Source organism: Canis lupus, chromosome 2, assembly GCF_048164855.1.
Source record: "Canis lupus baileyi chromosome 2, mCanLup2.hap1, whole genome shotgun sequence".
In the NCBI taxonomy this organism is placed as follows: Eukaryota; Metazoa; Chordata; class Mammalia; order Carnivora; family Canidae; genus Canis; species Canis lupus.
This window is the reverse complement of record NC_132839.1, coordinates 11683702-12260417: the sequence shown is the minus strand read 5'-3', so window position 1 is coordinate 12260417 and position 576716 is coordinate 11683702. Positions and strand designations below refer to the sequence as shown.

Sequence of the window (576716 nt, the reverse complement as noted above, 5' to 3'; positions counted from 1 at the left end):
TTAGAGATGTTGCCAAAGGGGTGGGGCAGAGGGGAAAGGTGTAGGGATGATTGCTTGAAGTTCTATGTTTCAGAAAGGTCGTATAGAATGTGTACCCACCTGGAATCTAGAATTTGCTCTGAGCACTTTTATATTGTGAGTCCATCCAAGAAAAAACAGGTTTCGGGAGACAGATAAATTCTAAAGAAACATTTAATAATCTTGAGAATTTCTTGGTTAAAAAGGATATTTCTAGATAAGAAGCTGGAAAATGGTAGACCATTTTTAGTGGTCTACCTATTTCTCTACCAGTGACGAAGACCCTATGAAACCAAATTAACATTGTAAATTTAGTAAAACAATTTAAAGAAAGTAGAGAAGAGTTGGGTGTTCCTAAAGCATGCTACCTTCCAGATAACGTAGTATCGTGGACCCTTCTCTAAAACAGAAGTGCATGTGATGAACAGACCAGTGAGCTAATGTTGTGAATGGGCTGGTGTGTTAGGGTTCTCCATCGAAACAGAACCAATAGGAGGTATAGATCTATGTAAGCATTCCAAGATTCTTGACTTTTCTTCCACATATTTATTGTAAGGAATTGGCTTGTGTGATTATAGAGGCTGAGACGTCCCAAGACCTGCAGGGTGAGTCAGCAAGTTGGAGACCCAGGAGAGCTGATGGTGTGGTTCCAGTCTGAGACTGTCAGGCTTTAGACCTGGGAAGAGCCAATGTTTCAGTCTGAGTCTGAAGGCAGGAAAAAGTTGGTGTCCCAGCTGGAAGATAGTCAGGTAGAAGGAACTCTGTCTTCCTGGGGGATGGGCCTTTGTGTTGTTGTTCTTAGGCTTTCAACAGATCGGATGAACCCCGCCAACTCCCATTAGAGAGGGCAATCTGCTTTACTCAGAGTATTGAGAGACACAGAAAGAGAGGCAGAGACACAGGCAGAGGGAGAAGCAGGCTCCCCACAGGGAGCCTGATGCGGGACTTGATCTCAGGACCCCGGAATCAAGACCTGAGCCAAAGGCAGATGCTCAACCGCTGAGCCATGCAGGTGCCTTAATTTAATTGAGTATCAATTTAAATGTTAATCTCACCCAAAACACTCTCAGGGAAACACCCAGAATTATGTTTGACCAAATACCTGGGCATCCTGTGGCCCATTCCCTTTGGCACACAAAGTTAGCCATCAGGGAACTCTTTCTCCTGAAAGAAGGGAATTCATGAACTAAAGACAAAGGGGTTTTTACCCTTTGGGTCTAGTTTTTAAAAACATCATGCAGACTGCCCCTTATTATTATTATTATTTTTTTAGCCCCTTATTTTTTATTAGTATCTATCTGTCTATCTATCTGGTTTCCCTGAAAGGATTTTATTTATTTGTTTAAGATCTTATTTATTTTTTCTAGACAGAGGAAGAGAGAGAGAGAGAGAGAGAGAGAGAGAGAGAGAGCTTGCTTGAAGGAGAGTGCACGCAGCGGGAAGAGCACAGGGAAAGGGACAAGCAGACTCGTGCTGAGCCCAGAGCCCTAGGTGGGGCTCGATTCCATGACCCTAAAATCATGACCTGAGCCAAAATCAAGAGAAGGCTTAACTGACTCAGCCACCCAGGCGCCCCCCACCCAGAGGATTTTAGCAGACCATCCAGATTCACTAGCATTACAATTACCAGTGTTAGTTCAGGGTGTTACCCATAACTGGTGCTTGTTCACTAAAAGCATATCTAATTCCAGTTCTGAAGATGACATTATCCGACCTAATTCCAAGAGGCCAGCCTATCCAAAGACTAACAACACCGCTGCAGTGTTCATCTGTTTGCAACTTATTTAATTTAAGGTCTCACGTACATCTCACTTGTACTATTTAATGTGTGTCAGAAATCCACACACAGGCACACTTACGTACACACTTAAACCATGCGGTGAATTTTAAAGGAAAATTTCCCTATAGAGCTTTCCACGTATGCCTTTATACCCCTTTTTCTTTCCCCCAATTTATCTAAATGGAATTTGAAAACTAGCTTCAGATACTTGGTAAGCATTCCTGAGATTGTTGGCTATTCTTTCCTTTATTTTCTAATGTAAAAGACAAGCAGCTGAGAGAAAACAGAACCAAATTTGGCTGGCTCCGATACAAATTTCAACTATTTATATTCCACAGCTACCAACCAAACTTGCAAACTTGCTGTTAACAAAATATTAACCTTAGCCACCATCTCAATTTTATCATAGTCAAACCTTAGAAACTCTGAAATCAAAATAATTACCCCAAGAGTTAAATCTAGTTTAGTGGGCATGTGAATTTATAAAAATAACAAAGTCACAGGATAATCCTCACTTTTCCAATTCATTTCTGGAAAATGCATTATAAACACACTGTATTTTCCCACAGGAACCTAAAATTGCGAATGCATTCCTGCTCAGTTACTCACCCTCAAATAAGTCATGGTTGGGACTAGCAACACATGATAGAAGCAAAGATAAAATGATAAACCTTACAATAAACTTATTAATGAGATTATTTTAGAAATGCTATAGGATTCGAAAAATGCCTTTTCAATATTTTTTGAGATTTTTACTAAAAAAAATTTCTACTCTAAAATGTTGGCAAGTAATTTAAAATATTAAAAAACCCTCCAAAACCCAGCCATAAACAACATGATGTCGGGCACGGAAAACATGTTTTGGGCCCTATAGGGCATCAGTCCCTCCCTAAGCTTCCTTCCAGTTCAACCTGGGTCTTGAACAAGCCAACTGACACAGAGAGAAATTAAAGAGCTTGTCCCAGCACACACAGCAAGTCAGAATAAGACTTGGGAAAAACTGTGTGGAGGTTCCTCAGAGAGTTAAAAATAGACCTGCCCTACGACCCAGCAATTGCACTGCTGGGGATTTACCCCAGAGATACAGATGCAGTGAAACGCCGGGACACCTGCACCCCGATGTTTCTAGCAGCAACGTCCACAATAGCCAAACTGTGGAAGGAGCCTCGGTGTCCATCAAAAGATGAGTGGATAAAGAAGATGTGGTCTATGTATACAATGGAATATTCCTCAGCCATTAGAAATGACAAATACCTGGGATCCCTGGGTGGCGCAGCGGTTTGGCGCCTGCCTTTGGCCCAGGGCACGATCCTGGAGACCCGGGATCGAATCCCACATCAGGCTCCCAGTGCATGGAGCCTGCTTCTCCCTCTGCCTATGTCTCTGCTTCTCTCTCTCTCTCTCTCTCTCTCTGTGACTATCATAAATAAATAAAAAATTAAAAAAAAAAAAAGAAATGACAAATACCCACCATTTGCTTCAACGTGGATGGAACTGGAGGGTATTATGCTGAGTGAAATGAGTCAGTCGGAGAAGGACAACATATATGTCTCATTCATTTGGGGAATATAAATAATAGTGAAAGGGAATATAAAGGAAGGGAGAAGAAATGAGTGGGAAATATCAGAAAGGGAGACAGAAGATGAGAGACTCCTAACTCTGGGAAACAAACAAGGGGTGGTAGAAAGGGAGGTAGGCGGAGGGTGGGGTGACTGGGTGACGGGCACTGAGGGGGGCACTTGACGGGATGAGCACTGGGTGTTATGCTATATGTTGGCAAATTGAACACCAATTAAAAAAAAAAAGACTTGGACTGTGTGGAGGTTCCTCAATCAGTTAAAAATATACCTGCCCTACGACCCAGCAATTGCACTGTTGGGGATTTACCCCAAAGATACAAATGCAATGAAACGCCGGGACACCTGCACCCCGATGTTTCTAGCAGCAATGGCCACTATAGCCAAACTGTGGAAGGAGCCTCGGTGTCCAACGAAAGATGAATGGGTAAAGAAGATGTGGTTTATGTATACAATGGAATATTCCTCAGCCATTAGAAACGACAAATACCCCCCATTTGCTTCAACGTGGATGGAACTGGAGGGTATTATGCTGAGTGAAGTAAGTCAGTCGGAGAAGGACAAACATTATATGTTCTCATTCATTTGGGGAATATAAATAATAGTGAAAGGGAAAATAAGGGAAGGGAGAAGAAATGTGCGGGAAATATCAGAAAGGGAGACAGAACGTAAAGACTGCTAACTCTGGGAAACGAACTAGGGGTGGTAGAAGGGGAGGAGGGCGGGGGGTCGGAGTGAATGGGTGACGGGCACTGGGTATTATTCTGTATGTTAGTAAATTGAACACCAATAAAAAAAAATAATAAATAAATAAATAAATAATTTCATTAAAAAAAAAAAAAAGACTTGGGACTAAAAATCAGTCTTTTAGAATTTAGCCAATGTTCTTTCTGTGTCAGGGAAAGATGCACTCAAAAATGGGCAAGACTGTGGGAAGAAAGGGGGCATCCTGGGCTAAGGGGCCCCCAGGAGCAGTGTGCCCCAAGTGTCCTGCAATCAGCGAAACCAGGCGGTTCCCAGTGTGAGCAGGAAAAGAGTGGGGACAGCAAGCAAGGAGAGCTTGCCTCGCTCTCTCTTCCACCGAAGGGGGGCACGCAGGGTAAGGGCGATGAATGCCTATCTCTGCTCCAGACTCCTGCCCTGTGGCCTTTTAAGTTCATTTATGCAAACATCTTTGTTTAATAGCTGCTATAGCTGCATTCTATGGGAATTATAAATATAACAACATATTTTCGGACATCCAGAGGTGGAAAAAATGTAAAACATAAAACGAACATACATTTGAGTAGATAAAATGAAGATGCTGACTGCACTGCAGCAAAACAGTTGGACAGTAAGGCTGATTGCCTTAGAATTGATCTCAGCTTTGGGACTGATTGGAATGAGCCCGGCAGCTTAAAAACTACCCAGGGAAGTTTTAGTGAAGACTTGGTCCTGATCAATTTTCTTGTAGCCAGCGGAGATGTTTAAAATTATGCGGTTAACCTTACTCTCTGCTCAATATTTTTACCTGTTTAAAATGTAGACATTGCAGCATTTAAATATTTGAAATCATCATTAAGCAGTTTAGAGGTTGAAGAGAAGTGCCTTCTTACTCATCTCTTTGTTCTGTCTCTAGGCCTTTCCTTCTTTTCTACATCAGCTTCACACATAAGGGACAGCTTTATTTATTTTTTTAAAATTAATTAATTAATTAATTAATTTATTTATTTATTTATGAGAGACAGAGACATAGGCAGAGGGAGAAGCAGGCTCCATGCAGGGAGCCTGATGTGAGACTGGATCCCAGGACTCCAGGATCATGCCCAGGGCCAAAGGCAGGCACTAAACCACTGAGCCACCCAGGGATCCCCAAGGGACAGCTTTAAAAGAAAATAATTCAAGACGGAGTTATTCAAGCAGAGACAGGGGGGGTCCCCAAATCATTTACAAATTGTTGGGTAACATAGACTTTCTTTAGCTGGGAGGTCGGCCCCCTTTTGCCTACCCTTTTAAGCCTGGAGAAGATTTGTTAGATTAGCCTTCTCTGGACATTGTAGACCAAGCAGGTCTTGAAGGTGGTGAGACATGAAGTTCAAGGGTCAATCAAGCAGACCTGAATGGGCAAGAATACCCAAAATATTAATAAAAAAAAAAGAAAATTTTGTCTGGTACTGTTTTCTAGCTGATAACTAAAATTATTCAGATTTCCCACTATATACTCCAAACACCTTCTATTTTTTTAAAATTTAAATTCAATTAAGTTAACATATAATGTGTTACTGGTTTCAGAAGTAGAGGTCAGTGATTCGTCAGTCTTCTATCACACCCAGTGCTCATTACATCATGTGCCCTACCTAACACCCATCACCCCGTGACCCCATCTCCCCTACCCCCCCTACTCTCCAGTGACCCTCTGTTTGTTTCCTATGATTAAGAGTCTCTTATGCTTTGTCTCCCTCTCTGATTTCATCTGGTTTTATTTTTTCCTCTCTTTCCCTATGATCCTCTGTTTTGTTTCTTAAATTCCACATATGAATGAGATCATATGATAATTGTCTTTCTCTGTTTTATTTTGCTTAGCATAATATTTTCTAGTTCCATCCACATTGTTGAAAATGGCAAGATTTCATTTTTTTGATGGCTGAGTAATATCCCATTTATCTATCTATCTATCTATCTATCTATCTATCTATCTATCTATCTCACATCTTCTTTATCCATTCCTCTGTCGATGGACATCTTGGCTCCTTTCAAGGTTTGGCTATTCTGGACATTGTTGCTATAAACATTGGGGTGCAGGTGGCCCTTCGGATCACTACATTTGTATCTTTGGGATAAATCCCCAGTACTGCAACTGCTGGGTCATAGGGTAGCTCTATTTTCAACTTTTTTTTTATTCTTTTTTTTGTTTGTTTATTAGAGACACACACAGAGAGAGAGAGAGAGAGAGAGAGAGAGAGAGAGAGAGAGGCAGAGACACAGGCAGAGGGAGAAGCGGGCTCCATGCAGGGAGCCCGACCTGGGACTCGATCCCAGGTCTCCAGGACCACACCCTGGGCTGAAGGCGGCGCTAAACCGCTGAGCCACCGGGGCTGCCCTATTTTCAACTTTTTAAGGAACCTCCCCGCTGTTTTCCAGAGTGGCTGCGCGAGGATTCCCCTTTCTCTACATCCTTGCCAACCTCTGTCTTTTCCTGACTTGTTTATTTTAGCCTTTCTGACTGGAGTGAGGTGGTATCTCTTTATAGTTTTGATTCGTATTTCTCTGATGATGAGAGATGTGGAACATTTTTTCATGTGTCTGTTGGCCATTTATATGCCTTCTTTGGGGAAATGTCTGTTCATGTTTTGTACCCTTTTCTTGATTGGATTATTTTTTCTTTGGGAAACTCTCTATTTTTAACCAGAAAAGAAACCAACCAAACAAACAAAAAACCAATTTTAACAGACTTGCTTTAACAGGAAAATTTTTCTTTTTCTATTTTTAACAGAGTTTTCTACTCTAATACATCATACTTCATAATTACTGAGTTGGTGCTACAATTGACTCATGTGTTGGTTTTAGATAAACATAGACATACAGCGATTTTCTTTTTTAGATGAATGACTCATAATTTCACTTATATTTTTCTGATAGTTGAGGAATATCCAGTTTATCTAATGTAAATCTTAGGTTTGCATATGAATTAACAACCTGCCATATCCTATAATATATACATAACCCTGAAATGTTTCTCTGTGTGGTATTCTAATATAACATGGTGATTTGGATCCTCCTCTGCCACTTGCTAGCTGTGTGACCTTAGTTTAGGCCAGTTACTTAACCTCCATGTGCCTCAGTTTCTTCAGCTGAAAATGAGAATGATAGCAATAACCCCTTCTTGTAAATTGTTGTAAGAATCAAATGAATTACATTATAAAACATATAAACAGTGCCAGACACATAGTAAGTGCTACATACATGTTTGTTAAATGAATAAAATACTCTTCTCTCATCTAAATATATATGTAAACACCTATGCAACCTTAGACTTGTTTTTACCTCAGAGAATAACTTTCTTTCTTCTCTGGTTCTCATTTTTCTTCTTCTCCCTCTTCTCCTATTAGGCTTTAGAAAAACAAAATAAGAAATCATCTGAGAAGGCTGACTTTGTATACGATCTTTTCAAACCTGAGATTACAAACTGTATCGGGTAGCATTCTTTGGAAGCAAGTAATAGAAAATTCAGTTCCATTCCACTGATTTAAATTGGCTCGCAAAGTAACGCACAAAAGCAGAATGGGTGTCAGGACTGGCTTAAATCGGGGTGAGTGTAACTCCCTTTTTCTGCATTTTTCTCGACTTTGTTCCCTTTAGTATAATGGGCTTTTAAAAAAAAATTTTTTTAGGCTGAGTTGTCTCATGGTGGCAAAATGCCTTTTGGAGGCTCTAGGCTCTCTATAATGGAGCATATAGAAGATGAGGGGTATTCTATTTTGCTTTTAAAAGCAAAGAAGTTACTTACCAGAAACATCCAGAAAACCTTCCTTTGTGACTTCTTGACCCATATTAGATTACAAGCTCATTCCTGACTCAATGTTCGAGGCTAGGGGACTACCATGAATTAATTGGATTGACTGAACTGATCTTTAGGGTGGAGGATAGGATTTCTTTTAGATAAATGAGGTCCAATTCTGGTGCTAGGGTCCATCAACTTCCTTTTAAACACATTGGTACTGGTGTGAGAGTACATGCCTGAACAAGAGCAGAATCGTGTTAGGAAGATAGAGGAATAGATGCTAGTAGACAACCGTTGATGTCTACTACATAGGCTACATTCTCTATAGCAGAAGACAGAAAATGCATCACTGTCAGTAACAGATGTCTGCAAGAAGAGACAGTTATGGCCACTGTAACTTCAAATTCCAAAAGTGGTATTTTAAATTATATACATCATTTATAAGATTTTTTCTTTTTTCTTTTCTTTTTTTTTTTTTTTTTTTTTTTTTTAGGATTTATTAAGACCAGGTGTAGTTAAAAATATGGAGGCAACCTGGTCTGTCCATGGTACTGACTCTGGCACCAGGGTTACACAAATCTTACTGCAGTCTCTGGGCTTTTTTTTTTTTTTTTAAGTTAACATAGTATTAAATGTTTTTATTTTTATTTTGAAATAATTTGAAGTTTATAGAAAATTTGCAGCAGTAGTGCAATGAACTGTATTCTCTGAACCATTTGAAAATAAATTACTGACATGATGCCTGTTACACTCCAGTGCTTCATGTGTAATTCCAAAACCAGGGACGATATACCACTACCCACCCATCAGATAATCATCAGAGTTAGGAAATTAATATTCTTCTATTACTTCTAACTTGTTGCTGACCCCATTCATGTTCTGACAATTGTCCCAATGGTATAGTTTATATTAAAAAAAAATGAATCAAGGCTCTTGTGTTGCACTTAGTTGTTTCTCTTCAGTCTCCTTCAGCCTTGAACCTGAGTCATCTATGATCTTTATGGGCCAGTTATTTGGTAGAGTACCCCCAATTGGGGTATGTCTTATGTTTCCTCATGATTCGATTCAGATTTGGTATATGTGGCAGGAATGTCACAGAATCACCCAAGTGACAGTGTGTTCTTTTTATTGCATCTTATTAGGTGGTCCATGATTTTAATTTGTTCCATTATTGGCGAAAGTTACTTTGAATCCTTGGTTAAAGTGTCTGGCAGGTTTCTTCACTGTTAAGTATTCAATGCTTTTTATAGTTAATAGAATTTGGAAGAGTCAGTGTGCAGAGGTTGACTGGACTTCAGGCCTACCTTAATGTGAGGTGTATTTTTTTCTTTTTGTAATTTCTTTGGTTCTTTCAATATGCAATTATGCAAACATCCCGTTCTTTGTAAAACTTTCACCCATTAGTTTCAGTATTCATTGACTGTATTTTGGCTGAATTCATTGTGCTATAATGGTAACCGTTGCCAAGTATTTGGTTTTCCTAATTTAAGCATTCCTTCTATATTTATTAGGTGCCTTCTAGTGTAAGATTCTTATTTACTTATTCATTTGTTTGTTTATCTCTTTATGTTGATATGAGCTCACAAATTCATATTTTATAAAATGGACTGTAATGTGTTATGATTAATTTTTTTGATGTTCATATTGTTGTTCTTCATATGGTCAATTCCTTCATACTGGCTTCTGTGTCAGTGAAGCATATCCTTTTCTTGTCATTCATTGAGTACTTTACTACTCTTCAACACAAACAGATGTTCCAGACTCATTTGGTACTTTCGAACTCCAGCCCCAGAATCACGCATTTCTCTAATGGGCCCGACTTTTAATAGAAAATGGTACTTAGAAACCAAGATTTAGGTGCTGGTTATGCTCCTTGTTATTGGGTGTCCCTCTTCCCAGAATCTCTCAAAGTCAGAGGTAGGAAAAATATTTGAGTTCAATATTCTCTCAATTCAGTGTATCCCAAATCTAATTTAGCCTTGTTGGAGGGATACTTCTCTTAATCATGTAGAAGATATTGGATTATACAAAATACTTCCATGAAATGTCCCCTATGTTAGTTTCCAATGCTGCTGTAACAAATTGGTAGCTTAAAGGAACATAAATGTGTTCTTGTGCCATAATAAAGTTCAGAAATCTGAAATCAGTTTCACAGGACTGAAGCCAAGATGTTGGGAGGGCTGGTTTCTTCTTGAAGCTCTGGGGCAGAGTTCTTTGCCATTTTCCAGAGCCTATCTATCTATATTCCCTGGCTTGGAAGCCCTTCTTCCATCTTCAAAGCTCATCTCTCTAATCTCTGCTTTTCTCTTCCAGTCTCTGCACTTGGCTTTCTCTCTTTTTGACTCTGACTCCTGCTTCACTCTTTATGACCCTTGTGATTATCCTGGATTTACCTAGATAACTACCTCATCGCAAAATTCTTTTTTTTTTTTTTCAAGATTTTATTTATTTATTCATGAGAGACATAGAGAGAGAAGAAGGCAGAGACATAGGCAGAGGGAGAGGCAGGCTCCCAGCGGGGAGCCTAATGCAGGACTTGATCCCAGGACTCCGGGCTCACGCCCTGGGCTGAAGGTAGACTCAACCACTGAACCACTCAGGCATCCCTCATCTCAAAATTCTTAATTTAATTCCACCTGCAAAGTCCTTTTTTCCATGTAAAGTGACATAGTTACAAGTTCCAGGATTGGGACACGAACATTTTTGGAGCTACTACTGCACCAACATTCAGCTAGTCTCTTTCTATTTTCTATTTGTTTAGCATAAATTTGACTTTTCAATTATATTAATTAGGACACTTGCATTTGCAAGTGTTCTAAAACAACAACAACAATTTGATGTGGGCAAAAAAAAAAAATAAATAAGGGAGGGGGTGTTTATTGGCTTCTATATATGAAAGTTGCAGGCCTATGTTCTACCCTGATGAATCCAAGGAGTCACAGATGTTGATAACATCTTTCTCTCTATCCTTCATCTCTGCTTTCTCTTGTGTGTCTTCTCAGCTTGGCCCTCATCTCCTATTAACTAGATGGCCCCTAGCTCCAGGATTTATTCTCCCATTTTGGAACTTCAGGACATAGACAGATTTTTTTTCCCCGTAGTGTCAATAAGATCTAATTAGTGAGTTTCATTGATCTAGCTTTAATGGGACTCTGCAGATCAAAATGTTTACTGCTGTTACTGAAACCACAACCATTTTATATATTTTTAGTTTATTTGCCACTTGATATATTATGAATTTGCTTATCCATTTGCTTCTTTCAACTTCTTCTATCTCCCTGCTTCTTTTTTCCTTCCTTTCCTTTTAAATATTATTATTTCAAAAAGAATCAGATAGTGTATCTATCATTCTTATTAAGTGTCTCAACTTTTTTTTACTTGTTTTTAGAGATAGAAACACTTTAGTAAGAAAATATAATCTTAAGATTTTTTTGTGCTTGATAAGTTATTATTTAACAATTATTGACTAATTTAATTATTTATCTCATTTAAAAAATTTGTTTTTCTTAAAATGATTTTTATGACAATGTATTTAAATTGTTTGAGGTTCCTTTCTTATGTGTTAGTGAGCCCTGAGGTATGAACAGAATGTATGATGTTAAAGACATTTAGACATATAAAAATATATAAAAAATATATTTATATTGAAGAGATTAAATCTTCATATGCTCATAACATTTTCTGTGGTGTTAATTTTTTTGGGGGGGTTTCATGTTGATGCTTTCTTTTGTTTCTATAATTGAAAGTTTTATGAAGTGTAAATAGATTTGGACCACTTACCGATTTGAATAGGTAGTGTGTACTATCTTTACTGGTAGCTCTTTTTCAGAACTTTTTGGTATCAAATATCCTATTTATTTCTAGGAATAAGCACATGTCAAACTCAAACAAAACCAAGCTTACTTGAATATTAAGATACACTTTAAAAAAACCAAAGTTTTTATAAAGCAAATTTTACTGACTCCTAATATATGTTTTTAAAATTTCAAACTCTTGCTGTATTTAAAGATGGAACTAGACCTTATAGTGTTTTAATGCCTGTTTAATCAGAATTCATACTCCTTTGAGGGAGTGAGAAGGAGAAATGGGCACAAAAGTGGAGCTTGATCAATACTTTTAGACTGATTGATATTCATATTATAAAACTGGAGTCTGTTACTTAACAATGCGTCTTTAATTGAAGCACCATAATAAAAACTTGTCTTTTTATATTATGCATTTCCAATTGCTATTTTACAGACTATGACTATCAAATACTTGTAGCCTATAGATGCTATTATACTTTGCATAATGAAAATCATTCTTTTGATTTAGTGTAGAAGCATTATATTGAGATAGTGGGACACAGAGAGAGTATACAATCATGGAGCAAATTAGTTTTTAACTCTAGTATTTTAAAAAGCTTTTCTATGGAGTCAATTCTCCTCCTGCCCTGTGGATAAACTAAACTTAAAGCTAGTCCCATGACTTTTCAGGTTCCACAGACAATCTCAGCTCATTCAAATACTTGTTTTCATGAAATAGAATTTTCAAGTTCACTGAAGTTAAAGATTCTCTCCTTCCTTAGATTTTGATACCAGCTGTAGAAAGAGGGGGCCAGTTAGCTTTCTTTCTTTCTTTTTTTTTTTTTTTCTTCAGAGAGTACTTCTTCTCCTTTCTCACTCTGGAGACTGCTCCTCCTCTAGAGTTGAAAGAGATATGGTGAGGGCACAACTATTTATTGACACTACTTGTCTGACACAGATCTTTGTTGGTTTAGCCATGTCAGATATGTAAGGTCACGTCTTACTGGCAGAAGTGTTTTTTGTGTGTTTTGTGTGTTCTTTGAAGAATATCACACCTTCCTTCCCGCATTGTTGGAGATCCCACACCTATATTTCCTTGATGCTAGTGAATGCATTTTGTGACTATTTATAGTTTCTCCATCAGCTCTTAGGGATCTAAAAGGTTTACTCTCTTCTGGGTTATCTCATGTGGGAAGGCAATCTTCTTGGGCAGGACAACACACAGGCCATTTGTCTCTTGTGTCACGAGTACATCAAGTTCAGTGGAACAATCTCTCTTGACTGCCTTCAGAGAGAGCTCAGCCATAGTCCGCAATCAGGCAGGTTTATCAGGTGTGGTTCTGATGTCAGGCAGCTAAGGTACCCAGAGTCCAGAGAAAATATGTCAAGGTTTCTGATTATGTTATCAATGCCCTTTTTCACAATGGACCTTCCAAAGTAGCTACAAAATATTTGTAGGAGAGGAGAAAGTTGAGCTTTACCTATACAAGTAAATATTTTTTATGTCAAGTAGTCTAAGTTTCAAGACATTTGCAGAATGAGTGCTTGATCAAGTTCATTCAACTCAACAACTAGCCCTTATTGGTACTGTAGTTTCATTCATCAACAGTTTGTAAATAAGAACAGCTCGTTCATAAATATGCAAATCATAAAATACTCACTTATTATCAGTATTTTGTTAATGAACTACTAAGAAGCCATAAAAATGGTCATTTCAACAACTACTTCAATAAAAGGGACAAATTATAAATATTATAAGCATACAAGTATTAATGTATGCTTGACTCCAAAATCAAGACAATAGCTTTCCCTTTAAAAAAAAAAATCCTTAGTTTGCTATGCTATGAGATTTGTACATTATTTATAGAAATTATCATTATACAGAATCTATATGTACATTACTTTTAAGTCAGCCATTCTACCTGTAGAAATTTATTCTTTTTTTTTTAGAAATTTATTCTTAAAAGATAAGTATGCTCTGTGTGTGTATGTGTATGTCATTTATTGCTTTTTTTTTTTTTTTTTTTTAGTACAGAATATCTTAAAATACCTAAATGTTCATTGGTAGACATTGGTTAAACAAACCAGGATAAACTTATATGATGCTTTAAAATCACTAACAATTGATATATATCTTTATCTATTTAAACTTAAGTAACTTCCCAAAATATTGCTATTGGGGAAATATAGTCTACAAATGGGTATGGATAGTATTATTCCATTATTATAAGAATGAAGATAAATGTTTATATATATCTGGAAAATTCTGGAAGGATATGCATTAAAGTTTTTTAGTGGTTGTTTCTGAGTGGTGGGATTCATATATTCATATATATTTCTTTAATTGGCCTGAGCATTATGCTAGAAACTGGGGATACAAAGAAGAAAAAAGATGAGATTGTTGCCCTCATATAGCTTGTATTCTAGACGTTAAATGAATAGACATAAATTAAATAAAGTTAGGCAATAGCTAGATCTCATAATTTTTGAAATGCTATATTTTTATTTTCATTATTTCAATGTACTTTATTGTTTCCTCTTTGAATATTCTTTGACCCAGGGGTTATTTAGAACTGTGCTATTATTTCCAAATAATTGGAGATTTCTGTTATTGAATCAATTGAATTCCACTGTGGTCATAGAACTTACTTTGTATAACTAGATTTACAGCTTTTTAAAATGAGAAGTAATAGATTGGAATTAATCTTATTGATTCAGCTTATTTCCCCCTAAAAACCTTCCTTAACCCTACTGACCTTCCTGATAGCCTACTTTCTTCTCTTAAATCATCAGTAAATATTTGTTTTTTTTTTTTTCTCTTTTTTCTCAGTGCACAGTCATCAAGTTAATGGCTGTATGTCCCATTGGGGGAAGGACTAGGGGAATCATCATGGTATATAATGCAGGACCTTATTTCTAGGGATATGGTTGTCTTTTCAGGCCAGTGGGTTCCAATTCTAGACCTGCAAATCAGTTCAGGTCCAGGAACTAACAAAGAATTATATATTTTTATTGGGGTGATCACCTTCAGTATAATGGCTTGCTCCTCACTCTTGCTCCCCCAGCCCCCTGGTTACAGGTTAAGCAGCACCTAGGTTGGCTAGCTGTCAATATTGCTTCCTGGGACACTGAGTTCTCTAAAACTAACTCAACTCATTAAAGTCCAGAGGCCTTGGTTGCCTCTCTGACTTTACTGGTTCTCATAGTAATTATCGCTGCCTGAACATCACACTGCCTGACCTCAACTACTTCAGGATCCCATCATCGCATAAGATATTAAGGAGTCCAGTTCTGTGAATGTCTTTCCTGCCATCATACCTGGTATGCCAGAGAGAGCTACCACTGAACTTCTCAGTGGTGCTGGTTACCTCTCTCCAGCACATCCTTTAAGAGTCTTTCTGGCTTCACATATTTTTCCTCTTCTACTAGTCTCTCCATTCCATTGTCTATTTTTTGCTAGGAGAAATCAGGCATTTCTACATTAGTGACAGTGGCCATAATTTTTTTTTTCTTCCAGTTTTCTAATAGACATCTGAGCAATGAGTTGGCCATTCCCTGGAGTGAATGGTGCTAAATCCCATGTCCAAAGAAAATGTCCCTAAATCAATGAATTCTTGCTTTTTTAGTCTTATATACCTTCCTAGCTTGATCAAGTACCCTCAAACTTCAATCCTAAAAGTTCTCCCTTAGCTCCTGCTGGTCAGTGCCTGACTAATTCTTATACAACTTGAAATATATCATCTCTTTCCTCTCTTATCAGATTCATTATGTTCCTAATCAGGTTCTGTTTTGGTTTAGTCCTTGGTCTTTATAAGCCTTGTAGGTCAAATTGGAAGTTCCTGAGAGGAACATGAAATGCCTTGTGAGGAGGAAGCCTCTACAGCATCTTCCAGCAAAGCACAAGTGATAGATTTTAATGGAGAAGGGTGCATCATTTGTGTAAATCTGTAGGTTTCAGAGGTTACAGCGTCAACAGCCTCAGAGGCATCCATTCATATGGCTCTATCTCATATTTAAGGATCCCTGGTTTCCCCATCAGGAATCCAACTTTTATATAACACCCCTGCATTGGCTGACCATTGAAACATCTCTGAGATTCTGGAGACTAACAGCTAGGTCTTTAGCTTATGTTCAGCTGTGCCTACCCTTCTTCTGTCTGGGATAGGGACATCTTATGGGTTATTAGAGAGGACACGTTGCTTTAACATTTAACCATTAACAGCTTGTTACCAGCCTGCAGTCTCTTATTAGCTTTTTATGTAGTGTGTTGGAACAGCTTAGCAATGAGTAGGATTGTTTTTCCAATGCCCACCATTGCACATGGCATAGCATTCTCTTCTATTGAGACATTTCCTTGGCTCACTACTGTTGAAATTTTAACATTTGTCCTGCTACCTGTGTTAAGAGCAATCTGCGTCTGCCTATTCACCAGGATGGCATCCTATTCAATTGCCAGGTAGTAGGTAACCAGTCCAAATCTTTTATTAATTTATTTTTTATCTTTAATTTAATGTATTATTATTATTTTTAGAGGGAGACAGAGAGAGAGAGAGAGAGAGAGAGAGTGCATGCATGAGATTGGAAGAGGGAAGGGCAGAGGGAGAGGGAGAGAGAAAATCTGAAGTGGGTCTATGTCCATACGGAGTCAATGCAGGGCTCCATCTCATGACCCTGACGTCATGACCTGAGCTGAAATCAAGAGTCGGATGCTTAACCAACTGAGCCACCCAGGTGCCCCCAAATCTTGGTCTGTGACTGCTTTTATCTTGGTCCGTGACTGCTTTTGGTACGGCAGTGTTGGTTTGGGTCATTTAAGAAACAGATGCCAACATAGAGTTCAAAAACAAGAGACATTAATTAATCAGGGAAATACTTGATGTCCAGTGTGACCTCAATACTAATGTGACAGTTTCAGAGAACAGTAGCTGGGGTCCTCAGTGATGTGGGGGACTTAGACTCCCTGCAGTCAGATCTGAGAGGCATATTCTCATGTTTACCGCACATGCCAAATGCTAGAAGAAAGAAATTCTGAATCCATTTTTATTTTGAAATCTGCATAGGTGATATTAAATATATGTCTAATTTAGAAACAATGTTGAGGAATGAAATGAAAAATGTAGGTTCACATGTGGAAAAAATTAATCTTGGTGACATCAATATTTTAGGAGTGAAAAATTGGGAATCACATGGAAAGAAATGAAGTGGCCAAAAAGTCGGAATAAATCCAGATAAAGTGGCATCTAGCTATTTCTCTTCATCTCTACCACTGTCAGCCATTGCCCACACTATCTATATTCCAGTCCCAATGGCTGTTCTTTAATTCTTTGAACTACTTCTCTTGTGACTTGGAGTTTTCATATACCTTATATTTGTTTTAAAGCTTTCTTTTCCTCTTCATCCATCCTTTCCTAACACAAAAGGCAAAGAAGGAAAGAGTCAAGAAGATAATAGCAATCCATTTTGTCAAAGACATCTCCAAAGTCCAGTGATGCAAGACTGAAAAATACCCATTGGGATTATGGATAAAAATGACATTTATTAGATCAGTGACTATTATTGCAAAGGCATGGCAGAGGCAGAAGGCACAGTGAAGTGGACTGAAGGGTGACTTAGAGGCCCCAGAATTGCAAACAATTATTAAGATTGCTTTTGGGAAGTCTAAGAAAAGAAGGAGAGAATACTGTCTATCTAAGTAGGACATAAGGTCCAGAAATATTTGGTTTATTTGTTTGAGATTTGGAAGACCTGAGGATAGTCACAATCAGGAAATGTTGAATATAGCTTCTTCTAGTAGTTCTGTAGGCTTGTTTTTGCAGTGCCAGCTCCAGAATACAAAAAACTAAACCTTGCAGATGAGAAGGGAAACCTCTTCACCAACTCATCTCCTTAGAATTGTCTCCTCATTTTTATCTCTATATTCCATGAGCACTTAGGAATCTGAGTTTCACTCTTGCTTAGCACTCATTTTATTGACAGAATTGATGAGTTTTACATTTTCCTCAGGTTTCATTCTTTCTCAGTGGCCTGTTCTATGATTCCATCCACTTTCCTAGGGATTTAATATATTTCCTAGGGATTTAATATATTTAACATGTTTATGCCAAGAGAGAACTCATAATATGAATTAATGCGGGGATTTTAAAACTTTTGAAAACAGTAGAATCCTTATTTAAACAAATTGTCAATGCCTTTAACTGACAAAATCACAAGATGATCTCTAGGAGAAGGCATGTGGGAGAAGTAGAGACTTACTCATACATCTCCTATTCTCGGAAGTTGCCAAGATACTTTTTTACAACTTGCAGGATTCAATGGTATGTGAAATTTTCTATGCTAGCTCATACTAACATGATTATTTTATTACATGAATCAATGTACAATGCTCATAATTAAAAAGTATAAAGGTCTCTTGGAGAGAATATAATGAAACTAAGTATAAAAAATTTAAGTCAGGGGCACCCAGGTGGCTTAGTCAGATAAACGTTTGACTCTTGATTTCCACTCAGGTTGTGTTCTCAGAGTCATGAGATTGAACCTCACGTTGGGCTCAGTGCTGGGCATGGAGCCTGCTTAAGTCTCTCTTTCCCTCTCTCTCTCTCCTCCCTGAACCCAGCTTTGCTCTCTCTCCTTCTCTTAAAAAAAAAAAAAAAGAAAGAAGGAAAGAAAATTGAAGACGGTGATAGAAATATTTTAAGCTGATGGGCCATCCATTTAGCCTTTTTAAATGTCCATAAGATTGTTCTATCTCTTCTCTTCAAGGAATTTGAATATCTCCTTTTTTTTTTAAAAAAAAAAGCAGATGGAGAAAATTTGATTTAGAGCAATCGTTCTCTCTGTTCAGCCACATTCATAAAGTAGATACTTAATAAATGTTGTGGATGATGTTCATGAACCCTGCTGAATTTAAGTTAGAGTACCCAGCTGCTTCCAGGGCAACCATGTTGGGGCAAGAGTGCTTGTTCCATTTTCTGGTCAGAGCCGTAGTTCTTGTTTGTGCAAATTTTGGAATATACAACTCCATGGAGCACTGCTTACAACAATGGCCATTATACATGTGACTATGACCAATTTTTTTGTACATGGTGAGTAAGTGTCTTGAGAGAGGAGAACATTTTTCTTACATGCTCAAAGTCATCTTTTAGATTGGCAGCTTGTTTAGTTATTGATAGGCTGCATTCTGGGGGACTGCATGAAATTCATTGAACACTGAAGAATCTGAATGTAAACCAGATGATGAGAACAATAATTGTGAATGAGTGGATGTACTTCTGTTGGTGGTGTTGCATTGTTACCCCAATAGGAAAGTCTCTGTGGAAAACAAACTTTATGTAGAGGCTTGTGTGATGAATGTGTGTGTTGATTTCTTTGTCATCTTTTCCTTTGGGAATTGCTCTTACTCATTCCATAGAGCTCTTTAGCAACTGCCAATAACAATATCCCTCTGGCAGGTCACATAGGTAGCCATGGACCCTAGAGGGGGCCTATCATAATCCCTCATTCTCTTAGGCATGGTATTTGACTAAAAAAAAAAAAAAAATCTAGAATGGCCCAAGCTAGGCCAATATAAAGATATAAAGAGTATATGAGAAAAGAGCTTTCATTTTCCTCTTGGATCATGTTGAGTATGGCCCTCTGTCCTCTGCTTCAGAGAGGAGTAATGAAGTAAATACACAAAGAAAAGTAGAGTTAGGAGATTGGATGTTGGAGAGGACAAGAGTAGGGAACAAGTAAGGAAAAACAGATGACAGTGTTTGAATTCTTGAAGAGCCTGAGACCAACTCCATCTATAAATATTCTAACCAAATGTTTTAACCAAAATTTCCCTTTCTACATAAGTATCCTTGAGTTGATTCTTTCTCACTCACAATCAAAACATTTCTGATTAATGCAGTTTGGAATCAGAACAAGAGGTCTTATCTGAGGCCATGAAGCCTGCGGTTTTCCAAATGACATGGGCTACACTTGCCACATGATGAGAAACATCCTTTGGAGCACCATCCTTTGGAAGTGAACTTACACATCCATCTTCTTTGACTCTACACTTGAAGTTTTTGGTAGGACGCTTCCCTCTGTCAACATATTTTTCTTCAAATAGAGATGAGTATAGATTATTAGATTATCGCTTTGTTTAGTCATGACCCCTGTTATTTTAAAGAATCTTGTTTTGCCCCGAGTCTCTTTAGACACACATTTCTGAAACATTTATTAGGTTCATCTATAGGTCCAATTTTTCTTTTGTTTTACTTTACTATGGATTATAAGCCATATCATTTGCTTAGTAACAATGTGCTTAAAGAAAACAACAGCATCAATAATATTATGCATTATAGTTTACTGTTAAAAAAAAGTCTCGAAATTCTAAAAGCATTCTTCTAAATTTCATTCCCATTAGATCATTTTATGTCACTGTTTCAGTAGCATCTAGCAGAGTCCGCTGTGGTATTTTAAACATTCTTTAGGGGATCCCTGGGTGGCGCAGTGGTTTGGCGCCTGCCTTTGGCCCAGGGCACGATCCTGGAGACCCGGGATCGAATCCCACGTCAGGCTCCCGGTGCATGGAGCCTGCTTCTCCCTCTGCCTGTGTCTCTGCCTCTCTCTCTCTCTCTGTGACTATCATAAATAAATAAAAATTAAAAAAAAAAATAAACATTCTTTAGTCTTCTAAAAGGTAAAATTAGATGTTTCAGGATAAAGGAACCCAACTCTATAATGGTGCTTTTAAAAGATTGGTGGAATAAAGAAATAATTTCTTCTAAATTATGTCGTGAATCTCTCCCTTGGGGCCTTAGAATGCCACTGGCAGAGCCACAGAGTAATGGATGTTGGATTCGGGCCCTACTTATTCCATTCTTCACCAAGAGCTGAAGCTCTACTGAAGGTTTCAGGCAGGCACTTGTTCCCGTAGCTAAACTTCAGAAAGTAGTACTGATGCAGGAGAAAAGGAGAGAGAGAGTTCTTATTTCCTTTTTATCCACAAACAAGCCTCAGCCCTATTTCCACTCACTTCTTATTAAATGAGACGGTAGAGTGAGATGATATACATGAAAGGACTGTGAATAATGTTAAATGCCCATTTAAAAGATAGTATTCCTTATTTCGATGTCATATTTTTTGCTCTAATAGCTTTTCTCTAATTATGATTCTCTGGTATGGTGCAGTACAGAGAGCATCAGATTTAGAAGAGAAAGACCTGAGTTTCAGTCTTGGGTCTTCTATATGTTTCATAACTTCTCTACATGCCTTTTTTTTTTTTTTAATTTTGTCTTTGTGAGTTAGAGAAGATTATAACTGAGTCTCCTCTCCAAACAAAATGACAAAGGCGAATCACAAATGCATGACTTTAGAAAGATTCAGAACAGTGAATCAATATGTCCAGAAGTCTGATTTTTCACTGATAATCACAGAACAGTCTTCATGCAAACATGTATATACTCACACACGTGCACAAATGCACACATACACATAGGCATACGCTATCGTTCCAACCCATTTTTACCACTGCTTATTCAGAATGACCAGAAGAGGTAGTTTCAGATTTGATACATCACAGGAAACACCCTTTTACAGGGTGGCCCTTTAAGGCCCTTTAAGGCCCTTTTACAGGGGGCCAGGAAGCTTGCTTAGACTTATCTAGCTGACTCCTAGCATATTGATCAATTGATATCCTGGGAACTTAACACCTGGATACGTTGTCATTGGGATGGGATTCCTTTAATAAACGACCACCAGTCCAGTTCAGTAAGAACCATTTAGTGTAGTTAATAAACAGAAGGGTCAGGAAGTGGAACATTTGACTCTTGCTTTTCTGAAGTGAAAAAAAACTGCAAGGCCCGCTGACATTTGACAGGTCCATGCTCCCCCGGCAGCTTGTTGTATATCCACCCAACACATGGGAATCTCATGGATGGCACCTTCACTTTGCTTCCTTCCACTTTGCTTCCGTTGTTCTTCTTCACTGAAACTGAAACTTCAGCCTCTGTTTCCTGGTGGTGGAACATGTAATTTCTGCAGTGAAACAATTACGTGTTTCCAATTTGTTCTGCAACATGCTTACACTTTTCTTTTTTTATATGTATTTTAATAATAGCTATCAGTAAAGGTATGATTATATATTCATATGTAATGTCTCACATTATCTCACATGATTATGCAGAGGAAGGAATTAAATATGGTTGAGGAAGTGTTATTTGCTCATCTTACCCTGACTTGGCAAGAATAGGGAGAGGCTGTTGTTCACCTCAGATTTTTCTTCTTTCTGAAGCAAAAGGGTAAAACTACACGACTTCTAAGGTTTCATTCAGTCATAAGAATCTATGAATTTACAAATAAAAGAAGTAACACACAAGTAAGTGACATTAGTGGTAAAATGAAGTGAAGGGAAACCAGTCCAATGGCATTTTCAAGCTTTACAGCATTGCTCTGGACATTTAGATAAAAACTTGGCTTCTAGAGATACCTAGATACAGATTATATATAAAATAAGTCTAGTTTCTGCAAAAAATGAGAAATGTCTCAGTAACTATGTTATTAGAATTTTATTCAACTTTGATACTAAATTTCATATTCTACATCACGAAGATGTGTCTACATCTTCCTATCGATAGTCACACCTTCATGTACATATATATCTACATGTAGCTGCCATGTAGAAGAAAGATTAAGGCATTATTCATGAGCAAGTTTAATTTCCTTTAGAACATTATTATTAAAATTAATATTTTCATCCAGTAGTCTTATTTTCCATCTATCTTTTTCAAAGCAACTTCTCTGGAAGTTAAAGGCTCAAATTGCTCCAAATGTGGCAGGAACAATAAATGAGGTTTTAGGAAGGCAGTTGAAGGATTCTAAGTAAAACGAAATACATCAGAATAAGTAGACATCTTCACCTTCTCTCCTGTCAGTTATTATCATGGCTTAAAAAAAAAAAAAAAATAATGCTACAAAACTGCCAGCAGAGGTCCTCAGTCCCATAGCTTATCAATTCTCTTTATTGAGAAATCTTCCCTAAGGTCTAACGTGATTTCAAGGACTCCTTTCCTTACTTCAGATAACTAATCACAATGAATAGCCTGTGGACTTACACTATTAATCGAAAAAGATACATTTAAGCTACAGATACAATCAATATGTACAACAGTGTATACTGTGTTGGAAAATATTCTATGAATGTAGAAGAATGAGGAAATAAAAGCACATGTTATGTGTTTTTGAATTGGTGATTTTTAGAGAAATTTAACAGATAAAGGTTAAAAATGTTGACCTGCTTTGTTCTTTCCTCAGTTTGGACTATTGTTCTATTTCTGGGAGTAAAAGGAAACAAAAGGATTCATATAGGAACTTATTTAGGTAACAATTCTGAATAGTCTTTATTTTTTTCATTAAAGAGGAATTTTATTGTTTTTAAAGATTTTATTGATTTATTTGATGGACAAAGAGAGCAAGAGAGAGCACAAGTAGGGAAATAGCAGGGGGAGGGGCTGAAGGAGAGGGAGTGAGAGAAGCAGGCTCCCCACTGAGCAGGGAGTCCGGATGGACTGTGGGGCTTGATCTAGGACCCCAGGACCATGACCCGAACTGGAGACAGATGCTTAACTAAATGAGCCACCCAGGTGCCCTAAAGATGAATTTTAAAAGGGAAATAAAATGATCAGAAATAAAAATAGCTAGCGGGAGGTTATTGCTATCTGAAATAATTAGATAATGCTTTTTGAATTGCTAGTCTTCCTCATCCCTTTCTTTAGTATTTTCACAAAAGAAAAAAGGAATTATTACTGCAAATTCTCTTAAAAAGAAATGGTAAGTAGAGTGGCCACCAGAGAAACTTGGGCATCTCTGTTGATAAAGCTTACTAGTTTCCTGCTGTTGGGTTAGCATTAGTTGATACCATGTGCAAAAATCCACATTTGGCTGGAAGACAAAAATTGAATTTTGTTATAATGATCAAGGCTCTGTTTCTCTGGAGCTCAGCTTCCTAGTCTATGTGGTGTCTGCAGGTGCAGGTTTGTGTGTGTAGGGCATGTGTCAAGGAGGGTGGGCAAAGGAGTATAGCTACGTAACCTGATATAGTCACAAATGCTAGGCACATGGAGTCGGTATGATCTCAGGACTAAGAAGCAATATAATGGGAGTTGGGTAAAGAGGAAGGAAAGATTCGAGGAAATGAAATTATGATAAATAATCTCAAAGTAAGAGATAGAGAAAGACATTTCTAAACAACTGTCTTCTCACTTAAAAAAAATTCTTTTCGAGGCTGTTGGCTGATTTTTTTTTTTTCCTGAAATTCCTCTGCTTCCTTTTTTTTTTTGTGGTCCTTGGCTGCCTTGAGAATTGCAATCTTTAGAAGTCAAACAGAGACAAGCTAATGATGGTAATATGGGAGACATTCTTGGCTTTCCTTAAGGGTTGATCTAGGAGACTCTATGAAAACTAAGCCGTCTTCTAAGATGTATTTTGAAAGCTTCTACAGTCAAAGTGGGTTGGCACTTAATTAAATTCTTCGTAGCTTTTAGAGCACATAAACATCTTTGGAGAAGGACTTGTTTCTCTTACTTTCTTCCATACCTCAACCAGCAGGAACTAACTGAGTGGAAAGGAATAATCAAAAAGAATACAGTTGTCATCTTGAATCTGTCTTTTGAGTGTGACTGTTCATTTTCTTTCTAAGAAGTAGGCTCTTACATATTCTCAGTGCTACCAGAATGATTTCAGTAATTTTCACATACACAACAATATAATAGGCATATGCATAGAGGTCTTTGGGGTCAGTTATCAAACGCTTTGGCTTTACTTAAAGATGTTTGTGGTATATGTGGTGTTTTATTCATTCAGATGCTGTATGTATACAATATAGCATTTTCCTATTGCAGTAAAGATGCTGTTTAGGTGTATATATTTTATTAATTTTTATGTCTTTTTTTCTCATAAAGCTCTTTATGTGCTACTGATTATTTGAGGCATTCCCTTTACCAAATATTCTTATGAACAATATTTGAACTTCTGAATAGAAGTAACAGTGCCTAAAATATTTATTGATCAAATGAAAAATATAATAAAGTGAAATTATTATATAACATATTGCAATGAGTTACACACAAACTCATAAATATGTCTGTTTTATACAAAACAAATTAGTTCTCAGAGTATGTCTAACCATATTATAGAACCCTTAAAATAATATTTCATTAAATCCAGAAACTCATTATTGTTTTGTAATTAGATTAATATGCATTCTTAAGTTCTTCTCGAATACGAAGGGAATCTATAAATTTCATGATTTACATTAGTCGATTTGACTTCAATTCTTTGGCTGTTTTCCTAGTGTGTTTTGTGTTTTTCTGTGCCTTGGTAAAGTTGAGGGAATTGGATTTTAATGTTCTCAGTTTTCACTCTTTAAGTAACAACAAATATCTTAAAATATGGGTTAGAAATTTTTATCCCTTTCTTACCAACTATACTCGAATAAAATAAATTAGACTACCCACTTACAATATAAACCAAACCTGAGGGATTTATTGCTCAAGAGTCATGGATGCTCTTTTCTCTGTATTTCTTAATCAGTGGAGCTTCTAATCTAGTGTGATGTCTAGTATCCTTCTTTAGGTGAAACAAAAAGCCAGGGGACCTGGCCGGTGTCCCTCAGGGATTGGCATTGAACAAGCACTAAACATTGGCCAGGGTGTGACAACAGCTACTCATAGTTCCTTCCTTATACACCCAACTGTTATAAGACACATCCAGAAGAGAGTAAAATGGAAATTCTGAAATTAGTTTTGAGGGGTGAGTTTTGGAAGCATTATTTTCTTCCAGTGCTTGAAAATTTAGTCAGTAATACCCAGAGTACAACCATTTGTTTTCACATATTTCGATGCCATTTTATACTCATTTACTCCTGTTTAGTTCCTAGCTGATGAGTTACTCACAACCCTTAATCTTTCTCACCTCATTAGTTTTCAATTTTGCAGATCAAATATCTTCAAAGATGACTGCTGATTTTCTATAGAGAAATGCTGATGTGTTCAGGCTAAGCTGCAGAGAAGAGTGGAAGGGGGAAGGAGACAGGGAAAAGCAATAGGAAACCTCTTCAGCAAGGCCACTTAGCTGGCAGAGGTGGACTGGTTAGGTTCCTAAATCCCCACGCTGGAGTTAGACGTTGGCATTCTAGAGAGAGAGTGATGGTGGCAGTGTTGGGACACTTTGATCTTCTGGTTATACTAAAGATAGAAATAATTTTTAAAACGAAGTTTAAGTTTTGAATTTTTGCATTAATATTGATTACTGGTTCCCATCACATATTATGTGGGAAGAAGTATTTATTTTTTATTTTTTTGTAAAGATTTTATTTATTTATTCATGAGAGACACACCCAGAGAGAGAAGCACAGACACAGGCAGAGGGAGAAGCAGGCTCCGTGCAGGGAGCCTGACATGGGACTCGATCCTGGGTCTCCAGGATCACGCCCGGGTTGAAAGCAGCACTAAACCACTGAGCCACCTGGGCTGCCCTGGGCAGAAGTATTATTCGGAAATTAAACCACCCCAAACCAAACAGAAGCCACAAGAAACTTGAAGCATTTTGCGATTTTGTTAAGAACTTTTACAGTGAGATAGAGACAAACATCCTCGGCCAGCATACAGTCCAGATTATTATTATTATTCTAAATCAATCATTTTTTATGTCATTCTGTCAGTAACTCAACACAGGCATGTGTCCGAATAAAGAGATTGTCTTGTTATTTTGATAAAGAGACAATTTGTAGATCTTCTCCTGCTCCTAAAATTAATTTTACCTTTTGGGTATTTATTATTTCTATTTCACGAAAAAAAAGGGAATTGTAATCTCTTTCTAATGCTATACTACTTTGCCAGGATGGAAGAAGTGTTAAATTAAGGAACGATTAAATTTAACATTTGTTTAAAAAAAAAAAAACATTTGTTAAATAAGCATCAAAGTAAATATGGTGGCATAGGTTAGGTGATGAGCTGACTGGTATGTGTCCCATTCTTTCCGTTTTTTTTTTTGGTTCTTGCTTCTAATGCTGTATGTCCAATACGGGCAGTAAGATTGGATGAACCTTTTTACTTTTTTGTTTGGTAGTGGTGGTCGTGGAATCTGGGAGGGAGTTGGTTGGTTTTATGATCTGTTTCGGGCTGTGATAGAAGGTGGATAGTTAGGAAACAGAAACTTTAGAAAAAGAAGGTTGTGGTGGCCATAAAAGATGAGGAGGTCATACACTGTTAGTTTATGTGTTTGCCTCTGTCCACAGTTGCCCATCTGCCTTTATCAAGTATATGAGGAATTAATTGGGGCAGAATAGTGAAATGGATGTGGTTTCTAAATTGTTCTATGATGTGGAAGCTTAAAAATAGAGTTGATAAGAGGCTGGTGGAAAAGGATGTATTTGTACATAAACTCTTTAAGTTTCCTTATTCTTTTCATTTCAGAAAATAGCATGATATTCCCCCCTGCACATTATTTTCTAATCATTTAAATGTTGTCATTAAAATACAAAAATATTTTATCTAGTATTTCATTCATTATGAATTTACATTAATTTGAAGAGGGATTTAACTGAAATTTACATTTTTAATGAAAAAAGTTTGCTAAGAAAACTTTCATATCAAAGTGATATCAAAGTGATATTTGAATGGTACAACTTCCTAATTAGGTAAACTAATTATTTTCAACGAGTTTAGAAATTCTCTAAACATAATATAGTGTAATTGCTATTTATGGAATAAATATCTAAATTACATTTCAGGTACATCAGTAATTTAATTAAAGTCATTCTTATCTATTCATTAAAGTAAGGCTTTAATGTTGAGTAGCTCAATTAATATATGCAACTGTAATAATAAAGCTGTGTACTAAAATTTATTTTATAATTGGGCATATAATAAACACTTTTCATTAGATAAGATAGTTCTTTTTTTCTACAATTAATAAAAGCTTGATAAAGTTTTTTTTTGATAAAGTTTTATAGTCTTAGTTTTTCAAAAGACACTAAAAGACAAGGAAGATTTTGAAATAGTTAAGAGATCAATTTATTTTTTCATCAAACTCCTTATAGTTAAAAAGATTACAAATTACTTTTACACACTGAAGTAGAATCTTGGCAAAATATATAGATATATATTTTAACCTTTAGAGATTACAGTATTGATCATGTAAGCATTGTGAAGTAAGGGCTGGAAATGTGGGTTATTTTTAACAGAAAACCCTATACAGTATAAAAATAGTATCAACAGTGCAGTAGTACAAAGCAGTGTATTATTACAAAATAGTATTAATTAATCTTGTGGTTGGGTCACTAAGCATGATTGAGTCTCAATTTCCCAATTCACAGTATGGGGAATTTGGATTGAATGATCTGTAGGGTTACTTATAACTCCAAAATAATACATATCTGTAGTATTACTATCACAAAGCCTCAAAGAACATCAGTGTATATCATGTAATTTTATTTAAAACAGCAAGACTTTTGGGATATGAGTTTATTCATGAGGTTAGTTTATTAGATCAAAACATTTCACTTTGAGAAAACTAATGAACTTTCACAATTGTTATCCCTGAAGGAAAAACTATTTTATTTCCTAGTGATGTAAATGATATGCCATCTGAAGTTTGAGTCTGTTGTTGGCATTCATGTTTGGGGACAACTGAAGAAACCACAGTGGCTCCTTATTATTGGTTGCAGTTGGTATTGATGGTATCAAAGGATGTAATCAGTTATTTGGAGTGAGATTCAGTACTTTCCTTTGGTCATGCAACATTTCAAAAACCTTGCTTGGAAGAGAAGTTTGTATTTCATAGGAGAGCTAGTGATCCTTTTGAAATGGAATTATGCTTGTGTTGTCATGGCAACACAGGATTCCATGCCCCTGCTTTGTACAAGGTGTATTTCTCCAAATCTGGATGTTTTTAAGTGTTTTCTTCATTGGTGGCAGTGTGTGGTTATTGGCATCAAGAAAACAGATTGGTCAGATGACATCCATGGTGTCTGTCAACTTTGAATTCCTAAAATCATTGAGCATTTCAAAGAAGGTGATTGCAGTGTCTCTTATAAGAGGTAGGTGAGATTCTAACTTTTACTTTCTATATTAATTAGTAATATGTTTAGTGCTAGTGGCTGTATCAAGCAACCACCATTTGTCACAACAAAGGATTTTTTTTCTTGCTTTCGGCAGATGTGAACAGGGCAGATCTCTCTACCAGAGAGTGACTTGTCTATGTGGACCCCAAGAGGCTAGTGTGAGTCCTCCACTGTATCTCTCTCATCGGCCTAGCTAAGAAGGAAAGAGAAAACAAGCAGAACTGCACAGATTGTTTTATAGCTAGATTTGGAAGTGATGTCATTCAATTCTGCATACATTCCATTGACCAGAACCCAATCATGGAGACCTAATTAACTGCAAGAAAGGCAGGGGTGGGGGGAGCCCAGTGGCTCAGCAGTTTAACGCTGCCTTCGACTAGGGGTGTATCCTAGAGACCCGGGATCGAGTCCCATGTCGGGCTCCCTGTGTGGAGCCTGCTTCTTCCTCTGCCTGTGTCTCTGCCTCTCTCTCTCCCTCTCTCTGTGTGTGTCTGTCATGAATAAATAAATAAAATCTTAAAAAAAAAAAAAAAAAAGGCAGGGGTGCGATGATGTGTAGTCTTAGCAAGGCCCAGCAAGAGAAACCAGACCGACAAGCAGCCTGTCTCTGCCACTGTGCCTTTTGTTTACAAATGTTTTATGTTTAATTAGAAATCTTTAGAGAAATTTAGATCTCTATTTAAAATTCACTTTGAATCATGAACAGGTGGTAGCTGATATATTAATTAAAATTTATCCTTGTTGCTTTTTCATGAAAGACTTCCTCACTTTTCCTTTCCTTTACAATTTAGGGTATTCCAAATTTAACTGTTAGGTTCTTGTGTTTGTTTGTTTTTATAAGTATTGCTACCTTACAATCTCACTTTAATTATCCAGTTCTTGCTTCTGTTGAAAAGAACTTCGTAACTTACCAAGTAATAATCATAACAGGACTTTGTAATTCCTTAGAGGCCACATAAACTTCGTTTGAAATAATTTAAAGTAAATTATTTTGGTCTGAAATATCACATTTAGTTTACTGATCTGATAATACAAAATATGTTCCTTTTTTTTTTTTTTTTTTTTTTTTAGAAAGAAAGAGTGTGAGCAAGTGCAGCAGAGGGATGGGCAGAGGGAGAGGGAGACAGAATCTCAAGCAGACTCCATGCCCAAAGCCTGATGTGCAGCTCGATTCCATGACCCCATGGGTCACAACCCCAGCTGAAATCAAGAGTCTGATGCCTAACTTACTGAGCCACCCAGGCAACCCCTCAACAAGATGTTCCCAATGATGTCTTTGCTGTTCCTTATATGTGCAGTGAGTGTACAGCCATGTGTGACCAGTTAAAGGTGTCTATCAATTCTATGACTTTTTCATGGAGAAATAGAGTCTGTGTTCTCCTTGAATCTGGGTGAACTCTGCAACTGCTTCAACAATAGAATAAGGAAGGGTTGATGCTGTGCCAGTGTTTAGGCCTAGATCTTAAAAGAATGGCAGCTTCTACTTTTGGGCTCTTGGAATCGACGCTCTTGGAATGAAGCCTCATACTGTAAAGATTAACCCCACGTACAGGCTATGTGTAGGAGTTCTGAATGATAGCATCAGTTGATTTCCCAGCCTACAGCCAGTATCAGTGTTCAGCCTTGTGAGGGGGCTGTCCATCTTGGTTGGACATTGGTGCAGTACATCCTTCAGATGACTTTAGCCCCACGTTGCTTTCTGGATGTAATCAATGAGATTCTTCGAGCAAAAACTCTTTGGCTCTTCCAGTCAAGTCAGAAATAGGAGACATACTAATACATTGTTGTTTTAGGTGATGATAAAAACTTGGAACATCATGTTTTTTGTTATTAAGATTTTACTCCCAAAAAGCTTCTAATACCATCACAAGTTTTTACCAACCTTTGGATATAGTTGAATAGTCTTTGGAGGAAATGAACATGAATCATTTTACTTTATTTTTATCTATCTTCTATCTATCATTTATTTATGTTAATTGCAATGTAGCTTCCAGCTGGGACAAGTGGGTGGATTAATATTTGAGGCTGAGTGACATTGCCAAGGACTGAGTTCAGTAAGATATATTTCTCAAGGTTGGCAGCAGGCAATATTCTTACAGTTTTCTGGGTCACTGTCATAAACCAGAATACTAAAAACATAATAATTTAGTTTAAGGGAACATGAAGCTCAATAGTTTGTCCCTGGTAGCAGTGTCAAAATGTAGTTGGTAGGAAGGCTTTGTGCTCAGGGAAAAACTGCACACTTGAAGCTGTGCAAGGAATAGAGGATCCAAACGTTACTACTGAAATAATGTGAGTATAATCAGGTCAAGCTGTATGTAGATTATAATGATTTATATTCCCTCTATAATCCTTATATTGCATGGCTTGGAACAACCAGTAAGGATCAGATTGCCTTAAAGACTTCTTTTAGATAGGAGTTTGAATCCCAAAATACAAGCATTGCAAATCAGTCATTTGAGTTGTTCTTTTCCCCCAAGACCTCCACTAAAGCATGAATATTCTTTGGAGAATATCACTTGAACAAATTTATGCTCAGGTATTAAGGATTTTCGGATAAAATCTTTCTTCTTTGTGGAGAAGAATTTTCAGAGCACTGGTGTTTTTATTTAAAGAGCCTTTAAGATTTGGTGTTGTTCCTGGGAAGATGCTGAGTATTAAAATAGAGAAAAAGAAGAGGTGACGTATACTGTGTACTTCGTAGTTTTATCTGAGTGTATGCTAAATGCACTGTGCATTCTAAATGCATACACTGCATTCTGCTGGTCTACTTCGTAGTCATTTGCTCTTTGAGGCAGGTTCATATATTGTATACATTTTAGAAACTAGTAATAGAGTAAGTCAACAGCACTTATTAAGACCTACTATTAATTAGTAAGCATTCCTTTTATCAGTTTTATTCTAGGGTATTTAGAAAATACCAATGTGAATCCTGAATAGAACATGATAATGCTTTCTTCACCAGGCATATGTTTAGAATTATGATTCTTTTGGTAGTTTCTTAAAGTGTTATGTATAAACGGACTAATAACCTAAGAAAATAGTTTCTCTGGATAGTACAGCTAAAGTATTTCACTGGAAGGCTCCCCTTCCTCTTACCATTCCATTTTTTGGGAGCCTATAGCCATCTAGCTAGAGACTACATTTCTCAGAATTCTTTTGGTTGAGAGTTCCTGCATGACCAAGTTCATTGGTGGGATGGGAATTGATGTGATACAGAGAGCTTCTGTCTCATTGCTTAAAAATTAAAAATATTCTGGATTTCCTCCCTGTTGCTCCTTGTTTTATGAACATAATGTGTTTTTGATCCAGTTTCAAGCATGTAGATGAAAATTATACATTAGGTGAGTGGTGGAGCAACTAGCTAAAAGAGTGCTATAATCTAAAGGATCTTGTGGATCAGAGCTACCCTGACAACCTTGAATGCTCCCCTTGGATTATTATATGAGAAAGAAGTTAACTGTATATTATATAATCATGGGTTAAAAAAAATCTTTGTTAAAGTATTTTAGCCTTAACTGTAACTAATATATTTCTTCTGTTATGATTAAAACGAATATTCTCTTCTGTGAAAGAGCTCAACACATAGCTTGTTGAGTCAATTGCCTCAGTAATTCAATGTTAAAAGAAAAGTTCTGAAAATGATGCACTAGGTTAAGAATGTACACTCTGTGGGAAGGATGAGCACTCAGGATATAGACCCAGTGGGAAGGCATCGAATTTCTTCCTGTAGAAATATTCCTTATTTTTATTGTTCGCTTCTTTATTTATTTTAGCACTTAGACTTCTGTAGCTGCTTAATAAGTATCTTTTTCATTCACTTATTGTGTCCTTACTTTGTTCTAAACACTAGAGAAGTCAAAGAAATATTGGCTCTGTTTTCAAGAAGCTCATGCCCTTATCTATTTTGAAATATCATCTCCCAGGACTCAGAACAGTGTCTATGATGTAGGATATTTGAGGAATATTTGAAGACTGAATGAATATAATTGATGAGATCTATACAGAAGAGCTTAGTAATACAAAATAGTATTGGGATGACAAGTGGCATTGAAATAAGAGCAGTGGCGTTCAGACTACTGAGAATCATCAGTAGAGTAGCAGCTCTGCAAGATGTAGGAGATTTAGCTGGAGAGAGTTATGTTGTTTTGTAGAGACAGGAAGAGGTAGTATGCACAAAGTTAAAAGCAATATAGATAATCTCTGTCTAATAGAACTTTCTTTGATGATGAAAGAATTCTATATCTGCACTGTATGTATGGTACCCACTAGCTATATATATATATATATATATATATATATATATATATATATTATATAAATTAAATAAAATTATTAATCAAATTATATTTAATATATAATTATATTAAATTAATTTCAGTTGATTATAATGAACATTTAAATGGCCACACGTGGCTAATGACTACCACATTGAGGGCATAGTTATAGATAATTCAAACGTAAGGGTATAAACAAAGATTTAGATAGAAGAATGAGCTGGCTATGAGTGAGTTTAGGCTTAGCAAATGCCTGAACTCACCAACTAACGTGCCTGACGTGAGAGTTCTAGGTACAAAACCTAAAATAAGGCTGAGGAGAGGTGTATGTCTTCATGTCCCACCTCGAAACTGCTAAGTTTGCCTTGGATTTACCATAGCACTGCTCTAATTGTGCACACAGGCACGACCTTGAAGTGAGCGCTAGTTATTAAAAGATACTGAGAAAATGAAAGGAGGCAGCCAAGGTTTTTAAACTGAAGTCTGTGTTTTTTTTCCCCTTTTAAGTCCTAGTTACTGCTTTTTATAGAAAGTATAATTCTGAGAGTATGTGGATCAAGATATCCAAATTCCCATTACGTGAGTTTTCCTCAAGTTATGTTTCCAAGCAAAGCCATGGTATGGTAGCTAAATAATGAAATTATTTATTTCCTGGAAAGCCAGGGACAGCATTCTTTGAGTCTAAATATTTTCCAGGAAATCATGATTTGTGAAAATAGAATCTACAATGCTTTCCTTAAATCTACCGTAATTTACTTGAAAGTTGTAGTTATTTGTGTCGACTTGCCCAAAAAGAGGTCTTTTTATCCATAATAAGTGCTGATAGCTGAAATTTAGTAAGCACAGTTGTGAAATATAGTATGTCCAATTTTGTACATTTATGGAGAAAGAGAATTAAATAAGGGTAGATGGAAATGAAGGAAGGAAAGTTGAGAAAACAGGACAGAGGACATATTTACTGATTTCCTTGGTGGAATATCTAGTTACAGTGAATATTTGAGTCCAATTTCTCTATTCTTGAGCTGCATGCAAGTGAAATGGAACAGCAGCAAGACCTCTCTAAACTGAAAAGTATCAGAATGTGATAAATCTCTCTCCCAGCTGTCATGGGGTACTGCATAGTATAAGCAATGTGCAGTTTCTGTGATATGGGAAAATAGAAGTGGATGGGAAAATAGAATATTTTTCCTTCCAGATATCAAGGTCATTTTATGAGATGTAAAGACAGAAGTGTTTCTGGGAGGCATTCGGCTCACTCCCAGGGAGCTTTTATTGATCTACTGTAAAAAGCCAATTTCTACTTTCATATGTGTAGAACTCCTATTGAGGTCAAAGGTAAAGGACACACCTGGATCCAAACACGATGTTTTAGCTTGAATTTTCTAAAATAAATTTCAGCAGGGAAAAAAGTTAATATGAAATATTAAGCCCATAAGAGTCATTCTACACACAGTGATATCTCTGTAATGTTTCTCTGCTCTGTAGGAAACTTGATCCACTCTATATTTGTTTTGAATTGCTCTGTCCATCTATCTCACTTCCAAAGATTACCTTTATTCTCCTACTCAGCCATTTAAGGGAAAAGACAAAAGAAAAGGTCGAACGCAAAGGCTGCTGGAAACTTGGGTTTTTAATTTGCAGCTATTTGTTTTACTATTAAGTAGTAACAGTTGAGTGGCTTGGGGCAAGCTACATTAAACTCTTTGATATTCAGATTTAGCAGTTTTAGATTGGGCATAATGATCCCTGTCAATTGTTGATGAAAGAATTCAATAGGGATTTTTGTGTTGCTGTTTTTAAATTGAAAATATTCATGGTTTAAGCCTGATGAGCTTCTATGCCCTTCTATTTGCAATCTTGCTTTCATTTATATTAGACCAGTTATTGGGTGCTTACTGTGTTAAAGATATTCTTCAGGTCCCCACTGTAAAGAAGAGATTTGTGTTTGGACTAAGATAAGTTTTTAAAAGAAATTCTAAAAAAAAAAAAATAGGCTCTTGGTTTATCGAGTAATTTTATTTTTCGATGAAACACATTTCTAGATTTTTAATTCATTTCTGACAAAGAAATTTATTCCCCACCTTGCTGGGACATTTATATTTATTTAGAATATAAAGAATTTAGTCCTATGGCTCTGGAAGGCTTGATAACTGATTCCTTAGCAGAGAGTCCATCTCAGACCTCTGAAGCCATCTGTCTCCAAATCTGGACCTATAGACAAGCTGTGGACATCCTCACAACAATTTCATGTTGTAGTAATTGAATTAGTCTCTCCTGGGGCTTGTAATGACCTCTTTAAGTCTTCTGGAAAGTCTGCTAGGACTCTTTCTATCAGGGATGCATGCAAAGGAACTTCTCGGAATTTCTGATGAAGTTTGGGATGGCTGCTTGATATGGAGAATCAAGAGGGCCTTATCTGAAGGGCCGGCCAGGTGTGTGACTTACACCTTGTTATTTCCTAAACACAAGTCGGACTTTATCATATCCAAAGTATATCCCATCATAATCTTGCTCCACCAGTCTTCTTCCTTTAGCAAGATTATCACTGACAATGGCTCTTCCCAGTCTTAACTAAGGGTCCTTTTGTCAGGGAGGGTATATATGTGTAATGTAAATTTATACCTTCTCTCTTCAGGTTACTAGCTGTTTTCTTCTCCATTGATCCATGCCATGTCACCTCCTTATTCCCATATTACTCAAAGTTTTGAACCATTTAAAACAAGCCAAAACTTCCCTGTGTCCTTTCTTCAGCTCAAATTTCCATGTGAACATTTGATGTCCTATATTGTTAAAGGAGAATAAATAAATTCAAGGCCATTTTAAGAAAAACAACAGGTTAATTTTTTATATAGATTTTTTTTTCAAATGCAAAATTTCAAAAATACACAAAAAAGGAGAGACTAGTATAATGAACCTACATCTCTCTTCAAAAATTATCAACCTTTGCCAATGTTTTATCACCTTTTATCTTGTTGGTTGGTTTTGAAGCTAATCTGAAACATCATACCATTCTACAAATAAATACACTGCCCCACATTTCTAACATATAAAGAGAAATTTAAAATGTAGCTATCATGTAGTAATCATTTCTATCAAATTTAACAATAATTCCTTCATATCATTTATAAGTAGTCTTTACATTTTTCTCATGATCACAGTGATGTGTCCATAATTACATTTAGTTATTATATCTCTTTTTTTTTTTTTAATTTTTTCTTATTTATTTATGATAGTCACACAGAGAGATAGAGAGAGACAGAGATACAGGCAGAGAGAGAAGCAGGCTCCATGCACTGGGAGCCCGACGTGAGATCCGATCCCGGGTCTCCAGGATCGCGCCCTGGGCCAAATGCAGGCGCTAAACCGCTGCGCCACCCAGGGATCCCTAGTTATTATATCTCTAAAGTCTCTTATTACACTAAATTCTTCCTTTATATACCTTTCTTTTCTTTTCTTTCTTTTCTTTTTTCTTTTCTTTTCTTTTCTTCTTTTCTTTTCTTTTCTTCTTTTCTTTTCTTTCTTTTCTTTTCTTTCTTTTCTTTCTTTCTTTCTTTCTTTCTTTCTTTCTTTCTTTCTTTCTTTCTTTCTTTCTTTTTTTTTGTAATTGATTTGTTGGAGAAACCAGTTAATTTGTCCAGTAGAATGTTCTACATTCTGGATTTGACTGATTGTTTCCTTGTGATGTTATTAAATGTCTGCTTTCTTCCATGTTTCCTGTTTACTAGTCATTAGAACTAGAGGCAAACTATGACTCTCAGATCCAAACTGTGAGAGAATACTTCATAGTAGCTTCCGTGTGCTTCATAACACATCACATCCTGAAGCCTGTTCTCCTTTATTGATTAATGATTAATTACACTGAGATTAATCAGTTGGTTTAGGCAAAGTTAGCCTAAGCCCTCCATTACAAAGAAGAGGCTATGGAACTTTAAACTATAAGATACTGTAGTTACAGGATACCTTGTAGTTTTAGCTCCCATTGCTGATCGTTGTCTGGATTCATCACTGAATTGTGGTTGTAATTTATTTTTTTAAGTTAAAGATTTATTTATTTATTTGAGAGAGAGAGAAAGAGAGAATCTCAAGCAGATCTCCTGCCAAGCATAGGGCCTGAGGTAGGGCTCGATTAACCCTAAGATCATGACCTGAGCTGAAATCAAGAGTCTGACTCTCAACTGACTGAGCTACTCAGGCACCCCTATTAAAAAGCTTTTTAAAAAACAATTCTTAAAAAAAACAAACAATTCTTAAACTTACTGAAAATTTGGAAGTACAATATAGAAAGAAGATTGTTTCTTCCTATGTCTTTGAGAGTTTGCTAATGATGTGAAGCCCATCCATTCCCTAATACTTCAGTATGTATTTCTGGCAACAAGGAAGCAAGTGTCCGTGTTGGGGAAGCCTGTGTGAAAAGGAACTGTGGAAAGCCTCTAGGAGCTGATGGTGGCCTCCTATCAATAGCCAGCAAGAAATCGATGCCTTTAGACTGTTAGAGAGAACTGAATTCTACCAACAGCTTGAGTGAGATGAGTGTGGATCCTTCTCAAGTCAGATAAGCCCGCAGCTCCTGCTGAAAGCTTGATGTTGACCTTGTGAGACCCTAAGCAGAGAATCCAGTTAAGCTGTGCCTGGACTTCAGATGCATAGCAACTGTGAGATAATAGATGTGTGGTTTTAAGTCTCTCAGTTTGAGGTCACTTGTTATGTAGCAGCAAACAACATTCCACTGTGGAACAGCATGTCTCCCTCTGTCCTCAAGCCTGGATGCCTACTTGCAATGGCCTAACTAATGACTCTAGGACTGGATTGTTTGGGAAGGAAAGAGAGGGGTAAGTGAGAGGGAAGGGAAGGGGAGGGAAGTGGCAGGAAAAGGGGAAGAGGAAGGAAAAGTAAGAGAGATAAGAAAGATGATTTTCTAATTTGGTTTCCTTTCTGTATTTTTTACCTGGAAGTCTTCTTTAAATAAAAGTATTACCTCAACTACTTTGCTCTCCAGAATTCTATTTGTACAGGAAAAGAAGAAAAATCCTTAATGTTCCCTTTTGTTTTTCAATGTTCAGAATAAGGAGTTGGTGCCCTAGCAATATCTGATAGTGAACAACAAGTTTATTTAGAGAAATATAATCATGAAGCCATGAAATTTTGTTTTCATAAGATGAATTTCAATTTATTGTTGCTATTCCTTTTGATGTTTAAATTGTTCTATTATGAGGTTATTGTGAGCCCCTTTATGTTGACTTCCATGTCCTTTTGACATTAATCTCGTTTGTCTTTGATAGCTTTTTACTTTCTGGTACAGCAAAATGATCCAGTCTGTGGGGTATATCTATGTTCTTGATATGGAATAATCGAAGAAGCCTGCTCAGAATTGTTATTTAAAGATCAGAATCTGGGAAATAGAGATATTACTACTACTGGGCTATCATTGTTTCTAGACCTTTTCAGTGGGTAGAGTGGGAAAACATAGTTTATTTTTTAAGAGTAAAAAATTGTGATTCATACTTTTTTTTTTTTTTTTTGATGTGTTTTATTTAATTTGTCACCAGGCACAAGGCATTGGTCTACCATCCCCTCCTCTCTATCCTGGTCCTCTCTCCCACCTTCTCCCTCCCCTGAATTAGAATAGATAAGAGAAACATAAATATGATATAACCAGGCAAACCTTCTGATTAGCTTTCCCTGATGAACACTAGCTACCTTGGTCATTACAGTGACGTTTGTATATTTGTTTTATACACTTTCACCTCAGTTTATCTCACAAAGCTTAATGTGCTTTGTTCAAAATTGCTACAGGTACACTTTTAACATTTCTGATAAACAAAAAAATAGGTTTTGTCTTTGCTGATTGAATAAAATTGGGAGGTGCTGTATTTTTGTTGTTTGGTAACAGGGCTTACATTGGCTGAGAATGTGGTGGCGATTTTCAAGGGCAAGAAGTCTGTCTAAGCATTTTCTGTTAAACCATTAGCTGAAAACATTTGGTCAAATCACAAGTAGCGTGGGCTGGGCTTCAGTAGGTGGGACTCTGGCCACTTGCCTTCTGGGGCTCACAGCCTCCCATCTGTTCCCCTCTCACCCCTGCCATGCCCCCTAGAGGCACAGGGTTGCGGAAGTGGGGGTGGGGGAAGGGGCTCTTACTTTTCACCCTATGCACATACTGATGTTTTTTTTTTTTAAATTCAAATTTAGAATTTGCAAGTACCCAGAGTTAGCTAACCTTGAAGTTAAGGGCACAATCCTCCAGTCTGGAGGCCACATCTACTTAAGACTTCTGATACCAGCCGTAAGTCTGGGAGTCCCCAGGGCCAGCCTGACTTCATATCAGTTGGCTACAAGTCCCCATGGACTCCCTCAGGTATTGAAATTAGCTGAAAATGAATCACAGAACTCATGAAAGCTCTACATTTATGATTATAATTTTATTACAGAAAAATACACACATCAGAATTGGACAACAGAAGAGACATTGCAGGAGGAATCTGCATCTGGGAGGGTTCTAAGCTTGAAGCTTCCATGCTCCAGGGGCATGTTACTTTTGAATCTTCAGTGTGTGACAATATTGCCAACCCAGGAAGTTTTGTGTCCAGATTTTTACTGAAGCTTCATTACCTGGGTATGATTGATCAAATCCTCACCTCATGGTTGAACTCAGTCTCCTGCCCCTTCATTTCCCTGGAGGCCAAGCTGATATCACATGGTTCAAAACTCCAAGTCAAAGCACATGGTTATTCTTTCTGATGTGTCGAGCTAACATCGTGAGTCATTTCATTAACATAAGCTATCTGGAAACTCACCAGGAGTCTACTAGGTAGCATAAGCTATATGAATACCAAAGACACTCCTACCCTTCAGGAAATTCTAAGAATTTAAAGCCTACTTCCCAGGAGTTGGGCAGATCTCTTTTTTGGGAAAATTAATACTTCACTACACAACGAAGTTTTACTTAATGCTTTTGGCTTGATAATCATATTTCTTTATGCTAAAACTCCTGGTTGATGCTCAGGGATAAGATGATCCCTGGTTTAAGGAATTAGGGAACTATAAAATGCAAGAAGCGTACCAAAAAAAATGAGGTCACAAATGAGTGTTGGAATGTATGGTGTAATGCACAAAGGCTCAATGGGTGTGAAAGAGAATGACCATAAGTAGTTTAATGGAAGAGGCCGGTTAGCATAAGTTGAGTTGTTGTAATGAATAGAAACCAAAATGTGAGTTTCAACATATTAGTAATTTGTTGTTTGCTCATGTAATAGTACAAAGGCTTCTTGGTTCCATATAGTTATCAAGAATCCAGGCTAATGGCCCAAGTTGCACTTTTAATACATGGCTTCTAAAGTCAATCTGGATATTACCATCCCAGTCTCTTGGTTGTAGGAAGGAGCATGAAGCACTGATTGCTGGACACTTGTTAGGTTATACTCATGAGTGGTTCATACTAACCCACTTACATTCCATTGGGTGGTCCTCTTTCTTAGGGGCCCCAACTGAGAGTAAGGGAGGCAGAGAAATCTGGTAAAGATATATTCTCAGCAGGGAGGTAAGAATTAATTTGGAGGCGAATTAACAGCCTTTGTCACATAGAGCCTGAGTTAACTTTGAAGATGAAGTATGATTGGAAAGGAAAAAAAGAGAACATATTTCTGGGGAAGATGGAGAACAGTGAGCAAAGCAGACCAGAGTCAAGTTACATGGTTGCGAAAAAATAAATTGTTGGAAGGGCTAGAGACATGATTTGATAGATTATTCCTTGATTCACATGGATTTATAAGTACTTGTTTAAAAATTAGTTTCCTCAACTAGACTATCACCTTCTAGCACAATATCTGTCATACAGTGGATATCCAATTAATGTTGTGAAATCAGGATGCTAATTTTGATTATTTAACCACTGAGTTTAATCAGTACAGTGCTGCCTTTGAGGAATAACTTATCTGTCATCTTCAGGATGTATCAGTTTTATTTTATTTTCATTTTTATAAAGATTTTATTTACTTAATCATGAGAGATACAGAAAGAGAGGCAGAGACAGAGGCAGAGGGAGAAGCAGGCTCCCTGCGGGGAACCCGATGTGGGACTCCATCCTGGGACTTTGGGATCATGTCCTGAGCCAAAGGCAGATGCTCAACTGCTGAGCCAGCCAGGTGTCCCAGGATGTATCACTTTTAAAGGCATCCCATCAACTAATACTCTAATCAACATGTTATTTATTTATTTAGCAGAAACTTTAGGTCTTACCTGGAACTGCCTCTTAATTTGTCGTAGTTTTTATTTGCTCTTGTGTTTATGCACATTGAATGTATGCCTTTATGAACCAGGTCAAAATGATCTACATATTATGGCTGGAGATTGAAATAAATTTTGTTTACTGAAAATACAGGTATTATATTTACAATGAAGGAAGATATCCTTAAAATAGTTAGACCACAAGTGAAGCTACTCAAAAGAAGAAAAATACGGCGAAGATGGAAAACAGTCAATGATTATAGAAATACATGAGATATAAATATCTTACCCTTTTTTATTCTTATCTCTTTATTTAGCTAGAAGATGAACAATTATTCTGAATGAAACACTTTGATTATAGTATTTACCATGATTTTGTGTCTACTGATAGGAATTTTGTTCTTATTTGTACTCAGAGCGCAGAATTTAATAATAAAACATAACAACACTGATAATTTTTATTCTAAGTACGTACCTTGATTTATTTCTTAAGGATCTGCAAATGTGTAGGCAAAAATACTGCTAAGGAGGGGGATGACTGGGAAAAAAATGTATGTTGCTTGGCCTATACATCTGATTGAATTTGTTTAAAATGGAGAATTTCAGTTACTATGCAAGATCTTGCCTTTGACCATTCAGATTCACCATCTATCCTTCTCTACCGTGGACTGTGTCCTGGGAGGCTACCCTGGATGGACTGCTTTGGGGTTTCTTGTCCTCTGGCTTCAGTTTGGGTTCGGACAGTGGGAATACTTGCAGTATAGGTCAGAGAGAGAAAGAGAGGAAAAATTATTCCTCTAGTTTCTACATGGTGGCATTGTGTCAAAAAATGAATGTATCTTTTGTCTAAAATTCACAGCTCCTTTTAGGTAGCCCTCTCTAAGCAATGCTCTCCCTCCTTCCTTCTCTCTCTTTCTCTGTGTGTGTGTGTGTTTGTCTGTCTGTCTCATGGATTCTAGTAGATATTCCTTATAATCCTCATTGTTTCAGACCTGCGAGGATTAGCATTTCCACACTATTACTGGCTCTAGCACACTATACTACCTTTTATTGCTTCCTTACAAACTGTCTATACCTTTGTAAACAGATTCCATTCATGAAATTCTCCTCACATAACAAATTTGAGACTTCATTATTTTGGGGCCAAAACCTGTCTGTAGTAATTGGCACCAGGGATTAGAAAGGGTACTGGGAGTGAATTGCTCGCTTAGATCAAGAGAATGTTCTTGCTGGGGGCATGGGACATGGATAATTTTTAGCATACAGTAGCAATATGATTATCTCAAAATTCATAGTAGTGGCGTGGGGTTAGGTGCAGGTAGAGGGCAAGGCATTGAGAGATCAGTTGTGAACTTAGTTGCTATCACGGCAATAATGATTAAAAGTTAGGGTCCTAGAGAGTGTATACTAGGAAATGGAGAATTTTAAAGCTTAGAATATGTATCAAAAAGCCAAACCGCCTCAAAGGCTATTTAAGAGTGCTATATATCTTATTGTGGCAGGTCAGATACAACTGACAAAGTAATGGACCTAGCCGGAAGGGGCACGGAAATTCAGCCCCAATTAAATGTTCAGCATTGTCAGGTCTATTAGATAACGTAAGAATAATAAAGGAGAAGCATGGGGACTCTGAAATATGGGAAAGAATCCTTTGGGCAGACACACAGACAAGGTTGACTCAAATCCTCTTCTGCTGGCAAAGGCAAAAATCTTTCCTTTATCTCAAAGAACCTGCCTTATCCTGTAAAAAAGACTTTTGATGACAGTTTCTGTTGCCTCAAGGAGATGTTTGATAACTTAGGACTTCTCATCAAGGCTGACCCAACAAATGCTACTGGTTTATGGTACTCATCCTGGACTATTCTCTGGGTTACAGGCCAGCTACCTGATAGAAGGTTGATTGTATGATACCATGCCTGTTCCTCATGGAGGGGACAAAACTTAATCTTTCATGATCTGGGCACGGATTTGTATTTCTTGCCCAGTGTGCTTCTGCTAACACCGCTATTAGTGCATTTATGCTATGGGATAGCATGCTATGGGGCGCCTTGGCCATTGACTTGGTATTTTTTTCATGACATTGCCTCCAATCAGAGGACTCATTTGACAAGAAAGGAGGGATAATAATGGGCTAATTCCATAGAATTAACTGGTTTTATCATGAGCCCCATTGAATAGAAGCAGCTGAATTACACATGGAGGAATGGCTTGTTGAAGCTTAGTTACAATTTCATTTGGAAAGTAATGTATGCCAGAGAAATGAGTCCTGTAATGCTGCTTTATCCTTTATGACTTTCCTACACCTCAACTTTTATGAAATTCTCTTTCATTTATCAAGCATGTTGCTTTTTACTCTTATTTTCCGCTCCTCTACATAGCCTGATTTATAACTGATCAGTTGAAGTCAGGGTGCATTTCTTGGGATTTATGGAACTAAACAGATAAAGGGATAGTTGTGAAAGATTTGCTCTTTAGCTGTAGAATGTTGCTAGTAATTAGGAGGTACCTGTAGGACAGCCCAAAATTTAATCTAAGAGGTTAAATTTAACTTGTAAATGGAGCAAACTGTTTGTTCCAAGTGTTGTATCTTCATTATTTTGACAGCAGGGATTTTAAAAAAATTCACATACATTAAAACTATAGATGTGTGCATCAGTGGGTGAGAAAAATAAATAATTGAAGACTCCACAGCTCTTGGGCCTTATTTCAGAGGCACATTAGGTAGCCTCTCTGAGCTCTATTATAGCACAATTCTTTGCTCATTCCCTGTTTCATTTGTCTAAACAGGAGCACGTTGGAGAGGGTTTTAAACGCCTGCATCCCAAATAGCAAACTCCTTGTGGAAATCATAGAGTTTTCCTCCTGTTGGTGGTTGGGGGAGGATTGGTGACACAAGTTTGTAAAGCTAAACATCTTAGTCTTGAGGGCTTATTCAAGGTTACTTGAAGGTTAATTTAAAATTTAAAAATTAATAACTTTTTAAAGTTAGTGCTAAATCATACTTTCTAGCCCAGTACTACACAACCCAGACAACTATGTTGAATTTTATTTATTTATCTTAATAGCTGCACTCCCTTTTCTGGTTCTGGCCCTTTTACTAGAGTTGATAACATTGAATGATATTCCACAATCCTGAAAATTATGATTCAGAAAACCTGTCTGATAATTTCTGATGATTCTACAGACTTCACTGACATGCATTTAGGCTGGTTCCCTTAATATGCATAAACTTGAAATGCCTGACCACTAAAGGTGAAAACCTGGAGGTATGAAAAGGTCAACTGTACGTATAGCCTTAGACAGAGGTCAACACATTCATGGTACATGTCAGCAGATGTTTGCAGCTCTTAGAAACCATATACTTTCCTGGTCGTATTTTATCAGAAGCTATTCCTGCAGCTCATAATTTAGGGATTTTAGCAAGTCATTGACCTCTAACTTTGTATTTGTATTCTTTTGGATTAAATTGATGCTAGATAGAGTGTGTATGAAGGACCAAATCAAGAGGCTCCAACAGTGTCTGGACAGTATGTGTCTTAGTGCAAGGTTCTGATGCCATCCCCCGTAATGTCACAGGTCCTGTAAGTCCCATGGAACTACTTGTGGTTTTTCACAGACATTATGCTCTTGTTTCTCTCTCCATTTAACCTGAAATATCCTTCTTCTTTTTATCTTTCATTTTCCAGGTCCCATCCCATGGAAAACATTCCTCAGGGACTCAAGTCTATGGCAGGTTTTCATCTACTGTGCCCTTATAGGGTGCATTTACTCTCTCTTTTATAGTTGACTATTTATTACACTAAATTATATTCTCCCTGAGGGAAGGAAATGTAACTATTTATATTTCTGTTCCTAGGAGTGGTTTAATATATATGAATACGGTCTTTGCTATCTGTGAAACTTGGGTTCAAGTTCCAATTTTCCATTCATGAGGTATCACCCTGGATGAACTATTTATACTTTCTGAGTATATTAGTTTCTTCACTTGAGAAATGTGAAAAATAGTATTACTTAATACAAGAATTTTGAAGATGAAATTATCTATATACAAAGCACTTAGCTCAGACCCTAGAGGATATTACATGCTCAATAATTATTATAAAGTATTCCCAACAGATGCAGAATAAATCTTCCCCATACATATTGAACTTGGATACCTAACAAAAATGGAACCACATAATTATCTTGAATCATTGGCCTACAGGAAAAACTGTTAATCATCAAGCAAGTAAAAATTAAGGGCAATGAGCAAGATCTGACAATTAGTTCATTATTGTGCCATTGCAAACATTATCCTACCACCCACACATGTATTATTACATTTGAGTAAGTTATAATATTGCTATGAAATTTCTTCCAAAATACTGAAATTGAGAGTTGTAGCAGTTAGCTTGCCCTGTTAAGAATATTATTGAAAGAATGAAGTTCAAGCTTATTTTCATGACACAAAGAGCTTTTCATGGTCTTTCTTCTTTCTCTCCTAACCTAGTTCTCTATTCCATTCTACATTTTTGGATTCCTGTCATAGGCAGTTTTATCATGAACAAACTCATCCAGTAGTTTGCATTCCTCCCAATTTCCATAGCAGACACTGAGATTCAGATCCTATGGTATATTTGCTGATAAAACTTTTCCCATAATCTAGTATATAAGTTACTATGTTATTTTTTGTGTTCCTGCCATACCCCATAGATTTCAGGTCACATTTCTTCATATGGATATGGCTTCCTGTAAACCACGTGAGGGCAGGCCCTGGTATACAGCAAATGCTTAGTATATCGAAGCAAAGCAACAAGTAATACAGTAATCTAAGCATATTTAAGGGACATTAGAAACTGTAATTCTTACATTTTAATTCCACTTGTTCTCCATGTCCTTTAAGAAACATCTGTTTATTTCTTATATTTTCCAAAGAGTCTTTAGGTTTCTTCAATATGCATTTGGATATATAGATTACCCATATTTGCCCAATGATCTGGGAAGATAGTCTCTACAGGAATCAGGGAAACATGCTCATAATATTTAGGGATCTTTTATTTTAATGGAGATCTTATTCTCTCTTAAACACAACCAGTACATTTTCCAAGGTAATAAAATCTGACAACAGTGAAAATAAAGACAGAATTTCCAAATATGACAAACTACACTATTTTGTATATAAAATGAACTTACATAGTTTGGTCAATATAAAAACACTGAATTCAGGGATCCCTGGGTGGCGCAGCGGTTTGGCGCCTGCCTTTGGCCCAGGGCGCGATCCTGGAGACCCGGGATCGAATCCCACATCAGGGTCCCGGTTCATGGAGCCTGCTTCTCCCTCTGCCTATGTCTCTGCCTCTCTCTCTCTCTCTCTGTGACTATCATAAATAAATAAAAATTAAAAAAAAACAAACAAACACTGAATTCAGATTTAGGACCACAGTTCAAGTCAAATCAGATCAACACAATGACTAATCTGAGGTCAAACTCAAATAAATACTGCCTGAGTGAGATCGATTGCAGGGCTAGAATTTAGGCTTTATCCATCGCACTCAGGATGAGAAGAAGCAAAACAGGAACTTGCCCTAGCCTACTTCGGCTGCTTCCTGTATCTGACCCCTGTTTGAGGTGCAGACATCTCCTTTTTCTCCTGCTCTCTTTTATCAGTCCTTTTGGCCCTGATTGTATGAGGGAGCTGGGGTTTGGTTGTCCTTCCTTAAGCACTTGTACAATCTCTCCCTGTTCTTCCCCTTGCCCAAGAGGCTGCACAGATATGAAGGTTGAGACATGAATGGAAGTCCACCCTCCCCTCATTCGAAACGTGATCTTGTACAAGTTTCTTAAACTCCCTGAAGCACAGTTTCTGCCTTTCCTGAATGAGATCACATGTCTTCACAGGATATTTGTGAAAATCAATGGTGGAATATATATGAAAGCAACAAGTAAACTGCCAAACAATATGCAAGGGTGAGTTCAATATTACACATCTGTGCTACATTGCGAGTGCCAGTAGGCCAAGACTGTTTTATGTTGAACTCTCCAGTATTTTTCTTTTAAGGGTGATGTTGGTAGACGACATTGTTCTGTTCCCATCTATTGAGAGGTAGAATGTGAACATGGGGACATATCATGCTCCAATCCACTCACTGGACAACCTTTGGGGTAAGAGTCTGCCTGTAGAGCCCAGTTTTCTATGTAGCTGTAGGTTTATCTTTTGTCTTAATACTTTAAAAATATTCTTGATGGAAATTGTTTAAAAATAAATTGAAAGGCTGAAGGAGCTAGTGAAGAAAGATGGATGGATGATTTATTGTGAACAGAAGGAAATATAAAATATATTCTGACTCTACCTCATTGCCTTCTAAAGAGCATAGTCACCATAATTTTCTATTTTATTAGTAATTCAGGGGCACCATTATGAATATTAGTTACACTCTGCTATAACAATATGATGACTTCAGGGAATATGCTGCATATTGGGTTATATTTGGCTTAATACCACATAACTTTAAATTGTGTGAGATTTGATTGTTTTATAATTTTTTATTTCCTCCTCTGCTGCTCTCTTCTCCTCACTATGAGGTAATACCTATACTAGCCCTGTTTTTTCTTATTTACTGCTTTCTCATAGAAGTCAAGAGTGTATTCTAAATAAGTCCCCCTCTCTGTAGGCCTCTCTCAGAAGAAGCCTGGTGGTTACTCCAGGACTCTGAGAGCTTTAGAGAGATCTCTAACCTCTCCCACCTCATTAGATACTAAGAAACTTTCCCCCAGATGTGTCTCAAGATAGTCAGGAGGAATAATCAGGCCAAGAAGCCATTGCTTTCCAGGTTATTATTATATATATATATATTCATCTATTATTGGAGTCAGCCATTTGCTAAGCCACCCTCACTTCAGAACATCATTTAATCCCCAGTTAATTCATCTTCACATTTACCTCAGAAACTGCCACCGATCCAGAACTGATCCTTGCTTCCAAGTATGTTCCTTAGACTCCTTCAAGCAGGAACCCAACCCTCATAAAGGATGCCTCCCCTCCCTCTTGTTGAAAGCTGAATTCCATGATTCCTCTGAAGTACTTTCCCTTGAGGCATCAAGTCAATAATTCTGATTTCGTCCTACTACAGGTGTGTTCCTCTTGGTCTTTGGTCGATTAGAGCATAACACCAGTTACTGGCAAATCCTCTTTATCGCTAACCTCTTTTCTGAACGTGACATTAATATTATGTTCTAACTGGGTCTGGACACTTCTCCTGGAGCCCTCCTCAAAGTGATAGCTATATATATTTTTTTCATGTGTCTTATACCACTGGGCCTGCAATGGACTCTATGTCCTCTTGGTTGATTTTAGATCATCCTTCTTCTTACAAACACTCAGTGTTAAATCTTATTTCATCAGACTACATTACTACCCATGACTCTTCCTTGTGGTAGTCATCTATTGTCATCATCTGCCTCACTCTTCCCTGAAATTTTCAGCTCTTGGCTTTACAACAATATGGTTGTTTTAATTCTTGGTAATTTCATTATCTATATAGATGATACTTCCAATACCCTCAGTTCCTCAGTCCTTGACTTTCTCTTTTCTTATGACTTGTGTCTTCAGCCATCCCTAAATCATTCACTCCCATGGTCATGTTTTCGGCGCGTTCAGTACACAACAATTTAATTCTTCCATGATCTCAACTTCAAGCCCCCACTCCCTGAATAGCAGCTCCTACTTTTTTTCTGATGCACTTGACTATCTCAACTCCAATAATTTTTCAGTCCTACTGGGTAAAATTCTACCAGCATTTGCCTGTAACTACATCTATGCCTTCAATTCCCTCATTTTTTTTTTGGTCTTAGATCACATCCTTTATCATTATAACTTCTTACTTGACCATGAAAAGCAAACAATGTTGTTTAATCCAACTCTCCCCTTGCTCTATGTCTGCATGACTAAACATGACTGTGGAGGAACATAAAGCCATGCTGTCTGATTTGATTTGATTTGATGATTTTTGCTTGACAGATAGTGTTTTTTATTGTGACAGAACATATGTAACATAAAATCTACCATTTTAAACATTTTTGAGGTAGACAATTCATTGGAGTTAAGCACATTTATACTGTAGTATATCCATTACCACCACTCAGTTCCAGAACTTCCTCAGCTTCCAGAACTAGAACTCTGTATCCATTAAACAAAAGCTCTTCCCTCCTCAACTCCCCAAACTACTGGCAACCACCATTCTACTTTCTGTCTTTCTGAATTTGACTAGTCTAGGTACCTCATGTAAGCAGAATCAGACATATTTGTCCTTTTGTGACTGGCTTATTTTGCTTAGCATGAAGTGTTCAAGGTTTGCCCATATTGTAGCATGTGTCAGAATTTCATTCTTTTTTCAGGCTGGGTGTATGTAGCACATTTTGTTTATCCATTCAGGATTATATTTTAAATTTCTGGTCATTTAACTCCTTTGAGCTTCAATTCCACCAGATTGTCTTACTCCATTCCCACATTAATTTTACTATCTTTCCTAGACTATTATTTCATACCTTATTCTACTTTCGCAAATCCATAAGACTTTACTCTTAGCCATTGATTTTGCTTTCTATATTACTGAGAAATTAGAAGCATTCAAAGAGAGAATGTCTGCAAGATTCCATTGTCATATCTACCAATGAATCTTAGCACTAATATACACTATTTCCTCACCTTTCATTGTCATCTATTTTGGACTAGCTTACATTCCTTTTTATAAATACTCAAGGTCATTGCTGTAACAGTTGTCCTCTCTTTTGCCTACAAATCAGGTTTCCTTTTTAAAAAACAAGTTTAAAACTTTTTTCCAGTTTTACTGAGATATAGTTGACATATAGCACTCTGTAGGTTCAAGGTGTACAGCATAATGTCTTGACTTACATATATTACAAAACAATTCCCCCACAAACAATTTGGTTGGCATCTATCTTCTTCTCATACAGACACGTACACACACACAAATGTTTTTTTTCTTTCATATGAGAACTGTCAGAATTTACTTTTTTTCAAAGATTTATTTATTTATTTATTTAACTTTAGTGGGTGGTAGTAGAAGGGGAGATGGAGTGGGAGAGAATCTTTAGCAGGCCCCATGCGCAGTGTGGATCCTGACACAGGGCTCCATCTCACGACCCTGTGATCAGAGCCTGAGCTGAAATCAAGAGTTGGATGCTTAACCAACTGAGTCAACCAGGTGCCACCAGGAATTTCTTTTTCTTTCTTTCTTTCTTTCTTTCTTTCTTTCTTTCTTTCTTTCTTTCTTTCGATAGTCACAGAGAGAGAGAGAGAGAGGCAGAGACACAGGCAGAGGGAGAAGCAGGCTCCATGCACCGGGAGCCCGACGTGGGATTCGATCCCGGGTCTCCAGGATCGTGCCCTGGGCCAAAGGCAGGCGCCAAACCACTGCGCCACCCAGGGATCCCTCTTTCTTCTTTCTTTCTTTCTTTCTTTCTTTCTTTCTTTCTTTCTTTCTTTCTTTCTTTCTTCTTTCTTTCTTTCTCCTTTCTTTTTTAAGATTTTATTTATTTATTCATGAGAGACACACAAAGAGAGGTAGAGACATAGACATAAGCAGAGGCAGAGACATAGGTCCTGGGATCGAGTCTCCCAGGACCCCAGGATCATGACCTGAGCGAAAGGCAGATGCTCAACCACTGAGCCACCCAGGCATCCCAGGATTTACTTTCTTAACAATTTCTCATATACCATCCCATAGTGTTATCTACAGTCACAGGTACACTATATCAAGGGGAGGTATTTTCCTTTCTTCAGTTGAAGATTACAGTTCCAACCAGCCCTGAATTGTGAACAGGCTGATTCAGGAAGACTTACTATCAAGTCACTATAAAGTCTAAAAATTACAATTCTGATTTTTTAAGTGACCCAAAGCATGTGCCTTAAGTGCATTTTTTTCTTCTAAATTTTTATTTAAATTCTAGTTAGTTAACATAGTTTTAGGAGTAGAATTTAGTGATTCATCACTTGCATATAACACTCAATGCTCATCACAAGTGCTGTCTTTAATACTCATCACTCATTTAGCCTAAATTTCTATGTACTCTCAACTCTCAATGAGCCTTCAAGATCTTTTTTTTTTTTTTTTAAGATTTATTTATTTATTCATGAGAGACACAGAGAGAGAGGCAGAGACATAGGCAGAGGGAGAATCAGGCTCCATGCAGGAAGCCCAATGCCAGACTCGATCCCAGACTCTGGGATCACGTCCTGAGCCAAAGGCAAACACTCAATCACTGAGCCATCCAGGGGTCCCAGAGCTTTCAAGATCTTAATGAGTCTTACATAACTAAAATCTGATCACTTTATATAATTTCTTCCTTCACTTCCTGAATGTCTTGACTTAAATACCACATTCTCAGGTTAGGTCATGTTGGTCCCTCACACCCAACCATAGCAGTTTCTATTCTACTTTCCTGTTAGCCTTCATTGCTATCTAGCAAACTATATTTTCATTATGTATATTTTATATTGCACATGAGAACAAAGATTTTTGTTTTGTTTGCTTTCGCAAACAAATTCTATTATATTCTCAATGCTTGAAACAATGCCTGACACGTAGTTGGAATTTAATAAATATTTTCTGGATGAGTGAATGAAAAATTAGTACTGAGAATTAGGAAAAGTTAGATATTTAGAGCCATGTGTACAAGAGCAAATGGGTCCTTGGTTATCATATCCGTGGTTTTTCTGTGAGTAAAATTTTAGTTTTATGAAGTAGCAGCTTAATAACAATAATAACAACTGAGAACTTATTATGAACAGAAGCCATCCCACATGCTTTCTTCATTTCTTATTTAAGCCATACAATCACAAGAAATAGCTATCATTACCTCCGTTTTATAGATGAGGCTAAGCAACTTGTTCAGATTCACCTTGCTAGTAAGTGATTGTATTGGGATTCAAATCAGTTTCATCTGACTCCAAAGTTCATTTTTTCCCCCCACTACATGGTTTACTTTTTGGCTCTTGGCTGGTGTTTTGGTTAATGGGGTATTAATGTAGGCAATAAATTAGAAAAACTGAGTGATATGCCATTAAGCCTTTTGAGTTTATAATTTTCTTTATTATGCAAACTTAGGTATAATTCAGTTTTAATATCTTCTGTATTTGTGAGAGATATGAATAGTCAAAATGTAGGGTAAGCATTGTTTTCATTTTTAATTGAAAATTAAAGTTTGTCCTGTATCAGAATCTGCATGCATGTAATAGTAGAGACAGATATGCTTGACCTTTTTTAGTGTAATATTTGGTTATTAAAAATGGAATTTTATTTGGTTTGACTATTTCTCTTGCATTTAAAAGGCAATAAAAAAGCTTTCCTGCAGCTAATTTAAAAATAACAGCAAATTCTCATGGATGCAATGCAAATATCTGCTGTGAGGCAAAGTCTGTTTCGTTTTATTTATTTATTTCTTCACTCATTACATTGATTACACTGTAATCGGATTCAGGGACCCTAACAATGGAAAATAAAATTAGATAGGTATATGTGAGAGAAAATTAGTGAGCTATTTGTCCAGCAATTGTACATGACATGGTGATTTTTGTTTTGAATTTTGTAAATCATTCATTTTGAGATTGTGATAAGCAACATTGATATCACTCAATTTTCCAAATGTAATTTGGAGCATTTTTTTTCTTTTAACATATTTTTGGTCATGTGATAAAATGGTGATAAATTAATTTACTTTCATATATAAAACTTCCTTTCTTTGATCAAAGAAAATGTTCATTGTCATTATACATACCTGAATAACTGAATGGTTTAGCCCTTGAAGAACTGATTTCTAGCTCCAACTTTTTTATTTTCTTAATTTCTGTGCCTTGATTTCTTCCTCTGAAAATTCAGCGTAATCCTTTTCCTGTTTATTTTATGGATAAACTGAAACTTCCACTAGGTAATTTATGAAAAATCACCTTGTAAGTTGGAGTCTCTCTGTAAATGTAAAATAGTTGTGGTTTTATTGCTATTCTGTAGCTTAAAGGAATTATTAAATGCTTTATCTACTTAGGGTACGTGGGTGGCTCAGTCAGTTAAGACTCTGGCTCTTGGTTTCATCTCGTGTCACGATCCCATGGGTCCTGGGGTGGAGCTCCAAGTTGGGCTTTATGCTCAGTGGAGAGTCTGCTTGAAGAATCTCTCTGCCCCTTCCCACCCACACACATGCACCCTAGTGCACAGGTGGTCTCTAAAATAAATAAACTTCTTGCAAGATACATCCACGAAGGCAAAAGAAACAAAAGCAAAAATGAACTATTGGGACTTCATCAAGATAAGAAGCTTTTGCACAGCAAAGGATACAGTCAACAAAACTAAAAGACAACCTACAGAATGGGAGAAGATATTTGCAAATGATGTATCAGATAAAGGGCTAGTTTCCAAGATCTATAAAGAACTTATTAAACTCAACAGCAAAGAAACAAACAATCCAATCATGAAATGGGCAAAAGACATGAAGAGAAATCTCACAGAGGAAGACATAGACATGGCCAAGAGGCACATGAGAAAATGCTCCGCATCACTGGCCATCAGGGAAATACAAATCAAAACCACAGTGAGATACCACCTCACACCAGTGAGAATGGGGAAAAGTAAGAAGACAGGAAACAACAAATGTTGGAGAGGATGAGGAGAAAGGGGAACCCTCTTGCACTGTTGGTGGGAATGTGAACTGGTGCAGCCACTCTGGAAAACTGTGTGGAAGTTCCTCAAAGAGTTAAAAATAGACCTGCCCTACGACCCAGCAATTGCACTGCTGGGGATTTACCCCAAAGATACAGATGCAGTGAAACGCCAGGACACCTGAACCCCGATGTTTATAGCAGCAATGTCCACAATAGCCAAACTGTGGAAGGAGCCTCGGTGTCCATCGACAGATGAATGGATAAAAAAGATGTGGTCTATGTATACAATGGAATATTCCTCAGCCATCAGAAACAACAAATACCCACCATTTGCTTTGACGTGGATGGAACTGGAGGGTATTATGCTGAGTGAAATAAGTCAATCGGAGGAGGACAAACATTATATGTTCTCATTCATTTGGGGAATATAAAAAATAGTGAAAGGGAATAAAGAGGAAAGGAGAAAAAATGAGTGGGAAATATCAGAAAGGGAGACAGAACATGAAAGACTCCTAATCCTGGGAAACGAACTAGGGGTGGTGGAAGGGGAGGTGGGCGGGTGGTGGGGGTGACTGGGTGATGGGCACTGAGGTGGGCACTTGACGGGATGAGCACTGGGTTTTATTCTGTGTGTTGAAAAATTGAACACCAATAAAAAATAAATTTATTATTAAAACAAATAAAATAAAATAAAATAAAATAAAATAACATAAAAATGAAAAATGGTGCTTAAAACAATTTTATCAACTTTATACCTTCTCCAAAATTGTTGGTTTTGGATTGTAACATTCACCTCTTATGATTATTTTTTTAGTTAGTGAAGAAGTCCCTGGGGTATAAAGTAAGCCCTTCATGGATTTAAATGATAGCACTGGTAATGAATTAACACCCTAAAACTTACTCAGATTGTATTTTGTTTTTCATGTTCATTTTTTTTTTGTTACTAAAATAATCAATGTTGATATTGAAATAGTTTTTATTTTTTGTGGTTATAAGCAAGGTGGTAATGCATTTTTGAGTGCATATACCTTCACATATAATTTAATCCTGAGTTTTCTGGTTGACACGGTATATGACATGATTTATAAGAGATTGTGGGTTCAAATGGAACCTCATTTTGTAGCCTCTTCCCAATTCTATTTTCTTTTCTTCTCTTTTCTTTGGAGAGAGAGAGAGAGAGTGTGTGTATGAGCACAGGGGGAGGGGCAGAGGGAGAGAGGGAATCTCAAGCAGACTCCCCACTGGACACGGAGCCTGATGTGAGCCGCAGCCTCACGACCTTGAGATCATGACATAAGTTGAAATCAAGAGTCTGCTGCTTAAATGACTGAGCCACCTAGGTACCCCAATTCTTCATTTTTAATCTATAATTTTAAATCTACAAGATGAACATCTAAATATCACATTTCTTAATATATGTAAATCCTGAATCATAGTCAATTTATGCTTCAAAAAAGAAAAAATAATAAGACTTTTTGTTATTAATTTCTAGTTTAATTCTGTTGTGGTCAGAGAACATACTTTGTATAACCAATATCCTTGGTTTTATGGCCCAGAATATAGTTTATCTTAGAAAATGTTCTGTTTGCACTTAAGAAGAATGTATACTCTGCTGTTGTTAGGTAGTGTTTTATTAATGTCAACCAGATCAAGTTGGTTGATAGTGTTATTCAAGTTTTCTATGTCTGTATTAGTTTTCTAGGGTTTCTGGAATGAAATATTGCAAACCGAATATCTAGAGGTCTGAAGTCAAGGTATTGGCAGAGTCATCCTTCTTCTTCTAAAACAGGAAATAAAAGATTTATTCCAGGTCTCTCTTCTAGCTTCTGGTAGTTCTTTGGCTTGTGGTAGCAGAACTCTGAAATTTACATATTGTGCTTGTTTCTGTGTCCAAATTTCCTTTTTTTATGATCCAATACAATCATATTGGGTCAGGGACCTATCCTACATTGGTAAGACCTCATCTTAACTAACTACCTCTGTAATGTTCTTTTTCCAAATAAGGTCTCTGAGATATTGAGGATTAGGACTTCAACATGTGAAGTTTTGTTTTTGTTTTTGTTTTTTTTTTTTTTTGGGGGGGGGGTGGTGGGGGACACAATTTAACCCATAAGAATATCCTTACTGATTTTTGGTCTAATTCCCTATATATTACTGAGATTGGTATTAAAATCTCCAACTCTAATTGTGCATTTGTCTGTCTTTGTATTTCCTTATAGTTGTATCAGATTTGCTTTATATATTTTCAAGCTCTATTATTAGGTACATAAGCTCTTAGAATTGTTATGTTCTCTTGATGAATCAACTCCTTTATCATTATGAAATAACTTTTATTCTTGGTAAATATATAATATTTTTTGTTTTGAAGTTGATTTTCTCAAATATTAATATAGACACTCAGGCTTTTGATTTGTGTTTTTCTGTATTCATATTTATTTGCACAGCTTATGAGTCATCTTTACTGTTTTTTTTCTCATTTCTCTCTTTGAATTTATGAGCTATGGATTCTTGGAAATGTCTTGACCCACAGGCCCTGTAAAGATTTTATACAAAATGTTTCATAGCTTAAATGTTCCTCACTGTTTGAAGAGACCTGCAGTAGATGAAGAGGTCTCATCTATTATTTTCAGCCAGCAACATGCACATGATGCATACAAAAAGAACTTGGGAAACCATGCAAGATGTCTGAGATATCTCTGTGCTTTGACTGTGCATCTTAATTTTGTGAATCCTTGAAATTATTAGTAAAGTTTGATAGTAAGATCTCTGATTTGTGGGAATCTGATCCTTTCGACAATCTGATCTTTTGTGTTAGCTCATATACTTAAACTTTTTAACGCACATCTGCCAAAAAAAGAATTTTAAATTTTCTAAAACATTTTGATTTTAAGGTCCCATTGGTAGTAGTGGATACGGCTTTAGGGATGGTAAGGAAACAAGCTTGCCAATTAAAGATTTATTACTCTCTTCAGATTTAAAACAGAAAAATAGCAACTTTAAAACTGGTAATAGTTATTCCAAAATTCTAATCTCTAGTAAATCTGTTACTATTTTCCCTCTTATATATTCTAAAGTGGGTTCTACAGGTAGGAGGAAGTTTACTTGACCTTACCAAGAAGAGGGATGATTTGTGTAGATGCGGGTCCCCTGCTATGATCTGAGTTCCTTCCTATCTCGTCTGGTCAGTGTACCCTTGCTGGCATATGCTGTTATGTTTTGAGCTGGTGAGACTCATCTTCTGGCCTCTCTGCGAGGCCTATGAATAGGGTAATGTCTCTCCATCTGCTGACCAGACATCATCTTGGAATCTGCTTTTCCTGCAGGTCCTCTGAGACTTAGCCATGTCATCCCTCAAACCTCAAGACCTTGAATCCCCTCACCCTTTACCACAATGTCCCTATACCAGACCCACTGGCTTCAGACTATATGTGAATGATTGGTTATTTTTCACAACCCATAGACTCAAAGGAGTCCCTGGAGAGGGATGCTCTCACCCACCATTTTTGATATGTGTTCTCCACACAATTTCTAATTTGCTGAGGCTATTCCATATTGTGGTAGATGACTTTCCAGTAGAATCTCTAGTGATAAGTTAGGCAAAAGCCTATATAATTTCAACTTTGTCCTCTCTTATGCTTTGATGTTGCTGACTCTTGCTAATAAACTGAGAGAATAATAAAGAGCTTGACATCCTACCTTTTTGTTCTACTCTTGGTACTGGCTACCCCTTTTATCTTATCTCTTGCAATATTCTTCTTTCCTCCACTGAATGAGTGTTTCTCTATGACATATACTTTTACTTTTTATTTCACGACCTATTTTAATCCATTCTCTGTTTTCTGATGCAGTAAATCTCAAATGAATACTCAATGGCTGAGCACTGTAGGAGGACACGATTTGTGGGATCTTAACCATATATTGGTTTGATATTTCCAAAATTATTGTCCCAAATTTTCAAAACAAACCTAAAACAAATGAAGGAAACAGATCAGAGAGTGTTCAGATTTTTTTAGGAGTATTTCCAGGGTGTTGGAACTAGATGAAGTTGTAGGAATGAGTTACCATTTATTAAAAAAAAAAAAAAATTTGCCTGAAAGGGGAGCTAGAGGATGATGCCAAGAATAGGGTAATTAAATGACATTATGAGGGTCCTGCTGACTCCTTCAATGCATAAGACACTTATTATAGCTTATTATTTCATATAATGCTTTTTCATTAACCTTGTAAGTTAGATTTTTAAAACATAAAGACTTCTTCATATATGAAAAACCAGAGAAAAAATTTATAGCTAAGTGTGAAAAGGACAGAATTTGAACCCACAAATTCCCCCTTTTTTGTGAATCCTAAATATGTGTCTATTATATTCTTCTATAGGTGCTATAAAAGACCTGAGGCTCATGTCTGTGGAATTATTGGCTGTATATAATCTACCCCACTAGCACCCATGAAAAGGAGTTAAATAGGCTATTGTGTCCTACGTGATTTTTTTCCTGATTTAAGTGAGGTCTGTACACACCTATTTTTCTGATAAAAATCTTATAGATAGACACATAAGTAGGGAGACTATTCCTGAGTACCTCATAGCCCTAGGGAAAAAAACCCCAACAACGAATAAGTGAGATAAAGTTTAGGATTTGTAAAGGAGGTAACTATAAATGTACATTGGTGTTTGGGAAGAAACAAAGTGAAACATTTTTAGCAAAGAGCATCATAGATGCTTGAAAATATGTTGCTACAAAAAACTTAAATTAGGCTCAACAATTCTTGAGACTTTGATCTAAATCAAAAGGTTTTTGGACAGCTTATGGATTTTTCCTTCCCTGAAACTGTTGGAAGCCATAGATTTGAAAAGGAATTTCACACAGATATGATCATCACAGCAGCGATAAATGGTTATCTCTACAGAACAGAAGTAGGCAAGTCAATGGGACCAGGTTCCTCAGCCATGGAGACACCAGAGGCTGGTGTGGGAAAGCCAAACTGAAACCTGGGATATTATGCATGTTAAAGGGATCCTGATGAAGTTTCACCAACATACACCTCACCAAGTCACTTTCATGTAAATAGGATGCTTTCATACTGAATGGCTTGGAAAAGGGAACTTTTGCTTTCTCTACTAATTTTGATTTAATGAAAATATATAGCTATGTGAGCTAAAATGTTATCATCTGAAGCAGTGGTTTCCACATTTTCCAAATTGCACCCCTTATTAATAAAACATTTTAAAGCACACTTCTCCAAATTATATTGCTTTTATTTATTTAAAAAATTGATACTAATATGTATTATAAAATTATACTCAAATGGAAATTTAAGGCACAAAATGAAATAAATAACATTAAAAATTAAAATTTTGCTTTTACTTAAAATACTAGTATTATGAATAAAAATATAATTGAATGTATTTTATTCTTTTCGAAAAAAGTGGTTTCACATTTCGTGATCCAGGTATTTGGAGGTCTAAGGTCATACAATGTGAAGGAGATCCAATGCCATAGCTAGATTTCTGTGGATTCTTAAGTGAATTATGAATCTTGTAATTACTCTGGCTTTAAATTCTTATTCTGGTTGGGTGTTGTTTACAGTGTCTGATCACTAACCTGCTTTGTACTCAATGCAGAGAATCAGTAACTTTCCTTTCCCCAAACTGCATTGGGGTGTTCAATATCTCTGCTCTTAAATGTTATTTGGCCCTCCTGACATCAGGACTTTCTCATTGACCAACGTTGCCCATTGGCTCTGGCCTCTTAATAGTGGGCCTCTCTCCTTCCTTTCTCCCTCTCAAATCATTCTCTGATAGTTACTCATGGTAATTTACTCTCTGTTATTCAGCTTCTTCCATATCTAATTATAGTTCAGTGTGATTTGTTAAAACAAACCATTAGCCACAATAAGGACTTAGGGAGACTTTAAATGTCTTCTGTTCCTTTCAGTTTTACACTCTGAATGATGCCACTGTCTGCAAAAAGCAGAAATGGCTAAAAATAGTTTTGTTTTGTTTTTTAACTGAGCTGAAATTCACATAACATAAAATTATCCCTTTCAAAGTGGACAATTCAGTGGCACTTAGTACATTCTTAGTGTTGTGCAACTACCACCTCTGTCTGGCTCAAAAACATTTTCATTACCCTAGATGCAACCTCATTTCCATTAAGCAGTCATTTTCTATTTCCTCTCGTCCCAGCCCCTAGGACATCATCTGTTCTCCGTCTCTAAGGATTTGTGTATTCTGGGTATTTTATATGAATGAAATCATATAATGTATGACCTTTTGTGTCTGGTTTGTTTTACTTAGTATATCAGCACTTTATTCTTTTTAATGATTGAATAATATTCCATTTTTTATACATGCCATATTTGCTTATCCATTCATCTGTTTTTTTTTTTTGCACGTGAAACAATTTTATTTCACAGTTGTCTTTAAACCCACAAAGACACAATGTTCTCATAAAAACATTAGTACAGATAACTATACTTTCTAGAAAATGATAATATAGACTCTCTCAAAGAAAAATGCATACCATTATATGGTTTCAGACAAGTTGCTTGGAAAAAACATCTGGAGTGATTCCTAAAATATACCATTAGACCACCCTGCATCTTTTTCTTCTAAGAATTGATTACTGTCATTGGTACATGCTCCTGCATTTTTACTTATTGGATAATACAAATATATAGACTGTCCTGTGCCTTTTCAGCTCCATTGGTTTCATCAGCAGGCCCATCAGCAGGTTGCCTAGGCTATGCCTTTCTCTGTGGTCTTTCTTCAAGGACTTCCAGCAATGGAGATACATGATCATCATCATGAATTTTAAACTCCAAGTCTTCACCAGCAATTCCAATGGAAACATTCTTTGTAGTTAGGTCCTGTTCTGCAGGAAGTTCTCTCATAAGGCACACAGACCATGTTTAACCAGTTCGTTCAAATTTTCCTCTATAAACCCACTTATGTCTCCCTAAGAAAGTATGAACTGATTGAGAATGGGCTCCAAAAGGACATGGGTCTACAGTTAAAATAGTTGCCAGATGAAAAGGTTTGGAAAATGTGAGGGCCCATATCATCATAAATGGCAATAAGCAATCCAACACCATATGGTCTCCGGCCATCTTGTTGTGTTGGTATCTGGGTCTTGCTTCCAATTAGAGATACAAAATGAGACACAGGAAGAGGTCTGTCACATACAAATCTGGGATCCAAACACTCCTGGCACATAAAATTATGTAACAGTCTAACATCAGCAGTAAGACCTGCAATTGGAATACCAGTGTGGTTGTCAACATAGAGAATTTTTTTTCTGATGAGCTGCAAGTTCTGACTGTGCTCTCTTCAATGCAACTAACACTGCTTGGGTTTTTGATTTCAGACCAACTGCGGTTGAACCTTGTTTGAGGGCTTCCATTGCATACTCAATTTGATGCATCCTGCCCTGAGGGCTCCAAACAATGACATCATTGTCATACTGGTTGTGAAACGTGGTTCCAGTAGGGGTCCGGCTGCAGCCTCCCACAGAGGTGTGGATTCAGGAGCCTATCCATTCATCTGTTAATGGATATTTGGATTGTTTCTACTTTTTGGTTGTTGTGACTAGCACCACTATGAACATTTGTGTACAAGAATGTGGTATAATCTTGGTTTTAAATAATTTTTTTTCATTCCTTAATATTAGTTTCTCTTCTGAACATTGAATCAATCACTACAGTGATTTGACATCTATGAGAGTAGTTGAATTTTATACTGGTCACTACTTTGGCTTCCCACTCATTTTGTTGACCTCTGTTTTCACTGCTGGGGAGCTTCTGTTTTAACTGTTTCCTTCTGGAGGGAGAACACTAGATTTGGCCAGTGATTTGGTTCTGGATCAGCTTGTACCTCACTGTGTAGGTGGGAGTAAATGTTGGGTCAGCAGCTGAAGACATGCAGTATGAATCTGATGCAAAAGTGAGAATTTGAAGGAAAGACCCAGGAGCACTGGGCCTTGGAAGTTGATGAAAACAGGGGCATTAGTTTGAAGCCAGGTTCTGGGATTCAGTGGACATGATTTAAGACAAAGACACATTTCTGCCCCATTCCTTTTTTTTTTTTTCTCTCTTTTTTTTTCCTGCCCCATTCCTATGTTCTTTTAGTGCATAGGTCTCATCTTTTTTGCAGTTTGCCTTGTCTTTTTTTAGGTTAACTGTATTCATCAGCTAGAGTCTAAATGTTACATCTTCTTACCCCATAAATCAGAATCAAAAGACTACTATTATCACTTTTGTTAGCGATCAGTTGTATTGATAAAAATGTTTACTTAAACTGGGTCAGTTTTCATGTAAGGCTTCTGCCCCACACTGGAAGCACACAGCAATTAAAAGCAAGAAGCAATTGTAAGGAGAGAGCATTATTAGCACTCAGTTACAACTTCTGGGCCATGAGTTAACTGCTTGTCTACAAATCCATGTGTATGTGGGTTTTTTTCCAGCTAATCAATTTCTCCTAAATCTTCGAGCAATTGTATAATCAATGTGGCTGCTTAAACACTTAAGGCAGATAGAGTCAATAAAATTTCCTAAAGAAATTGGAATTAACTCTGTGTTGCCTCTTATTCTTTGGAAAAAAGATCATGTTTATTGTCCATTTGACAGGTTTTTATTTGCGGGTTTGAGGGAGTCAAAAGTAAAGCAAATAAACATTGTTAAAGGGACAATATTACTTATAGGGAAGATTAAGAATATTACGTAGATTTTTTTTGTTAATTGAAAATATTTTTTCTAGCTTTATTGACATATAATGACATGAAGTTGCATACATATATAAGATGTATGTGGTAGTTTGGTAAGTGTACATATTGTGAAATGATTGCCACAATCAAGTTAATTCACACATCCATCACTTTTCATTGTTGCCGTGTGTGTGTGTGTGTGTGTGTGTGTGGTGAGAATAGTTAAGAACTATTATCTTAGCAAGTTTCATGAATCCAATGCAGTATTATTAAATATAGTCACTATACTGTACATTAGATCCTCAGAATTTATTCATTTTATAGCAGAACATTTAGGCCCTTTGAGCAACATCTTCCCAACCTGTCATCCCCTCATAACCACCATTCTACTCTTTAGTTCTGAGATCAACTTTCTAGATTCCACATATAAGTGAGATCATAAGTATTCGTCTTTCTATGTCTGGATTGTTTACTTAGCATAATGTCCGATCCATGCTGTTACAAATAGTGGGTTTTCCTTCTTTCTCTTCACTGAATAATATATATTATAATTATATAATATATCATACACCATATGTTTATCCATTCATTTGTTTGGTGGACACGTAGGTCATTGGAATTGTGAGTGTTTCCTGTGGATCAGAGGTAGATCCCACGGACAGAACATGCCAGCATAGATCTGGTTTTGATCTTACTCAAAAGAGGAGTGATGAGATTCCAATGGTGAGAGTCTGTGTAGAGTGGCAAGGAGATAGCCAGGAGCAGACGAGTGAAGGAACTGAATATGTCAATAATGTTATGGAATTTGAAGTCAGAAGGATTCAGTAGAGGAGCCTCTGATGGGCTCAAGAAAGCAACCACAGGAGAGGGAATCAGCTCAAAACATCTGCCATGCATGTTGTGGTCTAGTATACAATACATTTTAAATTGTTCTATGGGCATATAATATTCTCTGTAAGATATAAAATTAGGAATAACATACTTTCCATTAAAAATTTATTATCAAAAATTATTGTCAAACTCATTAAACATTTATTATCAAAGTGTAGTTGACATGTAATGTTATATTAATTTCAGGTGTGTAACAGTGATTCAGCAATTCTACCCATTACTCATATACTAGGATAAGTGCAGTCATCATCTGTTACTGTACATTTTATTCTTCTTATTATCATTGATTTCCTTTATGTCACTTATTTTTATTTACTTGAATGAACATAAACAATTGTTTATTGAAGACTGCCAGTCAAGTTTTGTTTCTTTTTGGTTATCTTTGCATCTGATAGATTTTGTTTTATAACTTAGTTTGATGCATGGAAGTTTGAAACTGCTACATCTTAATTACGAAAACTACTACAATCCTAATAAATAATTAATAAAGGACACAAAAAGTTCATTTATAACAGAGAAAAAATTAATGTAAAAATGCACATACAAAAAATGTTGAATGTGAATAATAAACAAAGCAGCAAATTACTGTGGTCGTTCAAAAATATCCATTAACAAATTTTTTTTTTTTTTTACATTTTTTAAATTTATTTATGATAGTCACAGAGAGAGAGAGAGAGGCAGAGACATAGGCAGAGGGAGAAGCAGGCTCCATGCACCGGGAGCCCGACGTGGGATTCGATCCCGGGTCTCCAGGATCGTGCCCTGGGCCAAAGGCAGGCGCCAAACCGCTGCGCCACCCAGGGTTCCCCCTATTTCTTGAAAACCTATTATGTGTCCACCACTGTGCTGACCAGAGGTGGAGGTATACGACTAATATCAGATATGGTCCTTGCTCTCATTGTGCAGTTGGAGAATAATAGGTCCTATTTTTATATAATTTTATTTTGCCTAGCAAACCAGCATGTATAAAAATTATAATGCATAATGCTGATAAAGGTGCATTGACAAGGCATTCTTGCAAACTGGTGATCATAGTGTTTGGAAATTTATCAATATTGGTCATACTTTTTAACTTAATCATTGTATTTCTAAGGTCTTTGGGAAGAAAATAATAAAGAAAAAGAGGTTAAAATCATGAATAACAGTTTTTTTTTTAATTTTTTTAAATTTATTTTTGATAGGCACACAGTGAGAGAGAGAGAGAGAGGCAGAGAGAGAAGCAGGCTCCATGCACCGGGAGCCCGATGTGGGATTCGATCCCCGGTCTCCAGGATCGCGCCCTGGGCCAAAGGCAGGCGCCAAACCACTGCGCCACCCAGGGATCCCTGAATAACAGTTTTTAATAGCACTATGAATCATAGCAAAATTATATAAAACTCCAACATTCAGCTAATAGTGGAAGATTATGTTATGGAATGCTTGTGATAAATTGCTAAGTAAAAAGTAAAATATGAAGTTGTATCATTCAATATAATTTCAACTATGTAATATTTCTATGAAAAAGATACAAAGAAAATACATTAAAGTGATAATAGATATTAGTCGAGAAGATTTCCTTATGGCTTGGTTATAGGCATATAGATTCGCCTTCACTTCCTAAACACATCTTGTTGACTGCAGAGGAAACATGGTGAGGATTCCGTTCTGGTGAGGGTGGGGAGTAATCCTGAGACTCTTCCCTTTGGAGGTGGAGGTCTACAGCAACTGCTGTTCTTTTTCTAGGTTAAAATAATTTTTCCTGTGTTCCAGCTTCAGAATTTGGATTTGTTCTTCTTTTATTCACCTTATACACTCTGGAAGACTCCATTTTGGCATTTGGATCACTGGAGAATCATATGATATATAGGTTATATGAAAGAAAATTGACAGGTTAAGCAAATATGGCACTGACTCACACTGTATATTAAAATAGAAATTAAATCTGCAATTTTAGATATTGCAAGACCTAGAAATTGCTTTGCAGATATTTCAGAAAGCTTTACAGTACTGTGGATAGTATAATTGTTATACTGTAGATATAATTAGTAGATAGAATGAACTCCATTTATTGCTGTGTCAGCAAGAAAAATGCTAAAAGAATAACATGATAATAGGACAAATGTATAACTTGGGAATGAGTATCTTAAGCCACTGAATTATAGTTTGATCAACACTTTTTTTTGCTATCGTCTAGTTTTACTAGTTATTGAATATCACTAAAAGAAAACCAAAGGAAATGAAAGACATAGAAGAAAGATTGAATATATAGCAAATGGAAAAATGTATTCCTATTTAGATATACTTACTTCCATATAGAGGATATATTAAGCATGCCTTTGTGTGTTCATCTCAAAATTACTAGAACTTTTCGAACTTCCAAGACCTCTTATCATGATTTTATGATACATATCTGAATATAATGAAAGATGTAAAAGTGAACATATCTGTGTACAATTAAATGTTTTACAAACCCTACATGGTGGCCTTGTCATTTTAAACAGTATGCAAAACAGTCAAAATGACAAACACTTGCTTGAGGTTTATTTCAGTGCAGTATAACCAGAAGGTAATGCAAAATCTCACCTTATTTGCTTGCTGTTGCCTGGTACAAAACTTGTAGCCTTAACAGAACATCGCACATAGTAGTGACTGAAAATAAGAACACGGTAAACCACTCCCAAGAATTTGAAATGTCAGATTATTAAGAGTGAATGCATAGGAGTAACTGGGTGGCTCAGTCAGTTAACCATCTGCCTTTGGCTCAGGGTCCTGGGATTGAGCCCGCATTGGGCTCCCTGCTCATCGGGGAGTCTGCTTCTCCTCCCTCTGCCCCTCCCCAACCTGTATTGGCAGGGCACGTGCTCACTCTTTCTCTCTCTCTCAAATAAATAAATAAAATCTTAAAAAAAAAAACCTGAATGCATCGAGATGATCCAGTTGAGGATGCCATTTAAGAAAGTTTCTGAATATGCTTTTGGGGAACTTGGGGCCACCGAGGAGTAGAATCAAGAAAGTGTGGGTAAAGTGTGAGTGTAACTTAAGAGAGTTGAAACCTCAATCAGTTGTGTTCTACTGGAGTCAAAGGGAAAGCACGCATATTAACAGATAGGGAGAAGGTTTGCCAAGAATCTCGAAAAGAGGAGCTCAAGCTTTTTGTTTCTCTCTTATCCCAGGAGGGGAGAGTCCTCACAACTACCTGAGAATTCTAATCTTACACATCAACCTCTGCCAAAGGGAGGAGCGGTTTGGCCATCACAGGTCAGTGTGATGCTTACTAATCCTCTTATTCTGATTCTACAATAGTCAAGCAAAAATGTGTGTATTTTAATTACAGAATTTTTATCAGGGAGACAAATAACAGATTCTTTTTATCCTAACATCACATAAATCAATTGAATAATTCAATAAATATTTATTGAGTATCTATGTTACATCTGGGTCTTAGGTCTATGAGTCTTTATATCATTACTGGTTATTTATCATTATTAAAAAATTATGATACGATGGTGTATGTATTTGGATTCTTTATTTTTATTGGGACTCTTATAATCTGATTAGATGCATATGAGTCATGCTGACTTGTGTTGTTACTCTGTAAGCATTGTCAAAAAATTAGTTTTTAGAGAGGCAAGTGAGAATAAGATTCTTGACTGCAATGTCCCCCAAATGGTTATACAGAACACAGATATTATCTGCATGGTTAGCTTGTCACCTTCAGTGACATCTCTATCTTCTTTCCTCTTACCTGAAATGAATAATAACTTCAGAAGCACTGATGAGACAATATTTCAAATGAAGTATGTCAAGAAGTGAAAATGATCTTCATAACACTATTCCCGAATAAGGATCATGTAAAAGGGGTTGTATTGATACTCAGTTCTTGCACAAATGAGAATAGATACAAATAAGTCACATTTTAAGTCATCTAATTTGGTCTATGAATTATTTCCCCATTTAGAAAATCAAAGCACAAATGTCACTCTAAAGGAGTTTCTTTAAAACAACTTTGTTTATAATGTCAGATATTTTGTTTGAAATACACTTTTTCTTAGCTAAATTTTTCAAATTTCTTCTTTTTTCCTTCCTTCCTTCCTTCCTTCCTTCCTTCCTTCCTTCCTTCCTTCCTTCCTTCTTCCTTTTTCTCTTTCTTTTTTCTTCTCTTTCTTTTTTCTTCCTTTCTCTCTTTCTTTCCTTCATCACTCTCTCCCTCCCTTCTCTTTTCTTTTCTTTCTTTCTTTCTTTCTTTCTTTTTTTTTTTTAATTTTTATTTATTTATGATAGTCACACAGAGAGAGAGAGAGAGGCGGAGACATAGGCAGAGAGAGAAGCAGGCTCCACGCACCAGGAGCCCGATATGGGATTCGATCCCGGGTCTCCAGGATCGCGCCCTGGGCCAAAGGCAGGCGCTAAACTGCTGCGCCACCCAGGGATCCCTCTTTCTTTCTTTCTTTCTTTCTTTCTTTCTTTCTTTCTTTCTTTCTTTCTTTCTTTCTTTCTTTCTTTCTTCCTTCCTTCCTTCCTTCCTTCCTTCCTTCCTTCCTTCCTTCCTTCCTTTCTTTCTTTCTTTCTTTCTTTCTTTCTTTCTTTCCTCCTTTCTTCTTTCTTTCTTTCTCTTTCTCCCTCCCTCCCTTCTCTCTCTCTCTCTCTCTTTTTCTTGCCTCATAGCCCAGGCTATACTAAGCTTCCCTCTGATTGTGATAATCTCTGTCTATTCTGAGCCACACTGTAACGTTTTGTACTTTTGTTCAGACTTATTAACTACAAATTCTTACAAATACAAAAACCACTTCAATTGCTACACCCATACTACTCATTTATAGATGAGGCTTTATTTATTTATTTATTTATTTATTTATTTATTTATTTATTTATCCATCCCACACAGCTATAGTCCATAAAAAACTATATGGACACCTCCACTTAATACACCGAAAAATGTTCCACAGCGGACTTGGCTTTTTCTTCATTTATGTAGATTGTTTTGGTGAGGGAGGTAACTTCCTTTCTGGAATCTAAGCTCTTAGGACTACACTTATTTCCTATTTGTCCTTATTAAACATCTCTTTTGTTTTAATTTACCAGTATCTATAGGTTATAATCCTATAGATAGGGATCCTTTGAGGACAGGCGATTTTCATTTTGAGTAATAGGAAGACACACACAATTTGCAATTTAGGTGCAAATGTGTCTGAGCATGTACGTGCATTTTTATATATTGCAGCTTTTATACTTATTAATGTTATAGATTCTCAGAGAGGTCATGATTGCAAATCATAAACTGGATAAAGCATTTGTGGAATAGTAGCCCAGAGATCTGATTCAGATAATTTCTGTTGTTGTTCACATATATTTATGACAGCTTCTTTTCATTATAGTAATAACAAACCAGTCCCCAACTTATGCCCCAAAGCAAAGCAACAGTAAAAATAAAACAATGCTGCATATGTAGAATTGGGAAATCATCAGTCGAATTATTGTATATAAAGCTAAAGACACGTTACAAAGGTATTAAACTGATGTTTACAAACAATTTTGACATGCAAGCTAAAAAAATATTATTAGTCAGAAATGCCTCGTGTTATTTTTAAAAAAGAAAAGACATATGTATGAAGTTATTAATATTTACTATTTTAGGGGTAGCAAAATTATATTTAATTTTAATATTTTTATTTTTCACATATCTAGATAAACATGTATTTTTATTATTGAAACCAACAAACTTTACTCAAATGATTTAGTTATATTTATTTTGTAGCTTCCTTCTTCAATGTGGCCTCTTCTCTCCCTTTAGTTGCGGAGCTTTTTCTGTCAGTCTTCAGGTTGATTTATGGGTGTTTAGGATGATTTGATAGTTATCTAGTGTTCATGGGACGAGCCTAGGATCCTCCTATTGTGTTGATGTCTTCCTGTCCTTCCGATTCAGATCATAGCTGAAGAATTTAGGAAAGTCATTTAATTTCTACCAGAATCCTTTTTTCCATCTATGATTTTAGAAATTGAAATAGAGGATATCTAAGAGTACTTTCTACTCTGTAAATTTATTATTGTGGCTTATTTATAAATAATGTTCTGAATATAGAGTACTTGTGAGAATTTTAGATACTCTAGTTTTATAAAGAAGCTAATGAACAGGGTTGTGCTTCATATTCAATGAATCATCATACTGAAAAATAGGTAACTTACAAAATACAAATACTCATTTTACACAGCTAAAGGTAAAAGAAAAATAAAAATATTTTATAAAACCATGTTGTAAGTTTGGGTTTAGAGAAGAGAATTTATTTTTTATTTATTTATTTTTAAATATTTTATTTATTTATTAGAGACACAGAGAGAGAGAGAGAGAGAGAGAGAGAGAGAGGCAGAAACACAGGCAGAGGGAGAAGCAGGCTCCATGAAGGGAGCCTGACGTGGGACTCCATCTCCGGTCTCCAATATCAGGCCCTGGGCTCAAGGTGGCACTAAACCACTGAGCCACCCAGGCTGCCCTAGAGAAGAGAATTTAGAAAGCAAAAATAAAACTAACTTTAAGAACTATCTTCTGCATACATTAAATGATTATTATATTTATGGTTTAAGATAGGGATAGTATTTTTTCCAGCTTTATTAAGAAATCATTGACAAAAATCACTGGGTAAGTTTAAGGTGCATAGAATGATGGTTTCATTTACATATATTGTGGAATGATTATCATAACGGCTTCAGCTAACATCCATCTTGTCATGTAGATACAGTAAAAAGAAAAGCACGAAAAAAGGAAGAGAGGAAAAAAAATTTTCTTGGTGATGAGAACTCTTAGGATTTACTGCAATGGCTTTCCCATGTCATATAGCACTGCTAGCTATGGGCATCATGGTGTACATTAAATCCCTAGTCCATGCTTATCTTATGAATAGAAGTTTGTATGTTTTTACCACCTTCCTCCAATTCCCTGTCCCTCCATACTCCACCACTGGTAACCACAGTCCTATCTCTTTTCCTAGGAGTTAGTTTTATTTTATTTTATTTTATTTTATTTTATTTTATTTTATTTTATTTTATTTTAATTCCACATATAAGTGAGATTATAAAGTATTTGTATAAAATATTTGTCTTTCTTTGAGTTATTTCATTTAGTATCCTATCTTCAACATCCCTCCATGTTGTCACAAATGGTACAATTTCCTCTTTGTATTTTGGCTGACTAATATTCTATTGTGCATGGATACTACAACTTCTTGTTTTTTTTTTTTTTTTAAGACTTTATTTATTTATTCATGAGAGACACAGAGAGAAAGGCAGAGACACAGGCAGAGGGAGAAGTAGGCTCCCTGCAGGGAACCCAATGTGGGGCTCAATCCCAGGTCTCTAGGATCATGCCCTGGGCCAAAGGCGGCGCTAAACCGCTGAGCCACCCAGGCTGCCCTATACTACAACTTCTTTATCCATTCATCTATCAATGGACACCTAGGTTGTTTCTATGCCTTGGCTCCTATAAATAATAATGCTGTTATGAACATGGGGATGCAGGTATCTTTTCAACTCAGTTTTTTCATTTCTTTTGGAAATGTTCCAATAAGTGGAACCACTGGATCATATAGTAGCTGTATTTTTAATTTTTGAGGATCCCCCATACTGTTTTGCATGGTGGGTGCACCAATTGGCAATCCCACTGCCTGTGCCCAAGGGTTCCCTTTTCTCCACATCCTCCCCAGCATTTGTTACCTCTTATCTTTTTGATGATGGCCATTCTAACAGGCACGAGGTGCTATTTCATTGTGGTTTCATTTTCCATTTCCCTAATGCCTAGTGACTTTCATCATCTTCTCATGTACCTGTTGGCTTTTCATATTTCTTCTGTAGGAGAGCTCCTGTTGTGACCTCCTCACAATCCTGCTGTAGTGTTGCATTGTGCCAATTCCTTTTATTTTAAGGGTACCTCATATATTTCAGTATATCCTGACTCAATGTGAAGCTCCTGGGAGCAGAATTGAAGGCAAGGACTTGGGTGAGGCAGTTTACTTGCGAGGTAACAGCAGGACTCATGAGTGAGGAGTAAGAGAGTAGGGATGGAAAAGGAGCAGAAGTCAATGGAGATGGCTGCCTCAGGCCATGAGGGCTTGAACTCTGAGTAGTTCACCTGGGAAACGGGAGGTTGGATCATTAGCCTATCTAGTCCCATCTACTGCTTGAAGGGTGCACTAACTACCTGCATCTACTGAGTTCTGCTTGAAGGAAGATTTGGTGCCCTTCCCACAATGGTGAGAAAGATTCTGGGGCTTGGCAGGAACCTGGAAATCTTGGGGGTTGAACCCTGTCCCACAACTTTAAGTTAAAGGGGGAATGCGACACAGGCCCGAGAGGCATTTGCTGCATACTCCATTGAGAAATCAGTGCTTTCAGGTTGGGGCTTCTGGGATGGAATTGGACCAAGCAGATCCACTTTGGGTGAAGGAAAGATTGAGAACAGTGGTTTTCAATCTGTTGTCCTTGGAGTTCCTTCCAGAAGTGTGGGACAAAGAATAGGTTTAGATATTTAATCCTTCACCTTCGTCCAATCAAATGGGTTTAGTTCAAATTTATCTAGTGTACATATTGAACTTCCGAATGAGCTTTTGCTCTGAAGCTAAGAACAATTTTGAAAACCATGGAGAGTGATGATTAAGAGTGTGGGCTTAGGCTACAAGCCTGGGCTTTGCCACTTAGTAACTATGTGAATGTTGGGGAAGTTACTGAAGCCTGTTTACATATCCCGTCACATTTAATTGTGAAGAGGATTTAAATGCATGAAGGGTTTTAGCATAGGGCCTAGCACAGTGCTAATCCCATGGTAAGCTGGATAAGAAGCTTTGAGCAAGGGAGACAAATGGAAAGCCTGAGAACCTGGTCAGGCTTCAAGGCAGGGAAAAAGAGAAATAGAAATTTAACTATTAGGAGCTGCACACATGGCCTGAGAAGGACGCTGATGATGGGTACTAAGCATTAGAGATACTGAAGAATTTTAAGCTTGACAAAGCCAAAGTCCAAGCTTTGTACGTACTTTATACAATGAGAAAAATGTGCAGCTTTTGAATAATACAATTAAATTCAATCGGTTTCTTCAAATATTATCAACATTTTAAAGATCAAATCTCTACATGTTTCCTTGTGTAGCTTCATGTTTAGAGCAGGTAGAAAGAATTCGTTTTGGTGTATGTTGATGGTTATACAGTTATTCCATATATTGATTAAATCTTTTTGGCTCTGAATATGTATTTAGCATACTAGCTTTCATTTCACACCAATTGTAATCCCATCTGAACCAAATTAGAGAATAAATTAACATTCTACATATGCAAACTCATTTAGACAAAATGGCTAAAAAAGATTATTTTTTGGATTCTGATAGCAGACCTGAATATTTAATGTTGCTTTAAAATTTTTATTCTTATAATTTAATTTTTGAACGTTCCCTTTATTTTTCCCAGAGTTTGGGAGAGTAGCCATAATTTCTATTTCCTAGCTCTTTTGTGTTAATTGTAAGTTTCTTTATAAGGAAGTAATAATACACTATTACATTTAAAGGAAATTATTAAAGCAATACCTATAAAATAAATTTTATTATGTGCTTTCTTTAAATAGATTAATAAGCATATAGTTAACTATTCCTGTAACTGGAGGTGGTTTTATAAATAATGAATACTTGAATTGCTAATTGATGGAGTTCCTCACTCTTCTGTACTACTGATACTCATTTAATGCATTAGCTATTACATATACACATCTAATATTGGCACTGTTTTTTCTTTTCAAGATTTTATTTATTTGTTTGAGACAGAGAGAGAGAGTGAGAGAGAACATAAGCAGGAGGGAGGAGCAGGCTCCCCACTGAGCAGGGAGCCTGAAGTGGGGCTTGATCTCAGGACTCTGAGATCATGACCCAAGAGGAAGGCAGACACTTAACCGACTGAGCCACTCAGTGCCCCTGCACTTTTTTCCCCTATGTTATCTCATTAATGCAATATTCAATGCCATGGGTATTATCTCACCCATACTTAAAAGAGGAAAATAAATCACACAAAATAATTAGCTCAATGTCACAGTGATAATATGTGACAAAGAAGAAACTAGTACCTAAATCTGACCTCTAAGCAATGATGGTGGTATGTATCTCTGGAAGAGAAGAGATTTAATTTGCAAACCAACTTCAATATTTTTGGGGGTCATTTTGTTATACACAATCAGACTTAGTGAAGATTCTATCACTTTATTACCAGTTGACTTATTCTTTGTATGAAAAGAAATCTTGGATCAGTCAGTGTGCCAGTTTAGAAACCATTTTTAGGGGATACCTGGGTGGCTCAGTGGTTTGATCCTAGAGTCCTGGGATCGAGTCCCACATTGGACTCCCTGCCTGTGTCCCTCTGCCTGTGTCTCTGCCTGTCTCTCTCTCTCTCTGTCTCTCATGAATAAATAAATAAAATCTTTTTTTTTTTTTTAAAGAAACAATTTTTAGACCAGAACATCTAAGGTACCCGGTATTTCACTTATTCCTTATGTGACCATCTTTTAAGGACCTCCTGCATCAGGACCTGTGTTGTTGCTGGGGATATGGAGATGAGGGACAAATATTGTGCTGTAGGGGATTTCATGGTATAGCAAAAGGTACAGGTACGATGGGGGCCAGACCACCGTACAGTAGGCGGCAATCCTTATGATAGAGGAATTAACAAAATGTGATTGCCCTATGTATACAAGGATGAGGCGGGATATGATAAATAAATTTCCAAAGGTAGCAATAGGGTAATGTGGGTGAGTCAGTCTAATTGAGGGGACATATGAGTGTACTGGGTGGGAGGGTGGTGTCACCATGGAGCAGTTCATAAGGTTCAGGAAAATAATGGGAACATTAATTCGTGTCACTTCTCTCCGGCCAATCCAAGGGCATCGATGGAAGGCCCTCACCAGATAGCAGCTAGAATGGGTGTGTCTCTTTATCATAGGATGAGTGATGGATGGCTTTGCTTGTACTTGCACAAATTTCCCTGCTGCAGAGTCTGGAGGGGACTGGAAATCTCTTTGCTGATTTCCTTCTACCCACATACCTTGGCCTCCTTACCCACCATGTTTAGTGACTTGTCCTAGAACTTAAAACCAACCCAACTCCCCTTTTCTGACTCTCTCCTGGCCTCCTGGAAAAAGGCTCATCTGATTTTTCTTCACACTTTTACTGGAGAATATTAGGACAAAAACACCCCAGTGTTGAGCTTCCTTCAGTACCTCTCCTTCAGACTCCAGCGGCTTTTTTTTTCCCACAACAAAAACACGCATCTTGCAAATCAAAGTCATCACATCTGAAACTTGTTTGTGATAACGGCTTCAGAAGCCTATTTAGTGCCCGCCTCTGATGGGTACTCAGAACAGAAGGAGAGAGAAACAGAACTATAAATTCTTCTTTTTTTTATTTTAGGAAAGTAATTTCTGTACATAATTTAGAAAATCAAATAGTTTTACAAGTCTTTTGATGAAATACAGTCGTCCCTTGCTCTTCCCCTCATCACTCCCAACATTTTCTCTGGAGATACAAGCATTTTTGATATTTTCAGTTTGTTCTTTTGGCATTTCCCTCTATCTTTCAAAAGAACTTGTTCAACTTTCAGTTTTATATATTGTGATAGGCAGAATAATGGTCCCTACATTTGTCTAAATCCTCACCTCCAGAAATTGTGAATGTGTTGTGAGGGTGCAAGGGACAGGCAAGGGAATGGATGGGATTACAGGTGCTAATCAGCTGGCCTAAGATTACGAGAGGAGTCTGGGTTATCCAGGTAATCACAGTTTCCTTTAAATGTGGAAGAGGGTCCTGAAGATTCTGCGTTAGAGTGGTGTGTTGTGGCAAAGACGGGTGACTCTTGCTGGCTTTGGAGATGGAGGCGTGGGGCCCACACTAGCAGCTGAGAAATCCAAGGAAATGTATTTTTGCCTACAACCTCCAGGAAGAAACACAGACCTGCTACACACCTGGTGTTAGCACAATGGGAGACCCATTTTGGATTTCTGAGCTCCAGAACTTGAAGTTACTAAGGTAATGTTTACTTGAGCTGCTGAATTGGAGGTAATTTGTTTCATTAGCAGTATGAAGAAACTAAAACAGATGTTAGCAGTGGACTTCATACAATGAAAGATGAGGATTTAATTTTCTTTCATTTTCCCTTCTCCACTTTTCCAGTAGGGATCCATCACAATGTTGGATATATTTAAATTCAGTGTTTATATTTCAGGGCCATTTCTTGCTTCTCTTGTGTGAACTGTGTCATGGCTTGGACAAGGGCTCATTTTACCAGTTGCTTGCAAGTTTGTGTTTGGGTAAACGGGAAAGGCTTTTCTGAGAACTCTAATGTGTGAACTGTCTTTATCCTACTTCCATGGTTGACAGATATGTAGCTGGGTATAGAAACCCATGTTGAAAAAAAAAATTTTTTTTTTGTTATTTTGAATCCATTGATTTAGTTTGCATGGGTCTCTCGTATTTTTGTTTGTCTCCTTTGCTTTTAGCTTTTAAATAATGGTACAGAGCACACAGCATAATATAAAGTATTCATGTGTTTTATAACAAAAATTTTTAAATGATAATATAACCACCATTTGGGTAAATAAATAGTATATTGCTGACCTCAAGGCAGTCTCTGTATATCGTTTTTGATTTTACTACCTTCTCCTTTAAAGGCAAACATTTTCCTGATATATTTAATTATTCTCTCTTATTTGTATTTTTACTACCTATGAATGCTTCTAAACCCTATATTTCAGTTTCCCCACTTTTTGAGTTTGCTATCAACAGATACAGATTATACATAATCGTCTGGGTCTTAATACTTAGCTGAATATCAGGATCATTAGCTTTTTCCGTGTTGTTAGGAGTGGTTGCATTTCATCCATTTCGTTGCTGTGTATGTGCCATGGCTTGACTTAGACGACAGTTGACTTTTATATTGTTATTGGTGGACATTTTGTTATTTTCCACATCCATCTGCCTTTTAGCTTCCAAATTGCTATTTACTTTCTGCTGTTGACCTTTCTTAATTTTTTTTTCTCTTTCAAAATAAAATCCTTCATGGCTTTTTTTTTTTTTCCTTAGTGATTTTCTTTTCATGGGTGGGTTAGGGGGAAAGGGTTGGGAGGTAAATTCTGTGTTTAAATGAAGCCAGAATTGTTATATTATTATCTGGTACAGTAGCTATGGAAATTTTCAATATATTTTTATACACTTGAGTTCCCTTGTTCTTTTTGTTGTCATAAAACCAGACTGACAATCTTGGGATTATGTTGAAATCACATTTTGTAAAACCTAAAACTATGGTTTCATAGGTCAAGGGGAATAGGTTACTGTGTTTGATGGAAGGATTCTGCTGGACAAAAAGATGGGAAATAGCTGCATATATAAGAAGCAGGACAACCACAAATGATTTAAAACTTGCTGTTGAATTTGTAATACCTTTTAACCCTCCAGGGTCTTCTCTTCTTGATGTTCCCTTAAGAAATACTACCTAGAGTGATCCTTTGTTCAGAGGGAGGTACACATTCTGCAATATTTAATAGAAAGAAAATAGTGAATTAAGAAGAATTTAATATTCTCTGACTTGCAGTGCATTTCAGTATCCTCTGCCTTAAGGAAACAGGCAGTCCTTTGTTATTTTGACCACTGTACCTCAATGGAGCTGAGCATACACAACGGCCCCTGGATATTCTGGCCATGGACAGTATTGATACTTGAGTACAGACCCAGATAGAATCACAGTAAACAGAATTGCAGGAATGGTTCATAGTTTCTAGGCAGTAGCACACAGCAAAAGGGAGAATATAGGTAATTAAATACAAGTGATATAAACACATACTTTACTCTCTTGTTGCTAAATATAATTATATCACATGTATCACAAATCGAAAGTTTTATTTCAAAAAGAGCAACCTAATTATTTCTAAAGCTCTTTGCTTTAACTCCATCTATGACCTTGATGATTACACAGTTTAAAGAAGCTGTATTTGAATGAGTATTTTTCTGTGTAAAGGTTTTTTTTTCCCCCTCAGTTCATTAAAATCCCTGTGAAACACTGTTCTTTCAGATTATATGGGATAATGGTAAATACACTTGCCTTATCATAACCATCAATGGCTGATTGAAGAGTAAGTCTGAACTTCAGAAAATGTGATATCTATTGTAGGAGTGGATGTTTTTACATTTAAAAGATATTATACACATAAACAAAAATGCAGATACCTTAGGGGGTGGAAATCAGAAACATGAGGAATTTTAGCTGTGAGATAGTGGTGACATAATGACATAGTGGCCTAGTAACCCTTTCTATGGTGTCTTACACTGATCTTCAAAGGAAGGTCTTGTCCTATTTTATTTACAGAAAAATAGGGTTACATGGAATCATGTTACTTCTATAAAAGACAGTAAGCTTTCATTTTTTTTTCAATATGAATGAAGCCTTTTTCAGAAACTGGCAATGATTGTTCTAAAGCTGCAATCTTTTTTTTTTTTTTTTTTTGGAATGTTTTAGTTAACTCTGTTATGATCCCCACTGGAGTGCAAGACTTGGTTATTTTTTCTTTATATTCTTTTTTGGTAAATGGTTCTAACGTTTCCGTGGAGAACAGAAGGTGGCACTCTGCCTTCTATCTTGTGATATTTTCCACTTGAGTGTTTATTTTAATTCTTTTAAGATTCAGAACAGCACTCTGTTGGCTAGTTGATTGTTTCTTTGTGGTTAATGACCACTTTTGCACTTATCAAAAGGCAGGGACATATTCCAATGAAGTGTGATACCAAATGAGGCACCAACTGTCATTGACAATTCAACAGTAAACAGTGGTTAAAGTTTGACAAGGTCCCTTATAGTTCACTTGCCCATATGAGCAAATCGTCTCCTGAATGATTCTCTCCTCATTCTGTTTTATAGACATGGGTAATAAAAAAACATTTAGGTGGATAAGAGCACTTGGAAAAGATTTGCTATTAGCAGTTTCACATATACAGATACTGAGGGTTGATTAAATGAGCGTATAGTGATGTAATCTGTGACCTTTGAGCCAATTGTCACATTAACTTCTTTGTGAAACTTAAATCTTATTTTATTTCCTCGTACTTGGTCTGATCTTGGCTAGTTTACACCAGTAAAGTTGAGATTACCTCACGGATGGCAGTAAAAATCAATTTGATGGCTTTACTTTGTGTTTATGGTACGTTGTTTTCCAAAGGCCTGAAGACAGAGATACTCATCAAGTATTGTCAAAATGAGGTTACCTGTTTGTGAAAATTAATATACTTTTTCTTTTCCCGAAGGTCGACTCTTTAATGATTCATATAAAACAGACTCAGCAGATTTTCCAAATGATACTATTTCAGGCTTCATTATTACCTAATTTTTAAAAAATAATGTTTTACCTTTTATATTCCTGGCCCCAAATGAGTCTATTTGAATTATGAACCTCACTATGTCTGTTAATAATGCAAGCTTGGGACGCCTGGGTGGCTCAATGGTTTAGCACCTGCCTTTAGCCCAGGGTGTGATCCTGAGTCCCGGGATCGAGTCCCACAATGGGCTCCCTGCATGGAGCCTGCTTCTCCCTCTGCCTGTGTCTTTGCCTCTCTCTCTCTTTCTTTCATGAATAAATAAATAAAATCTTTAAAAAAATAATATAAACTGTTGGGATATATGTGTTGAGAAGTTGTTGGTTATTTAAAACTGGAATCCTATAACTTGGTGTTATTTTTTAGCATTCTACGTGATACCAGTGTAGAGCCAGACAAAGTTGTCCGTGTTCGCCTCTTAGATAGGGCCTTTGGAAAACTGACCCTAGTTTGAAGATCATTGGGAAGCTGTGTGATTTTTAAGAGATGGCTATAGAAATTCAATGTTTTTATTAGGAATCTTTCCTAGGACTCATTACCTCATTCCTGGAGGCTGCTGCTGCTGGACTTCCAGCCACATGGCCACATCTACTGTTTCCAGAATCTCTGTGAACCATCTGCCAGCCACATCCCAGATAGTTGTGATGCTATGTCCATTACAGCACCCATTGCTTTTAGCTAAATTTAAGACTTAAGCTTTGTACCCTTGTAAAAGCACATCTATTAAGGAAGCAAACCAAAATTGACAAGTTTTCCCAGGTTTATAAGAACTAGATAAAAAAAAAAAAATGTTCCATGTAGTGACATCCTTGGGAACATTGAAACAAAAGGATAATATCTTTGGGTATATTTTTAAAAGCTCATTCCTAGTAAGCGAAGTGTGGTTCTGATAACCATACCCAGAGAGAGTTGCTTGGATGTCCTGGTACTCCTCTGTCTTCTATCTTTATTTCCTAAATAGATAACATCTGTGAACCCTTCTTCTCAAGTTGAACAAGTAAAATGACTGCCCTATCCAGATCCCTTACAAAATCCAGTCCTGCAGAATAACTGAGTTGTTACTCAGTCTTTGTGAATTTGAAAGCTATGAGTCCAGGGACCAACCTATAACTTTTTATTGGGATTAGGGGCATCTATACAGGATAATATAGATTTTCCCAATTAGAAGGCCAGTGATATTCTGCAAATATTTTGGAATCTGTAGATGTGGCCATATCACTGGAAGTCCAGCAGCAGCAGCAGCCTCCAGGAATGAGGTAATGAGTCCTAAGGAAGACTCTTTTTTTTTTTTTTTCCCCCCCTAAGGAAGACTCTTAATAAAGATAATAAAGTTTTGTAGCAGGGGTCAGCAAACTTTTATCAAGGATCAGGTCATATTTTAGTTTTTCTGGGTCATTTGGCAAACAAGATATTCTATATGTTTGTATAACATTAAAAACAAAACAACAACAAAACATTAAAAACATGACCATTACAACATGTAAAAACCATTCTTAGGCTGTACAAAAATAGGCAGCAGGCCTGACTTAGTCTATAGTCATAATGTGCTCATCCTTATCAGATTCAAACATTTTGTGCTGTGTCTACATTGTTTTTAATATTTCAGGCAAACATTGAAAATACTTAGTTGATCAGATAAATTGGCACAACAACATGCTTACAGGTCCACTGCTGTTTGAATTTGTGGAAGAACTGGAGCTGATTAGACAGATGAAAATTTTGATTTGGTTGATTTGCCTCCAGTAATGAGGACAAAATTACATCTGGTAAACATAAAAGTCAGGTCCTCAACAATCAAATGGCATTTATTTAAACTATTAGGGAAATGTCAAAAGTCCCACTAGAGACAAAACCTCCTTGCTGCAGATAGTTTGTGATGTTTTACAATTTTATGCTTGGGGAAGAATCTGATATACTTTAATAAGTTGAATCACTCAGGAAGATTTAAAATACTGCTTATTGAGAAGGAAAAATGTAAAAGGATAGTTCAGGAATTAAATTTTGTCTTGAAGTTACAGAGGCTTTCAATTGATTCTTTGGGCAATACTAAGCTTTTAAGAATTTGCAATTTAAGTAATACGTGGGGAAACTTCCCACAGATTGGCAAAGGCCTTGTCTAGCAATTGGCAGTCAGGTCATCCAATCAGACAAACTCCTTCTCTTGAGGCCTTGCACAACTGTTTTTTCTGGATCACAGATAATGATCAGGCTATATGGGTGCTTTTAACGTGTGGCTGATAACTCCAGGAAGAGTTCAGTTAGTTCAGTCAATTAGTTGGGCTAAATCTTCCAGTGTTTGTTTCATAATTTGTCAAAATCCCATTTCTTACTGGGAAATGAGGCTTATCATCATCAGGGTTGTATTTATCTTAGAGTTCCCATGTCTACGAGCAATGTTATGAACAGTGATTTTTTTGAAACCAAGATATTTCCCCCTCAGTTTTGTCCTATGGGTGCTTCTCTATGGATGCAGTACAAGTCTAGCCTTTGTACTACAGGTGATACCTCACTAGCATTTTCAGTTGATTTTAAATTTCATTTGTATGACAGAAAATAGATGAAATTTAGTTAGGGACAAATGATGTGGAAGTTTAGCAAGTGTCTCCAACAAAGAAAGCAAATTAAGAATTTTTCTAGACAAACAGAATTGTAATTTTAAAAAGTAATGGAGAGGTTTGCTCTAACTATAACTAATGAACACTTAGTAAATTATTCAGTAAACATGTGTCAACCATATTAATTTGATTTTTAAATACCATTTCTTTTACAGTTATCTTGGTATAACTTAAAACTACTGATATAATGTGAATTCTTTTAAAATAATTTGCCCCTAAAATACACATTTTACTTAGGGAAGAGCCCTACAGAGTCTTCACTAATAACTCAATAACTGACTCCTAATAAATTCTCATTGTTTGATAATATTCCTAGATTAACTGTTATATTGCATCTGTTCTAAAAGGGATGCTTTTTTTTTCCACTTTAATATGTTGGAATTGGAATGCATTCTATAAATGATAGCATGTTATGGTATAATTGGCAGTCTAGAATGGCATAAAATGTCAGCCTATCTTAAAATTGATGTAGTCTTAGATTCAATGAAATATATGATATGAGTTACCCTAGAAAGAAGCAAATAGAAAAAAAAATCCTATGACAGAATAGAAACAATCATCATTTGGGGGATGTGGATCTCAACAATCTGAAGTTAAATACACCATTAAAATGATTATTCATTGGTGGCTTCTTTTATGTATTAAAGTAGAAAATGAAGGGATATAAAAAGTGTATGACACCATCCCTGACCTCAAAGGAGTGAGAATCTGTTTCGGCAAAGTGAGGAAAAAGCAATAATGGAACAAAACCTACCTTGTCTAGCTACTTTATAACTATCACATGTATACGTATATGTATTGGCATAGACACTATTGTGGTTAGATTAGTTGAATACTTTGGAATTTTTACCAACATCATCGTTATCACACAGCATCGTGTGATAGCATGATGTTTACAAACAGCATCATGTAAGATCTGAATTACAGAGGATGCTGAAGAAATACTAGAATTTATCGAAAGGCTTGATGTCAGGACAAAAAAAGGCATTCCAGATAGGAAAAGGACTGTCAAAAAATGTTAGGATCCCATTTATTGGAGAGAAGACTTACCGTTGCAGTTTAGGGGGTTCAGGACTAATGCTGGAGGCATTGGTCATATGATGGCCTCACAGGCTGATACCAGATGGTAGAGAGAACTGTGAGCCAGAATGAAGAAGGCCCTGGAAGCCATCAAGCATATTAAAGTGAAGGCCCTCTTCTTAATCTTTGAAAAACCTCGTCTTGCCTCTGCTGTTTCCTGTAGCTTCTACTGTTTTCATTCGCTGCCAACCCTCACAGTTGCTGTTGACTCCATGCCTTACTATATATTTAATAAACTCTTGGTACCATACAGCATGTCTCCCCCTACATCTGATTACGCTGAAACTGCTCTAAGTATTTGCACATGAAATCCATTTTATCTCAGCTGTGTCATGTTTAGAACTATGGAAAATTGCCATTGTCAAGAGGAGAACTGAGGCGTAGAGACTTTATGTGACCCATCCAACATTATTTAGCTCTACGTGTAGTATCTGGTTCTAAAACCAGACCTGCTGACTCTTAGCCTCCCCGCTACACACACACACACACACACACACACACACACACTGGAACCAGAGATCCTTTGTTTGTGTTCCCATTCCTGCCTGTCCAGGACCTCCATGATCATCCTGCCATACAGATGCCATGAGACAGACCTAACCAGGGCAGTCATTCAATCATTCTGCCCTCAACTGTATCGCCTCATAGCTATAACCTAACATCAGAATACAAATAAGAGCTGAGTGATCATAATAGGTTGATATACAGAACCTACTACAACAGGAAAACCAAAGACTAGAACTTTATTTATTTGTTTATTTTTTAAAGATTTTATTTAGTTATTCATGAGAGACACAGAGAGAGGCAGAGACACAGGCAGAGGGAGAAGCAGGCTCCATGCAGGGAGCCGGATACGGGGCTTGATCCCGGGACTCCAGGATCACATCCTAGGCGCTAAACTGCTGAGCCACCCAGGGATCTCCAAGCTGGAACTTTAAGTAATTTAATGGCTTAAACCAGTGGAAGCGGTTGCCAAGGTTCTGTACTGTGATTCTCACTCTTGATCACTAATATTGTTAACAGAAGCTCTCAAATGATTTTAATCCATGTGTTATCTTTGTCTTTAATGTCTTAACCTACAAAGACACAAATCAAGAATTTTGTTAATAACTTGATGAATTTGGTAGGTTATACTCTAGGAAAATTTGTTAGTATGTGTAATGATTATATGTCATGCATATATTGTCTAAGTATGAAAAACTATGTTAACATTTAGGGATCAGAAATCCCTAAATTGATATTACCAAAGGATTCCTGTGAATCTATGGTTTTCCTTTTTCATCCTCTAGTTCCTAACCTTGTAGGCACTATCACTTTGTGTGAGAGTATCCTGGATAATAGATTTTTTTTTTTTTCCCCAAAGTGTTTCTCTGGAAATTATCTAAATGTTAAGAGAGATAAACTCTACTCTAATTGGATTTATCAAAATTGGTAACTGATTTGCTATATCACCTAAAAGTGTGTGTCCAGATGCTCAGTTGATAGAGATAAGTAGAATATTTATTTTATCTCTTGGTTAAGTGACTATATAGGTTCTTGTTTGGGATAATCCAGATCTATAGAATTTTCCTGGAAGCCTGTTTAGCATTTGTCCTGGATGAAAGTGTCTTACTTTATTTACTTATTTTTTTTTAAAAGATTTTATTTATTTGAGAAGGAGAGAGGGAGAGAGGGAGAGCATGAGCAGGGTGGGGGGGGGGCAAACTCCCCACTGAGCAGGGAGCCTGACATGGGGCTCTATCCCAGGACTCTGGGATCATGACCTGAGCTGAAGACAGATACTTCATCCACTGAGCCACCCAGGTGTCCTGAAAATGTCTTACCTTAGAAGACATGATTAAGTACCCAGTTACTCTGTCAGATCCCTGAATCGATCTTCCACAGATTTCCCCTGAGTGGTAAGATGGGCCTTGGCAATTCCAGTCTTGAATTGCAGTGGCCAGGTTTGTCAATAGCATAGACTCCTCCTAGGTAGGTCATGTGACCTCCCTGAATGGGTTATTTTGGCTAGCTAAGTGTGCTAACCAGGAGATCTCTGTTATTGTGGAGGGTTGGGTGGGGGATGGTTTCAGCTCTACCCAAACTGAAAAGACTGAGAGGTAGGAAACAGTGCTCCCTCAAAGCAAAATGTCTCTATAAGTGGTACTTCCAGGTAAAAGGTAGGATAGACACCCAGTAAGCAAAGGTGCGCGCGCGCGCGCACACACACACACACGATCCTGAATTCACCTCCTACATTGACTTCTCCTCCTGAGTGTTCTCTTTTACTATGTACTTAAGTACTCAAGTAAAAAACTTAGAATTCATGCTTGAAATCGCCTTCCGTTTTCTTAGAGTCAATCAGGACTGCTGATTTTTACCCTTAAATGTTTTTTTTCCCCCAATTTTCCTTCCATAGTAATTGTTACTATTCTTTCTTAGTGTTTCAGGTCTCATGTGCTTCTATAGTCTGCTTTGCTTTGTGGTTATCTTCATTTCAAATCCATTTTCCACATGATAGCTGAATATGTTGAAGGCACAAACCTAAATGTATTGTACTGCTCCTACTTAATTTTGAACCCTTCAGAAGCTCTTCATCTGGGGCACCTGGACTGCTCAGTCAGTTAAGCATCTACTATCAGCTAAGGTCATGATCCCAGGCTCAGGTCATGGTCCTGGAGTCCTGGGATGGAGCCCCACATGGGACTCTGCTCAGCAGGTAGCCTGCTGCTCCCTCTCCCTCTGCCTGCAGTTCCCGCTGCTTGTGCTCTCCTTTTGAGTCAAGTAAATAGAATCTTTTTATTTATTTTTGTTTTTAATTTTTAAACATTTTTAAAGGAGCTCCTCATTGACTGCCATGAAAAGTCCCAAGTCTTTAAGAAGGTTATGCTTGATCTGGTTTGAATACATCCCACTCTTACTTTCTTGCTTTTTCAGGTGCTTTGCCTTTTCTATTACATGAAAAATAGGGGCAATAATGTGAATAGAAAGATAAAGCCATTACCTGTGTGGGGAGGGAATGGAGGTGATACTTTCCTAGTCAATTATTTGTGACCATTCCAAGACAGATTATAGGCAAGGTCTTTCATGATTTGATTACAAAAAAAGAAAGGTTTGGAAAATAGATGTTGGGTAAGAATTGAAAGAGGAGTTGAGCAGTACATTTAGAAATAAAGTACCATTAGAGTCAGAGTTCACATGAGAGTATATCCTCCCTTATTGGATCAACTATTAAATATATTTCCTGATAAGATGATAAGGAAATAATGTGTGTAGTGCATGGGGAAAATTAGTGGGTTTTTAAAAAGTTTAGTGCCAGGATTATACAGTATGTCAGACCAAGATTGGTCCTTAGCTGGTGTCTATTTCAACTTAGTAATTTTATAATAAAACAAATTTAAGTACAAATATCTATGCAGGTACCTGGATTTCTACTTTCTATTATAGTATTGCTAAAAGAACTTGAAGTAGACAGATAATTAAAATGATTTCTGCACTGCTATGTTATCCTTCCTTTGCTTTGTTCTGTTTTTTTTTTTTTTTCTTTTCTTAGTTAACAGCACTGTTAAATTTTTCACATGGTGATGAATGGATTCAAGTAATCAGACTTTGAAGAGATGGATTTGTAAACCAGAATCCAGCTTATTTATAAAGTAAGATCCATCTAGAGCAATCTATAACAGGTACCAAATGTCTTCTCAGCATGTCACTTTTTGACATCAATATATATGGGAAACCCAATTTGCTAGTAATAGATAGCCTTGGCACATATAGAACCAGCCAGAGCAAAGGAAAGTAGATGGATTTAAGGGACATCTCTTTTAAGCTGAGATAGAGCCGGAAGGAATTATGCTTCTCCACAATGAGGATAGATTTGAAGAGTAAGTAATCAGTGCCTGCTACTCAGAGGCAGTGTCTCTGCTGACCAGGTCAGTTCCTGGTAGACACTGGGAAATTTGTTATACTCTATTCCCAGCATTCCTTCTGACTCCAGTGGATTTTTATTTTTCTGAATTTTACCCCAGGACTGAATCTAGGTAATACTGGGAAGTAGATAAATTTTCTTCATGTGTTTTTGCATGATTTTTTTTCCTCCCCTCCTTATTTTTAGCTATTTGTCAAAATACAAAAAGGAGTGGCTCAGTCGGTTAAGCTAACGACTCTAGATTTTGGCTTAGGTCATGATCTCAGGGTGATCAGTTGAAGCCCCACATAGGGCTCTGTGCTGTGTGTGGAACCTGCTTAAGATTCTCTCTCTTCCTCTGCTCCTCCCCCTCTTAAAAATAAATGGGAAATCACACATAAATGTGCAGTTTGTTGAGTTACTAAAAGCTGAACATTTCAGGAAACAGTGTCAAACTCCTGTTCCTTTTTAATAAGTTGCCTTTCACATGTGATCTGCTATCATTTAGTCATTTTTCACTTTGGTTTGTGTATTTTAAAACCAGTCCACACAGCAAGATCGGTACTTAACACAAAGTGATGAATTGCTGAAGATGGAATATCATGTGCATCAGGGAAGATAAAAACCACAGAATTGCCCAATTTTTTTCTTGGACAAGTGCTGGGAGATTGGAGGAATCAAAATGCAGTAAGAGTTGGATAAACTTTATGGAAAAAATGGGGAATGATCCTTGAACTAAGGGTAGAACACAGGGGAGAAAGTGAATAGAAGTGAGGGGGATAACATAGTGTAACATTATATAAAACTGGATGAGGAAAGAAGAAATAAGGCAAGTGGGGGTGGGGTGGGGTACAGATAGTAAGAGGAAATGTTGTAGAAGTACAGGGTCTTGCAAATAGAAAACATTAAATACAAAGTGGAGACTGAGTCATGGTTTAAGGAAGAATGGCCATGGCAGATAGGCTTTAGAAAGAACGATTTGATAGTAATACATGTTGAAGGCCTTGGATGGGAAGGGAGTATAGTTAAGAACAATTAGACTATTGCTCTAGGTAAGGTATGGTCAGATTTAGATATTAACTATAGAAATGGAGAGAAAGGAGCAACTGGGTATTTGGAAACAAGGGTCAGTAGAATTAGGTCAATATAGGGGTATAGATACCAAGAAAGTAAGAAAAGACTTCAAATTTCTATGTCTAAGAACAGCTCGTTTGGGGGTTCAGGGGATTTTAGTTTGGCATATGATGTGTTTACATACCTGATGTGATACACAAGTGGAAGCCTCAAGTGGGCAATTGGAAATACAGTCTGTGGCTATAAGAGGGTAGGATTAGAGATGCATTTGGAAGTGATAGGCACTGAGAACTATGAGAATGAATAAGTTGCTATTTGAATGCTAAGATGGGCAGAAGGACAGTAGCCTAGACTTTGGATCTTGACATGGAAAATGGGATGCTTCAGACATAAGAATTGAAGAAATACAAACAATGAGCAGTTTTTATATTCATGTAAGTTGTATTTTGAGTGTATTCATTTAATTCACATCAAAGAAAACTGAAACCCTAAAATAAACAGAAGAGAGTCATAAAAATCAAAGGATTCAAGTGTTAGATTTTCCCTAAATGTTATAAAAAAGTTAAATAGATTATGAATGATCATTATTGAAGTTGAGATAATTTTTTAAAATTTTTTGTAAGAATTTAGAGAGAAAAAAATTATTTTAGAGAGCAGTGGGGGGCACAGGTAGGAGCAGAGAGAGAATCTTTAAGCCAACTTCCTACTGAACATGGAGCCTGCATATTGGATCATGACCTGAGCTGAAGCTGAGAGTTGGAAACCAAAATCCAGCTTATTTATAAAGTAAGATCCATCTAGAGCATCAATCAACTCAATCAACTGAGCTACCCAGGTGCCCCAGGGGTAATAGTTTTACAAATAACTTTACAAAAAAAGAAACTTTAGAGAAAGAAGTAGAAGATATTTAGAAGCAGTCTGAAGGCAACCAATATGTCATGAATCTGGCATTGAGTGGAAGGATATAAACAGGATGAGGGGGAAACTATAGGATTCTTGAAAAGGAGAGATTAAAGTAAAAGTAGTTGGAAGGAGGAAATACGTGGAAGAGAAAATACTGTAGATCCATGATGGAGGGCGCTATCGGGGAAGGGACACCCTGGGAAATAGGAAAAGAAGTGGAATCTGGTGTATGCATGGGAGCATGAACTGCAGAAACAGAAGACCTGTTTTTGGCTAGTTTTATGGAAAAACTGAGGGAACTTGGTAACAAAGCCCTCTTGTGATGACTCATTACATGAAGAGCTCACAAAAGGCCTTCATTGTCTTCACTAAGTCAAAAGCAGAAGCAGGCAGTACTAGGAACTAAAGTGTAAGGAATGATAGAAGAGAGGATGAGTGGGAGGAGAAAGCTAATGTTCATTGAGAATGCACTTAAGTGCCAGGTTCTGTGATTAAAAACTCTGACAAGTAGGTCAGTGAAAAATTTTTTTTTTTCATGTATCAGTTTTGTAAAATTGAATGTCTTCCTTCAGGTTATCTATGATTTTTCAATCTTTTATTTGACTTGGGACAATTTGTGCTCTTCTTTCCTGTTCCGTATTTTATCTCCCATTGACTCTGGGTTGACTTATTTTATTCTGTAGGAAAAATTCTACTCAGGGTGAATTCCAATTTGGATGTTCTATGTGTAAACGTAATCTCATGTACCAGCAATTTCCTTGAATTTGAAGCTTGCATAAATACACTTTCGGGTTCTCCATCATCAGAGGAGAAGTCTTCAATCTCCTTAATGCAATCTTTAAATTACTTTACGTCTTTTGAAATGTTCATGTTTTATGGAGAAGTAGATGAGTTCTTATTCTTTGGCAGACTAAAAGAATTATGATCCCAGGAATAAGAAAGAAATAATAAGTTTATTATGTATTTGACAGAATTTTACCTGGTGCCTTTATCATCTCGAATGTGAAAGAATATTCAAGCAGTTCTTTTCTATAAAATGATACTAGGTTATAATATACAAAAGACTGCACTGCTATATAGTTAAATTTGTGTATGTTTTCTGTGTTTGACCCTTCTTACCTCACCGTTGAACGCTGGTGCTGCACATGTACTTGAGTATTAACAATGGTACAAGCTACTTTGGGAAGACACAAACTAATAATAGGGAGGCTGCTGTTCAAATATTAAGGAAAAGCTTTTCAATGGTCATTTACAGTTGGGTCTGCCTATTTTATTCCCCTAAGCTCTGTAAAGCACCTTCTAAGGGTATATTTCTGGTTGTTTCTTGTTTCTGCATAGATTTTCCCCAGGGTATTGCTATCAGTGATTGCTCTGTCTTGGAGATGCACCCAGACTCCTCAGTGACAATTTAAAAACATTTGTTTTTAACAAAACATTTGTTTTAACATTTGTTAAGATTATCAGAAAGGCATTTGCAAGGATGAACATAATCCATTAATTGGATCAGCAGGAGTATTTTTCTTAGGCAAGGAACAGGATTTTTAAAAAGTTACTCTGGTATGTATCAGAATCACTAATGTAGTCCCCTCTTAGAGATTCCCGATCAATGTATCTGAGAAACTTTACTGAATATGTGTTTGGAAAAATCTCCCTTGATAATTTTGAGGTATTCCAGTCGAGTGAAATTATATATTGCACAATTGAGAATTATAAGACATTTTGTAAGTAAAAGAATTTAAGCTTCCGGGAGTTGAGAATTTTCTAGTTATGAAAAATTTCTGATGTGGTTGCTAATTGATATTAAATGCTTTTTGGTTGTATCAATATTTTTGTGTGTTACTTTTGGAATTTACTCACTGGGCCTTTATGTTTAAATCCTTATTTAGAATACTAAAACTTAAAAAAAAATTTTAAGAAAAAGTAAAACAATTTTAATAGATAGGATATAAGCTGAATTACTCTAACAAGAAAGCCAAAAATGAGGACTATCTTTCTGAGATAGTTGTGCTATTTTTCAAGATGTTCCTCCTGCTACACAGGTGAAATGCTATCTCCCCAGGAACAAATCTGCATTCAAGAAATAGGAAAAATACATGGGGATTTCTAATAAGACTATAATCTGGAAATTACAACCATCATTTCTGCCCATTTCCCAATGGCCTAAATTCAGTCACATGGCGGCCCCTTGCTGCCAGGGAGCGGAGAAATAGAGTCCTTTGCTAATACAGGCTTTTAGTGCATCTGAAATTCATGAAGTTCTGTTTCTTAAAAAATCCAAAGTCAAAAAAACAAGCAAAAACAAAACAAAACAAAACAAAAAAACAAAACAAAAAACCCCAGGAATGATCGAATCACTCCGGCAAATTAGTAACTCAAAATTGTGGACTCAAAATTTTGTGGTAATGAGAAGATAAAAAATTGTCAGGGTAAAGTGGTGAATTCCATGAAAGTGTAAAACTTCACCTACTAATGTAATAAAATTTATTAGACTTTTTACTGCTAGGCTATTTGTAAATTAGAGAAGTATAATATACAGTGTTCACAGGTAGTATGTTGATGTTTTTTCCCCCCTGGCTTCTGGAAAAAATTACAATACTGAAAAAGTAAACAGTTTTAAAATTCCTACCTCTGCATTTGAGAAAGGCTTCTCAGTGTTTAACATTCATAACCTCATTTTTTCTTCCTCCTGACAATACGCTGGACAGTGACTGTGTTTCTAATCCAACCATGTTATAAAAACTGGAATGCCCTTGTAGTCTTGCTCATTCCTTACAAAGGCAGAGTGACAACCCTGAGGGTTGAAGTTTTAAAAAAAACACAGTAAAAATTTCCCATAAAGCAATAACCACATTTAAACCAGTTGATCACTTTCTACAAGAAAGCCCAGCTCAAGCCTATAATGAATTTTGAAAGCTTTTCCTTTAGAGCAGGAATAAAAAGAGATGATCGATAAAAACACCCATATAATTCAATAACATTCACCTTTATTTGTTTTCTTTCTTTCATCATAGTGCTAACCTCATTTTATTTGATTATGCTGTGTGGTTAATAGAAATGTCCAAAGCTTGTCCAGCTTTGAAGATCTACAGAACCGTGATCAACTCTATCATGGTTTCCTACGTATGCTTTTAGGTCCTTAGCTTTAGGGTCTGCAATAGTTCCTCTAATTTACTCCCACCATATGGACTTGTGCATGTCCCCCCACCTGTGTTTCAGAGTCTTTATGTTAATAGTAATGTGATTAATAGAAAGACACCTCTTAGTTTATATTAAAAGTACTGGTTTTTGGCATTGGGAGTCACTAGCTTCTCTGTGCTACAAATGGAGGCCAGTTGAGAGATTATAGCCCATCTGATAAGACTCACCTTTGCTAATTCCTGCTTAGAATTTTTCGCTGTAACCCCTGTTTTCCTCCTTCATCATAACCGATTTACTTCTACTGAAGATGGAAAAGGACACGTGCTCATCTTGCGAGTCCTAAGCAGACTTGAGCATGAGGCTCATTGATAACTGGCTCATCTCCTTTATTTCAGTATGTGCGTCCCACTTAATTACAGTAGGAGACAGATAATACACAGCTCGCAGACTAAGATGGATAACTTGATTACATTTTATAATTTTTTTGACTAGACGCATTGGCAAAGGCAATACATTAGTCTCACTGTGGAGGGCATCAAATGTCATAGCGATAATGGGGTTTGGGGTCACGTGTTTCCTTTGACAGGCTGCCACATGCTGTTCTGTGGTTTTAGACTAGGGCTTGAAAGAGATGAGAGAAGGTTGCAAGGAGGTGAGAAGTATATGAATCAGTTCCTGGGGTATCCTGGGGCTTGGAAGAAAATGACTTGAAACAATTCCAGCTCTCACTTTTTTTCCTTCAATCAATTCCCAGCTGGGCTGTGACAGAAGGCAGATGATAAGAAAAGAGAGGAGAGCAATAAAGTGCAGCCACTTTATAAAAGAAGTGGTTGTTTCCCAGAGGGAAAGAGAAAGAAAAAGAAGCAAAAGAGTGGGGGTGGGGAGGAACAGAGCTTGCTCGGAGGAGGGGGAAGTACCATAAAATCTTTAAAGGTTATGAACATTTGCCATAATAATAGTTAAGAAGTTCAAACAGGTGTAATGGGGTTCAATGGAGAAGGGCTTCACTGTAACCCTACACTGACGACGGTAGTCAGTATTCAGGTCTTTGACGATGAAAGACTGCTTTGGAGAGTTGAAAGGAAGATAGAAAAAACTATCCCAGTTACCATGTGAGCTTCATGTAGTCATTCACAAGGCAGGATGATTTCTACATCACCAAGAAAGCAACCAACAAACTACCAGGGACTCCAGTCTCTCTCTCTCTCTCTCTCTCTCTTTTTTTTTTTTTTTTAATTTTTTAAATTAAAAAAAAAATTTTTTTTGGGGGGGGGGCTCCAGTCTTAAGAAAAATTGGAACACGTAATTTTCTTTAATTCTGTTATTAGGTGTATTAACATTACTGTCTTTGTAATGGCTTCACAGATCCAAGTTCAAGAGCACCGGTTTGATCAGACACATAGTAGAGGGAGCACTGGAGCACCTCTGTGTCCCCCATAAGCCCAGGTGTGGCCAGACATACGTGGGCACATGCACACGTGGGGCTGCTGAGACCAAAGCATGGGAGCTCAGCAAATCCTGCTATTACAAATGAGCCACTTGGGGTTTTGTCATTCTCAGTGACATATAAAGCAGAGTCAGATCAAGGGGTGTAAACTATTTTACACAGAACTTTGGGATAATGGGATACATGTAGAGGCCTAAAATACAATCCTACTTGAAATTAAGTGATAGGATATTTATTTATTTATTTATTTTTATTGGCGTTCAATTTGCCAACATATAGCATAAACCCAGTGCTCATCCCATCCCATCAAGTGCCCCCCTCAGTGCCCGTCACCAGTCACCCCCCCCACCCCCTCTTCTACCACCTCTTGTTCGTTTCCCAGAGTTAGGAGTCTCTCATGTTTTGTCTCTCTCTCTGATATTTCCCCACTCATTTTTTTCTCCTTTCCCCTTCCTTCATTCATTATTTTTCATTATTTTTTATATTCCATGATAGGATATTTAAAAGGAGTCCTAGCAATATGGGGAGAAGAGCCTTTTAAATGAGCCACTAAGGGAAAAAGGAATGTTCTGTGTTTTTTCTTGGCCTTTTTTTTTTTTTTTTTTCTGGTAAAGTGGATGTCAGGTTGCTCTTGGCTAAGTCAGAACATTAGAAACATCTGACATTTCTAGTTTTCTTGGGAAAAGCAATTGATCAGTTATTTTCTCTGGCTTCTGGTGGCATGAATAAATGACACCAGTTTACACAGACAGGAGAAAAGCCAGAAGAGTGAAGGAGCAGAAGATTGATACTCAAATAATGATGACCTTACTCCCATGTGAGTAAAAATAGTAGTGGTAGTTACTCAGATTGTAGTAGGTTTTAGTTTATTTTATCTTTTTTTAAGATTTTATTTTTTATTCATGAGATGCACACACAAACAGAGGCAGAGACCTAGGCAGAGGGAGAAGCAGGCTCCCTGCAGGGAGCCCGACGTGGGACTCGATCCCAGGTCTCTAGGATCACCCCCTGAGCCGAAGGCAGACCCTCAACCACTGAGCCACCCAGGCGTCCCAGATCTGTGGTGGTTTTAATGATGGCAGGATCTAGGTAACCTTACAGGATTTAAGGAAGTAGCTATACTGCTGCATAAATACTTTAGATTTAAGCATTAAGGGCACTTCTTCACCGTACTCAAGGTCTTCTCTAGAAACACAGGAAAGGCTTTGCTTCCAAGGCACAGAATTACAGATCCATGACTTCATTCCATTTGATTCCCCTTTCCTCTCAAGACATAGAAAATCCACAATCCTAGACACAGCCTTATATGTTCAGTAACTAACTACTCATTTTGGTTGAATAGGCGTGAATCGGCCAATTACATACAGGCAGTTCTTTGCACTATGAACCTAAATTTATTTTGTGAGCTCCAGGCCTGCCAGCATTCTATTTTCCACCATGCTTCTTCCTAATGGCACACTCAGTAACAAACGTTTTCCACAACTGTAGCCCTGCCACCAAATAATAGGATTAAAGTTGAGGCAGATCCTATTAATGTGTATTATATACCCCTGTTTAACTCTTACTCAGGAATACTTGATTTCAGTATTTGGTTATGGTCAACTGGTGATTTTTGTAGCTTTTGCAGTGATCTGTAGAGATGATAGATATCCTACTCCTAATGAGAAAGACATGGAAAAATTTTCTAAGTCTAGCTTTATCACTCTGAAGGATTAGAGGACATAATTAAGAAATTAAAGTGACATTTTGTTTTTATTTGTTTAAACATTTATTTATTTGAGGGTTGGGGCAAGGGGAGAAGGAGAAGGAGAATCAGACTGTGCACTGAGCCTGGAGCCCTATGCATGGGGCTGGATCCCACAGCCCGGAAATCACAACCTGACCTGAAACCAAGAGTCAGACACTTAACTGACTGCATCACCCAGGTACCTCTGAAGTTACATTTTCAAACAAAAATTCTGTCACAAAAATGTAGCTCATCAGCTAATTTCTTCAGCAGTAAGAAACAGATTTTCTAATAAAGTAGTTTTCCTGTTGATCTTCAGAGTCCTAGATTTTATCTATCTATATATATTTTATCTTAATCTCCAGAGAGATTTGCTAGTGGGCTGGGCTCAAGACATGTAAGTATGATACAGTGATAAAGCTAATAAAATGCAAATCCTACAAGTTCCAGTGGTGACAGATAAATGATAAGTTTGTTCTCAATAACATGAAAAAAAATCGAGTAAGACTATTATTGGGGGGAAATTTCATTTTTTCTCCCAGGGGTAACGCTGAATTTTTTTTTAAATATTTATTTATTCATGAGAGACACACAGAGACAGGCAGAGACATAGGCAGAGGGAGACACAGGGAGCCTGATGCGGGACTCGACCTCAGGACCCCGGAATCACCCCCTGAGCCAAAGACAAACACTCAACTGCTGAGCCACCCAGACATCCCTGATTTTTTTTTTTTTTAATCATTATTTTCTCTGGCTATGACTGTACATTGAAAGGTTGTTAACAACATAATACTTAAATGCATTTCTTCAGCATAGAATTTTTTCTTAACCTTGAAACCTTTCATCTGTTTTAGAAACTGCATTTGCTTATTCTGTTACGAAAATAATCCTGTTTTCCTTCAACCAGGGTTGAATTCTGACCCTTTAAAGAATGGTGGGATAAACACTAAGAAGGGAACAAATGCACAGAGAAGTTTAGCATCTTCATGCACTGACAGGACAAACTGACCTGTGCAAGTGTATACTTAAAAGTATTTATGGAAAGAAAGAAATTGCACTGCTCATGATGCCGCGGTACCTCATGTTGTGCAGAGCTGTTGGGGTCAGGAAGATGCAGTGGTCATAATGAAAAAAATTTATTATGCATGAGTCAATTCCCTTATGTCGTGTCTGGAAGATGTTGTACTTGCCAGTAGGGGGCTAGTGGGAATAAGAGTTTTTAAGTTCTTTATCTGTAACCTTAAAATAAGTCAGAAATCGAACATGATGGCCTCACATAGCAGAGCTCCTTTTAACTCTTAAAACATCTTAAATGGAGCCCAATTCTTTTAAATTAATGGACATATATGTTAGACCAACAGACAGAAAAGCTTTCCCTAAATCATTACTCCCCTTGGTAGCCTGATTTACTAAGTGGTCCCTAGGAGGATTTCTTTCTTTCTTTTTTTAATTATTGGTATAAAAAAATAAGTCTGCAATTCTTTGGAACCTGGGGATAACTTGTAATCCCTGTTCAGGATATTCACAGGTTACCATGGTTGATTCTAAGTGGAACCTTCTTGTAGGCAAGGATAGTGTTTTAAATTTTAAAAATGATTTTTTTACTTTGCATGAAAAGATAGTGAATTTTACTAGCTTTGAGTGTTTTTGCTCAAACCTTGAAGGGGATTTCTACCCATTTCTCTCAAATCCCTCAGGGAAGCCTAAATACTACATTTTTCAGAGCCTTTTCTGATCTACCCTTCATACAGGGGCACCTCTCCCCTTAAAAATCTAGTATTTTTTTCTGCATCCTTTTCTTAGAATGCCTAGAACATGCTGCCTTGCGTTAAGGTTATTGGTGCACCTGTATTTTTGTCGGTGTTTTGGGCAATTAATTCCTATTTGCTTTCTTCCTATTGTGTCTTCTCCTTTCTCCCAAACAAGCAGCAAGGTTATCAACTGAGCCTTGCCTCCAGGGAAAGGTGTGACCAAAAGGAAGGCACATGTCAAAAGGTTTTCTTGACTTTTGTTTCCAGAATTATAAGCCCTCAGGGGAATGAAATGAATTCAAGAGTTTAATCAAAATTTGAGAGAGTTTAGAGAAGGAGAGGATCATCCTCTCCACCTCTAGAAAAATTCTCCTGTGTGTTCAGGAAAGGAAAAAACAGGGGAAGTGATTGGATGATAGAAGTTGGTGGCTCAGGGATCCCTGGGTGGCTCAGCAATTGAGCACCTGCCTTTGGCCCAGGGCATGATCCTGGAGACCTGGGATCAAGTCCCACATCCGGCTCCCTGCAGGAAGCCTGCTTCTCCTTCTGCCTGTGTCTCTGCCTCTCTCTCTGTCTCTGTCTCTCATGAATAAATAAATAATTTTTTTTTTTTTTTTTTTTAAAGAGGTTGGTGGCTCACAGGGGCTCCTGCTTCTAGGTTTGGGTCTCTGGGGTCAGAGAGGGAAGGGTGTCGAGGAGTGGATAAGCTGCTAGAAATTTCAGGGTGTAGAGCGACCTACAAGGAGAAGGACCATTCTTTTGCTCTCAAGTAAGGAGCAAGTAGTTGGCAGGAGGAAAGACACGTTTTCAGTTTTTCTTCTGTAACCTTAAAATGCAAGTAGTTGACTCTATAGACCTAAAGAGACAAAAGACAGTGGCATCACAGTTTTCTACCTGCTTAGATGAAGGATTAAGGAGAAGATAGGATGATGGGTAATATAGAAGAGAGAGGAGAGAGAGAGAAGCAGAGACCAGATCATTGTCCTTCCAGCTCTTGATGCCTGTGCATTTTATAAGCCTTAAGAGCTGGTATGCAAATTGAAATAAGACTGACTGTGGCCAGATAATTTGTTGAAAGTATCTGTGCACCATCCTATTTGGAATGAGGGAAAGAAGAATTTTTTTTTTTTTTTAAGTTTTAACAAAATAAGCAAGAGTATATTGGGGGCGGGGGGCTTTTGGCACACTTGAGTTTATGAGGCCAGCTTCATGTCTTAACTATATTAAAAAAAAATAGGGGACATTTATGAGGTACCAGAATTTCTTTAGGTATTTTATGAATGTAAACTGATGAATTCTCACCATTCCACGATGGAAAGATTGTATTTTTGCCTCGTCTCCATATTTTTAAATAGATAGGGAAATTGAGACAGAGGGTGATTATGGAAACTACCCAGAGAGTTTAAGTGGCAGATGATGGGATTGGACTCTTGATGTCTCAGAAAGCTACCTTTGACCATGACACTCTGCTGCATCTCCCACTTCATAATTTTTTAAGAGCAAGGCTATATTTCAACTGTCTTTGCTTGACCTATAGTCCTTGTTACACTATTTTGCTAACCATCTAACAAAATAAATTTATTGAAATCTACAGTTCTAGTAGCCAAAGAATACTAAATAAACACAATGAAAAGGAAAAAAGAATCTGGTAACTTGGGAGAGTGCCCAAGTCCACCAAGGAAGTGTCGTTCTATTTTCTTGATCATAAAACACTTGCAGGCTGGCATGGATCTGCAGTGAAACCCTGCAGAATTTAAGTATATATGCCATAGAATGATTTTTATTATAGCTCTTTTTTCACCTTTTTTGGTGGAAAGCTGTATTGCATATTGTAGCAAAGTGCTAAGTGGTGCCATTAAATTTGAGCTAGAGCTGTATGTGAAGTTGCTAAAGCAATCAGTAACACAGCAGAGCCATGCTTGATGGAGACGTTGTCCTATGGTTCTTCTGTGGTCTCAAAACTCTGGTTAAATTTTTTTTGGTTGCCTTAGATTTTGGAAGAAACTGATGAGGCCATTAAAAGACCTCACTAAATCCGTTTGAGCTGCTTATGGTGAGATACTAGGTAAGTCATTGGTCGTTTTATCAGGCTATCAAATAAATGTAACTACCTGTCAAGGGGCAAAGGCTGAATGAAGGGTGATGTGGGCCAAATTTGAGAGGACATGCTAAAAGCAGACTAGAGTTAGCTGTTCATGTCCACTGATGCTAGAGCAAGAGGTGGAGATTCAATTGTAGACAGAGGACTGAAGTTGGAAGAAAAAGCTTCCAGATGTAGAAATGTGTGGGTGTTGGAGGGATTTTTTTTCCTTGAAGTCTTCGAAACAACAACAATAAATGAGGGATGTTTTAAAGGCAGTCCTGCTTGGGTATTTTTGTAACATCACAATTCTCTGGGTGTCGCTTTTTGACAATTTCTAGTGTGTCTCATCAAAATACTGTATTTACCTTGTCAAGTTTAGTAGTTTGTGTCTTTAGAACACCATTTTTCTGACTTGTGACCTTGATATTCAAAGCCTAATTTTCATAATTGCAGCATTGGAGTCCTCTAGGACCTTGTTAGACATGCAAGATTTTGGGCTCTTGATAAACCTACTGCGTTGAAATCTGCATTTTAATAAGATCCTTAAGAGATTTATATGCACATCAGAATTTGGGAAGCCCTCTTCTATGAAAGGTCCTGTTTTACTTTCTGACCTAGTGACATAGATGTCATTGAAGCCTATCTCATGTAATGACAGTAGAGGTGAAAAGTGAACTGAAATCCACTGGAGGGGTTGTCTCTAAATGCCTGTACTTTTCCTCTGATATTCTTAGACCATGATGCACATCACATCACCTGGACTTGGACAAACACAGATTATTGGGTCTTATCCTTCTGGATACTGACTCAGTAAGGGAGAGATATGAGAAATTCAGTTTCTAGAATGTTCTCAGTTGGCACTGTTGTTTAGAACCATTGCTCTGAAATCAGATACTGATGCATGGTTGACTTTGACCGGAATATATTGAAAAACCCGCTGAGGGGGTAACTCTGCTACCTTTGGACTGTATGGCCTTGGGGAAGTTTTGTCTTTTTGAGCTTTAATATTTTCATTTGTTGAATGGCGATGAAATGAATAAACAAGTGTGTAACAACACAGTGCTTGCAAGAAGTAACTTCTCAATATGTATTATTTATTTTGCTCTTCTGTGGAATTTTAATTGCTTTTAAAACAATTAAACACTACCTATTCTCACTTTGATTTCCCTCTAGTTTTCATCCATTTAAACTCTCTGCATTAAATTTTAGGTTCTAGCACTAACAAATTTTTGATTTTCAGAAGTGTATTTGTTACATATGCTAATATATCTGTTCTCTATTTTTGTTGCTATTCATAATCATTCTACACTTATATAATCTCTGCTAACTCAATACCCCCATCAATGTGGATTTTATTAGTCCCTCCTCTATGCTAATAGTGGCATTTGTTTATTTCTGTATTGCTGAACTGACAAAATTGCATTTAACTGATGAGTAAATTAACTTAATCATCACTTAATCATTTCTCTCTCCCACCACTGCCCCCAGGATACTCTTGTCTGTATAGCAGGGTCACAATTGACTCTTATTTGTGTTCTGAACATGTGCTACATTGCTTGGTGCATATTAAGTGTTTGATGGATTTGCAGGGATAGAAGCAGTCTATATGATATCTTCTAATTTCTTTTTAGGGGTTCTCTGTCAGCAGCTCAAGGGCAATGAGATTCCCAGCTGGGGTTTTAATGAGTTGGCATAGTTTTCAAGGGAGCTAGGAAAAATTCTCAATCTTTAGAGACACCTGCAAGTGAGTATGATAATGAACGTGATTTTTAAAGATTATATAACCGTTGAAATAAAATCCATGAGAAATCAGATGCTAGACTTATAAACTAGTCATGGAAAAAAATTGAGAAATTGAGCTATAAGTTTAAAAGAATTTTTTCCTACATGCCTATAATACATTTATCATGTATTTATCCACTATAGTCTTTTATCTGAATTTCCACGCATAAGACAGATCACTGAATTGCAATGAAGATGAGTTTGCAGGTATTGAAGAAACTGCAGTAAGTTTTTTAGAGTTGGAATGAAGTGTGGCCTGTTAATTGACTTGTAAAACTCTTAAATCTCGTAACATAGAAGACCATGTAAATTCTATCACTTAAGCATATGTATGACAGACTAAAGCCTTTTTTTACCATCACAAGTTATGATAGCTGTAAAATGTCTTCATAGAAGCAGTAGTGGGATGATTTTAGACCTTTTAGTTATGGTCTATCTGATTCAAGATCCGTTGTCTGTCTTACGGTTTTCTTTTTAAAGTTGATAAAAATAAAAAGTTTTTAAAGTTGATAAAATACCAAGTTCCGAAGAAGGCTATATAAAATATGTCTTAGGAAGAAATGACTATACTTGCACCTTTATCTTTTGAACATAGAAAATCTCATTATTACTAAGTATTTATCCCACTAATAAGGACCTTGATAACTTTCTATTGATAAATATGCTGAAATTTGATCTTTTTCCTAAGTGCTCCTTAAAGGTACATCCCAACAGAACTACAGAAAATACTAGTTTCTCTCTTTCATTTATTTATGTTATGTACATACATATTATAAAATTATTTATATATATATATATATTTATATTTAAAGGACTGCAAAAGAAGTTCTACTCTGCTCTGATTCTGCTTTAAATAAAGAACTGAAGATGAGTCTCAACGAGAACAGTCTCCCAACAAGCTGAAAGGAAAACTTTGCTGGAGGCAGGCACAGATCCATATCCATGAATTAGGGACTATTGTAGCCTTTTTCAGTACTTGAATGTCTTTGTGCTACTTCATTGCTTTGCTCTGCCATTGCCCAACATTCTAAATTCATCAAGATGTGGCGGTGTGTGAGTAGTTTATTGTTACCATAAATTGGTGACTGGGAGTCTAAGAAAGGATGTAATTAGATGCCATGCAAATAAATTTGGACTCAATCTGGAAGGAGTATGGTGGCAATATGCATGGACTAATCTTTTAGATAGTTTTAGTAACAGCATATACTTTGACCTACTTTATTTGCTTATGGAACAATCATTGGTGGCTAGGGCTTTTGGTGACTGTATGACTCAATGTAGGTTTTCATTCTGATATCATTTGAGGGACTTTTTCTTCTTGGAAAAGACCCACCTACTCCATAGTATTTCTTTCACCAAACTGATGAATCTTTTCCTTTTCTGGGTCATCATTTTTTTCCATTTCACATTATAGTGATGCAACATAATACAGTAATGTATTCTATACCGGGCATTAAGCAATGGTTGAGTGAACGCATGAATGGAACCCTGCTGTCTCCTGATACTCGAGGACACCAGAATAACAAAAATGGCTCTCTTACAGGTGGCTTTTCTTTTTGAATTGTAGAGTGTGGAAAAATTTACCCCGAACTATAAATAGATACAAATTCTAGGTTTTGTAAGTAAAATTACAAGTAGCAGTCTCAGAGGTGAAAATATATTGTTTTCTTAAAACATGTGTTGGGACTCCAAGTCTTTTACTGGTATATAGTTAAATCAGTATGTTTTAACTCTTGTTTTTAACAGCCTTTGTACTTTCTAGGTCGCTGTTGCTAACCTCAGCAAACTATGTTGGAAAATGAGACTTACACATTTTGTCCTCACCAAACTGATGGCACAGGATTTTAAATTAGGTATTACAGTGCTTGCTTCGGCAGCACATATACTAAACTAGGTATTATACATCTTTTACAAGAGGACTTATGCCAAATAATCTTAAATTAAAAAAAAAAACAACTTTTTCAAGAAGGAATGGTTTTCATATGGTAATCAGTCCAGTTCTAAACAATCAAAAAGCAATGGTTATGCTTATAATTGCCTGATTTCATGAATATTTATGACTAGTCATTATACTCATTTACTACTTTGTTCTCTAAGTAATACAGATCAGGACATTTACCATGTCTCTCTGGTAAAATAAGTTACCTTGTTAAACAAGGACACCTTACTATTCAGGAAAGAAACTCCGTGAATTGCATCTGCTTCTCATTTTTCAAGTTTACTGTAATTCTCTTCCTTCTGAATAAAGATCCTGTAACAACCTTTGCTGTTGCATAAATTCTTAGCTCTGCTTTCTTATCTCTTGAAAATGCTGCTTATTATAATCTCATATAAAGTCAGGAATGTTTTAACCTAATTTCTTCCCCTCCTTCTAGTAAAAGACAGAAAGAAAATGCAGTTAAAAGCAAATGAGGATGGCTGGATATCTAGTTAATCTCCTTTTACATCTAACTCTAGTATTTGAAGTCATTTTAAGCATACTGGCAGGAGAGTCCAGGTTTGAAAAGAAATTAAATTCCTTTTCTTTACCTCATTTCAAGGAAGAGAAGAGCATATATTTAAAATGGCAGAAACAAAGGCTCAAATATTAATCTCCTATATTTAATGATTAAATTTGTTTCATAAAATTTTGGTTTAATTTCTGAGTAAAGATTATGTCCATAACATTGACAGTCCAAGGTTTATTGTATATAACAGATGACCTCAAAAACGGGTAAAAGATGCAATGTGTACAAATTTCAATATTTATGTGTGTGTACTGCCTTTCCATGTAAAAAGTTTACAATATTTTATTTGTAGGAGTGAAGTTTTTCTAGATGATGGGTTTAAAACCCTGTCAAAAGCAAGGAATGTTTAATAGTATGAAAAATCAATCTCATTTTAAAGTAGTACTTGTAATATTCATTAAATGGGAAAATAGATAGTAATGGGGGAAAAAAGTTGGCAGCATTTGTATAGTATCAACCAAATAAGAGACACATACCGAACAAACAACTTGAAGCCACTTAACTATCACCTCAACCCTACTATACTCATTTTCTAGATGAGAATAGTGAGGTTTGTTACTTGTCCAGGGCCACACAGTGAGTGATGAAGCTGGATTGCCTCAACTATACTGCCACCATAAATTCAGTAGCTTTAAAAAATTTCATTTTATGAATTACTAAGATACTGAGCTATGTTTTATTTGTTTACTTTAATTTTTAAAGATTTTATTTATCTATTTGACAGAGAGCAAGCAAGTAGGGGCAAAGGTGGGCAGAGGGAGAGATAAGCAGGCTCCCTCCAGAGCAGGGAACCCGATGCGGGGCTCAATCCCAGGACCCAGGGATCACGACCTGAGCCAAAGGCTGACGCTTAAGCAAGTGAGCCACCCAGGCGCCCCCTGAGCTATGTTTTAAATGGATTACATATATGTGTGAAATGACTTAGTCCATTTACTGATGATCCTTATCTTTCCCATGTCATAGTATGTCCTCGTCTCATGTTTTAACTCCTACCTGCTGAACCTGAATGGAATCTGCCACACGGTCAATTTTTAGATGCCAGCTTCCAATCGTGTATTAAATACTTAGTATCCTTTCATACACACTGCTGTTGGGCTAGAAATATGCATTTCTAGACAGAATCAACTGCCTATTCCTAGCACCATTGTGAAATGGATGATCTTCCTTCACCATTCTTTTTGCTTTGCCACCTTTCTTCCTCAGCACTCCTTCCATTGGTACCCATTAGCTTGCTTTCATCCAAATCTTAAAATTGTAACTTTGTAATTACCTAATAACTGACAGTAAATATTTATTTCTACCATGGAGATTATCATCTTAACTGTAAAGGCTAAAAAAAAATGGAGCTTGTAGATAAGATATTAATCTTGAGGGTACACCTTTCTTCAAACCAACCTTTACTCCTTGCTTTCCTCTTTTGTCCTCTCAGATTTTTTTGTGCCCTTTCTTCCTCATTTAGATCCCCATTTCTTTTTCTTGATCTATGAGCAAGTGAAATCTCTTCATGTCCTTAACATCACAGCACAAAGACCATGATACATCTTGTCATCAGGGAAGTTCCAGTCTAATTAGGACTAACTCAATGGATGGTCTGACCTGCTGGACCAATTAATGAAGTAGTCTAAGACACTTAAGACAAAGCAATTCTTACTCCAGTCACTGTTGAGGTAGGCAACCAAAATATGTTCACCAACTGTGGTGGGCAGCTATCTTCCAGATTTTGATAATATTTCAGGTGATAAGAGCTCAGGCTACAGGCAGGTGACATTCTGGCTTGAGAAGGTGATAAGTAAGAGACCTTTTTTCTCTGTCGAGAAAGATGCTTTGTAGGCTCTGTGGAAGATGAGAATGATAGCAATGGAACTGACTTCTCACAGGTGTTGTTGGGGGAAAGTGTCAAGCACTTAGAGATGATGAATGATGATGTTTAAGGAAGTCTGCTGCTAAGTGTAAAAACAAAATAAAGTGTGAGTGCTAACTAGTAATTGGGGCTAAAATAACATTTTAAATGTCTGGAAAAATGTATCTCAAGTTAAGTCACTGGGAATATGTTCACCAAGCAAATTCTAACATGCAGTTGTATACTTTAGAAAGATGAAGAATCTTATTGATCTTGACAAAATGTCATCTTGCAGTTGCAGGGATTTGAGCACTCTAAATATTTCATGTAGATCAGTAAATTATCCCTGCTGGCAAAGTTACACTATTTTAGAAATGATAGCTTCAAAAAAAAAAAAAAAAACCCACTATATTTTCAAGTTAACATTTCATCCTAACAAATCATTTTCCAATGTAAATGAAGAAGCATCTGATTTCAAGTCTTAAAGCTAATTTTTGGCAAAAAAAAAAAAAAAAAAAAAGGGTTCTAGTCACCTTTCACCTATTTCACATTTATCCTACTTGTTTTAAAATGTGATGCATATGTAGCTTAGAAAGTATAAAATTACTTTTTTTAACCTTTTTTAAAATTTAAATTCAATTTGCCAACATATAGCACGCAATGCTTATCCCATGAAGTTTAAAATTACTCTTAAAAACAAGTCTGCTTGGTATTCTGTATCAACTGGGGGGGGAGGTTATGGTGCTCAGATATTTGGTTAAATATTACTCTGGGTGTTGTGGTGATAGTGTGGTGGTTTTTGTTTTATTTTGCTTTTTGTTGGAGGAGATTAACATTTAAATTGGTGGAATAGAAGGGGTTGCCCTCCATAATGGACAGGAGCCACATCCAATCAATGACACGTCTTGATGCCACAAAGGAGCACTTCCCTTGAGTAACACGAGAAGGAATTCTCTCGGTAGATGGCGTTGGAGCTTGAACTGCAGCATCAGAGTCTCCAGGCTGCCAGTTCCACGCCGGCAGATTTTGGACACGTCAGTCTTTTAATGGGATGAATCAACTCCTTAAAATAATGTTTCTCAATATGTACACATCCTCCTGGTTTCTTTCTCTAGAGAAACCCCCACTAACACAAAGAGGTATATCCATATTTCCCTTAAGTATCTTTCGGATCAAAATACCTTTCTTAATGCCAAGGTGACCATTGGTTTAAGATCATGCTTTCTGGTTTTAGCCTATTAGATTTTTTTGGTGCTTCTTGTAATGACAAATGGTAACTTTCTTAAAATTTATATTCTGTAAGTAGTTTTAGATTCTCAGGAATACTTAACACATGCTCTTTACCTATGCATATTTTGATATAGGGGTATATTTTTTTTCAAGTAGGAAAAAAAATATAGAATATATGGTCAATTGTTATGCTGAAATTATTCTCAGCAGAAAGCATTTAAAAGCACAATGGTAATGCTGAAAGAATTTCTACAGTCATACATGAAAACAAAAATACATGCCTTTCCAAGATGCTTCTCTCCCTCTCAGTGTGAACCCCTTGAACTTTGCTAGCCCTTTATTTGGTAATTCATCTTTTTACATGGAACTCTCCAGGCTTCATGTAGTAGTGAGACTTACTGTTTACCTTTGAGTGAACACTCACAACAAGAGTACTGTTGCCCCTGAAAGGGATTATAATGATGTAGAATATGGCCATATACTCTTGAAAAAGTCTCGTATCTTCTCTATAACATTTTCCTTTTGATCTCTAATTTTCTTTTTTAACCCCATCTTTCTAAATAGAACCTTCTGTACCAAACACCAGATAATTTACCTGGAGGTCAACTCAATAAACAGTGTTTAGTGAAGATACACATCATACATAGAAAAAATTGGCTACTTTTCTCTTGGAAATAAAATCTCTCCTTTTTTTTTTTTCTTGTGATACCTACTAGAAGAGCAAACCAATTGAAAATGTTTGTTACTGTGTTATTCTTAGTATAATTTTATTTTATTTTATTTATTTTATTTTATTTTTTTAGTATAATTTTAGATCTGTGAAGCTGGTCCCCACAAATGGCTAGAATCCTTGGGCCTTAAGGTGTTTTGGTTTTAAAAATAACTACACTGAAAAGTACAATTAACTTTCTCATTCTATGAGATGATAAAATTTGTCAAAAACCAAAGCTTGGTATTTTTCTTTGCAATTAAATTGACATTAATGAAATTTGTCACTTTTTAGGGTACTTTCAAAGACTCTTAGAAATTTGTTTTCTCAGGGATCCCTGGGTGGCTCAGCAGTTTAGCACCTGCCTTCTGCCCGGGGTATGATCCTGGAGTCCCAGGATCGAGTCCCACATTGGGCTCCCTGCGTGGAGCCTGCTTCTCCCTCTGCCTGTGTCTTTCTCTCTCTGTGTGTCTCTCATGAATAAATAAATAAAACCTTTAAAAAATAAATTTGTTTTCTTGGTTCATTAATAGCTAAACTCCCTTCAAGGATTTATATTCGAGGATATATATTTGAAAGAACTGTGCACTGACCTTGATGGTGACTTTGGTAGTATCCGTGGTGACAAGGTTGCCTGAACTAAGAAATGGGTGAGGCTGCACTGGGATTTTAAGGACCCCTTAAAGTCGAGTTTATAGATGGAGGAACATTAAACAGACCAAGTAACAACATCAGTTCTAACTGCCTATACTTTGTACTCCATTTAACTCTCCATTCATTAGGTGACTGCTAGGAGCTGACTGAATGTTCAGTACTCAGGACAGGATATGCCCTCAGCACCATATGTCCGTAGGCTGCCTTTGTGCCTTGAGTGGTTGTGGGTGAGCTATGTAGGGAATCCTCTTTCTGTCTACCCCTCCGAAATCTTGTTTCCTGAGCCATAGCTCCCTGCATTGGCATTTGGCTCACTGCATTTGGCTGTGTGTAGACAAGTTGTGAGGAAACAAGTAGCTTGTTAAGTAGCTTATTCACTTTGGAAGAGAACATTGTTTATCTAGGATTTGGTTTAAATAGAGATTCTCATTTGGGGCTTATGAAGAAAAATTCATGATAGTTTCTCATTACTTTGTCTATCTGAATTCAGGAACTTCATGAGGAATACTAGTCATTATAAAGCTACATTCTTAGGGGGACTGGCAGGTACAGATATAAAATAGAGCTCTCCTTTGGGTCCTCCAAGGAGAAGGGGACACCTCCTCTAGAGGCACTTTATGCCCCGCTCTAGAGGGACATCCTACTAGTATCCACGTCCTGTAGCTGTCTGCAGATTAGGTGAGTGAATTTGCAACTCACACAGTAAAGCAGGACTTTGATGTTTAATAACTTACAAGAAGTCTTTGCTGCTACTTTTATAGCTACATGAGAGGATTTGGTGATGCTACATGAACTGGCCTCTGGTGGCATCGCAAGGAGAGCAAATCTGGGCAATTGTAAGTATATACTCTTTTATGAAGAGAAGTATGTATTAATTTACTTTGCTATCCCTGAAAAAAAATCTCATTTCAGAAGCTCCAAGTTTTATCTTTGATGTAAGATACTTATAGTTGAAGGCATTGTTTAGTTTTATGGATTTACCTCATGATTTTCAATCTATGCCAAATTCCCATGACTTCTGCAGGGCAGTCTTCTCCATTTACATCCCCATGTGGGCGTAAATGTGGGTACAGGAGTAATGGTACAGTAGGGCAGTGGGGAAGTAGCTCATCTTTATCAGCCTGCCCTGAGGGTGATGGGCAGCTTTATCATTTCGTTGCCTTTAAAATGCCTCTGGTCCCAAAGCTCTTGTCATCATCTCCTCTGGCTGCTTGTGGCTTGTTCTCTCAGAATTGGTTGTTCCCAGGGAACATCTTTCTTGCTGATGAGACTTCAGTGATTGTGAGACTGCTTATCTGATGCTCATCTACATTCTCTACCCTTCCTATCCTTAGCCTGTTTACCTAAGGTTGTCTGATATGGAATCATTTGACCTTGGATCAAAGCAATTCTCTGGCAGGCATGAGGAGCTTTTGTTTTTTGTTTATTTGTTTATTTTTGTTGTTGTTGTTTAGGGTTTTTTTTTTTTTTTTTTGGAGCCTTTGTTGTTATTGCTGCCATTGGTATTCCACCATAGAGTGTAAAGCATCTCTACCCTTAGAATTTTGAGAGACATACCTTCTGTTCTTGGGATCGTCCTTTTGAGAATGAGACTCCCAAGAGCCTTCACCTGAAATAACGTTTTAAAATAATTAACATTTATAGTGAATTTCTTTTTTTTCTCTTCCCATTGTCTCTAGGCTCATCCACAGTCTAGGAATATAAATGTGGTCAGCATTTATAAACTCTATGCTCTAGACAGCGGTTGGGCTAGCTACAGTTGGTGGACCAAATCTGGCCTGTTGCCTGTTCTTATAAAGTTTTATTGGACCACAGCCATGCTCGATAATTTATGTATAATTTATGAGTTATTTTGCACTGCCATGGCAGAGAATAGTTTTCATAGGCTTTGTGGGCCACAGAATCTCTAAAATATTTACTTTCTGGCACTTTACAGAGAGTTGACTTTGGCTCTGGACTTCCAGGGTCTAATTTCCTCTTCCAAGCCAAGAGATTTTGAAATTCACAACAAATCCATTTATATCTTAAGTGCCTTATTCCTTCATGTGAAAGATACCTTGTTTTTAGACTATTGTGCCTGCTATAAGTTTTAAGAATTCTTTCAGTGTTTTAGTTGCCTTCTTTGTTCAGGCTTCACCTTGAAGCTATAAGTGCCATGAAGCCAATGGGTGGAAGTACAGAACTTAGATTTAAAAAAAAAAAAATGACTTCTCAGTTTAGGATTTCAAAATAGTATCCTGTTCTAACTCACTTGTTTACTAACTCAGATTGATTCAGTTGCCAATCACTTATTAAAAGTTAATTAACTTGACATACCAGGAACTGTGCTAGGTGCTAGGGCTACAAACAAAACAAAATTTCCATGATCTCATGAATATGAAAGACTATTACAACAGGATTAAAAAATAAACTGTGTAAATCGTTTATTACTTTTCCCTCCCTTTATGTTGTATGCAGACAGTGAGGCTCTTTGTAATTGCATCTGGCATGGTAGGTGGGTAGAGAGCCATGTAGGGGAGTCAGTAATGCTGTTGGTTTTCTGTGGAAGTTCAAGTCCATTGAAAAGATCCTATTTAGGAATCCTTGGATGGGGCTGGGATGGAGCATCTTCAAATGAAAGAAGGAATAGAGGATTCAAAAGGAGAGTGAGTAGGTCTGCAGTCCTGGGTTCTAGGCTGGTAGAGGACCTGAGCACCATCCACGGTAGTGCTTTGGAAAGGTGGAAAATCTTTAAGTAGCTGTAGAACTTTCTTGGAGAGGAAACTGGGGATTTAGTTTCCTAAACTCAACAGATTCCTCTATTCTCTACACAGAGCAGAAAAGCTGAGAACTTCTTAAAGGAACTGTTAAAAGCTTGTAAAAAGAGGTCAATGAAGACCATGATATGGTGATGATTTAAACATCCCCCACTCGCCTTTTCCCCAGAATTGCATAAACTTGGTGTGCCCCTAAGTGGATTTCGGTGTAACCCTAAAAGGTATAGCCAAAAACAGTTGGAGATAGAATTTCCTCTTGTTCTGATTGTACAGGGCTTAGGATTCAAATTTAATTTGGTTGAATGAGAAGCTAGAAATGAATATGTTTAAATATTTAAGCCTATTGTCTAAAATTTAGGCCCTAATGAAAGAACTTCACTCTTCTAATGATAACGGTTTGATTAACCACCTGTCATGGAGTAGATTTGGTAAAATGCATTTGGTTAAGGTCAAGAAGTTACTGATGGATGCCATGCAGCAAATAAATGATTGGTTTGAATTTTTTTTTTTTGAGATTTTATTTTTTTTAAGGATTTTATTTATTTATTAATTCATGAGAGACACAGAGATAGAAAGAGAGAGAGAGAGAGAGAGAGAGAGAGAGAGGCAGAGACACAGGCAGAAGGAGAAGCAGGCTCCATGCAGGGAGCCCAACATGGGACTCGATCCCGGGACTCCAGGGTTATGCCCTAGGCTGAAGGCAGGTGCTAAACCGCTGAGCCACCCAGGGATCCCCTTGGTTTGAGATTTTTAACCCAGTTCTGAGTATTAGGCCAGTGTTTTCCCATGTGACTTCTTGACACCTGGTAAACTAGGGCTAAGTAGGTAGCCAGGGAAGCTTCCACCAAGGACTGTCACTGTATTATTGTTGAAATCATGCATGACAGGAGATTGAATATTAAATTAATAATTACTTATTCTTGGGAGGTTTCATTCCTTTTTTCCATTATTACACGAATACATTGTTGAAGATCTTAATATCTTTTATTGAGAAAGGCAAGTAGTAGAAGGCATTTAGGGAAGGAAATAACTTTTCATCAGGATGCCTGATGAGTTTGTGCTAGAGCCCCCAAATCTTTGGGTAGAACAAATTATAGAAAACGATAATGTATGATTCATTGCTGGCTGAATGATCTAGCCTGGGCAAGTGGATTATAATTAGATCCACTAAATCATAGCCAGGTTTGTGCAGCCCTGATGTATATTAACAAAGAATTTCATAAGTTTTGGTTTAAAAATGGTATTAAGAATGTGCATAGTAAAAGAAGGAGTTATTTTAAAATAACTCTAGTTTAACGTATTCCAGCAGAGCTAATGAAAGCAAAATTTGTTTGAGGGCAATATCGCCATGAAGGCATATTGCCTTCTGGATGCCATTTTTGGCAATCTACCGCTTAAAAATGAATGTTTTTATAGAAGGGAAAAATAACAATTGAAGAGTCTGTATTTTATCATACCATATGACAATTTGCAAGTTATGTTCACGGGTGAGAGTTCATTGTCAACTTAAATGACTATAGGTTTCTGATGAATTTTTATACACTCAATTACAATCTGAAGTGCCAGATTTTTGTAGTGTACTTGGTCATAAATTTCTGGTATTCAATACGTCTTTAATCTTTCAAGTGTCTGAGGGGAGGGATGGCTTAAAAAAGAGTAGGACTTTGGTTCTTTGATTAAAATATTAGTCCTTTTTAGTAGATCATTTTAGAATAAAATTAAATATTTCATAGGAATACAAATTTATATATTCTGATTCAAACTAGAATTTGAACTGTATATCAGACACTGTTCTGGATAACAGGATAAATACTATTTGTAGATATCTTAAATAAAGCTAGATGTCTTTAAACTTAAAATATTACTGTTCCAAAAAAATGAATTTTGTTCATCCCTATTGTACAAATGGGAAAACTGAGGTACACATAGTTTAAAATACTTCTAGTCCTAGATAACTATTTATATGGCAATAATCCATATTTCCTGATTCTCACTATAATAAATGATCTACCATTTTATACTTTCCATAAGAATATTTTCATAGTCATTCTCTAAGATCTACATGTATAGGAAAAAATCTATTTTCTGCCTCATCTCTCTTTATAATAGAAAGAATTCTCTATATTTCATAATCAGGAATAGTTAAATTTTAATTTTTTGAATGAAAAAAATAAGCCAAAGTTTGTATTCAAAATATGATTTAATTTTACAAGTTTAATTGTTTGAAATTTTTAATTGGTTGGATTTTTAAAGGCCAAGTAAATAAACTTAGTGGTTACCAACTTTTGGAGGTTTGAATTTTAGGACACATTGTAATGCCCTGGTCATACACTTGTAGTTTTGTCTTCATCTGGTCACATATAAATGAGAGATATATAAATGGGAGAAACCAGCAGATGAACATGCAAAGATGGAAAAAAAGTGAAGGCAGAAAATGAGTAGGAAAAAATGCTAATCAGGCTGGAACTTATGTACAATCAGTAGTGGTGCCTAACTGTTGGTTTTATAGAAGTAGGCATATGAACAGTATTAAAACTTTAAACTAGTATATGAGGAAAAATGATGTAAACTATATGATAGAAAGCAAGCGAGTTTGTGAATGAAGTCACTAATGTAAAACACTTTTTACATAGTTGTAAGTCCTCAATAAAAGGTAGATGTTTGGTATTTTGTACAGTTACATTGATTTTTTTTTCCCTTAAATCAATAAAGTGGTAACCTAAGTGTTAGCAAGTTGTTACTCTGATAAACTATCAGATCATGAAGTAAACATGATGGACACCTGATGCAAACATGATTAGATCATGCTGACTTGGTCATTTCTGTGCATATCTCAATGTATAACACATTTATGCTTTGGTTAATAAAGAGCACTTCTGTACACAAGGACAAACCTGAATTATATTAGACTACCTAAATAAACTGCTTAGGAAAAAAGTACTGCTTTATTCAGAAAACCCCAAAACTCTTAAAATATTTTGTTGGATTAATTAGAAGATCCCCATTTAAGCAATGTATCAGAATTTTATAGATTTAAAAATGTTTATTATTCTACTTAAAATTGAAAGGAAAAACAAAGAAGAGTCATTCTAAATACCCATTAGAATCATGACTCAAACCCTATTAAAAATATATATTTTTTCTATTTTCAATACCCATCTGTAACATATCAGTTGCTTTTATCAGATCTGAGTGAAAATTCTGAGAAGTGGATTCCAGGATACAATATATTCATGTTTACATGGACTAACACTTTGGTAAGAAACTGGTTTGGTTTCATATACCTAAAACTCATATTTCTCTGGGATAAAAATTTATTTGTGTGAATGTTTTATCATCCAGGATGTGTGTTGGCATTATCTATGTGGGATAAATGCCAACCAGATGGTCTGTGGCAATCTAGCAGAAAGGCAGCTGGACTGCCCTTGCTTTATATATATGGTTTAGCAGCCATGCAAAAGGCATCTGTTTTCTTTGCACTTTGAAAAGTAAAAACAATTGTAAGGTACAGCTCACACATTGCAAGTGAACACTGGCTTTAAACTCATTACATAAATAGTGACGAAAGATAGGTATATGTTTGCTCATGCCATGTCTTAGCTAGATTATCTTTGGTGCAGGGGAATATGAGAAACCAAACAACCTGATTTGAGGCAGGTTGTTTCATGGTGCTGAGTTTATTTCATATGTTTAGAGCTATTAACTATTACATACTATCTAATAACAAAGTAAAAGAGAACAGAAAATGTGCTACTTTAGAAAATCGGCTTTTGAGTTCTGGTACACAAATCATTTTATTTATATGTTATTAATGTTAAGTCCTCCATTAACTTTCAAATTTTGTGAAAACAAAAATTTAAATGACCACAGAACTGTTGTGGATGCTTACATCTATGAAGTTCAAGCAGGCACATGCTCTGCAGAAAGGGGATGGAATCTAGAAGAATGAAAATCCTGGGTCTCATTCTTTAATGTATATATAAAAGTGCAAAATCCACATGAAATAATCTGTGGTGAGGATTTTAAAAAATGAGGATTGTAAAGTAGTGGGTTTGGGATGAGACCCAACAATCTGTTATTAACATACCCAGTAACTTTGATAGAGGTCACCTATATTTGAGAAATAAGCTCAAGTATATGTTTATTATATTTCATTGCTCATGTTCCTTTATCAACTATTTTCATTGTTTTACCCTTTTGTCTGCTTGCTTGCTTTAATAAGTGCTAGGACATCAGAAAATGGAAGGAGAGATACTATTCCCTGATGTAAAGGGGAGTCCTAGTTGGATAAAAGATGTAGGCGGCAGTGTGAAAAACTGTTTCGTAAATTGATGAGCCAGATAAGCCATAGCTGAGTGGAAAGAAAATGAATTTTGGATTCGGTGGGACTTGTTTACAGATTGAAGTTCTGGTATGAGTAGCTAGGTAACCCTGTGATTTATTTCATTACTCTAAGCATCTAATTTCTCTCACTTGTCTTTGCTAGGGTAATACTGATTCTGTAGGAGTTACATCCTGAACTGTTCTAGAACACTTAACACAATAAAAATGTGGTAAGGATGGATCTCAACACAACTACTCAGGGACCTACACTGACTGAATCATTGTCTCTAACACAGCATCTTCAAAATGGCCCGCAAGATCCTCCTGGCCATTGACAAGTAGCTGGCAGTTAAGAGAAACAATGGAGGACCTTAACAAATTGTCACTAATGGTGGAGACATAAAAATGGAAAACCAAAATATGGTTCTCTGACCTGTAGTAAGCTGGCCTAACTGAATCCATTTGCCTTGTATATAAGACTTTATGGACATCCAGTCTTTTTCAATTAATTGAGTGGAAATGAAAAGAGAGAAGAAATTTCAAGAAAAGAATGGTGTGTGGCATTTGCAACATATAAATTTTGGCAAGGCAGAGGATACTAAGTTGGAGATGGGATCTTGGCAGTAAGATACATGATTTGATGGTGAGAGGAATGGAAAGATCTCACATGTTCACATATATAAACATAATCAACAGTAATGTTTGGTCATGGAAATCAATGAGCATACAGAAGGAATGAATGTACAATAAAGGAAAAAAAAAAACATGTCAAAGGTCCCAGGGATTAGCAAGATTTGAGGGACAGGAGGAAGAAGAGGAGGAGAATGAGACTCATAAGGATAAATTCCTGGAAGAAATCAAGGACAGGAGGGATTGAGTACTACAGAAAATCTGTGATAACTGGGGAAGAGCCATTGATTTTGACAAGTAGGAGATTAGTAGTGATCATTGTAAATAACTTTTTATTTATTTATTTTTTTTGTAAATAACTTTTTAAATCTTAGGTAGAAACCTGATAGAAAGGGAGATGAGAAATACATTGTTGGTGGACTACTTTGAGGAGCTGATGTTGAAGAAAATGGAAGAAATGGGACCGAAGACTAAAAAGTAGATTAAGAGAAGATGATCATTTAACATGAAATTTCAATAGGCATGGAATTGAAGCCAGAGATAAATGGGAGGTCTCGTTTATTTTATTCGATAGGTTAAACTTAATACGGATCCAGTACCTCTTCCACCTGGCCGAGGGGGGACTTTAATCAGTAATTATGTGACTTTCCCCCATGTGGTCTCAGGGTTGAGCAAAAATCCCCAAGTGAGAAGATGTTTTCCTGATGGTGAAAATTCTCATTTCTGGCATGCAGCTTTTTAAAAGTGGTTCAAACATTGTCCTGTGAATTCCTACTCCTCCTCTCTAAAGGTTCTTCCAGAGAATAGAGTGTGAGTCTTGTTCTCTGATCCTTAGGACCTGCTTGCGACCTTGAAGAGTTCTGCCCACATTCTGCTCCAACACACTCTTTATCTCTCTCTTGAGGGAATATAATAAATGTATGTATTTCAAGATAGGAGTCTTTTTTTTTTTTTAACTTGAGGGTGTTTCTGATTTCTGCCCAGCAAGGACAGGAAAATGTAAGTTAAACAATACAAAAGAAATGGAGACAATTATAAGGGTAAAAACAGTGAATTACCACATCACACGTATGGGGGTACATTTCACTTTAGATACTTACAAGAAGAGCAATCAAAAGGATTTCAAGGGAAAGTGGAGGTTGAACATGGATGACAAGTGCTAATACCACAAATGTGTCATGGATTATGTGCTATCACACTTCTACTTCCTCTTGGCTTTTTTGCTTTATTCAGGAAAGGCAGATGTAGGGAATGAGGCTTTGGAAGGGGACAGCGTACCACCAACCTGGGAGTGGAGTTCTCTACGTGTTGGGTGGCTGAGAGGCAGGGAGATTGCTTCATGAAGATAACTGAAGTAATGCATTCTAATGGTACTTTGAATTTTCTTTTAATGTGTCATTCTTTTGCTTTGTAATGAATTGTAGTGGATTTCCAACAAAAGACTTCTATCACTCGAGGAGTTTTTGTAATGTTTTTAGCCGTAATGATATGTAAAATAATATATAATAATATATATATATAATAATATATGTATATACACACACACAAAGCTCTCTTGGCTATGATTGTGTAAAACGGTTAGGAGAAGCAAGAGTCTTAGTTTCCTCCAGTTTCCAGTATTCTTGCTGTGTATCTACTCTCTATGTAGCTCAAGATGAAAATTTATACAGATATTGTCAGTTCAGAAACGCTTAGGGAAAAAATTAGTTTCCTGTTACCTCCAGAGATAGCACATTACACAGGTGTTTTGTGCACTACGAAAGTAATACAAAAAAGTGATTGCAAAATGTTGTATACTATCCTAATAGCATCATCATTTGCTGACTGCCTTTATACGTTAGTCACTGACCTTTTTATATATCTATTTTTTTTTTTTTTTTGCCAACGTGGCTTATTCATATCCTAATGTGGAAACATTTACAAATTATTTCTACCTACCCTATGAAGATTATTTTTTTTCAAACTAGAAATTGACAAAGAAGACTTCATGTCTAGGTGGATTAAGCACCAGAAATTGATGTTTCAATCCAGATTATGGCAGATGAACAAATAGACATTGAGTGATAGTAGGTGACATGCCCGGGGACATACAGCTAAGATATAGCAGTGTTACAATGGAGAAACATGGTTCCACATAGACTTCTAAAATCCCCATTTCAAAATGAAAGAAGTAAAATTGAATAAAATGTCTGTGTTTGGCCTATTTGGTTTCAGGATATATTGTCATCAGGACACAATTAAGGTTAATGACCGTATCAAGAAAAGGTTGTCATAAAACAACAAAATATATTGGATAAATGAGAAACAGCAAAATGATTGAGAAATAAAGTCGTGACACAACAAGTCTCAGCACCTTGTATGATAATGACTCAAAGTGAAATATTCCTGGTTTTATATTTATATTTAATATTCTCTGCACATCGTAAACTAAAGTACTAAAAAAGGAAAAGATATTTTGGAAATCTAGCCTTTATAATATAATTATTGATGACAGATAAAGAATAGATAATAAAATCCAGTGAATTTAAATGCTTTTTAGTCACTTGAGGATGTCTATTAAGTATTGTACGAAATACAAATAACATACAGCTGGTTGGGAACTTTTCTTGATTTTTTTTTTTTTTCTCTTTTTAGAAACAAAGTTAAAAGCCTGAAGGAGATAACTTCTGTTATTTATTTATTTATTTTTTTTTTATCAAAGAAACAACCTGAGACATTCTGTCTACTTTTTTTTCCCCCTTTTCTTTCTTGGCTCTGATCTTTTGCAGAGTTTGTAAAAGCTATCTAAATCCACTTTCGGATCTGCCACTAATGGGTGCCCTTGTCGGCTGCCTTAGTAGTGAGGCCAAGGATTAAGTGGTTGTGGAGACTATACTTCTATCCTATTCTGAGCACTGCTCTGCAGGTCGAGGCTGAATTATATTGACAGGATGAAGTTGTCAAGACAATCACAGTTTTCTAAACTCTGCCAGCAAAATCCCAACTGCTTCACGAACCGTTACACTATGTGAACCATAGGAACCAAATTCATAGAATGGAAATGGGAAAAATGTGCTGTAAGAGAAATTGCTAAGAGTTGTTTTGATCCCAGCAAGCAAAAGGAAAGAGTTCCAGAGAATGGGTAAGAATGAGGCGGGCAGGTGTGGAATCAGTGTGCATCTCCTTTTTAGGCAGAGGTTCTGAAGAAAGGAGGGACACAAACTGTTCCATGACATTTCACAAATACAGGCAAGGCTTGCCAGGACAAGTAGTAGATCTTAAAAACAGGGGTTAACCATGACCAAAAAAGGTCCAAAACAAAAGGAGATATAAAGAGCCATTAAAAAGACACAGGTAATAAGGTCCCTTGTTAGAGGGGGACTTGTAAGTACACATGTGTGTGTCTGTGAATACATATTGGTCAATCTAATTTTTATTTAAAAAGTGATGGTTTGAGCTTTCTATTGTATCAATAGCACAATGAGTGACTCGTTGATGGCATTTGGTTATTTTCAGTGTTTGCTGGTGCAACTAATGTAATGGCTATATCATTTTGGATAGAAATTTATATCCTTTGTATGCTTCTTTGGCAATAACTTCTAAAAGTTGTGTTGCTGGTCCAGTGGGTTTAACTTTTAAGTTTTGATGCATATGATCAAGTCATCCAATGAGCTATCTTTTTCTTCATAATCTTTACTTTTCTTGTCTTCCTCCAAAATATTGAATTGCTTTCTAGATGTTTCAGGGGTACCTGACTGCAACTTTTACTTGAATCACCACATTTCCAATTTAATTTTTCATTCTCTCGCTTTTTGAAAATGCAGGAGTGGCTATACTTGTGTCAAAGTTGGCATTGAACTTTAAAAATGTTAAACAGAGAGGAAAGCCATTATATAATACGACCATTAGTATTTATGTAGCCAACATTGGAACACCTAGATATACAAAGCAAAAAATAACAGAGCCAAAAGAAGAAAGAGACCATAAAACAGTAATGGTGGGGGGACTTTAGCCCATTCTCAACAGTGATAGGTTATTCAAACAGACTCAACAAGGAAAGGGGAATTAAATAACATTATAGAAAAAGTGAAACTAAAAGGCCTCCACAAAGCATTGTATTCAACAACAGGAAAATGTTGTTTCTTCTCAAGCACATATGGAACATTTTCTAATACAGAGCATGTACTAGGCCACAAGGCAAGTCTTAGCAAATTTGAAAAGCTAGAAAGCATCCTCAGAATCTTGTCTGACCACAGTGATGTGTTACTAGAATAACAAGGGGAAAACTGGGAAATTCTTAGCACATGGAATTTAAACACTGTCCTGAACAACTAGTGGATCAAAGAAGAAATTAAAGGGGAAATAAAAGTTGCTTGAGACAAATGAAACAAAAATGAAAACACAACATGCCTGAATTTGTGGGATGCAGTGAAATAGATTCTAAGAGGGATGTCTGTAGCAATAAATGCCTACATTTCAGAGATGGCAGAAACACAACCTAACTTAAATAATTCATTTTCCTTATTATTCCCTCTTGTCAGAGAGGTCATGGTTAGAACTTAGATTCATTTCAAATGAAAATGGGATATCTATTAAACATCATTACTAGGGAACTAACATTTGAAGTAGATTAAATCCTACTGGGTACTGATAATTATGTATCAGTAGAATTTCTCACCCAAACGTTGGGGTTTCAAATTTAGTATAAACTTAGTTACAATCCTTGTTAAATGAGCTGGCCTCAGCAGTATTTATAAAAGAATGCAGTTTTAATCATTGAAAAGTAGAAAACCATGTAATGAAATTGTGTTGGATTTTGACTTTCTCTGTGATAATTATTTAAGATGAAGCTTACTATTAAATGGTTAGGCTAAATCTGACTTTTTAAAAAATAAGGAATTTTGATAAAATTATTTTGTAAGTCCATGTATGTATAGATAGGGCTTCAGCTACAAGGACAAACCTGTCATTCTGGTACCTGCATAGTGTGCAGAGAGAATAAGCATTAAATTCATTGTTCCCCTGCCCTCCGTCCATTCATGCTTCTCAGATGATAATTTTATTGTGGGAATAATTGTGGGTCAAACTTCTGTTTTCTATATCTGTTTTATTCTCTGTACTTGAAAGATGGGTTTGGGTAGTCAAAGAAAAGCATGAAGTTGGGTTTCACTTGTTTTTAAACTGTTCTTACTCTGTTATTCTGATAACTTCCTTATTTACTTACAAATTGGGAATTTAATGGTCCACCTGGCTGGATGGGCCCTGAAATTTAACAGTGCAATTTTTTTTTTTAACAAATACTTGTTTTTTCATAGTTTCTAAGGTTCAAGAATCCATATGTAGCTTAGTCGGATACCTCTGAGTCTGTCATAAGATAGTAATCAGGTATTAGTTGAGGCTGTAGTCATCTTAAGGCTCGATTTGGTAATAATCAACTTTGAAATTCATTTATGTAACTGTTGGCAGGCATTAGGCCCCCACTGCTATTGACTGGAGATACCAGTTCTTCGAAACATGAGCTTCTCCATAGGGCTCCTCACAACTTGGCAACTTGCTTCCCCAGAGTGAGATGTCTAGTGGTGGGGGGGAGCAAGATGGCACTGTGTTTTTTGTGACCTAATCTTGAAAGTGCCATCCTGGTTTGTGTGTGTGTGTGTGTGTGTGTGTGTGTGTCTGTGTTTTAAATCTCACAACCTTTTTATTTTGGAATAGTATGAGATTTTAGAAAAGTTATGAAGGGAATTCTGAATTCTCCTATATGCCTCTGCTCATTTCCCCTAACATAGCATATTATTATTATCATGGCACATTTTTCAAAACGGAAAAGACAATATTGGAACAGTATTATTAACTAAACTTGAGGCTTTATTCATATTATGCAGTGATTCTACTAATACCCTGTGGATTTTAGGATTCCATCCAGAACACCATATTGCATTTAGTCTCCTGTCTCTTATGCTCTGTAATGATTTCTCTAACTTTATTTTCTATGACCTTGAGAGTTTCATGGATTACTTACGTGTATGCCACAGTAAGGGTTTGTCTGGTGTTTTTCTCATCAATAGACCAAGATGATGTGTTTGAGGGAAGAATGTTATAGAGTTGAATTACCCTTGGCATTATATATTAGCAGCCTTAACAGGATACCACATGACAGGTCATGGGTGATATTAATCTTGATAGCTTTTAAAACAGGAAATTTAGAAAAAAAATCTACTTTGCCCTTCTACTTTTTCATTATCAGTCTTCTGTACTATGTAACTTCTGCTTTCTTATATTAGGATTGGCTACAAAAGGAATAAGAATATTACTAAGAAAAAAATAACCAATTCCTGGCACATTAACTAGGATATTGAAGTTTTCTCCAAACTTAAAACCCTCAAATTAAAATACAACTGAATTTAGATAATTCATATAAGATTCCTATGCATAAGAGAAATGATTATATCGATTTAAATTTTGGGTTAAATCAGAAGGATAGTATTCAGTGGAAGTCAACAAGACTGTGTACTTTTCTACCCTTGGAGAATGGCATGGGGAGAAGAAAAAGAGATAGGAAAATGAAATAATTGGATATCTGTCTCCCAATTCCCTCTTCTTGCCTACATCCCAGGATGAAGGGTACGTGTGTGTGTATGTGTATGCTTGCACATGCTTGTGTTTATCTCCATTTGAGCTCATTTAGCATGCATAAAGTCAAAGGTCTTTTACTTGAGACTCTAATCAGAGGCTACATTAAAGGCAGAGTTACAGTCACATTAAAATAAACCTAGTTAGGTGGTGTGGTCAGAAAGAAAGAGTCCTGGAGTTTGGATTTTAATTGCTGTCCTCAGTTTTTGCATAGCATGGATGGTGAGTGAAGCCCTGGTATGTAGGTCATGGTGGCAGTGGACCAAATGGAGGAAGTTGAAGACTTATGAAGGGCCCTCCAGACAGCAGGAGGGAAGGTCTAGATTAGGTAGTCAGAGAATATTATTGGGCTATAACCCAGCTAGGTGAGTTCTCCCCTGATCTGTCAATTTAAATGAAGGTTGCTAACAAGTCTGGTCACCATAAACGCAGGGTAGGTCAATCATCATGTGCCCTAAGACTAGCATAAATTCATGAAAATTCTCACCTCAAACTTCAGAAGGACATTTTGGCCACTTGACCCCCTTGTTTCCCCCATATGTCTGGACTTAATTTGAGGGAATGATCAAAAACAATAGGTGGCTTTGGGAGATGAAGCATCTCATGTAGGGATTTGCCTTAAGGTATCAGTAAGGCCTATAACCTTTAATTATCCGAACAGTCTTCTACAGAATACTGAACACACACACACACACACACACACACACACACACACACTTTTTTTTTTTTTTTTTTTTTAATCTGAACTGAACTTTGGGCTTAGTGCTATGGTTCTGATGTGCCTTCATCAGAAATCTCAGTTAATTGGGCTACTACCAATTCCTTTTGGATTGAAAAGTCATTTGGCTTGTGCTCAACTTGAGTCCTTTTTCTGACTGCGGTTTTGCTCTTCCCACTTCTGAGGGATGCTCAACTATTATCCTTCCTAATTCCTTTTTGCCCCCTGAAATACAAGTCTCTGGATATCCTTCTGGCCCAGATAGTCTGGGGAAAAGGTATGAAAGTGGGCAGAATGGTTCATGGTTAAGATTCCTACATTCCTTTAGAAAATACAGTTTCTCTTTTTCTAGGATTGAGACCATTATTTTACAAGAATGTAGGCAAGTGTGGTAGGCCGAATAATGTGACCTCAAAGATGTTCATATCCTAATTTGAAGTTGTGATTAAGGATTTTTGAGATGAGAGATGATCCTGGATTATCTGGATGAGCCCAATGTAATTGCAAAGATCTTTTTGTGAGGGAGGCAGAAGGATGAAAGACCAGGTGCAAGGTTGGAAGCAGAGATTAAAGAAGTAGAACATGCTACATTCCTGGCTTGGAACATGGAAGAATGGGCCATGAACCAAGAAATCCAGGAGGCCTGTAGAAATGGGAAACGTGCAAGAAAACAAGTCTTTCCCTAGAGCCTACAGAAGGAACCAGTTCTCTTGACCCTTTTACTTTGACCAGTGAAACCAATTTGGGTTGGTTTCAAATCTAGTCTAATCTAATCTAATAAATCTAATCTAACCTAATCTAATCTTGAACTGTAAAATAGTAAGTCTCTATTGCTTTAGACCACAATGTTTATGGTGTGTTAAAGTAGCAATAGGAAACCGGTACAAAAGATAGCTAGGATCTATTACTTTTTTAAGTAGAGAGAGAGAGAGAGAGAGAGAGAGAGAGACACTCTATAAGAAGTGAAAACTGTTACACTCAAACCTTGTATTTCTCAGAGTGAGCTGTAGTACAAATGATAAGAAACTAGGATTTCCATTTGTGACTTTGGGCTTCAGTAATCAAGATGGTAATCCCTTCTGGGCCTTTCTGGGACCTGAGTTCCTAAAGACCTTGGACATGAGAAAGATTAGTTATGCTTTCTTTCCAATATTTTCCATAAATAAATAAATAAATTAATTAATTAATTAATTAAATTTTCTTTTAATCTGAAAACCTTAATAATTACCATGGATTTATTCAGACACATTAGAAGATATTTCCAAACAAAATGACCCAGTAGCTGCCTATATTTTAGGAATTCATGAATTTTATTAAAAGTAAATAGAGCCCAGAAGTAAAGATTGGAAATTTAATGCTAGCCATCTTTCTGCTAATAGGACTTAATACTTGCTAATAAAAAATATCAAGCTAATAAAAAATATCAACTTAGAATATGAATTTAGAAAGAACTTTTAAAAGTACATTTTTGTGTGAGGTAAGCAAATCACCTCATCTCTTTAATCTTCCTTAGCCGCATTTTCTTTTCTACAAGGGGTAGGATAAAATGACCTCTGAGGTTCTTAAGCATTCTAAAAATTGTTGATTTATACTAATACTTACTGCTAAATCTGTTAAAGGAAAATGCTATGAAAGACCTTAGAAAAATTGGAATGCAAAAGCCCTTCTCTACTGAAGTCAGGTGGCACTATTAGGACACTGATAGAAGCCTAGAGAAGACATGTAGTGATTCAAAATGTCCTCTCCACCCTTGCAAAATTCAACTTCATTTGCATAGTCATGTATCAGATCACACTCTTCTCAGGAGTTGCCTGTGTATAATCTGAAACTGGCTACTATATGTGGATTCCAGAGAGAGATTAAAGGAAGAAGGCGACACTCCAGATTGGTGGGTGGTTGTTTTAACAAGCAGAGAAACTTACAAGGCTTGTCTTGGGTGGCCACAAGACAAGTTTATCTTTAGAGTTGATATAGAAGCCTTACCTGGGTTTGGAGGGCCTGAACAGTACATTGCTCTTTGAAGGTTATGTCTTTGAAAAGCAGCTCCCACTGAGGGAAGCGTGGGGACAGGATACATTCCCAGGAAAGGAAAGGGAGTGAGGAGCCTCTGATCGCCCATGTCCAATTCCTGGGTCAAGTGACAGTCATGTTTCCTCAGCTACTCCCTCCAATTATGCAGTGACACTTGATGCTAACCTTCCACAAGGTTCAGTGCCAAGATAGTGAGTCAGTAGTCTGGTTGATGGTTTTTATCTTTTTAAAATTGTTCAGCACATCTATTCTGAATCATTTTCACCATCTGCTCTATAATTGTGGTTGGGGGAAGGACAATATGACAGCTCATAGTTTGAGTATGGATATTCTACATAGAGGTGTGACTGTGGTCACACTGGCAAAAGCTGTGAAAACAGATGCCACAAATGTCAAAGAGCTCAGGTACTCAAAATGACCACATTCTAGAATACTAGTCATTTACTCTTTCTCCATACTTGGTAGGATTCGTAAACCTAACTGAAGTGACAGTAGTGTAGTACATTTGTCTAGTCCTCTTACACTGCTCTAAATATTACTATAATATCTAATTTGATCTAATAAATACTGCTGTAAAATAAGGAACAAATAAAGCCTCAGAATCTGTGATTTTTGACAAACAGAACTCCAGAATCTACGGTTTTCTCCCATAATGAGAAACCTAAAGTGGTTTTAGTAAAACCAAAGGAAGTGATATTGGAGCAATCTGTGGCCATAAAAATCAAATGTTAATGGATACTTGGGGATCTACATGGGTTAGCAAGGCAAAGTGGTCAAAAGGCTGAAGATTAATGACTGTCGAAAATATTTTAAAGCTTCTGTAAAACAGACAGCCACACCAAGGCATTCGATGAGAATTTTCTACCAAAGAAAGAAAAGCAGACTCTTAGGCACAGTGGTAATGGAAGTGCATAGAACAATTCAAAGTTAGCATAAGGCTTTGGAGATTTATGTGGATAAAGGGATATATGCAGGAAACTACTCAAGAAGAGGATTTCTCAGACAAAGGTTTAGGATGTGGCTTCGATAGACAATAACTAGCAATTTTTACAAGCAATAGTGATTAACTTGTCAGTTCAGAATTAGTTCATTGAAGCAGAGCATGGCATTGCCAATTGTTGAAACTGAAGCCTGTTTAATGGGTCCAGAAAGTTAGCTATAAGGGCACCCTGTTTTTTTTTTTTTTTTTTTAAGGTGATTTTTACCAATTTTATGAGAAGCCATCACACTGGTTTCCTGACTGCTTCTCTTCTCCCCTTTAGGCCTGAGTTCCTGTGGTGGTGAATTTTGTTCACATAGGCTCAGGCATAGAGAAAATTTGCCTCATTATTTCATTAATAATAATGATAAGAACATGTGTGTACTTCCTTTTTATTCAATACCTTCTTCATGTGTTCATTAACTCCATGTTGAGTATTTACTACTCAAGTGTTCTCTAACATACACAGTAAGCAGATAGTCATTACTCACCATTGTCCAGAGCCATCCTCTTCTAGAATATGCGTGACTGTGTTTCTAAGGGAGTATTATTGGAAAGACAAAGGATCAGTTTTCAATTTGAACTCCAAGAGAAAGACTTTTTTCTTGCAAGAGTTCTTTAAAATTGGCCAGATAACAATCAGAAATAAATCCCAACAATAGAGCAGAAGACTTCCTGTACCTGAGGAGATTGTCGATGTCAAGCACAGAGCCAATGTGGTGCCCCTGTCTGCACATTAAAAGCACAGATACAGTATTCAAAAGTTGTACTGTCAGTGGCTACTGAGCCAACTAAAGCTTAATAAAATTAGCCAGAAAGGACACTCCTCTATAGAAGCAGGTGGGTTTGGGACAAGAGCAATACCAGACACACATAGGAGATTTCAGTTGGAGTGGCATGGGCATGTCACAGCCATATTGGCTCAGGATTACTTGTAGTTACTAAGTGAGGAGGAATTACTGAGGGAGATCTGAGCTCAAGGTCTATCTTTTATTGTTAGTGTACAAACCCTCTATTTTTATTTAAATAATCAGCATATAATCATCACTTCAGAGTATGGGCTTAGTTATTGTCCACAAATTTTTGATGTTAAAAAAATCCAGAATTAAAGATTTCTCTCCACATACATGTAGATACTTAAAAGACATACATATTTGGGTTTGGAGGTTTCACAGTGTTTACCAGAATCAAAATTACACCTCTCAGTTTAAACAAACCAGTAAGAAGTTGTACTTCTAAGCATTGTCTTCAAGAAAGTCTATTTCTCTGTATATGTGTTTCAGTTGACAGTATATCACCTTGAATCTTACTTGGCTTGAAATTATCTTTACTGTATAACCTGTCTCATGGCTTGCCCAGCCCCTTCCCGCCATTACACCGTTTAAGCCAATGGCTCATCATTTTTCAATCAGCTATTAAAGTCGTTCTAGTTTCTATTTAGACCTTTCCTTTTTTATAAGAAATTCAATGTTTTTGGTCTTCTTCATCTGACATCTCTTCCTATATAGATAGAATACTCTGATCTCATTTAGGGTATTTATCAGAAACTGGAATTAAGGCAGGCATATGATATGATGAGCACTGGATGTTATATGAAACTGATGAATAACTGAACTCTACATCTGAAACTAATGACCTACTGTATGTTGGCTAATTGATTGAAATAAGAAAAAAAAAATTGTGGACATTTAATGTCGCGAAGAAGGTGGGCTGGCCTTCACGAACCCAGAGGCAGGTTTAATGTCAGGTCCACATCACTGACAAGAAGAGCTGTCTGGGCTACAAGTGAAAGTAGCAAATTTCAAATTCATGGAGGAGGAGTTTTGCTTGATGAAGCCATACATGGATATGCCATTACAAGAAACCTCTGACTTGATCTTTTTTGTTCTGTTGTTGACTCTTTGCTTTGGCAACTCCTTCCATGACTTTATTCTGAAGAGTGTTATTCCTTGATCTACTTATTCCAATCTTAGTGGATGTATTACATAAGAAATTAAAAACATGCAAAGGAATAAATACAAAATTAACAAAAAGAAAACTAAGACATGGACCATTGTGGAGCAAGTCTGGAGAAACTCAAATTGTTGCAAGAAAATACCTAAATTTGAGTCACAAAAATGGAAAGATAGGAACATACATAGGATTATGAAGGAGTAATGGGTGGGATGTGGTAATGGGGAGGGGAGGGAGGCGGCAAGGGTGATATAAGATTCTTAGCTTGGTTTACGAAATGGAGAGAGGCAAGTCTTGAGAGGAAAAAGGATGAGTTTGTTTTTGGAACATAACGAATTTGAGATATCTGGAGGTCTTCCAAGTGAATGTGTTTGAGAAAAAGTGGGAGGTACTGGTGTGGTACTTAAGTCCTGAGCAATGACTCAATATACTAGCAACAGCAGTACTTATGCCATTCATTTATGTGCTTACTGTATTCCAAACACTATAGCATGTACCTTCTGATCTATTTTTCTGACTGTATTTTTATGGCTTTTTCTCGTGTGTTAGACTCTGACTTCTCTTACTTCCTAATTTCTTTTTATTAGTGAGCTTTCAAAGTCTGGTCTGCAGTAGGAAAGTTTGTTTTTTCCAGTGCTTTTTCTCTCCATCAATTCTCAGTAATTTGAGTGGGATTCTAGGAGGAAAAAATAGATGTGTTTCATCAGTTTGCCCTCTTGGACTTGAAGTTAAACTCTGAATATTTTATTATAATATATTTAATATTAATATACTAGAATATATTTGTAGTAAATAATATATAATATTAATATATTAATTATTACTATATTATTCTGCCTAGAAATTTTCATCACATTTTGAAATGCATTAAACTTTTTAGGGCAAGGCATCATTATTTCATTCTACCAAATCATGCTTTTAGAGCCTGGAAGAGATTAAGAATGACTTTAAGGAAAAGTTGATTTCTTAGTTATAGTGGAAAAAAATAGTTCTAAATGAAGTTTAAAGTCAGGCTTTTTTTTTTTTTTTTCTCCCTCCTTCTATTGAAGAAGCATAGCAATAAAAGATTTTTTTTTTTTTCAAAAAGTTTTGAAAAGATACAAAAATTTTAAAAAATAACAGAAAATCTTAAAAATGTAGAAGGAAAAAAATGAAGATGTCCATGATTCTTCTACTCGGTGCAATCCCACACATCGATGCATTAATTCTAATCCTTTTCTCCCCTCAAACAACAGTATGCATGTATTTATTTGCTTGTGTTTATACACATACACATTTTATAGTCATAAAGTTATATATTTTAATCCCTCTATGTCATACGTAGTAATAGTAATACATCTCCCCTGTGTTTAGCTAATGTTAACATGTTTGTGTGGTGGCACGTATTCCAGTACATCTGTTTTACTATTTAGTTAAGCTATCATTGTTGGACAAAAGGGTTGTCCTAAGTTTTTCACCTTCATAAATAAACCTGCAACAAACACACTTATACGTAAAACCTCCATGCATATTTCAGTAAACACATCACACATTCCCTAAAGGGTGTGATGCCAAGCTGTTTGGGTTATATGATCACCGCTGATTGCCAAGCTATTTCAGTTTCTCTGCTTAGAGGTAATTCCCACCTGAAGCTATGTGCTTCATAGGACATTCAGAGACAAAGAAAGATGGTCCTTTGGGTATGGCCTCATGTAGAGCTGCATGAGATGGGTAACTACTCTCCAGAGATAGCTTCCTAATGAACCATACCTCCCCATATTTCCAATCTTGGTAGTCCCCATCCACACTATATTTGGGCTGTCTGTGGGCAATGAAGCAGAGAAGAGAGACACTGCATGACTTCTAAGTTTAGGCCAACCTTTTCCTGGGAATCTTTGAACCTGTATTCTGGAGAAGTGAGTCAAAATATTAAAAAATACAATTATATATAGACATGCATATTAGAAAGAAGTCTAATAACTAAGGGAACATGAGAAAGATGGTGTTGATACTACTTTTTTTCTTTTATGTTTGAAACTATATATAAGGTGGACTCTCATTTTGGCTTTTGATAAAGGGAACAAACATAAATATTGTTACTAGCTGTGAAGAGATACTCTCAGGACAGAGAGTACTTGACAGCCTCCAGGAATTCTAGATATCTCAGCTAAGGAGTGAAGGTGGCTGCTTGGACATCCAGCCCAACCAAGTCTATAGATGACTCCAGCCCCAACCACCATTGGATTGAAACTGTATAAAGTGTGACAAACTCTGGGAAAAGACTTCCTTGCAAGGTCCAATAAGCCCTCAGAATTATGAAATATAAAAATAAACTTATATAAGCCAAAAAACTTTGGGACTATTTGTTATGTAGAATTAGATAAGTGAACAGTGGCCATATGTTTGAGTTTGAAGCAGTTTCATATGTCCCCTTGTTCCAGACTAACTCTTTTGTGTTTATATTCATCATGGGTCAAGTAAAAACAAAATTAGAATCCATGGAAAAGATCACCAAGAGCAGTATAGAGAGTAAGTAGAAATGGAGCCATTAACTCTTGAGCATAGTTTCCACAGACTTCCTTAACTTCTTTCAAGAAGAAGATATAACTTGTACTGCTGCTTTATTTTTCTATTTAGAAGAAGAAATTCAAAAGTCCACTTTAAAAAAAAAAGTCCACTTAATTTTGGCTTTTGATGGAAAGAACATATAAAAGTTTGTCAGCAATGAACACACTGTTGGGATTCTATTTAACCCCAAATTAAAGAAAAAGAAATGAGCAGAAACCAAAAAAAAAAACACTACAAGCCAACACATTGATCAAGTTCATTATATTTGATATCCATTTGGTAATATTTATTTGAATTAGAGAACAAAGTTACTACTAATGAAAGGTAAATTATTTTTAAAGATTTTATTTTAGAGAGAGAATGCAAATGAAGGAGGGGAGGGCAGAGGGAGAGAGAGAGAATCCTGAGCAGACTCTGACCTGAGTGCAGAGCTCTATCTCATGACCCTGAGATCATGACCTGAGCCAAAACCAAGGGTTGGATGCTTAACTGACTGAGCCACCATGGTGCCCCTTAAAGGTAAATTCTGAAATAGATACTGAAATTTTGAGTCTCTTCAATAGTGGTTGTGAGTGGGATCTTTTTCTCCGTATCTGATGATGACAGTGATCATTTTCAGTTATGCTGAAGTTCAGAGCCAAGTACTGTCTCTGCTGCCAGAACTGTGGGAGCCTTTTGTAAATACAAAATGTGATCATTGTCCATGAATAGATTAGAGAAGGTAAGAAAAAACGCCAAGGAAGACGTTCAACAATACTGGAATTTTTTTCAAGTCCTAAGTACTGGCCAGCATTACTCAGGCCTTGAATAGCATAATGAGGAGAAGAAGCCCGATTTGAAGAGACAGAAGGCGCTGAATGGTGAGGGATGGGAAGCCCAGATATCTAACAAAGAAAACACGTTTCCTGGGAGAAGCAAATGATCACGAGGAAGGAGCATTTAGATTTGGCAAAGGAAGCTACTAGAGTCTTTAGAAAGACTTTTAGAAAATAAGGGTAATGAGATAGGAGGAAAAAAAAAAAACTTGTGCAGAAGACATATGAGAAAAGATTTCATAACGCAACTCAGGAAACACATAATCTTTTTTCCTTTCTTTTTTGCCCACAAGGAGAACATGCTCCGTTTTGCTTTAATTTCTTGAATTGCTGTGGTTTTTAGTAGACTCTCATCCTTTACTGGCCCTTCTATGCCTGTTTATAGATCCTTTTCCTGGAGCTGTCCTACTCTGCAGCTGAAAATATTCATTTCTTCTTGGAATTAGGACAGAAGCACACTCTTTAACAATGTATTTTTGCCATCTTCTGAAAAACGTAGGTTCGATGAAGCAGACTAATGGGGTATGCAAGTCAAAGTTTGTTATAAGAAGTTAAAAAATAGATCTTGCAGTTTTCATAATTTGGTTAGTGCCAGATGCTGAGCACAGATTCTCAGAGACAGCGGAGAATTGAGGAAGGTTCAAGAACCCCATGGAAAGTGTTATGATAGCTGACAAACACCTGCTGGAATAATTCCAGTTGGTTCACTTAATTAATATTTCTCATATATCCCTATTTTAGCTACTTTTCTTGATTTTTCACAGGTTCTAATACATGAATATTATTCTTGGCTATAAAACTATCACATTTCAACATAGGATACATGCTTAAAGGCTTCATTCTTCCTTCTCTATCCCTGAACCAGTTAGATTACTGAATCAGCCCATTTCTGCTCACAAGCCCTTGGTTTTGATTTCACCAAACCTTGATTTATGCTAGGCATGGATTTGATGTGGCATGTAAACTGCTCTGCATAATTAAGGTCAAGGTTGGGGAAGATTTGGAGCAAGGCTTACCCCTTTGCCCTCCCTCCTTGTACTGTAAACATTTCTAACAATCACAAACATTCTTCTCCGTGATTTAAGATGTAGCTTTAGAATCCTTCTAAATAGAACATTTTGTGGAGCAGCTGCCAATCAAAAGAAATTGATAAATATATTCAAGTTTTTATTCATGACTCCAAGGGATGGGAGAATTGAGAAATTGTAATCCATCAAAGTCACTTAGGTAATTTAGGTTTCCCCTTTCTTTCCCTAAATAGTAGAGCGTGACCTTCATGGTATATGTAATTACTTAGCTTTCCTTGTGTCCGTGTACATGGGCTGATCAACCATATTTATATGTTTGGATACATCCTCTGAAGTTCAGTGAAGAGCTTAAAAAATAACAAACTTATGAGTACTTAAGAAAAAAAAATCAGTAAACTTAATACTACCAAGTGGTAATTATTTTAAATATCCATTTGCCAAAATAATATAAACAGGTTAAAAATTAAAGTTAACCACCGACTTCTACTTCAGTGGTTAACATCTTCCAGTTTTTTTTTTTTTGTTTTTTTTTTTTTTTTCATCTTCCAGTTTTTAGATGAGCTAATATCTGGAGATCGAATTTAACACATGTAGCTTCAGATACGTCAAATTCCTATCAAAACACTGAAAGATCCAAAAAGTTAATATTTTACAGTTCAGAATTTTATTTCTTAAGTCTGCCTGTGAAGCTGGGAAAATGCTTTTTGAAGTTCTGTTTTCATCATCCTAGGAATTTAGTCGAAGAATGAAAGATGCTTTCAAAGATTTATTTATGAAAATGTTCATCAAAACCTTATTATTATTTTTTATTTATTTATGACAGTCACAGAGAGAGAGAGAGAGAGAGAGAGAGGCAGAGGGAGAAGCAGGCTCCATGCACCGGGAACCCGACGCAGGATTCGATCCCGGGTCTCCAGGATCGCGCCAAACTGCTGCGCCACCCAGGGATCCCCAAAACCTTATTTTTATAGTCGCTGTCCACTACTTTACTTTTTATGCCTAGCATAGTGCCTAATACATAGCAAGCACTCAATAAATATTCTTGAAAAAAAGAATTATAGGAGAAAAGTTGGAAATTTCTGCATTGGGGAACTGATTGAATAAATTATGAATTGTGGCTTATACATATTATATAATATTATATGGCCATTAAAAATATTCTGAAGACTCTTTAAAGTCATCAGGGGAATGTTAAGACATTGGAAAGAATGTTAAGCAAAGAGAGATGAACATTACTGCAAACTTTATAAATAGGTGCACACAAAAAGGCTAGGAGAGAGGAAATGATTGACTGAAGGGGTTTTTGTTTTTTTCTTTGTGCCTCTCTATGTTGCAAATTTTCTATCATGAAAATGTATTACTTTTGTAATCAGAAAAACAAATGTTGAACATTTTTTATGATCTGCTAGCATTCTGATCTGTAATAAAAATGTATCCATTAAAAAAACATGGAGTGTAAAAAAAAAAAAAAACATGGAGTATAATAAGAAAAAAACAAAACAAAAACACTGAAAGAGACCATCAAAAGTATTAGCGAAATCCAACAAAAGTGGTTTGGCTTTTAGTCTCTGCATGTCATCCAGTAAATAAGACCCTTGTCAAGCATTCTTTTTAAAAACTGAGTACTCTGTAAGCACATCTGATTTCTTCATTTGCTCCACTGCCAAACTCAGTGGCACAATCTTAGACTTGCCTATTTTTCTTCTAGGACACCATATTTAACTTACTGTGTTGATTGACAGGTGAATTACTGGCACCTAAAACTATACCTGCCACATAGTACTGATCAATACATTTATTAAATAAATTTAATTGATGTGTTATTTTTAAAAAGCCAATTAGATAATTCTGAAGAAGAAAGGGAAGCAGTGGGCACTCAGATATTTTTTAAGTTGCATGTTTTTAGCTGTCCGGGTGCATGCATATCTCTGCAAGGTGCATTGATTCATTCATTCATTTCATAACTGCTACTGGGTTTCTCCTGGGTATCTGAATCCAATTAAACACGATTCTTGATCTAAAAGATTTCGCAGATTAGAAAGGAGCTCTAATACAGCTGATAATACACTATGTCATGGACAAATTCAAGGTGGTAGATTATATCTAAATATCTTCAGATATCTCAATAGGTCTTCTGTGGTAGCCTGGTTTAATTTTCAGCTGTTTGCCACATGACATTTCACATGAACTAAATGCACGTGTGTGTATTTTAAGATAATGTTTATGTATGTAGAACTCTACATGAGCAAAATACGTATGGGTGTATAGTCTTATATATGTGTATATACATATGATTTGTTTCTTTTTTTTAAACATTTTTAAAAAAGATTTTATTTATTCATGAGAGAGAGAGAGAGAGAGAGGCAGAGACACAGGCAGAGGGAGAAGCAGGCTCCATGCAGGGAGCCCAACATGGGACTCGATCCCGGGACTCCAGGATCACGTCCTGGGCCAAGGGCAGGTGCTAAACCACTGAGCCACCCAGGGATCCCCATATATGATTTGTTTCTAAAGGAGATGGGAAGAGATTATTACAAAAGTTCTTGAAAGGCAGCCTAGAGAATGAATTACCTGCTTTGATAAGCAGTCTAAAATTATGTTTCAGTAGAACATAATTTTAAAATTATTTCTTAGAAAGTGAATTTATTTCCATTTATTCTTGTGTATGTGTGTTTTTCTGGTACTTGAAAGTGCAGAAATTTAAAAAGTTACAGGTAATGCATTAAGAAATGATAATATTCATCATAGAATTTGAGATAAAAAATTAACTATGTACATATGTGATTAGAAGTAAGTTTTCATTCTTTCTAGGATAGCCTCTGAGCTAAAATGTCTATCAGGTTTCAAAGTATGGAATTCAGAGCTGGAAGAAACCTTTGAAAGTATGTGAGGTTTTATGTTACAGATGAGAAAATGGAGGCTCAGAGAGTTGAACTGACTTAATGTCAAGAGTAAGGGTAAAAATCCCGACAAACTCAGCATTCTCATTTGTAGCCTGGAGTTCCTAGTACATTCAGCTATGGTTAATTTAATTTGGTACTCTATTTTGTCTGAAGCTCTGGAAGGGATTTCTAATGTTATGTGCCATGTTTTCATGGGTTACATAATAAACAAAGAATAGCATTAGCTAAACATGCCATTCAAGATACACTTAGACAACTTTTCCTGCAAAACATTTTCCTAATGGGATTCAATTTTTTTTACATTCTATTCTAAATCCCTTAGTATATTTTAAGTCCGCACCCTGCATATTCTTACATTAATTTATTTCTAGGAAGAGCTGAAATGCATGACAGTATTGATTTCATCCCCAATACATTCAAGATCATTCTCTAAGAAACATGTGAATTACAGTTCAGGTTTTGCAGACTTTTGAGATGTTCCTTTTATGTAGATCATAAAAAGGAAACGATGGAATACCTATTGGATTCACAAACAATTCCTATAGAGAGACTAAAGATGATGGGGCGGTGGAGACTGTTAAGCACTTTCATTACAGTCTAATTAACATGACACGGATTAAAGCGGGTCAGAAGATGCTTAATTCATTATATCTGGTGATGATGATCATGATGAATAAGATTCCTATTATCTTTTAGAAAGGTATTTGATCATGCCCTAGACATGATAAGGGAAGAGAAATGTTCCTATTACCTGGTGTTTAGAATTGCTAAAAGGTAGCAGAGACACAACCTGACCTTCAAGGTGGTTTGAAATGTGCCTGCTGTTGCTTTTACTGCCCATGTATCCTGTGCCATTGAGTATAAGGAAATGTGGTGCAATTACTCATTAGTTGTCACTGGCTTATTTTTAGCACTTTAAGCTTGGCTGGATCCCTGCCTTCAGACACTCCTCCTGTTTCATTTCCTTATTGTCCAAGAGTCTGACAATTGCTCGCCTGTGCATTGTTAGTCTTGTGCTTTTTCTTCTGGAAGATAATAAAGGTCAAATATCCCCTCGGACTAGTGAAGTATTTTCAAATCAATAAAGTTGAATTCAAATGGCTTAGAAAGTAGGATTTGTAGGAAAAAGGTCCAATGTTTTGTCTCTCAAAAGATTGTGAGTACCAGAAGGTTTTTTTTTGTTGTTGTTGTTGTTTGTTTCTTGTTTTTTGTTTTTTGTTTTTTTTCCCATTAAACATTTTTGGCTTACACAAATAAGGCAATCTACCCACTTTTCGAAGTTGTCGAATAAAAAATCCTTCAGCCGTTTTTAAATGGCATTTATTATAAAAAAGAAGAGTGACTTTTTGTTCTTAAATATCTGATAATAGGTTTTAAAATAGCTGATACTTAGGTTTTACTGGAAGTTCTGTCAATAAAATTTTCCACCGAAGTCAATGAGTGTTCGTGTATGGGTCTACCTTCTTTTATTATAGATTGGTCTCATAAAGTTTGTTCTGGACAACCAGACATGTATGTGAACTTTCCTTCAGAAACCTCTAGAAAATTGAGTCACATCCAAAATTGATTACCTCAGAATGGAAGGATGCAACTAGAAGACATAAATTCTGTAAAATTATAAATTGGAAAAAAACTTCATTAAATCTTATGATCTTTGAGTATCATAAGAATAGTACATGCTTTTGATACCTTGGAAGTCTATCATAGGAATATGGATATAGTAGCTCAAACACTATAAGCTTAAAATTGTCAGTCTTTTGAGAGTAATACACCCTGAAAATATATAATTAAGATAAATCAACTTGGTCAGTTGTTGTCAATGAGGATAACTCACCAACTTCTTTCTTAAATTCATAATTTAATAGTTTGCAAAACACATTAATAAATTATTTCACCTCTTAAGAGAGATTAAAAAGATAGTTGGTTATTAGTCTTAAAAAAGTATTGGAGTAAAATATACATGCATAAAATTTGACCGTTTTTACTTTTTATACAGTTCAGTGGCTGATCTAAGAATGTATATATTGAGTGGCCACAGGAAGGGAAGAGAACCAGGGCTGGAAGGAACAACTTGGTGAATACCAAGTTGCAGAGAGTCACCACATGCCTCACTGGGTCACAGAACAAAGCACTGACTGCCATGGTCAGGAGGCAGAAGGCAGGAGTGAGGGGAAAGTATAGGTGAGGTCAAGTCCTTTATTGGGGTTTCTGTGGAAAAGGCAAGGGTAGTAACAAAGGTTCTTTGTTTGACCAAACTTTAGTGTGGCTCTTGAATCCTATCCTAGTTCTTGTCTAATCCAGTTGTGTCAAGAATCCTGATAAGCAAGACTCCGTCATCCTCCCTCTCTTAGCATTCTCAATATTTAATCACATTCCTCCTTTTCTGCCATTCCGAGGTGACATCTAATCACCCTGGCCTGTCTTCTAGAATCCTGTTAGGTCAGTTTAGCCAGATCACCCCTGACCCTGGTTGTTTCCTCTTAGCAATTTTTAATTCACTAACCCCACCCTCTTATGTGGGTATAAATTCCCAGTTGCCCATGCTGTATTCTGAGTTGAGCCCAGACTCTCTCTCCCACTGCGAAATCCCATTTCATGGTCCCTATCTCTATTATGATCCTAAATAAAGTCTGCTTTATGGTACTTTAATGAGTGTCACTGAATAATTTTTTTTCTTTAACATAAGACAAGATAAACAGTGTGAGATTAGCTGTAATAACTTCAGTGGGCTTTGGACTATAGCAATAGTCTTTAATTTTCTGGTACCTGGTTTCAAGATGATTGAGACAGAGGAAGTATTGTTTTGCACTAGTTAGTTTACATATAAAAGATGTGCTTCCAGCTGAGCCTTTTGTTATCTCTAAGAATTGGCTAGTCCTGGAAGGGGCAGTCTCTAACAGAGAGGCTCTCTCCACATGACAGAGCAGAAAGATAAAAAAAAAATAGAAAACCCAGCTAATAAAATTGACCCTGTGATTAATGGACATCAAATAGTTAAATACGGAATCTAAGAAAATAAAGAACAGTGGCATTAAGTGCATTGACAGTGCACAGCGATCAGTACTATCCATCTCCACAACTTTCATCTTCCCAAACTGGAACTCCATACCCATTAAACAGTAACTCCCCATTCCCCACTCTCTCAAGCCTCTGGCAACTGCTTCCTACATGGATGCATACAGTATTAGTGTGACTATTCTCGGTACTGTATATAGGGGAAATCATACATTTGTTCTTTTGGGACTGGCTTATTTCACTTTAGATAATGTCTTAAGGTTCATCCATGTCATGGTATATGTCAAAATCTCCTTGTTAATGACTATGTATCTATCACACTTTATTTATCCCCTCTTTCATAAATGGACACTTGGAGTGCTTCTACCTTTTGGCTATTGTGAATAATGCTGCTCTAATCATGGGTTTACAAATATGTCTCCTTGAGACCCTGCTTTTAAATGTTCTGGGTGGATGCTCAGAAGTGGAATTGCTGGATTTTATGATAATTCTATGTTTAATTGTTTTGAGGAACCAGTAGTGATGTACTGTATTTCACTGAGGTTTTAATTTTCATTTTGTAAGTGATTAGTGATGTTGAACATCTTTTCATGTGTATACTGGCCACTTGTATATCTTCTTCTGAAAACTGTATATGTAAACCTTTGTCATCTTTTAATAGAGTTGGGTGTTGTTTAATTGTTGAGGTATTTTTACATATTCTGGATATTAATTCCTTGTCAGATAAATGATTTGCAAATATATATACTTTATTCATTTTGTGGGTTGCCTTTTCACTTGGTTGATTGTGTCCTTCACAGTTAACTTTTAATTTTAAAGAGCACCATTTTATTTTTGTTACTATTGCCATACGCAAGAAATTATTACCATATCCAGTGTCATAAATCTTACTCCCGTGTTTTCTTCTAAGAATTTTATAGTTTTATGGAGGCATCATGATTTCAGATTTCAAGCTGTACTACAAAGCTATAGTTATGAACACAGTATGGTAGAGGTACAAAAACAGACACATAGATCATTGGAACAGAATGGAGAACCCAGAAATGGATCCACAAGTTTAGGGGCAACTGATCTTCAACAAAGCAGGAAAGAATATCCAAAGGGGAAAAGACAGTCTCTTAAAAATGGTGTTTGGAAAACTGGACAGCCACATGCAGAAGAAACTAGATCACTTTCTTACATGTTACACACAAATTAATTCAAAATGCATGGAAGACCTAAATGTGAGACAGGAAACCATCAGAGTTCTAGAAGAACACAGGCAGCAACCTCTTTGACCTTGGCTGTAGCAACTTATTAGACATTTCACCGGAGGCAAGGGAAACAAAAGCAAAAACGAACTATTTGGACTTTATCAACACTGAAACGTCTGCAAAGTGAAAGAAACAATCAATAAAACTAAAAAGGAGCCTATAGAATGGAAGAAGATATTTGCAAATGACATATCTGATAAAGGGTTAGTATCTAAAATCTATAAAGAACTTGTCAAACTCAATACCCAAAAAACAAATAATCCAGTTAAGATATGGTGAGAAGACATGAACAGACACTTTTCTAAAAAAAAGACATCCAGGTGGGTTTACAGACAGATGGAAAGATGCTCAACATGACTCATCATCAGGGAAATAATCAAAACCAGGATGAGATACCACCTCACACCTGTCAAAATGGCTAAAATTAACAAGAAACAATGGGTATTGGTGAGGATGCTGAGAAAGAGGAACCATCTTACACTTTTGGTGAGGATGCAAACTGGTGCAGCCATTCTGGAGAACTGTTTGGAGGTTCCTCAAAGTTAAAAATGGAAATGCCCTGTGATCTAGCAATTGGGCTACTAGGTATTTACCCAAAGAATATAAAAATACTGATTCAAAGGGATACATGCACCCTGATGTTTAAAGCAGCATTATCAACAATAGCTGAACTGGAGAGACCTTAAATGTCCATGACTGATGAATGGATGAAGAAGATGGTGGGGGGTATGTGTGGGGTGTGTGTGTGTGTGTGTGTGTGTGTGTGTGTATGTATATGTATATATATGTGTATAATGCTGTATGTACATATATATAATGTATGTGTGCATATGTGTGTGTATATATATATATACACATATATGTGTGTGTGTGTGTGTGTATATATATATATATATATATATATATATATATAACGGAATGTTACTCAGTCACCAAAAAAAAAAAAAAATTTGGCATTTGCAATGATGTGGATGACACTTAAGTGTATTAATCTAAGTAAAATAAGTCAGAGAAAGACAAATACTGTATGATTTAACTCATATGTGGAATTTATGACAGAAAGCAGATGGATATATGGGAAGGGAGAAAAGAAAAGAAGGAAAGAGGAAAAAAAGCCTTAAGAGACTCTTAATGATAGAGAACAAACTGAAGGTTGATGAAGGGATGCGTATGGGGGCTAGATGAGTGATGAGTATCAAGGAGGGCACTTATGATAAGCACTGGGTGTGGTAAGTGAAGAATCACTGAGTTCTACTCCAGGAACCAATATTGCACTGTATGTTAACTAAGTAAAATTAAACAACAAAAAAAGTTTTATAGTTTTAGCTCTTAGGTATAGGTCTTTGACCTATTTGACTTACTCTTTCTTTATACAGTGGAAGGTAAGAAGTTGATAACTTATTGACAAAAAGCTAAGAGTTTGAATATTGAAATTATGTGCTACATTTTACATTGGTAAAAGTTCTTAACAGATAAGTGATGGAGCCATGACATCTGGAAAAGATTTCTGTTTCCTTCCCTCATCCTCCTTTCTCTCTGTCTCCGTCTCTTTCTTTCTCTGTCTCTCTCTTTCTCTTTGATTTTCTTCCTATGCTTTATCCATAAGACAAAAGTTTGAATTAAATGTAAGAGACTTGGAATATAAAAACTCTCACTTTCTGTCTTTAGCGTCCTATGCTTATTTTCTTTATATAACTCTCCTTGAGCCTACTTATAATAATTATCTTTCAGAATTTTATTATACTAAAATTTTTTATTGCAAAACTGTAAATCAATGAAATCTGCTGATTTTGCTAGATAGTTTTCTTCCTTAGGTTCCGGTAATCTTCACTACAACAATTCCTTTATAGCTATTTACTTACCTAAAAAGTCTCTTCAGATCTTAGAGTCTTGTGAGTAACTTCCACTGTAAGGTTGAGTAGGAGATTAGAACTCCCTTAAGAAGGCAGACAGAGATGCCACTCTTTGGAAGGAAGGAAAACTTAAGTTAAGTAAAAAATGGAAAAAGTCCCTGTGTATGATTCCATCATCAAAATACTGGTTCCAAAAAGGTGGATTATGAAGTAGTAACTCATGGTAATTCTGAGACATAATGAAGAATTGGTCACAGTGGTTTGGCTTTTACTGTGAGGGAATTGAGAAACCACTTCAGGGTTTTGAGCCGAGGTGGAACATAAATGACTTGAGTTAAAAAAAAAATCCCTTTTGGGGGAACCTGGGTGGCTCAGTGGTTGAGCACTTGCCTTCAACTCAGGTCATGATCCCGGGGTCCTGGGATTGAGTTCCGCATCAGACTCCCTGCACGGAGCCTGCTTTTCCTTCTGCCTGTGTCTGTCTATGTCTGCCTCTCTGTGTCTCCTGAATAGATAAATAAAACAAAACAAAACAACAACAACAACAAAAAAAAAACACTCTTTTCTGTTATGTTGAGAAGAGCAGGAAGAAAAGGATGTAAGTAATGGAACCTGTTAGAAATCTAGACTAGTAATCTAAGAGATTGTCATGACTTGGACCAGGGATGTTGAGAAAAGGTGATGAAAATTGATCAGATTTTACACATATTTTGAAGGCAAAGCCAGAAAGATTCTTTTGGGAGGAAGAGGGTAACTTGGAAAGCAAAACAGGTTAAAGTTGACTGCAAGGTTTCTGTCTTGAAAAACTGGAAGGAAAGACTTGACATCAGCTGAAATGGGGAAGACTATATAAATCAGTTTTGAGGAGGAAGGATAGGTGTCCAGTTTGGGACATATTAAGTTTTAGATACCTGTTAGTCCACCTAAGTGGAAACTTTAAATCAACATTTGGAAATATGAATTGGGGTTTCAGAAAAGAAGCTAGCATCGTATATAGAAGTTTGGGAATCACTGGCACAAGCATGAAAAAGGAAAGTAAAAGGAAAATATGTAATTGGATAAAAGGAAAAAGATTGAGTCCTGAGGTAACCTAACATTAAATGTTCTAAAAAAAAATCTGTTAAGGTTACTGAGAAGACACAACTGTTGAAGTACAAGAAAAACAATGAAAATGTGTCACTCTGAAAGCTAAGTGAAGAAAGTACATTTAGGAGAAAGCATTGATTGACATTTTCAAATATTGAGAGGTCAAAAAGGATGTGAACTAAGAATTGCTCACTGGACTTAGCAATGAGGGGTAATTGGTGACCTTGGTGAGAGAAATTTTGTAGTGCTGCAGGTTAAATCCAGATTGTGTGCAGAATAGGAATTGAAAACAAGTGCAGACAACTTTTTAAAGTAGTATGCTGCAAAGAGAAACCAAGAAAACCAAGAATTGGATAGGAAGCTAGTTTATAAAAGCAGAACCAAAAGAATAAAGATTAAATATCAGTATATTTGGATGTTGATGTAGTAGAGCAAAATTTTCCATCTCAATATATATCTCTTTGGCATGAAGATTATTTTAAGGTGTTATTTTTAAGAAAAGACTCAAGAATTTTTAAAAATCTCCTTAACTGCCCAAAATAATTTAGATAGGGTGCTTGCACCAAGAAGGCAGCTTTGTTCTCAGACTTTCCCTAAAGCATAGTAAAAATTTGTTTACTAAACGTTTGCTTTTCCTATCTTCTTGTGAATTGTCTTGCTCTTCTTTGAAGTCCTCAAGCCCTATCCCCTTCTGAGCTCAGGGTTGCATATAAACCTCATTTGCCTGACTGCCTATAGGTCTTGCCTTAGGGGCCTGCATACATAAGTAATACAATTTGGTCTTCTCCTGTTAATCTGTCCTAGGTAAATTGCATTGTTAGATCAGCCAGGAGAACCTAGAAAACTACAGTAAAATTTTTTCCTCCCTGCAAATTAGAAGGATTGAAGAGCTAGGAGGAAATTGATGAAGAAGGTAGAGAACAATTAATGAAGTTGTGTCATTAAGTAAATGAGAAGTTTTTTGTGAAGTCAAGAGATGGGTTTTAGACATGAACAGAGAATTCACCTGGACTAACAGGAAGGAAAGGATGCTCAGAGTACAGAGGTACCTGTACCTCTGCTTTGTGGGTGCTGCTTTGTGGGTTGATGTAGAGGTGAGCTTCTCTTTGCTGAATTTTTTCGAAGAATTAGGAAGCAGGATAGTGAGCTTGCACCAAGAGCCAGGGAGGAGATATTTGGGAAGTACAAGGTACACTCTAATAGCCAAGGAAGGTAAATGGACTAGAGAAATAGAGAATAGCAGCAAGATATTTCAGTGGTCTCCAAGACAACCCCTAGGTTCCACAATTTGCTAGGAAGACTAATAGGACTCAGCTAATAGTTGTACTTACCACTATGATTCATTATAGCAAAAGGCACAAAGCAAAATCAGCAAGGGAAAAGACAACTGAAGCCAAGTCCATAAGAAACCAAGTATAAGCTTCTAAGAGCACTTTCCCAGGAGAATTATATAAGACGTGTTCAATTTGTTGAGCAGCTAGTTGTGACAACACACGTGAAATGCTGTCTACCAAGGAAGCTCCTTAGAGACTCATTGCCCAGGGTTTTATTGTGGGCTGGTCATGTAGGCATCCTCTGTGTAGCACATATTAAAATTTCAGACTTCCAGGAGGAAACCAGATGTTCAGAACAAACCATATTGTTTGCACAAATACGTAAGATCCAATGAGCCATTCTTATCAGGGAGTGGTTGGAACCTCTCCTGAAATTCAAGTTCCCAGATACCAGCCAAGAGGTGGCTTTGCCAGCAGGCCTTTCTAGGGACAGCAGTCTCAGGTCTGCTATGTTAACTCTTGTGTACACCAATGTGGTAGTCATCGTTTTAATGTGAAATGATAACTGAAAGACCAGCATAGATCTGGTTTTCTCCAGCCACTGTCAGACATAGAAAATGAGAGTTGGATTTAACTCCCATATTGGTGTTGCAAGTGAGCACGATGAATCAACGGGAAATGCAAGCAAGTAAGAGTGTATAAAAGGAAGTTGCATATAAGCCTGCTCTGAATCTGCATGAAATGCAGATAAATCTGTTATGAAATGTAGGCTTGGGGGGGAGAAAGAGAGCATTAATACGTTGACTAGTGAGAGGAAAGCAAAACTAAGCATGAGGTCAAGGGCTTGTTGGAGAATGGAGACATAAGGAGTCAGAAGGAAGATTATGTGGTGATCAGAAATATGGCATGGCACTGAGATTGTGGAGGAGGTGAAGACCAGTTTTGGGGTTGGCCCATTGGCAGCAATGACTGATGTAGTGTGAAGGACAAGATCATTGGAGGAGAAGAGGTCAAGAACTTCTAAGCCAGAGTACCAGAAAGCTCTTCAGCGTGGATATCACCATTAACCTAAAATTAACACAGTAGTAGTGTTGGAAAGAATTATAATGAGCTAAGAGCTGACACCATTGAAAAATGGAGCAGAAAGAATTGGAAGTAGGTTGGTGACTGAACAATTCAGTACAGAAAGTAATATGTCTGATAACATGCAATTTAAACTTGGGATTGAGAGAGGTGGGAGGAAGAGTGAGCCAATGAGGAGAACAGCAAGGAAGATACATGTCCCATTTTGAAGGCCAGTCCAGGGGAGAAAGACAACCATTGCTTTCCAGAGCTGGGTGGGAAGCAGAGTCTTCAGGGAAAGGTAGGCATTAGCTATATGTAGCCAGAAAGTGAAGAGGATGCTAAGAGAAGGTGTTGAGTATAGACTTTTGCTGCTGGTAGACTATGATTCCAGAAAGTGCAAAAGAAAAGTTTTGGAGATAGCTGGTACACGGAGGTGGGAGCAGATGAGGAAGAGAGATCATGTGGTAGCCTTACGATAATGAAAGTATGGGAAATAAGTAGTGATCTGAGAGTCTGAGGGCCCTTGTGTTGACTGATATAAACAGGGAAAGATGACCTGATGAGATTGGTTCTGGCAGGTTCAGGGAGATAATGGCTTTGACCAGGATAGGTTAATGAGGGCTTGTTCTTTGGCCTTTCCTTGATGCCTTTCAATAGAATGGGCAAAATCTGGGAGAGCGGCTCTTACTTTTGAACTGACAACTTGGTTGGTAATGGAGGCAGAAGCCCTGTAGTAGGAGAGATCATGGTCTTGGGTGAGGAGTTCATTCTTGACCTCTGTTGGGGACAAGGTGACTTTACATCAGTGAAGTGATCTTTGATGATTTTCTCAGCCTGGGAATGCTAAGGTATAGCTTGGATCTTTATTCTTTGGTCCTTAAGCCTTTTTTTTTTTCCAATGATATTACCTGATTTAGAAGAGAGTGGCAATGGAGATCTGTTTCATAAACAGTTTTAGAGCTGATTTGAAAGCCTGAAATATGGAAGGAGAACAGCAACTGAGAAAGAGAACAGTGTCTGCTCTCCTGTTTTTACCTCCTTGATTTTATTGGAGAAACAGAATCATGAAAGAGCTGTAAAAGCTTGAAAAGGAACGAGAAACAAAAGCTATTTCCTTAGAGTAACTTGGTAGTGAGGCTTTATGTTCAACTCTAAGTTGTTCTTGTATGATTGAAAAAGAAAATACAATGAATGCAGTCACCAGACCGGGTAAAATAATTATATAAGAGTTTTAGCCAATTAAGACAATATAAGTGAGCTTTTGGATTTTTCTTTTGGAGTCAGTCTTATACATTGTCCTCAGAGAAAAAGACGTTAGCATTTTTCGGTGGACTAAGATATATTTTCATGTTTTAACTTAATCTCAGCCATAAAACATAATATTGTGCTATAATGAAAGGTTTATTTATACTTTGTATCTATATGTACTAGTCTGTCATAAAGGTTGATGTACCTGCAGCATATTCCATTCTATTTTTCATGCTATGAAAATAGGATTTAAACGCAACTGCCAGGTTGGATAAAGCTTTTATTTCACACAATTCAACCTGTGCATCTGACTCTTCTATAACAACTTTACATTATACCCAGTCACAGAAATACCACGGAACTGATCCTGTTCATTTGGTCTGTCTTCAAATGTTCTATTTTCTTCCCATTGGAAAACTGATTCCTGTGTGATTTCGAGCATTTTCTGGTGGAGAGTTGTGCTGCTTTGCAGCTGGTTAGTACTACCTGAGGGTATGGGTTGGCTTTTTAATTTAAATGGAAGAAGAGTTGGTGCTTGGTGTTGGGGCTGTGGTTTGCTTTCCCCATGAATTACCTCACGGTTGCCTTTGAGAATTTCCTTTGTCTCAAGACTCCAGAAGACAATGCACTTGGATCTGAGGTGCAAAGGTATGGGTGAGACCTAAACCACTACTGAGAAAATACAGGATGTTTGAGAAAAGGGAAATGCAAGACTGTGAAGCTCAACAGTGGGACTGGACATGTGTTAGACAGAGGTAGACTTAAATCCTGGCTCTGCCTCTTAATAGCTATGTGATCTTGGGCATATTAACGATTCTGAGCCTCAGTTTACATAGTGCAACATTGTTGGGAGAATTAGGGTTCTTTTTTATGAGGTTCTAGCCATATGATTAAGTAATATCTTATTAGAAAGATTTATATTGCCGTATGACAATGCACTGAATTTCTTCCCAAGTTGTAAAATTTTCCTGTTCCATTTTCCTTTTGTTCCTTAAGGAAAAATGTAATTTCTGATCTCTCTTTTCTGTTTAAACCGTGAGCATAGACAGTTTTATGCTCTAGAGTATACCTTGTTGGTGACTTGCCTGACTTTGGAGTCAAGCCCTTGTTTTGGATGCCTCTGAGCCTCTTTCCTGTGTGGGTATCACCTGGAGGGTTAGTCAGTGTGGCTGCCCTAATGTGATGTAGCAACTTGTTTGGTTTAAATCCAAGGCTGTCAGTTGACGGCCATGCCACACGTATGCACACTCGCATTTGCTTCTCTGGTAAAGACCTGTGACAGCTAATTTCATGTTTATTCATCTTAAAAGAAAAAAAAGTTATTTCCAGTTTGTAACAAACTGACCTTTATACTCTAAAATAAAAACTGGATGCTGTTGTGAGATTTATTCTGTTGGAAGTTGCATAGGTAAAAAGGATCAGCAATATGGTGATTTTTTTTTTTTTTTAAACCACAAAAGAACGGTAATTTCATTGTCCTTTTGCGAGAAATGTAGAGAATGGTTGCCAGGAGACTAAATGGATCTTAAGGTACTCAATGAAAAAAAAAATCTCTCACTAGCTACAAAAACAAAACCTGCAAATAGAAAATATTCACAGCAGCATTCCCCGATGGCTGGAGCTTTTCACTTGGTTGGACACACCAATAAAACCTGTCAAGAAAATAAAGCTAGATATTTTATGCGTCCACATATTTTGAGGATAAAAGATGGTGAAGCTCTCTCTTTCAAACTTAGTTTAAAACAAAAAAGGAAAACCTTCAAATTATTTCAACCTCCAGCTTAACTATCTAGGTTGTTTGGCATCAGAAGATTTTTATTTTGCCCCTGCCTATCATTATTTTTTTATTGTTTATATTTTCTTGATTTTCTTTGTGACCACTGATGCTTTTTGATGATGGATTTGGGGACAGGCTAACTGAGGCCCATCCACTGCCTGGAGTGTTTTTTTTTTTTCTGCTGATGATTTCTTGTTCTTAATTTCCCTTGGTCTATACATGAGCTATAGTGTGGTAGCTGCTACTTCATCAATCTTGTCTTTTTTTTTTTTTTCTTTTTCATAGAACATAATAAATTCTGAGGAATGCTTCTAGGCTTTCTCTGTATCTGAAAACATACTGGTCTTTTGCAAAACATACATTTGTTTTCAAGGAAATTTTACCTCCATGTTCACAAAAGGAAACTAATATAATACACATTGAATATTTTTCAGGGATCAAACCTAAATGCCTTCATGAATCAGACACATAACAAATTCATGAAGGCAAGAACATAAAAAAGAATAAAGAGTAGAACCCGGGGTAACAAAATACTATGATTTCTGTAAATCTAAGCAAGTTAATTATTTTTAAACATTGCCTAACCAAGCCACTGCCATCTCTGTCCTGTCAAACTGTTGATGATATGTGTTGTTTCCATTTAATTCTTACAGTATCTGATTGGGAAAAATTTTAATCTCATTTTATGGATAAGAAAATTGAGGCTCAGAGAATTTAGACAATTTAAGGCCACATTGAAGTTTAGAAGGCAGAGATTTGAAATGATATCCCCTGGAATCAAATCTAAGATTAATTCCTTCTGAATGGTGCTCCTTCTATAGCCTTGAATATACCCAGAAGTAGATAAAGCAACTCATTCATCCAAAAATTATTATGTGTCAAGGAATATTTTAAGCATTAAAAAGGAAGCACACAGACACCTGGGCAGCTCAGGGATTGAGTATCTGCTTTTGGCTCAGATCGTGATCCCAGGGTCCCTGCAGGGAGCCTATTTCTTCCTCTGTGTCTCTGCCTCTCTCTGTGTGTCTCTCATGAATAAATAAATAAAATCTTTATAAAAAAAAAAAAAAAAAAAAAGGGAAGCACAAAATCAACCAGAGAAACTTCTGCCTTCATCCTAGCAAGGGGGAAACCAACAAACAAAATGTCAGGATACAATATTACTTTTTATTATTACATGATACAGAGAAAAATAAAACCAGGAAAGGGAATGGAGGATGATGGGGCAGTCAATTTTTGAAAGGTGGGATGGGGATGACCTCAATGAGTGTCTGACATTTGAGAAAAGTCCTGAAGAAGGGGAGGGAATGAGCCCTGTGAATGTTTGTGTTTGGTGTGTTCCAGGCTGAGGGAGCAAGTGCAAAGGCCTTGAGGTAAAAATGTGGCTGCTATGTATTTGAATTCTGGAAATGGGAGAAAAATACGAAGATAGTTAGTGTCCTCTTGAGTATAAGGAACATCAAAGAGACTGGGACCAGAGTAGAGCACTGGAGAGGAGAGCAGTCAAATATGGAGTCAGGGTGCTGATAGGGAGATTGGATAGGGCCAGAAAAATCACTGAGAATACTTTGGTTTTCATTCTGAAGAGATGGGAGATGGGAAGGGATAGGAGGATGTTGGATTTTATTTATTTGAGACAGAGAGAGAGATAATGCATGAGCATGAGCTGTGGGAGGGGCTAGTTTCCTGCTGAGCAAGGAGCGGAATGCAGAGCTTGATCCTAGGACCCTGGGATCATGACCTGAGCCAAAGAGAGAGAGATGTAAATGACTGAGCCACCCAGGCATCCCAGCACTGGAGGATTTTGAGCAGAGGGGTCACACAATCTGACTTGGGTTTTATAGGGATCTCTCTTGTTGACTTGTTAAGATTAGACTATGGGTGGCTATTGAACACTGAGTTTAGAGATAATGGTGGCCTGGACCCTAGTGATAATAATGAAGTGTATGAGGAGGGATGACACCCTATATGTTTTAAAGATAGAACTGGAATAATTTGCTGATTAAATATGGGATTTGAGAGACGAAGGGGAATCAATGACAAAGATTTTGGCTTGATTCCCTGGAAGAATGGCCTTGCCATCAACACTGATATGGAAATCTGAGCATGGACAGGTATGGAAGGACTAGGTGTGGAAGTTAAGCTTCAGGCATTTTATGTTTGAGATATCTATTAGATTTTTGAACTGAGGTGATAACTGGATATACACATATGGATTTGAGGAGAGAGATGGGCTGGAAATATATATTTGATAGATGTCAGCCAACATAAATGATATTTAAAGCCATGGAACTGGATGAGATTATCAAAAAAGTATGTGTAGATGGTGGAGAGCAGAGCTCCAAGGACTGAGCCTGGGGCACTCCCATATAAAACTGTCAGCTTTTGCTTTAACGTATAGTCTGAGGTAATGATAACACCTGCGTTCAGTCTGTGGATTTCTAGAAGCTCTTAGTGAAGTATTTCTTTTTAAATTTTGTTATGACATTGTTCATCTCCAACTTTTGGTTTGTTTTTGTGGGGATTTTTTTTTTTTTTTTGCCTTAAACTCTAATTTATCCAATATTCTTCTACTTGAGCTGACTTTGGGTTAGTATTTCACAGTACAACTTTTTAAAAAGTACATTTTTGAGAAACTATGTTTTGGATTTTCCTTTTAAAACAGAGTATAACTACACTTTAATTAGTTTGTTGATTAATGTTTGTTTTCTTGGAATCAATTTACTTTGGGATTGGAATCCAACCCACTTGCTCTGGTGAGAAATTGAACTTCTGTCAGTCTTGGAGATAGGCCCTCCCTTCCAAGACTCCTTTCGTTAGTGTTCTGGAGTTTTCTGCAGTGCCACAGGGTTTGTGGGAGGCAGTGATCTTGTGGCTGTTAGTCATCTGTTCACATGGGTTCTCATGGAAGTATGCATTGTTTGGGCCTGTAGCCCTTTTAGGTCAACTGGGAGTTGGGCATCCTACTGCAGTGATCTGGTGGCCAGTTATGGATCAATAAGTCATCCTTTTCTAGGGTCTTGATAACTCCCTTGGGGATTGCCAGAGTCAGGCATTGGTTTTCTAAATCCAAGGTCCTCAGACCTATTTTTTTTCCCCCCTAGACTTATTTTTATCTCTTAGCATCAGAAAGTTGACCTATATCTTTATAGGGGAAAGCTATATCTTAGTTTGGGGAAAACTTGCCTATTCATCCCAACCATTTTCTCTGTCTCTGAGGCTGGAACTTTTGGAAACCAGATGTGTAAAATTCTGGAAGGCTAATTTAGCTTTTTTCCCTCACCATGTGTGTGCCTCCCTGCGAAATGATGAGGAATGGAAACTGCTAACCAGTTAGGTACAGGAAATTAAAGGAAAACAGAATAAATACCTTTAATAATATTCCTAAATATTACCTACCCAAAAATGAAGAATAGACCTTTGAATCCACATCTTGAATTTAGATTTGAGGTTCATGGTGTCTTTAAAAGCAAGCAAACAAGCAAGAGGAAGGAAAGGAGAGAGGAAAGGAAAGAAAAAAAAATGACAGATTTATAGGATCAAGGATTTTTAGGCTAGTTTTGGAATTCATTAAAACCGGGGACTCCCTGAAATTGTATATAGAAAGAAGTTGAATACGCATGTTTGAATGTTTGTGGGGAACTAGAATGTTGGTAGAAGATTCACAGCGTTAATAATACTTTTAAAAGCAGCTATAGTATTCATATTAGGGGAAAAGAAGTTTAAAGTTATTGGTTTAAAATGGTTTTGTGGGATCCCTGGGTGGCGCAGCGGTTTGGCGCCTGCCTTTGGCCTAGGGCGCGATCCTGGAGATCCAGGATCGATTCCCACGTCGGGCTCCCGTTGCATGGAGCCTGCTTCTCTCTGCCTGTGTCTCTGCCTCTCTTTCTCTCTCTGTGACTATCATAAATAAATAAAAAAATTAAAAAAAAATATTAAAAAAAAAATAAAATGGTTTTGTTTGTCTTTTTCTCTTGAATGGGAAGAGGCTACTGACAACAAGTTCATATAAAACATAGATTATTTATGAAGTAAAAACTGAGGGCAAATGAACATTTTAAAAACTTCAGAAACCAAACATCTGAATTGTTATAACAGATATTTAAATTAAAACTTTTAATTTTCATGGTTAAAATTTCCTATAACAAATGACATCTATTTTATTTTATTTTTATCTTTTTTAAATTTTTATTTATTTATGATAGTCACACACACACAGAGAGAGAGGCAGAGACATAGGCAGAGGGAGAAGCAGGCTCCATGCACCGGGAGACTGACGTGGGATTCGATCCCAGGTCTCCAGGATCATGCCCTGGGCCAAAGGCAGGCGCTTAACCGCTGCGCCACCCAGGGATCCCAATGACATCTATTTTAAAAGACTGCATTAACATTGTTTTCTTGATTGTTTCTCAGCATTATGTATTTCTGTTACTATAGAAATTTGTAGAAATATATCTACCCACTCCCATTTTTTTTTTTTTTTTTTTGGTGAAATACGTGTTGAAAGGGAAATGATAACCATGACTTTACTTTGTGTTATCTATATTTATAAATATATATTTGAATGTATATATTTATCAGATTATTTTAATGAAAATATTCACTGGTAATTTAAAATTTAACTTGGAACATTACTTCTTCTTCTTCTTCTTTTTTTTTTTTAAGATCTTATTTGTTTGTTTGAAAAAGAGGGGAATTGGATCAGGAGCGGGGGGAGGGGGACAAGTAGACTCCATGCTAAGGACAGAACCTGACAGGGCTGGGGGAGGGGGCTCCATCGCCTCGACCTTGATCATGACCTGAATTGAAATCAAAAGTCAGATGCTCAATTGACTGAGTCACCCAGGTGAACTCTGTAACGTTACTCTTAAGATTTACATTAAATGGACATATACCATATAAATGAAGTTATTAAATATCTCTGGGACAATATTTATCTTGTTGAAAAATTAAAAGAAAAAAAATTTCTCCTTGATGCAGAAATATTTGTCCCAGTGAACAATTACTGATTTGAAAATATCCTAAAGGAAAAAGACTCCTTCCTGTAAAACATACTGAGTTTAGGTTGTCATGGTACACACTGCAACTGTTGGAAGCTATCCAAATCCTCTGCTTGGATATTATAATTCAGAGTTAATTAATAGATTCGTATGTATCTGTATTCAGAACTACTCATAGGCCGTCTGATATTCTGAGCGCAGCCTGTGTACTGATTTTTTGCTTCCTTAGAGCGAGGTAATAATTGTCACAAGGTGAATATCTCTAAACTGCCTCTAAAATAAACAAAAGCCTCATGATAAGGAATTTACTTTCTATGAGCCTTGAAATGCTGCTGGTTGGATACATGGCATTTGCTAATGTACTTAATGTCCAGGATTTCATCTTTTTTCCTGCTTCCTTTTAAACTTTGCCATGATGATCAAAATTGTCCTTAGCTTTCTACTTGGCTCTTGTCTCTCTACTTGAAACACCCTGTTTGACATGTCTTTGATCTTCTTTGGTTGAAGTTCCCCCATGTGGATTCTCAAAAATTAACAACCAACTAAAGAGTCAGCTACTAAAAAGACTCCCTTCCCCTCATCCTCTCTTTTTAGTGACATAAATTTATTCTATTCTTTTCCGTGTACCCAACATATATTTAGAACAGTCTTCTTATTGGCTTTACTGTTAATTTATGACCTAATTGGAGATAAAATCAGCATAATATAAACTACCCAATTATCTCAAGGGATCCCCCTTAATGTTTTTCCCCTTTACCTTGGCTGTCAGGAAGCTCAAACATAACCTATTATCTGCTATAGCTTAAGATTAGACCTGCTGGCTTTATCACTCTCATCCCTTATTACCTGATACATGTTTTCTTAGCATATATGATTGATGTTTACAAATTATTGAAAAAGTTTTATAGACCTCTGTTATTTTGGGACATAGTTTCTAACGATAATCGCTCTTGACCTAACACCATCTCTGGGATTGACCAGAGAAGACAGACCTGAACTCGGACCCTAGAAATATGCTTCCATGTAGGGATCCATGTATGGCTTGTGCAAGTCAGGTATGGAGTGCCAAGAGTCTAGTCCTGGAGCTTTCAGATTTCCCTCCCTTGCAATCCTTCTGAGACTTAAAAAGCCTTATCTGAAGTTAGCAAGGGCCCAGAAGGAAAGGAAGACAGAATTCTTTCAACCTGCTCCTGCCTAAAGGGAGCAACGATTCATGGCATTTTTGGATGAATTTGTATATGGTCTTACTGTTTTATTGTCCTTTCCACCTAATCAGGAATCTAGGCAGCCTTTGCTGACCTAATTTTTAACTATAACTTTTGTGACTCTGAGAGGTTTTCCCATCTCTCTCTCCTTACTTCCTGTCCCGTTTCCTCAATCACAGACCTATTTCATCCTGCTTAGAACCTGAGACTGGAGCCCTTCACTCATATGATAGATTACCTGGGCCTAAAAAGAAACTCTTCCTCTTGACTGCCTAAGCCAGGATTCAGTCCTTCTCTGTCTCTGCTATTTTTGATCTTATGGCTCTGAGAAATCCTGGCATAGTGAGTTCATTGGTAAGTTCTGTACTTCAGTGGACTTTGATAAAAACCCAGAGCTCTACACTGTGGCTTGCCCCCTGGTCGCTACTTACTTCAGTCCATTTTCTGCCAGAAGTAAGATGAGGTGAAACTACTCCCAGCCAGTTTTGGTAATTATTAGGCTCTCCAGTGAAAGGTTAGATTGCAGGAAGATTGAATGTGTTGGATGGAATAAGGTTGGGGATTTATATGTGGATTTCTAGTTCCATGCATTCTCTATTCTCCTTTGTGGAGGATAATTGCAAACTGGAAGTAAGAACACTAATGGAGTATATGAGGTATAATAGAAGGAAATCAAGCCCTGTTTCCTTTGCCAAATGATGTCTTTTTGGTGTTTCAGTTAAGCCTACTACAATGCAAACAATGCCAATAATGTTTTTTTCAAGGAGAGCATACAAACCTCACTAGAGTGAAAGAAGTTGGATATGAGGTAGGGTGGAGGGGCAGAAATGAGAAATCTTAAGGGAAAAAAATGAATCAAAAACATTTTATTTTTCTACTGGTAAACGAAATACATGAATGAATTTGAAAATCATGGTTAAATTATTGCCTGTTTTTTTAGAGGGCTCAACCAATTACTCATTATTGAGGAGAAATAAAAGCATAACTCAGTGTGTTTCTGAGCAAATCTGATTGGCTTTATGTAGCAGGAACAGAGATTTTAAATGGTCTGAAGTCTACCGAAGGGAAGATACTTCTTCCAATATTTTCAGACAGAGATTTGGAGCAGAAGATGTTTTCATGGGGTATATTATTTCTCACTGAGCCCTAGGAAAATATGACTTCTTAAACCTAGAACATAGGTTGGGGACAAAGGTCCCCAAATTTAAATGAAATTATAAAAGTGTTCATTGGAAAGGGAAATTTTATTTTTTTATTTATTGATAAATTTATTTTTTAGTGGTGTTCAATTTGCCAACATACAGAATAACACCCAGTGCTCATCCCGTCAAGTGCCCACCTCAATGCCCATCACCCAGTCACCCCCACCCCCCTTCCACCTCCCCTTCCACCACCCTACTTCGTTTCCCAGAGTTAGGAGTGGAAAGGGAAATTTTAAAGGTTTGATGCATTGGTGGTCAACTGTTAAGTTTAAACTGCTGGTTTAACCTTGCACTACAAGTTTCCTAAGTGATATTTATTCCTAAGTGGCTGTAACTTTCATGTAGATTTGTCTTTGAAATGAATGAAGCAAACTTTTAATGACTGATGTATTATATGACCTGAGCTTTGTTTTGCTGCAAAGTAGTAGAGAAAACACGTCTGTCCAAAAAGTTGGAGGAATACAGAATTTAGTATGTCAGAGCATACATGAGCATGCTAATTTGTTCATGTAACAGGAGAAATCCTAATATATCAAAATAACTTTTTACTAGATCAGCGAGAAGATTAATTTAAATTCAGCCCTTCTCACCATGGGGATGCATATGTATGATCTAATGATCAGATCATAAGTGTTCTGAATTGATTTTTCTTTTAGTGAAGGAAGACAGTAGATTTTGGGAATTTTTTTATTTTCTTTTTAAAAGAAATCTCACATTCTCCCTCCAACAACAGTGTTGCTTATCTCTTTGACAAATGCAGTCCTGTGGCTTTAGAATAGATATTCAGACTGATAGAAGAAAAGAAACGTGAAAAGTGAAAAATGATTTAATAATAGTATTCCCAGAAGCACGGGCATTTTTAGAAACAGGACTCTGATCAACAGACTCTGGAGATATGAAAATGCATTAGATGAGCTAGACCTGGCGGCTTGATCTTGTCCTCTGCTATGGGCATGTCCTTGATTTGATCAGTCTTTCTCTGTGAGATTTCCCCAGGAACAAAGTCTCCAGGCTTTCATGTATTTCCTTTCAAGTGACAGCCATAGGTGTGACACATCTTGAAAGCGGTGTTAGTAAACAGACTTGTGCTCCAGAGGATGAGTTAAGACAGGAAGCCAAACTTTGAGGTGATTTTCTGTTAAACTGTAGTAGTCACACCAGCAGCACAGAGAACCATCCTGAAAATCTTATACTTGTTAGGGCAGGGAAGTACCTTGTCAGTGTAGGGGAACTAAATTAAGATACTGACAAGAATATCACTAGAACAAAAGGCACATGACAGCAGGGGCCAATCTGCTCTGTTGAACCCAATGCATGGCATAAAGTAGAGAATTCTAAGTTTTGCTGAATGAATAAAATGAGATCAGTGATGAATCAGTTGTATTTTTATGATATCTGTAATAAGTCTTGCTATTTTGCTTTTTCTGAGTTCCCCGAATTCCCATATAAGTGATATTTCATATGAATAAGAAGTTAATGAGGATATCTTTTAAAATGCATAAACGTGGGCACCTGATTGGCTCGGTTGGTTAAGTGTCTGCCTTTAGCTCTGGTCGTGATTTCAGGGTTCTGGGATCAAGCCCCGCCTTGGGGCTCTCTGTTCAGTGGGGTGTCTGCTTCTCCCTTGGCCTCCCCCATGTAGTCATGCTCATTCTCTCTCAAATAAATAAATAAAAATCTTTTAAAAATGCATAAATGTTATAAAATGTAGAAAAGAACCCTTGTTTTCCATTAGATTTATAAGTATCTTTAGAACAGTTAGAACTCAAGGCTATTATATACTCATAAAGGATGTAATCGTGACTGTCTGTAGGGGAATAGTATAATATGTTGTTGTGTAGACACTTGGTGTGCAATGAGGCAGAGGGGGGAAAAAAAACCCACACTTCCTTAGGTAATTAGGTGCCCGAAAACAGCTTTACATAAACTGCCATATAATTCAATCAAAAACAATGTGCTAACTTGATCTATCCATGTAAGCGCACAATTTCCTTTTTCCTTATTGTGTTGTTAGGCATAAACAGAATGGTTTTTGATTATCCTGAAGACTATTATAAGGCAAATAGAACAATGAGGTCATTATGTGTACCAAAATTTTGCATTCTACTTAGCAAATTTCCTCTAAGTTTTTTTTTCTATGTAGGGGAATCTGAGCGGGTTGAAAAAATATTACTTATATTGCATCTCCTTTAAATGTTCTGGTAGTCTTTGGGTTAACAACTCAATCCATGTTACTTGCAGCAGAGTTTTGGTGATAGTTATGGTGACTCACAGTGATTGCTACTTGCTCATATTCACATGGGGTCATGGTGAAGAACATTGACTGGTTTCTGTCCCATAGGTAGAACCAGGTAGTGATTTACTACTTGCACAATGTGGGGTGATTTACTTACTTTTAAACTTCAGTTTTATCATAGAAAAAGGTATATCTGATACAAACTGGAGAGTACATACCCAGTAAGGTCAATCTGATAATTAAAGGAATATACACAATTGCCTTAGCCCAAAGCTGGAACTATATATAGTCTTATTTTCCCCCTTTTGTCCCCTTCATTTTTAGAAGTATTAATACACATATTTCTGTTATAAATATTTTTTTAAACTAATGGACATGGGTACCTATTTCAGGGAGTAATTGTATTTCCTAATTCATAACCTACATGCCTAGTGATAGTGTAAATCTCACCACCTCACACAGGCCCAGTTTGCTTATATGTGAAGGTAGAGATAACAACATCTACATCATGTAGGGCTAGGTGTGAGGATTAAGAAATAGATATGAAACTGTATGTTCATCTCAAAGTTGTAGAACAAATATAATGAAATAAAAATCAGATAATTTCATGTCTATGATAAAAAAAATAACAGACATCATCCTCAAAATATATCTTGTCTGAGATGTTATTCAAGTGGTATTTGGAAAAGGATCTTTTACCACTTACCAAATGTTACTGCTAAGAAAAAAATTAGAAAGTGGATAAGCAATAGAAAGAAAATAAAAATCACTGACAATACCATCATTTGGATATTAAAACATATGTAAGAATGTATGAGAGGGTTTTTTTTCCCCTCAGGAATATATTTTGATTTTTCCTTTAAACCATGAATTACAAATGTCTTTTCTTGTGATGGTATATCCTTCCATAATCCTATTTAATAGTTGCATAATATTTCACTGAATATATATACTATGATTTGTTACTAAATTTTCATTACAGTGTTTGCTGTTTTTTTTTTTTTTCTACAATGATTATCAATGCTGTGATGGACATTATTAGAGTTAAACTGTGAACATTTTAAATTATTTTTTATGGTAAAAGTTGAGAAATTAAGTTGCTAGGGAAAAGCATGCATATATGAGTAAAGCTTTTGGTAAACAAAATCAAATTTCCTTCCAGAACAGATATACATGTAGTAAGATAATAATTATATATTAACTGAAGATTTCCCTTAACTTTTTGTTCATTTTTTTTGCCCCTTATCTCATTTTTCAATAGAATATCTTTCCTCATTAAGAAGGTGCTAAGAAGACAGAAAAATAATTTCTTGTACTGGAGCCTAGGAGTATTAAAAACCTAAGCTCAGGTATTGTCAAAAATCGTTGAAGAATGCATGATTTGTAAATGATTACTATAAACTCCTAGTATAGACTCCAGGTACAGATTCCTTTTTGATGAGATGGTAATTGGTAGGAAAACCACTGTTAAATGTTCATGAGTGTCCCTGAGAGAAGAGCCTTCTTTCTTGCCCTCCATGTATCAATGCTGAATGACCCTTGCTTGGGTAAAGGGATGACAGAAACTTCAGATAGATTGGGGAATCAGGTGCAGAGGCCTGTGTCTCATTCCCATATGGAATCTGAAGTCATGGCTGATCCTCAGATTTTCTTGTAGTGCAGTGTGTCATGGGGCAAGCAGACTAGAAGTGGCTGCAAGATGTGTCTAGGTGAATGGGTCTCCAACAGGTGCCTAGAGCCTCCTTTTTTTACCCCCATGAGTTATAGACGTAAATGCAAATTCTCTGTGGGTCCAAATGGTTGCCTGCTAGCTAAAAAACAGTCTTGGAGTTATCTTGAGTTAGAAAACAGGTGAAAACAGAGTATGATCCTCTGTGGATTAACAGAATGACGTTTATGTCAGTATGAATAGGCATGAGTAGCTGCACTTTTGCCCAGAAGTTTTGGTAACAGATACTTTGACACAGCTCTTAGGAAGGAAACAGTCCTGTGTGTTGGAGCTACTTTGGTTTGGACTGTGGCAACTCTTTGCATCTCTTCGTGAAATGAATGTCAAGTTAGACGCTTGTAAGTGGCAGGGTAAGAGTCTTTATGCCATAAAAACTGGGGACTGCTACAAATCAGAGCTTGCTTTGTACTTCCCCCTCCTCCAGAGACAGCTGGTAAAAAATTTACTAGCATGCTAGTGAAAAAAGAGACAACTGTATTTTTACTAATAGAGAGTTTGATTCAGTGCAAATGGGGCTTAAATGATGAAAATTGATCTATGTTACATTTCTCAACACTTGCATTTTTTGGCCTGAAAATTCATATTTGCATCATTCAGTTGATGTATGATGAATACCTATTTGTATCTCAGATGATAGTCATACATCAAGAAGTCGTAGGCCGTATCTGTTGACTAATGTAATCAATTGCTGTTTCTGAAAACTCCATAATAGAGGAGTAGCAAAATGGACAGATAAAAATTAGCAAAGGGAATATATACATTTGTATGCAATTATTAGATAGATACAACCACTAGTATTTTAAAAATTACTGACAAAACATGCTCCTTACTGAGGATTTTTTTCCCCATGGATTAGATTAGTTGGGGCTCTTGAAAAATGTGTTGACCAAAGCTCAAGACTGGAGAAAAAAAATTAACCTAGAAAATTACCCTGTAATAATAATGGACAATCTTCTTTTGTTATTGGCCCTTTGAACTGCACTGAGCTTAATATTGTATGTGTCAAAGTAGTCTGGTTATGACTTACTGCGCATGAAGCCTCGGAATGACCAATGGTGACATGGAGCATTTTTCACAGTGAATTTGTCAGTGATTCTTGGCTTCTTGCTTCATCAAGAGAAGCCATTTCTCTCCTAAAATTCTCTTTTTCTGAAAATTCTTTGATGTTTCTTTAACCTTAATTTGTTCAAATTTCAATATTAGGTTAAAGAGTTTTTTTCTCTTTTTTTTTAATATCTGTAAAAATTTCTCCATTTCTCTTGGTAAAAACATCTGAATGTGTGCTTAGTTGTTATGCAAAGGAACAATAGGTATCTGAAATCATCTCTTGGTTCAAAGATGTATTTACATTTGACCTCGTATTCAGACAATTGAATACTTTTTTGATTTATGATCACCTTAACATTATTTTCTTTAAAAAAAATTTGTTTCTAATTTTAGATAGACTTAAAAGTTACACATATAATAGAAAGAGTTCCCAGGAATCCCTCAGTAAGTTTACCCAAATGTTAGTTCTTGGTGTATTTCTTTCTCTGTATTTGTCTATGTCTTCATTAAATGATCAGAAATAAAATACAGAAATAAAGGAATTAAATAATGTGATTATGTATTTTTATTAGATTTATTTTAAGTGTTTACCCTCAAAATAGTTTCTATACTGTCTATAACATATTTATAAAAATTGGTTATATGCTGAAGTACATGAGAATAATAAAAATAGCCACAAAATTAAAATCTCATTGAAAATATATGGAACTAGAAATTACTAGTAAAGAAATAATAAAACAATGGTTCTTTATTAGTTTGTCAAAGAGAGAAGCAAAACTACAATTACAAAAAACTTACAATGATTGGGAAACTCATTATATTAAAACAAAAAAAGCCTAATAGGAATCGGGGATTAAAACAGAGAAAACAGAAATTAATGAAGTAGAAACTATAACTCTAGAATCTATAAATAAATAGAAAAACAGTTTCAGAGAAAAAGAAAACTGAAACTGATAAATCACTGTCTGGCAGTCCAATTAAAAAAGAAGGCATAGCTGCTCAATATTAACAGATTCAATATCCCAAATTAGATAAAAAAATCACAAGGACATAAGCAAATAGGCCAACTGTTGCCAGGTAATTCTTTTGAAACCTCTAAAGATGAACTCAATTTTCAGAGAAAGTGACTATTAAAATGGAAAAATAATAAAAAGTAATAGACAATAAAGAATGAATAAACCCGACTAGTGTGATTGATATTTGCTATTTTAAGATCCTGATAATGGGGGTGTTTTGGACCATTTAGAAATAAATATCAAAACCCTTACATACCTGTGTGTATTAAACCTAAAAATTTCACTTTAAGAATTTATTCTAAGAAAGCAAATGAATTTGTCAAGAAAACGGCACATGATAGTTTCATGTAGCTATTTTGTCACTTTTGTGGCTCTCCCCTCATCCCGCCCCATTCCCACCATAAGAACCGTTTATCCAATGATAAAGGATTAAGGAATTCACCATATATCCATCCCTGAGTTGTATGGAATCATTGTAAATGTGGGCCTGAATTCATAGACGTGGGAAATGAGTATGTGGTGAATTCATGTGCCTCAATAGCTAGCCAGCCTCCCACTCCCTCTCATCTTCTATGTCTTCCATTTCTTCTGGCAAATTCTCTTTCATACTTGATGTTTCTCTAAATAGACAGCTCACAAAATCCTTGTTCTACCAGACGCTTGGCTTCACATCTCTTCTGCTTTCTCTGATGCAGGTGCTCTTGCCACAAACTCACATCATCAGTGGTTTGTGTTCACTCAGCTGGAGGTTTGAAAAATATTTCTTTGAACTAGTTTTACTGTAGCTGTTTTCTATGTTAATGTGCTTTGCTTTTCCATCCTAATTGCTTTCCTATTTTTGTGTAGTGATTTGGAGGAATTTGAAGACTTTTTAGTCTATTACTGCAGCTCTGTGCTAACAACTAGAAATTTCAGATCACAAAAGCCAGAGGGACACTCAATATCACACTAACCTATTTCTCTAGTAGTCTTGCCCACAATCTTAGATTCAGCATTTCCCATGCTTTTGCCTCAAATGTGTCTTGGCCCCTCAGTATATTTGAGATCATTATTTTGATTTATCCTTAACAAAGGTTATCACATGTAAAATCTCTAATTTTTTTCTACTAATAACCTACATTTCCATGTGTGTTTTCTACTTCCTATTAGAGTGGGGGTGTGTCCTTTCTTTCTATCAAAGGTTAATTTCTCCAAGTCTGTTCTGTGCTCTGAAGCATCAGTGCTTTATTTCTTATGTCTTCTTGCTACTGTGTTATTCCGACTTTAGAATGTCCTATTATATTTACCATTATGTATACATTAAAAAGAAAAATCTCCCTTTTCATGCCAACCCCCCCCCACACACCACCCACTGCCCCTGCCCCGGCCTCTGCTCTCCTTACAACCAATCCACAAAAACATGGCTGATATTTTGTGCTCACTTTGTAATGTCCTTTTCACATACAATTTGGGTTCTGCTCTTAAGACCCACTGTTTCACTCTTGGAAAGGTCATCATTGTTCTTTTGGCTGCTGTGTTTTGCCTTGCACGTGGATGGTTTACTATCTTTATTGCATTTAAATTTTCAATAACATTTGATACAACTGGCTTTCTTTTTTCTTGAAATATTCTCATTTTGCCCACACAGTATTTCAATCTCCTGGTTTCCTTTCCATCACTAGCAACTCCTCCTACGTACATTTTTTGAGTCTTCTCTCTCTTCTTGATCTCAAAGTTATGGAGCACCTCATGGTTCAAACATTGCCTCATTTTCCTCTCCTTTCTGGGCTTGCTTTTTCAGTGATCTCTTCACTTACACAGATTTAGATATGATCTTATGGCCATGAATTCCAAATTCCAAATATGAATCTCCAATCCAAATCTCTGAACTCCAGACTTGGATATCTCGACTTGGATACCTGAGAGACCTCTCAAATTTAGTATATCAAAAACTGAACATATTTCCTATCTCAGAAAACAGTACTACAATCTGGCTAGCTAGTACTTTAAACAAGTTATGTAGGGACGATCTTCAAGGCTGTCTTTCCCTTGCCCACTATATCTAAGTTCCATCAACTTTACCTCAGGAATAAATCCATCTCCAATTCTTTGCATATCCACTGTTGCCAACCTAGGTGCCGTGATCTTTCTCCCAGACTGGTGCAACAAACAGCCTTCTAACTGGTCTCCCTCTTAGTATGCTTGTCCCTTGCTACTGTATTCTCTCCTTCACATCCTTAAGCTTACATTGGATAATGTCCCTCACCTTTGAAAGTAAGGCAGTGCTTTTGTTTACTCATCTAATAGCATTCAATCATTTTTCTATGGCATACTAGATCTTGCATGATTTGGATTCTGGCTACCTTTTAATTCATCTTGTGCCACTCTCCCTCTTGCTCATTGGAATTGCGCCGTACTTCTTCAGCCCTGTGCCCATACCTCCAATGGCTAGATTTGAACCATAGCTCCAATACCAAACAAGAACGAAATGTGTGAAGCAAGTAGTCAGAAAGGCAGGTACGCTCAGGCAGCTGGAGCTGCAGCCTAGAGGTAGAATTTTTTCTTTTAGAAAACTTCACTTCTGTTCTTAAGAACTTTGAATGATTGAATCAAGTCTGTCAAGATTATATAGGGTAATATCCTTTACTTCAAGTCGACTGATTATGAATGTTAACCATGTCAATAAAATACCTTCATAACAACATCTAGATTAGTGTTTGATTGAATAACTGGATACTTTAGCCACGTTGACAAATCACAAGAGCTTTGCAATTGCCAGTCCCTCTGTCTGGGAATGCTCCATATATCAGTCTTCTTCTCATTCTTGAGTCTCAGTTAAAATACTCTTTCATGAGGATTACCAAACTATATAGAGTAGCACCCCTGCATGTAATTCTCTACCTCGGTCCTTTGATACTTTGTTTATAACATTTTAAAAAATTCATTGTTAGTTTTTCTATTTTGATGTTATTTGGTTGCATCCTCCACTAGAAAGGGATATCAAGGCCAACCATATCATTCTTATTTATTTCAAGAGCCCAGCATGGGGCTTAAAAGATGATAGTTACTAAAGGCACATTTACTGAATGGATGTAAGAAGTAATATGCAGTGGAACAATTAAGATGTGAAGAAAGGTGTATATTTGTGCATATGTGTGTGTGTGTGTATGCACCTACACATAAAAAGATACTATGTACAAAAAGATAATGGTTATTTTTCATGTATAGTAAGAATATGTATGGTCAGTAATTTTTATTTACTTTTATTATTGCTTATTTGCATTTTCATATTTTTCTATATAGACACAAATTACTTACATTCTTATTTTTAAAATATATTCGTGAAAATATCTATACTAAAGGAAAAGGGCCAATGGACCTTTAACTCCTATTTAGAAAAGACCATTTCTTTCTACCCATGCCATAAGCATTAAATGAGTCTGAAGGAAGGAGCTTCACCAGCTAAAAGTCTTTATGGGTGAAGCAACTCTGAGGAGAGAGATGACAAGTTTAAGAAATTTGAAAGCTGTTAATAGATAATAATATTTGGTAAATAGAGACAAGTGATGGAATGATGGTCTATGTCTCACTTTTGCACTTATTTTTTCTCAGTAAAATTTACAATTGAGAAAGTGCCTATTGTAGAAGTGTCCGTCTACAAAAATAATAGTGAAAACCTCATAAGGAAGGTTACTGTGTTTAAATCTTAGTCATTTTTTAGTTGACTTCTACCCTTTTTTTTTTGTAGAGAAATAGACCTGAATGTGTTAAACTGAGAGAAATACACTTGAGTGCCGGGAGACATAATAGTAAAGTGATTAAAAAAAGAGGAGTAGGAAACAGAACGGGCACATGTCTAGGATATATGTGAATGTAAGAATTCCATTCTTTCCTGTGGAATAAGGGTTCTTAATTCTTTTGTCCTTCAGTAGCATTCTAGCCCCACATTTTCTATTTTGGGGGGCTTAGAGAAGACCCTTCCTAAAGTGCATACACACACGTATTATATACATATTTAATGTGGGACTGAAACCCATGATCCTGAAATCAAGACCTGAGGTGAGATCAAGAATCAGATGCTTAACAGACTGAGGCACCCAGGCACCCCTTGAAGCACACATATATTAAATACCTAGAAAACAATAAAAGAAAAATAATTTTGTAGATATATGATTGTAAAAGACCTTGGTAGAGTCTGGGGTACTGAGGTAAGTTTGAATGGGCCCTCAGGGAATATAATAGAACATGTGAGAAGAAGAGAAAGAAGTGGGAAGCTCCAAATAGAGAACTGATGGTGCTGTAGTAAAATTTGGATGGATCAATTTTTTTAAAACAGCTTTATTGAGATATAATCCTCTTACCATAAAGCTAACTAATTTAAAGCATATAGTTCAATGGTTTTTACAACCATCACCTTAGTCTGATTTTAAAAAAAGATGTTTCCATGACTAAATGCACTGAACTCCATTTTTGTTAAGTTTTTAAAAGGTTGAGATAGTCTCCTTTAGGACTTAATAAAAATGAGACTACAGGCCTATACTTTGTCCTGTGAGATGTGTGAAATTAGGTAAAAAGCAATTCAGATGATAGTTGGCTCTGTTAGTAAGTTTACATGATGACAAATGATGACAAACCATCACACATAACTCTCTGAGAAATATGACAGTGGAATTTAATATGACGTATATAAAATAAATAACCCACAAATAATCATATCAGTGAGAGACCTACATGAAACCTGATGATCTACAGCATAGAGCCATGAGCCAAGGAAACATTTATTACCCCCTTGAATCTGTTCATTTAATAAGGCCACCTAGAGTCCTAGCACTTGACCTTTAAAGTGCTCAAGTAGCAAGCTCCATATTTTATTTGTTCCTTTATTTTTCTGTACAAATTCACCCCATATGTGTCTGTACACTCTGTATTCCCAAGGGGAATGTTCAATCATTATAGGTCAATGGCAGCACTTGTACTTAAAACAAGCCCACAGATGGCAGAGTTCTACTCTAATTCCCTAGCACTGCCAATGCCTCGAGTGAAGACCAAACAAGGTTTTCCACTATATTCTTTCTGGTTTAATATTTGATGAGTCTCAGAGCACTGTGCTAACAACTTCCCATGGTCTCTTTAAGGAAACCAGTATTGTAGATTATACTTGTTTCTCGTGTTACTATGCACACAGCTGGCAGCCACAAGAAGGCACAGCTTAGTGAATATTCCTTCTTTATTTAATTCTTTCTGCAGGTGTCATTTCTGTGTTGTGGCCATCTGGTGTTCTGCAGAATAGAATCTCACTAGTGAAAACTTACTTAGATATATAACCTGAGTAAAAATCTCCTCAAAATAAAACTGTTAAAAATGGCTAGCATAACAAATACTATTTTATTTGTTTTGGGGCATTGGAAGAGATCTAGAGCAAAAGTAGTATACTTCTGAGCAGAATTTGGCTGTAAAAGATACATGGGAACTAACGTTTATGGTGGGATATTTTCCTTATTATGTAATCTCTATGAAAAGTGGTCCATTCCAAAAGAATATCCGATCTGAGTGTCAGGGATAATGCCATTCTTCTGTATTCCTCTGAAAAAGGATTTTGAGTGGGAACAAGAGCTAAAAATTCTTTTCAACCTTTTGAAACAATAGGGTATAATGACATATTGGTTGAAGTAAGTGAGCAGTTTATTTTTTTTTTCCTTTTCTGAAAAAAAATTCATCAAATTGGTTTGTATGGAAGCATGGTAAAGGGAGTAGCAAAGAAATCAGCCAGATGATCAAAGTATGTGAGAAATAAACTGTGTTTTCTGTTTTAAGCCACTTAGTTTTAATATTTTGTTATGCAGCAAAAACTAGAGAATTGTTTCTTGATAAGCTTCAATTTCCTGAGTGATAATGATCTTATATCCTATTGTGATTTGGTTAGAATCCCTCAAATTTGTATCTATCCAGAAACTCCCAGTGTGACGTTATTTAGAGATAGTGTTTCCAGGAATAAATAAGGAAAGAATTGAAGTGAAATTTTACTGGCTTAGGATGGGTCCTAAATCCAATGAGAGTTTCTTCTATGAGGGGGAAAAAAGAGAGAGAGACATAGAGACAGGAGGAGAGACAGTGAAAGTGGACAGACTCTGGAGTGATGTACCAACAAGCCAAGGAATGTTGATCAGTGCAAATAGGAAGCAAATAGGAAGACATAAAACTGAATCTTCCTTACAGCCTTCAAGAGGAACCATTCCTGCTAATACTTGGATTTCTGACTTCCGGCCTCTAGAACTGTAGGAGAATACATTTCTGTTGTTGTAGGTCACCAAGTTTGTGGTAATTTGTAAATCCTCAATAAATTTTGTTACTCTTATTATAATGAACATTCTTTTATGAACTCCTTTTTAAAACTCCTAATCCTCTTTGTAAGTTCAAGACCCAGCATTGTGCCTGAAATAAAGATAATTAGTAAAGAGATTTAAAATGAAATGACTTAGAAGTAAGTTTGGGGTACAGCTGAATGTATCAAAGATTTCTGGAAGAGGAAGTCATGGCAGTCTTCTGAGAATGCCATGATCCATGGTAGCTCTATCTAGAAGCAGCTCTTTTGACATTGAGAGCCTCTCCCAGAATTCACTTCTGCTTTACTGTGGATCTGTGGCTGTGCTACATCTCCATATCCCTGATCTCCACCAGGGAGAGTCAGGGAGGAGGCAGCAAGGGAGAACAATGTAGAATGGAGAAACATATGGCAAGAAAAACATCTAGGGAGGTTGCTTTTTAAGACAGTTCATCACCCATTAACCCTTGAGGACAGAGTTATTCAGGTCTGTGCACATGAAATATTCTCGAGATGGATTGACTTCCTATCTTCCCAGAAACAACCTGATTTCTACCTTTCGGAGCATCTGCAAAGATGAGATGAGCCTGGTTCTCATACACGGTGAGAGCCAGAGTATTCAAGGCAGGACTGCCATTTTCTTTAGGATGGGGGCTGATGATTTCACAATCCAATCATGTTAGCTCATAGAAATTCATAGGAGTTATTTTGCCATAGGTCAAAAGTACCAAGTAACATATAGATGATGTATTGGAAGGTGGTGTGTGTGCATTTTATCCCCCTCCTTTTTTTTTCCTTTGGCTATGCAACCAATTGCGGGGGGGTAGCATTTTGTGTCCATCACCTCTTCCTTTTCTAAGCTATTACCAGCAACAGTGAGAAAATGGGGAATATATTTGGATTAGCATTTATATAAGATTTTGTATTTGCTAAGCACTTTAGTAAAGTTTGTATTAGTTTTCCTTCTCTTAGCATGGTGTGTAAGCTTATATGACAGTATTTGCATTCTGCAGCTGGGGACACTAAAACAGAGGAAGGTTAAATAAGCGGCCTAAGGTCATGTTGAAAATTAATGGCAGAGCTGAGGTAAATTCTAATTGTACTCTAGGATTGGTTACGGAGCACATAATCAACAAATCAGCTAGACCAATCCTTGCACCACTGAGAGGAAGGGGAGCTTATCAAATTCCTGGAAAATTGAACAGCTTATTTTTTAAACAAGCAGTCAGTGGGCCTAAGATTACAAAAAAAAAAAAAAAAACCTCAAAACAAAACAAAACCATAGCCACACTTTTCAACAGATAAGTGCAGTCTGGACAAGTATTTAGAGTACTAGATCTTTCTTCTGAGGTTTCGACTCACATTCCTGCTGCCTTCTAGACATCACCATTGGATGTCTGATGGAATTCCTGAGATCACTCTATCCTAAACTATAACTTTTCCCTTTACACCTGACTGTTTTCTTATGTTTCCTATATACATAAAATACTGCTAAAGTATCCCAGTCTAAACTAAAAGCCTGGAGTCATCCTCATGCTACCTTTTGCCCCCATCCTAAAATGTGCTTGGTGACTAGCGCTGACAATTGCACCTCATCGCTGCCTCCTGTCCATCCTCTTCACGTTAACTCCCCTGGTAGGGGCTTAAATTGGGCTCTCTTCACTTGCGCCTTGACCACTGAAATATTTTGCTAACTGATTTTTCTGTCTTTAAGAATCCACATATCCATTCTTCACATTGCCACAAAATGATCATCTAAAACTCAAATCTTACCGAGCTACTCCTTTGCTTATGACACTTCAAAGACGACTATAGGGAGGCCCAATTACTGAACAGGGTGACAAGCACCTTTCAGGGCCTCATCTCCACTTATCTTTTGAAACCACCCACAGCCCATATACAAAATCTACAAAGTTACTGCAGTTTCCTAATGTACCGTGTTCCATAATTCTCTCATGTCCTTGATCTTGCCATTTCTTTCATTTTCTCTATCAACTCATATTTTTGAGACTCAGACAAATATTTCCTCTCTCAAGTCAGACCTCATAGTAAGAATTGATGTTTATTCCCTCTTTGACTAGCCCCTTCCCTGCCAATAATTACATCTTAGCTCTGTAACTTTTTACACACACAGATAGGCATGCATGCACACCACTCCTCTCTTTGTGCTAGATTCCATGCTCTGCAAAGCAAAACTATGCATTATTGATTTTTTTTCTAGAGCCCAGTATAGAAATTGATTTCAGGTTCATTCAATAAATTGTTATCTGAAAAGAAGAATAAATAATCAACAGAAATATTCCAGAAACCTATACTGGAAGTTCTTTTAGAAATTAATCCGTATGGGAATCTAAAGATGTAACTAAGTCTATAAATAAAAATACAAGTGGAACATGGGAATTTGGCTCTACTACTTAATAGCTAAAAAAGTGAAGACAAAGTGTACATACTTGGTGAGCTTTAGTTAAGGCATGTAAACTGAGGAGAGTAGTGACTGCCCTGTAGGATGGCTGTAGCATTTCAATAAGGCCTATTAAACCCTAGCACAAAATAGGCAGTCAAAAGTGAATATGTTTGAGATTTTCTTTTAGGAGGGAAGGCAAAACTTAAACATAGCTGCTCCTTCTGCAACTATCCCATCTTAAAGAGATAACAGGTGCTTGTTACTGCTTTCACTACTATGACTAGGATGTATGATAACATAATAATGTACTGAGGGCAAGGCCTTTGGTCTGCTTTGTTGACTGTTGGGCCTTTAGCAACCAACAACACCAAAAACCACAGAGCTACACAGATTAATTATATAGTTAAGAATGATAGAGAACTTGTGGTATTACTTGTGGTAATACACTATTTTATTAACTAGGTCACATGTGGTTTGCAGTATTTTTTTTTTTTTTTTTTTTGCAAATACTTATCGTCTGGTCTAGGTACTCCTCGTTTCATGTTATCACAAATCCAAAATTAGCAGGATACCAATGATACAACTTTCTTTTCATTTAGGAAAAAAAAATACTTTAACAGGTGATACTGTTTATAAAAGTTCCTGGCCATGGTCACAAATAGATACTGGATATTAAGCTCTAGAAATAAGAGAATATTTTAAAAATTGTAAGCCTTTATTAAAGGAAGAATATTGTTTTTCAATACAACAAATCATTTTAACTGTTAGAACTCAGTAAGGTTCTATGATAAGAAGAGATTTTCATAGCATCTCCAAAATTACTTAATTTCTGTAAAAATAGTATTGAGATTTTATTTCCGGTCTCATGTTGTGACACGGTATAAAAAAAGTTGGTAGAGTGTAATGAAAATAGTTTAGTAGGCAGAATTAGTGTCTATTCTAGTTCAAAGAAATAGTTAAACATGTTACTGAAATTTTGTGTAAATGATTATTGTAAAGGCATTTGTACCATTGCAAATTCTTCCAGAAAAGAAAAAAAAAAGACCAAACAATAAAGAAAACTCAAGCACTTGGTGGTTACTCATCAAAAATTACTATTTATACTTCATACATCCAACATACCATGTCTTACGTGTTAACTTACCTCCTGTGCTAGGTTTTTATTTTAGATACATATGTTAAGTAAGTATTTAGGAACATAAGCCTAAGTTTTATAAGCCGATAAAACTAGGGCACAGATACATCATTAGTAGGATCCAATGTTGAGAAATTTTTAGCCTCAATCAAATATTTGTCCTTCATCTAAATAAAAATCTACAGCTAATTTGTAAAAGTGTGAGGTTCTGGTTATTTCTTGTAAGATATTAGAGAAGGATGAAAATACTTAGTTTACTATTTAGAAACTTTCATATTAGAAAATCTGTTAGAAAACTACATGCTTGATTTTTGACATGGTTTTGGGAGCAGAGAATATATGGTTTGGGAGACAGCCTTTTGTTCACATAAGATATTTTACAGTTAGTAACTGCTGGTTGGGGGGCATTTTCTTATGTTAAGTAAATTGATAAAAATAAGGAAAATGGAGAATATTGAATATTTTCATAAACAATACACAATATTTCTATTGTATACAAGCTAAAAAGTCTTGGACACAGGAGGAAATCCTATCCTTTATTGCACATCGAAAATGTTACACAGAAGAGACAAAATTTCAGAAGACAAGACAAAATATTAAGTAGGGAAAAGAGAAGGGGTTCTTGGCATGTGTTAGCCCTGAAAGGTAATATTCTTTGGTCCATTTTCTGCACATGTATTTATTAACATCTTTGTGTTGGGAATCCTTTAAGGTACTTGAGGTAAAGCAGTAAAGGAGCAGATCACATATCTTAAAAGATCAAGTTATTAAAATATAATGATCACTGGTGAATCAATGCTAACTATGCAAGAATTAGGATAATAATCAAATTAGGATAATAAATTATCAAATTATTTGATAATATATCAAATGATATATAGAACTCCATACATCTAAGATCATAGACCTCAGAAAAGAATATCTGAGTAATTATTTAAATTTATATTAAAGTAGATTAGAGAACTACTACTTGCACTGGCTTAAAACAAAGCATATTTATTAAACATAAGTAAATTCTTCCCAGAACTTATTTGTGGATTTATGGTCAGTTTGAAATGGTATAAATGGAGTCCTGGCAGTGATCTTTGTGGGTGAAATATGTCTTTGATAAAAGCTCTTGTGGGAAAGCTGAGAAGTCTGCACCTCTTAGCTCACAAAACTGTGTTCATATGAGGATGACTGCTTCGAACCCAGTACCGTGATATGCGTGTTCTCACTGGGAGATTCTGTTCACTTCATCAAGAGACATTCTATATCTTGACAGTTTTTCTGATACTTTTATAGTTTAACCTTGACCTATGACTTGTAAATAACCAGTTGTAGAAGTGGGAGTCTATGTCTTCTTGAAAAACTGTTTTGGTCTGATTTTCTCCCTCTTTTTTCTAAAATTTTATTTAGCTCTTACAGTGTGCCCCGAATCTGGGATAGGTGTTTTCACAAATAAGCCATTTACACAATGCGTAATACTGTGTGCATGTGTTCCGTATTTAACTTACACATGAAAAGAGTGAATGTTTCAGTAATTTATACAAGTTAATGAAGGTAGTAAGAACTGATCATTTATTTGCAAGCCTCAGATGCTAATATCCATGGCTCATCCTGGATACTCCGGTAACACGTTCTCTAACATTTATTAACGACTTTATTAGCAACTCCAATATTGTTCCGGTGAATGGTTTAATACAAAATTATTTGTTTTATTCTTTGTATATCTCATTTTCTCCTGTCAGACTGGGAGCTCCTGAAAGATAAGAATTGTGTTACATATTAATGTGTTCAAAGTCTAAATCTATGTCTATAGATGTCAATAGGATATATTGCTTTGATTGATCAAATACCAGTTATATCCTACATCATAAGTCTAATGAACAAATTTATTTTCATAATTATCCGGAAAAGAGGTCTTTGATGATTTAACTTGCCCAATTCCTTCTTTGGCAATAAGACAGTAGGAAACCTCCATCTGAAACTGCGATCAGCTTATTGGCTCACTTAAGCTGAGAAAGAGAAATAAGTGGCCAACATTTCCACATATGTGTAGAGGAAGACACTGAGAAAATTCTTAGGGTTCATCCAGTAAGGCAAATAAAAGATAAAACATAACTAGATAATAGTATCTCTAACTCAACTATCAATAAATATAGATCACCCTAGGTCACTATACTTTTCTCTGGTAGGACTAATTCAATAGTTTTATTTACATATTTCAATTCATTTATTTTTGAAATATATTTAATATATAACACAGTTAAATGGGTGTGTGTTGATTTGATACATAAATATATTGCAATGTGATTACCACCATAGTGTTAGGTAACACATCCCTCATATCACATAAGCTCGTATGTCAATGAGCTCACTCATTGTTAAGGAGGTAATACCCAAATTATACAAAAAATTCATACAACAAATAATATTAAAAATGGGAAGAGGAACTGAGTGGACATTTTTCAAAGAAGACATGGAAATGGCCAAGAGGTACATAAAGGTGCTGAACACTAGTAATCATCAGGGAAATGCAAATCAAAACCACAAAAATGTATCAACTTGGATCTTTTAACAGTTACTACCAAAAAGATAAGAAATGAGAGTTGACAAGGATGTGGAGGAAAGGGAAACCTTTGTACACTGTTGGTAGGATCGTAAATTGGTACAGACACCATGGAAAGCAGTATGGAGTTTGCTTAAAAAAATAAAAAACAGAACCACAGTACTACTTAGTAATCCTGCTTCTGGATAGACATACAAAGGAAATGAAAACAGTATTGAAAAAAATGTGAGCACTCATATATTTATTGCAGCATTATTCATAATAGTCAGGATAGTTTGTTTCTCTAATGTCTGTCAAGGGAGATGAATAGATAAAAGATGTGATAAATACATATATATGATTGTGTGTGTGTGTGTATATCAAGTATGTGAATATATATATATATATATATATATATATATATATATATATATATATATATAATGATGGAATAATCCTTGGCCATGGGGAAGAAGGAATTCCTGCCTTTTGCAACACCATGGATGGACCTTGAGAGAATTATGTTAAGTGAAATAAGTTAGAGAATGAATGTGCTGTATGATATCATTGACATGTGGAATCTAAAAAAGCAAAAACTAGGAGAAATAGAGAGTGGTGGTTAAGGAGCTGGAAGGATGGGGAGGGGCTGGGGATATGGTGGTTAAAAGGGCATCAACTTACAGATAGAGGATGAGTAAGTTCTTGAGATCTAATGCGCAGGATTGGAATTGCAGCCAACATTATTGTGTTATGTACTTCAAAGTTGGTGATGGACTAGATCTTAAACATTCTCATCACAAAAGGAAATGATAATTAGGTGATGAAATCACTATTTTTTTTTTTTAATAGTGCTGCATGTTGCATGCAGGGGTCATATTTGCACTCATTTTTCTTCCAGGGCTTTTTTGGGGCCACTTGTAAATATTGCTTTTGGTTACTATTTTAAGAGGAAAAACTTAGTTTTGGAAATAGGTAATTATGTGTACGTAAATTACATAGTAACCGTTCATCTTCCCTATGAAGCTTTAATTACTTGATGTAAACTCTTTAGTTCTAGCCCTAGAGATTATACTTTGGAAAGAATTATTTACCTGGAGATTATTATTTCCCTTTGAATTAGATGTACACAAATTTGGTGTATATTTAGCAGTCTGAAGTCAGTTACTTTGCTCTGCATTTGTAAATACACATCATACCTTAAACTTTTTTGCCAGTCTCTTTCTCTCTCTGGGGTTCCTTTTGCTATTTTTGAGCAAGTCTAATAGAAAATAGGAATAATGAGTATTTTTTGACAAGAAAGAAATGGCAGCTAAATAAATGAAATTTCTGGTTTTCGGGTAGATGAGAAAAAAAGATCAAGTCTGGGACAGATAACATAAAATTTCTATTTCAGCATTACTTTAAGATCAGAGGATCATGATGTGTTTGGCATGAGTTCCTTCCACATAATAGTCAGCTGAACATGAAAATAAGCTGTTCCCTTAAAATAGGGCCTGTGGTCTACATTTTGGCACAGGTCCTTACAGTCATCTTCCCGACTGTGAATGGTGGTGGAAATTAGAAGCATTAGTGCTCAGTTTTTTCTCAAAAGGTGGAACAATTGTTATTTTTTTCTTTATGCTAAAGTAGGTGCTTTCTGTGATGGCAAAGTTTGCATCAGGTTCACATCTCTATTAAAGCTAGGTAAACAAACTGAGAAGGCAAAGGGCTCCAAAAAAAAAAAAAAAAAAAAAAAAGACGGGGGCGGGGGCTGGATTACATAATTGTTTCCTTGCACCTGACTCAGTTTGACCGCTTGAATTATTTAGCAGGTCACTGTTAGCTTTTGGTCATCCAGCTTTGATGATGAAATTGCCTTTAGTTCCTTTTAACCCCGAGATCAATTAGTTTCCATGTCTGTAGGTGCTTTTCCTGTTACTCACCATGTGTCTGTTTTCTGATTTCACTGTCACCACTTGTTATTTTTTGAAAGATACTTAAAGTGGTTGACAAGTTTCTCTGCCTCTGATCTTTGCCCACAGAATTCATCCTACATAGTTATATCCGATTAACCTTAAAGATTGCCACTTTGATCTAGTGACTCCCTTAAACAGTATTTGAAAGCATTGACACTTGGGCGCTGCTCTGCTCGTCCAGGCTCATCACACCTACTGACTAGGTGATCACATGACTGTATTTTGCTGATCATCCAGGTTTTTGGCTCTCATCACCTGATATGAAGCCTTTTCCTGTATTCTGACCCAAGTGTGAACTATTCTCTCAGAGTCAGATAAAGCAACACTTTTTAAAACCATCTTTAAATAGTCTAATTATTAATTTTCTTTTTAATTTTTTTGGTCCTAAATTAGTCTCTAAAAATCAATTGCTCCTGGATCATTTAATTCATGTCATTATTGGTTAACTTTTGTGAGTCTTTGTTCACAAAAGATACCATAAATATATTGAAGCCATAAATCATGTCAAATATTTATTTTCCTTAGTGCTACCATAGGAGAATTGAAGATATTGATGACTTGTAGATGTTCATTACTTGTGTGAGATGATTGATTGAGGTATAGATATTATGGGAAAATTTCACGAAACTTGCTTATGGCAATTTAAACCTCCTGTAGGTTATCCGTGTAACAAGTTTTTATTCTTAAAGGACCTATGGACATTAGTAGCTGAATGATCAGTTGTTAAGGTAACCAAAGGTCATTCTGCCCTTGTATTATAGTCGTCTGTCTGCACTGAGGGAGCGTTGATTACATTGGCAAATTCCTTGCCCTTTTGTAGAGATCCTAGTGGTTTTTGGAATATGTTCATCTATTATGTGGTCATCTGTGTTTTTAAGATCTAAAATAATTAACTTCTGTAAGGGACTACTTAAGGTCTAAAGAACTAGGGTGGGCACTTAAATTACTGTCTAAATTGAGACCCTTTAGGAATGAAAGGTGGCCTTAACTAGATGGAATACTGAGGTAATAGATATAAACTGTGGACAGTTAGATAAATATGGATAATATGGATATGTGGCTACTGTCAGTAAAGTTGACAAAATGAAAAGGATTTAATATTTAGCTATAAGCCCACTACCATTCTGCAGGAAAAATTAAAGGAATGCCTTCTTTCTCTATATATGTATAGCTAGTTGCTTCTAAAATGACCCTCAGTGGTTTCTGCTTCCTAATATTCATGACTTTCTGAAATCCTTTCCCACTTGTTGAGGGCTGAACTTAGGGGTTTCTTCTAAAAAATGGGTTATAAGAGAAGGGATTGGATGTCACATAGAAGATTAGGTTATAAAAGACTGTGACACAAGAGAAAAAAGATGCTGGGTGTTGTTTCTGAAGATTATTTCATCATGTCAATTACATTTCTTTATCTCCTAATTTATTAGGAAGACTTTAAAAATAAAGAATAAGTGTTGATTTTCCTTTTAGAATCTGACATTTGTTTTGTTTTTGCTTGCCCTCTCTGGTTCTCTAGCATCATCATTCTGATGAAGCCCATGTGGCAAGAAACCAAGAGAGACCTCTAACCAACAGTCAGCCAGCATCTGATTTTGAAACTATCATCTTACTTACATAAGAGTGCCTTTGAGTTTTAATAATTTGTAAATTCCCTTAAGTTTTATTTTTCTTTTTTTAGAGAGAGTGAGAGAGTGTGTGGGCTGGGAGCCAGTGGGGGAGGGAAAGAGAATCTTAAGCAGGCCCCACAGCCAGTGCTGAGCCCAACGTGGGGCTTGATTTCACAATGCTGAGATTATGACATTAGCTGGAATCAAGAGTTGCATGGGTGACCAACTGAGCCATCCAGGCACCTTGTGTAAATTCCCTTAAGTTTTCTATCAGGACTTAATATTAAGCATAACTACAAAAAAGGTAAATCTTTTTTCTTTTTTAATTCTAATACATTGCATTATTTCTTTGAAATTTGATAGGATATCTACAGTGTTGAAAGAAATAATATTTAATAATCCTGTCTTAACCGTGACTTAAAAGAAAATGCTGCTAAGTTTTATATTTAAGGGTGGATTCTTGCAAATTTATATTGGATATAAATGTTTAATACACTGAGGAAGTAGATTTCTATTTCCTGTGTTCTGGGAATCATTTTTATAATATTGAAGTTGACCAAATGTCTCTCCTAAAACTAAGATGACTATTTCTTTTAATAATGAATTTTATTTATTAAGTTTAAAACTGTAAAATATTTGCATATTTTCTCTTATTTTAAATCATATAATTCAGAGCATATATTAAATCATGTGCACAGATCTATCAATGATTATCCTTAAAGAGAAAGAAATACATAATGTTTGATTTGTGTAAAGCCCTGGATTATAGAAACTCATCCTTAAGAAGCTTGAATCAGTACCATTTGGCTTCTTTACTCTGATAGTTGAGGTTCCAAAAATTCTCAAGACTGAGTTAGTTAGTATTATTAGACTCACTGGGAATTCTATAGAAAAGCATTTGCTTCTCAGCCCTGCTACATAATGAGTAACTATCTTTCATTTAGTATTTAATTTTTTTTTTTTTTCCTGGAGATGAAAGTTAACCCAGACAGAGTCATGTTTTCATTTGTTAAAACTGACTTGGTTCAAATATGGGAGATTAATGTAGCTAAAGAACATTAATGCAGTTAATCCACTTATTAAAAGATGGTTCTTCAAGTTTATACAGTAGCTTAGTTTCAACTTCTTAATTTCACTAGCAGAAAACAAAGCTATTTTCTTCTACTGGTAGCAATTATTACTTAGTCACTCAGCATTGCTCTAAGTAGATGGCTTAACACCTTCCTGGGGAATAGCACTCTCACATTTGCTGGGCCACACGCTATCTAGTTGCTTTTTAGAACTGGTGACTTCCTAATAATTTTGTGTAACTATGATTTTTCTCCTGATAGGAGAGTGATTGTATCTAGGTAGATATGGCAATAACCATAAAGTTTCATACTCTATGCTAATTATGCAACCTAAAAAAATGTTCCTGAGAGTTTGTACAAAAAAAAATCTATAAACATAGAGAAGCAACTAGAGAATACAATTATTTGTAAATTTCCTTGGTTTTACAAACTCTTTATAGCACTCAAAATATTGCAATAAACAAGTATATTTGATAACTGATTTTAATACTAATATTCATTAAATAAAACTCTAAGAAGGCTAGACATGGTTATTCTTCTTATGATTAGGTTCCATAGTTTGAAGGAGTGAAAAGTGAATCTGACTTGTCATTAAGGAAGAAGTAAGTATTCTTAGAAGGTGTGTGGCTGCTTCTCAAGCTGAGTGTGGACCTGCAAGGGCTGACTGAGCCTGAGGCACCCTCACCCACTTCTGCATCTTATCCAACCAACTTTTGTTTGATTGCTTGCCTTGCCATGGAAGACAGGATTCTTTGCAGGACAGCTAAGGGGCACATAGGTAAAGATAGTGTATAGTTTTGGGTCTTGACATTTACCTGGGTTCCATTTTTCCCCCTTGCTTTTGACGTTGAGAACTGACAGTTTTGTTCTCTGGTTCTGCTAACATTTGTTACAAGGGTGATCTTATTTCAAGTGGGGAAAAAAGGTAGAATTATAGGATATAAAGAATAATATGACAGAAATATAAAGAACACATTCACTAATACTTTTTAATATTACCTGGCTACACTGAGGTCATTGAGAATAATGGTTAAGCTTGTGAGCTTAGAGATAAAAGTATTGGCTTGAAGCCTTAACGCTTGATTACCATGTGACTCTGAGCCAACAGCTTAGCCTCACCAACCTTTTATTTTTATCTATAAGATGTAAGTTATACCTATATTACAGAATTGTGAAAAAGGGGTATATCACATTAAAGCACTTGGTACACAAAGAGGTTGTTCATGCCTTGGCATAGCAGTGAGTCTACCAAGTTAACCCATTATAATTTAATAAGGCCCTCTTGATTCAGTTTTTTTTTTTTCCATTATTATTAATTACATTCTAATTTGCCCTATTGTCTTGAACCTCTGAGGTCAATGTTATTTTAACAACTTAATTCTTTGTCTTCATTGTTAATACACTGTAGAGATCCACTTTATGATATATTCTATCATAAATGGTAGAACAGTTGTATTAGTTGGCAATGCAGTTGCCAACCTACACCCTAGTATCTAATACTAACATAGTCTTATAGGCGATGACTTGTGTGCCACAATTCCGTCTTGGCTAAAACTACATAGTATTTTTGCATTAATAGAATTTTGATAACCCAGGGTGACAAAGATTTCAAAATTCTGAAACCCTTGAAAGAGATAAACTAGTACAAGTAAAAAAATAGCCATACTCTCAACCCAGCAACCTAGTTTTTGAGGAGTTCCATCAAAATCATCGGGCTAAAAGATCAAAACCAACTCAAAAGTATGAATAGTGCAAAGCTTTACAAACTTGTACAGTCACATTGAGGGTCAAATTGTTTATCATTAAAAATTTAGTCAATCTGTCATGCTCAGCATTGGGGAAGATAGCTTTTTGTTAAGGGTTATGTTCATTCTAGCTGCTGTGGCACCAAAAAAAAAAAAGGGGGTGGGTACGGGGTCAAATGTGAGGATTTATTTTTCATGCAGGTGAAGAACAAATCAGATGTTTCTGATGAGAGGGTGACTCTTGGCAAAAAGGTGATGTAGGCACTCAGATTCTCATCTCATAGGCCCATGTCTTCAACATGTGGATTCCACAGTTGCTCTGTCACAGGCCTCCTGAGCAAGGTCACTGTCAATAAAGCTGCTTGTGTCCCTGAAGAAAAGGAAGGCTGACAGCTGCAATTTCAAAGAAGGGTTTAAAATATTTTATATAATGATATATTCTCACTATATGTATGTATGTATGTTTTGTCTTTTTCTGGAGGTGTTTTACTAATTCTTCTGCTCTTTCACCCAAGCAAGATTCTTAGGTATTTTATACCTCCAATTCATCCTTGACAACTGGCTTGAAGCTATATTCTTACCAAATGACGCGGTGGAGTAATGCATATTTGAATTGCTTATTTTACTAAAAATATTTGCTAGGAGAATTTAAAATGACTAGCTGGTTCAAAGGTTTCCATTCTCGAAATTGTCCAAAGATTGTATTTAGAAAAACATATTCTCATCTGTTGGTACTAGATATTGAAGAAATATAAGATTACTTTTAAAATTGGTTAGGCTTAGACATCTTTAAGATGGAAGGAAAATACCCAGAAGCTAAGAAGCATTCTCTGTCACTAAATAAAACAAAGAGATTTGCTTGGGATGCTGTGGCTAAATAATTGGTCTCTGCTGTGACTATGGTTAAAATAAATCTTAGGAATAAGGTAATGTATTGATAGTGAAGAAGAATCTCTGACAAATATGGATGAAATAAGGATTATGGAAATCATTTTGAGGCACAGAACAGAAACTGTATGCGAGTAGTGAGATATGTTTCAATTCAGAATGTTAATTATATAATCACATTTATTTATTAGAAGTAAATTTCTAAGTAAAGCAAATCTCATGTTTATATATCCTATTGAATTAATTGCTTTGGGCCATAGCAATACTTACAAGTAAGTTTTGCTTATTTAATCTTAGTTATTTTGGTAGTAGTCTTTGTCATTCCTTCTTCCTTTTCTTGATCTTTGTCCTCAAAATGAGAGTTGTTAAACTGATGGCTTTATTGATACCCCAAGAGGAAAATGTTCATGACAATAGAGTTAGACTTAAGCAGTTTGATTGCCCCTGGGAGAGTCAGTTTGACTCCTGACAAATTAGGTAACAGATAATCTCCTGAATAGATAAGGAACGCCCTAAGGTTTTTTTTTTTTTTTAATAAGAAAAAGTACATTATGGAACTCTTCCTGTCACCTTTCAAAAAAAAAAAAAAAACTTGTCAGGGGCGATACGTAATTCCAAATTTTATTTTTGAATAATTGTTTAAAGAATTTTTCCTATTTTGAATTTATAGCAAGATATGGGATTTTAGTGCTGTCCTGTGACATTTCAAACAAAGGCTGCCTTTTAAAAAAGCTTTTTTTCTGGAATGAGCAAAGATAATGATGGACATCTAGTGCTACAACACTTCCCAAGCTGTTAGAATAAGAATCACCAAGTCAGTGAATGTTCCAGGTACTTTTCTAGGTGTTGGGAATATAGTAGTGGAAAACTCCTTAGAAGTAAGGCAGAGAGAACTTTCTCCCTCCTGAACACCAAAAAGGAAATTCATTTTATAATTGGTGAATCCAACAGGGCCAGACTTCCAGCTGTAAACCTTAAACCAACAACTTAGAATGATTAACAATAAAGTCCTCATCAAGGTTGCTCACATCCAGCGTTCAATATTATTGCTCACCTTTGTTCTCCCAATTACAGTAGTGTCAACAAGCCCTCAAACAGCCATAGCCACATAGAGCAGACTTCATTCAAATTCTGGGTCTGACAATCTATGCTTTACGAAATTGTTTTCTATTATAATGGCCCCTGATACTCTTGGATACGATATTCTCTCTCTCTCTCTCTCTCTCATTTTGTTTTGGAAAAAAAAATACCCTCCTAAAGTGTAAAAATAGCTTGGAAAATGTCAAAAAATAAAAAGTTGGTTCCTCCGTGTTTAAAAAAAAAAAAAAAAGCCTCTTTGGGATACAGGGATGTTATGAAACAATGCAAAGCTATAAATGTGAAATGTTTTGTCAACCAAAATCACATTTCTGTGTCTTCTGAACAGTAATGAGTTTCATAGTCTGGTTGGGAAGGTCTGGAGGTCAGTGTCATTATGACAGACTTTAGAATATAAGAAATAGGAAGCAAACAAAATCTAAGTGAGAGGCCCTAAAACTGCATGTGTGTCCCTGGGTGCCAGTAGCCATGAATGGTGATTTCGTAAGCTGTATACCGCAGGACACCGAAGGAGAATTGGAGAGGAAGCAACTGAGGAAATCAAGGGCATGGTAACAGATACAGTAAGACAGAATTAAGGAATGAAGAGAGGTGAGGGAGAAATAAGAAATGTGATGGGCTTAGCAGGAGAATATTTATGATTCTGAAAGTGAGGGTAAGAAACTGACATAAAGCATTCACACCCTTACGGAGGGAGGCCCTATTGTGCTTTCATTTAAATGCTCAAAAATAGGTCATCACTTTTACATGCAATCAGATAGGATGCTGAACTCTGTAGTCAGCATTTTGTCTTCTGCTTTGAATTTATTTTAATTCTTTCTGAAGTTGAGAACTTCTATGCTTCAGTTCCCGTAGAGTGGTTTTTTTGTTTTTGTTTTTGTTTTTTTTTAATTTCCATGTTCCAACAGAAGGATAAATAAACTACCCACAGAGATTTAGGTGAGAGAAAGGAAGACTTTATTGAGGGAAGTGGAGATTGAACATTCAAAGTATGAGTCACCTAAGAAAGGTTTGAAATCAGGAAATCACCCTCTGGCAGCCCCAGGCCAGATGATAGTGTATATAGTAGGTCCAGGCTGGAAGGGGAGCAAGGCAGCCTCTGAAATGCCCTCTCTTGATCTGTGAGTAGTCCCTAATAGTTTGTTAAATGGACGTTTTCAAGGAAATTCAGGATTTTTTTTTTAAGATGTATGTATTTATTTATTCATGAGAGACATAAAGAGGCAGAGACATAGGCAGAGGGAGACATAGGCTCCCCATGGAGAACCTGATGTGGGACTCAGTCCTGCACCCCAGCATCTCGCCTTGAGCTGAAGGCTGATGTTCAACCCCTGAGCCACCGAGGCATCCCAAAATTCAGGATTTTTAAAATAGGTTATAACCGAAACTGATATTTTTTAATGTGACTTGATCGGTATCAGCACTTTTCAAAAACCATCTGTATAAAATTCATTTCTGCAAGTTGAGAGTGCAAGGTGTTAGGAACATGTGAATCACTGGTCTGTTTGTTAGATACAACATTAACAAGGCTACACACTGAACATTTTTATTTATTTATTTTAAAGATTGCTTTTTTGAGTAATCTCTACATTACAACTCCAAGATCAAGAGTTGGATGCTCTATCAACTGAGCCAGCCAGCCATCCCCACACTCAACATTTTTAACAGAAAAAATAAAACCACAAAAAGACATTTTAGGTAATCAGGGTAAGCAGGACATATACATATATATTATACATATATTTTTTTTGTTACTGGTTTCATGTGATTTTCTACTCCTATGTATTGTACACATTATACAATGGATCATTATTAATAAAAATATCAAAATGGAAAATGAGATCTTAAGGAAAATTAAAATTAGAGGTTGCAACTGAGTTTACTCATTTTATGTAGTGGTCATCTTTTTCATATCAGCGAATACCACCTATGTATACCTTTGTATTTACTGGTAGCATAGTTGTAGGTAAAGTTTAAGATTTCTTCATTAATGGGTAATTGTTTCCACATTAACAGCAGTGACTCCGTTTTACACCTGTCCTGGAAATCTTCTAGTACAGCTATAGGCTGTATTCAATGAGGTTTTAAAAATGTATATGTGAAGGCAAAGTATAGATAAGACTTTATTACCTGTGGACACTGAGCTTACAGTAAACACTGAATGAAAAATAAATAGGAAAAAAATGAAACAGTAATTGCTGTGAAATTACAGTAATTGTTTGGAAAAAAGACAAACTCCGTATGTTTTATTTTTTATTAGACTTCACCAAATGTTCTTCCTAGAAAGATCACACCAGTTTACCCTCCCCAAAGAGTGGTAGGGAATTTCCTTTTTCTCCATATGCTATCAGTCACTATCAACGGTTTTACTCATCTAATAATTTTGACTGTATGTTCATGTTTTAAGTCATTTGTGTTTCTCTGTGAATTGTTTCTTCATATATTTTTTGTCCATATCTCTATGGCTTCAGTTGTTCTGAAATGAGAGGTGCTTATTTATAACAGATATTAATCCTTTTCGTTTTATATATGACAAATCTTTTTTGTTACATAAAAAAAAGTTTTCCTCTCCATATGACCTCTGTGAGCTATCTTCTGTATTTTTAGCCTACTCAATTAGCCCTATGCTAACCATGTGTTTACACTGAATTTAACACTTGAATACTGGACATTTAAAAAAGAAAGATGGACTTCAGTGGATATCTGGACAAAGTGGAAAAGTAACACATGTTCTCCATGACTCAGTCTTTCATTGTCTATCCTAGGGTCTTGTGAAAGATCCCTGTGCAGATGTTTGCCCCCTCTCAGGGTGTAGGTGTATTATGGGAAACCTCAACCTGGTGATTTTTGTAAGACTTTGATCCCCATTCTCCACATATCAAGAGAGCTATAGAAATAAGAGTCCTCATTTTAAAGGGATGTATGTATGTCTAGTTTTCCAAGACAAAGGCTCCGATGTCTTTGTGCTTGTTTCTGCTTTCCCTATAACCTATTTTTGTCTATCACAGTACAACTGTTAGCAGTCTTTATCTTCCAGACATTGTTGCATTAGAGGGGTCTTAGTTTTAATTGGCTTTTACTTTTGAGATTCAGTGAGAGAGGGTACTCTGCTACTGACATAAATATTAGCTATTGTTGAGATACTGTGCTTATATTGCCTCAAAGTATAAACCCAAAGAATTGAGCACCTGGGTGGCTCAGTGGTTGAGCATCTGCCTTTGGCTCATGTTGTGATCCTGGGGTCCTGGGATCGAGTCCTACATCGGGACTGCTTATCCCTCTGCCTATGTCTCTGCTTCTCTCTCTCTGTCTCTCATGAATAAATAAATAAAATCTTTAAAAAAATAAATCAGGAGAATTTTGTATAGATTACCAAAACTCGGCTAGAAGAATGTTCTTAGGTATTAAACCTCTCTTTCTATATAAGGTAAGAAATTGAGTCTATAATAGGCTCCTGCTTTATGATAGAAATCTACTAAAATTACATTAGATTTAGTTGGTTGGTTCATTCATGGCATAGATGAGGACAAAGAATAAAGCTTTTCCTGTAACTGAGAAAGATGAGGAGTTTTGGGGCTTCATTGTTGTACCCTGTCATTTTCTTTTCTTTTTTTTTTTTTTTTTTTTGCTATTCTCTGATGCCTTTCATTGGTCAACTGCAGACAAAGAATATTTAGGTTGCCTATACATTACTACATTATATTATTGTAGCACATTTAAGAATAAAATTTTCTCTTGCAATATTTATTGAACTCTTCTGCAGATAATACTCACATCATCTAAAAAGTATTACACAGAAAACCCTGTGTATCAGAGACAGGCAGGGGATACTTTTGATATTTTCTTAACAAAATTGTTCTAACTATTGTATAACTATTTATTTTCTGTGTAAATATTTTACATTTCAAAGTGTTCAATGTCTTCTATTTCATCTTCCAAATACTGGATTAGATATATTTTGCCCTCTACAGAAGATAATAATCTGTTACAATCACAAAGCCTTGAGAGAGATTTTTAGAATGCTCTTTCATTCAGGACATAAGGTAAGTCTGGAAATTTTATAAAAATTAAGTTAACAATCTCTAGCACCAATACAAAAGGTAGTAAGAAGCCAAAGTTAATGTGGTGTACACTAGGAACAATACAATAAAAAGAATTGTTGAGAGCCACTCAAAATTGGATGAGTTAGCTGTAGATCACGAAGAAGGTACCAAGTTCAAAAGGTGAAATGTTATTATGGAAACTGATAGACATTGACGTAGGCGAGCCAGTTCCAATTTTGTTTGATGCTTATTACTGTACTTGATACTTTCTTTGCATTCAAAGTCAGCTCATGAAGCTGTCGACCTTTTTTGGTAGTGCTATTTTCACTGAGCTTTTGAGAATTAGATTCTCAACATTTTCTGATCACGTACAATGTCATTTAGTAATATGTAAATAAAGTTCCTGTTTGAGGAGGACATCTCTAATACATTTTGAGTCTTGGCAAAAGGCATCTTTGGTGATTTAGCAAAAAGAAGCCTAATTTTTTGGTTCGCATTCTCATATTCTCTTCAGAAATGGTCATTTTATCAGTATCAACTAATCTCTCAGAGAATATTTATAGAACTAAAACACTTAGAGAATGGTTATATTGTAATCTTTCATAGTTTTATTTCCAGGAAGACAAAAGGATGAGTATCCATTGGTTAAATAAGCAAACAAGTGAATGAGAGGCCTTGTGTTAGCACCCACTCTAGAACGAGTCAATGTCATTTTATCACACATTTAGGAAATGATGGTTAGGTGATTAGGTATTGTATGTGCAAGCACAGTAGTGGGGACATTTGCTTTTCTAAATACATATTAAGTCAGGGTTTACTTAACAGAAGTGATGATGCCTCAAATCACAGAAAAGAGCAAATACAGCAAAAAGGAAAAGATAAGTTTGGACAACTGGGAGTTGACTTACAGAATGAAAAGTGCGTCTCGTGACCTTATCTTGGTCAGCCACATTACAATTCTAAAGATCCAGCTGTACCAATTAAGACAGACTTCATTTTGTTCTTCGTATCTGCAGAAGAGTTGACTTAGCTTCCCTTACTACTGCAGAGCTTGGAGAGTTCTAGTTACCCATCATGTTCTGTTCAGGACCTCAGTGCTCCTGTGGTCCTGTTCCCTGAATGAGTAGAAATGCTACTTACAATTTGTTCTGAAGTTCCTGAAACTAAAGTGAAACCAGCTAACATGACCCAGGTTTATTAGATAATAATGCAATAATTAGTTGGAAAAATTATTTCACAGTTGTTTTTAAAATTTTTTGAGCATTAAAAAGATGATGTGAAAAAAATAAAAAAACAAAACAAAACAAGAAGATGGTATGAGATGAGGTACCCCTTGCTTTAATTATTTCACTTATCTTAACAGCAGTTCTGTGAGGTAGGTAGATTATTACCTCCACTTTATTGGCGAAACTGAAACTTAGAAGATGAAATACTTTGCCCAAGATTACCTGTCAAGTAAATATTCGAGTGGTAGTTCAATCCAAGATCTCCCTTACACTGAAGCCTGTGATCATAACCTCTATAATTTCTGATCTATTTTTCTATTTAGCAGACAGAAGTCCATTTTCTATGAAAGGCAATTTATTGTTCATAAGCCTGATGCTATTTTCTTTTTTTGGTGCTGGAGCATTTTTGCTGTTGAAGGTGAATTAAGGATTGACAGGAATCTCAGCTGCTCTGTTGGCAGTTCCTCAGGGTAGAGAGGAGGGAGCAGCTGCAGTTTGTAGTGCGGAATCCCCCAGTTCGTTCCCAAGATGGAGCCCAGCGGGGAGGGGACGAAGGAAACCATACATTGGTCACATATTGGGGAGGCCGGGAGACAGGAACTCAACAAATGTCCTTTCCTCAATCTGTGTGTCCTAAGCCACTTTCTTTTGCTACACTGATTCTTATCTTCATTTTAAGTGTATTTTAATCAGGACAGTGATGATAATTACACAGTATTGTGATTGTGGACCATTTGGACAAATTTTAATTGAAAAATACTGATCAGAAGGCAATCTGTGATTCAGGGAGGAAGACAACCCATTAAAGAGCTAGGTTTCTAAAATGAGGAAGGTGCAGGTCAGAAACTGGAGGTCAGCAAGGATGTGAAGAGCTACAGGAGGACCTTACTGAAGAGTCATAGTGAAAGAGAGACCATCATGGTAGAGGGGAAGGGAGGGAAGGATATGGTGGGGTGGGAGAGAATTAGGCAACAGAAATCAGGAAGAGGAGTACCATAGCTTACACTCTTTCAAGAAAAGACTGAAGATACAGGAGAACCTGAAGTAATATGTTTGAACACAATTAGAGCCAGAGTTGCCCTCCCCATAGTTTACTAGCCACTCATCTTGTCAAAGGGAACCTTACTTTATTGTAATAGTATTATCATTAATAAAAACCATGTTCAAATGAAAGAAAATGTAGTAAAAAGTCATCAGTCATCTCACTAATGTAGGGTAGAATTTATTCAGTCTTGTGTCACAGAAAAAAGATGGTGGAAAGTAGAGGAATATGAATAAAAGTGGGAATGTGAACTTGGACTCTTGAGGACTTAAAGCTTACCTGGCCGCTTGTTCTCCTGACTTGAGTCAAGCCAGTGTCACCAACCTGGTCACGTTGAGCAAATACATGTAGTTCGATAACTGCCTTTGCATTGTCTTGTTGGGTCTACGGGTCCCCATCACTGCTTGGAAAAGAAAACCAGAATTCCCTGGACTGGAACAGGCTCATTCTTCTCGTATGTGTGTAAAGGTTGCAAACAGGGTGTGCAGGCTGCTCCTACCCAACCATGAGAGGTGGGCCTGTAAGATGCGTCTCCTTTGTGATTTCTGCCTTTCTGCCGAATGTGCCACGTGCCCTCTGTATTCTCTTTGTAGTTTAATTTATGTTATCAAAAGACATTTGGGATATTCCGGGGGAATAAAAGTGTAACCAAATATGTGACAAAATTAAAAAGTGAATTAAATTCTCATTAAGAGACTTGAATTATAAACAAGTGCCGTTGTACCCAGGGATCATGACTGCTTTGTCTTGGTTAATGAGTCTTTCTTGACATGCTTGTTTTTCCCTTTCTCTACTTCCTTGCATCAGATAGGAGATGCTTTCAGTTTGAAATCACTTGTGGTTGCGGGCTCCGTCCTTGTCTGTATGGCCACAATGCACACCATTTTTCAGGCGGGATTAATTCCCTTGGTGTAGAACAGGACTGTCTAAAAGTAATGCTACTTCATATACAAAATAACTGTGGCATTTGTTGGTACTTGGGAGTAAGAAGCACCCCCTGGCAAGATTGTTGAACGCTGTGGCTGATGAAGGCTTCTGAATGCTTCACCTTGAATCTCTGGGAGACACCCATATACCTACCAAGAGCTGAACAAATGAATGTGCTTAATTTGATTTCTTCTCTAAGAAATTGTGATGCCTGTTGACAGGGAGTGGGCCTCCTGTTGCTCTTTCAACTGGTAGAAGACTAGAAGGCTCCTTATTTCTGTCTGCTTCTGCAACAGTCTGGTCCCTTGTGCTGTCAGCAATTGTTAGGTGTGGAGGTTCTGTTGAGGACAGGGTGAAAACCCTGTCAGCCATGGATGGGGGGAGAGCAAGGGAGGAGGAGAGGAGAAAGAGAGAGAATGTTTTAACCAGATGAAAAAGGAATGCTTAGTGGGACAGAAGGTTGAAATGTAAGTGAATAAATACAGGAGGAAGAAGCAAAACATGACTTTCTCCATGGTAGGCTGCAAAGATAAAGGTAAATGTCCGCCAGAAAGTTCTGGTCCTTTGGATTAAGGATGCAGAATGGCCTTCGGGGAATATATCAAATTCTTCAAAGGCTGTTCTGTTCCGAATACCAGACAGGCACGCCAGATAGGGGCCTTCAGAAGTGCTCAGAAAAGATGAAGTCGGGAGCTGCCAACAGAGATGTCTGTGAAGGCCATGCTGATGAGTGACTCATCTTAACCAATTCTGCCCACAGTATTTGTCTTCTTTCAGTTCAGTTGGTGAAAGGTGAAGATACCAAAATTCACATACACAAATTTCAAAAACTTAATTTTTGCCTTCCTATGGTCTTGGCCTGTGTTTTGGCCTGGTCGATGATCCATCCTGACCTGCACCCTGGTGGTGTGACCTCCCCGCCTAAGATGTCTCACTAACAGCCCAGAGTTTTAGGATCACTGTGTATGGATTGAATTCTCTCGGGCATAAACTCTTTTAAATGAAGTCACTTGGGGTGAAAAATAAATTACTTGTTATTAGAACTCATTCTCCCTTACTGTTTGCCTTTCTCGGGCTGTCACATTTTACTTTATACTTACTGGTTTTACTCGTAGCAATTACACAGTGTGCCTTTTGCCGGAGGACAAGCTAATTCACCACTTAAACACATTCCTCGGTCAATTTATATATATATATATATATAATATATAAATTTTAATCCCTAAGCCACAGAACACCCAGCCCAACTCTTTAGGTGGTTTAAGGGAGTCCTAGGAAACAGTGACGAGGAAGGTGTTACTGTTGTCTGCTTCATCAGTTGTTACAGCTATTACTTCAATTATTGGAAATACTAAGCAATAGCACCTGCCACTATTTGACTAATGCTGTGGAAATTGGTGATACTCTTGGGTGCTTTTGTCTTTATAAGGAAAACTATTTGATAAAAACATCATGAAAGTAAGAATTAGTTGAGAAGACACAGTATTATTATTTCTTAGTATATATACCGTGTATTATTAAGCCTGTGGTTTAATGCTCGAAATCAACAAAACTTTGTAGGTGCCAGGTCATTTTGTTTTAGAAGTAAAACTCTTAAATTGCTGAGAAACCTGACTCCTCTCTTTTTGCACATGTATTAATTTAGTGGAACCTCAGAGGTACTTAAGTCTGGAAAGTGGACGGTGAGTCTGATTATAGAGTAATAACGCCAGTTTATAGAAAGGAATCATGCTAGAATTGGTAAACCCAGAATAATTTTACCTTTGGAGGCAATATACCTACCTGCTAGCAGTGTTGAGAAACTATAATCTATCTTATCATGTATTAACTGTGGTTTAAAAATTATCTTTTGTGGGATGCCTGATGGCTTGGTCAGTTAAGTGCCCCCCCCCCACTTGATTTCGGGTCAGGTCATGATCTCAGGGTCCTGGGATGGAGCCCTGTGTTAGGCTCCACGCTCAGTGGGGAATCTTCTCGAGGATTCTTTCCATCTCCCTCTGTCCATTCCCCATTCTCTCTCCTTCTCTCTTTCTCTCAAATAAGTAAATCTTTAAAAAATAATAAAAATAATAAATAAAAATTGTCTTTTGAGCCAGAACATGTGTCACACAAGAAAACCATTTTTATTTTATTTTTATTTATTTATTTTTTTAAGAAAACTGTTTTTAGTGCATCATAGGCATATCTGGGATTTTACCCCAGATAATTAATGCTGTGCTTATTGTCAAGCTTTGTTTCTAAATGGTCTGGCTATTTTTAAATACTACATTTTCTTTCAGAGTGAGTGAAGGCACTGGAAAATTAAAAGAGAGATTTCAAATGTATTTTGTTAATGGTCTTTCAGATAGTATATAAGTTACTATTAGGAAGGATGATGTACTTCCTAATATATGAGGGTATGAGGTTTTGTGTAAGTCTCATTACTAATGATTCATAAAGATTACATATGCATTTTGCTGGCCTTAAAGAGAGGCTGAATTCCAGGGCTTTTCTGTTGACTATTAAAATGCAAAAGTTGAGTGAAGGTAAGGTCTCTACAAAAGCAAAAGCAAACCAAACCAAAACCATACAAACAGCCTCATAAGAAAAAATAGAGTAAAATATCTTATTATCTCCTATTTTATTTCCTTTGTATCTTCCCTGTAGAGTCTCATGAGAGAATGTCTGGGAGAAATGATGCTGAGGAGAGTATAGGGCTGGGTAGAGTACTTTATGAAAAAGTGCTCTATGAAAAGTACTTTATGAAGAAAGGATAGTGTCTCACATCTAATTTCTTGCCAAGCAGTATTAAACTCTAAAATATGTGTAGAAAAGTCTGAGTTAAGATTTACTCAAGATAATATATTAAAGTGTCAAATAAAAAAAAAATAAAGTGTCAAATTACTCTAAGTCTTCTGTTATATTTTCACTACCTTTGGTTTGCTGCTGTAGGTTTCTTTTTTGGTTGTTTTTTTGTTTTTGTTTTTTTGTGGTTGTTTTCTGCTTCCTTGATTAGCCAGCTCTTGAGGAAAGGGGTTTGGGCAAAAGTAGTCACATGTCCCTCAATATGAATGCTCAAAGGGTCTTCACCATCCAGAAACAAAGTAAATATATGTGAACATGGCAGAAAACTTTTTTTTTTTTTTTTTTTTTTTTAGAATTGAAAAAGGACAGAGTGTCTTAGTATGTATTTTTTGAGGGACCTTTTGAGGTTTTGAAGTATTACTGAATGATTGACTATATATATTGACTATATACATATATATAATATATATAATATAACTATATAATATATGTAACATATATATAATATATATAATATATATAATATATATCCAAAAAGAGAGAGGGAAACAAACTGTAAGTCACTCTAAGGATAAGAGAACAAATTGAGGGTTGATGGAGGGATGGGGTTGGGATATGGGCTAAATGGGAAGGGAAGAGGGCACCTGTGATGGACACTGGGGTGTTGCATGTTGGCAATGAATCACTGAATTCTACTCCAGAAACCAATATTACAGTGTATGTCAATTAACAACATTTAAATTAAAAAAAAAATCATCAAACAATTTAATGTGGTGTTCAAATACTAAAATATTCCTTGGGTGATGGCTTTAGAAGAACTTGGATTTTAGTTTAATATTTTACATTTAGAATATAAAATAACTAGAATGTGTTCCAGACACTTGGAGTAGCCTAACTAGTAACCTCAGAATCACCAATACAATACTTCTACAATACTTATATTGTCAAAAGATGATTACTGCACAGAGTAAATTGTTTGATGTTCATAAAACATCACAATAAATGATATGTCCTGATAGGGAATTCAATGCATATATTTTTTAAAAACCTGTGAACTAAACAAAGATGAGTTTCTCATTTCCCATTTTATACTGGAACAAATATGACCATCCAAAGAATCAGTTTCAGCATGATAACTTGCTAAGGGAATTGGAAGCAAATGCTAGATTTGTGTTTCTTAAAGTGTTCTGGACTATTACTGTCCCTGGAAATATTTAAGAAGTCTGTGTCAATATTCTAGTTACAGAAGAAAAGATAATTAAACATTTTAAACATGCATTTCAAATTTGATTGATTTTCACAGAAATTATTGAACATTTTAAATTACTTCTGAAGAGTGACTATGCATTAATCTTCTATACGAGATAATACATTCACAAGGTTGTAACTGGTTAATATAATTTTATATCATTTGTATATTAATGTTGTGGTTGGCTAAATTTTATTTTTTATTTTTATAAGACTGTCCTTTCGTCTTTCTTATGCTATCTCATAACTAAAATGTGACTTTAGGTGCAGTGAAACCCCTTATAAATTTTACACATAATTTTCAACAGATGACTTGATATTCGAGAATACACAGATTTTCATAAACACATGGCATATTGGGGGTTCTTCCACTTTGTAGGCTTCAAGCTTTATGTAATACAACTTGTTCTATATATATTTTTATTTTTTTTTATTATAGGAAGAACATTTACCATGAGACACAACCTCTTAAAACATTTAAAAAGATATTTGAGGGAGAGAGAGCCTGCTCATGGACAAGGGGAGGGACAGAGGGACAAGTAGACTCCCCACTGAGCAGGGAGCTAGGAGGGCTCAGAGAGGCTAGGCTGGATCTCAGGACCTTGAGATCATGACTTGAGATGAAGTCAGGTGCTTAACCAACTGAGCCACCTAGGTGACCTCTCTGAACACATTTTTAAGTACACAGTATAGTCCCAGCATTCTATAGCAGACCACTAGAACTCATGCCATGTAGCTGAAACTTCATAGACTTAAAACTAAAATTTACATACTTGAAACAGCAACTCCCTGTTTTCCCCACCCCCCAGTGTCTGGCAACCACCATTCTGTAAGTTTGACTATTTAAGTTACCTCAGGAGAGTGGAATCATCTTATTTGTCTCTCCATCTTATTTCATTTAGCGTAAAGTGTTCCAATTTCCCCACATCCTGGCCAACACTTTTATCTTTTTTTTTGTAATAGCCATTTTAACAGATAATGAGGTAATATCTCACTGTGATTTTGATTTGCATTTCCTGGATTAGTAGTGATGGAGAGTATCTTTTCATATAGGCGTTGGCAAGTTGTATGTCTTTTGTAGAGAGCCTGGGCCTATTCAAATCCTTGGCCCAGTATTTAAAGGGTCTATTTGATGTTTGCTGTTGAGTTGTAAGAGTTCCTGAAATATTTTGGATCTAGTAATTTCTCCTAAGATGTATGATTTTGAAAGTTTTCTTTAATAGCTTATTTATTTTTAGAGATTTTATTTATTTGAGTGAGAGTGAGAGAGTGAGCTGGAGAGAGAGCACAAGCAGGGGGGAGCAGCAGGCAGAGGAGATAGAGAAGCAGATTCCTCACTGAGCAGGGAGCCCAATGGGGCACTCAATCCCAAGACCCTGAGATCATGACCTGAGCAGAAGGCAGATGTTTATCTGACTGAGCCACCCAGGCTCCCCTAGCTTGTCCTTTTACTCTGTTGATGGTTTCCCTTGCTTTGAGAAGGTTTTTAGTTTGATAAAACCCCACTTGTCTATTTTTTTTTTTTTTGCTTTTGTGGCCAGTGCTTTTGGTGTCTTGCCTAAAAAGTTCATTACCACGCCCAATGTCTTGAAGCTTTTCCTCTGTTTTGTTCTAAGATATTTTACAGTATCAGGTTGTACATTGAAATCTTTAATTCATTTTGACTTGATTGTTGTGTACAGTACAAGGATCAATTTCACTCTTTTGCCTGTGGATATCTACTCTTCCTAGCACCACTTGTTGAAAAGCCTGTCCTTTCCTCATGAAGTATTTTTCGCACCCCTGTCAAAGATTAGTTGACAGTATACGTGAGTTGGTTTCTGGGCTCTCTCTTTTGTCCCGTTGGTCTATGTGCCTGCCTGTATGCCACTACCATAACTGTTTTCATTACTGAAGCTTATTGTTTTGTTGTACTGTGGTACACAAAAATGTCAAAACTGCTCAGAAGGAATCCTTGAACCACAAAAGAACTGATGACAATGGTACATTTTGCAACTAAAACTTAGAATAACATTTATAGTGAAATTAAGGAAGAGTCCATTACAAATACAATACAAATACAATACAAATACATACAAATCTCTTTGTTAGGGGAATCGGTATAAAATTTCTGGTATGGTATTTTGGCAAAAAATAGTCAAAAAGATAAATAGTAAGTGGTTAAGAAAATAGTACATTTTTGTTGTGTTATACAAGTTTGTTAGCTTGTAGTATCTTTGTCCCAAGTCCTGAGAGCACAGGCTGTATAACATGTTGTTAAAAGAATAAAGTCTTATGAGCCACTAAAACTTTGCATCATAGAAAGCACAGTGAGTTTTGGTAAACCCATTAACTTGTCTTTTAGAACAAGTGCAAAGGAAAGAAATTTCCTGTTTTAGCTGTATATTGTCCTTCAAAGTTTCGCTTTTAATAAACACAGCTACAAGTTACAATATTTTCAGGAAGATTAAAAAATAGAGAAAATGATGTGATAAAAATAGGACATTTCATGAACATTCTTTAAAGGCCAATTTGGATTCACTCAAAGATAAAAGGATACTAGGAGTCTTTGCTTTCATCTTACCTTCTAGAGTCTGCATCAAAAGTAGAGGTCAGGGAGTGGGCTAGAAGATAGTGGTTAAGGTATACATTGCTGGGTGCAAAATGGGACTGCGTGGCTTTTAAAAGCCATACAGGACAGAATAGGTGTCATTCACAGATGCATCTCTTGCTGATGATTCATTCTGGAAACAAAGAATGAAGTTTGAGTGTATGATTATACTGTAGTCCCTGATAGGATAGCTGTTCAATATGTTTGTGGAGGAATGAGTAGCGAGAACATGGCTACTTTTCCATCCAGAGGATCATAGCCAAGGGGCAAGTTGATCACATGAGTTGATGAATTGGCAGATGATGGCTGATTTGTCTGACTCCAGTGTCATTAGCCTTAACCACTGTGTTTGGAGTGACAGCAGTAAAACATACAAAAAGGAGCAACAGAATAATTAGGCTATTATCTTGCCAAGGACACCAGAATTTAATTTTGGAGGAAAATAAAGTTTCATGTTTTTAAAAATTGGAAAAGTTGTAGAATAAAGCCTGCATCCAGCCTGCAGTTGTGATAAAATATAAATACCAAGCCAAAGAAGCTCCTGCTTTCAAATCTTACTACAAGAAGAAACACTGATTATATCAAGACTTCCTTTCCTCTCTTCATTTACATTCTTTGAAAAACTTTGTATAACAATGAAGATCTAACATATCACCATGACATTTTTTTTTTGAGCTATTTGTTTTTTCAAACGATTAGGAAAATAATTACGATGCAGCGTTATGATTTAATGGGATAACAACATTTAAATTCTATGCTTTCAGACAATGAAGAAAATATATTTTCTCCTTTTATTACAAAATATTTTTTGTAAAACTTAGGAGTTAGAATGTGCTGTCTTAGGTAAAAGAAGTAAAATGAGGAAACTTTACTTCATCTGAGATACTTAATCAAAAATGCATATCTCAACCCTTTCTGAGTCCTACCCTGAGAATCCTGATTTGGTAGGTTTAGAGGAGGGCCGGGTCTGCTGTACACAAAAAAAATTCACTAAGATCTGTTTTTAGTTATGAACCACTAGAGGAGATGATTCCAAAATGTCATTATAGCTATAATACTGCAATACTGTCACCTTCAGATACAATTGTAAAGCTTAACATCTTTTTATATGAGTAATGTATCTTTAAACCTATATTTACTCCCCATATCTATCCTTCAATTTTTTCACCTCTTCTGCCTCTACTTCTAATGAAATTATGTATTATTTACAGCCATGTGATTATATTAATAGAATTTTGGTAACAAGTATGTGTGTATATACATATCCATATACATACAATACATACATATACAAACATATGCATTCACTTAACACAAGAAATTCTGTATCATTCACATTATATTATTTATCCTTTGGTCTAATGACAAAATGAAAAAGGAAAATGCTCATTTATTATGCCTGGTGCTGAAGGTGCTGAAAGATATGTCAAGGTATTTCAAGGGATATATGGGGAAAACACAACCTTCCGATCACATGTTCAAAATTGAAAATGTTAACTGTGTCGAGGCTTAGGTAGTATGAACCCGAATTGAAATATTGCCATCTTTATTAAAATACTTCTCACCTACCAGGCATAATATAATAATCTTTTAATATAATCATTTCTTATCTTAGGAATATGTTGTAAGTCCTTCTTTCATCACTACTTCTTAATACTTGCTCTATTCTGATGTGTTCTTTGAGTAAGCCACCAACCATGTAATCGAGAATTCTAATAATATTCTGCAGGCATATTACTTTACTTCTATAATTTACTGTCAATAGCTTGGTTCCTTATGCATAAATATAATACATAAATTACTCATTTTAGTGCTATACTAAAACAGCTTAATAATGGCATAACTAGATATTTTCCATACAAAGCACTTAAGGATCCTGGAGATTAGTTTACACTTTTCACCTTCTTCCTGTGTATGTTCATATGCCTACAGTGATGTTCAGTCTTTTCAGATAACCTTTTCTTAAATAATTTCTGTCTAATCTTTTAAACGCAGGTCTTGTAGAATAGCAGGCTATAGTGCAATTTTACCAGACATCTTAATGATACCACAGTTATTAATAACTTTGTGTCTCCTATTCCTCTTAGAATCCTAAACAACAGGGAGAGGACTTTGAATAATCCAATTCATACCATTTTCCTTTCTGTAAACAACTACAATCTCCATGAAATCTTGGAGGATAATATGAGGATGAAAGAAAAAGACAAGTATGTGCTGTTTATAGGATATAAAAAGAACTTACATCTTTATGATGAGTTGCAGATTTTCTATATAAAGATCTATCTGGCAGTTTTGAAGGATGAATAAAATGTTAAATCTTAAAATAATATTAAAAATCTTAATTCATTTTGCTGAAATAATCTTATACAAATAATATTTCAGGTTGATAGACTTTTTATTTAATTATGAGTGAAACCAGTTTTTATTTCATCTTAACCTCATCTCCCTCAAAATTCTGTTCAAGGATGATCAAATATCATTAGGCATGTCCAGCTCTTTTATGTTCCCTACCTTGTTTAAATGATCAATTTTAGAAATATCGTCAGTAAGAGATTGCTTCAAGCCTGCTGACTCACTTTGTGATTGATGATACTAGAAATGCTGATATTTTTATTCACTATTTCACCTCTTCATGCACCACTGAGGTTGTTTGAATTATATAAATCCTCATCACTGGTAGTGGAAACACTTTGAAATCAATGAAGTGTTTCTACGATCTCTTTTCCATTCTCTTACTATTAATAATAGCTTTGTTTTCTAATGGGCTCAAAATGGTGTGTGTTGGACCATGTCATAGAAGTCTTTATCACTGTCAAGTGTTTCTACCTTAGCAAATGGTTGGTTTCCTGGATTTGGAACCTGGCTCTATCTGTTCCTTACCATGTGATGCTGGAGAAGCATTTCTACCTTTTGTTTCTTAATCTGGAAAAATGGGAACTGTAGCGATACTAATGTCAAAAGGAGATTGTGAAGATTAAATAAATTATAGGTACAGAGGTCTTAGAATATACCTGATACAGTTCTCAATGATGTATGCCTTAAAGATGGTTCACAAAAGAAAAAGAAAAATCTACCAAACAATAACAACAGCAAAACCTTTTTTATTTTTTTGAAGACTTTATTTATTTATCCATTTGTTTTAGAGAGAGAGTGCATGTATACATACAACCTAGGGAAGGCGCAGAGGGAGAGAGATAAGCAGACTACACTGAGTGCAGTTGCCCCACGGGGCTCCACCCCATGATTCCGAGATCATGACCTGAGCCCAAATCAAGTAGGATGCCATCCAAGCATCCCCCCAAAATCTTTCATTTTTCCTTCTTCAACAATATCAATAAAATAACTAGTATGTTATAAGCAAATGCTGAATAGTATTGGGAATGCAGCTGGAATGTAACATTCATGGCCTTGGTAGTATGAATGACCCTAAATAAGGGTCAATTGAAAGGGCACAAACAATACCATAATCACCTAATACTGTGGTCAGTCTTTTGATAGGTAAAAGTAGAAGATCCTTATAGATAGTAATTATCTCCAACTTGAGCATTAAGGGAGGGTTTTCTGGAGGAAATGGGGCAGGTTAGAAACTCCCCCATATTTATGTTCCAAATGACCTAGTGATAATATTTTTGAATAATCATCAACATATTCAGTAAAATTCTTCAACCTTTTGGGGATAGTGAGTATCATAGATTCATGAAAAATGCAGTTTTTACTCTTAATGCTATGAGATCAGATCACCCCCAACCTATTACTGTTTGAGTGATCTACTAGCACTGAGGCACTCTAGTTTCCTGAAGATTCTAATTCTTGACTTATTGTTTCTATATCTAACTCTTTCTGTTGTCTCTACTGATTTTAATATTATCCTCTTCTGTCTTGGTCTCTCAGTCTCTCAGTATCCTTTCCTTAAATGATCTTGTCCTTCTCCATACTCCAGCCACTAACTTCCATCATCATAATATAGGCTTTTCTATTACCAACGCAACCTCTAAATGATCTCATTCTCAACTAACTTAAAGCAATAAACCTAATTAGTAACACAAGCTCTGATGGTCAGAATTTAGGTGACTTTTACATGAATACCTCTGACTACAAGTGTCTCATAAAGCTGCAAACAAGATGTTGGATGGGGTTGCAGCCTTCTGAGGTTTCACTGGGGGAAGGATCTGATTCTAAATTCAGTCACATGATCGTTAGCTGTCTTCAGGTCCTTAGTGGCTGTTGATGAGGGACATCAGTGCCTTGCCATGTGGACCCTTCCAAGGACAGCCCATAACATGGCAGCTTTTTCTTCTAGAGTAAGGGCTGAAAGAGTTCAAAATCAGTCTTTTTATAACCTAAATTCACAAGCGACACTCCCTCACTTTTGCCCTGTCCTAGTTATTAGAAGTGACTCACTAAGTCCCGCTTCCATTTACAGGAAGGGAATCATAGCCCAAGAATAGCAGGAAACAGAGATCTTTGGTGGATACCTTAGAGATTATCCCTTACATTATCCCTTGCCTTTTTAAATCAAATTTCTAGAACTTCTTTTTTTTCCATTCTCATTAGCATCTGAAGACCTTCATTTCTATTTTTTGAAAAATTAAGGACAGCCATAAAAGACTTTCATAGATTAGCACCATATTATCTATCTATCTTTATGTCATTCTAATATTTCCTTTTTTCTTCCTATTACTAAGCATAGTTCATCTTTCCACACCTAACCTAAGGTCACCCTCCTGGTTTGGGCTTCAGAGCCCAAGCATTCTTGCATAATTAAAGATACTGCTCCAAAGAAAATTTTTTTTCTGCATCAAATTTTCTTTCTTGATTAGATCACTCAGGTCATCTTGTAATTTCTTAACTCTCTTGATTTTACATCCCTTTATAGCCACTGCCCCATTTCTGTATTTGCCTTCCTGAACATAACTTGAAAATATGGGTTTTTACTTTTTATCGTAATTCCTCTTTTCCCATACCTTCTATGATAATTGTATTGCAGTAGGAAGTTTTCTTTGTTTTAGTGGTATTCTTAGTAGAGAAACTATGTTTCAGTTCTTCATATAGCACAGAGAAAGCAGAGTAAGAATAAAGGTTGGAGTAAAGGATTTAAAAAAATAACCAAGAGACCAGAGGTATATAATCTTTCTTAAGTGTGTATGGCTTCTATACAATAAAAAGTTCAGTTCCTAAAGATTTTCAGTTGACCAATAACAATATTCTTTGCATAGTAATCAACCCTGCCCACTGGTAAATTCAGTCTTTGTATTTCATGATGTTATAGCAAATTCCTTTTTGACATTCTTAAAAAATTTTATGAAAAAGTTATAAAATTACCAGCTGGAATTATTTGTGAAAAAGTCAGACCCTTTTCCACCCTGGAGTGATGAATGCGTTCATTCTTAAATAACACTGTCTTATCCACAGTGCTACTGAGTAATACATTCGTGGTACATCCACAGCCTTTTCTTTTGTATGTTGTGCTGTCCAAGAATTGCCTTGGAAGTTCTTAAAGGCTGAGAATTGGTCTGGTGTTTTAAAGATGTTCAGATGGCTTCAATTCTCACAAGACCAAAGCAGTCTGTCTGTAGTTCAGACTGATGTTCTTTAGTCAATATGCATGACCTCCTGGAATTTGTATGTCCCAAATGACCTTATAAATTTTCATTTAAAGAGTGTTCCAAGGCAACAAAGGCAATTCCCCTTCCTCTCCTCAGTGTTAAATGTGGATATTAACAATATAAGTTTCAATTGTTTACCACTGTAAAATCGCAGATTTCTTACTGTTTAGCTTGCCAAAACATCCTTTATTTCTAAAAGGAACAGCCCATACCTGAGAGGGTGAAATGGACAATTGAGAACTCATCAGTTACAATGATCTTCACTTTATAGCGTTCCTCCATGCCCAATAGTATCTCTCTAGAATTTTGATTTCTCACTGCAGTGCTTTCAGTCTTGACCCATATGCTATGGTTTGTGTTGCAGAACTGCTCAAGACTGCTGAGCTTTTGGTATTAAGAATTAAATCATTTTTAAAGGCCCAGGAGGATCTGTTTTCCACTGAGAGAAATAAACACTTGAAGGAAAATCAAAATGCACGAAAACATGGCAAATGGGTGTAAAAAAAACAAGCAGTAAAAAAAATATGGAATTTACCACCTTTGCAATGCCCCTTCAACCACCCTCTGAGGACTAGTAATGTTTTATGCATCTTGAAGGAATAGTCTTTTTCAGTGGAATTCCCCAAAACGTAAGGAGGATTTAGTTTGCTTTGCCATGACTCCAGATAAGTGCATCCGTCTCCCTATTTTTTTGTGAATACTGATTTGCCCAGACATGCCTTCTAAAGTCAACTTGCTGTATTAATGGCTTAATAAATATTTATTAAAAATTATTTTTTGGCAAAGCACCATGCGGCGTATACAAATACTTTAATTATAATTAATTTTTCCTCAAAATGTGACAAACTTGAAAGGGAGACAAGAAATGTAGCTTCATTTTTTTTTTTTTTATTATTATGAAAGGCAGGAAGTCATCTGTCATACAGAGAAAAGAAGAGAATTTTCTCCAAAGTGGTGTTCAGTTCAAGTTCTATGAGAATGGCAGGGCCTTCAATGATAGATTTGTTTGACTAGATGGCTAAGAGGGTGGGGGGTGTGGGAAGACTTTCTAGACATGGAAAAAATGCCAGAAAACACTGAGACACTAAGACTTGAGGCCTGTCCCAAAATTTATTTGATCAGCTCCCATAAGGTGGGAAAATTGATTTTCATAAGGTGATTTTATAAAGTTGAGTTGAAGCCACATTTTAGTCAGACCCTGAATGCTAAACAGAAGTGCTTGGACTTGAATCTGTAAGCATTTCAACTCCTGAACCCTTGTCTGTTGGAATTTCTTTCTCAGCTTCCCAAGGCAGTATCCTGCGTGGGTCTAACCAGGGTCCAGGCTCCATCCTGCCTGGGGCAGGAGGTATATAGCAGCACTGTCTGCCCCACTGTTTCATAGGACTGAGGCTCACTCTGTGCCACTGACCAGACCTGGTGTCTGAGAGGGTCTGTGTGTCCTTGAGCTTGCGTCACCCCCCAGTTACAGCAGAACTTCTCTTTCCATGTATGTTCTGTCGAGCTAAAAATTTAGAGGTGGTACAAAGCCTCAAAACTCCTATGAAGTATTTTCAGTTGTCTAGATATTTACCTTACTTTCCAATCAACATGGGTAGTTTTTTTGCTGGATTGCATGGTAGTTTTGTGATAACCTTAAACTCGCCTGAATGCTAGCAAGTTTTTCTTTGGAGGGGCTGGTTACTACGTCCCGAACCTCTGGTGACAGGCTGATGATCTGCTATAAAAAGGCCAAGATCACTGGATATGTTAACATAATTCTGTTCCTTTTGGTAGATTATATTCCCAGCCTCCCCAGCCTCTTAAAACATTTATCTAAAATGTGCTTGAGATTTCCACACTCTGGCATTCTCTCTGGGGCTTCCCGGGTACCTACCCTATTTGTGGAGGTGACTTTTGCAGGTCAAGCTTGTGTTCCTTCCTAGGATTCTGGGCCCCAGCATGCATCATACAAAAGGGAGTGGGCACGGCACTCTGCATATCTGATTGTGTTATGGTTATCTAAAGGATTTTAAGTTAGAATTTTTAAATCATTACTATTTAGTTCTAGGTATCTAAGCAGCAAAGATAAACATATATAAATAGGCAAGGGAAACGTTTACAAATCTGAGAAAAGGGGATAGTTCTGGGCAAGAGGTAGTACCTGAGAAATGTCAACTATGGCAAGTCACACATAGCTACTAGAATCCCTCAAATTACTTTTTATAGTCTCTGCAAGTGTAGAGAATTAGGCAAAAGATAGTTCAGTTTTTACACCAAGCATAATTTACTTTGCAGGCATATTTCCTGACTTAGATGAGGCTATTGTTTGTATCTCTGAGTTTTAATTATTTGGAGTTTTTGGTAGTGAATTCCCATAATACTATTTTATTTTTTATCAAGAAGGAATGTTTCAGTTCATGGCAATCATCATTCTTCATATGTTTGTTGAGCAATTTCTGTAGAGATGATGGATAAGTCTGGGTAAAAATTTCATATGAAAAAAATTAACTTTAAGACTCCTTCATAAGATGTTAAAATTCCCTTACATACCTTTTATTTTTTTTAACCTAAGAATCTTAATGGGCATCTTCAAATTATCAGATAATCTTCTTTCAATAGCATTCCTCCAAATTTAATTCATTCCTTCTCATGAGGTCTCTTGAATAAATGACAACACACAGAATTCATCTTCCTTTCCTGGAAATTGGTTAAGCTCTAGGTAAAAAATAGTTGATGCTTTGTCATAGAGCCTTTTTATTTTTATTTTTTGTCATGCAGCCTTTATTACCACCTCCAGTAAAATAAGCTATTACAGTGTCACATCACTAGATGAGAAGAGCGTCTGCTCTATTGAATTCCAAATCACTGAGATTCCTCATTATTAATCAGCTTGTACAGCCCTGGGAAAATAATGCGTTTTGTCAAGACAGGTTTAGAGCATTTGTTTTCTGTGTCCATGTACATTACAGTGTAGAGTGAACCACTGTCATTTTAGGGGATTTGCTTTCTCAGCACCACGATAGCTACATACCAGAGTAAGATTTAATAATTGCTGTATGAATCAAGTTTGATGGTGAAACCCTACCACACAGGAGACGAATAAAACTTGGAGCATATGAGAGTCAGAGCAGCTCCTGATAGGAGTCATGAGTGAGTCACAATCTCTAAAGAAAATAATAATGTGACAGATGGATAAACAAATGCTATATAAAGTTATTTTCCATACACATAACCATGTTAGGTATCAATGTCCTGTAACTGTTCTCTATATTGTATAACTAAACGGTCCTACAATGGTTGTATAAATTAAAGATGGTACTGTTGTGTCTTATAGACTGCAAATTTGTGTTCTCCTCTCTCCCAAATTCCTTTGTGAAATCCTAAAGTCTAGTATGATCGTATTTAGAGGACAGACCTTCAGGAGACAAATAGGTCATGAGAGTGGACCCCTCATGAATGACATTAGTATCCATTTAAGAGATATCCCCCCAAAAAACTCCCTTTCCCTTTCTGCCATGTGAGGCACAGCAAGAAAATGATGATTTGTAAACAATAAAGCAGGCCTTCACCAGACACTGAATCTGCTGAAGCCTTGATATTGAACTTCCCAGCCTTCAGGACTGGCCGAAATAAATGTATGTTGTTTGTGTGCCACCCAGTCTATGATAGTTTGTTAGAGCAGCCAAGAAGACCAAGGCAGTTTGTGATGTAGTCTGTCATCGTCTTTTTTTTTTTTAATCACAGTTTGAGATAGCAATTTGCTAATTATGCTTTTAATGTGATTGCTATAGTCATCCAGCCAATATAATTTAGAACCCGTAGAGGATTTGTTGGCATAATTTATTTGTACCAGCCGTTCTCATAGGACAAATTGAATATTTATTTTGATCACTAATCTAATGCAATATTGTCATGAGGCCATTTTAAGTTTCTTGTACAAAATGAACAATATTTGCCTCACTGTTTAATTTTTTTTATTTCTAAGAAAATAACAAGGCACGTAGTGAAAATATTCAGCAGAACAAAGAAAAATGTGTCTATCTCTTTCTTACAACATGCCCAGAATTAACTCTGTGCAGCCTTTCAGAATTTTTTCAGGCGTATACACAAACACATAGATACATCTTGTTTTGTACCAGAAGGATGATACATACAAACTCTTCCGTCATTTGCTTTATATTTTAAAAGCACTTTCCAGATTATCATAGCAAATGCTCTTGATTCTTTTTAATAGATGCATATAGGAGTACTTTCTATGGATGTTCATATTTTATTTATCTAATTGTCTACTGAAAAACAGCAAACTTCCTTACAGGTCTTCTACACAAACAATGCTGTAAAAATAAACTTGTATACATATAAATGAATTATGCCCAAATATATTTGTTGGCTAAATCCTTCAAATGAAATTTGTTGAGTCAGAGGTTTTGTACATGTTATGTGGTTAAATTCCTCTTTAAAAAGATTGTACTAATGAATAATCTCACTGGTAATACATGGAAATATGTTTTTCTTCATACCTTTGATAATACTGCATACTACCAATCTCCTCCTTCCCTCCCTCCCTCCCTCCCTCCCTTCCTTCCTCCCTTCCTTCCTTGCTTCTTTTAAATTTATTTGAGAGAGAGGGTGCAGACAGGGGCAGGGACTGAGGGAAAGGGAAAAATCCTCAGGCACACTCCCTGCCTAGTGCAAAGCCTGAGATGGGGCTCATCCCAAACCTAGGATCCTGAGATCATGACCTGAACTGAAATCAAGAGTTGGGTGCCCAATCAACTGAACCACTCAGGTGTACGTCTTTCTTTTATTCAAAAGTTTTTGTTACTACCATTTTTTTCCTGCTTAATTTTCTGTGATAGCATTTATTACCATCTGACATGATGTATCCACTTACCTATTTCTACTCCTTGAGAAACAATGTGGGCAGAAATTCTGGTTGATCTGTTCATTGCCATGTTTTGTATGTTTAGAAATGTACACAGAACACATCCTATGACCCATACAAATGTATTCAATGGCTAACTGAAAGAAAGGTAAGCTGTCTTTAGGGCATAAACCCCAAATGAGATGGATTTTTGCTGAAGTATCAGAGCTTTCTTTTGTGGCTTTGAGATTTGTGCCTTCTGCAAGGTAATTGTTGACTCTGGAATTATTTTTAACAATTACAGTTTTTTATTATAGTTCTTTCACATGATTTCACAGTTATGCTTACTTAAAAATATTTTAAAATAAGAATTGAGGCTTTATTTTCCCTCAGAATTCTGTATAATAGTTTTTTAAAACTAGTTTTTTTTTTTCCTAATTTAATCGCCATCTTTACATACCACAAATTCTAGGCGTCCTGTGTCTGTTAGAGCATTATATTTGGTTGCATTATATTTGGGTTCTTTCTATCAGTTCTAGCTGTTATGCCACATTATTCTCCTTACTTTAACTTAGTGATCTATTTTACTAATTCCTTCTAAATGGTATGCTTTCTTTAGGCCTTAGTTGACTAGTTTGCTGATATTTTTCAGATTAAATATCACATTGCTTAGTTATATTTTGACAAAAATGTTTGGACCAGGCTTATAATTTGTGGGATAATTTTGGGGAAATTCAATTATGGTATCATATGTTTTCTAATAGTTAATTTTTGTGTGTAGTCCTCTCTCCAAACTCTCCCAGTTTCTTAGTTGATTCTTTTACATTTGCTTTGTATAAAATAATTTCTCTAGAAATAGTGATAATTTAATCCTCTCTGCAGTTTTCCTATTTTTTAAAATATTTCATTATACTGTATAGAAGTACTTTAGAAAATTGAACAAGAAATTGTATGAAAATCAAATTAGCAGTTTGATCTGAGCAGACTCCATCTTATCAATATTTATAAGAATCAGGCTTGATATATTTTAAAACTAAATCCATTCAAATATTTTCTAAGATAATATTATTGGTTTTTTCAGATACTGTGGGTCTTTTTTTTGAATTTTAAGTGATCAAGGAAATGCAAAATAATAATTAAAACTATTTGAAAGAAAATGCTGGGAATTCTTGGAAAAGAATATTAGAAATCATCTCTGTTAGAGATATGATTTCTGGTAGGAACAGAATTTTAAGTCAGGCAACCAAAATTAAAAATGAAAGAATCACCACGAACGAGGCTTAATACATAATTATAAAAAAAACACACACACATAACAAAAAAACCACATGCTAGTTTTTGTGTGTTTTTCACACGTCTTTCTCCACATGGTTTCTTTGCTATGAAAGTCAGATCAATGGCGATCAGTGGTGACTGCAAACCACATGCAAATTTTATAAGTTTAATTTGGAATTAGGAAAAAAAACCCTCTTTAAACCTTAATAATTTATTCTGTAATCAATTCATCTTTTACAAAATATTGTCGTTATAGAAGAAAGTAAAATATATTTCTGCATGCAGCATTATGTTGTAGCCGTCTGTCAGATATTGAGATCATTACAGTAGTTTCACACATGTCACTGAATAGTTCTGCATCTGTCTTTAGGCATTTTCAAGGCTAGAATATGGTCAAGTAATGCTTTGTTAAAACACTTGAAAGCTGTGATATAGATAATAAGTATAGATAAAAAATTATAAGCTGTACAAGCTAATATAATGTATTGTTAATTTTTAAAGATTTTGTTTATTTATTCATGAGAGACACAGAGAGGCAGAGAAATAGGCAGAGGGAGAAGCAGGCTCCCCATGAGGAGCCCGATGTGAAACTGGATCCCAGGACCACAACCCGAGCCAAAGGCAAACACTCAACCACTGAGCCATGTAGGTGCCCCAAGCTAATATAATTGAAAGTTCTTAAACTCCAGCAACAAAACTGCAAGGGATAATGCAAGCACATGAGGAGTTAAAATTACTGAACTTGAGGCCACTTTACCAATGGAGTGAGAGTGCTGCTATGTACATTTTATATATTATTTTAATGATAAATGTAAAAGAAGACATGATATTGCAAATGCATAGACATATATAGTAGATATAATCCAAAAAGCTTTCATTTCCTGATTCAGTATCAGATACTTAGGAAATTGCTCACTTAAGTATAACGTGTAGAACATTTACTTCACTCAACTGTCTGGAAACCTCATTTTCTCTCCCTGGGCTCAGAGAGAAGAAAATTTCATTTGAAATTGTTGAGATTTATTTGCAATATTTTAGATATACTATGGTGTGTGTGTGTGTGTGTGTGTGCGTGTGTGTTTGTGCGAGTTTTCTGAAGAGACAGTAAATCCTATAGCTAATATCTTTACATTTAGAGCTAGAAGTGGTTCTCCACATGGATTACAAAAAATTACTCAGCTTCTTGAAGCTTCAATTTCATCCTATATAAATTAGATAATGAAGTTAGCTTCCCCTTCTAAGGTTGTTATCAAAGTTAAAAGAAATAATACAAACAAAATTTTGGTGACTGTGCATCAAATCCAATATATTCTTCCTAATAATAGCAGTAATTATAAATTTTACTTTGCATATAGTCATTAAAAATTTTACTGTGCATAAATTTTACTTTGTATGTACAACCCAGCACCCTCTTGTGTGAAATGGCAAAGTACATGGACACTCACTTGTTCTCTCTCACATAGAGACAGAGACAGAACACACCCACTTTAAATCTATACCAGGGTTGTTGGCAGCAGAGTGGGGCTTCCTGAGAAGCAAAAATAACATTTTCTTGTAAATGGTAGTTGTCATTACTGCTCATGTTAATATAGTAGGAAGAAAAACTACTATTTATTTTTTAAAGGTTTTATTTACTTATTTGAGAAAGAGAGATAGCCTGAGAGAGAGAGTACGAATGGGGGCAGAGAGTAGCAGGCTCTAGGCAAGCAGAGACCCAATGCAGGGCTGCATCCCAGGACCCCAGACTCATGACTTGAGCCGAAGGCAGATGCTTAACTGACTGAGCCACCCAGGTACCCTGAAGGAAAACTATTTGTAATCTCAATTTTCTGATAGGGCTAAGTAATTTCTCCATATTTATCTAGAAAGTCGTAGCCTTGACTGAGCTGCAGGTCTTTTAGTTTCTCAGATCCCTTTAATTCTTGCTTCAACGGTAATGTTCAATTTCATATATTGGAAACTGAACAAATAGGACTCATTAGCCAATGAGGGTCAGGCAAAGAAATGGACAGAAACCTGAAGTTGAATTGGGGAATCAATGTAAAATATTGCTCATAGGAAAAAAGGAAAAAAAAAAAAAGAGGTGGAAAGGGCTCTAAAAGTGGAAGAAATCTAGGTGCGGAAACTAAAAGGTAGAAATTAGGTATCTTGCAAAAGGAAAAATAGTGGTTTAAAAAGTTTCAAGAAAAAAAAAAGGAAAGGGTAAAAGTAAAAGGCAGTCATATAAAGTGAGCCAAGAGAGCAGACATCAGAACAAAGTAAAGGAACAGATTCCTGGTAGAAGAACTTAATATTATAACCTCTCACTTCATTGGTTATGTGATAGGTTCTGAGCTTTTTAAAAATAATTTTCATACCATACACCATTCTTTGATTTCATTTCTTGAAATCTCAGTTGGGGCCGGATGTATCCAGCAGTGACGACAGAGATGGTACAATGCAATCAAGGCCTTGTTAAAAACCACTCTGGGAGTCGCCAATGCTTTGGATTAGGTTAGATAGAAAGGGAAGTTATTTTGCAGTAGTCAGATGCCTTTAGAGGATTTTTTCCCCTATTCTCATGCAAACTAAGACTACTCTGCTTGGATATAGAATTCCAAATGGATTTTAGTTAAGGAAAATCCATGTGTAGTGCAGACATAGGATGTACTAAAAGGATGTTTCATGCTAGAAATAAAAAAGCTTAGCATTCAACCAGTTAACCTCAGCAAATGGAATTGCAGATAAGAGATACCTTAAATGCTCAGCACCAAGGGACCGGCATCATGTTCACTCTGTACTCCAAGCATTGGCTTTGGATATAAATTGAATGTGTTTGACTCTAAAGTCACCTAATTTTTCTATTGCAAAATGGTTAATAAAATGAAATAAAGAATAAGTAAAGCTTCAATAATTAAAATTTTCCTAAGTTTAAAAATACAGAATATTATTAATAATATATATTTTTTAATCATTTTACCTACTCACATAAACTCTTTTTTTGGTTTTTTCCTAGTTGTTGAGTAATCTAGGGGTATTTTTTTCTAGTAGGCTTGTAATGGTTATGTAGTATTTCACAATGCCCAGTGAAATGTACTTAAATATAAATACGAGTTTATAGTAGAAAGAGACGTCTAGTTCCTTATACATACATATATAGATATTTGAAGTTTATTCTGTGTAAGTGATTTTAAAGGCTTTAAATTTTCTTAATGACTTAGTATGTAGTAGAAAAAAAGATCATGTTTTTCCTTATGGATCAATGTGAGTTTTTGATAAATGGGAAAAAATAGAAACAAGTCACAATAATCTTTGTCTTACCATTTAATCAAATTTACTCAGTGTGAGTTTAATCAGAACATCTGTTTCAAATGACCATATTCTTCTATGATAATGATGAGACAAAGGATAGCAAAGAATGAACATTAGATAATGAGTTATTAAATGATCTCTTAGGACTAGTTCTTGTCTCTATTTCTCTGAATATCTTGGTAGTGTGTGCAGCAAGAGCTGCTCTGGTGACTGTTGTTAGTCAATTGTCTGCAACCTGTCTTTCAAAGACTGTGGACCTACAGGGACTAGTGAATCTCTTAACTGCGTAAGTCACAAAGGTGACTTGCCCAGTCTTCTGGTAGAATTTTTGTGGTATTAACAGGCTTTTATATACAACTTTCCCAAGGATTTCAGTGTAATTTTTAAGACAGATGATTATACAAAGTGTGAATTTCTCAGAGAGAGGAACTAGAAAAAAATTCCCAACAAAACCCATCAGAAGTTATGTTTGAAGTTGAGGATGGGAAGGTGAGAGGAGCTGCAGGCAAGACCAAGAATCTCCCTGCCTTCTTGTCCTGGATTTCATCACATACTTCAGAACATTCTTACAGGGCTGTTTGAATAACATACCCCTGGAAATTCAGTCTAATTCCAACCACTCATATTCTCAAAATCTGCTGATACCATGTCAAATTGATGAATACTTACCGTATGCCAGACCCTGAACTGTTTTTATTCAATCTTTATAAAAATCCAAACCTACTGACCCCGTATTGTACCTTAGAAAACTAGCATCAGGTGAGTATTTTGGTCAAGATCATCCAACTGATAAAGGCACAGAAATTTTAACCTAGGCATATCTAATGTCACTCATATATAATTGTAGTAAATTTACTGTGCAGTCAGAAGTTGCATTAAATCTAACCTGTTTCTATTTTATTTTGTCCTGCAGCTGTGACTGTTTTGTTGTTCATCTGATAGCTCTATATGCCTTCTGAAAAATTAAATGTTGATAATCGTGGAAAATATAGCTTCCAAATAAGTAATTCAAATCACTCACTGAGAATCTCACATAATTCTTTGTTTTGTAAGTCATTCATATAGAATGTGCCACATACTGGAACCCAGAGACGTCCTCCAACAATGTAAAATGACAATCTGCTATGCAACCCCCATTTTTTAAAAAAATAAAGGCATAGCTTCCTTCCACTGAACTTTAGCCAATGAGTAATTGTGTAATTTTATGCCGTCAAAAGCCTCCATGCTTCCTTTTCTAATGTGTCAAGGTCACTTTCTCAATTATTTTCCTTTCTCCGTGGGTCAGGATTTAGCAAGTACTACTCATATCCTATGCAACTAAAGTAATAGAAGGCCTGAATCCCCATATGATCTAATTATATAAAAATTTGGCTAGCTATTATGCTAAAAGTGCCCTCTGACCCAAAGAAAACACTTCGAAGATGTTTTGTTCACTGAGAACGATAAATGAGATGCATCAAAAGTTCCTTAACTAATTGAGAAATGCTTGAATGATCTTGTCTATTTGACTGCTACCTACTGGGACACATTTTACTGAGAATGTGAAAGAAACTTTGGAATCTAATCAGTAAGGTGGAGCATTTTTAAGCAAAAGATTTTAAGATTAAAGGGTAGTGTCATTGAGATGAGCTTCAAAAAAGGAAGAACACAAAAATACATGATCAAAGATTTAAGCAAAAAGATAATTTTTAAAGCAGATAAAGTTCATTTAATTAGACCATGTTTTTGAAGGAGATAAAATCTCTAGTCTAAAGCTAGGGGAAGATAGGCTATTATATTACTTTATCTTTGTTTAAGCATTAAAGCATACATATTACAGATAATGGATGTGCTTCTGACTCGTGGTTGGGAGGCAGGGCACTCTGACTTCATGAGGTATACGTGGTACAAGTTTGCAAACCAATTGATTTCAGATACTTTCACAAAAGCAACTCTAGTAAAGATTCATGTGATCATTTCCTTCTGGGGCTCAGGGAGATGCAGAAGACCTAGCTAGATTTTATAGGATGGATAGTTAGCTTAAATGGTTGCATTAAGTTGTAAATGATGGCCGGGGCCATTTAGCTTCGAATAGAGAACCCTATTCCATGAAAAAAATGTGCCCCTGACCTTTGCTAGCCAGCTTGTAATGTCTGGTCATGACTACAACTGGGCCCTTGAGTAAAACCATTCAGGTAGCTAGCAGTTCTCATTAGCATTAATAAATGAGGTAGAACTATGTTGCTTTATATTTGTATGCAAAGGAAACAAAAGATTTGAGGCAGAGAGGCCTGGTAGTTCTTGAAGAAGGGTGTATTAGGGTCCTCCAGAGAAACATAAGGAAGAGGATAGATACATATGGATACATATGCATACATATATGAAAGCAACAGAATGTATTCTCTGTACACAATAGTTATATATTAATATGTAAGTATATGTTGTGATATATTTATGCAATATATTGAATATTATGTTACATGTACATATTTACATAATTATATGTCACATGTATATATAATATATGGATATAATATATGTATATATGATACATATGTAATATGTATATTATACATAATATAGATTATGTATTATACATATTGTACCTAATCCATATATTATGCATTTTATGTATACATATATAATAATATATTCTCTATGTATGTATACACATACACACACACATAGAATGTGCATGTGAGAGATTAATTGATTGATTAAAGAAATGTCTTAGGGATGCCTGGGTGGCTCAGTGGTTGAGCATCTCCTTTGGCTCAGGGCATGATTCTGGAGTCTTGGGATCAAGTTCCACGTTGGGCTTCCTGCATGGAGCATGCTTCTATCTCTCTCTCTGTGTCTCTCACAAATAAGTAAATAAATAAAATCTTTAAAAATAAATACATAAATGACTTAGAAGTTATTGAGGATACGTGAACCCAACATCTGATGGAATAGTCCATTGAGCTGAAGAGTCAGAAAGAATTTCAATTCAAGTCCAAAGACAGTCTGTGGGTAGAATTCCTGTTGCTTCATGGAGGTTACTCTTTGTGGTAGTAAAGCCTTCAACTGATACGGTGACACCCACCCACATCATGAGGATCATCTCTTTTATTCAAAACAGATTTGTTAATAACACCCCAGAGAGGCTGTAACAGAAAGATACAGAATAATGATTGACAAAATATCTGGTCACTGTTGCCCAGCCAAGTTGACATAAAATTAACCAACACAAAGGATGTCTAAGTGAATTGTGATACGCTTAGTCTAGTAATGAGGAATCCAAGTAAGACCAATGAAATTGCCAATGCCAACTTTATCAGCAGATTCAGATGATGATAGCAGATAGGCTGATCATCTGCAAGTCTTTGACTGTCCATTCCAGTACTGATGTAGAAAAATACCTGGGTCCACTGGAAGGACAGGCATATATGGTTATGCCAGTGCTAGAATGCCTAAGAAGGTAACCTGGATATAAAAGAATTTTGCTGCTTTGAAGACATATATTGTACTTTAATCTATTAAGTGTGCAATAGCATTATGTCTATTAAAAAGTAGGTATTTTAATTAAAAATACTGGCTGGCTAAATGATGCTAACTATAATTGGAGTTTTCAACAAGTTGTAATCACTAATCACAGATTATCATAACATATAATAATAATGAAAAAGTTTAAAATATTCTAGAAATCATCAAAATGTGATAAAGAGGCACAAAGGAAGAGAGTGCCATGGAGAAACATGGCACCAAAAGACTTTCTCAATGCAGGGTGGCCACAAACCTTCAATCTGTAAAAAGAAACAAAATAAAACCATCACGCAATATCTGTGAAGCCCAAAACGAAGCACAATGAAAGGAAGTAAGCCTATAACGTGAATCCAAGACTGATTTTTACCTGTAGCACAGTTTGTACCTGAAGGTGAAGGAGGCAGTACGTTCAAAAACAAGCAGATTGTCTTGAACACACTCACAAACTGAAGGCCGAAAAGCCCCCCAAGAAACTCCTGGCTGATCAGGCTGAGTTTTATAGACCACAAACCAAGAAAACATGCAAATACGGAAGAGTGGCTCCAGCCCAAGAAAAAGGAAATCAGCCAAACTCTGTCCAAGGAAGAAGAGACCAAGAAATAAATCACCCTTCTCTTATCTGCACAGATTGGCCTTGACAATGACATAGATTAGTCATTTAATAAAACAAGTCTTATTAGGTGTGCCTTCACCACCCCCTCCATGTCCCCACAAAAAGAAAAAATGCAGGACAAAGGCACTAATGCTTTATTTAACCTTTACATAGGGGATATCTGTGATGGTCCATTAGTTACATTTAAATACTCACGTTTTCTCTCCTTAACAGATGCCTAGGCCCTCACTGTGGATGGAATACAGTATGAGAGCTCCCAAAAGAACAGGGTCCAGGCCTTTACCCAGAGATTCATAGACATTATTAGCACACCTACTCTTTCTGCATCTATACTCTTTTGGCTAAGGTTTCATATACATGCCAATTGCACACCTCTAATACGTCAACACTGATTGAATGCAGTGCCCTCATTAGGAACTTGGCAGGTCTCGTGTGTAGATGCTGATAGAGTGCCCTTGTCAGAAGTGGGATTTAGAATCCTAATTTACACACATATGCACAAGCACATAATACTACATGTATTTTCTTTGTAGGAAAAGATGGGTTAGATGGGAATCAGTTTTGAGCTATATTGAGCATCACTCAAGAATGCTATTGTCTAAGAAGGGTATTGTATGAAAAGGCAAAAGCTGTGAAAGGCATGAGAAGAGATCTTTTGGAAGTTTCTCCCTCTTGAGAAAAATAGACCTCCTTCAGGACCGGGCACATGTTTCATAAGAAAAGATCTAATTTCCTAAATAATATTGAAAATATGTGAAATATTCTAGGGCATAGACATATAATAGCTAGATTCAAGTTGAAACTAAAATTAGAGTGAAGAATGAAGGATATTTCCAGGAGGAAAGAATATTCTAGATAATAGATGGTATGATTAAGAGGATAAATAATCTTGGCATTCTAGTGAAATTATCAGCCAGCAAAAAAAAAAAAAAAAAAAAAAAAAATCAAAATCTTGATCAAAACAGGAAATAAAACTATAGTATAATATTACCTAATTATTAAAATAAAAAGTTTCCGAAAGGCCCTTGATTTATTTTCTTTTGAAGTGCCAGGCTTCCATCTCCCTCTCTCTATGTGTTCAGTTACACTAAATAGGCAAAGAAAAATAGTTCTACAAGTAAAACTACTATTGGTGAGTTTTTCCATTCTCTGAGTAAAACTACAAATAAAGCACAGAAGCTTTGATGAGTTTTATGCAAAGATGTCATTAATCGTTTTCAGTGGCAGAGATAGACAGTTTATGACATAATTTTATGATACCAAGGAGAATTGAAGTAGATGGGGATTATTTTAAATTGCATTTGGGGAAAGGCAACATACACAAATTTTGTAAAATGAAGTATAGGATTGGGTAATAGATTAAATCATCGTCGTTCTGCAAAGATACACCAGCAACAGTAAGAACACAGAATCCTAGAGTATCTGCGTGGAGGTGACGTAATACTCTCTAGGTAGGTGTATGAGACATGCTGTTCTTTTGCTTGTCCTTCCACAGTTTTCTGTACCTGCTCTGTGGCCATTCTGATGAGGATTGTGGCTTTCTTATTTCTTCAATTCCCTTTCCAGCCATTTGTCTGCATCACTACATGTGAAATCCCATCACCTAGTATTTACAAATAAGGATATTAAACTAATCGTGAATTACATATTCTCTAGAAAACCCGTCCACATACCCCTCAGTACTAATATTTTTAACATGTTTGGTCAGGAAAGTAACTTGTCAGAGACACTTAGGGCATCCTTTTGTTTCCTGATAGAAAGAGTGAGATACAGGTATTTGAGAGCTCATATTTTAATTTGCTACTGATGGAAGCCAAGAGAACTATCCATAGTGTTTCCTTACTTTTGGTCACATAGTTGAAATTGTAACATGTTGAATCTTCCACCTTCAAATATTTGTAAATTGGAATATGTTTTGTAAAGGTATCTTTTAGAGATGGATTCCTTCTTGATTGAGATGACAAAGGCCAGAGGCCTCAATTGCTTAATGACTGACTTTCTAGGAGATTCTAGAGTATTATCCAGGTCCCAGGTTTTGAATAGAAAGATAATTAGCATTATGCTCTTTAGGTCAAGGAATTTTGCATGGAGATTTTAGGTTTTGGTTGAAGGAGCCTATTAGAATAATGTAAGTAAATAGGCGCTCAGGAGATTTATTTTGGGACTCAATCTTTTGAAAAACTTACTGCACAGTGGCTGCAAACATTTCCAACATGATTAAGCATTAGCATAAGGATTTTGTTTACTTTGGATAATGCTAATCATGTTTTCTTTGTGGCTGAATACTAGCCAGTGAAGTTGATTCTTTTCCAAATTGCAGACTATGTAAACCTTGCCACCCTCTTCACAGTAAAACAAAGGCAAAAGTTACAAGGTCTTCATTTTTCAATCAAATAATGTGCTATTGATAACTTGAATCGCCATTGAAATCAAAGTATAAAGAGTCCAAGACCCCTCAGACACCATTGAAAGCAAGGAAATTTATGGGTAACATTCTAAATCACTACCAGGGCGGATTGCCAGTCTTTGTTACAGAAGTAAATTAACAGGGATTTTTTGGCTGAAACAGTGAGGAGGCATGTTGAATTTTGTTGTATAGTGCAACAATATCCTATTTAGTTCCAGTTGGATGTATTTGGCAACTTCTCCCTTGTGTGTCGGTTTAATACACTATACCTCATATAGCCATCTGGTCTCTACCATGAGGAGGGTGGAAATTACCTACATTTGAAAATAGGTTTATTCTTTGTTGTCAGGCAGAGATCTTTCTGGACTCTGATGAGATAAAATTCCTTTGTTCTTTTTATCCTGAATCTCACCTGTCCTTTTGTAGTCTAAGCTGAGTAAATGTTTCTCAGTTGTGTGTGTGTGCATGTGCATGCACATATGCAAGTACACAATCGTATTTGCGTGTCTACAAAGGAAACTTGGGTTGATCTTTTTTTAAGAAATGGAAATGTTATTTTGCAAGTCTGGAGATTTTTCCATTATAATGACACAAAATGTATGTGTAAAATATTGAAGTGAATTTTGCTTTTCATTGAATGGATTTGCGACGTTTTTCAATTTCTTCTTAAAATCCATCCTGATTCCGAAAGAGGAACTTTTCTGTTAGGCTTTTAAACTTTCCAGTAGGTTTCTCATGACATGCGTGAAGTCACAAATACGAGGTTAAATATCAAAAATCCGCAGGAAAGACAATTTTTTGAGAGCGTAACATATGTTTATATATTTTTGGTTTCACATATTCAAAATGAGTTCTTTGATTTTTAAAGATTTTATTTATGAGAGAGAGAGAGCACTAGAGAGAGCAAGTATAAGGGGCAGAGGGAGAGGGAGAAGCAAATTCCCCACTGAGCAGGGAACCCAATGTGGTGCTAGACCCCCAGACTCGGGATCATGACTCCAGCCAAAGGCAGATGTTAACTGACTGAGTCACCCAGGCACCCCAAGTTCTTTGATTTAAAGGAAATTAAAAAAGAGAAGAAAAGTATTTCCTATTAACCACATATTTACCTTTCCTGGCATTCTTCCTTCCTTTGTGTAGTTCTAAGTTTTTATTGCACGTTTTCCTTCCATCTGAAGAACTTCCTCTAACATTTCCTTCAGCACAGGTCTGCTGATAGCGAGTCCTCTCTGTTTATCTGAATGCATCACTATTTAGCCTTACTTTTTAATGACCTGGAAATAGGTTTTTTGTTTAAAAAAATTCATAGGTGGTATATGTTTCCATTTTTATTAATTCTATAAATGTGCAGAAAAAAGATTCTACATCAAAATTTCAAAGTAGTCTTCCATGAGGGGATTATAAATGATTTTTTTAAACTTCTCTTTTTCATCTAAATAGTTCTATTTTAATATACCCTTATGTTATTCTGGTAAAATATACATAATACCATTTTTACTACTCATAAGTACAGAATGATGTGAGAAACAGAGGTAGAAGAAAAATTATGTAATATTCTTACTACTTAAAGCCCATTGGTAAGTCCTTGAAACAGGCAGAGTGACCTTCTTCAAGAGACTTAGCTGCCTCCATGTTAATGCTTTGCTCAGGGCAAAAGCAATCTTAGCCTGGCCCCAGGACCCTGTAAGTCTCCTTAATATCCAAAAATTCCTTTGGAAACTTCATTTATCTCTATCCCCCAAGATATGTGTTGGCAATCATCCCACAAAGCATATGACCCACTGATAAGACATATGACATTTGAAGGATCTCATGACTCAGGTTTTATCAGACAGTAATAAATGACCCTTTCCCACCAATAGTTAGTCCCCTCACGGTTCTGGAAACCTAGCTTCCAAAATTCTTTAGAGACTTACTATCCCTATCTTGGAAGCAATATAATAGGCCACTCCTCATGACCCCAGGGCAGGCCTTTCTGCCCACAAGTCCTGTCCCCGTGCCTTAATAAAACCACCTTTTTGCACCAAAGACATTTTAAGAATTCCTTCTTGGCCATCGGCTTTGAACTCTAACATCGTTTCCTACATTGTAGAATTCATTGGCATTAAATACATTCACAGTGTTGTGTAACCTATTTGTTTCCAAACTATTTTCATACCCCAACAAAAAACTGTCCTTATTAAACAAAAGCTCTTTCCTCTCATTTTGCTGTAGACCATGCCTGATAAACCTCTCTTCTACTTTCTTTCTCTGTGAATTTGCCTTTTCTAGGTTCTTTGAATAAGTGAAATAGTATATTATTTCATCTGCTGTATCATGCTTATTTATAAGACTAAAGATAATGTTTTCAAGGTCCATCCATGTTTTGGCATATATCAAAAAAAAATTCATCCCTTTTTATGGCTGAGAAAGATATTCCTATATTTTAATTTTTGAAACTTAAATAAATATTTTAAATAAATGTTAAATAAATAAAAGTAAAGTCTTCACCTCTGACCCTATCTGTCATTATTCAACTGAAGGTAAGGACATATGTGTGCCCTTATGGTTTAGTAAATAGTGTTCCACTTAGGTGGCTGTATACAAAACTCACTCTGTCCTTATATTCTCCTCTGACTCTAATGCATGCAATCTGAAACACCCAGACATTAGGAAATAACTTTTTAAAATGCTGTCGTTTTCTTACTAAATTGAGTAAATAGGGATTCTTTTTTTAAGCAAAAGGTTATTATGTAGTTACTATTACTAGGCACTGACAGGTAAAAAGTATAATGAGCCACAAGCCATGCTCTTCAAATACTCATTGTTCAGTAGAAGAGAGAAATAAATGAGCAGTTCTAATATGATGGAAAATCAGTGCTACAGTCAAGTCAGAAAGTGCTGTGCAAGTAGACGGTAGGGAGTGACCAGCTACCTCAGAACAGGAAAGACTTCCTACTGAGGTAGCCCATAAGCTGCATCAATAAGTACATCAAAAGTATAACTAATAGTTCTGCAGTTGAAGAAGACAGACTCTTCTAGGCAGAGACTCACACATGCAGTGCTCTTAGCATAGCATGAAGAAAAAATGGATAGAAATTTGGCATAGTAGGAGGTGGACGGTGTACAGGAAAGGAATAATACAGAGGAGACACCAGTTTTCAAATTGAAATCTTAAAGGTACTACGTCTTGTTTAAACTATAAACAATGACAAAATTTCCCTCTTTAAAAAATCAGACTGTATTAAGTGCTTTGAATTTAAACAGTGGTGCTTTATATTAACTATGTTTTATTCTTTTTTTAACTATGTTTTATTCTAATAAAAATAGATAACTTTTTGTTTTCTTTAAAGGCAATAGCGTCTAATTGAAAGATCTTAAATTTTAGAGTTTTTACCTTTAATTGTCTTACTAATGAGCTTGATGTTTTGAGTTACGTAGATGCCAATCTAACAAGATGAAAATAGATGTCTCTGAAAATCACCCAGTTACAAAGGCTTCAGTGTTTTCTAATAAAAGTTTTATTTTTAGCTGCTATATATAGGTCTAGAAACCATTTTGATTTAATTATATATGGCGTGACATACATAGGCATCCAGCTTGATTTTTTTTTTTTTAACATGTGAATATCCCTTTGTCCCAACACCGTTTTTTGAAAAGACTTCTTTATTCTATTTAGTTGACTTGTTCAGAATCATTTGAGCATTGTAAGGGGTTCTGGACTTTGAATTCTGTCCCATTTGTCTGTATGTCTATCCATATACCAATACTACAGTATGTTGATTACTATAACTTTTAGTAAATTTTGACATCATATGTGATAACTTTTGATGTAATTTATTACCTCCATTGGTTTTCCTGTTTTTTATTTCAGTTATTTTTGCTCTAATGTTAATTTTTCCTACTTTTTACCCACTTTGAGTTTTTCCTCTTTTTTTTTTTTTTTTTTTTTAACATAGAAGGTTACGTCAGTAATTTGGATTTTTTTTTTTTTTTAAGATTTCATTTATGTATTTGACAGAGCTAGAGCACAAACAGGGGGAGTGGCAGGCAGAGGGAGCAACAGCCTCCCCACCAAGCAGGGAGCCTGACATGGGGATTGATCCCAGGACCCCAGGATCCTGACCTAAGCTGAAGGCAGATGTTTAACGGACAGAGCTACCCAGGTGCCCCTGATTTGGCTTTTTAAAAATTGATATAATTAACATATAATGTTACATTAGTTTCATGTGTTTGACATAGTAATTGGACAATTATGTAACTTAGACTATGCTCATCTCAAGTGTAGCTCCCAACAGACAACACTATTACAATACCATGGACTATATTCCCTACGTTGTACATTTTATCCCTGTGACTGTGTAACTGGAGGCCTGTATCTTCCACTCCCCATCACCTATTTCACTCATCGCTTCATCCTGACATCTTCTTTAATGTAAACATTTACATTTATAAATGTAAGCATTGATTTAGCTACAACCACTAGGTGCTGGTATGTTATATTTTCATTTTAATTCATCTCAGAGTATTTTCTAACTTTTCTAACATTATGCTTTAACCCATTGGTTATTTAGGAATGCGTTGTTTAATTTATATACATTCCTGAAATTTCCCCAATTGCTTCTATTATTGATTTTATTTTGGTTACTGCGTGGTTTGGAGAATATACTGTTCATGACTTAAGTCTTTTCAATGTAGGTTTGTTTTATGACCTATCCCGGAGGACATTCCACGTGTACCAGAGAAGAATGTGTGTTGTGTTTTTGTTTTTGTTTTTCTTTGAGGTGGAGGGTTACATAGCTGTGTGTGAGGTCTAATTCGTTCTTAATGTTGTTAAAGCTTCTATTGCCAAGTTTATCTTCTGCCTAATTCCTTTTATTGTGGAAAGTAGAATTTCAAAGACTCCAACTATCACTTTTTAATTTTCTGTTCCTCCCTTCAAATTTGTCAGCTTTTATTTCATGTATTTTGAGTTTCTATTATTGAAAGAGTGCTATATTTTGTAAAAATATAAAAGCATATATTTTTATAACTGTTATGTTCCTGATGGATTGTAGCTTCTACCATTATAAAATGTTCTTTTTATTGCTAGAAAAACTTTCTGTCTTCAAGTGTATTTTGTATGCTACTAGGACCTAGCTCTCTTTTGGTTACTATGAACAGGGATTATCTTTCTTTATCCTTAAACCTTCAACCTATTTGTGTCTTTGAACAGATGCTAATCTTATTGAGTATCCCCTTTTATGAGTGGAGTCATACTTTGCTGCTTTCAGAATTCCTTTTCTCTCCTTGTTTTAAGATATTTTAACTACCATGTGTTTAGGTTTGGCTCCAAGTTTATATTAATTGGAGTTCATAGAACTTCTTGAACGGGTAGGTTATTTTATACCAATTTGGGAAGGTTTTAGCCACTATTTCTTCAATAATTCTTTTTGGCCCCAAGCATATGTTGGTATGCTTGATAGTATATCACCGATCTTTTGGGCTCTGATAATTTTTCTTCATTCTTTTTCTTTTTGGTTCTTTAGACTGGATAATCTCAACTGACCTATTTTTATTTCATATTTTTTTTCTTCTCAAGTTTCTCTTCTAAACTTTTTATTATATTTATAGTAGTTTTTGTCTCTAGAATTTCTATTTTTTCTTTTACATAATTCTACCTCTTTATTGATACTCTTCATGAGATATTTTTCTCATAGTTTTCTCTAATTTTCTATACATTTTTACTTGGTTTTTAAATATATTTATTTATATTTAAAGTTTTAAATGTATTTGGAATATATTTAGCTTCGAATCTATTTATAATACCTTAATTAAAGTCTTTCTCTTTCAAATACACATCCTGGCTTTCTCAGGGACAGTTCCTGTTGATTGCTTTATTTCCCTATATATGGGCTATACTTTCTTGTTTCTTTGCATGTCTCATAATTATGTTGTATTTGAACACTGGACATTTTAAAACATAGAGACAACATGAACTCTAAAATTTTCTCATTGCTGCTGATGTTGCTCTTTGTTTGGTGAGTTTCTAATTAGTGAGTGGAATAATTTCTTAAAGTTTGTGTTCCTGATTATGTGTGGATGCCCTAGTGTCAAAGTTAACTTTATATTCCCTAATTATTAAATAGAAGTTTTCTTAAATGGATTGGATGGATTAAGGCTTTTCAGGTCTTTCTCAGGCATGTGCCCTACCCAGCACATACACCTGGTCTTTTATATTTCCACAAAAATGTTGCAACTTTTTGAAGGTTAGACATTTCATTTTTCAGTTACTCCTTTGAAGATGTTGGTTTTTAGTCAGCCTCTTGCTTGCCTCAATTGATATTACTGCCTCGGCAGCTGTGATGGGAAGCAATTGTCATGGATTGTTTTCCACAGTTCCACGAGGGCTAAATTTCCTCACTGAGTCAAGTCAAACAAGATAAGCCCTATGAATGGGGCTTTTCCAAAGAGTTTTCCAGACAAGTTAAATAATGGTAATTCTCTTTGAATGGAATTTTCAGAGAAGAGTCTTCAGTCCATTCTCCTGTCCATTTGTTGCTAGAATGCCGTTTTTCCACACCTACTGTGATTCTAAGGCTGCTGCTTTTTGAGGTCCTGTGAAGCTGGGGAGAGAGAAATGAGAACAGTAAAATTTAAAACTGTATAGAATAGAATGTGTTCTTAGATGGAGGCATTTCTAGCATAAGCACTCCTGGGACTGTTGTAAGCCTTTGCCTAATTTCCATAGTTCAGAAAAAGTCAATTTTCCCCATTTTTTTATGTCAGTTTTATCACTGCTTTTATAAAGGAACTGATTTTTGGAAGTCCTTATTCTATCATTCTGAAAATGCTCCTTTTAACATAGACTTTTGAATAGCTGCTGTGTACTAAGTTCTTAGCTATGCAAAGGGGATATAGTGACAAACAAAATAAAGTCCTAGTCCTTACCTTCAAATTAAATCAGATTTCTTTGTGTTATGGAAACTCATACTAAAACTCATATATTTCTCTTGGTCCTGCAAGAGAATAAGACACAATCTGTAGTAAATAACAAATAGAGCATGGTTTGGTTACCTCTTACCCCTTCTAGATTTATTCCTTTCCAACAACACATGTTTTCTTTTTCCCCTCATGGGCAAATGACAAATCCTGACATTAAATTCACTTAATGCCTATTTAATGTCAGGACTATATCTATTTTGCTTATGACGTATCCCTGATGGAGTCTAGCACAGTGCCTGGCACCTAGAAGGAAATAAATTCATTGGATGATGTAAAAACTATGTTCAAGTAAAACAGAGAGGGGGAGAGAAAAGCTGTGGAACTGACAATCTGATTTCTAGTAAATGATTACAAAGATGATGAGACAGCAGTGTACTTAATTGTAGTTTATCTCCATGTAATAAGTCTTGAAGTCCATGTTATCCTTAGGCAAAGGCCAACCTTTTTCCTTTGAGAACTCATGAGTGGTAGCAGATGGAGCACAACTGAAAGGATACCATGCTGTCTGTTCCTGGTCATAGCTTGACTGAGAAGTTAATTCTAGGTTGCAAATTAATTAGAAAATTTCCTTCTGCCATGAATACGAAACCCCTGAGCATCACCAAAAATAGTTATGTTTCCTTTTCTGTCACACAGATGAGAAATTCACTCTGTCATGTCATTTTCCTAAATATGTTAAATGAGTCATCTAACTCTTGTCTAACTTTATTTAGCTCAATGAGAAGTCACACATCCCTTTTCATTTATGTGTGCTTTTCAGAGGAATGAAAGGACACTTTTAAAATGCCAGGTTTAATAACATTCTGTCCCAGTTATGCATATAATTATCATTTTTGTAGCTATTCCTTGGCTGTTTAGGACTGAGTGAGCAAAGTGCACAGACTAATACCGTATTATACTATCATTACCAAGTTTTTTTTCTTTTACCTCTGAGAGATCATAAACATATCAATTTCTTTTCCTCCTTTGTACTTTGTCTTTTAAAGGTAGAATTATCATTACAACTGCTATCCTGAAAAAGTCATTTGCCTCATGGGACTCTGGTATCTATCGTCCATAAAGGCAGTGCTAAGTGATGAATATACTCATGACATCCAAGGAGGAAGCATATATTTAGGTCATGCATTCCCACAGAGACGAATCCAAGTGCATCCTTGACTTAAGTGCTATTTCCCTTTGATTTTCTTTGAATAAACGATGAAGATTAAGATGTTTTACCAGCTAAAATTAATCATATTTAAATGAAACAAAATTCCAAAGATTTGGAACTATATGATTTTCACTTTGCTGTGTGTAAAGCATGATAGCTGTGTAGTAGGTCAAAGAAAAGGGCAGGAAAAGTTGTAGAAGACAGTTTTAGCCTGAGGTGATTGCAGCAGAGGCAAGTTGATGATTGGAAAGAATTGTGACTGGGAAATTCTAGTCTTGGATTATACAACTACGTTAGTATATGGTTTATAAAACATACCTAGTCATTTGATTGCTTTGGGTTTCAATGACTTATTTGTAAAATTTCAGGATTTGACTAATTGATTACTAAAGACCATTTTGTTCTGTTGTTTGTAAGTCTTTTATTTTATTCGGAGCTTTGGTTTAGAGATTTTAGACGTATTTATAAATTATATAATAAGTCTAGTAAAACTTTTTGTTAGTATTTTGGAGACCATAATATAAGAGGTCTGTAACCATATATTTTATTTGTAAATGAATTACAGTTATCTACATGAATATTGATAAAACTCAAAATGAAAATGATGAACAAAAATCATGAGGTTGAATGATAACAAAAGCTATAGAAGTATGATTTCATGTATGTAAAACTGAAAAGTATATGGGATATATGGAAAACATCATATTTAGATATGTCTTTATCTGTAACATGAAAAGAAATGTTGGATAGAAAAATCGAGATAGTGGTTACCTCTGGAGGAAAGAGAGGGGAGTGAGGAAGAAGGGTAGCACAGGAAAGGGATAATGGGCTTTCAAGATAACATGATGCTGTATATCTTAAGCCAGTTAGAGAACATGTGATGTTCATTTCTTACTGTTACTTATGCTGCACATTTGTAATACACCCATTATTTTGAATGTTAGACACATTTCAAAATAGAAATCTGGAAATGGAACATGTGTTTGCAAAGGAAATTGCTACAACTATTTTGTAGAGCAATTTGGCAATATTCAGCAAAGTTGAAGACATGTATAGCCTAAAAACAGCAATTAGACTTAAATGTGTATATTTCAGAGTAGTGCTTTACATCAGGGCCAACTCTTGTCTCCCAGAGGACATTTGCAATACATTTTCGTTCATCATAATATTGGGGCTACCATTGGTTTCTAGTGGACAGAGATCATGAATATTACTAAACATCCCATGATGCTCAGGACAAGTTCTCTCACTGCCAACTTCAACAACAAAGCATTATGCAACACAAAATAGCAGTAGTACCAAGTTTGAGAAGCCCTGCCCCAAGAGAATTTTAAATTCTGGTACACAAAGAGTCATACCTAAGAATGTTCATTACTGCATTTAATAGTGAATAAATTAAAATGATCTAAATGTCTACAAATTTGGGCATGCGTAAATCGATCTTGTTTCATTCAACCAGTGGAACAGGACAGTAATGAAAATGATTAAAGTAGACTTAATGTATCAATTTGGAAAACACTTATTTTGGTGATTAAAAATAAAGTGGAAGAATATAGATGATATATTTACTATAAAGTTTAAAAACATGGAAAACAAATATAGTTAGAATACAAAATATGCATGGGAATACTAAGTCCTGAATTAATGGTTAATTTTTGCAAGGGGAAATCAAGAGGGAGAGAAAAAAGAGGGAAAGCAGATTAGAAAGCATAATGTAGTTCAGTTAAATTTTATCTGTAATGTTATACTTCTAAAATGTTTATGCCAATATTACAAAATACTATGAAGTTGGGAGCTTAATTTTAGTGGGAGATTATTGTATCACCTTAAAAATTGTTATAATCTATGGGCATTCCTGAAAAGCTTCTCATGAAGGAAGTTTTGATATTTTTAAGAGCAACAAATTTTATTAACGTGATTTTATTTCAATGGAAGTCAAGACATCTGAAATTGGCTTCTTAGAAGACATACTTGAGTTCTTTAGACAAAAATAAAAATGTCAAAAAATGAGATTTATGGTTGTTTATTAATCTAAATTATTTTGATTCTTCTATTTGCCAAATTAAAAAGGATCATAAGTCTTTTTTTTTTAAAGATTTTATTTAAAAAAAAAAAAAAGATTTTATTTATTTACTCATGAGAGAGACCGAGAGAGAGAGAGAGAGAGAGAGAGAGAGGCAGAAACACAGGGAGAGGGAAAAGCAGGCTCCATATGGGGACCCTATGTGGGACTTGATCCAGGGTCTCTAGGATCAGGCCCTGGACTGAAGGTGGCGCTAAACCCCTGGGCCACTGGGGCTGCCCTGATAAGTCTTTTTTTTTTTTTTTTTTAAGTCACTATTTACTTCCTCTTAGATGATTTAAGTCATTTCATTGCTATTATAGGCTTTGGTTAAAGAAATAATTTCTCAGAAAAAGAATGTACAGTTCCTGAGTTATGCCATGTCACATCTTAGAGTTTTCAGATCTTTTCATTTTCTGTTACTTTAATGCAATTCTAAACAAAATGCCAAATGATTGTTTTTGGAACGTTATAAATTTCATCTCTTTGCATGATGACACGATATAAATGTCTTTAAATTTTGTGGTGGAATAGAGCATTGGATTATATAATTTATGCTATAGTCATGGGCAAGACTTTTTCTTCAAAACTATTCATTTGGTATGGTTCCAAATATATTTTGGTCATGTTTCATAGAAGGAACATTTATAAGAACAGGAAAATCTTCTCTGATCCTTTTCCAGATGATCTTGATCTGAGGAAGTCACATTCTTATCAAAGTCCTTGCCCATAGAAATGGCTTGCCTGGGACTCAATGTGGAGAGTTGGATCCCTGAAGTACTGTCCACTGACAAGGGAGAAGGTGCCCATAAGTACACTACTATTTTTCTCTGGGCTTTAGTGGACCTTTCCCAGACATGTCCATTCCTTCACCCACCATGGCTTTGACCTTAGGACTAGACCATCTCATATTGCGACTTTTGATGTGTCTAGCATATTTATTTTTCTTTTCTGGTCACCTATAAAATGTAGATCTGTGAACAGACATGTCTACCTAGTACAGTATTTTTTAGATCCCTTTTTCTATTTTGTGAATGGTAATAGTGTAGTACCTCATTGAATAGGGAATGAGTGCTTTGGGGTAATGTTGAGTTTGAAGTCAAAGAAATACCTGGTGTCAGAAATACTTGAATTAGTTTGAAGTTAAGTATTTTTCATTGCTTTTGAATGCAATTTGACATGTTAAATATTATCTATATGCAGCATTGCAAGATTTTAAATATGAATGTAGCCTCTTATTTAAAGAACTATTAAGATTTCTGATTAAACATTATAAATAATAAAATTATAAGTAAGCAAAGCTCACAAAGTTAATAATAACTTACAGGAATAGTTTGCCTTCTTTTAGTATCATAAATGTGGAAACAGGATCCCTAAGTAGGAATCCTAGAGTAGCTAAATTATGTCCATTAAGCATCTGCTAGCACAATGGTTAAGAACATGGATTTTAGAGGCAATAGACTTAGATTTTAATCCTGGGTTTGCATTTGCTGCCTTTGAGACATTGGGTAATTTACTTAATTTTTTCTTAACATCAGTTTCCTCATCTGTACAGGGTAGAAAATGCCAATGTCTAGCCTATGGGAATGTTTGAGGTACAATGTAATATTTGTGAAGTACTTAAAACAAGGCCGGCTCAAAGTAAGTGCTGTTCATTAAAAAAATAATAAGGGGCACATCAAAAATAATATGTTGGTTAAGCATCTGCCTCAGCTCAGGTCATGATCACAGGGTCCTGGGATCGAGCTCTGCATCAGGCTCCTTGCTCAGTGGGGAGCCTGCTTCTCCCTCTTCCTCTGTTCTCTCTCTCTCTCTCTCAGAAATAAATAAAAACCTTTAAAGAACAATAGATTAATCTAGGCATGCAATATCAACATTTGGACACTGGAAAGATTAAAATGACAACCAAATTAACAAAATTAAGATGGCTGAAGGTAGTTTGTATTTCAGAATACACAGTAGACTCAGAAATTTCAATGAACGCAAGAGTGGAGGGTGAAGACTGAACTGGCAGAAATTCTATATAAGAAAACTCATCAATTTTCACTGTAACCTCCTATAGTCAGGTAACTTCTTTTCCTCAATTCAAAAGAAGAAAAGAAGATTACTCTGGAGAGACTGAACCAGAATGACTCTGACTCCTGGACAACAAGCACAATGGAAGTCAGGGGTGCCATATTGAATATAGGAATTAACTCCTCATACAAAAAAAAAGAGAGAGGCACTTTTGCTTTGTTGTATTCTTCCCAATGCCATAGCAGCCAGTTTTATAGCACCTGGTCAGATTTCATCTCTGGGGAAGTGGATTATTTAAAGAGAAAGGATGAGTGAGGGCTGGTGATGTTCCAACAGAAAATGAAGGAAAAAATTCTAACTATGCGACATGGTAGATGTTAAATAAACGGATTATGCTAATCATTTTGCAGTCTATACATATATCAAACCATTATGTTGTACACCTAAATTGAAACAATGTTCTATGTCAGTTATAACTCAGTAAAACTGGAAGAAAAATGAGAAAACATGAAATTCGGAAAACACAAAATTCCCAGGATGTCAATAGATGTAATTTCTACAAAATAGTCACAGTATAACGGTTATTGTTGATCTAATATGAAACCATCTGATCCATTTTAAGGGTGGAGAAGAGCAGACTCCAGACTGGCTATCCCCAAGAGAAGGTTTAGCTCACTTGATGACTTTGCATGAATTCATACGAGATTAACACTCCTGCCAGAAATCTTGGGGAAGAATTAGTCCTAAGAGTATAGAAGATTAAGCAAATGCCAAGGATGGTGCAAACAAATATGTCTGACACGAATACACTCAGCTGACACAGACTATGTATGGAATGCCCTACTGTTGCTGGTTTCTTTAAGCTCAAGCAACATCTTTGGTGTATTTGTTTCAATCTGTTAATACACTTAACCTTGGACACTCTGAAAGCCTCAACTAACATAAGAGATTTTCAGTGTTTTGGGATTCATGTCTCAGATTCATGTTTCTGAATTCTTAATTTCCATTTGCTCTGGGTTTACCATTTTCTCATATGTGTGTTTGTGGAGTTGAATGTAGATCAGTTACCTTTAATTTTCCATCCTACCTTCATAGTACAATATATTTTTGTTTCATCTTCCCTTGGTTTCATATTTTTGCAGCTTTTACTACATCCAGAAAGCTCTATAGGAAGCATAACAGTCCATGGGATGCCTGGGTGGCTCAGTTGGTTAAATTTCTGCTTTGGCTCAGGTTATGATGGCAAGGTCCTGGGATTGGGCCCCATGTTGGGCTCCCTGCTCGTGGGGTATATGCTTTTCTCTCTCCTTCTGTGCGCACTCTCTCTCAAATAAAGAAAGAAAATCTTTTTTTAAAAAAAGGAGACACAGCAGCCTTATATAAAATCTTATAATCAGTCCTTTGGTTCAGCTTCTAAATATTGAGTTCATTGATATTTTATCCTAGATCTTCTCTCCATATTTATTGTACTATTCATGCCAATGAACCCAGCTTGCCCAAATTTACTTTCTAAGCTTTAGATTTATATATTTAAATACATCTCCTCTGGGATGGCTCAAAGGAAAATTAATATCAGTACGATCAAAATTGAGTTCACTCTCTTACCAAACTCTATTTCCTCAGATATTTTTTTTATCTCAGCAAATAACACCTCTTTCATCCAATTGTATAAGACAAAAAGCTGCATTTTTCTCTACAACTTCCATCTTTTTCATTTATCCTTTGTGAAATTCTGTCCACACTACCTCTTGAGTATTTAAGTCTTCTCATATTTTTCCAGTGTGGCGTTGCCGTTAAAGTGGAAGCTACCACCTTTTCATTTCGAGTTAATACAATGCATTGAAGTTCACACTTTGACTCTGGTTCCGTTTCATGGAAACTTCCGAAGGCAGGAAGATGTTAACATGAATAGGTGCTCATGCCATGTCCTGATTAAAACATCTTAATAATTTTTCAGTGCCTTTAAGATGAGAAATAGGATCTCTAGCATGGCGTAATAAGTCCTCCTTGATTTGCTTTCTGCCTACATTTTCATCTTCATCTTCTACGACTCTCCTTATAATCCATTATTCTCCAGTCATCATCATCTTTGATTCTCTCAGATGTACCACATTTTTTCCATTGGAGTCTTTTTCCCATTGGAGTCCTTTTCCCATTGTGCTCTACTTCCAATTTTTATACCACCATGTAGCTGCCCCCTAGATTTCAGAATTTGCTCAGATAACAGGTTCTCAGGGAAATCTTTCCTGATTTCCCAGACTGCTTTAGGATCTCTTAGGCTCTCAAAGCACCATATAATTTTTCCTTATGGCACTAAATATACATCATAATAAATTTTTTTCATGACACTTTTTATTTTTTATTGATAATTGTTTGCTTATCTAAATTGCAAAGTTTAAAGAAGCTCCTGTCTTATTTGAGGAACATAGCCTAGCGTCTGTTCCACAGAAGAGGTTAAATACTTAGTATATGAAAATAATCATTTGAATCAGACCACTCCAAGGTATTCCCTTTACCAAAACTACTTTATATTTCATATATGCATGCATTTAAATATTAGAGCTTAAACCTCTACAACAGACATATTCTACCATACAACACAAAGAATACTAAATCGCAAATATGGGAAAGCTTTTTTTTTTTTATTAACAATGAAGGCCAGATAGTCCTAAAATATAATAAGCTTTGATTCTGTACCATATATGTACAATTCAGAAAGTGCTCTGTATTTTTCCTTAAACAGAAAGACTAAAACTGAGCCCACCAATATGAACACCATTACCTCAACTGACAAATTTAACATTTGATGGATGGGATTTTGACTAATCCATGTGACTTTGGATTCCACTGTCAGAAAACCTGAAGTGAGTTTTGTATAAAAGGCTTCATTATTTAAAAAAAAAAAAAAAAAAAGGAAAAGTCTTATGCAATGAGAATTAGCACACCTTTTGCCCGATTGACATTTTAGAATAAACTCAGAGAACAGGATAGAATTGTATAGTATGGCAGCAGTTAAAATGTTTTTTTTTGTGTGTGTGTGTGTGTGTGTATGTTATTATTGAAAGACAATGCACAGAACGTTTTAAAGCAAAAATGCTTTTCATTAAAATCTCTTCGTCTAACTCACCCACTCACCCTATTACCACTTCAGGGACACATCCTGTATACCCAGGCCAGTTTAAATTAAACACATCAATCATCCTAAATCTCAAGAATTACCTAACACTGTGATGAACGACTCCTATGACTTAGCCTCTTAGGGTTTGCTGTTAAGATTGGCTACCATGTGCATTTATTTTCTAGACTGAGGCAATCAGTCTGATGCAAAGTTGGAAGAGGCAGTCACCTGTGTTTTGCTCAGAATCTCTCTAGAGTGGTCTGCCATAGTGCTTGGCATGCCCATAGTCAGGACTATTTTCCTTGAACTAAAACACCATCAGAAGAAAGTCACTGCTCTGACTTCAATATAATTTCTTGGAGGGGTGACAAGCTAAGCAACAAGTCATAAAAAATAATTCTGATAACTAAGGTGATTTCCATAGAGCAAATCTGAAGAATTAAGCTAAAGATTGGTGCATTTTGATGGTGGGGTGGATTGAAGGATTTGAAGCGTGAGGTCATGGGTTGAATTATAATCTAATAACATTGTAATGTAGAAGAGGGAACAGGACATCACTGAGAACATAGGGTAGATGTATAGAGATGTGGTTTTATATGGAGGTGAGGGGACCCCAGGCAAAAACCATTTTCTTAAGGCTAGTCTTATTTCAATACTCTAAATTGCTCCAAAAATATTAAGCAACCCCAATTTTTTATCGAATCAAGGTGTAGGTAATGTATATTATTTTTAAAACCGAGAAAACCTGGAACTAAATAAAAACAGATTGTTGCTTTTTGAAATAATCATATTTGCAAAAAGGTTTTTTTTTTTTTTTTTTTTTTTGCAAAAAGGTTTTAAAGGAGTTTTTAGAATTAGAATAGACATGGTAATTACCCATTTTCTGCAATCTGACTGGTTCAGCTTGCATACATAACTTAACAAAGGATGAAGTGAACTCATTTCGATGAATGACTTGGAATTCATACCCCAATCTCAAGCACAGAGTGTCTCAACATGTTGATTTTTTTTTAATTTGTTTTTGGTGAGGGAAAATTGATGTATTATTTTATTACTGTCAGTCATGCTTTGTTTAAAATAAAAACAAAGGTGTGCTAGCATGCTACCTAAGAAAATGGTGGGCTGCTTTAATACAGCTAAAAAAGAGAGAAAGCCTGTGAAAAAAAGCATAGGATATGCCTGTAGGTGTTGAATACAGTTATTTTGTAAACCCTTGGAATCATTCCCAGTTTGGTTAATGAGGTAGCCATTTACTTGACTGAATGGTCTTTGAAATACCTTCTGTTTAGTGAAAGATATTTCTTGTTGCTGCCAGGTAATTCCTATCACCAAGTGTGTTTCGAGACAACAGACCAGTCTGGATGGCTGGAAGGACAGAGTTTTTTAATCATCTAAATTGATTTTTTTTCTCTGCTCATCAATCTATATAAAAGATGGACACAAAAGAGAACCAAAACCTGGTCTTAACAAGTATCTATGTTTTTATTCTACTGTAAACATTTTCCAATCAGCTTTTTTTAGCAACATGGGGACTTTTATCAGTCATTCTTTTAACCAAATATGGCAGCTGCCAAGCTTCAGAGCCAGCATCTTCCACCTGGACTGGTTGAAGATCTTTATACTTACAGACTTCAGTCTTGTTTCATTACAGTAATTTCTCAAAACTGCTGTTAAATATTCACTTTGACCTCTGCTTTAACCTGGCCACCTGCCTCCTTTGTACCATACAACTGACTTTGCAAACCTCTTGCAGATTTGGACCAAGTCTTTAGCTTAAATCTCTTGATCCAAGTGTCCATGGTTCTTCCATTCTCCTTTTTGTTGGCTTGAGATCACCTAAGTCAAATTTCGGCTTTCCTCCTTGACCCACTGATTTCTCAAGCTTGCCAAACCTTCCACCTTCTATCATTTCAGTAGTTAATCTCCGAGTCTCAAGAATGTTTTCTCCAATCAGTTAAAAATGAAATCGTCATTTCCTGAGATAGAACTCCCAAGATTTTTAAATGATCAATTGTTGTACCTGTGTGCACATAATAGGCATCATTCTCATCATATTTGCATGGTACCATGTTTACTTTTAGGTCTATACATTCACTTAGCCAATATTTGTGTCTATGTTTTCTCTGGCTTAATCACTATTTCACCTTCCCATACCATCATTTCCTTCCACTTCCATGGTCTTATACTCTGGAATTTAGGTGCCGCCCTAGGAAGGAAGGGTAAGGAAAGTTTTCGATGGATGGATTTAGCTTTTTAAAAGATGTTTTTTTTTTGTTTATTTAATGAGGAGAAGGAGAGCCAGAGAGCACCAGCAGGGGGAACAGCAGAGAGAGAGGGAGAAGTAGGCTCCCTGTTGAGCAGCGAGTCAGATGTGATTGCTTTGGGCAATTTTGACTCTTGCTTCTATGAACATTTATATATATGCTTTTGTTTGAGTATCTGTTTTCAAAATCTTTTGGGTGTATACCTAGAAATGGAATTGCAGCATCACATATTCTATGTTTAAACTTTTTAAGGAACTGCCTAATGTTTTCCACAGTGGCTGAACCATTTCACATTCCCAAGAGCAGTGTACGAGAGTTCCAATTTCCCTGCATACTCACTAACATGTGCTGTTTTTCATTTTTTATTTGGGTATAGCTGACACACAATGTTCTGTTAGTTCCAGATATACAACTTCGTGATTTGACAAGTTAATCCATGATGCAATGCTCACCTTAAGTATACCTACTATCTGTCCCATTACATTGCTGTTAAAATATCATTGACTGTTTTCCATACACTCTGCTTTTGATTCCCATGGCTAATTCCATACCTAGAGGCCTTCATCTTTCTCTCCCCTTCATCTATTTTGCCTGGCCCCCCGCTTCCTTCCCCTCAATTTGTTCTCTCTGTGTATAGTTCTGGTTCTGCTTTCTGTTTATTCATTTTTTAGATTAAATTTATGAGTGGAGTTGTATGGCGTGTGTCTTTTCCAATCTGATTTATTTCACTTGGCATAATACCTCCTGAGTCTATCCATGTTGTTTCAAATGGCACAAGCTCATACTTTTTTATGGCTGAGTAACTTTCCATTGTGTGTGTGTCTGTGTGTGTGTGTGTGTGTGTGTGTGTGTGTGCGTACACATATATACCACTTTTTTCTTATCTATTGATGAACCCATAAGATGCTCCATGCCTTGGATATTGTAAATAATGCTACAATTAACATAGAGTGCATATATTTTTTCAAGTTAGTGGTTTTGTTTTCCCTGGGTAAATCCACCATAGTGGAATTATTTGATCATGTGGTATTTTTATTTTTAATTTTTTTTGAGGAACCTTTATTCTGTTTGTCACAGTGGTTGTACTAATTTACATTCTCCTCAGTAGTGCGATGTGGAGGGGGTTCTTTTTCTCCACAGCCTCACTAACACCTGTTTCTTTTCTTCTTGATTTTAGCCATTCTAACAAGTGTGAGGTGATACCTCATTGTGGTTTTGATTTGCATTTCCCTGACGATGAGTGGTGTTATCTTTTCATGTATTTGTTGGCCATCTGTATGTCTTCTTTGGAGAAATGTCTTTTCATGTCTTCTACCCAATTTTTAAAAAGATTTTATCTATGCATTTGATAGAGAAAGCACAAGGAAGCAGGGAGCCAGTGGAGGCAGGCAGAGGGAGAGGGAGAAGTGGACTCCCTGCTGAGCAGGGAGCTGTCATGGGGCTGAATCCCAGGACCCTGGGATCATGACCTGAGCCAAAGGCAGACTTCCAACCAACTGAGCCACCCAGGCATCCCTTCTGCTCATTTTTAAATTAAATTGTCAGATGTTTTGATGCTGAGTTATATAAGTCCTTTATATATTCTGTATGTTAAAGAATTTAACATACAGAAGGATGCATACGTCCTTGCAAATGTCTTCTCTCATTTAGTAGGCTTTTTGTTTTCTTGATGGTTTGCTTTGCTGTGCAAAAGCTTTTCATTTTGATGTAGTCCCAAATTTATTTTTGTTTTTTTCCCCTTTGCCTTAGGAGACACATCTGGAAAAATGTTGCTGTGGCTGATGTCAGAGATGTTACAGCTTGTGTCCTCTTCTAGGATTTTTATGGTTTCAGGTCTCACATTTAGGTCTTTAGTTTATCTTGAATTTACTTTTGTGGTGTTAGAAAATAGACCAGTTTCATTCTTTTACATGGACCTGTCTAGATTTCCAAGCACCATTTTTTGAAAAGATAGTCTTTTCCCCATTGTATATTTTTCCCTCCTTTGCTACTGAAACTACCTGCTTTGTTCTTCTTTCTCAAGATTACTTTGGTTATTCAGGGCCTTTTTTGGTTTAATATACACTTCAGTGTTTGTTCTAATTTTGTGAAAAATGCTGCTGGTATTTTGAAAAGGATTGCACTGAATCTGTAGATTGCTTTGGGTAATGTGGACATTTTGACAATATTAAATCTTCCAAGCCATGAGCATGGAGCTTCATTTCATTTGTGTCATTTTCAGTTTTTTTTTATGAATGTTTTATAGTTTTCAGAGTAGAGGACCTTCTCTCTCTGGTTAAGTTTATTCCTGGGTTTTTTTTTTTTTTTTTTTTTTTATTTCTGGTGCAATTGCAAATGGTATTTTTTTCTTTTTTTTTTTAATTTTTATTTATTTATGATAGTCTCACAGAGAGAGAGAGAGAGAGAGGCAGAGACACAGGCAGAGGGAGAAGCAGGCTCCATGCACCGGGAGCCCAATGTGGGATTCGATCCCGGGTCTCCAGGATCGCGCCCTGGGCCAAAGGCAGGCGCCAAACCGCTGCGCCACCCAGGGATCCCCTATTTTTTTCTTTTTAATTTCTCTTTTTCCTGGGACACCTGGGTGGCTCAGCAATTGAGTGTCTGCCTTTGGCTCAGGGCGTGATCCCAGGATCCGGGATCGGGTCTCACGTTGGGCTCCTCACAGGGAGCCTGTTTCTCCCTCTGCCTATGTCTTTACCTCTCTCTCTGTGTCTCTCATGAATAAATAAATAAAATCTTAAAAAAAAATAATTTCTCTTTCTTTCTCCAACTTCATTGTTAGTATATAGAAATCTGATTTATTTCTGGCTATTAATTTTTTATTCTGCTATTTTACTAAATTCGTTGACTCTAGTAGTTTTTTGGTAGAATCTTTATGATTTCTATATGTACTATCAGGTCATCTATAAATACTGTCAGTTTAATTTCTTCTTTATCATTGTGAATGCCTCTTATTTCTTCATCTTGTCTGATGGCTGCGGTTAGGTCTTCTAATACTATGTTAAATAAAAGTGGATACAGTGGACATCCTTGTCTTGTTCTTGACTTTAGTGGGAAAGCACTCAGTGTTTCACCACTGAGTATGTTAGCTGTGGGTTTTTCATATACAGCCTTTACTATGTTGAGGTGTGTTCCCTCTAATCACAATTTGTTGAGAATTTTTATCATGAATGCATGCTGAATTTTGTCAAATAGTTTTTCTGTATCGTGAGATGATCATATAGACTTGTTGCCTTTGCTTTGTTAATGTAGTGTAAGATATTGGTTGATTTGTGAATATTGAATCATCCTTGTGGTCTGGAAGTAAATCCCACTTGACCATGCAAATGATCTGTTTAATATACTGTTCTATGTAGTTTGTGAATATTTTCTTGAGGATTTTTACATCTGTGTTCATCAGGGATATTGGCCTGAACATTTTGTTTTCATGTTTTCTTTTTTCTTTTTGGTGGTGTCTCTGTCTGGTTTTGGTGTCAGGATAATGCTGTCCTTGGAGAATGTATTTGGAAGCTTTTCTTCCTCTTTTGTCTTTCAGAACAGTTTGAGAAATAGATATTATTTAAGTGTCCGGTAGAGTTCACTTGTTGAGTCCATCTGTTACTGAACTTTTATTTTTTGGTAGTTTTTGGTTACTGATTCAGTTTCATCCCTTGTAATCAGTCTTTTCAGATTTTCTATTTCTCCTGGTTCACTTTTGGAATTTTGTATGTTTCTAGGAATTTATTCACGTCTTTGAGGTTATCCAACTTATTGGCATATAATTTTTCATAGTCTTATTTTATAATCTTTTTGTATTTCTTTGGTAGTGTGTTCTCTCTTTCTGATTTTATTTTAGTTCTTTCTCTTTTTTTCTTGGTGAATCTGGCTGTGTCAATTTTGTTTATCTTTTCTTAGTTTCATTGGTTTAAAAAAATTTTTTTTTTGTGTGTGTGTGATTTAGTTCTAGTTTTATACTGTTAAGGTCAGAAAAGATTCATGGCATGATTTTGCTCCTCTTAAATTTACTGAGGCTTGTTATATGGCCTCATATATGATCTATTCTGGAGAATGTTCCATTTGCATTTGAAATGAACGTGCATTCTCTTGTTTTTAGATAGAATGTTTTATATACATCAAATACATCTTTCAAAGACTGTTTCTTTATTGGTTTTCTATCTAGATAATATATCCATTGATGTAAATGAATGTTAAAGTCTCCTCCTATTAATATATTACCATCACTGTCTATGTGTTCTAGTTTTTTCTTTATGTATTTGGGTGCTCTAGTGTTGACTGTTTACATATTGACAATTGTTAAATCCTCTTGTTGGATTGATGCCTTTATCATTATATAATACCCTTACTTATCTCCCGTTAGAGTCATGGTTTTAAAGTCTGATTTTTATGGTGTGACTATTTCTACCCTGGTTTTTTATTGCTTCAATTTGCAGGTGAATATTTCTCCATCCCTTCACTTTTGGTCTTTTGCATCTTTAGGTCTGAGGTGAGTCTCTTGTACACAGCATATATATGGGTCTTGCTTTTTAATCCATTCTGCCACTGTACGTCTTAGGATTGGAACACTTAGTCCATTTACATGTGAAGTAATTATTGATAAGTATGTACTTACTGCCATTTAAAAAACTTGTTTCCTGATTGTTTTCATAATTATTCTTTTTCTCTTGTTCTGTTTCTATGTGATTGATGAGCGTCTTTAGTGTTTTGTTTGGCTATCTATTTATTTTTTGTTTATCATACATTTTTGGGTTTATGGTTCCTATGAGGTTCATCTATAATATCCTAAGTAAATATCAGTCCATATTAATTTGTTGGTTACTTAAGTTCAAATGCATTCTTAAAAAGAATTAGATAAAGAAAAAAATATTTTCACCTTCTCTTCCCTTTTACTCCCTTCTCTACATTTATGTATGTTTTCATATTTTACATCTTTTTATTTGTATTTCTTTTAAGTCGAATTATGGCCATTTTCTTCCCGCTTAAAGAAGTCCCCTTAACATTTCCTATAAGGCTGCTTTAGTGATGATAAATTCTGTTATCTTTTGTTCATCTAGGAAATTCTTTATCTGTCTTTCAAATCTTAATAATAACCTTGCTGGGTTGATTATTCTTGATCGTAATTTTTTTTCCTACTTCAAATATATCATGCCCCTTGATTCTGGCTTTCAAACTTTTTGCTGAAAAATCAATGAATAGTCTTACAGGTTTTCCCTTGGAGGTATCTTTTTGTTTCTCTCTTGCTGCTTTCAGGATTCTCCCTTTATCTTTGAACTTTGTTATTTTAATGATCATGTGCTGTGATGTCGGCCTCTTTGGATTTTTATCTTGTTTGGAATTCTCTGTGCTTCTTGCACTTGAATACCTATTTTCCTCCATAGGTTAGGGAGATTTTCATTTATTATTTCTTTAAATAAGTCTTCTATTCCTTCCTCTCTTCTTCTTCTGGGACCTCCTATATTGTGACTGTTGGTTTGCATGGTGTTAAGAGATCTCGTAGTCTTTTCTCATGTTTTAAGATTATTTTCTCTTTTTGCTGTTCAGCTTTTGTGCTTTCCATTATCCTGTCTTCTAGATTGCTGATACATTCCTCTGCATCCTCTAATCTGCTGTTGTTTTTCTCCAGTATATTTTTTATTTCAGTTATTGTATTCTTCAACTCTGATTTTTGAAATATGTTCTGTCGTTTTATTGAAGGCTTCACTGAGTTCTTCCATTCTTTTTCTAGCCCAGTGAGGATCTTTACAATTATTACTTTAAATTACTTGTCAGGGGGAGAGAGACAGGAAGATGGCAGTGGAATAGGAGGACCTTAGGCTTGTTTCATCCAACCAACACATCTAGATAACTGTCAAGTCATCCTAAATATCCCAGAAATTGGCCTGAAGACTGACGTCAAATTTTGCAACTATAGAGAGAGAAGAGCCACATTGAAGAAAATAGGAAACATGTAGACATGGTTCAGGAGAGAAATGGATCACAGGTACTGTGGAAGCAAGGGAGCCATGGTCGTTGAGATGGGTAAGAGAGAGAGGAGCCACACAGGGGAATGCACAAGGAGAACATTTCCCCAAAGCCATTGGCTTGAGATACAAGAGGGGCTGCATTTCCTGAGTTCTTGGAACCAGCATGGCTTAAAGCCTGGAGTTTGAAAAGTCAGTGAGCTTGCCTGGGGTAGAGCCAGGAGGGCATGAGCTACTCCTAGAGAAAAGGCAGACAAACCTAGGGTCAGACAGCATAGAAACAGCAATCTGAAAAATGCTTGGGGTACACAGGGGGGTAGATTAGTCGCAATTCTAGAAATGTTTCCTGGGAGGCAGCATTCATGGAAATTCCTCTTAGGGACCAAAGGAACTGGCTGGTGCCGTTTCCCTCCTCTGCTCCTCAGCATAAACACAGAGCCACTTGAGGGAACCAGCTCAGCCCACATCGAGTTAGACAGACACTGGCTGCCGAATTTGCTTACACCGGGCCCCACCTCACTGTGCTCTGATGGGACTGCCCTTCTCAGTCAAGCATGCCTTAGTCCTACTGCAATGGGCCTCTTCCCCATAAACCCCTACCTACACCATGTCTCGAGCAGAGAATTCTGTAGGTCCTCAGTTCAGGTGGAATTGGTTTCTGGTCTCATTTCACAAGCAGACCAGAATACACCTAGTTAAAACTCAGCACTTTGAGCCCAGGGACCAAACACTGCCCATAACAGGGAAACTTAATTTCTGAAGACCTCTGGCTTGAAGGATGGAATAGACAGGATGCAATAGCAGAGCACATGGAACACACACCAGAGACACTCCCTGAAGTACCCAACTCTGAGTACTACATGACCTATTTATGGGGTCATTACTTTCAGTAGCAGGAGATATAACTGGCTTGTCTTACACAGAAGACAGAGACATAGATAAAATGCCAAGATGGAAGAATTTATCCTAAATGAAAGAACAACATAAGGCCATGATCAGAGTTCTAATTAAAACAGATAAAGGTAACATGCCTTATGCAAAAGTTAAACTAACTATCAGATGGTTACTCACTGGGCTTGAGAAAATAGAAACCATCAGGCAGGCTGGAAGAAGCAGAGGAACAAATAAGTGATCTAGAGAACAAAATAATGGGAAAAAAATGAAGCTGAACAAAAGAGAGACACAAGAAATATGTAACACACGAATAGACTTAAGGAACTCAAGGACTCCATCAAATGTTGTAATATTTATATTATAAAAATCCCAGAAGAAGAAGAAGAGAGAGAAAGGGGGCAGAAAGTTTATTTGAATAAATAACAAAAAACTTCCCTAATCTGGGGAAGCAAACAGATCCAGATCCAAGAGCCATAGAGAACTCCCATCAAAATCAACAAAAGCAGCCCAACAACAGAACATATTGTAATTAAATTTGCAAAATATAGTGATAAAAAATAAAAGCAGCAAAAGAAATCCTTCACTTACAAGGGAAGAACCATAAGGCTAGCTGGATATTTCTGAAGAGAAACTTGGCAAGCAGGAAGGGAGAGGCATGATACATTCAACATGCTGAATGGAAAAAAATCTTCAGCCAAGAATACTCTATCTAGCAAGGGTATCATTCAGAATAGGAGAAGAGATGAAGAGTTTCCCAGACAAATAAAAACTAAAGGAATTTATTACCACTAAACCACCCCTGCAAGTAACATTAAAGGGGACTCTTTGAGAGGAAAGGAGAGACCAAAAGTGGTAAATGTAAGAAAGGAGCAGAGAAAATGTCTAGAAACAATGACAAAACAAATAATAAAATGGAACTACATATATATATATCTGTCAATAGTTCCTCTAAGGTAAATGGACTAAATGCTGTAATTAAAAGACACGGGTGTCAGAACAGTTAAAAAACAAGGCCCATGCTGCCTACAAGAGCCTTATTTTAGATCTAAAAACACGTACAGATTGAATGTGAGGAGATGGAGAAATCTTTATCATACAAATGGATGTCAAAAGAAAGCTAGAGTAGCAATACCAACTTGGGCCAGACTTTAAAACAAAGACTGTAACGACAGAAAAGGGCACCATATCATAATAAAGGGGACAATCCAATGAGAAGATAACAATTATAAATATTGATGCACTCAACATGGGAGTGCTCAAACATATAAAACAATAACAAATGTAAAGAAATTAATTGATAATAATACACTAATAGTAACACCCCATTTACTTTAACACACACTTTATATTAATGGGCAGATATTGGTCAGGCATATTGCTTATCTCTGTTTCATTTAGTTCTTCTTTCCTGAGGTGTTCCCCCCCCTCCCCCGCCCCTTATTCTTTCTTTTAGAGCATACTCCTCTTTGTCCTCCTTTTGCTTGGCTTTGTTAGTCTTTATGGATTAGGCCATTTCCCCTAAAGCCGAAGGAGTGGTCTTGTGTGTGGTGTCTCTTTTGCAGACTGTGTGTTCTGGGTGACTTGTGTTGGCTGGAGCTGTGGCTGTATGTGCTAGTTATTGTCTTAGTGGCTTTTGACAAAAGGAATTAGGCAAAATAATAAATAAAATAATAAAAGAGGAGAAAAGAGTAGAAAAGGAAAAGAACAAGATAGTATAAAACCAAAAATAAACAATAAAGCAAGAAAAGAAATTTTAAAAGCTAAAAAATTTTAAATTGAAAGATAAAAAGTAAAGAAAATAAAAATCCACAAAACTTCAGCTTGTTTTCTGTGTATCACTACTACAGGGTGGCAGGTGTGGGCTTGGAGACCCTGTGCTGACTAAAGTTGCAGGCTCACAATGAACCAGACCCTGCTCACGTCTACACATTAAGGTGGAGGGGGAAATTGTTCCCATAGCTCCTAGGCCCTTTCAAAGTGCAGCTGCGTTTTCTGTGCCCCAGTGTGAGAAGGGCCGGTATGAACTTGTGGACTCTGGGCTCACTGAAGTTGCTAGCCTACTGAGATGACCAGCCCCTCCCATTATGATATCCAAAGACTTTGCTGGTTTAGGTTTTTAAGATGGAGTGGGAATGTGAACCATGTGGTTCACCAGACTTTCTGACCCGGAGAGCTCCTGGGGTGGTTCTTCCGCCACTTGGCAGAGTTCTAGTGTTGTCTCTTTTAAATGCTAGTTGCTCTTTTAAACTGTGACTTTTATTCTGTGCCCAAGGACAGAGAGATCAGTTCCCCATCCCTGAGTAATATCCCTCCCCACTGCCACTTGTAACATTGGGAATGGAGGTTCCCTTTGTTGCCATGTCTGTATTTCTGCTTTCTTGCCCTTCTCTATATCTTTGGTTGTTCAGTAGCAGTTCATTCCACCCTCAGTTTGTCTTGAGGAATTATTCTAATAATAGGGATAATTTGATGCGTTCCATGGAGGAGATAAGCTCAGAGTTTTCTTCTGTGGCCATGAACTGGAACCCTACTATATTTCATGTTTTATATCCATCCTAGGGGGTGTGAGGTGATATTTCATTGTGGCTTTGATTTTTTTCATTTCCTGAATTACTAATGTTGTTGAGTATCTTTTCATATTTTACTGGCTATGTGTGTATCATTTTTTGGTAAATGTCTATTCAAGTCTTTTGCTATTCTTTAATTGTGTTTCTTTGTTGAATTTTAAGAGAAGTTTTTTGGTTTGTTTGTTTTCTTTGTTTGTTTTACATATTCTGGATACCAGAACCTTGTCTGATGGATGAATTAGAAATAGTTTCTCTGTGATTTGCCTTTTGATAGAGAAGACATGCTTAACCCATTTCAGTGAGACCAAACATGAAGAAATAGGTTAGGAAAAAAATTTACTTGAAAAGCACATTATTCTTTAAACTGTTTTTTAGATATAGGTATAGATTGGATAGATATGACCATATACATTTATTCAGACCTTACGTGTTCTTCAGGGTTAGGGACTGATTTCACGAATAAAAAAGACACTAAATGCCCCATCCTAAGGTTGAAATTGCAGTTCATGGTCCTTGGTTCAAACCACTTGACTTATTTACAAAACTATATTTCAATTTAGTTGGCTGTATTTTACATTAAAGGTAATTAAGAACGTTTGGGTCACCTTACACTTAAAAACTGTCATTAAACTATAGCTTTGACATGCATTAAAAAAGTGATTTCTTTCCCAAGGTAGGTCGGCTCTTTTCTACTGTCCTTGGATCTCCTTTAGTTTTTAGAGTATGAATTCCTAATCTCATTGTGGTACGATAATTCCAAGATATTGTGTGGAGAAAAGATTAAAAAAAAAATAATCAGGTTGCAGACATTGTGCAAAGTGCCATTGTTTCCATTTTTAAAAAGGCAGAGAATCAATAATTTATGACTACATGTCTCTTTCTCCTTGAGGAATTGATGAGAGAAAGGCAACTTTTTTTTGTTTTAGTACAAGAATTTTAGATCAATGAAGGTTAAAAGTTGAACAGGATAAGGGGTTCAGTGAGTCCCTGAAGCACCACACTGACATTCCAAGACAGAGCTAGTAAAGGTCTCCTTTTCTTGATGTCACTTTGAAAAGGATGTATTATCGAAATGTCAGCTATTTGAAATATGCATCTCTACTCTGTATCCATCTGTGGGTTTCCTAGAGCTCTGTGGAGGTTCACAACTGGATTTCCATATTTCCAGTGATTGTTTACCTCCAAGGAGGTCAACCAGATGCATTACAAACTGTCAGGGACTGGCTATAATAACAGGCACCTGCTGTTTAAATTCCTTCCTGTGTTATTTGCCGTAACACACACATACACACTAAACACAAACACACAATAAATCTAAGTTTGTTTTCCACGTTAAGCTGCTCTTGATCAAGTAAGTGATCTAGAGGCTTTGGATTTATTTACTTAATACTTGCCTTGAGTCAAATAAATATTGTTGCATGTTTTTCTATCTTTAACTTGAAGATTATAAAAATCTCAAAGTCCTACAGTTTCAGTGAATTCTAGCAAACATCCTGTTCAATAATTTTGTCTTCTAGCTTATACTTCCATATTCCAGTGAGGAAACTCATCATGTCTTGGGACAACTAAATTTTTAACCATCTTAAATGCATTGATATAAACATGCACATGTGTGTGTACACGAAACTGCTTCTTAAATGAGTAATACTCCTCTTCTTCCTCTCCTCCTGCTCCTCCTCATCCTTCTTATTAATTTTTACCCTATTTAAGATGAAGAGACTGAGGCTAAGTTAAGGAATCTGCTCAAGAAAAGGGATTCAAAACTAGGAAGTCTAGTTGCAGAATCCATTCTGTTAAAATCCTATGATGAAGCGGTTCACAGTGATGTGATTTATCCATCTACAAACCCCCGTGTACATAATTTATCCATTTGCCTGATTTTTTTTTTCCTGTGAGAACCATATAATTGGTAAGCTTAGAAAAAGCCTCACCCTTACAGAGATCAATGAGGTCTCTTCCTTTAAAAGAAACTATTTTTCTTTGTGGAAGATTTAAGTCATTTTCACAAATGAATTGACCTTCCACAATCATTCTGCTGATGAAGGTATTGCGGGGCATGGTGGGGGGGGATGACTTAGTAATTTTAGAACAGGACCACTATTCAGACAGCATCCCAGAGGAATATCTGTTCCATATTAAGTATTGCCTTAGTATTAAAAGTTGTTTTTAAAATTGGGCAGGAGGAGTTCAGCTTTATTACACAATTCATGGAAAGGGGGGTATGCTCTTAGGATCTCTCACTTCCTCACCGATCGTTTATTTTAGTGCTCTGAAATGAGATAAAGAGACAAAGATTGCAGAAATAGAAGAGGGTTACTTTTTTCTGTTAGTGTGATCTCCTTAACTGAATTGCTATCACTCTGTGTCTCTTCTGAGACCTTCTGTCACTATTTCTTCTCCACCTGTCTCTTTAGCTCCCTCCTCCTTCATCATAGCTTCCTCCATCATAAAATTACATTTAGTCTCATATAAAAGAAATATTTTCTTAACTCAATCATTTCTTTAGCTCTTGACTTACCTAATTTTTTAATATGTTCATTTTGCAAGAATGTCATCAAAATTTGCTTTTTATTTTTTTCCTTTACACCCTTTGGTCTCCCAAGTCGTTACGAATAGGCTTATGTCCCACATCACTGAGAGTCCTCCCACATTGATTACTAATGGCTTTCTTATTACCAAATACCATTGATTCTTTTCAATCTTGTCTTATTTATCTTGACTGTGTACATTTAGAAAATCTTTCTTTAGTTTGTTCAACAGTTCAGTCCTGTAATTCTACATTTCACGCCTATTCCTTAGTTTTCCTTAAAGGTGCCTCTAGCTGAAACTGTTGTGTAAATGTTACAATCCTGCTGAATTTTATCCTAAATTTATCTAATTCTACAAACTCCCAGTTATTGAACCATCCAGAATAATGAAATGATTTCTTGGCCAAAGGATCTTACGCCTTTAAATCCCTCAGTTTTCTTAAGTATCATATCTATATGTTACTCAAATTTTCCTGAAGGCTGCCAAGATTTCTTCATCTTATTTAATATTCATTTAAGCATAGGCTACACCTTCATTCTCTCGGATCTCAGGAAGCCTATACCTTCCCAAGTTGTTCTAAATATCCTCAGAGGGAACTTAAATTGATGCTCATTATTTACTGTTTTGAACTTGTGCTTTGTTAATTCTAGCCACCAAATCCCTGCTTCTCTGTATTTCATAGCTGTGTCCAGAACCCTTCACCCCATCCTTGACATTTATTCTGCTTTTTTAAAAAAAGATTCATTCATTCATTCATTCATTCATGAGAGACAGAGAGAGAGAGAGGCAGAGGCACAGGGAGAGGGAGAAGTAGGCTCCTCACAGGGAGCCTGGTGAAGGACTCGATTCCAGAACCCCATGATAACGCCCTGAGCCAAAGACAGACACTCAACCACTGAGCCACCCAGGCATCCCTCTCCTGCTTTTTATTGATGACCACCCTGCTGGCTCTTCCTCTGGTCAGGACTGGTCAGCTACCATGTTGCTGGGACCCACTCATGTTTTTTACATTCTTGTTTCAGTGATCCTTAGAAAAAGCTAAAAATCTAATATCAAAATACTAGTTTAGGGCAAAGGATCTTCTCCCCAATATATGAGAAAGTCTTTTGCTTTATTATTCAAAGTATTTGACTTTTTCCCCCCTCAGCTTTTACTTTACAGAGTAGGCTTTGAGCGTGGGACTTATCTTTGTTTACATAAAATACCTATTAAAGTGCTCCCATTCAAAAGAACATTCTCCACTAAAGATATATTCAACCTTTCTACATTAAACTGTTGAAAGAACTACAGTTTTAAATTGTGCCATCTACTTCCTCACTTCAATTAGGGATGATGTTTAGGTAGTATGTGCCCTGTAGGCATACTAGTTGCCAAAATATTAAAATACATTAATACCAATTAGTTAGTAGTTACTGCCTAAACTCTACCTCCAGCACCTCCAATCCCCACAATGTCTTGCCAAAATCTTTCTACAACTTAATAACTAACGACCTGGCACCTGCCACAGCAGGGAGGCTTCAAGACTGCACCAGTGCCTCTCCCCACCAGGTGGCCTTGATGACCTTGTTGAACTGACTGCTCAATATTTTGAAAAGCATCACCAAATATACACATTTTTGTCTGACTACTGGACATTGCTGAACCTAACATTTTTCCTCTCCTTTCACTCTCAGAGCAAAGTAACAAAAGTAAGAAACACTGAGAAAATGCCTTTTGCTCTTCTATAATTTTTTAGTAAAGTAAAATCAGCCTTATAACCCAAAATGTTCCTCTGTGTACTTTTGAGGATTCAAATCCAAACTGTACCTAAATTCTATTTTACCTTCTCTGGCTTCTTCACATCTATACCATTCTCTCTGTTCTTTCAACTGCCTTTGAATTAGACAGTGACGAATACATAACACTGTTGTAATAAATCATAACTCCTATCCCTGCCTCCAGTCTTGTCCCTTTGAAATTTTTCATCCACAGACACCAGAAGATTCTAGAAAAATCCCAAATCCTTTGCTTGTTTAAATCCTGCAATGATGCTTCATCTCCTACAAACCTCTTTGGCTTGATATTCTATAACCTTCACAGTTTGGCCTATATCTCTTTTGCCATTCTGTCATATTTACACAGAATTTTACCTTTGCGAAACCACTTTTGATAAAAAAAAAAATACAACAACTTGTTGGTCTGGAAATTTCTTCTTTGTCTTTTCTTTCAGCCCTCTGCTATCATCCTTTAAACTTAAGCATCACCTTCTATGTGCATCCTTCACCTAAGTCCCCGTCCGTTCCCCACTTCACTGGGTTTTTCTTTTTTTTTTTGGTGGGGGGCGGTATATATTTACACCACAGTTATCAAATGTAAAATACAGTTTTATATATTCCTTTCACTTATCTTTCTCTCTCACTTAGCTTAGAATACTTTGTGGACAGTGATTTTTGCCTTAATCTTTATTTCAGTGGTACCTCGTATATGGCCTTGAATTTATTAAATTACTGAATGAATAAACAAATACATAATAGCTACTTTTATCTTGGGATTTGTATGTGAAGGGCAATATTTATCAATTAGGTTTCTAGAAACTGAAAGTAAACCATATCTTTTCCCCAAGGTATTGCAAATAATCAACTTTGCCTTGTTTCCTTGTTTAGATGAAAATATAGATAATAGTATTAGAAAGGGAAAGTTGCCAAATGACAAAATGGGTGCTTATAGATACATATATAAATGAATGTCTTTTGTGTTATGAATTTTCTAACTCAATTTCCTTGTTAATATTTTTATGTAGGCAAAAATCTCATGCACTAATGAAATAAGAATATGATTTGCATTTTTATTTATTTTTTAAGGAAAAACTTATTGTAAATATAATATGATTGAATGAACTTTAACAAGACAGAAAATTCAAAAGTGGACAAAAGCAAAGATGGTGATAGATAGAAACTAGACTTAGAAGCCAAAAGTATTTGCTAAAAGAAAAAAAAATACTTTTGGTATTTTGATTGGGACTGCAATGAATCTATAGACTGTTTTGGGTGATATGGATATTTTAAAAATATTAATCCTCCAATCTATGAGCATGGAATATGTTTCTATTTGTTTGTGTCTTCAATTTCCTTCATTAATGTCTTGCAGTTTTCAGGGTACATATCTTTGATCTCTGTTTAAATTTTTTGAGGCATTTTATTTCTTTTTTATGAAACTGTAAATAGAATTATTTTATTTACTTCTGATAGTTTGTTATTGATGTATAAAAACACAAAAGATTTTTGCATATTAATTTTGTATCCTGCAACTTTATTGAATTAATTTATTAGTTCAGACAATTTTTTGATGGACTCTTTAGGATTTTCTATATATAGTACCACGCTATCTGCAAATAGTGACAGTTTTTCTTTTCCATTTGGATGCCTTTTACTTCTTTTTCCTGCCTAAATGCTCTAGCAAGGACTTTCAATAATATGTTGAATAAAAGTGACCAGAGTGGGCATTCTTGTCTAATTACTGATCTTAAAGGAAAGGTTTTCAGCTTTTTACCATTGAGTATGGTGTTAGATTTTGATTAGTGATATATAGCCTTTGTTAGGTTGAGATGTGTTTCCCCAAACCTCAGTTTGTTTTTATCATGAATGGATGTTGAATTTTGTTAATTGCTTTTTCTGTGTCTATTGAAAGGTTCATATGATTTTTATTCTTCATTTTGTTAATGTTGTGTAACACACAGAGTGGTTTGCAGATGTTGAGTCATTCTGGAATCCTTAGAATAAATCTCACTTGAGAGTGGTGTTTATTGTTGAATTCTGTTTACTAATATTTTATTAAGAATTTTGGCATCTATGTTCATCAGAAATAATTGGCTGTAATTTTCTTGTGATATCCTTGTCTGGTTTTGGTATACGTTTTATACAGACCTCATAAAATGAGTTTGGAAGATTTTCGTCCTTTGTATTTTTTTTTTTTAAAGAGCTAGAAACGGATTGGTATTCTTTGAAAATTTGGAAGAATTTCCCAAGGAAGCCCTCTGGTCCTGGACTTTTTTTTTCAGAGGTTTTGAATTACTGTTTCAATCTCCTTCTTGGTAATCCGTCCATTTAGTTTTTCTATTTTGTCACGATTCATGCTTGATAGGTTATATAGTTCTAGAAATTTATCCATTTCTTTAGATTTTCCAAGTTGTTGACATGTGATTGTTTAAAGTAGTTTCTTATAATTCTTTGTATTTATGTGGTATTGGTTGTAATGTCTCCTTTTTAATATCTGATTAAACAAATATCTTTAATATCTGATAATAAATATGATTATATTTGAGTCTTCTCTTTTTTTCTTGGTGAGTTTAGCTAAAGGGTTGTCAGTTTTATCTTTCCAAAGAACCAATTCTTAGTTTCTTTAATCTTCTCTATTGCCTTCTAGTCTTGGGGCTTAATTTGTGATTCTTTTTCTAGTTCTTTGGGATATAAAGTTGGTTTTTTGATGTTTTTCTTGTTTATTTATACACTTATTTCTATGAACTTCCTTTTTAGAATTATTTTTGCTATAAGCCACAAATTTTTGTAAGTTATATTTGTGTCTTTTTGAAATGTAGGTTAATAAAACAAGGACATATATATAAAAGGTGCAAAGACTGTCTTTTTTTTATGTTGGAGTTATACATTCAGAATAATTTCTTATATATATTAGTGTCCACCAACTAAAAACCTACTCCTTTGATTTAGATTTCATGTTTTAAAAATCAGGGCAAAAATTATTTTTCCGGCTATGCATTATCTATATATGCTTATGCTTTTCCTGAGTATTTGTAATGATTTTTTATCACTTACATATTTTAATATTTAATTAGTCCTTGGATCCTATGATGTAACTTGAAGCAAAAACAAATGAAAAGTATATGTGGAGGGTAAGCTAAAAATAAGTGTGCATCAGTATATTACTTTTTACTGTGAGGCAAAAGATGACAATGCCACTTGGATTTTAGTCATAAAATGTGAGTTTTGAATAATTTTTAATAATTGACTTTTTCTTTTAATGATAAATATTTCCTCATAATTATTAAAATACTTGATATATATTTTCTTCTTCGGTTTGTAAAATGTTATTCAGTTTTGTTAATATTGATTTTCAGATCATAATATTACTGATAAAATAGTAAGAAGAAAAGCTTTATGGCATGATATATCAAATTGGTCCTTTTAAATTGTAATTCTACTTGCTGACATTTTGTGTTGTGATAATCTCTTTAAATTTTATAATCTTCAATATAGATGAGCTTTATACTGATAAAGTAATACTGTTTTATAAAATAAAAATAAAAGTCTACTGGAAATTTAAAGACTTTGTAAAATACATTTTTTTTCCATGCTATCACATAAAACAAAATTACTCTACATGGTTTTATTTGGAGATCATGAATAACACTTTTTTTTAATCTTATGAACATACGTATTTCTCCTAACATATCCTTGGTTTTATCTGTGTGTACATTTTCCTCTGAATACGTATGCTTTGGGGGATGTTGATCCCAACTCAAGCCCCAGGTTATGAGTCTTGATTATTGTAAGCCAAATTATAGTATTTCTATTTTCCTTGCCAACGGTTGAGCTTAACTATGAGCATGTGATGGAATTATGCCCAATGAGATATGAGAAAGCCTGCTGGAAGGTTTCATCTGGATATGATGACTAGAACTGCTATAGCCATATGCTGTCAGCATGAGAATGATCCCAACATGCTGAGATAAGAACCAAGGGATTGAAAATAAGATGAGCCAGAGCTCTGGTTCCAAGGGACTTGGCCTACCTATGGAATTTTGGAATTTTTGATACAAAATCTTTTAGTGTTTAAACTACTTGAGGTCAGAGTTTCCTTTTATGTTAAGGATGAGCACATCCTAATTGATAGAATGTTCTGTAATAATGTCTTCTTCAACTTGTATTAGAACAGGTTCAGTTAAGTTCAATTTCAGGTCAAGCATTTGAAAGTTATTATATTTCTTGAACATGAAGAACCTATACTCTAGTTATTTAAAAATAATAAGGAAAATATGGTACATTTGACAAATAAGTACCTAAAGTATATTTAAATAACAAGGAATTATGAGTAAATAGCTGTTTACCCTGTTAAAAAGGAAAAATATTGAGATCCAGTTTAACTTCATAGAAAAGAGCATGTTTCAACAAGATTTAAAGATGAATGAGTTAAGATTTTATTCAATTTTAAATACCAGGGCACTCAGTAAAGAGGGGAATTTTTTTTTTTTTTTAATCACAGAAACTTAAGCAATTTAGGACTAGATTGTTTACAGCAGCAGTGATGACATTTCTTCTATCTTTCTTCTCCCTTCTTGACAACAAAATGACTCTTGGATCTCTAAACACCACACTTTTCATACTTTTGAAATAGGAGTAGGAGACTAGAGAGATAAAGGGTTTCCTCTTTATCTCATTTTTGTTTTTATGAAGAAACCTTCTTTCTATGGCTCACTTACCTTGTCTCATTAGTCAGAACGGGAGCATATGCCCAACCTTAAGCCAAGGAGAAGGAGATAGCTTAGGCCACTGGTCAAGTGATAAAAGAGAACTGTGACATGTTCAGACCAACCATATATCATCCTCTGGAGCAGTTAAACCTCCTGGAGGTGTCTCCAGTCATAGCATACACAACTTGAGCTTCTCTCAGCATGATTGAGGTAGAAGATGGCAGTTGTTGAGCAGACAAGGAATGGATTATTCTCAAAGTAGGAAAGACCTGTGCATAAGAGACTGACATATGATGATGAGTTTGGGAAACTACAAATAGTTTGGTATTTCTGGTGGATCAAGTTTGAGACCTTGTGACTAGAAATCGTCCTATAAAAGATTAAAAGGAGCAAAAGGATGCAGTCATTAACATGTAGTAACTAGTTATATTTAAAAAATAACCACTAAAAAATGCAAAAGCAAACTTCAGCAACCCCGTTTGTTATACTTAGATCTATTAGCTTTTTGTACCAAAGGTCCACAGGCTTCCTGATTTCTCTGAAGATGTTGGGAGGTGTTTATCAAAATGTGTAAACAAGTTGTTGACTATCAAGGTTTTTTTTTTTTTTTTTTTTTTTTTTTTTTTTTTTTAAGATTTTATTTATTTATTTATGAGAGACCAGAGAGAGAGGCAGAGACACAGACAGAGGGAGAAGCAGGTTCCATGCAGGGAGCCCAATGTGGGACTCGATCCCAGGTCTCCGGGATCCAGCCCTGGGCTGAAGGCAATGCTAAACCGCTGAGCCACCCAGGCTGCCCGAGCACCAAGGTTTTATTATTAAGGTCTCATAGCCTTTGAAATAGTAACTTAGAACATGCAGGTAATGTATTCTTCTAGAACAAGTTCTAGAGTCTAAAAAATTATCTGTATTCAGTGAAGACCATCACACTTCATTGTCTGGACAGTGATTCTTTCTGAGGCGAAAATTATTATTATTATTATTATTATTTTTTAAATTTTTTATTTACTTATGATAGTCACACAGAGAGAGAGAGAGAGAGAGAGAGGCAGAGACATAGGCAGAGGGAGAAGCAGGCTCCATGCACCGGGAGCCCGACGTGGGATTCGATCCCGGGTCTCCAGGATCACGCCCCGGGCCAAAGGCAGGCACTAAACCGCTGCGCCCCCCAGGGATCCCTGAGGCGAAAATTATTAACTTTTGAGCAATTAGAAATAGATCAAATTGGAATGCTGTCCTCAGAATGAGGATAGATTACAAAGTAATATGGGGATTAATTATATTTTAAATAAAGAATCTTCATCTATCAGAAGGCATTGAATAAAAGCTTATATTTAAATATGTATAAATGTAAACAGCTCTATTTTAACTTGAAAGTTAATATCTGCTTTATGGATGAAATGATTTTTCCTCTAAAAAATTGAATGAAATTGAAACAATACAATTTAAATGTACTGTAATTGCGAAAACTAGAATATTTTATACATCACTTCTAGTAGGATTAGTTCATATAATCGTGAAGAAAAACAGATTACAATTTTCTACCTGAATTTTTGGACACTTTAAATGATAATTTCTGATTATTTTTTTCTGGCTTTTAAAAAATTAATTATAATTTATTTGATAAACATTTGTAGTATTTCCTAGCCTCCCTAATGGGATTTGGGAATTTGAATTTATATGGATAAGGTAATAGATGTTTGTACTTAGGCAAAGTTCTTCTAAAATTGGAGCTTTGCTCTAAGTTTGTTAGTAATTAATGGGTATTGGTAATATGTATGAAGTAAAGCTCATTCTAATGATGAATCAAAAGAAAATTTCACAAAAATGTCAAATGCCTGTAATTATTGATAATCAAATGGGATTCCAACACTATTCATACATTCTTATCACCCTGCAGGCAAATTAAAGTCTATGACTATTGTTGAAAGAATATTTGGATTTATGTGAGGTAAATCTTTGGTTTGAAACTATATAATATATTCTTTAAAAAATACTCATAAAAAGAAGAACTTGTAGCTCAGAAAAAGAAGCCAGATAAATTGAGAAAGTTTAAGACCAGAGGGCATTCAGTAGAGTTAAAATTTAAGTATGTGGGCATATATGTATTTTAATAATACTGAAAATTAAACAATAGGAGGTCGAGATGGCTTATCCAGGTAGATATCATACATATTAATCTTGCACCTATAACTGTAGGAAGTCATTATCGTTGGGCTAGGTAATGGTAATGAAATGAACCATGAAACAAAATTTGGAGACTGAGTTGCTGGCTTTTAATCATGACAAAGAAAAGGTTCTTTTCTCTAGATGTTTCTACTTCCAAGAAAACACTAGTGACTAGAAGAATGCCAACTTGGAAATTGGAACTGAACTGAAGAAATGGAACCAAATTGACCATCAATTAGTATTTAAATAAGTGCTCAGAATGAGAGTTCAAGAGCAATTCTTGAACAAAGTAAAATGATAAAATACCATTAGTGAGCTACATTCCTAAGAACAAAGGAAACAGTGTAGAAAAAATTTTGAACTTTGTTATTTAATTGTTTACTTTAATATCATACAGTTTTAGGTCTCTTTTCTTGGATTGTCAGATAAAACAAATGGGTAATGACTTTTCATTCAATAAAAATATTTTTTTGTATATATTTTTTAAGATTGTATTTATTTATTCGTGAGAGACACAAAGAAAGAGGGAGAGGCAGAGAGAGAAGCAGGCTCCATGCAGGGAGCCTGACGTGGGACTCAATCCCAGGTCTCCAGGATCACACCCTGCGCTGAAAGCGGTGCTACACCACTGAGCCACCGGGCTGCCCGTGAGATTTTTTTAGTATTAAAGGAAAAGTACAAATATAATATAGGATTAAAAATCTAAATGGTGATTATGTATTACTAAAATTTAATTGGCAGTATCAGTATGGATGCATGTCTTTCTAAGAAAAAAGTCAAGTCTTCTTTGTCCACTAAAAGACTTTACCTCAGTGTCCAGATTCTGATTGTTTATTTTTCCACTAAAATGAACCTGAGTTCCTTGAAGGTATTAGGGGAGGGCAGGTATAAATGAGACTGGAAAATCATGTTGTGTCTGAAAGCAAGGAGGCTTTTAAATATTAATGGAATCATGTCAAAGGATCATAGAAACCAACATTAATGGAGTTCTCTCAGGCCAAAGTGTGAGAACTAGAACTTCAAAAGAAATAGCCGTGGTCCATTCAAACAAATTAGATCTAAAAAGCCATGAATCTTAAAGTATTCTAAAATCAAGTCATTTAATAATCTTGTCTATTTATGTTATTGCATAAATGAAGAAAATAGAAACTATTAAATATTAACTTATTTAAGGTATTTTCTAAATCAAGGGAAATAGCAGTTAAAACACACACATGTGAACCAGAGATAGGCAACAAGTGAAATGTAGAAAATTCACTGCTATAAAATATTATTTATCCTAAGAATTATGCGGGCTTAAGAATATATAAAAAAACAAAAGTGAATCTATTCAAAAGGAATTGTAGTTAGGTTTCTAAAGATCCTGGCAATGATACAAATGATCCATTTAGGCTTTGATTTTTTAAGTGAAATCTTAATAAATTGTTTTCAATATTAAAACATCTAAGATAACTTTAAATTCATGGCTTTTATAAGTTTCGTATATTAAAATTAGGATTACTTTATGGTCATCCTTACAATATGAATGATTACAAAGGTAATACTTGATATAATTTAATTAAATCTACCTAATATTGCAACTGTTAACCTTTACTTGCTTGACCTGCAACAGACCAACACCAACAGGGACAAATCTGCCTCACGATCAATAAAGTCCTTTCTCAACATACTTCTACTCTTTAACCCCATCTGGAAGAGATCCTTGTGTCTCCAAAATCCCATTTCCCTGGCCTAATACAGGAATTACTCAGTGCCATGCATATGTAAAAGACAGTTGATAGGATAAAAATCACCTTGTTCATACTCCGTTTTATACTGGAGCTGTTTCTCATTCTGTGTACTAACTTCTTTGTGAGGTTTATAATGCAGGAAAAAGTCCAGGCCCCATATAGAACAACATCAGAGTTTCGATCCTTTACCCACCTCCAAATGGCATTCCAATTTAATTCACTACTACAGCAAGTTAATGAGAATATACCTGTTGTCTAGATGGCTCAAGATTTTTTCCTTCAGGATGGTAAGTGCTATTTTAGCAAGTCCTTCAAGGTGCACATTTCCTAATACATTTGTGAAGTGCTAAACAATTGAAACGATATACCTTCAACTACATTTAAAAGATAGTGACTGTAGCGTTAACACATGCCCATCAGGAAGGCCTTGTTTCCCTGCCTGTCTCCCTCAAGGGTTTCCATGAATCACTGAGAAGGCGTGTCTATTAGCCTAATGAATATGTAGCTTTAAGAGTGTGATGAAAGCTGCTATTCCATCACCCACAGTAATTCACATCATACATTCTAAAAGTTGAACCTTGAATTTATTAAGAGATTGTTACGTGTTTTCCTATTCCGGAACTAGAGGCTAGGTATGAGTCTTCAGGATAACCTCTTAGGGGTATGGAATACTTTCCTGGACAAATGGGATGCTTTCTTTTAAACAAAGATTATCAGTATTCCTCTCAACGAGCCTTTTTAAATGTTTCCTGACTTATGTCTACCTTTCCGCTCCTACCTGATTGTTCAGAAGCTTTTTCTTCCCTGATGACTATGGCATGGTTCTTAGAAGCTAGAAGTCTGAATAACCAATTTAAAGCATAATTATCTAGCACTGTGAAGAGTTGCATTGTCCACAAGCCTTAACTCTATCCTAGGCATGTGTTCTGGAAGTATTGTGTATGCACCAGCCTACAGTATAAGGATGTTACTAACAGTGCCAGTAATGACAACTAAAGGCTCAAAGTAGACCCAAGACAATAGAAAAGAAGATTGGGAAATTATTTGGCGATAAGAATCACTCTATTACAATTCATATACATAGGGAAATGACTTTTAGGAACATAATGTTAAATCAAAAACTCAAGTAATGTAGAATGGCTACCCTTATATAACACCGTGCAAGACCAGCTGAGAAATTGTTTAGTTGCTTAGAGTTATTTCTGTAAAGTTAAAAACAAAAGCAGAAAAACAATAAATTTAAAAATGTGGCTTCACAGTGAAAAACACACAGAGGCTTTGCTATTTTATTTTATTTATTTTTTTGCTTTGTTTAAAATTGGTGATGTGTGTTTGATTTTTTCCCCTCAAAATTTGTACCTTCATTCAGTTTCTCCACCCCAACTCCCCATCTCTTGTAACTACAGATCTGATTTCTTTGTCTATGAATTTTTTGTTTGTTTTGCCATATTTAGTAAGTCAGATCATGTTATCTGTTTGAATGATTTACTTGCATAATGTCTACAAGTTCTGTCCATGTTGTTGCAAATGACAGGATCTCCTTTTTTTGTGGCTGAATAATGTTTTAGTGTATATGTGTAGAGCAGTCTCTTTATCCATTCATCTATTTATGGACATTTAGGTTCTTTCCATGTCTAGGTATTATAGATCTCGCTACTATGAACATGGGAGTATAGTTGTCTTTGACATAGTGTTTTCTTTTCCTTTGGATATATTTCCAAAAGTGGAATATTTGTATCATATGGTAATTCTATTTTTAATTTTTTGAGGAACTCTCATAGTATTTTCTATTATGGCTGTGCCAGTTTACCATACCTGCAACAGTACATGAGGATTCCCTTTTTTCCATAACCTTGCAAACACTTCTTTATTTGTTTGTTTATTTATTTATTTATTTATTGGATGATAACCATTCTAATTGGTATGAGGCTATATCTTATTATTCTTTTAATTTACATTTCCCTAATGATTAGTGATATTGTATCTGTTCATGGACCTTTTGGTCATTGGTGTATCTTTTCTGGGAAAATATCTATTCAAGTTGTTGGCCCATTTTTTAATTGGATTATTTGTTTTTTGACTATTGAGTCTATGTTTTTTTTTTTTAATATATTGGATATTAACCCTTATCAGAGATGGAGTTTGCAAATATTTTTTTCCATTTTGTATGTTGTCTGTTCATTCTGTTGATTGTTTCTTTTCTTTTTTTAAAGATTTTTATTTATTTATTTATTCATGAGAGACATACAGAGAGAGCTAGAAGCAGAGACACAGACACAGACAGAGGGAGAAGCAGGCTCCATGCAGGGAGCCCGACGTGGGACTCCATCCCGGGTCTCCAGGATCAGGCCCTGGGCTGAAGGTGGTGCTAAACCGCTGAGCCACCCAGGCTGCCCTGTTGATTGTTTCTTTTGCTAGGCAGAAGCTTTTCAGTCTGATGTAGTCCTTAGTTTTATCTTGTTGCTTTTGCTTTAGCATATCCAAAAAAACCATTGCCTTGGCTAATGTCAAGGAACTTTTTCCCTGTGTTTTCTTCTAGGGGTTTTATGGTTTCTGGATTTACATTTAAGTTTTTAGAACATTTGAATTTAATTTTTGTGAGTGATATAATGGGCCCAGTTTCATTCTTTTGCATGTGAATATCCAATATTCTCAGCACATTGATTTAAAGAGTGTCTTCTCTCTATTGAGTGTTCTTGGCTGTCTTGTTAAATATTATTTAACAATATATGTATAGTTTTATTTCTGGGCTCTTGAATCTGCTTATGTTTCTATAATTCTTAAGCACTTCACATTCATTGTGAATTTTTAGGTGTTTAGAATTTTTATGTATAATAAAAACAAAATCCAAAAGAGTAGAAAGAGAACTTTTTTCAAAATATTAAGTGTCTTAAAAAAATCTTTGAGGCTAGACAAAACTTTGGCTAAATTAATCCTCTCAAGGGGCACCTCAGTGGCTTGGTCAGTTAAGTGCTGGACTCTTGGCTTTGACTCAGATCATGATCTCTTGGATTGTGAGATCAAGCCCCTTCATCTGGCTCCATGTTCAGGGGGAGTCTGCTTCAGTATTCCCTCCTGATGCCTCTTCACCCCATCTCTCTCTCTCTCTCCCATGTGTGCTCTCTCTAAAATAATAAATCTTTAAAAAAATACATTAATTTTCTTACAGAGAGGGGACAACAATATAAAAGCATAATAAAAGGAGAAAAATGTGGTTGAAAAGGAAATTGACATTTGTGTGGGGGTTATGGTAATTGGTGAGGGTGGAGTCAGATCATAGAAGAGAAATGGTCTATTTTACAGTTTTTCCAACATTTTTTTCTATTTCATGCATATATATATATATATTTTTTTCTTTTTCTGTTAGGAAATTTAATCTACAGAAGCAATACTTCTCATTCATTCAGTGAAGCCATGTAATTCTTTTAAGAACGTATATTTTGGGGCAGTCCCGGTGGCGCAGCAGTTTAGTGCCGCCTGCAGTCCAGGGTGTGATCGAGGCCCACGTCAGGCTCCCTGCAGGGACCCTGCTTCTCCCTCTGCCTGTGTCTCTGCCTCTCTCTCTCTCTCTCTCTCAATAAATAACTAAATAAATCTTAAAAAAAAAAAAAAAAGAAAGAAAGTATATTTGGTGGATTGGATTAAATTTGTGAACAAATAATTAAAAGGAGTCACTAAAGTTATTAGATAGAAGGCTAAATACACCCCAGGAACTAGATAAATTAGTATTTCTTAACTATAATGAACATGCAAATTGCTTACGGATTTTTGTCAAAGTTCAGATTCTGAATCAGTAGATCTGGGGTGACTTTCTCAATTGTAACGGGTTCAATGTAATGACTGCTGCTTGTCCTTGCATTACACTTTGAATAGCAAGGAGTCAAAATCTTTCCCAGATTTAAAGTTTTTAATAACTTATGTTGTGATATTTTCAGGGATACACAAGTTTGAATAAGAACTATTCGTACCATAATGCTAAAAGTAGAAACATGGGCAATGAAGATAAATTTTGAACAGCGATAGATACTGAACTTAAAATTCCAGAGGAGTATAGTCTATTTCCTGGTATAAAAATTATGTCTCCTTCTTGACTAAGGTTCTGCTAGTAATGCCAGAAAGAAGTGCTTTTTTTAGAGAAGAATTTAAAAGGTGATTCTTAATTAGTACTTATATTTTAGTACTTCTTAATTAATATTCAGTCTTTGCTTCCTTTAGGAAAGAAATGATATGTTAAGAAAAAGGAAAAATGTGTTATTTTCAGAGTCTAAGAACATATGTTTTGTGTTTATTAATTTCCATTTAATGCACAGGATATTCAACTTGAAAAAATTCTCTTCTGCTTATTATTTTTTTATTATAAGATCTGCTTTGAAGATATGAATAATGGTTCTTGTCCTATCTTGTTTGATAGGATATAGATAATTCTGTTTAATCTAAGTTTTTTATCTTTTGTCCCTGGGTAAGGTAGACAAATTGAGTTTCACTTTTAGTTTATTTATTCTGTCAGAGATTCTGAATCAGGAGTTTAAAGTCTCTGTCTGACAAGAAAAAGTCAACATCTGTTGAGTTGATTTATTATTTATGTATTAGATTTTATGGCACTTTTCCTCTGAAGAGCCGAAAGCATCCTACACATAATTCTTACATTTTTCAAATACATTTCACAAGAAACACCTATAAACATCCCAACATGAAAAGTGACAGAAAAGGAATCCAGTGAGGAAAACAAGGAAGAAGAGGCCCCCAGGGCAAATGATCACAGCCTCAAATAGGAGGTGTGCCTAATAATTTAAGCATTCATGTTGCAAGGCCACTGGGGATACACTTGTCTCTGCCAAAGCTTTCCCCCTGCACATCTGCTGTCATTGCATGCTACCTGGCTCCCAGGTGCTCCTGTTCTCTGTGGCTATCTTCTCTATACTGTGAGCATCCAACATTTTGTTGATTAGGGTAATCTGGGAATTTAGTATGATGAGAACTTAGGTTTCCCAAATGGTTTTTGCTCTCTACTCTTACAGATAGGGGAGTTTCTTAGAAGGTGGGTTTGTGGTAGCAAAGAAAGTAAAGGTTGTTAAAACCTGTTGTATACTATTTCATGACTTATATGTGACCATTTAAAATGATTTGATTAAATAACAAAATAATTGGTTCTAATTATTTTGAATAAATAAGGTAAGGTTGAACAAAATCATGGGAAGTTTTCATGAAGACTGTTTAGAGATATGAAAGCACTTTTTACATGTTTTACATTCCACTTACAGTGCAGATCATTGTTCAAAAAACCAAATTGAAATATTCCAATTTTATTATCCCATAAACATCTATGATTTTATGTAATGCCTAAATATTCTGTGTTTTTCAATGTTTTTAACATGGAAAAAAAGACAATTAGGATGTCACTGATGAAATGCCCTTTCTGTAATTTTCCTTTGTTTGGGAAGTATGTTCATATGGTTTGATAGCTGAGGCATAAGAGACATAACTTCTTTAATTTTTTCAGGAACTCATAGTCTGAAATATTGCACATTTTGAAAAGTATTAAATATTTCTTTGGAAGTAAAATGGAACCTTGCTGAGATAATAAGCATATAATTTTAAGTTTCATGAAATTTCATAATTCTATGTTGAAAATCATATTCTTGACTCATGTTAACTGCCTACATTCACTTTTTAGTAGAAAGTAGAACCACAAAACACATGAAGTTATTAAAAAATAAAAATATATATAGCATGGTGCTATATTTTTTTTAAATGAAAGTTACTACAGTGACTCAAAATTTATTATGTTCTGCAATTTATCTGATGATTTGAAAGTTCCTAGAGCTTTAATGAACATCGACCCAGCCATTTTTATTTTTTTTTAAGATTTTATTTATTTATTTGATAGAGGGAGAGAGAGCAAGAAAGAGAGAGAGAGAGCACAAGCAGAGAAGGGCAAAGGGAGAAGCAGGCTCTCTGCTGAGCAGAAAGCCTGATGCGGGGCTCAGTCCCAGGACTCAGGGATCATGCCTAAACCAAAGGCAGATGCTTATCTGACTGAGCCCTTCAGGTGCCCCTCACTAGCTATTTAAATTGAAATTTGTTGCTGGACTCAATATAAGGCAAAGAGCAATAAAAAACTTGACTGACAGAGAAAAGTAAGCATTTTCCCATGGAAGATGAAGGATAAAAAAATATAAAACTTTTTTTATATTATTAATAAGATTGAAAATAAGAATGCATTTGCTTTGACCTTCTAAGAGCATGATAAAGAGAGACAATGAGGCAGGAGACTTCTGTATTTAGTTTTCTGTCTTTGCCTCTGATGCAAGCTGTGTTTCTACAAAACCACTTTATAAATTATTTGTCCACAATGTATTACGCCTCTGCTGTCTTTTTTGTGTTGAGTTGTATATCAAAGCAGTGACTGAAATGAGCAGGTGCTAGAGATAAGCATGTTTCTGAAACAGTATTCCTTGTCTTTTATAGTCTCTTTAAACATGTAGAGAAAGGAACTTGGAATAATATTGTTTTTGTGTATCCTTGATGAAACATAGGAGTTTCAACACTTTCCTTATTGAGACAAACATATTTATTTGAAACGGAACCTTGAAACAGTTCATAAGATGGATCTGATCCTCAATTACCAAAAGGCCACTTATGCCTTAGTACTTTTCAATATATTTCTAACTATATAGACTCTGGCTTTTATGTAGCTTGCTTAAATCAATTAGTGTGTTAAACTGTCTGCCTCTGTTAGAAGGATTAACAGGATCCTCCTCCTGCATCTTGATAGTGTTAACAATACCCTTCTTGATTGCCTAGACTTCAATGGAAGACACGTTATTATCTATATTGTCATAGGTTTCATACATAGTAAGACCTTATACAAGCTGAAGTATGAATTTATCTCTAAGGAGCTGATAGGACTAAACTGACCAGAGAGGTGTGAAATACATGGATAATGAGGGTGGAGCTTGGCTCCAAGGAGGTAAGTAGTGGCATTTGAAACCAAAAGAATTGGTAGGAATAGATTGGGGCAGGAGGTGAAGCTTAAGTACCTGGATGAAGAGTTGATAGGCACTTGAGAGCATTTAAGCATCTGTGACCATAGGGAAGGACCATGGTGAAGGAAGTGCTTTAACATAATTTTTGAGAACCATGTATGAAATGTGTCGAATGCATACCTGACACCAATCTGGCAAGGACATGAAACAAAGTGGTGACATTTAGAGTGAGAAGAATGGGACACATGTGGCAGATAATTTAAAGGAAACTTCCATAAGAATTGGAGACTAGCTTTTGCTCATTTCTGAAGCAATTACTGTAATAAAATGAATGAAATTGTGAAAAAAAAAAAAAAAAAGACTGGTTGAATGTCAAAGGATTAAGTTTTTTTTTCTTTAAAATTGTCCCAGTGCTTTTGCATTAGGTAATGACCAGCATTAGGGACCTTGAGACATATAATGATACTGGTTTTAAAAATGTTGATTTTGGGGGTGCCTGGGTGGCTCAGCGGTTGAGCATCTGCTTTTGGCCCAAGGCGTGATCCTGAGTCCAGGGATCGAGTCCCGTATCAGGTTCCCTGCAGGAAGCTTGCTTCTCCCTCTGCCTCTGTCTCTTTGTGTCTCTCATGAATAAATAAATAAAATCTTAAAAAAAAAGTTGATTTTGATCTTAGACATACTGAATTGGAGAAAAGAATGTTTCTAAGAGAGAATAAGACTTGCTGAGGAGATAAAGGGACAATATAGATTTGGGAATAAATTTCTATATTTAAATCAAAAGGCTTCCAAAAAGACTGGTTTGAGCTTGGATAAAATAAGTAGTGAACTTTAATAAATTTAATAAGTAAGTAAATAAGTAAAATTGAGAAATGGTAGCATTGCATCAATTGAAATTGATCTAAGTGAATGTAATTTAGAGACATCGGACAAATTGCTGCATATTTTTTCATTATTATAAAAGTGAGGAAGGTCATTCTAGTAAATTTTTAAAAATTAGGAAAAATATAAATTAGAAAGAGAATTAAAGAGCCTTAAAATCACCGTAGACAATACAACTAGTAGTGTTTTAACAAATTGTCACCTTTTTGTATGTAACTTAATGTATTTCTGTATTTTTTTTATTTCTGTATTTTTATGCTAAATTTAGTATCTGTTTTGGCTTTACATTAACTTTTGCCATACTACTAAAATTTTAAACATCATATATTGATAGCTGTCTTCACTGAATTCTACAAAGAAGAGTGATAAAGAGGCCACCTTTAGAGTCAGATGGCTTTGTTTGAAATTCTAGAATCATTACTAACTTGTTGCATGATCTTCTGCAAATCATGGAACTTCTCTAAGCCTAAATAATTTCCTATAAAAATATGACAATTTCATTAAATGCATTGAGAAGATTAAAGATATAATGTGTATTAAACATTTATCACAGAGTCTGTTAATTCTGTAAACAAAGTGTCTATAAATTTTATAGTTCTGTCTGGAAATACCTATTTGTCTTTTGTCTTTGTTTCCATTTTTCTCCTTTAATGACTTCATCCATATTTGTTTATCATGTTTTGTTTTGTTTACAGTTTTTTTCTTTCCCTCCCTCCCTCTTCTTAATAAACTACATTTTCAACTTGAGACTGGGAAAGAGGAAAACTAAAAAAAATCTATGACAGTTCACCTTCAGCACAATTATAACATTACTACCTCATTCCCAGCCTTTATTAGGCAAACAGGCCACTGGATATGTCACTTACAGGTGCCTCTGCATCTGGTCTATTTAATGACTTAGTCTTCTAGCCTCAGATGTCCTTTGCCAAGACGTTGCTTATTGCTTGCCTGGTTATGAGACCCAACTAGTTATGGGGCAAAGTTGGGTGTACCCCACCTTTTTTTTTTTAAAAAGATTTTATTCATTTATCCATGAGAGACACAGAGAGATGCAGAGAGAGAGGCAGAGACACAGGCAGAGGGAGAAGCAGGCTCCATGCAGGGGGCCCGATGTGGGACTCAATCCAGGGACTCCAGGATCAGGTCCTGGGCTGAAGGCGGCGCTAAACCGCTGGGCCACTGGGCTGCCCTTACCCCACCTTTTAATTTGACTCCCACCTTGCCCTGCTCAGAACCTTTTGGTCCAGCACAGACCTGTCTACTTCTTAGTTCTGACCCTTCTGGTGGGCTATACTTCCTCCTAAAAATAGCCCATCCTTCCTCTCTAAAACTAGGAAACTTAACTGCAACTGGTTGCTACAGTAAAGACCTACATGAACATTAGACAAAAGGGAAAGCTAAAGAGTTGTCAAAAATTCATATTCTCCTACAAGTGGCAAAACCAAAATGTCATTACCCCTACCTGGCCCATTTCTGAGGTGATTTCAGCAGGACACTGAGTACACACCATTTTTTTTCTTTAGCTATTACTATTTTTATCGTTTTAAAATAAAATAATCTTGGAGGAGTCATTCTTTTGATTTTTAAATGGTGAAGTAGGGTGTGTGTGTGTGTATGTGTCTGTATGTGTGTGTGTGTGGCTTGAGGTCACAGGAAATGAGAAAGATTTTAGTTTAAAACGAAATTGTGACTGTCTATCAAAATGATCGATGGAAAATATAGAATAGCATCCGGCTTCAGGTCACTCGAGGGAGGTACAGCAGGATATTGCTTGGCATTTCTGCCAATAATTTATGGAATTGACTGACCAAGCACCTTTTACATCTATAATTATGATGAGCTGTTGTGAAAATGTCACAAGGTGAGCCACAATCTGCCCTGCTGTTGTCTCCATGCCCATTAAAATTTTCTGACAGTTCCAATCCCTCCTAACAAGCCCCAGAGTTACATTCTTTAAGGATGGTACAATGAGCTAGCTTGAAATACATGTTGTACTTCAGAGGCATTCGGTACCTTTTCTCCTACAGGAGTAAAGCTTACATCGAAAGTTTGTGCCTCATACACAGCTTTGGTGTTTATAAAAACTCTCAGATAATTCTCAGAGATACAAATACGAACTTTGCAAAATGATATAGCTAAACGCAACAAGTAAATTTTTGCTACTCATGGTTCTTGCTTCTTTTCTTCATTTGTCAAGTTTTACATGATGTAGAAAGCGTCTTTAAATTTTGGGTAATTTGGGTGCCTGGGTGGCTCAGCAGTGGAGCATCTTTGCCTTAGGGTGTAATCCCAGGGTCCCAGATCGAGTCCTCCGTCAGGTTTCCTGCGTGGAGCCTGCTTCTCCCTCTGCCTACGTCTCTGCCTCTCTCTCTGTGTGTGTCTCATAAATAAATAAATAAATAAATAAATAAATAAATAAATAAATAAAATCTTTTAAAAAACAAATATATTTTGAGTAATTTTCAAGTACATTTGTGAATTTTAAACTATTATAAAATAATATTTCAATTTGAGGTTTAGCATTCTGTCTTGACATGAGTGATCATAACATGTGCGTAAGTTTCTCTGCTTTTGTTTTTCTATTGACCTATGAGGTAGTATTAACATTGTATGAAACATGAAGGTTTATGTTAAGTTCGATGTCAGATGCCAAAGATCTATATTGAGTGGACTTTGGTTAAGGCATAACAAGAGCATTATTTGATCTAGCCTATCAAATAACCACCTTCTAAAAACAGTATCTCCTTTTACAGGAGATGCTATTCAGGCATGGCAGACAGCTTGTCCAGATTAGAGGGTTCATCATCTATACCAACATTAATTTTTATTTTATGAAAATTTTCATACATATGCAAACCCCAAAATAATAGTATAATGAACTCTTAGGTGCCCATTGCGCTTAAGTTTAAGCAATTATCAACTCTTGGGCAATCTTATTTCATCACCCTACTTTCCATCCATCTATCCCTATTTCGTTTTGAAGCAGATGCTTAGATTACTTATATCTAATAATTAAAAATTATTAAAGAAATTACCAATAATGCCACCATCATCCTTAAAAAATAAGTTCTTAATATTATTAAATAAAAGAAGCTCAAATTTCTGTTTCTTCTTTTCTTTTACTATCTTTGACTATGATTACAGTAAGCTTGATGCATTGAAATTGGTTCATGCAATTGCTCTATATGAACTTAGGGCTTCCTTTCGCCTATTTATTTTTTTGCAGTTCAATATTGAAATAACAGTATTGCTTGACAAAATTGCTTATAGTCTGTGGGTATCCTTCTTTGTTATTTAAGATGTTATGCTGGTCGGGGACCCTGGGTGGCGCAGCGGTTTGGCTCCTGCCTTTGGCCCAGGGTGTGATCCTGGAGACCCAGGATCGAATCCCACGTCGGGCTCCCTGCATGGAGCCTGCTTCTCCCTCTGCCTGTGTCTCTGCCTCTCTCTCTCTCTCTCACTGTGTGCCTATCATAAATAAATAAAAATTAAAAAAAAATAAATAAAATCTTAAAAAAAGATGTTATGCTGGTCAATTTAGAGGTTTCATTAGGTAAAGGGTTTTATACTTTTAAAGATTCCTTCTATAGGTGATAATGATTACTTACATTATAAAGGACCCATTGTGTGATTTTTCTTCTTTTGGCAGCTGTAATTATTTCATCAATGATTGCAAAATCATGATATTCTAATTCTTTTTCTTTATTGGCCTCAATACATTTATGAAGAGAAAATTTCCCCCATTAATTTTTTGTTACTTTGAGTTACAATCCATAAAAAAAAGCAATTAATGCTTGATATTTTTCCATCATCCAATTTTATAAAATAATAAGTTAATTATATGGCATCTTCCATAAGTTATCAGTGATGTTTTTCAAAATTAATACATTCCTAAGGATTTAAAAATATTGATGAGTTAGTCTTCCATTTTAAAAAGATAGCAATAAAAAAATAAAAAATAAAAAAAATAAAAAATAAAATAAAAAATAAAAAGATAGCAATATTAATATAATTAGAACAATACTAGTTTTAGAGGAATGGTAGCATACTATGGAAATTTTCTCTCCTTTGCCAACTTATTAGAAATACATACTAACAATTACTCCGTAGCAATATATACTAGTTAATCATTATTACTTTTATAAATATGTGTATTTTGTTATATGATTATGAAATAACTTATTCAAGTTTCTTTTTTTTACACCTTAGTCTTGAATTAAGCACATAAAACTGCATTAATATATTTCTCCATGAACTTTTTGTCAAATTCAGATCACAGTGTATCATTTAAAAATCTTTTGTCTTTCTTCTGATCATCTACACCTTTTTGCACAGTTCTTGAAAACAACATCATCGTCCCACCTTCTTTTAACTTTGAAGTTGGCCTGAGGCTGGGATGGACCAGTGAGATTAAGGAGAGGGTTTCCACTCAAAATGTTTTCCATACGTATTCTTTCTTCTTCAGCTTTCTGTTCTTGTTCCTTCCTGGCCTGCTCTTCAGCTCTTTCTTTTTTAATTTTTTCTGGTTCTGCAAGAAGAGCTGCAGTGTCATCATCATCACTCTCCTCTTCGAAATCTTCATCCTCGTCTTCCTCATCTGTTAGAGGATCATCTGCAGCAAGGTGGGCAGCAGGAATCTGGTCTAACCGAGGCTCTTTGATACCGACGAGGAGGTTGTATGTTCTCTTGTTGGACGGTCTCTATTTTTTTCTCTTGCAGCAGCTCGCTCTCTCTCTTCCAGCTCCCTCCTGAAGTAATGGTTGCTAACCTCTTCAGGGGCATCCTGAGTAGTTTGTGTATATTTTATCTTTTTATGAGAAGGTAGGTCTCTACTTGAATACTGCTTAGAGAGTTGGCTCAAATCACCTTCTCCTTTTCCTCTCCCACCTCTCTCAGGTTCAAAAGTTGGCCTAGCTGCTGTTGTCATCTTTTATGCTCCCAGAAGCCTCTGCACCCCTCAAGTTTCTATTAAGAGTTAGTTCTAATCTTTTACTATTATAAATTGTTATGGTCTAATTCACAGATAGTTGCATATATCTTTCTAATTTGCATGATATCTTTAGGATACTTTTCTAGGAGAAGATATGGCTATATCAAAGATTAGAGCATTTATGATTTTGCTGAATATTGCCAAATTCCCTTTCACAATGGTTGTACCATTTTGCATTCCTTCCAGCAATGCATGAATGCCCCTATGCCTTCAGTTTCATCAAGAAAATCTAACTTGAATTTTTGCCAATTTCAGCAACATACTCAAGTTAGTCCAAAAGAAAAGCCAGTACTTTTTTTTAACTCATCTATATTCTTTTCCCTGATGCCTAATTTATATTGCTTGTAATATAAAAGTAATTCGACTTCTTCATCCTGCAAAAAGCATGTGCTTCTCCATTTATTAATTCTACTACTTCTTTATGCTGCTTCAAGGACGTGCTTCTCCATTTATTCCAAGACATTATTACAATCTACATTAAACATGTGAGTCTACTGACTTCTTTTTATGTATTTCACAACTGTACACAAATACTTTAATTAAATTATTCTGAAGACCATTTCTAGCGTATCTGTAATCAGCTCAGTCTATTTCCGTGGTGTGTAACTGATATAGTTCAATCCTGCCTGTTGGGTTCCTGCATAGACGATCCGTTCTGATCAGTGTGACAGAGTTTTAACTAAATTGCTTTTTGGGATACTGCATTTTTCTGCTAAGTTTACAGCCCTGCTTTAGACAAAGAAAGCTTAGATGACTTTATAAAAAAACATACAAAACACTTTAGAGCAAATAAAGGCAAGGCTAGGACAGTGTTGAATTTCCCAGCTCTTTGTTGGGTCACTAATATAATTTCTGAACATGGCATACACTTTCATTTATTGTCCTGAATTTTAATTTTTTGCCTAAAGCTAGTTATTTTTCCTTAAAGTGAATCATTGATTTACTCTCCCTCAAGCTGAATTTCAGCCTCAGACTACCCGCAGCGATATGCTTGTTGTGACTACAGAATCAGTCAGGGAAAGCAGCTTTTTTGGAACTATCTATGCAACAATGACTTCTCTTCTCTTTTTTCAATCAGAGAAATACCCCAGACTCCCTTCACTGGAAAGCAAATAAAAGCAATAGTTCATGAAAAATGTTGATGAAATGGTGTGTAGAAACTAAACATAGTGGCAACCACTTAGCTTTTAGATTTAAGTGCATTCATTTTCAGTAGAAATAAAAATAAACCCAGCTGTCCAAAACATCTCAGGTTCTGCCTGAGATTTCATGAGAAGATTTTGCTGAGGAGTATGCTTTCATTTTACCAAGGGATAAGTGAGTAACTCTAAGTTTTAGTTTTTCAGTATGAAACTGAGTGTGACGTACCAGTTCTGCTAAGTTCAGTTCAACAAATAGTTGGGTGTCGTTACAGTGTGAGAGGAGCTATGTGAGATGTTGGGAAGAATACAGACATAAATGAGAAGTGATGTCTGAGTTCAAGGACATCCCTTCCCCCCAAGTTAACTCAGTATCTCCTTTGGATCTTTCAGAGTCCTTTTAGGTCATCTCCTTTCACAGTTTGGATGGAAGTATTCTGGGGATTGTGTTGGAGTCTTTAAGTACTTCTTGATTTGTGTACCTCAGAAGTGGGGCTGCAGCATTTTTAACTACTGGAAACACATTTCTTATGGATTCTGCATCCAAATTATTCTTTATCAGTACATGTAGTCTAGGCATCCAATCAGTAAAATGAAGTTGCTACTGCTAGCAGAACATGAAGAGGGGGACATAGGTTGCTAAATCAATTTTGGGCTCAAAAAAACAGGTTAAATATTTTTACTACACACACACACACACACACACACACACAGAAAGGACAGTTTCATGAGTTAGTGCCTTATGCCCAAATGTGATTGAGTCAATGAAGTAAGCCCTCCTGAAGGAGAGAATTTGAAGGCAACTTAGGACATCCCCTCTGAAGAGAACAGGGAACATCAAGAATTTATAGTCTTCAGGAAATATTGTAAAGGGAATTTCATAATTCAACTATCTTGGAAGACAAAAACGATGTAAATGTCTTTAGTAGTGAGCCAGATTCCCTGCCTGCCGTAAGGCTTACCTGTGTGGAATGAGCTGAAAAAGGAAAAATACAATGTAGGTGAAATCTGTGGCAGGAAAGGAGAAGGAGATTAAAATCTTCTTTTCCTGGCTCCAGGGAATTATGGAGACAACAGAAAGCAGAAGTATAGGAGACATGTGGTTGGGATGTGGGACTCTCACTGTCATTCCTCTGAAATGAAATCCTGGATCAATGGGACTGCAGTTGTCAGAGGGAGAAGTTGAGGCTGGGAACCCTGTGGCTCCTCTTCCTGTTTAGGGACACTGGCACAGACAACTGGTAACATGCTGTGGTCTGGAATTGACCCTGGGCAGTTCTTCAGAGAACACAGTCAGGTGGGAAGGACCTATTGAGCAGTTGGAGGTAATCTTAGTTCTCTTTGGTTCTGGGGTACCAGAGTTTCCTCCATGTCTCGCATCAGGGCTAATACTTAGTACGTAACTGGGAGTCTGTGAGCATGCCATGCGTCAGACCCAGGACACCCCCACAACACTGGCTTTCTGTGAGATGAAGTCCAGGGACCTGTGGTGGTCAACAAAGAAGAGAATCGGAGTATGTCTGCAGTGCCAGTGAGTGGTACCATAGTAGGGCTCAGTCAGACATGAGATCTCCCTGAGATCTAACTGTTCACAGGGACAAAAAGCACAAGTTATTTTAGGCAGAAGTTGACCAGCAGGAACCAACATATGGCCCAAAGATGGGGGCTCCTGTAATGACACCTGAGAAACACCAATCAACGCAGACACAGAACCAGGACAAGGCGAGGACATTTCCCTTCTGCCAAAGCTGTAAAGTCAAACCTAGATGCCCTCTTTAACAATCAAAGATGCCTTCCTGGGGTGGGGGTGATTGTAGAGTGGAGTGTTGCTTGGATAGACAAGAGGCCAAGCATTTTAGGAAACTTAAAACATTTTAGCATGTCGGGCAAGTTTAACAGTTTTGGTGATCTACAACTTAGTAAAATCAGTAATAGATAAAAGAAGATCAATTTTCCACACCCATTTAAGTGCCTTGTAAATAAACTTCTAAGCATATCAGAATTACCTTATAGTTCTTTGTCATCGATCTTGTATATACCAATGGGATGTGAGTGACTTGAGGACAGAAAGCTACCTCATAACTTTGGGTGTATAGAAAAATGCTAAAACAGTGTTTATTAGATTGAAACGGATCTACTTCTACCCAGAGCATTTGCTTTAAAATCAAGGTTTCCCGGTACTTGGGCTGAATGGCCTGAGATGAGAATTCTGATATTTTTCCAGAGATTCTGAATCTTGAAGAATCGTTTCAAAGACAATCTAACCAGAGGTATTAGCCTGAGCAAAGACACAGAGATAAGAAACAAGTGTGTTTGCAAAATGGTGAATTCTCCAATTTGGCTCATTAGGAATTATCATTATCAGGATTAAATTCCAATAATGTTATTCGCAGTTACAATTTACTAAGCGCTTTTGCCATTAGTGTATTACTGTACTTCGCAATTTATATCCTTCATTTCAATTAATAATCCTATGGCAATGGGTACTGCTGCTGTATTAACCAGGTTCTAATTGGGAGACAAAAATCACACAGTAATTCAACATGGAAAATAACTGTAATATGGGATTGGCTAGTTAGGGGGAAAGAAAGCTAAAGAATTTTAGAATAGTGAATATAGGCAGAAGCTTCTACTCCTAGTGAGGGCTGACATCCAGTACCCAACCAGGAGGCGAATCTGGATGATTTCCTTCCATGGCACTGAGATGCGGACCTTTTTGGAAAGTTGCAACCATGGCCCACTGGATGGTGAAGTTGGTTGATGTTTTTGCAAAATAGTCCCTCTGGGAATCCTCCTTTGGGCTGATGGTGAAGCTGCCCATGGAAAAGTTCTGAGCCTCAGAACGCCCTGCAAAGCCAAGGGGGGTGGGGGAAAGCTATTCACAAGGGTGTGCGGAGATGGTCATACCTCTTGCAGAGGTGCTCAGCTGTGTACCAAGGGAGCCACTCCTAGAAAAGTGCTGCCTACTGTTTGCCCAGAGGTGCTATTGGCTGCCTCTTGATATCTGGGTGCCACTAAAGTCCTAGGCCCTCCAGGAGCCTGGGAGAGAGGCTCAGCAGCACCAGGAAGAGAAACTCCTACCTCTGGTGTCCCTCTAGCAGCACCCTCTGTTGATAGAGCTTAACCTCACGTCCTCTGGAAGAGGAGAAACAATTACAATACAGTAGCAATGAAATGCAAATTTGTGGCTGAAAACCCACCTCGTTATCTTTTTATAGATTGGGATTGCAAACGTCAGGGGGATTTCTGTAACTTTCTGAGTCACGCAAATGAACAGAAACGGTTGGAATTCAACACTTGCATGTTTAGTTTTCATTATAAGAAAACTGCTGCTATAAGATTCATCTGACAACAGTGTGTAGGATACACTGATTGTAGCGGGGGCTGAGGCAGGAATAACAGTAAATTGTTACGGTGAGTCACATAGAAGAAAATGAGGACTTCTGAAATAACTAACTGCATGGACCTTTCTGTGTAACTTGTGGATTTTCTCTGCCACGTGAAGCTGGTTAAGACAAGAATTCAGTTGAGTGTCATGATAAAAGCAATAGACAGGCAGATGCTAATAGACTGATTTAAAGGATATAACTTAGATGTAGACAAAGAAATAATTTACTCTATTAGGTTGTTCTCCATCTAAATTTTGCCTTTCACGAGTATCTCTTTTAGAGGAACTGCTCTTACTGATTTTCAAAACTTCCAAAGACTCCCTGGTACAGATAATACCGTCTGATGGGGTGAAGGCCCCTCAACATTCGTTGGCCACATCCTGCAGGAATGTGTACACCTTTCTTAGCCTTCGCGAAGGCTCTGGAGTCTCCAGCTCTGTGCCGAAGGGCTTGTGAGGTCTAAGGGCCTGTAGGCATCCCCAGCAGTCCTGGGCGCCTAATGCTCGGCCTCCCAGGCTGAGCTCCTTGGGTGTGCCAGACTCTCGTGAGCCCATGGCCCACATCTGTCTGAGACACATGCAAGCAACTATATAGTACCCTCTGTTTATAAATCACATGGATTTAGGAAGGGAAGTCTTTTAGAAACCCAATTGTCACTTGGAAACATGCAGGGATTTATAGAATCTGTGTGATTCTGGATTCACTACTGTGCTCTGCCCGTTGTATTCAGCTCATTGTTAGACCTTAGCCACCTTGGGACTGCTTGTTGTGTTTTTTTCCCTCACCTCTCTGCCTCCCTTCCACTTAGACTCACAGGCCGTGTTGTGTAGTGGTTAAGACTAGGTTTTGGTTCTGAGAGTGCATCACGCAGACCTGCAGATACAGAGGGCACAAGGAGCATCACTGACCATCGGCCCCACATGCTGTGCTCTGAAACCTGTAGCTGCATTTGCATTGAGGCAGGGGGATGAAGGGAGGCTCAGTCTTGGGACACAGGGCACTCCCCTGATGGGATCCTTGACCTACAGACTCTGACTGCCTTGGCCAACTTTCCTTAGACCGCCCTGTATTTAAGTCATTTCTACCCCAACCAGTCTGTCTCCCTCTCTCTCATTTCTCTTTTTCTTTAAGATTTTATTTATTCATGAGAGACACAGAGAGAGGCAGAGACACAGGCAGAGGGAGAAGCAGATTCCATGTGAAGAGCCCTATGCAGGACTCGATCCCAGGACCCCAGGATCACGACCTGAGCCAGAGGCAGACGCCGAACCCAGGTGCCCCAACTCTGTCTCTCATTTCTAGAGATTTGCATGTGTTCTGACGGCTCTCCCTGCCTCTCTGGCTTTTTCTCCATTCCTCCATGGGTATTTCCTCAAGTAAGATCTTTGCATTTTTAATCCTATTTTGGCATCTGCTTCTTGGAGCTCTTAAACTAAATCGTCTGTGGATTCAATAACGTTCAAGCCTGGGCTTGGCCATTTACTGTCTGTCAGTTAACCTCTGTGTTCTGCAGTTTAGTTATATATAATATGGGAATAATTAGTTATGTACTTCATGGGGTTATAAGGAATAATATTCATATACATAAATGTTAGCTATTATGTTCTTATATTATTGACAGAGTCTACTGTATAGATATCTAGATGCGCTGTCATTTTATATGAGCTGTCAGAAATTTTTCAACTCATCTTTTAGGTACCTCTTGAATTTATACTGAATACAAAAAAAAAAAAAAAGCCACCATGTCTAAAGAGGTTGAAGAATAAAAGCAGAAAATGAGAATAATATTTATGCTGTCCATATATTGTTAGCACAGCAAACATAGCAAAAATTTCCGCATGCACAATTTAAAAGACACCATTTTGCTATATTTAGCCACCTTATGTGAAAAACAAGAGACAAAAATTACAGGAGTCAGTAGGACATCGTTGAAAGCTGCATGTAAATGTGTGAAAGGTAAGAGGAAACAATAAGCAGATATTAAATGAACAATAAGCTTCTAGTGCATAATCATACTTGTAATTTTTACCAAATGCATGTGCAAACATTTAATTTTAAAAGTTTTTTCTCTGGAATTTCAATATCGATACAGTATCTCGGGACGAATATCCTGGAATGGTATCATATGAATCAATCCTACATAATACTTCATGCTTTTTAAAGAATTTTCCTTTTTTTCCTTTTTTCTATCCCTTCCCCTCCCCTCCCCTCCCTCCCTCCCTTCCTTCCTTCCTTCCTTTTTCCTTCCTTCCTTCCTTCCTTCCTTCCTTCCTTCCTTCCTTCCTTCCTTCCCTCTTTCCTTTTGAAGGAAAGAATAAGCTGGGGAAAGGGAGAGAGAGAGAGAATCTTAAGTAGGCTCCATGCTCAGCATAGAACTTGATTCGGGGCTTGATTTCATGATTCTGAGATCCAGACCTAAGGCTGAAATCAAGAGTCAGACACTTAACCAACTGAGCCACCCAGAAGCCCCAAAGAATTATCAAATAAGTGATGTTAAATAATTCTCAAACCACTTGAAAGGTAATAGAACAAACATTAAGTCTTATTTTCTATCAGGATAAACAGATAAACAAGCCTATAATGACCTTGTAGAGGACACTTTTATCATTTCTTACAGCTCAGCGAGATTCTAAGATCAGATGAGGAATTGGTTAAGTTCACTATCATTCAGAATTTCTAGAGTCATTTATATCTCTTGAATACTACATTAATCAGATATTACATGGAACCTCTGAGACTTCAAGATGTGGTGAAAAAGAAATCCCCCTGGATTTTTTTCTCCAACAAATTGAACTCTACAAGAAAGGTATGTTCTTTGGTATATTTGTTCAAAAATACTCGATAAGGTGACAAAAATGGTTTCCAAATAGCCAGTCAGATCTTAGTCAACTAGCATCCCTAAAATCTATGTCTATATGGTCTGTCACATGGTTCCCATCAGGATTCTGTCCAAGAACAAGCCGTAAGTGAGCCATATGGATTTTAGCCTCCCCTGGTGAGCAAGAATGTGTTTGATTACACAGCTTAGAGTTTCTACAGAGGAAGGCTGGCACATAAGTAACAGATGTAAGCTCCTGCTGGATCCTGCCATACATCTGCCTTGAAAACGAGTTGCAACAGGGCTTTTATTAACATCAGGTAGCCTGCTTCCCGGGTCTTTGACTCTAAAGGAAAATTTTTCTAAGACTTTTCAATTAAACTCATACTCCTATTTTAATCTTCCATTCTCCCATTTTGGGTGGCATAAAGAAATTAAATAGGATAAGGAATGAATACCTGAGAAAGGAACAAATGCCACATTTGTCTGCTTTTTGATTTTGCTGAATTTTCTTTGGAATTTCAAGATACATATTTTACTTTAGCCACTTACAGAAGGAAGTGAAAATGTTGTGATTCTCAGGGCAACACAGTTGGTTCAGTTGGTTAAGCATCTGCCTTCAGCTCAGGTCATGATCCCAGGGTCCAGAAATCGAGGCCCACATTGGGTTCCCTGCTTCTCCCTCTGCCGCTCACCCCACTGTGGTCTCTCTCTCGCTCTCTCTCTCTCTCTCTCTCAAATAAATAAATAAAATCCTTAACACACACACACACACACACACACACATACACATTGTGATTCTGAGCAGAAGTGTTTCCTTGAACTTGCTCTGTAGTTAATAGGACAACCAGAGGACTACCGGATAACTGTTGTTTTATTATTTTTCTTTCTGAAAGATACTGAATCCAATAGTTGATAAAAGTACTTTAGATTATTAACCCAGCCTGCTCCTTGGCTCTCTTTCTTCTAGCAGAAAACAACAACAACAACACACACACATACACCTTGAGTATATATAAGAAACATCTAAGATTTTTGTTAAAAATGCAATTTCCTGGGTCCCACCTTCAGAAGTTTTGATCCAGGGTATCCTGGCAGCACCCAAGAATCTGCATTTAGTAAGGATTGTAGGTGTCTGATCCTAGAAAGCTGGCCTACACTTGGAGAAAAACTGGTCTGACCTTTGTTTTCTTCTCATGACAAGTTGGCAATTGAATCCTGTCTCCCAAAGGACTGTTTTGGCTCTACAGTTATAGCCAGTGGAAGGTTTGATAGGAACTGCTTAAGAGTGCTGAAGAGTATTTAATTGCAAAGAAGCCAATTAGCCTTTCAAAAGACAGAAATAAATTATGGATTGTCACTTATTTTAATAGCCACAGGTCAAATGGACAGCACAGTCAGGTATCAGCAGTATGACTTGGTTAGCATACTTTAGAACCTATTGAATTCATCAGTTTTTTCCCATTCTATTCCTTCCTCCTTGATCTCTACTTCCTCTTTTTACTTATCTACTAGTATGTATGTGTGTGTGTCTTTCTGAGTATATTATTTCTGTCTCTTCCTCATCTTTTCTCTCATTTTATGTTGAACTTCCCCAAACTTTGCTGTTACTTCCAAGTTGTTGCTTTTACATCCCACTCAAATCTACTTCTTTTTGTTGTCTTCTCGCTTTCCAGTAAGTTATCTTTCCACCCTATCTCCACCCTGTCCACTGAAAAAAAAACCTCTTCCTGGTAACATTCCAATGAGTAATACCGTTCAGGATAACGTGATATGTGATCAAATGAGCTAATTCATGTGGAAATGCTTTGAAAATTAGTGACAACTTAGTTATTAAACTAAAGCATACTAATTTGGAGTTGAAAAACTGGCACAAATGATGTTTGGGATCAAATTCAAGATTACCTTTATAAAAAGTGGGGGGAAATACACATATGTAAGGATGCACCAATGTGAGGCTCTCTGTGTTTCTCCTGGAGAAACATCCAAATTCTGTAGTTACTGTGCCCACATGAAGGAAGGAAGCAGTAAGCCAGAGGAGCTCAGAGCCGAGGTCTGTGCTTCTACACCATTGGTAGGAGGATAGGGAAGAACACATCAACTCTCCAGGGCAAGTTAAGAAAATTCTTGATCGTAAGAAAAGTTAAGAAAATTTTGCTGTAGGGATTTCAAGAAAATTCCTGCTCTCAGATCTTTACATGCTCTTTGTGTTTTATTTATTGCAATAGTACTGATTTAAGGTTGTCCTACTTTGCACTATTTGCTTGCCCTAAATATGATTCATGATATAGAAGCAGGATAAATGCTTATTTATCCCCTCTACCAATTTTCAGAAATAGTGAGTGGGTACTCTAGTAAGCTCCAAAGATAACCCTTGAGTTTTAAAATTTAATGAACTTAATGAAATGTCATTTTTTGACATTATTTCAGTACATCACAGTTATTATTTTTATATTGAAATGGTTACATTTCGGGGGAGTGAAAGACTGGTGTCAAGTTGACTTCTTGTCCTTTTGACATAGTAGTCTGTTTTCTGTGAAAAGAGGAATCTCTGTCATCTCTTACGTATTACCTGATCCAGCTGAAATCACTTGTTTAAGAAGCCTCGGTTACTTTCAGTATGGAGAGAATAACTATAAATTACAGAATTGGGAGTTTTCCTGGTATCTTAGCCTCCTGATTAGAAGTGTCAAAAGAATAACTGAGAAAAAGGAATGACATGATCAAAGGACAATAGTTAGTGTAAATACTTTAGGAAAAAAAAAGATAACCTGAGACTTCCACGAACTTTTAAAAATTTATTTGCAAGTTAAATTTAATATGAAATATTAAAATTAACTCTGTTTTCTTGTATTTTGACTTGACATTTGTCCTTACTTTGGAGAAACCTATGCATTTATTGTTTTTTTGTTCCATCTCCTAGGTGTTAACTTCATTAAGTGTGAAAAATAAAATTGCCACCGTAAGGAAATTGGACAGTCTCAACTTATGTTTTTTTTTTTTTTTTTTCTCAGCTGGTTCATCAGTATGCTAAGCAATGTGAGAATGTATATTTAGTCTGAAGATCTGGCTCATTAATCATCTACTACCATATTCTCCTAAGTAGTAAAGCTCTTGTTAATGAAACTGATGGATAGTGCAAAGCAACCTAATGAGTCCTTCACGTTTGCATTAGTGCGTTAGACAGCAAAAAGGCTTGTAGAAAACTAGGTATTTCAGAGCTATAAGACCTGTAAGAAGTTCCTATTTCATATCTTAGGTGAGGAATTAGAAATCCAAAGAGATAAGTGATTTCCTCAGTGCTGCATGGTTATTATTAAGAAAAAAATAATTGTTTAATAACTGTCTGACTAAAATGCATTTCCCGCCTTTTACATCAAAGTCTACTTTCCTTGGAGGAAACCAGGTGAATATTCAGCTTTATTTTTAAATATGCTTAAGTGGAAATAAAATGGCACCTCAGTACTTTTTGGAAATAAGTAATTTTAGTCACAGGAAAAAAATACATTAAAATATTTATACAGCATTCTCATCATGGAATTTCTTTTTAAAGAATGTTTAGGAAAGGGCAATATGATTGAGAAAATGTTTGTCTTAATAGAAAATGTATCCATGCTCAAACGAGTATTTGTCAGTTTCTCATTTTTTTGAAGGTTTATTCTGAAGTACCTACCCTGTCTGAATGTGATTTATAAGTTTCTGTATATTGCAATTCCATTTAGTGTACGAAATCCCAATTAGAAAAGAAAAAAGAACCTAAATCATAGATTGATTTAAAGAAATTTACCTTGTGTTTTATTCTCAAGGACGCATAGGCCACATTTCTATTAGCAGAAAGCTGACTGAGCATATTAAAATGGCTTTTAATTTTTGATGAGAGCTTGATCTATAGATATTTCTCCAGTTTTTAAGGACGTGGTGTCATAAACATTTGCATAGACATGTACTTATTATCTTTTTATTTAGAGATAATACTATGGTGAAACTTTTGTGGAAAATTTATGTATTGAATACAAGATGTCTAACAAATATTGTGCAAAACAATGCAGAAGGTCTTATGGTAGTAAGTCCTTCAACTACAGGAATAGTAAGATAAAGATTATAACTACCATATGTGTGGTAGAATGTGGTCTTCCATCTTTGTATCAAGTTGGGTTGGATTTCTTCAATTTTTTTGAAATATAATTTTTTTAAAAGATTTTATTTACTTATTCATGAGAGACACAGAGAGAAAGGCAGAGACACAGGCAGAGGGAGAAGCAGGCTCCCTTTGGGGAGCCCGATGTGGAACTCAGTCCCAGGACCCTGGGATCACGACCTGAGCCAAAGGCAGATAGTTGAGCACTGAGCCACCCAGGAGTCCCTTTTTTGAAATGTGATTTACAAACAGTGTTATATTAGCTTCAGGTGTCTAATATAGTAATTCAACACTTCTATTCATTTCTTGATGCTCATCAAGATAAGTGTACTCTTAATCCCCTTTATCTGTTTCATCCTCTTCTAACCCATCTTCCCATTGGCAATCACCAGTTTGTTCTCTGTACTTCAGTGTCTGTTTTTTTTTTTTTTTGTCAATTTTTTTCTTTGTTTCTGTTTGTTTTGTTTATTAAGTTCCACACAGAGTAAAACCATATGATATTTGTCTTTCTCTGTCTGATCATTTCACTTAGCACTACACCCTCTAGGTCCATCCAAGTCATTACCAATGGTTCCATTTCATTCTTTTTTTTATGGTTGAGTAACGCCCCGTTGTACATATTTACCACATCTTTTTTATCCATTTATCTAACAATGGACACTTGGATTGCTTTCATACATTGGCTATTTTAAATAATGCTACAATAAACAAAGGGTACATATATCTTTTGAACTAGTGTTTTCGTTTGGGTAAGTACTCAGCAGTGGGATTACTGAATCATATGGTAATTCTTTTTAAAAATTTTTTGAGAAACCTCTGTACTACTTTCCATAGTGGCTGCACCATTTTGCATTCCTATCATCAGTGGGTTTCTTTTCCTCCACATCTTTGTCAGCACTTCTTGTTTCTTGTGTTTTTGATTTTAGCCATTTTGTACATTGTAAAGTGGTAGCTCAGTATGATTTTGATTTACATTTCCCTGATGATTAGTGATGTTGACTATCTTTTCATAAGTCTGTTGGCCATTTGTATGTCTTCTTTGGTAAAATGTCTTTGAGGACCTCTATTAACTTTCTAATCAGATTATTATTATTTTTTTAAATTTTTTGGTGTTGAGTTGTATAAGTTCCTCATATATTTTGGATATTAATCCCTCACTGAATATAATTTGGATTTGCCAAATCTTCTCCCATTCAGTAAACTGCATTTTTGCTTTGTTGATCATTTCCATTGCTGTGAAAAAGCCTTTTATTTTGGTATAGCCCTAATAGTTTAATTTTGCTTTTGTTTCTCTTTCCTCAGGGGACCTATCTAGAAAAATGTTTCCACAACTGATGACAAAGAAATTACTGCCTATGTTTTCTTCTGGGAATTTGATGGTTTCAGGTCTCACATTTAGGTCTGTAATCCATTCAAGTTTACTTTTGTATATGGTATAAACAAGTGGTCCAGTTTCATCCTTTTGAATGCTGTCCAGTTTTCCAACATCATTTGATTGAAGAGACTATTTTTGCCCCATTGCATATTCTTGCCCCTTTTGTCGTAGATTAATTGACCATTAAAGTGTGGTCTATTTGGTTCTATTAGCTGCTCTCAGTTCTGTTGATCTATGTGTCTATTTTTGTTTCAGTATCCTGAATACAGCTTAATAGTATATTTTGTAATCTGAGATTGTGATACCTCCAGCTTTGTTCTTCTTTTTCAAGATTGCTTTGGTTATTTGAGGTCTTTTGTGGTTCCATACAAATTTTAGGATTAATTGGTCTAGTACTGTGAAAATGCTTCTTATTTTGAAAGAGATTGCATTAAATTTATGGATTGCTTTGAGTAGTATGGATATTTTAACAATATTGGTTCTTCCAATTTGTAAGTAGGGGATATCTTTCCATATATTTGTGTCATTTTAAACTTCTGTCATCAGTGTTTTACAGTTTTCAAAGTACAGATCTTTAACCTCCTTGACTAATCCCTAGGTATTTTATTCTTTTTTGGTACAGTTATAAATGAGATTGTTTTCTTAATTTCTCATTCTGCTGCTTCATTATTAGTGTATAGAAATGCAACAAATTTCTGTATTTGACTTTGTGTCCTGAAACTGTACTGAATTCATTTATTAGTGCTAGTAGTATATTTGTGGAGTTCTTAGAATTTTCTATATATGATAACATGTCATCTGCAAATAATGAAAATTTTACTTCTTTCTTAAAAAATTGCCTTTTATTTATTTATCTTACCAGATTTTTGTGGCTAGGACTTTCAATTCTGTGTTGAATAAAAGTGATAAGAGTAGACATCCTTGCTTTGTTCCTAACCTTAGGGGAAAGTTAACATTTTTCACCGTTGAATATGATGCTAGCTGTGGACTGCACATGGCCTTTATTATTTTGAAGTAGGTTCCCTTGAAACCTACTCTGTTAAAGGTTTTTTTTTTTTTTTTTTTAACATCTACCTTATTTTCTATTTATTTATTTATTTATTTATTTATTTATTTATTTATGATAGTCACACACACAGAGAGAGAGGTAGAGACACAGGCAGAGGGAGAAGCAGGCTCCATGCACTGGGAGCCCAACATGGGATTCGATCCCGGGTCTCCAGGATCGCGCCCTGGGCCAAAGGCAGGCGCCAAACCGCTGCGCCACCCAGGGATCCCATGTTGAAGGTTTTTATCTTGAATGAACATTGTACTTTGTTGAATGCTTTTTCAGGATCTATTTAGATGATCATTTGTTTTTTTTCCCCTTGTCTTGTTAATGTGATGTCACACTGATTAACTTGTGAACATTGAACCACTCTTATATACTGGGAATAAATCCTACTTGATCATCATGAGGATTTTTTAAGTGTATTGTTGGATTTGGTTTGCAAATTGACAAACCTTTTGCCAGACTCATAAAACAAAACAAAAAAGAAAGGACTCAAATCAAAAATAAAGGAGAGGGCAGCCCCGGTGGCGCAGTGGTTTGGCGCCGCCTGCAGCCTGGGGTGTGATCCTGGAGACCTGGGATCGAGTCCCATGTCGGGCTCCCTGCTTGGAGCCTGCTTCTCCCTCTGCCTGTGTCTCTGCCTTTCTCTCTCTGTGTCTATGAATAAATAAATAAAATCTTAAAAAAAAATAAAGGAGAGGAAATAACTGACACCACAGAAATACAAAGGATTATAAAGAACATTATGAAAAATTATAAGCTAATAAATTGGATGTTCTAGAAGAAACAAATTCCTAGAAACATAAGTAGAAAAAAATGGAAAATATGAACAGACTAATTACTAGCAATGAAATTGAATCAGTAATCAACTCCCACAAAACAGAAGTCTAGGACTAGATGGCCTCATAGGTGAATTCTATCAAACATTTAAAGAAGAATCAATACCTATTCTTCTCAAACCACTATAAAAAATAGACGAGAAGGGGAACCTTCTAAATTGATTTATGAGACCAGTATTACCTGATATTAAAATCAGATGAAGACACTACAAAAAAAAAAAAAAAAAAAAAAAAAACAACTACATTCCGGTATATCTGATAAACATAGATGCAAAAATTCCTTCAGTCTTTAAAAGGAAACTGGCCCTGTGACTTTCTTTCATAAATAGAATGACCTGAAAGTGACAATGTATGGCTTTGGTCTTTCTGCTTTTAAAATGCTGCCCTAAGGTTGTTATGTAAGGAAGCTGATATTACCTATTAGAGGATAAGATGCCACAGGACATAGAACCAAGGTGCCCCACTGAGTGAAAAGCACAAACTGCCAGACATGAACTGGATGTAAGTGAGGCTGCAACAGACCCTAAATGGTTTTACAATTTGGTACTAGGTGATTAATGGGGGGGAGGGGGCAAGGAAACTGTCAGTAGAGGCTAGAAAAGAAGCAAAGGAACTGTTGGAAGCTGAGAAAGAGCAACCTATGTCACAAGTGGCTGAACAGTCGTAAAACTATCACTTGCTGTAATTCAGAAGAAAGATATTGTACTAAATACTCATAAGGCTCTGACTAAGGAGATCTCTAGCCAGATACTGAAGGTGCCCATTTTATTTTCCCAGCTACGTATGATGAACAGATGAACTAAAAAAGGAACTGTTTGATTTTAAAGCCGATTTTATAAAGATAGAAGATTCTAGGATTGCTACGTTAAAGAACATTGGTGTTGAACTGGTACCAAGACTATCAACTTGGACTTGACCTTTAGGAACTGAGGCATTTACAGAAGAAAAGAGATCTGTGGAAAGCAGAAAGTAGGCCATCGTAACTACTTAATTACAAACCTATGCTAGAGAAAAGAAAAGCATTTTAGAGAGCAGAACCAAGAATCCAGAGAGGGTACCAAGAATTTAGGACAACAATGGATGAGAGAGTCATTTTTAGGGAGCACATAGGAGCCATGATCAAAGAACATTCCCTATCTTCAGAGATACAGCAACTGGCAGTAAGTGATCGGCTGTGTTTCAGAATTACTCTGAACCCGTAAATTCCATATGGTCCCATTCATATTGAGGTTATATGTTCATATTATTTCTTTTGGGGTTATCTTGTCTCCATTTTACCAATGCTAGATGGATGGATGGATGGATGGATGGATGGATGGATGGATGGATGTGTTTGGTGAGTTGATAGTGGTGCGTCACCTTTTTAGCTTATAGATTTCTGGACAAAACACATAATTAGATACTGGACTCTGAGCTCAGTGCTACTTATAGATAATACTTGTAGGGATTTTTTCTAAAAAGGTTTTCTTTATTTATTCCTGAGATACACAGAGAGAGGCAGAGATATAGGCAGAGGGAGAAGCAGTTTCCCTGCAGGGAGCCTGATGCAGGACTCCATCCCAACACCTGAGCCAAAGGCAGATGCTCGACCACTGAGCTACCCAGGTGCCCCACTTTTAAGGATCCTGAGAACAGATAAATGTCAATATGTGAATATGGGAAGATCATAAGTAATTATATAACCAGAGGACATATTGTGATAGATTTAATATGGCTGTAAATTCTTTTTAGTTTCTCCCATCAAGAAATAGTCTCTTTTACCACTCCTTGAATCACAGGAGGCTTTTTGACTTGCTGTTTCTAATGCAACGTAGCTGAACAGATACGTGATCTCCAGAGTCTAGGCCTCAAGATATCTTGCAGTGTCTTTCTTTGTCACCTTGGAATGCTGCTATGAGACCATCTCTCCTGCAGAAAGATGGAAGGACATGTTGAAGGAAACAGAGGTGCATACCATTTGGTAGCAGCACTAGCTGCCAGACATAGATGAGGCCATTTGGGACCTTCCTGCTGAGCTCACTTTCTAGCTGAGTGCAGACACATAAATGAGAACAGTCAAATTCAGCAAAGGACCCTCCTAGACATGACTCAGGATGTTGTCATCCACTGAGATTTGAGGGAAGTTTACCACAAAAAAGGCATTTAATTGGAAATGAGACAGGCATGATGTTCTCTAAAAGAGAAGGAGGGATATTTTGTGTAAGGAAGAGCCACATTTAGTTTAGGAGAAATAAGAAAATGTTCAATGAAGAATGTGCTGTTTGAGATTTGTTCTCAAATATGTGTCTGAAAGATACACTGGGGACATGGAGTAGAAGAATTTGAAAGTCACAGTGTGATATTTATACTCTGAAAGCAATGGGAAGCTGGTATTGTTTGTTTAGAAGAGTAGCTTAAATCCACGGCAGTGCGAGTAACCAAGGGGAGAGCTAGAACATTGAAGGCGCCTCTTGAGTGATTGTTGAATGAATGACCCGATTTTTTTTTTTCCTAATCTATTAGGTGTTACAACCCAGTGAAGTCCTCATTGCCAGTTTAGTCCATTGTGAGAATGTGTCAGAATGTGCTAGGAAGAAAAACACCTTAATGTTCATCAAAGGGCCTGAGAACAGAAGTGAATCAAATGTCTTCATGTTGGGAACAGTGTTGAATATATTGGCCTGTGGCAAACCTGCATGGAGGGATACATTTTGGACAGGTGAAGGGAAGAGACTGCAGTGAGCGTGAACAGGATGACCTTTCTGGAGAGTTGTGCCACTATTTTATGCATGGTCACAGGTACTTTAGGACACATAGCGTACATGTGGCAAACATTTGCCCTCCTTGGTCATTTGGATTAATTTGTACCATAAATGCAACTTTTACCATCCTGTTCCCAGATTCATGGGCTTGATATATGGCATTATTTAGGTCTTTATTTTTCCTCTTAACTTCCGCTAAGGGAGTCTTCCAGCGTGACCATCCTGATTGATGATGACCCTCCCAGTGACTAACTCCACGGAGTGTATGTGTGGACAGCTTTATGACTTGTGGGACTCTGGGAACATTTCCAGTCACTTTGTTTTTGTTTCCCCTTGTTTCTTGCTCTCTTTCAAAGAAGTTTGAACTTACTTTCTCTCTCTGTTTGACTCTGAGTGAGGACCACTCTTGGGTCTTGATCTCAGAGACCGCATCCTTGTCTTCACTGTTGTGCTAGGCCAGCTGGTAGGCACGTGGCATGAGCTGATTTGTGCTGTTAGGGATCATCGGTTGTATCTCTTGCCTCTGGCTGTCATTGTCATCACTTCTTCTTTGGCACAGAGTTGTGCGCATCAGAGAGGCTCAATAATGTTTTGGTTTTTGTTGATGATCAGCTTTCCTATTCTGTCAAGACGTTATAGTTCCTCTGTTAAAATTTGCAGCACGTGAGGCATATGTGATGTCAACCTGCTGAATTGTCAGTGATTTTTACCAATTAGATGTTTTATTTCCTTGTGCTTGATTCTGTTTTCTAAGCTGTTAACCAAATCCAGCCTTCTCATTGTCACATTCCTTGCTAATTAAAGATACAATAGGTGCTTTTCCAGTGATTAGGCACGTCAGTTATGAGCAACCGTAGAACAAGGAGGAAAAGCTTTTGGCTTGAACTTGAGTCCAAGGAGCATAACCACTAAAATCAAAGCTGCTTTCACATTTTCCTCCCTCCCTCCCTGCTTCCCTGCCTTCCTTTGCCACTTACCTTTTTCTCCCTAAAATGTTAACTTCTCCTTATATAAGTTATATGCGTCACCACAAAACATTTTGGGAAATAATTCAAAGTATGGAGAAATAAGTAATTGTTTTTTCCTTGAGGGATCACTAGACTCTTTTTTTTTTTTTTTTTTTTTTCCTGGAAGAGACTATCTGTGCCTAGAACCAAATACTAAGGCATAGTCTCAAACAGTCAATGTTGCCCAACAGTTTTTTCTGGCCTCTAGAAATGGTGATGATGGTGGCAGTACCACTACTTACTATTATCATGCGTAGCCTAATTGAGGTTTTTCTGGCCTCTAGAAATGGTGATGATGGTGGCAGTACCACTACTTACTATTATCATGCGTAGCCTAATTGAGTCCTCTTTCCATTTAGGTGGGTGGTTGGATCATCATCATGTCGTCTTGAGGTCTCCTCTGCCATGAAGACAAGACAAAGCCTTCATTTTTAGAATGCCTCTCCCTATTGGTTTCCGGTTGACCTAGACCAATGAGAAGTATTTTCACCTGACTAGGAAGGCAAAAGCAAGGAGAGGCCATGATTCTCTGAAAGCAGTTTCAGCCAGAAGCTGTGCAGATGAGACATTAACCCTGGTTTCCTGGTTGGTTCCTAAGAACCACCCTCTCACTGCTGCAGACAGAGAGGGTCAGTGGGAGCTTCCATATATTTGCTGGAGTTACCCGGTGAGCTCAGCAAGAATGCTCCTCAGTACCCTGGGCTGAGGTCATCAGGGTGGCTTTTGCGACCTTTCCTCCCCAACCCTTACCATGGCTGAGTAAATCTCTCATTCTTTGTCTTAAACCCTTCATGCTAGAACACATCAAGTGGTTTCTACTTTTCCAGGAAACTCTGGTAAAAATAAATTCTTTAAGTTTGGTTGATATTCATATTCTTCAGTTAAGAAAACAGGTTTACTGAGTCCTATAATTGGAACAAGCACACAGAACTAGTCAGTGACGGGAGGAATTGAACTCAGAAGTGTGTCTCTGAGTTTCTACAAATCCTTTGTGCTACAGCTGATAGGGGCTGCCTATGTGTACTTTCGGCGATGTAGCCTTCTCTCCTCTGTGTCCTGGCACCTCAGCCTCTCCCACTACCCATGTTGGCCATCACTACTCTGTAATATCAGCTCTATTTTATTCTCAGGGTCCTGCCCTGGGTCCCGAATTTGGGAAGTGAAGGGTATCTCTTTCTAATGCATTCTAAGGATAAGAGGCGTGTGTCCTTTCTTTCTGCACCCTCCCCCAACTCCCAGAGGTTTCATAGCTTTTGAAGATTCTACCTGTCTGCTTTTGTTCCGAGAACGCACAGGGTTGATGATGAGCCCGATCCTGATCATTGATGGTGGGGGGTGGGTGGGGGGGTAGGTTGACTAGTTTCATTTTTGCTATCAACCAGATTTTTCTTGTCTCAGGGATTCCTCACCTTTGTACTTATTATGTAGAGTTTATCTTCCAGTTGTTGTGTTCTTTCCTTTTAAATCATCAAAATCCGAGGTCAGTTTGTATTTCTTATTTTACTTATTTCTTTGTTTTACCGTGTCTCTTCTGACTTTTTTCATTCTTTCTGTGACTTTTTACAAAAGCTCATTGACCTTCTGACCTGATGAGATAGTTACAGAGATTTTTCACATCTATGTTGGGATAACAACCTTAAAAGCTATGCTGCTTTGGAGTTTCATCTTGTGACCTTCTTTGTTACTAATTATTCAGGGTAAAGAGTCTATATATTGACAGTGAGCAGTTTAACGCTGGCATAAATCTGGCATCGTTGGTTAATTTTAGAAGTCAAACATCAAAGTTATCCAATTTTTCTTGTCAAAGATTTAAATTATATGACAGCTGAAAATTAATTGCTAAATATATCAGTGACTTCATTTTTCTTAAAAGATAAGTGATTTACAAAAAAATATGTGGAGTAGGGTTTCAGTATGTTTTTATTTTGTGGGGATTTCCAATTAAATGCATGGTTTTGCTATCAATTATCATGGGAAGATAAGTTAAATCTACTCAATTAAACAGTCACTTTTGAAGTTTCTGGATCTAACTTTTTGACCCATCTTAATGTTAATTTAGCCTCCTTTTCAAAGGGAAGTAAATGATTCACCTAAGGATTTCTGTTCATTAGTATTAATTAGTGAATCCATTTGACTATGTCAAGAAGAGATAAGAGATAATTTGAAGTGGAAAAACCGTACCTTTTGATGGACTATGATAATCATTAATTTATCTCTATGCACTTTATATTGCCATGGAAAGATACAAATGCTTTTGCCTATGGCCTCTTTAAAATTCTCTTTTTTCCACCTACCACTGCAGCAAGTTGTTCATGGATTATAAAGAAATACTACACTCAGTTTCATTACATGGACTTACTGACTTTTTTAGTCATCAGATTTCAAATATTTTTTGTCATCTCATCCAATTTATTCCCTCATTCCAAACTCCCACTGAGTCTCTGTTGGAGGTGCTAAGTATACCCTAGCCACCAATCAATCGACCAGTCAATACGTACATATATACCTATTCAAATACATACACACTAAACATAGTTCAGAAATTCAGAGTAAAGGCTGTGAGAAACATGTAAAGTAATAAGTTATAATGAAACTAGGAAATTTTGAAAAATAAATATGAATAAATTGGGTCATCACAGGAGAGGAGTTTACAAAATTTGCTTTAATTGCCGATGAGAGCCACACCTGAGGGCTAATGTATTAGCTGGGGCCTAAGCCAAGTAAGCAGTTCTTCAGGCAAAAAACTGGATTGAATCGTGGATGGAGAATGGAGCAAAGAATCACAAAGGAAGGAACAGTATAAGTACTTACTCTGGGTTAAAGAATGATAATAAGAAAGTAGTCATTACTTTCATATTTAATATCTGTAATTAGATTTCATTTAAAACGTCCCATTTTATATCCCCTCCCTTCTGTTAGGCTTACCACAATAGCTTATCATATACTTGGTGACACATGAATATAGCTTCAACATCTTAGGTGTTACATAATTGAAAATAGTTTAAGCTAAAGTAAATAAGGATTATATTAAGAATTTAGAATTTTTATAATTACCATGCATTAAATTTGGGGCTAATAGCCTCTCCAAAGAGACCTTTAATAGCGATGCTTTAGAAGAGTTAGCAAGAGCACTAAAACAAAAACAAGGGGATCCCTGGGTGACTCAGTGGCAGGTTTAGCACCTGCCTTCTGGCTCAGGGCATGATCCTGGAGTCCTGGGATCGAGTCCCACATCGGGCTCCCTGCATGGAGCTTGCTTCTCCCTCTGCCTGTGTCTCTTCCTCTCTCTCTCTCTCTGTGTCTCTCATGAATAAATAAATAAAATCATAAAAAAAGGAAAATAAAACAAAAAACAAACTAGCTTAGGGTGATTCTGAAAGTTATTAGTCCTAAAAAACAACATCCTTAAAGATTAGGCAAGTTTATTTGGGTGGGGTGAGGGGTGTATTACTTCAGAAGGGAGTGTGTGTTAGTGATGTCTTGAGGTGCCTTCCTAACCCCAGTCTTCCTGAAACATGAAATCTTTGTGGTCCAATGAGCTAAGATTGCTTTCTTATCCATCAATAGACCCATGAGGACTTAGGGTATGTAAGTTCTGGTACTGATTCTGGCACTTGCTAGCAATTTGGTCGTAGATGATAAAATTCTTGGATGTGCTACGGTTTTCCCACGTTGGCATGGGCTTTTCCCATTGTGAAAATGAAATGTTATTTATAGGAAAGAGGTCTATAAATTACAAAGTACTTTATCAGCTGTCTATACGTTGCCTGCCTGGATATTCCTGACTCAAGAGAATATACAATGTAGAAGGCACCATTTCAGGACAGATGAAGGAACCGTATGATGCCTGGAGTCACGTAGACGATGCCAGAGCAGCACCAACCCTCCTATCCAATGTCTCTTCAGGATTGTTTCTGCTACAACATACTGAGTTTTCCTATGAGTTTGTGTGGAAAAATGGACTGAGAATATTGCTGTGTTGGCAGTTTTGCCACTAAAAATGACCACTTAGGAAAAGTGTATTTGTGACCCATCTGCTCTCATTGTGGGAGCTGTAAATGTAGGAGACACATTACTTCCATTAATCTGTCCTAAGAGTGCATTTCTTTAAAAATTCGTAGAAGGATCTGTCATTTTATTCCTAATACTATACTAATTCACACTAATGACTTGAGAATTCCCGAGAGGTGACTAAATTGTGCAAATGAGTAGCAATGAACATTAAAAGGCAACATTATAAAATCAGGAATGTGGAATCCAGAGATGTACTTTATTTATTTTGACAAGGGCAGTTTACTTTCGGTAACTCATCATAAAGTACTGCTGTAGAATAGTAAATGTACTAAAGTTGTTTTATTAAAGTAATAAAGCCCGAATGAGAGTCCTCACTGAAGCCCACCACCATTAAATTGCTACTAAATACTGAGTTAAAAGATGCCAGGTTATTGTATTTTTTTATTTTCTGTGTAAAGTTCTGTTTAAAATTGTGGAGTTTCCAGAAAACGTGAGTTTGATGGCTTCTCTTCTCTCCCACACTTGTCTTTGGAATGAAAACATTTTTCTAATTACCTGAACACTTGGAATCATTCATTTTCAATTGCTTAGCATATTTTATTCATAAGACTGAGATCATGACCAAGTTCACAGAAAAGTTCAACGCTGAGAGTATGTGCTTTGCCCTCACTGATAGCACTTTTGGCAACACAAAGCAGAGGCCCAAGAAACAATGGGATCCCTGGGTGGATTCAAGGAGGCATACCTGTACCATGCATACAGGCTAGCCACTGAGCTCTTCCTGGTTGGTTTTGCCTAATCATGGAGTTCATGTCCATTCATTCTATCTTATTATGGTCCTATTTCTCAAAGTTAGAAGTGATGCATTTTGTTTCTTCTGGGTTCTCTCTGTGCCCACCCGTGACACATAGAGATCTATAACACATGGTGTTCATCATAAGGGGCTTGATAAATTTTATTAATCTTGGCTAAGAGGAGGGGGAACCATATTTTTCACTTGGTTTGTAAATGTTTGTCTTCCTATAAATTTTGGTATAAGATGGTGATTTGTAGAAGGGAAGAAGCAGTCATGTTCCTTTGAGAAGGACATAAGATCAATCCTGTTGCTTATGTTTTTAATAAAACACCATATGGATGATTTTGAAAGGCTTAGTAAAACCCATCACCTCTTCTGAAAAAGTAACCTAAAGTGCTACTGACTGTTGTGTCCTTTATTCTGGATAATCAATAGCTCTTTTCATTAATAGTGTGGAATGTGAAGCTGCACATAAATGGTTTCTGTACTATATTTATATACTCCAGCTTTGCTTATAGTCATGGTAAGCTGAATTCTGTTCTATCATTTTTTATTGAGTGAAAATCCAGTTTGTATAAATGGGATTATTGTTAGTTATTCAAAACTACTAATAGGCTATCACCCATACAAAATGGATAAAAATAGCAAGTTCATGGTATATTTTATTCTTTTATTCAGTTTTCTTTGTTAGCATGGTATGTAATGAAATATTGTGAATAGCAATATAGTTTATATGTGGTACCTGTTTCAGTAATACATTTTATTTAATATCTTTTTATTAAATGAATGTGCTTAACAACTGCTAGCTGTAGTTCACCAGGTTACAAATAAAAATTTTCTAACAGAAACATATAACAGGAAACCATGAAACCCAGTGAAATTATATTGTTCCTGTGTTTTTTTTTTCCCCTCCTTTTTGGCCTCGTTGTATATTATGAATTCCGAAGTGCAGGTAAATTGGTGGTTTGTGAATTTTATAGAACACAGAAAAAACCTGCAACCTCATAAGTAATAGAGTCTGACCAAGTTTAGAAATGCTCAAATTGGCGTGAGAACAAAGTTGCAAGATCGGCTGAGGGTTAAAATATATCAGACAGGTGACAGGGTCTAGAAGATCTTTACAGATAGTGGTTTTTAGGTATTTCACAGGCTCAGATTTGTCTGAAATATCTCAATGTGAGTCTGAATTTTCCCTGGACAAATGTTCCATTTCAAGTTTTCCACCTCTTACTATCACAGGGTGTACAATCCAAGAGGTCTGAGTTCTAATTTTAGCTTCATCGTTTACTGCTTACGTGACTTGAGTATATTAATTAACATTTTGAGCCCCAGTTTCCACATTTATTTGGTAGAATTAATAATTTTTCCCTTTTCTTGAAAATATGGTGAGGATTATATGGCATAATACAGGCGATAATTTAAACTTAGATGTGGCCATATTTTAAGTGTTTTAAAAGTCCATGTGTTGAAGAGGAAATGTACTATTGATTCACCCAGTCCTTTCCCCAGTCAACCACCTTGCTAGAGTCTATATTGTAGTCACGTGGTGTAGTAGATAAGAGAGAAATCTGGGCTGTCCCAGGGACTGCCTTAGGGAAGCCTGGTGGTTACTTAGAGATGTGTAAACAACCTATTTTAACACAATGATACAGGTGGCTATCTGAAATACATATGAAATTCCAGTGTGGCCACAAGAATAAAAAATGTCAGCTGAAGTATAGGAAACAGTACAGAAAACTGGAAGGATGGTTCTTAACTTGAGTCCAGAATGCTAAGAGGAACAAATCAGGTGAGCAAAGAGTTGGTGTATCCTAGGGATTCCTTACAAAAAAACAAACAAACAAAAAAATTGTCAAATGCTACTGATACCTAAAAGTCTATTGAGCTTGGAGAATGTGAGCAATTTCCAAAGGGCCAAAAGAAATCCGTTGGACAGGTACAGCTTTAAAAATGTACAATTTGCAGTATTTCTGTTTTTAACAAGATTTAAATAAGTGACAAAGAAATCAACTACTCTCCAACTTTTGGTCTGATTTTGAGCTGGTATGAAGCTGTTTATTCCTTCTCTTCAAGAGGAATTGCACTAAGATAGTGTACACAAACTGCTACAATAATTTTCTCTTGTTTTATGTAAATAAAAGTTATAATACTTGTTACCCTGGGTGGGAGCTGTGTGCCAAGGAAATATTTAGTGAATACCCTTTTACTTTAACCATTGCAATAAAAGACACGTGGACAGGAGGTATGGTTTCTATCTCTGATGATAAACTTTACAAAATAAACTCTTATTTTATTAACTTAGAGTTTTCACAGAAGAACTTATATAAACCTTGGTGTTTTTTTTTTTTTTTTTTTTTTTTTTAATTTACTTTTAGAGAGAGAGTGCATGCACACACGAGGGAGTGGAGAGGGGAGGGACAGAGAGGGAAAGGGAGAGAGAATCTTCAGCAGGCTCCACGCCCAGGGCGAGGCTGGATCTCCATCCTGAGACCGTGACCTGAGCCAAAATCAAGAGTTAGTTGCTTAGCCAACTGAGCAACCCAGGTGCCCCTAAACCTTGATTTGATTTATTTATTTATTTATTTATTTATTTATTTATTTATTTATTTATTTTAAATTTATTTTTTATTAGTGTTCAATTTGTCCACATATAGAATAACACCCAGTGCTCATCCCATCAAGTGCCCCCCTCAGTGCCCGTCACCCAGTCAACCCCACACCCCGCCCACCTCCCCTTCCACCACCCCTAGTTCGTTTCCCAGAGTTAGGAGTCTCTCATGTTCTGTCTCCCTTTCTGATATTTCCCACTTATTTTTTCTCCTTTTCCCTTTATTCCTTTTCACTAGTTTTTATATTCCCCAAATGAATGAGACCATATAATGTTTGTCCGTCTCTGATTGACTTATTTCACTCAGCATAATACCCTCCAGTTCCATCCACGTTGAAGCAAATGTAAACCTTGATTTTAATCTTAAAAATGTTATCCTGTATTCCATGCTGAGATGATAAGCTCAGTAATAGTAATTGCTGTGTAAGGTGGTAAGTACTTCACTATGTTTGTTTATTTCAAATGCCAGGGCATGCCTTCCAGTTAAAATTTTACTAAGGCTGTAATTTAATAAACAACAAACAAAACTGTTAATTGTTTTGTTGCTATGTGTGTATGTGAGAGGAAGTATTTTCTCTCACTAATGTGTTTTTAAATAAGAAAAGATTAAAACGTCTTTTCCTAAATATATTCAACTAACCATTTGTCTTTAAAAAGTATACAACTCAAATTCCAGTTCTGTGTTGAAAATGTAGAATTGAGTAATCCATTGTGCAATGTTGAGGACTGTAATCCAAAAGTATAGATACATTTCAAACCAATTCTGATTAACCAGGTGCACCTTAGTCATTTTTAAATTTTCTAATTATTCTTTGAAATAAATTTTAACATGCGTACATCAAGGTACAGTACATAGAACAATTATATAGACTCTGTTGGGAAAGACATATCTAAACCAAGCTTGTATTAAGGTCCAGGGACCAGTATCAGCCTCCTGAGGGTTTGTTAGAAATTAAAAACCACAGGTACCACCCCCAAAATGCTTAATCAATTTTAACTTTTTAACAAGACACCCCCCCCTTAAAGTTTAAGAAACACTGTTATACCTGCACTATAATTAATAAAAAATAATGTAAAGTAGGTGGTTAAAGTTCCTGATGAACTGCACAGGCTTTTCACTTGTCTATTCCTGACACACCAGAGTTTCAGGGAACTTCTAGGGTAATCGTTTGGTACATGAAACAACTTGTAAAATCTATAGTGGCAGACTAAGATTCTGAGATTCTAACCTATTTCTATTTTTTTCACTATTCGTATATTTTCTCTTTTCCATCATTCCCTTCAAACAGTAAGTAGACACTGTGTTCATTTGCCTTAAGGGGACAATGTGATGTGACACAAAGCAGAAATGGTATGATTGAACATGGTTTTCCAAAGGTGAAGACCTTAGACCAGAGGTCTCGAAATTAAGATCTTTAGATTAAAAGCATACCATGTATGTGATTTCTTTGTTTGTAAAGTGCTTGTTTATTTTGGTTTTTAATGTAGAAGTGTGCAGTAAAGGGATTCCTTTTTTGCCTGCCTCCATTGCCAGGAAGAAGGTTGGGAAGTCCTTAAAAGGCTAAACTTCCTTATTAAACTAGTGGATGCAACCAAAATGAAGATTAAGTTATTATTTAAAAAAAAATCAATTCCTACCAATTGTATAGCACTTATTGTGTGTCAGAGATTGTTCTAAGTAGGCCTCATGGAAAAAGCATCACAAATACCTGGGGACAAGTGTTCTCGGTGGAGGAAACAGCCGCTCTGTATCCAACATGGCAGCATACCCTTCCTTCCTGGACTAGCCAAGTAGTCTTGCGTGGCTAGACCAGAGTAAGTAAGAAGAAAGACAAAAAGACTAGGTCAGAGAAGTGACAAGGACCTTCCATGGTTTAGGGCCTGGAAGGCCATAGTAAGGGCTCTGAAGAGCCTTGCCTTGCACACTGAGTAAAGCAGGAGACATTTCATGGCTCATGGCTCTTCTCTTCAGTCTTCATAGTATTTGTTCCTTATACCATTTAAAATATTTTATTTTTTATTTATTTGAGAGAGACAGAATGAGAGAGCACATAAGCAGGGGTAGCAACAGAGAAAGAGGTTGAGAAGCAGGCTCCCCATGGAGCAGGGAACCTGGTGCAGGGCTCCATCCCAGGAGATCCCTGAGATCACGATCTGAGCCAAAGGCAGCTGCTTAACCATCTGAGCCACCCAGGTGCCCCCCTTACACCATTTAGTACCTAGTCCTCATTTTTTCTCTGCAGAAAGACTTCCCCTGATGACCCAATCCAATTTCCTTCCCATCATAATCTCCCACCACTTACCTTGATTTGAATTTTTTATATGTTTATAGCTAACTAAAATTGTTTTATGTGTTTACTTTTCATCTGCCTCTTTTGTGTATAGATTTAATTTGTTAGAATGAGAAAACCAGCAGGGCATGGCTTTTGTCTTATTTATTTCTGTATTTCTCAGGCCTAGAACAGTGTCTGGCTTATAATAGGCACTTCACAAATACTTGCTAAATAGATTGTTGTGTTCATTTTTTTTTTTTAAGATTTTATTTATTTATTCATGAGAGATACGGAGAGAGGCAGAGACAAAGGCAGAAGGAGAAGCAGGCTCCCTTCAGGGAACTCGATCCCAGGATGTCAGGATCACGCCCTGGGCCAAAGGTAGATGCCCAATCCCTGAGCCACTCAATTGTTGTGTTTAAATGGCAAATAATGAGTATATATCTGTATTTTACTCAAGAATATTAAACTGCTGAGAACTAGATTTGGGAGGGTAAGAAAACTGGGCTCAGAGCTGGTCTGTAGAAGAGTGTGAGGAGGTTTTAAGGAGAATGATACAGTGATTAACCTTGTGCATTAGTCAGGTTCTCCAGAGAAACAGAACAATAGGAAATTTTAAACACACACACGCCCATTCCTATTATCTCCCCTTACACAGAAAAAGAGAAAGATACATGTATGTATGCAGGATTGGTTTACATGATTATGGAGGCTGAATGCAAGCTGGAGAACGAGAAAAATGAATAATGCAGTTCCAGTCTGAGTCAAAAGGCCTGAGAGCCAGAATAACCTGTCAGGAAAAGACCAGTGTTCCAGCTCAGCAGTCAGGCTAAGAAACTGAATTATCCCTTTTGCCATCTTTTTTTTTTTTTTTTTTTTTTTTTTTTTTATGTTTAGACCCTCAGTGGATTGAATGATGCCCACCCACATTGGAGAGGGCCATAGTCTACTGATGCCAATACCAGTACAATCTGGAAACATCCTCATAGACATACCCAGAAATAATGTTAAGCACTTCTTACCCCAGTCATCAGCATATAAAATTCGCCATCAGAGCATGAAATTTAAACTAGTTATGAAAGCAAATGAAGATAAGAGCGTGGTGATATAGATAGTGAAAACTTAGGAAGGTCCATAGATTTGCAATTTTGTGGTCAAAGCATCGATTGAAGAAATACTACTGGATGAGGAGAGCATAGTGCCCAGTGATGCTGTCTGGAGAGTGAGAAATGAAAAAAATCAGAAGCAGCCCAGTTATATGTAAATGTAGTGTTTGGACTTGTGTGGCTGAGGACGCAGAATTTTGGAGATGACAAGTTCAGAGGTCCGAAAGCTGAAGGTGTTCCATGAGTTACTCCGATGCTGAAGTTCCTGAATAGTCATGCTGGAGAGGAGGACAGTGAGTTGTGCCAGAGTTCTATATGAATGGTGTGGCTGTGATCGTGTCCAAGGCTATTGGCGCACACTGCCTTCATCTATATCTTCAATATTCTCTTGTCAAATGTAATGATACCCTAGGTGACCTCTCTGCTTTTGGTCTTTTTCTCCCTCCCATCTGTCCATGCCACACAGATTGTTTTACTTTTCTAAAAATTAGCTGTGATATACCAGCTATATCCTCTTTGGAAATTCCTTTATGCCCTCCTATCTCTAAAACAGGTCTTTTAAAGAAATTAATTAATTTTGTTTTGCAAAGATCTTCCCAATATGGGCTTGACTTCTTCAGCATCATCTCCTGCAGTTTCACCCAAATCACATTATGTGGAGGTGATAATGACTTGCTGCTATATGCTCTTGAACACAGGATTTTCTCTACTTTGAATGCACTTCTTTTTGTATTATTTTCTTCCCAGCAGACCCTAATTTTTAAGAGGTTGGTTAGTGTTTTCCTCTTCTGTGACAACTTCTTTGTTGTCTATAGAGGTAATTTCTCCGTTCTCTGGTCTACTTTCATAACTCATTTATTTTTCACTTATTTATCATGCATATTGTCATAATTTGTCTTCTCTCTGGTAAGACAGTAATCTTGAGGGTAGTTTAGTCTAGTGTTGATAACCATATGCCCTCAATAAATAGTTCTTTGCTGAATCAATCAGTAAATGATTAAATTAACAAACTTAGGCAATTTATCAGTGATTACTAAAGATAGATTTTTAAAATTTCATTATGGCCCACAGACAGTAGATAGCTACTGTAACATTGCTATTGATAAAAGCCCTATTGCTTGTTGCTGTCTAGAACAATAAACCTTTTGACCTTTCCTTGGAAATTTTCAAATGAAAGGTAAATATAGGCCATTACCACAAAATGTTTTATCTTCCTGACTTTGTTCACTTCTTTTTTTTTTTTTTTCCACTTTTTTCAACCAGAGTTATCCCCCAAACTCTGGCATTTCTTGGCACATCACAGTTTCATAGAATGGAAATAAAAAAAAAAAAATTGATCAAAGAGAAGGGATAGTATTAATAAACTATCTGGAGCCAGCTAGTAGGTTAGAAAATAGTTGCTTAATAAACTAGATAGGCTAGAAAAAAGGCATTATCATGATGGTAACCCTTTTAAAAATAAAAAAAGAGCACATGCAAATTATAGGGGTGGAAATTAATATAATTATTGAAAAGATTATTATGTTTTATGAAGGAGCTGCTTAAAAGTGATTAGTTGATAGTTTATTAGTATCTTTTTTGATGTTGGATAGGATAAACAGATGAAAAATATACTTCTAGAATGTGTGTGGAATTATGACTACGGGTTTCTTAAATATGTCAGAAAGACTGACAGCTGTCAGATGTACATAAAAGCAAAGAAAACCTTTATATAATGAAAAAAAAATCCATAGATTTTAAGCTATGTCAAGGTACTCAGGCAAGTAAGGCATGTGTTGAATATGATAGCTGTGGCATTGTCAATAAAATCACCATGCTCAGCACAGTTAAGCCATATTTTTGGTGGAGAAAATCCTATAGTCGTGTAAAGATATGAGAAAGTAATGGCATTTACTCTTTCTTATGTGTCTCTTTGTTATATTCAGCTAGTTTTCAGGTTGTCAGGCATCTAGGAAGGAACAGTTAAGGGTTTTTTCCTGTATATATCTAACAGAAAATAAAATAAGTTTGCTTTTTTGTTTTCTAGTTATAAATATTAGATTTTCACTTTCTTCTTAAGAGAAGTGTTGCTCAGCTTTCTTGGGAAAAAATTAGTTTTGAATAGAGGCTCCTGAAGGGTGAGAGTTGGTGCAAAAAAATAGCATACCACTTTCTTCAGCTTTATCTTTTACCAATTCAGTAACTGGAGATACACAGGCATTTGTAATTTGCTAGAAATAATTTTATTTACATAATTTTTGAATTACTGGGAATGGTTAACAACAATGAGAAAGATTCACTCATAATACAGCCCATTTCTTATTCATCAAGATAAAGCATCTGGGTGTTCAATTCAATTTGTCAGAGTAAATAAAAATTAAAAGAGTAAAGAAAGTACAATATAAGAAGACTAGGGACATAAAACCCTAAGATTACCAGTATTGTTTCCCCCAAATTTAATGTCCTGGATAGACGATCAAAACATTTATCTTTTGTTTCTTCCAGTCCAGCTATACAAGTTCACATTAAATGGTATATTTTTATACTTTCTCATCATTTTCTGCTCTTAAAAATTATCAAATAATTAACAAAAATGATTAAAATTATGACAACTCGGGCTATTGATGGTTGAATACAAGGGGTATCAGAGTGATCAGTGAGACCCTACTAAAATCACCAGGGGATGGCTCACTGTGTCACATTCAAATTTAAATATGCCTTTGTTGGGGAACCTAACAATTTTATTTCACCTGAGCCAAATCTGCTAGAATGCCTTTTTTTTATATGCCTCTCTCTCTCTCTATGTGTGATAGGTGCTGCCTTGAACCATCATTCTTAGATGGCTGATCATTTGAAAGGAAACAGAGTCACTTCATCTTGTTAAATAATGTTATTTGAATACATATTGTGGAATTTATTATGCTTACTTATAGGTGATACTGTCGTGCTGCTAGCGTACTAGCATTAGCATTTTATTTAATTGATTAATTTTATTTTATTATTTTATTTTATTTATTTTATTGGAGTTCAATTTGCCAACATATAGCGTAACACTCAGTGCTCATCCCATCAAGTGCCCCCCTCAGTGCCCGTCGCCCAGTCACCCCCACCTACCTCTCCTTCCACCACCCCTAGTTCGTTTCCCAGAGTTAGGAGTCTCTCATGTTCTGTCTCCCTCTCTGATATTTCCCACTCATTTTCTCTCCTTTTTTAAGGACAGTGCTATCCATAGTAGGATGGCGAAGTAAATTTGCATTTACTTTGAGTTACTTGGGGAGAGAACTGGCTTTTGAGGGGGCAGTTTGCTTTTACAGAATGAAGTTACAGCCACCAGCTTGAACACAAGTGGGGTAAATGTTGGTTCAGTTTTCTCTTTTTAAAGGCTACTTGTATTCTGGAGCACTATGTCGACATTGTTTCTGCTTGGCTTACCAACATCTCTTCCTGGGGAGATCTTTCCTTGGTATTTGGGTGTAATTTTTCAGTCTATAAACCACTGTTCTCACACCCTTCTCCAAGGATGATGGCTGACCTGCAGTCCCAGCTGGCCGTCCTCAGGCCACAGTCTCAAGGGACAGTCTATGAATTTCTGCCACTGTGTTGGCTCTGGTTCCTGTTTCCTGTGGCCTGGTGTTCCTCCTCTTCTGTGATTCTGTGAATTAGTCTGTTCTTAAACAAATCCTCCCTTAGTCACTCTAGTTTTTAAATGTTTTCACCCTTGTAAAATTAAGGGAGGCCTAGATACCCAAAGGAGATGGCTACTGATATGGAGGGGGGCCTGGGCTTGGAAAAGGATGAAGAATTATCTGTGACAAAGAGGCCCACATCAAACTTTTCTGAAGGTTCTTCCAAGTCATTTTGGGATTTGCTGTCTCCGTTGCTAGTACCAACTTTATAGAGCCGTTATGACATCTTGCCTCACATGTTTATGAGAAGGGTATCAAAGCTGGTGGCCCATGATGGGAAGACCTTTTCTTTTTTAACCCAAATAGGTAAAATTAGCTATCATGAGTTTTATATAAATGTTGAATAAAGAAATGTCCAATATATAAACTTTAGAGTTTCCACTTACCATCTAAAACCCCTGCCAGCTTTGCCTTCAGTATAGTATAAGTGAGGATTTAGAAATCAGTGATCTAGAGCAGGACAAGCAGATTTCATGTCTCTCAACTCTATCATGGACACTCTGTTGCTTCTTGTATAAAAATCAGTTAAGTATGGCCTCTTTCTGTGGCTTTTATCCTGCGCTTTTGGCTGCAAAGGCAGGAATTGTTTATAGGCCAGTTAGGATAATCTCAATATTGATTCCTACCTCTTAAGGCTTCTTCAAAGCTTTTGTCAGAACACTGACATAAGAATCAGAGTGGGTAGAAATTGATTTTGGAGAGCATATCTTTTGAGAACAAATTAAAAAAAGAAAAAAAAAAAAAACAACTGTGACCTAATCATTCTCCCTTTTTACTTGTACTAGTGCAGTTTGTTTTTACATTTAGATGTTTTCCTGTCTTGGTAAATAATAAGGTAAACACCTTTTTATATGCTGACTCCGTGGGTATCACGAATAAGTTGGAGGGAGGAAGCAGCTATGTATAACCTGGACTAGACACTCAAGCTTGAGGGGTCTAGACATGACTTGCTTCCTGTCAGCTGGAGTGCTGACATAGAAAACTGCAATAAAACAGCTACAGAGCTAAGTCTTAAATGTGGCAGCCTTTGGCTGAAGTAAGGAAGTTCCTATAAGGCCTACTGCTTTTTCTCTCCACTCACATCCATTGGGCCAAGAGAATTGGAAACCTGTCCATTATGTTTTGGCAAATATCCCTTCCAAAGAAGTGAAGCTCAAGACTCTGGCCTCAGCAAGGCAGGGAAAGCATGTGGGCTGTGACACTGACAGGTGAGTTTTGAGACTAGGACTGTGGGATAATCCGGAAGGCCGTGTTAGAGGTTAAATTCACATTGAAAACACCCAGTGAATGATGGCATGGAAATATCTTTCTGTGTATTGTGGACACTGCAATATATCTGAATATAAGAGAGTGGGACATGAAGAGAGTAACAGAAAATTGGTTACGAATAGGATGAAGGAGGCCAACGCCCCCCAGATGCCTTAAAGCATTGAAGCCCACCTATAGGGATTTTCATTGGGAGTCGTGCATTTGCCTTTGGTTGGGGATAGAACTGACAAGGATCCATTTCCATCAGCTTCTAAAACTCTAGGGCTTCATCACTTTTAGAGTGCGTAATATATTCAGGAACTAGCAGTTAAGATTCCCATTCCCTTTGGTCTCTTCAGGCAAAAATCCTTCAGAGCGGACCAGGCCGCGGATTTGATCCTAACAGTTTGATGAGCTCTGAACTTTCCTTATAACATAATCCATTTCCATTGCTGAACATTAGAGCAGGTTTCTCAGATATAGGGCAGAAAATAAGTTCTTAGTGATTTGAGCATAGTACAGAGGAATGAATAAAATATGAATGCATGGGTGGATTCACATGAATAGTGGCTATTAGAAACATCAATTCACCAGACTGATGATTTCAGCCACTTTTAACGGCTTTATGTGCTTAACCTCTAACTTCTAGCATGATTGAATGATATATACCTATTGGAAGGGGAATTATATAGAGTCTGTCATTCATATACATTCTTCCTGGAGCTGATATGTTCAAAGATCTCTGCTCTCCTTAGAAATGGTCCTTGAAGTCACCTCTGTGTGTTCTATGTCTTGACAGTTAGAACTTTGGCCATAGCATTGAGTAAGATGAGTAGGACAAGAAGTTAGTGAGATTGGGATTCATAGTTTCTCTAAAAAACACTGTGAGTATAGCCATGGAACATTAATTGTGCCATTGTATTATTTGTAAAAAAAGCCATACTTTCAATCAAACATAGTTACTATGCCTATTGGTAAAGAACTCCTGTCTGAGAAAGCAACATTCTGCAAGGACTATTGATTATCTCATTTTAATTTTTTTTTTTTGAAAACAGAAACTTGACAGCAATATTCTGTTAAGAATACTGGGTCTATCAATTGCAAGCATTTTTATGGAAGTATCTGGATGGATTGGATATGGCAACCCACGTTTTTTTTTTTTTTTTTTTTTAGAATAATAGTCCTTTTATCCCAGAAAAAGAATTTAAATTTAAAAATACAGGCATGTATACCTTTATTAATATAATTATAAATATATTCAGTTACCAACTCTAAATGTTTTATTATAAATATATATGTACTTTATTTCTTCCTCAAAAAGAAAATGCTGAGCAACTTTAGCCCTTGTGGCTAAAATTTTAATTCTTCTTTCCTGAGTTTTAATGATTTCTTATGTAACTTGTGGTTTCAGTTTACTTGATTTCTAGGGAAGGGTCATTTGGAATAGAAGACACATACTGCCTATCTCGTAGGACGTAGCCCTGTGGATGGTATTAAGAGCGTAAGTGAAAGGAAAAAACAGCCATGGTCCCTGCCCTCACAGAGTTCAAGATTTAATTTGGAAGCATAAGCTATTACTCCAATCATCTTTTAAACAAATGTGAGTTGCTGCTGTGAATAACGTGGGACTGAGTCATGAGGACCACACAAAGGGTGATTTGGCCTAGGTAAGGAAGTTAGGAGGAGGCTTCCTTGAATTAATGATCCACTCTCCTGCAGTATGAAAGAGGATCTTTGAGGGAGTTGAATATTCCAGGCTGTGGGGACAAACTGTCTGAGGGGAAATGAAAAAAGCTGTGGTGGTTGAAGAGGGGTGAGCAAGGAGGAGCATGGTGTGAAGTGAGAGTGGAGATGATGGGTTGGAACAAAATCATTTTGGACCTTGTGATCATGGAAAAATCATTGTCTTTGTTCTGAGGATACTGGGTATCCATTAACAAAATTCAAAATCAGGGAGATGGAATGGTCAGATATTTCTTTTGAAAAGATAGCTCTAGTCTCAAGGTAGAGAAGTGATGGGAAGTGGAAGCCAAACTTGTCTTTTTCTACAAGAAGAGATATCTTAGCTTGTGGATTTGCAACTGTTAAAAGTTTGCATTTAGGGACAGCTGGGTGGCTCAGTGGTTGAACGTCTGCCTTTGGCTCAGGTTGTGGTCCTGGGGTCCTGGGATCGAGTTCTGCATCAGGCTTCCTGCATGGAGCCTGCTTCTCTCTCTGCCTGTGTCTCTGCCTCTCTGTCTCTGTCTTTCATGAATAAATAAATAAAATCTTAAAAAAAATAAAAATAGAAGTTCACATTTAGTACATTTTTTATTGTGGCTTGTTTCTGAAAATGTTTGTTCTTTAGTACTCTCTGCAAAATGTATAATCCTAACCACTTATTAGAGGAGAATGTTCTGTGTCATTTGTGATGCTGTGGCTCCTAACCTGAGCATTCTTATCTACGTCCGTGTTGTCTGTTGTAGTAAGTGTTGTGCTCCTCATCACAGCCAAAACAAAATACAACAGACTTTTCTTCTTCTTAAGCTTTTATAATATAAGCCATAAATTAAGGGTTTTGAGGGAAGATGCCTTGGAACCTTATTCCTGACATTTGGGACAAACCTCCTACCCAGTTGTTTAAACCAGATCCTGCCAATTCCCTCTCTATAATCATGTGTTTTGAAAATTAATTTGTGCGCCAGTTTCATGAAACCTGGAACCATTTTTCCTAGAAAAGCAAGCTTTCAAACTGAAATAACAGTTTGCATACCAGGTCGGCCTACAAATTTTAAGAAGAAAGAGAAAAGGAGGGAAAAATATTCTCAAAAGCCATTCTGAAGCACTGTTACTGTGCTTGACAGATGGTATTTTCTCACCTACCTCTCACAATCAGGTGAGGAGGTATTATTAGAATCCCTATCCTACAGCTGAGAAAATGGATTTATTTCTTTATAAATGTATATATGTAATTCTTTTTATAGGCTTATCCATCCAGTTTCTTTTCTTTTTTTTTTTTTTTAAAGATTTTATTTATTTATTCATGAGAGACACAGAGAGAGACAGAGATGCAGAGACACAGGCAGAGGGAGAAGCAGGCTCCATGCAGGGAGCCTGACATGGGACTTGATCCCGGGTCTCCAGGATCACACCCTGGGCTGAAGGCAGCACTAAACCGCTGAGCCACCAGGGCTGCCCCCAGTTTCCATTTAAAATCTAGAGGAGCATCTTTCTTTAGCTGTAATAATGAGGTTAGATAGTAAACGTTTATTCCTTGCAGAAAGAGGTTGGTGAGTGTCCATACTCCCAGTCATAACCAATGATGTCATAACCAGGGAAAGGTGTTCAGGTAGGATAGATGTAGATGGAGGGAGAGGTAAGGGAAGATTTTTGAAGAGATTAGATCCATCGGTCTTACCCTACAACATCACTTCTCCCATCATCACCATCACTCTCTCTCAAAATAGCACTAAAACTGCCCTCATCATTGCAACTATGGCCACTTATTAACATAGCTATCATTATAGCTCTCACCCAAACACCACCACTGTTGATACTGTCTTACTTTTATCTCAGCTCTCCTCTCAGTGGAACCACCACTTCATCTGCTATTTACCATCACCATCACCACCTTAATGACATTTCATGCAGCTAAGTCAGCTCTTCATTTCTCTTTATACCTGTGCTTGGATTTATCCACATGGGATTCTGATCACAGTTTTAAAGTTGTCTGCAGTCTATACCTAGCCTACAAGAGAAGAAACCCAAATCTATCTATCTATCTATCTACCTACCTAAACTATCATCTATTTATCTATCTAGACAGATTTATAGAGGAAAGCACTTGGCCACAGGAAGGAAAAAGAGATACATGCCTAAAAAGACAATATGAACCGTAGAAGAATAAGCTACCTCAGAAGAGATGAAAGATCAAGTAAGTTCATAGCCATCAAAAGAGACAGGTTGTAATTAGAGGAACAGAAGAAGAAATTAATGAGAGAGTTTGCAGGTAATTGTGAGGGGAGAAAAGATACAGACTATCATTCTAGATTAAAAGCCTTTTATCACCATTATTGGTAAATCATTAACCACCAGATAGTTGGGGGGAAAAAAAAAACTAGGAGAATTTGCCTTTTATCTGTCTAGTAGGAACCCATGAGAGGATTTAGATAATGGTCATATTGAACAAATGTAAAAATAAAAATGAACAGGGATAGAAATTAAAACAAAACAAAACATGGTGGTAGTAATAGGGGATCTCAAATGATACTCTCCTCTTTTTCTTTTGATTTGTAACAATACTGGTCCAAGCCTCTAAGTTTAACCTATTGATTGTCCCTCCTCTGGCTGTAGGCAAGAGAGAAAAAGTTACCAATTAAGTCCCTTGGATTGATTATTTCAATTAGAAATGAAGCTTCAACACCTAATTCTTGATTGGGAAACAAAGCAGAACCCAAAAGCATCCACATAAAAACAAGATGAGCCCTTGTTAGGCAGAGTGCACTCTGCTCAGTTCTCTTAATATAGGAAAACACAAATTTCACACCAACTCCACAGTCCTTACTGCTTCAACCCAAACCCCTCAGCTCAACAGGAAAACTGCTGTCTAAATCTTCAGAGTAAACCCTTGTGACTATAGCTTTGAAGGAAATTTTTAACTAGGTCCCAGTTAAGTTAGAAAACCAAGGTGGTTCTGCCGACAACATACAAGGTCAAATTAAGATCAGGATAGTTTCAGGACCCCTGGGTGGCTCAGTGGTTTAGTGCCTGCCTTTGGCCCAGGGCATGATCTTGGAGACCTGGGATCAAATCATGCATCAGGCTCCCTGCATAGAACCTTCTTCTCCCTCTGCCTGTGTCTCTGCCTCTCTCTCTGTGTGTCTATCATGAATAAATAAATAAAATCCTTTAAAAAAACAAAAATATTGTCCAAAAAACCTGAGTTTTAAAAAAAAAAGATCAGGATAGTTTCCTTTTCCAAAAATATGAATAATAAAAATGCTAGTGACCTTGAAAAATTACCTCAACAGAAGAGCAAACAACCAAACAAAAGCAATCATAGAAACGGTGAATATTTAGTTATAATTAGTAAGAGTCCCAAGTATAAATTGAATTCTCACTGAAAATAACAAGGTTCATAAACATGGAAAAAGCATCTGGCTATCTATTATATGGAAGCAAAACAATTTAACAGAGGAAATTTGAAAATAAAAGGATGGACAAAACTACGTAAGGAATATTAAAAAGAAAGGAGAAGTAGGAATTTTAAATTGGAAAACTTAAACTAAAAACATTGATGGAAAACAGAATGCATGACTAAAGTTGAAATTTTTGGCAAAGATGTAACAGGAGCATTTTAACACTTTCACAGCAAGGAGATAGGTGATGGGTGGGGAACATCAGAGTTGTGAGTCAGCCTGATTCTCATGCACTAGGAAACAGACCTCCTCCATTCCCATTATCCAGCATGAAGTTCAAGGATGTATTTGGATCAAACCAAATTGGCCTGGGGAGGCTGGATGTGAAATAGGAGATAATTTTATTTTTGTTTTTGGGGAACTTTTTAAAAATGCTTTATATCGAGGTTGCTGTTTCCCAGCATCATAGAATGCATCCTGCCTCTCTCTCTCTGGGATTATTGAGATGAACAAGCCCAGGGGAGGATCCGCTCCCCATCTAGCTGAGCCTCCACTAGAGCTGCCCTATTAATCCTGGAGTGAGACTTCTCTGCTCTCAGTCGTGTCACATGACACACGCTCAGACATTTCCTTGTTAGTGAGGCCTAGTTGCCCAGTGTTTCTTAGATCCATGGTTTGAATTCTTTGCTCCATTTTGGAAAATTCTTTGTCCTCATCCCTTTAAATATTGCATTTCCTTGTGCACTCTCTTCTCTCATTCTGGGATGCCAGTCCTGTGATCTGGACACTTTAATCTGTGTTTTTCTGAAGTGTTTTCAAGATTAGTGATTGACTCCTCAGCTGTATCCGACCTGGTCTTAGACACATAGGTACTGGGTTCTGAAGTACACACTCATTTCCACTTGATTTTTAAAATATGGTTTTTAGTCATTGGTCTAAATTCTGCATCTTATTTGTGTTCCCGAATATATTATAGCAAGTTGAAAGGCTTTGTGTACAGCTTAATTGTGAATCCATTTCATCCTTTTTGTTTTGCCTTTGAGTGACTTTTGTCCTTTTGCATATCCAGTCTTTTTTTTTTTTTTTTACTGCATAATGGACATTATAGATGGAAAATCGTAAGAATGATTTTGAGACTCAGGATGACATTGTTCATTGGAGATAATTTACTTTTGCTTGAGTCAGGTAGTTAGGCTGGGGATTGATGACATTTAATTCAGCTAGGGGTGGAGCCCCGGATAGCAGAGCTTCAGTCCTTTTAACAGCAGCGGCACTATTTCTGGTTCACTGTCATCCTTGGTGTTTTGCCTTTCAGAATCTCCCATAATTCAAACACCTGCTATGGTCCCCTCTTCCCTGTTGGCCTTCAGATTGTACTTTTGGTCTCCTGGCTCAATGAGAGTTCCAGAAGTTGTTCTCAGTTTTCCAGCTCCTCAGCCATCTGTAGGATTAGTAAACGCTGCTAAATTTATTTGAGTACCATCAAGTCTCTGGTGTTTCTCACAATTTTTACCTATAGCACAGGAAACTTTTTCCACTTCTCTTTAGAGTTTAAAATGCTCTTTTTTTTTTTCTTGGAATTTTGAAATTCTATCAAATATAGGTGTACTAAAAAAAAAAAAAAAACCTGATTGGTTTCTGGAGGGCTCATTCCGTGAGAAATTTGATGATTTTTTTTTTTATAATTTTTTTTTTTTATTTATGATAGTCACACAGAGAGAGAGAGAGAGGCAGAGACACAGGCAGAGGGAGAAGCAGGCTCCATGTACCGGGAGCCCGACGTGGGATTCGATCCCGGGTCTCCAGGATCGCGCCCTGGGCCAAAGGCAGGCGCCAAACCGCTGCGCCACCCAGGGATCCCGATGATTTTTTTTAAGCAATGACAAATCTTGTTATTTTTTATTATTTCATTCTGTTCTGTCATGAATTTATAATATGTAGATTTTAGATACTTTTTAAAAGATTTTATTTCTTCATGAGAGGCAGAGACATAGGCGGCAGAGGGTGAAGCAGGCTCCCTGTGGGAAACCTGATTCGGGACTCAATCCCAGGACCCCAGGGTCACACCCTGAGTTGAAGGCAGAGGCTCAACCACTGAGCCAACGAGGTGCCCCTAGATTTTAGATTTTTCTGAATCTATCTCATTTATTTGCCTTTTTTTGAAAAGGCAAAATAGTAAAGTGGTAAGGAGAGTGACATTTTCAAGTTTCAAATCTTCATTTTAAAATTTAACTAACTGGTGAGTTTAGGCAAGTTTCGACAACTTTCTGCACCTAAGTTTCTGTTTAGAAAAGATCACTTCTTACACATTTTATAAATTACTCAGAGAAAAAAAAGTCAGGTAAAACATGTAATTATTAGCTTTCACTTTTCCAACACTTGATGTTACTGCTTTAACTTCCAGATCATTAATTTACTTTTAACTTGTGTCCATTCTATTGGATTTTTTTCCCCCTGTAGTAATCAATCTTAAAATAGCCAACATCTCTCATTTAGTTACACAATTATTCTTTTTTGGAGATTGCCTTGCTGTGAATACAGATTGGGATCTCAAAATTCTATAATTTGCATTATGTTTCATTTTAATTCATCTTAGTATCTTTTCTTTTATGTTGTTAGACCTTTACCCCAAATATTTGATAATTCTTATTCATGTTTTTAAGAACTACAGTGATGACAGTGGGTGGCTACTATGTTCTTAGCAATTTGCCAGTTAGTTTCCACTATAGCATTTCTTTTCAGCAGAAGAGCTGACTGTGGGCTCTGGGTCAATGGAAAGTATGTCAAAATAGTTTGCCTTCTGGATGCAGTGATAGAAAACTCAAGCTGGAGATCATCCATTGTCAAATGGGATTTTGAGAGGCAGGGGGATTATGTGTGTGTTCACAGCCTGCCATTTTGAATTAAAAAAATCCTTTAACCTTTAAAATATAATAAAGGCAGTGGCAGTGCATTTTAAAAAGAATACTCTTCGCACCTGTATTATGTTACTAGGTTTTTATTTTTGTGCTTAGAGTTATCTATCTTTGAATTAAGATTCACCTATATTTTCAGGGATATACTTTTTTTAGCCTTTGTGGGAACTCTGGTAAGGTTATATTAGACAACTCATTTTCTTTTCCAATTAAAGATAAAACTTTTTTTTTAATAGGTCTCATTCAGATCTTGTGTCAAGATCACTGTATTTCTTGAGTGCATGCTTTTTCTTTCCCTTTCACTGTTAAAATTAGTTTATTCTCCAGCCAAATCTCTCTAACATTTCCTGTCAATTTATATAACTATAAAGGAAGGGTGTATCAGAATCCATTTAGCAGATTTCAGCTTCATTTTGAAAAGTTTTGAGAAAAGGAAGACTATGTGTGGTCTGGAATACCAATATAAAATATATTTTCTGAAATTTGGATAGATTTTAATGAAATTTTACTGGAGATATAAAAAGACAAAGGAAGATAAAATTTCATTTTTCATATTTCTTGAGATTTTCCTAGGCACATAGAGCCTTCATACATTTCCTTAAAATACTTCTAAGAAAATCAACACAACTTCTAAAGAGTACTGATTGAACTTTTCAGCACATAGAACAAAGATGATTATGTCATAAACCTCACTATATTTCTTTTTGTAATAACTATCATTTTCCCAAGAAAAGGATTTCTGAAAATATTCAGAGTGTAATCATTTCATGTTGTATAAAAAGATCATGTGCTCAATAGAATAACAATGACAATGATAGTAAGGCTTCCTTATAAATTACATACTGGTATGTGGTATGGATTCTTGGGTAAATGGTAATGTTTTGTGATATTAGTATATTTGTAATAAATGTATATGAATGAAACATCATTTCAGTGCTCATAAAATTTGACCTAATTAAAAAATGCTTATTGGACAGATTATTATTCCCTGATATTCTTATCCTTTTGTCATTTTCTTCTTTTGAAATGAATGAAGCAAGGGATGCCCGAGTGGTTTAGTCAGTTAAGCCTCTGACTCTTGAATTTAGCTCAGATCATAATCTCAGCTCCATGAGATCCATCACTTGTGAGATCGAGCTCCGAGTCACGCTCTGTCCTGGATGTGGAGCCTGCTTAATATTCTCTCTCCTTCTCCTTCTCCCTCCCCATCTCTCTCTTTCTTTCTGTTACTCTCAACTTCACTTGAAAAAAAGAGTAAGCCAAATAAGAAGCGGTGTTTAGTATGTGGAAAGCCTACCTTTTGTTGAAGTAAAGTCTATTTGAATTTTGACTGAAAGAGATATACATTATTTTTTTCCTAGTGGAGATATTTGTTCACACATGAATGTCAGGGCAGCAAAAGTCATATTTAAAATACACCATCATGAAGGAAGGAAGAAAAAATAAAACATTGTCTTCAGAAAAAAATCATTTCAGTGATGTTACTTTACTTTGTTGATTAATATATTTATGACAGATCATTTAAAAAATTTCCAGTTTTACTGGAATCTCATAAATGTCTACAAATAGTTAAGATAAAATTTAAATTTTTTTCTAATTAAAATCTGTCTAAATTCAAATGGAGGAAAAGTCAGCTTCTTAAATATGAAGTAGAATTAAAGGCATGGGAAAAAAAACAGTAAACGTAAGTCCTTTATATGTGTACAAACAAAAAACAACTGTTTATTTGTCCTATCTCTGACAACTCAATATTTTTTGCAAACAAAAACATACATCATTAGTGGTAAGCATTAAATCCTGTAAGCAGAAAGTGTACGCTCTATCCAAAGTAAATAAATACAGGATACAAAATTTTCAGTACCTGAGACAACAGACTCAGAATTGTGGAGGTAAATTCATATGAATGACTGCCTTTCTAATAGTTGACAATTTATAGAAGTATTCCTTTTAATGTTTAAATCTACACAAACCTTTACATTATATTACCTTTATTTTTTAGTATTGAGATGGATATACATGCATATGTATACAAACCAATACATGAATATATAAATAAGTTCCAGTTTCAGCTAATCCTGGATAACATACGTGTGGATAATTTTAATAGCCTTTTTATGCCTATCTCTCTAAATCTCAGGTATCCTATAATACTTTAAATTGAGATAAGAATCAAGCAAATATCCTAAGATAATGAATTTTGTTTATTTTTATTTATTTAAGGTAATGAATTTTGAACATAGGGATTTAAATCTTTAAAAATTTAAAGAATTTTTTAAAAATTCAAAAGATAAAGGATACATTGGTAAATGTCTAGCAAACTTAGAAAAACAGATTTTATGTGATCTGTAACTCAGCAATTTTTAAACAGGAGCTCTGAGTCAAAGTTGCACAATATGCTACAATGCAGTATGAGGAGTTCATAGAAATCAGTAAAGAAAAGATAAGCCCTCAGGATGCCAGGGATTTGGTCTGCTTCACTAACCACTCTTTGCCTGATGCCTGACAAAGAATTGCTGTTCAACAAGGCAACCTGAGTAATTAGTGATAAAAAAAATGTTCATTATCACTTGTAGTAAAAAATGCAAACTAAGGCGGTATGACTTTTCTTTACCTAGCAAGTGTTTAGAGATTAAAATACTCAGCACTATGAAAAGAATTGGCTTATAAATTGTTGGAGAAATACAAGTTGGTACAACCTTAATGGGGACACTCCTGCTCTCCTAAAAAAAAAAAAAAAAAAAAAAAAAAAAAAACTTTAAAACCCTTCATCCACTTTGTGCCACAGCTCCTGTTCTGATAGTGTATCTTTAGGAATAATTAAAAAGAAAACAGATTATTTATTCCTCTTAATGAAAGCAAGGAAACAGTCTAATTGTCCACCAATAGAGTATCAATTTAATGCAATACTGAGTGGTAAGGAGCAAAGGGCGAAAAGAGTGGAGGGGCTACAAGTACACTTAGCATGATGAGCCCTGAGAAATGTATGGAAGACTTGATCCCTATATTGTATACCTGAAACCAATATAACACTGTGTGCTAACTATACTATAACTCAAATAAAAGCAAAAATCACAAAAAGTTTTAATACTGTAGTTAAAAAAAAAAAGATGTTTTAGTATTTAATTAGTAGCTAGCATATATTGAATGCTTACTCTGTGTAAAACACTTCCAACCATGTACATAATTTTCTGATTCTCATGCCAACAACCTATAGTGACTATTGTTTTATCCCTCTTTGACATCAGATAACATCAAGAAAGATGTTAAATAAATTACTTGAGCCTACATCATTAGAACATGACAAAACTGAAATTTGAACCCAGGAAATTGGCTTACGGATCTTATACTTTTCTATTATTCTGTTTCTGATTGAAAAAAAGGACTGAAAATGTACATATAACATCACAAGTGTTTTACACACAAACAGACATACACGAAGTTTGTATGTATAACATAATAAAAGTTAATTTAAGATGGACATGTTTGTGTAGTATAATTGTGGGTGACTCTTGTTTCCATTTCTCAGAACTGGATATACTTTTCTTTTTTTCTCTTTCTTTCTTTCTTTCTTTCTTCTTCTTTTTTTTTTAGAGATTTTGTTTATTTATTCATGAGATACACAGAGAGAGAGAGAGGCAGAGACACAGGCGGAGGGAGAAGCAGGCTCCATGCAGGGACCCCGACGTGGGACTGGATCCCGGGTCTCCAGGATCATGCCCTGGGCCAAAGGCGGCACTAAACTACTTAGCCACCCTGGCTGCCCTATACTTTTCTATAATAGATTTGTTCCAGCATTATAATGAAACAAAATGATATATTTTTAGACTAAATGTCAAGCCTAGCCCTGAATCCTATCATTGACTTAAAAGTTTGATTCTCTTACTTGAGGATGAGTTACACAAATCAGGTCCCTGGAATGCAGAATAGGGCTTGGTGTAAGAGTGAGCTCTCAAGAAATAGTTGGTAAATGATTGACTCAAAAAAGGGAATCAATGACTGTCATTTGATTGGATTAAAGTTGTTTCCTATTTATGTAAAATTTGAAATTTATAGATTTCTTGGGGTTCACATACATGTACATTATAGAGATGACTTGACTATTCTTGGAGTATTTTTAAAATTATCTCTCTCCAATAGCATTTTCAATATGTTCTATAGAATATCAGCAAAGCAGGATGGTAGTTTAAAAACAGGCCCTGTTGTCAAAAAGATTTTGAAAATGATAAGTATTCCCTCTCCTTCTTAGATTTAAAATGCTCATGACTTTATTAATATTTTAAGGAAAAAAGTCTTAGGATAAAGAAAACTTAAAGTTTTATTCTTTGATCACAAATCCCTTTTAAGGAAAAATTGTTAACATCCTATTTTATGGAAACTTTGGAATACTTTTTGGTCATTGCTGCCACAAGTCATTATTATTCCCTTCAAGAGGCTTACCATGACATGATATTTCTTATGCTTTTGAAGCCTAGTTTGATTTCACAGGAATGACTTTCTAGATATAAGTGTCTAGGAATTCAGGAATCTACTGTGACCATAGTTTCATTTTTAAATTTTTCATTGTATATGTTATTTATCAACAGTATATAATTATATGATTTATGTCTCTGGATAGTAAGCCTCTGTTTAAACAGCATTTGAGCCAAGAAATAAAGGAACTGAAGAATTTAGTCTTGTCTGGAAAATATATGGCTTTCTAAATAGTCCTTTAAAATAAAATCTTTGATTTTTCACATATATGGCAGTATTTAGATTAGGTCATCTTTTTAAGACTGCAGATTTTCTAGAAATATCTATTCAAGGATTTTGTTTCTGCTTCAGTAGTGTTGTCATGTATATATATTTGTAATTTAGAACAAAACAAACAAATAGCTTAGAAGAAGATGGTACCAACTATTTAGAAAGTTTTGGAGAACAAGCTTCAAAGTATATCTTTATGTACAGAAACCAATATAGATACTGAAATGCTATTTTGCATAAATGGGTTTTTATGCTAGTATTATTTTATAATCTGTCTGCCCTAGGAACTTTCCACTCATTCCCCCCTCTCCTTTGGCCCTCTAATCTATTGACAGTGGCTTTCTTTTCTTTTCTTTTCTTTTCTTTTCTTTTCTTTTCTTTTCTTTTCTTTTCTTTTTTCTTTTTTCTTTTCTTTTCTTTTCGATTTTATTTATTTATTCATAGAGACACAGAGAGAAAGAGAGGCAGAGACACAGGCAGAGGGAGAAGCAGGCTCCAAGCAGGGAGCCCGACATGGGACTCGATCCCAGGTCTCCAGGATCACACCCCTGGCTGCAGGCGGCGCCAAACCACTGCGCCACTAGGGCTGCCCTGACAGTGGCTTTCTGATGATACCTTGTATATCCATAATATGGGAATTTCCTTACCCGGGATATTTTCCCCTTTATTTTTCTCCAAGTTAAACACAAATGATACCTTCAGATATAAGTTGAAAAGTCAGGTTTTCTTTTCTTTTCTTTTTTTTTTTTCAGAGAAATCTTCCTATCCTTTCTTTCTTCAAATTCCTTCCTTATCCTTCAAATTCTCAATACTTCACAGCAGCTGTAACACATATAATATTACATTTTTTCTCAGATAGTTTATTTTTTCTCAGAAGAGTAAACTTTCTCCAATTTTTTTTGGTCCATTTGTATATATTTGTTAGTACTGACCCCTTTTCCCATGCTTCTGTGTTGATTATTACAAGGACCTGGAAGCCTGAAAATTACATTTTTAAAACTCTGTTGCCATTGGATTTTACATAGGTTCTGTCAACAGGTGTCTTTGGACAGAGTAAGACTCCTGGTGGGCAGGGAAAGCCATTCCACCTCTGGCTGCAGCCTCAGAATCACCTACAGGTGCCTGTGGGACCCAGACAGCAGCATCAGTAGTTTCACTGGTGGGAGCATAGCACTACTGCATAGTCCCTGCCTCTAGAAGCATCCCCAGTGAACCTGGGGTCATGGCATCCAGCCTTGGTAGTAGGAGCTCCTGATGACTGGGCACCACCAGCATCTTCCTTGTGTTCTTTCAGCCATTCCATCAGCTTTATAATAAATAAATTTCATCAGCTTTGTTACCTTTGGACCACTCACTGCTTTACATAGATTAGTTTCTGTTTTCCTAACTGGATCCTGAGCCATAACCCAGTTCCTATCATGTGCTTTCAATGAATGAATGCTCCTGAGTTTCTGCTCAATAGCAGGCCACAGATATATTTTATGTAAATAAATACAGGTCTACATCAACATTGATTTTGCAAATCTGTTTAAATTACTCCTTCCAGCTAAGCTATAAAATAGAAATAAGATTTATTAAAATCATTTCTATGTCAGCTGAGGCTACTTTTAATTTTTAACATTCTATTATTCTGTTAGGCTTCAGCTTTCAACGATGAGGAACTGTCATTAGGACTTGGACTTACATGAATTTTTAGAGCATGTGTGTGGTTGTATTTAAGTGCATTTTTCACTAAAATTTAGACATAGGAAAATTAGTTAACTTATTCGTATTGATGAAAAAGTGTCTTTCAAAGAGGACTTTAATATATTCTATTAGATGAACAGATTATTAGAAAATAAACTGATCATGGATACTAGCTGCATTTGGTATTCTATTTGATTTAAATATTCCTGAATTATGATAATAGGGTAAAAAAAATTCCTCCGGAATTCTAAGTAATCTGAAAGACATTCCCAAAGGCTTGAGATGGTAGGAGAAAAGTTTCAGGCTTAAAGAACAATCATATAAATGAACAGATTCTAGTTCACCCTGACTTTAAATAACTGGAAGCAGAATAATACAGTCTTTGAAAGGAGAAAAAAATATATTAAAAATGTCACTCTCCCTTTAAATTTGAAAGTAGTTCTAATTAAAGGAAACAATGGAACAGTCTCTTTGTATTAAAAAGTCATTCATTCACTGTATTGTACAAATGTCTCGGCATGTACAGAAAACAAAAATGACAGTCATTTGCATTGACTAAAGAACTGATTAATTTTCATTTCTTTTTTATATTGAGATAAAATTGACATGCAACATTATATTAATTTCAGGTGTACAATGTGATGATCATATGGTTGTGTATACTGTGAAATGATCACCACAATAAGTCTAGTAACCATCGTCACAAATAAAAGTAAAAAAAAAAAACCATTTTTTTCTTGTGATAAAAACTGTCAAGGTCCACTCTCCTGGCAACCTTCAAATATGTGCTACAGTATCACTGAGTACAGTTCCCATGCAGTGGGAACTACAACATCCCTAGGAGGAGTTCACGACTGAGGCCTGTACTTCCAGACCTCCTCACCAGTTTTGGCCAGACTCCAACTTCCTTCCAACCCCAGCAACTTACCACTGTGTTCTCCACATCCATAAGTTTTATTTGTTTGTATGGCTTTTTTTTAGATTCCACCTAAAAGTGAAATCATTTGGTATTTGTCTTTCTCCATCTCATTTATTTAGCATAATACACTAAACATGGTCCATCCACGTTGTAAATGGCAAGCTTTCATTTTTTTCTTGGGGCTGAGGAATCTCTCACTGTCTAGGTGTGCACATACCGTGACTTCTGTATGCATTCATCCATCGATGGATGCTCAGGTTGTTTCTATATCTTGATTATTGTAAATAATGTTGCAATGAACGTAGGGGTGCAGATAACTCTTTAACTCTTTGGATTGATGCTTCTGTTTTCTTTGGATAAATCCAGAAGTGGGATTGCTAGATCACATAGTACTTATGTTCTTTAATTTGGGGTTCTCCCTCCAATATTCCATAGCAGCAGCACCAGTTAACATTCTCACCAAGAAAGCGCAAGGATTTCTGATTCTATTTTTACCAACAATTCATCATTTCTTGTCTTTTTGTTAATAGACACTCTAACAGGTGTGGGGTGATAACTCATAGTAGATTTGATTTGCATTTCCCTGATGATTAATGATGAGCATCTTTTCATGTACTTGTTGGCGATCTGTATGTCTTCTTTGGAAAAACATTTATTCAGATCTGCCCATTTTTTAATTGGATTATTTTTTTTGTTTTTGTTTTTTTTTCTTGGAACTCACCTCTAAGGAAATGTTAGAGGGTTTTTTCCTTGAAAATAGTAAAGTAGGAATATTTATTTGAAGTAAAACGAGTATTCTGTTTCTTCTTTTGTAAATGTGTCAAATTTAATCTCTCACGAAGAATTAAGTTTCAATGAAACAATTGTGAAAGAGATAAAGCTTAACCATCTATAAAAAAGGTTTAAAAGAGGTGATTTATTCTTCTGTTAAAATATGTGATTTCACTGACAAGAATTCCTTTTTTGTTTGTTTTTGTTATTTAAATTCCAGTTAATTTTATTTAAATTCCAAATATATTTAAATTCAGGTGTATAATATAGTGATTCAAAACTTCCATACAACACCCAGTGCTCATCACAAGTGCCCTCCTTAATCCTCATCATTTATATCCCACTCACCTCCTTTCTGGTAACCATCAGTTTGTTCTCTATAGTTAAGAATCTGTTTCTTTGTCTGTCTGTCTGTCTCTCTCTCATTTTAGTCCTCTTCACTTGTTTTGCTTCTTAAATTCTTAATATGAGTGAAATCATATGGTATTTGTCTTTCTCTGACTCGAAAAGACAAGAGTTTAACTCTGCAGAAAGTTTATTTTATTGATTTATTTTTTTATAAATATTTTATTTGTCAGAGAGTGAGAAAGAGCAGAAGCAGGGGGAGTGGCAGGCAGAGGAGAAGCAGGCTCCCCACTAGGTAAGGACCCAGGTATGGGACTCAATCCCAAGACCCTGGGATCATGACCTCAGCCGAAAGTAGACGCTTAACCAGCTGAGCCACCCAGGAATCCCAGGAAGTTCATCTTAATATATAGACAAATAACAACATAATTTATTGCTGGAAAGTCATGAGTATTTCTGGTATGTATATGTATATGATGTATATGTATATAATATATATGACACCATATATACACACACACACACACAATTTATTGATGAAAAATGAGTAGCTCTGGTGTGTGTGTGTAGTGTATATGTGTGTGTATATGTATAATATATATAATTCCAAATGTATATACACATATTATATATGGTGTATGGTTCTTTCAGGTGAAGGAACATTTTAGGACATTTCTCTGTCTCTGTTGTAATGAGGTGAAACTCACATAATAGATAAGGAACCATTTTAGAGTATGCAATTACTGGGATTTAGTACATTCACAGAGCTGATCAGTCATCACCTTTATCTAGTTTCAAAACATTTATGATTTTTTTTTGAGGCCATTTGACCATGCTGCTGAAAACCCCACTGCGGGGCCTTCTACTGGCCCCATAATGGTACCTTCACCCTATGTAGTCTCCTTGCACATTAACTCTGGACTTGTCATTCTGACTTGCTTTGACCAAAGGACCATCAAAAGCCTGATTCAATCGGAGTCTTGGTACATGTTCAGACATTGGGCTTGCTCTCTTGAAACACTGCCTCAATATTAAAAATTCTATTTTTCTGGAAAAGTTGCACAGAAAAGAACAGAAACACCTTAGCCAAAAGTCTGAGTTGAGTTCATAAACATGAGAGGCCATGTGGGACCTACCAGCCTTGAACCAACTGGCCATCACATAAAATTGTGGGCCAACAAATGGTTCTTTTAGGTCAGTATATGTGGGGCAGTTGGGTATGTGGCAATAGGTATTTTAACAGTCTTTTAAAAATTTTTTGCAGGGATCCCTGGGTGGCGCAGTGGTTTGGCGCCTGCCTTTGGCCCAGGGCGCGAGCCTGGAGATCCGGGATTGAATCCCACGTCGGGCTCCCGGTGCATGGAGCCTGCTTCTCCTTCTGCCTGTGTCTCTGCCTCTCTCTCTCTCTCTCTCTCTCTCTCTCTCTCTGTGTGTGTGTGTGTGACTGTCATAAATAAATAAATAAAATTAAAAATTTTTTGCAGCAGCACTATGTGCCTAAGTGCTACCTCTAATCACCAGACTCTTAATTTCAGAAGTCTATGCTTTCTTTGTTGAAATATTGCAGAGAGCAATACGGAATGAGAAGATAGGAAAAAAAGGAATGCTGGAACCATGTAACTCTCTAAACTTCAGTTCAAAGAGCCCCTTGTGTCTAATTACTTGGGAAATACTATGGATCTAGTTCCCTGTTAACATTCTATATGGAGGGAACACAGCAGTCCACAATGTCTCTGGGCATGTCTTGTGCTTTTCAAAGTTCCTCTACCTATATCATCATTTGGGGATGATTGAAAAGGATTTTTTCTGGTTGTCAAGTTATGCATATATATAGAGAGGGCTGCACTATATATATATGTATCTCCCCTGTGTTTCTGGTTTTTGTATATACCTGTGAGGAAAATGGTGAGTCATCAAGCATGTATATTAAGATACGTACTGGCCCACCTGTCTACTCTAGCATGGCAAGGAGACGATATTCATCCTACATCCACAGATAGAATTGAACAACAAAAAATGAACCCACAGCTCCTTTCACAATACAGTTTTTCATTTGTCATTTTCATTTGTCATAGCCACAGTAACTGTAAAAGGAAGTCCATTTGTCCTTTGTTGTCATTCGCCTATTGTCTGTGCCTGTTTTAACTTCTGTTTTAAATAGATAGAAAATCAGTCAATCAATCCAAAAAAAAAAACTTTTGTTCTATTAGGAAAGTTCATTTCTTATGGTGGATAAATATTGGATTCATGTTTAAAATAACATAATTTAAGGTGGAATTGCATTAAAATAATGAGCTCCCATGCTGTGGGAGATATAAAAATGTAAAACAGATTATCCCTCCTGATACAAAATTAGAATCCATTCAATAGAATGCTTTATATATCCCATTATGGCTGAGATATGTGGGAGAAGTTAAGGTGTAAACCTCTTAGAATAAAAAAATTGTATTTTCAGATCACCTGTATTTTAGACCATTACTTATTTTCATATGTATAAAGATGATAGCATATACACAAAAGAGACTGAGGGTTGAGAGTTACCAGAATGAACAAGATAGCAAAAACTGTGATATGACCCATATCAGGATGGAAATCTTGGTATATACCTTACTATGCACTTAAATTCATAGGCAAACACTTTTAAGTTTAACAGGCTTCAAAAATTTGATTTTTAATGCCCGTGTAGCATTTTATTATATGGGTACAACATAAAGTCTTTATTCACCTACTGTGAAATCTGTCCCTGCATTTTATCACATAGCTAATGTTGTAATATATTGAAATACTTTCAGTTATTTTAGTGGAAAAAGTGTTGTTTTTTTTTTCTTTTAAATGAAGTAATTCCAGGCCATTCTCCATACTGTTTTTAATTTCTTAAAAAACTTTCCCTTCTCCACGAACCACCCTCCTTATTGAGTTGAATCTTACCGATTGAACTCTTGCCCAGTGTCTAGCATTTATGTAATGAAGAGCATTGCTATTATTGGGAGTCGCATATACTATGTCTAACTATTTAAAAGGTACAAATCACACTAACAGATGTTACCTAAAACATGCAAATATATCTTCATAAATACAAATCTTTTCAAAGTATTATTTTTATATTACTGATTGATGGCAAAATAGCAAGATCAAAGATGACCCCATCTAAGTAATATTGCCCATGTCTGGCATTCTTTGATGTATTGAAGATAGATGAAACATATCACAAATTACTGATTTATCAAATTTTATTTCTTTCCTTTCAAAGTCACTAGGCATGAATATTTTTCATATAATTTGTATTCCAAACTGAGCAACTTCTCTTTAATCTTTATAATTCATAGTAGTATTATATGAATTAAAATTTGAAGATTAATATCTTTGCCAGGGTAGCAGTAAATGGAATTATAGATAATTTTTTAAAGCAATATCTAAACTGGGAAAAAATTTTATATATCATGTTCAAATATAATAGGTTTCCATTTAATAAATTATCAGAAAAGAGCCGAGCATATTTTAATATTACATAAATCATTATTTTTTGTTATCCCAACACCCATAACTCTTATAGCAATATTTAGATCAATACAAGGTTTCTTCTTTCAAATATCTTAATTCTGGAATGTTTATAAAAACAACTTTAAAAAAAGGATGTTTCTTAATTTGTTCATTGCTCTATTTAGTCAGGATTATATCCTGGTGACTAGAAAATTTTCTAGTCCATAGTGACTAGAAATCTACTCTATATTAAGTAGTTTGTAATATTTGCATGGAAACATTTCCTTCAGGGAAACATTATTTCTGTATTTTTTTATTGGACTGCCACCTTAATGCAAATTTCACTTGCAGTTTCTTTTAATAGAAAAAAATATAATTTTTTTAGTTATTTAAAAAAGCGAAACAGCCAAACTTAATTTGTTTGTTTAGTTGTTAAAGGCCTTACTAACATTATTAAAAACAGACAAAAGTTCTTATCAAATAGCTATAGATGTACTCAAAACTGAATTTTAGTTGTGGCTAGACTCATCTTTGCCCCGTATCTGAGGATTTTTCTTGTTTTCCTGGACTCTTCTGATACATTATATCTTGTCTGAGTGAAATCCAGTAGCTTTAACAGAATGTTAAATTCCCATCATATGTTTGAGAGAGGTTATTTGGTCAAATATTTGATATGGTTTTCATCAGTGTATGCTATCTTGGATAAATCCATAAAGCATCATATAAAATACATAATTGTTTCAAATAATGTCATCATTCTTGGTGCATTTGAGACCATTTCTCCCAATGACATATACCACTACTAGCAAAGAAACTCTGAAGGATTTTTCAGCCAAGATTCTGGTTCTTAAACTTTTTGTGTCCCATCTATATTAGCAACATTATCATAGACTTGTCCTCATTATTTCAAATCAGAGTCTACAATTGAGATTATTAGTTTTTCACTTAAAATTGTTCTTTTACATCATGTCCAAAACTGATAAAATTTTCAGTTTTGTGATTTTTCCCCCCTAATCTTCCAACAAGTACATGAGTATTAGTTGTTCAGCATGAACATTTTTATTCCCTCCCCTCTTTTTTCTTAAACATCATATGGGTATTTTTCTCTGTCTGTATCTCCCTCTCTTTTTATTTTAATCTCATTTTAAAGCAACTTTGATGTCATTTGTTTCATTATTTTATTTATTTTATTTTTTTTGTTTCATTATTTTAAAAATCTATCTCCTTGTGCAGTCATTCTACGTCAGATTTCAAAATAGTTTATCCTAAATCTAAAGAAAATGGTCATTGTCTTATGCAATTTGGAGATGATGTCATATCAAACATTATACTCACGTAAATGTTAGACATATAGTGATAACACTTTAAGAATATTACAAAATATTTAATATAGATGATCACTTGGGTTGTGTTGAAAACTATTGATTAGCTTTCTAATAGATTTTTTAATTCTATTTTTATATTTGTTCTTATTTTTTAATATGTATATTTTTTATTGCAGTTCAATTTGCCAACATATAGTATAACACCCATTGCTCATTCCATCAAGTGCTCTCCTCTGTGCCCATCACCCAGTTACCCAGTTACCCCATCCACCCCCCCACCTCTCCTTCCACTACTTTGTTTGTCCCAGAGTTAGGAGTCTCCCATGGTTTGTCTTTCTCTCTAATTTTTCCCTCTCAGTTCCCCTCCTTTCCCCTATAATCCCTTTCACTATTTCTTATATTCCACATATGAGTGAAACCACATAATGACTGTCCTTCTCTGATTGACTTACTTCACTCAGCATAATACCCTCCAGTTCCATCCACATCAGAGCAAATGGTGGGTATTTGTTGTTTCTAATGGCTGAGGAATATTCCATTGTACACATAAACCACATCTTCTTTATCCATTCATCTTTCGATGGACACCGAGGCTCTTTCCACAGTTTGGCTATTGTGGCCATTGCTGCTATAAACATCGGGGTGCAGGTGTCCCCGCGTTTCATTGCATCTGTATCTTTGGGGTAAATCCCCAGCAGTGCAATTGCTGTGTCGTAGGTAGGGCAGATCTATTTTTAACTCTTTGAGGAACCTCCACACAGTTTTCCAGAGTGGCTGCACCAGTTCACATTCCCACAAACAGTGTAAGAGGGTTCCCCTTTCTCCACATCCTCTCCAACATTTGTTGTTTCCTGTCTTCTTACTTTTCCCCATTCTCACTGGTGTGAGGTGGTATCTCATGGTGGTTTTGATTTGTATTTCCCTGATGGCCAGTGATGTGGAGCATTTTCTCATGTGCTTGTTGGCCATGTCTATGTCTTCCTCTGTGAGATTTCTGTTCATGTCTTCTGCCCATTTATTGACTGGATTGTTTGTTTCTTGGGTGTTGAGTTTAATAAGTTCTTTATAGATCTTGGATACTAGCCCTTTATCTGATATGTCATTTGCAAATATCTTCTCCCATTCTGTAGGTTGTCTTTTAGTGTTGTTGACTGTTTCCCTCACTGTGCAGAAGCTTTTTATCTTGATGAAGTCCCAATAGTTGATTTTTGCTTTTTTCCCCCTTGCCTTCATATATGTATCTTGCAACCATTTTGAGTTTATCCTAGTATTGGGAAAATTGGACAGCCATACCCAGAAGAATGAAACTAGACCATTCTCTTACACCACACACAATTTATTGAAGAGACTGTCTTTTTGTCCAGTGGATATTCTTTCCTGCTATGTCGAAGATGAGTTGACCATAGAGTTGAGGGCCCATTTCTGGGTTCTCTATTCTGTACCATTGACTTATGTGTCTGTTTTTGTGCCAGTACCACACTGTCTTGATGATCACAGCTTTGTAATACAGCTTGAAGTTAAGCATTGTGATACCCCCAGCTTTGGTTTTCTTTTTCAATATTCCCCTGGCTTTTTGGGGTCTTTTCTCATTCCATATAAATCTTAACATGATTTGTTCAAACTCTCTGAAGAAAGTCCACGGTATTTTGATAGGGATTACATTGAATGTGTAAATTGCCCTGGGTAGCATAGACATTTTCACAATATTAATTTTTCCAATCTTTGAGCATGGAATGTTTTTCCATCTCTTTGTGTCTTCCTCAATTTCTTTCAGAAGTGTTCTGTAGTTTTTAAGGTATAGATCCTTTACCTCTTTGGTTAGGTTTATTCTTAGGTATCTTATACTTTGGGGTGCAATTGTCAATGGGATTGACTCCTTAATTTCTCTTACTTCAGTTTCATGGTTAGTGTATAGAAATGCCACTGATTTCTGGGCGTTGATTATCCTGCCACACTGCCGCATTGCTGTATGAGTTCTAGCAATCTTGGGGTGAAGTCTTTTGGATTTTCTATATACAATATCATGTCATCTGCCAAGAGTGAGAATTTGACTTCTTTGCCAATTTGAATGCCTTTTATTTCTTTTTGTTGTCTGATTGATGAGGCTAGGACTTCTAGTACTCTGTTGAACAACAGTGGTGAGAGTGGACATCCCTCTCGTGTTCCTGATCTTAGAGGAAACACCCTCAGTTATTCCCCATTGAGAATGATATTTGCTGTGGGCTTCTCATAAATGGCTTTTAAGATATGGAGGAATGTTCCCTCTATCCCTACACTTTGAAGAGTTTTGATCAGGAATGGATGCTGTATTTTGTCAAATGCTTTCTCTGCATCTATTGAGAGGATCATATAGTTCTTGTTTTTTCTCTTGTTGATGTGATCTATCAGGTTGATTGTTTTACAAGTGTTGAACCACCCTTGCACCCTGGGGATAAACCCCACTTGGTCATGGTGTATAATCTTCTTAATGTACTGTTGGATCCTATTGGCTAGTATCTTGGTGAGAATTTTTGCATCCATGTTCATCAGGGATATTGGTGTATAATTATCCTTTTTGGTGGGGTCTTTGGTTTTGGAATCAAGGTAATGCTGGCCTCAAAAAATGAGTTTGGAAGTATTCTCTCCCTTTCTATCCTTCAAAACAGCTTTAGTTGTGTTGAAAACTATTGGTTGGCTTTATAGTAGGCCTTTTAATTAATTCTAAAAAATATATATGTGTGCTTTTTTGATACAAGTAATTTTTTTGAGGTGGATATTTAGATCTTCATTTAGTACATAATAGAAAATTGCATGGCTATCTTAATCTTGGTTAAGTTGCAGAATTGTAATGTTCTGCTTGTGAATTTTGTATAGATCACATTTCATAGAAAACTCACTTGTTTTCAGGATTTGAAATTTCAGCAGATTTTTTTTCCTTGAAAACTTTCAAATTTTTTAAAAATAGCTTTTTTCTTTTTTCTTACCTCCCCCTCTTGTTTATTTTTATTTTGAGTTCTACTCTTTTCAAAAAGACTAAAAAGTAAAAAGTAACTATATTCAAAGTTTACAAGTTCAAATGTATTTTCACAAAAATGGCACTTAGTATAAATTTCAACCATGAATAATTTATTTTTTTCTATTTTGAAAAATATTTTTTCCTTATGATATACTTAAGACCACCTACTGAAATTAAATGGCAAGATAAAATTTTAATGTATGAATTAATCATATATTAGTTGATATATGAACAAATCATAATTTAAAAATATGGAAAATTTGTATTGAATTTTTGATCATTTGATAAAATATTAATAAAAGTTTTAATATAGTAAAGCCATTTTGGATTTTTAGTTGCAATTCTGAGAAATGTTGTAAGTGTAGTTGTGTACAAATTAAAGAGTAATATGAACTGTTTTTATTTCAAAATATTCTTTAGTTGCCAAGTGTAACTCACAAATACTGTATGTTTTCCTGAATACCCCTGGGCCTTCTGAAACCTGAAAAGAAGCAGAAAAACAGATGCTTGGCAGGAACAGATAATGCTACTTTGTTAGGTAAGAATTGATTGCATCTAAGTAATTGGATAGGACATTTCAAGTAAGACATTTTCAAGTAAATTAATTTGTCTTTTCCCATTTTTAACCACTTCTGTAAATCACTTCCTCCTCACTGCTGCCCATCTCTGACAATGACCAGTGTACAACCCACAAATTGTGGCAATTTTGGAAGTGCCTACCTCTTGCTTCAAAGCCCTAGAACAAGAAATATGTTCCTGAGACTGGAATGATGTTGATCAGGAGATGGGATGTGTAGAGTTGCAGGTCTTTTTGTGCCAGACCCTGAGTGATGGAAAACTTGACGTGTTCCCTAGTAGAACACATGCAGAGTAGCTAAGAATAGAGCACAGGCATTGGGCAGTGCTCTTCTACCAATCATCAGGCTTCATTTAGACATCCTTTTTTTCAGAGGCTTTTGTTGCCCTCCAAATAACTCGCATCTCTTACTTTCATAGCATACCAGTCTTTCCTGTTTATAATAAAAGCCGTGCTAATAATTATTATTTTAAGGTTTATATTGGCTGTCATTACACACAGCCCGTATCCTATTCCCTACAGTACATTTAATGCTACATTGCCGCTAAAAACATGGTTTTTCCTCAGTATTTGTGGAGTGATGTGTATTTCTTCTGCACAACTACTCATAGGCATTTCTATTATTGTTTTATTTTTTAAGTGAGTTCTTCCTGGAATTACTGAGTTAGAAAGCACAAACATTTGAAAGTTCTTGCTCTGTTGCAGTAGGCCATTCAAGGAAGTTTGAGCACGTGAATTATATGCAAATAACTAAAATAGTAAAAAGAAAGTTTGAGCATGTTAATTATACCCAAATGGAGAAAAAAATTAAAAAGAAACTTTGAGCCAATTTACATGTAATAAGCACATGTAATTGGGTTTATTTCACTGTGCTTCTTACTCCTCTATTTTTAATCTAATTGATAAAGTATTTTAAAAATTGTAGTTTTTATACCATTTGACTTACAAAATGGAACATTTTCATGTGGCCACCCACAGTACATATTTTACTTATTATTTGCCTTATGTATATTCTCTTGATGTTACTCTTCTGTTTTACTTTGAAATAAATAGATAGGCTTATAAAACTTTCCTTATGTACTACAGATAGTAAGTAACCATTTCCTGTCAAAGACTGAAAATATCCTTTCTAGGGTATTATTTGCCCTTCAAGTTGTGCTTTTGAATTTTTAATGAGAAATTTTAAAATAGAAAATACTTTATTTTCCTTCATGTTTTTAAATAGAGTTTTACACATAGACTTATTCAACTGAGTAATAGAGAAACAATCTGCTATATTTGTTCCAGTACTTTTCTGGGTCTCTTGACTACATTTAACTTTTAACCCATCTTGAATTTATTTTTTAGTATCCTGTGAGAAAATGCTCTAGTATTTCCTGTCTTTTCCAAAGAAGAGGGGTACAATTTTCTCAGTACTAATTATTGACTAATTATTCTTTTTTTTAAAAAAAGATGTTATTTATTTGAGGGAGAGAGAGAAAACCAATGTGAGCAGGGGGAGGGGCTGAGGGAGAAGGAGAGGGAGAAACTGACTGCCTGCTTAGCAGGGAGCCTGACACCAGAATCTATCCCAGGACCGTGGGATCAGGACTTGAGCCAAAATCGGATGCTTAACCATTTAACCAACTGAGCCAGCCAGGCTCCCCATTGACTAATTAATTTTATGAACACTATAGTTTGGAAGGAAATCATACTTATAAGCATAACTTGTCAGGAAAGTTAGAAGCAAATGCCGCGTTTCAAATTACATGTTTTCTAGGATTGTTGAAACTTTTTTGTAAAGAATTCATTTTTATCTTATCCAAGAACATTTTTTTTTTTAAAGTCAAAGCTTAGGTAATAAATGCACACATCTTAATTGTACAGTGGATGTTCCTGAATGCATAAAAGAGCAGCTCAACACCCAAATCAATGCAGAGTATTTCTAGCACTCTAGAGGAACCCTCTGCCTCTCTAGTCAATAGTAGCCTCTTAAAGGAAATAACTGGCCTGGCCACAGTCACCAGAGTTTAGTTTTATGTTTTTGAACCTTATAGGACTGTGCAGTATCCTATTTTGTGTCAGGGTTCTTCAGCTCGGTTTCTTGCCTTTGATACACACAGCTGTTGCTTTGTCCATTGAGACGTAGTGCTCCATTATATGGATATATCACAATCGATTTAATTCAATGTGTTCTTAGGGACTCTTAGGCTGCTTTGAGTTTTAGGCAAATGTAAATAAAGGTGATGGAACATTCATATGTGTGTCTTTTAGTCAAAATACGCACTTACTTCATCTGAGTACATACCCACACTCAGCAGAGAATTGCCAGTGACAGGGTACAAATATGTTCAGCTTTAGTAAAAGCTGCCAAATGATTCCCCGTTGTTTTTTGCCAATTTATACCCATGCCAGCAGCACATGAGAAAAACTGCTTTGTTTTCCCTTTGATTCTACCTCTCTTAAAGGTTTGGGGGAAAAAAAGGCATTTTTTAAAAAAGTTTTTAGTTGGAGTCACCCATTGCATTTGTTTTCTTTTTAATAGCGTTTCAGGGAGAACAGAGGCTAGGCTTTTAGAAAAAAAAAAAAAAACTTAGCAAAAAATTGCTCATAGCATCAGCTTTGATATCATAAAACCCCAATTTCTAGTTGAGCTCCTTCACCTACTTCATGTATGATCTTGAATAAGTGTTAGTTTCCTCAGCTGTAATTAGTGAATGCTCCACAACATATTCACTGAGTAGTATTTTTTAAGGTCCGGTGAAAGGAAGTCAGGTACCCTATTAGCTAGATTGCTGGAGTACTCAAAAGGTAATGCTAATAATAATAAGAGTAAAATAAAATTTCTTTTGTTTTTAACTCTACAATTAGAATATTCACAGTACGATCTTCAAAACCAGTGGAATTTTGATTGGCTCTAATTGAAACTGTTCACATGAGCATTGAAATAGTGTTTAGTGTGTCTTGACTCATGAGGGATTGATTCCATTTAAAGTAGCAACCCGAGAGAGGTTGAAAACACTACTGGTAAACATTACAGATGCTATTTTATCTAAAAATAACTGTGACCAACCAGAATTTTAAATTATGTCTATTACATTAAATTCTGTAGTAAAGTCAAGGGCGCTGCTGCACATGTAAGGGCTATGAGTGGAGATGGTTGTCAGGGGGAGAAGAGAATATAAAACCAGGATACATGAAGAGAAGACAAAATACTGTGCAGGAATCAGGCCACACAGCTGCTCAAGACCAGAGATAAACTATCTCTCTTCTTCCTCTTTTTTTTAATAATAAATTTATTTTTTATTGGTGTTCAATTTGCCAACATACAGAATAACACCCAGTGCTCATCCCGTCAAGTGCCCACCTCAGGGTCTGACACCCAGTCACCCCCACCCCCCGCCCACCTCCCCTTCCACCACCCCTACTTCGTTTCCCAGAGTTAGGAGTCTATCTCTCTTCTTAAGATGTCTTACATGATGGGATATGTGCCTGGAAATAACAGACATACTTCACTAGAAACCTGTAATGAGCCTTTCTTTTTTCCCCTTCCACTCATTTTTGAAGCAAGCCTGTCTTATAAACAGCCTAAGAGGATTGGTGATTGTCATAGGTACAATTCATGAATCTGATCAGACTATTCAAAGTCAGATCTTTATTTTAGTCAACATTTCCCTTGGAAGTAAGAGGAGTCATAGCTGGAAGAGTTTCCTTAGGTACCAAGTGCTAAATACAAAGACATTTGTATAAATCCGTCCTACTGGAATAGTTTTCCCTTCCTTTTCATCAGTCCTTCATCTCTTAATCCATTGACTTAGGGGAAAAAATGAGCCCATCTTCACAAATTCTGGATAGAAAATTTAGAACTCCTGGAACCCACTTCTCCCATTGTCACCCTCTACCAATGCCTTGTATTGTTTCCTTCTGCTTAGTGGATGAATTTCATAAGTGAATAATGAAATGTGTTCCCTCTAAAGAACAGTTAAGTTATAACAGTATGCGTATTTACTTTCTTGCTAGACAGTCAGCCAAGCCTTCTGTTTCTGGTAAGCACTTCACAAATTTACTGTCACTGTTGGGCATAAAATGTAACAAAATTGATTCCTTTACTTTTAACACCAAGGTTATCCATTTGAAGGGGTACATAAAGATTAAATGACAGCAGGAGTATGGCTCTTTACTTTCGCATCTTGGTCTATTGCCCTGTTGGATTTTTTTTCCCCCAATCTCATTACTTTGCAACTTTAATTGATTCTTTTGAAGCTGATGCCTTATAAACAAGAGTTCTAGGTGAATTTTATTTCTGACATTATTGCAGTTTGAACAGCAATATGCAGCCACTTCTTTAATATGTGGAAAAACAATAACATGACAGAGTGAAATTATGGGCAGGGTGTATTAGGAAGAACTGGAAACTAGAAATCAATCAATTTCCCTAACTCGTTAGAGAACCCTGGGTAAATCACTTAACCTCCCTGGGTCTCAGTTTTCTTATTTATAAGAGGAGGAAATTTGTCTTAGATGACCTCTGGATACTTCCAGGTGGAAATTAGTTCTTTTATTTGTTATTATTCATTCCAGATCTCTTTGATCAATATTTTGCTTGAGAATCAAAACAAAAAAAATGGCATTTAGTTATAGGTGTTTGTTTTGTTCTCCTCACTTAATCTTTTCTATAAATAAACAATTTAATTCCCAACAGGTAAATCGCAGGGGAAAGAGGAGTATGAAATTGAGTAATTTTTAAATTGGAAAAAATGAATTTACCATAGAAAGAAAATTGTCTTTTTCTGGCCTCAGCTAGTTATTTCATCCTAAAACAAACAAAGTAAAAGTCGGGGATCCCTGGGTGGCGCAGCAGTTTGGCACCTGCCTTTGGCCCAGGGCGCGATCCTGGAGACCCAGGATCGAATCCCACGTCGAGCTCCCGGTGCATGGAGCCTGCTTCTCCCTCTGCCTGTGTCTCTGCCTCCTCTGCCTCTCTCTCTCTCTCTCTCTCTGTGGCTATCATAAATTCAAACAAACAAACAAACAAACAAAAAAAACAAAGTAAAAGTCATTTATAATACCTGCATTAGAAAAAAAATACTTTTGTAGTTGGAAGATCATCCCTAAGATGTTGAAAAGATACACAGAGAAATAAATTTATTTTGTCTCATGCTATGCAGTGCATTGTCTCCCTCTTCCAACCTGGATCTCATGCTTATTATTTGAATAGTATTCATTCCAACTGCATTTGGGGGGTATATGCTCATTTTTATTTTTAGCCTTTTGGCATTGTTTTAAGAGAAGAATAGATTGCTTTTACATTTGTTTGCAAATCACTTAACTGTGCTGAGAAATTATAAGAATATAGTAGAAAGGTTTATTTATATTTATTTACTATATACATATTTAATGTAGGTCACTTTCAAAGTACTTCAAAACCTTTCACGTAAAATTTGAAAAGATAGTGCCACACCATCTGTAATGTACGTGGATAATAAATATGACAAAAGAAGAATAAAGAAACCACAATCATGTATATTTTATCCAAATGTAATCGTAGCAGTAATTTGAAGAGTGAGGACACATTCGTCCACCTGCCCTCCTCTTGGTACACCCCGGGAGCATGAACCACTGCACGTGTCTTGAAGACACACGATCCTTCCCACTTCAGGGTCTTTACCCGTATGTTACCATCTTCTTGAAATCATCTTCAGGTCACATTTTGCCTAATGAATTCCTTCTTATGCTTTAAAACTTGACTCAATTATCATTTCCAGAGGTTCTTTAGGCTAAGGATTCCCTCTTATAATCACAACATTATCCCAGATACAATTAATGAAGTCATTAGTTGCATATTGTTTCTTTTAATTGTGAAGTGAACAGTTAAGCAATTATTTAATATCTATTTTCTTGGCTAGGCTGTAGGCTCTAAAAGGGCAGGGACTCTTTCTTGTTTTTCTCTTGCTTTGTTAGGTACTAGAAATTAACAGCATTTATACCTTATGGATGTATGAAGAATACATATTTATTTATTTATTTATTATTTATTTATTTATTTATTTTACCCAATGGGATACCTGATTCAATACATATTTACTAAATGAATACAATGCATTTTATGCCTCTACCATATAATGGAAAAATGACTAGGAGCTCATGCATTTGAACCTATAAATATTAGTAGGTGATTCTTATTTGGGGGGAAAAACACTGTGTCTTAGAGTTTCAGTGTATGTGTCTTATTTAAATTCCAGTCTTTTAAAGGGTGCTAATAGTTCATTCCTAGTTTATAGGGTTTTTTTTTTAATTCTTTTTTAAAAGATTTTATTTATTTATTCATGGCAGAGAGAGAGAGAGAGGGAGAGAGAGAGGCAGGCAGAGACACAGGCAGAGGTAGAAGAAGGCCCCATGCAGGGAGCCTGATGTGGGAATCGATCCCGGTCTCCAGGATCACACCTCAGGCCAAAGGTGATGCTAAACCCTGGACCACCAGGGCTGCCCTACAGGGGTTTTTAGACATTCTATTTTTTTAATCTTAAATTAGAAATTGTATAATTTTTTTATTTTGTGAATATCAGACTAATGGTCATACAAAATTTATCCCTCTTGTGTACTACTAATTTGAGGTAAAGTATTTGCATTTCATTTTAATTATTAAAGTTATTGGCACTTTAGCCAAGTGATACCATCCATTTTTCATTTACTGAATTTCTAAAAATATTCTTGACCTACATTGTTGTTAGATTCAAGTGAACAACATAGTGATTTGACCTCTGTGTACATTTGTAATATGATCACCTCAGCAAGTCTAGTTACTCATTATCACCATACAAATTTAGTATAATATCATTAAATATATTCTTCATGCTATAAATTCTCATGGCTTAATTATTTTGTAACTGGAAATTTGTACTTCTTGATACCTTTTACCCATTTGACCTTGACCAACCCCCTCTCACCTTTGGCCACGACAGTCTGTTCTCAGTATCTATGGGTTTAGATTTTGTTTTGTTTATTTTGTTTTTTGATTCCAGATATAAGTAAAATCATAAGTTTGTTTTTCTCTGCCTCACTTGTTTCACTTAGCATAATACCCTTAAGTTCCATCCATGTTGTCACACATGGTAAGATTTCATTCATTTTTTGTCTGAGTAGTATTGTACATAGAAACATCATATCAAAAAAAAAAAAAAGAAACATCATATCTTCTTTAATTATCCATTGATGGGCACTTATATTGCTTCTATACCTTAACAATTCCAAATAATGTTGCATTGAACATAGGGAAGCAAATAGCTTTTTCATCTTAGTGTACATTTGAAAGTACACTATTTGATATAGTGAATATCCACTATAATAATCTATATAGACTATAATATTCAATATAAGGTAAATAAATATATTATACATATATTTCTATTATATATTGTCTTTTGGTTATTAGTCATTTCAGAATGTGAGGTAATATTGTGGTTTTGATTTGTATTTCCATGATGATTAATGATGTTGAACATTTTTTCAAGTGCCTATTAGCTCTCTGTAGGTCTTTGGAAAATGTTTGTTCAGATCCTTTGTCTATTTATAATCAGATTGCTTATTTTTTCTGCTATTGTTTTGTGTCGGTTTTTAAAAATATATTTTGTAAATTGACCATTTATTACATATATGATCTGAAATGCTGTCTCGCCTTTAGTAGGTTGCCTTTTATTTTGTTGATAGAAAATTTGTTTAGTTTGATGTAGTCTCATTTGGTTTGGTTTGTTTTTTGCTTTTGCCCTTGTCTTTGAGGTCACATTCGAAAAGCCATTGCTATGACCTATATCAAGTTTACTGCCTTTGTTTTCTTCATTGTTTTATGGTTTGAAGTCTTACATTCCTGTTTTCAATCAATTTTGAATTTTTGCATGTGGTATAAGGGATCCAGTTTCCTTCCTTTGCATGTACCCTAAGAGTTTTTCCAGTACAATTTATTGAAGAGACTGTCTTTTTCTCATTGTATATTCCTGCCTCCTTTGTGATGAGTTAATTGGACCATATCTGTATGCTGTATTTCTGAGTTCTCTTTCTAGTCCATTGATTATATGTTTATATGTTTAAACATATATATGATTATATGTTTCTTTTTATACCATACAATTTTGTTTATTATAGCTTTGCAATATAGTTTGAAGTTCAGGAGCATGATACTTCTGATGTTGTTCTTTCTTAAGATTACTTTGGCTGTTCGGGGATTTTGTGGTTTTATGAAAATTTTAGAAGTATTATTTCTGTTTCTGTGAAATATGCCATTGACATATTGGTAGGGACTTCCCTGAATCTGTAGATAGCTTTGGGTAGTATGAACATTTTAACAGTATTAATTCTTGTAGTCCATGAGCACAGAATATCTTCCAATTTGTCTTTGTTTTCATTTTTTTTTTTTTTCCATCAGTGTCTTATAGTTTTCAGGTCTTTTACCTTCTTGGCAAAATTTATTCCTAAGTATTCCATTCTTTCAATGCACTTGTAAATGGAATTATTTTCTTAATTTCTCTGATATTTTATTCTTGGTCTATAGAAATACAACAGGTTTCTGCATATCAATTTAGTATCCTACAACTTCAGTAAATAGATTTATTACTTCTAAAAGTTTTTTTTTTTTTTTTTTGCAGCAACTTTACTGTTTTCTATATGTAGTATCATGTCATAGTTTTACTTACAAATTTAGGTGCCTTTTATTTCTTTTTCTTCCCTAATTGCTCTGCCTAGGACTCCTAATATGATGTTGAATAAAAGCAGGAGTAGACATCCTTATTTTATTCCTGATTGTAGAAGAAAAGCTTTCAAGCTTTCTGCCATTGAGTATGTTATTAGCTATGGGTTTGTCATATATAGCCTTTATTATGTTAAGGTATATTCTTTATATACATTGTTGAGAATTTTTATCAGGAATGAATGATACATTTTGTCAAGTGCCTTTGTGGCATCCATGATCATATCAGGATCATATGATATTCATCTTATTTTGTTAATATAGTTTATCATGCTAGTCGATTTGTAGATGTTGAACCATCCTTGATCCCCTGGAATAAATGCTACAAGATCATGATGTGTGATCTTTTTAATGCATTTTAAAATTTAGTTTGCAGGTACTTTGTGGAGTATTTTTCCATCTAGGTTTATCGGAGATATTGGCCTATAATTTTCTTATCTTATAATGTCCTTGTCTCATTCTAGTAACAGAGTAGTATTGGCCTCATAAAATGAGTTTAGTAATATTCCCTTCTCTTCAATTTTTGGAAGAGTTTGAAAAGGATAGGCATTACATCTTCTTGGACTGTTTGATAGAATTTACCAGTGAAGCTGTCTGAACCTAGACTTTTACTTGTTGGAAAGTTTTGACTACTGATTCAATCTCCATACTAGTAATCAGTTCAGGTTTCCTATTTCTTCCTGATTCAGTCTTGGAAGATTGTACGTTTCTAAGAATTCATTCATTGCTTATAGGTTGTTCAACATGCTGAAGTATAATTGTTCATAGTAGTGTCTTAGATCCTTTGTGTTTCTGTAATGTGGGTTATAACCCTTTAATTTCTGATGATATTTATTTGAGCCCTCTCTGTATCTTCTTGGAAAGTCTAGCTACAGTTTTGTTGATTTTGTTTATCTTTTCAAAGAATGAGCTCATAGTTTCATTGATCTTTTCTATTTTTTCTTTAGTCTCATTTATTTACATTGTGATCTCTATTATTTCCTTCCTTCTACTGTGTGTGCTCTTTTTCTAGTTACTTTAGGTGTAAAATTAGATTGTTTGAGTTTTGTTTTACTTGAGGTAGGCCTGCATTGCTGTGAACTTTGCTCTTAGCACTATTTTTACTGCATCCCGATGTTAATGTCTTTTTTTTTTCTATTTTCATTTGTCTTTATGTATTTTTTTGTTTAATTTCTCCTGCCATTTCTTTGAAGACCCAGTGGTTGTTGAGTAACATGTTGTTGAATCTCCAAATATTGATTTTTTTTTTCAGTTGTCTTCTTGAAATTGATTTCTTGTTTCATACTATTCTGGTAAAAAAAAAATGCTATAAAAATTATTTCAATCCTTTTAAATTCATTGAGAATGATTTTGTGGCTTAACATGTGATCTATCCTGGAGAGTTCCCTATGCTCTTGACCAGAACATGTATTCTGCTGCTTTTGGATGTTATGCTCTGAATATATCTGTTAAGTCCATCTAGACTAATGTGTCATTTAAAGTAATTGTTTCCTTATTGATTTTCTGTTTGGATGATCTGCCCATTGATGGAAAAGTAGTGCTCTAAAGTACCTACTATTATCGTAGTGCTGTCACTAGCACTTTAGGTCTGTTAATATTTGCTTTATATAGTTTGGTACTTGTATGTTAGGAGCATGTATATTTATAAATCTTCTTGCTGTATTAATCCCCTTATCATTATGTAATGCCCCTTTTTGTCTTTTGTTACAATCTTTGTTTTGGAGTCTTTTTTGTGTAACATGAATACAGCTACATCAGCTTTCTTTTTGTTCCTGTTTTCATAGAATATCTTTTTCCATCCCTTCATTTTCAGTCTGTATGTGTCCTTAAATCTAAAGTCATTCCCTTGTAGGCAGTACATAGATGAATCTTACTTTTTTGTCCATTCACTGTCTCTGTGTCTTTTGATTGAAGAGTTTAATATATTTGCATATAAAGTAACTATTCATAGATAAGTACTTATTGCTACTTTGTTAATTATTTTCTGGCTGATTTTGTAATTCCTCTCTATTCTTACATTCTTCTCTCTTCCTTTGTGACATGATGTCTTTCTTTAGTGTTGTATTTAGATTCATTTCTCACTTCCTCATGTATATTTCCTAAAAGTTCTGGTTTTGTGGTTACTGTGAGGTTCACATATAACATTTTACATTGTAACAGTCTACTTTAAGTTGATAAATTTAAACACATATCTAAACTCTAAATTGTTACTCCTTTTATGTTTTTAATGTCACATTTCACCTCATTTTATGTATCACTTAATTATTGGTTTTAGTTAATTGAACTACTTTTGTCTCTTAATCTTCATGCTAACTTTCTAAGTAGCTTATTTACTACCTGTATTAAAATATCTACCTTTGCAATGAGATTTTTACTTGTATATATATATATATATATATATATATATATATATATATTTTTTTTTTTTTTTTTGGTTAATTGGTGCTTTTCATTTTTTTAGCTCAAAGTGTTCCTTTAAACTTTCCTTGTAAAGTTGCTTTAGTGGTGATGAACTTCTTTAGGTTTACTTATCTGGAAAACTTTATCTCCCTTCCAATTCTTAATGATATCCTTCCTGGATAGAGAACTCTCAGAAGTTTGTTCATTTCAGTGCTATGAATGTATTATGCCATTTTTTTCTGGCCTGCAAAATTTGTGCTGAAACACCTTCTAGTAGTCTAATGGGGTTTTCCTTGTATGTAACAAGTTAGTTTTCTCTCACTGCTGTTAAGATTTTCTGTTTTTCTTTAAAATTTGACACTTGTAATATGTCTTGGTGGGGATCTGCTTTAGTTGAGGCTTTTTGGAACTCTCTGGACATCCTGGACCTGGATTTCTGTTTCCTTTCCCAGATGAGGGAACATTTTAGCCATTATTTCTTTATATGAGTTTTCTGCACCTTTCTCTCTCTCCTCTCTTTTTGGGATGCCTATAAGGTGAATGTTAGTCTATTTGATGCTGTCCTTTAGGTATCTTTTATTTTCGTCATTTTTTAAAATTTATTTTTCTTTTTGCTACTTTGAGTGAGGTCCAGTGCTTGTCTTACAGTTTGCTGATCTGTCCTCTTTCATCTGATCTGATATTGAACACTTCTAGGGTATTTTTCAGTTAGTGTATTCTGTGACTTAATACTTTCTTATATTCTCTTTTGATGAAGTTCTCACTGTGTTCATCCCTTCTTCTCATGACTTTGGTGAGCATCTTTTCGACCATTATTCTGAATTCTTTATCAGGTAGATTACTTATCTGTATATCTTTAGGGTCTTTTTCTGAGATTTTTGTCTTATTCTCTTATTCACACCATTTCTTTTTGTCCTCGTTATGCTTGACTTCCTGTGTTTGTTTCACTGTATTAAGTGAATCATCTAACTCTTTCAAAATTGAAAGAATGTCCTTCTGTAGGTGATAAAACTTCTTGCTCAAACTTGTCCTAGTTTTTTTTTGTCTCGTTTTGTGATTGTCTAAACAACCTGATTTATTGGTGATAAGTCCTTATTATTGAGGGTGTGCCAAGACCTGCCATTGTCCCAAAGGGAGGGGTCCCATTTAACACCCAGTTTCAGGCTTATAAAGTTTTTTAAAGTATGCAAATATATACAGTCCTGTGAGGCCACAATCATAATCTCTGCTGGCCTCCAGACCAGGTAATCTGGAGGTTCTCCTGGACAACAGTCATAAAAATTGGGGCTCCAGATAAATGTATAAACTCTTTTCTAAGAGGTCTTGTTGAATTGTAGCGAAGTGCATAAGGATAATCTTGTCCTGTTTCTGTTTTCTGCAAGCCACTCCATATTCTTTAAAAATGTGGGAAGCTTAAGCCTGGCCCTCAGACTGAAGCTCCAGGTTTAGTAAATAGGCATTTTTGCAGGAAGGCTGTGGTGTTTCATTCTGTTATCTGCGCAGGGCCCTAGGGATGTTGGCCTGCCAAGAACTGTGTTTCTATTTGCCACAGTGGCTTGGAGCTAGAAACACCAGCCCCCTTGCCCACCAGGCCAGGTGAACAAGGGGCATCCTCTGTCTGATTTGCATGTGTCTGCCAGCTTTACCAAGTAATCTGGAAAGTGTAGTGGGAAAGGGGTGGGCGGGGGGGGGACACATTCGCTGGCTCCAGAGAGGTAGAGGGAAAATACCTTGACTGAACACACCCACAGGCTTCAGCGATGCTGTGAGGAAGAATGTCATGTCTGTGCACATGCATTGGCCCCAGGCTGGGGGCAGGGGAATACTAAACTGTTTGTGCTTGTCTGCCCCAGCCAGGGAGTGGGGCATTACTATGACTGCCTGCACTCTATAGCCTCTGCAGGGCAGTGAGACATTGCTGTTACCACTCACTCCCACCAACCCAGTGCAGCAGTGGAAGAGTGAAGCATCCCAGAAAGGCCACCAGTGGTAGCAGGTTAGATGGAGAGCACACAAAATGGCATCTGCTAGCACTTTCATCACTAAGGAGATCCCCAACTTTCCTCTGCCCAATGGGCAGATGTGCCCGCATCAGCAAATGAGTCTCTCTCACATAGAGTAGAGATACTTTCCACTTTGGTGCTTTTACACTGGATCCCAGGGTATGGGAGACTACCTGTGAATCTTTTAAAAGGAAAACCTCAGTTCTCTATAGCACTCTAGGTTTCTCAGAATTAGTCCCATTGGTTTTCTAAGCCAGATGTTTTGGGGAGCTTATCTCTCTAGTGCAGATCCAAGGGTTGGGGTATGTCTAATGTGGGGAACCAACTCCTCACTCCTCCGGAAAAAGTATTAGACTGTGAGGTTCTGCCCTGTTGTATATTGCCACACTTGGTATGGCTTTTTTTTTTTTTTTTTTTTTTGCTAACTTCCTGTCTCTGTCTGTCCTACCCATCTTGATGAGGTCCTTCTATCTTTTGTTGTGAAGTATTCCATGTACTTTTTATATCTTTTTCAGAGGGAAATAATCCATATGTAGCTATAGATCTGGTATATCCATGGGAGGAGGAGAATTCATGATTTTCCTGTGCCACCATTTTTTACCCCTCTTCTCTCTACTCTTAAAAATATGTATTTATCAAAATTAGAATTTATTAAATTTAAAGTAAAATTTATCAGCATTGACTCATGTCTTAAGCTCTAAATTTAAACCTAAGAAAAAAAAACTTACTTAAAAAGCTGCTTTGGAGTACCTGGGTGGCTCAATTGATTAAGCCTCTGACTCTTGATTCTGGCTCAGGTCATGATCTCAGGGTTGTGAGGCCAAGCCCTGTGTCAGGCTCTGCACTGGGCCTGGTGCCTGCTTAGGATTTTCTTTCCTTCCCCTCTACCCTCTCCCCACCACCCTACTCTCTCACACTGTGTTCTCTCTCTCTCTCTAGCTCTAAAACATACATACATACAAACATACATACATAAATAAATAAATAAGCAAGCAAGCAAGCTGTTGGACATCAAACAAGATGAGTTAATACCTACTGTGAATCCATTTTTATTTTATAACTATATAAAATCTTTTCAAGTTTATTGGTTCATTGCTGTAGGGAGAAGAATTAAAATGAAAAATATAAAAAAAAGAACATCATTGGCACTGAAATTAAACATAGTTTTATACTATCCACATTCATGAGGCATCATAAAGAGTTATTACAATATCTCACAACTAGAAGTCTATTTAGAGACCATCTAATCCCAATCTGATGGACACTCTTTGCACAATAATCTCATAAGTAATTTGAATGTTTCCAGAAACAAGTATTTCACTACCTTCTCAGGTATCTCCTTACATTATTAGGTATTATTATAAAACTCCAATATTATTAGAGTTTTCCTTTATGTTGACATAAAATATTCCATTATATAACTCTCATACATCCTCACCCTTTGTTTTAGATACACACAAAGTACAACACACTTGGTGTTTATTGAACATTTTTTTTTAAATTTTTATTTATTATTTATGATAGTCACAGAGAGAGAGAGAGAGAGAGAGGCAGAGACACAGGCAGAGGGAGAAGCAGGCTCCATGCACCGGGAGCCCGACATGGGATTCGATCCCGGGTCTCCAGGATCGTGCCCTGGGCCAAAGGCAGGTGCCAAACCACTGCGCCACCCAGGGATCCCTTATTGAACATTTTTAAGGGACATCTTCATTGCTGCACCACGATTGCTGTTGGTATTTGAGGAATTTCTTTTGACGTTAGATTTGGTACTCCTGAAGGTAGTTAATTTAGACCAAGAGACTTGATCTCATTGGTAAAGCTTAGTTGTACTCCTCATGTTGTTCACCATCCCAATGTTTAACTTCCTCTTATATATCCATTCATGTCTGAAGATCATCCTCTCTGATAGAGAAGATAGAAGTGAAATAGCATGAGGAAATATATCTCAGTGTCACCCATTTTTATGGAGGTAGCCATGGATGGGCTGTGCTCTGGAAGGAAAGAATACATTCACAAGTCCAATCTTATTGGACAGCATCAAGACAGAAAATAGTTGGTCTGTGCAATCCTCCTTCATTGCCTTGAGTAAGTTTTTTTTTTTTAATTTTTAAAATTGTATTTAAATTAACTTGCCAACATATAGTATAATACCCAGTGCTTATCTCATCATGTGCTCTCTTTAATGCCTGTAGGTTTTTTTCTTTGTTTTGCATATTAGCAGCCATAACTCTAACTTTATTCAGAAATTATCCTTGATACTAGTGATAAAAGTATGCTTTCTTGTTATGCTATGCTGACTTTAAATTTTCTTCTTTTTAAAAATGCTTTTAAAGATTTTATTAATTAATTTGAGAGAGAGAGAGAATGTGCATGAGCAGGGACAGGGAAAAGGGAGGAGAAGCAAATTCCCCTCTGAGCAGGGAGTCCGAAATTGGGCTTAATTTCAGGACCCTGGGGATCATGATTTGAGCCAAAGGCAGATGCTTAACTGACTGAGCCCCCTAAATTTCTTCTTGATTATACATTTTATTGAAAACTGACATGGGCAGTTTAGACAGGCACAGCTAGTAAAATCTCTTTGGGGTAAATATGATTAATTTCCAATAACTAGAAAGGTGGAAGAAGCTATCATCATCCCTACAATGCAGATGAAACTCTGATATGCATTCTACTGTTAATTAGGAAGTAGACAAAATTAAAGGACCTCTATGACTCTGATGATTGATCTTCTTAGGGCTTGAGTAACCTCTGGCCTATAGACCTATGACAAATTTAACATAGTTTTAGTAGCAGTATTCATCAGGGTAGACTCTGATAATAATCCTCTGAATCAGTGTAGGGATATAGGTGCATTTAAAATTCAAAGGTTAAGTAAATGAATGGTAAATGGTGGTAACTCTGTTTCTCGAACTGTCAGGGTGGTTTCAGATAAGGAAGGAAGAAGAGTACAATGACTCCTGTCGTATTGAACTAGCAATGAAGATACCAGTATAAACTAATGCTTAACTTACTATTGTTACTGATAGATAAATTACAAACATGTCTATTTTAAAGAGGCTGGTATATATATATATATCTTTCTGTCCACTCAGCAGGCCCCAAAACAGTAATACTCCAGGGGCAATGAGCCTATTCATTGATCACATCTTAGTTTCTGATATCATTCTCTAATAAAAGGAAGCAATGCTCTTTAGATAAATGGCTGTTTCTTAGACTTGGGCAGGATATAAACAAAATAAGTTTGGAGCATCTTATACATCTAGAGAGTAAGAAAGAGCTAAAGAAAATAAAAGAAAAAAGAAAAAACTATGTGGTATGTTAAAGAGATGGAGGAGTCCACTGGAAGAATTTGCAGTGGCTAAAGCTGAAATAATTTGAGTAACAACAAAAACAAAAGGTAGTACTATATTATAATTCAAATTGCATAATAAATATGCATAGTCCCTAGTGATATAAATAACTTAGATAGATGAGGAAGAAGGAACAATTTTTTTTAACTTTTTTTTTTTTTAATTTATTCAGAGGCAGAGAGAGAGAGAGAGAGGCAGGCAGAGAGGCAGAGACACAGGCAGAGGGAGAAGCAGGCTCCACACAACAAGCCTGACGTGGGACTCGATCCCGGGTCTCCAGGATCACACCCCAGGCTGCAGGTGGCGCTAAGCCGCTGCGCCACCAGGGCTGCCCAAGGAACAATTTTTTTAAACAGAGTAATTCCAAATAATTTGTATAGATACACTGACCTTCCAAAGGTGATGGAATATAACTTCCAACTCCTTATTGGTGGGTGTGCTTAGGGCCTTGCTTCCAAAGAGTGTAGTATGGAAAGGGGGAAAGTTATCTTTACAGTGCAAAAGTCTAGAAAACAGTAATTTGACCAGGTTATCAAGGTTAGTATCATTCGTGATAGATATATTGAACATATGTCCTTGATATGTGTTGAAAATGGGATTTCATCTGTGTGCTCTTCTACCCATACCTTGACTCTAATCATGGAAAAGCACTATACAAACATCATTGAAAGGCATCTACAAAATACTTAGTATTCAAAGTTGCCAAAATCATCAAAATCAAATAAAAAAAAAAAAGTGGGCAATTATCATAGCACATTGAATCCTGAAACAGCAAAAGTCCACTAGGAAAAAATTAACGAACTCTAAATCCAGTGTGTGTGTGTGTGTGTGTTTCTATATATATCTATGTCTATATATATATGTGCATTAAATAATGTCAAGGTTAATGTGTATGCACATATGCTTGCCAGATTGTTTTATACATCATCTAGTGAAGAAAAGAAGTCTTATTTTTTTTTCTGAAACCGATCTTTTTTCTCAATAAATCTTGAGACTAAACTAATTTTACCAATAAAACCCCATTTCTAACATATATTATTCTACTTAATAAAAATTCTCATAAAGTTAGTCAAAAGACTTGTCAGAGTGACCTTTGGAGTGATATATACCTTTGGAGTATGTATTTCAAGTTCTGTTTACCAATTGGCCCATTGATATGGATTGAAGCTCAGGTAACACAGTCATATCTGCTTCTATGCTAAAGAGTTTTCCAAAAAAACATATTGATACCACAATACTTTTATTATTCTCTTATCTTTTGAGGCTGCCTCTTTTCTATATAAATTTTCCATGGAGCTTTCTGTGTAGCCTCATCTATTTTTTTAGACACATTTGTCATGTTTTATTAGGTACAATTACTTATGACTTCCAATCAGGACTTCATTTTGGAGATGTCCCTAACACTCTTTTCACTTTCAAATGCAGACTTTGCCCATATTGACCATTTTGCTGTCATATATTATAACACAACCAGCTGTCTCTCACTGAAGGTTCCTGTAATTATTTCTTCCCCAATTGGAACTGATCTTTATATTCATGTTATACCCAGAAAATCAGCTTACTTTTCTTTCTTTATTATTTTTTTGAAATTGAGACATAAATGACATATAACATTGTATGAGTTTAACATGTACAACGTGTTGGTTTGATATATTTATCTATTGGAATATTACCCCTGTAGTGTTAGCTAACACCTCCATCACTTTACATAATTACCATTTCTTTTTTATGATGAGAACATTCAAGATCTTCTTTATTTTCTCTTTTTACTCTCTGTCAGATATAATTTTCAACCTGTCAACTTTTTTCAGATGTTTTATATTTAACCAAATGAGATACTCTTCCATGTTTTCTTTCATCAACAATTTTGAAAGACTTACTATATTTGGTAAGCATAACTAAGATACATACTTTGCCACCAACAGTTTTTAGCTTACTGTGTGGGTGGAGACAGATAATAAACTGATGGTAATTAAACTATGTGAAAATTTTAGGGTAAAGATATACATGGGTGTTTATGAAAACTTTTTGAAGGAACTTCTAATACCAGTCTTTCTGGGAGTGATTGGTTTTAGAAGGCTTCCCAGAGGAGGGGGCACCTGAAATGTGTCTGCAATTATGAAGTGTGATGGATAGGGATATACGGAAGAGAGAAGACAGAGTGATCTTTAGTTCAGTGTTGAGAAAGATCAGTTCATGTTCTGGGATGCAATTAGATCAGGAGATGAAGGTAGGATGTAACTGAAGAGTAGCAAGAAAAGGGACCACAAAGGTAACCAGAGAATATATCATGATGGGTTTTCTATGTCATGCTAAAAAGCTTGAGTTATGTCAGGGGCTTGGCATAATCAATTTTGTGTATTATAAAACTCATTTGAGGAATAATAAAGAGACACGATTGAAAAGGGCATAATAAGAATGAGGCAAAACACAGCTGTTACTGCCACTAAGATTGAGTTGAAAAATGATGAGGTAATGAGTTACAACAATGGACATTGGAATGAGGAGAAGATAAATCTCTAGTGTCAATCATCATACCCATTAAAGGCAGCACTTAATAGAATATTTTAATAAATGAATCAATGAATAAAATTAAGAAATTAGGCTGGAGATTTGGATAGGCATCCAGCTTGGACAGTAGAGTGTCTGACTTCAATAGTGGGAGGTGCAATGAAGAAAACTTTGACTTAAGCCTAGGTAGAGAGAAGTAGAAGAGCCAAATGGAGGAGGCTTAAAGGAGCACATTTCAAGCAAAGAGAAAAGTATATTAGGGCTTTAATGGGTCCAGAAATACTTTATAAGACTATATAAATCTTGTATTTCTGTTATCTAATCAGGCAATTTATAATACACTACCATAAAAATAGGAATTTAATGTTCTGTTATGTCCACCAGAACATCATATTCCGGTTTACCAATTTCCATAGAAATATTATATTACAGCTTAGCATATGCTACTGCTCTGCTTTCTTTCTAGTCTCTCGCTGCCTCTTTTTACTTCTCTTTCAAACCCATGTACATCATTTACCATGTGTTCTACTGGACCATCCTGAATATAACTTGCAAGACTTTAATCTTTACCTACAACTTCTAACCTGTTTGATCTACTGAGGCAAAAAACAAAAAACAAAACAAAACAAAAAAACAGATCATATGTTCAAGTCTGTTCTGATTAGACAAGCTGCTAAGCCATTTATAACATTTCACAGTATATGAAAGTGTGGGTCGGTAGATCCTACAGACAGCAATGCCCGCCAAGTACTTTCCCACCTCCAGGTTCCTAAGCATGTCTCAGAAAAAGGCAAAATGACCCAGCAAAAACCTGAAAGAATTCTACTCCTACCATGGAGGTTTGGAGGATCCACTGTGGGTCTAACAGCAGATATATTCAAAGTGAAGACTATGAAGATCAATTGTTAGATTTACCCTACTCATCTTGTACTTCCCATTCTATGAAGTGTCTTCAGGCTTTCTGGCTTTATACTTGCTCTATCGTGTTTCTTTATTACCAATTTGGCTTCCTCCAACGTTTTATTTTCTAACTTAGAACTGGTGGTCTTCATCCTCCTTAGCGATAATCTGGTCAGTCCCTGTTCTGGTATCTCTGGCTTGATCTTATCTCTCCATGATTTGATCCTACCTCTCTCAGGCCAGCCTAGATTTCTGTATTTATGCTCTGGAAGATAACATGGGAGGGACAATAGCCTCATGGAAGTGATGGAGAAGAAAGGTCTATTACTTACAGATAATGTCTTTCAAAAGTATTCCATCCAGGGGTTCCTGGGTGAGTCAGTCTGTTGAGCTACCAACTCTTGATTTTGGCTCAGATCATGATCTCAGGTTGTGGTGGTCTCAGGATCTTGACACTGAGCCTCAGTCAGGCTTCTTGCTCAGCACAGAGTCTGATTGTCTCTCTCCGTCCCCCTCCACCTTTCTCCCCCATATGCTTGTGCTCGCTCTCTCTCAAATAAATATATTTTAAAAATAATAAGATAAAAGTATTCCATCCAGGTGCCAATCATTGTCTTATGGAAAATAAAAGCTGATGAAATACAATACTGGTTTTATAGTCATCAGGTTAATCATATTTGATTTGAATGAGCCCAAATTGAAGAATCTCTCTGGTATTGGTATCAGCTGATCTATACATGATTTGAAAATGAAACCAAAGTCAAGCATATATTTAATCTTAGTGGCATGATCTTACCTGTATAGCTTATATTTTTTAAATCTCCATTTTATATATATGGAAATAAGTTATAGGGTAATATACACCTTGATTAAGATCACCCAATGTTTACATGTTTCATCCTCCCCATCCCCTCCAAATTAGAAATCTATTGATATGAGTTCAGATTTCCAGTTCATAACCATATTTCATCATGATAAATAATGATATATATGTATATATATGACAGACATAAAATGTTGACTGTAATAGGCATTTTAAGATTTAATATATACTTTTCTTAATTTAAAAGTGATGGTGCCTTTTCTACAAGTTACTTATCTTTAGAAGTAAGATTAAATTTATTTCAAAACCCTAAAATCATGCATGGATTATAACCTTGATCATTGAAAGTTCACAGAACATGATACTTAAGAATTTAGTCTTGAACTTGATTACTTAGGTCAGTTTCTGGGATTGCCACCTGTTAGCTGTGTGACTTTGGACAAGCTCTTGGTGTTTAGTTTTCTTCATCTATAAATTAGGAATAAAGTATCTTTCCTAGAGGACTATTATAAATATCACATAAGTTACAAATAATAAACTCCTGGCCCGTAGAAAATGATACCTACATGTGCTTGTAGATAATTTAGAAAATGCTCTGTCAGTAAAATATTGTACTGAGTTAATGATTAGAGATGTTCTATTAAAGAAGTGGTAATTACCTTCAACTTGGAATAATGCTCAGGTTTCTAATACTGGGAGGCAAGAGAAGAAGCTATTCTAATAAAATTAGAATTTCAATGTTATTTTCTTTCTAAATTTATTGATTTTATAATTTATATAACTACATGTATGTCACTGATATTTTTAATTATGTTTGAAATGTAATATTTTGTAAAGTGATCAAAGTACAAGTAAAAATGTTAATAATATGGTCAGCAAAACCAATAGGACTGATCATGTAAATATTCATAAAATTTGATTTATAGCAGTTCTTATTAGTGTTGTTCAGTTTCATATATAGTATTATCAATAAATAGTATGACTCTTGAAGGTCAAAAATGAAATAAAAATACTTTGCACATCTGCTACTTCATTGTATTTTAAATGGCAAAGTGGTTGGCAGTTGCTTCATTGAAAATTTAATTTCCCTTTCATATCTTTCATCCTCTTTGGTTACATAAATGACTGTATTTGCAATCATGCTTTTCCACAGATAAAAGTCCTTTGGGTTCAGTCATTGGTTAAACTTTTAAAATAAATACTGTTAAAAGAATTCTTTATGCTGTATTTTTCCCATTTACTAAATCCAATTATGGCCAAATTCTCCCTACTATTTAAATTCAACTTTCTTTATCAAATTCTTTTACATTGCTGCTATTTGAAATTTGTTTTCTTAACTTCATTGCTATACTGATTTTCCTTTTCTCATCATGGCTAAAGAACTGTATAGAAATATATATATATATATATATATATATATATATATATATATATATATATATAAAGTAAGGTGGCCTAATTTTTAATGGTGAAATAATTTTATAAACTTTCAATATCTATTAATTGAACTTTCTTGATCAAAATATGTTTTGTATGCTACAAAGGAATTCAAACATACTCCTGTTTTTGAGGAATTATTCTCACAGTAAAAGATAAAATAAGCTCAAACACATAACAAGACATTTCTGTTTTGTGTTAAAATGAAAGACAAATGACATTTTCATATTACACAATTTTTTGATTGACTTAGCAATATTTACATATTGTCTATAAAAAATCCTCTTGTTGTTAAAATATGAAAATTCTTGCCCAAAGCCTTTGGATTTTCATTTTGATTACTCAAGATTCGCTTGGGGGATTTTTTTCCCCATCTTAATTGCCATCATAACATGTGATTTATCTAAATAGAGAAGTGTTGATCTAAATGTCCTTCCAGGCCTAGTGTCAGTGTCTGATGTGTTCTCGCATAGAGAAATTCATGGTCATTTTAATTTTAGTTGATACATCCAATTGTGGTCAGCTGTAGCAAAAGTGAGAGGGGCTAAGTCAACTTAAAAAATATCTAAGCTTACCCTATTATAGATCCATCCACATTTTATTTACAATGCAGGGAAATACTTATATATGCAGATGTCTAAGATCAAGCTATACTTTTTGTGTATAGATCTTTGCCTGGCATATTTTTGTCTTTTAATTCGTATTTACTAGAGAACTTCATATTAGTGTATATTCTCATTTTATATGGATGGCATGGAGAGTCATCATCTGGGTCTTCACGGTTTCTTTCTTTCTTTCTTTCTTTCTTTCTTTCTTTCTTTCTTTCTTTCTTTCTTTCTTTCTTTCTTTCTTTCTTTCTTTTTTAGAATTATTTATTTATTTATTTGAGAGAGAGAGCAAGGGGAGGGCCAGAGGGAGAGAATCTCAAGCTGACTCCTTGCTGAATGTGGCGACTCGCTCAAAACGCTGAGATCATGACCTGAGTCGAAACCGAGTTGGGTTTGGGAAACTGTAAGATATTTTATCTTACTTTAGGATATCTATAACTTCCTGACCATGTTAAAGGCTATAAAATGTACTCCAAAGAAACCAGATTAATTTTATTCACAGTAGTGTTTTCCTGTTTTAGACCACATCTTTATTATTATTTTCCATAACTATTAAGTAGTAGTGTAAATAAGTACTCTATAAGTCATAACTGGAAAGTGTTAAACTTTCTTTAGCCCCATTAATGTCATTCTTTAAATAATTCATTTTTTAAAGATTTTATTTGAGAAAGAGCAAGAGGGAGAAAGAGAGAGCAAGCATGAGCAGGGTGAGGGGCAGAGAGAGAAGCAGACGCACCACTAACAGGGAGCCTGACCAGGGGCTCAATCCCAGGACCCCAGGACCATGATCTGAGCCAAGGGCAGCTGCCTAACCAATTGCTCCACCCAGGCACCCCTCTTAACACCATTCTTATAAATACCATGGAGATCCTTGCACAGCTACCACCGAATGGGGTGACTTTCTTCTCCACTGTCCACGTCATGAAATATGCCTGCTGCATGTGCCTAAGAATGAATGTCATTCCCATCTTTTCAACAATGGTGGGGATTTGTATAAACTGCCTTGACTGTAGAATAGAATTAATTTCAGACTAAGCAATACTTCAGTGAGTCCTCCTTGCTTAAGCAAAATAATTACTTTGGTTCCTTCAGTCCGTAACTAATTAATCTTACGTTATAAATACTAAAACTAAGATTTTGCTGTTTAATCATGTCATGCTAAGCTTTTCTGTTTGAAATGACTGAACAGACTAACTAGTTGACCAAATTATATATCGATACTTACATCTGTATACACATTTATATCTACACACACACAAATATTATCGAGTGTAACATATCTACCAAATGCCAGGTAAGACGGACAAGGCAAACTCATCTTCCAGGAGTTTAGAGACTAGTCTGTACACTGCATGTCTCTCACTTGCTCTGTACCGTCACAAATCTCTGCACTGTTTTTTTTTTTTTTTTTTTTTTAACTAGGAAAGAAATGGATGCTTACTTAGATATTGAAGAAAGATTTGAGGACCAACATTTTATTTTATTTTTATTTTATTTTATTTTATTTTATTTTATTTTATTTTATTTTATTTTTTTATATTTTATTTTATATTCTATTTTATTTTACTTATTTATTTTATTTTATATTTATTTATTTATTTATTTATTTATTTATTTATTTATTTATTTATTTATTTATTTTTAGGACCAACATTTTAACATGGAAATTAGCCCAGAGAAAGAGTGAAATAGGAGTCCAACCTCTTTTTTGATGCTGGCAGGTAGGGTGAGGCTCTTGCTAAGGACTTGGGATGCTGGTGTAGGGCTGCAGGGCAGTGGGAGAGTCTGACGGAAGGGATGCTGGGGCCAGGATCCTAGTCCGACTCCTCTTTAGGTAAGAACTGGGGTGTTTTCTGCTTCCTATTCACCACCCTGCTTTGTTCCCACTTATTTCCTGAGCCTGTTCACTGGGTGTTTATTCAGTTCTGTGACTTGCCTGCTATCGGTAAGGTGATACATTTGCTTCTTCAATTAGAATTGTTTGTGGAGCTTGATTGACATACCTATTGTGAAAGGCATAGGGTTGAGGGAAAGAAGAACAGAGGAAAATCAATGTGTAAAGAGCATCACATTAGCTGTGAGAATTAAAACCTCAGTAGTAAATCCCCAGCTACAAAGGGAAGAAAAATTTGCAGTACACTATTTGAAATGAACTGAAATATTTTGCTTCTATAGGTTCTTCTCTCTGAGGGATTGAAAGCCATGTATGCATGCTCATTATACCGATTCTTTTGGAATGCTCTGACATTGACCAGAATAAGGACAATGATGGAAATTCATGTTTCTAATTCCTTATTAAGGTTAGTCTCCTGTGCACAGCTGTCTATAAGCAAATTAAGGTTAACTATTAAAAATGTACTGCATTTACTGTACATTACACTTTTTTCCACAGTTTTTAAAAACAGGATTTTTAATTATATACTTTATTTTCTCTATGCTTGGCAACATCTTGTGCAATCACTCTGTGTGGGTGACTCCATTAAATTACATCAGCTTTTCTTTCCTTAAATCATAAGTAAATAGGCCTGAGGAGTATTGTAGAGGGGAATTGTGATTTTGGAACTCTGTCTCTGCTCCCCTTTCAACTCTGTCTTCTCTCTTCAGCTTTCTTGTTATACGTAGGGTGTTCTCAGCTATACTCCTTAATGAAACTTTAATTTTTCTTCTGATCCTCCACCTCCTTGGTCCCTCATTGTAGTCTGTTGCAGAGTGATGCAGATGCAAGTCTCCACTGGAACTCCACTGGTCCTCCTTACTGGAACTGGGCTTTCATGATTTTTAAACTAGGCTCCTATAATTATCCCATGGCTTTCCCGTTTGAGTCCACATAACAGTTTACGTTCCTGGTTTGCCATTTCCAATTCTTGAAAATGAACTCCCTATTCTGGCAACTGTGGTCTTTTATAATATGACTCACACTGTGTGTCCAAGCCAGTGATCCTCAGTTCTCTTAGGGTTTTCCTGTCCTATATTCAAACTCACCCACTTCTTTAAGCCTAATTTAAATTGCCAATTTCTGGGGCACCTGGGTGGCTCAGTCAGTTAAGCATCTGCCTTCAGCTCAGGTCATGATCTCAGGGTCCTGGGATTGAGCCCTCCCGTTGGCTGCCTGCTTCTACTTCTCCCTCTCCCTTTGCCTGCCACTCTACTTGTGCTCTCTCTGTCAAATAAATACATAAAACCCTTTAAAAAATAAATCCCCCCCTTCTGTAGGTTTTGGTCTTGTTCCTATTCCTGCCACAGTTCAAACAACTGACTTGTACAAATTACTTATTATGTTCTGGGCTTTCCTTAAGCTTTTTATTTGTTTTATTTCACATCATCTTCATAGTAACCCTGTGAGGTAGGTAGAAACTGAAATCATACTCATTTTATAGCTATGGGAACTGAGACAGAAAACATATAAGGAATGTGCTCGGGGCTGCACAGCTAATAAGTGGAGGAGCCAGGATCTGACCCCAGAGAGTCTTCACCGGCAGCATCACCTAATTAAGGAACACATGTTGGATAGATAAAAATATTCGAGAGGACATGTTCATGACTTCATCATGGTTACCATTCAGATTGGATAGTAAAATGTAATTTTCATATTAGTGTCTATAATAAAGAAAAGGGGGAAGAAGTGGCCCCAATGTCAAGTGTCGAAATTCTACTTATCTTTCAAATTCCATATCAAATGATACTACTTGCAGGAAGATTTTCTTCATTCTCCCCAGATGAAATCCATTCTCTTTTCAAACTCCCATAAACACCCACCCATTTCCTTTATCCACTCTATTTTGGGATGAATTAGGACTCTTCTCAAACTCATATCTTCCTTATCCTTTTCCCCCTGAAAACAGTAGGTACCATAAAGTATCTATGTTCAGTTTCAAACGTTTATGGACACAGAATTGCAAACAATAACACCTAAACTTATAATGCCTTTGATGTCTAAAATCAAAGCATTGTTATTATTTAAGAGATTCTCCCTCTACAGAGGTATATTTTAATGTTTGTTCACATTTTGTAAATAAATATCCATGTTTTTCTTTGACTTTCATGATTGAAATATGGGAGTACTACATTCGTTTTCAAGAAGAGCTCCTATTTTTAGGTATCCAGCCACAATTTTAATCTCTGGCTTCATTTAGGAGCTGTAGGAAGATGTTCAAGCCAGTTTCCATATGATCACATAATCAGGGCGAGTACAAAGGTATCCATGTACAGGGAGCTGAGAAAACTAATGCAAATTTGGCTTCCCAAAGGTGTAGGATATATATGGGAGTATCTTTTCCATGTAACCTGATTTGATGGTTTTTGATGGTGTTTGTTATTCAGGCTTCACCACAGAATGAAAAACAGCAGTGTAGGCAAATAGGCATTAACCCATGAGAGGCTAGAGGCAGGGAAGCAGTCATATAACTCTATATAGATCATTAATAAGCTAAAATGAAAAGCGGTAGCTGAGTGAATAACTCCCCCACCCCCTGCTGTGTGTGATCACCTGGTATAAAACAAGGTCACCATGGAGTCACCTCTTTGTATATTTCTCCTCTTTTTTTGTCAATGTGTGATTTATCAAATTGACCTGACAAGTCAAGATGCATAAAAGAGACAAAAGAAAGTGTATTTTCTTTACAGTGTCATAGTTAGAAGAATGTTGACTACGGTGTAAAGGATAGATACATGTTGTTTCTATTGTTTATTCTCATCCTGGTTCCAGCACCTGCCAGAGGGTAAGAATGCCTGGAATCATTTAATTTTTCTGACATTCTAGTATATTGAAAACAAGAAAGAAAGAAAGAAAAAGAAATTGGTAATGCAGTCTGCAACAATAATTTTACGTTGTATGACTTTGGCTTTTGCAAAGCCAGTATTTTATCCTTCCTAAGCTTGTCACTAATATTTTCAGAACTATACACTTTATAATGGCAAGAAGATTCAGTGTTTTAAAATGAGGCTTTCGACAAAATATTTCCTTTCCTTCTTATATGCCAGAGATTTTTGTTAAGTTTTTATAGAAAATTTTTGTTAAGTTTTTACTAAAGCTTTATAGGAAGAAGAAGAAAAAAAAATTAAGGGAAGGGAAAGAAGAGTTCAAAGAGAGGTCCATGATAGAAAAAAAAAAAAAAAAGCACTTGGGTATTTCCAAAAAGTATTGAGAATGGTGCTTGACAAATAAGATGCATTTTGGAAAATGCTCTATCCAGGCTCATCTTAGAGCATTGGAGCTCCTTTGAGATTGGGCAACCCATGATAAACCTTCCAGAGTTGCAAACCTTTGGAAATTCCTCTCAATGGTCAAACCTTGAGGAGCAGAGGTTCAGCCACAAAGCACAAAAGCACTATTGTGGGAAACTGTGCTAAGACTTATTAGACAGACTAGAAGTACCTGGAAGGCTGAAATGTTAGCAGATAACTAGGTGGTGGGGTTTGCCCTGAAATGTCACTGCAGTTTCCCTGGTTCACCTGAATGCCTCTAGAGCTACGTTGGCCTCAGCCAAGAAGGATTAAGGTCACTTTTACGCATTAAACCATTTGTCTGAACATTTCCCCGAAACATGTCTTCATCCAGGTTGATCAAGTAATTCAAAACCTGAGTGACAGTATTAGACCCTGAGGTTGTCAATGCTGTAGGAAAAAGGACAACAATCTGAAAGAAAACTGCTGCACACAGGGTGACCAAGTGCCCTGGTTGCTCTGGAACCGTGCTGCATGTCCTGAATCCCAAAAAACACCTCAGCCTCAAACTAGCCAGGACAGGTGGTCACCCCAGAGAGAAGTTTAACAAAAAAAACCTCTCTAGTTTCAGGGGTGGACTTCCCCCCTCCCCCCCCTCAAGAAGCCTTTTCTCCTAAGGCTTCTTTAACACAGGTAGTGTTTTCTCAATTTCAAGGGAACATTCCAGGTCCATCTGTTTCGACAGGCTTTCCTCCGTTGATGGGGGAGATAAACTACTGTTACTTCTCTTTTGCATTTATGAGGCTCTTTTCTCCGTATGCATAAAATGCTTTCTAAATAACTCATTAATCCTCACAACATCCCCGTTGGTAGGGGAGCAAGCATTATAACTTCAGGTAGTGAAGATTCTTGTCACTCTAATAATGGCATTTTATTACTTAGCTTAATGTGATTTTATTGCAGTTTCCTGGAAGTTTGTAACACAATCTCTTTTGCAAATGGAGATAGTAAATAGAGAAAAATATCATCTTGAATATAAATGCTTGAGAGTAAATGTTAAAGATTGACAGTGAGATTTGGGATGATAGAGCACATGGTATGTTCTCTTCTATTTTGGGTTCGCCTTCAGCTTTTCCTCATTTAGTCTGTTAGTTCAGCTAGCTTAAATTTGTTTGCTCTGTAAATGCTTAAAACTTTTAGGGATGCCTGGGTGGCTCAGTGGTTGAGCATCTGCCTTGGGCTCGGGTCATGATCCCAGGGTCCTGGGATCGAGTCCTGCATTGGGCTCCCCATATGGAGCCTGCTTCTCCCTCTGCCTGTGTCTCTGCCTCTTTCTCTGTGTCTCTCATGAATGAATGAATAAAATCTTCCAAAAAAAACGCTCAAAACTTCTCAAGACTTCACTATATTTCACTGTGAAATAGGCAATTTTAGAGTTGGAGGAAATGGTAGAGGTCACCTACTGGTCCACAGTAATTCTACTTGTGAAATTCTTTTTCAGAGAAGGAGGGTTAGCTGGGATAGTGGCAAGAATTTGGGACTGAATTTCTGCCTGTTTATGTCCCTGTCAGGCTATGGGACTGTTGGCAAAGCTTTCATTCTCTCTGAATCTGTTTCCCCATCTTGAAAATGAGAATGTTGAACTAAGTAATTACTGGGGCTCTCTCCAGTTCTGAGACAGTGGAGAACAGATGCTCTGGGAGTTTGTGATGGATTTGGGGTCACAGAGCCCACACCCACACCCAAGTCTCTGCATCCCTGTTCCACTGAGGCTCACACATGCCTAAGCTCTCTCTCCTTGTATATGTTTAAGGTTTTTTTTTTTTTTAATTTTTAAGGTGTTTTTTTTTTTTGCAAGAATCCTACTTTTCTTCCCCTGAAATACAGTTATATTGAATATTTTCCCTGTGGTTTTTCTGCTTTTATCTTCTGAGGTTGAAAATACAGTGAAACTTGCTTAGGAGACCACCTGGATTCATAGACCACCTGCCTAAACAAATTTGCCAAGTGCTGATTCTGTTTCCTAGAGGTGTGCTGCATCTGGTGGCCACCTGCTTTATGGGTCTGTGAGCAATGCACAAAGTGTACTAGGTGGCAAAGTCAGGATTTTTTAGTAGGAACATAATAAAAACCACAATCCCCTCCCCCCAAAAAAATTGGTAGGAAATTAAGCCTCAAAAATCACAAATATTTCTTGCTTAACAAAAATGTTCATTTAATATAACTTGGAGCTTGAGAAATCCCATCATATTTCTATTTACCCTAATAAGTAGCAATTCTGATATATTTATCATCCTGTCTCCCCCCTTTTTATTTGTATTGAAATAATCTTTTCCTTCCAAGAAGCAAAAACTGGTACACGCTGTGATTGTTTTATTTGCGTATTACCTCACAGAGCCTGAAAACATAATCGTTTCCATTTTACAACCAAAGGAGTGTTCAGCGTGTGAGGAAACGATGGAGAGATTAAACAGAAATCATTTTTGGATTCCCAAGCCAGTGTTTTCTCCATTAAGGTGCTTCGCACTTCAGTATTTCATCTCCACCTCTGGCAGGTTTTACAGCACCCATTCTGTCTTGGGCGGTGCTACCATTTTCACTCTGTTGTATAATTAAGATAGAATGGTCACACAAGTGATTTGCAGCGGCTCTAGAAATGGTAATTAAACTTGCTACTTTTACAAACTGTCAGGCATTTATTTTTTTTCCCCCAAACATCAAATGAAACAAACTGTTCAATTGCCTGAGCAGTTATACCTGTCTCATGGGCATTAGAAGTTTGCATCCCAGTGAAGGTGAAAGTAGATACTTGAAACAGGTTACTGGTCAACCAAAAAGCTCACTGAGTAGAGACTGTGCCACTGATCATATGGCTGACACGTCCTAAATAATAACTTTACAGGTCTTACAATGATACCTTCCCTTTTTTCATACTCTGTTTTAAATTTTTCTTTGGGTCACAAATTCTAAGGTATGTTGGGGATTCACTGCTGGGTATGATGATTAGGCTTACTACCTTTCATCACATCCAAGGCAAACTGTCTTTTGTGTAATAACCAAGAAAGCAACAATTCTTGCAGTTCAACTTTCAGAGACCTCAAAGCATAAAAAAAGTGCATCCTAGAAGTGGTGCACTATTGTTTGGAAAACTTTGTTATCAGTTGCCCTAGGCATATGCCAGGATTATGTGGGGTACTGTTATAAGAACTCTTATTTCCACTAGCAAAGTGGAAGTAGCAGTGTTAAAAGAGATTGATTTTTTTCCCTAATACTATGGATGAGAAATAGCTATTTTTTTACATAGATAATTCAAATAATTTCCAAGGGATTTACTTTTTCTTGAATAACTCATTTGAGAGCTGAAAATACTTTATGACATCTCAAGGGAGAAGGAGAAAGCATCCTTATTGCAAGCAAGCCTTAAACAATGCCTAAAACTCATTGCAACAAATCTTTCATCCCTCTTTTTTTTTTCCTGGTTCATAAAGCTGTTGGGTAGGGAATACACAAATCTAGAAGCAAAGCATTGCTGTATTATTTGGTGCTGACATTTGTATGTGAATAGCAGCATCATTTAATATTTTCTTCAGCCATCGACCAAATGGTTTCTGACATTATACTCTAATTTTTCAAGATACAGGATCAGGTGTCATAAATGACAGAGGAGGTGAGCTGCAAGAGTCAGTTTAATGTCTCATTTTTCTCATTTTCCACGGGTTGAGATAGATAGAAACATTCTGAAAAACTCACTTCTATGCATATGAATCTTCATAAATGCAAATTCTATTGACTTTAACATTCAATTTGCTAGCAAGCTTGAAAGGTTTGAAATTGCACTTGAAAATGCCTTCTTTTTGGCAGTCAACAATAAATATTTTCCAAGCAGTTGATGACATTAGGATTAAGTCAAAGTAAAACCACATTTCAATGCTTGAAGATTAAATGTACATTTCTATTCACAGTTGGCAGTATCACCATCTCTCTAATGTGGCAAATAAGGAAGTTTTGACAACATTTTGCTGTTTTCCCTAGCAACAAACTCACTTGATGCATAGTGCGTACTAAATCTATGTTTGTTGAATTAAATATATTGTCACTCAATAAATCATTAATTAGTTCATTCAAGAAATATCTTTTGATCACTTCCTTTTTGCCAATTCTCCAAGGAAACATTACCAGAGCTTTCTACTTTCTAGCCCATTCCTCTACTTTGCTCTTTATATTTTTTTCTCGCTATAAAATAGACTTGATTATCTTCAGCTTGGCTGCTAGTACTTCATTTTCACTTGATTTCCCATTTCCAGGATTGAGTACTTTTCATCTGTCTAGCTATTACTGTCAAAGCTGGCTTCTTCATCTGTCACACTGACCCATCTTTGCCTACTCGAAGCCCTTCATCAATTTTCCATTGCATTGAACACCACCATGTCTGCAATATTCTCTTTCTTCAGGTCTTTCGTCGGGAAGATCAAACGCTTTTCCTTTTTCTGTCCTCACCTCTCCCAATCCCTTTTTCTTGACTCAAATTTGCCTTCTTGGGTGTGTCTCATTTAAACTGTCAACATTTCCATGCTTTTGAAAGTGTTTTATTTTGGTCTGCCCTCCTATTCTGACAAGCAAAACATTATTTAGGCAATTTAAATAGCATCTGAAATTCAATGGTTTTCACTAAAACTTCGTAGAATATTCAAGTTAGTAATACATACACAATCATCCTGACCAGTCAAGATAATGAGATTTCATGGTATTGTGATATGATCTCTCTCATAATAATGGAAAGCACTGACCCCAAATTCTGTTACATAGAACACCTTGTATTTCATTCAGTTTATTCTCTGTAGGAACTCCATTGTCTGTGTACATTATAAATGGTTCCCCGTATCTTTGCAGTCTTTTTGAAGTTAGAGACTGTTAAATTTCTCTGAAAATGTAAAATATACTCTATACCCAATTAAGTACTTACGTGATTTATTAATTAGCTTTAGAACAGAGTATGATAACCAGACATTCAAACTCTTTGGAAAATAGGTCAGCCATTGGTATAATGACATTTTTTTTTTAAGTTAGTTTTGGGAGGGTTGGGGGGAGCCGGTAGTTTATACATAAACAATAAAGCTCTTTCCATAGCACGTGACAGTTATTTCCTCTTCTCTAAAGCTATGATTCAATATGCATAAGAAAAATGTAGGAGAATGTATTAAAATCCCCAGACCCTAGCCACAACAATTTTAATTTAATAATTTGACAATGGATCCCAGGAATACACAATTGTAGATTAAGAAGTTCTTTTCTGTCAGGGACTGGATGTTTGTGTCTCCCCAAAATTCATGTTTTGAAGCTTTCACATCTAATATGATGGCATTTAGAGGTGAGGCTTTTGGGAGGTTATTAGGTTTAGATGAAGATATGAAGGTGGGGTTTCCATGATGAGCCCCACCTTCAAGGGGTCCTTCAAAGAGGAAGAGATACCAGAACTTGCTCCCTCCATGTGCATGTACCCAAGAAAATCCATGTGAGGACACACAGCTAAAGTCAGTGTTCTACAAGTCAGGTAGAGAGTCCTAGCCAGAAAACCAATTCTGCAGGACCTTGGTCTTAGGCTTTCCAGCCTCCAGAACTGTAAGAAAATGAATATCTCTTGTTTAAGCCAGTTAGCCTATGGTATTTTGTTATGGCAGCTCTGGAAGATTCAGACTGTTTTCTACTATGCTTTCTGATAATTTGATTTTTTTTTTCTTAGCCCACGTCAGCAGGTTGATTTATTGCATTATTTACCTGCAATAGAAGGAAGACTCACTGAAACAGGCAATATTACCCCTCTTTCTACTACCTTACATTACCATTGAACAGTGGATTCATATCACATCATTTTAGCTTTTTATTGAAATTTTTGTCAAAAATAGGAAGCTCTCAAATTGCGTGCTTCATACGTTCTATAGGACACATTCATGAGTCTCCTATAATACCGTGCTTTATTTCGAACTTTTTACAATTTTGAAATGAAATTGGCTATTAGTCCTATTGAATTATTTTATAAAACCAAAACAGTCTTTACAAAGGAGTTATCAGGGCCACTTGTGACAGAAATGTGTTGTGGAACAAACAGAAACTTTAGAAATAAATCATTCTTAATGAAGCATTGTTTCAGCAGGAAGGTAACACTTTAGAGGGGCATTTCTTTTCAATTTTGAACATAGTTAATAGGAACTTTTTTCTTTAATCCTTCTATGCCTCTCTCTTCTTTCATATAGGACAAAGGAGCTAATTTTCTCCTCCATTTCCCTACAAGGCACTATCTCTTCCCTAGCAACAAAACTACCATTCATTCCCACCCTGTTCTGTTTTGACCTTCCTTAGCTTTGTCCATAACTGGTGGCCAGAGAATTTTTGCTTAAAAAAACTGGTTTATCAGAATTTAAGAGAACTTATGACGTGTTTTCTACTTAGAATGCTTTCTTTATACCCCTGTGTTTACAATTTCATTTTTATTTATTTTTAGTTTTTTTAAAGATTTTAATCACGAGAAACACACACACACACACACACACAGGTTGAGACACAGGTAGAGGGAGGAGCAGGCTCCTTGCAGGAAGCCTGGTGTGGGACTCGATCCCAGGACCCCTGGATCATGACTTGAGCCAAAGGTAGAAGCTCAACCGCTGAGCCATCCAAACATCCCTACAATGTTATTTTTAGAAGGAAAATTTAATTTCTGTTTTTCTGTAAATAATTATAATTCTTCATAAAAACTCTTCAGCAAGAGTAAGAATGACTATATGATATTGAGAGTGTTTCCATTGCTTAAATTCCTTCTCATCTACTTTGGTATAATGTAGACCACTCAGAAAGCCATATACCATACTAAGTCACAGATCTGGAACTTGAGCTACTTTGTATAGTATTTAGGGGTTTAGAAATTCTGTCTCTAATAGCCATGTGAAGACCCTGATCATATATCTCTTGTTGGAACCTACACATATTTAGAGTATTCCTCTACTCATAGGTTAAGAAGGAAAACACATGAAAACAGCAATAAATGACCCAAAATTTACAGCCATTTTAGTAAAGTTAATATATACCAGTTATATACAAGGTACTATGAATATTTCATTGGATTTCTGATATAAATTTTAAATTCCTCAGTACACACTGGTGAAAATTTATATCCAACTACTCCAGAATTTACTTTACTCTGGTTTGCTCTCAGTATCATTTTCTCTACATCGGTTTAAATTGTCCTACTCTTTCATAGGTAGGTACCCTACTGGATACAAGATCCCCAAATTTGGAGGCAAGGTCAGCTGCCTCCATTGACTGTGCGTGGACTCTGACACTTGCTGATTATTCTACGTTAGCCTCTTCACCCCTCCTGAGTCCTAGTTTCTTTACATGATGTACAAAAGTAAGATCACATGATATAGCATAAATAAAGTACATATTGGAATGCCCTGCACATCGTTGGCTCTTAATGAATGGTGGCTGTTGTTATGGTGGATTTGCGATGATGATATATATATTTATCATTAATATGTTAGCTTCTCTAACTGAAGTCCTGACCTCAGAAAATAGTTTTATCCATAAATTTGGAAGTTTTAAAAATAAATCTTCCTTGGGGTGCCTGGCTGGCTCAGTCAGTAGAGCCTATGATGCTTAATCTTTGGGTTGTGAGTTTGAGCCCCACAATGGATTTTAGAGCTTACTTAAAAATAAAACTTTAAAGATCTTTAAAAAATCATCTTCTACTGTTTTAAAGAATTTTTCTTTGTTTTAATGTTCTCTGCTGAATACCTACCATATATTACCCAAGATACAGTGTATTTTGCCTTAATACATTTGATCAACCTTTTGGTTCATTAGCCAAGATAATTACGTTATTTTGGATTTGTTGAAAAAGACTCTCTTCTCCTGGTTGAAACTTAAGCAAAGGGCATCCCATATATGTGCAAACATGGCTTCTATGGCATTATCTATGTAGCTTTTTTAACACCCTCATGAGGGTAGCCATTGCCATTATTGATGATAGCAGAGAGTGGATCACATTGCTTCACAGGAAAAATCATTAAACGTTAAGTCATTTGGAATGATTAAAAACAATTCATACATTTGAAGGAACAGGCTGGTTCTGGTGGTGAAGTTTCATGAACAATACTTTCACCTGTGAGTGACTTATATTTAAAAGGGTAAGTTACAGTTTTCCTTTACAAACAGTGTAAGACCAACAAAATATTATTCAAGAGAAACGAGCTAATCTTCCCTTAGTTGGGTTATTGGTTTATAAATGATACTCTCCAATTCAGTTTCATTCCCCACTAGAAATATCTAATGCTTGTTCCCCTAAGTCGAAGTGCCTGTTAAAACTCCTATTGCAATTTATAAAGCAGAGTTTTAAGCAATCCAAGTCATTTTATATATTTATCTCTTTTTGGCAGTCCTAACAGCTGAAGACTTAGTATCAGCTATGAATTTCATTACTGTAATTTTACTCCCATTCCAAATCATTAATATTGATACTAAATAAATGATAGTGCTATCCATGCTAAATAATATTATTCTAAACTGCTTAGAAAAGGAAGTACTCTCACAATTTTTCTTATTACTTTTGCAAAATGAGGAGGAACTGAAATATGACAGCCAGAGCTTTAGCATTTATAGTATTGCCATTCTGATTTTTCCCTCAATATTTGTCACTTATTATAAAAACTAAGATTACAGTCTTACTACTGAAAATTTTTTATTCATAAAGTATTGATACAAAATAACATTTTAAGTGTTCTTTTAGAATACTTTAAAAAAGAAAATATAGTACACACATTTGTCCCAAACTGATCTGTAAAACTGTGTCCATCTTCAAATCATAGTCATAGTAAAACACCTAAGCTTTCTCTTTACCCAACCCAACACTATTTACCTTCAACCTGCATGTCAATTGATGTTTATTTACATATTTTTAATTTTTTTCGGACCACAATGCTTTATTATTTTATTTTTTCAATTTAATTTCAATTTGCCAACATATAGCATAACACCCAGTGCTTATCCCACCATTTACTTTGATGTGGATAGAACTGGAGGGTATTAGGCTGAGTGAAATAAGTCAATGAGAGAAGGATAATCACATATGGTTTCACTCATATGTGGAATGTAAGAAATAGTGAAAGGGATTATAAGGAAAAGGAGGGGAACTGAGTGGGAAAAATTAGAGAGGGAGACAAACCATGAGAGACTCCTAACTTTGGGAAACAAACAAAGAGTTGTGGAAGGGGAAGGGGGTGGGGAATGGGGTAGCTGGATCACTTATGTTTTAAAAAGACCTCCAGGTGCCTCAGTTGGTTAAGCATCTGCCTTTGGGTCTGGTCATGGTCTGAGTTTCTGGGATTGAGTCCCTGCTCAGCGAGGAGCCTGCATCTGGCTCTGGCTCTGCCCTTTGCCCCTGGTCATGCTCTCCCTTTCTTGCTCTCTCTCTCTCAGATGAATAAATATTTAAAACAAACAAACAAACACCCCCTTAGATGATTTATTCACTTTGAAGCACAGAGAAAACATACAACAAGATCTAGTTGGGCTGGAGAATGACTTGCCATGATTCATATACACACATATTTCTTCTTTCCTTTCTATGGTATGTGTTTCTGCTGTATGTTGCATGTATTGTTTTTTTCATTTTTTGCTTCTTGACACTGTCTAGTAACTGGATTCTTGGGTGCTTTTTTAAAAAATCACTTCATTGAGGTATGATGAACAAAAAAGCTGTCACTATATAACATATACAATGTAATGAGTTTAGAAATTATCTATGCCTGTGAAAGCATTATCTTTATCAATGCCATAAAATTATCAATAACCTCCCAACATGTCCTTCTATTCCCCCTTGGGTTTTTTTCTTTGTGATAAGAGAACCTAGCATAAGATCTGTCTGCTTAAGAAATTTTAAGTATGCAATTAAGTATTATTAACTACAGACCCTATGTTGCATAGGAAATGTTCAAAACTTACCTTATCTAACTGAATTTTGTACTCTCTGATCATCACCTCCTCATTATTCTGAGCCTTAGCCTCTGGTAGCCGCAATTCTACTCTCTGCTTCTATGAGTTTTACTTAGATTTTACACATGAGGTCAGGTAGTATTAATCTCTCTCTTGTTTTAAAGTCAGTGTTTGGGATACCCGGGTGGCTCAGCGGTTGAGTGTCTGCCTTTGGCCCAGGGCATGGTCCTGGAGACCCGGGATCAGGTCGCACATTGGATTCCCTGCATGGAGGCTGCTTCTCCCTCTGCCTGTGTCTCTGTGTCTCTTTCTCTTTCTCTCTGTGTCTCTCATGAATAAATAAATAAATAAAAACTTAAAAAAAATAAAGTCAGTGTTATTTAAAAAAAGTCCATCTTGAGGTCCAGAATTCAATTCCTTTGGACACACACACACAGAAAGTGGGATTGTTGGAATATATAGTAGTACTATTTTTATATTTTTGAGGAAGTTTCATATTCTTTTTTGTAATGACTATTATAAGTTCCCATCAACAACATAAACCAGTATTCTTTTATCCATATCCTCACCAGCATCTCGTATATTTAGTTCTCTGATAATACCTATCTTGATAAGTATAAGGTGATATCTTATTGTGGTTTTTATTTGCATTCCCCTAATGATTAGTGATGCTAAGCACCTTTTCATGTACCTACTAGCCTTTTGGGTATCTTACTTGGAGAAATAAAGTCCTTTGCCCCCTTTTTAAATTTTATTTATTTATTTATTCATGAAAGATACAGAGAGAGAGAGGCAGAGACACAGGCAGAGGGAGAAGCAGGCTCCATGCTGGGAGCCTGACATGGGACTTGATCCCGGGTCTCCAGGATTACAACCTGAGCTGGAGGCAGATGCTTAACCGCTGAGCCACCCAGGCTTCCCTCCTTTGCCCCTTTTTAATTGGGTTATTCTTCTCCTATTGAGTTGTAGGACTTTCTTAAGTATTTTGGATGTTGATCTATACCAGATATGTGCTCTGCAAATATTTTCTACCATTCAGTAATTTTTACCTTTTCATTTTGTTCATTTTGTTGGATGGTGTAGCTCCAGCCAGGTACATGGGTAGAAGAGACTGTCTCTGGGATATGATGGAGCAGGACTAAAGCTGAGTCATAAGGCTGCTTCCCTATCACATCTGCAGTCAGATCTGTGTTCATCTTGTGGGCTACCAGGGAACAGGCCTGCTGTCTTGAAGTCACTGTTCTTGGGTTCCACCAGGATATTTCAATCTCCTAGTTGGATCCCACAGCTCCCACAAATGCACTTTTATCAGGAATGACTGCCAAATCAGTGTTTTTGTAAGGGGTAAGGGCTGAGACCTCCTATTCCATTATTTTGCTGACATCATCTTCTGGCTTCTTGTTGTAGCATTTTTTTTTTTTTAAAGATTTTATTTATTTATGGGAGGGAGAGAGAGAGAGAGAGGCGGAGACACAGGTAGAGGGAGAAGCAGGCTCCATGCAGGGAGCCCAACATGGGACTCGATCCCGGGTCTCCAGGATCAGGCCCTGAGCTTGAAGGCGGTGCTAAACCACTGAGCCACCAGGGCTGCACTTGTTGCGTTCTGATTAATTTCTTTTGCACAAGGAAATGAAGAAAGAATTTGGATGTCATGATCCAAATTCTTATCCTGATTCTGCAGTGTAGTATGTAGGAGAATGTGACAAATTTGAGATTCCTTGATTTATTTGCATTTTGTTTCATATGACAGGAAGAGATCGTAATTCTCAGACCATGAAGAATTTTTGACAAATGGTAGGTTTGCTGCAATATTAGTTCACTCTTTTGCTTTGCTTGCTTTCTTCTTACTAGAATGTGAGTACTCTATCTTATTAGTATATATTCATGATCTACTGACTGTAGCCTTTTATAAAATGTTTGTTGAATAAAAATGGCATAGTAGTCAATATTTTCATATGCCTATATCCCAAGGATCTACTCTGTTTCTATTAGCTGCCTTTGGGTCTATACTGAACAACCATAGGTCTATCTAGACACTTGGCCTTAGGAATGCTAGCGATGTATCTTACACTTGCTTTGACAGGGTTGCAGAGATGAATATTGAAGTGATGAGGTTTTGAAAGGAAAAAAAGCCTAGAAAGAAAATTAACGCAAATTTTTAAAGTACTTTTAGAGACAGAAGAAGAAAATGAAATGAAATGAAAATGGTGATTGTTTAGTGTCTAAATGCAAAGCAAGGAGAAAATATCATGAAAGAGAGAGTTAATAGTGTCCAATATTGCAGGGATGCCTTGCGACTGAAAAAAATGTCCTTAAATTTTTTAATATGGAGCTGATTAGTGAGCAGAGTGAATAATATCATACCTGCAGAAGAAGTCACGGTGTAAATAAAAATATATGCTGCTTTTTGTAGATGTTAACAAATGTATGGTAATCTTTATGAAGAGATAGAGAATAACTGTATAGATTTAAATATTTAAAGTATTGCATGATATAACCACATCAAATGTTTTAATGTATGAAACATACTATGAAAACGTTTTAAATAATTCAGTCATTTGATGACCAATTATTTTTTGATATTAAGAAGAAAAAATGAAAACACTTGCTCTAAAACTCAAGTTTACAACAATATTTGGATTGTCTTAATACAAACTTCGGTCTTCAAATTTATTATTTCTTTTTTCAAATTTATTATTAAAAATTACTTCATTTCAAGGAACCCTGTAAGATAAACTGTGTATTTAAGCTTTTGCAATAATAGCTCTCTGTAACCAAATCACCTTTATTTCTTGATTTTCCCCAAATTGAAATTTGTGGTCTATTTAAAGTAAGTTTGTTTGCTATTTCCTGATGCATCATTTCATTTCTTTCTCCCTCCAATCTCTTGTTACTTACTCTTTACTGACATTCTCTGAAAGTTAGTTTTGGACCCTTCTTCAAGATCCGTTCCACAATAACCCGTGGTAAATGGGTAACATCCAACTCTATTTACAAACCATGTAGGCTCCAAGAGATGCATGGGATAGAAACTGTAGGGCTGTCATCTATACCCTACTATCAAGTAGAGATCCAGGTGCATTTTGTAACCTGCGACTCATAATTCCTAACTAGTCGTCTTCATGCACATGATCACAAATGTTAACCTTTCAGTCTTTGACGACTATGGAATTCTTCCTACTGTCCAATTTCTCTTTATCAGCCTATCTGTAAAACGGTCAAGGAAGAAATTACTCAACTCCATTCAGACAAAAGGTGAGAGGCTTTCCTTTAGTTGGGGTGAACCAGTGGAAAGTAGTAGAGGATGTTAGGGACCCCACTGGTCAATGTGATTAAGGCCTCTGTATTTGCTAGTTAGTGTTTATCCAAGGCTCCTATCCTCTCACAGATAGGGGCTCTATTTTATTAGATGATTACATTTCAAAGAGATGGCTCCCCAGTCTTTGAAAAAGATATTCCTTAGTTGTAAAACTGGCAAGAGGCTGGGTGAAGATTTATCTACATTTTAAAGGGGCAGAAAAAAAATTTCCAATTACAAGCTTTCTAAAGCAAATGCTCTAAGAGAAGAGTGATCAGAGGCCTTTAGTCAGGACAAAACTCTGTCTAATGTTTAGTGAAGCCGAGAGGAACATAAAGGTCATGTCTTGGTCAAGGCCATGCCAGTCTTCCATTGCAAAACCCTACAGCTATAGTGACATTAATGTATTCCTGGTAATGCCTTGCACAGTATCTGACAAAAGGAAAAGGTGAATATATATCCATCAAATAGAATTATTCATTACTGCTTTTTCTGTTTTATGAACAGATGGGTTAGAAGAAGCTCTTCCTGCTTTCCCTAAGAATCATAAATTCTGGGGCAAGTTTTTTAAAGTTATTATTCATTGGATATTATGACTTGGGATATTATTATTTTTCTTCTCCCTTTAAAGCTGGTACCCATTAGGCTTATTTCCCCCATTAATACAATTTGAAGCACAGTGTGCACAGGTCATAGGTTTGGACTCTAGTGGACTGTGTTAAGTTTTGATCTGCCTTCACCTAGGTTGGTTTCTTTGTTTATTGTCACCTGGGACAATACGTGTAACTGCTCAGAATCTTAGTTCCATGGCTCTTAAGTGTAAGATTCTCTTCTCTTTTCCTCAAAGTAGCATGTTGAATAATGGTTGGTTATTAAAGAATGCCTCAGGCTTTTAGGAGACAGATGCCACATTAATGTCATATAACCAAAGGAAATCTTAGTTCTTTTTAGGCTATAGTTATCTTTATACACACACACACACACACACACACACACACACACTCACACTGTTAAGGAGGGAAAAATAATTTTCCTTTTACTTTTCTAAATTCTTGGTTAAGATCTCTCTGTAATGAAAGACAGGTTAACAGGAGAAAAACAAGCAGAAGTTTAACAACACTTGTACCTCTCTGCACATGGGAAATACCCAGGAAAATGGAGTAACTCCCAAATGGCCCACGCTACCACATTAAAGACATCTCTGGCTAAAGATAAAAGAAGATGCTGGGGAGTGAGGAGCCAGTTATGGGAGATTTCAGGCAAAGCACAGGAAACAAGGGTAAGGTTGTTATGTAGATTTAATTTAATTTAATTTATTTTTTTAATTGGAGTTCAATTTGCCAACATATAGCATATCACCCAGTGCTCATCCCATCAAGTGCCTGCTTCAGTGCCTGTCACCCAGTCACCCCAACCCCCCACCCACCTCCCCTTCCACTACCCCTTGTTCGTTTCCCAGAGTTAGGAGTCTCTCATGTTCTGTCACCCTCACTGATATTTTCACTCATCATCTCCCCTTTTCCCTTTATTCCCCTTCACTATTTTTTATATTCCCTGAATGAATGAGACCATATAATGTTTGTCCTTCTCTTATTGACTTACTTTACTCAACATAATACCCTCCAGTTCTGTCCACGTCGAAGCAACTGGTGGGTATTCATCGTTTCTGATGGCCGAGGAATCTTCCATTGTATACTAGAGCACATCTTCTTTATCCATTCATCTTTCAATGGACACCGAGGCTCCTTCCACAGTTGGCTCTTGTGGACATTGCTGCTATAAACATCGGGGTGCAGGTGTCCCGGCGTTTCACTGCATCTGTATCTTTGGGGTAAATCCCCAGCAGTGCAATTGCTGGGTCATAGGGCATGTTATGAAGATTTTAATCCATGACTTCTCCCTTGGTAAGAGTTTCTAGAGATTTAGAGTCATCCTCTTTTCCTGGTACTTAGAGACACCCATACAAATGGAGATTTCTCTTATAAATGTCTTACAAAATGTAACTTTTAGTTAATTTTTGAGGCTCCTGGGTATGCAGTCTCTTAAAAATAATCAACCTAAAATAATCATTACATATGTTGGGTTGACGTTCTTTGCCCCTCCGACACAGATCTTTTATGTACATCACTGAAGTTCAATACAGTTTGTTTATAGTCTCTTCAGATTTCTCATTTCAAAATTATTTGGAAAGGTCAACATATCCATGACTCCTACCAAGGAGTGACATTTGCTCTCCACTCTAAGTGATGTGGAGGGATGGGAGAAAAACAGCAACAGCAAAAATTAAACTCTGGACCATCATTGCAGGGCAAAATCCTCAGTGATTTAGGAAGATACATCCCAAAGCCTGTTCATTTTAAAATATTACTTAGTATTTGAAGGCTAGCCATAAAATTACTCTACAATGTTAGTGGCAACTGAAAATTATATCTCAGACCTTGACTTTTTTTTTCCATACAAAAAACCAACTGCCAGCACAACAAAGCATTCCCAAGAATGCAATTAAACTCAATGGCTTTCTAATGCATTCTTCACTCTTTACAACTATTACATTTCCAGGGTGATACACCAAGTAACAATTATCCTATGATTTGGATTGTTTTACACAAAACGTTATAATGGCAAGAATGTTATTTACATAGAAGCTATAGGACAGGACTGTTCGGATGAAAAGTTCAGAAAAAAAAACCTTTTATTTTCCTTTAGCTACAATTTTAGAAAGAAAACTGAGCTTTTAGTGTTTAGATTGAGAGAAAATGGCACTACTTTTCAAGGATGTATTATGTGAAATAGAAAATAAAAGATAGGATTCTGCTACTTGAAAAGGTTATAAAAGGTTCTGTTAACTTGTGTGGAGAGGCTTCTGGAACTTTCGGCTTCATCCCTCTCTTGCAAGTAACTCCAAATGTTTTTCCTTGTTTATAAATGAGTGTAAAACCAGGAAGGGGAGTTAGAACAACTTTCAGGTTTCTCCCACTTGAAGAACAGTAATAACTATCCTGTAGGTCTTAGTGAATACTGAGAGTTTGGCCGTGTTTATCACTCAGCACCATCTTGTTAGTTAGGAATATCAATCTCCATATCCTGTTTGCAGTTGTGGAAATGCAGGCTCTTAGAGATAAGCCACTGACTCGAGATCCTTTGCTTAATTTCAGGTCAGAAGTAAAATGCACACCTGTCTGGTCCCAAAAGTCATGTTGTCTATGTCTACCCTCTACAGCCTTTTTTTTTTTTTTTCTTTTCAACCAGAGTGCTATTTCATGCAGATGCAGTCACTGAGATGATTCTTTTTTACAGCATCATAATACACACAGTTTTTTTAATTAGATATTTATTTTCCCTCTAAATTAAATATATAATTGAAAAGTAAAATATACATGTAAGTGTAACGGTAACAAAATTAACTACAAGGGACACATGAATAGTACCTATTATTTTGAAAAGCATTTAAACAGAGGATCTTATGGTTTTGAAGTAACTGGCTTAATTTTTAAAGGTTGTTTTGTTTTGCATTTTGTTCTTTTAGATGTGAAATCTAATAACCAATATGTTTTATATATTGGAATAGCACAGCAAAAACAAAAAACAAAACAAAACAAAACAAAAAAAAAACAGGAGCTCTTCTAGTGTCACACTTTGCTCAAGGACAGTTCCATTCGTGTGAATCCTAACCTGCAGTAGGTTTGTTGAGAGGTGGCAAAGTTGCTTTATGGTGAGAGGTATCAAGAATAGGTGAATCTCTTCAGTGAGTCCTGCTCTTGTGGGTTGGGCTCCAGAACTCTGTACAGCTTCTTACGTAAGGGAACTTACTGCAATCGTGAGTACTCATTCCTCATGACTTGATTAGCTTCTCAAAGTACCAAATCTTAATATCATCGATTTGGGGATTACAATTTCAGCTTATGAATTTTGGGGGTACACATTCAGACCATAGGAGTAGCCCAACATTTCTCTCAGGAGCACACATTTAAACTTCTAGAGAAAGAAGGTACAAATAACCAAATCCCTGATGTGGGTGGGTTTATAAGAGGCAGATCTCTCGGTTTGATGTGAGACTATGGACTTTAAGTTGGGAATCAGGTGGTAAGGGTTCCTGTCTTATGTACTAATTTAGAAGTTAAGGACTATCTGTTTAAGACCTCTGATGTTTGCATTGTATGTGGGAATTAAACTATGCACTAAATTCCTTTTAACTAGCAAATGTTTCTTCTTTTGTTATTTTTTTTTTTTTTTTAGTATATTTAACAGTTGAAAATAATTTTCAGAGACAGAAAAAGATGGGATGAGAAAGCCCTTTTAAGGGATACTGAATAGCTGTATTATCTGCAGGCAACTGAGACTTCATGGAATAGCTTGGAAGAGATATCTTCAAAGTAGCAGAGACTCTCCTGTCTCACCCTCCAGCCTTGCCCTGGAATTAACATCATATAATTCATCTAAGAATGTGAAGTCTAAGAAAAAGAAATTTTTTTCTTGATTAACATAGTGGAGAAGAGGTTTCTTAAGCCCTACATAGCTGGATTTTTAGAATGTCTTTTAGAAATAAGTAATCTTTAAAATCTTATTTTTTTCAATACAGAAATTCTGTATTATGTGCTTAGATTTTCATCAGTATTAAAGAGAAAATAGGGATCCCTGGGTGGTGCAGCGGTTTAGCGCCTGCCTTTGGCCCAGGGCACAATCCTTGGAGACCTGGGATTGAATCCCACGTCGGGCTCCCGGTGCATGGAGCCTGCTTCTCCCTCTGCCTGTGTCTCTGCCTGCCTCTCTCTCTCTCTCTGTGTGACTATCATAAATAAACAAAAATTTAAAAAAAATAAAGAGAAAATAGTAAAGCTATTTTTATTTCTTTAATCTTTATTTAAGGCGTGTGGTATATTTACAAGGCTGCATTGTGTGTGATGATTATTCAAAGTTAATTACTACCTACTATCAACAGACATAAGAAATAAAGTACCTTTAGATATTTTTTATATTTAAAAATCAATTTCAAAATATTTATAAATACATAACATGTAGTTTAGAAAGGCTTCACAATATATACAATTTTGAACATATAACAATCAAGTGGTGCAGATGTAGAATGTGATAGCACTTTTTAATTTTCATTGATGAAAAAACCTAAAATCCAAGAGTAAAAATGAGCAGAGATGAAAGGAACATTTATTTCAAGGTTTTCCTACCTCCTGATGAATCCTATTGCTCTAGGCAGAATCCATTTCCAGGATACATGTGTCCAAAGAGGATTCATAAACTTCAGAACCAACAGCCGGTTGCCAATAAAAGAACAATTTCATTTAGGAGAAAAATACATAATTGGACTTCTCATCTCTGTATTTTTTAAAGAACTGAGAAAGAAGAATTAGAATTAAGAAAGGGAATTATATTTATTTGTTTTTTAGGAAAGAGAGATATCTGACTTAGATAGCTATAGTGACTGCTTCCATCTCAAATATAGGATTGATCAATTGTAACACTCATGACATCTCAATATTTTCTAACACTACAGTTGGAGAAAAATTTTGAAATGCTTTCAAATTATATATTAGGTAAGGAAGAGTAAAAACAAATTCTTCAATTTTTTTCTCTTGTCATTTTTGTTGAGACACATAGGATTTATGTATATTTATTTCCCTATTTATTACTTTTCTGGAAATCCTCAGCTTTACATACATATTGTGGCAGAAAAGCTAGTTTCACCTGTTGTTATTTTTAAAATAATTATGCTTAGTTAAGTAGGTGGACACGGAGCTTGATCCCATAAGATCATGACTCGAGCCAAAAACGTGAGTTGGACGTGCCACCAAATGAAACACTCAGGGACTCCTCTAATTTACTTTTAATAGTGAAAGCAGACTCTGTAAGATTTCTGTTCTTTGGTGATATCTGTTTTATTACCCAGAAAGTGGTTTATCTGGGCAGTCTACCATGTTTACATGGAAAAAAATGGACTTTCTGATATTGAGTAGAACATACTGTAAATTCCAGATTGGCCAAGTTGGTTGAAAGTTCATGCCTTCTAAATCCTTACTGATTTTTTTTCTTCTACTGATTAGTGAGGGAGAAGTGAGGAGTCTCTAAGAATACTTGTAAGTTTTCTCATTTTTCCTTTTAGTTTAACAATATGTGCTTTGTGTAATTTGAAGTGCTATTAGTAGGTGATACATATCTAGGATTGTGTTTTCTTGATAAACTGACTACTTTAAAATTATTTGCTGAGTTCCTGTACTCGTGGCAATATTTCTTATTCTGCAATGTATTTTTTCTAGTATAACAGTCATGCCAGCTTTCTTTGATTAATGTTGCATGGTGTATTTTTCCCCAATTTCCTACATACATGTAACCTATCTATATATTTATATTTAATGGTGGTTTCTTACACACATGCCATATTTTTTTCTTTTTGAATTTGATCATCCACTTTTTAATTTCATAATTACTATTTAATGAATTGTTGAAGTGATGTGATTTAAATATTCATCTTGTATTATGCTGAGTGAAGTAAGTCAGTCGGAGAAGGACAAACATTATATGTTCTCATTGATTTGGGGAATATAAATAATAGTGAAAGGGAAAATAAGGGAAGGGAGAAGAAATGTGTGGGAAATATCAGAAAGGGAGACAGAACGTAAAGACTGCTAACTCTGGGAAACGAACTAGGGGTGGTAGAAGGGGAGGAGGGCGGGGGGTGGGAGTGAATGGGTGACGGGCACTGGGTATTATTCTGTATGTTAGTAAATTGAACACCAATAAAAAAAAAAATAAAATTAAAAAAAAAAAAAAGAAGATCTATAAATATTCATCTTGTTAGATACATTCTCTATGTCCCATATCCTTTTCTTCTTTCTTTGAATTCCTTTTTTTTTTTTTTTGACCTTCATTTGGATTACTTTTTATTTCATTTCATTTTGTATTGGTTAATTAATTTCATTTCTCTTTATATCCTAGGATTTATAAAATATATATTTAACTTATGTAGTCTCCTTTCAAGTAATATTAGACTACTCACATAAAGTGTATGAAACTTAAAACAGTGGGCTTCCAAATCTTCCCTCCCATTATTTACGCTATTTTAAAAATACATGTATCTTAGTATATCTTATAGATTACAACATAAGTTGTTAGCATTTTCCATAGATAAAAACTTATTGTATACAGTAGTATGAAATCAGAAAAATGTCTTTATATTGATTTTTGCAATTTCTATGCTTTTCATTCCTTTTTCTCCATCCAAATTTTCATATAATGACAAACTTCTATTATAGAACTGCCTACAGTCTTTCTTGTACAGTAAGTCTCCTAGCAATAAATTCTCTGCTTCTGTTTTTCTGAAATGGTAGTTGTTTTGTTTTTGAAATATATTTCACTGGGTATAGAATTCTGGGTTTATTTTTTCCCCTTGATATTATGAATTGTTTCTCAGAAGATGTGTGCTGTAATTACATTTATTCTTCGTACGTATTTTTTTCTAGATGCCTACACACTTTGCTCTTTTATTTAAAACATTTTTTTATCATGTTATATGCTTTTGTTGTTGTTGCTTATTCTGCTAGGGTTTCTATATGCTGTTAGTATCTATATTTTGTTGTTTGTCTTTATTTTTGGAAATTTCTCAGCTATTACTTCTTCAGTATCTGTTCTGCACCCTTTTCTTTCTTTTGTCATTCTTGAACTTTATTCACGTAAAATTTAGACCATTTTATTAATTCCACAGTTCCTGGATGCTTTTTCTATTTTTCTTTTTAAATCATTTTACTCTTTGTTGCTTGAATTTGGATTTCTAATGACTATTATGTCCATCAAACTAATTGTTTGATATAGGTATCCTATTTTTTTATTTCTAACAGTCCCATTTGATTCTTTTTTATATATTATACCTTTCCACTAAAATACCCTATATGTTAATGTCTGTTAACCTTTTCCACTCAGATCTTTCATATATTATAGTTGGTTTTCATTTCCTGTTTGATAGCTAAAAATATCTGGGCCACTTCTAAGTCTGGTTCCATTTATTCCTTTCTCTCTTAAGAATGGGTTATGTCCACTTCTATTTTTAAAAAGTGTGTCTTGTAAGTTTTGATTGAATCACAGATATCATGTGTAGAATAACAGTGAAAAAAAAAAAGATAAATTCTGTTTTTCTCAAGGGATGGTCATGTTTCTTTATCTCTCAGGCCTGAGTATAGGTGATTGACTTAATCTATAAGTTGAACTGAGTTTGGATTTGTTATTGCTATTATTGCCGCCTTGATACCATGGTCTTCATATTCCTCCAGGAGAAGGCTCTGGATACTTTAATATAGGAGTTGGATGGCTAGAGGGTTTTCTCCCATTTTTTATTCCTCCCTAAGCTTTCTACTATACCTCTTCACTTGTTCTAGAGAGAGTCCTTAGAGTCCTATCTCTGCTCATTTTGATTCCCCAGTGGTAGATTACTTCTGCTAGTTATTCCTAGGCTTATAATAAAGGCAGGAGCAGATCTCTGTTGTTCTTACACACCTAAATCCTAGACAAACTTTGTACTCTTGGATCTCAGGATGAGGCTTTCTCAGAAATCTGCCCTGCTTTCTTATGTCTTAGATAAGGGAGAGTTTATTAACTCTTGCCCCGAGGTTGCACCTGCAAATCTCTGCTTGCAATCAGTACAGCATCCTATACCCAGCAAGCTTTTCTGACCTTCTGCCAGGGGTAGAGGGTTTTTGCATTTACCCTACCACCAGCATCATGTATCATTGCCTGTGTCTGGGACACAAGTAGTTCCTCTATACCTTTCCCAGAGGTATACATTATTTTCTTCTACTTCTCTAGAAGAAGTCATCGTTGCTTGAGTCCCTGTAGTAGGAATATTTGTTGTCTCTTACACACACACATGGAAATTTAATAAGAAATTGTACCATCATTTAGCAAAGAAATAAAACCAATCTTACATAGCGTACTTCAGAAAATACAGGAAAAAACTCTCTTGAGTATGAACATCAAAATACTTAACAAAAACACTTATGTATTCTAAAAAAACTATGAAAAGGTAATATATCCTACAAGGTAAGGAATGTTTTTATGCTAGAAATGCATGGTTGTTTTAACATTAAAAAGAAAAAAACAATCAGTATAGTACATTACCAAATAGAACCTAAAAATATTCTAATTATCTCAATGTAGAAAATGTAGAATGTAGAAAAGCCATTGGTCAAAATTCAACACCCATTCATTACAAAAGCTCTCAACAAACAGAATATTTTCTTAATCTGATAATGGATACCTACCAAAAAATTGCAATTGCCTCTTACTTTACATAAAGATTAAATTATTCCTTCTAAGATTAATAAAAAGATAATATCTGATTTCATCACTTCTTTTCAACATCTACTAGAAGTGATGTTAATTTCAGACAGATAAGTATCCAATACAAATAACTGTGGAAGAAGAAGTAGAGGTTTATCTGTAAATGGCATTGTGTCTAGAAACTGCTGCTAGAATTAGTAAGTAACTTGAACAATTTTATGCAGAAATAATTATGTTTTTGTAATAGCAATGTGATATTGAACATTAAACTGGAAAAATACTTTTAACATAGCATCAGAATATCAATATATCAAAGAGTAAGGTATGTAATGAAAATTGTGCAAGACATCTACATTGAAAATGACAAAACGATGCAGAAAGAAATTAAAGATTTAAACAAATGCAGAAATATGCAATTTTAATTGAAAGACTCAATATTTTCTTGAGGTCACCTTTTTACTAAATCTAGAGATTTGTAAAAAATCTGAATAAATAACAGAGTCTAGCAAATTATTAATAACAAAAGGTTTTAGAAGAAATTAATAAGTTATTTTTGAAATTTGCATGGCAATTCAATGACTGAAGCCAAAACAATTATGAATACTGCTATAGGCTGAATACCTGTGTCTCTATTCACCATCAAATTCATATGGTTTCACCATACTCCCCAGTGGGAGTATTTGGAGATGGGGCTTTTGGGAAGTTATTAAGGTCAGGCCCTAATGATGAGATAAGTCATTAAAATAGTCATATAAAAAGAGGAAGAGAGGGGCGTCTGGGTGGCTCATTGGTTGTGCATTGGAGTCTTGATTTCTGCTTAGGACATGATATCAGAGTTATGGGATGGAGCCCTGCGTCAGGCTCAAGCTCAATGGGAAGTCAGCTTGGGATTCTCTCCCTATCCTCTGACCCTTCCCCTGTTCCCTCTCTCAAGTAAATCCTTAAAAAAAAAAAATACAGGAAGAAGCATGAGAACTCTCTGTCATGTGAGGACACAGTGATAACGCAGTCATCTGTCAACCAGGAAGAGACCCTTAACCTAGAAGTTGACCATTATGGCATCCTGATCTCCAAATTCGAGCCTCCAGAACTAAGTGATGTTTTAGCCACTCAGTCTATGGGATTCTCTTATAACAACCCAAATTTGACTTCGAAATATACATTTGATAGTAATGAAGACAATGTGGAATTGGCATAAATATAGATGAGTATATTAATAACACATAGTAAAGAATCTTGAGAGTAACCATATCATAAAATGATTTTTGACAAAGGTCAAGTTAATTCAGTGGAAAAAAATTAACATATCATGTCCGAACAACTACATATTCATAAAAATAAAAAATTAAAAAAAACAAGCAAAAAAAGTCAACAGAAATGAACAATTATTTTAGACCTAAATATAACAGGTAGAATCATAACTTCTAGAGGACAGAGTGGAGAATCTTTTTGCAACTTGTAGAAAAGATCTTGTAGACAGGACAAAGTATACACTAACCAGGAAGAACACGTAAATTGGATTTCATCTAAATTTAAAATTCTTCCTATTAAAGAAAACATAAAATGAATGGGCAAGCTGCGGGCTAGAACATGTTTTTGTAATGACATATATATCAGAAAGGAGTTATATCCTAGTCGTTTGCAAATCAAGTAAGAAGACAATTGAAACATAAGAAGACAATTGAAACATTAAAAAGTGGCTAAATAATTGGACACTTAACAACAACAACAAAATAGTTAATCACAATATGTTGAACATTCTTAGTCATCAGGATAATACAAATTAGAACAGTAATGAGATTTAATTTTATACCCAGTAGAATGAATAAAGAAAAAATAATGAAAATACCACAGATTCTATTCATTAACAATAAAACTATTAGTAATGTTTTACAGTAACTGAAAATTTTCATACATGAAAATATAAAATGGCACAAGCTATTTGAAAAACTCTTTGTTTCCTAGAAAGTTAATTGTGCATCCACCCCTGACCCAGAAGTTCCACTCCTAGATAATGATAAAAATGATATAAAAACAAAAGTCCAGGGATGCCTGGTTGGCTCAGTGGTTGAACATCTGGCTCAGGGTGTGATCCCAGAGTCCTGGGATCAAGTCCCACATCAGGCTCCCCACATGGAGCCTGCTTCTCCCTCTGCCTCTGTCTCTGTCTCTTTCTCTGTGTCTATAATGAATAAATATGTAAACAAAATATTTAAACAAAAGTCCACAAAATGACTTGTATAGGAATATTTATATAAGCAACTCATTGTATTTCAATATTGGAGATAATAGAAGTACCTACTAAAAGGAAAATGAAGAGCAAATTGTCTTATACAGTGAAATATTATTCAAAATTTAAAAGGAATAAAGTAACACACTCAAGAAACATGCATAAATCTCTAAGTATTATGTTGAGTAAAAGAATAGATACTGTATAATCTCCTGTATTTGAAGTCCAACTATAAGCAAAATTAACCTAGTAGTAGAAATAGGAAAGTGGTTACCTCTGGTAAACTTGATATCGAATGGATAAAGGCATGAGAGAACTTTTTGAAGCGATGGAAATACTGTTTCTTAATTTCTCATGCCATAGGTAATTGTCAAAATTCATCAAATACTTAAGCTTTGTGCTGTATAATGTTTGTAAATTTTATCTCATCTTTTAAAATGACTATGCTTGAAATGATTTGTAGAAAATAAACCTTAATTATTTGTTACTATATAAAAAGAGATTAAAATTTAGTAAATATGTTTCCACATTTGGAAGTGAAAAAAAATTGACATGCACACAATCATAGAAAAATAGTAAAGGAATTAATCCAAATAGAGTTATGAATTATTTCTGAATAGTGGGCTTAACAGTTAGGTTTTATGTATCTTTCTCCCTGTATTTTAAATTTTTTCTATAATAAAAAAAATACTGACTTTGTTTTTGATTTACTCTACTTTTTCTTCTTTGTGAGAATTCTGGTTACTTAAACTGAGGATGCTTTTCTTCAGGAAGAATTCACATCTACTACTGTCTACATGGAGATGGACCTACTACGCTAGTAGCTGTTTAGCTTCTTTCTGGAACCTGTCTTTATAAAGAAGTCTTCAATTGAGTATCCTTATCTACTACTAGCCCCAATTTTTGTCTCCTGTAATGATCTGCTTAATAATGGTGTAGAAAGAGAAGGCTTGTTCCCATGGACCATAGACCTGTGAGAACAGTCTAATGACAGCAAATGACGGAAGCGTCCTGACCCTGATCCTGACTTTCTCTGGAGCAAGGATAGTGGCCAACACTAGGATCTATTCACAACCTTCCCATGGTCTAAATCCATTAAATCATCAGAGCAGCAGTCTCATGAGACATGAAACAAACTAGAAGTATCCCTCTAAGTAGATGAGAGAGGTTGACCTACTGAGAGAGGTTCAGAATGGTTTCTAAAGAGTGTTTTTCAGTTTTTCCAGTTGTATTGTGGGGTCAGCCTTAATACAGTACACTAACTTTGGCTTCCTTTGATCAAAGGCAGGGGTCATAATCTATAAATCCCATCTGTACTGACAAAAGGGAAAAATAGTTATTGCATTGCCAGCTGCTATGTACGATTTTTCAAAAATTGCCTTCCCAGATTTGTAGGACTAAATGCACACATCCCTCTTAGTATTTTATTTTTGAAATATCATGTGTAATACATGAATACATTTTTTATGCAAAGCAGTAAAAAGCTCCAAACTCTATTTCTTGATGATTATCCCAATCCCACTCCTCTCACCAGAAGGAGCCACTCTTGTGAATTTAAAAGGTAAGCCTTAGACATTTCTTTCTACCCACCCCAATCCCTTTATATTTACTATAATTTTCTTGAGTTATGTTTACCTTGGCATTTACTATAATTTCCTTGTGAGTTTTCAAATAGAAATCATATTATACTAAACCTTTTGTTCTCCAAATTTCATCCTTACTAAAATTTCTCTTTTGTCTCACACTTACTTTTCAGTGGTAACCATTCTGCTGTACATTTTAGTCATTCTTTAGAGTTATTCATTAAAGTAATATTCCTAATTCTATTTTATAGAGAATATTTCTAACTACTTTTCATAGGCCAATATCCTTTAGCTCAATATTTGTGTAAAAACTTTTATATATATGCACGCCCGCCTTCACTAGTGACATGTTCATGGTCAGCATAAATTCTGTGGTAGTCATGGTCCACTCAACAGGCCATCCTCACTGATATTTATTTCCACACTGTATATTGGCATACAAAAGAGACATACTTAATTAACTGATAAAGATAAAGGGAAAATAGGCATACTATAATCTTTGTAAAAACACACATAGATTCCTAAAATCAGATTTTTTCATAGTGTATTTATTAAGTACCTATATATTTCATTATTGTGCATATATATATGTTATTATATAAGTGCCATTCATTCATAAAATCATCCATTCATTCAACATATTTTTATGGAAACCTGTTATGGGCCAAAACCAATCTATGTGCTAAGATTAGACCTTAAGATTGTTCACCCTGTCCATGTCACTATGGATAATTATTTAATGAATAACTTTTTATAATATCAGCCATTGTAAAATAATGTAAATAATGTATGTCAAGTGACTGAGCAATACTGAGGGGCTGCAGTAGATAGTGAAATCTAATATTTTTCTGGAGAAGTAACATTCAGACTTCTCCTTTCAGAGAAGTAATTATTCAAAGACCTGAATAATATAAAGAAAACAACAAAGAATTTGGGGAAGTAACATTTCAGTTAGAGGTGTATTAGGAGAATATAATTATTGGCAAAATGATTTTAGGATGCTTGGAAAACAGGAGCAAAATAGAAGTATAAGATTAAAATAAAGTAAGTGTGAGACATTTGAAATTATGACTGAATGGTAGAGGAGAGATCATGTACCATATGGTAGATGACAGTAGGGAGCTTCCCCCCCACCCCACCCCCCGGCCCAGGTCCAGTAGGAAGCCATTGTGGGGTGATACTTAGCAAAATGTTATAATCTTATTCATATATATTTAAAGCTCATTGTCTGCTATGTGGAAAATGGACTGTAGAACAGCAAAATGAGGAAACAGAAAATACTGGGCATAGTCCTGGTGGGAACTGATGGTAGCATGGGCGATGGCGGAGGAAGAATGGATGGATGTGTTTTGGATATATTTTTAAATTAGAGTCAGAAAGACAATAGCTACAGATATGAAGGCAGGGAAGAAATAGAGGACCCCAAGGTGAGATGACCGTAGCAAATATATCTAAGACACTTGTAGGGAGACATTTGCAGGCACTAGTAGAAAGAAATATTTATGCTGAGTACTAGAGAATGATGTTAGTTAGTCCCATGGTTATGCTCTTGTTAGCATAACAAGAGCCCTGTCAAAAAATGTTAATATTATCTGGGGAAAATGGTGAACAAATGCAATTCTAACCGGGAGATGGGATCATCAGATACGCCAGGTCTGAATGATGCATCAACAAAATCATCTAATTCTCATTATTGTAGATTCAGACCTATCCTGGGACGGGTGCAATCTAGTGTATTCCAAATTTGGATGAAGTAATAGAGCCTTTCAATTTCTTGAAATTCCAGTAGGGTGCAAGATACTGAGGAAGGATTTTATACTTGGAGGTGAGGATCACTAAAATATCTAAAGCCTGGCATGGGTGAAAATTGAAAGTCTACATTCTGCAACCTTAACCACCTTAAAGGTTGTGGAAGACAATTTCTCGAAACTGACAAGGAAGCTATAATAAGCCCAGGTACATGTAAGAATGCAAAGTAGGGGGGAGGTGACTTCCATCAGCTGTACACAGATGACTTCCATACCTTGTGAATTGCTGTAATTCATTTTATGAAATAACACAGTCCTCGACTGTCTAATTGGATGTTTGATGTGTGAGGAAATATGAAATAACATTATAAGTGTTGCACTGCTTTTATCTTAAAACATTATTCCCTATAATTCTTAGCTTTCGATATTGCTATTTTGGGGGTTTTTGAGAATTTCCAATAGGTGGAAGTGAGGAGCAAGAATATCCCTTCAGAAATAGCTTTTTCTGAAATGAAGCAACTTTCTGTGTAATGAACGGATCAGAATTTTTACATTATTTGGCCGCACAGGTGGTTCAACAATTACTGAAACCACTGAGAGTCTTTTCAGCCTTTTCTTCCTGGGCATGTTATGGCAAGTCCAGTATTAGCAGGTGCCTTGCGACTTAATTACATTGATGGGGATGTGTTCAGTGTAGTATATCAGGAAAGCAGAATTTTTCAAAGTTGAATATTGATTTGGGGAATTATCAAATACTTTTCATTTTAGGTTTTAAAATGTTTCAGGTTTTGCATTTTATGATTGCATTTTCTGTTTCTTCTCTGCCAATTCGTTTTCTAGAAATGCAAAGATAAATACCTACATACATACTGACATATGTACATAAATGTATTTGGCAAGGCAGGTGATGAGATCAAGTTCTGAGAGCAACCGTTTCTCTGTTGTCTGATGTCATATGAAATAATTTGCCCAAGGGCTTCAAAGATATAAACTATGCCTTTAGGATCTGGTCTAATTTCTGCATCCTTTAATTGATGATCTATACTCAAAATTTAAACTTTAGCAAAATCTCTCTAATGTCAAACTTCAGCATTACATGGTGTAATTATGGAATGGAATCATGAGGACCAAACAGATTTTATCATAAGGACTCAGAATTTAAGGAAATTTAAGGATATTTAAGGAAATTTGTGCTGATGATTCTCAGGTTGCTTTCTTCTGTTCACCTACTACCATTTTTGTTGTATTTGAACTGATGCTCCTTATATTGGACGTCTTTTTTTTTTTTTTTCACATGGGTGAAGGGTGCTCACAAATTGTATCTGTAATACCTCACATTTTCACTGTTAGTGATTTTATGTTGGTCGTATTTTCAGGTATCACTAGACTTTTCCTGTCTGCCCAGACTCACTTTCCTGACATTGTTTTCCATACATTATAGGGAAGTATGTTTTCTATACTTTTCTGTCAACATGCAAAGGTGTAATTAGAGAAATAGCTAGAACAAAAAGGAAAACAATAAAACAAGCTTTGGGACTCACAAAAGGAGGTGATGGACTGTTTGTTGTATGTTGTTGTCCTTGGATGCAAAATTTTGCTTTGAGGTAAACCTTGTCCTTACTTAAGCCAGTCCCAGTGAAGACCATTTGGTGTATCTATCTTAAGTAAGTTTTTGTCTTAGCAATTAAGATTTAAAAAGAAATTACCACAGATCTCTTAATTATAGTAATATGGCTCTAGAATATTACCTTGGAAATACCATGAGACTATGGGTCATATTTAACAATCCTGGGAGTATATTGGTTTGGGTTCCTCCAGTGCCAGACCCCAGTAGAACAGCCTGGATGTGGGTCATTGGCAAGACCTCTCAGGAAATACTGTTAGAGAGTTCTGGCAAAGCTAATGTAGAGTGTTATTGAGTGGGCAGCTGATTGTCAATGTTCTCTGAAGTCTCTGACAGGTGTGTGGAAGACATCTCAAAATTATCTCAATTAGGGATGATTAATTTATATTCAAGACTAAGCTCCCTCACTGTGTGGGGCTGTTTTGGGATGTAACTTTTTGGCATGTCTGGCTTGTTGTGTGGGCAAGAATGTTACTGGATCCAGATAAGATATTGGCTCCATGTGGCACATGGAGGCAGTTGGGGAGATATGAGCAGGGCACCAATAGTATTTGCTTCACAGGATATATGCTAAAAAATTGATTAAGTCCTCCCTTGTCTCCCATGGAAAACAAAAATTTAGAATCTTTTAAAATCAGACCAAATTAACCCTTTTTCTTTTCAATAAAAGCCCATCCCCAAACCAATTTAGCTGGCTCATGAAAGTATTTTCTGTCTGTTGTAAGGTTACATTGCATAACTGTGTTTCAGTGTCCTTTTCCAGAGGAAAAACAGTGCTAGAAAGGTTGCTTTTTTAGTGTGATGCGCATTAGGGAAAGTGCTTTGACACATCCCTTTTGCAATATTTAAGCAATGATCGGCACTAACTGCTGAGACATAAAAGACTTCGTTGAAATATTGCCAAGAGAAAATGTCTGTATAGTCCAGTGCTACTATTTACAACCTTCAAATCAATGTTTATGCAGTATTTGGGAGTACTTATAAGCAGATATTCTTTTTTTTTTTAATTTTTCAAATCTGTTTAGTGCTGTTGCGACAAACAGAAGATGGGAAGATTTGGACCCGCATCTTTGTAGATGCAGAACACCTGTTAGGTTGCTTGATTCCTAACACATCAAAAACATTTCTGAAATTCTCCTTACCTTTTCTTCTATTTTTCTTAGAGTGAGAGAGAATGAGAGATAGAGAGCGAGAGAGAGAGAGAGAGAGCATGTGCACATGGAGTGAGGGAGGAACAGAGGGAGGGAGAGAGAAAATCTTAAGCACGCTTCCTGTCCAGTGGAGAGCTTGACGTGGGGCTCTATCTCAGGGCCCTGAGATCATGACCTGAGCCAAAATCAAGCCAGACACTTAACTGACTGAGCCACGCAGGCACCCCTTTCCTTACCTTTTCCACTTTCGTTGCTAGGCGTAGAAAGGAAGCACAGCCTCTCCAACATTTTCCATCTGGGTTCTGGGTGGTGGCCAGGTTTGGTAAGAAAAATCCCTCATCAGGCATTTGTGAGTCATTGGCCAAACTTTAAATAGCACAGGATTTTCTGATTTGGCTCATCATTTCAGTATTTACAAAAACTGAGGTGGGGTCATGCTCAAGCAGAACAGAACCACAGTTGTTTCTTCTGCCTTTGCTCTCACAGTCATTTCTGGGAAAAAATCCAAACTTCTATCAACTGTAGTTCTGTAGCAATATGTAAAAGGAAAGGTCTGATTACTATTGAACTAATGTGAGCTAGCCACCAGAAATTGACATTCTGATAAACCCCCACCTGACCCCTTGGCTTACTTGTTTTATCTCAGATGAAGAAGGAGCCTGAACCATCCAAACATTTAAAAATGTATAATAGCTCTCCCTCCAGAAATCCCAGCTTAAAACATACAGTGTAGTGTACAATCTTACTACAGTGGAATTTGACATGGTTAAGAAGGGTGTGTGTGTGCGTAGGTATGATAACAGAATTAACAGAGTTTAGCACCTCAGACAGGAAAATCAGAACATATGTTAACACTCAGCACTCAGTTACATTAATAATGTGTTACATTAATTGGGCTTTAGCTATTTAGAAGGAAAACTTGGTAGATAAATATAACATGGCCCATTCCCAAGAAACCCCTTTGACCTAAAATGGCTATTTCCTCAACTGTCTTCAGTGAACATAAATAACTTTTTGAATCCTTCTTTTTAAGTAACTGTTTGAAAAAATTGAAATCTTGACTCTTCAGTCTCTTATTTTTGATGCTAAACCATATTTATACTTGCTTATGGTGTATTTATCTTAATTTTTGTCACGAGTTTATATTTTTTCTTTATTTTTCAAACTCTTCAAAAGCCTTTTACCTAATTTGCTTTCTATTTCTGTAGAATGTAAAATAAGAGAGATAAAGCCAGTTATTAACGATAACTTCATTATTGGCTTTGAAAAGGAAGATAATCAAAGTCCTCTGAGTTTTTTTGTTGGGCTATATACAGTCTCTAGTATGTGATTCTATTTATTTCACTTCTTATCATCTTGACCTACAAATGTATTTTTTTTATGCTTTGCATATGTGATACATTCTCATACAAAAATTGTAAATTACTTTTGGGAAGGAATCCTATTATCTTTTACATATTGCATAGCTGCTCTTAAGTCTTCTCTCATTTTTCCATGTCTTCTTTTTGCCCAAGGACTCTGTTTTTGTCTCAGCATTATCTGCAGCCTCACCCTTTCCCTCTCTACCCTATAGGACTTCTTGCAGAGTTAAGCTTCTTACTCTGTCCAAAATGTTTTTCCCCCACCATTGCCTGGTTCCGTGGTACTAATTCTTTAAGTCGCATCTTAAACATGTTATTCCTTTAGGTCCTCCTTGACTCTCTAAAGTAAGCTAAATTGGCTTACTTACTATACATTCCCATGGCACCCCACTGCTCTCTTTTGCTCATTTATTTTTAATTCTAATCATACTGATAATACCTTATTTTTTTTCTCCATTAATGGTAAATTTCACAGGACAGGGATCATATCTTTCTTATCTATTAATCTTGAGTGTGTAGTAAAAATTATCTGGCACAGGGTTGGTGATGAATAAAAATGTACTGAACATTTATTGTATGACTTTTAAGGATGATAAGAGGAGTTTCATCCTAGAAGAAGAGTGATGGAGAGTTCAAACAATGAAAAAAAAAAAAGAACCTCCCATATTTTCAGTGCAGTGTAATATGAGCAAGTACACACTAGTCTGTAGATATACACATAAAAAAAAACAAACAAACACATCAACACATATATTTCTCAGTGTCTAGCTATTCAGTAAAATTTGGAAGTGGGCTGAGTGTGGTGTTTGTTGGTAGAGAGGAGGCTAAAAATAATCTACATTCATACAAATATGAGTAAAATATACTTTATGATTAAATATGATTTAATATAATTTAATATATATTTAATCATATGTAAAATCATATATAAATAAATGATTAAATATATTTTCTAGAAATAGTAGAGCCCGCATGTCAGATGTAGTGTAAATTCATGAAGTGGTAATTTGAATTTTTCTATGGGTTTACATGTTTGGAGATGCCTGTGTTTTGTGTTCTTAAAAAATATTTCCAGAATTTTCTAATGACCTCTCAGTTTTGAAAGTCCTATCTCTTATCAAACATTTCTTTCAGACATGATAGAATTTTTTGAATGTAAAGAGGTTAATGAAGTGAATGGGCTTTTCATTTTATTTTCTCTTCTTAAATATGGTTAATCAGTATCATTTATCCGTATAACTATTGTTTAAAAAAATATTTCTGGGGCAGCCTGGGTGGCTCACCGGTTTAGTGCTGCCTTTGGCCTGTGGCCTGGTCCAGAAGACCCAGGATCAAGTCCCACATCGGGCTCCCTGCATGGAGCCTGCTTCTCTCTCTGCCTCTCTCTCTCTCTCTTTCTGTGTCTCTCATGAATAAATAAATAAAATCTTAAAAAAAAAAAAAAACTATTTCTGTCAAAGGACAATAAGTGAAAAAAACAAGAATCAGGTATGAATAAAGGAAGGTGGGTGATTTCTATGCAATTATAGAATTTGAAATCATGGCAAATACATTAACTTATTATTAAAAAAGACATTACTGTGATTAATTTGGTATAATATTATCAAAAACATGTTGGTAAACTATTTAAACAAATTTAATGGCTCTACTGCATAACTGCTCCCAGAGAATAAATTAGATGCTTCTATAACTACACTCTTTAAGATTATGTAGAATGCACTGCAGCAGTTAATTTTCAGTGTTCATCTAGTATATAAAATTACTTTTATTCATTCCCTCGACTTATGTTTCAAAATCAGAGTCCAAAACAAACAAAAAAAAATCAGAGTCCACTAACAATACATTCGTGTATTTGTAAATTTTCCTTCAACATTTAGTTATGGGTGAAATTTCAAAAAAGATTTTCTTAAATGAAAGCATAGTAAAAATTGTTTTTCACTGATTGATTGGAGTGAATGTTTCCTCTATAGAAACCCAGTTCTGGGGACACCTGGGTGGCTCAGTGGTTTAGTGCCTACCTTCAGCCCAGGGCTTGATCCTGGAGTCCAAGGATCAAGTCCCACATTGGTATCCCTGTGTGGAGCCTGCTTCTCCCTCTGCCTGTGTCTCTGCCTCTCTTTCTCTCTCTGTTTCTCTCAGGAGAAACAGAGAAATAAAAAATAAATAAAATCTTTAAAAAAAAAAACAGTTCTATTACATCAGTTCCTTTCCAACCTTTTGCCCTTACGTGTATTTAAAGAATAGGTGATAGATTACATCACTGCCTTGGCTCAAGGAACTGTTATCCACTGTTTGAAGAATAAACTTGTTATGTATTAGAACAATCCCACTTACAAGTTTTTTGAGTTTTGGTTAACTTTTAAGATTTTATATTTATTTATTCATGAGAGACACAGAAAGACAGGCAGAGACACAGGCAGAGGGAGAAGTAGGCTCCCTATAGGGGACCTGATGCGAGACTTGATCCCAGGACCCCAGGATCACGACCTGACCCAAAGGCAGATGCTCAATCACTGAGCCACCTAGGTGTCCCCCGTGAACAAGCTTTTAAGTTAATCTCTGCCCTGGGATCTTAAGAGTATTTGTCCATAGGGAAAATGTGAATTTAATCCTTTCGTTTGACTAACTTAAAGTAAAAATAAGTCTGGGCTAAGTTTAGGGAGTTACTTAACATTGCAGAGTTACTGAAGGACTTGGGAATTAAACCAGGTCTGTTGGATTTAGTCTATTTACTTGAGCTGTTCTGGGTCTGGAAAATCCATGCATCCTCTTCACAAGTATTCATCGATCACTTACATTGTGAAGGCCCTGGGGATACTGAGGTAAACAGGCCATAAATAGTTTGTGATCATGTCCAATTGGCACATGCCCTTTGTAAATAATTCATAATTTATAGAAAAGTTTAAGCCACTTTCTCTGCTTAATTACTACAGTGAACATCCTCCTAAATATCTTGTGCACACTTTGCCATGAATACAATCTTACTATTGTGTCAACTTTTTTTTTTTTTTTTTCTCTCTCTGCTGGGACTACCTCTTTAAATATATTGCCTCAGATGTACTTACCAGGATATTTTACAGCAAACTCTTCTACGCTATCATTTTCTGATAAATCTGCATCTTGGTCCTCCAAAAATTTCAAATAATCTGATGAACCCCAAGTTAAAATGAGAATATTAAAATCAGCATAACTCTGGGTATTTTCTCTATGGCAGGATGAAAAACCATCATGTGGCAAAATCAGATAAAGGGGGCCAGGCCCATCACAGGAATGAAATGAGTGAGGAAGGCTGAACGTGACGGGATAGATTGATCAGCCTGTCAGACTGAGGGTCATACCCCAGAATAGGTGGCTGAAGCAGCCAACATTTATTATCTTCCAGTCGAGGAGCTAGAGGTTCAAGATCAAGGTACCAACAGAGGTGGTTTCTGGTGAGACTTTTCTTTCTGACTCTCTGCAGTCTTCTTCCTGCTGATGCATACCTGGCCTCTCCATACTGGCAGAGAGAGAAAGCTCTGGGGCCTCTTCCTCTTTTTATCAGGACACTAGTCTTACAGGATTAGAGCCCCACTCCGTGACTTCTTGTAACCTTAAATACCTTCTTAAAGACCCTGTCTATGTATACAGTCTCTTTGGAGATTAAGGATTTGGTAAGGGATTTTGGGAAGGGGCACAATTCAGTCCCTAACAGTATGTTAAAGAAAAAAAGTGCTGTAAGATAAAACCTCTAAATACCAGTGAGAAGGATGCGAGAGAAATCAGGATATCTGTGGGGAAGCCATGCCCCCGCGAAAGAATGCAGCCACTGTTGAGCTCCAGTCGGTTGTTCACAAGGAGAAATGCCAGTGTTTTCAGTTTTTCTGTAAAATCTTAAGCTTTTTTTTTTTTTTTTTTAAAGGTTTGGCATACAATTCTAAAGTGTTTCAAATCATTATGCCAAGCAAAACAGTCTGCGGATCATTTCTGGCCTTCAGAGTATCAAATTAGGATCTCTGGTAGAGCCAGAAAAGCATGTTTTTAGCAATATAGAGAGCAGGGCTCAAATGTTAGTCTAGCTGCTTTTTTACTGCTGGAGCAGCAGATACCTCCTCTTCCCCACCCCAACCCCATGCCTTAGTTTCTTTATCCCCAAAATGAGCATAATTGAAAAAAATATATTTTTAATGCTTGTTATGTATTTAAATTATATGAATATATTAAACTTCACGGGACATGATGTTGTATTCCCCTCACCCCTAAGATGCCTCTCTGAAAGGAGCTAAATGACTAAACAATTTAGGACTTAATACATAGGAACAGAGTTGTCTACCCTCCTTTTTTTCTCTGAAACATTTTAAATGATCTGTTTAAATATATGAAGAGCAGCCCTTGTCTCTTTTTGTCAGTCTTTACCGTGTGTGGCTGGATACCATTGTTCTCAGAAGATAAGCAGGAAATAGCATCCCCTTTCCTGAATTGTACAGCAACTTTTCTGACTTTCTACTCAAAGTTTATAATAAGCTAATGTTGGCAGCTGGCAAAAGCTTTTGTCTTCAAGGAAGTAATAATCCCTTTTCTCAACCTAGGCCAAGTTGAAAAGGATAATCTTGTAAAAAAAAAAAAAATTCCGCTTACAATTCAGACTGATTCCAAACTTCAAAGCTCAAGGAGGGGAACCAAGCTTGGCAGGAACCCAAGGATCTTTGACATTTACTCTTCTATCTCCTTCCAGGGCCATCTTGGATTTGGTGGAGACTATGAATTCATGCCATATGTGAGCAGCTGGAAAGCTATTCTTTGAGTCTAGATCTTCACTTTGATGAAAGCTTAGTAACATTTGGCAAAAAGCATCTATAATGTGTTTTAATTGTCATGTGAAACCTGCCATGCACATTCTGGTAAATGAGAGATGATATGGGTTTAGCTGCTGATTCCCTGAAGATGCTCTAAGAGCAGCGTGGCCTACTCACAAACACGACAGACCCATTTTCTGGCAATAAAGGCTCATTCTTACAGTTACTTATGTGAGTAGATTATTTGTAAGGGCCAATTCTTTTGCTATCAAGAAATAATTTAATAAAACTCCACAATCATACTTGATACAAATTCGAATTTCTTTGCCACAGTTATTGAGTCAACATAGTTGCTGAGGTCATAGTTATGTTTGTAGTAAAATTAAGCTAGTTTGCTATGGGAAAATAAACAATTTGTTTCAAAAGCAGACAAAAAATTCTGCGCCGGCATGTTTTGTATTTATCAGTAACACATTTTATTTGGCTTAATATAGTCTCAGTGTAATTGTTACTTCTATATTCACAGTAGAGTAAATTAGCATGAAGAAATGTATTTATATTTTTGAAGATGCTAGTGAATAACCACTCAGAGTACAGGAGAGCTGTGTATCCTTCTGGCCTGGTGAAGATGCTGATTTAAAAATGTAGTTTTAATGCAGTGCTATAATGCTGACAAATATTTATTATCATTCAAAATAAGCTTGAATACTTATTAGGTAGAGCACAATGGGTGTATATTTTAAAAATAAATTTGCTTACAAGTTTTATTGTACAGTTGAGAATAAGGATAATAGTTCCTCTGAGTGCTGAAAAGAGAGAAATAAAAGATCCAGAGATTGAGAGCTCTTCTGTGAGTACAGGAGTGATGATCCATTTACCCTTCCAGCCCCTGACAGTTTCCTGGTGAGATTCATACTTAAAAATTCTTTCACAGTAGTTGTGGAAGCTCTAATCAAGGTCATTGTTAGAGAAAGGTAATAAGGTCTTTAAATGAAGTTACAATTAAAACTAAAACAAGGGACCAATAGTCTATTGCTAGCCCTGAATCAGGAGGGAAGGAAAGAGAAAATACTGGGGTGAAGACTATGCAGCAGTCAGTTGTGAAACGGGTCTTGATAGAGCCTTCTGCTCCTTCATAAAGCATCTTTGTTTTCTATAGAAGCAACATGCCTGCCACTGCCACATAGCCCTGTCTTACAAGAAGAATGTACTTTAAGCACACACAAATAGTCTACACACAAATAGACACAAATAGTCTACATCTTTCCCTCATCAACCATCTTGTGAGAAGCTGTATCTTATCATGAGACTGAGATTTTTGGAGAAGTTTTCCACACTATAGGAAGAGCCATGAGAAAGAAATCAAAGGATTTTGATCCAGAATCTCTTTCATGGTTTGCCAGGGACCTTTTCCAAGCCACTACTAGGAAGTGAGCCATCTTGCCCTAAAGAATTGCCACCCAGGAGGCAAGAGTTTAATTAATCATCCATAGTAGATGCCGAAGTTAGCTAACTCATACCAAACACTGTGCTTCAGACATTACATGCAGTGGCAAGTTCTCAGTCATATTGTTGTAAACTTAGAAATAAACTTCATGATAGCAAACAAGATCAAATCCCTTTTCTTCTTGTACCCAAGTGAGCACAGGAGAATCTATAGACTAGGGATTAAGAGTTGAGGACTGGAATAAGCAAAATAATCTGGAAAAAGAAAGAAAAAGAGACCTCATGCTTCCTTATTCCAAAACACATTATAAATATATAGTAATTAAAAAAGTCTGGTCCTGACATCAAGATAGACATATAGTCCAATGGAATAAAGTCCAGAAATAAACCCTTGTGTGGACTATCCTATGTTACCTGACAAGGATGCCAAGATCACACGATGCAGAAAGAAAATCCCTTCAACAAACAGTGTTGGGAAAATTGATATTTATCTTGAGAAGAATGAATTGGATTCTTGTAGAATACATAATTAGGGGCACCTGGGTGGCTCAGAGGTTGAGCAACTGCCTTTGGCTCAGGTCATGATGCAGGGGTCCTGGGATCAAGTCCCACATAGGGCTCCCTGCAGGGAGATGCACAGCCCTCTGCCTCTGTCTCTGCCTCTCTTTGTGTGTCTCTCATGAATAAATAAATAAAACAAATACAAAATTAGTTCAAAGTGGATTAAAGACCTATATGTATAGTGTAAAACTATATAACTCTCAGAAGAAAACATGGGAAAAGCGTTAGGATAGTTGATTTGGCAATGATTTCTTGAATATGACAGCAAAGCACAAGCAACAGAAGTAAAATTAGACTTGGGTACATTAGAGGAAATGACAGAGCGACTGGCCACCACATGGTGTGGGAGAAAATATTTGCAAGTTACATATCTGTTTAGGTATTAATACCAGAATATATAAAGAACTCCTAGAACTCAACAACAAAAAACAACCCAGTTAAAAATAGACAAAGGACTTGAATAGACACTTCTCTAAAGGAGATGAGCAAATGACTGGCAAACATATGAAAGGATGCTCCACATCACCATTCCCTAGAGAAATACAAATCAAAACTGCAATGAGAAATCACTTCACATCCATTAAGAGGATCATTATCAAAAGAACAAAAATTAGCGCGTGCAGGTGAAGATGCGGGAAAATCAGTTGTGCTATTGATGAGAATGTAAAATGGTGTAGCCTCTATGTACAGCAGCAGGATCGTTCCTCAAACAATTAAAAACAGAATTAGTGTATGACCCAGCAAGTTCATCTTAGGTAAATATCCAAGTGAATTGGAAGCAGATAATTTTGAAGAGATATTTGCGCACCTATAAATAGCACAGCATTATTCACAAGAGCCCCAAATTGGAAGCAACCTAGATGTCCATTGGCAGATGAATGGATAAAAAATGTGATTCATCAGTGGAATATTAGGCTTTAAAAATAAGGAAATCTTGTCACTTACTACAACATAGATAAACCTTGAAGACTTTACCCCAAATGAAATGAGCCAGTTAAAAAAAGACAAAGACTGTATGTTTCCACTTATGAAAGGTACCTGAAAACAAAAAGGTACCTGAAATAATCAAATTCATAGTAGCAAAGTAGAATGGTTGTTTCCAGGGGCCAGGGAAGGAAGAAATGGGGTGTTGTTGCTTAATGGGTGTAGAGTTTCAGATTGTCAAGGAGACAAAGTTATAGTTATTTATTGTGAATACATTTAACATTACTGAACTGAGTACTTTAAAATGTTGAGAAGGTAAATTTATGTGATGTGGGTTTTTCTCCACATTTGGAAAAAAAGAAAAGCTTTTTGACCGGGTTGCATAGAGCAAGAATAGACACAAAGTTATCAGGTTGATGTTTAAATTTTATAATTCCAAATTTATGTTATTTATTTATTTATTTATTTATTTATTTATTTATTTATTTATTTATTATTTACAGTCTTGAATACTTAATCTGGAACAAGGGAAGAAAGGAGAAGACTGGAGAGGAATGGAGGGAAGGGGAAATTTAAACTAAAAGGGTTTTTTTTGTTATTGCTATTGTATGGGTTTTTGTTTGTTTTTGTTTTCTTTTGTGTGTGTGTTTTTTAAAGATTTTATTTATTTATTCACGAGTGACACAGAGAGGCAGAGACACAGGCAGAGGGAGAAGCAGGCTCCATGCAGGGAGCCCGATGTGGGACTGGATTCTGGGTCTCCAGGATCACACCCTGGGCTGAGGGTGGCGCTAAACCGCTGAGCCACCCAGGCTGCCCTGGGTTTTTGTTTTTGTTTTTTATTTTCCAACCTAGGTCATGAGTGAAGAAAATGTTTTGAATTAAAATTTTGGACATTATCATTCTGATTATTGGATTATATCATAAAATTTAATCAAAACAGTTTATAAAAGCAAAGAACAAAATCCTTGACTGATGAAATTGATAAGAAAAAAGAAACACATAAGCAAAATGGCTTATAAAAAACAAATATAGATTGCCCTTGAAGAATGAGTAATTTAGGGCTTTTGCTCAGATGTTTCTGTTTTGAGCCCAGGAAAGGATTTTCATGAGTAGTTCAAAGCCATCTTAGAAGGTTTTAATTAACCAACTATAAAAAGAAATAGCCAGCATAAAAATAGTTACAATTGCTTTGAGTCAGGCCATTTACAGTACAGACCTTAAAATGCTCATTTAAAGTGATTGCATACCAATTTACATAAAGTACTTTGTAAACGCTAAGTGAGTCTGTTTCCTTGACATCCATTAGGAAATGACCACCACGGTGGGCATAGGCCACAGCAATGTTGGAATAGTGAGGGCAAACTACTGGCGGTGGCATTGTACACTTGTCCAAAACTGCTTACTTTAGAGGTCAGAAACCAAAGTGATAATCTAGTAATATGTTATAATTTATTTAGCTATTTTATTTTATTATTTTTTAAAGATTTCTTTATTTATTCATGAGACGACAGACAGAGAGAGAGGGAGGGAGAGAGAGAGAGAGAGGTAGAGACACAGGCAGAGGGAGAAGCATCCTCCAGAGGGAGCCCGATGGTGGGACTTGATCCTGGGTCTTCAGGGTCACACCCTAGGCTGAAGGCGATGCTAAACCATGAGCCACCCAGGCTGCCCCTATTTAGCTATCTCAAATATTGCTATATTTTTGTTGCTGAGAAGCAGGCTGCTATTAGGTTAGGTTAGACAAGCTACGTTATCTTTTCTGGTGAATTTCAAGATCAAAGTATTTCTCATTAGAGTTAGATCAGGACGTTATGCTAACCTCTGTATCTGAGCTTCCATGAGTAGCATGCTTTGATCCTTGTCATGTAATCTGTATAATTTGTTTTTAGTCTGTTATTGCCTCTTTGGAAGATAATGGATATTAGGACCTGCACATCACAGGAGGACGGATACAGCAATATTGGTCCACCAAATCAAATAGTTCTTTGGTATCGTGGGATTTATGATTGTGACTGATTCTTTGAGTCTTGTGTTCTTTGGAGAGCCACCTATAATGGGAATGTGGAAACTGGAATAGGAAGGAGGTCTGTAAGGGTAATTGTGGGGAGGCATGGGGAGGCAGCCAGAGAAGGCCTCCATATTCCCCTCTTTAAAGTTTGCCTGGCTCCTCTACCTCTCACACTTGGAGATTTTTATAAAATTGAAGAGTTAAAAATGTGTGGGGGGAGAAGGCTTGAGATTTTTGTCAAATTTGAAAGAAATTAATATAAAATAAAGAATATTAGGATGACATATATCTTTTACATCTTTGATTAGGTTTAGTCCTAAGTGTCTTACAGTTTTGGGTACACTTGTAAATGGGATTGATTCCTTGATTTCCCTTTCTGCTGCTTTATTATTTGTGTATAGAAATGTCACAGGTTTCTTTATCTTGTTTTTTGTATCCTGTGACTTTGCTGAATTCATGTATGAGTCCTAGCAAGTTTCTGGTGGAGTCTTTCCAGTTTTCTACATAGAATATCATGTCATCTGTGAATAGTGGAAGTTTTAGTTCTTCCTTGGTGTTTTGGATGCTTTTTATTTCTTTTTGTTGTCTGACTGCTGAGGCTAGGATTTCTAGCACTATGTCAAATAACAGTGGTGAGAGGGGACATCCCTGTCTTTTCTTGACCTCGAAGGAAAAGCTCTCCATTTTCCCCCATTGTGGGTCTTCTGTATATGGCCTTTATCATGTTGAGATATGTCCCCTTTATCCCTACTTTGTGGAGGGTTTTTATTAAGAATGGATGCTGCACTTTTTCACATGCTTTTTCTGCATGTATTGAGATGGTCATATAGTTCTTATCCTTTCTTTTATTAATATGGTGCATCATGTTGATTGATTTACAAATGTTGAATCACCCTTGCAGCCCAGTATTAAACTTCACTTGATCATGGTGAGTAATTCTCAATAAGACACTAGGAAATTGAATCCAACAGTACACTTAAAGAATTATTCACTGTGGTTAGGATGGCATAGAAAAAATCATTTCAAGCACACAAAAGCAACTGAAACAAAAACAGTGTGTTTTAAAAGGAGACATAATTTATCATGGAAGAAATTTAAAAACAAACACTAAGAAGGAGAAAAAGAAATTATTTAAATAACAGGAGATTTGAAAAAAGAGAAAAGAGCTATTAAAACTAACATTTGTAATACAAGGTTTAAATTTAAAAATAGTGTAAGTCATCTGGCCACCTCTTAGAAATACAGATTTTGGGACCACAGACCCACCACATGAAAAATTGTGAAGATGCAGCCCAGCAATCCATGTTTTAGAAAGACTTTAGGAGATTCCTGTGCTAAAGTGTGAGAATCACTGAATTACCTGAGCATGAGACGCATGTGGATTTCACTGACCAGTGGCACTGCGTCCATCATTGTGCGGGATGTATGGCAAAGGTTTAGGAGAAGCTTGTTAAAGAAACGAAAAAATAATAAATAAATAAAAGCATAAAATTCAGGGATCACTAAAAATAAAAAGTACAACCTAGTTAAACAGATTTAAAATATGGTAATTGATAAATATATGCTTAAATAAACAAAATACTATTTTGAAAATATATTACTAGTCAAGAATTAAAGGACCCTAGAGAATTTCCTGAGGCAAATCTGAAGTCCTTGTAAACATTGCACTGCTGAGGGAGCAAAAATTTCTTTGATAACTAGAGGAAAGCCAAGATGCAAAAAAGTGTAAACTTTCCTTTGTTTTTTTAGTTTGAGATCTGAAGCTCACATAATTTTTTTAAAAAGACTTTATTTATTTATCCATAAGAAATACACAGAAAGAGGCAGAGACACAGGCAGAGGGAGAAGCAGGCTGCCTGGGGAGCCCAATGCAGGACTCAATCCCAGGGCCCCAGGGTCACGCTGTGAGCCAAAGGCAAATGCTCAATCACTGACATCATTTTGGAGTCCTTTTTGCTTTAGTATAGTAGAAAACAGAAAAAGCATAGGACTCTTATTCACTATTCCCTGTTGATGTACTACAAGTAAGGATCCCAATCACTGCTATTATAACTCATTCTTTGGAATTTTCTTTGATTCCATAGCAAACATTGCTGTAATTTGAAATACCAAAGCTTTTCTAAAAGTTAAAAGAAGTCTTAAACATACAGAAAAGTAGGAAAAAATGTAACATATCCCCATGTAGCAGTACTTAGCTTTCTTCTATATGTTTTACCATTTAAATACATACGCCCTGTGTCTGTCTTATAACATTTTCTAGATCTATTGTTCCTCCCTCACCAATTCTGGCCAAAGATGAACTCCAGCCTGACTTACAATAACATAACTTATACCCTATATGCTAGCTAACTAGAATATACGTAAAAACTTGAAACAGAAAAAGGGAGAAAAAAAAACACCCCAATAACACAATATAGTTTGGCCTACTTTTGTACAAATGACATAATGTAGCTTTTTTGTGTTTTCATGTAACTTTATGTTTGTTAGACTTCATCCATGTTGTTTCATACAGTTGTAGATTGTTCATTCTTATCTCTCTTTGGTATATCATTGAGTGAATGTAAAACATGCTCTCTATTATGTTTGTTTTTTTGTAATTACAAATGTATTAATGGTAGGTATGTTTAGTGGATATCTTTTGGTAAAAGAACACATTGCTCTTGAGTACAATGTAGATGATGATGTAGGCCATTGACTTAGCTTTACATATAGTTAGCTCTAGTAGATGTTGCTAAACCACTTTCCAAAGTGGGCTTACCAAGTTAAACCCAATAGGAGGGCATACATTGATTAATATTCACCGCAGCTCTTGGTATTTTTTTCATCTTTTCATTGACCTATTATGGTGGATGTGTAATGGTCTTGCTCTGAAATTTTAATTGGCATTTCCTCAGTAACTAGTAAAACTGTGCATATTTCTATTTGCTTGTTGGCCATTTGGATATCCTCTTTCAGAATTATCTGTTGACCTCTTTTGCCCATTTTTTTTTTTTTTTTTTTTTTTTTTTTAGAGTTTTCTGCCTTTGTCTTATTCTGTTTATGCTTTTTTATTTCCTGGTCCTTGAAATTCAGCTATTATTTGTAATTTATTTTTAGTCTGTCTTTAGCTTTTGCTTTTGTCTTTCAAAATGTTACCTATTATGCAACTTGTCCGGGAGTTGTGTTATAACATGTTTCAATAGTATTCATTTGAAAGGAATTTTTTTCATATATTTTTATTTCAAAGATGAGCAGTCATTTTTGTACAAAGAAAATATAACATCTACAGTCATAAGAATAAGAGAAATATTTTCAATTATTTCAAATTTCCACAAAATATGCTTATTTATCTTAAGCTAATTTCTTTGGACTAGGATTTTAAATGGAGAATTGATGGTAATATTTTATGATTTACCTTTAAAAGATTAAATTATGAATATTTTATGTACACTAAAATTTATAGATTTATAGTACAGTTGTTTGTGTACCTTGTATATGTGAAAAACAAACCACACAACAGAAAAAAAGTCATTAAAAAAGCTGATCATAATTGGCTTGTATATGTCATTCAAAACTGGAACCTAGCACAATGCCAGTCAAAGAGTATAAAAATTTAATTTTTATAAACCAAACAGCCTTTATATTTATATTGTTTAGTTTATATTGTGACATATATGACATATATAAATGTATTTTAAACAGGTTATATATAATAAGTATGTTATAAAACATATATATTGTATTTATATTGTTTATATACTCATTCTGTGTTATGGAAACTCCTAAAAGTGAATAAGTTAGCTAAGTTATCTGGAAAATGAGAAAATTTAGGAGATGAGGAAAGTAGTGTGGTTATACAAGAGAGTAAGTACATTTATGAAGTTTAATAACTAATTAAGCCAAAATATGTTAGACTGATTACAGAAAATTTTAGAGATGAATTCTGGCTCTCATTTATAGACTGCCTGTTGCAATAATTCCTAATCCACCTGTGCATTTCAGTAAATTCAATATTCTTTATTAATGTGTCCTTAAAAACACTTCAATTATTCAATTACAACATTTAAAAAACCAGAAATATCTGATTTTATTTCTTCTTATTAGTTCTCTTTTTTAGGCCCTAGAATAGAAGATCATGATAGTTCAGGACATAATTCTTTATGGAAGGATGTTTCTTAGTGTAATCTGGCTCTGAATTATGGGCTGGTTGTATCTGTTGCCATCTTTCCCACCATGGAATGACACAGAGGTACACAATAATAAAAAAATAAAAATATTTACCTCCTAAGGTAAATAGGCATGTTGCAGGAGACTATGAACTCTTTTTTTTTTTTTTTTTTTTAGAAGGAAAACTCATTATTTTGAAAAATTTCTCTGGCTGGATAGTATGAACTGCTGGAAAATCAACTTTGATATCCTTTAATAAATTATAACTGCTTTTACCTTCTTTTCTTAAATCTTTGAAATGATGCTATAGTTGAACAGTCTGCTAGGTTTATTATTTTGCTTTCTCTACCAGATGTCTCTTCACTCACATTCTGTATTAACAGCTGCTCTTGGACTTCCAGGGTTGTGCCATATTGCCCAGAACACCCTCCCAGGCTGGGCCCAGCATCCCAGCCTTCCCTTTGTCCTATAGGGAGACATTTATCAGGAACTAAGAACACAACAACATGGATAAGATTAATCCTTATGATGGGGAAAAATTATTTTAAATATGATCCCTGGGATCCCTGGGTGGCGCAGCGGTTTAGCGCCTGCCTTTGGCCCAGGGCACGATCCTGGAGACCCGGGATCGAATCCCACGTCAGGCTCCCGGTGCATGGAGCCTGCTTCTCCCTCTGCCTGTGTCTCTGCCTCTCTCTCTCTCTCTGCGTGACTATCATAAATAAATAAAAATTTATAAATAAATAAATAAATAAATAAATATGAGGTTGAAAAAACAGAAAATACTCATGTAAATAAGGAGATTAAAATCTAAATCTTGAGGAACAAAGACTCAGGACCAGTTATTTCTGATCAATGAAAAACCCAAACTGTGTTTGTTATGGCCTAGCTGAGTTAAAGTCTCATTAAGAGAGGAGAGATAGTCTGTTGAATCTCAAATAAGCAAATAAAAGAGCTTAGAATTAGAAATTGATGAAATTTGAAGGGAAAAGCATTGGCTCTCAAGGACATATTTTCTTAACAATTAAATATTTATATAATACTCTGAAGAGAAAGTATCATAGAGCCTTCACATTATCTGCCCTATTCTTATCCCATAACCTGGAGTTTGCACCATATTAGCCATTTCCAGACAAGAAAGCAAGTTCATAGCTGCTGGCAGATGAGTATTTAATGTCAGGGACATTAATGTAGCTTTTTTTGTGTTTTCATGTAACATTATATTTGTTAGATTTCATCCATGTTGTTTCATATAGTTGTAGATGGTTCATTCTTATCTCTACATAGTATATACCGAGTGAATATAACACAAACTTTCTATTCTGTTGTGTTCAGTGTGGGGAAGAAGGGTGGTGATGGTTAATTTCAGGCAAACTGTTTTGTGTGGAACCATCTGGGTGTTTGAAGGACACAGAATGACTGTGTTGGAGGAGCCAGGCAGAGAGGAGGGACTCAGGATGGAGGTGAAAAACTGGATGGGAGCAAAGAGAGTGGAAGTTTGAAGTACCAAGGGGGAGATAGAATGAACAATTAAATTTTTAGACCTAGAAGAACATGGCTCAAGAGTTTTGTTTTGAGTTGGAATCTTCTCATTGCTTTATGGATGGAGAAGTTATTTACCAAGTAAAGTTAAGATTTCTAACTGAACATTCCAGGTGCATGGCTCAGGAAGGCTGTCTCTTGAGAAGAAATGAGAACTCAAACCACTAGAAAGACACAGCCTGCAGTAAATTTGCATTCTTGGGTATACACTGTTCTTTGGTAATCTTTTATTGTTTTAAAAAACTATTTTATTTATTTATTTATTTATTTATTTATTTATTTATTTATTTAGGAGAGAGCATAAGTGGGGCCAGGGGCTGGGAGAAGGAGAGGCAGGAGGAGAAGCAGACACTGGACAGGGAGCCAGATGGAGGGCTAGATCCCTGAACCCTGAGATCATGGCCTGAGCCAAAGGTAGACACTTAACTGACTGAGTCACCCAAGTGCCCCTGTTCTTTGGTAATGTTGATTAGCCTGATTCAATACCTGAGAGCTTACTAGAAATGGATGTAGATAGCAAATCAAAATGCCAGACCATAAAAGTTGAGGATCAGGCTATAGAATATAGTAGTCATTCCAAATACAGACCATTCTCTCAGTCTTCATCTGAGTGTGTGTTGGGGGCGAGGTTGGGAGTCACTTACTCTCCTTCTGGAATACTTAATATGCTGTCACTGTTAAACTGCACAAGCCTATGCGTTGCAAAAATGTAAGAGCTATTATTTGCAGCGGGACTGCTTTAATATAACCACTTCTTATATCTCGCAAAAATTAACTCAGGTATGGATATCCAAACTCAGGAATTAACTCAGGTATGTGTGTGAAGGTGTTAAATGTGCGCACATATGCTTAATTTAGTGCTGTGTTGTAAGTTAATAATAGCTGATTCGCACAGAATAGATGTTTTGAACATTTTTCCAATGTGAGCTAATATAATCGTGTTGTAACTATTTACGAACAGCTGCCTCATTACAAAAGTGCTGAGATATCCTTTACTGTATTGATGCTGATTAGTGGGGAGAAACTAACTCACTACATTACAGAGTAGAGGAGGTTTGTCTTTCTTAGGGATATTTTTATACTCCACGAGAATTTGACATTCTTTTAAAATGAAAGGTTTAGCTACTAATATATTTTCTCCATCAGACGCTATAAGTTTTTCTCCAAGGCTTCAAATTTAAAGGAAAAAAAAATAAGCTTTGAACCTGTTCTCAAGAATGATTCTCACATTGGAAAATTGCTGTTCATTTCAAATCCCTTTTTGGAAGTGCATACATCAGTTCCTTTGTTCCATATATAAACTGGCCATTATGCATTATTGTATTTTAAGCACTCTGCTATGAGTTGAAGATAAAAAGATGAAATATGTGCTATTTTTCCTTAATAGTCTATAACAGAAAAGAACACATGTGTACACAGTTACAATTAAGTGTTTCATGTACAATGAGAGTGAGAGATGTACATGTTGTAGAACTAATAGAAGAGATTGTTATGTTCTGTGTTTGTAGGAGGGAATGGAAGACTTTGTAGAGGAGGAATCATGTGGACAAGGTTTCAAAAAATGGAATTGGCCAAGCAGACAAAGAAGGAAAGCATTTCTACCACCACATACTGCCCGTGTGTTCCATTCTCACAGAGGCACCACAAATATGGGCAGCTAAAAGTCATTCAGTAGGGTTGGATTAGGAATGTAGGAAGAAAAAAAAATGATCGGAGCTGAGGGCAGAGATGCAGGAAGTTACCAGTTCATAAAGGGTGTTTATGCCTTGCTAAGGAAGTTAGGCTTTGTCCTATAATTAATGGCAAACCACTAATTGGTTTGAAGCAGGATGATGATGTCTTAACATTTACATTGTGGCAAAATTACTTTAATACCAGATCTGGGGGTGGATGAGAGAGAGAAAGCTTGGAGTCAGGAAGCGATAGTCCATGCATATGATGAGGAGGGTATATATTTAGCTGTTATCAGTGGGAGAGAAGATAAATTGAAATAGAAAATTATTTCTGAGGTAAATATACACAGGAAACAATGGGCATGAGTAAGATGGCCAAGGTCAATGTATGGTGGATTGTGAAAGAAAAAAAGGCTCTAAGCAGAATTGCAAAGAACATTCACATTTAGAATATAGATATGAAAAAAGAACCAGCATAAGACTGACAATGCACAACCATAAGAAAAGTGGGAAAAGAACTGAAAGAGTATGAGGCTATGGTTCTATATTCTTTTCTACATTTGCTTGTTGTGTTTTCCTTTTATGTAGAGCTAACTCATTTGATTTGAAGTAATTTCTAATTAATCTTGTTTCAGCACAGTCCTATGTCATGTCATATTTGAACAATCTATTTTCTGTCACTTGTGCTAATTAGCCTGAGGTTACTGAGGGTTTTTTTATACTCCTTTTTTTTTTATGTTGACACATATAAGCATAATATTTTTTGGGTAAAGGATATGGAGAATCTGATAAGATATGAAAACTCTTAGCCAAATATTTCATTTTTGATTCATTCCTAACATGAACCATAGTTTCAAATATATTCATAGTGTTGACTGGGAATTGTTTTCTGTAACTGAATATTAAATCTCATTTTTCATAATTGGCAACAACTAAAAAGTTGACAAAATCAAGTGCTGACTCTAGCCAACCCTGTATTGAGGGTGTGGGTCAAGGGGGAATTGTCAAATAATGTTTCTGAGGTGTAGTTTCCTGTTGAAGTTCAACATTTTGTTTTAAACACAAAATATGTGGAGGGAAAATTAGGCAAAATATTAAACTATAACATTTAAAGAGAAAAATTAAAAGATAGGAAATAAATTATATGCCTGACATATGTCTATGTTTTATATTCATTAGAAAAAGAATGGTTACATGGAAAGCCTGTTCATTTATGCCAAATCAATAATTAGTTAATGGTTCAAAGACAAATTTTCTAATTTTTATGTTGTTTGTCTTCTGATTTGGACTAATAGGATAATTATAATCTTCAAACATCCATTTTGTATGAGTGAAAAATTTTGGTTTTATTCAGTTAAATGCGCTGTCAGAAGACACTTTGTTTTCATTAATATATTGGACATTTTTTCACTATAGGGTCCCTTAACTCTGTTTTCTTTTTTCAATGTGCTTATAGTAAGAAAGTCCCGGTGAGTTATTTCCCACTTCTGATGTATAGAGGAGTAACACCTATAGGGCATTGGGGTGTTAATCACTTAAAAGCACTCATTGCTCATATTAACAGGGAGCACTTTGAATCCCTGATAAGAGAACTAGTTTCTTCAAGAGTAGCCAATTCTCCATCATTGGATTATGGAAGACTATAATGTCCCTTCCAAAATTGACATTTTATTTATAGATGACCTTACTCCTGGTTTGGCAGGAAATACTTCATCAATGATGATTCCAACTCCTTTTTCCAGATATCCTTATTCTCATTTATGGACTAATTTTGTTGCTTCATCACTTTACTGGAATGAGGACCAATGTGTAGGCATGATGAATCATGGTGTGTAGTGTTACAGATTGATTTCTCAGATTTCTTCTTTCTTAGAGTGTCCTTCTTCTCATAGTGGACTTTTGCAGACCCTTGGGAGCAAAATTAGATTTTTGATATATAGATATTAACCCTTTACATAAATATATTAGTAATATTTGTGAAATTCTAGTAGATGTAGCCATTTTCTATAAAGAAAACCATATTACTAGCTAAGGAAAGAATTTTAAAAATAATTTATATTATTTTAAATAAAACAGATACATATTAAAATCATTTCAGTAGGGAGATTTTTCTAGATACTGTACAGGACTGATTCTAAAAACTTTTTTCATTTTTGCACCCTGCTACACCAAAGTGTAGCTTGTAATAAATGGCATTTTACAATAGGTCTAAGCTAGATAATAGTCATAACTTAGTCATATGAAAACTTAATCTTAACACCTTCTTGTCATACCCATATTGTTTTGATTTCATTAAATACAGTCTTGGGCAGAAATATTTGAATACTAGCTGTTTAACAGTATGAAAAGCTGACAATGAATTTTCATTTTTTAATTTATCTCTATATTAAAAACAAATTATTATAGAATTGTTCTCTCTGTCATGATTCTTAACCATAACTAACTTTCAATCAAGCCATACTATTGGCATAAAAAGAGAAGAATTCAGATGGATTCAATCATTTGACCATTATCTCCTGTAAGATAAGTGGTATTATTCTGGGAACCACAGCCTTGGCTTGATCTGCCTGTGTGCATTTATCTCAGACTTGCATTTCAAAAATGATAGGGAAGCATTTTTACATAAGGATATAGCCTCTGTCTATTTCTTTCAGAGATGTAAATAATAATAGTAACAATTAATGTATAATTATCATTGTGGCAGACAGACTTGAAGGTGGCCCCATGATCCTGCCTCCTAATATTCATACTTTTGTGAAATACCATTTCCTTCAAGTGTGGGCTGTATAAATCTTTTATGTATAGCTAATAGACTCATTAGAATCACATAAGCTTCAAAGAAAAATTATAACTAGAGATGAAAAAGGATAAATAACATGTTTAGAACATTTCCCTTTATATAAAATAGGTAAAACGTTAAGTAAAGATACCTCAAGTCAAAACTGAATTAACTGTTGAATCAAATTATTTGATAAGATTATTTGGAATTTGGGATGCCTGGGTGGCAGTCAGTTGGGCTTCCGGCAGTTGGTTTCCACTTGCATCATGATCTCAGGGCTGTGGGATCCAGTCCTCCTTGGGCTCTGCACTCAGCAAGGAGTCTGCTTAAGGCTCCCCCTCTTCCTTTGCCCCTCCTTCCCCTCTCCCCTCCCTTCTCTCTGTGTGTCTCTCTAAAAGAAATAATCTTTTTAGCAAAGATTTAACAGATCTTTGAGAGAGAGAGCACAGAGTAAGCAAGAGAACACAAGTGGAGGGGCAAAGGGGTGGGGAAGCTCCTCGCTGAGCTGGGAGCCTCATGCAGGGCTTGATCCCAGGACCCTGGAATCATGATCTGAGCCAAAGGCAGTCACTTAGCTGACTGAGCTACCCAGGTGCCCCTAAAATAAATAAATACATTGTTCAAAATTTATTTGAAATTTAGGAAAGCGATTTTCCCCATCAATATTTTCCAGCTCAGCATTTGTTATTTTCATTTTATAAGCTAAGTAACTACCATCTTCCATGTGCTGTCATGCTGAGTCCCTTACTAAGGCCTTATTCAATGTCTCAATTCTCCATTAAAGTACTTAATTTATTGCATAAAACACATGGAAAAAAACACATAATATCGATCTTAATTCTGGCAGTGTGACTAGTACATTTAGTAAAAAATATTAGTTAAAATACAGAAAAAAAATCTAAGAATATTATTAACTAGTGTAATTGTAAGGAATTTCCATACCTCTCAGTGAAGCAAACCATGGAAGGTAAGTGAGTATCAAAGCTAGATTTTGGCCTTAAGGTATGAATGAGAAAAGAACAGGAAACTTGGCTGCTTTCATCTTGGTGTGAATAGAAGGAGGCAGTGTGGAAAAAGTATTAGAAAACAGAATTGCTTAGAATTTTCCAAAAGTTTTGATTAACAATAACCCTGATATTCTGGAAAGCCAGGGAAGCTAAATAGGACACATAAAAATAAATCTCCACCTAGACATATCATAGTTAAACAGCAGAATATCAACTAGAAATAACATTTTTAAAGCTGCCAAAGAAGACCAGCAGATCAAATAAAATAGCAGTAACTGATAACCAGTTTATAATCAACAGCAATAATAGGAGACAGAAGGTACTGGAATAATTTCTCCTATGTGCTGAGATAATGTAACTGTCAACCTAGAATTCAATACTCAGAATGAATGCTTTCCAGTTGTTAAAGAGAAATAAAAATATTTTCAGGAAAACAAAAACCTAGAGTTTATTATCAACAGACACAGACTAACAGAAATTTCTGAAGAGCAACATACCTGGAAAAAATATTATATCAAATAGAAGACCTAGAACGGAAGAAAGGGTGAGGGGAGCTATTGATAAATATGAATAAATAGTATAGACCAACATTGCCTGGCAAAAATTAATAACTTATTTGTGAAATAAAGAGGGCTAGAATTAAAACATTGGACAAAGTAGCCTATGCGTCAGGATAAAAGTATTCAGAGGCCCTTTAATATTTTGTGGGAATTATGGAACTCTTCCTAAGTGTATTACTTTGTTCAGTTAAGAGGCATGTAAATAGAAAATATAATGGTTAGCAGCATAAATCTAAATTTAATAACTTGGAAATAATAAAGAATAAGAAATGAAGAAAAAAGTAACTCAGTAAATCTTAAAGATGGGAGGGAGAGAAATAGAAAAAAAAAACAAAAACAAAAATAACCAGGAAACAGCTGGAAATACAGTTTTAGAAATAAACCCAAATATATCGATAATCACTTCAATTTTTCCTTTAAAAAGACTAGAAATGTCTGTATTTTTCTCTTTTTAAAAACTTTTGTTTTGAAATAATTATAGATTCATACTCATGGTCATAAGTTCAGTTGAAATGGAAAACTATTGTCACCTCAAAAATATCTCTCTTACTACCCCTTCTTATCCATATCTATGAATATAGTCTTTTTTGAGGTTCTTTTAATTTTTTGGCTTGCTTTCATTGTTCACACTGGCTGTTTCCCTTCCACTGATATTCACACTCACTGATTGTTTTCCCTCTCTGTTCTCCATTTTGCTGTCAAGCCCATGAACTGAGATTTTTATTTTGAAGATCACATTTTTTAAAAACATTTTTTTGTATTTATTCATGAGAGAGACAGAGAGAGAGAGAGAGAGAGAGAGAGAGAGAGGCAGAGACACAGACAGAGGGAGAAGCAGGCTCCATGCAGGGAGCCCAACGTGGGACTCGATCCTGGATCTAAGGATTACACCCTGAGCCAAAGGCAGATGCTCAACTGCTGAGCCACCCAGGTGTCCCACATTTTTCAATTCCAAAAATTCCATTTGTTTTTTCTGAATATCTTCTAGTTTCTACTGCATTTTGTATTTTGTATTCACTTGTTTTAGTCAAATCTATTTGCAGTTGCTTATTGAAGCATTTTAATTTTTATTATGGTTGATTTAAAATGTTTGTCAAATAATTTTAACATTGGTGTCAACTCATTATGGGCATTTGTTGGTTGTCATTTCTCATTTAACTTGAGAATTTTGTGGTCCTTGGTCTGATGAGTGATTTTTCAGCTGAACCCTGGAACATTTGGGGAATTATATGGTGAGACTTGGGATCTTATTTAAATAGGTTTGGGGCAAGCCTCCTGTGACCCAGCTCTGGTTGGCAAGAAGGTGTTGCTTCGTTACTGCCAGGTAGGGATGAAAGTCTCTGACGAGGGGAAAGGGACTGGCTAGGGGTGACAGGCAGGCCTCAGCTGATAGTACCAGGCTGGGAAGCTGAGGAAGAGTGCTCGCAATGTGGATGTGGATAGAGAGGCATGGTTTTGTAGCTGCTGAGCTGTGTGTAAAGCCCTGCTAGGCCTGCTCTGAGACCACTTCTGGGTGTTCTGGGTGGAGCTGAAAAATCTAGATTCAACCTGCAGTTTCCACTGACTAGGGTGGAGGAAACAGGGAGGTTGGGAGGAAAGTAAGTTCCCTCTTGGTTTTCTAGAGTATCTAGACCTAGATACTTGTCTAGAGTATCTAGACACCAACCTAGACATAGGCAGAGGGAGAAGCAGGCTCCTCACAGGGAGCCTGATGTGGGACTCTATCCCAGATCCCTGTGATCCTGATCTCAGGATCAGGCCCTGAGCCGGAGGCAGACACTCAACTGCTGAGCCACCCAGGCATCCTTTCTTGTAGTGGTTTAATGGATTCTTGTTGCACGATTAGTCATGACATCAATTTATCCCTGTTACTTGCATGGTGTCTTTTGAAGCTCTGGTATAGGGCAGCTTTTCATTTTGATTATGCTAGGTTGGTCTGGACCTTTCTATGCTAATGAAGAAAAATAGGTACAGCGATTCTCCAGTAAACCATGGAAGACTGTTGCTAAGCATAAGAGAAATTTCTTATTTGATGCCAATAGGTCTCAACCACAACTATGGCTTAGGTTGCCATTTTTATTATGCTGATGTTCTTAACATAATTAACAGGAATAACATTCAGGTGATGTGTTCTAGTAAGAATGAACAAGTTAGGAAATCACTGAAATTATCTTGTATCGGTTGCTAAATAGTCCCTAAGTTTCTCTCCTCACCCCACTACTCACCACCACTGTGTTTGCTACCTTGCCCTCATGGAACTCTGAATTTTCTAAAGGATTATTTTCTTAGATGGTGGGGAACCTCTGGGACCTGGTTACAGTGCTGTGATCAGAATCTACTCAGATTGGAGTAGATACACACACATACATACCGTATATATTTTTTAATCTAAACAATTCTATAATCATAATGTAATGTTGAAGAAAGCTGACTATGTGATCTTTATTTTAATTTTCTTCCTTCAAATTTTTACTTAAATTCTCTTTAGTTAGCATACAGTGCAATTTTCATTTCAGGAGTAGAATTCTATGATTCATCTCTTATATACAACTCCCAGGGCTCATCATAGCAAGTGCCTTCATTAATCCCCATCATCCATCTGCCCACCCCTCATCTCCCTCCCTCCCTTCATCAACCCTCAGTTTGTTCTCTGTCATTAAATGTCTCTTACGATTTGTTTCCCTCTCTCTCTTTTTTTCCTTCTTCCATATGTTCATCTGTTTTGTTTCTTAAATTCCATATATAAGTGAAATTGTATGGTGCCATATATATACACTTTTTAACTCGAACTTGTCTCTGCAGGTTCAGCTCCATTTACCCAACTGCCTACTGGACATATGTATTTGATTATTCATGCATTACACACATACACAATCTTTCAATAAACCTAGCTTGTCATAGTGTTTATATAGTACATGGTATCAATGGATGGCCTTGAAATTTAGTTGGTTGCCTAAGCTAGAACTTGAAGGCAATTTTGACCCTTTCTTCTTCACTTCTGACTTCTAATTAATGGTAAAATATCCCTTGTTTCTCCACTCTAGACGCCCTGCCCCCAAACTCACTGATTTCTCTTTATTTCTATTGCTTTTGCTTCGGTTGCTGTTACATCTCGCCCAGATGACTGAAGCATACTCTTAGTAGGTAGATCTGCCTTCCTATTCTTCCCACAGCTCTAGCACAGTCTCTTGCATTCTCAAATAGTAATTTATTTTCAAAATTGCAGATGATCTCAGCTGCAGCCCTCAAAGTGGTCTCCGCTGTTTCCTCCTTTGGCCCTTTGCTCCCCAGAGTGGTCTTGATCATTAAAATAAATAAATAAATAAATCTAAGCATAACACATCTTTATTTAAAATTATTCAGTGGCTTTCCATTTGTACCAAGATGGCATGCTAACTCTTTTCCTTACTGATATTTCATATTATCTTGATTCTGCTTCCCCATGCAGCCTCTTATTGAATCTTCTTCATTTCCTGTGCTTCGTACATGCTGGGGTTATTTCTCTTCATGTAACTCATGCTTTTTCCAGCCTCAATTCTTTTTTCTTTGTGGTTTCAAATTTGCAAAGTTGTCCTTCTTTTGGGTTTTTTGAAGTCCGGTTTGCTCTTTAACATTTGAATTCCAGCACTGCCTCAGAGATCTTGTCTAATTGTCCTTATAAATTAGTGACCTCCAGCTCTGCTGTAGCTCACTGTCATGTTCATTTTCTTCACAGTATTTATCACATTCTGAGCTTTTTTGTATATTTACTTTCAACCTGTATTTATTTTTAACATATTTGTTTTTTGTCTTCCCCAATAAAATGTAAACTCCCTGCGGCCAATGTCCAATCGATCTAGTTCATTCTATGTTCCCTGGCATATGAACTGTGCCTAGAGCATAGTGATGATCATCATGATAAAGAAGAAGATGATGATGATGATGGTGATGATGATGATGATGATGGGTAACTTGTGTTTAAAAAGAGCCAGGCACTATGCTAAATATGTTGTACCTATGATCTCATTTAACACATATGATGATGGCTAGAGTCTTGTACAAGTATTAATCCCATGGCTTTAGGAACAAAATCCATAATACAAACTATACCTGCATTAGCTCTAATTCTATTTTAGATTATTGGAAGAGAAATCATTACAGAAAAACTAGAAGAAATAGCCTTAGAAATAGGGTAGTTGGTTGCTACACTCGCAGTAATAACAGTGCCTCAGATTAGTAGAAAATAAACGAAAGGGAATATATTCAGTATTCTAGGAAGACAAGTTTTCAGTGTGTGGACTACCTGAGTAAACCATTGGGATTCTGGCTGATTTCATGGTAATCTGGTCTGACACTTAATATCATTGATGAATCTTGCTTTTTAAGAACAAAACTTAAACTCAAATTTTAAAAGCCTGTTCCATTTATCATTGCCTTTAGTTGATGATAGGTAGGCATCTTTATTCTCTTAGTAAATTGGGCAATAGGCTTTAATAAAAAATTTTATTTTTAAAATTTCTCTATATAACTGGCCAAATATCTTTCTCTCAATTCTGGGTACAGTTAATTGGGGGGCTCTTATGCCCTGATTGTACATTTAAGTATAAACTCACAGTCTCTTATTTACAACTCAGTTTTATTATCCACCCTCACATAGTGCATGCACTAAACATTTCTTATTCACTTTAACATATGACTCACGCAGTTGCTGGGTATTAATGCTATGGCTTGGGGAAAACAATCATGTGGTTTCCAGAGTACTTGTCTGCTTCTGAACGTGGACGGTTTTGAGCTGTCCTCCACCGGACCCATCTGACATTTGAGAAAAACAAGGCATAGGATGATTAGTTAGCTTATTCATGACCATATAACTAGTGAGTCACAAAACCAGAATTTGATTCCAAATATTCTGTTGAGAGTCCATGCTCTTAAGCATGAATCTCTATTTTAATTCTATGATATGTAATCAAGATTACATGTGTCCCATGTATTTGAATAAATCTTCATTCATTAGGTCTTTTAATTAAACCTCAATGGCTTTCCTAAGAAAGCTTTCATTTTAATTATTTTCAATACTTATTGATTGGTAGCATTCATTGAAATGCTAAACATTTTTAGGTTTGATAATGACACTGCAAAACTCATATGTACTTAAGCTTTAAGTAGGAACGATTTTGGCAAGTTTTACACATGAGGGATGCATATTCAGTATGCTTCAACACATTTTATTTTTCATTCAAAAAATAACACGACTTCACTTAGCCCCGTATACTTCACTGAGAGTTGGGCTCAGTCCGCTAATAGCTTGGGCATGGGAACTGATAAATCAGAACTGCAATTGCCAGAGACAGATAAAACCAAGCAGAGAAAAGAGTGTGTAAAGTTGCCATCTCCTGAGAAATCAGTGGCAATTTTCCTTGGAAAAGTCAAGCTCCATCGGTTTGAGGGAAAGGATTAGAGAAGTTTCTTTAATTAGAAAGTTCAATGAACAAAGCAAGGAAAATCATTTTCCCTCAGCCTGATGACGTTCTGGAGGATAAAGAATCAGGTGGTTAATTCGGCTCCTCTTCAATGTTGATGCAGAGTCCAGGCTGTCGGTCCATTGATGGGTACAACGCCTACAACTCTTCAGTTTGTGTGTCAGTCCTCTCCGCACTGAGGAGACTAATGCGTAAATCCTAATAGAGAGGGTGGATGGTAGATTGGTTCTTAAAGCAGTCAGTAGCTAACAAATTATCATCCTGGATGAAAAATGAGGTCATGAAGATTTAAATGTGGCAAGAAAGAAGAAGGTGCTGTCTGTGCAGGAAAGATAGTGTGAACCCATCTGTGGTAATAGATTAATTGCCTTCATTAGCAAAGATATATAACGTACACTAACCATCAATAAATGTTTCAGATCTGCTCAGGAGTGATTACTCTGTTGATAAAAAAAGATAAGACTTACTCCCAAACAAAAGCAAAAGTAAACAAATATATTTCTAAAATTTTCTGTAATCTGAGATATAATTATGCAATAAAGAATAATTATGTATCAAGTTAAAAAAAGGATGACAAAAATTACCTTAATGAACTGCTTTACCTCTAATGACTACTTTTTAATAAAGCTCTACAGTAGTCTAGGAGGTATTTCTGGCTAGAGGAAGCTATCTTTATGGGCTGGAGTTTTTGCTTTGGCCTTAAGATAATGTTTGTAAAAAATCTTTTAATGAAGCTGTTCCCTATCTTGGGTCATAGTATTTTCCCCTCTCTGGTCACAGAGATGACTCTTGCCTTTCATTCATCCGTTAGTATATCATTATTATATGTGATATATAGTGGAGAAAATAAAAATAATAATACAAATTTAAGTTTTATTTAAATAAATTTAAATAAATTTTTATTTTTCCTTAAATGATGTCCAAATAAGTGGTAGAGGATTTGGAAATTAATTAGGGAGCAATATCCATATAGCTCATATAATATATTAGTTTATAGAATTAAATATAGTGGAGAATGAGATAATTATTGATATTTAATAACTCTTAATCTAAAGCGGTTGGAGGGAGACTTCAGGTTAACTATATATCAGGACTCCAGATTAACTCTAATTGGATTCTTCTGTGCCTTTGGCAACTGCAAACATTTCACATCTCAGAGATTTTTATTATTACCCCAACTGAAAGATCCTTTGTAGTCAGGGAAAAAGAAGCTGTCTTCAGTAGCTGGAGTGATAAGGACAAGAGAATAAGAACATGAAGTATCATCTTATTTCTTTTTAAATATTTTATTTACTTATTCATGAAAAGACACAGAGAGAGAGGTAAAGATACAGGCAGAGGGAGAAGCAGGTTCCCTGAAGGGAGCCTGATGGGGGACTCAATCCCAGGATCATGCCCCGAGCCAAAGACAGACTCAACCCCTGAGCCGCACAGGTGTCCCTGAAGTATCATCTTAAATCATGATATACCGAAAGCTCCATGATTGATTGATTGATTGATTCATTCATTCATTCATTCATTCAAAAATATTTATTGAGCGCTTAGTATGTTACAGGCAAGATACAGGTTCTGGGATAGATCAATGCACAAAAGATACAATTTTTTTTTTTTTTGTAATAGAATTTGCATTCTAGTTGGACAGGACAAAATTTTAAAAGTAAGTTATATAAAATATTTCAAAGTGTTTAGTCTGAGGGGCAAAAAAATTAGCAGTGTTAGGGAAGCTGAGAATATGATGGTAGAAAGTGACAATTTAAATGGACCAGCCCTTGTGAATTTACCTAAAAAGATAACGCTCAAATACAGACTTAGTAGAGGTGAGGACGTATGCCACATGGAGATGTGAGGGAAGACTGTTCCAAACAGAAGGAACTAATGCAAAGACCAAGAAATAAGTACACTAGTCATGGCCAACTGACAGTAAAGCCACTCAGAGTGAACCAGAGTTAATCATGGAAATAGTAGAAAGAGATGAGATCTCGACCTTATACTTCTCTGTTACTTATATTTGTGCTTTACTTATGAATACGCTTGCACGTAAATACATGTATAACATATACATTGTTGGCTCTTACGTAACTTATCCTGAAGAAAATATCCTATCATCAAATAAAAAGGCATTAAAGCAAACCTTACTCATTCTGCTGTTGCTTTGAAAAAGAAAAAAAAAAAAAGGAAATGAAGATAACTTGCAATAAATATCTTTGTGGGCTTGTTTTTGTAACATTGGATTTCCTTTAAACTATTATTTTGATTATTTTTGAAAAATTATTGCTTTAATAATTTGATTTTAAAATATTTTTACAGTATCATCTCACCATTTCTTCTCTGTTGTTTTGAAAATTACATTTCCATGTCAGAAATGCCAGAAAGATCTTCCTTATTCTGAGATACTCTGTGTTCCTATCCCGCTCTGTCTTAAAAGACCTAAAATGATCAGTGTCTGTCTTTATTTTCTGTTATGGCATTGAAACCTATCATATGCATATAGTTTGTGGAACTGGTAAGACATTAAGCATTACTATAATAGCTTGAATTTATCAGAGGGCAACATTTACATTTTAAAGCACTTTCCATCACTTAAAAGCATTTTCACATAATTAGATTATTTCACTCCTTTGGGGTATTATCACCCCTATTTTGCACATCAAGAAACTAAAGCTTATAGAAATTTATGACGTGAATTTAATCATATTAGCTAATAAATAGGAAAGGCCAGCCTACACTTCAGATATGCTGATTCTAAGCAAACGTCTTTGTTTTACAAAGTGTAATGGGAGGGAAAAAGTAATTCACAAGGATTCCCTCATTGCCTAAACTCCAGATTCCTTTATAGGCAGATTTTATCTTCTTTGATCACAAATATTTAAATTAAATCTTGCTTGTTAATCTTTCTCATTGTACCTTGACTATTGCTTGTTTATTAATGTCAGTAATAATCTGTGTACTCATTTTGGTCTCTCTCTTTAACTAGAATACAAAGACCATGAGGTCAGAAACTGATGTCTTATTTAACACACTAGTGCTCTCTTGGGCACCCAGCATGATGTCAAATATCGAGTTGCTGCTCAAATGACTGTTGAATGAATGAGTAACTATTCTGTGACTTTGTAAATGGGACATGTTGACTAAAAATGTATCAAACTGTGATTTAGTTCTTGTTATTATAGGGTTGGGACTTTCAACCCCCAACCCCGGACCTCTATGGGGCTGGAAGTTGAAACCATCACCAATGGCAAATGATTCAATCGATCATGCCTGTGTAATGAACCTTCCATGAAAATTCCCGACTTTGGAGAACTTCTGGGGTGGCAAATGTGTGGAGGTGCTGGGAGGGTGCCATGCCTTGAGAGGGTATGGAAGCTCCATTTCCCTTCCCACACGCCTTGCCCTTTACATCTCTTCTGTGTAGCTGTTCCTGAGTTGTGTCATGTTATAATAAACCAATGCTCTAGAAAGGAAACTGTTTTTCTGAGTTTTGGGAGCTGCTTTATCAAATTGTTGAACCCTATGAGAAGAGTCATAGCAATCTCTTATTCATAGTTGGTCAGTCAGAAGTACAGGTGACAACCTGGACTGATGGTTGGCATCTGAATTTGGGGGCAAGCAGTTTGATGGAAATGAGCCCTCAGTGGGTGGGGTCTGCACAAACACCAGGTAAATTGTATCATAATTGCATTGTAAGATACACAACTGGTATTCGAGATTTGCTGGGTATAAGACAAATCCCACACTTGTGGTGATCAGAAGTGAAATACTGAGAACAAGTTGAGAGGAGACACAGGAGAGTTTATTCTTCTCATGATTAAATGATGTTGCATATTTAAACTGCCGGTCTTAATTTTTGGCCCATGGCAGGAATTCAGAAAAGTTAAAGAGGAATCCTTTTTATTTTCTTTACCTTTTTTAAAAAAGATTTTATTTATTTATGAGAGGTAGAGACAAAGGCAGGGGGGAAGCAGTTTCCCTGTGGGGAGCCTGATGGAGGACTCAATCCCAGGACCCCAGGATCACGCCCTGAGCCAAAGACAGATGCTTGACCTCTGAGCCAGGCATCCCTTCTTTTCCTGTTAATAGCTAATAGCAGCATATTTTCTTCAAACATAAAATGTAGCTCAACAATTAGCCAGAATCAGGCCCACAGTAATGATAGTCTGTTGTATTACAAAGGCCTATATTTCAGAATAGGGTGAGAGAATTTATTTATTTTTTTTAATTATTTTTTTTTTTATGATAGTCACACAGAGAGAGAGAGAGAGAGAGAGGCAGAGACACAGGCAGAGGGAGAAGCAGGCTCCATGCACCGGGAGCCTGATGTGGGATTCGATCCCGGGTCTCCAGGATCGCGCCCTGGGCCAAAGGCAGGCGCCAAACCGCTGCGCCACCCAGGGATCCCTGGTGAGAGAATTTAATATATATTCTGTAATTCACCAAAGTGGGGCAGTTCATTGGTTGACTGCCAGTGGCTCAGGTCGTGATCCCAGAATACTGAGATCAAGTCCTAATCCAGCATTTTTGCCCCCCCACCACAGGGAGCCTGCTTCTCCCCCTGCCAATGTCCCTGCCTCTATCTCTGTGTGTCTCTCATTAATAAATAAAATCTTTTTAAAAAATTCACCCAAGTGACTGAATGTACCATTAATTACTGGTGATTTTTATTGAATCTCTCCAACTGTATTTTTCATTTTAATGAAAAAATGCACAAGTTAGGGGGCATCTGGGTGACTCAGTTGGTTGAACAACCAACTTTTGGTTTTGGCTGAGGTCATGGTCTCAGGATCAAAGGATCGAGGCCCATATCAGGCCCTGTGCTCAGTAGAGAGTCTGCTTGAGATTCTCTCTCTCTCTCCTTACCTCTGCCCTTCCCTGCACTCATGCTTACTTTCTCTCTCAAATAAACAAATCTTAAAAAAAAAAAAGAATGTATAGTTTAGTTTAAAATTAGAGAACTCATTTGAGACTTTTCCCGATGAGTGTTAGAGATTTACAGAAATGGTCTGTAAATTAAAAATATGGAAACTTTTTGAAATTGAGTCTCTGAAGAAATCAAACTCAAACTTTTTCAAAGTTTAAATACTGTATGCCCCCCAAATGGCAGCTCTTTCTTCTTTATTCGTTGCAGTATTAGAGGACATTATTTTTTTATTTTCAGTTATTTTTTAAAGATTTTATTTACTTATTCATGAGATACACACAGAGAGGGAAAGAGAGATAGAGACACAGGCAGAGGGAGAAGCAGGCTTCATGCAGGGAGCCCGATGGTGGGACTCGATCCCAGGTCTCCAGGATCACACCCCTGGCTGAAGGCAGGCGCTAAACTACTGAGCCACCCAGGGATCCCCTAGAGGACATTTTTAAAAACTGCTTTAAATAAAAGATGCTTTGGAAAAAACATTAACTCTTTCAGGTGATCAGAGTATTTTTTTTAAATTATTGATCCTCTTTGTTTTATTTGTAGAACAATTATCTAATGATGTGCAAGTCTTTCTAAACTCCTATGGAATAAAACGAACCAGAGATCAATTAAGTTTGTTAATTCTTCCATATTCAAAATAAAATCATATTGATGACATTGTTGATGAGCATTATAAGCCACAATTTATGATTCCAAAGTAGGTTTCTTCCAGCATTTTTGCCATAAAATAGTGAATTGTACTGAGTCGTGACCATGTTTATAGCTGTGGAGTAATGGAGCCATCTTATCAGAGTATTGTGTAGAAGTTAAAAGACAAAAATCTGGAATTTGCCAAGAGGAATTTTAGGGAATAAATCAAGATAAAATATCCTGCTATTATGTAGGCAATACTTGTTAAAAACCATAAGGAAGTGAATGAGCTGAATAATGGGGGTCTCTGGGAATGGATTACTCTCAACAGAGGGAAAAGCAAATGTTAAGTCCCTGAAACACAAGCCTTGGTTGTTTGTGATTAAGAAAGCAGCAAGGAGTCAGTGTGTCTGGCACAGAATGATGAAAGGGGGCAGGGTGAGTGGTAGGAATTGACAAGGACACCTGTGCTTGCTCTTTCCATTCCATCCTCCTTTGTGAGCAGATTTGGTCTTCTCTGACCACAAATATTTAATTTAAGCTTTGCCTGTTTATCACAGTACCCTGACTGGTGCTTATTTATTAGTGTCAGTAATAACTTGTTTGTTTTGGTCTGCCTGTTTAACTAGAATACAAGTGCCACCAAGTCAGAGACTGTGATGTCTTATTTATCATACTTGTGTTATCTCTGGCACTCAGCACAGTGCCAGGTACCTGGGTGGCCCTCAAATGACTTTTGAATGAATGAATGACTGTTCTGTGAGGTGGTAAGTGGAACATGTTGACTTGCTAAAAATCTATCAAGCTGTGACTTAGGAGTTGTGAGCTGCTTTATGTGCACATTTTATTTCGGTAAAAATTGATCCCTCCAAAAGTGCAGAGTAAAAATATAAACGATCAAAACTTAACAAACCTAAGGAGGTGATGATAAAAATGGAAAGAGTAAAACCGGAAACAAATGGTGAACTGGACCAGAGGAGTATACAGCCATCTATTGCTGTTGGGTAGCCTCATGCCCACCCTCTCTCTGTGATGACTTTGCACTAAGTACAAGCTTCCCACTCTCCTTGAATCCTTTCTTTAGCCTCTGAAGAATGAAATCCCACTCCTGCTCCTGGTCCCAGGGAAGCAGTGGACAAGGAATCTTCCTGCCAACCTAAACTGAAAAACTGTCCTTTGGAAAGCTATTTTAACAAAAAAGCAGATATGATTTTAACTGGGATATCAAGCAGTGCTATAGTTCTGTTACATTTACAATTAAATCACCTTTAAGTAGCATTTGGAGAACTCATACCATTTAACTCACTGGAAACAGTAAGATCAGAAGACATAATTCTACATCACTGACCCTTCCTAAGTCCAACGATTGCATGTAATAAATGTTTAAGTAGTTTAAAAATAAAATATTTTTATTAATTCATTGAATGTTAAATATTAGAACAAAAATGAGCCTTCTGATGCCAATTGAAGTTACTATATATATTCCAGATGCCAAGTTATTCCCTCTTGTTTGTGTTTAATTCGTACACAGCAGGTTTTAATAAATTAATAATGTACAACATACAGGAAAACCTGATTCCTTTGAAATAAATAAAGCAACGATTAGGTTACCCAGTTGAAGAATTCCAAGAGGTAGACTGAAATTTGGTTTATGTATACACAAGTTATGTAAACTTCTTCATCCCGTATACTGCCATTTACTTGATAAACTTACTCTAATCAATAACAATAATTTGAAAATTTATAATTAAATATTAAAAATCTTCAAGTTGGATAAGTGGTTTAAAAACATTTTCAATAGGTACCCCCCACCCCCAACACACATACACACAATAGTTTTTTTTGTCTGGAAATCGTTGCTGAGGTATTTGGACTCTCCTTTAGAAGTATAGAAAATCTAGTGGCTTGTGACTCCTGGGAAACAAATAAAACACTCCTTTCCATTTCACCCCACTCTCTAATTGTCCACCAAGTATCTTTAGAATTGGATAACCTAAATGTGACAGCCAGAGGTAGATGAATATATCATTATCTTTTTTATTTCCTGATCCCGCTAATTAAAAGGAAAGAAAGAAGGGAGGGAGGGAGAAAGGGAGGAAAGGAGGGAGGGACAGAAAGATAAAAAAGGAATAAAGGAAAAGGAAAGGAAAAGAAAGAAAAGCTTATTATCTGGGGAGAAAATGTATACATTTTTTCTATACATCAGCCCTTCTTGTTGACTGATTGTTTGGACCAGGTTGCTATTGCCTGATACAATTCACACAGGGAACAGAACTTAAATTAACCTTTTTACTTCTTTGTTTATGTGCAAGAGAATAGTTTTTGTTCCAATGACTGAGCTTTTATCTTGATATCCCGGTACCATTTGTTGATTAATTTGCAAAGTAGAGTTACCTCATGTACAGATCTTCTCAATCATTAAAGGTTTAATTGACTCATTATTTGGCACATGGACCAGGCTTCCTGGTCCCAACCTGACCCTGAAGGATGACAGAGTGGTCTTCCTAGCCAACTGGCACACTGTGGTGTGACTGTAAAAGATAAGCAAGTGGCAACAACCTTAGATATAATTTTGAGGCCTCACAATAGATATTCTTGACAAAGTTATATTTTCTGCATTTAAGGGTATTCCTGGGAATGTTTTTATTGATCCTTGTATCTGCTTTGGTGCTGTGGTATGATAGTCATTCGATGGCTTCTCTAAAATACCCTGATTCTAAAGTGGAAAATTAAGATAGATTTTATAAAAGTGTGTGTCCTCTAACTGCATATGTTCATTTATTCAGTTATTCTTTCATCTGATATTTATTTAGTATTGATTTGTGTTTAAGGTTAGCAACCAGGCATTGGAAATGCAGCCACAAAAAGAGAGATGGCTATAGAGATCCATGAGTTTAACCATGAGTTCAGTTGGAAGAAATATCCATGCAAAGTGCAGGTCCATAGGGCTATAAAAATAGCCCATAAAAGACCAAATTTTATTTAATTAATAGGAACTATTAATGTTAGTGTTTTACAACTTCAGTAAAAATTCATCCTAGTATAGTTTTAATGTAGTTGATATTCTTTGATTATAAAAATCTTATCTTCTGCATTCCTTTTACTGCAAGTTTGATAGTCATCCTACAAAGTAAAACATGTTGACATGTTTCAATTAAAATGCATTTGAAAAACTTTAAGAGCAAATGTGAATAACCTTTATGCTGTGAAAACCCTGTGCTCCTTTGATTGCAATAGTAAGAAAATTATTTTATTTAGATTTTTTCAGTCTCTGTAGAAAGATTTGTTTCTGAAAAGTATAACATGGAGGAGGAGAGAAAGCCATTTCTTGCCCTTCCTATCAACTGAGATTGTGGTTGGTGTTCCTCTGCAAATAACCAAGATAAAAATCTGCAGTAACTACCTATTAATGGTAATAAGGTGAGTTAGAATTAGTTTTACTAATCTCTCTCCATACTTCTATGTATTAAGCAGGTGTTTGTAACCTTTCTATTGGTAGTATTTTATTGCCTTTTTTATATAAAAGCAAACTTACATTGTTTAATTCACTAATATCTTCAAATTAGAAATATGGACAGTAGGAGTAAATAGAGAACTGAATTGTCAGTGTTCTATAGAAACATAGTTTTACCAACTTTAGTTTTGTAGAGAAGCGATTTCACATATTTTAGTCTGTAAAAATCTCCCTTCAAGAGAAATTTTTATGTAAAACTTCAAAAAATGAGCAGATCCCTAACCTTACATCCATTTTCTGTAAATCACCCCAACCTCACATGTGTAATCTGTGCAGGGGTACTAAACTCCACAATTTAAGGACACAACCAAAGCATTGTTGTCAAAGCATTCATTGAGTGGGAAATATCAGAAAGGGAGACAGAACATGAGAGACTCCTAACTCTGGGAAACGAACTAGGGGTGGAGGAAGGGCAGGTGGGCGGGGGGTGGGGGTGACTGAGTGACGGGCACTGAGGGGGGCACTTGATGGGATGAGCACTGGGTGTTATTCTATATGTTGGCAAATTGAACACCAATAAAAAATAAATTTATATTAAAAAAAAAAAAAGCATTCGTTGTGCCTTTCAGAGCATTCCTTACTCCTGATGGCTATGATAGGAGGCTAAAAGAACCAGGACACATTTTAATATGGGCTATACAATGGGTCTGGTTAATTTACCAAGAAAAAAATGGAGTACATCAATGTCAGAGGGCAGAGGTTACTTGGCTGACTTGCATTAAAAAGGACTTGTCTTATCTCTATACTTCCCTCAAAAGATATTGCTTTACCAATAGTTTCATGGCCTAAATGCCACAGGAACTTAGTATCCATTTTTCTACCCAAACTTCAACCAAAGTCCTGCCATCTCAGGGATACTGTGCTGGAAAGTGTCCCAGGTTTATGCTGCTCCTGGAACATGTAAACTTGCTTATTCCTCATATGAATGAACACAGCTACCAAAGGCACCACACTCATCACCTACAAGTGTCAGTCTCCATCATCTTTTTTTTTTAAAGTCTCGATCCTTCCAAAGCAAAGGCTGATAAATACCATGATTTTCAGGGAAGTTCTATCCCTACTGGGAATATCTCTTATTGAGACAGAAAGAATGTCTTATTTTATTCTTCTTTACTACAGAGACATCAGAATCTGTAAATAAGAAAGGCCCAAACATGTCTCAGTCATTTTCCTACAAAATAATGTTGGTGTGTGTGTGTGTGTGTGTGTGTGTGTGTGTATTCTCTGAATATGATAGCTAAAACATTGGAATAAGTTGAGATACTATACTTTTAGTCACAGTACCAAATGACTTTCCTCCCTAGATCTCTTGGGCATAAACCAACAGGTCTTTTGAGTCACAGAACTACTAGCTCCTTTGCTATGAGCCAGACCCATGCTACCAAGGACCCAGAAACCAGGGTAAATGCCCAGGATAACCAGTCTTCGAGGAGTAGATCTAATTCCCCATAATTTCTGGGTAATGTGCTTCTCCTAGGCTAGGCTGCCAAAGGACTCGGAAGTCACTTGATAATAAGTTATATATACCGTAATTCTTGAAAAACTACTTGAGTTCTCAGGACCTTGAGCCAGTTTTTTGCTGAGTCATGAAAGTGAGCATGTAGGCAATTCACTAAGAAACCTTGATGAATCTGAGAACTTTATTATCCAGTCCAACTCTATATGTAACAGAGAACAGGAGCTTTTGCTAAGGCATAGCTGGGATGGAGTGGGTAACATGGAGAACCCTATATAAAAAAAGGGAGGGAGGGAGGTAGAGATAGAGAGAAAGAAAAGAGAGAAAAGAGAGAAAGAAAAGAGACTTTTTCAGGTAATCATTACATGTTCAAGGGCTAGGAATTCTTACTTTTGTTAGTGGCCAACCTTTCACTTTTATCTCAGTTCTAGAAACTTAGACTCCTGTCTTAATATGTCACATATGGATCCTCATCTTGCTGTGTTTTCCCAGGATGGTAAAATAGGGTTTTCTTTTATTTATAGACTTTATTAATATAATTCTCCATGGAGACTAAAGTGGAATCTCTGAACTTCATTTCCTGTGGTTGGAATGTTAGACCTTCCTGTTATTATTTTTATTTTATTTTACATTTGGTTTGGTTTCCTAAACTAGCTGACAGATTTTTTTGTTGGTTAAAGATCTATACTATAGACCTGTACTCTAATGAATTTGCTGCTCTACATGGAAAGTTTATCTCAGTTCTAGCCTGTTCTAATATCAGCCAGTCAGATGTTTCTGGTAATCTGGAAGAAAAAGAAGATGCTTTCCTGTTGGGAGGAACCTCAATATGAAGAATAGATTCTTTTGAATAGGGGATAGGAAAAAGGAAGGGAGCTTAGTATAGGGAACTCTTTTTAGGTACTAGGTATCTGCTAAGCAACTGTGTATATGTATTATCCTTTGGACACTACATTTCTTGGGAGCTGGAAACATGTCTTATTTTAAACATAGAGTCTAGCACAGTATGCCTGGCACATTGTGAATAAACACTTCGTAATATATTATCACATTTTCCTTTCACATACAGCTAATAAGAAAGATACCATGACCATATTAGAGATATAAAAGTGACATTCAGATAAATTAGAAAGTTTGCCCAATAACACTTTAAATGACAGCCCAGCATTCAAATCTGGAATCCAACTCTAAAATATATATTCTTTATTCTATTTGATTATTACCATGTGTTTTCACTATAAAGTATAAAAACACAGTTTAAGAAAGAGATCAGGCAACTTGAATATTAACAGGTATATAAAAGGATAGGTTCTTAACATTTCTGAAACTTCCCGAATATATGACTAATTACATATAAAAATTCAATTTCAGTAAAAATTGAAATTAGTTATTTGCTTCCCTCAAGTGATACAATAACGTGAACTCTGGAAGATGAGGCCCAGGAAGATGCAATGAATTACATAGTTTTATTTTTTGACAAAATTGAAGTTGTTTTTGCTAGGACAATTTTTTTGTGTGTGTGTGATAAATATAAAAGAGAAAACAAGCAAGACCAAACTTTTCTTAGAACTTACTGGAACTCAAGGACAAATAGGAATGATTAGATAATTAACAGTAAGGAAAGGTGGTATCGGTTTTAGCTTATGATACTATTAATAAGCCAGTGAAATCATCTAAGTGACAGTAGTAATACCAAGGGCTCATTTGAACCCTGAATCTCTGTAGTTTGTGATATATATTATGGGATATTTGGGGTTGGGGGCTCCTGATATAGGAATCCGTAAACAGAGAGCGGTCACCAAGGAGTCTTCTACACTCTTGAATTTATGTGTTTAATTTTCTTAAGATATTATTTTCTGGTATTAGTGCAAATAAGTCCATTCCAAAGGAGACTGAATTTCAAAATGTTATAAGTAGTTCTTTAAGATAATTATCAGTTGGGAAAACTACCCAACAATGTAGTAATTATTGCAAATACATAGAAAGTACACAAACTGCTAATAGGTGCTAAAGACTTCACAGGGCATACATTCTCTGAACCTCCCCACAACCCGTGAGGTAAGTACTATTATTATCTCCACTTTTATCCCCACTTTCTGGATAACTAAACTTGGGTAAAGAAAGATTGAGTATTTTCCCAGAGTCACAGAGGTATTAGGTAGTAGAGGTAGAATTTGACCCCAGGGATGTCAGAAAAAGAATTTATAAACCTAACTGCTATACCATCCTTTAAAGAATGAAAACGTCATTAGGTCAGGAAATCTTTGTTTTATTTTCTGATTTCCGTCAAATGTAAGGGTAGTGCTTAACTCGTACACATTCCATCAAAGTTTGTGAAATTAATATTTCTCCTTTCTTTCCTTCAAATATATACCATTACATCTGTGGTTTTTTCCCTCAAAATTCCATTCTTTAATACATTCTATTGATTATTATTTGTAATTCTTATATAACCTCACCCACCACTTTTAACTGACATGACTCTAAGAAAGCCTTTAGTATTTCCTCTCCCTAAGATTTTAGTTACACTCCTGAAAACCTTCCCAGTAAGATAATCTGCGCTTGAAAGTTATTACACCCTATGAAGAAAGTTAAAATGCTTAAGGTCACAAGTAAATTTGAATTGTGAGACCCTGTATAAATATTTTATGTTTATTAAAGTAAAGCAATGAATCCAATTAATTTCCATTTATAATCTCTCAAGATATTTATATTCTACAATATTAAGATTCTTAATCTGTTACTTCATCTTACATAATATAAGCACACATAGTAGGAAGCTTTTAGCCCTCATACCTAGTCCTCATGATTTCAATTCTGATTTTGTGGTTTGGAATTTTAGTTTATTGTTATTTTTCTAGGGAATTTATTTATTTATTATTTATTTATTTATTTATTTATTTATTTATTTATTTATTTATTTATTTATAAGAGAGAGCATGAACAGGGGTGGGAGGGGCAGAAAGAGAGGGAGAAGCAGCCCCCACCCCCACCCCCATCCCCACTGAATAGAGAGCCAGATGCAGGGCTTGATCCCAGGACTGAGATCATGACCGAAGCTGAAGGTAGATGCTTAACGTATTGAGCCATCCAGGTGCTCCTTTGTGGTTTGGTATTTTATACTCCCATTTCAGAAAACCCAACCGAGGTCTTGGAATTCAGAATATTCTCATAGCTGACCAATACTGTGTGATGACTTAATTCCAGTACACATGAACATGCACTGTAACACTCTGACTTGATTTTTAAATATTTTTTATTTAAATTCAATTAATTGACATATAATGTATTGCTGGTTTCAGAGGTGGTGGTCAGTGATTCATCAGTCTTCTGTAACACCCAATACTCATCACATCATGTGCCCCCTTCATGACCATTACCCAGTTACCCTGTCCCCCCATCTACCTCCTCACCAGAGACCCTCAGTTTGTTTCCTATGATTAAGAGTCTCGTATGGTTTGGCACCTTCTCTGACTTTGTCTTGTTTTATTTTTTTCTTCTCTTCCCCTATGATCTTCTGATTTGTTTCTTAAAGTCCACATATAAGTAAGATCATATGATAGTTGTCTTTCTTTGATGGACTTATTTTGCTTAGCATAATATCCTCTAGTTCTGTCTGCACTGTTGCAAATGGCAAGTTTTCATTTTTTGATGGGTGACTAGTAGTCCATTGTCTGTTTATACCACATCTTCTTTATCCATTTATCTAGTGATGGACATCTGAGCTCCTTCCATAGTTTGACTATTGTGGACATTGCTGCTCTAAACTCTGGGGTGCAGGTGCCCCTTCGGATTACTACCTTTGATTCTTTGGGTAAATACCCAGTCGTGCAATTGCTGGGTCATATGGTAGTGTTCTGACTTGATTTTTAAAATTATTATAAAATTTCACAAACTCAATACCTTCATTCAAAGAGTACCCAGATCTAGGAACATAATAATAGCAGCAGCCTGGCTCCCCTCCGCACCTTGTTACTTTCTTGTGGCTGCCCCTGCCACCCCACCCCTACAGGAGTAACTGGGATCCAGATTTCTCACACTGCAGATTAATTTACTTGTCTGATACTTTAAATAAGTAGAATCATATGGTACACATCTTTTTTTCTTCTGACTTCTTTCCACATTAGGCTTGTGAGAACCACATATAATGTAGTATCTGTGGAATATTTGTGCACACGTCTTTTGATTGATATTCATTTATATTTCTGTCTAGGATATACCTTTGAGGAACAATGCTGCATCACAAGCATGTATATGTTTAGTTTTAACAGATACTTACACTCTTCTAAAGTGACTCTAACAATTTTCAATCCCAAGGGTAGTATCTAAAATTTCTTGCTCCATAGCCGCATCAGTGGTATATTTTTCTCTTTTTTGTTTTAGCAATTATGAAGATTATTTAGTGATATCAAATTGTGTTTTTAATATGTATCTCTTTGGTGACTAAGTTACTCATTCTTTTACATGTTTATCGACAATTTGCGTATTCTTTTTTGTTAAGTGTTTGTTCCACTCTTTTTGCCAGTTTTTATGTTTTAAAAATACGTGCTAGACGCGGATCCTTTCTCAGACATGTGTGTGGCAAATATCTGCTCTTAGTCTGTTCATTGCCTGTTTATTAATGTCATATTTTGGTAAGTGACAGTTCATAGTTGTAATATACTCCAATGTATTTATTTTACGGTTAGTATTTTGTGCCTCATTTGAGAAAACCTTGCCTAGCTCAAGGTCATTTACCTTTATTTTCTTCCAAACACTCTATTGTTTTGTCTGTCACACATTTCGCTCTTCAATTCATCTGGGATTGATTTTTATACCTTGTATAAGCAGGGGTCAAAGTACAGTTTGTTTTCTTTATAGATATAAATTGTTTATAGATACTGAAAATGCGGTCCTTTCCCCACTGGATACTCTGACTTTATCTTACCTCTGAATTTCTTCTTGGCAGGAATGCTTTCCATTTTATACCCATGTTCTTCTCCCACCACCTACCTTTATGTCTTTCATTACAAACATATAGCTTAAAACCAGTTTATCTAGTTTTAAGAAAAACACGCAAATTATACACAAACACTGGGATTTTTTAACGCAGACCTTCATTGTCAGGACAGAGCACTGTGTTTAAGGACCATGATTGTGAAATAGTTGGTTCAGCAACTTCCATTGTGGGCAGGTCTGCGATCAATGGGGTGGAAGTGGTGTGCAGGGAGTAGCATGTGTTCCACTCCCCTGCTTGCATGCTTCCCTGTTCTGTGAAGTCAGCAAGTGTAGAAACTGAATAAAACAACAATCTTTTTATTGGATGCCTGGGTGGCTCAGTGGTTGACCATCTGCCTTTGGCTCAGGTTATGATCCCAGAGTCCCGGGATGGAGTCCTGCATCGGGCTCCCTGCATGGAGCCTGCTTCTCCCTCTGCTTATGTCTCTGCCTCTCTCTGTCTCTCATGAATAAATAAATAAAATCTTAAAGAAAAATATTTTTTCCAGTTCCCCTGAGAACTAGGGTTTTGTATGTGGATAAGCTGTGCTCATTCAAGACTCGAGAAACTAAAAATCGCAGAGAAAGCGTTCCTGTGGCTTTAGTTGTTTCCAGTGTGGAGACCCTCGCAGGTTGTAGAGGGTACTCAGGCTCCTGTCTTACTTGGGGGGATTGAGAAATACTTATGTTTCTGCCTGCTTCCTAGACCAAAGCTCTGTTGGGTGTCTTTATAGACTGAAGGCTTGTTTTTCAGCTTTGTTGGTGATGGAAGTCAATAGTTTCTTCACTTGACCTTACCTGTAGGTCATTCTGGGAGCTTTGCCTGGACGTCTGGCTTAGAGCACACCTTCTCTGTGATGTTGACCCTTGGCTAAAGTGTCACACTTCCTATGGAAAACCTCTTAGTGCCTAAGTCATTAGGATGCCTTATTTCCTGCCATTGTGCCCCTTTGAATAAAGAGACGACAGAGTGTTACTGAAGGATGAAGTACTTGAGGAAAGGAGGGCAAAATGCAATTTGGAACAAATGGGTTCAAAATACAGTTCTGACTCTCAGAGGCAAGGTTACTCTAGTGGCAATAACAGAAGAGCACTGGTAGTAAAGAAATGATGCCACTAGAGCGGAATAGACTCCTTAAACATTCATGTGATATGATTTGATAAAGGCCTTCAATGAAGAGAAAGTAAGCTCCAGATTAATTGTCAACTTCTGCCATGCATTTACTAAATTGTTTTTCCCTACTTGTCATTAACCAAGACAGGTTGAGTTCACAATGAACATGTATCCAACTTTGAAATCCAACTTTGCTTCATAATGCAGTTTTACTGACCCAAACTCCAATTTTGTTAGAGATCTTCCTCATTTTACAGTGGCGTTATGTCTCAAAAAGCCCATTGTACAGTGAAAATGTTCTAAGTGGATGATGCGTTTAATACACCTAAAGTACCGAATGCCATAGCATAGCCTGCTTTAAATGTGCTCAGAATGCTTATATTAGTTTATACTGTAGCAAAACGATCTAACACAAAGCCTGTTTCGTAACAAGGTGTTGACTATCTCATGTAGTTTATTGACTGCAAGGCGAAAGTGAAAACCAGAAGGGTTGTCCAGGCGCAGAATGGTTGTTAAGGTATCAATCCTTTACCCTGGTGATTGTTCCACTGAAGGGGAAGTGCACCTGTCTGCTGCTGCCCATCATCCCAAGACAGTATCTCACTGCCTATCAGTAGCCTGGGAAATAGTCAAAATTGAAAATTTGACGTACGTTCTGCTGAATGTGTACTGCTTTTGGACCATCATAAAGTTGAAAACCTCCATAATAAATGGGGTATTGCCTGTACTTGCAATAGAGATGTTTACCTGGAGGAAAGGAAAAAAAAGTAATTGGTTCTTTTCCCTTTGTTATTATTTTCCTTTGTTATTATAATTTACCTAAATCCATAAAGGATCTGAGCTAAATTATATAATAAATCATTAAAATAATGCTAAAATATGATTTATATGAAGTCAAAGATAATATCCATGCCACAATATAAACATGAGGCTAGAAACAGCAGCCGACTACAGAGTTCGACTTTAAACTTCCTAGAAACTGAGATAAACACTTTTTTTCTGTTACCTGTTACCTAAGAAAAGATAAAATTCCAGCCTATCAGAGTAAATAGAGATTTTTCAGGTATAAACTGAGAAAAACTTAGAGATAGGGTGTCAAATTCTGTTAAAACTGTAATTACAATTAAAATTGTAAGGCAATTTATAAAGTAATAAAATAAAGCTTAATCAAACATATTCTCATATTTGAGGAAGATTAATGGTAGGCACACTAACAGTTCAAAATATATTAAATTACTACTTTGGTTTTCCAATTACATTCAGTATTAATCATTAAAAAAAGTGGACAGTAAACTACTTAGTATGTATTTTTATATTGAGTTATATTATGTCCAGAAACAATGAAGTATGATTTATTGTGTTTATCATAAGGAATATTACTTTATTGACACTAATGATTTATGTGAAAATAAATATTTGAAAATACAAAAAGAGATAAAGTTGAAAATAAATAAAAGCAAAATCTTTATTAGTTCTTAATTTTTATTTTCTTAGCTTTCCTTCAAGAAATACTTTCTGAGAACATCTTTTGTTTTGAGGACTACAGGAAATCCAGCTGGTATAAAAGGCATTTAAGTCACCACACTTGCATGATCTAGTTCTTCTTCACAGACTCTGATTACTTTTTTTTTTAACATGGGTGACGGAGAAAAAATTAAACACCATTCTAATATTTCTCTTTCCTCTTTCTGACATCATTATCATTATCATTATTATTATTTTAAGCTTCCAACAGCCATTTTAGCTCTGTTATCCCGGGGTTGTGTCCCACCCCCTGCTCTGGGGATTTTTCTCTGAATCCTGGGATTCTTACCATTAAAACATTATTAAAGGGGATTACTTCCATATTGATAAATTCTCACTTATTCCAGTTTGGTTTGCACCCTCAGATTCCAGCCTGAGACATAGACTCCTTGCTCTTACAGCTCACTTGGTCTATGCTTAGCAGCTTATTTGTTGTCTACATTTTCTTTTCTTTTCTTTTCTTTTCTGTTTTTTTTAACTGTGAAGCCAAGCTGATTGTGGCTTAATGCTCATTGTTTGCTGGATTGTCAGAAAAGGATTATTTTATAAGGTGCCTATGTGGTTTGAGGCTTCTTTGCTGAGTTCAGGCATGGGGAGTGATAATCTTCTAATGCCATAGTCACATCCGTAAACCCAGTGGGTTCAGAACAATCTAGGATTTCAAGTTTTAGAACTGGACTTAACCGGATTTCTTTATCTCCACATGTGGGTCCACTTCTTTCCTATTATGGCCTTGACCTTGGTTTAGAAGACCTCCTGGAACTGAGAATTCAACATTTTTCTGTAGCTCTTAAATTATAGTGAAGCCCCAACCTGGTCCTCTCTGTCTGCCTTTCAGATATAAGTGATCAGGATTCCTATAAATGTTGCCAAGGAGACACTAGCTTTCATTTTGTGCCTTGAATTGGTGATTAATCATTCCAATCCTGTCATTACCTATCTTCTACAAATCAATGGAAGTCAGTAGCACTTAATTTCATGGCATTTATGATTAACTATCCTGTCCTACTTCTCTAGTAGCAAAGATCTTGCACCAGCTGGGTTGTCCCTTTGCACTGATATCCTATTCCAGTTAAACATTGGTGGAATCTTTAACAATTACATTGTTATAACATGCCACAGGCTGTCCACACTCCTCTTACTACCAATTATGGTTGCTCGTCACCAGCAAGGGATCCATTTCCTAAATCCCATATTAGAATATGCTTCCTCGAACTAGCCGTTGGTAGTGGCTGTCTTAAATTGTGTTTCCTGGAAATAAAACTCTGAGACAGAGAGTTGTACCAGAAGGTTTGTTGAAGAGTGGTCTCAGGGGACACACCTATGAGAAAGACAAAATCAGATGGAGAGAGAATCTATGCCCCAATGTTGTTGGAAGTGAGGCCTCACATACTTGTGGGGGGGACCTCTGGAGTTAAATGATGTTTCAGAATTGTCCGGAATTGAAACAAAGGAGCTAGAACTTGTATCCCTCTGGCAACCAATCATTGGTTTCACATCGAAATCTGAGTAAGGCAATAACTTTATATGAGGATGTTTCCAGCGGTAATTTCTAGTGATTGGCACACTGCATGAGCCATCAGCTGCCCAGCATTCCCAGCAACTGGAGGATAGCTGGATTGACTCTAGAGAGGAATGGGATGGGGTTATCTAGACAGAACACCATAGCGATCATTTTAACCTGAGAAAAGGTATGTAATACAATTTACTGCTGCCAGGATATTATAATGTATTGGAAGGAGGAAGCTGACATTTTTGAAACAATGGAAAGGACGTTTGTGTATTTAATTATGTTGTGAGGTATTTGTGGGTGAGTCCTACTAATCTATATAGATGGAACCAATTGGAAGAGATTGTACAAAGTCAACACAGGCAAAAATTATTCACTGGATTTTGCATTTTCCTCCTGAGTGTGCTCATAAATTTGGAACTCCCCTCATTTATGCCCTCTCTTGGAAGTACTATAGTAACTAGGCTTCTAACATCATCTCAAGGTCTTTATTTATCCCTTCTCTTGAATAAATAATAACTTTTGATTGTGAAATATTGAGCACTTGGGATCAGTTGGGTCTTGGCAGCCTGTTGAGCATGGCAGGTTCTGTTTCTGCACGACCTGGACTCTGGTCACTTGTGTTTCTTACACAGCTGTCTGCCATCAAAAAGGTGTGTGTTTTACTCAGTGCTGCCTTCTTCACTCACCAACTCCTTGAGAGAGCATTGGTAAATACTATATATCACTCAACCCATCGTCAAGTGTTCCAAGTTGTACGCTGGCTGCCTGCCTGTAGCCTTCTATTTCTTCTCACACATATAATCACATCTTGCTCTGCTTCCAAGGTACTTAATGCATATTTGGTTTATCTCCCTGCATCGAAATGATTCATTTTCCCCTTTGATATTGCTTGTTTGTGTCTTCCACGCAGCATGCATCCTGCAGAAGCATGACTGCATTTTATTCATTTTTTTTCATTGGTTCATCAAATGATCTTTATTCGGAAAGGCACTAGGGGATACTCAGATACTTACCACAAACCACTGCTCTCAGAGAAATAACAATCTATTAAGGGAAAGCAAACTATAACAAATAAATTACAGTGTAGCACGATAATGTTCTTATAGTGTCTTTCCTTGTAAGCACTGAGTCTGGTACATTTTCACAATTGGGTGATCCCTGGGCACAGCATCATTAGGACCAACTTAGCTTTTGCTCATGCAATTCCTTTTGCATCAATTGTGGTTCCTTCATGGAACTAAATCCTCTTCTTTCTTTAAGACCAGTTGAACGGGTGATCCTATTTTGAGAAGTTCTTAAGCGATGCAATCATATATATTTAAATCTTGGGTACGTGAACTTCCTCCAAAATTTCACAGAAAAAAATAAAATTTGATCACGGTGCTTATTAACTAATGCCATTATTTGATAAGAGTTATTATTTATTAATAACTACTAGTTATTGACTGTTTACTATGTGCGGGCTACAACTTTACATATTTTGCATGTGTTTTTGCACTAATTATCCATGTAGTTTTAGGAAGTAAGTATTATTTTCATTTTATTGAAAGTAATAATGCTTGTCCCTCAAAGGCAGTTTATTAGCACCTTAAAATGATAACTGCTGTCTTAAACCACAAATTCATTGTTTGCTTTATTCCTCTTGATAAAAACTGAAAATATCTTGTACCTGTTGAGAGACACTTCCTATGGAGGTTAGTGGAATAGTATATCTACGACACTTCCAGATGCTCAGAAACGGTACTATTTTTCCAATTAGTGACTTTATGTCTTTGGCTACCTAGATTTGTCTTATCTTTTGGTGTTGATTTTTACATTGTGGAACATGGCGAAATTTCACAAAAATATTCATTAGAATATGGAAATGATGCTGTAAGACTTTAGAAACATTCCGTTTTGTGGAGAGACTATGTGTTTCAAATCTAGGTAAATAATTCCCTCTTATATACAAATCTCTTTTTAAACTGTTTCCATCTGATCTTTTTGGGAGTATCATCCTTAGCCCTTAGGTAATTTCAGTCTCTTACAGATGTTCACCTACCTTATTTAATTTGCTGACAAAGAAAATAAAAGTGACTTAAGATGAAAATACTTCCTCAGATCTCTGTGATTTCTTATTCAGGCTTATAGAACATTATTAAATGTGAATCCAAACAGAAGACAAAAATATGTGTGTGTGTGTGTGTGTGTGTGTGTGTGTGTGTGTGTGTGTGTGTGGAAAAAGGAAAATGTGTAGAATATAATGGAAAAGAGAATATATATACACATACATAGCATGTATATAAAGTTTATGTGTGTGTATGTGTGTGTGTAGACTCACGCCAAAATAACCATGAAATGTATGACTTTACAGTAAGAAACATTTGAAATTTAAAGCAATGTTTTAGAACCATAGGCTTTAATGTTTTTCCAGTTAAAAAAAAAGACTTTTTTTGGACCTTGAATCATTATCATATTGTGCTGCTTTTTATTATTATTATTGTAGCTATTTTAAGTATTATGTTGTATATATAGAAAGATTTTTTTATCATAGTGACTGATGTAAATGATTTCCCGATCACTCTAAGACCAAATGCTTTGCTCTCATTACAGTATTTTAATATCACAATGTTTTTTTTTTCCCCCTGGACTATTCAATAAATGTGGCTATTAGTTGATGGAAATCATTTCATGCTCATTGAAAAGCAAAATACATTTAAGGCTCATGGCAGTCAAAGAACCACTGAAAATAGATCTCAGTTTGCCTTTACAGCATCCATTTCTCTTTGTGAGTCAAAGAAGTCACACTGTGAGGAAAAACAGGTGCTTGGAAGCCTGCTCTTACTAGAGACCATTAGCCTCAGGAAATGTTAAATGTTAAGAAATATTTTCTTTTTCTTGATTCCTGTTCAGGTACAACTTTTTCTCCATTTACCTTGTCAAATGCCTCTGTCAACCCACGTCTTATCTCTCTTTCTGATTTCTTGTAATTGAAAGACTGATGCTGAAATCCTAGTGTGCTACATGCTAGAGCTCAAGATTTTATTAAGAAAAATAATTTAGGTTGCTGTGCTGCTTTTCTTCTGAAGCATTATAATTTTCTTTGTGAGAATGGAATATCATTTTTCTTATAGGTCACTAGTTTCAGGTAACATAGTATTTAACATTAAGATCCACCCCCTTGTAGGGTGAGAAGAAAAAAAAAAAACTGTGTTAAATTATTCCTTATTTGGAAGAGACATGAACAGATTTTTGTTGAAATTCCTGTTTATGGGAACAGTAGAAAAAGAATGAAGAAAGTAAATATATTTTCTTATCAAATTTCTTTTACAGTAATCATTAAAGTGGCATTATTATAGGAAAGTTCAATGTGCTTGTAAATACCAAGTATCTTACAAAACCATAATTATATACCATTCAGGTATACTTGAAATGCAAAGAGCTCTACTGGGCAAACCCCAAAACATGCATTATTAAAAATAAAATTTTATCTTTTACTTAGTAAAAATCAAAGGGCTCTTTGAAACTATATATATATATATATATATATATATATATATATATAATTTGTCCAGCAAATATTTTCTTGTGGCTCAGCTATGTTTGAAGAAGTTGAAAAGCAGTGACTAGTGTTACAGAGTTGCAACATTTTTAAGATAGTTCATCAATACCCATTGTATTTTCTTAAAATTTCTATTTCACAGATGCCTGGGTGGCTCAGTGGTTGAGCGTCTGCCTTTGGCTCAGATCCTGATCCCAGAATCCGGGATCCAGTCCCAAATGGGGCTCCCCACAGGGAGCCTGCTTCTCCCTCTGCCTATGTCTCTGCTTCTCTCTGTCTCTGTCATGAATAAATAGATAAAATCTTTAAAAAAAGAATTTTGAAAAAATAAAAATTTCCGTTTCACATTGATGATTCATGATAACGTGTCATTGATAAAAAATCAATGCATGTAAAATAAGAATAAGAAAATAAGAATGTTTGTTGCTTATTTGCTATATACCATGCCAATCTACCAAAAGAAATGCATCCAACCATGCTGTCTCATCTGATTTACTGAATGATAACTGTTTATGAAACTAATCTTTTAAAGGTCTTATTTATTTATTTGAGAGAGAGAGAGAGAGCAGAAGAAGGAGGCAGAAGGAGGGAAAGGGTGAAGCTGACTACAGCTTGATGACTGATGATTGACTACAGCTCAATCCCAGGGCCCTGAGATCATGACCTGAGTCAAAGGTAGATGCTTAACCAACTGAGCCACACAGATGCCTCTATTTATGAAACTTATAATAGAATCTAAAGAGCCAAACAGTCATGTGCATGGGACAGTTACATTCAAAGATTGAAGACTTGGGATTAGATCTTTGACCAAGAGTGTTTATTGAAATTTTTTGTCTACATAGGATAAGTTTATTTACATTTAAAGGTGTCTGTCTCTGTCTGCCTTCCATTAGCTTAACTGTTCTAAATAATGGCTCTATGTCAAAACTTTTACTTGTAATTATCGATATTTTCAGTATTTTCTTCTTTCCTTCTAATAATTATGTTTGCTTTAGAAAGACGACTTTTATTTCCTCTCTCAGAATTGAAAATGTCAGAGTCAAAAAGCTATTAGGTTAGTTGTTAGGATACCCATGCTTAAGACTAGTTTGTCACCATTACCTGAAACTCAGTCTTGCTGAAATTTAGTTTTCCTACCTCTGTAACCAGAAAAACACCCAGTGCTTATTTTCACTCAGGTGGAAAGCAAAGGCTTGAGGTTGTAGTGCTTATATTTTATCTTATTTACAAATGTCAAAACAAAATGGAGAGAATATCTTTCTTTTCTATTCGTTTTCTTTTCTTTTTTCTTTTTTTTTCTGTAGTTTTGTTGTCTTTAGGAAGTGCATTTGAATTCAGTTGAAAATCTCTAAGTCCCCTTGTCTTCTGTGACTTCCCAAGAAATTAATAAAATCTTCCTTTAACTCAGAATCACAGAACTTGAGAATTTAAGGAAACAAAAGCAATGGAGCAAATTTAATCTGTATAGAAGTGTCTTGAGCTAATATGCCTTTCCCTTAATTCCCCGGTTGAATTTTCATAGGATTAACAAACATTAATAATAATCATTAATCATTGAGCTCTATGTAGTAGCAAATATATTTTATCTTAGTCGCACAAAGTCTGAAGAAATGGTTTTCTTCCTACTTAATATGGTTACAAACAATTTAGCCATCTCTCTGAAGGGTTACAGCTTTTCTTATTCCACATATCACTCTTATTTATTTATTTTTGGTATTGTTTGATTACTTCCTGTTTGATTTTTCAAAGAAATACACAGTTATATTTTAAACTTAAAAGATTACTGTCTCACCTCAAGTGATAATACTTGGGAAAACATTTATTTGATGGTTAAAATTTTCTAGTAAATATTAACATAATTTCAAAGCTATTGAAGTAAAAAAATATCCATTTATTAACTGTGGATGGTCTTCTGAGATCCAGCAGTACCTGTAGTAGATTGTGGGAAACTCTATGTGTTTGAAAAACAGTTTTTTGATATATATATATATATATTTTTAAGTATTTTTTTTAAATTTTTATTTATTTATGATAGTCACAGAGAGAGAGAGAGAGAGAGAGGCAGAGACACAGGCAGAGGGAGAAGCAGGCTCCATGCACCGGGAGCCCGACGTGGGATTTGATCCCGGGTCTCCAGGATCGCGCCCTGGGCCAAAGGCGCGCTAAACCGCTGCGCCACCCAGGGATCCCATATTTTTTTTTTTTTTTAAGGAAATACAAAATAAAATCTATCACAAAGGAAGAAAACTTTATGTCTTTTTACTTTTCAGAGTTTCCATATTGTATTTTTAAATCATAACGAGGTGGGGGGAATTCCCTCACTTCTATGGGTGTGAGATACAATTGTTTACCTTTTCCCCCTGATTTGGACATATGTTATAAAGATGTGACAATATTTTAACTCCTGAAATATTTCAATTGAAGTGAGTAGAAAAGATGAAATCAATATTGTTTCAAGGAAATGAAAAGGATTTCACAGCAAAGCACACTATAGAGTGACATGGAGTACAAAGGGTATTTCATTCACAAAGACATGGAATTTGTTATCAGATATGAATACTATCCAATAAACCTAAGCTCTTTTATGGCAGAAAGGATTTTTCCCAAGGAAGAGGCAGAGTTATAATATTATGCAAAAACATAAATAAATAACCAATGCTAAAGAAGAAGTTCTTCAAATAAGCTAACAATTCTGTACTAAATTTCATGGTTCCTAAATGTTAATGTTTAGTATTTAATAATATGCCTTTCAATTCAAAGCAGCACCTTTAACTATCTAGAGTTTTGTTTTTATATTTCAGATTCATATTAAATTTGTAATTCTAGCAGCAATGATTTTATTTAAATGTTTTTAAGAATTGAAATAAGATAGTAAGTCTTCATTGTGATGTTGTCTCCTACAGTTTCTCCTACCAGACACATTTATTTAGATTTTCTATAAATAGTAATATATTCAGGCTCACAAATAATTTGAAATATTTTCATGCTAAAGGCAAACTGTGATTTTCTTAATATGATTTCCCATATTTATTATCTGTAGTCAAAATTGTAATGTTATCTACTTGTGAAATACATGCAGAAAAATATCCGTGAAATGGAAATGACCCCCTTCGCCCTTTTTCTTCCTTCCAAGATTGTATCTCACCATATTTTCTTATTATATGCATCAAATCTCTAGAATATTGAAATTTCATTACTTCTCCACCATGTTCAATTTTTTGAGTTGTATTTTGATCAGTTTCCACTGCCCCAAAAGTCTGATTCCCATCTCTTCATATATCATACTCATAGTTATTCTTCCAGAATCAGTCCAAACCTTTGTGAACTTTATCTCACTTTTGAATGCAGAGATTTTGTTTGTTTTCAATATCTTGTGTTGCCATAAAATTATGCTTATATACAGTAATTGCAATTATTTTGTGTTGTGATTGTTCTGTTTATCTTTCTGGGTTTCTTATTTGTGCATACTAAGGTAAAGATAACATCCTATTCATCTTGTATCGCAAAGCCGGCCTAATTCCTGGCTTTTAATATGCATTCATTAAATGTGCTGAAAGAATGATCAAATAAGTCACACCTATGCAGTGCTACAGAAAAGAGTCAAGGCTTTATTCACTGAAAAGAGAAGTTAGACAGGTGATGCTGATTGAATTTTTCTTTTACACTTGGATATTTGGACACCATAAACATACTGTGTTTGAGAGCAGGAGCTGTTACTGGGTGCAATAAAATGTTTTATTTCTGAGACAGATTTATCTCATAGTACTGTGGAAAATAAAGTAAAAGCAAGAAAAGGATTGGCATAAGAAATAAGTGAGAAAGCTGTAACAATAATATAATTATGAAATGATGCTGAAGAGATAAACTTGGGCAGACAGATTTAAGGAAAATGTGAAATATTTTAGAAGTCGTAAAGCAATATTTAGGGATAACTGGTTATATTCAAAATGGTGATGGGGTCTCAATTGGCAAGATTTATTATTTGGATGACATTCATAAAATATGAAAGTAAGGATAATGAAAAGATTTTATTTCTGTTTATAGTTTGGGACATGAGGGTAAAGAATATGATTTTCTAAGTTTTTAACATATTGTCATTGGAATCCTAATGGACAATTTAGAGAGAGCCAGAAGATAATAATAACGTCTAAGGAATAAGACAGAATCCTGAACAAAAAAATGAAGTCTTGGAGATCATAATCAGAAATATGATCATTTAAAGCAATAGTTTACCAAAGGCACGATTTAGAATGATAGGATCAGTGAAAAGAATGCCAGGAATAGACAAGTAGGAATAAATTTGTACAAAGGAAACTGAGTAGAAAAAAATTAAGGAAAAATAATCCTATAGGGATGAACATCAAAAAAGCAAAGGGAGAGAGAGTGCTTTCAAGAAAGAAAAATTGTCAACAGCATAAAATCTATGGAGATGAAAGTAAGCTAAACTACTATTATAAATAGTCTGTTTTATCGTATTAGAAAGTTTCAGATTGTAGCCAATAAAGACAAATTTGGTGGACATTTCCTAACTACTAAAATAATGTAAACAGCAAAATATTTTATAAAAACACATGCACATGTAGAAAGGACACTCAAAATATGAATAAAAGAGGAATAGAAAACACAATATAAAATTCTTATGTTAAAATAAAAATATTCTAAAAAAATAGGCAATACGTTCTCTTTGAGGTGGGAGAGTCAAATGTACTCAAGGGGAAGGTTTAATCCAAATTGAATGCAGAATTTTTGTTAAATATTTATTATGTGTTGTCACATGCTTAGTATTATGCCACTTGAAATACTAAGTTTAAAAATTAATGATCTAATAAAGGTCTCTGAAAATGTTAATAGACTTGCTATAAGAATATAAGACAGGAAAACATTGTGCAAAGAGTCAGAATAGGAAATAAGTTCTACCAAACTTAAAACATGTGAAAAAAAAATCGTTGAGACTGCATGACAAATAGATTCTAAAATAAATTTGTTAATTGACAAATTATAAAAGTAGAATAAAATCTATGTGACCTTTTTGGTAAAGTGATAAGATATAAAATTAGCAGTAAAATTTTAGATACTATTAAGAAAAAAGAATATATTCCTTATGCCAAACAGAATAAGATTCCAAATGACTTACTCTTTAAATTTAGAACAAATAACAATTTGCAATGAATTGTATTTATTGATTGGATTATTCATTTTACAATCCGTACTGATGGCCTACAATGTAACAGGAATTTGGTTATAAGATGGGGGTGCAATGGTTTAAAAAGCCCATAATATCCATAATTCTATAGGTGTGTAGAGAAAGAATACCTATTTCATACTGGAAAATCAGAGATGCTGAAGGATCCTAGATTATATTCAAGAGAAGGTGGTTCATAAGTTGAGGCCTCAAAGATGATTTTTTAAAAGGAATAGGATGGGTCGAAGGAAGAAAATTTTCCAAACATAGGAAAAAAAACCTTTAAGAAATGTTCTAGATGTGAAAGATATATTTGAGGACATTGAACTTATCTGAGTACAGCTGGATGAGAGGATAGCAAGATATGTCAGAGGAATTAAGGGCCTTGGAAAAAAACTTGCTTAGGAAATTGGACTTAGTTTTAAGGCTATTAAGATTGACTAAATGGTTTAAGTAGGGGAGTGTTAAATTTATAAGTAAGAAATAATATCTGAAGATGAATAAATGAGGATGAATTCAAGATATATTTTATATTCGATGTTCTCATCGAATGACTCAAGGATTTACTGCACTAGAAGATAAAAAATAGAGGGGAATTGAGAGTAACATCTTTTGGACTGATCAGCTGGGTAGATAATGGTGTTATTTACAGAGATGTGACTGACTTGAAGAACATATCTTATGTTTGCAACATGTTAATTTGATACACTTATTTATTGTAGTATGATTGCCATTGCTGTAATTATCAGGTCTGTTTAATGGTTAGAATAATTAAGTTCTAATCACTTAGCAAGTTTGATGCTTATAATTCAATATTGTTGTGTATATTCACTATATTGTATATTAGATCCCAGTGATGTATTTACTACTGGTCGCAAGTTTGTACCCTTAACAAACAGACAAACAGACAAAGAAAAAAGCACATCTGTTTTATCCCCTAGGCCTTTCCCCTGTCGAATACCATTTTACTCTCTGTAAAATTTTAGATTCCATATACAAGTGATATCCTAGATTACTTATCTTTGATTTTTCTCGCTTAGCATAATGTGCTCAAGCTCCATGCATTTTCACAAATGGCAGTGTTTTTGTTTTCTCATGGCTGAATTATTATATATATATATATATATATATATATAATAATTTCTTTATCCATTCATTTGTTGGTGGGTAACAAGCTATCCTCCATATTTAGCTATCATGAATAATGTTGCAGTAAACATGGGAGTGCAAATATTTCATTTCTTTTCTTTGGGTCTTTACCCAGAGGTGCACTTGCTGGGTGGTATGATAGATTTAGTTTTAATTTTTTAAGGTCATTCCAATACTGTTTTCTGAATATATAGCTGAACCCATTTATATTGCAGCTGACAGTGTGCAAGTGTTCCAGTTTTTCCAAATCCTTGCCAACACGTGTGTCTTCCTGTTGATAGTCATTTTAACAGGTGTTAGTTGATATTTCACTGTAGTTTTGACTCACATTTTTCTGATGATTAGTGATGTTGAACATGCTATCATATACCTGTAGGCTCTTTGGATTATCTACTTTGAAAAATGTCTATTTAGTTCCTCTGCCCATTTTTTAAATTGGATTTTTAAAATAGTTGTATGAATTCTTTATGCATTCTGAATATGATATATGGTTAGTAGAAATTTTTTATACAGAAATTCTATAGGCTGCCTTTTCCTTTTGTTTCTTTTGCTGTGCAGAAGCCTTTAAATATAATGTAGTCCCACTTGTCTGACTTTACTTTTGCTGTGCCTATGCTTTTGGTGTCATATTTATGAATCACTGGCAGAACTAAGGTCATGAAGCTTTTCCTTTATGCTTTCTTTTAGAAATTTTACAGTTGGAAGTCATGTATTTGTCTATAATCCATTTTGAATTGGTTTATGTGAATGGTGTAAAATAGGAGTCCAATTTCTTTTTCTGAATGCAGATAAATAGTTTTCCCAGCCCCTTTTGTTGAAAAGAGTATCCTTTCCTCATTTCATATTCCTGAGACCCTTATCAAAGATCATTTCACCATATATGCGTGGATTTATTTCTGGATTCTCTATTCTATTGCTCTATGTATCTATTTTTATGATTACTATAGCTTTGGTGTACGTTTTGAAACTAAGAGGTGTGTTGTCTCTACCTTTGTCTTTCTTTCTCCAGATTGGTATAGTTATTCATGGTCTTCTGTGATTCTACTTGAATTGTAGTTATTTTTTCTGTTTTTGAAAAAAAAAATGCTATCGGTATTTTGATAGGGATTTGCATTGGATTTACAGAACATTTTAACGATAGTAGGAACACTTTAACAATATTAACACTTCCAATCAACAAACACAGGACTTTCCATTTGTGTCTTGTATAATCTCTTTCATCAGTGTTTTGTGTTTGTTTGTTTGTTTGTTTTTGTATTTTTTATTGGGGTTTGATTTTCCAACATACAGTATAACACCCAGTGCTCATCCTGTCAAGTGCCCCCCTCAGTGCTCGTCATCCAGTCACCTCATCCCCCTGCCCACCTCCCCTTCCACAACCCCTTGTTCGTTGCCCAGAGTTAGGAGTCTCTCATGTTCTATCACCCCCTCTGTGTGTTTGGTTTTCAAGTCTTTTGCCTTCTGAGTTAAATTTGTTTCTAAGTATTTTATTATTTTTGATGCTACTGTAAATGGGATTATCTTCCTAATTTATTGCTCCCATAGGTCATTGTTAGTTTATAGAAACATAACTGATTTTTGTATGTTGATTTCATATCCTTTAACTTTACTGAATTTATCAGTCCTAACAGTTTTTTTGGTGGAATCTTTAAGGTTTTCTACATATAAGATCATGCTATCTACAAACAGGGACAATTTTATTTCCTTTCCAGTTTGGATGCTTTTTATTGTTTTTTCTTTGTAATTACTTTAGCTATGAAAGAATTTTTCTTCTTATGAAGAAAAATGTTATAATAGATATCACTTCCTAGGGCTTGGGACCTGTGAATGTACTATGTGATAAAGCACGCAAGGATTAACATTGTAGATGGAAATGAGGTGCTAATTAGTTGACTTCAAGATAAGGACTTTATCCTGGATTATTTTAGGGAGCCTGATATAATCACATAAGTCCTTTAAATGTGTGGCAGGAAGGCAGAAAGATCAGAGACTGTTGAAAACACTATTTTGTTGGCTTTGAAAATGGCAGAAGGTACCACAAGCCAAAAAATGCAGGCAGCCACCAGAAGTTAGAAAAGGTAAGGAAATGGACTCTTCCCGTGAGTTTCCAAAAGGCACACAGCCCTGCCAACACCTGCCTTTTGGCTCACTCCGCTTAGTTTGGACTCCTGGCCTCTAGAGCAGCAAGTTAGTAAATTTGTCTTGTTTGTAGCAATTTGTAGGCATTTGTTACAGCAGCAATAAGAAACTGATGTAGTTGGGAATGCTTTGTACACTGAAAATGCAAATGTTGTGGAGAGAATTTGAGGAAGACTTAAATAAATGGAGAAATACAACTTTTTTACTGACCAGAAGAGCAAATAATTTATGGTTGAATTCTTAAAATCTACCTGCCCAGATATGATTATGAATTCATCATAATCACAGTTTAAATTCTAGCAGGATTTTTTTTTAAAGAAGTGGGCAAACTGATTTAAAAATTTACCTGTAAATTCAAAAAACTTAGTATGAGCAGAACATCTTTTTTAAAAGAACAATACATTTGAAGCACTAAATGCTATTTGCTTTCAAGGCATTATGAAGTTACAGTAATCAAGACAGTGTAGTGTTGGCATAAGAATCGTCAATATATCAATGGAACAGAATAGATGGCCTATGAATACGCCAACACATATGTGGATAAAATATTTTAAATAAAGGTACAAAGGCAACTTAGTGGAGAACGAATATTCTTCCACAAATTATCTGGAACAATTGGACATCCACATGAAAAATAATAAATATGTAAAAGTCTTTTGATTTACACCTCAGATCATATAAAAGTTAAACTGGATCACAGAAGTCCGTGTAAAATGTTAGAAGTCTTTTGGAAGAAAACATAACAGAAAATTCTTGTTAAACTTGGTACTAAAAAGATTTCCAAGGGAGTTGCAAATTAAGACAAAATTGAGATACAACTACATCTATTAATATGGCCAGAATCCAAAATGCTGACACCACCAAATGCTACCAAGAATATTAGGTATATCGGAAACTCTCATGCCTCGCTGTTCGGATTGCAAAATAGTACAGTAGCTTTGGAAGACAGTTTCAGTTTCTTACAAAGCTAAATAAAATCTCACCATGTGACCCAGAAATTGTGCTCATTTATATTTACTCAAATGAGTTGAAAACCTATGTTTACACAAAAATTTACAGAGGTTTGTAGCAACTTTATAATTTCCCACACTTGGAAACAACTTAGGTGTCCTTTAATAGGTGAATGGATAAATAAACTCTCGCATGTCCAATCAATGCAATGTTATTAGTGCTAAAAGGACATGAACTCTCAAGTCGTGGGAAGACATTGAGGAATCCCAGCTGCATATTACTGGGTGAAAGAAACAATCCACAAGGCTACTATATGATTATAACTGGATGACATTCTGTAAAAGTAGTAAGTGGAGATAATACAAGGATCAGAGTTTGCCAGAGGTTGGGAGAAGGAGGACTAGTCAGCGCACAGGGAATTTTTAGTGCACTGAAACTCTTATGTATGAGGCTGTGATAGTAGTTACATGTCATATATTTGTCCAGATGTGTAGAATGTGCAACACCCAAAGTGAGCCCTGATGTATTCTATGGCTTTTGGATGCTAGAAATGTGTCAGTGTAGTTCTTTTAATTATGATAAATACAACACTCAGGTGCAAGACGTTGATAGTGGGAAAGGCTGTGTGTGTGTTTTAATAAGGAAGGTGAGTGTAACCTAGACAAGGACATTACATGAAAGGAAAAATAGGAGCTAATCTCACTCATGTTTCAAATTAAAAAAAAATATATGATTTAAAGAAAGGAAATACTTTCTTTAGTGGGAAGGCTCTATATTGTAAAAAATGTCTCTTCACCCCAAAATGATCTTTAGATTCAATGCAATCTTATTCCAAGTGCAAATGTAACTTATTGGAAAATTACAAGCCAAATCTACGATTTATTTGAATATGCAAGACCAAAATTAGCCAGTGTAATCTTAAAGAAGAATATGAGAGTACATGCTGTACTATATATCAAAACTTATTGTGAAATTACAGCAATAAAATCAGTGCTGTATTTCAGTAAGAATAGTCAAATAGACCAGTGGAGGTGAGCTCTATGATTTGTGTAAGTCAACTTCGACAATTATACCTTGCTTTCCACATCCATAAATCCTTTAGGCTGTGGTACATTTTTTAAGAATGGAAAGGGAGAAAAAGTACTAGGATTAGTTGATGCAGGGATGACTCTTTCTTTATCCTTGGTATTAACTGACCAAACCCTGGAGACAGAATATGACTAACAGCTCTTACCAATGCAATTTAAAGGCAATAGATTTAGACCTAAAAGTATTAACTAAGTGAGTAGAAAGAGAACATGAAACAGAAGAACAATTAACAAAAACACTATTTCCTGACTGTTAATATCAACTTTGGTGCAAATTAGACCTTTAAAAGAGAAAATAAGAATATTGGCAGAAAATGAATTAAGATCAGATTTTCTGTTTGCTGAAAGCCTTCCCAGGCTTCAGCGGCCACTTTAACCTATATATTTACTGGAAAAGTAAATCACTTATAACCATTGATTTCCTGCAAGCTGTGGAGTCTGGAGGGTATTCTGTTGAAGGCCATTTTGTGGGGAAAACATAGTGGAAGAGTAATCCTTGCCAGCAAGAATTCTCAGAAAAAAACATTTGGAAGAGGGTGTGTCACATCACTAATACAAGATAATGCTGATTTAAAGGGATTATTTGGGTTGTCAACTGATCCCAAGTGGCTGCAAGCTTTTGTGAGCAGGCCATTATGGGCCTGAAAACTAATGGGCCTGAAAACTAGTTTCTAGATATGAAAGCTAATCTGTCACAGTGGGTAAGAATAAGGGAGTTTTCCACACTTACCTCAAGAGGAGAAGCTATCTTTCTCCATCTCTAGCAACTAGAATCCACTTTTCTGAAGAAGTAGAAGTATCACAGTTGCTGGCCTCCCAAATTGGCTGTATGATGGTAAGGATACACATCTAAACTAAACTGAGGTTGTTGGCATAGACCATGGTAGATACTGTAATCCAGTCAGTTCCCTGCTTCTCTACTAATTTTGGGATCCCTGTATGACTCTGCTGGTAAGTGCCAAGAATATATTCAAGAGGTAGAACTGATGTGCTAGTTTAGTTTGTCTGCCTGAAAAAGCTGGTGGTGCAAGAGAAAAGGTATGGTAGGAATATTTAGCCAGTTGTGATGACAAATAGCTATTGAAAAATAAAATAAGAAGGGAAAGTTAATTGGATTGCCAGTAGAAAACACATCCTCAAAATTTGGGACAGAAAAGAGAGATTTCTTCTACCTGTAGCTGTCAATTCTGGTAGCTATAACATATTACCATAGACTGTGTGGCTTAGACAATGGAAATATTTCTTGCATTTCTGGAGCTTAGAAAGCTTAGGTTCAAGGTTCTTGGTAAGAGCTTTCTTCCTGGTTTATAGACAGATGCCTTGTTTTATTGTCACATGGTAGAGAGAGAGAAGAAACAAGTGTCTTTATCGTATTAGGGCACTGCTCTTATCATGAGGACACTATCCTTATGACCTATTACCTTCCAAAGACCTCATCTCTAAATACTTATTAGGTTTTCAGTATATACATTTGGGGTTAAACAAACATTCAGTCCATAATATGCTACTCACAGTCCCCCCAAATGGCACATTCATGCTTCTTAACGTGACCTATCAAATTAACTCTGAATGGTTTCAAGCTTACATGAGTTTAATCCTGTTATAAGAACAGAAAAAAACTTGAACATGGTGCTGAATTTGTGCTCTCATATAAAGAAATAAGACGTACAGTGACTGAGAGAAGGGTTACAATCCAATCATGAAGACCTTAGCAGAGAATCCAAGGCCTTTCACAGATGGATGGATGAGATGGTCTGGGCATAGGGTAGGGGATTTCCAGGAATTACTAGTGGGCAATGATCCCACAGGAGAGGAAGAAAGCACTCTTAAAGGGCCATATGTGAAACCTAAAGGGCACACAGATCTGAAGGGTATAGCTACAGATTGGAAAGTGTGACTGGAGACTATAATCCAGGGTTCTGTTGCCCTTACTGGAAGGTGAAATTAGAATTAATATTACATGCAAAAGGAATGCTATCTAGTTTTAATTAGACATACCAATGGGAATCTTTGTATTGCCCAAGCACTTTTCTGTAGGAAAATTAAGCAGTATAGAATTCTTAAAGTACAACATCACTGTTCTTATTAAGGAAATAATTGAAGTAAGAACATTAAATCCCATTCACTTGTGGGATGTGACAGTAGCCATTGGAGAGTATAACGCAGTGATTCTCCTCATTACTTACACCATAACCAATGTAGTGAAGACTGTACAAGAAGTGTGACTGACCAAAGACGATTGGTATGCCATACTAGATTTAGCTAATGCTCTCTTTTTAATATCTGTTTGGAACCTAGCATAATGCTATTTGCATTTTCGTGAAATAGTATTCCATATATGTGTGTGGTTTTTCTGCAGGGATACTTAAATTCAAAGGGACACATCATCATTTCGTGTAGTGGCATCTGACCCTAATAACCATTAGGAGCAAGTTGGTTCCTTGTATTGATGATATGATCATTGCTTTGCAGAAGGAAGGCAGGCAGGAGAGTCTAAGTTTTTCACATCACAAGTAATGTCTGGCTGAAATATAAGGCTGATCAAGTGTTAACACTTTGAGGAATAAAATTACCCAGAGACAGCAGAGATATCCTGCAAACTGTGAGAAACAAATGAGTATTTTTTTTTTTTACTTAAAAATTTATTTATTTTTATTGGTGTTCAATTTGCCAGCATATAGAATAACACCCAGTGCTCATCTTGTCAAGTGCCTACCTCGGTGCCTGTCACCCAGTTACCCCCATCCCCCGCCCACCTCCCCTTCCACCACCCCTAGTTCGCTTCCCAGAGTTAGGAGTCTTTCATATTCTGTCTCCCTTTTTACTGATTTTGCCACTCACCAGGAGGCCCCCAAACAGGTGGGTCTTTTGCATTTTTGTGAAATCACATTCCCCACTTAAAAACTTTTTTTTAGTCCCAATTCAAGAACACACCAGAGAGAAGGTAAATTTGAATGGAGCCCCGAGCAAAAACAAGCACTAAAAGATCCACTTGAAACTTCTCACCTGATTGTCAGCTGATTTACTAGTGTCTGCAGGTCAGATACGCTGACTGGAGACTGGCAGAAACTGGAGATTGTGTTCAGCAGAAGTCATTAGGGATTTGAACTCAAAAGCTGAAGCTATCTCAAGAGATGTGGAGGTTTTTCCAGACCTTTTGAAAGACAATCACCAGCTTGTTACCATAGACATTGGTGAAAGTGACTCTAGCAGTGAATGACAACTGATTATCCTGGGACCAGAAATACCTTTCGTGTTTTGGGGGGGTATCTGGAAGGATAGTCAAGGAGTAGTTTAGTAAAAGTCACTGATAAAGTGGAAATATTATATTAATTGTGCCAAAAACAGAGTGCTCTGTGGATCTCCCCCCTTTCCACCTCCTTATTACCAATTTCTACATGCAGTGATGTCAATAATCAATTTGCTTGCTTCGCTGATGGGAGTTCCTAAATCTAGGATTGGGAGCAACTGCACATGGGCCACAATACATCCTGTAGATGGTATAGTTCTGATGAAAAAGTAAAAGTACATCTGTACCTTTCAGACCTATTTCAGATCTATTTATAGATATTTATATATTCTTGTGCCCGAGTTAATGGCATTTCTGTATAATCTTAGACATGTGAACAATAGCCACAGCCCTCTTGTCAATGTGGAATGCTTCATTTCTCTGAGCCTTTAGAAAAGGCAGCATTAAGGTATTATAAACAAAACCCACCAAAACGATGGGGACAGGCATGCTGGGGCAGATGCCTTAGCAGAACTCTAAAGCTAGCTCCCTGGGTACATGAAATAAATTGGCAGTCAGAGGGGCAAGATGCCAGGCTAGACACTTTTGGAGTAATGAAAATACATTTCCTTCATATCTTACTGTACCAATAATGTGGGAAGGACCTCTATTCACTGCCAATTAGGGAAAAATTTTGCTTGAAGATGAACCTGTGCAGAATTGCTGATGTGGCACCGGACACCTATTAGTAGCCTTGCAGGGGCTACAAATAGATGCTGACGGTGGGTGACATCATCTTACTCTAGGTGTTGCTTATTCTGAAAAACAAGAAACTTGAGAGAATGCAAAGAAAACTTAGAAATGATGATTGATCACTTTTGTCCACATGACTGTATTTCATCCGATAAAAGTTTATACTTCATGCCACTAATGTTCGAAAATCAGATATGAAAAACATGTGACTTAGGCATATCACTTCCCATATAGACCTCAGAGTAGCATTCTCATTGGAAAATGGAATCAGCAAAAAAAGTATCTTAGAACTAAGATAAGTTCTAAAACTTAGAACTGGGGATCCCTGGGTGGCTCAGTGGTTTAGTGCCTGCCTTTGGCCCAGGGTGTGATCCTGGGGTCCCAGGATTCAGTCCTACATCTGGATCCCTGCATGGAGCCTGCTTCTCCCTCTGCCTGTGTTTCTGCCTCTCTCTCTCTCTCTCTCTCTCTCATGAATAAATAAACAAAATCTTAAAAAATAATAAAACAATAGAAATTTTGATGTTGGTAATGCTATGGAGCAACATAATCTCTCAAATTGCATTGAGAAATTTTAAATTCATACAATTATTTTTTTTTAAAAATCTACCTCTAGGGGCACCTGAATGGCTCAATTGGTTAAACATCCAATTTTTAATTTTGGCTCAGGTCAGGATCTCAGGGTGGTGAGATGTGGCCCCATGTTAGATAGACTCTGTGCTCAACAGAATCTGCTTGTCACTCTCCCTCTGCTCACCACAGCTCCTGAGTTCACTCTTGCTCACTCTTACATACATACATACATACATACCATATATACATACATAAAATCTAAAAAAAATGTGATTTTTAACAAAAGGTAAATATGTACTCATTCTCTGGCTCAGCAATTTTATTGCAATAGAAATGCATGTGTGCATATACAAAGTGACATATTCAAGAAGGATCATTGTTCATAATAATTAAAAACAGAAATAGAGATTTCCTAATAGTAAAATAGCTAAATACAATAAAATATTGAACAGTGAATTAACTATAACTCTTTGGAATAAAATGGATAAAAATTGCAAATGTAATATTAAATGAAGGAAGCTTGGAACAAAATAAGACTCATGTAAGTGAAATTCAGTAAGAGACAAAGTACATTTATACTGTTATATTAGAAGACAGTGTTTAACTTGGATGGACTCAAGGATGTAACTGGAGTGAATGAGTGGACAACTAGCTGTTAATATATTTTCTTACCTTGTTTTATATGACTGATAATGGCCAACCAATGATTTGCACTTAAGTCAGCTAATTATAAAATCTGCATTGTATACACCACAAAGCAATGTTTCCACACTAAAAATCCTTCTATCATTGGTCATTTTCATGTTTCAAGATTGCCTATATCCACAGCATAAGCAATCTAGTCTTAAATACTACATTTTAGAGCATGTATTTCCACTAGTGGCTGGCCTTGAATGTCTCAATTCAGCCTCTCCATTTATAGCCAATCTGATCTTCACATTATGGCAATCTTTTAAGGAGGTGCCAGGCTGGTCTTCTGTAGCTCTATATTTAAAAGGAAATATTGCACTGGGGCATCTGGGTGTTTCAGTCAGTTAAGTGTCTGACTCTTGACTTTGACTCAGGTCATGATCTCAGGGTCATGGGATCGAGGCCCGCATTGGGCTCTGTGCTCAGCATGGAGTATGCTTGTCCCTGTCCCTCTGCTCCTACCTCAGCATGCCCTTTCTTTCTCCTCCTCTCTCTCTGTCTCAAATAAATATATATAATCTTTAAAAAAATATATTGCCCTAAGTTGGTCCTGATTAATTTTGACCTTTAGTTTTCATTTTTCAGTAAATCATCATCCAACATTTCCTTTTATGTATTTCACCTGTCACCAGTGAACATATTTCTCTTTACAAACTTGGTTAGCAAAATAAAAATATGTTCCAACTGTCTATTTCTGTTTAACAAATCATTACAAAATCTAATGGCATCAAGCAAAAATATATTATCATCTTTCATGATTTTGTCCTTTGGTTAGGTTCAGCTGGGCTGTGATTTTGGGGGAAGTTTCACATGTATTTGAAGACAATACATGTCTTCATTTGAAGAACCCAATCTGATGGGTTGCAATAATCTGAATGTTTATTTAGATAACTGGATTTGCAAATGGTTTCTTCCTTTGTAAGTCTGGTGTCTTGGCTGGGGTATCTGAGACAACTAGGAGTGATCATTTATCTCTACACGTAGCCTCTCCCATGGTTAACTTAAGCTTCTGCACATCATGACAGTCTTAGAGTAAAGGAGACTTCCTACATCTTGGCCATCTTCTCTGAGAATATTCTAAGAGACCACAGCAGAAGTTTTAAGAGTTCCTCTAACCTAACTCCAATCATGAAGTACCACTTCTGAAAAAAAAAAAAAATGAAGTACCACTTCTGTTACATTTAATTTGGCCAGCCTAGATTTAAAGAGAAGAAACACCTATATAAAGATGTTAATATATACATTACACAAAGATGCTCATTGGAGGTTGTTGAAGACTAGCTATCACAGTACACCTCTGGTTTGGTTTATACCACTCCTACATTTATTTTTTTTTAAATTTTATTTATTTATTCATAGAGACACACACACAGAGAGAGAGAGAGAGAGAGAGGCAGAAACACAGGCAGAGGGAGAAGCAGGCTCCATGCAGGTAGCCCGACATGGGACTCAATTCTGGGTCTCCAGGATCACACCTCAGGCTGCAGGCAGCGCTAAACAGCTGCCCCCACTCCTACATTTAAGAGTTCAAAGGCCCCTAAAGCATCGTCCTATTATAGCGAGAGGCTCAGGATTTAAGTCTAGAGTATTATTGTCCAAGTAAGAGTCAAGCATGGAAGAGTTTTCTCAGGTAGAAATCTTTGAATAAAATTTATCTCAACTAACACCCAGAGAGTAAAGGGACAAATTGTCTCGAACCCACATCCCCAATACAGAATGGTGATACATGAGTAGGATAAACTTTGGGAATGAGAGGTCCAGAGGAAGCTTTGAAAAGTTCCCACATAATTCTTAGGTATTCAGAAGGCCAGGCACATGTACAAGAGAGTACATATGTCCAGGAAAGTGCAACAGTCAACATAGACCTAAAAAGGCCCTGTGTTCTCACTTCTGGTTGATATTAAGGTTATGAACCAGTAGGAATTGAGGACTTAGCCAGCATTGTAAACTGCCTAGCTGAGTGCTTACGGCATTCCACTGTATGTGTGCAGAGCACCTCAGCAAAGACTAGGAGACTTGTTGGTTTTGGGCATGTGAGGAAATCTCTGTCCAATCATTAGCTGACCACTAGGTTAACAATCAGAAAATTCAGTGACCACTCAGGACAAAGAATAGAGACTTCAGAGATTGAATTCAGAAAAGTCACAAGATGATAACTACAACAAATAGCAACAAAATCAAACCCCGGGAGGAGAAGAACCTGATTTCCCACTTAGTCATGGTGTATAAATCCTTTTATTTGTTACCATATTTGCACTCCTCTCATTTTGTTGAGGATGTTTACATCTCTATAAGGGATATTAATCTCTAGTTGCTTTTCTTATGATATTTTTTTTGTCTGGTTTGGTGTAAGTGTACTGATGAAATAGAGTTGAAAAGTATATACTTCTCTGTTTTTAGAAGAATTTTTGTTAAGTTCCACTCCTAGTTATACACCTAGGAGACGTGAAAACATATCTATACAAAAATTTGTTCAGGAAGAGCAACACTAGGGACCCCTGTGTGGCTCAGTGGTTGAGCATCCGCCTTTGGCTCAGGGTGTGATCCCAGTTCTGGGATTGAGTCCCCACATCAGGCTTCCTGCGAGGAGCTTGCTTCTCTGTCTATGTTTCTGCCTCTGTGTGTGTGTGTGTGTGTGTGTCTAAGGAATAAATACATTAAAAAGGAATAGCAACACTATTCACAGTAGCCCACAGGTAGGAACAACCCAAATGACATCAATTGACCAATGAATAAACAAAAACTTTATATCCATGCAACATAAGATTATTCAACCATGAAAAGAAATGAAGTACTGATATATGATAAAATACAGGTAAACATTAAAAGTATGCTAAGGAACAGAAGTCAGACACAAAAGGCCAAACATTATGTAATTTATACGAAATATTCACAATATTAATGAAAACTGATTATTAAGTGTCGCCAATAAATAGGTTAAAAGGTTGAGAAGTACCTGCTGACAGGTATAGGGTTTCTTTCTGTGGTGATAAGAATGTTCTGAAATTAGATAATAAATATAGTTATACAATTTTATCAACATACTACAACTACTGAATTGTGCACTTGAAAATGTTGACTTGATGGCGTATAAAGTCTATAAAAAAACATCCTTACAAGCCCTTTTGTCTAGCTTAAATATTCTATGTTCTTCTATCTTAGATCTTTCTGAAGTAATAACAAAGGTAGACCCCATAGCCCCATCTGAGGTTTGCCCCGAAGGCATTTTTTTCTTTGCACATATTTTGTGAGGAGAGATGGTGAAAAGAAACAGTATTAATTTTCAATTTAGAAAATCATGTTTCTTTATGTTCACTTCAATTCTCTTCAGAATTGAACATTTCATTATTTAGTTTTTCAGTCCTTTTTAATGATTTGTCATAGACATATGGAAGATTCTAGATGTTATAATTCTCTGTTTTTCTGGACAATCTCCATAGACCCACAATTTATTAGATACATGTGTTTTCGTGTTATCGAAAGTGACAGTGTTGCCAAACTCCCTGCCATTACATGGAATGTGTTATTCCCCCATCTCCAGTAGCATTGTCTTATCTGTCCTTCAGGCTCTGATGAATCATCTCCTCCAGGCCTATCCCGTTTACACGAAAAGCTATTCAGGCTCTTGCAGGTCATACTTACTCTTCAGTTTGAAAGCCAATGCTAAATGTCCAGGATTGATACATTGCCCATTTCTAGGTACCAAATTTTATTCTTGTTCATCTATTACTGTGTAACAAAAATGCCTAAAGCTAAAAACAACAATTTGTGATGTGAGGCATTCAGGTAGGGCTTGGCTAGGTGAATCTCTTGTTCCAAATGTCAACTGAAATCATTCATTGGTAGTTTTTAGGTTGTTTTGGAGGGTCCAAGATGGAAGAAAGGCTTTGGCTAGTTGGGGCTTCCTCACAAAGTGAGTAATGACACAGGAACCAAACTTTTTCATGGTTCTCACCCTCCAGTAGGATTCCAAGAGACCAGGGCAGAAACTTCAATATGATTTTCTGAACTGGCCTCATAGGCCACATGCTATCATCGGTCACACATTATATTCTTCATAAGAAAAACTTAGACAAATCCAGATTTAAAGGTTAAGAATAAGAAAGGCCTGTGAATAGTGGGAACTGTGTTTCATTGGGGAACTGGGCAAATTTGTGCAAAGTTTTTTCATATTTACTTGTACTAAAATTCCATGTTATCTTATGGATATATACATGCATAGACACATAACTTCCTAGAGCTAAACTTTCAACTTCTTCTGCATTTGGTAGCTGACTGTCCTTTAGCTCTTTTGAACAGTCTATACTGTACCCATTTTTTTTTTTCATATTTCTGGTGCAATGGAGATCAATCAAAAAATAAAGTAAGTCACATGTTATTGATTCCAGTTCAAGCTGTAGGTTCTCTTTAACATCTAAGTAACAGTTTTTTGTTTTGTTTTGTTTTGTTTTGTTTTGTTTTGTTTTGTTAAGATCAGCCTTGAGGGGAAAAGATATCAGCTTCCTAAATGTACAGAATCCTGTTAGATAGGTATTATTCCTTTGAAAGATTCCTTTTCACTCCAACTTCAAGTGTAGCAAATTTTCTTTGTTATAAATAATGTAACAAAATAGAGTTTCAGTATAACCTATTTAATCAACTAGCCTTGTGCATTGTAGTTTGGGTACAAAAGAAAAACACGTTGTGTCATCATTTCCAAAAAGGTCACTTGTCTTATACATGGTGATTTTCTGTTGTTTGGACATTTTCTTATTTTCAAGCATTGTCACATCTGACCTTTAGTTTAGAAGTAACTTTTGGCCTTTTGCTGCTACTGTTTCACTAAATACCTTTAAAATAAATGGAAATATGTTGCAAAGCTGGCATATTTAGGGAAGTGTAGCGATACAAATGCAGTGTAAAAAATAGAAAGAAAATCAGATGATTATATATCGTCTTGCTTAAATATTTCTGGGTTGGCAAAAGGTCTAAAAACAAAACTTACTGGATGTTTCTTTCAGATCTTTATTTGTAGTCACAATTTTGTGAGGTTGTTGTTGCTGTTGTTTCCTTGGTTTTATTTTTGTAAGTGAACTGCAGTGTTTTAAAAATCCTTGATGGGGGGATCCCTGGGTGGCGCAGCGGTTTGGCGCCTGCCTTTGGCCCAGGGCGCGATCCTGGAGACCCGGGATCGAATCCCACGTCGGGCTCCCGGTGCATGGAGCCTGCTTCTCCCTCTGCCTGTGTCTCTGCCTCTCTCTCTCTCTGTGACTATCATAAATAAATAAAAATTAAAAAAAAAAATAAAAATAAAAATCCTTGATGGGGAAAAAAGCTGAGAGGAGAATGCACATGAGTAGCTCTTGTTGTATATAAGTTCTCAGTCTGCCTTCACAAGTATATAGTACACTCAAAAGCCTAGATTTTGCAAGTCCCAATTTTTATAAAAGAAAAGTTGTGACTAATATTTATTAAGAGACCAATGTCACCCAAAGGTAAAGGCACCAGAGAAAAATAGATAAAATGAACTTTAATATGCAGATTTTTTTTTTTGAGCCATTAAAAGAAATTTACAGATCTGATAACTGAGTAGCTGGACTTTTTTTTTAAGATTTTATTTATTTATTCATGAGAGGGGGGTGGGGCAGAGACACAGGCAGAGGGAGAAGCAGGCTCTCTGCTGGGAGCCCAATGGGGGACTTGATCCCAGGACTCTGGGATCACAACATGAGCCAACCACTGAGCCACCCAGGTGCCCCTGGCTGGACTTTTTGAACAAACAAACAAAATTTTTAAAAATCTGGATGTGAGAAAGTAAATATATGGGTTATAAAAGCTTCTGTCTGAAAATATTATGTATAGTTTTAAAAGAAAACACAAGTAGGCATTGTATCTTCATTTATATGTATCATCTTCAAATCATATTTGTATATTTCTATAGAACAAATTGCCCCCAAACTTAGTAACTAAACAAATATTCACTATCAGACATGTTCAGTGAGTCAGAAATTTAAGGATGGCTTAGCTGGGTGGTTCTGGTTCAGGATCTCTCATGGAGTTATAATCAAGATGTTGGTCAGGGTTGCAGGCATCTGAAGACTCGATTGGAGTGGGAGGATCCATTCTCAAGCTCATTTATATGGTTGTTGGCAGATGTCTCCATGGTGTAGAATGGCATCTGGCTTCTTCCAGAAGGTGGGAGAGAGAGTTAAGGAGGCAGAGTCATTACACAAAAGGGAAGTTATAGCATGTTGTATAACCTACTTCAGAAATGACACACCATCATGATGCCATTTTATATTGGTGACACAGACCAACAATGATATAATGTGGGAGAAGACTATAGAAGCTATGAGTACAAGGTGGGGGGAGGAGTGGGACAGTGGGATACATCATGAGGTGAGCCACAATCCCAAATAAGATATTTACCATAATAAAAAATATATATACATTAACACAATATATCTTGAAACAGACTGAAATGTCTTTCTCACATCTCTATTTTATTCAATTTGTTGTTCTATAAATATGATAAATAATTTCAAGATATATTATGATGATGTAAATCAAATATCTGAATATTTATAGGTACATAATATACATTGCATAGTTTTATGTATGTGTATTTGTGTACATTGTATGCTAATCCAGTCTATTTTCCTTATGTAGTTTCCTCTTTCTTTTGTTTATAAAAGAAAAAAGTTCTTGCTGTATAAATTTTTACGTCTCAGTAGGAAGTCATAAGCTATTACTTGGTTAATAATTACACTTCCTGAAAACCATCTCTTAAAATTAGGCAACTCGTGCTCGCTTCGGCAGCACATATATTAAAATTAGGCAACTCTTTAAGAATGTTATTATATGTTTATATTATTTTCTGGGTGGAGTGATAAATAGTGGATTGAATTTTCCTCTGGCATGCATAAAAATATTCTAATACAACATCACTGAAAATAGCTTGTATTTTAATATGCAGTTATATTTTAAGTGATAATCTTCTCATATTAAACCAAACAGTGATTGACAGGACATTCATCACGGACAATCAGACACGTATTTTTAGGCTTGATTCAACAATGAACTATTTAATAGTACCTCTTAATTTAAAAATATCACAGAGATAAATACAGTATTTTCTCTGAGGAGTAATTCTGAAATTCTGAACAATTTTATTGAATTGTAGGGTATGACAAATTAATTTTAAGCTAGCATATGTCTGAGTTGATTAGCTTATACATTATACCACAGCATTTTACATTTTTTAATTAGCAATAAAGTGCCAATAACTCACAGAATTCTTTAATTTTGAAATCATTTACAAGTAGTATTTAAAAAGTATCTTAAAAAGTGTTTTTTTTTTTTTTTCATGAAATCAGTTCTTGGGTAATTTTTTTGTCTCAAATTATCATATAACAATAGTTTAAATTCCAGCAGGGAGTTATGACTTAAATCTTAGCTATGTTAGGCATTGTTTAGCTTTCATCACATGTATTATCATCCCCTTCCTCAAATTTGATAAGACTGGTTTAAGTTTTAACTGGGATAAGGTGTTCACTCTCATTACTGAGAGGATAATTGTTGAAATAGATTCTGGTTCAGTTTCTATAAGCTACTTTTTCCTTCTTTCATATTGAGGGTCATTTTATGGATAAGTATAATGTTTGTACTACTGACTCATAGGTTTCCTTTGTGCAAATATACCTTAGTTAGAAGTTTGCTATTTGTATATAAATGTATTATGAGTTCAAATTTTACTTATTTATTGATATACTTACCCATTTAAGGAATAAAAATTAGTTGAAGAACTACATTAAATAAAACTTTTTTACGTTTTTTTAATATTTATTTATTTATTTATTTATTCATTCATTCATTCATTCATTCATTCATTCATGAGAGACACAGAGAGAGAGGAAGAGACACAGGCAGAGGGAGAAGCAGGCTCCATGCAGGGAACCCGGGATGGGACTCAATCCTGGGACTCCAGGATCACCCCCTGGGCCGAAGGAGGCGCTAAACCACTGAGCCACCCAGGGATCCCCACCAATTTTCTTCTTAATGTGCTTCTAAAACATTATCTCTACTGTGATGAAGGGAGCTTCACCTAGAAGACTCTAAGGCTGCCCTTGAAATAATACAAAGGATTCTTCATTCATGTATCTAGCAACTGATACCAGCTGTTACCTAGCTGACAAGTAGAAAACTGTTACTTTTATAATTAATTCTCTCTCTCTCCAAAATATTTAAGAGGATTAAGATAACCATATCAGTCATTTTGAATGTACTAGGTGGCACACATGCAAAAAAGTTTAATCATATAAATAATTTTTAGTAAACATGTATAAATACCTGTCTAATCCATACTGAAATTTATTTAATTGAATAAAGACATTTATTCTTCCAAAGACTACGAAATTAAATTGTCGGCCACTTAGAAAATTATCTTCATTAAAAAAAAAAAGAAAAAAGAAAATTATCTTCCATCCAAACATTTCTGAGATGAATATCATTTTTCTGATGCATATGGAAATGAGAACAGACTAATTGAGTGGCTTATTCAAGGCCATGCTGAAGAGAAGTTGTGGAGACAGAAATAGCTGTCTTGCAGGGCTTTCTAAACATCCAGAACAGCTGTTGTAGAAATGTCTCCGACAGGAAGAGAACGCATTTTCCAGGTTAAAATTGCTTCTACTCATACTAATCAATGAAAGGTCCTCTCATGTAGGTCAAACAGACATTTTTCATTCTTCATCTTATATGACCATCTGTTCTACTAGGCTACCTCCTTCCTACTCAAGACTCCTCTTATCATCCATTTCACAACTCCAGATTTCCTTTGCTGTAGTCTTTGCCTCATCATTTTCAGCTCCTTTCTTACAAGTTGTTTTTCTGAGCAAAGGCCCATCTCATCTTCTCTTGTAATTCCATAAGGGAACTGGCTTTTTGTCAGCTTCTGATTTTCTGCCTACTATAGAGCTCTCCTTGCTTTCTGATCCTTCTAAGTTTAGAGTAAGAAAAGAAAGAAATTGTTTTATGCTCTTTGAGATATGGCAGGATTTTAAAGATGACATATTTTGGGTCATTTCATGCTTTCTTTGGAGACAACCCATGCTGGTGATGCCATGGTTACTACTGGCTGACAGATCTGTCTTTCCATCAAACGTCACCCACATCCAGTGATCGTCCACCTTTTACCTTGCCAGACCCCCTTACTTTTCTAGGAAGCCTTTTGCACAGAATAAAAGACAACACTGTGCTGTTTCTTTGTTTTGTTTTGTTTTGTTTTCTGTGTAGCCTGTATCCAATTTGCAGAAATGCTCTAGCTTCTTGGCCTCGACCAACTGTGGGAATGGTGTAATTCTCAGGCCCTTTGTCTGATGCCACAGTCACTTCCGCCAGCCTTTGGCTCTTTGGATTCCTCGAACACAATCCCACCTCCCTACACTGAAAGAGACACATACCAAGCCCTCTAAGTAATTGTACTAAAATCCTTTTCTCAGGAATTCTAAATAGGAGGCAGTACTCCCTGCCCTTTTTCCCTGGAACGTTGGGCTCCTAGTTAAGTTCTCACCAAAGAAATAATCTTCAGGGGGGGCTAGGTGTCTCAGTCCACTAAATTTCTGAATTGATTTCAGGTTAGATCTCAATCTGAGGTTCATGAGGTTGGGTTCCACAAGGACTCTGCTTGAGGATTCCCTCTCCTTCTTCCTCCGTCCCTCCCCTCACACTTTTTTCTCATAAATAAACAAACAAACAAACAAATAAATAAATATTCACTCATTTATGATTTTATTTACTTATTTGACACAGAGAGAGAGAGACAGAGAGCTCATGCCGCAGACAGCACAAGCAGGGGAACACCAGAGGGAAAGGGAGAAGCAGGCTCCCCGCTGAGCAGGGAGGCTGATGCAGGACTGGTTCCCAGGACTCTGGGATCATGACCGGAGCTGAAGGCAGATGCTTAACCTACTGAGCCACTCAGGTGTCCCCAATAAAATAAATCTATTTAAAGAAATATTCTTTAAAAATAATATCTCAACCTCCATCCTCCTCATCCTTTCATACCCTTTGGGATGCGATATTTCTAGGATATCGAACTTCTAGTTTACTTTCTCTTATAATTTTTGTGTTTTACCATATAACTTACTTTGGAATATGGCTTGTCTGATATCTAATAATTGATTATAGTAAATGAAAAAAAATCTATGACTAAAGGAATATCTAAATATATTTCCTAATTCCTTCTTATGTGAATGTTTTTCCATACTTTATCTTTATGAGGCCATAAACAAAAGGATTTTCTGTTAGTGCTAATGATTTTCAAATTTGTTCATCTCCTTTAAGACAAAAGTTCCTGTAGCAAATTCAAAGGTGCTCAGGGGGCAATGTTTGAAGTGTGGTTGTGGGTATGGAGTCGGGCACACCTATCAGAAATTCAGGACTCCCCAACCTGACATGGAAGAGCACAGAATTTATATTCAAGAACTCTCATTTTCTCTATTAATACTTAACTAGTCTATGATTCAGAAATATTTCAAGAAAATTTAGAAAAATATTTATATTTTAACGAACAATTTTAAAGTTTTTCTTCCATTGGAGTTCAATTTGCCAACATATAGTATAACACTTAGTGCTCATCCCACCAAGTGCCCCCCTCAGTGTCCATCACCTAGTCACCCCAACCCCCCACCCACCTCCCCTTCCACTACCCCTTCTTCATTTCCCAGAGTTAGGTGTCTCTCATGTTTTGTCACCCTCACTGAAATTTTCACTCATTTTCTCTCCTTTCCCTTATTCCCTTTCACCAATTTTTATATTCCCCAAATGAATGAGACCGTATAAGGTTTGTCCTTCTCCGATTGACTTACTTGACTCAGCATAATACCCTCCAGTTCCATCCACGTTGAAGCAAATGGTGGGTATTTGTCATTTCTAATGGCTGAGGAATATCCCATTGTATACATAAACCACATCTTCTTTATCCATTCATCTTTCGATGGACACCGAGGCTCCTTCCACAGTTTGACTATTGTGGACATTGCTGCTATAAATATTGGGGTGCAGGTGTCGCAGCATTTCACTGCATCAGTATCTTTGGGGTAAATCCCCAGCAGTGCAATTGCTGGGTTGTAGGGCAGGTCTATTTTTAATTTTTTGAGTAACAATTTTAAAATTAATGTAAAAAATTAATGAAGCATGAAGCATAACAATTGTAATTAAGTGTAAGTTATTTGACAATTAGTCTCCAATATTATTATTAACAACATATCACTGTCCCAGTTTGTCTCATGTAAGTATTAGAACACACTGGATGCCACAACAGGAGTTAATGTATCAGGAACAGACATCTGCTTACTTATTTTTACCCCTAATAGCAATATTAGAATGCTCCAGTTCATTCATGGTTCTATTTATTCAGGAATTTTTTTAAAGATTTTATTTATTTTTTCATGAGAGACACAGAGAGGCAGAGACATAGGCAGAGGGAGAAGCAAGCTCCATGCAGGGAGCCCGATGTGGGACTCAATCCCGGGACTCTGGGATCACACCCTGAGCCAAAGGCAGATGCTCAACCACTGACCCACCCAGGCATCCTTCAGTCATTTTTTAAAAAAGAAAACAGATTTAAGCTAGGTAATTTTGAGTCTATTATCTAAATAGTATGACTCCAAATTTAAATAAAAATATTGAAAAGAGGGTTCCCATTACTGATCCCATGTCAGGCACTCATCTGAGTGCTTTGATCGCATCACCCCATCTAATTCCACAAATCTATGAGATAATTGCAAGTACTATTTCCATTTTATACAAGGAAACTAGCTTAGAAAATTGTTTAAGATTGCACATATGGTTTGAGTGGGGAAGTAGGATCTCACACTTGTTTTATATGTGGACACAGCACAAACTCCTAATGACAACAATGCTCTGAATGTAATAATTCCCGATAACATTTGTAGTCAGTTCAGAGACACTTCCTATTAATGGCAGGATGTTATAAGAATGTTTTTAAAAATCGAATTTATACTAAATTATCTTACCAAATTATGCAGATAATTCTTACTTCTTAGCACAAAATAGAATATATGTAATCAGCCATCTATCTAAATATCTATACACATAGGTGTAGGAAAATAGGACCTGATTACATATTTCATTCAATCTTTTTTTTTTAATTCAAGATACAGAAGGTTGAGCTGTTGCTTTTTAAAAGTGTAATAAGTATACATATTAATCAAATGCCCAAATTATCCTGCAATTATATATATACACATGTATGTATATATACACACACACACACACACACACACACACACCTGGGTCTCATTAACATTAATAAGAATTTAAAGTCTGGGGTAAGATGACTTAGTAAAGATTGTGCAAATAAAAAGTTAGGTTATGTTTCAATGACTTGAACTGGAAGAGTTTACACAGTTTTAATAATACCTGCAACATTTACATCAGATCTGAATCATGTTTCGTTCTGGTATATAAAGCAGGGAAGCTAATGTGATACTGTAGGGGGAAAATCCACATAATGAGTGATCAAAGAGCCTAAAGGCCTCCTATTATATGTCTTAGGTTTCATTTTACCTCTCATTTATGTGTAGCAATGAGGTGTGAAAATTGTGCTTTGGTTGTCTTAAGTATCAGTAAACTGCATCACACCACACTTCTTTACTACTTAATGGGAATGAATGAGATTCACTCTACAATTAATTCCTGCATTTAAATGAAAAAGGTAATATCTGAATGGTGTTATACTTCTTCTTCAAGTGAGGTTTTCCAGTGAATGATTCATTAGTTCTTTCAAGTCTAGTTAGCAATAACTTCTCTTTCGTAAGATTTTGTCTTTTTTTTTTTTTTTTTACATTGAAGAGCTTTCCACATCCATTTTTTTTTTTAAGATTTATTTATTGATTTATTGAGAGAGAGAGAGGCAGGCAGGCAGAGACATAGGCAGAGGGAGAAGCAGGCTCCATGCAGGGAGCCACATGCATTTTTGTACAAATTATACTCAATAAAGATTAAATTACCTAATGAAATATGTTTTCACTGGAGTGATAGGTAGCTGGAGCAATATCTAGTGATACTGATCCTAAGATCTATTAAAGAGGCAATGTGAAGCTCTCACCCCATAAAGGACTGAAGAAATGCAATTTTTAATATTACTATTACTAAATAAAGTTCTTTGCCTTGTGTAAATCACTATTATTCACAAGGTATTAAATTTGTGGTTTATGACCGTTTCATTTCAAAAGAGGTTAATTTAATAGATATCCACTAAACTATCAAGAGTTTGGTCCTAAGAAAAAGAAATTTTTTTAAAGATTTTGAGAGAAAAAGAGACGAAAAGTTTGTGTGGGTGAAGAAGCAAAGAGAGAGGGATAAGCAGACTCCCAATTGAGCAGGCCCATTTCCAGGATCCCGAGATCATGACCTGAGTTGAATGCAACGCTTAACCTACTGAGTCACCTAGGTGCCCTGAAAATAAGAATTTCTCTTTACAGCTGGTCAGTGTTATGGAATGACATGTTTATCCCCCTTACCTTTTGCCCCCGTTCTTACATTGAACCCTTAAGCCTCAGTGTGATTGTTTTGGCGATGGAGCATAGGCAGGTGGTTAAATTTAAATGATGTCATGAGGATGGAGTCCCTGGGGTGGGATTAATCCTCTTCTAAGAAGAGAGAGAGGCTAGAGGTCGTTCTCTAGGCCCAGTGTGGACATGGCTAACTGTAAGTCAAGAATGGGCTCTCATAAGACATTGGACCTGCTGGTACCTTTATCTTGGACTTCCCAGACTCTAGTATTATGAAACAAATACTTGTTTAAGCCACAGCCTATGATATTTTTAGCTCTTCAAACTGACTGAAATAATCACCTTCCATTTACTTCTGGAATTAGATTGCCTTTCTACCTTTCTACTATGTTGGCTGAAGTATTTAATTAGACCTTGAGAATGAGGAGTAATAGCCAATATCTTTCATAACTTCTTGAAAAGAAACTCAAAGAAGGCAGTGCAAGAGTAATTACAGGAGCAATTCAGAGTGGTGCCATCTCTTTTTTCAAGACCTCTCTATTTATTCATTTACACAACAATTTTTTGAGGTCATATTTGATCCAAGTGCTGCTTGCTCTTTATGATGGAAGTCTAAAAGGGTTAAGAAGTGGGGCACCTGGGTGGCTTAGTCAAGCATCTGCCTTCAGGTCAGGTCATGATCCTAAGATCCTGGGATCGAGCCCCGCATTGGGCTACCTGCTTTGTGGGGAGTCTGCTTCTCCCTCTCCCTCTGCTATTCTTCTGCTTGTTCTCTCTCTCTCTCTCTCTCTCTCTCTCTCAAATAAGTAAATAAAATCTTTAAAAAAAATTTAAAAAGTTAACAAGCTTATTGCTAAGCAGTATTGTTAATAATTCCTTTTCCATGTTTTTGCTTCATTCTCTTCTATTTTTCATTGTGGCTACAATTATATATTATCTTGCACATTGCTAATATGGGCAAATAGGTTAGGACACAGATTTGCAATAGGCTGAAAGAGGGCTCTTTTGTATTCATCCAAGTTTAACGGTATAATCAGAATGTTTGTAAGGCTTTGAAGTAATGGCATAAATTTACCAGATGTTTAGAATTACTGCCTTTTTCATCCCACTGCTCCATATCTTCTTATATTACATGGAAATTATTTGACTTAAAGAAGATTTTCCTTGTCAAAGAAGTGGCCTTTTTTTGGTCAACTGTTGAAGAAGTCAGTTCTCTGTTAGAGAAATCAAAATTCTTTTTCCTAGACTTTTCCCTCAAAGATCTTCTAGGCTTTTTGCAATCCCAAATTGCTATTAAATATTCTTGCTCAAAACACCTGGGATTTTATCTTTAAAAAGTCTGAAGATGGGTAGCCCAGGTGGCTCAGTGGTTTAGCACTGCTTTCAGTCTAGGGTGAGATCCTGGGGACCCTGCATGGCTTCTCCCTCTACCTGTGTCTCTGCCACCCCCCTCTCTGTCTCTCTCTGTGTTTCACATGAATAAATAAATAAAAATCTTAAAAAAATATCTGAAGACTCTCATGAAAAAATTACATATATTTGAACAATCTTCAGTAATAACAATTCATCATATTTTGATGAACTTCCTGGAAAAATAAAAAGTCATTATAATCCAGTCCAGCGAATTTAGAGAGTCATCAGTCTAGAGAGAGCCTTTTGTGGGTAAAATTATGAAGTGTTAATAAAAAGGTTTTTTTCTTAGTTGCTCCACGGGCAATTTTTGTTTGTTGGTTTAGAAAAGGGAATGCTGTATTTTAAAATACTAAAACAATTTTTCAAAAAGATTTCAGAAGTAAATATGGGCTCTCATCTTCATCAAAACATCTTTTACGGTAAACTTATTCTTTTAGTCAGAGCTTAGGAATAAATTATAATAAAGTATACAGTGCTCCACGTGTGTCAGGAAGACAAAGAAAACCTTGAAATTTTTTCCTCGACATCTAAAATATGGGTTGATGTAAGGAGTCTATGTCTTTGAATTGATTACCCTCTAAGGTCAAACTATATAGTTTTTCTCTAAATATTAATCTCTATTGTATATAACATAGTAATCATGTCATGCCAATATATGCAAATAATTTGGAAGATTTATAAAATACACTAAAATGTGTTCTATTGGCTAGTTAAAATAAGGTCTCTAAGACTTCATATTTGGTGGCATTTGGTTTTTCTTAATTATTCAAAAAGCTCCTTCATAACATTTTGCCCCCTTGCTTCTAGGTCCCACAGTCGCCTGAATATTGTATTTTTTTCTCCCTGTAGGCATGATAAATACCCTTTTCTTTGTAGGTAACTTGTATCTATCCTCCAGTCCAACCTCTCATATTCTCTAGATTTAATGTCTCTGTGTGGACTATTTGTAGGTGATAATGAAAATGCACACCATGTAATGACTTGTAGTTTTGCTAAAATACAATGTGAATCACGTGCACTGTGAACTGGTGTGGTAGTGTGGTGGCTTGAGTCTTTGCTCTGGTCACAGTGTCTAATTGGGTCCCCAGTAGCTGACTTTCATGAGTGGTTTCTGGTTCTATAAACTAATCTTCTGAAATTTATTTATTTTCTTAAAGAAGGAAGAGAACTTTGATTCTTTCTTAATATGACCATAAAATGAAAAGTAAAAGTTATTACTCTAAAATGCAGATATTTTTGAAATCACTTACCTTAACTCCACAAACATTAAATTTGATTCCTACTGCAGTTCTCTAGAATGTACATTTAGCTTAGTAGCTCAGTCCTTACAAGAATAGGCTATTTTGTTTTGTTTTTGTTTTTGTTTTTTTTAGGGTTCTCTTCTTTTTTAAAAGATTTTATTTATTTATTTGAGGGAGAGAGAGTGTGTGTGAGAGAGAGAGAGAGCACACATAGGGGAGGGGCAAAGGGAGAGGGACAAGTAGACCCCTACCCCACCCCCACTGAGCAGGGACATATCCTCCCCATCCAGGGCTTGGTCCCAGGACCCTGAGATCATGAGCTGAGCTGAACCAACTGAGACTTGACCAACTGAGCCACTCAGGTGCCCCCAGGGTTCACTTTTTTATCTTTAGATGAATGTGGTCTTCTCATGGCCATCTAATAAGTGAATCACATCTGTGTGATTGGGTGGTCCCTTGGGAATCTTTGAAAGAGCTTTTATTGTGATCCTGAGCAAGGAGCCCATATGTCAATTGTTTTCTCATCTTTGTTAACATGATCCACGTTCCTTTCCCTGAAAAAATTATTTTTTGTTAACTTTTCTCAATAATTTCATCATAAAATTAACTATATCCTGAAATTGATTCTGAGTATATTGCTTTAAGCTGGATTCAGTGAGGAAACGCCTGGAACAAAAAGAGATGAGGACCATAAAGTCATTGCCTCTGGACAGTAATTTTTTTTTTCCTTTTATCTCCACATGGTGTAAAAATAACTGTGTAAAAAAATTATCCAAGGCAGGCCGTTCTATTGATTAGAAAAGAGAGGCTTCTAGTTGGGGACTTCCATGAGTATGTCCCATTTTCATCTCTCTGCAGGTGAACAAATCTAGTATCTGAAAAATTAATAACCGTGATAGTGGAGATATACTATAATAACATTGTTCATATGTTTTATTAAGTTAAAGGCTCATATTATTTCCAGAATTATCCCTAGGGATATAAAAAATTGTGAACTGTTAGTGATACTTAGATTTTCTCACAAATTAGCATAAGGCTTTGATACTGATGATAAATATAATTAACACCAAAGAACCATATAAATAAAGTCACTGTAACTGCTGTTATTTATCTGCAAAGCTCGAGGTTGCAATATTAAGACATTTATTGTATCTGCTTTTAAAAGAATTTTGAATAATAATCAGAAACACTCCATAAAGGAGAAAATCACAGAAATATAGAGAAGGATATAAATATTAACTACAGAAAGCTATTGTAGATATGCAAGTATTATTTTCATTACAAAGTGATGTTTTGAGTAGAAAAAAAGTGCATATAGTTGAAACTGTAATTCAAGGGTTGAATTAAATATAATATTTCTTACACAAAAAACTTTACCTCATTATGTTTCCTATCTTGTGCCCTGTATTTCAAATACAATTATAATTGTCTTATTTGAATTATAGAAGAAAAATATGTGTGCATACTCTTGAGACACATTTATAATTTTATTTACCTACATGTGCAAAAAGACAAAATTTGGACAAACTTGTAAAAAAAAAAGGGGGGGGGAAGGTTTTAAATAGTTTTGGCAGTGACACTTTTTTCTTCAAATAAAATCTTGTTTTTTAAAATTAATACACTAAAATGAAAATAACAGATCTATTTAAATACTGCCTGGTTCACTTTTCCTCTAACCTTCCTCCTCATGGTGGAAATCTCAGAACTTTCAGGTCTGGAAATCAGTTTGAAAGCGTCTTCCCAAGTGCATCCTTGAAAACAGAATTGATCACAACTACAAACTCCCAACAGTTGATTTAGTCACACAGAGCTTCACCCTGGGTCCATTCATTAGTAAATATGTACTCAACCTTGGGTCCTTTAGTAGACTTCACAAAGGAGGAAAGAGGAAATTGCAAGTAACAGCATTAACTCTAAAGACGCTGGGCACAGTATGCTAAGCCCTAGTCCTAATTACATAAAAATACCAAACAGAAATAAGGAGAGAGAAAAAAAAAAGGATTGAGGAAGAGGATGAAAATGAAACAAAACAAAACACAACACACATTCTTGAGTACCGTGTAGAACGTCTTACCCAGTGTGGTAGAAAATATAGAAATGTTGAATGTGTGTCATGAGACGGAAGCTGAATTCTTAGTGTAGTATGCATTTATGTATGCTAATGGGGGAGAAGCACAGCACTTAACCCAGCCAACCAAACATCATTAAATGTCATTTTTCTTGTTTGGCTTTTGGATTGCCATGGGACTCTCACTCAGTGCATTTTAGATACTTGCCTGTTCCACCTGTACCCTTCCTAACCTGTCCTGAAAGAAGGAAGTCCAGTGGGACATTGTGTGATATGCTGGTGGGCTTCACTCATTAGGAATGATTTTTTAATCTGTGGTGCATCTGTACTTGACTTCTGCTATGGAGACTTACTGACATCGCTGGTTTAAAGTTTTCTTGAAAAAATTTGATATTGCTGTTCACTGATTCCATCACTGACGTGATTTACATTTTTGATGAGTAGACTCTTGGGAACTCTTCATACTTCAGCACTGAAGGAAGGAAGGTTTGAACCTTTTTCATAGTTGACTATTATACATAGATGACAAACCACGCAGAAAATGTACTTTATTGCTACACATCTCAGTTGCTATCATGGACATATTATTTAAGGAACAGGGGAGGCATTCTACTTTGTAGGGTGTCACAGCTCACTTGTGGAGTGGTCCTTGGTGGGAGAAGGAAAAAACCTCTAGTCAGCAGCTAATCGTGTGACCTCATGAAGCTTGAGTATGGAATGTGACAAGGAGGAAATAAGAAGCCGTTTTTTACCGGTTTTCATTATCTTGGTCCTAATATTTTTTTAAACAGTATTTTCTTTTTTAATTGCAAAAAATGCTAGTGTCTTCCTTCTAAATGGTAATGACGACTTTTTAAAGGCCTCTACACATGAGGTGATTTTATAGTAATCATTGCTTAAGGAGATTTTTTGCAGTATTGTTGCCCAACTTTTGACTCCTTTACAATTACAAGACTAACCTTATTTAAATTTTTAGATATTTCTTAGAATTTTGCATTGGCTTTTGCTGCTTGTAAGTGATTTCCTTGTTCAACCATAGTATAAGATAATTTTCTTCAATTTCAAGTATATTTTTGGAATTCTTAGAGATTATTCCATGCTTATTACTGTTTCAGATGAGTTCTTGGTGTCCCGAAATTTTCTCATTAATATGTTTAACTTAATTGACTATGCTTATCCTTCAAATGAGCTATATATAACCATGGCTATAACCATAGTTAAAAATATAGTTTAACATCTGAAAAAGGAGAATTAATAAATGATAATAAAATTCTCAAAAGTCAGACATTTTGAGATTCTGTTTTCTTATTGGAGAGCTACCTGAAAATTAAAAAAAAAAAAACATAAAATAAATGTACATATTTCTAAAGTGTTTCATGGAATCTGAATTTGCTAGGAACTTCAGTAATTTTATAGGTTACTTTTAATGGTTTGATAAAAGACCACAGGGGAAATTAAAATAAATTTTGTACCTGAGGAGGTACACAGCACACTTGGAGAGAGCAAATGGGAAGGCAGTGTGCAGACGGGGAAGGGCAGCAGGACCTGGGGCACATGGCTTTGCTAAGGTCCACTGCAGAGGCCTTTGCGATTCCTGACGTAAGACTAGATTGGTCAATTTAAACCAAAAAAGAATGGCGTTCTATAAGCTCTCAGCGGTCTTATGTAAGAGGTGCTTATGGGAGGATATCTGGGTGACTCAACAGTTGAGCCTCTTCCTTCAGGTCAGAGTGTGATCCTGGGTCCTGGGATCGAGCCCCATATCAGGCTCCCCATGGGAAGCCTGCTTCTCCCTCTGCCTGTGTCTCTGCCTCTCTCTCTGTGTCTCTCATGAATAGATAAATAAATAAAATCTTAAAAAGAGAGAGAGAGAGATGCTTAGGGAAAGATCCTAAGAGGCATGGGAGACTGTTGCCCACAAGGAGTGTTGGAGAAGTCATCTGATATGAGCTTAGATTTGCTGTGAGTCTGTGGGTTGCTTTCTAGGGCATGCAATTATGGGTTGCCTAGGGACATTTCAAGTCCTCCACAACTTGCTTGGCCACATAAATGGATGCTAAAGCAGTAAAATTGTGGAAGGGTTTAGCTAAGCTCTGAACTCACACTCTCACCCAGATAATTACAAGTAAAACTGGGGAAAACTTGAGTAAGGTTGGCGAAATGTGTAAATGTCAACATATGGGTTGTGTTATTTACTATAGTTTTGCAAATTTCATTGGTGGAAACAGGGTGAAGTATACATAGAATCTCTACATCTCTTACAGCTTTGTGTGAATCTGTAATTGTCTCACTAAAATTTTTAACTAAAATGTTAAAAAAGATACATATTGGTTATAAAATACTTAGAAAAGACAAATAGACCCAAGAAGAAATTGTCTCTGTATAGGTATCTGTGGCCACTGTTTTCCTCATCTTCTTCAGGGCACTTTCCAGAGAGTGAAATAGTGTGATTTGGCTTCCATTAGCAATACAGTCTGTCCCAACTAAGGTCATTGTGCTAAGATTCAGTCAAACATCATTGACTAAGAAAGAGGAATTGTGGACTGTTAAAAAATATTATGCAATTAATACAGCTTCTTTATGACTGTGGGAAACACTTCCCTACCCAGTATAATGTTATAGCAGAAACTATAACATTTTAGGGTTGGAATGGATCTCATGTATTATTACCTAGTCCAACCTCTGTATTTCCTATATGGGGAAGCAGGTTGAAAGGTGCTCAGTGACTTACCAAGGGTACACAGCTGCTGAGTGACAGAGGTAGGATCACCACATTATGCTCATACTCTGACACTCTACACCCCACGGTGGCACCTAATGGCATTTAAAAGCATTGTCTATACTTAATGACTGTGTAGTTCTTATATTTGAAAATTGCAGTCTCAGATGATAGAACGCATATGAACAGGAGGCCTGGATTAAGCATGATTTTAGAACAAATTGAATGCTTCTGGAAATGTGTTCTGTTGAGATCTTCAAAGTTATCAGGCATACAATGACTGCTAGAGTTTGACATTAATTTCTCAGGATGAAATAGCAGGTTATTCTTTTTTAATATTATCTGAAGTGATGAAGGTTTAGATGAGTGCTCATTACTTAATTCATAATTATTCTAAGGAGTTTGTCACCACTCATTTATTCTTCTTTTCACACAGTCCCTCATTTGAGCGCTTACCTTCATCACTTTGTTCATTTGGCATCTTGGAATATTTCTCAGAATTCAGTAAGTGTTTGTGAAGCTTTATAATGACTTAAAAACTGTGTGTCAGTGTGTAATTAACATTAGTCAAATATATCTTAGTCTGAGAAACTTCAGTGTAAGAAGATTGAATAAAATAAAGATTAGGGAAAAAGGGGCATTTTTCACATCACAGCTGGTACATTCCTGAATGAACGTGTGTGCCCACTGCAATAAAATGTCTTACCTAAAAGTATTGACAGGCTTCACAGAAAAATAAACTGTAAATATTTAAAAATTATTAAACTACCACACATTTAGGAAAAAAATCAGTAAAAAACACAGAAGATAGAAGGCCATTTATCTTGTTTCTTTTTCAACTTCACACAAAATCCAAAGGTTGAATCAGGAGAGAAACCTAGCATAATGTTCAGTTCTGAATGCCTAGCCCCAAATCTGTCTGCTTCTCTCCATCTCCTCTGCCAGTTTTACCTGTCACCTTTCCTAATACAGTAAGTCTTAAGGCACCTTCCCCTTTCCAAGATTATCCCTCCTGCTTTCCTGATTATCCTGTTTTAATCCACTGTCTGCTGGCATCTGGACTCATTATTGTCCCTTTCATTTAAAAAGGAAAAGAGAAGAGGAAATCAGAGATAGAGGAACTGGAGGATGTTAGATATGCTTCACTCTGGTTGTGGCGATGGTGTCCAAACTCACCACGTTGTACAACAGGAAAAGTGTGCAGTTTGTGAGAAATGAACAAAAACTATCCCTGTGTTCCCATTGTCCTGACAGTAAAATCCAGAATCTACCTTCTCACAAGGTCATCTATTAAGAAGACCCTGTTATTTTTCTGATTTCATCTAGTGCCCATTTCCTGGCTTCACTATGTTCCAGACACACAGACTTTTTGATTGTTTCTTGTAAATGCCAAGTCCTTCCACATCCTATAAACTTCATGCTGATATTCCTCAACATTGTTTTCTCACCAATCAGATCTGAGATTGTACATTTTCTCCTGAGAGAAAAACAGAAGTGGCCTTATTAAGGAAGGAATGTCAAGGGAAATTTGGTAGTTGCTAGTAGAGTGTGGCCAGCATCCTGCCTCAGTTTCCCTCCCAATACCCCCCACCCCCCACCTGCATCTAGTGTCTTTGAATGTCTCTCTGATCATTCTATCTAAAATCATTTGCATAATGTCTCACTTTTTTTTTTTAATATATACCTCAGGTAGAAATCATGTTGTATAATTCCTTGTCAGTCATTAGTTATCTCTCTCCCTTTGCTCCAGTTAGGCTCCATTAAGCAAGGGTCTTTTATACCACATTTATTACTGTATTCTCAGGATCTATCAGTGCTTAACACATGTCAGACACTCAAATATTTCTTAATGGTTGTGTACCATCTCCTAATCCTTGGTTGCTTCATATGCCCTATGAAGTAAGTCTATACAGGGACAACAAAGTGCTCAATTTGAGAAACACCATTAAAAATAGTTGTTTTTAGTATCCCATGTGATCATTAACTAGTTTCCAAAATTGCTGATTATAGACCAGTGAGTATAAACATTGATAACTAATATTTAAGTCACTCCGAGCTCCTCTCTTTGTTTCATCACATACATGATAGAGACAAATGATCTTTTGGAATGTACATCTATAAGGAATTTAATGGTAGAGAAAGGTCACAGCTATCAGCTGGCTAGATTGAAAAGGAAAAAAACAAAATTTAAAAAGATGTAAATTTTTCTCCCTAAGATTCTGGCTGTAATTTTTTCCTCTCAATAATTTTTCTGTTGCATATTTTTTATCAGAGATACTCTGTGAGTCACTATCACAGCTAGGAGACAATTTGACTCAAGGACTTCATGAAATAGAGTCATACGATTAGGTAATTGGAAATCATTCCATATTTGCACCAAACTAAAAGACTACCCTTCAAAGGAAAATTATCACAGCTTTCAAACAACGATTCTTTTATATTCTGTATTATAGATACTAAATTGTTAGGACAAGGCACTCTCCCACACACAGAATATTACATAATCAATTTTCCACTCTTTTATCTGCTTTCCCTAAGCATTGACAAAGAGTATTCTGTATCAGATGCTACAATTTCACAGTTATATTGAATCTTTCTAAAATTATAAAAATCTTTCATGAATTCAATTATATATTATTTTTAAAAGTAATTTTTCTTACTTTGGATAAAAATGTTTATTGATTGAATCCAAACAACAGGCACAGTACTTAGAAGGTGACAGCAACATCAGGAATGTGAAAATTGTATAATTTTATCATCATATTAAGAATTGAAAATTATTTCTTGAATGTTGATATCAGAGAAAGATGTATATGTCAAGGAATTACAGATTATCCAAAAACTTGGCTAGGTATTTATAAGAGAGAGTGGTGTGAGTGGTTTTGTTTATTTGTTTTATTATTTGATGAAGTATTTAGCCCTGAATTGTCTAATATTTTAATTTTCTGGTTCATATTTCTGGCTTACATCAGTTGATGGCAAAGATGTTTCTGACTGCCTGATAAATACAATATAGTTTATATTAGGAAAAAAATGATTATGACACAATTACTTTTCCCTCATGACAAATTAGAGCTTATATGCACACATAAAATAAGAGGGGAAATATTACAAGTCAAATTTTTAAAAATTACAAGATGCTGTAAAAATAGATAATGGTGATGGTAGTAATAGAGACCTCTTAAGGTGGCTAGGAGGGTCTTCTGGGGAAGTTGAAATTTAAGGTGAAGCTTGCATAGTAAGAAGTTATTAGCCACGACTACATCTAAGCAAAAAAGTACTGCAGGCAGAGGAACCAACAATTCAGACTCTAGAACAGGGAAGTATCATGTAGATTCCAGCAACTACAAACCAAAGTGACTAAACCATAGTTGAGTGAAAGGGGAAAGACATGCTGGATGAGGTTGTGTAAAATAGTAGACCTCTTGGCAATTATGTGGAATTTTGTATCTTCATTTAACAATCAAATCAAATTATTTTAAACAGGAGACTACAGAATCTGAGTTTATTTTTCTTTTGTAATTATAGTGTGGGTGTTCTGTGCATTATTAATTTGAGTGAAAGGAAAAATAAAAAGTCAGGAGACCATTTAGAACAATACCATGGTCTCAGAAGAAAGGCTTGATCTAACATTGTGGCAGTGGATGGGGAGAAAAGTGAACTGGCTTTGTTATAGATCTTGGCAACCATGATTTGATGGAAGTTGGAGGTAGATAAGAAGGATAGCTCTTGGGAAAAGCAATTTTGGGCACACAACGTTTGGGCTTCCACTTGGATACATAACAATAGGCCTTGGGCTTGCAACATTACCTTACCAAGAGATAAAGAGCCAAGAGCTTGTGCCAGACTTAACACTTAGCGTGCGAATATCTCTTATTTTTTCAGGCTCAGTGAATGCTCTTAGATGGTCTCCACTTAAAGCATATGCATCACATGGCACATGGCCAACTCCACTGGTTACATCTATTCTCCAAGAGGAGGGAACTGGATCTTTCCTCCTGTGGTGGACGAGGGGTAAATGTGGGCAGATTGCCCTGAAATAGCTGCTTGGAGAGATCTTCTAGCCATGGGGGACCAATGCCTACTGTTGAAGCTGTTCTTGCTCTGTGTTTTCTCTCTGTAGGGCATTGTTCCATCTAGTGTCTGATTGTGTTGTAGATTTTGTTAACGTATACCAAAATGCAGTGGGCAGAAATATGTAGAGTTCTATCCTGGGATTGATAACTGGTATGCAATACACTACTCCTCTGGGATTGATAACTGGTACATGGCACTTTCTGATAACAATGTGAATATTTTAAACTTGAGCAAGTGAATGATGAGAGGGGTACAGTTTGGGATAGGATAAAGTCAAGAGTTCAGACTTGACTATGCAGGTGTATATACCTCAGAGGAAAGATCTCTCATTTAGCCATAAGCAACTCTTTTAAAGTCATGAGAATGAGATCATCTGTAGAGAGAGAAGGTAGGGTCCAGGACCAAATTGCAAGAAATGACATTTTAAGGTTTGGCTAATATAGAGAAATTTGCAGAGAAAAATGTGAAAGAGAGGGCAGAGAATTTGGTGGGAAATTAAAGTTATGTGTTGTCATAGAACCTAAGGGAAAAGCAATTTATTAGTAAACTGGGCTCAAGCAGATTCATTGAACTGGGTGGTGGATGGGGATGGGTAGAAGTTAGTTCAGAGTGGTCTAAGAAGTGATGTGATGTCAGAAAGCGGAGGTGAAAAATGTAAGCAATTTTTTTGAAGAAGTTCACGGAGGCTTTTGCTGATAGGAATATGAAGTCAACAAAGGCTAAAAAATACTTGATATGGGAAACAACAGAGCAGCTTGACATGTGAATGAGAATGATCTAATTAGGGAGATATTGATAAGTAAAGAGATAAAGGGAAAGACAGAGAAAATTATATTTTTATTGAGTCATATGAAGAAAAAGATTCACTTATAATAGGAAAAAAAAAGCCCAAATATTTGGTTCATTGTAAGTGAAGAAGTAGGAAGTAAAAGGAGACACAGGTAGGTTTGCAGATTTTGTCACAGGGAATGAATGAGCAGTACTCCAAAAGTGTGTTTCTCAAAGATAGGAAAAGTAGTCAATGGCAGAAAGTAAGAGGGGAGAGAATCAAGAGAAATACGACTCTAGGGGCGAGCTTAATAACTAAGTTTGAATGTATCATGACAGTTATTTTATAATGTCTAATTTCATAGTATTCTCTCATGATGTTTGGCTGCACAGATTACTAGCAATCTTGGCCTAGGTATATTCACCAAAGTGGATGGTAGTGGAGGGTACACAGGTGTAGGCATGGAAAATCTGAATGCCGAATTTCATACAGACATTGCAACTGTTTTACGGTCGGACTACCGTTGTTTAGTGGACATGAACTGTTAGCAATCTAAATACAACTAGCTATGCTACTGCTATGGCATGAATGTGAACCCCCAAAATTAGGAGGTGGGGCTTTTGGAAGGTGATTAAGTCATGAGAGTGAAGCCCTCATTAATAGGACTAATACCTCCTTAAAAGAGGCTCCAGAGAGCTCCTTGCCCTTTCTGACGTGTGAGGCTATGAGAAGTCTGCAACCCAGAAAAGAACCCTCCCTCAACCACACTGGTATCCTGATCTCCAACTTCCTTCCCCCAGAATTGTGAGAAATGCATTTCTGTTGTTTCTAGGCTATCCAGTCTGTAGTATTGTGTTAGAGAGTAGCTTAAGTAGAGTAAGACAACTACTGTGGGTTACTTGAGATATTTAAACTATGTGCCTCCAGAATTATTAACCAACTGTCTGAAAAGAATATTCTAAATATTCTAAATATCCCTGCTTCCGTGACTTCTAAACAATCACCTCCTGTGTTTCCTCTCAAAATATTGTGTGTATATGCACATATGTGTTTGCATAAGTATATGTGCATATATATAATATATATAAAAATTTGTGTATTTTCATATCTATTTATCTATCTATCTATCATCTAATCTATCTATCATCTATCTAATCTTCTTTCTGTGTCTATCAACATAGGGGGGAAAACCCCAAGATATGACCTTAAATCAATTGAAAATACTCAAATTTAGGATCCACCCTAAACCCAGAGGGATCCTCAAATGAAACTGCTGAAATACCTAGACATCACAGATCAATGTGCAAAATGCTTAAATTCTATTTTTCACTTATATCTTTTTCCATCATTTTACTCACCATCTCTATCCATCAGAGTTTTCTCCAAGTTCTGGCATATTATTTTAAACCAAACTTCTTAATAACTGATTAGAATTTTGTAGTATTCCATAATCAGTCTCTTGCCCCTTGTTTATATTTTGACAATTGTGATTTCATCTGATGTGTTCTTTTATCTAATGTGGCTCCCATTGCACCATGTATTCACATATTTGGGAACACACATAGATCCTTTCTCCCGAAGTTTTCTCTTATTCAATTGGTTTTATTGCTCTATTACTTGATAGAGAGATGTTGACTCTGAGCCTTTCTCAATAACAATACTATTCGTGCAACTGGGTACATAGTTTGTGGCTGTTTTCTTAAAAAATGGGTCACTTTTACAGATATGAATGGTGTCATGATACAGTAAATAGAAAAAAAAAAGGCAAAGGCCAGACCCCCAAAATAATACACTAACATTTATGATTCAAAGTGTGTGTATGTACTTGTATGACTATAATGTCTCTGAAAGTATACACAAGCAGCTATCGACAGCATATAGTCTGCGGTGAGGCTGGACTGCAGGATGAGAGACATGTGGAGGAAAAACTTTACCTTCTATGGTTTATCAATGTGTAATCTGTTTATTATTTTATCTTGTCATCTGCATGCACTTCAGATTATAGTAAGTATTTTTAAAGAATAAAGAAATAGAAATCACAAATATTCAAGAATGATGGCACATTGATGTCTGATTTTGTTTCCCTCTTCTCGATTTCTCTGGAGTAAGAATAAAAGCCAGGGAAGGCAAGCTTACAGATGCCAGGGCACGCAACTGTCAGCTTCAGTTAACTCTCCAGAGCTGGGAATTCTTGCGCCTTCACCCTGGGTGAGAGACAAGTTAAAAGTATCCAATAGCAGGGCTTGGTTTTATTCTCTGCTTGAGGTGAGACTCATCCAGTTGACTAACCAAACAACATGTATAGAGAAACTAATGAAACCAAATCATCTTGAAGTGCCTCAGGCTGGTCAGGGCTATTTCTGGTAGACATGGGGAATTACAGTGTGGCTGAGAGTTGCCACCTACAGGTTGGGAATCTGGGAGCACAGGTGTTCCCTCCTTTTCTCTTAGCACAGAAATTGGAATTTGGTGTTTCTGTTTGGTGGTATCATCACCACCAGCCTTCTAGAGCAGAGACTATTATACTTTGTTTCATTCTGTCATTCCACTTCTTGAGAAACAGACTGACCTAGTGCTGAAGAAATGAAAAGTGATAAGGAGGGAAGGAAAAGTGAAAACTTGCTTTCCAATACTAAGGCATGGGAGAGAAGAAGACAAAAATAGTCAAGAGTTAGCTTTTTGAGCTTAGGAGTTTTTGTTACAGTCCTTTGTGAAATGTATGGAGTCTCTCAAGGAGAAACAGAGTACAGGATTTTTTTTTTTTTTTTTTTTTAGCTAAAAGATAGAAAAAGTTGAAGTACAAATTCAATACATATACTGAAAAGGAAGATAGCGAAGGAAAGTCTAGCCAAGTATATGCTGTTATGTTCTAAGGAAAATTATTAAACTTGACTAAATAAAATGTTTTTGAAGATATTGAATTAATAACAAAAATATCCTCAACCAAATTCACTTTAATTCACATGGCCTGACAGAGGTATTCTATCAGTATTTAACATCAAAATGACTCCTATGTAATATATGCATTTTAGAACATATAGATGGGAGAGAATGGTTCAAAGTTAAGATCTGAAGAAAACAGCCATTTTCTAAAACCAGATAAAGGCAGTGTATGAAACAGTTTTAGGACCATCTTACTTAAAATACTTAATTTCCTTTAGAAATCTTAAATCTAAACTAATAATAACAGTAAAATGAAAATACTAGTACATCGTGACCCAAGTAGGAATGAGGTGTTTTAATATCAGGATATCTGTTGGTGTAATCTACCTCAGTGAGGGCCTAAAAAAAGAAATGCAGTCATTATCTAAAATAATGGAGAAAATACACGATAAAATAAAAAGTAGTTATGATAAAAAGTGTCATCATATTAGACAAAATTCCTTAGTTTGACAAAGCCTATCTAAATAACTAAAATTAAATATCATACTTTACGGGAAAAATGTTCATTCATTACTCCTAGTTTATAAATGAAAAACTGAAAGTTCTGACTTACCAAATAAATGAAATAAGAACACATAAGAGTATGCAATGTGAAAGAGAAGGGGCATTACTTTTAAAGGTCTGGGATTAAAAAAAAAAAAAAAAGACACCAACATAGAGTAGCCACTGTACCAGAAAAAATTAGAGCTAAGCAAAAGTTGCAGCAAGTTCTCCAGGTATAAAATTAACCTAAAAGTCAATAAAAGCCCTAGGAAATAGCATAGAATAAGATGTATGTTTAGAAATCTTGCTAATGAACTAGCAGTTCCCCTCCTGACTACAGGCACAAAGTTTATCTAAAACTGACCCATAAGGAGGTGGGTTAAAAGAAGGCCTACGCCTAAGTTTTCTTTCATTAAGAAAATGGATTGGTATGTAAAATAAAATGTATACTTGACCTAGGATATAGCAGACAGAAACCATAAATTTAATGTATATTTGGCTCAGGGCATCAAGTCCCACATCAGGCTCCCTCCCAGGCAGCCTGCTTCTCCCTCTGCCTGTGTCTCTGCCTCTCTCTCTCTGTGTCTCTCATGAAAAAAGAAATAACATCTTTAAAAAAGAGAGAGAGAGAGAATCTTGGCATTTTCCTAGGAAATAGGACCACGGTTTGAGATAATATAAACAAGCAAGGTTTTTTTTTTTTTTTTTTTTTTTTTTTTTTTTTTTACAGTCTTTCATGGAGTGACAAAATTGAACTTGACAGTCAACAAACACACAACTGGGGGTTTCTGAAGACATTTGCCAATGTGTGAAGCTTTCTGGAGAGGGCTCTTAAAACAAAAACTCTCTAAGTGGAATGATGATTTGGCATTCTCTCTGTGCTGTGGAGACCAGGAGCAAAGTTCAGGGTGTGCTTGGGAAAAGGACAATGATGTGTTTACCAAGGAAGCTAAGACACCTGGAAGGTGAAGCTTTAGGAAGAGTGATGTTATCAGAAGAAGAAACTGAACTGAAATCCTTAACTGAGTGTTGATAACATAATGAAGAGTAACCCTTTCATGAAAAGAAGAAAGAGTGAAACCTGACTGGAGAAAGATACAGCATCAGGTACTCCTATATTTTCTTTCTTACTTTTTTATCCCCCCCCTTTTTTTTTACACACTACTAGTCTATTTTGTTAGAAGTCAGGATAGAGTTTATATGGTCCAGAATGGGGCTGGTGTCAGCAAAGGGGTTTCTGAGATTTCTGAGATGCTGCAATATATATATATATACACACACATTCAATTGGTGAAGTTTTATCAAGCATTTCATTAAAAAATTTGTTCTTTCATGTATGCTATACTTCATTTAAAATCTTACTTAAAAATCACATATGCATAAAATAATTTTAGTTCCAATAGTTGTTTTTTTGTTTTGTTTTGTTTGGCTGGAAGCAAAGATATTCCTGAACTTTGCAAATAGATGAGATAATAAACTTTTGATAGACTAGTTATCAACTGTTGAGACATTTCTTAAGGTTAAGTCATCTTTCTATTTCCCAAATAAACCCTATTAAGTAATATTATGTAATTATAATACATTCCACTTACATCTTCACATCCTAGTTCATAATTGATTTTTGTAATACTGTCATCAGATTGTTATACTAAGGTCATGTGGCTTCTTAAAACTATTTGAGGGATGTTCCATTTTTTTGTTGGGGATCAGGAAAAAAAAACACTCTAAATGTTATTGAAAAGATCTGTTCTGTAAAGTTCAGATAGAACTTGAAGCAGATAAATTCAGCTAAGAGGTTAAGGAAATGTGCTATGCTGAGTTGTTCAAGTCTAGCAAGATGTTCCATCCCTGGGTTTTGCTTTATTTGGGAGAGCCTGAGTTGAGACTGAGGAAAGAACTTAGGTCCCCACAGAAAAATTGGGGCAAGGTTATTAGAGGGTGAAAGGATGCTTGATGGCAAGATCAATCACTACCCAACGTAAATAATCAGACAGTTTTCAGTCTTTACACTTATATGCAAAATACAAATTGTTGACTTTTTGGCTTGTTGTACTAGGATAATTCCTCAATAATCCACTTTATTTAAAATACATAGTTACACTAAATCACACAGCTATTTATAACAGAGTTTCTTTTATTATAATACAAAGAAATTTGAAGTAAAGTCTTTGATTCTAAGTTTTCCCTGCCCAGTGTTAATAGTCCTAGAATCTTCAACAATTCAGCCTACCAGCTTTGGATATATGACAGATAGAATAGTGTCCCCCCTCCCAAGTATGTCCACACCCGAATCCCTGGAACCCGTGAATGTGTTACCTCGTAGGCAAAAGAGACTTAGCAGATGTGATTAAGAACATAGACCTTGCAATGAGGAAATTATCTTAAATTATTCAGGAGACCCAATGTAATCACATGAATTCTTAAAATCCAGGAACAGTTCTGGCTGAGTAAGAGAGATGAGATGGAAAATGAGGCAACAGAGATTCGGAGCTTAAGAGGGACTTGATATTGCTGGCTTTAAAAATGAAGAAAGAAGACCTTGAGCCAGGGAACATGACACTGTCTAGACTCTGGGGAAGGTCCTTGGTCAATAGCCAGGAAGGAAGTGGGCGTCCTGTAACCTCTAGGATCTGAATTTTGCTAACAATGCAATTAAGCAAAAGGTGGATCCTTGTCTTGAGCATGCAGAAGATGAGTGCACCCTACACACCTTGGTTGTAGCCAGGGAAGACCCATGTTGGGCTTCAGGGCTTCTGACCTACAGAACTAAAGAGTAAATTTATTCAAGCCACTACATGTGTAATAATTTGTAATGGCAACAGCAGAAAACTAATACAGAATATTTTACACAATAAATTCTCTGAGAGCTTTGCACATCCATTGTACTTCTTAGAGCCTCTACAATTCAGTATCTTGTAGAACTTTCTGATACCAAGAACCTATGAGAATAAGTGATTGCTATGTTGTGTGCTTAAAGAAACTAGAAATCAGTTTATTTCACAGGAACGAGGAGGCGCAAATTTATGCAGTTTTTATCATAAGGTGTATCTTTTCATCTCAAACTTGGTCCTTAAATTGATGCTCGACTATGTACAATACAGTCCATTTCCAACAGCAATGAATGTAAAAGAAAAAAAAAAAAAGAAAAAGGTTTTGTGAAAAATAACATTCCTTATTTTTATAGCCGAAATTATTGGACAAGAGTCCTTTCTGTGAAAGTACAATGAATATTTTAATCATGCATCATTTTAATGTCAGTTGTGAAGCTACGTGAATAGCATCGGACTCTTAAGGAGGAAAAAATGAAAGGAAAAGAAAAGATGAGGATGGAGGAGAAATTTTAAATTCAGGACTTTTCATTTTGTGTCACTGAAAACTCAAAAGGGAAGTTAAAGATTAATAAACACAAATTTAATGCCTATAATTTTAAGACTGATGAGGCAGTTATTGTAATGACTGTCATTATCACAACATCTCTGTCAATATGAGGTCTATAACAGGCGACACAACTCTCTCTTAATGTGATGCTTTAAAGAGTGAGTGCCTATATAGATTTAAATTTCAGATGAAATCCATTTAAATGGTGGCTCACAGTATTTAATAATCTGTTTCTTTTGTATTCAAAATGTGCTAAAAAACACCATTCTTATAGAGGTCCTTTACTTCTGGAATTCTTTATTTTACTCCTTGTCAAGCTATCTATTATTCATGCCTCTCTCGCCTCTCTCTGGTACATAACTCTTTACTACAGTTACTGCACTTTGAACACTAAATACCCTCATGGTCTGAAAGAGTTAATGTAGTTCCCTAGGCATCTAATTTAATACATGAGAGTGACTTGCCTGCTGATGATGAGCTAGCTCAATATATATTATAGAGAATCAGTCATCTTGTGAAAGTAGCGGTTAAATACACTTTAATTGAGATTTTTGTTACAAGTGGGGAGTTTTAAAAGTGCTGATGAATTAAGAATTCCACTTAGAGTCAGAGTTAATGTTTGGCTATAGGGCTAATGTCTAGGGTATATTTAAGGCACCATGAAAGTGGATGTAGACATAAGTAGGAATAATTCATGCATCTGATGGATGGTTGAACTAGATGACTTTAAGGTCTTTTTTAACTCTGAGAGTACATGATTCTATGCACTATGCATATTAGAAATTTAGCCCTGGAACAAATATGCATGAGCAGTCACACTATAAAATCAGAGCATAAAGAGGAAACTATAAAAATAACTAGAGTGTGGGGGAAGATGGACAGTTAAAATAAGAGCCCTGCTTTGAATCGGATTTAAAATAACTTTAAAATGCCATAGTTTGAGTGTCCTCTGGCTAGTGATTTCCACGTTTTGGGGGTAAAGGCTAATTTTAACAGATAGTTTTATTTATTTCCTAAATTGATTACATACTGTTAGTATCTCTTGATACATTGTATGAAAATAAAAAAAAATATTCCATGTTTTTAAATGATTTTGTATGTTGATAATACTCAAATGTGTGCTGTTTGCTTATGCAACAAGGGCACAGGTATATAATGTTTTGTGAAAATAATCCCAGGCTCTCATAAAGGTCCAGGGACACACAGATTATGAATAACCTCTTTAAAGTATCATTTCTTAATAAGATGATTATCTTAAGATGATTCTCTTAAGACTTGAGATCGGTTCCTCAGTTGACATTTAGAGGGTGAGTGTGAAGTCCCAAGGCACCCGACATGTAGTAAATATTGTCAGAAGCTGCACACACCCCATTCCCCCCTATCAACAGGAGAAGATAACTAACATGTTTTCCCTTTACCCAGTTTGCTAGGAATAATGTGAAGACTTTCCTATTACACCTCACAAAAATCTTAAGACTCATTATTACAGTTATTATAAGGTTGCTAAAAAATAAAATATCAAGATGTTAAATAACTTACTTAGAGATAAACAGACTTCAACCCCAATAGTCTATCATTCCCACATACTCTTTTCCCTTCACTAAACAATACACTTATCACATACAGTGCAGTTTAAGCAACATTAGAAAATCAATACGAATATATTGTAAAATAGTGCCTTGTATTTGCAAACACATGAAATTTAAAGTAGCAACTTTCAGTATTATTTTCAGTTCTATAAAGCTTTTGACTTTTCTCATAAACTCTGTGACAAAGAATATCAGATGGTAAAAATATTCCCTTTTTTCTTTCTCGTAATTTGTAAAACACTATTCCCGTGCCCTGGAAATCATATTACCCATTTTAACACTTTAAATGATCACAGCAACACCTTAAGTTAAATGCTAGTTTTACCTCCATTTTCCACATGCACATTCAAAGGAAGGAAGTGGTTAAAATGACATCTCTTAAATTTTATGAATAGCAAGTGGCAGGACCCAGAATATGAGCTAGATTGGTCAGATTCTAGAGTCTGTTCTCTTAGTTCTTTGCACATTGCTTTAAATAATAATACAGAATGCCTGAGCAAATACCACAAATATGCATAAAAGGACACCTGGAAAGCAGTAGAAAAATCTGATGTCCAAGAAACCCCATTTAACACCACCTGGCTGGATGATCAAAGGCAACATAAATACCTTTCCTTGGATTGGAATTTTGCAATTCTCAAGGGATTTAGAATATATCCTAACATTTAGCCATAACTTTTTGAGGGTGGTACAGGTTATTTTTATCCCTATTTTATAAATGCCTAAATGTGAAGAGGCAAAGTCTCCCTTTAATAAATGGTAGACTTCCATGGGCAGATTTTATCCTGGCTCAAGTCGTCTATCCATAAGGTAAATTAGACAAGTAATTTACTTGTTTACAGGATCATTTTTTGAGATCTCTGGGATTGATACCTCTGGATTTGGAGATGTTTGATATAAAAACCTTCTGGCTGAATGGATTTGACTGAATATTTTGAGACAGCAAGAGTTCTAAAGTAAAAGAAGAGGTAAAATTAGTGGCTCAAGTAAAAAACAACAACAAAACAAAACAAAACAAACATTGACTCAAGTGTGACCATCTCATTAAACTTGGATTTCAGTCATAAAGTTGGTGAAGTAACAGAGCTATATACGTATGCATATATACAGATGCGACCAGAACAAAATCTGTATTAATTATCAGTTTTCCCATATTCGTTGTGCCCTTTTCCCAGCCAATTCCATACACACACAGCTACTTTGTAAGGAAAATTATCTCTGTAACTAATCATTGTTGAGTTAATGGTGCAGTAAATGGAGATAGGGAATTAGGCAAGCCAAAGGGTAGGGAAGGGTAAAACCATACGTGCCTGGAAAAAGATGGAGACATCTGGAAGGAAAGAACTTAAGATAGGAGAAGTCAGGAGTTAGCCATTGGGAGAAACATGTGAGGGGAGAACAGCAGTGTTATAAAAAGAGGAGAGATGTTTGAGAAATGGAAGAAGGAGACAAGAAAGGAAGAGAAAGGGATCCCTGGGTGGCGCAGAGGTTTGGCGCCTGCCTTTGGCCCAGTGAGCGATCCTGGAGACCCCGGATCGAGTCCCACGTCGGGCTCCCTGCATGGAGCCTGCTTCTCCCTCTGCCTATGTCTCTGCCTCTCTCTCTCTCTATCATAAATAAATAAAAAAAAAATTTAAGAAAGGAAGAGAAATCAGCAGCTGCTTTGAGAAAGAATTTTGAAGAAAGGGAGAAACTTTGTAGCTGTTCATCAGTACTTTGGTAGTTGAGTGTGTGTGCGTGCACAGGATTGCAGATTTTTGTATTGTTTATGTTCCTTTATAGCATTTGCGAGTTTTTAAGCTTACCTGAAATATAAACCTAGAAGGGCTTGTTTTATTTGGGTAAAAAGTGGAGTGATTATAACAACAGGACACATGTGACGTCTTGTTCTCCTCTGTTTTGTCTTCTGTGTCTACTGATGTCTTTGTGCCTTTGCTTCTCCATTGAGTAGTAGAAGAATTGCTATTTCTTTCTACAATACGCTATGTGGATGAACTAATATCTCTCAAATGATATTGTAGCTTTCAAAGTACACTGCTTTGTGATTAGACTATTGTTCTATGTTCTCATTCAGCTGAACAATGCACCTTTATCTGTAGGGATCATTACACAAGATGCTAACCTGATTTCATTCTCTGGTGACAGAAAGACGGGGACACTATTTTGTCTCCTTTGGGTGAGGAAGATGTAATATCTTGTATATAGAGAACAAATTGACCTTGTGAATACTATAGTTAATTAAATGAAGACCATAATTGAATGCCAGTTTGCACTAAAAAATGGTCTGCCACCTTCCAAGATTCATCTAAGAGCAATTGAGACAGTCGATGTGTAGGTGTTTATGGGCTCGACATTAGGTCATTGCAAGTGTTCTATTAGCAATTACCACCTTTATTATCCTGCTTCCAAAGAATGTTAAGCTTTCCTCTTGCTGGATGTGCATATTACTTAATATCCTAGAAAGTGTGCTGAGCATTGATTTAAAAAATTACTTGGGCTCAAATGACCTGTGAAAAGTAAGTGGTTGATTTTAGGAAGGATTCTGGAGAAATCTACACACCCGACAATTTGGAGCATGGATCTCTTGGCATATGCTATTAGCTATATTTCCTACTGCTGAAAATAGTTGATATTTATAATATAATTATTTATTCTAGGGAACATTTGCCAGAAGTAGCTGTAGTTCTGCTGCATACGATGTTTGTTAGAACTGAATGAAGGTAAATAATATATTACATTAAATACAAGTAAATAATATTAAATAATATATTAATAAATTATTATTAAATAATATATGATAAATTATTATTAAATATTATTTTATATTATATTTCATTATTATTATATAATAATAGTTATATTATTTTGGCTGTTTTCTTGTTCAGTAACCTTACTCTCTATTCCTATGGAGTGTACATCTTGACAGTCTGTTTAGAGAGGAGATCAAATTTCCATTTTCTTTAAAAGTTATTAAACTTTATCTTGTTCAGGTAGATTTTGTCACCAACCACACGTAGCCTCTTTCAGGTCATATCAGAGAATTGTGATAAGATAGGAAGAGTTAATTGTTAGATTTTTGAGAGTTAGCCAGTCTGAAAGGTTTGTGGTAAATATTCACCTCTGGCCTGTTGGTAAGCAAATGCCAGCTCAATTCCCATATAACTACCCCAAACAGGAATAATGAAGTACTATTTTGAGTTTCATGTCCACTCAGAAATCCACATTCTCCATTATCATACTCTGAAAGCAACGTCAGAGTGTACTTAAATATGATCTGTGAGTTATGGGGTGACAAAAGAATGCTCAGAATCCTTTGACTATTTTCTCTTATTTGACTTTCTAACATCTCCATTACCCATAGCTTTTTAAAGTTTTTATTTAAATTCCAGTTGGTGAACATACAGTATAATAGTAGTTTCAGGTGTATAATATAATGATTCAACACTTCCATATAACACCCATTGCTTATCATAAGCGCCCTCCCTACTCCCCATCACCTATTTCACTTATACCCCCACCCACTTCCCTTCTGGTAAACATCAGTTCTGTATAGTTGAGAGTCTGTTTCTTGGTTTGCCTTTCCTCTTTTTTTTCCCTTTGCCTATTTATTTGTTTATTAAATTCCACATATGAGTGAAATCACATGGTATTTCTTTCTCTGATGGACTTAGCATAATACTCTCTAGCTCCATCCACATCATTGCAAATGATAAGATTTTATTCTTTGTCATGCATGGGTAATTCTATTGTGTATATATGTACACAGTATGTGTTTATATATTGTGTATATATATTTCAGTGTATTTATACATGTTCTTCTTCTTTATCCATTCATCAGTTGCTGGATACTTTGGCTGTTTCTGTAATTTGACTATTTGGATAATGCTGCTATATACAAGGGGGTGCACATATCCCTCTGAATTAGTATTTTGGGATTCTTTGGGTAAATATCTAGTAGCACAGTTGCTGGATTGTAAGGTAAGTTCTATTTTTAACTTTTTGAGGAACCTCCATTCTGTTTTCCAAAGTGACTGTACCAGTTTGCATTCCCAACAACAGTGCAAGAGGGCTTCATTTCTCTACATTTTTGCCAACATCTGTTGTTTCTTGTGTTGTTGATTTTGGCCATTCTGACAGGTGTGAGGTGATGTCTCATTGTAGTTCTGATCTGTATTTCCCTGATGATGAATGATGTTGAGTATCTTTTCATGTATCTATCGGCCATCTGGATGTCTTCTTTGGAAAAATGTCTGTTCATATCTTTTGCCCACTTTGTTGTCTTCCAACTGTTATTAGTCTCTTTTTTATTCTTTTGGTGATCTCTTCCAGAGTTAACTACTTCCATTTGTAGGTGACAAAATGTGTAAGGAACCCACTTCAAATGTTGACCTGACTATGAGCATGGTCTTTCCCTTTCCTTGAACTCGGAATTAAGACTTTTGGTTCCTGTTTTTTATATTCCAGTCCCAGAAGTAGCTTTCACTGTAGAAGTTATCTGTGGGTAGTCTTATGCTTTCTAGCAGTAGTCTATAATCAGGCTCTAGCTTCTTCAGGACACTATATAGGATAGATTTAAAAATGTGTTAAACTAAGAATCATTCTCTCAAATGGGTTTTAATGCATTTCATTTTTGGACAATCTACATGACACATTTTTTTTTTCTCAAAAGCAATGCCTTCACTCCAAATAAATCAAGGTAAAATAAATGAAGAGCTCAAGGTGATATCAGTCCCATTTGTCTAAGTCCTTGTGTTGTGTGGATGTAGAGCAGCAGCCAGTTAGGACAACAGGTCATATATCCAAAGTAATAGCCAAATTCATTAACATTTTTCCATTTCTAAACCACCCTTAAAGAAAATCATATTTGGGGTCACACCATCCTCACAGTAGTCCAGCAGAGCAACCACGCCATCTGGATTAATGTTTTCACCAGTAATGAACAGGTCATTTTTGAAATTAATAAGGATGTGTTTGATTTGTTCTGAAGCCCTGTCATAAAAGGTTTTACTCTTTCTGGCCTCTGTTCTTAAAGTTTGCCTTTGATTGATTTTATGTAATCTTTGATGTACTTCTTGTAGGCTTATTTTGTGAATCTGGTTTCCTGCAAGTGATGGTTGATGACAATATCAACACCAGTGATTACTGTGGTACTTTGGTACCTTTGCCCTCTAGGCCTTCAGTGGAGGCATTTCCACCAATGAGCAAGTCATCCATGTTACCCTCTGTCCTACTGACCATCTCCCCTCTACCTCCAGGCACAGCCCATCTGCAATCACCTGGATCTTGTAGATGTCAGAGAACTCTCATCATGGGTGATGAGGTCCTGATTGATGATATTACAGCTGGAGAGAGACGATGGAGGTGCTAGCTTAGCAGGATCCAGGAGCTCTGAACAAGTTCAGTGTAGCCAGAGCGGCACTTGAGGGTGCTTCTGCCCATTTTTAATTGGATTATTAATTTCTTTTGGGTGTTGAGTTTTATAAGTTCTTTATTTATTTTGGATACCACCCCTTTATCAGATATATGTCATTTTCAAATATCTTCTCCCAGTCAGTAGGTTTGCCTTTTGGTTTTGTTGATTGTTTCCTTCACTTTGCAGAAGCCTTTTCTTTTGATGAAGTCCTAACAGTTTATTTTTGCTTTTATTCCCCTTATCTCAGGAGACATACCTAATAAGAAGTTGCTATGGCCATGATCAATGTTGCTGCCTGTCTTTCCCTCCAGGATTTTGGTGGTTTCCTCTCTCATATTTAGGTCATTAATCCTTTTTGAATTTATTTTTGTATATGGTATAATAAAGTAATCCACTTTTTTTCTCTTGCATGTTACTGTCTAGTTTTCTCAATATCATTTCTGAAGAAACTGCCTTTTTCCCATTAGATATTCTTTCTGGCTTTGTTGAAGATTCATTGACTATATAGTTTAGTGCTCATTTCTGTTTTTTCTGTTCTGTCCCATTGATCTTTGTGCCTATTTTTAATGCCAATACCATAAATTAGCAAGGAAGAAGTAAAACTTTCACTAATTGCAGAAGACATGATACTCTATTACTCATTACATTTTAATTTAAAAAAATCAAACGTGGGGGCACCTGGGTGGCTCAGTCAGTTAAGGTTTTGACTCTTGATTTCAGCTCAGGACATAATCTCAGGGTTCTGACAGTGAGCCTTGTGTTGGGCTCTGCACTGGGCATGGAGCCTGCTTAAGATTCTCTTTCTCTCTGTACCCTCGTTGACTTGGGGACTCATTCTCTCTTAAAAAAAAATGTCATCTAACTTGGCATGTTCATCAACTTAGGCTAAGCTATTCTCTTTTTTTTTTTTTTTTTTTTTTAGGCTAAGCTATTCTTAGCTACCAGTTAATTCCTGAAATATTCGTGACATAATATTGGTGGCCTAAGTTTATTTCTCCAGAGAAGTAGCCTTCCAAGTGAATTTTAAGGTCTTATTTTTAAGGTCTTATTTTCTCATTTTTCAGTATAAACATGAAGCTTTCAGGGTCAGTGTCATGATTTGAGCAAGCTACAGAGTCAATCAAGTGCTTTTAAATATCTCAGCCAAGAAATGACAATGTCAAATTTTGTTTATACTCCATCAGCTGGAAGTAGCCATATTGCCCTGACTAATTTTACGTAGGCTGGAAACTTGTCTGCTGGGTGTTCAGGAAAGAAAGGAGAAGTGAATAATGATGAGCGTTGGTAATTGCTACCACCCCCAGCAGGGCATCACATCTAGTTATAAACAGATCTCCAAAAAATTATATATGATTTTTGCTTGCTGTTGGGTAAGCAAAAATTGGACTTGTGAGTTTTTGAGCCTACAGAGCTAAGTTCTATAGATATTCCAATTCTATATTCCAATATCTTGGTTTCCTCATGAACTTCTTTGGGTTGCCTAGATCTGGTTAATTTCTAGTTATTGAAGGTTGATCCATCTCATAAAATTATCTTGCTTTCAATATCATGGGAATTAGGAGATGTGAACTGAACATTTGTAGCAAAATTCACATGATAGTTGATTTCAAATTATTACTTTTATAAGGAGAGGAAATAGCTCTTTATCATTATTAACTACTAATACATGATGAACACCTATTGAGTGCTTATCTTTCTAAGAAGCCTTGATGATGGCAGTAGAAGGTTTATAAAATCCTCCAAAATGAAAAATATGCATATTGTTTTAGACCAGGCATTCTTAACTCTGATGCATGAAACCTTATAGCATCCAGATGGCCTTTGGTGGGGTATATATATAAGACCCTTAAGTCAAATGCAACATTTTATACATATACATATATGGGTATTTTTTTCCTGTAGTCTCAAAAGGATCAGTGGTCCAAAAAAAAAGGTATAAATATGTTTAATCAGGAGAACATTTTTATTTTTTATTTAAGGACATGGGAGAAACAGAGTGAAGAGGATTTAAAGTAAGAAATGAAAATGTCTTATAGTCATCTTAGGTCACTAGACTTTATGCTTGGTGTTCTATTTTTTGAATAATTGTTTAAAGATATCAGCTTGGAGCTTAAAGCTTGGAATTATCAGTTGGGTTTCTATGGTCCAAAAAAAAAAAAATACTCCTTTTAGATATTTTTTAAACCCAGGAATAAACTGTTTTTGGATTAAATTATTCTATATTTCTTACCCTGAGTGGCTGACTTATATCCTCAGTATTAATAGTATTGCATTTATACATGAATTTAATGAAATGAAGGAAAATATGTTCATAAATATTTTAGGTTGCTTTAAGAATAAATTATTTCAATAAAATTATTTTTGTGTTTTTTTTAATATGAAAGAGTTCCACATTTTCTATTAGCAATTCAGAAATAAAATATACAGTATGACCAGTATGACTTGCCTAGAGCATGAATAAAACAACATCTGTGATTCTGTAACAGTAAATTAGCTTTTGGGTCTTACAGGGACATAGAAACTGCATGTGACTAGTTAATAGAAATGAGGCATTTGAATACATTTGCTCTTCCACTAATTTAAAGAAAAAGAAATTGATCAGAATGTCCATACTTCAGTTCTTACAGCTTTTCCTCAGTCTAGGATATCCTTTTTTTGTGACCGTTTCCTTTAGAGCAAGGAAAGGCTCAATTTTTGGAGTAAGATCCTTATTTTTGTCCCCAGTGTGCTACTACTTCTGAAATCTTACCCTTTGCAAAATAAGTATGGCTGTTAGACCTGCACATTGACTAGTTTAGACAAAGCCATATCAGATCTATTAGAAGCAAAAACAATACATTAGGAAACTCATGAGAGAATAGACATATTTATAAACATGTGCATACTGAACACAAATTTACTGAGAGGTAATTTTTTTTTTTTTGCGTGAAAAAAGAACTGAAAGTAAAATTATTTTATTTAATTCTTTATTTAAAAATATTTTTTTACCACTCCATTATTTCTGGAAAATTAAAAAAAAAAAAATGAGACCTTTATCAAATCTAAATACTGTCGTCTATGACATGGACTTGTTACCAGAACACTTCTGTGGAGATCCAAAGCCATTTCCTTATGCTCAGAAAAATCATTGTCCAGTTCTATAAGAAAGCAAGGGTACGTAAAAAGATAATGCTTAAGGAATAGATTATTTTATTGCAAGTTATTCTATGGTTGTTAATAAAATACTACATAATACGGATCAGTCTCTCTGTCTCTTGAATTTAGTAGTTACTATGAGACACATCCTGAATTTTTTTAAAATAAGAATTATAGAAAGATTTCTTTCCAAGTCATGTATATATGACACTCTTCTCAGACAGTAAACCTAAGATGGAAGAATTTTGTGGACTTCAGTCTTATTGGATAATTTTGCATGTGTCTATAGTGCACATATTTTTTTCATATGCAAAGGATAAATAGGGGAATACAACAATCAAAACATGAAAATGTGTCTGCTCATTTCTGATATCTGATGAGATGATTTGGCAAAGACCTAACAAATAACAGCTAAAAGCAAAAAAAAAAAAAAAAAAAAAAAGTCATCAAGCTGAGTGAACAACCCATGAGTATGCACCCTCCAGCCCCCCACACATACACACACTTGGTTGACTCATTGACTTTCTCTGACTCCAGTTTTCCACATATGTTGGTTAATTGGTGTACACTATGCTGTTATCCCAGAATTGTTGACTTTTCTGACAAGTGTTTAACACAGCATCTCGCACATGAATGAGAATGTTCCTTTTGAGAATCCAAATAAGTGAACAAAAGGGAAAGCCTTAAGTAATGAGAAGATTTAAATACTAAAACACTTAGAAAGAAATGGAGAATCAAGCCTGAAGAAATCACATTGTAATGTGAGACGGGGCTACATAAATAAATAAATTAATAACAATGAAAGCTTTACACATCACAGTTATCATCTCCTTTAAATGGAATTGAAAAGCATTTGCAATGGATTGAAATTAACAACTATAAAACTGGGTATAGGAGGATACCATTTTGTAGCATCTGTTCTCACTTGGCACCATATGAGCAATTTCTTTATGAGGTAATTGGCCAAACAACAAATGTTAAGTTTCTATTTTAAGCTAATGCATTAAAAAAAAAAAAGAAAAACAGGACAATGAAGCATAATTATTAACCTACAAGGTTAAAATAATATTCTTTCCGATATCTCTTTTGACTTCAAAGAGCCACAATGCTTACTATGTTCAATTCCACCAAACAAATTTACAAAATTCTTATAAGAATTTTGTAAAGATAAAGCACTATATTTATTTTAGTGTTATTAGAAATTTAGGATGTTCAAAACTGGTGATATTTCTACTGGTTGATTTCCATTTATTTAGAATATTATTTGTGAGTCTTTGTAGATTCTTAGTGCTCTGCATCTAATTTTGTTTCCCATTGTTATTTATTTGCAGAACTTTATAACAATATGTGTACATATATAAAATTATATGCTGTATAATTACTGTGTATACTGTATTACTATGTATATTATATATATATGTATAACACATATATAATAGAAAAATAATATTTGGATGGCCAACCTAGATTTTCTGATAAAAATATATATATTTTTTGTATCTGTGGGGAGAAAAATCATATAATTAAAAAGCCACCCTAACTTTTGACTGTATTTTCTTCATTAGAATATATAGAGAATATAAATTTTTATAGGGAAGGGTTAGATTTTGTTCCTTTTATAATTTTAGACACTCCCCATATAGTAGTACTGCATTGTTTTCCAATGAAATTAAAGCGAATAAGACTTCTCAGAAAATGCATTCCTCCCATTTCACAAACTATGTTGGCCATTTTAAGAGGTGTACATTATTGGAGGCTCTCATCAGCATCTCTGAACAACTCATCATTGATTTTTCTCATTTCTCATAAATCTAATGGTTATAAGTTGATCCTTTGCTGTAACTGTAGCTAAGAACTTAAACACTTCCTTGAATGTCCTATAGGCATCTCAAATTTCGCATGCTTAAAACTGAATTTCTCAACTATTCCCCAAATTATATGTCAATATCATTTCCTTATTTGACATCTCTGGCAATATTTTGATTATTCTGCTCTCCCAATTTCATATACAAATCCTAATGACTCTGCCTACTGATGACCTTTCAAATTCACCTACTTTTTTTTCATCTCCTTTTCTTCTAGCTGGCAGTCTACTGATATCTCTTACTTAGGCTACTTTAATAGCATGTCCAAACTTGAAAAAACTTGCCCTTTTCAATATAACAAAGGCTCCTTATTATTAATCTCCCAGCAAGCACCTCTAGTGATCAATATGAGATGTCCTAATGAGCCCTCTCCAATATTCTGGTTGCTGAACAGCTGTTTCCAGGGACATTGCAAAACTTCACTGAGGTTACAGAAGCTAGCCCGTAGAGTGGAGACATAGAAGTTGTCTTAGCCCTACCTGTCAATGATGTGATGATGATGTGAAGTTTATTTGCTTGCTCTCTTAAGTTACAGACTCATTCCAACTGAATCTTGCCCAGAAATTTAAAAAAAGCATGCTTTCTAACTGTTTGAACTCAGGTCACAGGGAAATCTGCTGAAATAGTAATTTTCTACTAATAAGTTTTTCTATTAACCATTGCCTTCTCTGCTAGCACACTCTTAATATCAACACAAATATAAAAATTAAAATTCGATTTCAGATAGAATAGGGATTTTAAAGTTATCTAAGTTACCCAAACAATAAATATAATTGTTACCCAAATAAATATAATTGTTTGAACCTCAGGATCATGCCCTGGGCCGAAGGTGGCGCTATACCACTGAGCCACCCAGGGATCCCCAAATCTCTGATTTTTAACAGCCTCCTCAGTCTTTATTTTTATAAGACTTTAAGTTTAGTTAATATATATACACAAATTTCTAAAACCTCAAAATAAAAAAAATTCTATAAAGCAAGAAGTCTTCCTTTTACCCATGACTCCCTATGCTGGTTCTCAGCATCTGTTACACTATTATTTATTTCTTCTATATCATTCCCTGAGATTTTTATGAGAAGAAATTTTATGTATTGATTTTACTGAAATACACAAGTTCCATTTAACACAAAGTATCTATTTTTCTTTCTAATGTGAAAGGCATTTATTAAATAGATTAAACAATTAAAATTATTTTCAAAAGTTTTATGTTGAAGACAATTCAAAAAAGTGTGTCAAAGAATTTTAATTTCTGATCCTATATATAAATGATTATGTAATTATCATATGTAATTATTAAAAGTCAACTCAGCACTTTTTAAACAACAGATTTATTATTTTTGCCTAGCAAAAAAGTCTGGTTATATTAAAACTCCAATACTATTAAGTTCAAGGTTCAATAATAATCTCAGACTTCTAAATTATTTTTATCTTTCTACTCTATCAGTATATCACTTGCCACCTAAGTGAATGGTTCTCATGTTTGCAAGAAGCTAAAATAGTTCCAAACTTCATATCCACAGACAATAATGACTAGGCCAGGCCAAACCTACTCATTCACCTGCCCCACTTTGAAAATGAGAAATCTTTTATTTTTTATTTTATTTTTTTTAATTTTTTAAAATTTGTATTTATTTATGATAGAGAGAGAGAGAGAGAGGCGGAGACACAGGCAGAGGGAGAAGCAGGCTCCATGCACCAGGAGCCCAATGTGGGATTTGATCCCGGGTCTCCAGGATCACACCCTGGGCCAAAGGCAGGCGCCAAACCGCTGTGCCACCCAGGGATCCCCAAAAATGAGAAATCTTTTAATGAAGCATTTCCCTTCCTAGCTCATTTGCCATCACATCTCATTGATTAGAATATCTCACATACTCACCAATAAGCCACTAACAGTAAGAGGATTTCTTTCAGTGGTGTTTTTTTGTTTTTTTGTTTTTGTTTGTTTATTTGTTTTAGATTTTATTTATTTATTTACGAGAAACAGAGAGAGAGAGAGAGAGTGAGGGAGGAGAGAGATAGGCAGAGAGAGAAACAGAATCCCTGTAGGGAGGATGCAGGACTTGATCCCAGGACCCCAGGATCAGGACCTGAGCCAAAGGCAGATGCTCAACCACTGAGCCACCCAGGTACCTCTACTTTCAGAGGTTTAAACAAGCACAAGCATAACATAATTATGTTGTAAGAAAGAAACACTAGAATGAATTTCAGCCTTGTCTAGTGAGAAGGAAGCCTCAGAATAATAACCAACAGTGTTTTCTATATTTCTTGTGATCCTCATTTGAACGGAAGGAAGGAAGGAAGGAAGGAAGGAAGGAAGGAAGGAAGGAAGGAGGGAGGGAAGGAAGGAAGGAAGGAAAAGCAAAGAGAAAGAAAGGAAAGAGAAAAAAGAAAGAAAGAAAAGAAAGAAAGAAAAGAAAGAAAGAAAGAAAGAAAGAAAGAAAGAAGAAAGAAAGAAAGAAAGAAAGAAAGAAAGAAAGAAAGAAAGAAAGAAAGAAAGAAAGAAAGAAAGAAAGAAAGAAAGAAAGAAAGAAAGAAAGAAAGAAAGAAAGAAAGAAAGAAAGAAAGAGAAAGGAAGGAAGGAAGGAAGGAAGGAAGGAAGGAAGGAAGGAAGGAAGGATGGATGGATGGATGAGGGAAACAACTTAAAAAATATTGACTAATAGTGAAGAAAAAACACTGAGTAAATTTTTTTTGTAAAATTTTATTTTATTTTATTTTATTTTTTTTAATTTATTTTTTATTGGTGTTCAATTTACTAACATACAGAATAACGCCCAGTGCCCGTCACCCATTCACTCCCACCCCCCGCCCTCCTCCCCTTCCACCACCCCTAGTTCGTTTCCCAGAGTTAGGAGTCTTTATGTTCTGTCTCCCTTTCTGATATTTCCCACACATTTTTTCTCCCTTCCCTTATATTCCCTTTCACTATTATTTATATTCCGCAAATGAATGAGAACATATAATGTTTGTCCTTCTCCGACTGGCTTACTTCACTCAGCATAATACCCTCCAGTTCCATCCACGTTGAAGCAAATGGTGGGTATTTGTCATTTCTAATAGCTGAGTAATATTCCATTGTATACATAAACCACATCTTCTTTATCCATTCATCTTTCGATGGACACCGAGGCTCCTTCCACAGTTTGGCTATTGTGGACATTGCTGCTAGAAACATCGGGGTGCAGGTGTCCCGGCATTTCATTGCATCTGTATCTTTGGGGTAAATCCCCAACAGTGCAATTGCTGGGTCGTAGGGCAGGTCTATTTTTAACTGTTTGAGGAACCTCCACACAGTTTTCCAGAGTGGCTGCACCAGTTCACATTCCCACCAACAGTGTAAGAGGGTTCCCTTTTCTCTGCATCCTCTCCAACATTTGTGGTTTCCTGCCTTGTTAATTTTCCCCATTCTCACTGGTGTGAGGTGGTATCTCATGGTGGTTTTGATTTGTATTTCCCTGATGGCAAGTGATGCGGAGCATTTTCTCATGTGCATGTTGGCCATGTCTATGTCTTCCTCTGTGAGATTTCTGTTCATGTCTTTTGCCCATTTCATGATTGGATTGTTGGTTTCTTTGGTGTTGAGTTTAATAAGTTCTTTATAGATCTTGGAAACTAGCCCTTTATCTGATATGTCATTTGCAAATATCTTCTCCCATTCTGTAGGTTGTCTTTTAGTTTTGTTGACTGTTTCCCTCACTGTGCAGAAGCTTTTTATCCTGATGAAGCATGAAGATTTATGCTTTTGTTTCTTTTGCCTTCTTGGATGTATCTTGCAAGATGTTACTGTGGCCGAGTTCTAAAAGGGTGTTGCCTGTGTTCTCCTCTAGGATTTTGATGGAATCTTGTCTCACATTTAGATCTTTCATCCATTTTGAGTTTATCTTTGTGTATGGTGAAAGAGAGTGGTCTAGTTTCATTCTTCTGCATGTGGATGTCCAATTTTCCCAGGACCATTTATTGAAGAGACTGTCTTTCTTCCAATGGATAGTCTTTCCTCCTTTATCGAATATTAGTTGACCATAAAGTTCAGGGTCCACTTCTGGGTTCTCTATTCTGTTCCACTGATCTATATGTCTGTTTTTGTGCCAGTACCACACTGTCTTGATGACCACAGCTTTGTAGTACAACCTGAAATCTGGCATTGTGATGCCCCCAGATATGGTTTTCTTTTTTAAAATTCCCCTGGCTATTCGGGGTCTTTTCTGATTCCACACAAATCTTAAAATAATTTGTTCTAACTCTCTGAAGAAAGTCCATGCTATTTTGATAGGGATTGCATTAAACGTGTATATTGCCCTGGGTAACATTGACATTTTCACAATATTAATTCTGCCAATCCATGAGCATGGAATATTTTTCCATCTCTTTGTGTCTTCCTCAATTTCTTTCAGAAATGTTCTATAGTTTTGAGGGTATAGATCCTTTACCTCTTTGGTTAGGTTTCTTCCTAGGTATCTTATGCTTTTGGGTGCAATTGTAAATGGGATTGACTCCTTAATTTCTCTTTCTTCAGTCTCATTGTTAGTGTATAGAAATGCCACTGATTTCTGGGCATTGATTTTGTATCCTGCCACGCTACCGAATTGCTCTATGAGTTCTAGCAATCTTGGGGTGGAGGCTTTTGGGTTTTCTATGTAGAGTATCATGTCATCGGCGAAGAGGGAGAGTTTGACTTCTTCTTTGCCAATTTGAATGCCTTTAATGTCTTTTTGTTGTCTGATTGCTGAGGCTAGGACTTCCAGTACTATGTTGAACAGCAGTGGTGAGAGTGGACACCCCTGTATTGTTCCTGATCTTAGGGGAAAGGCTCCCAGTGCTTCCCCATTGAGAATGATATTTGCTGTGGGCTTTTCATAGATGGCTTTTAAGATGTCGAGGAAAGTTCCCTCTATCCCTACACTCTGAAGAGTTTTGATCAGAAATGGATGCTGTATTTTGTCAAATGCTTTCTCTGCATCTAATGAGAGGATCATATGGTTCTTGGTTTTTCTCTTGCTGATATGATGAATCACATTGATTGTTTTACGGGTGTTGAACCAGCCTTGTGTCCCAGGGATAAATCCTACTTGGTCATGGTGAATAATTTTCTTAGTGTACTGTTGGATCCTATTGGCCAGTATCTTGTTGAGAATTTTTGCATCCATGTTCATCAGGGATATTGGTCTGTAATTCTCCTTTTTGGTGGGGTCTTTGTCTGGTTTTGGAATTAAGGTGATGCTGGCCTCATAGAACGAATTTGGAAGTACTCCATCTCTTTCTATCTTTCCAAACAGCTTTAGGAGAATAGGTATGGTTTCTTCTTTAAACGTTTGATAAAATTCTCCTGGGAAGCCATCTGGCCCTGGACTCTTGTGTCTTGGGAGGTTTTTGATGACTGCTTCAATTTCCTCCCTGGTTATTGGCCTGCTAAGGTTTTCTATTTCTTCCTGTTCCAGTTTTGGTAGTTTGTGGCTTTCCAGGAATGCGTCCATTTCTCCTAGATTGCCTAATTTATTGGCGTATAGCTGTTCATAATATGTTTTTAAAATCGTTTGTATTTCCTTGGTGTTGGTAGTGATCTCTCCTTTCTCATTCATGATTTTATTAATTTGAGTCTTCTCTCTCTTCTTTTTAATAAGGCTGGCTAATGGTATATCTATCTTATTAATTCTTTCAAAGAACCAACTCCTTGTTCTGTTGATCTGTTCCACAGTTCTGGTCTCGATTTCGTTGAGTTCTGCTCGAATCTTTATTAACTCCCTTCTTCTCTTGGGTGTAGGATCTATTTGCTGTTTTTTCTCTAGCTCTTTATGTGTCAGGTTAGCTTTTGTATTTGAGTTCTTTCCAGTTTTTGAATGGATGCTTGTATTGCGATGTATTTCCCCCTTAGGACTGCTTTTGCTGCATCCCAAAGATTTTGAACGGTTGTATCTTCATTCTCATTAGTTTCCATGAATCTTTTTAATTCTTCCTTAATTTCCTGGTTGACCCTTTCATCTTTTAGCAGGATGGTCCTTAACCTCCACGTGTTTGAGGTCCTTCCAAACTTCTTGTTGTGATTTAGTTCTAATTTCAAGGCATTATGGTCTGAGAATATGCAGGGGACGATCCCAATCTTTTGGTATCGGTTCAGACCTGATTTGTGACCCAATATGTGGTCTATTCTGGAGAAAGTTCCAGTGCACTTGAGAAGAATGTGTATTCAGTTGAGTTTGGATGTAAAGTTCTGTAGATATCTGTGAAATCCATCTGGTCCAGTGTATCATTTAAAGCTCTCGTTTCTTTGGAGATGTTGTGCTTAGACGACCTATCGAGTATAGAAAGAGCTAGATTGAAGTCACCAAGTATAAGTGTATTATTATCTAAGTATTTCTTCACTTTGGTTAATAATTGATTGATATATTTGGCAGCTCCCACATTCGGGGCATATATATTGAGGATTGTTAAGTCCTCTTGTTGAATAGATCCTTTAAGTATGAGATAGTGTCCCTCTTCATCTCTCACTACAGTCTTTGGGGTAAATTTTAGTTTATCTGATATAAGGATGGCTACCCCTGCTTTCTTTTGAGGACCATTCGAATGGTAAATGGTTCTCCAACCTTTTATTTTCAGGCTGTAGGTGTCCTTCTGTCTAAAATGAGTCTCTTGTAGACAGCAAATAGATGGGTCCTGCTTTTTTATCCAGTCTGAAACCCTGCGCCTTTTGATGGGGTCATTAAGCCCGTTCACATTCAGAGTTACTATTGAGAGATATGAGTTTAGTGTTATCATGATATCTATTCAGTCCTTGTTTTTGTGGATTGTTCCACTGAACTTCTTCTTAAAGCGGAATTTTAAGAGTCCCCCTTAAAATTTCTTGCAGAGCTGGTTTGGAGGTCACATATTCTTTCAGTTCTGCCTGTCTTGGAAGCTCTTTATCTCTCCTTCCATTTTGAATGAGAGCCTTGCTGGATAAAGTATTCTTGGTTGCATGTTCTTCTCATTTAGGACCCTGAATATATCCTGCCAGCCCTTTCTGGCCTGCCAGTTCTCTGTGGAGAGGTCTGCTGTTACCCTAATACTCCTCCCCATAAAAGTCAGGGATTTCTTGCCTCTTGCTGCTTTAAGGATCTTCTCTTTATCTTTGGAATTTGCAAGCTTCACTATTAAATGTCGAGATGTTGAACGGTTTTTATTGATTTTAGGGGGGGATCTCTCTATTTCCTGGATCTGAATGCCTGTTTCCCTTCCCAGATTAGGAAAGTTTTCAGCTAGAATTAGTTCAAATACATAGTCTGGCCCTCTGTCCCTTTCGGCACCCTCGGGAATACCAATTAAACTTAGGTTTTTCTTTCTCAGGCTGTCGTTTATTTCCCTTAATCTATCTTCATGGTCTTTTAATTGTTTGTCTCTTTTTTCCTCAGTTTCCCTCTTTGCCATCAACTTGTCTTCTATGTCACTCACTCGTTCTTCCACCTCGTTAACCCTCATCGTTAGGACTTCTAGTTTGGATTGCATCTCATTCAATTGATTTTTAATTTCTGCCTGATTAGCTCTAAATTCTGCAGTCATGAAGTCTCTTGAGTCCTTTCTGCTTTTTTCTAGAGCCACCAGTAGCTGTATAATAGCACTTCTGAATTGGCTTTCTGACATTGAATTGTAATCCAGATTTTGTAACTCTGTGGGAGAGAGGACTGTTTCTGATTCTTTCTTTTGAGGTGAGGTTTTCCTTCTAGTCATTTTGCTCAGTGCAGAGTGGCCAAAAGCAAGTTGTATTGGGAAAAAGAGAAAAAGAGAGGAGAGAAAGAAGGAAAGAAAAGAGAAAGAGAAAAAAAAGGAAGAAAAAAAAACGAGAAAAAAAAAAGAAGAAAAAGAGAAAGAAAAAGAAAGAAAGGAGAAAAAAGGGGGTGGGGGAAGGAAACAAATCAAAAAGCAAAACAAAACAAAAAAAGAAAAAAAAAAAGAACCACGGGGGAGTATCTTCTGATCCTGTGTACTTTAAGTCCCTTGGCTTCCCCTGGAAGTTGTCCGTCTAGCTGGTCTTCTGGGGGAGGGGCCTGCTGTGCTGATTTTCAGGTGTGAGCAGTTGGGGGAGCTGCTGTGCCCCTGCCTGGTGCAGGGCTCATTGGGGGTTGTTTACCCCGTGAGGCCCCAGGAGCAACAGCCCTAGTGGCGGGGCCAGCTCTGCAGCCCTGGAGTCAGCCCCCGCAGTCACCCCAGAGCTCTCCGTCTGCAGGGCCTGGAGGCTCCGGGCGGGGCCGCTGATCTGCTCAGCTGGGGCAGGAGCGTCCTCGCTGTCCTGGGCCCTCCCGGCCTCTGCCTGTCCCGGGGGAGGCGGGATCCTGGGCTGTGTCCCGGCGCCCTGGGCTCCGAGGCCTGAGCTGTTGGATTCACGCTCCCGGGGCCGTGCAGTCCCCTCCGCGGAGCCGCCCCCGAGCCCCCCGAGCTGCTCCCGCCCCGCAGCCCCCTCCGCGGAGCCTCTTCCTCCGCCCGAGCCCCCCGAGCTGCTCCGGGTCCCGCCGTGCGCGCTGCAGCCCTTAGGGAGCTCGGCGCACTCCCCGGGGCGCAGGTGTCTGTTAGTGTCCCCGGGAGCCCGAGGGCATCCCCGCCCTCCTGGGTCCTGCTCCACCTCCCTGGAGCCCCTTTCCCCCGGGAAGGTCGGTGCAGCTCCTGCTCCTCCGGGACGGGGCTCTCCTGTCCTGGGGACACTCGCCCCGGCCTCAGCCCGGCTCCTCGCGGGGCCCCTCCCCCTTGGAGGCCTTTGTTCCTTTATTTCTTTTTCCCCGTCTTCCTACCTTGATAGATGCGCGAACTCCTCTCACTGTAGCATTCCAGGTGGTCTCTCTTTAATTTTCAGGCCGAATTCATAGATTTTCAGGATAATTTGAAGGTTTTCTAGGTAATTTGGTGACCCTACTCTTCCGCCATCTTGCCCCTCACTGAGTAAATTTTTAAAAAATACTGTAGGAAACTGGTTTTGAGAAAGAATCTGTGGTTAACAGATAGATTGTCATGAACCACTTAGATGTAAGTATTAGTCAGCTCAGGCTGCTATAACAAAATATCATGAACTGGATGGTTTAAACAACAAAAAATTATATCCTTACAGTTCTGAATGTTGGAAGTCCAAGATCAAGGTGTTGGCCAATTCATTTCCAATGAGAACTCTTTTCTTGACCTGCAGATGGCTGCCTTTTTCCTGAGCCCTCACCAGTTTTTCTCTGTGTTCTGGTAGGGAGAGAGAGAGTAAGCTCTCTGGTATCTCTTAAAAAACAAACAAACAAACAAACAAACACACTGATTTTATTGGATCAGCACACCACCCTTATGACCTCATTTAACTTTTATTACCTTCTTAAAGGCCCTGTCTCTGAATACAATCACATTGGGGGTTAAGGCTTCAACATAAGAATTTGGGGAGGTCATAATTTAGTTCATAGCAATGTACCACTGTTAATAGAAATAAATATTCCAGATTATAGTGGTATATATATATATATATATATATAGAGAGAGAGAGAGAGAGAGAGAGAGAGAAAAGCAGTGACTGCAAAGCATCTTTCCAAAACGTACAGTGAAAACAACAACAAAAAAAAGCCTACACTCTTGAATTAAAGCTAAAAAGTGACTTTGAAAACCTTGCTAGCAAATATTACCATAACATCTTTGGTAATGATTATTTTGTGCTTCCAGCAACAGTAAATGATTTATATAGTGTTAGTAATACTTTCAATTTACCCTTTGACTGGTTTTATCACCCAAACATAAACAGGACATGCTGCCCTGGAGCAGACTTACTTGTTTTTGATTCTGTAGACTTTTAATACTGTAATTCTTAGACACAAGGTCAGGAAAAGGAGAAGCCCTGTGAGGATTTCTAAATCATTGCCTTTTTCTCCAGGAACACAGCTTTAATTTCTGATCAATTCAGTTCAGAAACAACGACCCTTTGAGACCTAACTTGTGAGTTCAAGTAATGTTGAGTATTTGCTTGTGTTCCTCTTTAAACTATGTTAGAACAGAAACCATTTTGTTGAAGCCTGAGCCAATAACATATGGGGAGACAGACCCCAAGATAATACTACTTTCCTATACATAGAGGCATAGTATCAAAATGTGGAGACTCAGAAAGGGCAATTGGTAGATGGTACTATTTGCTTTGTGGTTATTTACATTACAGTCCCTAAACGAGTTGTGAAATATTATCTAGGAACTAAACCCCATGAATCATAATGAGTATTAAAATATAGCCAAAGTAAAAATATAAAAAAAATAAACTATTAAAACTATTTAAACAGTTGATGAAAAATCATACTATTGAAAACAATACTTGTATAACCCTGGCCGACCTAGAGGCTGGTTAGCAGGTCTCTGTAAAGAGAAGCTCATAATAAGAAAGATTTTCTGAGGCAGGGGGCAGGCTTGAGTTTAAGAACACAGACAATACAAAAGACTCTAATTTTCACTCTTCAAAAATGACAAGGCACTTTATATCTAAAACTGGAAAAGCTCTGAGTTACTTGTTTTTTAATATTTTTTTTATTAATTTTTCCCCTATCAGCCTTAACCCTCTCACATCAAATGAATATTTCAATATAAAGAAGAAAAAAATGATAAATATGCAGCACAGATTACAATATAGTACATGATTTATATGAAAATCAGCCTTCAGCGCAGGAGGTGGATGGAGATAGCTTGCAATATAAGCATAGAAGATAGCAGCCTAAGAAGTGTTATTGAGCCTTCTGGAAAATCTTTGTTTCTTAAATAATGTCACAGTTTACAAAAATAAACTAAAACATTAATAAAAGTTAGGGAAATAGGAGAGTAATTGAAAATTCTTGAACTATATTTGGATCACTTCTTTATAAACTACAATAGCTCACATCTTGTGGAAGAAATTTCCCCTCATATATATTTTTTTCACATCAGTAAGTAGGCTTTACTACAAAGTGTTAACATGCTATAAGTATATGATGTACATATTATAGAGATTTCGTTAATTTATACCTTGGTATAATTAGTACAAAAATAGATACGCTTTTAAAGTCCCAAGCAAATTAACATAAAGGAATTTTATCAGTATATATCATATAAATGTATTTTTTAGTTATTTAGTTGCTCTAGCTTGCTCAGTTTTTATCTTATGTCCCTTCAGTTTCACTAGTTCATCCAAAGGACTCCATTGCACGTAATTGTTGTATCTCCATAGGCTCCTGTTGGCTGTTAACAGTTTTTCAGACTTGTCTTGTTTCTAATGACCTTGACAGTTTTAAGAATTGCAGGTTAAATATTTTTTTAGAATGATCTAGAATTTGTCTGACATCTTTCTCGTGACGAGATTGGAATGAAGAGTTTTGGTAGGAATGCTACCACCGGTGAAGAGTCATTTTCATCACGTTGTATTCAGGGTACATAGTATTAACAAGACTTATTACTGTTGGTATTGCCCTTGTCGTGGGGCTGAGGGAGTGTTTGGTTTCTCTACTACAAAGTTACTGTTTTCTCCCCCTTTTCATTCACATATGTATGAATATTTCTCTTTTTATTTCTTTTTTGTTTAAATTCCAGTATAATTAATTAACAGTGTTATTTTCATTTCGAGCGCACACTACAGTGATTCAGCTCTTCCATTGCTTACTATGGTGAGTGAATTTCTTAATCTCCACCACTTATATCACCTATTCCCCCATCCTGAATATTTTGATATGTAAACATCTGTATCTACATTAAGCCAACTATGAGTTTATACTAATGTCTCTAATCATTATCACATGAATTATTTTAGCCTTTTTTTACACTGCGTATTCCCTCTCCAGCTGTGAGAAACTTGATTACTATCATTCATCACCCATTCATTGAATTGTTCAGTTGCAATGTACTTATAATAGTATTAGAATATTTTTCCATATTATTTTGGGGCACAACTTTATCAACTAAAATACTGTGCTTATGAGCAGTTCCTTTTGCCTTCACTCTCACAGACTCCCCTTATTTCCAAAATTATTTGGTAAGCACCTTTTCCCTCAATACCCTTCTTTGAGGTTATTCTTACATTTGTGGTACAATTAGAGTCCCTTGTCACGGTCTGCATTCCTTCCTGGGACCTGCGATCTCCTCGATGAACTTTTCCTAATTTTTTATACATTAAGCCTCACTCTTTGTGCTGTAAATTTCTATGTAATTGCATGCCAGTATCCATCATTAAAATAATATATACAGTAATTTTGCTGTCCTAAAAGTATCTTTTTCTTCATTTGTTCATCATTCCCCTGCTACCCCAGATTTCTGCATACCACTGATTACTCTCCTGTCTCTGTAGCTTTGCCTTTTCCATAATGTCATTTAATTGGAATCATACAGTATGTAGTCTTTTCAGATCGGTTTTGTTTCACCTAGTAATATGCATTTAAGTTTTGTCTGTGTCTTTTGGTGGCATAATGGCTTTCTTTCTTTCTGGGTGATATTCTATTCCAAAGCATAGCTTATTTGTTCATTTATGGAAGGACATCTTGGTTGATTCTTGTTTAGGAAATTATGATCAAAACTACTATAAACATTTGTGTTCATGTTTTTCTGTGAACCTGAGTTTTCAAACGAACTGGGTACATACTTAGGAGTGGTATTGCTGGATTCTGTCGTAAAATTGTGTTTAAGTTTGTAAGAAACTCCTAAAGCTTCTTCCAAAGTGGTTGTACCATTTTGTTTTCCAGCCAATAAGAGCTACATAACTGCAGGATTAACTTGCATATTCATAAGTGATTCATGTAAACAAATTTAAAATGGAAGAGATTGATAGCCATAAAATAAGACACACAGGGGTCTAGGTCATTAAAGTCCAAGTGTCACATTCAAACTATGGGAGGGAGGAATCATCACTGAAATTTTTTGATAGATGAAGGAATACGGTTACTTAAATATTAAAATTATAATTTTTGTAGCAGTGTTAAGAATAGAAATGTCAGAAAAGTTGGAATAAGGAAAAGAATTACATTGTCAGACAAAGAAATCTGAGTCATGGATGACAATAGAAACAGTGATGGAAGATGGGAAACATAGAGCTGGAAAGGTAGATACATTCTAAATTGTTAGGGAAATGCAACTGATAATGGCTGGCTGGATGCAGGAGGTCAGTGAGGAGAATCTGGCTAGGAGTCTTCATTGTCTCACTTGGTTTATGGCACCATTAACCAGGATGTTGAACAGAAGAGAAGTCTGGCATAAAAATACAATGAGATTAGGTTGATACATATTGAATTTAAGCAGCCTGAGGGATATCCAGGTTTAGATATTATATAAGACATTTCATATAAAAATTTGGAAATCAGAAGACAAATCTTGAGTGGAGAGACATCTTGGGTGTTTCTGTGTAAAATGTTGATTGGAATCATGGATTATAAGCAAAGGATGCCAACCAAAGATGAGATGGGAAAAGACTAACCCAGTAGCTCTGGCTTTATAACCAACATATAAAATATGAAAAGAAACCTATGGAGATTAAGAAACTGTGAAGGATGCAACTGAAAATGATCATGCTTGAAGAAAAAAATCAGAGGAAAACACAGTAGTTACTTGGAAAATGAAAAACAAAAACAAAAGATCTTTTGGATTCTATCAAAGATTTACTGAATCACAATCCCTAGGGGTTTGAAAAATTGTATTTTAGGGGTGCCTGGATGCCTCAGTCAGGTAAGCTACTGCCTTCAGCTCAGGTCAGGATCCCCAGAGTCCCAGGATTAAGCTGCATCAGGCTTCCTGCTCAGCGGGGAGCCTATTTCTCCCTCTTCCTCTGCCCCTTGCCCTGACTCCACCTCTCTCAGACGCTCATCCGTTCTTTCTCTCTCTCAGATAAATTTTTAAAAAAGAAAAATTGCATTTTAAAAATTCAGTAAACATAGTCTTTACTATGAAAGACTTTTGAAAGTAAATACCATTTTGTAATGAATTGAGGGCATACAGAAGATGAGGAGATGGAGGCATTGAATAGAATTTCCATACTCATAAAATTTGGCAGCAAAAGATAGGAGAGAAACTGCAAGTGTAGGACGGATGGAGAATAAATATGTATTAAACATGAGGAGAAAGAATGAAAGAAAACTAAAGGGAGAGGATTCTTGGTGGGAAAAAATCAACTTAAAGATGTACATATTTATATATTTATATCATACATGTGCTTATGTATATTTTATATATGTGTGTGTGGGCTAAAGAGTCTCCACTCTGGAAAGTGCCAGATGTGACTTTTTGAGCATGTTACTTGACCTGTGTTTCAGTGTCTTTGTCTGCATCAGAAAAAAAAAATAATAATAATAATACCTACTCCCTGACAGACTTTGGGAGAACTACATAAAATGAAGTAGAAAAGACTTGCTGTAATATTTGCTACATTAATGAACATGAGGTAGATGTTCTGCTAGTGATAGGTCTTCAGTTCCTAAAAAGGTTCTGGCCTAGGATAAAGCAAAAAATCCAGAAGTCAACACCCATCCTTTTCGGATTTCAAACATAAACTAATTAGAAAGAAAATATACTTAAAAATAAATAAATCTCTACCTTTATCCCTTTTTTCAATAGAAATCCTCTTTAGTAAGACCGTAAAGCACTCGAGAAGGACAACTCCAACATTTCTCAGCTAGCATTCCCAAAAGAAAATCCCCAGCAGCAATACCTCCAGCTCTATAACTTAGAGGATGAGTTTTTTGTACAGTTGGGGGAAAACATGCTCTTTCTGTGCTCTCTGAATATGCTTTGGTTGGTAGAAATGGTCTACTTTCCTGCAGTGAAAATTTCAAACGTTGGTTGATTTCTAGAAATGTAAATGTTTAGATACCTGGATTTTGTATTATTCTCTTTATTAGTCAAATGTGGAAATAAGCCCCTGAGGAAAAAGTCACTGTGAAAGTTTCCCAATTATAATTAAGACAAAATATGGCACCCAGGTAGGCAGATATTTAACTTCTGAGTGAATCACATAAAGATTGTGGTTGGTGATTAGCTTGGCTGCCCTCTCCGTGGTTAATGCCTTCCTAGCCGCGATATATGTATAATTTATAAATGCACAGGATGTACATAACACACAGAAGTGGAAACAGGGATCCCTGGGTGGCGCAGCGGTTTGGCGCCTGCCTTTGGCCCAGGGCGCGATCCTGGAGACCCGGGATCGAATCCCACATCGGGCTCCCGGTGCATGGAGCCTGCTTCTCCCTCTGCCTGTGTCTCTGCCTCTCTCTCTCTCTCTCTCTCTCTGTGACTATCATAAATAAATAAAAATTAAAAAAAATTTAAAAAAAAAAAAAAAAAAAAAAGAAGTGGAAACAAATCTTTGATCCTTGCCAATGCTCATTCCAGATAAGCACACACTAATTTATACCTGGGTTTGGCTTTTAATTAGGTAAATAGTAGATTTACTCCCTTATGAATAATATGTAATGTTTTCCTAGGTAAATAAAATATATTTGTTCTTACCAAAGTATTAGCTGGCATGGCATTCACTTAATAATAAAGTCTTGGATGATTTTAAAATAATATTTTACTGTATTTGCATGATTGCATGTACTTTATAACAGCTTTATGCTATAAAATATTGTGTACTTACAAAGCAATTAATTATAACTTAAATTTAGCCATTGCAATAATAAACCAAAATCTTTTACTACAGTAATCCATTAGGATTACGTGCTGAGCATGTGAATGATTTTACAATATTTTGTGGTCCCTATCAATTAGGAAAATATATATTTTGATGAATTAGGAAAATATATATTTTGATGAATTAGGAAAATATATATTTTGATGAAAGTATTATATCAACAACATTTTCTAAACTAGAAAGTCACTTTACAATTTAATTACAATTTACAATTCAATTTACGTTACAACTTACAATTCACTTCCCTTCAAAATGTCTATATTTAATAACAAATGAGATATTTGATTATGTCCATAGTATTTAAGTGAATGTCACTTATTTTTCCCTACAGTTAGAATGTCTTATGAACATTGGAGCTCTAGATTTGATATTGTAATTTTAAATAATAAATAGAAATTCTGTTATTCCTCAGATCTAAGTGGGCTTACATCAGGTATGTACTAACAAAGAGTTTTATGTTTGAGACAGTGTTAATACTGTGGAAACGGAGGCTGGGAGCTGAGCTAACTTGGGGCTTTTTGGCATATGTAGTAAAGTATACATAACATTTTGACTATTTTTTAATGCACAATTTAGTGACATTAGGTATATTTACTTGTCATGCTAGGCTTGGGTTTTAATGATTAACTAGTAAGTCCTAGAATGCATTTGTTCAAAATTACTTTGGCTTTCAGAGTATGTGTCCTATTAAGAAAGGAGGATCTGACTCATTAGTTATGTTTTAGGGGTATTTTAATGTGTAAAAGGGATGAAATTGCTTTTTAAGCAGGAAGACTTGCTTCCTTTGCTTAAAATAGGGTAAAACTAGGGCCCCCGGACTCAGTGCCATAGATACCTGATGCCTACAGAGACCCAGAGAAGGAGGGCTTCAGGCCCTCTTGCCAAGAAGGTTCTTGGCTTTGCTCAAGAATTCAAGAGCAAGCCATTTAGAGAAAGGCACAATGATTAATTAAGTATAGATGTAACAAAGGAGCTGCTTCATAGACAAAATAGTAGTGTCTCTCCTCAGTTGAGAAAGAGGACCCCCTTCTGTCTGCAATAAAATGTTTTATATATATATATATATCATATATAATATATATTTATATATTTTTTTCCAATTAGCTAACTGTATAGGGAGGAGCTTACTCTTTAATTTTGGGTTTATCATTCACTTTGGGCAGTTAGTTTTTCATTGTTTTAGGGTTGTGGAATTACCACGGAAAGCAATTTTCAGAATGCCCAGCCTGAAGAAAACCTTAACTTAAACCTAAACCTTTAGGTTAAGGGTCACCCTAAAATCAAATTGGCTTTACTTTGGTCAGTTTGTCTCCTGAGTCTCCCTTCCTTCCTGCCTTCTACTCATTAGTAGGAATGATAATATTTTGGTTGTTTATTTGTTAATACTTTTCTCTTATTTTCTGAATTGTTTCTAAACTTGGGAGAAGAAAGTATTTCTTACTCTCTATCAGAATAATGAACCCTTAATAAAACATTTAAAATAGATAATAAGAGAAAAAATGCTTTATTATTACATTGAAAGGATGCATGGTAACATCAACTTTACGGCTTACATGAAAACTTGGTTTTCCATGTTCATCTGCTTCTGGAAAAATTGGCATCTTTCTTTCTTTCTTTCTTTCTTTTTTAAATTGGCATCTTTCAAATGGATTCAAGGCTAAGGATGAAAAGACAGAAGTAATTAGTTTTTTAATTAGTGAATATTTGTACCCAGGATTTAAGAATATGTGCTATTAATTTAGAAATCTAATCTGTGCCCAGTAAAGATCAATGTAAGAGGTTACTGCTGATTCTTGAAAAGGTAAACATTCAAATAAGTGTCATTTACTATGGCTTTAGAATACTATCAATTTTCACTTTTCTAAAAAAAATAGCTTATTCATCAAACATACTTTATAGGTACAATTCATTTTTCCGGGCAGAAGAGAAATCTCATCATGTCATCAATTTGTTTTGTTCTTCTCTTCTATATTCATGGAAACTCATCAAATTAATAATTTAAGTTTTATTCTTCCAAATGTGCACTCATTGTCAAGGAAATCAGGTCAAATAGATTTATATGTACACATATATTTATATATGTAGGTGGCATGCTGGGAATTTGTGTTACTGTTTCATTCACTGCAGAAGTCCTGAAATTCTCTTACATGACCACTTATTGCAGGCTGAATAAAATGCTCATATCCTTACTAGTCCCTTTGAGATTTGGGGACATACATTTTCAGTCTGCTAAGGACATTTTTTATTTCCCACAGTGTGAGTTATCTTCAGTAAGATGATTGTATCTTTAGGTAAAATATATTAAAATTGGCAGCCATTTTAAACATATTAGCTCGGAATGGATTTCTACTTATTAGTGCTGAATACTGCTTCCTGAACACATGTCTCCATAGTATTTCCTTAGAGAAATCTTGTTGAAAGATTGTCTGAATCTGATCCATATTTAGGCTGGCATTCCCATTATTCCAATTAGGGAAATGTCAGCTATTACAGTTCATTTACTGAGTGACGGCCACTGTTGATACTTATAGTCTTTCTTAGTGTCTTTCTTGATTCATCAAGTTTACACTTTTTTTTTTTAACAGAGTTTAAGTCTCAAATGCAAAAAATTATATTGTAATTCTTAAGGCTATTAAGAAGCAACATGGGCTGAAAGGATGGCAAGACTCACAACAGGAATTACTCATTACTAGTTAGCAGGTCCAGCGTATAATGAAATGGTCAAAAGGTTAAAAAAGAAAGAAAGAGATGATAAATAGCTGAAATTTGTCTCCAGGCCACCTCTTCTCTTCCATCACTTTTCTGTTCATATACATTCTTGCCTCCTCAGGTCCTCATTGCCAAAGATGCCAGAGTCCCCAGGAGACAGCGTTCGTCGTTTACCTTCCCTGGGAGGGACTTATTTTGTATTTTCCCTGTCTTTGCTCCTTAGAAAAATAATAATATAGAGTTACATTGGGTCTGCCCACTCAGCCAATGTGAATTATTTAATATGGATGTGTTAATTTGAAGTAATAAGCTGTATCACAATGAGGTAATCTCATCATGCTTTCCCCTCTGGCAAAGGGGATTTTCCTCCATACCTTACCAGCAATTGAGTCCAGCACATTGTCCTTCATGTCCCAACTCATTCTCTTCCTATTTTAGTGTTGGTGATTTAGCTCAGATCTATAACTCCTGCATGATTGTAGTAGTCTTGTAACTTGTCTTGTGTGTGGTATCTACATTCTCCAACCTTTCAATCATTGTAGACATTCTAAACACAACCTGCAATTTGTCAGTCTGCCTTTGCAGCATTTGGTGGTGATTTTTAAGGCAATATGGCTGGCCACATACCCAACAAAATTGCTTCCAGTACAGCTACTAAAAATACTAGATAAAATATTTTTTAAATCGACTTTATTGAGCTATAACTTATATCCATGAAACCCTACTGCAATCAAGAGATAAGACATTTTCATCACCCTGAAAAGTTCTCTTGTGTCATTTATAGCCAATCACCCACCAATACCTTGGCTCTAGGCAACCCCTAGTGGATAAAATATTTTTAAGAATTATTTTAAATTAATTGTTGACCTGGGAGCCTCCGTTTCATTGGAACATTATAAAAATTGAATACACACTAGGTCATAAAGCAAGCCTCAACAAATACCAGCAACAAAAATTATAGAGATCATATCCTCTGTATACAAAGGTACTTAAGTTGGAATACGTGAAAATATATTTCTAAGTTATTCAGAAATCTAAAAAATTAAAGTGAAAAATTTTAAAACAGAATTAAATTATTTTTAAAAACTTTATATTTAAATGGGTGGGATATGCCTAAATAATTTTAGAAAGGCAAACTAGTTTTAAATGTTCATGTTTAAAAGGAAGAAAGAGTTTCTGAATTCAGAAATTAGAAAAAGATGAGCATACTACACTGGGCATGTTCTTCCTGAAGGTGACAGGTGATCTTGAACCAGTTAGGATTTAATTCCTGAAGGGAAACTTGGGCAGTGTATCATGGAATCCATACCATCTTCACAACTCTCCTAGATTCCTTTGTGAATTTTTTGTGTCTCTTCTTTAAGCTTAGGAAAATCATCTCAATAGTTCTTAATTCTGAAAGAGATCATGACTTAAAATCAACTATGAGGGATTTTTTCATTTAGAGAAGCTAACTGTAAAGGGCCTTTGAAGGGTTTCCATTTGACTTGAGTCAAAGGAAGACAGAAGAAAGAGTAGAAGTGGCAAGTAATAATGTTATGTGTTATGGGAAGGGGAGTATATGACAAACATGGGTTCAAGCTGTAGTTTAGGGTGATCCAAATGCAACACAGTTTTGGGTTTTCCATCCACATCATTTACCTGTCCTAAGGAATCCTTAAGGAAGCAATTTTGGAACTCAAGATCTTTCTTTTTTTTTTTTCTTTTTTTTTTTCAGTCTTCCTTCTACCAAGTCTGATTCTAAAGCCCATGTGGAGGTTCTGAAGAAACTTAATATTCATTAAATGCCATTCTGCTTAAGCTGGCTAGAGTAGAGTTTTTGGTCTGTAACTAATATTCATAAATTGATACATTATACTTCCAGCAATTAGTAACAAAAACTGTCGAACTAGAGTGCTGAACAACCTATCTCTTTGGGCTTATGGTCAGTATCCTTCCTGAACAAATGGATACTCTTACTGAGACGTAATTCATATACCATATACCTATTGAAAATGTGTAGCTCAGTGTTTTTTAGTATACTTAGTGTTGTGTAACACCAAACATCATGAAAATATAATTTTGGAACATTTGTTACTCCAAAAAGAAGCCTATACACATTATAAGACATTTTCCATTCTTTCCCAGCCATAGGCAACCACTAATTTACTTTCTGTCTCTGTAGCTTTGTCTAGTATGGATATTTCATATAAATGGAATGATAAAATATGTGGCTTTTTTTTTTTGTCACTGGCTTCTTTTACTCAGCATGATGGGTTCAAGGTTCATGCCTATGGTACCATGTATCAGTACTTCTTTCCTTTTTATTCCTGAATAAGTTTCCATTCTATAAATATACTACATTTTAGTTATACATTTTTTTATTTAAAAACATTTGGGTTGATTCCATAGTTTGGCTATCATGAACAATGCTGCCATGAACATTTGTATAGACATGTTGAGTGGATGCATGTTTTCATTTCTCTTGACATGAATCTTATATGTAAGATCCCATAGTGATTCTGTGTTTAATGTTTTTAGGAAATACCAAACTATTTCCAAAATGGCTGTAACGTTATATTTTATATAACCACCAGCTCTATATGAGAGTTCATGTTTTCCCATCCTTAATATCATCTTTTTTTATTAGTCATGTCAGTAGGTATAATGTGATATCCCATTCTAGTTAGTTTAAAACTGAATCTCTCTAATAACTAATGATGTTTAGGATATTCTCATGTGCTTATTGGCCATTTGTAGATCTTCTTTGGTGTAATGCATATTCAGAGCCTGTGCTCATTTTTAATTAGCTTGTTTTAATTTATTGCTATTCCCTATTCTCAGTTTTGTAAGAAGACTTTCAGTGAACTTTCTTTTTTTTATATTTTGGAAGTTCTCCGATGTGACCAATTAATTGTAAATTATATTTGCTGTATTTTGCTATTTAGAAATAAAATAATAAGAATTGGAATTATATTAAGAATCCTATAGGAGGCCAGAGTCTGGTCAAGAGGAGATGTATACCTAGAATGAAAGAAACTCGTGAAAATATCTTTGATCAAATATGTTGTGTAAGTATCATATATCGCAGGATTCCAACCTAATAGTTGTTCCTTTTTCAGTTGGAGAATGGACAAATATACAGCCTCTTATAATAGATGATGTTTACGTGGATCTTTGCTGTACCCCGACTCCCATAAACAAATCAAGATTCGAGAAAAGTTTTCCAATTATTTGAGAGATAAGTCAAATGAAAGATTGGTTGATAAGGAATCTAGGCTGTGTGACCTCGCACTTGTTATTCCTTGTAGCTGACTTGAAAGACAAACTTAGCTGACCTATATTTGTCCTTTGCCTTGTGAACTTCCTCTTACAGACAAACAACTGAAAGAGATGAAGGCAGGTAGAGAGAGACACATGGTGTCATTAGTAAGATGACAGATTTTTCACAAAGTAATTTTCGAAAGTGATCATTTTTTCAAAAGATTCTTCAAACATAAATATACATTCCTGGGATACACAATAAACTCAGTGTTTCGGATTTCCAGTATAGCACTTTGTATTCAGCAAAAACCATAGCTTAGCATTGTAAAAGGAAAGCTCTAGACACCTCAAGGACATTTTTCTCAAGAGTTGGTCTTAAGCCATGGCAGCAAGGTGGTTTCCACTGGATCTTGGTGGGGTCTCCAGAATGTTGAAGATGACGACCCTACTATAAAATTAACAGGAAAATCTGTTGATCAAGCAAAATTAAATTTATTAAACTTACTGCAGCAGAGGGAACACGAACTTGGCAGAGTGAGGATAGGGAAGGTTATTTCAAGAGGTTCAGGACCTGGGTTTGGTGACTTTAGGTAGATTTTTCAAGGTAAAGAACTGACTGGAATTAAGCAGAGTTGATGATAGAATAGCTTTGTTTTGGTAGGAATAGCACAGCGATGATCTTAGAATGAATCTTGATGATCTTACTTTTAGGTTTGACATGTAGACTGTTGTGGTTTGGTTACAGACTTAATTTCTAGGAGGAAATACTTCCTGCAGCCAACTTTGAGCATCTTTTTTGTTGGTCTCAGAGTTGTTTAACTAGGAACCTGAAAATACATCCATCTTCATCTTTTACACACAAGCAGGTAATTCTATTGGCTTCGTTTCTCACTACATTCTTTATAAAGAGAAGGAATATGCAGGAAATAACAGGAAGAAAGAAATTGGTTGCACACTGAACATTTAGAACTTAATTACATTTGTTTTTTAAACTTTCTATGTGTAATCAACATCTTTTAATTAACTTTGATAAAGCAAAGCTTAACCTGCTATTTTTTTCTACTAAAATTGTATATTTTTATGGAAGTTATTCAGATAAAAATCTGAAGTGATATCTCTTCTCAGGTTCTTTGAAATGTGGCTCTTCATTTTAATATTGTTTTAAGTATTTGGGATTATTCTTTGGTCCTAATAATCTGATTTAACTCTGTGATATTTTTTGTCCCCATTAGTTTATTATCATCTTTCCCATTTCTCTTGTTACTGGTATATAAATAAAATGTACAGAGAGCCAGTTTGGGTCAAATACATAATTATTAGGATTTGTATTATAATGGCTAAATAAATATTGTTCAATTCAGAACCAAAGGATGTGCTATGATATCTATCTTTCTTTTTTGCCCACTGTCACTCCCTCTCCCTACTTATTGCCTGTATTTTTCTTTTCTTCCTTTATAACATACACTTAGGTTGTGCCCATATCTCAATCTTTGATGTCACTTGCTGCTTTTGTTCTTGGTGTTTTGTTTTGTTTTTTCTTCTATCTATAGACATGTTAGAGTCCTTGCCTTATCCTCAGTACTATCCTCATAAATTTTATCACCATATATGTTCATGTATTTCTCCTTAAGTGTGAAGGGTGATTTTAAAAAGCCTATGTCTCTTAAAATCTAGGAAAATGGTATAAATGTTCTCACAATCAGTCTATCTTCATCTGAAACTGTTGGATTTTCTGAATTTATGTTCTGAATTGATGTTCTAGCTATCCTGTATTTTCTACTTGTCTTTTGTTCTACATTTTGGGGTGTTTAACCTTTTAGGTTTCTAATTTTTTTGTGGCATTTTAATTTTTTGCAGTTATATTTTTAATTCCCAAGAGTTCTTTCCCACTCTCTCATAACTCCTATTTCACAGTATCTCTTGCTCTTATTTTATCATTAAAACAGCTTCTGTAATTTAACTGAAACTACTAAATCAAGTTTAGTTTTCATTTTTACCTTCATTTTCTTCATAATTTCCATTTATCCTAACATTAGATTGTGTATTTCATTATCTTAGATTTTTTTTTCTCTTTCCTGCTTCATTTTTCTCTAACCCTCAATTTTCCTCTCTTTTTAATAATAAGACAATAGAAATACTCAGAAACTGTGTATATGGATTAGGCACATCCAGGGACACTTAGCCAGTAATAAGTTCTATTTTAAGGAATATTCAAAGATTAGCTTGCATTCTGTTCTCCACAATGAAATGTTAAAATATTTAAGGCTTCAATTAAGGAACTAGGTCACTTATTAGATTACACCATAGATTCTTCCCTCCATACTCTATGTCAGGCTGTATTTCAATCACTTTTTATTATCACTGGTATTTTTTTTTTAATACTTACCTGTAATTGGCAAAGTCCTGCATGGTGACTATTCTGGACAAAGAACCAAGAAGACACGTGGGGAAGTTTGACTGTTTCAATAGATCCTTAATGAATGCCACCTCTCCTACTCCTGCCCTCCATTGAAAGTGCAGTCATTGATTTCATGTCTCATAGGGTATAAACTAAGTCAAGTAATGAAGGTCACCCCTCCAGCCCCTTTTTGTGCGGCATAACAATCAACACTATTCCCTCAGTTTTCAGTCTTTGAGAAATCTGTTGACGTCTCTTGCCTGCTGAGAGCATGGCCACGATTTCCTTCCCAATTTCCTGATGCCTTGAGCTTGCCCATCTTTTTCAAATTCTTCATATCATTCTGCTGGATTTTTAATAGGACAGGAAATAAACTCAAAAGCTTAGCTTGACATCCTTAAACTTACGTTTTGACAATAGTGTGTATATCCCTCTGTTTCATCACATTCAAAACCGCTTTTCATCTATGATATAAGCAATGGTTGGAATGTATAAATTGTACTGCTGTTGTTGAGAGGTAGCTGAGATCCATATCCACAGTCTGCTTAGAGCAATCTATATTGCTGTGGCACTCCTGGAAAGAAATTTGGCTGTGTAGATCAAGATACTTAAAGATTTAATGCCTGGTAATTGTAACAGTCTGTCCTAAAGAAATACCTAGGGACTTATTTGAAGAATTCATAGTATAAAAAAATGAGAAGTTTGAAAGAACTCAAATGATAGAAGTTTAGGTAATTATTGAATAACTTATGGTATCAGTCATGCAAAGAATATTTCATCAAATCAGAATATGCTTAAATGATGACAATATGTTAAATGAGAAAGCAGGAAAAGACTATGTATCCAGTATAATACATATTTTAACTCAAATCATATTGAATTACCGTTTTTATCAGTATAACAGTCAAACATTGGCAATTTTAAATTAAAAATATATTAAGCAATTGTAATAAATATAATTATATACATTTTATAGGTTAAAAGGAATTGTATGAAATATACATAAAAATAAATATAAGAAAGGAATACCAAGGGAGGTCATGTTGAGATTATTAGATTTCAGTTGGTTTTTATTTTTAAAATTATCTATAGAGAATGTTGTACTTGTGATCAGAATAAAAACTGCTGTTTCTACCTACATTTGGGGGTTTACACTGTGAACAAATTTGAAATTTCAAAATGTCTTAATTATTAAACACTTACTGGGATGAATGATGTAAAAGTAGGAAAAAAATACCATAGGTCTATTCATTACAGTGTTTCTTTAATTTGCATGAACTTTATCATTTAACTTTCAGGGTATTTATATTTACATCAGTGTATACTGAATAAGTACATTGCTCTAAGACAGGATTTAATATTACAGATTCACAAATAGCTGGGTCCCTATCCTATTGAGATAGTTGCGCTTTACTATTATTTGGCTGATTTTCTGCTGCCGTAGGCATTTTCATCTACTGCATAGAAAGCACCTTTACTCTGTTAAAAGTTCAGCACCATTCAGAAAGATACTGGCTTAGAAGAGAGTTTGGGACAGCAAGATAAGAGCCTTTTAAATTAATGCATTGACAAGTCTGAAAACTAAGTCATCTTCTGATATGCTTGCTGAGGAAAAAAGTTCACTTGACTGGATCCTTCTATCCATTCATTGTGCAAGAAGCTGCACTCATCTTCAACTGCTCTAAAATTGATGGCCCTATTTTTTGCTTGGTTGGGAGCTCTATATAAATACATCATATTTTCTTTATTAAAGTACACTTTTTTTAAAAAGTGTACTTTTAAAACCTGTAATGTATTTTAGTATTCTCAGAAACTTATTTTTGTAAAGAGCTTCTATTAAATTTTCAGACCCGGCCAACTATAGCAGTGTTATGACACTGCATGTTATGGGTTGTAAAGCACACTTTATGTCAGTCATTTGCAGAAAACAATTTTAGGCAGTAATATAATAAGATAGATTATGCAGTTTTTAAGGAAAATGAATAATTTCTTAGTGATTAGACCTTTATTCTGACCTTTAATATTGTGATTCAGTGCAGCTGGGTAAATTTGTGCATATGCATATATCTGACAGTTTTGAATTTCTCGTTTTTCTCGTAGAGTCTGGCTACTGTAGTAGGTCTTCCATGGTAGCATCTAGTTTTGTAAAAAGACCTTTAAAAAAGAAAAACATAAAAACACACACACACACACACACAAAACATGTCTGTGAATTTAAACTTACAGGATTCAGATCAATATAAAGAGGTATCTCTGGATATAATAAGATTATCTCATATGCAATGAACATGATTAAAACCAAAAAGAGGCTGATGACAAGATTTTTTTTTTTTTTTTAATTAGACTTGTATTCTAGGGATCCCTGGGTGGCGCAGCGGTTTGGCGCCTGCCTTTGGCCCAGGGCGCGATCCTAGAGACCCGGGATCGAATCCCACATCGGGCTCCTGGTGCATGGAGCCTGCTTCTCCCTCTGCCTCTCTCTCTCTCTCTGTGACTATCACAAAAAATTAAAAAAAAAAAAAATCTTTAGACTTGTATTCTTTTGAAAATCTCAATGTCCAGGGGCGCCTGGGTGGCTCAGTGGTTGAGCATCTGCCTTTGTCTCAGGTGGTGATCCCAGGGTCCTAGGATCCAGTTCCGCATCAGGCTCCCCATGGGGAGCCTACTTCCCCTCTACCTGTGTCTCTGCCTCTCTGTGTGTCTCTCATGAACAAATAAACAAAATCTCTTTTAAAAAAATCTCAATTTCCATTCATACATAAATGAAAGCTAGAGCTACACCTTCAACCATGGTGTGAAAGACAAAAAGATTAGAAGGATTTCACATGTCATGGGCAACTTCACCCTCTTCCTTAGGAAGCAGCTATGACCAGTAAGATCCACTGGGTAAGACAACACTTTGGGGAGAATCACTTTTTAAAGAATATTAAAGAATATGCTTTATTTACATTTGAAATCTCCATATTTCATAATCCTAGCTATCTAGTTAATATCAAAGAAGACAATAATATGTGAAGTAGTGAGCATGTATAGAGAGGAAAATACAAAGACTGTGAAATTAAGGTGGCACCATTATAATTATCTTTAACTTAAATATTATCACTTTTTTGAGGCATGACCAAAATAAAATGTCAAACTCCTAATATTTGTCAAACGCAAATTGACAAGAGGTTGTTTAAAATAATGGTTTAGGGGAATTTTTAACCTGACAAAAATTCATAGTAACCAAAATACACTAATCATATTCATTCCTGGATTCAAGTTAAGAATAGCTTTCCCAAGGGAGGATATTTTGAATGCCTGTGTAACATTACTAAATAAAAACCTCCCTTCTCTACCAGCAGTAGGAGGTGTTCCTTTTTATTCTTTATTTCTTATTCTTTTTTAAAAAAAATATTCCTAGTCAGCTATATTTACATTTGAAGTTTTATATTTGTTTTATATGGCTCTTTGTTATGTTGATTAAAATCCTTAGGTCTGGTTGAATTTCTGAATTTAGATTACTTTCATTTTTAATTTAGGAAAATTTGAAACACATTTCAAATGTTGGCAACACCTCAAAGTGAACGACATTAATATTTCTGCATCAAAATGTACAAACATTCAGTAAATGTATTAGACTCAATGGAATAAATAACAAAACTGATTTTATGTAAATTCTAGTCAGGTATTATTATCAAGCCAATTATGAAATAACATTGGATCTTTGATTTTAAAAATTCTGGATATTGATTGTATACCTATGGGTATGTTTTGTTTGTTTTATTTTTGTCTGAGAAGTTTTTTATTGAAATTGAGTCTCTAAATTAAAAAAAAATAAATGTCAGAAGATTAGAATTTTCAAACTAAGACAGTCATCAGTCTTTTAGTAAAGAAAAATCACCAAATTAATTATTTCTTGTCTAATTTTCCATTGTTGTTGGAGCATTGTTATTCCCATAATATAGTAAGAATAAGGGTTCCAAATTCAAAGGCTTATAGTCAGGTACCATAAATGTATGAGATGGTCAGATATGATGCAGTAGGGAGTGAGAGGGCATATGTACTGAAGATGAGTTACCTTGCTAAAAGCATCCACAGTCTCTCTGTTTTTCTGTCCCAGTGTTTCTCTTAAACGTGCGCATGAATACACACACCCACATATACAGAGCCTGATATGATCTTTGAGTCAAAAACAGTGTGTCTTGTAAGGAAAGATGAAAAATAATTTGGAAGAATTTCTGACAACCTAAATAATCTTTCACCTGAAGCTTAGTTGTCGTTGCCAGTTTTTTTCTACTTCTCTTAAAAAAAAAAAAATTACCTAACCTATCTTTTAATTATTCATCCATTTATTCAGTTAGTCTTTGAACAAATAATTATTCATTTTCTACTCTATTAAAAATGACTTGTAAAGCTCTGGCATATAGAAATGAATGAGGCAGTTCATGCCTTAAAGATGAGCTGAACAATGTGCAGTTACCATGCAGATGAAAGAGCATGGTGCTGCAGGATTCCAAAAGATGTGCACCCATCCTATTAGTCTGAGGATGTTAGAGAAGGATTCGCAGAAGTGACAAACTGTGTCTTGAAGGAAGAGTAAAAGCTAGTCAAGCAATGAAATGAGACAAGGAATTTCCAAATAGAGGAAGATTGAAGGGACAGGTGTAATTGAGAAACTAAAGGGAATTCCTTAAAGCAAGAGCCTAGGATGCAAGTTTATTTACTCTTTTAAGTAAGCAGGGCAAAAATACAGCTACCTCCATTGTTGAGGATGTTCAATTTTTGTCAATTCCACCTTTTATTCCCCCTTTCATCAGTTAACTGCAGTGTGATTTGAATATAAATACTCTTTAGGTGTCTACACTACCTTTTTCCCCCCTTCTTAAAAAGTCCCCCTCTGGACTTCCTCTACTCTGAAAAGGCCAAAATAAACAAAACAATCAAAACAAACAAAAAACAATCCTTTGATTATACTTAATAAATGTATATCAGAGAGAAAGAGAGGAAATAAAAGAATAGGAAGAAACAGAAAATGAGAGGAAGAAAGAAACTGATTAGTTCTTTCCTAGTAATTTCAGAGTAATTCCGTCTCCTGTTTCAAGGAGCGAATGCAATTTGTTTCACATTTAGGATTCAGTATTATTTTTATCATGTCGATATACTTTAATATAAATCTCATCACATGGCTTGAAACACCAAAAGAAGAGGATGCAACTAACTCCAAAGCAAGGCGTTCAACCGCGTGTTAAACTCTTACACAATAGCTACCCAGGAGAAATTGAATGACAAAAATTATATATTGCCCTCTTCTTAAAAATTCCTGCAAATGGAATAGAATATCTGTATTCCAAATGCATCCCATGTTATGATATGAAAACTGTAACAGAGCAACAATAGCTTGAAAATCCATGGGGAGAAACTTCACACTGACCTGGGTAAAACTGCTAATTTAATTTTATCGTTTCAAGTGAAAGTGACTTGAAACCAAGGGAGACTAATCTGAACAGTAAGCCTAATTGCAAATGCCTCAGTACATTATGTAGATAATAACAGCTCCCATGTGGATAATAGAAGTTAGAAGAGAACTGAAAATTACACTTTCTTTTGCTATAGTGAAAATGAACCGATATTGCATCTTATCTCCTGATCCACATACTAAAATGGAAATTGCTTTCCAGGTTTTACTAATTTTACTGACAGGATATTATGTGGAGGCTTTTTTTTTTTTCCTTATGCACTTACCCTGATTAAATATAAAAATAGACCCACTCACAATATTTGCAACTGGCAGAAAAATCAAAAAAGGGAAAATCTCGTCATGTGGATGTCTAATTTCATATGGCTTTATCATCCGCATTCATTACAATATCTAAAATGTATCGAGAAGATTCTGTTTCAAATCACCCCATATTATGCAAAAGATATTCTGTTGATGTGCCTGTGAAACTGAATGTATCCTAAATTAGCATGCGCTGCTAAACCATACACACCAACCTCACACTATTTAATTAAACACCATAAATGCCTTTATGAGTTAGTATTGAGATGTTTAATATTTGCATATAAATTTATTTTCAGTGAATGATATCTCAAATTTAAAAAAAAAAAGGCTTTCATACTTCAAATAGATTAAAAACCAAGCGAGGTACTGGGAAATTATGCAACCACATGTGTGGGAGTCCAAAAGCAATCCTCCAGCACAGCCTTCTCTAGGCCCTGCAGTGAGGACACCAGGCTCAGATGGCAAAGGCTTGAGTTCCTGTGCTCACCCAGACCTGGACTGCTTGCAGCTCTCGAGAGCAATAGTAAATCAATGATGTGCATTATAATTGTACTTTGCCTTCGTAGATGTCTGCAGTGCTCTCGAGGATGTACACTCATCGGCACACATATGCACGTGGAGGTGCAGATGTTCAAGAAAATATTCTTAAACAACAAATTGTTTTTTTCCAAGTTACATTCAGAATCCAAGTCCTGTTTCCTTTCCAACATTGTGTTCTGTGGCAGGGTACCAGTTGGTGCAGTTTTTGTTGTTGTTGTAATTGTTTATTCATCAAGCTTTTTAAAGCATCTTTAAGCAAGTTAATGAAACACAGAATATTTTAAATTAGGTAATAGAACAGGATACTCTTGTCTCTTTTAAAATTCTTTCGATCCCCAATAAGATGTTTAGTAAAGTTTCTGGGGTCTGAGAAATTCCAGGCTCGTCTGAAAGGTACTACACTGGTCTCTGGAACATCATTCTGGGAATCTGTTCACCTTTCCTCACCTAAAGACTCTAAAGCAACTTAATAAAAAGGTACATGAAAAGGTATGAGAGAAACTTGAGAGTAAAATTACCCCTTATACTTGGGTTTTATTCAGGGGATCCACTAAATTAATTGAACTTACGATATTTTATTTCATTAGTGGTATGATAACCTCAGAGAAAATTTGAAGTAATGTTACTCTTTCAGTAGAGTATTTGGTTCATTTTCTAAAAGTCATCTTAAGGCTAAAAATATGCTTGTAGTGTTGTTACACCACCAGCACGTTACGTTATATGGGTCAGTGGGAGGGATGTTTGACCATAACTGTATTACATTATATGTAATGGAAAAAATATCTTTGACTGGAGCTCATTTTGCCCAGGTATCCTAGTCAAATGAAATGTTTTTTGATGTATTGCTACTTTGATGCTTAATAAGTGAAAGATTTTGTACCAAGTGCTGGGAATAATGTGGAAAACAGATACCACCTCCATCCTCATGAAGCCTATTGTCCAGTAAGGAAGACAGATAGTTACATAATTCCATAAAGAAATATAAAGGGACAGCTTGCTAAGTACTCTGAGGATGACACGGTGCTGTAAAAAGCATATTGTATTTGACATAGGCTGTGAGATGAGAGATGACTCCTTGGATTTTCTGTTGAGGAAGCACAATCTTAAATGTTTAGATGAATCTGCGCCTGCAGTTGGAAGGGGAGAGCTGTTCTTGCTCTAACTATAACTTTTAATTACAAACATCAGTACGGACAGTCTTCACAGCAATGCGATAAGCAAAACCTTCAACTTCTGGCATTTTGTCTCTGTCACTTTTTGCACTGAATAGTCTAAGAAAACATTATGTCCACATGAAAGCTGATCTTACGTTGTTAATGTCCACACACCCTGAGATCCTGCCTTATTACAAGCTTTTACCCATTCTTTCCTAGTTGGTGAGTAAGGAAATATTCCATGAGTTTCTTTAGTAGGACTATTCACAAGTCCATATATTGGCAAATCTTAATATTTAGAAGGGATTATTATCTTTGCGTGATTTACTGGAGAGGAAATGCTTTCACATGTTCTGCTTTTAGGAAAAAATATATTTTTTTAAAAAAAGAACTAACTGTTTCGGACAAAAATTGTAACTTTGTAAGAGAAAGCTAGAAGTACAAACTCAAATCTCTTTTGTATAGTCAGATTTAATTTTTGGTATAACTTGGGGATCATCTCAAGTCTTGGTTTCTTCCTTCATAAGGGACTGCTAAAAGTTAATACCTCTCCATAGGAGTCTTATAAGGATTACAGAATTAATGTATTTACATTTTTTAGTCTGAGATGAAAGTTCCTAGATGAGTATAAAATATTATTCAGGACAAATGCTATGGTTAATCTCACATTCAGGTTAATAAATGTCATTTTAGATCAAAGGTTTATTTTGTGCATTTCTGCAGAAATATGAAGGAAATTATTTATCTTCAATATTCTGCTGACAAGAATTTTTTTGTGTCAAGAATTATTACTAAGGACTGAAAGAAATCGTGTTTGACACTTTTCAACTCTGTATTTGTGGCATTATCTATAAAGCTATGCTTTACAAATGGCTTTCAAAATTAAAAGCAGTACTTCTGGATCAAAAGAAAAAAGGTATCTATCAAGACATGAACAATTTATGAAATGAGAAATTAAAATTAGGTAATGTAGATCAAAGAGAACAGAAAAGAAAATGGTATCACTGGGAAGATTATGGCAAGTTTTAACGTTTTGCATCTCTTTTAAAATCTAAGTATCATGACCAAATGAAAATTCTTTAATTTTCATTAAGATGAATGAAAGTATCACTGAGAGTCACTTATTTTAGGCAGAGATTGATTTCCTTTATAGAATGTTGTATCTAACACTAGTTTATACTACATTTGGTTTTTAAATTAGCAGAAAAAGTATTTTAAAATCAAACATTAGATTGTAGGAAATGATCTTACCATATTTTCTCTTTATGATTTTACACATGTGACATATTACACACACAGATATAGTGCAACTATAAATACTGTGTAAGACAAACAGAAGTAGTTTAAGGTTTTCTCACAGTGAGAAATTCCTGGCTTAAAGATTTTAAACTGTCATGTGTACTTCATTGATATTTATATTTTTGTTGACTCTTGGTTTTGTTGACTTTTGGAAGGAATGAAATGCAGTGGTTAGGGATAAAAATAAGAAAATTCCATCATTTCTGTTTGTTCCCTCATTGACCTGAATGAACAAAGTTAAGCAGCACGTTGCCTACATATTTATAGAATTTTGTCCCTGGGTGAAAAATAAATACTTAGCTTATTCTACATCTGTATCAGAATTATAAACCTATTATGAAATGTACTAAACTATAAAATTATATTGTGAGTGGTTTTTCCTACTAGTACTATTTTTTCTTTTAGACATCATAGAAGTCATAAATAAGCAGAAGCTTTTTGAGATTCTCAGAAAATGGGTCTAAGACATATTACCTTGAGCTAACTTGTAAAACAGTAATTAAGAGAAATTCTAAAATAAGCATAATATATATCATTTAAATATGTGGTTGAGGATTTTTTTAAATTAGTGACAAGAACAAATAGGTCTGAAGGCTAACTTGTTTGTAACAGGGTATAGTACCTGTTGAGGAAGGTCTAGGATTGGGGCGCCTGGGTGGCTCAGTGGTTGAGCGTCTTCCTTCGGCTCAGGGCATGATCCCGGGGTCTGGGATCGAGTCCCACATCAGGGTCCTTGTAGGGAACCAGCTTCTCCCTTTGCCTTTGTCTCTGCCTCTCTCATGAATAAATAAATAATAAAATCTTTAAAAAATGTTTTAAAAAAAGGAAGGTCTAGGAATGAATGGTCTGTCAACTGCTCAATTTTCTGATAGGTTAGGCAGTTTATAGAGAACTTTATTACCGTATACAACCACACATGTGGACAGGATCTTAAGGATCATCCGGTCTAGTTATTTTAAAAAACATGTTTCTAAGAGGGAGTCTCTAGATTGCTACAAAGGTAGACGCAGTGGATCAGTTCTGAGTTTACTTTTTTACATATAGCAGTTTCATAAAAGATTTCATTGGAAGAAATGGCTCAGCTACTTGATACAGTTTGAAATGAACTTTACAAAAGTTTATTTGCTTTAGAAAACTTGTCTTTCATTTCTGAGAGAGTCGGAAGGCCCAAGTGATTTTTATGTCATGAAGTCAGTGCAGTCAGTGAAGTCAGACTTCAAAATGACTTTGAAGTCATTCAGTTGTTTTTCCCCAGGACCTCAAGATTTCAATGATATGTATCCTAGCACCCTCTACTTTGCCCACTCTGCTATAATTACAGTCACCCCTGTTTTTCCTTTAATAATCCGTGTATGCTCTTGCCTTAAAGACTTGGCCCTGGATGTTCTGCAGGACTGTGATGATCTTTCCCAAGATAACTTCCTAGCTCTCTCCCACAACTACGTATTTTTATTCAAATGTCAGCTTTTCAGTGAGGCCTTCCCTTTTATCCTGGCATAACAGATTGATTGTAAAAATGGCCATGATTTTTTCCATCCCTCTGACAGTGTTCCTCACAATCTGACTTTGCAGCTGTCCCCATGATAACAGAGATTAGATGTTTTCCACCCTTTGACTCTGAGATGAATTTTGACTTGCTTTGGGAGATAGCCTGCTGTGCATGTGATAGGTTCCAATCCCAAGCTGAGGCCTTAAGAGAACTTGCACATATACATTTGATTCACACTTTTGAGCCTGGCCTCCACCAAGAAAATGAGCCTATGCCAGGAGGAAGAAGGACTTTGTGCATTAGAGGCAACTGATTTCAGCTGAGGTTAATGTAGACCAGCAGCCTTCAGCCTTCCAAGTACAGATATGAAAGAAACTGACTGAGATCAACCAAGCCTGGTCCAGATCACTAGAATGAATGCTTAGCACCTTTAGACCCATAAAATTTAAAAATGGCTACTGTTTTATCTGCTAAATTTGGGGAAATGCTCTTATGCAACAGGAGTGAACTAACATCTCTGAGTTGCCTAGCAAACAGGGCTTGAGACCAAACTTAGGTAAGATTATGTAAGAAAAAGGAAGTAAGGCTGGAAAAAAGAAAGAAAGCAGTGTAAGAAGATCCTGTGGAACTGATGATGGCCTCCCAAGGAATCTAACTGTTTCTTAGATCACTCAAGCCATTTCCAGAAGTGGCCTATGGAATCACTACTTCTTGAAAATGACAAACAGGGAAAGAATGAGCAGGAAATTTAGAATGGTTTGTTTGTAATCTCTTATTTCTCATCAAAGTGTACCTCTTTTGGTGTAAATTCTCAAACACTTCTAGCCATTTTTTACAGGTAGTCACTGTGGAAGACAGATCGCCCGTAGTGAACTTGAACTAGGGTGCAGAGTTGAGGCTCTCTCTCTGGTGCACATGAAGAGAATCATGTGGAAGTTCTTTGATTCTGGGGAAAGTCTAAGAATAACCAAAGGTATTAAAAGATAGATAACAGTGGGAATGTCTGAGTCTTTTATGACTGCAGGTCTAGCATGGTCTGGGCAAATCATGCTGTGGCCATTGCAGCTAGGATGTGGGGTAAGGGGACAAAGTCCAGGGTTCGTTAGGTCATGTAGAAGAATAAAATCTGAGATGTATATACAGTGGTCCCAGCACACATAGTGAGCATACTTCTTTTATTCCGTTTTTCTCCTTAGTTCTTTCACATTTATCATATTATAGACATTGATTTTATTTTGAAAATTAGTTTCTTCCACTTTAATTTACATTTCATGAGGAAAGGAAATCTTATATGATTAGTTCACTCCTCTTGTCTCAAGACCCAGAACAGTGGTTGGCACATAATGGATTCTCAGTAGATATTTGATTATTGGAGGAACAGAATCAATTTTAAACAATACTTGACTAGCAAGATGTTAAAATAGTACAGAACTATTCGCATGCTTTTAAGAATTAAAGAATTCTTAAATTTAGACTATTCTTTTGAGGTCAATTATGCAATAGTAGCAACATTTGCATTACTAAATTCTATTGATAAGAATTAGTTTTAAAGAAAACATCTGTCCCCCTTTTTATTAATATATGTGGATCTAATTGGAGAGACAACTTAAGCGATTATTTTTAGACATATGAAAATCATCTAACAAGATTACTTTTTTGATCATTATGTAATCAGTTATTCACTTAGCTCACAAATTTAGGCAAAAATCTTGATTAAAATTACCACTGTTATTTTAAAATAATGTAATTCTGCTTCTTACCCTGAACCAGACACTCATTCTGCTATACTCATCCGGGGGATTTTCTTGATTAAAACGTTGAGTTACCTCATCACTTCTGTGCCCTATAAATGTATAGCATATGTTGAAAGTGTAATAGCATGTGGCTTTTAAAAATAGATTTTTCTACTTATCCTTTTTACTCAAAAATTTAATGCATATTACCCTCTTGTCTTAAGCATTAAAGATGCCCAGTAACCTGCATTAGTTTTTTTTTTTCCTCCCTGTGTTATGCTCATTTCCATTTTTGGAAATATTGTTAATGTTTCCTACATATACTTATGGCAATAACAACAGGGAAAAAGTTATGATCTCTATAGGATAACTCATTATTTCAGTTATGTCTTGGTTCTTTTATTTCAAACAAGTATTTTTCAAGTATATGAAGATTTCATATAGTCTAGAAAAATTAGAATTCATTAAAGTACATATAAAATAGTACTAATCAAATAATTAATGTTAGTTAACTTTGTAACTCCTTATTATCTAGCTTATTTGTGTTTCTCCATAACATTTCTATGTAACTGTGTTTTTTCTTTTTTGGACTGTAAAAACTTATAGTCTCTGAACCACTCTTATTAATTTTTTTAGATTTTATTTATTTTTGTAAAGGGTGTATGTGTATATGAGAGAGAGAGAGAGAGAGAGAGAGAGAGAGGGAGAGAAAGGAAGACAGAGATTCTAGTTTGAGAGTAGACTGTTAAACTTTGTGTTTCAGAAATGACGTCCAGATATGACTATACTTGATTAAGTAAGAGTCTGTTTCACTGAGGAACCAAGTAAAATTATTGGGAAACACTAATTCTAAGGGAGGAAGGTATCAGAACCAGTTGACTATTATATGTTATTTTCATATGTAACAAATTTATTAAGCCTCAATTATTATTTTTAAAAATTTGTAGAATTAAATTTAAATTAAATTAAAATTAAAATTTCTAGATGAACGGTCATATCATCTGCAAAAAAAGCAAAAAGGGAAGTTGTATTCTCTCCTTTCTAGTGCCTCTGCTTTCAAATTCTTTTTCTGATCTTACACTATTGACTAAAGGCTTCAGTATTTTATTGGTTTATGTTGTGATTTTTTTTTAAATTAACATTTGTAAAGTAGAGCCCTAGTATTGAATAGTGAAATGAAATGGAGAAGTTTATAACTCACAGGTCCTGGGGACAGCAGAGGGCATGTCTCCAGAGGCTACAATGACAGGTCAAGGCAGAGTGTGTGCTAAAAACACAGCAGGACGTGGGTCATGTGCCATTGTTAGGGTTCTCAGAATGCTTTAGGGTACTGGAGCTAAGGCCAGATTGGTCAATTCAACCCAGAAAGAGGGGGGTTTTGGTAAACTTCACAGGGGTCTTATTTAAGTGGTGCACCAGGAAAAGGCTCAGGGAATAGGTGGGAAAGACACTTTATCAAAAGGGTCTTTGAGGGAGTGACATTAAGAACTTAGATTAATTTGGGACTCAGCGACGTATTATTTCAGGAAGAGATTAGTGTCACCAGTCCCTGCAGGCCACTTGGTGACACAAAATGATTGCCCAAGGCAGCAATATTATGGAGCAGTTTAGCTAAATTCTTCAGTGTGGTTGAAATTTCTCATTATTGCTGATTTTAAAGGGAAAGTTTATTAATTATCTGCATTTAGGAAACAGGTCAGGTTTTTCTTCTTTGTTTGGTTTTATGAGTATTTGTATACAAAGCTAAGAAAATATTCTTCTTAAAGCTTTTTTAAATATGACTTGATATTGTGTTCTATTAAGCAAACCTCTCATTATCCAGATATTTTAAAAGCTACACATTTAAGTATTATATTAATACATAAAAATAATTAGAAATAAGATTATCTAAAGACCTTTTGTAAATCAATTTAAAAAAACACAAATGCTTGTAAAGTAGCAAGAGGAAAAAGGAATAGCCATAGGTGAGAAAACACACTTAGTTAACTAGCACATAAAGAGATGCTCAAAATTATTAGCCAATCAAGAAAGAGAAGAGCAAATCAAGATCACCATGAAATACAATTTGATGCTCATTTGAAGTCAAAATTAAAAAAAATAAAGGTCCATTTGTTAACATCAAATGCTGAAGAGCATATAGATCCACAGGATATTTTTTTTAAGATTTTATTTATTTTATTCACGATAGACACAGAGAGAAAGGCAGAGACATAGGCAGAGGGAGAAGCAGCTTCCCTGTGGGGAGCCTGATGTGGAACTAGATTCCCAGAGCCCAGGTCACAACCTGAGCCAAAGACAGATACTCAACCACTGAGCCACCCAGGTGCCCCAGATCCACAGGATCATTAATCACTAATGGGTGTGTTGTTACAATCAGGGGAAAGGTTGGCTTTATCTCTTAAATGTCAACATTTATATAGGATGATTCAGAAATTCTACTCCTAGGTTACTAGCTAAGATAAACTTGCATACATTTATAGCCAACATATATAAGAAGATTCACAGCAATATTTTTCAGAGAAACAACAGCAAAATGAAAAACTATAGTATATCCATGTAATGAAATATTGTGTAGTAGTTACAATAGATCCAATAGATCCGGTGACACACAGAATTATAGCTGAATATCACCAATATTATACTAATCATAAGAGTATATCTTTAAATGTAACATACAGCATAATATAGTTTATATAAAGCAAAATAATCCTGAAATTTAAAAATGTTCTTTAGAAAAACATGTGAATAGACATAAAGTTACATGAAAAAAACACAAAAGATTAAAGGTAATGGTTAACTCAGGCTAGGAAAAATCAGGATGTGAGTTGGGGTTTATCAGACGCTTTAGTATAGATTTATATCAATGTTCTGACTTTTGTCTCAAAAACAAAATTGATTGATTGGCAGGTGCTTATTTTGATTTTTAAGTTAACAGTGAGTAAAAGTAGACCATACATTCAGCATTGGTTGTGTCATGAAATAAGGATAATGATTAATCCAATTTTGTACATGTGTGATCTATAGACAAACCATGAGTGGCTTCCAGAATAAAATCCCTTTCTAAAGCTAGTTCTCAGCTTAAGCTTGTGAGTATGATTAGATATTGTATAAACAGAGTTTGTAGGGAAATGTGGTCTCTGGAAAGAAAGAATTCTGAGTCCTGATGGGATGAGAATGATTTGGATTCATTTCAAGTTCATTCCTTGGAGAGCTCCTTTCCCTGAACTCAACAACAGTGTGAGGAAGAAGGGTGGGACTGCATGACTCTTGACTTTTCTGGCTCCCTTCCCAGTTTCCTTCTTTTAACCAGTGGTTCTCAAAGGGATCCCTTTACCAGAAGCATCAGTATCACTTGGGAATTTAGAAATGCAAATTCCTTGGTCCCATCCTATACCTTCTAGATTAGAAATCTTGGGACTAAACCCATCAATTTATATTATACCAAGCCTTTCAGATGATTCTGACACAAGCTCAGGTCTGAAAAACATCACCCTTGTCTCTGCATCCTATACATTTTCTTTAGTGTTTATCTCTTACTAACCTTACCATTTCAGGTAAAACATTTCAATTTAAACTAAGCTATGGCAGTGGTTTTCTTTTAGGTTTCTCTAATTCAGAGTTGCCATCTTCTAATCCTTTCCCATTTAGTGAGAGTGATCTTCTTAAATGTGAACTTCTTGTGATTATAACTTCAGTACATAACAATTGCCCTTAGCATAACATACAGATTTTTCCACATTTTGGCAATGTCTTTCAGATTCACTTTCCTGTCGCCATTAGGTTCATGTTCAAACTACCAAACTCTTACCAGTTACATAGTCTCTTCCATATCTAGTGCTTGACACTTGCTGAAAACTTTCCCACTGCTTCCTTCTTGCTCTCCTCCTTTACTTTTAACTGGTAGCTTCCAGCCTGGATTTAATTTTTACTATAAAATTCTTTAACCTTGGAATTCTTTTTTTTTTTTATGATAGTCACAGAGAGAGAGAGAGAGAGAGAGAGAGAGAGAGGCAGGCAGAGACACAGGCAGAGGGAGAAGCAGGCTCCATGCACCGGGAGCCCGACGTGGGATTCGATCCCGGGTCTCCAGGATCATGCCCTGGGTCAAAAGCAGGCGCCAAACCGCTGTGCCACCCAGGGATCCCCTGAATGTTAATTAACCTTGGAATTCTTTATCTAAAGTTAGTCATTCCTCTTGCTGTCCATTCTCACCCCTCTCCAATATTAACATCCATTATAGTTAATTATAATTAACTTTTAAGTTGTTTGGCCTCATACTTCTCAGGTTAGATTTCATCTGCCTGAATCCCCAGCATCAGAACTTTAGTTTTCACATCATTAAAATAAAGATATAATTGTATTTCTGGGATAGATATAAAAATAAATAGAAATCACAGCTTTAGCACAGTACCATTATTAGTACCTATAATGTGTTAAATGAATGAAATATTAACTCTATCCAATTGCTGTGAGTTGTAAACTTCATACTTAATACTACTTTAACCATAATAGGAAACATGCTTCACACTATTTTCATTATGGTTCAATATGTGTAAATTAGGAAGACAGCTATTCAAAGAAGTTGCATACACAGTGAATGGTGTCTTTTTAAATGTGTATCAGAATTGTTCGCTTTATTCCTGTATATAATGTGTAGGGTAATTGACATGTGGGATTTACAGAAATCTCATTGGGAGCTATTTAAAAAAATCTGTTTGCTGGCAGACTGCCAAGAAAGAAGCATGATGTAGTGAAAACGAGTCAAAATAATGCTTCATTTGACATTGCAATCATAGAACCTGGGATAATGAGTCTAGCTACTTTTCTTGATGATGTGCTGGTCCTGGAAGCGCTCTGAAATTTTATTCAGGAGAACTTACAAGTTGTATCTCATAATTAGCAGGTGCTGAATGGCTGGAATTGAATCTTTGGAAAATCAAGGTAAACTTGATGGGTAAACATTGGAATGTGCTATACTCAACGCATTAGTCCTGTGTTAAGCTAGCCAACTTTTAAACCTGCAAGAAATGAATTCATATGTATAGTCAAGGACATTACTCTTAATACTGGGTTTCTTTTCAAAATGATCTGAATGTCTAGGGATACACTTGTAGACATTGAATAACCGAGAGAAAGTTTTATTTTCTTTTTTCTCATGAGTTTTTTAATAGTACAAGACTTTTTTCTGTCTATCCTGGAACTTCATCATTTAAAAAGTGTCACGTTATGATAAATTGTTTGGTGTTGAATCAATTGGATTGTGTTGTGCTTTTCCAGTAAGCCAGTATGAAATGCCTGATAAAATCTGACATGACAAATTACAAAGATGAGTCACCTGGGGTTGACAAAAATCAGTATTCATTTGTGTACTTCAGAGGACAGGATGTGTTAAAGTGAACAACCTCCATTAGTCGTAAAATATATTAAGAGAGGAAGGACCAGGAAGGGGAAATAAAGGGTATTCATCACAGAATAGTTAGTAAAATGATTTGGTTAAACAAAGATAAAACCCGCAACCTAAAGGATTTGCTATTTGTTAAATATACATTTCCTAAAAATATCTCAAAAATTTGTGTGCAAATTTATGTGCAAAGTACATCATCCATGAACAATTGGAATACAGTTACATTCTCTACTTCATGTTGAAGAGGCAAATACTCAGAAGTTGAAAAAGTTTTCTTGTGGATACTGGAATTAATCGTGACATGGAGGTACCAATTCGTATGTATGAATTTGTCCCTACAAGGAGGACTCTCTGAAAGCACAAATTTCCGCTTTTGCATCAGGCTGTTTGTCTCTAAGTTATTGAGCAGAAAGTTGTTTCGAAGGAAATCAATCCCTGGAGGCCTTAAGACTTTGCCTTTTACTCATGATTGTAGGTTAGTGTTCCCTGGAGGCTATCATGCTGCCTCTTATCCTGTCTTAGCATCCCTTCTCTGCCTTGGAATGTTTTTTTAGAACTGAAACTGACACCCTGTACAAAGGTGAAGAGACCCCTACAATTATCTTGAAAAATTCCAGTCAAATATGTTCTTTCCTCCTGTTGCAACTTTATCTTGAAATGCATTTCTTTCCTTTGTCGGAGAAAATGTTTGCACACCGTGCAGCAAAAGAGCTTTCATGGTTGATGATGTAGTTTAGTATTTGAGTTCTGCCTCCTTCGAGGCAATTAGTATCTCAAATTCTCTTTCAACCAGTTCTAAAGGATTGTTCAAACACTTCTGTGATACTGAAAAACTGCTATTGTACACCTCTAATCTTGAAATAGGAATAGAATTCAACTATTTACCAGCACAGCAAGACCCCTATGTTAGTCTAGAACTCTGTTAATTTCTTTCCTGAATTATTACAATAGAATCTTAACTACCTCTCTTCTGCTTTGACCCCTCTTCAGTCTGTTTTTAAGAAAGAAGTCAGTTGTACTGTAAAAATGTCTAAGTTTATGCCACTCTTCTGCCCAAGCTTTGCCATGATTTGTAATGTCATTTTGAGTAAAACCATGCTATGAATATATTTGAGAGTCTGTGTAAGCTGGTTTTCCATCCCTTCTTCCTTCATTACTCCTCTTTTCCTCTCATTGACTCAGCCACGTTGACTTCTTCCCTATTCCTCTCCTATAACAGGACAACTCTCAACTCTCAGCCTTTACATTTGCATTTCTTCTGCAAGAAATGCTCCTCCATAATATATGCATAAAGCCCCACTCCCTCATTCCCTTTAGATCTTTACTTCACATTTATATTTATATTCTCAGTTAAATCTTCCCTTTTCATCCTGTTGCCAGTTTTAACCACCTTCCTGACACTACGCTGCCCTTCTCAGCTTCGGTCTCCTCTTTGTTGTTATCATTATCCTAGTTTTCATAACGTATTTATCTTATTTATGGCTTACTTTCTTCACCACAGTGTCAGTACAGTGAGGACAGAGATGAATTTTCTTTCTGTTCTCCACCCAGAAGGATTATTCCAATTGCTTAATAAATATTTCTTTAATTGTTGAAAAGATATATGATTATCCTAATATATGGCCACTTGCTGAGAAACAATTTTGTTATAAAAATTCTATGTGTGTGTACATATATATATATATACATATATATGTACAAGTGTTAATTGAAAGTGGATTTATTTTATAATCTTATTCTTTTATCGATAATTACTGTTTTGTATGGCTCTGATATACATGGATTTCAATTTAGAACAGATTAAATAGTACCAATCTCCCGACAACACAGGTTAAATTTCAGTTGTTAGAATATATTAACTGTGAGTAATTGTGTGAAGTACAAACTTGACTGCCTTACCTCAGTCCATAAATCACTATGTAAATAACATAGATCTGCATCATAGTCAATACCCATCCCTTCACTTCTTTCAAAATCTGTTGAAAATTGGTCACCACACACATACTCAGTTTCTGCATACTTAGCATGTAGTTGTACTAATTCATTGTCCCTAGTGATAAGCCCATGTGATATTTTAAAGAAATGAGTTATTGAATTGGCCAACAAAGTTGAAAGTGTAGCAAAGAAATAAAAAGTGATAACACTGGAAGTCAACTTTGAATCAACAGAAGTGGAATCAGAGAAGAAATAGCTGACCGTGGGAATGTTGACACTACTGTTGACAAGTCTTTAGATATAATGCCGACAGGACCAAGTGAAGGCAAACTTAGAGACATAAAGGAAGAAAGCAGTTGTGAAAAAAAGGTTGGAAAAATCTCAGAGGAAGTTACAGTGGCCAAAAAACACACTGGAAACATTGAATGTCACTGAAAGGGCAGAGGATAAAAATGCCACCATTTCATTTCAAATGAAATTTAGAAAGGCATGTTACAATTTTAAAGATCTATGAAAGATGCTCTTTCTCTCTTTGGATCATAAATTATATGACTAGAAGGTAAACACTGTTTAAACTACTGCTATGTCAACAAAGAAATGAAATAATCTCATATGTTGTCAAATACAGTGCATTAAATAAATATTGGTGTATTAAAAACTACCTTGCACATTTATAACTGGTAGGATTTTTAAAATTTTGACAAAAAAATGTTAAAATTCCCAGAAGGGTTATTAAGATAATAAATTGGACAGTAATTGTTATGGTCCCATACTACCATGGATAGAGGGGACTATGGGGACTGCCTATTGTTAAGTGTTTGGGAGTTTACAGAGATTTATCATTTATTTTACATCAATTGATACAAATCGGTAGAAAGCAATCAAAAGAACATTTTATTTTATAAATGTTAGGGGCACAGTTGCAAAGCGGAGAACACACAGTCTCTACTGATGTCGTGTTTTTATGCTGGTAGCAACTTAAGTGGTATCAAGCATTTCAGCCATTTTTTGATGTGCCTTTTCACCTATAGAACTGCAATACTGAACCCCTGAACATTTTTACTTGTGAAGCTTTAAATCAGTTCACAGGCTTCCTAAGTCAACCCAGTTTTAAGTACTTTGATTAATATACCATGTTTACTAAACTGATCTTTTATCTCTATCATTTGCCTGCATATGCAGGATCATGGGTGGTCTGTGTATGGAGAAAAGAAAACAGCATTTATTTAAGGTTTTTCTATTTAAAAAGTATTCTATGTACATTATTTAATGGAATTTTGCAGATTTAGAGCAAAGTGACTAGAATTTGACGGATTCAGTGCCATGTCATCAACTAAGAAAATAAAGATAGTGTGGAAAGATGGATTTTGAAAGTGTAATTCTCATATGCTGTCTAGCATGTAATGCTAACTGAACCACAATATACAAATAGCTTTTTTTCCAGACTAGGGCATAGTCTACATGTTACACTGTGGTGATTTCAGTTTTTTATATTGATATTTATGAACTGAATTGTTGTTTTTTTTTTTTAACATTTTGAATGATTTAAAATAAGTTTAAATTTTTTTTCCTTCTTGTCTTTTTTCCTTCTTGTAATTACTCAGTCTTTTTTCCTTCTTGTAATTACTGCTTACTGATTCAATGCCTATTTGTAGAATAGAGGTTTATCATTAGGACAGCACATATCTTCTTTACATTGTTTCTTCTTTATTGTGTAGTATATCCACACAATCCAAACCAACCCCATCCATAGTAGTCAGGCATAAAACAATGAATGTTAAATCTGGCATTAAAAATAAATGTATTGGGACACCTGGGGGGCTCAGTGGTTGAGCGTCTGGTCGGTATCCCGGGTTCCTGGGATTGAGTCCCACCCATAGCGAGCTCATTGCAGGAAGCCTGCTTCCCCACCTGCCTATGTCTCTGTGCCTCTCATAAATAAATAAATAAATAAATAAATAAATAACCACAACTCAACATTTAAAAAAATGTATTTCTAGCAAAAGAGGTTTTTGTTGGATTTCCAGAATCACTGGTGATATCTATTTTTTTTTGTTTTTAAAAATAAGGTTTTAATTTTAAAATTGATTTTGATTTATGGAAAAGTTGTACAATAATACAGAGTTCCCATCACCCTTATACCTATTTTCCCTTATTAGTAATAAATAAGTGTGTGGTAAAGTTGTCAGTTAACAAACTGATATTGATACAGTATTATTAATTGAAGCCCATGCTTCATACACATTATTTTAGGTTTTTAAAACTTTAATCTTTTTGTTTGTTTCAATATCCCAACTAGAACATCCCATTATATTTCGTTGTCACATCAAATTACGTTCCTCCTGCCTATAACAGTTCCTCAGACTTTTCTTTGTCTTTGATGACCTTGATAGACTTGAGGACTCTCAAATAATTTGTATAATGTTCCTCAATTGGGATTTATCTGAAATTTCCTTTGATGATATTGAGGTTATGGGGTTTTGGTAGGAAGGAAGACCCTGGAGGTGTAAAATGCCATTCTCATAACATTCCTAACAAGGGTAAATGCTATGTATATGACATTACTGATGATGTTTTCATGATCATAAAACCAACGTCACATTTGTCCTATTTCTTCACCCTATAGTTACTCTTCTCCCCCCATCCCATACTGTATTCTTTGGGAGGAGGTCTCTATGCACAGCCTATACTTAAGGACTGGGGAGACATGCTTGTCCTCCTTGATGGTGAAGTGTCAGCATATATTACTTGGAATTCTTCAGGATAAGAGATTTGTTTATTCTTCTGACTTTTTTTTTTGTCATTTATTTATTTGACACAGAGACAGAGCATAAATGGGGGAGGGGCAAGGGAGAAAGACAAACAACCAAGGCTGAGTGGGGAGCCCAACAAGGGATTGATCCCAGGACCCCAAGATTGTGACCTAAACTTAAGTCAGATGCTTAACAGACTGAGCCACCCAGGCGTCCCTGTTCTTGACTTTTAAAATTTTATTTAGTCATATATTTATATCATTGTGGACTAATAGATATTTATTTTATACTTTAGGTTATAATTAAATTATCCTTTTAAAAATTTGTGGCTGAATTTTGTCCAGCCTTGGCCATCAGGAGCTTTTACAGTTGACTTCTGTGTGGTTTTTGTTTTTTTGTGTGTTTTGCTACTTTGTTTTCCATATATTCAATCATTTATTTCTTTTTGAGCCCCTTTTTATGTTCTGGCATTACAAGATACTCAAGGCACATCTTATCTCATGCCCTCCAGTGCTCCAGAGTGTTTCAGTTCCCTTTTTTGCAAAATTATATTAGAAACCGAGATCTAGGTAGTAAGTGTGATCATTGCTGGTGAGACATTGCTGCTTCTAGGTTCTTGGGTGAAAGAAAGGGAAATACATGTATATGAACTCAAGCACACACTCATACATAAATGTCTCTCTGTGTGTATATCCATGTATATCTCTATTCAACTGAACATGAGCTCATGATGCATGATCCATTACCTTTGGATCTTTCTAGCCTTCTCCCATGGACTATCTCCCATCTTCCCACTTCAGCAGTGAAGAAGACTGACTTCTACCCTCTGCAAATTCACTTGCTTAATTTTTCATATACATTATCCATGAACTGCTATGCAGTATCCAAATAACTAGCCCCTAACTCCATGGAAAACAACCTTATCAGATGGAATACAGTGCTTGTGTGCAGTTTGCTTTGCCTTGCCTTTATTCTCATAACCCACTTACTTCCTGAACATCTTACATCATTGACTTCCCCAAGCCTCTGAGTGAGGTTATTTCCTATATTGTAATACAGTTAGAGAGTTGGGGAAGGGGGGTTGTTTGTATTTATTACAGTCCATTTTTCTATGTGGGGACCTCCCAACCTGCTAAATATTTTTTTTTCAATTCTCTTACATTAAGGTTGATTTTGTCCTGTAAAGTTCCATTTTTTATTTATTTTTTTAAAGTTCCATTCTTTAAAAAATAAATACATAGTTGCATGTACCCACCATTACAGAATCACATAAAATAATTTCATCACCTTATAGGTCTCCTGTTCTTCATCTATTCAGCTCTTCCTTCTCCCAAGCACCCAACAAACCACTGCTGTGTTTAGTATCTCCATAGTTTTTCCTTTTCCAAAAGTGATGTGAAACAAAACAAGACAATAGCTTTTTCAGACTGACTTCTCTAACTCAGAAATAAGCATTTATGAACTATCCTTGTCTTTGTGTGGTTTCATGGCTGATGCCTTATTATAGCTGAAAAGTTACAATTCCATTGTATGGTTTCTCACAGTTTTTCTATATTTCCTTGTTGAAGAACACCTTGATTGCTTCCAGTTTTTGGAGATTATAAATAATATATATATTAATATATATACACTTTAATATAATATATGTTATATGTATTATATATAAATTATATATATAATTTATTTATTTTAAAGAGTTTATTTATTTATTCATGAGAGACACAAAGAGAGAGAGAGAGAGGGAGAGAGAGAGAGAGAGAGGCAGAGTCACAGACAGAGGGAGAAGCAGGCTCCATGCAGGGAGCCTGATGTGGGACTTGGTCCCAGACTCCAAGATCACGCCCTGAGCCAAAGGCAGGCGCTAAACTGCTGAGCCACCCAGGGATCCCCAAATAAAGTATATATAAATATTGGTATGCAGTTTCTGTGTGAACATAACTTTTTAGATGAGTTAAGTAAATACTTAGGAGTAGGATTGAGGCATTATATGGTAAACTATAGTTAGTTTTTGAACAATCTGCAAAACAAGCTATGGATGAGACTTCCAGTTGCTCTGTATCTTCTCCAGCAAGTTGTATTGTCCATTTTTAAATCATATTTTAGTCTATGCTAATAAATGTGTAGTAATATCACATTGTTGTTTTAATTTGTATTTTCCTAATGATAAATAATATTGAGCATCTTTTCCTATGGTTGTTTTACAACCATATAGCATCTTGAGTAGTGTCTGTATAGATCTTGTGCAAATTTTATAGTTGGCTTATTTGTTTTTATTTGTTGAGTTTTAAGATTTCTTTGTTTATTAGATGTTTTGCCAATTTGTTTTCTAGTCTGAGTCTTTTATTTTTATATACTTTATTCCTCTCTAATGCTCTAAAACGTATCTATTGAAAATAGGACTCAATTTTAGTAACTGGAAGGGCAAAGGTGAACAAAAAATGCTTTTCTTTTTTTGTTCCTGTAATTAATTCCTCTTGGTCATTCTGGTTCCATTAGTATTCTAAAATAATTACTGGAAAGAGTGACTTGTTATTTTTGTGCACTTCAGAATATTTAATGTGTGTGTGAATTTTAGTGATGAAGATAGTGTTCAATAACATATGTGATTAAGTCTTTAGTTGAAAAGTGGCAAATATATTTATAATTAAGTGTGGATGGAACTAACATACTATTTTCAGAAAACCTACTGAACTAGGAGTCAGGATTTCCAGACTAGAGTTCCTGATCTTTTATTAATAAACTATGCTACCTTAGATCAATTACTTTACCTTTCTTTTTTTTAATAATAAATTTATTTTTTATTGGTGTTCAATTTGCCAACATACGGAATAACACCCAGTGCTCATCCCGTCAACTGCCCCCCTCAGTGCAAGTCACCCATTCACCCCCCACTCCCCGCCCTCCTCCCCTTCCACCACCCCTAGTTCGTTTCCCAGAGTCAGGAGTCTTTATGTTCTGTCTCCCTTTCTGATATTTCCTACCCATTTCTTCTCTCTTCCCTTCTATTCTCTTTCACTATTATTTATATTCCCCAAATGAATGAGACTATACAATATTTGTCCTCCGATTGACTTATTTCACTCAGCATAATACCCTCCAGTTCCATCCACGTCGAAGCAAATGGTGGGTATTTGTTGTTTCTAATGGCTGAGGAATATTCCATTGTATACATAGACCACAGCTTCTTTATCCCTTCATCTTTCGATGGACACCGAGGCTCCTTCCACAGTTTGGCTATTGTGGACATTGCTGCTAGAAACATCGGGGTGCAGGTGTCCGGCGTTTCACTGCATCTGTATCATTGGAGTAAATCCCCAACTTTACCTTTCTGAATCTGTTTTCTCAGATTCGACTTTGCTAGGTCATCTCAGTACAACTGTCCCATTCCACGGTGTTCTATAGCTTTGCCAGAGATTAAGCTTTCAACACCAGTTATGCTGCTGTCTGTATTTCTGGTATGAAAGAGATTGATATAGAGGGAAGAAAGAGAAGGGGTATATTTGGGATTTGGAAAGACATTATCATGGTTGTTGGGAATATTGGATGTTGTAAACTTTATTCCTAATATTATCTTGATTAGACTTACTAAAATCAAATATAAGTGTATAACCAGCTATTTTTCTTTTATTTGTGAGATTACTAAATAATGAGTAGGAATTTTTATTTCACATAGCTGATTTTGGAATCATATTTAGCTTGTTCTTTTATGGTATGTAAAGATATCTTGATTCATCTGAAAGGCTTATGGAGTGATATATATTCCTAGTACCATTCAGACTTCAAACCATTTGCTTCTTTGTTGTCCTTATAACTTAGCAAGAAATACTAGTGATAAAAATATTTTTTAAAAATTTTTGTTATATTATTTCTAGAAACATATTTCCACTTAATCTTCTTGATACCTTTAGTGATTGATACTATCACCATTTTAAAGATAAGGAAACTGAAGATTATAAAGTGCAGGTAAATTAATCAAACCCAGCTTTATTTATGCTTTCTATTATATTAATCTTTCCATTAATCTCTACATGGTGAAATTAATATGGGAGTTATAGACACCAATGCCAAGGAAGGCATCTAGATAATGGAAGTGATGCTGATTGGGTGAGAGAAAGATAATAAAAGCATCATGATAAATAGCAACTGATAAATTAGCTTTAGACCATTTTTGCCCATATAAAGATTTAATGTTTATCAAATACACTAACATGGCTTCTCTTTCTCCTCCTTTTCATTCTTCTTATAAAAGAATAAAATCAAAAGAGCAGTCACATATCTGAAATACCCGAATTATTCAATATTTGCAGCTAACACAAAAAATGTGTTGACATTTTGGTAGATCAAGTAAGTCTGATGTGTTGTCTGGATGTAACTTGTGTGCTAGAAGTTTCTGATGTGTGCTTTAAAGACATAGTAGGAACCGTTATCATGCTACTTTTGGTCAGCTAGCATGTATACTGACAGGTGCCTGTCATGGAGCACAGGCTATGCCACACTGTATATATACATTTTGCCATTTACTTCACACTGTTTGTATTTTATTCCATCAGAAGTATAAAATCCTTGATCAATACATGATAGAGAGTACCCAATTCCCATAACATATAATGGGAAAAATCATTAAAAATGTCACCTTTAGATGACTAAGCTGATAGACATTTTGAAATTTAATCGTGCTTGATTTATTTTTAAAGTATTTTCTCATCTCGCCATAAAAGATAAATAAATAAGACACCAGGCAGAAACAACAGGCAATGGAGTGATAGTCTTCCTGATTGGTGCTTCTTGTCAACAACTTTATTAAAAATGAAAACTCAGATGCCTAACACATACAAAATATTTTGTAGCTAGACATGCTCTCCTTCAGAGCTGTTGGCACATTTGATTAACTTGAATGCGTCAGTCCACACCTACCTCTTTCAGATAAAAATACATAATATCTCATTTTATTGATAAGGGATTGGTACCAGAGAAGTAAAACAACTTTCCAAAGGCACATGCAGACTTTTTTTTCTCACATGGTTACTGTTGGAGTAGAAGCTCAACTATATATATATATATATATATATATATATATACACACACACACACACATACACATATATATACACATATGTATATATATATTTAAATGTTTTAAAATTTATATAAAAATTTATATATTTAAATATATTTATATATTTAAATGTTGCCTTTTTTAAAAAATGAGATCATGGACAATTTACAATAATATCAAAGAAGATTACAAGTTTCCAGATTAGTTCTCCATTTTAATTACAATGAGAAATGAATCAGATTATTTGGGAAGAAAAATGTATAAGAAGACAGAGCAAATAGGATTGCCATAAACTGTAGCCCTGTGTGAGTGTGTGTGTGTGTTTGTGTGTGTGTTGGTGTCACATGGGTCACAATTAGGGATTTTTTTGGATGGCCTATAACTTTCTCTGATTGAGAAGCTTACCTAGATTGCCTGATTTCCTTTCTCATTATCTACCTCATCTTGTAAGCTTCTTGTTTTAAATGGCCTCTGTAATTTTGCTAGGTTGCCCATTCTGAATTCAATTGAAAAAAGTAATTTCTATTGAATGATTTCTTTCATTTTCATTTATCATTCTGAGTGGTTTTTGATTTTTGAATTATTGTAGTATGAACTACTTTCCCATCCAATTTCATACCAAGATTTGGAGAGATTGAAGGCTCCTTAAATGACATTTTTAAAAATGAAATCCTTTGGCCGCTTCTCTTCCTATAGATGCAGTTTTTCTTCCTGTTAAGTCATTCACATATTCAGCTACTGCATATAGCCATCGGAAGATATATTTGTGAATTTAACCTAGTGATCTCTTAACAGTCTGAATGGGATGTGTTACAAATTATACAAGTTACCTAGTTTATTTAAATAATATGATAAAAAAATAAAAATCTCAAAGCTTTTTGTCATATCTTTAAAGTTGGAAACCTGCTTAGATTTTGTTAAAGGAAAATCCTAAAATGGTAAGTGCTGTATAATAATGCATTGTACCAAATACTCTGCATAGTACGCTTCTAATATATTAACTCTTTCATTTCTATCCCTGTTAGAACTAGGCCACTGATACTAATTTTATGAATTTATATATAATAATTATATATAGTTATAACTGTAATTTGGGAATTTATGTAAACTAAAGAATAATGATACAGAATTTTAATACTTTGCTTTCTTTTACTTTATATTAGATCAAGAAAATCACATTTTTAATATTTGCTCTTATCATTCTTGATAATCTTCTGTAGTCACTTGGACCATATTATCAATACAAAGTAAAATCTCTTTAGTACTCCAGTCCAAATTTGAAAGAATCCATTCTGCTTTATTCTTGTGTTCAGAACTCACCTTACCCTGGTTAAACTGCCGAAGAGTAGAGAGAGAGGTTTTTTTGCTTGATTTTTGCTTCTCATTTGTTTCATACCAGTTAATTTCCTTTTCCATAAGACCACATACCAGATGTGTTTTCCTCAGTTTTTTCTTTTAGAGATATTGCTTCTCCTCTTTACTGCTCAAGAAAGAGAAAGATATTATTTCCAACAATCTTTGGTTTTGTATTTTAAGGAATGCTATATTAGAAATGAATACATGGATCGTAAAATATTAGTCTTAATAGGATCCTGAGCAAGAAGAGATAATCTATTGAAAAATAATGATGGCAAGTTGAGATCCCCATACAGTTGAAGACAAAGTATAAGTGAGGTCAGAAAGGAAAGAGCGGGATAAAAAGAGTGCCATGCGTTGATTACCAGTTGAGCCTAAACTGGGATTCAAGCCCCTGAAGAGCTCCGTGAATGCATGGATGCACGCAGTGATCGGGGATGAGGAAGACAGAGGGCACCTATTGTGCATATGGGTCCCTTGCCAAGGCATAGAAAGACAAAGATCCATGATGTCTCCTGTCACCCCAGCTCCAAAGACAGTGCCTCATTTCCACAGAGTGTGGGATTGGTCACAGCTAAATGGGCCATGTGGACGAAGGAGTCTTTAAAACTAAGATGCAGAACTTAGGCCAGGTGATACAGATTGCAACACGCTGACACATTTCACATTTTCTTCAGGAGGACAGTGTGGTCCCAGCAATGACACAAAAGCTTTAACAACAGTCCAGGGTTTTTCACTTTGGAGAACATTCTGGAGTAGAAATAAGAGCGACTTGTAACCTCTTTGGTAATTTTATGAAATTAAGTGAAGCTCTGTTTCCAGAGGAGACTGATTTTTTTTTTTCTGTCAGAAAACTATAATAGTATATGGATTTTTAAGAATAAGACAATGTATTGCTAGCTGCTGGAAACCTGCTCTGGTAAATATGCAAATCTATTATGTCCAAGATGTGAAAGCTGTCCCTGGGTGTATGCCGTACAGTGCAGGGGGTAAAGTCTGGTAGGAAAGGGGGATTTTCCCAGAGGACAGCAGCCACAAGGTCAGGGGCATAGAAAGATAGCACGTTCCAGTAGCTTATAGACCTCAGTAAGATAGGCAGGGTGGAAAACACGAGTTTTACTTGTGCATGAGTCTCACCCTTGTTAAATTCCAGAAACAAGGGAGGTCATAAAAGGAATTTCCAAAGAAGCTCACTATTAAAATTTAGTATTAATATTACATTCCTGTGCAATTATAAATTTTGCTAGGTACACTCTATCTCCTTTTCTTTTGCAGAAAGATTTAAGTTAAATTTCATGATGTGCTCCATTCACAAATCTTTTGTTATGAGATCCCTGGAAGAAAATAAATGAGACTCTGCCCTACTAATGATTTAAGTCAAACCCTCCGATGCTTATGTCCAATCATTTAACTCCTTCAAATGATTCCTGAAGGCTATTTTAAGTGTTACATTAATTGTTTACATATTAGTTAGACAATTGTAGATAATGAGAAAAAGATACAATTTTTGTGAATTTTTATCACTTGATTTCCACAGGTAACAAGTTAAAAAGAGTGCAATGGGTTGATTCACAGTTGATTCCCAGTTCTTTTCTTTTTTCTTTCCTTTCCTTTCCTTTTCTTCTTTCTTTCTTTTCTTTCTTTTTTCTTTCCTTTCCTTTTCTTCTTTCTTTCTTTCTTTCTTTCTTTCTTTCTTTCTTTCTTTCTTCTTTCTTTCTTTCTTTCTTTCTTTCTTTCTTTCTTTCTTTCTTTTTCTTTTCTTTTCTTTTCTTTTTCTTTCTTTCTTTTCTTTCTCTCTCTTTCTCTTTTTCTTTCTCTTTCTTTTTTCCTCCCTTCCTTCCTTCCTTCCTTCCTCCCTTCCTCCCTTCCTCCCTTCTTTTACACCTCTTCTATTACAGACAATTCTAAATTTGAGAAGCACTTCATTTTTCTCATAATAGTTATAGTCAGGGATGCAGATGTGGTTGGGGGAAACTGTATAGAATGTGCCGTGCTATTTAAGTATCTGGCAAACTGCCTGATAAATGCAGCGTAGTCCTTTCTTCCCAAAGGGCCTACCCAAATAAATTTTTCTCAAACTTGTAATTTAAAAGTGAAGATGTTCACATGCTTTCATTTGCCTTGGCCTGCTTCTTCAGCAGGGTGTTGTGTTACTGGAATTACTTGGTAACCACAGAAAGGCCCTAATGAGAAGCTGCCATGGCAATCTTGAAAATTCTACAAATGTCTTGCTTGTAAGATTCATTAGGGCTTCATTATCATATTGAGTTCATCTTGTTTGAAACATTGTCATTATTTCCTTTTGGGCTACGTAGGATTAAAAGCCAAGAATTTTGCTGGGGAAAAAAATGCAACAGTTTCCCCCCCCCCTATACTTGACTAGTTAATTGGAAATACATTTTGCTATTTCTGACCTTTATGAGCTGTAGCAGCTCAGGATTTTTGGGCTCTCTCCAACAGTAAATGCTTCAGAGACTGTAAGGCAATCACAGATTCTAATGATGACAGACCACTTTGTATTCCATTGTAATTGTCACCTCGCAGGGGTAATGCATTGCAGATGCACCATTGTCACGGAGCTGCCATAGAGACCACATCTTTTGAAATCAGGAAGAGGCTTTACCAAGATTCTAACTGTGTGTGTCATTTGCAGTATTCTTATCCTGATGATTATTGTCATTCATATAGTACAATTTAAGTTGTTCCTAAGATGCTTTGTATATTCGATCCTACTCGTTTCCATGTGGAACTTCTAGAGTTTAGCAAATAACTCTTGCTTGTCATACAGATTATTTTTTAAACTCGATTTCTCAATCATTCCAAGATCTGGTTTCTTCTCTTCTTTTTCCATCACACCCTTAACGTTTGTTCTTCTTATGGCCTTCAGTCATGTATTATTAATCTTCTTCACACAAGGATACTTATAATTCTTATATTTTTCTTCCTTCTTCTATAGCATCTATTACAGTTCAAGGCACACGGTAAAAAGCCAGTCCAGTGGAATTCCTCTTCCACCCCTCCTTCCTTTCATTCTTCCATCGTTTAATTCTGTTGAATACATGTTCTACATATGATTTCATTATTGACACAGATTTTTATTTTTTTAAGATTTTATTTTATTTTATTTATTCATGAGAGACACAGAGAGAGGGAGAGACAGAGACACAGGCAGAGGAAGAAGCAGGCTCCATGCAGGGAGCCTGATGTGGGACTCGATCCCGGGACCCCAGGATCACACCCTGGGCCAAAGGCAGATGCTCAACCACTGAGCCACCTAGGGATTCCCTATTGACACAGATTTAAAGAGGTACCAGGCTGAAATGATCACATAATCTGCTAATTCTTAGCAAGGTGTGAAAGACCACAAGAATCCCTTGGGAAACCAAAGAAGGGAAAAATGGATATGGAAGATAATACATATGCAGTGACTCAGATACACTTTACTAACTGCTAAAAGAGCTATTATTAACTTATTCCCATGATCTCCAAATATGGCCCTGGATTTGCAGGATTGGCATCACCTGAGAATTGTGTGACACGTAAATTTTTGAGTTCTACTCCAGAACTGCTTATTTAGAAATGCTGAGGCTGGGGACTAGCATTACAGTTTCTAACAAGCTCTCTTGATGATTTTGAGGCAAGCTTGTTTGAAAACCACTGAAGTCCAAACCTACATTTACACATAGGAAACAGAGAACAGAGAAGTTCAGTGGTGACTCAAGGTCATAGCTAGTTTATATAAACGCACTTGTCTACACTCCAGATTCACTTTACCACACCCTGAGAGAATTAGTTCCAAGTTTAGGTCTGCCTTTGCGTGGCAATTAATGTTCCTCCCTCAATTCAACATATCTGTGTAAAACTTAATGTTATGTGTGGCCATCATCGAGGGTGTAATAAGCATATACATAATACTTAGGAATTGGAATTGGCTGAATGATTTCTGAATGTTCAGATCTGTCTTCTATTATACTTCATTTGACAATTTGTTTCTTAAACCCTAAAATCTTCTTACATGTATAGTTAATGTAAAATTAAAGCAGAGCTACTCATATTTTCTTTTATTAAGACATCTTGATTCTTTTTTGATAGCACACTATATTTTCACAAATCCCATCCCTTTACCCTTGTATGCAGCACCATAAAACTTATACTCCCTTTGTGCACATTTTTTCTATCATTTGGACTTTTCTTATTTATACAAGTCTGCCTACTGGTTATGTTTATATTTACTTGAACTACTTTGTAGGAGAGTGCCTACATGAATACTCTAGAAATGAACATGAGAAAAATGAAGCCCTAATGATTCTTTCCTTAGAAATAACCCTTTATTGATGCTGAAAATTGCACTGTAATCTACCTACTGTGAATGACTATATGACTATCTTTCCTTTCTTCCATTTTTTAGACTTAGGAGAAAAAAATTATTTGGTTTTTGAAATAAGGTTTCCAACAGAAAACGTATTCAGACAATGGCTGAAAGCTATCTAAAGATAACTTACAATCAAGAAATGACTGTTCTATTTTCTCGCATCTTATCTTGAAAATTCCTTGGAATCATTTCATAAACGTCACCATTTCCACTTACGGTCCAGGTCATGAAGCTCTCTATATAGTGGTTAAGAGTGTGGCTTGAGAAAAGTGGTAGACAGAATAATGCCCCATCCTCTACCCCAAGATGTCCACATCCTAAATCCCAGGGACCTAGGAATACATTAAATTCCCTGGCAAAAGGGGATTTAAGATTACAGATAGAATTAAGGTGGCTAAGTGCCTGACACCAAAATGAGGAGATTGCCGTCAGAAGGGTTCTTGCAAGTTGAAGAGTAAAGCAAAACACTGGAGTCAGAGGGAAATGTGAATATTGAGGGAAAAAAAGGTAATGTTGGTTCTGAAGATGGAGGAAGAAGGTTAAGAAAGATGGACAGCCTCTCTAAGCTGATGAAGGCAAGAAAGCAGTTTCTCTTCTAGAAAGTAACACAGCACTGTCAGTACAATGATTTTAGTCCTATGAAACCCACATGGGACTTTTAACTCACAGAACTATAACATAAATTTGTGTTGTTTTGAGTCAGTAAATTTATAGCAATTTGTTACAGCAGCAATGAAAGATTTATACAGGAAATAGTATAGATCTGGATTTGAATCTCAGCTTTACCTCTTCCTAGGTGTGTCCTTGAATAATCTTCTTAAACTCTGAGCTTCAGCTCATTCATCAATAAAATGCATGTAGAATAAAATAGAATTTTAAAAACTCTCTTTTTGCTAACACTCCAGTGCATGTGTTGTGTTTCATTAGTGGTTTTATTCCAGTTGATAACACAAGGACACAAGATCTTCACCTCTGTTAAGGCTTTGGATTCCTGTGAATCTAGCTGGCATTTGGGAGAAAAAAGATGGAGGCAGATATTTCTACTTTTTAATCATTTTTCTCTAGAAGTTACACATTTCACTTGTGATCACATTTCCTTTAGAGAATTATTCATATGGCCACACCCAGGTGTAAGCAAGGCTGCAAAATATAGTCCCCAGCTGGTGAACCCTGCCAGGTGACAATTCTAAACCATGAAAAGAGAAGCATACCTTTTGGTGAGCAGTGAAGCCATCTTAACCTCTTTACTGTAGAGAGAGAAAAAAAAAGAAGAAGACCTAAAAGAGGGCCCAGAATTCATCTGCCGAGGACCTAGATCTGTGTATACTCATTAGATTTTCTCCTTTAAAAACAAACAAACAAACAAACAAAAAACGGGCAACATGTTGTCCATTAGTAAATGCCTTATTGTACCAGAGTCTGACCAATACAGGAGTATCTTTTGCCTGGGTGAGCCAAATACAGAGATTTTTTTTTTTTTTAAGGCGTGTTTAGTGATGCTAAAATAGAAAATATTCACCTGACCTTTATTTGGGAAAGATATTTAGAAGCAATAAACACATACATGATTCTAAAAAGAGTAAGTGTTTTCAACCACTTCCAGATAAATGGGAGCCACATATTTATTCAGTGTTAATATCACAGCTTATGAGGTTTACCTCAAGCATAATTATTGGTGGTAATTAGGAGACCCAAGATTTCAGTTTTTCAGAAGAAATTCACTTCTTAGAAATGAATGAGAATGTAGTGCAATCTGTTATTTATTCATCATTAAACATATGTTGTTTTGGTTCATTCATAATGAAAATAAAGACCCAATTTAAAGTGTCCTTAATTTATTTGCCAAGTTTTAAGTATATTTTCCTCTTATCTCAGCATGACATATATTTCTGCAAGCCCTTTTGGCTTATTTTTGAAAGATGAATAAATGTCTTCAGCACCTACATGTGCTGTGTATTCCTCTAGATCTTTCAAGAAGTTGTGTTTTTTTGTTTGTTTGTTTTGTTTTGTTTTGATTTGATTTTGCTTGGAGCAAGATGTGACATAATGTTAAGTATTCAACCGAAGGAAGTCACAGGAAGATAACATTATCTATGTCATCTACCATGACAGTTTTTCATCAAGCTCCCTCATTTGCATGGCAGTCTTCAAAGACACAGTCATATGATTTTTATAAATATGTAAAAGTAATAATAAATTTTAACTTCATTAAATTATGATCACTGTGCCTTTCAACTCTGTTACCCTTCATCATGCTTCCTCTTCCAAATTTAGATATACATAACTTTGCTTTGATTCTATGCCTTTTACAATTTTTAAAATCTTTTAAAAAATTAAGTTCCTTAAAAGTAATTATATTGTTTTAGGAAATACTGAAGTTTTCATAAATTAAATCAGAGGAAATTCCCAGGGACTGTGATTTTGCTGCCAGCTTTCAGTAGTGGTATCTTGTTGCTATATGCTTTTAGATAAACTACAAGTTGTTAGTATCTACAGATCTTATGTGCTGCAAATGCTGCCTTAATAATTCATACATGTTCCCTTTGAGCTTTTAGATGTCTTTGCACATGGACACTCCACTAGAGATTTTTCTGTATAGCAGATGCTTTTAAGTATTGTGGGGATTATAACAGAGATGATCTAAATTACTGAAGTTGCCTGGGATTCTCATTCAGTGGTATGTTTTCCACACTTTCTTTCCTGATCTTAGGGCCTGGGTAGGGGTATTTGAAAGAATAAGTGAGAATGAGGAAAGAATAAGTAGTCTTTAACTTCTCAAGTCCATTCCACTTTCAGTAAATATATGGAGGGGAATGCAGTTTGTTCTTTAGCATTAGATGGGTTTAATGCTGGGCTTTTGGCTGGGAGTTGGAGCAGGGGTTGGGGAGAGGATACTTTTCTTTCCATGAGAGAAACTAATCTTGGAAGATACAAATTCACCCAGAGGAAATAATATCTGGGAGATTTTCTGGCAATCATTGATTCACTAAATTCTTGTCTTCTTTAAAGTTACTTCCTGCTCTTTTTGTGACTCAGCACCCTCTTTTTAACCTGCTAACTAGGATCTGCATGTTCTTGGTTATTAGATCTCAGTCTGAGATGTTTACATGAGAATGAAACTAAATGAATTTTGAGTAAGACTAGTACAGTAAGCAATTCAAATGTTCTCATTATTTGTACTTTAAAAATCTTATTCAACACCTACATTTAGATAACAATATTAAAATATCTTAATATGTAACAATGCTTTTATAGTATTTTGAATAGGGTCATCAGCAGTAAGAAAATGTTTTGAATATGAAGCAAAAATATGTATTTTTTTGAGAAAGAGAAAGAGAGCGTGACTAGGGGTAGCTGGCAGAGGGAGAGAGGGAAAGAGAATCTCAAGCAGACTCCATGCTCAGCGTGGAGCCCAATGCGGGGCTCAGTTTCACAACCCTGAGGTCAGTCATGACCTGAGCTTAAATCAAGAGTTGGATACTTAACTGACTGCTACTCAAGTGCCCCTGAAGCAAAAATATTCTTAATCAGGATACAAAGAAGACATAGTTGGGTATAATGCTTCTAAATGTCAATTTTTTCAATTTTACCCAATTGAATGGGTATGAAATGTATCACATTGGGATTTTCATTAATATTTCCCTTATGACTAATATTCTTGAGCACTTTTTTGTGTACTTATTGGTCATTTTTAAATATTTTATTTATTTATTAGAGAGAGAACATGAGAGAGCACAAGCAGAGGAGGGGGAGAACCAGGCTTCCCATCAAGCAGGGATCCTGATGCAGGGCTCAATCCCAGGACTTTGGGAACATGACCTGAGCCAAGGCAGCTGCTTAACCAGCTGAGCCACCCAGGTGCCTCTTTATGGCCATTTCTATTATCTGTTGTGAATTATCTGAGTTATCTCTTCTTTTCCATTTTTAAATTGGTTGTTTTATGTACCATTGGTTGTGTGTTTACTTGTAAGATTTCATTCTGTACTTTGAATAATAATCCTTTGTTAGATATTTAGATTGTGAAAGTGCTCCAGTCTATGATTTGCCTTTTAATTTTCTTAAAAGGGCCTTTTGATGAATAGGACTTTTATTTTTTTTTTATTTTTTTTTAAATTTTTATTTATTTATGATAGTCACACAGAGAGAGAGAGAGAGAGAGAGAAGCAGAGACACAGGCAGAGGGAGAAGCAGGCTCCAGGCACCGGGAGCCCGATGTGGGATTCGATCCGGGGTCTACAGGATCGCGCCCTGGGCCAAAGGCAGGCGCCAAACTGCTGCGCCACCCAGGGATCCCTAAATAGGACTTTTAAATTTGATGAAAGGCAATATATTATTATCTTTTTAATTTTATAGTCAATGCTTTTTTATCATCTTTTAAGAAATATTTGCCTGTTCCAATGTCTTGAAAATATTTTTCTATACTTTCTTCTAGAGGCTTTATTATTTTTTTAATATTAAAATTCAGGTGTATAATCCATCTTACATTACTTTTGGTGTAAGCTGTGGGGTAGGGGTTGAGATTTAACTTTTTTCATACATTTGTCCAAACAGTGTATTATATTTTTCATTTCTGGTTTCTTTACTGTTCAATTTATCACAATATCTAGGATTATGCTAGATATCATAATTCCTTGATTATGTAGCTTTATAATAATTTTTTAATCAGTTAGCTTTATTAAATAATGAAAATTAAACTAGGTAAATTTTAAATATTGATCTGGCTTTGTGAATTAATTAATAAATTGAGCAGCATCCCATCTAACACCAGTACAGGGGAACTCCAAAGGGCTATAGAAAGGAATAGGTTTTTAAAGGCCTGAGAAAGAAGTTATACGCAGAAGAAAATAATCATATCATGTAAGCTAACCTTTCTTTGGGAACAAAAGGGTCTTATTAGGTGGATTATCTCATTTTAAAAAAGGGTCTTATTAGCTGGATTACCTCCTCTTCTTTTGGGGAATGAATAGGGTCCTGTGATAGATTGCCTTATTGGTACTGACTGGAAAAGCCCTACCAGTTAAGACTATTTCTGGGAAGGTCGGAACTATAATTAAGTTGGGTATTAAGCCCTCATTTGGTAACCACTTAAATCTTCTAACATTGTTCTTCTTTCTTCATCATTGTTGTGGCTTTTCTAGTTCCTTAGCATGTCATGTCATTTATTAAGTTCTTACCTTTCAATTTCAAATATTCCTAGTCTTTTTGTGATGCTGGAGATTTGATTCTATAAACTACGTTTCTCCTTTGACAGTTATCTCCATATTAAGCTCTGCCAATCCAGCGCACTACAGTCCCCTCCAAGGTGAGGGACTATGCGTTAGTTGTTTGTTTTTGTTGGGAAACTTTCTGAAAGCTTGAAGTTCCTAGAAATATTACTTTAGAATCTCCCCAGTGGCAATCAAGCCCAGGCTCTCATCCTTCCTTTATACTCCCAGCTCCATTTGCACTATGAGGGCCTCACATTCAAGGTTTACCTGAATTTTCTATGTGGCTACCACTCAAAAATAGATATACTCTCATCTGTGGCATAGCCTGTTTGAACCAGAGAAAAGGCCAGAGATGCTTCAAGTGTGGTGTAGAAGGGGATCTCAGGCTCAGGTCCAGTTGTTAATTTGGTAACATAGGCCTTCTCACCTCAGAAAGGTGAAAGAGAGCAATAGTGAATGTCCTAGAGCACAGAGTCCAGGGCGTGGAAACTCTTGCCTGCCTCTAAAGGTAATTCTGCTTGTAACACACATTAATATATTCAAGACATGTAATAAGGTTTATGTATTTTGTGACTGACTGTATAATATGCCAATTATTGAACAGCCAAAAAGAAGTAGCCCTATTTTTCCAAAGTAAGTATTCAGGAAGAGGCAATTACTTCTTCTTACAGTGCTCTATTGTTTGGATTTGTTGTAATGAGTATATACAAGCTGTATAAAAATAGGCTGAAAAAAAGACATGTGCAGTGCTTAAAACTGACGGTGAAATAATATAGAGAACATCCAAAAAACTCTTGTGACTTAACATGAAAAGTAGAAATACCACAAAAGAAGTTGGCAAGGGATATGAGCAATTTAGGAACAAAAATAAGTAAGGGACCTAACAAACATAAAGAGAAAATCTCAAAATCCTGCTCATTCAGATAATGCAAATTGAAACAAGATTATCTATCACTATTTATTACTAGATCCTCACAATTTAGAAGTCTAAATAATCCATCTTAAATTATAAAAATATCTCTGCAACATAAACATTGGGTAATGGCAGGAAATTGGTCATTAAATCATCAAATATGATTTTAGGCAAGTAGTTCCCAGTGGTGCATGGAATATTAAAGAGGGCAAAATATAGTACATATCCTGTTGGTGTTTGTAGACTTTTTGAAGGTAAATTTAGCAACAGTCTATAATAGGGAAAGAGAAAATCTAATGCGCTAGGGAAAATATATGTGTTTCAGTTTGAGCTGTATCTTGAAGAAAGTTAAACATGAATGATCAGATAAAGGAGAATGACCAGAAACCAAGAAAGTAGGAGCAGAGCAGTCCAGAAGGAAATTAATGATTTGAATTAGTGTGTGTATATAAATACAACAAAAATATTAATATACTTCCGGATTCCATGGTAAGATTTTAAGTCCCCATGCTCTGTAAGACAGCAGAAGACAACTGCAGGCACAGAGTGAAATTATCATATTTACATAGGAGAATTATGATGTCCATTAGATTATCATAGTCATTTGTTTGCTCAAATTTTTGGAATCTTTTTAATCTCCCACCATTCCTTTCTCTTTGTTCATGCCTGATGTTTCAATGGCAGTTGGAGTTAGTCCTACCAGGCCAGCATCCCAACATAACCAAAAGGAAGATTTCTATCAGGGGACACACACAAGAATCCAGGAAATGTTTTAAAAAAATTAATTAATAGATGCCTAAAATATATAAGTTTTAAACAGCAGGATTTTACTTTGTCTTTCTGTGTTTATTCTTCTTCTTATTCCTTTGTTTTATATATCCATTGTTTTACACACACACATACACACTAATGTGTGCACATAAGCACTCACATACACACATTCTTTCTAAACAAATGTAAAGGGATTAGCCCCTTACATAGTTTACCTTCTGGAATGTATCAATTCTGAGTCTATTGGTTGTGAGCTTTTTTATGTTAAGAGTTCTAGAAAGTAATTTTACAGATACTGTTGGGTACAGAATTCTGTTAGTTGAGTACCAGGAATCTGGATCCTTTTGGTCACATTTTAGTTTGTTGCTCTAAGAATAAGATGAATAGCACCTTCTATGCTTCTAGAATTTCTCTGAAGCACTATAGTTAGATTGCTTTTATGTAGATTTATCTCAATGTACAGATGCATATTTGTAAAAAATAAAGAAACTTGTCTAGTTGAAGAATGATTCCAGACAAGTGCATTTTTAGCTAGTGAATATAGCTTCAGACTTTTACTAAATTAAGATTGGTTTTCTATTTACTATTATCACATATATTCACTCTTCTAGTTAAGTAGTAAAGGTCACAAATGCCTACAAAGAATGAAGGGTGGAGTCAGTTCTAGGAATTGATTTGAATGAATTATTAATATAACAAAGGCAAGAACATCATGAAATCACCCTTTTGATTGTGTGTGATTAGTAACAAAGAATCCAAATGGAAAGTCATTTTAGAAAAAAAAAATAAAGAATAATCAAACTGCTTAGCATCAGTTAATGAATATTGATTGTGCACTGTGTCTCCATCAGTGTTTTGCTAGTCAAGACTGTGTTGCAGATGAATATTCTTCCTATTACTGTCTTCACTTGTTACTGAGTTTTAAGATAGAGGCAAAATTCTTCATTTAGTATTTGAAGTAGCGTTTGTACCATTTAACTTAGATAAGTAATGTTATCTGAATTTGTAACTTGCAATTGACCAAGAAGAAAACTCTTTCACCCAATCATTTCATTTAAATTTATTTTTATTCATATACTCAGAAAATGCTTTTATTTCAATTTATTTCATAAGGTCTTTTTAAAAGTTCAAATATATGTGTATTAAAATGTATTACTACTCCACTCACATAGTAATGTCCTTTGGTTAGAAAAGTCAGTTCACATTTATTGCATTCATTTTAGTCTCTCTGATTAGATTTTAACTGAAACACTTTGAGTTGCTCTAGGCTAGAACGCTTAGAATGGAAACAATGCTTCTGCTTATTTCTTTTCCCATTGTATAACTGGAAAAAAATATCTCGTGGGATTCTTGTTCCCCTGTACTCCTGGGAAAAACCACATCAGGTTCTTGTTGCCCAGGGGTCAATTACTAGCATCAAGTACATGGCCTATAATAAAAGTGACACTAATCTACCTATTATGATTTCCTGTTTTTTAAAATAATAAAATATGTACATTCTACATTTCTTTTAACCAGTTGCTAGCCTTTGCTGCTTCTTTTACCATCAGAAAGGAGCACTTGACCAAAATGTATGGAGTTAGTCCTATGCCAGATGGTATAAACAACCCAGATCTTCAGTATTATAAATTTAAGGAGTTGTGCAGAACTTCAGATATCAACATCAAATGATTCCCACTGATGATCTGTCTCTAATGGTGTGGCACAGTGATGATAATGGCATCCTCTTTTATTCACTTGTGCCTACTATATACTGGAAACTGCTGTGGACAGTTGTTGCTTTGGTCAACTAAGCATCATTTTTCCTTCTGGTAGAAGCCTACTTGCTTACTTTTGGCAAAATACCTTTTCCTGTTGCTTGCACTTATGATCTACCACATTGATGACTTATTTTCAATCCATCAGTAAATCCTGTTGGCCTCCTACTTAAATTATATCCATTACTGGCCCCTTTGTGTCATCTGAAAGCTACCCCTGCCTCTCACCTAAGTTATTTCAAGAGCCTCCTTACTGGTTTCCTGGCCTTCTGTCTTCCCCAGCTTAGCTCTTTATGCTCTGTTCTCCACATAGCAGCCAGCATGATTTTACTAAAATGTAAGCAAAACAATTTTATTTGTCTTCAAGATTCTCCATTCTTTTCTCATCTTACAATAAAAATCAAAGTCCCTTCTGGGACTTCCATGATCTAGCCTCCTGCTGTTTCTTAGCTCCGACTACACCCTACACTGCCCACCTTCATGCCACTCTAGTCACATAGGACATTTGCATTTTCTGTTCTTTCTGCCTAAAAAAACCTCTTTGCCCAGATGTATTCATGAATTGCTCACTTACTTCTGAGTATTCAAACAGTGCTTTGATCTGAATATTTGAACAGTGCTCCATATAGAGTAAATAATCATCACATTTTTACTGAAGGTCTGACTGACTGCCAGGCAAGGTTCTCTGCCCCCCTCTGACAAGGGAGAGTCACATATCCTAGGAGTATTAATCTCAATTTCTCTTTCACTCTTTCTTTCTCTCACTCTCTTTCTTTCTGAGGAAATTGGTTATATGTAGTGAGTAAGATCAAAAAGAGGTAAAATTCATTCTTGATAAAAATCTTTGATTTTTTGATGCTCAAAGATTTGAGTTCTAAACATGATCCCCAATGTTTTCTGACTAGTGTCAGATTTTTAATTGTCATTTCCTTTTCTTCAGTATAAACTCCTCTCTGTTCCCAGTTACTCAACCACCTGTGCAAACAACCCCAGTAGTATCAGAATCCCTTCATTCCCATTCCACTTCTGTGGGCCTCTGAGGCTCTCTCTAATCTTTAAGGACTGTAGCGCATCCAGTAGCAGAGAGAAGTGCACTATATAAACATGCTCTTCACATTAGGTCAAACATTTTAACATGAGTTGCATCATAGAGACTATTTCTAGTTCTGATGGACTATAAAAAGAAAAATATGAAAGATACCAAAGACTTGGTTAGAACATGTGGACTTTGTTAGAACATTACATAAATATGAAATGTACATAGCATATGGAAAATATATAGAATTTTTAACCAAACATATATTCTTCTAATCAATATTTTCTCATATAAATTGCCATGCAAAGCAGTTATAAATTTATGCAATGATTTTCCCTTTCCCCTCCTCAAAACCCCACATTAGAAAACTTGAACTTCCTTCTTTTTTTTTTTTTTCCTTTGAGTTCACTATTCTAGGTGGCCCAAAAGGTCTATAAACGATCTTCAAAACCCCTATCAAGTGAATACTGGTTACAAATGGAGACGTGAGATCTTATGACTTAGAAAAGGCAAAAAGCATATATTCATCAATGCATTAGTTTAACAAATATCTGTAAGCCCTCTACTATATATCAGGTGCTCTCTTTTTTTAAGATTTATTTATTTTAGACAGAGGAGCACACAAGCAGAGGGAGAGGCACAGGGAGAGGGAAAGGAAGAGAATCTCAAGCCTACTCCCTACTGAGTGTAGAACCTGATGCAGGGAGTATCTCAGGATCCTGACATCATTAACTGAGGCAAAATCAAAAGTTGGCTGTTTAACCAACTAAGCCACCCAAGCACCCTATACCAGGTACTCTTACAAGTTCAGGTATCCAGTGGTCACTAAGAAATGGTCTATGTTACCATATTTCTTGATAGACATTTGCCCATTTGCAATTAAATTCTCTACCAATTTTGTGAGGACAGTCCTCCAAATATTTTTTTGCCTTTATTTTTCTTTTCTTTCTTTTCTTTTCTTTTTTTTTTTTTTTCTCTTTTAGAGAGGGAGAGAGAGGACAGGAAGGGCCAAAGGAACAGGGAGAAACTCAAGCCGACTCTGTACTCAGTGTGGAGTCCTATGTGGGCTCAATCTCACAACCCTGAGATCATGACCTGGCCCCAAACCAAGAGTCAAATGCTAAACTGACTGAGCCACACAGGTGCCCCTGAGGATATTTTATATTATTAAAATGTTTATCTCTAAATTAAATATTCTATTTGTAATTTATTGTTTATTTTACCAATTTTATTAGAAATAAGTAAACAGATTGTGTCCCCTTTCCAACTTTATCTCTAAAATCTATTTGACGAAAATAGAAGTTAAAGAAATATGCACTACTTGGAGTGCCTGTGTGGCTCACTTGGTAGAGTATGCCACTCTGGATCTCAGGGTTGTAAGTTTAAACCCCACTTGAGGTATAGAGATTACTTAAAAATAAAATCTTTAAAAAAATAAATAGACACTACTTCTCAAAATAGATGCTCAGTCGTGGAGGATAATTATATGGAATAAATATATTTTTTCAAGCCTTGGTAATTTTAAATGCAATGATGGATTATCTGATTTTGTTTACCTTTATATATTTACAATAAAATGTTACTTATAAATTATGTAATAATTCTTAAAATTAAATTCCATACTACATATTAGTTACTATATAGAAATCTTATATAATTACATAATTCTACACAAAAATATTCAAACTTTAGTATTTAGTAACTACAATATAATGTCAACATTATTATTAGTAAGGGTGTTCAAATTTAGTATACTGCTGGACTTTGCCAAAATTTAGAATTTAATATACTATGAATACTAGAAAATAAATTTTGCTTTCTAAAGGTCATAATTATAAAAAATGAAAAGCTATTTTTCCTCCTGGGTTGAGCATTCACACTTCTAATTAAATTCACTCCTAGGTCAGAGCACACTCGTCCAGTATAAGCCATTCCAAATTCTCCTGATGACAGCATGACACATTGTAGGAGCTTAAATAGATTCAATAGGTGAGTTATGAGCAACCAGACAAATGTCATCATGGACAATCTACAATCCTAAAATAATCCATTTCAAGAGATTTAAAATTGTGTATATTGATTCAAAAATTCTTTCATCTCAGAGAAAATAACCACATTTATTTTTCTTAAACTGCTTTAAAACTGTTTCTTCAGAAATAGATTTTCCAAGTGTCAGTGATTTTAAATGTCAAAAAAATGAAACTTTCTACAGTTAGTTATGATAAATCAAAAAATGGATGAACTCAGTAAATGAAAGAGTAAGTAAAGAAGAAATGAATTTCATTGTTTCCCAATGAGATTGAGTTTATGTCTAATTGAGATGATGTATTTTCATGTTTCTGTTCTCCAAATTTGACAGTAGTGTATTGATTTGGATTTTTCTCTGAGTATTGCATGCAAATAAATATTTTTTCCTTAAATGCATTTGGCCCCCCTTTGCCAATGCAGAAATATTTATAATTCTAAAATCTTTTTTTTTTTAAATATATGAGTTTGAAGTGAATCTAACTGCAACTTTTTATTTTTGAGGCTAGTCCAACAGCCTATATCCAATGTGATATTTCCTTATAATTCATTCACTTTCATAGGCATAATTAGCCCCTAAAGTTTGGATAAAAGATGGAAAACCCTTATTCCAGGTGTATTTGCATCTTTGAAAGTTCACCAAATGTAAGGAAAAATAACAACAACCAAACCTAAAAAAACAAGATTACAGAATTGGCTACACTACTTGATTACTCTATTACCTTCAGTAATTTGTCTCATATGGCTTCAATATGTTTTTTTTTTCTTTTTTTGCAGAGAAATCCATATAAATAGGGTTTAAATATTTTTTTTAATCTTTGAAAAAAAAAACTTATATTTGGATAGGTTGGGGTAGGTTTTGTTTCTTTGCCTGTTTTATTTCCAATCTAGACAACTATACAGATAATAATTTGTAGTATTTGACATCCTTTTCAGTGTCATTGTTTTTCATTATTCTTCAAAATAACTCTTTTTTTTTAAATAACTAATATATTTTTTGAGTTTCAAAGCTTGTTTGAAAGGTACAGTATTCATTTTTTATTTTGTATGGTTTATTTGGATTGATTTTTAGAACTCACTAATGTTTCTGTGTTTCTCAACTTAGTGCTATTCATAGCCTTCAGTTATTTTTCTGTCCTAATTTTAGCCCATTTATTGTATTTTCAAAATATATTTCTCACTGAATGCTGAATAATGCCTGCTTATAAACTTCACAAATCAAACACAAAAGATATGTTTGGCTTATAGAAAATAGTGTGACAATCACTGATCCCATGAAAGGTTAAAAATTTATAAAACATGTCAGGTGTCATGGACATTAAATGGGGGAAATTGTGGTCCTTTTAGTTTGCATGAATACATATAGCAATTTGTATTTGTATAGAAGCTGGGCTGAAACAACTGAAAGATCAGGACCCCCAGAGCACAGGGCATCTATCCCTGTTCATAGTTGTAGCGACCCTAAAGAAGCACATATTGCAAAACTACTGTTGACAGTTTGGACAGTGTGGACTTACTCCAGCTGGCACTGAAGAGGCATCCCAAAGGGAGAATGTACTGGGTTACAAGGGCCCAAATGTCCATCATCCGTCAACCATCCACTCATCTCTGACTTGGGTTCGTTTCACTTTATCTTTGGGACACAGACACCATGCCTTCCATGGCATCTGACAGAAACCACACCAGATTGTGAAAATAAAAATAAATTTTTATAGCTGAACTTTCAGATCACTCTTAATGTTTTTTTTGAAAAGTCTGTCATTTCTATTGGAATGCCTGCTTAGTAAATCCCAGATGTGCTGACTGATGTTCCGAAGGGAGTTACCATTCAGTGCTTGATAAACAATATGGGCCAGTGATAGTTCATTTCCTCATATTGAGTTGCTTTGCTTTGCCAGTCTGCTTTAGTAATCAACCCCGTGACTTTATGGGCAACCCGTCTAAGCAGCCCTCTTTTAGACAAAGAGTATTTATCTTATGATAAATGAGATAGGTAATGACCCATAACTACTTACACATAAAATTCCATCACTGATTTTTACATGATTTTGTTATGTCTTGCTGTTTTTTCTTTAAGATGTTTTATTTATTTACTCATGAAAGACAGAGAGAGACAGAGACATAGGCAGAAGGAAAAGCAGGCTCCCTGTAGGAAACCTAATGAGGCACTTGATCTCAGGACTCTGGGATCAACCTGAGCCAAAGGCAGGTTCTCAACCACTGAGCCACCCAAGTGTCCCTGTTAATGTCTTGTTTTAATTTCATTTATACTATTGGCTCCTTTGCATCCTGTTTTATATTGTAATAGTCGTGAATATAACTTAAAAGTTTTCATTGTAACAGCAGAATGGATAAAACCATGGAAATCTTGAGAAAATCTATTTGATTCCCCTTTCCTAATACTGTTATCACAATAGATTGCACAGTACTGTCTATAAAATAACATGAAACAGAGATTTAACTACTCTTAGTAATTTTTTTTTAACAAAGGTTTTTTCTTGGATATCATGACATGGTCTAAGCTTTCTTCTTTGTTTGCTGTTATATAGATTGCCATGATTGGAAAGGATTTGTGGTAATTTTCTTACTGTGTGATTTACAGCCAGTGGTATCTCCTCATTTTGTTGAAGTCTTTCAATTAGCCAACCATTAACACCAATTGCTATATATTAATAGGCAACACCTTAATTCTCTGTTTGACATTGGATCTTTTTATAAGCAACCCAAATTGCACTTTATTGTGATGCTTGGAGTTAGGTCCATATCCAGCAGGAACATTTTTTTTTGTAGTCTCTAAATGCCCTACTACTTTTATAAACCCATACAGTATTATTGACTTATTGAACTGTGGGAATCCACTTAATCAGCCAACAACTCTGAGCAGTCTATGGTCCATAGAGAAGTAAAAATGAGATTCCTTGCCTTCAGCATTCTTAGGATATTTTGAAGGTGACAAGCCATGAATAAAAGGAATCAAAGAAAGAATTGACAGAGGGCAAAACATGGTAAGACTGATCAAAGGGAGTTGGAAACCAAGGCCGGGGGTTACAGTGACCAGAGCCCTCTGGAGAACAGTTGAGAGTGAGAGCAAAAGTAGAATGCCAAGGTTGATGATAGATAGAACTAAACATTAAAGGATGGGTAGGTACACATTGGCAATTTGAGGAGATGGCATTTGAGGAGGTTGATCCTTATAGGTGGAGGATTGGAAGTCTAGGCAGAAAGGCACAGACACAAGAAAGCAAATGGAATTGTGAAAAAAATATGGTTAAATTATTTTGCTTAGTAGTGATATGCATATAGAGAGGTAAATCCAGTTGAAGAGTTTGGATTCCAAAACTCAGAGTTTTATATACCAGGTCAAGTAGCCTGGGTCTACTAAGTAGGCTGTATGAATCCCATATGATAAAATCTAATTTCAGAAAAATCAGTAGGTGGTATGAACGTGAATCCTAATAACCAGGTTTGAAGCAGGAAGAAAAGAGAATACTCCTTACGATGTTTCAGGTGGTATGCAGAGGTCTACAAGAGAGTGTCAGCCGTAAGAATGGAAAGGCATGGCAGGACCGAAAGTTACACAGAAACTAAAGAGCACATAATCAAGGTAAGCCTGAAATTGGTTTTGTCAAGAAAATTACGACTTCAGTTTTTGAAATGCCAAATACGAAATGAAAACGGAATACCTCTTAGTTGTTTTAGATGCAGGATCAGAATCTAGGAAGATTAAATACAAGGGACAAAGATTTTGGAGTTGAGCTTCGAGGTTTCTATGAAAATTCTGAGAGCACAGCTCAGTTACTAATTATCAGTGAAGCTTCCTAGAACACTAAATCCTTTCACAAGTGTTTGCATTGAGGAAAATGTGCTTTCCCTTACCAAAGGCTAGATTCCTTTGAAACCTTTCCCCTATTCCAGTGTCTGTGAGCTATATCCCATAGTTCACAAATTCAAAACCATCAGTGAAAAATTAGCTCCAAGTACCCATCTTACTGCCATTAGACTAGCAGCAAGATTTATTTTTATGAATTTCCATAGGAAATAACACATTCCCATAGGACAGAGACATGTTTTCTTTTTTTAAAGCACTTATCCAATATCACATACCATATATGTACTTCATACATTCTTCCACTGATTATTAAGAATTTCCACAAGTACTTCATTGTTCACTCAGGATACATGTATCAGGACAAAGATTTCAATCTCTCATTTTATTTCTTGATAAACACCCTATTATTAAGTATCGATTCAGTCCTAGAAGTAGGAATCAGTGTTCTGCTTACTTACATTAAAGGCATTTTTGAAAGAGTAAGAAACAAGTAAATATCCAATGAGATATATCTCATTTAGATTTATAACTTATGAAATCTATGCTGAAGGGAACTTGGTTATTCGACATTCACTTGTATTATAAGCTATAATATCTATTAACATTATGAAAATTAAGTATCAATGATATCAGATATATTCCAGAGTTTTGCAAAAGCTGTATCTTGCTCAAGAAGCCTCAATCAAATTAAAACTATTTTATAGCGTTTTGAAGACTGGGGAGGCCCTTATCTGACCATCCTCATCTTTAAAGCTGATTGCCTCATTTCTGGTCTCGAGGATCCTAGGGTGACTGGAACCTGCTAGACTCTTAGAGTGATGGATTCAATATGGGTGCAAATCCTTTTCCATTCCTTTTTTTTTTTTTTTTAATAAATTCAGAGACTTTTTTTTTTAATTTTTTTTTTATTTATTTATGATAGTCACAGAGAGAGAGAGAGGCGCAGAGACACAGGCAGAGGGAGAAGCAGGCTCCATGCACCGGGAGCCCGATGTGGGATTCGATCCCGGGTCTCCAGGATCGCGCCCTGGGCCAAAGGCAGGCGCCAAACCGCTGCGCCACCCAGGGATCCCTCCTTTTCCATTCCTAACCTAGAGAAAGGGAATCTATATTTCTCTCCCTCTGAAACTGGGCTAGCCTTAGGACCTGACTGGACCAACAGAATGTGGTGAGGTGACCTTGTATAACTCCTGAAGCTTCACCTTAAAAGCTCTGCAGTGTCCAACTTTACCACTTGACAAGTTCTCTCTTAGAAGCCAGCCACATGTCAGGCATCCGACTACTTTGACCCCACCATGCTGTGGAGCGGCCATCTGCATGACCCTGCCCAAGTCACTTAGCATGCTAACTTGAAAATGAGGAGAATAATATCTCTTGTATTTTCTTGATATTCTGAAGATTAACTAATTGGCCAAAAGTTAGAATGTTTATATTAGTATATATATATATATATATATATATATATATATATATATATATATTTTTTTTTTTTTTTTTTTTTTTTTTTTTTTTTTGCTTAAGTCACTTAGCATGCTAACTTGAAAGTGGGGAGAATAATATCTTTTGTATTTTCTTGATATTCTGAAGATTAATTAGCCAAAAGTAAGAATGTTTATATTAGTATATGTTTAATTTTTTAGTATATATTTCTGAGCACATGTATTTTTATGAATATGTATTTAAAAAGTTAAAACCAACTCTGCAAATGATTCTTTTGGTATTTAAGAAAAGGCACTCCATTTATTTTTAACCAAACATTTTCATGTTGGATGTGGAAAACTAAGTGATTGAATAATATTGAAAAACACAATGAGTGAAAAACTTAAAGTATATCAACAGAAAATGGTGACTGTGTTTTGTGTTGTCTCGCATGCCTGTACATGTGTGTGTATATACCTCATGTATTATGTTGTAAAAATATGTACAAATTCTTTACAGTAAAGATCTTTATAAAATCCTATATAATTCTCTCTTGAAACCCTACCTCCTTCTTAAATCTCCTTTTGCCCTCCTTCTGTGTTTCAAAATTCCTGGATCAGCACAACTATATTCTAGTTCATCCTACCAGCCTACTTGTCACCTCAGTTTTATATACGTATATGTTATTCTTTCTCAGGAATCTCATTACTCTGGATATAGATCTGCTTTCTAGGTTACCAGCTTAAAGAGTAATGTTTAAATTTTTTTTAATTGAAAACAGTCAAGTGTTATAATTAAGGAACGAATAAAAATGATTAGCCGCCACATACAGTTCATTACCTCAGTGCTGTGTCCTAATAACAGCTTTTTACATCAGTAAATCCACATCGGGATCTTCAGCATCGTGGAAGCAGAGGGTAGGATGCTGTTTTTGAGCACAGCACAATCTCGACTCAGCACATTAGTGCCCTGTGCACCCTCATCTGTCCTCTACCTGGAGGAGTGGTGTGGCTGTGGGAAGGTAGCCTGTGAGGATACAGGAGGCCTGGGCTTCAGTCTTCACCATTAGTAACTTTTCTCGCTCTGTTTACTGAGGTGTATAATGGAGGATATCATTACTTTCTCAATGATTTATAATTACAAAATATGAAACAGTCCCTATGAACAGGTAGGAACAAGTAGGGCCAAATAGGATATTCTAAGGTGTGGCAGTGACATTTTTTGCATGGGTCACATAGGTCAAAGTTGCTTGGAATGATGGTCCCTGGGTTGGGGCCACCATGGATTATCTTATTTCACCCTCTGCACAATTTGCAGTACCAGAGAGTAATGATATGATCTGAATTGAAAAACTATGCCGATAAAGAATAGAACTAAGGGGAAGTAGGCACTGGAGGATGTTTGCCTCTTGGATAAGATCCTATTTATTTTCTTTTGTTGGTCTGTGACCTTGAGAATGCATGGATTTCATGGGATCCAGATAATATAGTATGAGATCTAGAATGATAGAAATTTCCATGGTTACATGTGCAAAGGTAGCTTGTCTCAGCCAAGACTATGCTGGCATATGTGGCACTGATTCTGTATTTACATTATTTGTAAATTGAATAAACCAACATGAGTTTAATAAAAGAAGAGCTTTATTTTGAGGATTCAAACAAGTAAAAGAATATATTCAGGGCTCAGAAAGCACTGAAAATAGGAAATCGGAATGTATTAAGAACCCAAGATATTCTCACTTGTAGTTCTTTGTTTACTTTCTTGTTGCCTTTTTTTTTTTTTTTCTTTGACATCTGGTTTTTGGACTTCTTGTTGTTTGACAACAATGTTGTCAAAGCACTGGAAGAAAATTGTAGTATAGTACCCAGTGCTTTAAACTTCCTTTTTTGTTTTCTAAGAGACCAGCATATATTAAAAATATAATCCCTTAGAAAATAATCACCTAATATCATTTTCAAATTCTGAGAAGTAGATTCTAATTGTCTTGGGGTTAGCTCATCACTTCTTGTATGGGCATTTGTAGCTTTGGGGAAGGGACACATTGTACTGACCCAACCACTGAAGGGCCAACCCTGTGAATTGATGGGTAGAAACACAGATTTGATAGGGAAAAAAAAATGAGATTATTGGCTTGGACTGGGCAGTCAATGTAAAGCTGTCTTCAGGTCGTTATTAGTGGAACCTTGAAAATTATGTTGATTTGTCCTGTATTAGGATCTCTTTTAGATTATCATTATTCTAATATTATTTCTGTTGCCTTCTTCCTTTATCATTAAGGTTTCAGTCAGAGAGAAGTGACCTATTTGATTTCTAGCTGAGAAAGCATGTAATTAAATAATACCCTTGGGCTCATTCTATTTTCCTGCCTTATCATGAAATAAGAACGAAAGGTCTCCTGAAGGAGAATTAAAGAAAATGCTGATACATAGCAAATGATAGTTTAGTTTTGCCTCCAAGGGCATTCCTCTTTCTACAAAATAAGTGAATATACTGTATTAGAGAACTTTGCAGGGGGAGAAAAAAACTACATAAGCATCATAAAAATGTTGTAATGTAAGTAGTTTTTTCATTGTTTCAAAACAAAAAGAATATTAGGTTATTTTCCATTTTTTCTGCTTCATTATCATCAGCAGCAGTGTCATCAGGAGCAGCAATAGTATGTGTGACTTCAGTAAAAATGACACTAAGTATATGCTGCATTCTTGGGATTATCTCAGAAATCAAGACTTTTAAAAAGAGACTTATTTTCAATTTATAATAAAGATAATATTAAAACAGAAAACTTGTAAAGGAAAATAAAACATTTAAATGTAAGGTGGATATTTGAAGGTTATGATATACTGTACACCAAATAGAAGCTGTTTTACTTTTTCAATTTCATTATTTCTCATCTTTTCATTTTTTCTCATCTGTCCTTACCTTTTATGTGCACTTGAAGGAAATGAACAGAATTGAAAAGAATATTAGTAGTGGATTAACACAGAAATATTGCTTACAAGGCCGTTAGTTATAAACAAGAGACAAAATAAAAACCAGGCATAAAATTAAATGCTACCTTAAGGAAAGACGCAGAGGATCTTAACAATAAGCATAATAATTTCTATTTGTATAAAGTATCATACACATGGATATTGTGACAGACATAATAATTCTGTTAGTTTTAATTTCTAAGCACATTAAGATATTCAAGGAAATGAAAAACCAAAGTTAAAAAAAAAAGTCAAAACCTCAAACAATAGAATATACTTAGAAATATTTGGAAAGTTAAAACATTAGAATTCAACTAAAATTGAGGGTAATTCTGACTGTATTGATTATCCTATAAAATAAATAGACTTTTGGTTACTTAAGAAATTATTTAATTTATATATTTGATAACTTACAAGTGACATATTCAGTGAAGTCATAAAACAGATAACTTCCAGTTTTAAACAAATTACTTTAAAAATCTGGGTTTGGGGGGATCCCTGGGTGGTGCAGCGGTTTGGCGCCTGCCTTTGGCCCAGGGCGCGATCCTGGAGACCCAGGATCAAATCCCACGTCGGGCTCCCGGTGCATGGAGCCTGCTTCTCCCTCTGCCTGTGTCTCTGCCTCTCTCTCTCTCTCCCTGTCTGACTATCATAAAAAAAAAAAAAAAAAAAAAAAAAAAAAAAAAAAATTGCTTAAAAATCTGGGTTTTGGGCAGCCCGGGTGGCTCAGTGGTTTAGCGCCGCCTTCAGCCCTGGGCCTGATCATAGAGACCCAGGATCTAGTCCCACGTCGGGCTCCCTGCATGGAGCCTGCTTCTCCCTCTGCCTAGGTCTCTGCCTCTCTCTCTCTCTCTCTCTCTCTCTGTATATCTCATGAATAAAT

The 576716-nt window shown here is 35.9% G+C and overlaps 3 long non-coding RNA genes and 3 pseudogenes across 4 annotated transcripts; 3 read left to right on the top strand and 3 right to left on the bottom strand.

The window, feature by feature from the left end:
* The first annotated feature begins 37718 nt into the window (after positions 1-37718).
* LOC140612320 (uncharacterized) lies at positions 37719-108085 on the top strand. The gene is made up of 3 exons (XR_012013599.1): positions 37719-37835; positions 66624-66708; positions 108010-108085. It is a non-coding gene; the product is annotated as an uncharacterized lncRNA (long non-coding RNA).
* LOC140610770 (proteasome subunit alpha type-1 pseudogene) lies at positions 60536-63477 on the bottom strand (annotated as a pseudogene).
* A 68592-nt stretch (positions 108086-176677) lies between the features above and the next one.
* LOC140612313 (uncharacterized) lies at positions 176678-571221 on the top strand. Of its 2 annotated transcripts, none has more exons than XR_012013595.1 (4): positions 176678-176779; positions 178095-178323; positions 484446-484822; positions 571124-571221. It is a non-coding gene; the product is annotated as an uncharacterized lncRNA (long non-coding RNA). The 2 variants fall into 2 exon arrangements; XR_012013589.1 differs by lacking the exons at positions 484446-484822; positions 571124-571221 and adding exons at positions 197224-197343; positions 211068-211319.
* On the bottom strand, positions 268642-269375 carry LOC140610763 (spliceosome-associated protein CWC15 homolog pseudogene; annotated as a pseudogene).
* On the top strand, positions 276565-285506 carry LOC140612326 (uncharacterized). The gene is made up of 3 exons (XR_012013601.1): positions 276565-276749; positions 282202-282298; positions 284942-285506. It is a non-coding gene; the product is annotated as an uncharacterized lncRNA (long non-coding RNA).
* On the bottom strand, positions 493503-494011 carry LOC140609846 (translationally-controlled tumor protein-like; annotated as a pseudogene).
* Positions 571222-576716: the final 5495 nt, after the last annotated feature.